This window comes from Meles meles, chromosome 16 (genome assembly GCF_922984935.1).
Source record: "Meles meles chromosome 16, mMelMel3.1 paternal haplotype, whole genome shotgun sequence".
NCBI classification, from domain to species: Eukaryota; Metazoa; Chordata; class Mammalia; order Carnivora; family Mustelidae; genus Meles; species Meles meles.
In genome coordinates this window covers 26235407-26763363 of record NC_060081.1, presented here as the reverse complement: position 1 = coordinate 26763363, position 527957 = coordinate 26235407, and the positions used below count along the sequence as shown (strand labels likewise).

At 48.0% G+C, this 527957-nt stretch overlaps 15 protein-coding genes across 53 annotated transcripts; 7 read left to right on the top strand and 8 right to left on the bottom strand.

Annotated features, from left to right (window-relative positions):
* Positions 1-49729: 49729 nt before the first annotated feature.
* Positions 49730-72197, bottom strand: LOC123927088 (tyrosine-protein kinase ZAP-70). 5 transcript variants are annotated; one of them, XM_045981619.1, is made up of 14 exons: positions 72057-72197; positions 71763-71836; positions 61693-62125; positions 60817-60977; positions 56044-56182; positions 55874-55955; positions 55749-55795; positions 55495-55543; positions 54259-54451; positions 53510-53716; positions 51915-52107; positions 51684-51824; positions 51475-51587; positions 49730-50214 (listed from the first exon to the last, which is right to left on the bottom strand). In XM_045981619.1, the coding sequence occupies exons 3-14, from the start codon at positions 62092-62094 to the stop codon at positions 50091-50093; spliced, it is 1851 nt and encodes a 616-aa protein (XP_045837575.1). In that variant the 5' UTR covers positions 62095-62125; positions 71763-71836; positions 72057-72197; the 3' UTR covers positions 49730-50090. The 5 variants fall into 5 exon arrangements, with proteins under 5 accessions (XP_045837575.1, XP_045837576.1, XP_045837577.1 ...); XM_045981620.1 differs by lacking the exon at positions 72057-72197 and adding an exon at positions 71960-72024; XM_045981621.1 differs by lacking the exon at positions 71763-71836.
* Positions 72198-79142: 6945 nt separating this feature from the next.
* On the bottom strand, positions 79143-124160 carry C16H2orf92 (chromosome 16 C2orf92 homolog). 8 transcript variants are annotated; one of them, XM_045980097.1, is made up of 14 exons: positions 124062-124160; positions 123200-123299; positions 122391-122691; positions 116276-116340; positions 114858-115018; positions 109851-109973; positions 109680-109742; positions 101346-101465; positions 101154-101237; positions 91453-91557; positions 90463-90546; positions 82836-82943; positions 81361-81511; positions 79143-79562 (listed from the first exon to the last, which is right to left on the bottom strand). In XM_045980097.1, the coding sequence occupies exons 5-14, from the start codon at positions 115000-115002 to the stop codon at positions 79427-79429; spliced, it is 1119 nt and encodes a 372-aa protein (XP_045836053.1). In that variant the 5' UTR covers positions 115003-115018; positions 116276-116340; positions 122391-122691; positions 123200-123299; positions 124062-124160; the 3' UTR covers positions 79143-79426. The 8 variants fall into 8 exon arrangements, with proteins under 8 accessions (XP_045836053.1, XP_045836056.1, XP_045836058.1 ...); XM_045980100.1 differs by having other exon boundaries at positions 122391-122530; XM_045980102.1 differs by lacking the exon at positions 123200-123299 and having other exon boundaries at positions 81318-81511; positions 123855-124160.
* Positions 124161-124393: 233 nt separating this feature from the next.
* On the top strand, positions 124394-133195 carry ACTR1B (actin related protein 1B). The gene is made up of 11 exons (XM_045981577.1): positions 124394-124560; positions 126603-126667; positions 127930-128005; positions 129051-129176; positions 129517-129641; positions 129874-130090; positions 130229-130321; positions 130413-130587; positions 131627-131688; positions 131931-131971; positions 132139-133195. Exons 1-11 carry the CDS (start codon positions 124513-124515, stop codon positions 132239-132241), a joined length of 1131 nt encoding a protein of 376 aa, XP_045837533.1. The 5' UTR covers positions 124394-124512; the 3' UTR covers positions 132242-133195.
* A 6312-nt stretch (positions 133196-139507) lies between these two features.
* Positions 139508-141306, bottom strand: LOC123926838 (cytochrome c oxidase subunit 5B, mitochondrial). Its single transcript, XM_045981101.1, has 4 exons — positions 141152-141306; positions 140550-140623; positions 140283-140382; positions 139508-139703 (listed from the first exon to the last, which is right to left on the bottom strand). Exons 1-4 carry the CDS (start codon positions 141252-141254, stop codon positions 139591-139593), a joined length of 390 nt encoding a protein of 129 aa, XP_045837057.1. The 5' UTR covers positions 141255-141306; the 3' UTR covers positions 139508-139590.
* Positions 141307-171244: 29938 nt separating this feature from the next.
* On the top strand, positions 171245-258085 carry FAM178B (family with sequence similarity 178 member B). 4 transcript variants are annotated; one of them, XM_045981328.1, is made up of 16 exons: positions 171245-171310; positions 171511-171944; positions 173212-173273; positions 174973-175080; positions 180285-180437; positions 186930-187035; positions 190790-190874; positions 212824-212929; positions 219099-219192; positions 219482-219658; positions 219953-220050; positions 234281-234368; positions 241633-241758; positions 255762-255839; positions 256165-256317; positions 257745-258085. In XM_045981328.1, the coding sequence occupies exons 1-16, from the start codon at positions 171265-171267 to the stop codon at positions 257772-257774; spliced, it is 1944 nt and encodes a 647-aa protein (XP_045837284.1). In that variant the 5' UTR covers positions 171245-171264; the 3' UTR covers positions 257775-258085. The 4 variants fall into 4 exon arrangements, with proteins under 4 accessions (XP_045837284.1, XP_045837285.1, XP_045837286.1 ...); XM_045981329.1 differs by lacking the exons at positions 171245-171310; positions 171511-171944; positions 173212-173273; ... (6 more) ...; positions 219482-219658; positions 219953-220050 and adding an exon at positions 230181-230260; XM_045981330.1 differs by lacking the exons at positions 171245-171310; positions 171511-171944; positions 173212-173273; ... (7 more) ...; positions 219953-220050; positions 234281-234368 and adding an exon at positions 240283-240396.
* Positions 241635-272858, top strand: SEMA4C (semaphorin 4C). 7 transcript variants are annotated; one of them, XM_045981326.1, is made up of 15 exons: positions 241635-241758; positions 265192-265332; positions 266861-267009; positions 267359-267421; positions 267600-267698; positions 267795-267891; positions 268042-268158; positions 268253-268404; positions 268492-268667; positions 268996-269140; positions 269257-269479; positions 269615-269727; positions 270681-270838; positions 270927-270994; positions 271083-272858. In XM_045981326.1, the coding sequence occupies exons 2-15, from the start codon at positions 265224-265226 to the stop codon at positions 271910-271912; spliced, it is 2499 nt and encodes an 832-aa protein (XP_045837282.1). In that variant the 5' UTR covers positions 241635-241758; positions 265192-265223; the 3' UTR covers positions 271913-272858. The 7 variants fall into 7 exon arrangements, with proteins under 7 accessions (XP_045837282.1, XP_045837279.1, XP_045837280.1 ...); XM_045981323.1 differs by lacking the exon at positions 241635-241758 and adding an exon at positions 260104-262629; XM_045981324.1 differs by lacking the exon at positions 241635-241758 and adding an exon at positions 260104-262629 and having other exon boundaries at positions 265189-265332.
* Positions 272859-274236: 1378 nt separating this feature from the next.
* ANKRD39 (ankyrin repeat domain 39) lies at positions 274237-284186 on the top strand. Its single transcript, XM_045981480.1, has 4 exons — positions 274237-274354; positions 279436-279539; positions 279949-280152; positions 283771-284186. The coding sequence occupies exons 1-4, from the start codon at positions 274255-274257 to the stop codon at positions 283912-283914; spliced, it is 552 nt and encodes a 183-aa protein (XP_045837436.1). The 5' UTR covers positions 274237-274254; the 3' UTR covers positions 283915-284186.
* Positions 284103-292096, top strand: ANKRD23 (ankyrin repeat domain 23). Of its 3 annotated transcripts, none has more exons than XM_045981479.1 (9): positions 284103-284224; positions 287696-287842; positions 288030-288158; positions 288942-289067; positions 289340-289438; positions 289523-289621; positions 289715-289813; positions 289944-290042; positions 290143-292096. In XM_045981479.1, the coding sequence occupies exons 2-9, from the start codon at positions 287798-287800 to the stop codon at positions 290236-290238; spliced, it is 792 nt and encodes a 263-aa protein (XP_045837435.1). In that variant the 5' UTR covers positions 284103-284224; positions 287696-287797; the 3' UTR covers positions 290239-292096. The 3 variants fall into 3 exon arrangements, with proteins under 3 accessions (XP_045837435.1, XP_045837433.1, XP_045837434.1); XM_045981477.1 differs by lacking the exon at positions 284103-284224 and adding an exon at positions 286361-286486; XM_045981478.1 differs by lacking the exons at positions 284103-284224; positions 289715-289813 and adding an exon at positions 286361-286486.
* A 2844-nt stretch (positions 292097-294940) lies between these two features.
* Positions 294941-310394, bottom strand: CNNM3 (cyclin and CBS domain divalent metal cation transport mediator 3). Of its 6 annotated transcripts, XR_006815319.1 has the most exons (9): positions 309009-310394; positions 303505-303648; positions 302396-302545; positions 301856-302025; positions 301556-301652; positions 301159-301292; positions 300582-300720; positions 297912-298011; positions 297229-297365 (listed from the first exon to the last, which is right to left on the bottom strand). XR_006815319.1 is itself a non-coding variant. In XM_045981181.1 (8 exons), the coding sequence occupies exons 1-8, from the start codon at positions 310366-310368 to the stop codon at positions 297189-297191; spliced, it is 2337 nt and encodes a 778-aa protein (XP_045837137.1). In that variant the 5' UTR covers positions 310369-310394; the 3' UTR covers positions 294941-297188. The 6 variants fall into 6 exon arrangements, 5 of the variants coding, with proteins under 5 accessions (XP_045837137.1, XP_045837140.1, XP_045837138.1 ...); XM_045981181.1 differs by lacking the exon at positions 301159-301292 and having other exon boundaries at positions 294941-297365; XM_045981183.1 differs by lacking the exon at positions 297912-298011 and having other exon boundaries at positions 297167-297365.
* A 3276-nt stretch (positions 310395-313670) lies between these two features.
* CNNM4 (cyclin and CBS domain divalent metal cation transport mediator 4) lies at positions 313671-351598 on the bottom strand. Its single transcript, XM_045980965.1, has 7 exons — positions 350130-351598; positions 325493-325636; positions 324997-325131; positions 323421-323590; positions 323025-323121; positions 316528-316709; positions 313671-316235 (listed from the first exon to the last, which is right to left on the bottom strand). Exons 1-7 carry the CDS (start codon positions 351529-351531, stop codon positions 316038-316040), a joined length of 2328 nt encoding a protein of 775 aa, XP_045836921.1. The 5' UTR covers positions 351532-351598; the 3' UTR covers positions 313671-316037.
* A 17566-nt stretch (positions 351599-369164) lies between these two features.
* Positions 369165-396252, top strand: LMAN2L (lectin, mannose binding 2 like). Of its 5 annotated transcripts, XM_045981355.1 has the most exons (10): positions 369341-369357; positions 370561-370679; positions 371351-371431; positions 373910-374027; positions 374831-374913; positions 389574-389606; positions 390689-390850; positions 390940-391054; positions 393404-393523; positions 393841-396252. In XM_045981355.1, exons 4-10 carry the CDS (start codon positions 374018-374020, stop codon positions 393981-393983), a joined length of 666 nt encoding a protein of 221 aa, XP_045837311.1. In that variant the 5' UTR covers positions 369341-369357; positions 370561-370679; positions 371351-371431; positions 373910-374017; the 3' UTR covers positions 393984-396252. The 5 variants fall into 5 exon arrangements, with proteins under 5 accessions (XP_045837308.1, XP_045837309.1, XP_045837310.1 ...); XM_045981352.1 differs by lacking the exon at positions 371351-371431 and having other exon boundaries at positions 369165-369357; positions 393841-396248; XM_045981354.1 differs by lacking the exons at positions 369341-369357; positions 371351-371431 and adding an exon at positions 369176-369289.
* A 162-nt stretch (positions 396253-396414) lies between these two features.
* On the bottom strand, positions 396415-449487 carry FER1L5 (fer-1 like family member 5). The gene is made up of 51 exons (XM_045980514.1): positions 449403-449487; positions 446939-446991; positions 446439-446530; positions 445604-445712; positions 444014-444068; positions 443468-443577; positions 441213-441341; positions 439897-439959; positions 439105-439155; positions 435223-435253; positions 434521-434636; positions 434166-434289; positions 433207-433259; positions 431863-431931; positions 431233-431276; positions 431059-431141; positions 430888-430982; positions 429813-429941; positions 428083-428260; positions 415563-415687; positions 414624-414724; positions 413921-414098; positions 413688-413843; positions 412374-412502; positions 411039-411202; positions 410610-410724; positions 408886-408988; positions 408131-408315; positions 407876-408048; positions 407309-407598; positions 406216-406397; positions 405847-406008; positions 405469-405570; positions 404266-404412; positions 404018-404180; positions 403843-403868; positions 402922-403173; positions 402445-402564; positions 401768-401929; positions 401437-401528; positions 400866-401036; positions 400509-400657; positions 400164-400303; positions 398921-399009; positions 398630-398719; positions 398284-398425; positions 397980-398079; positions 397713-397906; positions 397301-397410; positions 396848-396992; positions 396415-396736 (listed from the first exon to the last, which is right to left on the bottom strand). Exons 1-51 carry the CDS (start codon positions 449485-449487, stop codon positions 396509-396511), a joined length of 6354 nt encoding a protein of 2117 aa, XP_045836470.1. The 3' UTR covers positions 396415-396508.
* Positions 449488-459204: 9717 nt separating this feature from the next.
* On the top strand, positions 459205-501200 carry KANSL3 (KAT8 regulatory NSL complex subunit 3). 7 transcript variants are annotated; one of them, XM_045980768.1, is made up of 22 exons: positions 459205-459267; positions 460299-460563; positions 463680-463850; positions 473792-473882; positions 474025-474210; positions 480849-480980; positions 481225-481341; positions 481588-481689; positions 481792-481863; positions 483114-483188; positions 483366-483523; positions 485568-485631; positions 486040-486240; positions 486462-486618; positions 488144-488221; positions 489635-489817; positions 490395-490479; positions 490887-491014; positions 491885-491994; positions 492399-492621; positions 492953-493086; positions 498738-501200. In XM_045980768.1, the coding sequence occupies exons 2-22, from the start codon at positions 460349-460351 to the stop codon at positions 498756-498758; spliced, it is 2703 nt and encodes a 900-aa protein (XP_045836724.1). In that variant the 5' UTR covers positions 459205-459267; positions 460299-460348; the 3' UTR covers positions 498759-501200. The 7 variants fall into 7 exon arrangements, with proteins under 7 accessions (XP_045836724.1, XP_045836723.1, XP_045836725.1 ...); XM_045980767.1 differs by lacking the exon at positions 459205-459267 and adding an exon at positions 459317-459656; XM_045980774.1 differs by lacking the exons at positions 459205-459267; positions 460299-460563 and adding exons at positions 466597-466658; positions 472621-472665 and having other exon boundaries at positions 463777-463850.
* A 4534-nt stretch (positions 501201-505734) lies between these two features.
* OXER1 (oxoeicosanoid receptor 1) lies at positions 505735-507810 on the bottom strand. The gene is given in 4 exon segments (XM_045980513.1): positions 505735-507248; positions 507251-507289; positions 507292-507365; positions 507794-507810. Coding segments are annotated over 4 exon segments (1320 nt in total). The 3' UTR covers positions 505735-506058.
* Positions 507811-509550: 1740 nt separating this feature from the next.
* Positions 509551-522378, bottom strand: HAAO (3-hydroxyanthranilate 3,4-dioxygenase). 2 transcript variants are annotated; one of them, XM_045980089.1, is made up of 11 exons: positions 522223-522378; positions 518819-518897; positions 517106-517189; positions 516696-516802; positions 513119-513208; positions 512750-512793; positions 512332-512477; positions 511068-511172; positions 510606-510674; positions 510325-510407; positions 509551-510219 (listed from the first exon to the last, which is right to left on the bottom strand). In XM_045980089.1, exons 1-11 carry the CDS (start codon positions 522300-522302, stop codon positions 510141-510143), a joined length of 966 nt encoding a protein of 321 aa, XP_045836045.1. In that variant the 5' UTR covers positions 522303-522378; the 3' UTR covers positions 509551-510140. The 2 variants fall into 2 exon arrangements, with proteins under 2 accessions (XP_045836045.1, XP_045836046.1); XM_045980090.1 differs by lacking the exon at positions 511068-511172 and having other exon boundaries at positions 509552-510219.
* Between the last annotated feature and the right edge of the window lie 5579 nt (positions 522379-527957).

The window sequence follows — 527957 nt, the reverse complement described above, 5'->3', positions numbered from 1 at the left end:
ATGACAATGCAGAACCTTTGGGAGGGAGCAAAGATGGTCCTAACGGAACTATAGAACAATACAGGCCTTTCTTGAGAAACAAGAGAAGTCTCAAATATACAACCTCACCTTAAATCTAAAGGAGCTGAAAAAAGAACAGTAAAGCCTCAATCCAGCAGGAGGAGAGAAATAATAAAGATTCCAGCAGAAATCAATGACACAGAAATCAAAGAAACAGTAGAACAGAAAAATAAAACTAGGAGCTGGTTCTTTAGGTGCTTCAAGTCTTTGTTTTGTTTTTAAAAGATTTTATTTACTTATTTGAGAAAGAGAGTGAGAGAGAGCACAAGCAGGGGAAGTGGCAGGTACAGGCAGAGGGAGAAGCAGGCTCCCTGCCAAGCAGGGAGCCCAAGATGCAGAGCTCAATCCCAAGACTCTAATATTGTGACCAAAGCCAAAGGCAAATGTTTAACAGACTGAGCCACACAGGCACCCCAGGATCTGGTTTTTTGAAAGAATAAGAACAAGCCCCTAGTCAGACTTACCAGAAAGAAAAGAGAAAGGACCCAAATAAATGAAATCATGAATCAAAGATGAGAGATCACAACCAACACTGAAGAAATAGAAAAAATTAAATATTATGAGCAACTACATGCCAACAAATTAGGCAATCTGGAAGAAATGCATGCATTCCTAAACCACCAAAACTGAAACAGGAAGAAATAGACAACCTAAACAAACCCATAACAAAGAAATTGAATCAGTAATCAAAAATCTCCCAACAAACAGGAGTCCAGCATCGGATGGCCTCCCAGCAGGATTCTACCAAACATTTAAAGAAGAATGAATACTAGGCATGCCTGGGTGGCTCAGTGGGTTAAAGCCTCTGCTTTCGGCTCAGGTCATGATCCCAGGGTTCTAGGATACAGTCCCACATCAGGCTCTCTGCTCGGCGGGCAGCCTGCTTCCTATCCCCCTCTGCCTGCCTCTGCCTACTTGTGATCTCTGTCAAATAAATAAAATCTTAAAAAAAAAAAAAATGAATGAATACCTATTTTTCTAAAATCATTTCAAAAAACAGAAATGGAAGGAAACTTCCAAACTCATTCTATGAGACCAGTATTACCTTGATCCCAATACCAAAGACCCCACCAAAAAGGAGAATTACAGACCAATATCCCTGATGATGCAAACATGGATGCAAAAAGTCTCACCAAAATACTAGCCAATAGGATCCAACAATACATAAAAAGGATTATTCATGGGGTGCCTGGGTGGCTCATTCAGTTAATCATCTGTTTTTAGCCCAGGTCATAATTCTGGGGTCCTGAGATCAAGCCGCACATCAGGCTCCCTGCTCCATGGGGAGTCTTCTCCCTTTGCCTCTCCCCCTGGCTTGTGCTTTCTCTCACTTGCTCTCTCTCTCTCAAATATTTCTTGAAAATTTAAAAAATTTAAAGGATTATTCACCGTGACCAAGTGGGATATATTTGTGGGATCAAGAGTTCAACATCCACGAATCGATTAATGTGATACATCACATTAATAAAAGAAAAGACAAGAACCATATGATTCTCTCAATAGATGCAGAAAAAGTATTTGACAAAATACAGCATCCTTTCTTGATAAAACTCTCCATCATGTAGGGATAGAGGGAACATACCTCAATATCATCAAAGCCATATATGAAAAACCCACAGCAAATATCGTCCTCAATGAGGAAGAACTGAGAGCTTTTACCTTAAGGTCAGGAACATGGCAAGGATGTCCATTCTACATTGTTCAACATAGTACTGGAAGTCCTAGCCTCAACAATCAGACAATATAAAGAAATAAATAGGATCTGAATTGGGAAAAAAAGAAGTCAAACTTTCACTCTTCACAGACCACATGGTTCTATGTGTAGAAAACCCAAAAGACTCCACCAAAAAATTGCTAGAACTGATACAGGAATTCAACAACATGGCAGGATATAAGATCAGTGCACAGAAGTCAGTTGCGTTTCTACAATAACAATGAGGCAGAAGAAAAATCAAGGAACTAATCCCATTTACAATTGCACCAAAAGCCATAAGATACCTAGGAATAAACCTAACCAAAGAAGTAAATGATCTGTACTCTGAAAAATACAGAACATTTATGAAAGAAATTGAGGAAGACACAAGGAAATGAAAAAAAAAAATTCCATGCCTCATGGATTGGAAGAAAAAATATTGTTAAATATTGGAAGAAAAAATATTGTTAAAATGTCTATGCTACCTAGAGCAATCTACACATTCAATGCAATCCCTATCAAAATACCATCAGCTTTTTTCACAGAGCTGGGACAGACAATCCTAAAATTTGTATGGAACCAGAAAAGACCCTGAAGAGCCGAAGGAATGTTGAAAAAGAAAACTAAAGCTGGTGACATCACAGTTCCGGACTTCAAGCTCTATTACAAAGCTGTAATCAGCAGGGCATACAGTACTGGCACAAAAACAGACACATAGATCAGTGGAACAGAATAGAGAGCCCAGAAATAGACCCTCAACCCTATGGTCAACTAATCTTTGACAAAGCAGGGAAGAATATCCAATGGAAAAAAAAAACATTTATTCAATAAATGGTGCTGGGAAAATTGGACAGCCACCTGTAGAAGAATGAAACTGGACCATTTTCTTACAACATACACAAGAATAAACTTAAAGTGGATGAAAGACCCAAATATGAGTCAGGAATCCATCAAAATCCTAGAGTCAGCAACCTCTTTGACCATGGCTGCAGCAACTTCTTGCTTTGTCTCCAAAAGCAAGGGAAACAAAAGCAAAAATGAACTATTGGAACTTCATCAAGAAAAAGGTTTTGCACAGCAAAGGACACAAAATTTAAAAGAAACTTACTTATGGAATGGGAGAAGATAATTCACAAATGTCTTATCAGATAAAGGTCCAGTACCCAAAATCTATAAAGAACTTACCAATTCAACATCCTCCCGTATCAAAAAAAAAAAAAAAAAAAAAATCCAGTCAAGATGTGGGCAGAAGACCTGAACAGACAACAGACATTTCTCCACAGAAGACATAAAAATGACCAGCAGACACATGAAAAAATGCTCAACATCACTCAGGATCAGGGAAATACAAATCAAAACCGCAATGAGATACCACTTCACACCAGTGAGAAAGGCTAAAATGAACAACTCAGGAAATTACAGATGTTGGTGATAATGTGGAGAAAGGGGAACCCTCTTACATGGTTGGTGGGTATACAAACTGGGGCAGCTACTCTGGAAAACAGTATGGAAGTTCCTCAAAAAGTTAAAAATAGAGCTACCCTATGACCCAGGAATTGAACTGTTAGGTATTTATCCAAAGATACAAAAATACTGATTTGAAGGTGCACATGCACCCCAGTGTTTATAGCAGCAATGTTCACAAAAGCCAAAATATGGAAAGAGCCCAGATGTCCATCAACAGATGAATGAATAAAGAGGATGTGGTATATACATATACAATAGAATATTACAAGCCATCAAAAAGAATGAAATCTTGTCATTTGCAACAATGTGGATGGAACTGAGCTGAGCAAAATAAGTCAGAGAAAGACAACTACATGGTTTCACTTATATGTGGAATTTAAGAAACAAAACAAAACAAAATAGGGAAAGGGAAGAAAAAAATAAGAGGAAAACAGGGAGGCAAGCCATAAAGGACTCAACTGTAGGAAACAAACAGAAGTGGGGGATGGGGTAACTGGGTGATGGGCATTAAGGAGGGACTTGAACTAATGAGCACTGGGTGTTGTATGCAACTGATGAATCGCTGAATTCTACCTCTGTTATGTTGACAAAAGTGAACTTAAATTAAAAATTTTTAAACAAAAAAAATTTTAAGTTTTTTATGTAAACATGTGTGTATGTACAGTATATATATGTATGTGTACATATATAACATTTAAATATCTTTAAATCGCTTAATTTTTAAAAATTCTTAAAATACTATAATTCATGAAGACTTAATATGCTATTGAAATTTTAATGTCCAGATTGGTAACTAACTTCTAAAAACTTGGACCTTAAATTCATTTGTAAGTAATATTTAGAGGTGTGCACTTTATGGAAAGAAATGGATACAAAAAGAATTTTAATTTACCTTTTCTTAAATTAACAAAATATGCAAGTACTTTTAGATGATTGTATACATTTGACCCTTGGACAACAAGAGTTTGAACTGTGCAGGTCCACTTATACGTGGATTATTTTCAATAAATATGTATCTTATATTGTGATTGGAAAGTAAGAAGTTGCCAAATGTCTAGAAGCAAAGGGATGGTGGAGGAAAGGTACTAGCAAGGCTGCAACTGCAGGATTCCGGCCTGTTCCTGGCACTCCTCACCCCCCTAGCTGTATGCAGTTGGGTCCACTGATGCCTTGAGTGAAAGAGGCAATGGAATCAGCTCTGAAGGTGGATTCTTGCAGAAGTGGTGGGGCCAGTCATTGGCCAGAACTGCCCACAGACCACAGAATAATAACTTGATTCCCCACCTTCCTGCCCCTAGGTAAAGGGCCTGGAAAAACACAGGGCTGAGGGTCAGGAAATAGCAAGAGCTTGGAACTCAGAACAGACTGGGGGTGCTGTCCGCGGTTCTGAAAGTTCTAAGAGGCAGGGATCTAATAGCGCCTGGAAGTTGGTGGCTCACTACTTGTCACCATTTCCCACAAGCAGAAACTGCATTAGAGGGGCACCTGGGTGGCTCAGTCTATTGGGTCTCTGCCTTCGGCTCAGGTGGTGATCCCAGGGTCCTGGGATTGAGTCCCATTTGGGCTCCCTGCAGCCGAGAGCCTGCTTCTCTCTCTCCCTCAGCTGCTCCCCCCTGCTTGTGCTCTCTCTTTCTTTCTCTCTCTCAATATGTAATATGTAAAATCTTAAAAAGAAAAAAAAAAAAGAAAGCAAGCAACTGCATTAGAACCATATAAAGGGGTCAGGTGGAGCAAGTGACCTAGAGAGATAAAGGAATTGTGTCTTCCCCTAGACTCTGCTTGGAAGGAGGCATTGCTAATTTTTGGATAAGAGATAAAGGAGTGCTGTCACTCCAGAATCCAGCTTTGCTAACTTAAGGTGAGGACAATGATATGTATGATGCCTTGTTCTATTACTGTACTGTACATAATTACATTTGGAGGGATTCTGACTGCTTTTGACTCAAAGAGTCTTAAAGATCTTGAAAAAAGCCTGTAAAAATTGAATAATAAAGCCTTTTTTAAGGCTTTATTTGAGAGAGCGAGAGAGTTGGGGGATTGACAGATGGGGAGGGAGAAAAGCAAGACTTCCTGCTGAGCATGGAGCCTGACGGCAAGGCTCAATCTCATGACCCTGAGATCATGATATGAGCCGAAATCGAGAGTCAGTCACCTAACCAACGGAGCCACCCAGGTGCCCCACAAAGACATTTTATATGCTTTGCTAACATGTAAGAAAATAGCTATATAACAATAAATATCAAAACACAAAGAGTCAGGGATGCCTGGTTGGCTCAGTCGGTTAAGCCACTGTCTTCAGCTCAGGTCATGATCCCAGGGTCCTGGGATCGAGCCCTGCTTTGGGCTCCTTACTCAGCGGGGAGCCTGCTTCCTCCTCTCTCTGCCTGTGTTTGCGTGCACACGCTCTCTCTCTCTCTGACAAATAAATAAATAAATAAATAAAATCTTTTTTAAAAATAATAAAATAAAACACAAAGACCCAGCCTCTAATGGTAATTCTTGGGCTAACCATTATTCTAAAGAAACAAGTTTAACCTAGAGAAATACTTATGTAATCTCACTGTTGACAAAAGTTGGAGAAATTCAGAGAAGCTATTATTAACTGTCAGAACAAGGCCCTGATTAGGAAAAAAAGAAAATGATATGCATTACATTTAAGGATTATCAACTTAAATCACCAAAAAAAGTTTTAGAGGAATCTAACAAAATTCCTGATATTACCCATAATTGGAGAGATAAATTGCCCATTATATTAAATGGGATAATGTTAGAGATACTGTCAAGGACATCTCGTCTCCAGAGACCTCAGAAAATGGACACTATATCTTCACACTTTTCCCTGGCTACACTCCAGATTGCCAGTATTCCCAGGAAGGGAGCTTGTACATGTATCTGGTGTCCAGGGGGCCTTGTTTCATGGGTTCCATGAAACAAACAGACTGTTCTGGGTTGGCCACCACCTCAGGGCACAGCAAGGATAGCACATCCCCAGTCTTTCTGTGAAAGAAGCTTATTTGCTTAAAACAAAAAAAAAAAAAAAAGAAGAAGCTTATTTGCTTGTCTTAGAGCTTTATCCTAAAGGGCAGGCCTCTGGTTTGGCACTCATCTAGAGGCCTATGAAGTTGCTCTCAGGGAACATAAGCCAGGGACCACCATCTTTGCATTCTCCTCTACCTTGGTATCTGTGAAAGAAGTCTATTAGCTCATCTTCACAGCTGTGGCCTGAAGAGCAGGCTTCTAATTAAACACACACTGAGGGGGTGACTCTCTGCAGAGAGTGGGAGGCTGACAAGCACATATTCATGCTCTCCTGATGCCCTACTTTTGTGTCTGCCACCCAGAAAATACTTCCCTTGATAGTGTGGCTCCATGGCCAATAGGGCTTGTGTTCACAGGTTCAACAGGATAGCACCAAAGAAACAGTTCTTAATCGGCTATTACCTTAGGGCTCAGTGCAGAGGGAGCCAACAGAAACACCCAGCTTCCAGTCTTCCCTTGAAATAAGTGTATTTGCATACTTCAAGAGCGGCTGCCTGATTAGCTAGCTTCCAATCAGACTAAGGCTAGGTGCTAAGTTCCTCCCCTTTGGAATACTGACAGGTATTCCACCCAGTAGTTAAGTGTATTGGCATACCCTCAGCTACTGGGAACCACTAAAAGTAAAGCTGACTTCTTGGAAATCACAAAGGTTTAAGACAGCCAAGAGCTAAAGAAGGGTTGAATGATAAGGTCCATCTCCTAATGAGGCCATGCTTTAAGACTGGGAATGTGACTGTTTTACCTAACACATGGAAAACAATGCAGAGAGACAAGGAAAATAAAGAAAAATAATAATATGTTCCAACCGAAAGAACAAAGTAAACCCTCAGAAAAACACAGTAATGAAACACATAAATGACTTACATGATGAAGAGGTCAAAATAATGGTCATAAAGATGCTCACTGAACTCAGAAGAAGAATGAATGAACAAAGTAAGAATTTCAACTAAGAAACGGAAAATATAAGAAAGCACCAAATAGAAGTCACAGAGATGAGGACTATAATAAGTGAACTGAGAAATACAATAGAGGTGTTCAACAGGAAACTAGAAGAGCCAGAAGAAGAGGTCACTGAATCTGAACACAGGGCAGTGGAACTTACCAATAAATCAGGGAAACAAAATTTTTTAAAGGATGAAAAAGGGTGAAGATAGCTTAAGGGACACATAGGATAACATCAAGCAGACCAACATTTACATTATAGGAGTCCCCAAAAGAGAAGCGAGAGAAAGGGGACATAAAATTATTTGAGGAAATCATGGTTGAAACTTTCTTAGTTTGGCAATGGACACAGAAATCCAGATCTAGGAAGCCCAAAAAATTCCAAATAAGATTAGCCCAAGAGATCCAAAACAAGGTACATGCAATTGGTCTCAAATGTTAAAGACAAGGAGAGAATCTTAAAAGCAATAAGAGAAAAACAACTTGCTAAATGTAAGGAAACAGCCATTAGACTATCCAATTTCTCAGCACAAATTTTGCAGGCCAGAAGGAAGTAACAAATATATTAAGAATGCTAAAAGGAAAAAACTGCCAAACAAGAACACTCTACCCAGCAAAGTTGTCCATCAGAATCGAAAGAGAAATAAGGAGTTTTCCAAAGAAGCCAAAGTTAAAAGAGTTCATCACACCTAGACAGGCCTTATAAGATGTGTTCAAACTTCTGTAAGAGAAAACAAATGAGCAGTGATTAGTAACAGGAAAACAAAGTATAAGCCTCACTGGTAAAGGTAAATATATAGTGAAATTCAGGATAATCTAATATTATAAATGTGATGGGTTAATTACTTATAAAGCTAGCATAAAGGTTAAAAAACAAAAGGTATAAATAACTAAAAATTGCAATAATTTGTTAATGGATACATAAAATAAAAGGTGTAAATTGTGGAATCAAAAACACAAAATGTGGGAAGGAGGAATAAAAATGTAGAGCTTTTGAATGTGTTCACCCTAAAGTTATTTCAACTTAAAATAGACAGTTATAAGCAGTTTTATGTAAGCTTCAAAACAATGACAAAGCAAAAACCTTATGGAAGATCCACAACAAAGAAAGATCTATTCTGGAAAATATTCCATGTGCACTAGAGAAGAATGTGTATTTGTTGCTTTAGAATGGAATGTTCTGAATATATCTGTGAAGTCCATCTAATCCAGTGTGCCATTCAAAGTCCTTGTTTCACATGGAGGTCCCTCAAAGAGTTGAAAATAGAGTTACCCTACGACCCAGCAATTGCACTACTGGGTATTTACCCTAAAGATACAAATGTAGTGATCCAAAGGGACATGTGCACCTGAATGTTTATAGCAGCAATGTTCACAATAGCCAAACTATGGAAAGAGCCTAGATGTCCATCAACAGATGAATGGATAAAGAAGATGTGAGATAGATAGATAGATAGATAGATAGATAGATAGATACACACATATATACACACATACATACACACACACACACACACACACACACACACACACTGGAATACTATGCAGCCATCAAAAGAAATGAAATCTTGCCATTTGTGATGACATGGATGGAACTAGAGGGTATTATGCTGAGCGAAATAAGTCAATTGCAGAAAGATATGAAGAATTTGAGGGGCAACATGGGGGTTTGGGGGCTAGGGAAGGAAAAAATGAAACAAGATGGGATCGGAAGGGAGACAAACCAAAAGAGACTCTTAATCTCACAAAATAAACTGAGGGTTGCCTGGGGGTGAGGGGTAGGGAGAGGGTGTTTGGGTTATGGGCACTGGGGAAGATATGTGCTATGGTGAGTGCTGTAAAGTATGTAAACCTGGCAATTCACAGACCTGTACCCCTAGGGCTAATAATACATTATATGTTAATAAAAATTTTAAAAAAGATTTAAGTCCTTGTTTCCTTGTTGATCTTCTGTTTAGATGATCTGTCCATTGCTGTGAGTGGGGTGTTAAAGTCCCTTACTATTATTGTATTATTATCAATGTGTTTAATTTTGCCATTAATTGGTTTATATATCTGGCTGCTCCCAAGTTAGGGGCATAAATACTTAAAATTGTTAGATCTTCTTATTGGATACACACTTTAAGTATGATACAGTGTCTCTCTTCCTCTCTTATTACAGGCTTTCGCTTAAAATCTAATTTGTCTGATATAATAATGGGCTACCCCAGCTTTCTTTTCATGCCCATTAGCATGATAAATGATTCTCCACCCCCTCACTTTCAATCTGGAGGTGACTTTGGGTCCAAAAGGAGTCTCTTGTAGAAGGCATATGGATGGATGGGTCGTGTTTTTTATCCAATCTGATACCCTCTGTCTTTTGATTGGGATATTTAGCCCATTTACATTCAGAGTAACTGTTGAAATACATGAATTTTGTGTCATTGTATTACCTGTAAAATCACTGATTCCGTATATTGTCTTTTTTCCTTTCTGGTCTATGTTACTTTTGGGCTGTCCCCTCACTTAAAGGATCCCCTTTAAGATCTCTTACAGGGTTGGTTTAGAGATCACAATTCCTTTAGTTTCTGTTTGTCCTGGAAGTTTTTAATCTCTCCTTCCACTCTAAATGATAGCCAAGACATGAACAGATATTTCTTCAAAGATGAAGTCAAATGGCTACCCAACACATGAAAAAATGCTCAACATCACTTGGCATCAGGGAAATACAAATCAAAACCACAATGAGATACCACCTCACACCAGTCAGAATGGCTAAAATTAACAATTCAGGAAATAACAGATGTTGGAAAGGATGTGGAAAAGGGGGAGCTCTCTTACACTGTTGGTAGGAGTGCAAACTGGTGCAGCCATGCTGAACTTTGAGGTTCCTCAAAAATTTGAAAATAGAGCTCCCCTATGACCCAGCAATTGCACTACTGGGTATTTACCCCAAAGATACAAATGTAGTAAGCTGAAGAGTCACCTGCATCCCATGTTTATAGCAGCAATGTCCACAATCATCAAAATATGGAAAGAGCCCAGATGCCCATCCACACTGGATAAAGAAGATCTGGTATACATACACACACACACACACACACACACACACACACACACACACACAGTGGAATATTACTCAGCCACCGAAGAGGATTAAATCATACCATTTATACCAACAAGGATAGAAGTGGAGGGTATTATGCTAAGTGAAATAAGTCAATCAGAGAAAGGCAACCATATGGTTTCACTCATATGTGGAATTTAAGAAACAAAATAGAGGATCAGGGGGAAAAGAGGGAAAAATAAAGTAAGTCAAAACAGAAAGGGAGACAAGCCATAAGATACAGGAAACAAACAGGGTTGCTGGAGGAGAGGTGGGGAGGATGGGATAATTGGGTGATGGGCATTAAGGAGGGCACATGCTTTAATGAGCACTGGGTGTTATATGCAACTGATGAATTACTGAAATCCACATCTGAAACTAATATACTATATGCTAATTGAATTAAATAAATTAATTTTAAAAAGAGAAATATAAGCATAAAACTACAGAAGATCAGGGCACCTGGGTGGTTCAGTGGGTCAAAGCCTCTGCCTTCAGCCCAGGTCATGATCCCAGGGTCCTGGGATTGAGCCCCATATCGGGCTCTCTGCTCAGCAGGGAGCCCGCTTCCCTTCCTCTCAGTCTGCCTGCCTCTCTACCTACTTGTGATCTCTGTCTGTCAAATAAACAAATAAAATATTTTTTTAAAACTACAGAAGATCATCAAAAAGGAAGTGAACAAGAAGAAAAGAACAAAGTAATCATAAAACAGCTAAAGAAAAACAACAAAATGGAAATAAGTACATCCCTATTAATTATTAGAAAAGAGTTTAACATGGCAATGTAGGAAGACCCTGAATTCACTCCCACCATAGACACCCCAATTCTACACCTATTTATAGAGCAATTTCTCCTGAAGAAAAATTGGGGGCTTCTGGACAAGAAAAGATGGGGACCACATAGAAAATTGCAAGAGAGTCTACAGCCATAACACCATGAACACGCCTGATCTCATCTGATCCCGGAAGCTAAGCATTATTGGGCCTGGTTAGTACTTGGATGGGAGAAAACTGCAAGAGAGATAGAGACATAGTAATGAAGGGAATCCCCACTCCCAATGCTGCGAATTTTACTGGGAAGGGATGGTACCAAGGAACACTGAGCAGATTAGTGGGGCACAGAAAAATGCCACAGTTTAGACTTCTGAGAAGATGGCAGAGTAGGAGGATCCTAGACTCACCTCATCCCATGGGCACACCTAGATAATAGCCGCATCCATGAACTAGCCCAGAAAATGGCCCAAAGATGGACAGAACAAACTTTCTACACTTAATCATAGAAAGGACACATCAAAAAGGATAGAAGGGGTGAAGACAAAGTTGGGAAACAAATTCACAGCAAGACTAACCACAAACAGGAGGGACCACAAGCACAGAGAAAGGAAGAGAGTGGACCCTACATTAGGCACCCCGGAAGCATGAGACCTGCAGAGGGAGGACAAACCTCCATAACATTTGGCTTTGAAAGCCAGTGGTACTTAACTTTGCAAGTATTTGCCATCAGCAGGGTTTACCTCTGGTACTTTAAAAATCCATGGTCTTAGCTCTGGAAGACTCAGAGGACAATAATCACAGAGTGTCCACACTTAAAGAGAGCATGACATGAGCATTAAAGCAACAGCTTGAAAAGCTCCTGCTATACAGGAGGGAGATTTATTTACTAATCTCTAAACATGCACTGAAAGGGCAGGGATCTTCAGGAGGCTTATCCAAGAACAAAAGAGCTGGCAGGCACCATTACACTACACACACACACACACGCCGAGATAGCTAGGCACTTAGAGGAACCCTCAAGAACACTCTGTGCCTACCTTGCTAACAACACCCACCCTGCTCCCAGGTTCTTCTGCAGACCTGCCCCCATCTAACCTGCCCCCTCCGAGTAGTTTCTGTTGCAATACACCCTACAAGAAGCCTGGGAAGGGACTGGCGCTGCTCCAAAGTGACTCCTGCCCTGGGGAGAGGGGAAGATAACCACATACACCCATTCAACTACAGCCCCAGCAGAGGGACTGAGGACAGATATCTGGTCTCCCTGCTGGCCCCAAGGGAGCAGCACATGGAGAGGCACCTGCAGTTCAGGGTCATGCAGGCCCAACAGATGGATTTGGGGAAGGCATCTGGTTTAACTGAAGCTTTGCCCACCAGAAAATCCTCCAGGTGACAATGGAGGGAGAGTACTTTGCAGTCCAGTGTAACTACTGGCACAGGAGACAGGGTGAGGGCAGGCATCTGGTCTGACTGCTGAACCTGCCCAACTATAAGCCCACAGCAGATCCGATTGTCCCCTTAAGAGCACAAGGACCAAACCACACCCACAACAGGCAAAGTGGCCCATTGCAGCCAACTGGTCTAAAAGCAAACACAGCTTAGCTGCAACAGTAGGATGCATACAACCTAAATAGGAGACACTACTGAAGTGCCTGGTTCTAGTGAACAGAGGACATTGCACTACAGGGCACGACAGGACATCTTCTTCTTAGGGCCACTACTGTCGGGAATATAATTGTCGAGATGTAACTGATTTTCCGAATACATAGAAACCTACACATAGAGTTAGACACATGAGGCAACAGAGAAATATGTCCTAAATAAGAGAACAAGACAAGACCAGAGCAAACGAGCTAAATGACATAAAGGTAAGCAATAAACATAATAAAGAATTCAAAATAATGGTCATAAAAGTACTTATTGGACTTGAGAAAAGATTGGAGGATCTTAGTGGGACAGTTAACAAAGAGATGGGAAATATTAAAAAGAACCAATAAGACATGGAGAACTAACTGAAATTTAAAATGCCCTACAATGGAATTGGTAACATTAGAAAAGGTAAAAGGGACCAGTGAGTGGGAAGACAGAGTAATGGAAAACAACCAAACCAAACAGCAAAAAGAAAAAAGAAAAAATGTGATTAGTTTAAGGGAACTCCATGACATCATCAAACATAACAACATTATCATTATAGGAATACCAGATGGAGAAGAGAGGGAAAAGTGGTGGGGGGGGGGGGGGAGACATAAAATCTATTTGAAGTATTAATAGCTGAAAATGTTCCTAATCTTGGGAAGGAAACAGAAATCAAGATCCAGGTTGCACAGAGAGCCCCAAGGAAAATCTACCCAAGGAGATCCACACCAACATACATAATAATTAAAATGGTGAGGGTTGATGGAAGGAGGTAGATGAGGGATGGGCTAGATGGGTGATGGGTATTGTGGAGGGCACTGGTTATGATGAGCACTGGGCATCATAAGCGATGAATCACTGAATTCTACCCTGAAACCAACATTGCATTGTATGATAACTTACAAGAATTTAAATAAAAATGTGAAAATATAAAAAGAAAAGTAGCAATAGAGAATCTTTAAAGCACTAAGAGAAAACAGTTACACACAACCATAAAACAATCAGCTCATTATTCAGCACAAACTACAACCAGAAGGGAGCGACATGGTATATTCAAAATACTGAAAGGAAAAAAACCTGCAACCAAGGAATACAGTATCAGCAAGGCTATCATTCAGAATAGAAGAGAGAACGTTTCCCAGACAAATGTAGGAGTTTACAAAGTTAAAGGAATAAATAAAGTTAAAGGAGTTCATCACCATTAAACCAGCCTTATAATAAATGTTAAAGAGAATACTTTGGGTGGAAAGAAAAAGCTGTAATCAGGAGTAAAAAAAATATGAAAGGAAAAGTTTTCATAGGTAAATGCAAACATAATAAAAGCAGCAGATTAACTGCTTAAAAAACCAATACAGAGGTCAAAGCACAAAAGCAGTAAAATCAGTTATATCTACAAAAATCAGTCAAGGGATTCACAAAATAATGGATGTAAAGTATGAATATACAAAAAATATGGACCAGAGGAATAAAAAGTAGTGCTTTTAGAACAGATTCAAACTTAAGCAACCATCAACTTCATATAGACTGCTATATGGGTAAGATAATATATATGAATCTAAAGGTAATCACAAATCAAAAACCTGTGATACCCAAAAAATAAAGAAAAAGGAATCCAAGCATAACATTAAAGAAGCCATTAAACAACAAGGAAAAAAGTGAAGAAAGGAACAAAGAAGAACTACAAAAATAATTGTAAAAAAAGTAACAAAAAGTCAATACATAACTGTCAATAACTACTTTGAATATAAAGGCCTAAATGCTCCAATCAAAAGACATATGGTGAAGATGGTGGAGGAGTAGGAGACCTAGATACCATCAGGTCCCAGGAGTTCAGCTACATAGTTACCAAACTATCAAACACCTACTCAAGAGGATATCAGAGAGAAGAGCAGCAATTCTAGGAACAAGAAAGTGACCACTTTCTGGAATGTGGGACATGCAGAGAAGTGAATCTGAGGCGATACACAGGAAGAGAGATGGTGGGGGGAGGGTTGTAAGGGCCAGTTCCCAGCAAGTGGTAGAGCAGCAGAGCACAAAATAGGAACTTTTAGAAGTCTGCTCCACTGAGGGATGTCACTCCAGAGGCTAAGCAGGGGGTGGAGCCCTCATGGGGACAGTGTGGTCTCAGGACCCACAGGGACACAGAAAGATCAGTGGTGCCTGATTGTGGCAGAGCCCCCAGGTATCAAAGCAGGAAGCCAGCTGTAGAGATGGAGCCGAGGACTGGGCTCTCAGCTCGGGTTACCTTAAACCATGATCCAAGGCATAATCAGGCCACTGCTCTTCAAGCAGGGACCCCCACAAGAGGCAGATCTGTGGAGACCTTCCCCTTCCTCCTCCAGGAGGAGCAGCATGGGAGCACGCTGCAGGAATCTGCTAGGTTTGGAGACTCCAAGTGGGGCTGTGTGGCAGAGATAGAAACACTCCGTCACAGGCCAGGTGAGCTCAGAGTGTGGCCAGAGACCAGGATGATGGGAGGGAGTAACTGCTTTTCTCTGAGGGCGCACTGAGGAGTGTGGCCCCCAGCTCTTGGCCGCTATGGGGCTGGAGATTGGGAGGATACCATCTTTATTTTTGTCCTCCAAATCTGTATGGAAAACATTCAGGGAACAAAAGCTACCAAAAGCAAACCAGAGTAGATTACTCAGCCTGGCCCTGGCAAGGACAGTGCAATTCTCCCTAGGGCAAAGACATTTGAGAATCACTGTAACAGGCCCCTCCCCCAGAAGATCAACAACAACATCCAGCCAAGAACAAGTTCACTGATCAATGAGAACTGAAAAAATTCAGAAACACAGAAATACAGCACATAGAATTCATGACTTTTCCCTATGATGCTTTAGTCTTTCATAGTTTAATTTTTTAATTTTTTCTTATTCTATTTTTAATTTTTCCTCTTTCTTATTTTAACTTTAACTATTTTATCTTATCCATACTTGTAAAACTCTTTTTCAATTTTCATTGATATTGTCATATTCTATCCCTTCATTGTATTTAACCTTATTTTTTTAATTTACATATAGGTTTTTCTTTATTTAAAATTTTGGGATATGGCTTGTTTCAATAGATCAAAATATACTCTAAATCTACTGCATAGCTTTGTTCTAGTCTCCAGCCTGATCACATTCCTTCCTTTTTACCCCTTTTTTCAACCAACTTATCAATTCCTTCTTTTTTTTTTTATGTTTATTTCCAGCGTAACAGTGTTCATTGTTTTTGCACCACACCCAGTGCTCCATGCAGTACGTGCCCTCCCTATTACCCACCACCTGGTTCCTCAACCTCCCACCCCACCCCCGCCCCTTCAAAACCCTCTGGTTGTTTTACAGAGTCCATAGTCTCTCATGGTTCATCTCCCCTTCCAGTTTCCCTCAACTCCCTCTCCTCTCCATCTCCCCATGTCCACCGTGTTGTTTGTTATGCTCCACAAATAAGTGAGACCATATGATACTTGACTCTCTCTGCTTGACTTATTTCGCTCAGCATAATCTCTTCCAGTCCCGTCCATGTTGCTACAAAAGTTGGGTATTCATCCTTTCTGATAGAGGCATAATACTCCATTGTGTATATGTACCACATCTTCCTTAATTAGAATCTTTTTAAGTTTTCATCTTTACAGTGATGTTCCATCCCTTCATTGTGTTTACCATTATTTTTTTATATATATAAGCTTTCTTTCTTTACAATTTTGAGATACACTTTCTTCTAAGAGAACAAAATACACCCAAAGTGAAGTGTGTGGCCCTGTTCTATTCACTGGTCTGATATATTAGATAATTAGATAATAAATTATTAATCAATTAATTAGATTAAATTTAATTAATTAAATTAAATAGTAAATAGATAATTAGATAATAAATACATATTTTTTTTCTCCTTTCTTCTCCCCCCAATTTCAGGTCTCTTCTGATTTGCTTACTGTGTATTTTTCTGGGGTCATTGTTACCCTTTAAGTATCTTATTAAGTATCATTGTTGATACTTATTAAGTATGATTACTTATTAATGATACTTATTAAGTATCATTGTTACCCTTTAAGTGTCTTATTTTCTCATTCATCTATTCTTCTCTGGATAAAATGACAAGGGGAAAAACTAACCTCAAAAAAAAAAAAAAAGAAAGAAAAGAACAAGAGGTAGTACCAATGGCTAGGGACCTAATCAATACAGACATTAGTAAGATGTCAAAACTAGAGTTCAGAATGATGATTATCAAGGTGCTACCTGGGATCGAAGAAAACATGGAAGATACTAGAGAATCCCTTTCTGGAGAAGTAAAATCCCTTTCTGGAAAAATAAAAGAACTAAAATCTAACTAAGTTGAAATAAAAAAAACCATTAATGAGGTACAATAAAAAATGGAGGCTCTTACTGCTAGGATAAATGAGGCAGAAGAGAGAATTAGTGATATAGAAGACCAAATGACAGAGAATAAAGAAGCTGAGAAAAGGAGAGATAAACAACTACTGGACCACAAGGGGAGAATTTGAGAGAAAAGTGATACCATAAGATGAAACAATATTAGAATAATTGGGATCCCAGAAGAAGAAGAAAGAGAGAGAGGGGAAGAAGGTATATTGGAGTAAATTATAGCAGAGAACTTCCCTAATTTGGCCAAGGATGCAAGCATCAAAATCCAGGAGGCACAGAGAACCTCCCCTCAAAAATCAATAAAAATAGGTCAACACTCCATCATCTAATAGTAAAACTTATTTCGCTATTAGATATCTCACTGACAAAGAGAAAACCCTGAAAGCAGCTCAGGACAAGAGGTCTGTAACATACAATGGTAGAAATATTAGATTGGCCACAGACCTATCCACAGAGACCTAGCAGGCCAAAAAGAACTGGCATCATATATTCAGAACACTAAATGAGAAAAACATGCAGCCAAGAATACTACATCCAGACTGTCAATGAAAATAGTAGGAGAGATAAAAAGGTTCCAGGACAAACAAAAACTAAACGAATTTGCAAACACCCAACCAGCCCTACAGGAAATATTGGAAGGGGTCCTCTAAGCAAAGAAAGAGCCTAAAAGTAACATAGACCAGAAATGAACAGAGACAATATACAGTAACAGTCACCTTACAGGCAATACAATGGCACCAAATTCATATTTTTCAATAGTTACCCTGAATTTAAACAGGCTAAATGCCCCAACCAAAAGACACAGGGTATCAGAATGGATTAAAAAAAAAAGAAAGAAAGAAAAACAAGACTCAGAGAGAGTCAATTATCATATGGTTTCACACTTCTGGAGCATTAGGAATAACACAGAGGACATTAGGAAAAGGAAAGGATAAGTGAATTAGGGGAAATCAGGGGGTGAGGTGAACCATGAGAAACTATGGACTCTGAGAAACAAACTGAGGGTTTTGGAGGGGATGGGGATGGTGTGTTGGTGAGCCTGGTGGTGGGTATTAAAGAAGTCACATATTGCATGGAGCACTGAGTGTGGTGCATAAACAATGAATCTTGGAACACTGAAAAAATAAAATTAAATTTAAAAAAAACAAGACTCATTGATATGCTGTCTGCAAGAAACTCATTTTAGACCCAAAGACACCTTTAGATTTAAAGTGAGGGAGTGGAAAACAATTTACCATGCTAATAGACATCAAAAGAAAACTGAGGTGGCAATCTTTATATTAGATATATTAGGTATATTAGATTTTAAGCCAATAAGAAATGAGGAAGGACACTATATCATACTGGAAGGGTCTGTCCAACAAGAAGATCTAACAATTTTAAGTATCTATGCCCTTAACATGGGAGCAGCCAATTATATAAACCAATTAATAACAAAATCAATAAAACACATCAACAATAATGTAATAATAGTAGGGGACTTTAACAACTCCCTCACTGAAATGGAAAGATCATCTAAGCAAAAGATCAACAAGGAAATAAAGACTTTAAATGACACACTGGACCAGATGGACATCACGGATATATTCAGAACATTCTATCCCAACGCAACGGAGCACACATTCTTCTCTAGTGCACATGGAACATTCTTCAGAATAGATCATATCCTGGGTCACAAATCTGGTCTCTACTGGTACCAAAAGATTGGGATCATTCCCTGCATATTTTCAGACCACAATGCTCCAAAGCTACAACTCAATCACAAGAGGAAAGTTGGAAAGAACTTAAATACATGGAGGCTAAAGAGCATCCTATTAAAGAATGAATGGGTCAACCAGGAAATTTAAAAAGAATTGAAAAAATTGATGGAAACAAATGAAAATGAAAACACAACTGTTCAACATCTGTGGGACACAGCAAAGGCAGTCCTGAGAGGTAAGTATATAGCAATACAAGCCTTTCTCAAGAAACAAGAAAGATCTCAAATAAACACCTAATCCTACACCTAAAGGAGCTGGAAAAAGCACAGAAAGAAAGCCTAAACCCAGCAGGAGAAGAGAAATGATAAAGATTAGAACAGAAATCAATGAAATAGAAACCAAAACAACAGTAGAACAAATCAACAAAACTAGGAGCTGATTCCTTGAAAGAATTAGACTGATAAACCCCTGGCCAGACTTATGAAAAAGAAAAAAGGACCCAAATTAATAAAATCATGAATGAAAGATAAGAGATCACAATCAACATCAAAGAAATATGAACAATTATAAGAACGTATTATGAGCAACCATATACCAGCAAATCTGACAATCTGGAAGAAATGGATGCATTCCTACAGACATATAAACTACCAAAACTGAACCAGGAAGAAATAGAAAACCAGTGAAAAAGTGAAAAGCAGACACATAACCAGTGAGGAGATTGAAGCAGTCATCAAAAATCTCCAAATAAACAAGAGCTCAGGGCCAGATGTCTTCTCAGGGGAATTCTACCAAACATTTAAAGAAAAATTAATACTTATTCTCCTGAAATTGTTCAAAAAAATAGAAATGGAAGGAAAACTTCCAAATTCATTTTATGAGGCCAGCATTACCTTGATCCCGAAATCGCACAAAGACCCCATCAAAAAGGAAAATCACAGACCAATATCCTTGATGAACACAGATACAAAAATTCTCACCAAAATAATAGCCTATAGGATCCAACAGTACATTAAAAGGATCATTCTCCATGACAAAATGGGATTTATTCCTGGGCTGCAAGGTAGGTTCAACATCCACAAATGAATCAATGTAATCCAATACATTAATAAAAGAAAGAACAAGAACTATATGATACTCTCAGTAGATGCTGAAAAAGCATTTGACAAAGTACAGCATCCTTTCTTGATCAAAACTCTTCACAGTGTAGGGATAGAGGGTACACACCTCCAAATCATCAAAGCCATCTATGAAAAATCCATAGTGAATATCATTTTCTTTTTTTTTTTAAGATTTTATTTATTTAGTTGACAGAGATCACAAGCAGACAGAGAGGCAGGCAGAGAGAGAGAGGGAAGCAGGCTCGCTGCTGAGCAGAGAGCCCGATGCGGGACTCGATCCCAGGACCCTGAGATCATGACCTGAGCCGAAGGCAGCGGCTTAACCCACTGAGCCACCCAGGCGCCCCGTGAATATCATTTTCAATGGGGAAAAACTAAAAGCGTTTCCCCTAAGGTCAGGAACACGGCAGGGCTGTCTGCTATCACCACTGCCATTCAACATAGTACTAGAAGTCCTAGCCTCAGCAATCAGAAAACAAAAAGAAATAACAGGCATCTGAATTGGCAAAGAAGTCAAACACTCACTCTTTGCAGATGATATGATATTTTATGTGGAAAACCCAAAAGATTCCACTCCAAAATGGCTAGAACTTATACTGGAATTCAGTAAAGTGTCAGGATATAAAATTAATGCACAGAAATCAGTTGCATCTCTATACACCAACAGAAAGACAGAAGAAAGAGAAATTAAGGAGTATTTACAATTGTACCCAAAACCATAAGATACTTAGGAATAAACCTAACCAAAGAGGCAAAGAATCTGTACTCAGAAAACTATAAAGTACTCATGAAAGTAATTGAGGAAGACACAAAGAAATAGAAAAATGTTCCATGCTCATGGATTGGAAGAACAAATATTGTGAAAATGTCTATTCTACCTAAAGCAATCTACACATTTAATGCAATCCCAAGCAAAATACCATCAATTTTGCTTTTTCAAAGAAATGGAAGAAATAATCCTAAAATTGTATGGAACCAGAAAAGACAGAGGAATGTGGAAAAAGAAAACCAAAGTTGACAGCATCACAATTCCAGACTTCAAGCTCTATTACATAGCTGCAATCACCAAGACAGCACACTACTGGCACAAAAACAGACACAGAAATCAATGGAACAGAATAGTGAGTCCAGAAATAGACCCTCAACTCTATGGTCAACTAATCTTCAACAGAGCAGGAAAGACAGAATATGTATATATGTGTGTGTGTGTGTGTGTGTGTCTGTGTGTGTATATGTATATATACATATATGTGTATGTATATATATGTATATGTATGTATATATATACACACACACACATACATACATACAACAGAATACTATGCAGCCATCAAAAAAACATGAAATCTTGCCATTTGCAATGACATGGTTGGAACTAGAGGGTATTATGCTAAGTGAAATAAGTTAATCAGAGAAAGACAATTATCATATGATCTCTCTGATATGAGGAATTTTAGAGGCAGGGTATGGGAATGTGGGGAGTAGGAAGGGAAAAAAATGAAACAACATGGGACTAGAGAGGGAGACAAACCATAAGAGACCCTTAATCTCAGGAAACAAACTGAGAGTTGCTGGGGGCTGGGGTTGGAGGAGGGATGAGTATCTGGGTTATGGACATTGGGGAGGGTATGCGCTATAGTGAGTGTTGTGAATTGTGTAAGACTGATGATTCACAAACCTGTACCCCTAAAGCAAATGATGCATTATATGTTAATAAATAAATAAAATAAAATAAATAGGATGAAGCATTTAAAAAGAAAGAAAGAAAGAAATGTGGATTTGTTCTTTAAAAAAAGAATGACATAGGGTGACTGAGTGAATAAAAAAGGAAGACACATCTATATGCTGCCTGTAACAGACTCATTTCAAACCAAAAGACACATGCTGATTGAAAGTGAAAAGATAGAAAAGCAATTACATGCAAACAGATGTGAAAAGAAAGCTGGGGTAACAATTATTATATCAGAAAAAATAGACTCTAAAACAAAAACTATAACAAAAGGCAAAGAAGAACACCACAAAACAATAAAGCGAATAATCTAAGAAGAAGATAGAACAATTACAAATATTTATGCATCCAACATGGGAGTACCCAAATTTTAAAGCAACTATTAACAGACATAAAGGAAGATATTGATAATAATACAATAATAGAAGAATTTAACACCCCATATACATCAATAGAGAGATCATCCAGACAGAACGTCAACAAGGAAATAGTGGCTTAGAATGATTCGTTGGACCAGATGGACCTGACACATATATTCAGAACATTCCATACAAAAACAGTGGATTACACATTCTTTTCATATGCACATGGTATCTTTTCAGAATAGACCATATACATTAGGACACAAAACAAGTCTCAATAAATTCATAAAGACTGAAATCATATCATGCAACTTTTCTGACCACAATGGTATGAAATTAGAAATCAATCACAAGAAAATACCTGGAAAGAACACAAATACATGGAAGCTAAGTAACATGCTACTAAAGAGTACATCAGTCAACTAATAAATCAAATAGGAAATAAAAAAAAATACATGGGGACAAATGAAAATGAAAACAATGGCCCAAAATCTTTGGAATGCAGCAAAATCTTTTCTATGATGGAAGATTATAACAATATGGCCCTACCTCAAAAAGCAAGGAAACTCTCAAAAAAACCTAACATTTCACCTAAAAGAGCTAGAAAAGGAGTACAAAGTCCAAAGTCAGTAGAGGAAAGAAAATAATATTAGAGCAGGAATAAATGAATTTTAAAAATATAATAGAACAGATCAATAAAATGAGAAGATGGTTCTTTGAAAAATATCAACAAAACTGATAAACCTATAGCTGCCTTCATGGTGGGGAGGGGAGGTGGGAGGACTCAAAACCAGAAAAGAAAAAAATAACAACTGACACCACAAAAATACATATGATTATAAGACAATATTATGAAAAATTATAAGCCAACAAACTGGACAAGCCAGAAAAAAAGGATAAATCCTCAAATATATAACCTTCCAAAACTGAATCAGGAAGAAATAGAAAATTTGAGCAGACTAAATTCTAGCAATAAATTTGAATCAGTAAAGAAAAAAATTCCCAATGAATTAAAGTCCTGGACAAGATGGCTTCACAGGTGAATTCTACCAAGCATTTAAAAAATAGTTGAGGGGCACGTGGGTGGCTCACTTGGTTAAGTGACTGCCTTTAGGCTCAGGTCACGAATCCAACGTCCTGCAGTCAAGCCCCACATCAGGCTCCCTGCTCATTGGGGAATCTGCTTCTCCCTCTCCCTCTGCCTGCCACTCTGCCTAGTTGTGCTCTCTACCTCTCTGTCAAGTAAATAAATAAAATCTTATTTTAAAATAATAAAAAAGAGTTAATAATGATTCCAAAAAATAAAAAGGAAGCTTCCAAATTCATTCTATAATATCAGTATGACCCTCATACCAAAACCCATTAAAGATACTACACAGAAAGAGAACTATAGGCCAAAACCTGATGAACGTAGATGCAAAGATCCTCAACAAAATATTAGCAAACTATATCCAAGAATACATTTAAAAAATCTCTTACCATAATCAAGTGATATTTATTTCAGGGATGCAAGATTAGTTCAAAATTCACAAATTAACCAACGTGATAAATCACATTTACAAGAGAAAGGATAAAAACCATATGATCATCTTGATAGATGCAGAAAATGCACTTGACAAAGTACAATGTCTATTCACGATTTAAAAAAAAAAAACTCTCAACAAAGTAGGTTTAGAGGAAATATACTTCAACTTAATATTAAGGCCAGATATGAAAAACCCTCAGCTAACATCATCCTCAATGGTAAAAAATTGCAAGCTTTCCCCCAAGATCAGGAGTAAGACAAGAATGTCCACTCTCACCTCTTTTATTCAACACAGTACTGAACATCCTAGCCACAGCAATAAGACCAAAAAAAGGGGGTGGAATTAAGGCATCCAAATTGGTAAGAAAGAAAAATTTTCACTATTTGTAGATGACGTGATACTATATAGAGAAAACCTGAAAGACTACACCAAAAAAACGAGAGCCAATAAATGAATTTAGCAAATTGTCAGGATACAAAATGATGTATAGAAATCTGTTTCATCTCTAAACATTAATAATGAAGCAACAGAAAGAGAAATTAAGAAAGCAATCCCATTTACAGCTACACCCAAAATAATAAAATGCCTAGGAATAAATTTAACCAAGGAGGTGAAAGACCTGTACTCTGAAAACTATAAAATATTGATGAAAGAAATTGAAGACAGCACGAGTGGAAAGATATGCCATTTCATGGATTGGGATAATATTATTAAAATGTCCATACTACCCAAGGTAATCTATAAACTTATGCAATCCATATCAAAATACCAATAGCATTCTTCACAGAACAACAACAAATAATCCTATAATTTGTATGGAATCACAAAATACCCCAAATAGCCAAAACAATCTTGAAAAAGAAAAAACACCTGGGGATATGAGTACCACAATTCCTAGCAACTGAAGATAGACTATCCATTAAGGCTAAGTGTGTCAGAGATCCCCATTTAGAAAGTATTTTTAACAGGACATACTCAAATTAAGGAAAAAATTCAAAAATCCCTAAAGAAACAAATTATTGTGCCCACCATTTCACCATATAATTCATTCAGACCTACTAAAAGGCCAGACACATTTTAAAGGTTTACTGTAGGTAATAGGAACAGTAATATTATTATTTTTTATTATTTTACTTTTTTATTTTTTATTTTTTATTAACATATCATGTATTATTAGCCCCAGGAGTACAGGTCTGTGAATCACCAGGTTTACACACTTCACAGCACTCACCATAGTGCATACCTTCCCCAATGTCTATAACCCAACCACACTCTCCTTATCCCCCTACCCCCGGCAACCCTCAGTTTGTTTTGTGAGATTAAGAGTTTCTTAGGTTTGTCTCCCTCCTGATCCCATCTTATTTCATTTTTTCCTTCCCAATCCCCAAACCCCGCACTTTGCCTCTCAAATTCCTCATGTCAAGGAGATCATATGATAATTGGCTTTCTCTGATTGACTTATTTCGCTCAGCATAATACCCTCTAGTTCCATCCACATCATAGCAAATGGCAAGATTTCATTTCTTTTGATGGCTGCATAGTATTCCCGTGTGTGTGTGTGTGTGTGTGTGTGTGTGTATACATATATATCTCACATCTACTTTAGGAATAATTTTTTTTAAAGCTGAAAGTATCACAGTTCCAGATTTCAAGTTATTTTACAAAGCTGTAGTAATCGAAACAGCATGGCCCTGGCAAAAAAGTAGACACACAAACCAATGGAACAGGACAGAAATCCCAAAACAAACCCCTGATTGTATGGTCAATTAATCTTCAACAAAGGAGACAAGAATATGCAATAAGGAAAAGATATTCTTTTCAACAAATGGTGTTGTGAAAAATGGACAGTTATGTAAAAGAATGAAACTGGACCACTTCCTTACACCATACACAAAAGTGAACTCAAAATGAATTAAAGGCATTTATGTGAGTCCTGAAACAATAAAAATCCTAGAAGAGAGCAAAGGCAGTAATTTATCTGACATCGGCCATGGCAATATTTTTCTAGATACATCTCCTAAGGCAAGGGAAATAAAAGCAAAAAATAAACTATTGGGACTAAATAAAAAAAAAATCTTCTGAACAGTGAAGGAAACAGTCAAGAAAACTAAAAGGCACCTTATGGAATGAGAGAAGATATTTGCAAATGACATATCTGATAAAGGGTTAGTATCCAAAATATATGAAAAACTTCTACAACTCAACACCCAAAAACCAAATAATCCAACTAAAAAACAGGCAGAAGAAGACATACAGTTTGAAAACAGACACATGAAAAGATTCTCAACATCACTAATCATCAGGGAGATGCAAATCAAAAACCCAAAGAGACATCACCTCACAGCTGGCAGATGGTGAAAATCTAAAACACAAGAAACAAGTGCTTACAAGGATGTGGGGAAAGAGAAATCTTCATGTACTATTGGTGGGAATGCAAACTGGTACAACCACTGTGGAAAACAGTATGGAGATTCCTTAATAATTAAAAATAGAATTACCATCTGATCCACTACTGGGTATTTACCCAAAGAACATGAAAGCACTACTTTGAAAAGATAGCTGTACTCCCATGTTTATTGCAACGTTGCTCACAATAGCCAAAATATGGAAGCAACTCAAGTGTCTATTGAGAGATGAATGGATAAAGATGTGGTATATATGTACAACGGAATATGACTTGGCTATAAAAAAAAAGGAAAACTTGCCATTTGCAACAACATGGGTAGAACTAGAGAGTACAACACTAAGCAAAATAAGTCAGAGAGAAACAAATACCATATGATTTCACCCATGTGGAATTTAAGAAACAAAATGAAGGGGAAAAGACACAAATTAAAAAAAAAAACTCTTAAATATAGAGAGCACATAGGTGGTTACCACAGTGGAGTTTTGGATTTTTGTTTTTTTGGGTTTTTGTTTTTTTGGTTTTTTGGGGGGTTTTTTAGTGGGATGATGGGTGAAATAGGTGAAGGGAATTAAGAGTATACTTATTGTGATGAGAACTGAGTAACATGCAGAATTATTAAATCATTATACTGTACCTCTGAAACTAAAAAAAAAAATCACTTTGTTCCTCCCAATAATCTGCTCTAGAGTTGGCAGATATGACACATCCAGAGTCTTAAATGCTCCAGAACAGACATTGTCACAACACATGGTTCAACAAGTCATCCAATGGCCAAAGGGGAAAAAAGTAACCAGGTTGCAAGTGCAGACTATGTTCATTATACCCATTATACCATTATACATCATTTTGTAGGTAAAATTCATTTAAAAGAAAGTTCACCATTTTAACCATCTTAAAGTGTACAATTCGGTAGTTTGTGTTATAATCACAATGTGGTACAACCATCATCACTATCTAATTCCAGAAATTTTCAATAAAATCATAGGGAATATAATCAACAATACAGTAAGTTTATATGGTAACAGATGGTAACCACATGTATCATTGTTAGCATTTCCTAATGTGTATAATTGTCAATCATGTTGTGAACCTGAAACTAACATAATATTAAATGTCAACTATATGCCAATTTTAAAAAGCACTTATAATTAAAAAACATTTCATTATCACTCTCCCCCTGCCAAAAAAAAAAAAAAAAAATTCTTGTTAGCTCTTACTTTCTATCCCCAGCTCTGAGCAACCACTAACCTGCTTTCTGTTTTTATGAATCTGCCTACATTTGATATATCATATAAATAGAATCATACAATATAAAGCCTTTTGTGTTTGGTTTATTTCACATAGAATAATGTTTACAAGGTTAGTAGATGTCGTAGCACATATTAGTGTTACATTCCTTCTTATGGCTGAATAAGAATCCATTCTATGGCTATACCACATTTATTCATTCATTGGTGGTTGGACATTTGGGTTATTTCTACTTTGTTTCCACTTTTTTTGGCTATTATGAATAATGCTGCTGTGGACATAATATATTTAATGTAAATAATTTAATATTTAATTTAATATGTAAACGTTTGGTTAAACATGTTTCTAATTTTCTTGGGTATCCTATAGGAGTAGAATTACTATCATATGGTAAATGTGTTTAAATTTTTAAGGAACTACCAAACTGTCTTTCCAAAGCATTTGTACCACTTGACATTTCCACCAGCAATGTATGAATATTCCAATGTCCCCATATCTTCTCCAATATTTGTTATTGTTTTTCCTTTTTCCTTTCTTTTTGAAGTGTTATCTCATTGCAGTTTTAATTTGCATTTCACTAATGATCAATGATGTTGAAATTCTTTTCAACTTATTGGCCACTGGGTATTATGCCAAGTGAAATAAGTCAGAGAAACACAAATATATTGCTTCATTTCTGTATGGACTCTAAAAAACAAAACAAATGAACAAACAAAAAATAGAAATGGACCATTAATATAGAGAACTGGTGAATGTCATGGGGGAAAGGAGGGAGGGAAACAGGCAAAAGGAATTAAGAGGTACAAACTTGCAATTATAAAATAAAGAAGTCAAGGAGATGGAAAGTACACCTAGGAAATATAAAATGTTGTGTTAAGGGGGATGCCTGGGTGGCTTAGTTGGTTGGATAACTGCCTTTGGCTCAGGTCATGATCCCGGAGTCCCGGGATCGAGTCCCGCATAGGGCTCCCAGCTCCATGGGGAGTCTGCTTCTCCCTCTGACCTTCTCCTCACTCATGCTCTCTCTCACTGTCTCTCTCTCAAATAAATAAATAAAATCTTTTAAAAAAAAATGTTGTGTTAATGTTGTATGGTGATACTTAGTGATTACACTTATCATGGTGTAGTATATCGAACTGTTGAATCACTATGTCATATACTGAAATTAATAGAACATTGTACATCAATTGTATGTCAAATAAACTTTAAAAATAATGAATCAGAAATTCTGGAGCTAAAAACACAAAAATTAAATTGAAAAATTCATTAGAGGAGGTTAAGCAGAGTTGAACAGACTTGAACAGGCAGAAGAATCAGCAAACTTGAAGACAGATTATTTGCAATTATTGAATCTGAAAAGCAAAAAGAAAAAGAATAAAGAAAACAGAGCCTAAGGAACTTAAGAGAAATCATCAAGCAGATCAATATATATACATTAAAAGTCCCAGAAGAAGAGAGAACACAAGGGGCAAAGAGATTATTTGAAGAAATAATGGTTGAACATTTCCCAAATTTGAGGAAAGAAGTGCGTATAAAAACCCAAAAATCTGGGGCACCTGGGTGACTTGGTCAGTTAAGCATCCAGCTCTTGATGTCAGCTCAGGTTATGATCTCAGGGTTGTGAGATCAAGCCCTGTGTCAGGCTCCACGCTCAGTGGAGAGTCTGGTTGGGAGTATCTTCTGTGGGTTAATTCCAAGAAGGATTAACCCATAGAAACCCATACCAAGACACATTATAATCAAACTGTGAAAAGACATAGAAAGACTCCTGAAAGCAATAGGAGAAAAGTGACTCCTTACATACAAGAAGTCCCTAAGAGGACCATGAGCAGATTTCTCAGCAATCCCCTTGGAGACCAGAAAGTAATGGGATGATAAATCTAAAATGTTGAGAGAAAAATAACTGGCAAATGAGAATTCTATATCCAACAAAATGGTCCTTCAAAATATGAGAGGGAATGCAAGATGATAACATAGGAATTCATCTCTTTTCACGGGTGCACTGAATCTATACCTACATGAAGAGCAATTTCTCCTAAATAAGTACAGCTAATACACAACAAGGATCATGAGACTGCATAGAGAATGGCCAGAGAGTTAGAGAAAAAGTACCAATGGGGCCTATCTTCAATGCTATAAACTATAGTAGAAGAGGATAGGAACAAGGGCCCTTGCACAGATTTGCATGACCTGGAGCCCAGCAAAAAAATTAATAAATTAATAATAGTGGTTTAAATAGCAACTAGACTATAAGTGAAAGAAAACCATTTACTAACCCTAGAACAACTGCTAAACAGTAGAGAGCAGCTGGATTGATGATACAGATGAGAGCAGAGTGTGCACAGTTTAATTGGTTTGTCACCTCAGCAAGCCCAAGGCCTTTAGACCACACCAGCTCCAATTGTTCCCCCAAGGCATGCACCCCACCTGTGACTGCACCAACTCCTGCTGTCTCATCAAGGAATTGCAGCACACATCAGGATAACCCTGGCTTACATCAAATTCAGTTCCAATTGTCCCACCTCTGTACCCATGCAGAGGACCCTCTGGCCTGCACCTGCCTGAGGTCCAGCCATCCCACCAGAACAACCCTGGTGTGCTGTGCCCCAGGAACCCATAGCTTGTGCCGGCTTCAGTCTCAGCTGTCCTGCCACAGTGACCATAACACAGGTTTCCAAGAACCACCTGACCCACATCTCCTGCAACTCCAGCCATCCAAACAGGATACTCCAGACCCCGCCTGCTTTAGCTTCAGTCCGTCTACCAGGCAGCCTCAATGTGGAGCACCCTGGAATTACCTGGCCTTTGCCCACTCCAGCTCCAGCTGTACCCCCAGAGAAGCACTGGTGAAGAATGGCCTGAGAACACTGGCCAATGACTGCTCCAGCTCCAGCCAGTCAACCAAAGCTGCCAGAAACAGACAGCCTACAAAAGGGATGTTGCAACAAAAAGTCATTCTTTGGGGGCACCTGGGTGGCTCAGTAGGTTAAAGCCTCTGCCTTTGGCTAAGGTCATGGTCCCAGGGTCCTGGGATAGAGCCCTGCATCGGGCTCTCTGCTCGGCAGGGAGTCTGCTTTCCCCTCTCTCTCTGCCTGTCTCTCTGCCTACTTGTGATCTCTGTCTGTCAAATAAATAAAATAAAAATATTTTTTTAAAAAGTCATTCTTTGAACACTGGAAAAGGTAGCTGTTATGCTTAATTCATAGAAAACAGAGAAAGTCAAATGAAATGAGACAGAAGAATATGCTCTAACAAAAGAATAAGACAAAACTCAGAGAAAGAATTAAATGAAATAGAGATAAGGAATCTACCTGATAAAGAGTTAAAAGTATTGGTTATAAAAATGCTAGCTGGACTTGAGAAAAGGATGGATAAACTCAGTGAGAACAACAAAGGGATATAAAATATTAAGTAGAACCAATCAAAGTTAAGAATACAATAACAAATGAAAAATACACTAGAGAGACTTAATAGTAGATTGACAGATGCAGAAGAACAGATCAATGATCTGGAAGACAGGGAAATGGAAAGCACCAAAGCTGGAGATAGAGGAGGATAAGGAAAGTGTAAGGGAGGGAATAAGAAATAAAGAAAAGAAATGAAATGATATTTTACTCTCTCACATCATCACAGGAAGCAGGGGTACTGGAATCTTTCAGCTGGATTCCTGGACTCCCACAAAGGGTACACCTTGCCTAGATCATGGTTGATATATTCAGCTATACATCCCCTCAACCACCTCTCACCAAAATGACTAGGAGTAGGAACACCCAAGAGAGGAAAATCAGAGACTGTGCCCTCTCCATCAGAACTATTGGATATGGACATAAACAGTACGTTGGAAAGGGAATTCAGGGTAATAATTATCCAGACAATGGCTAGGTTGAAGAAAACCATTAGTGACAACATAGAATCTCTAAGGGCAGAAGTGAAAGCCAACCTGGAAGAAGTTAAAAATGCTATCAGTGAGATCCAATCTAATCTAAATACTCTAACAGCTAAGGTAACTGAGGCAGAAGATAGAATTAGTAATCTAGAAAACGAACTGATAGAGAAAAAGGATCAGGAGGAGGCCTGGAACAGCTTAGAAGCCATGAAAACAGAATTAGGGAAATAAACGATCCCATGAAATGTTGCAACATCAAAATTATTGGGATCCCTGAGGGGGTGGAGAAAGAGAGAAGACTAGAAGATATAGTTGAACAAATTCTGGATGAAAATTTCCCCAATCTGGGGAATGTAACAAGCATTCATATCCTAGAGGCAGAAGGGGCATCCCCCAAGATCAACGAATCTAGAATGACCAGACACTTGACTGTGAAATTCACAAATCATAATTTTAGACAAGAGGTCCTAAGGCCAGCTAGGGGAAAGAGATTCCTTACATACAGAGGAAGGTCCATCAGAATAACATCAGACCTGTCCACAGAAACCTGGCAAACCAGAAAGGGCTGGGAAGACATATTCAGGGCACTAAATGGGAAGAACATGCAGCCAAGAATACATTATACAGCAAGGTTGACATTCAAAATGGATGGAGAGATAAAGATCTTCCAAGACTGGCAAAGTTTAAAAGAGTATGTGACCACCAAGCTGGCACTACAAGAAATATTAAGGGGGGGGCTCTATAAAAGAAGAAAGAACCCAAGAGTGACATAGATCAGAAATTTACAGAGACAATCTATAGAAACAAGGACTTCACAGGCAACATGATGTCAATAAAAACTTATCTTTCAATAATCACTCTCAACATAAACAGCCTAAATGCTCCCATAAAATGGCACAGTGTTGCAGATTGGATAAAACGACAGGACCCTCCCATATGCTGTCTACAAGAGACACATTTAGAACCTAAGGATACATCCCGACTGAAAGTGAAGGGATTGAGAAGCATCATTCATGCCAACGGGACTCAAAAGAAAGCTGGGGTAGTGATTCTCATATCAGAAATCAGATGTTAAGCTAAAGACTATAGTCAGAGATACAGAAGGACACTACATCATTTCTCAAAGGATCTATCCACCAAGAAAATCAAACAATTGTAAATACTTATGCCCCCAATATGGGAGCAGCCAACTACATAAGCCAACTGTTAATCAAAATAAAGAGTCATATTGATATGAATACATTAGTTGTAGAGGATCTTAACATGCCACTCTCAGTAATAGATCATCCAAGCAGAAAATCAATAAAGAAACAAGAGCTTTGAATGACACATTGGACCAGATGGGCCTCATAGATATATACAAAACATTCACCCTAAAACAACAGAATACTCATTCTTCTCAAGCACTCATGGAACTTTCTACAGACTAGACCACACACTGGGTCACAAATCAGGGCTCACCCAATACAAAAAGATTGAGTTTATTCCCTGCATATTCTCAAACCACAATGCTTTGAAACTGGAACTCAACCACAAGAAAAAGTTTGTAAGGAATTCAAACACTTGGAAGCTAAAGCCCAACCTGCTCAAGAATGTTTGGGTCAACCAGGAAATCAAAAACCTCCCAAAAAACAGGTTCCCAGGATCAAATGGATTCCTTGGGGAATTCTACCCAACATTCAAAGAAGAAATAATATCTATTCTCCTAAAGCTGTTTCAAAAAAGAGAAACAGAAGGAAAACTTCCAGACTCTATGAAGCCAGCATTACCTTGGTCCCCAAACCAGGCAAAGACCCCATCAAAAAGGAGAATTTCAGACCAATATCCCTGATGAATATGGATGCCAAGATTCTCAACAAGATAGTAGCTAATAGGATCTAACAGTACATTAAGAAGATTATCCACCCATGAACAGGTGGGGTTTATCCCTGGGATGCAAGGGTGGTTCAACATCTGCAAATCAATCAATGTGATAGAGCAAATCAATAAAAGAGAGAAGAACCACATGATCTTCTCAATTGATGCAGAAAAAGCATTTGACAAAGCATCCATTCCTAATTAAAACTCTTCAAAGTATAGGGATAGAGGGAATATTCCTCAACTTCACAAAACCTATGTATGAAAAACCCACAGTGAGGATCATTCTCAATGGGGAAAAGCTGAAAGTCTTCCCTTTGAGATCAGGAACAAGGATGCTCACTCTTACCACTGTTGTTCAACATAGTACTAGAAGTCCTAGTAACAGCAATCAGACAACAAAAAGAAATAAAAGGTATTCAAATTGGCAAGAAGAAGTCAAACTCTCTCTCTTCGCAGATGACATGATACTTGATATGGAAAACCCAAAAGAAATATCCCCAAACTACTAGAACTCATACAGCAATTCAGTAGTGTGAGAGGATACAAAATCAATGAGCAGAAATCAGTTGATTTCTTGTACACTAACAATGAAAATACAGAAGGGGAAATTAGAGAATTGATTCCATTTACTATAGCACCAAGAACCATAAGAAACCTGGGAATAAACCTACCCAAGAGGTAAAGGATAGAGGAACTACAGAACACTCATGAAAGAAATTGAAGAAGACACAAAAAGATGGAAGACCATTCCATGCTCATGGATCAGAAGAAACATTATTAAAATGTCTATACTTCCTCGAGCAATCTACACTTTCAATGCCATTTTAATCAAAATTCCACCAGCATTTTTCAAAGTACTGGAACAAACAATCCTAAAATTTGTATGGAAACAGAAAAGACTCTGAATTGCTAAGGAAATGTTGAAAAAGAAAAAATTGGGGGCATCATGCTGCCTGATTTCAAGCTTTACTACAAAGCTGTGATCACTAAAACATCATGGTACTGGCACAAAAACAGACACATAGACCAGTGGAACAGAGTAGAGAGCCCAGATACAGACCTGCAACTCTATGGTCAAATAATCCTCGACAAAGCAGGAAAAAAAATATACAGTGGAAAAAAGGCAATCTCTTCAATAAATGGTGCTGGGAAAATTCTATGTATAGAAGAATGAAACCAGACCATTCTCTTACACCGTACACAAAGATAAACTCGAAATGGATAAAAGACCTCAACATGAGGCAGGAATCCATCAGAATCCTAGAGGAGAACATAGGCAGTAACCTCTTCAACATCGGCCACAGCAACTTCTTTCAAGACATGTCTCCAAAGGCAAAGGAAACAAAAGCAAAAATGAACTTTTGGGACTTCATCAAGATCAAAAGCTTCTGCACAGCAAAGGAAATAGTCAACAAAACAAAGAGGCAACCCACAGAATGGGAGAAGATATTCGCAAATGACACTACATACAAAGGGCTGATATCCAAGATCTATAAAGAACTCCTCAAACTCAACACTCAAAGAACAGATAATCACGTCAAAAAATGGGCAGAAGACATGAACAGACACTTCTCCAAAGAAGACATACAAATAGCTAACAGACACATGAAAAAATGTTCATCATCGTTAGCCATCAGGGAAATTCAAATCCAAACCACACTGAGATACCACCTTACACCAGTTAGAATGGCCAAAATCAACAAGACAGTAAACAACAAGTGTTGGAGAGGATGTGGAGAAAGGGGAACACTCTTACGCTGTTGGTGGGAATGCAAAAATTGGTGCCGCCACTTTGGGAAACAGTGTGGAGATTCCTTAAGAAATTATAGAGCTACTCTATGACCCGGCAATTGCACCACTGGGTATTTACCACAAAGATACAGATGTAGTGAAAAGTAGGTCACCTGTACCCAAAGTTCATAGTAGCAATGGCCACAATCACCAAACTGTAGAAAGAGCCAAGATGCCCTTCAACAGACGAGTGGATAAAGAAGATGTGGTCCATATATACAATGGAATATTATGCCTCCATCAGAAAAGATGAATACCCAACTTTTGTATCAGCATGGATGGGACTGGAGGAGATTATGCTGGGTGAAATAAGTCAAGCAGAGAGAGTCAATTATCATATGGTTTCACTTACTTGTAGAGCGTAAGGAATAACAGAATACAGTAGGAGAAGGTAAGGAAAATTGAGTGAATTGGGGGAAATTGGAGGGGGAGATGAACCATGAGAGACTGTGGACTCAGAAACAAACGGAAGGTTTTGGAGGGTAGGAGGGTGGGGAGTTGGGTGAGCCTAGTGGTGGGTATTAAGGAGGGCACAGATTGCATGGAGCACTGGGTGTGGTGCATAAACAATGAATCTTGGAACACTGAAAAAAACAAAATAAAAGTTTAAAAAAAGAAAAGCTTTATCAATTTTATTGACATTTTCACAAGTTTTTGGCTTTGATGGTCTTCTCTATTGTTTTCAATTTTATTGATTTCTACTCTAATTTCTATTATTTCTTTTATTCTGCTTGCTTTGGGTTTCAACTACTCTTCTTTTCCTAGCTTTCTAAAGTGAACACTTAGATCATTGATTTTAGATATTTTTTATTTTCTGAAATATGCATTGAAAGCTATTAAATTCTCTCTAAATACTGCTTTCATCCCCCTCACCCAATTTTTGATGTTTTAAGTTCACTCAACTCCAAGGTTTTGTTTGTTTGTTTTTCATTTCTTGTGATTTCTTAAACCGATGCGTTATTTAGAAATGTGTTGGTTTCCAAATATTGGGGGATTTTCCTCTCTTCCTGTTATTTTTAGAAATTAAACACTGGCCTTAAAGTACTACAAAGCTGTACTTTTTATCAAATAAGAACCAGAAATTACTTTTAGAGTGGTATGGATCTTGGAACATTCATACTGTACAAGTTTTCCATCGAAAACTTTCTAAGAAAATGCCACTTAATTACTTCATACCAGATAACAGAGCAGAAGAAAAATTCCCATAAGATCCTAGAACACCTTCTATGTGCTACATACAGCCCAGAGTGCTGTGGTCAGTCCAACATAATCATTAACCTTGAAAGACTGTTATTTCTACTTCATAGACAATAACATTCCTACAGTTCAGCAGACCAGGCCTTGGCCAGGGTAAGGAAAAATCATATTATTCACGGCTTATTTTCTTGATTGAATTCTACTTTCCTCCTTGCCACAGGAAATTCCAAACAATAAGAAAAGGCAAGGCAAAGAAATTAGGAAAAGGTAGAAGAAATAGTTTTGACATATTAAAAACAACAACAAAACTGAGCCTCATTTTGATTACCTAAAACCTGCCATAAACTTCCCAAGCAGGCTGAGTTTTTAGTCTTTAACTACAAGTACCATACCAACACAAGGAACTGCCTTCCCATGTCATGGCAGCATTGGGTTTAAGTCCCATCATCAACATCACAAATAATTATTTCTTTACTATTGCTTTCTCCCCCTCTCCTTATGAATTAGTAATGGGCATTTCCATGAATTTGAAAATTTCAATCCCAATCTTGGATGCTACCTTATTATAAATATGATTAATTAATAAGGAACTCAGATGCCACCTCCAGCTTTCTCACAACACACACAAACTACATTTCCAAATTCCCTACCTCCACAGGATCTCTGGTACTGTTAACTACTGACATGTCAATTTGATTTCAAAGTATTTATCCTTAGATTCTTGTTTTCCCAGACCATAAAATATGCATCACCTTCTCTGGGATACTGGACATCCATTCCTTCTGGAAATCTTAAACGGAGGAGTTTCTGGAATCTTCTAGCAGCTACTAACTTATGATTCTTCAACACAATTTTTGGTCCCCAACCCCTAAAATAACTAATCTTAAAAAAAAAAAAGTGTGTTTACTGGGTCATGTTGTAAATTGAATTTCATACTGTGAGTCATAGTAAAAATAAATGTGGAAGCCATTGACCAAATCTGACCCTGTACTTTGCCTATCTCCAACTACCAAGACACTTCCATTTTGGTTTAGGAGTAGCAGCAAAATCCATTTAACTTCCTCTGAATGTTCTGTTCACCTCTTGCTCAAAGTGAAACCTAAAAACGCAGGTCTCATAAACATAATTGTGGCAAAGTAGACGTCATTAAATGTCCTCTAAGAAGGAAACATTCTACTTTATCTTGATCCTCATTGGACTTATATAAAGCAACCATGTATTCATTTTTTGAAAATGTAGGAGTTTCTAAAGTTTGTCATATATATGTATAACACAAAATTTGCCATTTTAACCATTTTAGGTAAATAATTCAGTGCCATTAATTATACTCACAATATTGTGCAATCACCACTATTTCTAAAAATTTTCTATTACCCCAAACTGAAACTCTGCACACATTAACCAATAATTCTTCACTCTCCACCTTACTGGGAAATCCCTGGGAAACTTTAAATCTATTTTCTCTATGAATTTATCCATTCTAGATATTTCATGTAAGTGGAACCATGCAATACTTTTGTGTCTTGCTTGTTTCACTTACAATGTTTTCAAGATTTGTCCACACTGTAGTTTGTGTCAGGACTTCATTTCCTTTTGTGGCTGAGAAATATTCTATTGTATGTACACACCACATATGGCTTATCTATTCATCTGTTGATAGATATTTGGGTTATTTCCAACTTTTGGCTATTGAATAATACTGCAGTGAACATTAGGATACAAGCATCTGTAGAGTCCCTGCTTTCTTTTTTTTTTTTTTAAGATTTTATTTATTTATTTATTTGACAGACAGAGACCACAAGTAGGCAGAGAGGCAGGCAGAGAGAGGAGGGGAAGCAGGCTCCCTGCTGAGCAGAGAGCCCGATGGGGGGTGGGGTGGATCCCAGGACGCTGGGATCATGACCTGAGCTGAAGACAGAGGCTTTAACCCACTGAGCCACCCAGGTGCCCCAGGTCCCTGCTTTCAATTATTTGGGGCATACACCCAGAAATGGAATTGCTGGATCATAGGGTAATTCTTTAATTACTCTATGAATTACCCTATAATTCACAAAATTTGTGAGGAACCACGAAATTGTTTTTCACTATACTGTACCATTTTACATTCCCACAAGCAATTTATGAGGGTTCCAATTTTTCTACATCCTCACCAACACTTGTTATTTTCTAGGGATTTTTATCTAAAAAAAATTTTTTTTTATTCTACCTTTTTAGTGGGTATGAAATATCTCAATATGGCCTTGATCTGCATTTTTTTATCTTCTTTGGAGAAACATCTGTTCAAGTCCTCTGCCCAATTTAATTGGGTTGTCTTTTTGTTGTAAACTTGTAGGTGTTCTTTATATATTCTGGATGTTAGATCCTAATCAGATATATGTTTTGCAAAGTGTTCCCAACCTGTGGATTGTTTTTTGACTCTTGTGATAACATCCTTTGATGCACAGTTTACTACTGCTGAAAGCCTATTTATCTCTTTTTGTCATTTATAGTTTTAGTATTATATCTAAGAATCCATTGCCAAATCCAAGATCAGGAAGATTTATCCATATGTTCTAAGAGTTTTGGGGTTTGAGTTTTTTGTTTTGTGGGTTTTTTTGTTTGTTTGCTTTTGGGGGTATTTTGAGGGGGCTTTGGCTTTTATATCTAGGTCTTTGTGCAATTTTCAGTTTATATTCAGCTTTTATATATTATGTGAGATATAAATATGACTTCATTCTTTTGCATCTGGGAATCCAGTTGTCGCAGGACCATTTTTTGAAGAGACTATTCCTTCTCCAATAAACAGACTTAGATTCCTTGTCAAACATCGATTGGCCATAGTTGTATAGATTTATTGCTGAACTCTGTTTGGTTCCTTTAGGAAGCTAGAAACTCATTCTCTCTAAAAGCAACTCCTTCCAGATCAGTTAAGCTCACATAGTATTTTTTTATTTAATATAATTTTTATTATGTTAGTCTCCATACAGTACATTAGTTTTTGATGTAGTGTTCCATGATTCATTGTTTGTGTATAACACCCTGTGCTCCATGCAATACATGTCCTCGTTAATACCCATCACCTGGTTAACCCATCCCCTAACCTCTTCCTTCTAAACCCCTCAGTTTGTTTCCCAGAGTCCACAGTTTCTCATGATACATCTCCCACTGATTCCCCCTTCATTTTTCCCTTCCTTCTCCTAATGTCCTCCATGCTATTCCTTATGTTCCACAAATAAGTGAAACCATGTGATAATTGACTTTCACTGTTTTACTTATTTCACTCAGGATAATCTCCTCCAGTCCCACCCATGTTGATGCAAAAGTTGGGTATTCATCCTTTCTGATGGCTGAGTAATATTCCATTATATATATATGGACCACATCTTCTTTATCTATTCATCTGTTGAAGGACATCCAGGCTCTTTCCACAGTTTGGCTATTGTGGACATTGCTGTTATGAACACTGGGGTGCATATGGCCCTTCTTTTCACTACATCTGTATCTTTCACTACATCTGTATCACTATATCTGTGCAATTGCTGGGTCATAGGGTAGTTCTATTTTTAATTTTTTGAGGAACCTCCACACTGTTTTCCAAAGTGGCTGCACCAACTTGCATTCCCACCAACAGCATAAGAGGATTCCCCTCTCTCCACAACTTCTCCAACATTTATTTCTTGCCTTGTTGATTTTTGCCATTCTAACTGGTGTGAGGTGATATCTCAATGTGGTTTTGATTTGAATTTCCCTGATGGTTAATGTTGATTAACACTTTTTCATGTGTCTTTTAGCCATTTGTATGTCTTCTTTGGAGAAGTGTCTGCTCGTATCTTCTGCCCATTTTTTCACATAGTTTTTCCAAAATAGAGCTAAAATTTGTCTTCCCTGGATCATTTCCTGTTATTATTTGTTTTTGTTGTTGTTGTTGTTGTTGTTGTTGTTGGGTCCATGGAGAATCTCTCCCCACTTTCTTTTCAAAACCCTGAGGGATTTGATGAATCAGCTGTCACTTTCCTCCACTTCCATAGTCCCCCAGTCTACTTTCCTCCCTGGAAGGAAGTAATGTTTATTACTACAATATATCAACCTCATGAATTTTCTCACTTTACACTCATCTACCCAGGAAGATAAGTATAATTATTGACCACATTTTATTGATAAGAAAACTGAAACTCCAAGAGGCTAAGTGACCTGCCTGAGGTCATACACCCAGACTCCAGATCCCACACCTTCTCTAATATACCAGGTTAAACTTGTCATAGTTTTTCACTTCTGCCAAGGACACATTTTTGAGTTTGTCTTGTATATCTGAAGGATAAAGATACTGATTACTGATAACTGGGTTGCTCCCCAGGTAACAGAATTTTTTTTAATTGGCCAAGGAACACACAGCTAGCAATGAGTCAAAGCTGAGATTAGCACCCAGGCTGCTAGATGCAGAGGAATGGAAAGGGTTCAACCAGATTACAATTCTCCTTCCTATGTGTGTGTTCCTGAACAAGTCTGGCCACCTCTCTGAGCTTCCATTTCATCTATAATATGTTTATAGATTATAAAATTGGAGTTCCATTCAAGGTAGCAAATCAAGTACACACTGAAACTACCCAGTCCACTCCAACCTTAGAAATTACAGGAAAACATGAACATGAACAAGAGAAAATAGCATTATATATATATATATAGAAAGCCCAGTGACAAGACTAAAGCGTCCCCACACACCCATAGGAGGCTAGGGCTAGGACCAGTATAGCGGCCGCTAATATACAAGATCAAGAGTACATGCTCTTATAAGGCCCTGACCAGGTGTACTTGGGAGAAATATTCGAAAGTGATGGATTCACAACCACTTCCTGAGGTTCCCACAATCTCCCCAACTGGGAGAATGAAGAATAAGAGCAATCTAAAAAGCAAAAACAGGTGAATAGAAAAGAGCTCAGAGTTAGAGCTCAAATATAAAAAGTTTACTTACTAGAATTAAAACTCGGTAGATGGGGAAATAGAGACTCAGAACTGAGAAGGAATTTAGCAATGTCACAACAGACTGTAGTGGCAGACATGGAACTGGAACCAAGGCCAAACTCAGGAGTTAGGTTCTCTGAGGAGAATAGATGTTCTGCTTTTGTTCTACTTCTTTCTCATTTCTCTCTTCTTTATCTGAAGTATAAGACTGGTGCTGAGCTGAACTCCACAACTCCTTCCTAAGTGAGAGACAAGGCTTCTATTCCTTGACTGGGCAGAGTGAGACAATACGTCTCTCTTCAAGATGGAAAGCTAGCAGCCTCTCTATTCTGGAACTTAAACAGAATCTTGATGTCTGAAGAGGATTTGGTTAAGTGAAGACTAGAAAAGCAGCCAATGGAATTGCTTCTTACATATTTGTCATTAGATGCTGGGTTTGTGTCTTAACATCTCTAAGCCTCAGTTTCTTCATTTGTGAAATGGATTTACGGGTCCCCACCATAGGCAGATGTTTTAAAAATTAAATGGAATTTTTTTAAAAGACTACTTTAGAGAAAGCAAGCAAGCACATGCATAAGTGGGGGGAGGGGGGCAGTAGAGAGGGAAAGAGAATCTCAAGCAGACTCAATGCTAAGCATAGAGCTCAACACAGGGCTCAATCCCACAACCCTAAGATCATGAACTGAAATTGAGTCAGCTGCTTAACTGACTGAGCCACCCAAGCACCCCAAGAATTAAATGGGAATTTTATGTAGCACATCAGAGTTTTCTCACATAGAACACCTTCCTGGGGCTTTACAACCCTGTCCTTTGAGCTCAAAGACAACCCCAGATAAGGACAAAGCAATAAGCACATGGGACCCCAGGCAACAGAGAAGAAAGAAATTTAAAACTGTGAAGAGACTTAGAAGGAGAGGAAAAAAGAGAAATAAAAGGAAAATAGGAATATTGCCACATTACTTCCCCACCCACACAGCCAGAAGGCAGAGCTTTTCTTTTGTTCCTAAGATAATGCTCATTCTCTGGTGGGTGAGAGGCCTCATAACACTCACAGGCATATTTGAAAACATTGTTCAAACATGCCACTTACAAGAGAAATGCTAATTTATCCATTTGCACAATAAAACAGTATTTTTCCCACCTGAAATTTGAAAAGATGGGTATTAAGGAGGGCACAGATTGCATGGAGCACTAGGTGTTACATGCAAGCAATGAATCATGGAACACTACATCAAAAACTAATGATGTACTGTAGGGCGACTAAAGTAACAAAATAAAAAATAATAATAATAAATGATAAAACCCAATGCTAGGGGTTTCTGGTCAAGTTGGCCATAAAGGAAGACCCTGAACTCACCCCCTCCATGGAACACACTTAATTACACCTATTTATAAAACATTCCTCCTGAAGAATTAGGGGTCCACTGAACATCTTCTGCACAACAAAAGACCACATAGAGAACATCAAGAGAGATGAAGACATGGTAATGAAGGGAACCTCATCCCCAACACTTCAGACTACAGTGGGGTGGGGGGATAGTACTGAGGGCTCAGGAACAGATACCTCGGTCCTTGAGCACAGAAAAAAGCTGTGGTTTACAAGAGCAACTAGTATATAAAAAAGCCAGCTTGAGCGCCACCAAATGGTGGGGGTGGGGGAGAAGCTGCTGCAATGTTCTCTAGGTGGGAGGGGCTAACAGATATGATCTACACTACCCCTACTTTTTTTTATTTTTATTTTTTTGCCAAGGACCAAATAAGTTTACTTTTTTAAATTAACATATAATGTATTATTTGTTTCAGGGGTACAGGTCTCTCCCCTTACCTTGAAAGCAGACTAGTGCACAGCCTGGCCAGTCTACCCAGCTGCTGCCTCAGTGAACACTGGGCTTATAGCTCACACCAGTCCCAGCTGCCCCATCAAGGTGGGCACAGGGCAATACACACCAGGACACCCCTGGTTAGCATTCATTGCAACCCCAGCCTTTGTGCCAAGGTGACACAGGTGCTAAGCACCCTAGAACATTCCAAGCTTACAAGATTTTGCCTTTAGATTGCTTGCTAGGGCCCCTCCAGTGCAGAGTGCTCTGGAACCTCTCTTTTGACATACGCTTCATAGTCAGCTACTGTCAGGTGCCCATCATGCTAATCACTCGGGAACACCCCACCCTCGCCAGCCTCAGCTCCAGTCACCACACCAAAACACCCACTGTGCTAAACACCTTGGGGCACCATGGTTTATATCCAATTCAGCTTCAGCTGTCCTTCCAGAGCACATTGTGTACAGAGAGCCCAGGGACCGAACCAGCCCACATCTATTTTAGCTTTAGTTGTCCTACCAGTGTAACCCCTGTGCAGAGAGTACCAAGACCTCCCAACTTGTAACCCGCCTCCTCTCCAGCCACCTCTCCAAAAGAACCCTTTGGGCCAAGACCCTGGAACATCTCAGTTTACATCCCCTCTAGCCTCAACTATCTTGCCAAGGTGCCATCTGTGCATAGAGCCCCAGATCCCCCCAGCATGCACCCACTTTAGTTTTAGCTATCCTGCCAGGATACCCTCTTCACAAACAGCTCAGAGATCTCCTGGTCCACATACCACCTCAGCTCCAACCTCCTTGCCAGAGCATCCTGAGATACACCACCAAGTTGCACCCAATTCAGCTTCAGCTACCTAAGGGCGCCCTCCACACATAGAAACCTGGAACATTCTGGCTTGCATCCACTTCACCTTTAACTGTCTTGACAGGGCATCCGCTTCATGGAAAACCCCAGGATCTCCATCCCACAGTAGTCACAGCTCCAGTCAACCAGCAAAGCCACCAACCACACACAGTATACATAGGGGACAATCATACATAAGACCAACTCTTCAAGTTTAAAAGAAGTAACTAACTGTTCCACCTAATCCCTACAAACAAACACAGAAACTCAAGCAAAATAGGAAGGAAGACAAAGGAATAGTCTCTAAAAGAAATAACAAGAAAAAAAAACTCAGAAAAACTAAGTGAAACAGAGATAAGCAATATGCCTGATAAAGAATTTAAAGTAATAATAATAAAGATACTCACTGGGCTGGAGGAAGAACTCAGTGAGGCTTTCAATAAAGAGATATAAAACATAAAAAAAAAAGAACCAATCAGACTTGAAGAATACAAAACTGAAATAAAAAAAACACATTAGAGGGGGACAGCCGGGTGGCTCAGTTGGTTAAATGTCTGCCTTTGACTCAGGTCATGATCCCAGGATCAAGCCCCACATTGGGCTCCCTGCTCTGTGGGAAGTCTGTTTCTCCTTCTCCCTCTGCCCCTCCCCCCGATTGTTCTCTTAAATTTTTTTAAATCTTTAATTAAAAAACACACTAGAGGGCGCCTGGGTGGCTCAGTGGATTAAGCCGCTGCCTTCGGCTCAGGTCATGATCTCAGGGTCCTGGGATCGAGCCCCACATCAGGCTCTCTGCTCTGCAGGGAGCCTGCTTCCTCCTCTCTCTCTGCCTGCCTCTCTGCCTACTTGTGATCTCTCTCTCTGTCAAATAAATAAATAAAATCTTTAAAAAAAAAAAAAAAACACACACATTGGAGGGAATTAACAGTCCACCAGTGGATGCAGAGGAATGAATGAATCAGCAATCTGGAAGGCAGGGTAATGGAAAGCACCCGTGCTGAAAAGAAAGAAAGAAAGAAAAAACAAAGGGAGAGAGAAAAAAAGGAGGGAAAGGAATGAAGAAAGGTGGAGGGAGAGAGGAAGGAAGGGGAAGGATGGGGGAAGGGGAAGAAAGGAAAAAGAGGAAGTGAGGGAAGAAAGAAAGGAAGAGAAGAAAGTAAGGAAAGGAAGAGAAGGAAGGAAGGAGAAAAGAGAGAAAGAAACAAAAAAGAAAAAAGAAGGGGGTAGAAGGAAAGGGAAAGGCAGGGAGGGAAGGGAAGTTTTTTTTAATGAGGATAGGTTAAGGGATCTCTTGGACAACATCAAGTGAATAAATATTCACATTATAGGGGTCCCAGAAGAAGAGAGAAAGGGGACAGAAAACTTATTTGCAGAAAAAATAGCTGAAAACTTCCCTAAATAGAGAAGGAGATAGACATCTAGGTCCAAGAAGCACAGAGAGTTCCAAACAAGATGAACCCAAGGAGGTCCACACAGGACATATAATAATTAAAACATCTAAGTTTAAAGGTAGAGATTATTTTAAAAGCAGCAACAGAGAAGCATAGAGACAAGGAAAGAAAAACATAATGACCCAAATTCTTCAGCACTCAGCAAAAGTAGTTCTGAAGGAAATATATGATGATATAGACCTCCCTCAAGAAACAAGAAAAGTCTCAAACAACCTAAACTTACACCTAAACAAAGTAGAAAAATAAGAATAATTCCAAGGTGAGTAGAAGAAGAAAATATCAAGGATCAGAGCAGAAATAAATAACATAGAGACTAAAAACAATTTCAAAAGATCAACAAAACCAAGAGCTGGTTCTTTGAAAAGTTAAACAAAATTGATAAATCCTTAACCAGACTCATCAAGAAAAAAAGAGAAAACCCAAATAAATGAAATCAGAAATTAGAAGGGAGAAGTAACAACTGACATGACAGAAACAGAAAGGACTGTAAGAGAATATTACAAAAAAATTATATGCCAATTAATTGGACATCCTAGAAGAAACAGATAAATTCCTAGAAGCATACAATCTTCCAAAACTGAGTTAGGAAGAAATAGAAAATTTGAACAGATTTATTACTAGCAATAAAAATTGAGCCAATAATCAAAAAATAAAATAAAATAAAACGCCAGGATGAGATGTCTTCACAGGTAAATTCTACCAAACTATTTCAAAAAATAGAAGAGGAAGTAAAGCTTCCAAATACATTCTATGAGTCCAGCATCTGATATCAAAACCAGACAAAGACACTACAAACAAGAAAACTATAGGCCAATAGCCCTGGTAAACACAGATGCAAAAATCATTAATAAAATATTAGCAAATCACATTCAACAATAATTTAAAAGGATCATTCACCACAATCAAGTGGGGCTTATTCTGAAGGTGCAAGAATGACCAAATGTTCACAAATCAATCCATGTGATACACCACATTAACAAAATGAAGGATAAAAATCATATGGTCATCTTAATAGATGCAGAAAAAGAAGTTGACAAAATTCAACATTTGTTCATAATGAAACTCAACAAAATGGGTTTAGAAGAAACATATCTCTACAAAATGAAGGCCATATTTGGAAAACCCACAACAAACATCTTACCCGATGGTGAAGAATGAGAGATTTGCCTCTTAGATCAGAAAGACAAGGATGTCTACACTTGTCACTTGTATTCAAGGGCGCCTGGGTGGCTCAGTGGGTTAAGCCACTGCCTTCGGCTCAGGTCATGATCCCGGGGTCCTGGGATGGAGTCCCGCATCGGGCTCTCTGCTCCGCAGGGAGTCTGCTTCTCCCCCTCCCCTCTCTGCCTGCCTCTCTGCCTACTTCTGATCTGTCTGTCAAATAAATAAAATCTTTAAAAAAAAAAAAGAAATAACGAGTGTTGTTGAGGATGTGGTGAAAAGGGAGTCCTCATACACTGTTGGTGGGAATGTAAATTAGTACTATTACTGTGGAAAACAGTATGGAGGTTTTTTCTCAAAACCAGAAATGCCATATGATCCAATAATTCTACTACTGGGTATTTACCTCAAGAACACGAAAAGCCTAATTCAAAAAGATAGATCCATTCCTGTGTTTATTGCAGCATTATTTACCATCGCCGTGATATGGAAGGAGCCAAAGTGTCCATCAACAGAAAAATGGATAAGGAAGATGTCACACACACTCACACACACACACACACACACACCCCAGAATATTGCACAGTCATAAAAAAGGATGAGATCACAGCTTTCCTGACAACATGGATGGGCCTAGAGGGTATAATGCTAAGTGAAATAAGTCAGACTGAGAAAGATAAGCACCATATGATCTCACTTACACGTGGAATCTTTTAAAGAAAGAAAGAACAACAAAAGCAAAATCAGACCTGTAAACTCAGAGAACAAACTAAGGTTGCCCAAGGAGGGGGGATGGGAAACATGGGTGAGGGGGAGTAGGAGATACAGGCTTCCAGTTATGGAATGAATAAGGCACAGGAATAAAAGTCACAGCATAAGGAATATAGGCAGTGATACCGCAATAGTGTTGTATGGTGACAGGTAGTACCTGCACTCATGAGGAGCAGAGCTTTGAAATGTATCAGTTTGTGGGATCACCACGTCTTACACCTGAAACTAATGTAACATGTGTGTCAACTATACTCAAATTAAAAAAACTTAAAAAACAAAACAAAACACTAAAGCCCCATGCTAGGAAGGAGGGGGTCATGTGCCTGGAAGGAGGGGCTGGGGATGGGGGTGGAGGAAATAGTATGAATTGCTTCGCAGCAAGCCACTAGAAAAAGCAAAAACAAAAAAAGGCACCACTTGTCTCCCACAGGGTTATCCCTTTACTGGCCTCAGTAGTCCCTTTCAAACACAAGGTTCTAGTCACTCAAAACCTCTTGGAATGAAGGGAGAGAAATCAGAGGGGGAGATGAACCGTGAGAAACCATGGACTCCAGGGAAACAAATGGAGGGTTTGGGAAGAGAAGGGGGTGAGGGAATGGGTGAGCCTGGTGGTGGGTATTAAGGAGGGCACGGATTGCGTGGAGCACGGGGGTGTTACCCACAAACAATGAATCATGGAACACTACATCAAAAACTAATGATGGACTGTACGGTGATTAACATAACACAATAAAAAATAATAATAACCCAAAAAAACTCTTTTCTCACTTCAACATGCTGTTCCTTCTGCCTGGAACATTTTCTTCATTTTTTTCCCCAGCCAAATCTCACTCTCCCTACAGCAGATTCAGCTTACACATTACTTCCTACAGGAAGCCCACCAGACTGATCCCTTCTCAACTAGGTCAAGAGTCCCCTTTGCCCCCAGAGCCCTGTAGGCTTCCACCATCACAGCTGCCAGTTACCCCAGGTCTGTGCTCTCCATGACACACATTTCCAGAACAGGCAGATTGTGGCATTACATAGGAGGAGTGAAATCTCTTTTTGGACAAAGAGGTGAGTTCTATGTAGTTTGGGGACCTTGGGGAGTGAGGTAGAGATCCAGTTCGGGGTCAGCATTTGAAAGAACATTCTAAGAATTCTACCTCCCTAACCCACCTAAGCTAGGACCAGATTTGAGGAACTGAGTGACCTTGGCTTGGAGAACGGCGGCACCTTGTGGTACTTATGTGGAATAGCACCATCCTTCATTGGTTCATTCAACATTTATTGCCAACACATGTAGAGTTCTGTTGTCTGCGACACTCAGGGGGGATGACTTAATACCTCCTTCCTATAAAATAAAATTCTTTTCAGCAACAATAAAAGAAATGCAGACAGTGAAAATGTACTTCCATTCTGAGAGATAATTCTGTGAAATAATGGAAATGATTGTCCAGTCACTAACAAGCGTATTGCAATAAAACAGAAATATCGACAAACATTAAAATTCAGGAAGCCATAAAATCCTGCCATTCGTGTAATATTTTTTCTTGATTTGTTCGTTAGTTTTAAAACAATTTAAAAACAATGCTTGCATCTTTTTTATCTTTATAATCAGTGTTTGTCTATTTTGAATCTAAATGCAAGAAGATATCATCTCCCAGGACTTGGAGACCCTCAGACAATTCTAAACCATTACAAATTCACTCTCTAAACAAATGCACATAGCCGAGCATCTTGGTGTGCCTGGAGTTGAGGGTACAACTGGGGGTTCTCTGGATTAATTTTCATATAGAGTACAAAGCGCGTTCAAGAATATGCTAATATGAGGTTTACATATAAATTATTAAAACTCAACAGTAAATGGTGAAATCAGAGTAAAGTCTGTACCTAATAATCCCAATGTCAAGTTCCTGGCTCTGGAGTCTTCTCACTGGCTTCACCCACTTGGGCCTCACGCTCCCACTCCCCGCAACAGATAAAGCCCCCGTCTTTCCACCATTGTTCCACAAAACAGCCAGGGAATATCTAAACCTCCACCAACAAAAAGAAAAAACAAAAAACAAAAAACTTGCCCTCCCAGAAGCTGCAGGAAATCTCTTTGCCTTTCCCTGGCTTGGAGTGGGCTTCACAGCTGCCCTTGGACCAATGGCTCTCGGGAGCCACGCCAGGAGAATAAGACTATATGGGTCTTATTGAGGGTGGGGCCAATCACAGCTGAGGAAAGGGGAGCAAGGTCAAAGAGAAACGCAGGAGCCTGGCTCCATTTTACTCGCCTTTGAGTTCTGCGCTCCAACATCCAATTTTCCATGTGGGGGAGTGCTTGGTTTGGAAGCACATATACCAATTTTGCACATGGGGAAACTGAGGCAGCAAGAGCCTGGGGACAAGACTCCTCAGTGGGACTGAGCCAGCATTGGGACACCAGGTAAGGAAGATCCCAGCCGTGACTGCCTGTGTCCAGGGAAGAAGGTGGGGCAGCTGAATAGGGTGTTGGGTGATAGAATCACCTGAAGACACTTTAAAACGCACCAATGCTGGGGCGTGGGGTGGGAGGAGGCATTGACGATGGTTAAACTTGCTTCAGGTGATAAGACGCAACCAGCGTGGAAAGCACCCACCTCATTCAATCTGCAAAGACAGGGAAGCGGAGGCCCAGAGCCGCACCTGCCTCGGTTCCCCACTCTGCCATAGCTCCTCAGTCCTACAAAGATGTCCTGGGGCAGAGAAGTGGGAAGACCAGACCCTGGGGACCACATCCGGGCCCATCCAAGAAAAGCCATTTTCAGGCACTTCTCACTGACCCCATTCCAATGACCCAGCCCCTTTCCTGGTCCCCTCTCCCTCACCCCAGAAAAGATGAGGGACTCCAACAAGAGAGAAGCTGAGTTTATTACAATGATTGAGGGCTTGCCACCTGAGTTTCCGGAGTCTTCCCCTTCAGGGCCCTGATGAAAGAAGGCCCTTATGGTAAGCAGTGCACCCTCAGCTCGGGGTTGCCCAGTAGACAGCTGCCCAGGAGCAAGTTACACAATCCCACCCTGCCAGGGCCTTCCCTCCTCCCTCCAGTCAGAGAGAACAGGCGACCAGGTGGGAACCACTGGATCCGTATGAACCTGAGGCCTCCGCTGCCTGCCTTACCACAGCCCAGCTGGTTTGGAGAAGCGAGCTGAGCTGACCACGGATGGAGCTGAAGCTGGGGCATCGCATCTTGCAGGCCCCGGGCAGGCTGCAGCTCAGACAGAAGCAGCGTCCGGCCCCTTTCCACACCCTGGGGGGCCTTCAGCCTTGCTTGCCAAGCTGTAATAGTAGGTGCGCATGCGCTGCTCCACGGCCTGGAAGTCCGGGCGGTCCTCCCACCTGTGGGGGGTTGGGTAGATCCAGGCCACTGACCACATCCCCACAACCCAACTTCAGCTGGAGGGTAAACACACATGGGACTCAGAAAATCAGTGGGGTTGTCAGGGTGGTAGAGTTTGGGGTAATGGAGAGGTGTCTTGAGTACGAGAGGACTAGAATTCGGGTGTTGCCCTCTCACGTAATGAAAAGCTGCCGACATACAGGATGTTGGGGGAACCATCTGTTGAGTGTTAACTGGTGAAGACTTGCATTCATTGAGTGTCAGGGTAACAACCGTCAACCAAGGGGTGCTGGGATATTGAATGCTGAAGTATTGCTCATGTGCCAAGGGCCAGTGTAATTGGTGTCAGGTGTGGGCTTATATGGGTGCAAGGACGCTGCCCCTAATCTAGCAGAACATTGGAGCACTGAACATTGGGTTCAGCTAGTGGGGAGTCAGGCTACTAAAGACGCTAGCCTCTTAAACAGTATTGGGGTGCTGGTTACTGAGTACTTCCCAGTGGGGGCCAGGTTAACACATGTTGGATGGACTGATCATTTATTATTTATCATAAAAAGGGTGTTTATTTAATTGGGTGACTTTGGGTATCAATGTCATAGGTGTTGGCCAGTGGAATAATGGATGTTGGGGTAGGAAAGGTATCAAATGTTAGAATATCCATGCATTGCATGGCTCAATGTAGGACAATAGGTTTTTGGGGTGCATGTTGCCTATTTTCTGATAGGAAGTTGAAATGCTGATGATTTTACGAGTTAGGGTGCTCAAATGTTGAGTCTGAACACCAGGCAGGGGTGGAGGTTTTGAATGTATTGAGTGTTTGGGTGCTGTAGTGTTGGCCTGCAAGGGTAAAGAGGTGTTGAATGTTGGATGGTGGGGGACTGAGGAATTAGACTGGAGTATTATTATCCCTTGCCCTGACCACTGGTACCATATTTGGGGTAACAGAGTACTGACTTGCTTGAGTATTGTAGGATCAATGTGTTGAGTGTTGGCTGGTGGGGGAATGAGGTTTTAGATGCTGGAGCACTAGGTGTCTACAGGAGGCAGGGTGTTGTGGTGTTTGTCCATCCCAGCACTCTAGAATTAGTGTGTTGAGGCACTGAGTATAGGTGCAGAAAATAAAGGTACCAAGTGTTGGCAAGGCTGTGAACCGGGTGAGTCTTGGTGGGATGAGTTTGGGATTATTGGGCATCACGACCTCTGACTCCAGGCCCAGGTGTCAGTCCAGCCAGGTACCCTTCCCCAACACTGGCACTCACTTGTAGATCCAGCAGTCACTCATGAGCGTGTACATTTCAGGCGGACATTCTGCCGGGCACTCCATCCGCTTGCCCTGCTCGATGAAGCTTATGACCTCAGGGCCTTTCATCTTCTGCTTGAGCCAGAGTCAAGTGTAATGTAAGTAATGGGGGCCACCTCGCCTTCACCCCCCCTTCCCACCCACCCACCTGCCTCTGCCCATGCCTGCCTTGTAGGGCTTCTGGCCATAGGAGAAGGCTTCCCACATGGTGACCCCGTAGCTCCAGACGTCACTGCGGCTGGAGAACTTGCGGAAGTTGAAGCACTCGGGTGCGTACCACTTGAGCGGCCACTTCCCTGCCGAGCGGGCCTGAGAACAGGGAGATGCTGCCAGGGCAGGGCTTGGGGACCCTCCACCCACCAACCTCATCCACTGGGCGCCAAAGGGCTGGAAGCTCACGGTGTAGTAGCTGTCGTCGGCACCCAGCGCCTTGGAGAGACCGAAGTCGCTGATCTTGGCGTAGTGCCTGTTGACCAGCAGGACATTGCGGGCCGCCAGGTCACGGTGCACGAAGTTTTTCTCCTCCAGGTATTTCATCCCCATGGACACCTGGTGCAGAAGCTCGGCCACATTGCTGATGGGGATGTCCTCCCTGAGGTACAGGGGAGTCAGGGTCAGCTGGGAGGGGACAACCCATGTTCCCAAGGGGGTAAAGCCCACTTCCCTGCTGAGCATGCGTTCAGTAGGTGCTTGGTGGACATCTGCTGTATGCCGGGCACAGGGCTGGGGGTACAGTGGGGAGGTGAACAAAAAAGGCAAAACCCTCTGTCCTCCTCTAGTCCCAAGGCTTTACATTTCTCCCACATACTATGATCCCCAAACTTACATTGACCTGCATCCTCTACATCCCCTCAGGGGTCTTGTGGGCATCTCAGAAATCATACAAAGCTAAGCTCCTGACTTACACACAAAGCCAGCTGTCCCCACTGCCCCCTTCTTCTCCAGCAGCTACATCCTTTCATTTACTTGGGCCAGAAGCACTAGCCTTGCCATCAGCTCCTCCGTCTCACACCCAGCTTCCAACCTGAGAGCACTCCCTGGCAGCTCTGTCTTCAGAACCTCTCCAGAATCCTACTTCTTTCCACCTCTGCTTCTGCCACCATGGCCCAGCCATCATCGTCATTAGCCTGGACCAGAAGTTAGCCTGGATGAGAAGAGTCACCTCTGCCCTCACCGCCCATGATTTGTCCCCCCACGGAAGTCAGGTCCGGCCATTCCTCTGCTCATAGCCTCCCAGCTCCCACCTCACCTCAAGTAAAAAGTCCAAGGTCTTCCCATGGCCCACAAGGCCCTGCATGACCTCCCCCATCATCTCCCTACTCACATCAGCTCCCCTTCTCTTCATGCACTCTGCTGCAGGCACAGGGCCTACCTCACCGTTCCTCCATGACCCCTGGCCCAAGCGCACCTCAGGGCCTTTGCACTAGCTGTGCCCTCTACTGGGACCATTCTTCCCCACAGCTGCCCTTGGCTACCTCCTTCAGTTTACACAAACCTCACCTTCTCACCTTTCATCTCCCACCCTGACATTCCCAATCATCTTTTTCATAGTACTTATTTTCCAACGTACTCCCCGGTTGTATTATAATTCTTTTTGAAAACCTCTCTTCCCCAACCGGAACACAGGACAGAGATCTTTGTCTCTTCTGTTCACCAGTAAATCCCAAGGGCTGGGGACAGTCCCGATTACAGAGAAGTTGCCCAGTAGACACCTGTGGAATAACTGAGCATGTGAGCCAGGTCACACCACAAATGCACATGTACCAGCAGGAACAGGAGGGGATGGGCCCATGTCGCAATGAGTGTAAAAGATCGTGTCTATGCGGGTGAGAGCTGGAGGCATGAGAACACGCTGGTGTTAACAGCTCTGCCTTGTGGGTGTGAGTGGGGGGGGGCAGGGGGCAGGAGTCACGTGAGACAAGTGTGTGCTCATGACTGGACAAGCCGGCGAGAGTCCCTCCGGCTCCAGAGGCCCAGCCCACCCCGGGGCTCACTTCTTCCCGAGCAGGAACTTGTGCAGGGGCCCACCACCCGCCATCTCCATGACAAGCATGAGGGCCTCGGCCTGGCAGACGCCGATGAGCCGCACGATGTAGGGGTTGTCCAGCTGGTGCATGATCTGTGCCTCACGCATCATCTCATCCTTGTCTGTCTTCTCTGTGCTGTGCTTCAGCACCTTGATGGCCACGTCAATCTGCTTCCTGCCGTGATGGACACCGGAGTCAGCCCGGGCCCTGCTCAGCCCCTTCTGCCCGCCCGACTGGTCTCTCTCCTCTCCAGACACATGTGGTGGGTACTATGGTTTGCCACCTGGCTCTCACTTCAGGGCCCAGGCACGCACTTCCTCAGCTGCCAGGACGTCAGCTAGTGATGGCTCACTGCCAAGTTCCTCATGGAGAACGACCCCTCACTGAACAAAACACCTCAACATTACATCCTCCCCAGGGGCTGCCTGTATCCAGGGGGCAGTTGATGCAAGGCATGGGCAGGCGTCTCTTGCAACTGCAGCTTGGTGCCCCAACCTCTGCCCCGTCCCCAGCCTGTGTCTCCCACACTCTCAGGTGCTGTCCCCGAGCCCTCCCAGGTACTCCCCTAGCGGTCTCCTGGCCCAGGGCCCAATTCCCAGGCAAACTGATGTTGCCTCCTGGCTCCATCCCCTAAGTTGGGGGTGGTGGGCACTCCCGTCCTCTGCCCTACCCGCCCCCCGACAGTGCTTCCCCAAACCACAGCAGGGTGGCCATACTTGCGCATGCGGTAGACACCCTGGCGTACTGAGCCGAAGTTGCCACAGCCAAGTTCTATGTCAGCCATGAGGAGGTTGTCCCGCTTCAGGAAGAGCTTCTTGTCCTTGAGCTCCTCGGGGTCACTGTATGGGCTCTCATACACACTCGTGTCCATGGGCATTGACTGTGCTTTCTCTGAGGACACTAGGCGTGCTGGGCACACACACAAGCATGCACTCCCAAGTCAGGATGAGGGCGTGGGAATGGGGGGTGGGGCACAGCAGTCTTGGCACCCACAAGGCACAGGCCCCATCCAGAACACACCCAGGCACACCTGGGTACATGCGTGTGTTCATATGGACATGTGCACTCATGTGCGCTCCTGGTCCCGTCCATGGGTGAGCTGGGAAGCCACGTCCAAGTGGACTCTAAAGGCAAAGTCTATGCGTCTATGTCTACATCATAGTCTATGTGTCTATGTCCACGTGTGACCCTGTGTGCTCACACAGACGCTCCCACGGGTACTTTCACCCATGTGTCTGTGTATGATGGGGCCCAAGGGCATGTTTGCACGAGTGAATGTTAGCAAGCCAGCTAGAGTACACACATCTGTGTGTGTGTGTGTCCCTGGCATATCCCTGCCATCCCAGGTCTGGGGATGCACCAACAGCCATGTTTACCAGGGCTCCAAGATAAGCCTCTATGTGCACAGATAACCGTGTATATTCCCTGCACACACACATGGACAGGCTTACTTCTACACATGAAATTAGCATCTGCAGCAAGGCATTTCAGGAACACAGGCTCGAAAGCCCGCCTGCCAAGGCTCAGTCCTGGCCCCACTACTTCCTAACTGCAAGACCTCCTTCAGTTCCCTGCCCTCCCTTCTCATATGTAAAATGAGAATAATTGCCATGACTACATCATCCGGCCTGTCAGAGACATTCCAGAAGCACAGACACACATGAGTGTGAAGCGTGACTGGCACATAGTAGGTGCTGGACAAATGTGTGTCTGTGACTCAGATGTCCTCCCCTACATGTCCATGTGCACCCCACACACACTCATGCAGGCAGGCATGATGGACGCGCAGCCATGTGGACGTCTACATGCACAGTGTACGCATGGGGCAAACCAAGGCCAGCTGCTACAAGTCAGGCTGGCCCATATCCCTCCCCTGCCACAGCCCAGAGCCCAGATCTTGACCGTGGCCTGGCATGAAACCCACATGCACCCCTCCACCTCCGTCAACTCACCTGGTTCCGGGGTGTAACCATCTGAGCTGGTGTCAATCCGTCTGTGAGCCTAAAGGTCATGAGGTCAGCAAGGGTCCTCAGGACCCTGAGCTGGGGGCACCTAGCCCCTGAGACCCATATGCTCTGCAGACTCCCAGGAGCAGTGCTGGGGGTATCCCACTCTCCATCCCAGTCTCACCTTGGAAACAGGACCCATCACCCACCCACCCAGTTCCATCCCTCAGGACCCAACCCTGAGATGCCAGCGAACTCACGTGGGTGAATGTGGATGGGTGGGCTGGGAGCGTGGGAGCAGCAGCCTCTGGGGGAGCAGAAGGGACAGTGAGGGGTGGAGCACAGGGTCTCCCACTCACCCCCTGCCCACCACCGCCCCCCTCACCTGCACTGGCACTTGTGTTGGGGCAGGCGTCCTTCAGACAGTAGATGAGCCCATCTGCCTTCAGCTTCAGGTACTCCACCAGCTGTGGGGGATGGGGTCAGGGCCAGGGCTCCTCTCTTCACCAGCACCCTATGCAACCCCCCCAAACACAAGGCAGATGGGCAGCTTACCTGCCAGAGCGTGTCAAACTTGGTCCCCTCGGGAATACAGTATTTGCCCGCCTTGTCCTGGCTGATGAGGTAGTGGTACACAGTTTTCCCATAGATCAGGGACAGTGCGTAAGTGCCCTGCTCCTTCCGGGGCCTCAACCTGGTAGGGGGAAGGAGGAGATATCACTCCTATAATCACCTGGGCCTCTCCTGTGGTAAACCCCTGCTGGGTCCCAGTTTACACACACACACACACACACACACACACACACGCCCACAGGTTCTGCTCCTGATAGTCTCATGGGGAAGTGGCAGGGACTAGGGGCTCCAAAGTCAGGCTGGTGGAGTGGGGTGGGGGAGGGGAATGAGAGGAGATGGCAGTGTCTACAGGGAGACACAGTTGTCCAAGAGCCAACATGTGACCATCCACAGGGGAATATTGGCCCTCCCACAGTGGACACTCAGCCCCAAATAGCCTGATACTCAGCCACCCACAGCTGAACCCTTGGCCATCTAGGGGAGAATATTTGGCCATCGATGGTGGACACACAGCCACTGAAAATATTCTCTTGGGAAGAGCGCCTGGGTGCCTCAGTGGATTAAGCCTCTGCCTTCAGCTCAGGTCATGATTTCAGAGTCCTGGGATCAAGCCCCACATCGGGCTCTCTGCATGGCGGGAAGCCTGCTTCCTTCTCTCTCTCTGCCTGCCTCTCTGCCTACTTGTGATCTCTCTCTGTCAAATAAATAAATAAAATCTTTTTTAAAATATTTATATATATTCCCTTGGGGAGAGAAAGCCATGTTTACAGGAAGAACAACAGAGGTAAGCACAACTCCATGGCTAGCTCCCAGGGCACCTTTGCACAAATCAGAACAAGTCATCTCGTCATCACAACAGACCCACTAGTTACTAGTTACAGACAGACCTTTGACAGAATGAGACCCCTGATTATCTGACGGAAACTTCATAACATAAATAAACAAAGCTTCCTTGTCTGTAAATGGGAATTGAGCCTCTCAAAGATGCTGTCTTTTTGTGTAAGAACCTGTGCACTCTCACACACATCCACATATGCAGACTGATTAACGATACACACACACACACACACAACACAACACACAGGTCAACTTAGAGCCAGACAGGACCCTCTCATCCCATGTGAAACCAAACGTCCCCCACAGAACAGTTCTGTCTCAAGTTACTGGCACAAAGTTCTATTTCAAAATGTCAGTTTCCAATAGAGAATGGACAGCAACTGGTCCTGGGGGAGCTCGGACCTTGTAGAACTAGTTGTAGGCAGCTGACCAAGCTGACCAAGAATCTTGGGCATCGCGCTGAGGTACAGAAGAGCTGGCTCGTGGCAGGCAACAGGAAACAGGCCTCAGGACCGCCCGTGGCTGATCTAGCTCTCTGACTAGAGCTATCCGCTCATCGGACAAGTGTTTACGGAGTGCCCAGCTGGCTGGTGGCAGGCAACAGGAAACAGGCCTCAGGACCGCCCGCGGCTGATCTAGCTCTCTGACAGAGCTTGGGCCCTGCCCATGGGTATCCGCTCATCGGACAAGTGTTTACGGAGTGCTAACCACGTGTCAGGCACTGTTCGAAGGGCGGGAATACAGTGGTAAACAAGAGAGATGTGAGCCCACCTTGCGATCAAGCCCTTCCCTAGACCAAAGGGATAGGAGAAGATCCCCTAAATTTCCATGGCAAAATCTGAGGGGGTACAGAGGAGCAGCAAGTTCCCCAGAGAACAGGGTAGTTCCCAAGACAGCCCCCAGCAGCCAGGGAGACCTGAAGAGCTAGGAAACCAGGGTACGAGGTGAGAGGGGAGCACCAAAGGGCAAAGAGGAGAGCCCACAACACACTAACATGCAAAAGTCCCACAGAAAGGAAACCCCTTCCATAACTAGGCTGGTGGGCTAGCCTGGGGGTTATGGTCTCTAATTACTCCTTCTCTTCTGGGAAAAGAAAAAACCTCCTCAGGTCAAAACCTGAAGTTTTAACAGACAGCAGAAACTCAACACCCAGCGCTCATCAGCAAACGTGTATGAAATATCGAGAACACCACCATGGTATCACGCATTCCTGCCCATCATGAGACGAAGTGTCATTCTACATCTCCTGAATCGGGACCTGACCATGTGACTTGCTTTGGCCATGAAGACCTTAGCAAAGAAGACACAAGGACAGGCTTGGAAAGTGGTCGGGCACTGGGCTTGCTTGCCCTCTCTGGCATTTCCTGGCAACCCTGCCCCCACCATGGGAATGAGTCCAGGTTAGCCTGTTGGAGAAGCCACATGAAGGAGAACCAAAGCACCCCAGCCTGCCCACTGCCAGACATGTAAGTGGGGCCATCCTAGACCATCCAGCCCCAGTCTACACCCCATCGTGTCTCACTGCGGCCACATGAGCAAGCTCAAAAGCAACCAGTACAAGAACCACCCAGTTGGACTAAGCCCAAACTGCCCACCCACCAAATCCAGGGTGAATAAATGACGTTGCTTTAAACCATGACGTTTTAGGATGGTTTACTATATAGCAAAGGCTGTATAGTAAAAGTATCCAAAGTATCTCTTTGGAAAGAGATATGTGAGTTCATGAAAGAACAGAGACCAATTCCCATGTAAGAACCACATGGGCAAAGGCATATATACGTCCATGCCACAAATTCCACTTTACTGACCAAAAAACCAGTCAGTAGTAGAAGTTTTTTGTCCTTGCAGTTCAAACTTGAACTTCAGCTAGAAGTAACACCAGCTAGGAAATTGGTGTGTATCTCCACTTCCGAACATAGGGAACCTGATAACAGTGGTAAAAGTAAGACCTACCCATTTATTGAGATACTGGTTCTAAATTCTTCACTTAATCTTTACAGCATCCCCCACAAGGTAAGTACTATTATTGTGCCCATTTTGCATATGGAGAAACTGAGGCACAAGATTCTATCTCCGGCACAGTTGGTTAGCAGTAGAGCCAGGATTCAAATCCATTTCTGGCTCAGTTAATTGCTAATAGGACCAACATCCAGCTCTGTCACATGATTATTTGTGCCACCCCAAGCAAGTCACTGAACCTCTGTCTCAGTCTCATCATATGTAAAAAGGAACAACTAAACTACACCAGAGGTTCTTAACCTGAAAAGGGCTCCAAGGATGAGGATCAGGTTCATCTGGGATCTCCTGTAGCAGTATGCAAAATCCCTGGGGTAAACATGTTTTGGGGTTGAGAAAGGAGTTCAGGGATACCTGGGTGGCTCAGTCAGTTAAGCATCTGCCTTCAGCTCAGGTCATGATCCCAGGGTCCTGGGATGGAGTCCTGCATCCTTGCTCCTTGCTCAGTGGGGAGCCTGCTTCTCCCTCTGCCTGATGCTCCCCCTGTTTGTGCTCTCTCACACACAAATAAATAAATAAAATATTTAAAAATAGAGAAAGAGGTTCAGCTTCTTTAAGATTCCCAAAGGGGTCTGTGATCCAGAAGAGGTTAGGAAATACTTAAAAATATCCTCTTACAGACCCTTTGCAGGGGTCAGGTTTCTTTTCAAATCCAACCAGTACCACAAATCCTGCGATAATTCAGAAAGCTTTGGTAGCAAAAAGCATGAGGTACAATTCCAACCACTCTTCAGCAGCTCTAAACTGTGGTCAAGAATAAGTCTGGCCCTGGTCTCAATTCCAGGCCAAGGGGGCACGCATTTTTCTATCACACTCTACACCCTCATCTCAGAACAGGACCTGTTCCGGCTTATGACAAGCATCAGGATCCCACAGGGGTATTTCCCTCCCCACTGTCCCATGCAAGTTTCTATGCCTATAGCTTTGACCTTTAGATCCCAATCTCCATACTGAGAAAGCAGTTCTTGACTACAGGAACCGTAAGAAGATTCTACAACAGCCTCTGTCCAAAGCATGCCTTGCCTAGTTTTCCAGTGGTCTGGCTCAAAGTAGCTGTTTCTGGTCTCTTGACATTGCCCAGTGTGAGTCACTGTCCCTGATAATATTAGTGCTCCAACTGCTTCAGAACCTCAGTGTCAGCTGAGGTTGGAAGGTTCTTTCGTCTTCTGGACCTGCCATGCTGTACCTAATCCTAGCTCCCTCAGCCTCAGCCTCGACCTCCTGGGGCTCATGCTGGCCTTCCCTGCCTCTGTGACTTCAAGCTTGACATCCAAGGTACCCGCAGCTAGTCTTGGCCCTGGCTCTCCTGACATTCCTCTTACCTCAGTGGACCAGTTAACTGTCATACACTCTACAGAAAGTTTGCAAAATTTTCCTTAGGGCATGGAATCTTCCATGGAAGCTTAAGACATGAAAGAGGTCAAAGTTGAGGTAGGAAGAGGACAGCAACTGGTAAGTAGCAGAGTCTGGATTCCCACCCATGCTCTACTTTCATTGATTTATCATTTTTGTCTTCCTGCTCCACAGGACAGAGATTTGTGTCTGTTCCGTTCACTGCCATGTTCTCAGTGCCTGAAACAGTATGTGGCACATAGTAGATGTTCAGTAAATATTGGTTGAATGGAGGAGAGGAAATCGAAGAAGGCAGAAGTTCAGCTTCTCACCCAGCATCCCCAGCTGGGAAGTAGCAAAGCCTGGATTTCCACCCAGGCAGCCCAGCTCTGGAATCCCAGATCTGCAGATCCCTTCCCATGTCCATGCGCACACTCAGAAACACACTACCACCTTGCTCATGTTAGCACAGGCCCATCTGCACGCTGATGTCTGCCCCAGCCTCCAGGATTTCCACCATCAAGCCCCAGCCTCACCACCCCAAACCCCCAAGCCTCAAGCCCCACATACAGAAACTTGCCATCCGTCTGCGAGCCAGAATAGAGTTTGCGCTCTGCCTCCTCGCGGGTCAGGCCGCTGTGGTACCAGGGCATCCGCTCGTGAGCTGTTGTGGCAATGAGCTTCTCCACTTGGGGAGCCTGGCTGATGATGGCCTGTTCCAGGGCCTCGCCCTAAGGAAGGGAGGATGGAGGAAACTTGTAACTGTCACCAAGTGTCACCAAGGGGCCAAGTGTAGGGCCTCAGGAAGGTTCTTTCATCTTCTGGACCTTCCTAATTGCCTCCGTTCCCGTAAGACCCTTCACCCTAGGCGCACCTAAGCTGAGTCCTTCAAGCTGTTGAGGACAGATTCCACCCCCTCACCACCAACCCCCAACTCCAGGGTACCTCTCCAATCCCTACCCATCCAGCACACGTCCCAGGCCCCTCCTTACAGGCAGCGCCAAGCTCATCTCCAGCTTGACGATCTGACACTGGTTGTCGTGTATTGCAGGCTGTCAAAGACCACCACCCACCACCCCCGCTGTCAGCGCCCCCAGCATCCTCTCAGGCCCGGCCCCCAGGCCCGGCCCAGCGCCACCTCCACAAGCTGGTCTGGCAGGGACGTGCACCAGGGCATCGCTCAGGCCCCTCCTTCTGAAGCCTCCTCCTAGGTCCCGTCCCCACCCACCCCTCCAGCTTCCAAGTCTGGCGTGGCACAGCAAAGCACCGGCTAGCGAAGACGATAGCTCTCCACAGTACCCGCCCCCCCGCTCCCCGCCCGCCAACAAGGCTCTCCAGGATGGCCAGGCCAGCTCTGCCCCCGCCAGCTCTCCCCAGGCCCACCTCCTGGTCCCGCCCCCAGGGCCCGCCCACTCCGGCCCCGCCCACGAGGGCCTGCGCTCTCACCTCCAGCTTCCACGTCTGGCGCACATAGTCGCGCACCATGGCGTCGCGCAGGCAGTCGAAGACGCCGGGCTGCGGCTCGAGGCCCGACGGCCGGTTGCACGGCTTCCGCAGGTTGCAGGGCAGCCCGTCGGGGTCGCGCGAGTAGAACTCGCACAGCTCCGCGGGGCCACAGTGCGCCTTACCGCCGGCGATGGCGTAAGTGCCATTGAGCTGGCGCTCGATGGGGAAGTGGTGGAAGCGCACGTCGTGCACGAGCGACAGCACATAGCCTCCCAGCGAGCGCAGGCACTGGCGCAGCAGGAAGAGCCCGTCGGCCATGCCCGCCAGCTTCAGGTGCTCCTCCGCCTCGGCGCGCGAGATGCTGCCATAGAAGAAGGGCAGGTGCGCCGCGGGGTCTGGCATCGCCACCGCTGCCGCTGTGCCTCGCCAGGCCCTGCTCGTACAGAGGGAGATAGAAAGTGTAAGGACCTATTTAGCCAGAGGTTTCCATCCAGGTTAAACGATAACCTTGTTGTTTAACCCTTAAACTGCCCCTGCTCCCCTTCCCCTGAGGGACTTACTCAAAAACCGGGCCCGGAAACCAGCCCCAGGTAACAAATCCCAAATACAAGGGTGGGTCAGGCCAGGTGGAGACATCCAATCATGGGGGGGGGAGGGGCGCATACCCTCTCCCTAGTTACCAAGGAGTATGGGCCTTGCCCTTTGGGCACCTTTTGGGCACCAGTCCTGACCAAGGTGATAGGCTGATTCAAATATCTACTAGGGTAAATTGTAATTCAGTTGGTCACCTAGCATCACTGTGCAGCTTTCTCTGTGTTACAATTTCATTACCACCTGTGCGTGGCCAGGCCCGACCGCATGGCCTTTGCCCTTAAAAGCTAGTCGGTGAAACAGAGAAAGGTCGCCCTCTCTTGTAAGAGGTGTGGCCCCGAACACTGGGTCAGATTCTTGATGCTTGGCACGGAATAAAGCTTTGCTTGACCTTCGCTTTATTTCAGTCTTGCTCCTTTAATCACGGACCCATTATTGGGGGACCTAACAGAGGGCACGTCAGGGTCTTGGCTTGCCTTCTTCAACAGCGCCCGTTGGGCCAAGAGATAGTGGGAGAGAGACCGCATTGAGCGGCATCCGCACCAGTCATGCAGAACCTGCTTTATGCCAGAATCAACTTGGAGAGGAGTCCCAGCCTGCTGGGCTCAGACCAGAGAGTCCCCAACCCTCCTCTGACTTTTCAGACTTTGTGTGGAGTGCCCAGACAGCCCCACCGGCCCCCACACACCAGCACCTGGAACCAATCATTCATTTCCCAAACACATGTTGAATTACTGCGTTTCAGGCCGGTGTTGGAGATAAGAGTGAATAAGATAGGCTCCTGCCCTCCTGAAGACAACAGTCTGGGGCATGTGGGGGATACAGTAAACAAGAGGCAGAAATAATTACAGACTGAGGTCCGTGTCGTAAAGGAAATAAATGAGTGATACTACAAGAAAAGGCCACTGTCGCTGGGATGGTCACCTTCTCTGAGAAGGTAGCATCTGAACTGAGATCTGAAGGATGAGGAGGAGCCAGCTTTTCAAAAGTCACGGAAGAGAGCATATCACGCAGAGGGACAGCAAGTACAAAGGTTCTGAAGCTAGAATCAGCTTTGTTCTTCAAAAGAACCTTACTCTGTTGACCTTCCCAGAAGTCCCCTGGCCTTAGAAACTCCCCTTTGCCTGCCCCCTTCTGCCTTCATGGGCAGATTTCTAGAAAGCATAAACTAATCTGAATATCCATCAATAAGAGATTGGTTAAATACATTAGGGTTTAATTCCAGTGCGAACTACGATACAATCACTAAATGAAATGCACGACCGAAAAGTACGATCCAATGTGGGGAGAAGGAATTAAAGATATTTATCTAAAATTATCTGTTTTTAGCTTTCTGGGGTTATAATATAATGACTGATATCTTGATAAGCACTAGGTTATACAGGTGTCTGAATTTCTCAGAATGTACTAAAATTTGTTCATTGCAGTATATTTGGACCCTTAAGGTAAAAAAAAAAAAAGTACCATAAAATATTGAATGCTGTTAACAATCTATACGCAGAAATATGTAGTCTGGTGGATACTGATGACTGTAATTTACTTCAAAAAGCACCCAAAAAATAACATCAACTGATGGATGGACAGATAGGTAGACAGAAACAGTCAAGTCTTATAATTCAGAGTAATCCTATAAAGTTATTGCAAACACTGAATTAGCAAAACTAAATGATTGCTCCTAGAGGAAATCCAACGTTAGGTGTCTAAAGTCCCACTCACATTTTCATCATCTGATCAGTACATAGCCCTATTTCTCCTTAAAGACACTTTTTGATATGTACTGTTGATTCATTAACATTGATTAACATTGATTAACATTCATTAACATTGATTCATTAACATTGAACACTCAGCCAACAGCAGTACAACTATAAGATTATCTAACACATACTCTTCCTGGAAGGCACAGCACAGCCTTCTTGCACTTAGGAACACAAGACTGCACATCAGCATTAGACTGCCATTTAAACAGTGAAATCGCCAACAAAACGCACAAAAATGTGGCACCAAATAGAGGACAGTTGTTTCCAGTACGGGAATTAAAACAAAAAGCAGAGGAGTATCCCCTTGTTTGACCTCAATGGGAATGTGCACATCAGTTAGCTCAAATTTCTTGCTTCTCTGCATGTGTTCATGAATGACTATGAAATACCTCAAGTGTCTGGGGGTTACAAGTAAATACTCGTGTGTAGGCTAAATTCAGAATGTGCTAATAATATCAACTGTATGTGATAAAGCAAATATAACAATATTAATTGTTGACTATGGGGTGGTTAATGGGTATACAACTACTTTTTCCCGTTTTGCTGTATATTTGTAAGTTTTTATATAATATTGAAAAAACTTATCTCCCCATAACAACTTCTAGACATTTCTCTAAGGTGGGCCCAGCAAGACCACCCAGGCATAGGTTGTGTTGAGGGGAGGATCCTTGAGTGCCTTTCTTAATTAAGCAAATATAAGCAGGGGGTGCAAAGAAGGCTTTTGTGGCTTGAAAAAGTCTGCCTTTCCTCTTGGGTGTCCAGGGACAGGCAATGACAGGCACAGGGACTGAAAGAAAGATACTGGAATGGGAATCAGGTGATGTCTGGGTTGGGGTAGCCAGAGGAGGAGCAAGAATCTGTGTTCTAACCTGATGTCTCCCGACATGGGGGTTGAAAAGGCCACGCTGAAGGGAGTTCCTGGATGTCCCAACAGTTACAGGCAAGTGATTAATCAGGGACACAAATGTCCCCACCTGGAGACGCAGATCGCCAATCCCATCAGAGCACTAAAGAGTCAAAAAGTTTCCTAGGTAGTTACCCTAGAGAAATGGAAACTTGCATTCACAGAAAAACCTACACAGGAAATGTTTATAGCCACTCTGTTCACAACTGTCAGATTTTGGAAACAAATGTTATCTCCGCAGATGAATAGATAAACTGTGGTACATCCCAACCATGACCAAGGGATACCACTCAGCAATAAAATGGGAGGAAATGCTAAGACCCACAACACATGGATGAATCTTAAAGGCATCATGCTGAGTGAAAGACGCCAAACTCAAAAGGCCACAAACTGTATAATTCCATTCAAAACTGTGTCAGTGGAGAAAAATGCATCAGTGGTTGCCAAAGGCTGGGGGCCAGGGGAAAGGATTGACTGGAAGGGGCATGAGGGGATTTGGGAGAATAATCAATATTTTGATGGAGATGGTAGTTGCTCAGCTATAGGCATGTGTCAAATCTCACAGAAGTTTTCACTAAAATGGGTGAATTTTACTGTATGTAAATTATACCATAATTTTTTTTAACTAAAGAAACTGGAAAGTATAGACAAACCAGACACTAAAAATAACTTATAAGGAAAGAAAGTGCTGTTTATGCTCCTGCTCTACTTTCTTGACTCCCACCCCCTCACCAGCCTCACAGTCTGCTCTCCACCCCCACCAGGATGCTCTCCAGCCTAGAGAGGAAGCACTGGTATCTCCACCTGGTGGGCACAAGGCAAGAACCTAATGCCCTTCTCAATGCTGAGTTCCTTGAGTGATGGACATTGGAGACCCCTCCCTCCTGCTTGAGTCTCTTGGCTCTCCCCAGTCCTTCACAGGCTCCCTGATGTGTCTCCTCCCTCTCTGACAGTTCCTGGTCTGTCTCTTTCCCCGGCCCTGGTCCCCTTACTTGGGACATTCTGTCTGTGGCTATAAACATGCCACCATGCCAACCTGCCTGGTCCAGATCTCTCTCCTGAGGTCTGATTATACTGGCATCACCTCCTTTGATCTCCACCTGCTGTGTCTATTAATAAAACCTGAGATCCAGATCTAACTCACATGGTGTTTGTGGTTGGCTAAACCCCACAGTTTGTTTCCCATGAGCTGAGACCCAGGGTCTGCAAGTTGCTTCTCGGCAATTTATCTCTGAGGCCTCCCTTGCTCAAGAACTTACTGTGGCTCCCTCCTGCCCACTTCATGGAATCTAACTACACTCTTCAACCTCCCTTTTGTTCCAGCTGGGCTGTGCTATTCTCCTTCTTTCAAATGCACTTCCATACTTTTATCCATGCAGTGCCCTCTACTGAGTACACCCTCCCTACTCCTCTCCATCCTCCCACATCCAGCCATCCCTGCCTCACAGACTCGTATCACTGCTCCCTATACACAGGACAGAGGACCAGGCAGCAAGATGGGGGCTTGTCCAGGGGCTATGGGTAGGGGTGGGGGTAGTGAAGCTGGTCTCTGGGGCAGGAAGCTGTGGCAGGAAATTGTCGGCAACACAGTTTGAGAAGCTCCACCCCACAGTGGCCACAGGTGCAACCTGGGTAGCCAGAGACGGGTTAGTGCAGAAGGGGGATGGGGAGAGACTGGCCCTTGGGGCCCAGTTCAGGGCCATAAGCCATGACTGGCCATCTCAGACCAAAGACCAAAGCATCCCAGAGGCAGGAGCCTTCCCTGTACATTCTGCGCTTTATCACAGCCTCCCTGTCTCACTGCCAATAGCGACAATGGTAATACTAACACGACACTGCACGGCCTGTGGGTCCAGGGGTTAGCCAGCCCTGTGTATGCTTTTGCCTTCCTGTGCCTTTCTGGGCTGTCCTCACTATTAAGCCAGGGGGATAAGACCCAGAGTGACTAACTTTCCAGTTCCCAGAGATGCTGGGGAGGCCAGAGGGAGTAGACCGGAGGAAGTAGAAGATGAAGAGCCGGGGAGACAAGAGGCTGGACCAGGCATGGACGCTTCGCTTTCAGAGGAGCTGGGCCTGTGTGCAGCCTCCTGAGCCCTAGATGCGGTTGGGAAGATCACGTGTTTCTACCCTGAATCATGACTCCACGGCTTTCCAAGGAGACAGGCCCACCATGACACTTCCCTACCCTATTCCTGCCTGGACTGACCCCATCCAGCCTCTCCATGAACTGTGAGTTCAGGGATCCTAATTTGGCCTTGCCAGAGTTTGTAGCTCCACTGAGAGATAATGGGACAGCAGCCTTGTTTTCACAGCCCAGGCCACGGGAGAAAGAAGAAACCTGTGGTCCTCTGCCAGAAGGATCTCCCTGAAATTCCACCATTCAAGCATCCTCCTCGGGTAAAGGTAGGGTAGAGAGACCTGATAGCCCAAACATACTTCAAAGGAAAAAAGGCTCAGGCGGTCAAACACATTTTCAAAAGCTGTGGAAAGCATATTAGCATACTAAAGGCTCTGAGAAGCGCCTTGGTGGCTCAGTCAGTTAAGTGTCCAACTCTTGGTTCCAGCTCAGGTCCCGAACTCAGGATGATGAGTTGGAGCCCTGACTGGGGGCTCTGTGCACAGCAGGGAGTCTGCTTGAGAGTCTTTCTCTCCCATTCCCTCTGCCCCTCACCCCCTACTCCCCTAAAATAAATAAATATATCTAAAAAAAAAAAAAAGGCTCACGGTGCCTGTGTGGCTCAATCATTTCAGCGTCTGCCTTCAGCTCAGGTCATGATCTCAGGGCCCTAAGATTAGCCCATGTCAGGCTCCCTGCTCAGTGGGGAGTCTGCTTCTCCCTCTCCCTCCACCCATTCTGCCCCTGTTCATGCTCTCTCAAATAAATAAATAAAAATCTTCCCAAAAAATTGAATTAAAGGCTCTGAGAAGACCTGCATGGAAGGACCATTTTAACTTTGTCTTACCCCACTTCTATGTAGCAGAGCCTTAAGGATCTACTATTCCACAGAACGTACTCTGAGCATCAAAAGCCCCAATTAGATGTCCACTGTCAGAGCCCAGAGGGGAGGCTGAGGCAGTCAGGATGCAGAGGGAATGAGCCTATCCAACTGGACTTAGTGGGACGGGGAGGGAGTTGCACCAGCCAGGCCTAGAGGCTTAGTCCTCAGCCACTGACCCCACCAAAGGCAACGCTGGAATGGGGGCCCAGCCCCTCTCTGCCCATCCCTCCTCTCACTGACCCCCAGTCTTCTGCCTGAGACCTGAAATCCCCCCTAAAGCCACACTTCCTGCTCTCTAGTCCAGAATCATCGTGGGGAACCCCTGCCCACCAGGAGAGGCAGCACAGGCAATATCGGCCAATAAAATGCCACCTTGCTTACGTTCTAAGTCACAATGACAGCAGTTGGCATTGGGCCAGGGGTGGCGATCGGCTCCTTCATGTTTTCTTCCTGACACCAAGGGATCAGATTTCAACCATAGAGTCAGGAATCCACTGTGCAGTAGTGCTGTGGTCCTGGGCAGTGAGTTAAGCTCACCAGACCCCACCTAGAAAACGGTGCAAGCAAAGGTGCCTGGCACAGGGAGATGATGAGGACCCCATGAGCTGAGACTCACCAAGCACCAAGCACAGCACCTAGTCTTCCATTGTGTTATCCTGTCCTTCGCTGCTCTCAGCCCTCTAGGAGACTTCCACCTCACTCAGGGATAAAGCCCAAGTCTTCACAGCAGTCCCCACGTCCTTATGCAAGCTGCCGAATCCCTTCTTTGTCCTCATTCACGCCCTACCAGCCACATGGGCTTCCTTATGTCACTTGTTCAGGTCACTTGATCAAATCAGGCATGGTCCAACCACAGGGCGTTTGCACAGTCTGTTCCCCTGCCTGGATGCTCTTCCCTCAAAATCCCTCACTTCATTCAAGTCTCTGCTTAACTATCACCACCTCCTTCAAGAGTTCTTTTCTGAGCTCCGTCTCTAAAATCACCTCCCCTTCTTCAGGATAGAGATCCCTGACCCAGCTTTATGATTCTTCATCACCAAAAATATGATTTATCCACCAACTTTTTGACGTAAGACCTTTGCTCCCTGCGTGAGAGTGGAGATTCTGTCTTGGTCCCCAACCCAGACCACGAGGCACATAGTAGGTGCCCACACCCTTCTCCTGGCTATATGCTTCAGTCCCCTCTGTTGTCCCCTCCTCCTGAAAGTATGCCATGATTTCCACCCCTCATGGCTGAGTTGGGCACCTCCTCGCTCAGGGTCTGTCCTCCCCCATCACAGCCCCCATCACATCCGCATACATCACATCATGTATGACCCCTGTCTGTTGGGTCCTCTGTCCGTTACCAGGCTGAGTCCCCCCACCCCAGGTAGAGCCTATGGCTGTCTTATTTTCTATGGGAGCCCCTGTTTCCTCCCAATAAGTACGTGTTGAACAGGGAACAACAACAGCCTCTGTGCCAGGGACTTTACCAGGAGCATGCCCACTTAATCTAAACCTCACCTCAGCTCCCATTAAATGGGAACAGTTAGCCCCATTCCTCAGCTAAAGCAGCTGAAGCTCAGAGAGGTTAATGTCAAGTTCAGAATCATGTGACCTGCGAGTGGCAGTCCCGATTTGAACGCAGGTCTCTGACCCAGCAGCCTGCACTCACTCACTCTGGAGAATGTCCTTTAGGAGTCGGAATCCCTTGTTCTGAGCTGGATCCCTTGGAGCTGTCACCCCAGGCTGGCAGGTGTCCCTTCGACTGTCAGGGCCCAGGCCCTTGTGGGGTTGGGGACAGGTCCTTGCATCCAGCAGACTTGCTAAGGGTTCACTGATCCACTGGACAATTCTGTGACAGCAGTCCGCCCACCCCCACCTCTGCCGCCTTGGTTTTCAGGGCTGTGTGACCTCAACAGGAGCTTTCCCTTTCTGGGTGTCAGGGTCTATGACTGTAACATGGAGATGAGGACAGGTTTAGGGGGTGGGAAATGTGGGAAAGGTGGGAGGATGAGTCGGGAGGACAGCAGGGTGCGGTCCTGTGCATTGTGCATTGTGTTTAGCATCCTTCCTGGCCTACATCTACTAGATGCCAACAAGACCCCTGAGTCATTATCAAAATGGTCCAGACATGATCAAATGTCCCTGGGGGCAGGGAGGGTAATGGAGGGGCCAAAATACAGTTGAGAACCACAGCCTTAGGGTGCTGTAGATCTACGGGTGACCCCAGAACTACACGGGTTCGAATGGCTCAGGTCCAGTACAGTGAATGTCTTTTCTCTTAGAATTTTCTTTTTTTTTTTTTAAGATTTTATTTATTTGACAGACAGAGATCACAAATAGGCAGAGAGGCAGGCAGAGAGAGAGGAGGAAGCAGGCTCCCTGCCGAGCAGAGCGCCTGATGGCGGGGCTCGATCCCAGGACCCCGGGATCACGACCCGAACTGAAGGCAGAGTCTTTAACCCACTGAGCCACCCAGGCGCCCCTCTCTTAGAATTTTCTTCATGCTATTTTGTGTTGTCTGGATTCCTTCATTGCGAGAATACAGGACATAACACACATGACATAAAAATATGTGTTAGACTCTGTTTTCAGAAGGCTTCTGGTCAACAGGAGGCTCTTGGCACTTACGTGTTTGGGGCAAGTCCAAAGTTATATGCCGGTTTTCAACTGCGTGGGGTTTCAGCATCCCAAACCCCCTGTAGCTCAAGGGTCAACTCTGTCCATTCACCGAATCCTCACAAGAGCCCCAGGACTGAAGGAGTTATGGACCCAGGACCCGACATTCACAGAGGTGCGGGGACCTGCCTGGGGGCCCTGCGTGGGGGCCGCAGAGCACACACAGTACGTAGGTGGCAGAGCCAAGCCTTGAGTCAAGGCCGCCCGGCTCCACAGGACGCACTTGCCACCATCCTGACTGCCTGCCAGCTCCGTGTCCCTGCCAGGGCTGCGTGCGGGAGGCAGGAGGACAGGCACAAAAAGGAAGTACCACACTGAAGGAGAAAAGCCTTCCAAGGTGGCATCCAAAGACTTTTCATGCCAGGAGTCCCCGGTCCTAAGCTCTCAGCAAAACTTACTAAGCACCCACTGTGCCACGCGCATCACCCTGGGTGAGGCAGGAGTCGTGACGCGCGTCTCGAGTTGTTCACCACAGGAACACCTGTTCCCTCCTCCGGAGACTCTCTCCTGCCTGGGACATTTTCCCCAAACTCTTACCCAAGATTCAAGAGTCAGGCACCAGCAAGGGGCCAGTGCTTGCCTCTGCATTTAACAGGCGCACAACAAACTGAGGCTCAGAGACAGAAAGCAACCTACCAAGGACACACAGCAGTTGAGCAGGACTCAGACTGTTTTCTCTTTCACCTCTCCAGGTCCCCCCTTGAACCTGACCTCCCTTACAAGTGGCTCAAGCCTGTCCTGGGCCCCGTGAAAGGAATCATCTCCGTTTATTTATTCGAGTTCACAGCCTGTTGAGCCACCCTCCTATTCACAAAGCTGGTGAGGGTGGGGGCCCGAGCACATGTTTGCTCTCTCTGGAAGATTCTCTGCTTCCTGGAGCTAAGGGTGTCACCCTGATGGGGCCCAGCAGGACTGAGCAGGCATCGCTGTGTCCCCCAGACATGACCACTTAGCTGACCCTCTGGCAGGGAATCTGCTTCCCTCAGGGCGCCCGCAAGTGGTGTCTGTTTCCTTTTCCAGCTGGACACCACCCGTGCCAATCTTACAGCCCTTCACGGTCCTTCCCAGTGGCCTCCTACCTCTTGTCCCCCTCCACCAGACCCAGGCTACCCATGGAAATGGCGGCCAGGTGCTGTTCCATCCAGGATGACTTACCTGGGGTGGTGCAGATGATATCAAGGCAAATGGGCCACAGGTCTCTGGTCCCCAACGTCAGCAAACAGCTGGTTCTAGGTGAAGAATTGAGACCCAAGAAACTAACTTGGGTATCTCTGCAGCCCAAGCCCCCAGCCTGAGGCCCTATGGCTGATCACTCTCTCCCATGCCCAGGCAAAGTGTTAAGTACGTCATACCCCACAGAGTCTTCACCCTCCGCCAGCTGTCCTGAGTCGCCCGGGGTGTGTCTGTAGTGACAGGACAGGGGTAGAAGGTTGGAGAGCGGCCACTCACCTGGGCACACCAGCTGCCACCCAAAGGCCCAAGCTAAGCAGGGACCAGGGCCGGAAGGCCTGGTGTGCTCTCAGCAGCTGGTTTCTCTGAAACTCAACTTATTTCCTTGTTGTGAAGACAGGAAAGGGGGCTGCGTCTGAAGTTTACGCCAAAGTCATGAAGTGCTGCGTTCAAGGAAAATCGAAAGTCACGTGTTCCAGGGAGGGCAGAGGGCATTTCCGGGGCCAAGCAGGGCCTGCTCTGTGCTGGGGGAAACCCAGGCTAGCTGCAGGCAGGGGTGAGGCAAAGTGACAATTCCAACAGCATCCCCAAAGCCAGGGAGAAGGAAAGCAGTGACGTGAATGGGGGTGGGGGTGGAGCAATGGGAGGCTGATCCCCGGGGCTCATTGGAAACAGGAGTCCCCCCAGTCAGACTCCCTCCCACGGGACATGGACCCAAGGCCTGCCCAGCCCAACTAAGAGTGAGTTATTTATTCCACAGGCAGGTTAAAGCTGGAGAGGGGAAATTTGCTCAGGAGGGCCATACCCCAAAGATTCAGAGCACCTACTGTGTGCCAGGCACTGGAACAGCAATGACAACCCTGTCCCTGCGCTAACATGGGTCACAGGCTAGAGGCGGCTGCAGCTGATTCAACGGAAGATCAGGGCTGGGATGGTGGCAGCCTGGGCACTACGTGTATTCAGAGAAGGCCCAGTGCATGTGGCGCAGGGAGGGGGGCTGTCAGAGAAGGATTCTGAGAGGGATCAGTCATTTCATCACCACACGGGGACAGTGTGTCCCCAGTGCCCTCCTGCTCCCAGCCTGCCCCGCCTCGGATCTTCCTCACAGGCTGCACCTAGCTGATCCCCACCTCCTGCTCTAGTCACAACCTCCTCCTCATCCTCTTCCTCTCCTTTCCCTCATACTGGCCCACACCCATGATGACCAAGGGGCCACCCGTCGCACGCATTTCCTGACGCACAGCCGCTGCCCGTGCTTGGTCTTCTCTCCCTCCGGTGCCCCAAAGCCTCAGGGGGCTCTCCCCCACCACTTCCTTGTTCTCCCAAACACATGGGGACATCTTCAGTGGCTCACCCATGCACGTGGCCTCGGGGGTGGTGTGTGGCCATCCTACACCCACTGTTGAGACCCCAAGAACCTTTCTTCTCTGGGTCCTGTCACCCTGGGAGACGTGGGCTCATCTCCACAACCTGCCTGAGGTCTCCTCCATGCTCCACCCCAGGCCTTCTTTCCAGGGGGCCTCTCCAGTCTCTAGTGTCCCCCAGTTCCGAAAGTCCCCCTCTCTCCTCTCAAGAAATCTTTCTCCCCCACCCCCCCCCCCCCGAGTTCCAGGCTGGGATATTTTTCCCCTACATAGGTTTCCCTCAAACTGTTTTTGTTAGAAACTTTCCCTTTCCCCACAGGCATCATGAAACTCAGGATGCAGAAAAAAAAAAAAAAATCTGTTTCCACACTGAATAATTCTTCTGGAAGGAGAGAAGAATGCCCCAGCAGAGTGAAAAGAGCAGGAATCATAGCACCAGAATCACATCACGTAATCAGAGTAGCATTTACTGAGCACTTCACTGCATGCCAGACGACACCGTGAGCAGTTGACAATTTAATCCATATAACTTGAATTCATTTTCCAAATAAGGGAAGAGAAGCCCAGAGAGGTTGAATAACAGATACCAAATGGCCAGGCAGGACGGAAGCCCAGCCGTCTGACCCCACAGGAGAACGGAAAGACCTGGAAGGTGAGCAGGCTGTATGTGGAGGGCCTGAGGGCCGCCTCCAATCTCTGGGGATATCAGGCCTGATAAGGGAACTCCTCTTCCCCTGTGAGGCACTGGTTCAGCGGCTCCTCCAAACCCCTTGTGGTCCCGGAGGTTGCTTTCTGAATCTACAGAGGCCCGGCTAGTGCTCAGAGGCAGACAGTTTGAGATTGGCTTACAGATAAGGCTGTGTGCTTTGCCAAAGTGGAGGGAGGTCTCTGGGGCTTTTGAACGTTCAGAGGAAAGAGCAACGGACGGACGGAAATGTGCGCTGGGAAAATTGCAGTGTATTTCTCCTGGCTGGGTCCACACATGAAAAGCGCCTCGGAAGAAACTGGAGGCTTACTGTCAATGCCTCCAGGCGTTTGCCCACACAGTGTCCCAGCCTGAACTCACTTCCCCCACCTCCTCAACCGCCTGACTCCTCCTCCTCCTCCTCCAGGTCAGTGATTAAATGCGGCTTCCTCCCGGAAGCCTTCCAGTCCTCAAACTGAGCAGCACAGGGCCCTGTATCAGTTTCACCTGACTTTCAAGCAGGCCAGACTCAGCACCACCAGATCACTACTAGGCAAACCTCAGGCATTTGAATGGGGTTGGGGGGCGGGGCAGGCTCCAGCCTGCCAGAGAGGGTTCACACCTCAGGGCAATGATCCCCAAAGGGAGGACACCCCTCCACCCCCCTGACCCCCTGGTCCCTTCTGAATTTCGTCCCACCTGGGGAACCATCTGGGTGACCAGACCACGGTGACTCTAATCTTGTTCTTCCTGGGTCTGCTGCTTAAACCTCAGGGGACTTGAGCAAGCTACCTGGGCTCTCTGTGCCTTTTCTCACGTAGGAAGTGGGGATGATAACAGGACCTATCTCAAAGGGCTACTGTGAAAATTAAAAGAGGTCTCAACGCAAATGCACCATTATCGCCGTCCTCACGGACTACCGAGTTTCCCAGTTTCTAGAGTGTACTAAGGTCCGCGTGCAGGCCCAAATGCAGCAATGAGGTTCCCTTGCGCCCTCCAGAGGCAGCTCTCCGGTACTACATCCTACCAAGCACCACTCGGGATCCTAAAGGTTAAAAGCGACACCCCTTAAAAATAAGCGATCCAGGGGCGCCTGGGTGGCTCAGTGGGTTAAAGCCTCTGCCTTTCGCTCAGGTCATGATCCCAGGGTCCTGGGATCGAGCCCCGCATCGGGCTCTCTGCTTGGCGGGGAGCCTGCTTCCTCCTCTCTCTCTCTCTCTGCCTACCTCTCTCCCTACTTGTGATCTCTGTCAAAAAAAAAAATTAAAAAAAAAAAGAAAGAAAAAAAGAAAAACAAGCGATCCAGCATGGTTTAAGTCAAAAGAGAATTGATCTGCCACCACAGCCGTATGCGGCGCCCTTCCCTGGGAGGTCATCCACTGGCTGGCTCCTTCTTAAACATTCAGACCGCAATGACAGTGTTTCCTCTTCAGATAGTCCTTTTGGGCTCCCTATTTATTTAACACTGAGCACCTGCTCTAGGTTACTACAGATCTCCTGCAAACACCAATGAAAATCCCTTCCCTCATGGAGATGACATTCTACGAGGGAAACAGAGAAGTAACAAATAAACATTCTATCAAGCATAGCAAGTGGTTTCAAGTGCTAAGGAGTAAATTAAATCAGGAGAGGGTAGAAGAAGTATGTGGGGCTGTGATTTTTGACAGACAGGTCTGGAGAGAGGCTTCACTGGGGTGCAAGCCTGTGAATTAAGACCTGAAGGAGGTAAAGGAGGGAGCCATGGGGAAATCAGGGGAAACACACTCTGGGCAGAAGGAACAGCAAGTGAAAAGGCCCTGGGGCAGGACTATGACCTCCATGAGGTGGGAGCTGTCTTGTTCCTGGCTGGATCCCCAGCAATGGGAGTGACACTTAGCACATAATAGTGGTCAGTAAATATGGCATGAAAGGATGAAAATCCCAGGGATAGCTTTTAGGAAAAGCTTGCTCAGGGCTCAAATGATGGTGCCAGATTGTTACCTCCTCCACCCGATGACTTCATTCTCAGCCAACTTTTCTTTCTGTGGTCTGAGATAGTGACTCAGCTTCAGATCTTACCCACAAAGCTAGAATCTTGAATAAAATCTATGAGATCATTAAAACTATGAGAATGGGATATGATACACTGACATTTTATATTTGGAAAATGTTGCAATATATACAGAGAGAAAAAGAGCTATGATTTATTGAAAAAAGGAGGGGGAGGAAAAAAGAACCTACCTCTCACTTTTGCCAGCAACTCTCTAACAGAGCCCATTGGCTGAGTGGATCACATGTCCATCCCCCAACAGTCCCTGAAGCCAGTGGATGGGATGTGAGAGTGGCTTAGGACCAGGCCACATGCCTCGTGCACTGAGACGGAGGAGGAGAACCCAAGGGAAGTCAGAAGCTGAGGCTAGAAGGAGGGAGAAAGGATGCTGGGCAGGCGAAGAGGCAAAGTTTTGCAGAATGATCATACTAGCTAAAATTTATTTATTCCTTTATATTGAGCGCTACTGTATATTGGCCCCAGCAAAGGGGCAATGCTCACAATAACCCCACAATAAAGGTTAGCCCCCATTTTACAGATAGACACATTGAGGCCAAGAAGAAACTGAGGCTTGAGATTTCACAGCTAGTGAGTGGTAGAGGCTGGGAGCCCAGAGCATCCACGGGGCTCAACCCGGAAATCCCCTGTGCTGTCTTGGGCCCATCCCTCACCCAGCCAGGGTCAGGTCAGCTAGACCAACCACCGAGCTGAAGGTGGAAGCCTCTAGCATGAGAGGGGACTAAGAACACAGGGAAACACCTCTTGAATAGAGGAAGAGGTAAAAGCAAGGGGAGGCTCCCAGTGGGCCCATAGGCAATGGGGAGACCACTGGCAGAGGTGGCTGACCCTAACTTGTTCTTAAAATAGAAGACTGAGGGAGGGGTGTGAGGTCAACAGGAGGGTGGGCTGCCTCTCAGTTCTAGGGTCCCAAGAGGTTGGGATGAAGATGGGATGAGGGTGGAGCTGCAACCTACCGGTAAGCTCAAGGAAGAGTGTGGTATTTATGCTGTGCCTACTGTATACCTAAGCCCTGACAGCCACATCTCCTTCCAAGTTTCCAAGTAGATCCAGCAACCCACTGCTAGGAAGGCCATTCTACCTACTCTTCATGGTGTCCCTAGCATCCAGCCCAGCACAGTGCCTGGCATACAGCAGGTGCTCAATAAATGGTTCTTGCTGAATGAACCCTGTGGAGGAGGTAAATTCCTAACCCCATGGAAAAAGTAAGGACACTGAGCTTAAGAAGTGGTCAAGGCAGAACCTGTACTAGGGTCCAGCTGGGCCCAGCCTCCCAGTGGGCCATTCACGGGACATACACCTGGAGGCGTGAAGTCCCTCCTCCTTCCCTTCCTGCTCAGTGGTGACCCTGGTGGGGGCTTGGGAAGATGATGCCTAGGCCAGCGCAAGATGGCCCCAGGGCTCCCAGAGCTCCAGGACTCCTTGTCCACATGAAACTGCCAGCCACCTTTGGGCATCTGAGCTACCTCTGCCCTCAGACAGGCCCATCAGCTGCTCCCACAAAAGCCCATGAAACCTGCCATGAGCAGGTACCTCTCACAGTCTGTCTCTGGAAGGGTCCCATCCTACAACCATTGATTCAACTCCAGGTTCTCAGAGCTTTGGAAGGAATAAGTTCAAAGAGAGAACACATTTTTTGTTGGGGTGTGTTTTTTAAAAAGAGGACAGAGGGATCCCACTTCTCAAGGCAAGTCCCTCGGAACTGGAGTGGGAGGTATGCTAGAGGGTCCATGGAGTTTGCCCAGAGTTGAAACCAGTAGGGTGTGTCAGGGGTATTAAACTAAAGAGTCCCAGTGACTCCTGGTGCTGGTCTGCCCTCCAGGCCAAGGACTGGACCAGCCCTAGTAGGATTCAAACAAGAAGAAAGTGGGCTGATTCTTCACTGGGGAGAGGAATGTCCCACTCAGACCCATCCTGGCCTGGACCTGTCCTCCAGTTCCCCTTGGCTTAAAGCTTTGAAGGCTTCCCCACTTTGGGAGAGCAGACAAGGAAAACCACATGGGGGTGGGGAGGGGACAAGAAAGGGAGCCCTTGATATAAGCCACCCACAAGACCTGGTTTTCCAGAACCACTTCTATTCCTGGGGGAAATCTTTCACTCACTCCACCTTCCAAAAAAAGGAGACTAGAAATCCTTCCCAATCATTCCTCCTCAGCAGGTCCCAAGGGTGAGAGTGGCTGGGCTACACAATGGTTACAGCACAGACCCTGGGTGTGGATTAGAATCCAGGCTGCCTCCTTAGCCTGGGGTCTCTAACGGTGACCTAAAGCATCTGAGCCTCCCTTTTCTTGAAACAAGATGAGGATAATCATGCCTAAAGAAATTTAAACACACAATAGGTTCTCAGCAAATGCAACTTATTAAGGTAGAGGAAAGGTCCCAGGCTGAAGGTGACCCAGGAGTCCTATGAACCAGGAAAAGAGCGCAGAGGCTAGCAGTGAGGAGGCGGCCAGGGAAAGACCAGCCGGGGCCTGCACGTGGCGAGACTCTAAGTGTCTGAGCAAAAGCCCGGGGTGCCCAGTCACCAGCAGCCCAGGATGGGGGCGGAGGGCGTCTTCCACAGGAGCTGGTGAGGCGGGTGTGAGCTCCCAATGTGTCCCTGGCCTTTAGTACACGCTCATGGTCCCGGACATGCCCCAGGTTCTTCGTCTGCCCTGGTTGCCCTCAGTCTATAGGTCCCTCTGGGTGTGATGTGCCCTCCGCCCTCCTGAGGCCACCTGCCTCCCTAGAGCCCCATTCACTCCCTAGCAAACCCACCCACCTCCAGACGCCTTCCAGCCAGGCCCCACGCGTGTCCTTGCTGCCTGGACAGGAACCCTCTGCCAAGGCCACAGCCCGATCTTGGACCTTGCTCACGTCCTCGCCCTGCCACTACGGCCCCAATGGGGTCCACAGAGGGTGTGCAGCCGCTTTGGGTGGGAGCTGGGATGCAGACTCTGGGGTGGCTGCAGCCTCCAGGAGCCCCTGCACCAGCCCCAGGTCCAACTTTTGCGTCACCATCCCAGGAGAGAGTGTGTCCCCAGACCCCACCTTCCAGCACAGGGAGGAAGGAAGGCTTCCAGGTGTCTCCCACCCCATCCCCTCTGGACCCCTTCAGATTGTAGCTCAGAGGCCTAAGTCCACCACCAAAGAGCTTCAGCTAGCTGTCTGCCCTCTCCTCAGAAACCCATGAGGACCAGGCCTGCTTCCAAAACCTTTGGTTGCCTCATGCTTGAGATTGTCTACATATTAGGCATTCAATTAATATCTGCTCCCCGAATGGCTGAACCAGAGAATCGATGCTTTAATAAATAAAGAACTTGGTAATTGGTCAGGTTTGTGTTTGGGCAAATGTGCTGTGTCTCCTGCCCTAGCTATCAGTGCCATACCAAACTCTAAGCACCCGGTGGTAAAACATCCGTGTCTTGGTCCCTTCGAGACTGCCAGGAGAAGGTAAACATTTTGTGGAGCACACCTCACAGCCAGAAATCAAATGCTTCTCCTTGGTGTCTCGGTGGACAATTGCCTGGCATCACAGCTTCCGGTACTGGTTTGGCGGGCCCCACCAGCTGGCTTAGGCACAGGACTTGCCCTTCAACAACTGTTTCTGTTTCTCACTGTGCTTTTGGGGGTTCTTTTCTTGAAACTTCTGCCACCAAGTCTTCCCACGCAGAATAAAAATATTATATGTCATGTTCGCTGGAGGATGTCTGAAATAAAACACATAAAACCACATTGTGCAACAACGTGTATAGGAATTCGTACTGTCTACGCTTTGGGTGGTGACAGAGGCTTAAGTTTCTGAGGGGCGAGCATTCTGCGGCCCCTCAGAAAGGTCTGTCATGTGTGAAATTCATTTTGCCTCTGGGCACCAGAGACCTTCCAAGAAACTCCTTCCCCTCCCCCCAACTTTGTGGTAACACAGGCTCTCCACAGCTTCAATTCACCTCTGTGGGTTGGAGCCACGGTCTTGGCCACTTCTTGTGAAACCTTCTAAAGGCACAGAAGGGAAATGACAAAGCTGATGGATAAGCCCCAGTCAGGACTGTGAAGTGCATCAAGCTTCCAGAAGCTCTTCAAATCTTCCATCTCTAACTTTGGCCACATTCTGGGCTCCTCTTTCACTTTCAGTCCTGTCTCAGAGGAGGAAGCTGGATGTGAGGCAGTGGTGGCTGGCCTGAATGGGTTACCAGTCTCAGGAATCATAGTGTTTCAAAGAACACCTTTAGGGAAAGCAATGTCACTCTTGTGGGCAATTTTAAGTACTGCAGCTTCCGAATTGTGGGGGAGGGACACTTCACCCCCCAGGGAACACCACAGCTTCCTTTCTCAAGCTGAGCACAGAACAAACACAGTGTTGGGCAAGACCCGAGGGGCCTTGAAAAGCTGCTTTTCCCTGTGATAAAGAAGTGTGTCTCAAGGGATGCAGACAGAGGCACATAATTTCAAGATGCAATTACTGCAAACGCATGACCTTGTAAGCCATTTACTTTCTAGTGCCTACTAGGGGTTACAGCCCGTGTCAGAGCCCTCTCATCGGGAGGATAACAGACACATTCAGCAAGTGGTACAGACAGACCCTGGTCAACGTGGCTGCTCTCAGAGCGGAGCCCTGGAGGGCCACTGCTGGGCCAGGTCCTTCATTTGCAGGACCCCAGGGGAAGACTGAAAAGTCTGTGGGAGGTCCTGGGAGGTGCCGTTTACCAACCAGTAGAGGGATCGTTCAATATTCTAACCACCAGGGCTGCCAACCCAGGGTAAACAAGCCAAATGTCAGCCCTGTGGTCATCTCCACAGCCTCAGCCCTCCCTGCCCTCGTATTCCTCTTTTCCAATCTTTCAGCCAGAGGCTCTACCATCTCCTCTTTTTTTTTTTTATTTGTTTATTTACAGCATAACAGTGTTCATTGTTTTTGCACCACACCCAGTGCTCCATGCAGTAGGTGCCCTCCCTATTACCCACCACCTGGTTCCTCAACCCCCCCCCCCCCGCCCCGCCCCTTCAAAACCCTCTGGTTGTTTTTCAGAGTCCATAGTCTCTCATGGTTCATCTCCCCTTCCAGTTTCCCTCAACTCCCTCTCCTCTCCATCTCCCCATGTCCTCCATGTTATTTGTTATGCTCCACAAATAAGTGAGACCATATGATACTTGACTCTCTCTGCTTGACTTATTTCGCTCAGCATAATCTCTTCCAGTCCTGTCCATGTTGATACAAAAGTTGGGTATTCATCCTTTCTGATACTATCTCCTCTTTTAAGTGGCCATCAGTGTGAAAATCGGTGTGACCTAACCTAAGGGATTCTTTATGGAGGCCAGCATGGTCCCAGCCAGGAAATCCATACCGGCTGTGCGTCAACACCAAGGCAGTGCTTAAAAACTCCTAGCCTGGGCCATCTGTCCCCTACAAATATACAATGTAACTCCAGGATCACCAGGAAGCTCGGGGGCAACATTGGCATGGATACCCATGAGTTCTTCGGAGGAAGGCAGGAGCTAAGAGCCACTCACGATTGCTGTTTCCTCCTGCAGCACATGGTCAAGGCCAGCAGCAACAACGCTGTAACCACGAGGACTCCCGCCACCGAGCCAGCACCAATGATGATGTTCCTCTGGAGGAATTGCAGAAGCTGCTCACATGATACGGTCTTATCTGGAATATCTAAATGAAAAGACACATGGCAAAGTAAACAGAAAGAGAGCCCCCATACAGATCTGCAGGGACGAACCTGTTAGCTCTGCTTACAGCAGAACTGAAAACCTTAGAATCTTGGCCTCTGGCTCCAGAAGTCCTCTGGGGGAAGAAACTGGCTTTGTTTAGGAAAATATACTCCTAAGCTGTTTGGCAGTGACATGAGATGTTGTTTGGTGCTGGAGGTGAGATGCTGAGGGTATGAGCCCAGCAAGCAGCAAAGCAACCAAAAAGAAGGGACAACAAGGCACAGTTTGCAGGAGAAGAATAGAGGAAGGTCAGATGGAAGGAGGAGGCAGGGGCCCCCAAGGCGATGGAAAGTTCTGCAATGGCCACTAAAAACAATGGAATCAAATGCTCAGTTTCGAGCTATCCCCCATCACCCCACCCTCCCAGCTTCAAGAAGTCCTGCCATATATAGCATCTGTCTCAAGTGCATAGGTTTGTCGGAATTTCATTCACAAGAGTAAACAAGCTGCCAGATGAACTTCAGCTCTTACAGCCTGTAGGGACTTGCCGAAATCTTGAGGGTAGATTTTGAATGCCACCATGTGTGGGCTTGGGAGCACAAGACAATCTTAGCTGGAGACCCCAGGCGACATCAGGGGCTCCTAGAGCTTCTGTCACTCCACTTGTAATGTGACAAAAGCAGGAAGCAGGGAGATGGGGCACAGACGTTCCATGATAGGAACTGGATGGTTTGGTGTGGGGAACCGCTGAGAGGGTAGGTAGCAATGCAGGCCGGGGGACACTGGCCAAGGGCCATCTTGGGTTATGGGGAGAAAATTGGAAACGTCCAACCTGCCACTTCCACCTAAGCTACAGTGAGAGGCAGCAGCACCAAGCCCCACCAAGGGCTCTGTTGGGAAAAGTCAGCACATTGCTGGTAGTGATGGGCAAGTTGCTACCCGTTCTGAATGGGCCCAGGCTCAGGGCATCCAAGGCTGAAGACCAGGGACTGTTAATATTTGGATTTAATCCCTCCTACTTGTTAGAAAGCCTCAGTGTGCAGTAATGGCAGAGGCTCAGAAGACGATGCCCATGTCAGGAAGGACCCTGGCTGTGGAGAAATGACTGAAAGTAGCGTCTTTTCGAAAGGGTGGTCAAATCCCCAGAGTTAGTTCCATTCGTCGTTTTACTGGCAGAGTGTATGCACTGTGGGTAAATAAAAGGCCTGCTGACATCTCCTCTGTTAAAATACCATGAAAGGTACAGATGCATTCGAAGTTACCTGCTCGTGTCTTGTTAGCTTATAAGCCTATTAGTTTGTTAGTGTCTTGTTATAACTTATTACCTGCCTTAGCTGCTTCTTCAAGTGTTTCTTTATTTACAGCAGTAAATGACTCGTTCACATTCCTATTGGAGAGAGAGGATTCTTTATCCCTCTTCTCTGAATTGTGATCTACGGAAGACAAAAGACAAAATGTGTTCATCTAAAAACAACCATTGGCCTGTGGTTCCAGTTTTTTTAAGATTTTATTTTTAAGTAATCTCTACACCTAACACGGGGCTCCAACTTATAACCCTAAAATCCAGAGTCACATGCTCTACTGACAGAGCCAGCGAGGCCCTCCTAAGTAGTTCTATTTTTTTTTATTTTATTTGTTTATTTATTTGACAGACAGAGATCACAAGTAGGCAGAGAGAGAGTTGAGGGGGGAGGAGCAGGCTCCCCGCTGAGCAGAGAGCCCGATGTGGGACTTGATCCCAGGACCCTGAGAACATGACCTGAGTTTAACCCACTGTGCCACCCAGGCGCCCAGTAGTCCTATTTTTATGATAAAAATAACTTCCTCTCAGGTCACCTGAGTGGCTCAGTCAGTTAAAGGTCCAACGCTTGATTTCCTCTCAGGTCATGATCTCAGGGCCGTGGGATCGAGCCCTGCAGTAGGCTCCACACTCAGCACAAAGTCTGCTTGTCCCTCTCCCTCTGCTCCTCCCCGACTCACACTCTTCTCTCTCTCTCTCAAATAAATAAAATCTTAAAAAAAAAAAAAAAAAAGACTTGAGGTGCCTGGGTGGCTCAGTGGGTTAAAGCCTCTGCCTTTGGCTCAGGTCATGATCCCAGGGTCCTGGGATCGAGCCCTGTGTGGGGCTCTCTGCTCAGCAGGGAGCCTGCTTCCCTTCCTCTCTCTCTCTCTCTGCCTGCCTCTCTGCCTACTTGTGATCTCTGTCAAATAAATTTTAAAAATCTTAAAAAAAAAAAAAAAAAAAACCTTCCCCTAGAATCAAAGGGAGAAGTTAGGGAGGATTTTGGAGAAAAGTCCAAATGTACATCAGTGTTTTGTTACGATTTTTTTTCATCTAACGAATTCCTGGGTGTCCCACCCATAGACTGAGATGGTGGTTTTCACACTTGAGTGTGAATCCACATCACCAGGAGGCCTTAAAAGACAGACCGCTGGGCCCCAACCTAGAGATTCTGATTCAGTAGGTCTGAGGAGGCCTGAGAATGTATATTTCTCACAGACTTCCTACATGCCCCCACCCAAATGACAGTAACACTGCTGGTCAGGAACCACCTTAGAGGACTTTGAGAGACTCTTTCAGTCAGTTGCTGAGCCCCTCTGACCCCAGGCTCCACTAGCATAAGATAGAAATAATAAAAGACCTACTTCACAGATAGCATAATGTTCATGGAAACGATTTATAAACCACAAAGTACTATAAAAGTGTTTCTTTTTTTTTTTTAAGATTTTTTATTTTATTTATTTGACAGAGAGAGATCACAAGTAGGCAGAGAGGCAGGCAGAGAGAGAGGAGGAAGCAGGCTCCCTGTGGAGCAGAGAGCCTGACGTGGGGCTCGATCCCAGGACCCTGAGATCATGACCTGAGCCGAAGGCAGCGGCTTAATCCACTGAGCCACCCAGGCGCCCCTATAAAAGTGTTTCTTAAATTGCAAGGGCAAGACAGGAAAGAGAGGCTGCAGAATGGCCTAATAAGAAACAGGCAGGGTTGAGAATCAGAAATATTAGCACCTTAACTCTCCCACTGGCTATCTTTGACTCGTTTGTATGTGAGACCTTGTCAAAGGGCCTGAGTGAGTTTAGCACGGAGAAGAGTAGTGAGCCAGGAGAGCTGTCTTTGTCCAACACAAGGAATGCCCCGGACAGGGGCTGGGAGATGTTATGAGAAGTTCCAGGAGCAAACCAGAACCAATGGGTACAAGCTCCAGCGAGATGTGTGGACTAACAGGTTAGCAGTTAGAAAGTAAGGCTATTAAAAAGGGAATGAAGAAGAGTGAGAATTGGGGCGCCTGGATGGCTCAGAGGGTTAATCCTCTGCCTTCGGTTCGGATCATGGTCTCAAGGTTCTGGGATTGAGCCCAACATTGGGCTCTCTGCTCAGCGGGGAGCCTGTTTCCCCTCCCCACCGCCTGCCTCTCTGACTACTTATGATCGCTTGCTCTGTCAAATAAGTAAATAAAACCTTTAAAAAAAGAAGACTGAGAAGTAATGACCCATGGGCCCCCAGAACACTTCAAGGCTGGAGCCACCAAGCCCAGATGCCTTTGAGCTGAGTGGCAGCTTTGGCATGAGTTTGGCTTGAATCTGCCTTGGCCTAGTTCTCAAAGAGGTGGGAATGAGACAAAGTGGTTGATACCACTGTGGTATGAGACAACAGCCTCTTGAGGTCTTAATTATTTCTGGGGAAGGAGAGAAATGTGTTCCTTCTTTAGCCTGGCTTAGAAAAGAGAGAAAACTTCCAACTCAACGTGAGTCATAATTACTTGACTACAGAAATGCCAGCTTGTCAAATCAGTCAAGAGATTAACAACCACAGAGACACAGAAAACTCTGGACAATGTAGAGTTAATCTGCTAAGGGGTTACACTGGCCTTGCTCTTTCACAGAGGTGTGGAAAAGATGGACTCATCATCTGAACACAAATTTTCACCCTCTGTGTCTCTGTACCGCAAAACCAAAACGAGAATTAGAAGCCACTGTCTATGCTTACCATCAGTGGGGCTTGTGATTTTGATCATTTGTTGCATTTTTTTTGGCGAGACAACATAAGCACAGTTACCAAGTTTTGCCAAATGTAGGCCATTTCCAGACCTCGTTTCAATGACACAAAATCATTAACTATGAAAGAAACAGTAGGGGCACCTGGGTGGCTCGGTGGGTTAAAGCCTCTGCCTTCAGCTCAGGTCATGATCCCAGGGTCCTGGGATCAAGCCTCGCATTGGGTTCTGCTCGGCGGCGAGCCTGCTTCCTCCTCTGTCTCTGTCTCTCTCTCTGCCTACTTGTGATCTCTGTCAAATAAATAAATAAATAAATCTAAAAAAAAAAAGAAAGAAAGAAACAGTAGCCCATTATAGGAGCAAGGACAACAAGCTAAGCTCCACATCCATGAGGCAGACTCAATTCAAGTGCCGGTCACATCCTGGGCCTGGTCAAACTGCTAAATGAGCCCAGAACCAAGAAATCTGGGTGCTGTTTTCAGGGAAAAGTTGAAATCTTACATAATAATTTCTCTCTTGTTCCTCTTAGGAGACAAGCACTGAAATAAGACTCTGATTGCTTCTCTTAAGAGCACCTTACTGGGGCACCTGGGAGGCTCAGTGGGTTAAGCCTCTGCCTTTGGCTCAGGTCATGATCCCAGGGTCCTGGGATTGAGCCCCGCATTGGGCTCTCTGCTCAGCGGGGAGCCTGCTTCCTCCTCTCTCTCTCTGCCTGCCTCTCTGCCTACTTGTGATCTCTGTCTCTCAAATAAATAAATAAATTACTTTAAAAGAAAAAAAAAAGCATCTTACTGCTGCACTGTTAACTGAGAACTAGGTTCCCTTCAGCAGAGCTCAAGCAGTAATAGCTGGAACTCGCACACACCTACACACACTTTAACACGACACTTCACTTCTCAAAAAAAAAAAAAATCATTTCCTCAGCCCTCTTCCTACCCAGCTCTTTTCATCATTAATTTTGGCGCAGGGTGGTGGGCAGGTATGGTTATGGCCGCTAAGGAAGATTTGTGTGGTCTGGATTTCCTACTCCAACAGAACAGCTTCAGAGCAGCTGGCCTCTGACAAGAGGCCTGGTCAGCCTCTTTTTCTTATGTGGTGTGACCTCTATTACTGTCTGCAGGGGGGTCTCTTTTTTTTTTTTTTAACATTTTATTTATTTATTTGACAGAGAGAGAGATCACAAGTAGGCAGAGAGGCAGGCAAAGAGAGGGGGAAGCAGGCTCCCCACCGAGCAGAGAGCCTGATGTAGGGCTCGATCCCAGGACCCTGAGACCATGACCCGAGCTGAAGGCAGAGGCCTAGAGCCACCCAGGCACACCTGCAGGGGGTCTCTTCTTAATTCACTCTCTCTACTCAAAAAACCTTGGCAAGCAGACCCTCATCTCTTGTGCTCTCAAAGCTCCATTCAAAGACAACCTGAAGCACTTTTTACGTCCCTTCCATTTTAGCATATTTATAGCTAATAATTATGGATGATGCTGACTTTCCTATTGGCAGTGAGCTCTTGGAGGACAAAAGTGCCTTCCTTGTTTAGCTCTCAACTCCTGGCACAGTGCCTCTCACCAAGTAGGAGATCAATAGCTAGGTCTTGAGTGAGAGAAGGAATCCTGAAGACTCTTGACTGAAATCTCATGAGAGACTCTGAGCCAAAACCACCCAGCTAAGCCTGATTTGTTGGCCAAGGTTGCAGGCCTTTGAATGCTTACTGGTACCAGAGGGTCTGTTTCCAAGATGGCTCACTCACACAGATGTTGGCAGAAGGTCTCATCTCTCCACTGGCTGGAGGCATCACAAGGGCCTCTCCTTAAGTCAGCGGACACTACTGGAATGTCCTTACAACATGGACTGACTTTCCCCAGAGTGAGCAATTCAAGAGATAGCTGGGCAGAAAACAAGATGTCTTTGACGACCTGATCTATGAAGCAGAACACCATCACTCCTGTCATGTTCTATTCATTTGAAGCCAGTCACTAAGTCCATCCCACACTCGGGGGGGCGGGGGGGATCAAAGAATTTCTGGACCTATTTTAAAGCCACAGTAGAAATGAAATTCCAAGGAAGACAGCTGAACAAAGGAAATATTTGCTTATATCCATAAACATAAGGATTTTAATCAGCTCCCTCCAGTTTTATGGATGGAGAGAAGTGACACTATGACAAAGGGATCTACACTGTACAGGAAGCCTGGACTTTGGTATATGACCCATCTCGTTAAGCAGAGACCCCCTGAATGATTGAACCACATGTTGAGGTCAAACCATATGAAATATGATGGATTTTTTAAAAAAGACTAATTTGTTTATTTTAGAGAGAGAGCAGGGAGGAGGGGCAGATGGAGGGGAAGAATCTCAAGCAGACTCCCTGCTGAGCGCAGAGTCAGACACAGGGCTCGATCTCATGACCCCGAGGTCATGACCTGAACTGAAATCAAGGGTCGGATGTTTAAATGACTGAGCCACCCAGGAGGCCCTCAACCATTTTCGACCTATAAAAAACAGTAAGTTCAGATGATTCAACCTGACATTATAGTCCTAAGGGAAGTTTTCTAATCTATGTATTTCTTTTCATTGTGAGACTCCTAGAAACTCAACACCATGGATTATCAAGATGAGTGTAATGATCAATTTTTAATATGATCCTTTGTGTATTGAATAAAAAAAGAAAAATAATGGCCTCCAAACCTAGTTTAGATTGGCAACTGTACACCTTGGGGGTCTGGGAAGATAGAGGAAAATAAATCCATTTTATACTCCAGGCACTGAGTCAAGCTCCTATAAGGGAGAAAATCACACAATGAAAGAGCCAAAAGTAAACTTGAAGAAATAGAAAGACATCCGATTCCAGCACAGAATGACTTACGATCAGCCTTCCCAAAGTGAGTACTGTCTTATAAACTTATTGCAAGGCTAATAAAAATATCGACAGGCTTCTTTTTTTTTTTTAAAGATTTTATTTATTTATTTGTCAGAGAGCAAGAGAGCACAGGCAGACAGAGTGGCAGTCAGAGGCAGAGGGAGAAGCAGGCTCCCCGCTGAGCAAGGAGCCCGATGTGGGACTCGATTCCAGGACGCCAGGATCATGACCCGAGTTGAAGGCAGCCGCCCAACCAACTAAGCCACCCAGGCGTCCCTATCGACAGGCTTCTAATGAAGTTATACAAGTTGATACTAAAATTCATGTGCAAAAACAAACATGCAAAAATTGCAAGGAAAATATGGAACAAACAAAAACTGCAAAGAAGGGGCTAGTTGCATAAGGCACTAACACAAAGTAGTTCAGCCTCTGTAATTAAAATAGGGTGGATGGGGGCGCCTGGGTGGCTCAGTGCGTTAAGCCGCTGCCTTCGGCTCAGGTCATGATCTCAGGGTCCTGGGATCGAGTCCCGCATCGGGCTCTCCGCTCAGCAGAGAGCCTGCTTCCCTCTCTCTCTCTCTCTGCCTGCCTCTCTGTCTACTTGTGATCTCTCTCTGTCAAATAAATACATAAAATCTTTAAAATAGGGCGGATGGATGCCTGGGTGGCTCAGCCTGTTAAATGACTGCCTTCATCTCGGGTCATGAACCCAGGGTCCTAGGATCGAGTCCTGCATCCGGCTCCTTGCTCAGCAGGAGCCTGCTTCTCCCTCTGCCTCTGCTGCTCCCCCTGCTTGTGCTCTCTCTCACTCTGACAAATGAATAAATAAAACTTAAAAAAAAAAACAAAAACAGTGTGGTACTGTTATATACAGCAACCAGTAGGCCAGTGGTTAGGATAGAAAGCCCAGGAAGAAACCTAGGACATATGGAAATTTAGTATAAGATAAAGGAGGTATCTCAGATCATCGGAACACAGATGAACTTTTTAATAAATGGTGTAGCCATTTCAGAGAAAAATGGCATGACTTGGACTGTGTTGATGAAATCATTCGAACCCATGTATGGTTCTCAGTATAAAATCATCCTCTCACAGCTGCTGGTGAAAACCTAGGTGCCAAAGAGATGCTCAACTACATTGAATTTATGATTATCATGAAATTCACAGAAGGAAATCTATAGGACAAATTCAGGAATATTAGAGTTATTCATTTTAAAGAGAATTTGGCAGTAAATTAATCTCTAAAAATCATCTAGGTCAATGATTCCAAATGTTACCTGTAGGTAAGTCACTTGGAAAATAGGCATAATTGTGTGGAACCCCAGACTCCACTTTTAGAAACTCTTGTGGGTTCCAGAAATAAGGATGTATAGTCTCTTCCCATTTCTCATCCTCTACCCCATGGTTGCTGCTTGGTCAGGGTTGAGAACCGTTGACCTAGTTCATATTCTTATTCCCAGGAAAGACCATATATTTGCCAGCTTGGACAGTGACATAATTAGCCTATTTTTCCTTTTTAATCTTTCTATCTGCTTCAGGAAGAAACGCTTCATGGGATGCTAGTTTCTTATCCTGTCTTCAGAGCCAATCTTCTCCGCCCACAACTGGGTCTGTGTGGTGAGCCTTTGCTCATCAGCTAGAGGAGAACACTTTCCCACAGTCCTCATGATGGGGAGGGAGAGAAGAACCCCTCTGGGGTATCACTTCAAGAATGTGTTCTGTACCTCACCAGTCCCTGCCCACAGGGGGAGAAAGGGACTTCACGGGAAGTTTGGGGAGAGGATTCAGGTACCTCTGGCCAACTCCTCTCTCTCTCTCTCTCTCCATCCGCTTCCAGAGAGCAAACATTTTCACCTGCTCTTCAGTGCTGTGAATTTTACAGAATCAAACTCCCTTGCGGTGGGGTTTTGGGGAAACCATAGGTACTCTTCCTAATTCACAAAAGAAGGCCCTACATTATCCCCCCAAGTTTTCTAAAGAAGATAGTCTGAGCTTCATCTATAGGATCCTTAGCTCAGTGTCACATTTGCTTCCAAACTCAGGCACAAGAAGATGAGGTATTACTTATTGGCTCCCAACTCCAAGTACGTCCATTTGCATTTACCATTAGTAGAAATTCTGTCCACGCTGTCAACGAGAAACCTTGGGACAGTAGAATACCCGGCAACATTGGGTCCTTTGATGAAAACTATGGGGGGGGGGGTGAAAGAGAAAAATTTGTATCAGTACACACTTCTGAGCGAGCACTTTGGGTCCATATTTTGTTTTAAGTGTTGAAATGCTGACATACAATTCCACTTGTATTTGGAATGTACATTTGAAAGTTTACATGTCAATGTAGAGCAAGGCATCCGCTAGCTGCTGACTGGAGAGGCTGGTGCCCAGGCAGAGGCTGTGGGAAACAAACCTCGGGAATTGAAATTCACATCTATATGCAAAATTCCAACACAATGCCCATTACTCGGCTGCCCAGGGCACTTCCCGGTACTGCTGGGAGTTTCTGATACATAATTCTATCCTTACAACCTATGATCAAACAACTATCTTAATTCTCAAACTGCTACTTTTAAAAAAATAATAATCTGAAGCTGCTTTTGGGAAGAGTGTATTTTTCTTTTTTGTTATTTCTCCTGGTGCGCCCTAGGGCAAGTGATTTTTTTGGCCTGGGTCTTATCCATTGAATGTGGGGACTAATGACTGCACCAGCTCTCCCCAGGGGCTAAGCAAACTATTAAAGCATGCCAGGGGAGGGAGGGTGTATATAAAGTGTGTGCAGGACAAAGTGATGATATTACTCAGGGCTCCTGTTGCAATTCCAGTTCCTATCTTCTGAACAGCCTCCAGAAAGTGAGAACCTGCTTAACACATGAACTCCAAGGATCCCCCGCAAAATCAGAAGGATAGGCACATCTGAGACCATAGATTTGAAGGTTATGGAGAGGTTTTCAGACAATTCTTTCCTTCATTTCTTGATTTGTCTTTGCCACACAGGGAGCTGTTTTAACAAATGCTAAAATGATAGCACTGTATATATCACATAATACAGAGACCTATAGGAATACATGCACCGATAGTTTAAAAGACATATACTTGCTTTCTGAATTCATGTCTCTCTTTGTAATTGATTTGCCTGCTGTTCTGGCTTCATCAAATGGTGTCCCATATGGAGCCTTGTAAAACACTTGCTGTAGAATTTCATCTCAAGTGAAGTAAAAAAAGACGTGTTAATACCAGCCTTGGGGAATTGACATTTTTCTAAGTACCTAAAGGAGTCTATTTACAAATTAAGGATCTATTTACAAATACAGTAAATAGATCATATTAAGCTCAGGGAACATATGAAATTACACTCTGAAATACCTTGTCTTGGGAAGGGAAATCCTAACTCCTACAATCATTTCTGAAAAAGTGTGATTGAGCTAGATGTCTTGAGCAGTAAATATTTCCCATGAAAAGATATGCAGGTAGAAACTTTGCCCTAAACCTCATGACATTTAGGGGCGCCTGGGTGGCTCAGTGGATTAAGCCGCTGCCTTCGGCTCGGGTCATGATCTCGGGGTCATGGGATCAAGCCCCGCATTGAGCTCTCTGCTCCGTGGGGAGCCCCTGCTTCCTCCTCTCTCTCTCTGCCTGCCTCTCTGCCTACTTGTGATCTTCTCTCTGTCACATAAATAAATAAAATCTTTAAAAAAAAAAAAAAAAAACCTCATGACATTTAGTGTCATTATCCTCCTTCTTGCTCCTGTTATCATTCTGACCCACCTCTGAGACTTCCCCAAGATGGCCCATGTATTTTTATAGGATGAAGTCCTCCAGGGCAAACATAAAGCAGAACAGATTTTTAAAAGTCAGAAAGCTCTTTATAAACTGTTCCTAATTTCTCATGGTTATACATTTTAAAAAAAAATTTTTTTTAAGATTTAATTTATTTATTTGACAGACAGAGATCACAGGTAGAGAGGCAGGCAGAGAGAGAGGAGGAAGCAGGCTCCCCGCTGAGCAGAGAGTCCAATGCAGGGCTTGATCCCAGGACCCCGAGACCATGACCTGAGCCAAAGGCAGAGGCTTCAACCCACTGAGCCACCCAGGCACCCTATATAAATGTATTACATTTTTAAATGTACTCATCTTCTTTCCTTTTTAAAGTTTTCAGCCTTCTACTTTTCCCTGGGGACAGCAGTTTCTTGTTCTTTCTAGTTCTATTTTGCACAGCCACGGAAAATAACCCTCACAAATTCCATCCATTCTGTATATATTCAAGGCTGTTTGTACATGGGTGGGTGTTCCCCTCACCTGAAAGAATATGCTTAAGGACCCAAAAAATTAACTTTCAAATTTACTTATTCAAAATAATGAGTTTTTGTCACCAGCCCCATTTTTTTTCATACTATGATCCCATTTTATCAAAAAAAAATTTTTTTTAAACACAATGCAACCTAATTTCTACAGGTACATACACAGGTCTGTAAATGTAGAATAAAACTACTGGAATGGGGTACCTGAATGGCTCAATCAGTTTAAGCGTCTGCCTTCGGCTCGGGTCACAATCTCAGGGTCCTGGGACTGAGCCTGCCTTCTCCCTCCCTCAGCAGACTGAGTCTGCTTCTCCCTCCCCCACCAACTTGTGCACTCTCTCTCTCCCTCAAATAAACAAACAAAATCTTAAATTAAAAAAAAAAAAAACCTGTAACAGTTGTCTTTATGGAGGTAGGGAACAAAGAAAGATCAAATAGAACTTCAGCATTAAATAAATGTAAGGTTTTAGTTTCATGTATAAGGAGACTATCACTTGCGTAAATACGAAGCTTTTTTAATTCACCAGAACCGACACTTTCCAACCAAGGTGAGAAAAGGGCACTATTGAGAATGATCCCAATTTTGTAAAAGCAGTAGAACCAACAAAAAATCTCTGCACGAGCACATATGTTTTTACTGGCAGAGAGACAGATGGAGAGAGAGGAAGAATACACACCTGGCCGATGGAAAGCGTGTAGGGAGGAGACTATTAACTTTTTCTTTACCCATTTCGTACTGATACCTTTGTACCTTTTTAAAAAGGAAGATAATTTTTTAAATGAGATGTTATTAACCTCAAATAGCACCCATTTTTGATAGTATAGAGACGGTGACCATCTCTACTCACCTTGTCACCCATCTGGCAGAGGTACTCAGCCTTTGCCATGCTGTCGCCAGCCCCTTCCTTGATAGATGTGTTGACCTGTAAATTCCTCAATTGTTGCTCAGAGAGAACCTGGAAAATTTATTGGTGGCCCCCCAACGCCAAGGCCAACACTAACATGGTGCTGGGCAGGTCAGTAGGCCTTTAGGGGATGATGGGATCTTCCCAAACCCCAAACCAGACACCCACCTTCACACTTACTCACTCCCCTTCCACACATATGGGGTGGGATTCAGAGACTTGGGGCTTCTGAAAGAAGGACAAAAGTCTCTGATTCCTGGGTGAGAATTCCCAGAAGCACAGTAAGGCGGCTGCAAGAGCTGTCTGCATCCCTTCACTCATTCAGTCATGGTAACTACCCACCCTGCAACCAGCCAGACACTCAGTGCAGGTCCCCTGGAGCCTCTTTAATAGCACACGTGGAGGCAGGACAAACCCAGAATTCCCAACATGGGGCAGTTCCTGGGAAAAAAGGCCCATGCCCCATGTAGAGAGATGGCCCCCTTCCAAGCAGGATTGGCAGGCATAGTTCTGCAATCAGAACATCCAACAGGTCCTAACCCAGAGGGAAGCATCAGTGCTCACACTCCTGAGAGCTCTTTCTCAGACCAGATGTAACTCTCAGCGTCTACCCCTGACCCACACACACCACCAGGCAGGAGAGCTTTCTCTGGATTCTGGATGGCTTCCTTCTGCATCTGTGGTTTCAAACATTTTCCCTCATCTCAGCTCTCTGCAAAGACCTCCCTAGACCTTATTTTGTTGTTGCTGTTTTTAAATTTTAAAAAAAAATTATATATATAATTTATGGTGTTTATATATATATATTTATATTTATATAATCTATGGTGATTATATATAATTTCCATTTTAAGCATTTTTAAGTGTACAATTCAGGAGCATTAAGGATATTCACACTGTTGTGCAAACCTCACCACTATTTATTTCCAGAAATCTTCCATCTTCTCAAACAGAAACTCTGTACCATTAAGCAGTAATTCTCCATTCCTCCCACCCCCTAGCCCCTGGTAACCTCTATTCTACTTTCTATCTCCATTAATTTGCCTATTTTAGATACCTTGCATAGGTGGAAGCATACAATATTTGTGCTTTTGTGTCTCCTTATTTCATTTGGTATAATGTCTTCAAGGTTCACCCATGAATTAGCATGTAACAGAATTTCATTCATTTTTATAATCAAATAATATTCCATTGTATGTCTATACCACATATTGCATATTCATTCACCTGTGATGGACACTTGAATTATCTCCACACTCTTGTCTATTGTGAATAATCCTGCTATGAACATGGGTATACAATTATCCGTCTGAACTTGTTTTCAATTCTAGTAGGTATATACCTAGAATATATTCTAGATCATATGGTATATTCTGGATCCTATGGTAACTTTATGTTAAACGTTTGGAAGAACCACCAAACTGCTTTCCACATACTCCATTCTCACCACCAATGCACCATATTACTTTCTCACTTATTTCCAACATCCTCACCAACACTGATTTCCCTGAAAAAACAAAACAAAAAAAAACCACTCTAATATGTGCAAAGTATTATCTTATTGTGGTTTTGATTTGCAGTTCCCTAACGACTAGTAATATTGAGTAACTTTTCATGTTCTTATTGTCCATTTGTGTATCTTCCTTGGAAAATGTCTATTCAAGTCCTTCACTCATTTTTAAATTGGGTCATTTGGTTGGTTGGTTTTGTTGTTGTTTTTGAGTTGTTGCAGTTCTCTATTTATTCCAGATCTTAATCCCTTATCAGATACATGATTTGCAGGATCTACTTCCATTCTATGGGTTGTCTTTTCACTATCTTGATAGTATTTCTTGATGCACAGTTTTTAATCTTGGTGAAGTTCAATTTATCTATTTTTTCTTTTGTTGCCTATGCTTTTGGTGCCAAAATTAATGCACCCTTGCCTAATCCAAGCTCACGAAGATTTTCTCCTATGTTTTCTTCTAGAACTTAAAGCTTAGCTCAAAAATGTAGGTCTTTCGCTGAGTTGTTTTAATTTTTGTGTATTACTATTTACTATAAAGTAAAGATTCAACTTCATTTTTTTTTGCATGTGAATACTCAGTTTTCCCAGGACAGTTTGTTGAAGAGACTGTTCTTTCCCCTTGAATGGTCTTGACACCCTTGCTTAAAATCAAATGACCATGGATGTATGCATTTATTTCTGGACTCTCTGTTCCATTCCATTCATCTATAAATCTAGATATCCTTATACCAGTGCCATACTCTTTTAATCACTGTAGTTTTGTAGTAAGTTTTGAAAGAGGGATACTTCCACATTTTTTGTTCTTTTATTTTTTAAAGATATATTCATTTATTTATCTTAGAGAGAAAGAGAGAGAATCTCCAGCAGACTCCCCACTGAGCACAGAGCCTGATGCTGGGCTCAATCCCACAACCCATGAAATCATGACCTGAGCTGAAACCAAGAGTGGGAGGCTTAATGGACTAAGCTCCCAGGAACCTTCCAAATTTATTCTTCTGTTTCAAGATATTTTGACTACTTTGGGTCTACTGAGATTCTATAGGAATTTCGGAATGAGTTCTATTTTTGCAAAAAATGCAATTAGAATTTTGATAGGGTATGCACTGAATCTGTAGATCACTCTGGGGACTACTGTCTTCTTTACAACAGTAAGTCTTTCAATCCGTGAACATAGGATATCATTCCATTTATTTAGGCCTTCTTTCATTTCTTTCAGCAATGTTTTGTCCTTTCCTGCATACAGGATGTTTGCCTCCTTTGCTAAATATATTCCTAAGTATTTTAATCTTTTTGATTTGTAAATAGAATTGTTTTCTCGATCTCTTTTCCTTTTTTTTTTTTTTTTTTGGATGGACTATTCATATCAGAATATAGAAATACAAATTATTTTTCTGTGTTGTTTTTATATCCTGCAAACTTTCAGATGGAGCTAGAGAGTATTATACCAAGCAAAATAAGTCATTCAGAGAAAGACAAATATCATATGATTTCACACATATGTGGAATTTAAGTAACAAAACAAAGGAGAGAAGGGAAAAAAGAGAGAGAATCAAACCAAGGAAGAGATATTGGTGCCTGGGTGGCTCAGTCAGTAAGCATCTGTCTTTGGCTCAGGTCATGATCCTAGGATCCTGGGACTGAGTCCCATATTGGGCTCCCTGCTCAGGGGAGAATCTGCTTCTCCCTCTGCCCTCCCCCTTGCTTGTGCTCATGCTCTTTCTCTCTCTCAAAAATAAATAAAATCTTTTATTAAAAAAAGAAAAAAATTTTTAAAGACACAGACTTAACTATAGAGAACAAACTAATGGTTATCTGAATTAATTTTTTAGCTCTAACAATTTTTGTGAACTTTTTATGGATCTATTTTAGATCCTTTCACCTCTTTTTTCTTTTTTTTTCTTTTTTTTTCCTAATTTCTCTGCTAGGACTTACAGTCTATGTTGAAAGAATTGGCAAAAATGTATTATGCCTGCTATTAGGAGAAAAACTTCCATTCTTTCATCATAGAGCATGATGTCAGCTATATATTTTTCATATATGGTCTTTATCACATTGAGGAAGTCCCCTTATGTTCCTAGTTTATTGAGTGTTTTTATCACAAAAGGATGTTAAATTTTTAAATGTTTTATTTTTAATTATATTAAAAAACATATAACACAAAATTATCATCCTAATAATTTTTTTAGAGGTTTTATTATTTTTATGTAATTGCTATACCCAATGTGGCGTTTGAACCCACAATCCTGAGATCAAGAGTTGCATGCTCCACTGATTGAGCCAGCCAGGAGCTCCTACCATCCTGATCATTTTTAAGTATATAGTTCAGTAGTAGTATTTATTCTCCTTGTTGTATAGCAGACATCCAGAACTTTTTCATCATGCAAAACTGCAACTCCATACTCATTAAACAACTCCCTGTTTCCACCTCTCCTACACCAGCCCCTGGCAACTACCATTCTACTTTCTTTCTACGAATTTGACTTAAGATATCTCTTATTAGGGGTGTCTGGGGGGCTCAGTGGGTTAAAGCCTCTGCCTTTGGCTCAGGTCATGATCTCAGTGTCCTGGGATCAAGCTCTGCATCAGGCTCTCTGCTCGGCAGGGAGCCTGCTTCCCCTCTCTGTCTCATCCTGCCTCTCTGACTACTTGTGATCTCTGTCTGTCAAATAAATAATTTTTTTTAAAAAGGTATCTCTTATTAATAGAACCATACAGTATTTGTTTTCCCATGACTGGCTTATTTCATTTGGCATAATGTCCTCAAGGTACATTCATGTTGTAGCATGTGACAGAATTTCCTTCCTTTTTAAAGCTGAATAATATTCCATTGTGTGTATATGACACATTTTGTTAGTCTATTCATCCATGGACACTTGGGTTCCTTCTACCTTTTGACTATCGTGAAGAATGCTGCTGTAAGTATGGCAAATATCTCTTTGAGACTTCCAATTCATTTGGATATATAACCAAATATGGGATTGCTGAGTCATATAATAATTCTATTTTATTTAATTTTTTAAAGATTTTATTTATTTATCTATTTGTCAGAGAGAGAGGGACAACAAGCGAGTACAAGCAAGGAGAACAGCAGGCAGAGGCAGAAGCAGGCACCCTGCTGAGCAAGGAGCCCAATGTGGGACTCAATCCCAGGACCCTGGGACCATGATCTGAGGCAAAAGCAGATGCTTAACCAACTGAGCCACCCAGCCCTCCCAGTAATCCTATTTTTAATTTCTTGAAGAACAGCCATACTCCATAGCAGATATACCATTTTACATTCCCAGCAAGAAAATTGGATTTTTTAGCCAATATGCTAATCTCTGCCTTTTAATAAGAGTTTAATCCATTTACACATAATGTGATTACTGATTAAAAAAGAATTTATGTCTGCTATTTATTTGTTTTCCGTGTCCTATAAATTCTTTGTTCCTCGGTTCCTTTATTACTGCTTTCCTTTGGGAGTCTGTTGATTTTTTTTAAGATTTTATTTATTTATTTATTTATTTGACACAGAGAGAGAGCGCGCGCACAAGAAGGAAAGAGAGAGAGAGAGAGAGAGAACAAGCAGGGGGAGCTGCAGAGGGGAAGGGAGAGGCCAAATCCCTGCTGAGCAGGGAGCCGGATATAGGACTTGATCCCAAGACCCTGGGATCATGTCCCGAGCTGAAGGCAGACGTTTAATAGACTGAGCCAGCTAGGCACCCCAATTTTATAATGTTATATTTCAATTGCCTTCTTTGTTCCTTTTCTGCATATGTTTTAGTTCTTTTCTTCATGGTTACTTTGGGAATTACAACTAACATTTTAAACTTATAACAACCTAGTCTGAATAGTACCAATGTAGTACATGAACACTCTGCTCATATATATCTCTACCTTCCCCTATATTGTCACAAATTAATCTTTACACATTGTATGTCCATGAACATAAATTTACAATCATTGTTTTATTCATTGCCTTTGAAATCACATTGTCAAAAGGAATGAGGCAACAATCCAAAATTACAATAATATTCACTTTTACATTTACCTATGTAGTCACCTTTCCCAGTGCTCATTTTATTCTCAAACTTTTGACTGCCTAGTGTCCTTTCATTCAGCCTGAAGTACTCTCTAGCATTTCTTAGGGTGCAGATCTCTAAGCTTTTGTTTATCTGGAAATGTCTTAATTTATCTTTTATGCTCAAAGAATAGTTTTGTCAAATATAAAACTATGGGCTGACTGTACTTTTTTTTCGGGACTTCAAGTGTGTGATATCATTACTTCTGGCCTCCATGATTTTTGAGGAGGAATCAGCCATTAATCTGATTGAGAATCTCTTGTAAACACTGAGTAGTTTTTCCTTTGCTGCTTTCAAGACTCTGTCTTTGTCTTTGGGTTTCAGCAATTTGACTATAATGTGTTTCAGTGTGAATCTCTTGCATTTATGCCTGGAGTTTCTAGAACTTCTTGGATATGTAAAACAATCTAATTTGAGAAGGTTTTGGCTTTTATTTCCTCATGTATTTTCTCTGCCTCTTTCTCTCTCTTCTCCCACTGGGATTTCTGTAATGTATATGTTGGTACACATGATGCTATCTCACAGGTCCCTCATTCATTTTTATTTTTTTTCTTTCTGCTCCTCAGACTGGACAATTTCAATTGTCCAATTTCAAAATGATTCTTACTTCTGCCTGCTGAAATGTGCTGTCAAATCCCGCCAGTGAGTTTTTCATTTTAGTCCCTGTACTTTCCAACTCTAGAATCTCTCTTTGGTTCCTTTTTATAATTTGTTTCTTTATTGATATTCTCATTTTGTTCATTGTTTTCCTGATTTCCCTAATTCATCAAAGACAGTAAACACACTGAAGATGGGTTCCTATTGCCCATTCTGGCAACAGCAAACTGCACTGAGAATGCAGGCTGCTGACTACTTGGCCACCTGCTGTGGGCCTGGGGGAAGGAGAATGGTAGGATGTACATGAATCACTAAAATTCACTAACATTTACCAGTCTCTTCATTAACCATTCCTCTGGACCATGGAAATTCTCCACTAGAATCCAATCTTCCAAAATAGTTGCTTAAGATACTTTTTGGCAGTTCAGTTGTAACATATTCTTAGAGCTTCCTACCATCTTCTTTCCAGGCCTTAGTTTTCTCAAATGTTACATGTGAGACTTGCAACATTTCAATGAGTCCCAGCCTGGAATCACCTGGAGAGTTTTAAAAACTACTGGTGCAAATATCTCATCCAATGCCAGGGAATCTGATCAGGTGTCTTTTTTTTTTTTTTTAAAGATTTTTATTTTATTTATTTGACAGAGAGAAATCACAAGAGAGGCAGGCAGAGAGAGAGGAAGGGAAGCAGGCTCTCCGCTGAGCAGAGAGCCCGATGCGGGACTCGATCCCAGGACCCTGAGATCATGACCTGAGCTGAAGGCAGCGGCTTAACCCACTGAGCCACCCAGGCGCCCTGATCAGGTGTCTTTTTAACAATCTCTCCAGGGGATCCTCGTGCTCAGCTAGGGCTGACGACCTGGGGAGAAGGTTTATCTCAGCCTCAGGCCTCACCATCCACTGCTACAGGAATCTCCTGGGCCCTTCATTAGGCAGATGTGATGCTGCTGGTCTAAGGCGGAATCCGGCTCAGCACCTGAAATAATTCCCACGTGGTAGCCCTGCTCTGCTGCACGGAGCCCTCTCTGAGGACCAGAATCCTTGCCAAGTGTTTATCTTCCATACTTTCCTAATTTCCTGGGACTCTGACACTTTAAAGAACTTGCTGCAGCCTCAATACCAGCACTTTCCCTCCCATCAAAACATAGGGTTATGGGCGCCTGGGTGGCTCAGTGGGGTAAGCCTCTGCCTTCAGCTCAGGTCATGATCTCAGAATCCTGGGATCGAGCCCCTCATCGGGCTCTCTGCTCAGCAGGGAGCCTGCTTCCCCCTCTCTCTCTGCCTGCCTCTCTGCCTACTTGTGATCTCTCTCTGTGTCAAATAAATAAATAAAATCTTAAAAAAAAAATAAGTTAGCTGAGAGATGACCCTGGAGAAGGGTGAGACTCTTCAAATACAGTCTGATGGCTTCACATGAGGAGATCACTTACCAAATAGTTTAGAAAAATGTTCTTCTTGTTTATTTGAACTTGATACAAATTCAGTATTTTTCAAGCTCTTTTTTTGAGGATAACCTATGGGGAAATAAACCTTAGCTGTGATTAAATCATTCGTTGGACTGACATGAAATCTTTTTAAATCTCTACTTTTTTACATGGTGTTTCCAGAGAAGCACACTTTACCTGCTCTAGGAGGAAGAGCACCGGACTTGGGTTCTAGTCCACCCTCTGGGTACCTTATGATCTCGGGCAGTGAAGTTCTGAAGGACTTGGTTTTCCCATCTGAGACTGGTGGGAAGAGGCCTGTGAGGAGGGGCTGAGATGAAATTTGCTGATGTCATCTGTGGACAGAAACGTGCCCTCCCCTTATCACACACCTGTGTTAGGAACTACGATGACCAGCAAGAAGGGACACTGGATCCAAGCATGGTTGTGCTCGGTGCTCAGTTTTGGAGGGGAGCAAACACAGATGGACACACTCAATAAGCACTTTCCCCTCCATAGGAAACGATGCCAACAAGCCATGACTTTGACCATCTTGGAAATGGGATGCCTTCTTGTTTGGGAGGACAGGGAACAACCATGCTGTGTACACTGCACTGATCCACACAAGGGTCTATGTTTGGAGGGGATTCAGAGGACCTCAGGCCACGCCTATCTGACCTGTTTGATTAGTACAAGGAATTCCTGATGTTGTCACTGCGGAATAAACAAAGGAAGGTATAAACGGAAGAGCACTGGGTCAACAGTCTCCCCTAGGACGCCATGGACTGATTTCAAGACTGCCAACACTCACAAGGCCACATCAAGGATATGGATTAACTGTGCTAAAAAACTGTAGCAACTCATACTTTGAACTATATTTTCAGGATATTCTTTACGGACATTGTGATACCTATGTGTCTGAATATGTGTTCTTGATTCTAGGTGAAGGCCAGGCCTTTTCTCTGGCCCTAGGGGAGTGGGCACAACCAGCAGGGAGGAGAAACTTACGTCCTAATGAAGAAGTTTCAGGGTCAGCAGCAGTCACCTGTCTTAAGTGACAGAGCGTTCATGAAGTGTCTACAGAACCTCAGCTTTTAACACAAAACCAGGGACACCAGTTTTCACATGGTTTCAATATGGTAGATCACAGATCACAAAATCAATATGGTAGATCACAGATGATCTACACAGCCACTGAGTAATCTGTGCACATTAACTTGTACACCTTACAGCTTTCAACTCTACAAAAAAAATTGATAGGGAAGCCTGCATGGTGGATGCCAAAGATTTAAAGTATGATGACTTGGATCCAACTAGTGACAAATACAGTTTTCTAGAGATGAAACGTTGGTGAATCATGAGGAATAGATATACTCAGTCATTCAAGCACTTTGTCAAAAATGTGCTCGTCCTATTGTTTCAGCCAAGGGAACACAAAAACATCGTGCAGGGTACACCATCATTATTACACAGTAAAATATTCACTTTAATCTGTAGTTTATAAAATGCAATGGGAGAACCATTGGCTATAAAAATGGTTTACTAATAGGTTTATAATTTCAACATAGTATACATGCCTGGATTATCCTGATAAACAATTCCTCAATCTAAACATTTTCCTAATGCACACAGTGTCTACCTTAAAGGGGTTCACTGTCACTTGTGGGATTTATGCTAATGTACATATTTTCCGCATATGAGACCAGCTTCTTCCCCTCGGCTTTGGCATTTGAGCATCAGTCCAAAGGCAGAGATAGGCTCTGTCTCTCAGTGCAAATATTTTCCAGAGGCTAGAGTGTAGGGTGGGGAGATCATGGGGAGGAATGTGGGAAGGCTTTACTATCCCAAGCCAGTGACCAGGATGCTCATGCACATTGAACTATAAAGTACTGTTGACTAGAAAGTCCTTACACTACTCAGAGCAAGTGTTACCAAGGACAGTGAACACCACTTGCAAATCCAGTTCGTACCCTCTGAACAGCCTCCAGGGTGAGAGAACCTGCCTGACATGTGAACTCTGAACTTCGAGATTACCCTGCAATACCGTGCTATTTATACTTTAGGCCACAGACTTCCATAGTCAGTAGAAGGTTATAAAGAGTATATCAGGTAATTTTTTCTTCCACATCTCAGTTTGGTTTTGCCCCTGCATACTTGGGTTAAGAATGCTAAAATGACAGGGTAGTACAAACGATACAATACATAGACCTTTATAAACATGCACTTATAATTTTGAAGACGTATACTTGCTTTCTTTCACTTCTCTCTTTGTAATTGACTTTCCTGCTGTTCTTGTTTCATCAAATGGAACTTTGGAAAACACTTGTAGTAGAATTTCATCTCAAGTGAAGCGAGAAAGGCATGTTAATATCAGCAGTCCACAATTGATATATCTACTCTATAAGTACCAGAACTAGTCTATGAATTCAGTGAATAAATGATACAAATGCAATGGATATATAACGTTATACTCTAAAATGCCTTGTCTGGGGAAGGAGATTTTGGCCTATCTAAATCATTTCTGAAAAATTGAGATTGGGGGCACCTGGGTGGTTCAGTCAGTCAAGCACCCAAATCTTAATTCTGGCTCATGTCATGATCTCAACGTTGTGACATCTGCCTGCCATCAGGCTCTGAGCTGGGTGGAGCCTGCTTTAGATTCTATCTCTCCCTCTCCCTCTGCCCCTACACCCTGCACTCATGTTCTCGCTATAAATAAATAAATAATATCCCAATGGCATTTCTCACAGAAATTTAAAAAAAAAAACTAAAATTCATTTGGAACCACAGAAGATCCAGAATAGCTAAAGGAATCCTGAGAAAGGAACAAAGTTGGAGGCACCACACTTCCCGATTTCAAACTATACTACAAAACAATAGCAATCACAGCATAAAACCTGTATGGCACAAAAACAGACACATAGACTAATGGAACAAAACTGAGAGCCCAAGAATAAACCTTGCATATAGAGTCAACTCATATTTGACACGGGAGCCAAGAATACTCAATGCGGAAAAGAGAGTCTCTTTGATAAATGGTGTTGAGAAATCTGAATAACCACAGGCAGAAGAATGAAAGTGGACCACTGTAGTACACCACTCACAAAAAATGACTCAGAATGGATTAATGACTTAATAACGGAAGCCACAAAACTCCTAGAAGAAATTGTAAGAGAAAAGTTCCTTGACATTGGTCTTTTTTTAAAAATTTTTTAATTCAGGGGCGCCTGGGTGGCTCAGTGGTTAAAGCCGCTGCCTTCGGCTCAGGTCATGATCTCAGGGTCCTGGGATCGAGTCCCGCATCAGGCTCTCTGCTCAGCAGCAAGCCTGCTTCCCTCTCTCTCTGCCTGCCTCTCTGCCTACTTGTGATCTCTCTCTGTCAAATAAGTAAATAAAAAATCTTTAAAAAAAAAATATTAAAAAAATTTTTTAATTCAAATTCAATTAAGGGAAGCCTGGGTGGCTCAGCTGGTGAGTATCTGACTCTTGATTCCAACCCAGAGCATGATCTCAGGGTGGTGAGATCAAGCCCCAAGCTCCGCACTCAGTGGGGGGTCTGCTTGAGATTCTCTCTCTTCTCCTTCTGCCCCTCCCCCCACTCATGTGCCCACTCTCTCTCAAATAAGTAAATAAATAAAATCTTTAAAAATAAATGCATAAATTCAATTTAATTAACATACACTGTATCATTAGTTTCAGAGGTGGAATTTAGTGATTCATCAGTTGCATACAACACCTAGTGCTTGTTACTTAAATGCCCTCTTTAATGCCCAACACCCAATTACCTCATCCCCCTCCGGACCTCCCCTCCAGCAACATTCAGTTTGTTTCCTATAGTTCTTGGCAACAATTTTTTGGACATGATATCAAAAGCACAGGAAACAAAAGCAAGAATAAACAAGTGGGACTACATTAGACTACAAAGCTTTTTTTTGTAGTGAAAGAAACAATGAACAAAATGAAAAGTAACCCACAGAATGGAAGAAAATATTTCCAAATCATATATCTGATAAGGGGTTAATATCCAAAATACATAAAGAACTCATACAACTCAATAGCAAAAAAACAAACAATCTGGCTTTTAAATGGGCAGAGGAATTAGATATTATTCTACAGAAGACATGAAAATGGCTGGGTGGGGTGCCTGGGTGGCTCAGTGGGTTAACCCCCTGCCTTCAGCTCAGGTCATGATCTCAGGGTCCTGGGATCGAGCCCCGCATCAGACTCTTTGCTCAGCAGGGAGCCTGCTTCCCCCTCTCTCTCTGCCTGCCTCTCTGCCTACCTGTGACCTCTTTCTGTCATATAAATAAATAAAATATATTTTTTAAATGGCCAACAGATACCTGAAATGGTGTCAACATCACTTATCATCAGGGAAAAGCAAATCAAAACCACATTCTTATACCTGTGAGAATGGCTGTCTTCAAAAAGACAAGAAATAAGTGTTCATGAGGATGTGAAGGAAAGGGGACCGTTATGCACTGTTGGTGGAAATGTAAATTTTATGGGCCACAAGGGAACAATTAAAATTAAAAATAAATTATATATACAATTATTTATTTTATATATATAACAAATTAATTAAAATATAAAATAGAACTACCATATGACCCAGCAGTCCCACCTGTGGGTATATATCCAAAGGAACGACACACAGGATCTTGAGGAAATTATCTCCATTCCTATGTTCACTGCAGCATTATTCACAATAACCAAGATGTAAAAGCAATCTAAGTGTCCATAATGAATGAATGGAAAGAAAAGGTGATGATATATAATACATAATTTTATTTAATACATTACATAATACTGTTCAGCCATGAGAAAGAAGGAAACCCTATCTTTTGCAACAACATAAACAGACCTTGAGGGCATTATGTGGAATGAAATAAGTCAGACAGAGAAACACAAATACTGTATGATCTCACTTCTATATAAAATCTAAAAAAACTAAACTCATAGAAACAGAAAATAGAATAGTGATTGCCAGGGGTCAGGGTTGGGGGAAATGGGGAGATACTGATCACGTTACAAAGTTCCTGTTACAAGATGAGTAAATTCTGGTTATACAATGTACAACATTGTGATTATAGTTCATGATACTGTATTACATACTTGGAAGTTGCTAAGATAGTAGATGTTAAATGTTCTCAGCATAAAGAAGAAATAATTACAGGGTGTGATGGAGGAAATTAGGTTAACACTGTGGTGTTCTTCATTTTGCATTATACAACGTGTATCAAATCATCATCATCATGTTTACACCTTAAACTTACACACAGTGTTTTATGTCAATTGTGTCTCAACAAATGTGGGGAGGGGTACATACGGTGGTATCACTGTGAATCATATCGTACTGTTTGAGGGTAAAATGTTGGTCCAACTTCAATTAACAGGACCAAAATAAACATTTGGAACCCATATTGTACAAAGAAACTCTGTATAACAGTTGACATACATTGTCGGTGCTGAATGGTTAAATATTTTAAAGAAGACAAGAACAAAGCAGATGGAAACACACTGCCTGGTCTGCAACCCTGAGCCATCCAGACATGCGGGAGAGGCAGAAGTACACACAGACACAAGCAAACCCAGTGACACAGTTGCACAGAGCAATTAGACAAGGGACAGAGCAGACAGGAGAGGAAAACCAACTCAGCCCAAGAAAGCTAGAAGGCAGGCACTAAGCTAAGCAGACTGAGAAGAGGGAGTGGGTCCTGCCGGGTAAGGCTGAGTTCTGAATCCAGTTGACCATGATGTTTACACCTCAAAAATCACTCCTGTGTGTAGATGTCAGGTGTCAGTCGACTCCCTTCACCTACACAGTGGTGCTCACCGTGATCTCAGCAGCCCTGATGGGTCAGTATGTGACATGCAGGAAACTTGGGACTAGGGACACTGACTCAATGAGCTGCAAGCATCATGAAAAGTCTTTGAGGTAGTCTTGGGAGGACTGCAGCAGACTGGTGATAGTCCCCCACAAGATCCCAGGAGTGTGGGAGGGGCTGACCCAGAGAATTCCATGTCACATCAGGACTGCCATGACATGACAAAGCCAAAGGGCAATGCTATCCTCAGAGGGTTTCAAAATTCACTTACAAATGCTGTATACGGGGGCACCTGGGTGGCTCAGTGGGTTAAGCTTCTGCCTTCAGCTCAGGTCATCATCGCAGGGTCCTGGGATTGAGCCCGCATCGTGTTCTCTGCTCAGCAGGGAACTTGCTTCCCCCTCTCTACCTACTTGTGATCTCTCTCTATCAAATACATAAATAAAATCTTTGGGGAAAAAATGCTGTATATGAATACTGTACCTACAAAAATTAGGTGGAGCTAGTGGCAGGGGAAGAAAAGACTCAGCACTTACAGATAACAGATTCTATAAGTTCAGAAAACCCTTTCTTTATAAGACTTTTAGTACTTTTTCATAGTCCTATTTTTTGAAATATATTAATTTCTCCTTTTATTTGTATTTTTAGAAGATTTTTTAATTTATTTTTATTTTATTTATTTTTGTTTATTTAGAGAGAGAGAGCATGAGTGGAGGGGGGAAAGGGAGAGAGAGAATCTCAAGCAGACTCCCCACTGAACATGAAGCCTGAGGTGGGGCTTGATCTCACAACCCTGAGATCATGATCTGAGCCAAAACCAAGAATTGGACACTTAACTGATTGAGCCACCTAAGCACCCCTCCTTCTTTTTTTTTTTTTTTTAAGATTTTATTTATTTATTTGACAGCTAGAGATCACAAGTAGGCAGACAGGCAGGCAGAGAGAGAGAGGAGGAAGCAGGCTCCCCGCCAAGCAGAGAGCCCGATGTGGGGCTCGATCCCAGGACCTGGGATCATGACCCGAGCCGAAGGCAGAGGCTTGAACCCACTGAGCCACCCAGGCGCCCCACCCCTCCTTCTTTTTTAAAGGCAGTGTCTATTTCTCCCTGGGGGACAACGGTTTCATTTTTCCCCTTCTAGGTTTACTTTGCTAAGCCACAGAAAATAATCAAAATTCCATTGATATGATATTTATACTAAGTCCTTTTTTAAGGGTTGTTGTTACATTGGTGGGTAGTCTACTTACTTGATAAAATAGGTGCTTACAACAGCAACACCCAAAAATCAGCTAAAGGAATTACTAGTAAAATGATGAGTTCTCATTACCACCCTTTCCATGACAGATTTGCTGACCTACAAGATCCTGAATTGTTGCTCAGAGAAAACCTGGAAAGTTTATTGGTGGCCCCCCAATGCCAAGGCCAACACTGACATGGTGCTGGGCAGGTCAGTAGGCCTTTAGGGGATGATGGGATCTTCCCAAACCCCAAACCAGACACCCACCTTCACACTTACTCACTCCCCTTCCACACATGTGGGGTGGGATTCAGAGACTTGGGGCTTCTGCAAGAAGGACAAAAGTCTCTGATTCCTGGGTGAGAATTCCCAGAAGCACAGTAAGGCGGCTGCAAGAGCTGTCTGCATCCCTTCACTCATTCAGTCATGGTAACTACCCACCCTGCAACCAGCCAGACACTCAGTGCAGGTCCCCTGGAGCCTCTTTAATAGCACACATGGAGGCAGGACAAACCCAGAATTTCCAACAAGGGGCAGTTCCTGGAAAAAAAGGTCCATGCCCTGTGTAGAGAGATGGCCCCCTTCCAAGCAGGATTGGCAGGCATAGTTCTGCAATCAGAACATCCAACAGGTCCTAACCCAGAGGGAAGCATCAGTGCTCACACTCCTGAGAGCTCTTTCTCAGACCAGATGTAACTCTCAGTGTCTACCCTTGACCCACACACACCACCAGAGACGAGAGCTCTCTCAGGGCAAAAAGTCCCAGGGCAGGATTATCCCACACCAAGGAATCTGATCACTGGTGTGGGAGAGAAGGGAGGAGGAGCTGTCTGTCTCTTTTTAACCATCTCTCCAGGGGATCCTCATGCTCAGCTAGGGCTGATGACCTGGGGAGAAGGTTTATCTCAGCCTCAGGCCTCACCATCCACTGCTACAGGAATCTCCCGGGCCCCTCATCAGGCAGATGTGATGCTGCTGGTCTAAGGCGGGATCCGGCTCAGCACCTGAAATAATCCCCACATGGTGGCCCTGCTCTGCTGCACGGAGCCCTCTCTGAGGACCAGAATCCTTGCCAAGTGTTTATCTTCCATACTTTCCTAATTTCCTGGGACTCTGACACTTTAAAGAACTTGCTGTAGCCTCAACGCCAGCACTTTACCTCCCATCAAAACATCGGGTTATGGGCACCTGGGTGGCTCAGTGGGGTAAGCCTCTGCTTTTGGCTCAGGTCATGATCTCAGTGTCCTGGGATCCAACCCCACATCGGGCTCTCCGCTCCGCAGGGAACCTGCTTTCTCCTCTCTCTCTGCAGCCTCTCTGCCTACTTGTGATCTCTCTCTCTGTGTCAAATAAATAAATAAAATCTTTAAAAAAAAAAAAACCAATATTGGGTTAGCAGAGAGATGACCTTCGAGAAGGGTGAGACTCTTTCAAACAGTATGGTAGCTTCACACTAAGGAGGTACTTACCAAATATTTTAGCTAAACCTTCATCCATATTTTTTGAACTTGATGAAAATTCAGTATTTGAACCTGTGGAGAAAATAAACCTTAGCTGTGATTAAATCATTTATTGGACCGACACGAAATCTTTTAAACCACTATTCTTTTACACGGTGTTTCCAGAGAAGCACACTTTACCTGCTCTAGGAGGAAGAGCACCGGACTTGGGTTCTGGGTGCCTTATGGTCTCGGGCAGTGAAGTTCTGAGGAACTTGGTTTTCCCATCTGAGACTGGTAGGAAAGGCGCCAACCACAAGAGGCCTGTGAGGAGGGGCTGAGATGAAATTTGCTGATGTCATCTGTGGACAGAAACGTGCCCTCCCCTTATCACACACCAGTGTTGGGAACTACGATGACCAGCAAGAAGGGACACTGGATCCAAGCATGGTTGTGCTCGGTGCTCAGTTTTGGAGGGGAGCAAACACAGATGGACACACTCAATAAGCACTTTCCCCTCCATAGGAAACGATGCCAACAAGCCATGACTTTGACCATCTTGGAAATGGGATGCCTTCTTGTTTGGGAGGACAGGGAACAACCATGCTGTGTACACTGCACTGATCCACACAAGGGTCTATGTTTGGAGGGGATTCAGAGGACCTCAGGCCACGCCTATCTGACCTGTTTGATTAGTACAAGGAATTCCTGATGTTGTCACTGCGGAATAAACAAAGGAAGGTACAAACGGAAGAGTACTGGGTCAACAGTCTCCCCTAGGACGCCATGGACTGATTTCAAGACTCTGCTGACACTCAGGTGGCCGCATCAAAGATATGGATTAACTGTGCTAAAAAAAAATGTAGCAACTCATATTTTTAACTATATTTTCAGGCTTTCTCTTTATGGATGTTGTGACAGGTCAAGGCCAGTCCTTTCTGCAGCCCCAGGGGATTAAGAAAACCACCAAGGAAGAGACACCTATCCCCTAATGAAGTGTTGCTAGGGCCATAGCACCCACTCACTGAGTGCCCAGCATTCATTAAGTATCTGGAAGAATCTGAACTTCTTACAACCAGTGGCAATGCTGATTCCCACCTGGTTTCCTGGCAGAAAATCTGCATAGCCATTGGTAATGTGTGCTCATGGAGGCTTTCAGCTCTACACAAAAATTGGCAATGAGATAGTTAATAGTACACAGACATTGCTTCCAGGTCTGATGGCTTTTTGGTAAATGAAAGAAATAAAAAGTTCTCTTTTGCTGAGACATTAGTAAATCATTAAGAATCAATACGGGGGGGGGGGGGGTGCCTGCCTGGGCGGCTCATGGGTTAAAGCCTCTGTCTTCGGCTCAGGTCATGGTCCCAGGGTCCTGGGATTGAGCCCCGCATTGGGCTCTCTGCTCAGCGGAGAGCCTGCTTCCCCCTCTCTCTCTCTCTGCCTGCCTCTCTGCCTACTTGTGATCTCTGTCTGTCAAATAAATAAATAAAATATTAAAAAAAAAAAAAAAGAATCAATACACTGGCAGTGAAAGTAAGCCCAGGCAGTGAAACGTTTGTTCCCAAAAACACTTTGGTTTTTAAAGTGTCCTGATAAAGAGTAGTCACATTCCCCCCTTTTCCCAATGTCACCCCTGATGGACAATTTGTATGATGTACCTCCTATCCTTTTTGCTTTGCTCCACAGGCCCAGTATCTTTATACCGAGAGAATTTGCCAGAATGCTATCAGCCAATTAGTTTAGTAAATATTAAAACTAGTTCCAAATGCAGTAAAACCCTAAAATAGAGGATGTAAATCTAGTATTCCCTTCGAAAAATCTATGTTCCTAAAATATTCACAACAGCATTATTCAGATAGCTAAAAAGTGGAAATGACCCAACTGTGGCAGAGGCATGCAAGGGAATATTGTTGGGCCACAGAAAGAATTTAAGTACTGACACAGGCTACAGTGTGAATGAACCATGAAACCTATTACACAAAAGAAGCCAGTCACAGAAGATCACATGCTGTGTGATTCCATATACGAAATATCCAGAGGAGACAAATCTAGAGAGAGCAATCAGTACGTGAGTGGTTGCTAGGGGCTGTGGGAAAGAAGGAATGGAGCATGAAAGCTAGTGAGCGTGATAGTACTTCTGGAATGATGAAAATGTTCTAAAATTAAGCAGTGTTGGGATGCCTCGGTGGTTCAGTCAGCTGAGCGTCTGCCTTCGGCTCAGGTCATGATCCCAGGGTGCTGGGATCAAGCGCCACGTTGGGCTCCTTGCTCAGCGTAGAGTCTGCTTCTCCCTCTGCCTGCTGCTCTCCCTGCTTGTGCTCACTCTTTCTCTCTCTCTCTCTTTCTGGCAAATAAATAAATAAATCCTTTCTTTTTTTAAAGATTTCATTTATTTATTTGACAGAGATCACAAGTAGACAGAGGGGCAGGCAGAGAGAGAGGAAGGGAAGCAGGCTCCCCACCGAGCAGAGAGCCTGATGCGGGGCTCAATTTCAGGACCCGGGATCATGACCTGAGCCGAAGGCAGAGGCTTTAACCCACTGAACCACCCAGGCGCCCCTAAATAAAATCTTTTAAAAAATAAATTAAATTAAATTAAGCAATGGTGATTCACAACTCTGTGAATATACTAAAAAGCACTGAATTATTTATTTAAAAGGGTGAATTTTATGTTATGTGAATTATATCTCAATAAAGCTATTTTTAAAACGTTTGTGTGCATTTGTATGTGTGTGTGTGTTTATATGAGGGGATAGATGAAACAAGATTGGCCTAATTAGTGCATAGAGGTTCATACTAATCTTTCTACTTTTGTATATGTTTGAAAATTTTTATAACAAAAAGCTTGGTGCCTACGGGCTACCCTCCCACAGAGGTCTTTTGAGAAAGCTTCAGTCAGGAAAAATGTTAAAGTTACCTGCTTCTGAGCAAGAAGTCCTATGGTAAATTCAGGAGGTAAGGAAGGTAGAGGTGGAGAGAAATCCTATGTTCACCATTCCACCTGGAGGAGGACACTATCCCTGCCTAATTAGGTTCACAGTGAGTCTCTTACTTGGGTATCTGCCATACTATACTTGTGACAGGACCTTTGAGAGGGCAGAGCTCTGTACCTTGCCAATAGTCCAGGAAGAGAACAAAGAAGAGGGTCTCTGCTCCTCTCTTCTTTGCCATAGTCTGTATATCTCCTGAAATCCTTCAGCCATAATGGCCTCAAGCTCCAGGATACTGCGGAACCAGAAGGTCTGTGAAGTCACACCAAGAAGCAAGGTGGGAGGCAGTTCTACAGGGGATTGGGGGAGGGCCTGGTGTCTGAGGACAGGGACCACTGGCCACCCTAAGGAAATAGGCTTTCCACCCACTCCCTTTGGCTCTGAAGTGCCTTCCTCCATCCTGTGTGCACTGTAGCCTAAAGATGGTAGGATATTAACCAGGACTCTTACGTTGTACATGACAGAAAAATCAACTAAATCAGCTTAAGTGAGGGCCACCTGGCTGGCTCAGTCAGTGGAGCATGTGACTCTTGATCTTGGGTTTGTGAGTTTGAGCCCTATGTCAGATGCGGAGATTACTTTAAAAGCACACACACAGGGGTGCCTGGGTGGCTCAGTGGGTTAAAGACTCTGCCTTTGGCTCAGGTCATGATCCCAGGGTCCTGGGCTTGAGCCCCGCATCGGGCTCTCTGCTCAGCAGGGAGCCTGCTTCCTCCTCTCTCTCTGCCTGCCTCTCTGCCTACTTGTGATCTCTGTCTGTTAAATAAATAATCTTAAAAAAAAAAAAAAGGCACACACACACACACACACACAAACATAAATCAGCTATAGGGTAGCCAGAAAAATCTTATGCTAAATTAAGATATCACATTAGGAAAGTATTGTTATTTATTGTATTATATATGTATTATGTATGATTCTAACTCTAGAGCACCTGGGTGGCTCAGTCGGTTAACTGTTTGTGGCTCAGGTCATGATTCCAGGGTCCTGAGATGGAGTCCCGCATCAGGCTCCCTGCTCAGCAGGGAGTCTGCTTTTCCTTCTCCCCAGCCCCCACTGATGCGCACGCGCGCTCTTGCTCTCGTTCTCTCTCTCACTCCCTCTCTCAAATAAATAAGTAAAATCTAAAAAATATATATATATGATTATAACTCTGAAAATACAAACGTAAGTATGAATGGATGTTGTCACATGTGTATCACTGTTTCCCCTATTATGTTTTATAAATATTAAACTTTTTTTTAAGATTTTGTTTATTCATTTGTCAGAGAGAGAGAGAGAGAGCACAAGCAGGGGGAACAGTTGGCAGAAAGAGGAGTAGGCTCCCTGATGAGCAGGGAGTCCAATGCAAGACTTGATCCAAGACTCGATCCCTGGACCTTGGGATCATAACCTGAGCTGAAGGCAGACACTTAACTGACTGAGCCACCCAGGAGTCCCAATATTAAACTATTTTTAAAGGAAAAGTCTTTATATTTTAGCACCTTTAACTGCACATTTTTTTCTTGCATTTTTATTTTACACTGGATCCCACAAATTATGTAGCCAGCCCTGCCCTTTAGCCTTTAAGCTCATGCACTATATGCAGTCTGGGACTAAAGAGGTCTTTAGGGGACAAAAAGTTACACAAAAAGTTACACAGCAGAATTCTGAGGACTCAGACATTAGGTTGTGGGGACTGCCATTAAAAAAAAGCACCACAAAATGAGGGAAGGAGCCCTTAAATAATAGACATCTATTGTTTTGTACTTCTGGAGGCTAGAAGTCCAAGATCAAGATCAAGGTGTCAGGGGCGCCTGGGTGGCTCAGTGGATTAAGCCGCTGCCTTCGGCTCAGGTCATGATCTCAGGGTCCTGGGATCGAGCCCCGCATCGGGTTCTCTGCTCCGCAGGGACCCTGCTTCCTCCTCTCTCTCTCTGCCTGCCTCTCTGCCTACTTGTGATCTCTCTGTGTCAAATAAATAAATAAAATCAAGATCAAGGTGTCAGCAGGATTGGTTCTTTTTTTTTTTTTTTTACGATTTTATTTATTTATTTGACAGAGAGAGAGATCACAAGTAGGCAGAGAGGCAGGCAGAGAGAGAGGAGGAAGCAGGCTCCCTGCAGAGCAGAGAGCCCGATGCGGGGCTCGATCCCAGGACCCTGAGATCATGACCTGAGCCGAAGGCAGCGGCCCAATCCACTGAGCCACCCAGGCGCCCCGCAGGATTGGTTCTTACTGACGCCTTTCCTCTTGGCTTGGAAGTAGTTGTCTTCACCCTCCATCCTCACATTCTCTTTCCTCCACATGTATATGTGTCCAAATTTCCTCTTCTTATAATGATACAAGTCATTCGGGCTTAGGACCCACCCTGAGAACTTCATTCTAACTTGATTGCCTCTGTAAAGAGAACCCAAATAAAGCCACATTCTTAGGTACCATGGGCGAGGATATCAACATAAATTTATGTACGATTCAATCTATAACATTAGGTAATGGCAGCCCCATAAAAATTACTTCTCTAAAATATCTTCACAAAAACAAAACACAGGGGTGCCTGGGTGGCTCAGTGGGTTGGGCCGCTGCCTTCGGCTCAGGTCATGATCTCAGGGTCCTGGGATCGAGTCCCGCATCGGGCTCTCTGCTCGGCAGGGAGCCTGCTTCCTCCTCTCTCTCTCTCTGCCTGCCTCTTTGCCTACTTGTGGTCTCTCTGTCAGATAAATAAATAAAATCTTAAAAAAAAAACACACACACACAGAACAACAACAAAACCAACATATAAAACAACGCAAGACTCACACCCTCAGCATAACCAAAAGAGAAAATGTCCAACTTCAAATTATCAGTAAATAGAAAAATAAATACTAACTCCAGGTACTGACTCCCTCACTTCTGCCACTTGCCTTTGTAGCGAAAAAACACAGCAGTCCAAAATGGTCTAAAATCTCCAGAAAGAATAAACCTACCCTATGTGTGGACACAAAAATGTGTCTTGATAGTTGGGGAAAAAAATCCCCAGAGGTAGAAAAGACATGAGAAAAGAGATGGGTGAAGCTTCAGTGGAGCAAAACCTTGGAAAGGGCTGAGTGTGGGCTAGGTGTGAGGTGGAAATGGAGTCTTCTAGGGGCCTTTTACCAGGGAGTCTTCATACAATGCTGAGGGTTAGTAGAAACCAAGGCGATGGGAAATAGGCTAACTTCAAACTCAAGATGCATAACCACCTAACTCTTGATCCCCACTGCCCACTCCTTTTATTTTCCCCATCTCAGCAACAAATCTGTTCATCATGCACTCCGGCCAACATCCAGGATTCATCCTAGACTCCTCCTTTTCTCTCTCACCACACATCCAGTCCATGAACAAATCCTCTCTGTTCAGTTTTCCCCCACATCCCCAAGTCTGGCCACCTTGCCCACCTCCATTGTTCCTGTGGGGACTACACCAGCATCACCTTCATTTTACTGCTGATGAAAAAAGAGGCCAGATAAGTCCCCTTAACATTCTTCAGGCCACTGCTGAATCCCAGTGAGTCCTATTCCTGGAATCTTCACTACCTCCTTTCCCGTTTACCCCTTCCCTTCCCTTGCATTGGTTCACATCACCAGAGGAAGAGAATTCAGGCTGCTTTGCAACCTAAGTGCACACTATAGCACTTACCTTTAAGTTATCATTAGGCTTTTTGTGCCTCATTTCTCTTATTTCCAGGTGGATTTGTTGAGTATCTAGGCATGAAGGGAAAACATCTATAATTATGCAGTCATCCAGGTCTAGAAGAGGAGTCAATAAACTTTTTCTATAAAAAGCCAAATAGAAAATATTTTGGGCTTCACAGACCACATATGTCTCTGTCATATATTCTTCTTTGTTTATTGTTGTTATTGTTACCTTTTTTAAAGATTTTTTAAATTCATTTATTTGGGAGAGAGAGAGAGCATGAACAGGGTGGAGGAGCAGAGGGAGAGGGAGATGATAACCGACTCCTTGCTGAGCAGGGAACTCAATGTGGGGCTCAATCCCAGGACCCTGAGATCATGACCTGAGCTGAAGGCAGGAACTTAACTGATTGAGCCACCCAGGTGCCCCTATTGTTCTTTTAATAATGCAAAAACCACTGGGAAAAAACCAATGAAACCAAAAGCTGGTTCTTTGAGATAATCAATAAAATAGATAAACCTCTTGCCAGACAGATGAGGGGGAAAATACAGAAGACAACCATTACCAATATCAGGAACGAGAGAGTAGACATCACTACAGAAACTACAGATGTTAAAGGAAAATGACATTATATTATGAACAACATTTTGCCAATAGATTCTACAAGTTAGATAAAACACAGAGTGCTTGAAAGATACAAACAGAACTTGCTCAAGAAATATAAATAGGGGCACCTGGTTGGCTCAGTCATCTGCCTTTGGCTCAGGTCATCATCCCAGGGTCCTGGGATCAAGACCCTTATAGGGCTGCCTGCTTCTCCCTCTCCCACGCCCTCTCCTTGTGTTCCCTCTCTCGCTGTGTCTCTCTTTGTCAAATAAATAAAATTATTTTTAAAAAGAGAAAAAATAAATAACCTAAATAGCTCTGCAAAAAAGAAATTGCTTTTCTTTCTAAAAAAGAAAAAGCTCTATATTAAAGAAACTGAATTTGTGGGTAGAAACTTTCCCACAAAGAAAACTCGAAGTCCAGATGGCTTCACCGGTTAACTCTACCAATATTTAAGGCATAAATACAATCAACTCTATACAAACTTCTGAAAAGTTGAAACTGAGGAAATACTTCTTAATTCATTCTGTGAGACCAGCATTATCCTGATACCAAACCAGACAAAGATACTATAATAAAAGAAAACTATAGGCCCATATCTTTCATAAAAGATGCAAGAATCTTTTTTCTAAAGATTTATTTACTTATTTGAGAGAGATCCCCACTGAGCAGGAAGCCCAACGTGGGGCTCAATCCCAGTACCCTGGGATCATGACCTGAGCTGAAGGCAGAGGCTTTAACCCACTGAGCCACCCAGGTGCCCAATCTAAGAATTTTTTTTTTTAAAGATTTTATTTATTTATTTGACAGAGAGAGATCACAAGTAGGCAGAGAGGTAGGCAGAGAGAGTGAGAAGGAAGCAGGCTCCCTGCCAAGCAGAGAGCCCGATGCGGGACTCGATCCCAGCATCCCGAGATCATGACCTGAGCCGAAGGCAGCGGCTTAAACCATTGAGTCACCCAGGCGCCCCCAATCTAAGAATTTTTAACAAAATTTTAGCAAATTGAATCCAACAGTGTTTTTTAAAGGGTAACATACTACAACTAAGTGTGTTTTATCCCAGGAATGCAAGTTTGCTTGAACATTCAAAAATAGATAACTTTAATTAATCACATTAATAGAAAAATCATATGATCATCACATTAGATGCAGAAAAAGCACTTGACAAATTCTAACATCCATTTAAGATAAAACTTTCATTGATGTAAAATAAAGGGAACTTTCTCTGGGGTACCTGGGTGGCTCAGTGGGTTGGGCCTTTGCCTCCAGCATAGGTCATAATCTCAGGGTCTTGGGATCAAGCCCTGCATCCGGCTCTCTGCTCAGCAGGGGGCCTGCTTCCCCCTCTCTCTCAGCCTGCCTCTCTGCCTACTTGTGATCAATCTCTCTGTCAAATAAATAAATAAAATCTTTTAAAAAAATAATAAAGGGAACTTTCTCGGTTTGATAAAAGACATCTATAAAAAATCTATAGTAACATATCATAGCAAAATGCTGTCTCCCTAATCTCAGGATCAGTGCAAAAATGTTATTCTCACCACTTTCATTCAACAGTGTTCTAAAGGTCCACTCATGCAATAAAGCAATAAAAAGAAACGAAAGGCATACAAATTAGAAAAGAAGAAGGAGGGGCATCTGGGTGGCTCAGTTGGTTAAGCCTCAGACTTCATTGCAGCTCAGGTCATGATCTCAGGGTGGTGACATAGAGCCCCACATGGGGCTCCAGGCTGGGTGTGGAGCCTGCTCAATATTCTCTCTCCCTCTGCCCCTCCCCTGCCTTGAGCTCAGGTCATACCCTGGGGTCCTGGGATGGAGTCCCACATTGGGCTCCCTGCTCCAAGGGAGCCTGCCTCTGCCCCTCCCCGTCACTTGAGCTCTCTGGTGCTCTCTCAAATAAATAAACTCTTTTTAAAAATAATAATAATAAACAGACAACCAATTTAAAAATGGGATTGAGAGTTGAAGACACTTTACTGAAGAAGACATATGGATGACAAGTGAGTACATGAATAGATGCTCAGGGGACACCTGGGTGGCTAAGGCAGTTAAGCATCTGCCTTCAGCTCAGTTCATGATTCCAGGGTCCTGGGATCAAGCCCCTAATCAGGCTCCCTGCTCTAGGAAGCCTGCTTCTCGCTTCTCCCTCCTCCTCTGCCTGCCGCTCCCCCTCTTTTTGCTCTCTCGCTCTCTCTCCCTCTGTGTCAAAAAAAAAATAAAAATAATAAAATCTTAAAAATATATAATAAAATAGGGGCACTTGGGTGGCTCAGTCAGTTAAGTGTCTGCCTTTGGCTCAGGTCATGATCCCAGGGGATCCAGACCCACATTAGTCTCTTTGCTCAGCAGGAAGCCTGTTTCTCCCTCTCCCTCTGCCTATAGCTCCCCCTGCTTCTGCTCTCTTGCTCTCTGTCAAATAAATAAATTAATTAAAATTAAAATTAAATAAATAATTAAAATTACTAAACACTTAAAAGTAACAAACATGTTGCATGCAGTAACATGAAACAATCTCAAAATACATACGCTGAGTGAAAGAAGTTAGACAACAAAAGAAATACATACAGATGAGTCCACTTACGTAGTCCATTTCCATACAATTTAAAATTTCACTGTATTACAATTCATTCTACACATTTAAATATATAAATACTGTATTATGCCTGTGTAGTCATATACAATAGAAAATTCCAGAAAATGACAATAAATCTATAGTACAGAAAGTTCTGGCTAGTGCTTGTCCAAGGATAAAGGGGTTGAAATGGGAGGAAAGGAAGGGATTACCAAGGTGCATGATGAACTGCAGGGCAATGGATATTTTCATTATCCTGATTGGGAAAATGGTTTCATGGTGTATTCATATTTGTCAAAACTCACAAAACTGCCTTATTTATATACATGCGGTTTGCAGTTTACTGTATGTCATTTGCATTTTCACAGAGCTTAAGAAAATACAATGTATAACAAGGTGACCCTATGTTTTCACCTGTGAGATATACAAAAATGAAACAGAATGATAAGGTTCTGATTTGAAGATGGCAAATTACACCCAGGCATCTGGCTCTTCAGTTCACCCCAATCTTCCACCCTAGGTTCCCAAGGTAATAATAAGATAAGATCTTAAAAGGAAATCCAACACTCAAGGGAAGTACTCAGGCTACAGCAAGAATTCATCCAATTTTCAGAGTTAATTTAGTTGACAGTGTTTCCTTAATAGTTTTGTTTGATCACTAATTTTTCTCTAATCATTGGTGGCCTCAGATGGGTACCTGTAGTAGAAAGGATGAGGAGGTGACATCAGGCATAGGACATTCCGTTCTCTCTGTCTGTCTCTCAAGAAGTCCCCAAAGACCTATCTAATGGTTCCTCCATGTGTGCTGAGAACTGACCTGCACTGGCTACTTTATTACTAATGTGGGTATAAGGAAAATACTGATACTGAGAAGATCAAAGGACTCTAAGTGCTAGAGAGACATTCGGGTAAGAAATGGGGGAGATGCTGAGAGGAGCTAGAAGGAGCAAGGAGGGAGTGGCTGGCCTTGTGGGTTTGGGGGATTCTCTCACCTTATGACTCCCTCCTGCCCCTCCCTGTTTTTCTTTCTTTTTGTTCCTTTCCTTGTCCAAAGTAAGGTTTCTGAGCTTTTCCTCTTTGTGGTTATCTCAGGGAATAACTGATAATCTTACCCCTGTGCTGGGTTCGCTGTGTAGCTAATGTGTATTTTGGGGGCCCCTTTCAGGCACTCCTCCCTCAGCACTGTTGCCCCAGCTGCCCAGGTTCATGGAGTTTCTTTGCAAGCAGAACCCAAGCACTTCTTTCATAAATGCTTGGCTGTTTGTCATGCAGATACTTTTTCACTTCAGTTTTTTCACTTCATTTAAAAAGCAATATATCTTAAAGGCAGACATACAGACCAGAGGACTAGAATAGAGAGCCCAGAAATAAGCCCTCACATATATGGTCAAATGATTTTTGACCACAGTGCCAAAACCATTCAATGCGGAAAGGACAGTCTTTTCAACAAATGGTGCTGGGGAAAGTGGATATCCACATGCAAAAGAATGAAGCTGGACTCTCACCCAACACAACATACAAAAAACTCAAAATGGGTCAAAGACCTAAATATAAGAACTAAAACTATAAAATCCTTAAAATAAAACAGGGCAAGGGGTTCCTGGGTGGCTCAGTCAGTTGAAGTCAGCATCTGACTTCAGCTCAGGTCATGATCTCAGGGTCCTGGGACCCAGCCCTTGGTGGGCTCTCCTCAACAGGGAGTCTGCCTTTCCCTCTGCCCCTCCCCCGGCTCATGTGCAAATGAGCGCTCATGCTCATTCTCTCTCTCTCCCTCTCTAATAAATAAATAAATACTCTTTTTAAAAATTTTTAAAAAATAAAACAGGGCAAAAGCTTCAGGACATTGGATTTGGTGATGATTTCTCAGATATGAAACCAAAGACACAGACAACAACAACAAAGATAGACAAATTAGGCTTCCTGAAAATGCAAAAAAAAATGTGCATCAGACGACACTATTAACAGAGTAAAAAGGCAATCCACGGAATGGGGGGAAATATTTGCAAATATCTGATAAAGGATTAATATCCAGAATGTGTAGAGAGCTCGTAAAACTCAACAACAAATAATTGATTCAGAAGTCGACAAAAGATTTGAATTGACATTGCTCCAAAGAAGATATATAAATGGCCAATAAGCACATGAAAAAATGCTCAACATCACAAATCATTACAGCAATGCAAATCAAAATGATGATGAGATACCATCTTAAACCCATCATGTTGGCTGCTAAAAACAAAAACAAAAGCAGAAAATAACAAGTGCTAATGAGACTGTGGAGAAACTAGAACCCTCTTGGGCTGTTGTTAGGAATATAAAATGGTGCAGCTGCTATGGAAAACAGCATGTTCCTCAACAAAGTAAAAATAGAATTACCATATGATCTAGCCCACATGTGGCTATATGTGCCAAAGAATTGAAAGCAGAGTTTTAAAGAGGCTTTTACACACCCGTGTTCATAGCAGTGTTATTCCCAATAGCTAAGATGTGGAAGCAACCCAAGGTCCATCAAGAGATGAATGAATAAGCAAAATGTGGTATATTCATACAATGTAATGTTATTCAGCCTTAAAAAGAAAGGAAATCCTGTCACATGCCACAACATGGATGAATATTGAGGACATGCCAAATATAATAAGCTAGTCACAAAAGGGTAACTATTATATGATTCCACTTCCATTAGGTATCCAAATGCATAGAAACAAAATAGAACAACGGTTGCCCTGGCCTGAGGGGAGAGGAAATGGGAGTTACTGTTTAATAAGTACAAAGTTGCAGTTTTACAAGATAAAAAGAGTTCTGGAGATGGATGATGGTAATGTGGTTGCACAACATTATGAGTGTTATTTAGTACCACTCAACTTAAAAATGGTTAAGACTGCAAATTTTACGTTGTGTGTATTCTCCCACAATAAAAAAAAAAGAGGGGAAAAAAATATATACCTGAACAAGTTAAAAACAATTTAATACCGCTTTTCCACAAGGCCACCAAAGGATGGGGGTGCATGGGGCACTGTCAGCCAATTGGGCTGGGCAGCAGCATCTGCCGACGGGTCGCTGGGTTCTTCGAGGTGCAACAGAGCCTATGAGGTGAAGATGAATGAAGGTCATCCTGTTGTCCTCCAGAAACTGCTCACAGGACGGCTGTGATAAAACCACTGGGAGCACAACTGCGTATAATGAGCATATAGGTAGCTGCAGATGAATATTCAACTCCCAAACTATCCTGGTTAAAATTCATTCCCTAGAGGCATGCAGTTAGAAGAAAAAATGAAGAATTGGTCAAGAAGCCATGAATTGAAACACATGATGAAAATGAGTATTTAACATTGATCACCTCACGATAAATTATGTAGAAAAATACATGTTTGAGTACTTGCAATTGCTGGGCAATAAAGTCTATTATCTTTAAAATATTTTTTTTTAAAAACCACAATTCGATACCAATATATATATATATATATATATATAGTAAAAAAAAAAATTCTCCCTTCATTCACCCACATTTACCAGTGGTCCCTTTCCCATAGGAGCCCTGAACTTGCCTCATATACTCTTTGGAGACTCTCACACATGTAACATTCTGGACACTGTGTCTGGCTTTCTTTGCTTTGACTTAGCCCTGTGTCCTGATGTGTTTCATATGAAATTACATAAAACTTCATTATTTTTAATGTTTGCACACTGGCCCATTTTATGAATGCATACTTATTTTTCCATTTGCATAAAGTTCCTAAATAGGCAAAACTAACCTTTGGTGGTACAATTCAGGAAAAGGAGTCACCTCGGAAGAGGAGCTGGGCAGCGACTGAGGGAAGCGGGTAGCTTCTGGGGTGCTTGCCATGCTCTGTTCTTAAACTCAGTAACGGTTATACAAGGGTGCCCACATTGTAATAATTCACCGCACTTTTCTGTACAATGTGCTTCACTTTCACCCAATTTAATTTCACAGTTTAGTGGGAAAGTTCCAAGGAGAAGCAAATAACTATGGCTCAGTTTGGCAAATGAATTTGGGACCCGATCCCTTGCACCGCTGAGGCATCAGACCCCAGCGGGGCAGGAGGCTCCCATCAAGCAGACCCCAGCTGTTGCGGGCTGGAGACCCCCCGGGCTAGTTCCAGAGTTGTGAGGTCCCTCAGTCCCCACATCTGCAAAATGGGAATAAGAATACAGCTACCTGGGGCACCTGGGTGGCTCAGTGGGTTAAGCCTCTGCCTTCAGCTCAGGTCAATATCTCGGGATCCTGGGATCGAGCCCCACATCGGACTCTCTGCTTAGCGGGGAGCCTGCTTCCCCCTCTCTCTGCCTGCTTCTCTGCCTACTTGTTAACTTGTTAACTCTCTCTCTGTCCAATAAATGAATAAAATAAATGAATAAAATATTTAAAAAAAAAAAGAATACAGCTACCTGACGGTTAGTGCAAGGATTTCATATAATCTATGTAAAACGGGTAGAAGGGCTCCGCAAACACACAGCAGGTGTTCGACTAACGCCAGCTACCAAGTTACCACAGAACTGAAATTTTTCCACGGAAAAGGATTCTCCCCCGTGCTCAGTAAAGAAACGCTCTGGGTAAAATATCCAGCCCGGCCTCCTCGGGGACTACGAGCTCACGAAGTAGCATAGTCGCAGGTGTTGCCACTCGGGAACGAAGTTTTCCTGGACAGGTGACTCTCATACACCCCATTGACTCTGCCCGGGTCCCCTTTAAGGACCGAGCCATAACGTCATCTCGCCCCGCCAAAACCACTCAACACTGCGCAGCCTATCTTGACAGCGCCCCAGCAGTACTTCCGGGAGGCCGCAATTGGCTGGTCATCACCCAGAGGCCCCGCCCCTTGGCCCGCAGCGGGCTCCGGGGGCCCGCCGTCAATCCGCGCAAGTGGGAACGGTGATTGGCCGGGATGGGGGGAGCGCCCTCCAGCAAGCCCCGCGGGGCTGGCGTAAGCAGCGCTCGCGGGATGGGCGGGGCGCGGCGCGGTATCTAGAGCGGCCGCGGTCCAGGTTCGCACGCCCGCGGGTTCTTCCTGCAGCCGCCCGCTGGGCAGGGCCGGCCGGGCCGGCCATGGAGTCCTACGACATTATCGCCAACCAGCCTGTGGTCATCGACAACGTGAGGCCCGGCAGTCGGGGGGAGGACGGGCGCCCTGCCCCCGGGGGCGCACGCGGTGGCGCCGAGAGGGGACCCTCGCGGGTCTCGACTAGTCCTCCATGCACTGCCCGCCCTCCACGTCCGCCAGGGGCTCTCCTGCTCAGTTGGCCTTGTAGCCCGGGTCCTGGAGCCAGCCCCTCCAGTGCGGCGGAGCTCCCCGGGTCCTGCGGGGAGGTGCTGGAGACCCAGGGGACCCATCAGTCTGGCGGCACTTGATCAGCATCGGGAGTGCTCGAGTGACAGCCCAACGGCCCAGCCATGCACCCGTGTGTCAGGCCTGAGGACTCACTCTGGACCCTTCTTGGTTTGGGGTGGGGGGTCACTGGTTAGGTTTCAGCGCCAGACCCTTTAGCCCCTGCTTGGGTTCCGCCTGCCCTTCCTTGCAGAAGAGGAGAGACAGCATTTGCCCTTTTGCACGGTGCTGGCCTGATCTTTCAGAGAGAGTTCGCTTGGTGACCTCTACAGGAGCACTTACCAAGAGGCTGCAACTCTTAGCAGGACCTCCAGAGTGGACAGTCCCTGCTGTGCTCTTTAACTGGAAAATATGTATATTGTATATATAGGTTAAGTTCTGCCAACCACATATCCATCATCACCTGGTTGGCCCCTTGGCTACTTCGACCCTCTCTTTAATTACTCCTTGCCCATGCCGAGCAGAAATTCCACAGCTAGTAGGACAGTGGGGAGAGTTCAGGACTACTCTTTCCAGGACCCAAAGCAGTTTGGGATAATGGTTTGGAAGTTTCAGAGAAAAGTTGCCGGGGTTCCTTGTGGTGGTGTTCTTAAGCACTGGTGCAGCATGTTTTCAGCTGCCCTCTGAGGATTTCTGGCTTCCGAACTTTCCTGTCCATGAGCGGAAAACGAAGGGCAGGAGATCTATAGATCAGCCCCTCGCGGGGTATCTGCCTGAGCTGTGTGTGCCTTGGAGTTTTTGATTATGACTTACTCCTCTTTCTGGGATGTGTCTCCTCCCACATGACCCCCATGTAATCCTGAATGGGGTTTTTTTTTGTTTGTTTTGTTTGTTTTTTTTGGAGTATGCATGTGGGCTCCTTGAATCACAGCAGGGGATGTTTAATAAGAAGGTTAGAACTGGGCTCGGGGGTCCTCTCCAACAGGCTGTAGCCTGGAAGGACTAGGACACTTCTTGGTCAGCAGATAATTCACTTAGGCTAACCAACAACTTTAGGAGTTCGAAGGACAACTTGCCTGGTTCCTGTGGGCTTCTAGCCCCTCCTCTCTAACGTGAGGATATTTTTCTCTGCTCTGTAGACCCAAAAGGTTTGACAGTGATCTGTGGGAAGTGAGGTTGGAAGGCTGATTCCTTCATTAGTGGGAGGTTTCTAGATGCCAGGTTCCCTTTAAGATCCCAAGTCCAGTTTCCATGCTGGAGCAGTGGCAGGACCAAGTTCTTTACTGGTAGTCTTTGGAGAAGCCACTAGAAGAGAGGTGCCAGCTGGTGCTGTATACACAGTGATCTTCCTGGGTGGGTCCTATCTATGGTCCATGTCTGCTGGGGTGGGGGGTGGGGGTGGCCAGGGGATATTGGGGAAAAACCATGCCTGGAGGTTGCCTCTAGCTGACTTTTGGGAGCAGCTTGTGCTGCTATGGGTTCCTCCTGCCTGGAGCTGACCCTAGAGTGTGCAGAGAAGGATGTACTTCATGGTTTTTCAGTCTGCACCATACTGACATTTTGAGCTAGGTAATTCCTGGTGTGAGGGGCTGGCCTGTGTATTGTAGGATATTTAGTAGCATCCCTGGCGTCTACCCTCTCGATGCCACCAGCCCTCTCCCTCTGCTGTCCCCTCCCCAGTCTCCGGACATTGTCACATTTGGGAGGAGGGGTGCAAAATCACCCCCTCGTTGTGAATTACTGGTGTACTTATAAATGAGCTTACCCTCTTGGCAGGATCTCAGCCTTCCTCCCTGGGCTGCCTCTACTGCTGGGCACTGCCTTCATCTGAAGGTGTATGTCAGGAGCTAAACATTGTTTTTCCTTGCAGGGTTCGGGGGTGATCAAGGCTGGCTTTGCAGGAGATCAGATTCCCAAATACTGTTTCCCAAACTAGTAAGTGTTGCTCAGGCAGCAGCCCTAATCTTTTTGTTGGATTCCTGGAAGAACATTGGCTCTGTGTCACAGCTCTGTCGGAGGCCAACTCTTGCCCCCGACCTATAAGGGGAAACACCAGATTTGTGAGGCCAATGCTGTTACTGGCTCTGGAAGGACAAGACAAGTGCTCTAGGCTTCCTCCTCTTTGAAGTCTGATTCTGGTCCCTCCTTGAGCCAGGCAGGAAGGAGAAGCCACCAGCATTCTCTTGGGAACAGGTATAACAGCAGCAAGAATGGAAGGGAGATATCTCTGGGAGAAAAACCTAAACTCAGAGGAGAAAGAGTGGGGCATTAATGCACAGCCATCCCTTCCTCCCAGGAAATGTTTCTTTCAGGGCATGTTTATTTTCCAACTCTAGAAAATAATGGGTTTTGGTCAAGGTGAGTGTTCCCTGAATGGAGCCAGTGACCGCAGAGCTAATGTGGGGTCGGAAGCACAGAGGAAACCCAGAGTGCTCCTTCAGCTACTGTAGCCCATCAGGAAGTTTTCCCTAGGTGATGCCTCGTCTCAAATCCTGGAGGCTTTAGAAGGATTGGCCTAAGCAGGGGCATTGGGAGGGCCCCAAAGTGGCTGGCTATACCAAGAACCCCATGCCTGGTCTGGGGACAGGGCCAGCTTAAAACACCAGGTGCGCAATAGGGCTTCAGCTTTCTTTTCTGAACTCCACTTAGGTACAATTAAAAGTTTCTACTGATGTGCAGGGAACTCAGGTCAAATTTAAGAATGGTAGCTTGTCCAGTCTTCCAAGAACTGAATCTGTATCCTGAAAGCCCTGGGAGTGGGAAGGGGCAGGATCAATTGAATGAGAGAAGTGTGCCCAAGGGAGCCATGACCTGACTTCCTGGGACCTTGGTCCGCAGACAGTGCCAGCAGCTCCGCCCTCCTGAAATCTTGAGTGTGGGCTGAGTCATTGTGGCTGCAGAAGCTGACCCTCTGCCAGGGCTGGACCATGGAGGGCCAAGATTCCAGAGCTCTCAGCCCTCTCTGGGACAGAGGGTGGGGAACAGAAAAGATACCTTTTCTTCTGACCCTGAGCATGCCATCCTGCCAAGCCCTGCTCTGTGGGCCCATATCCCCTAGGCCTGGGTTCTGGCCTTTGCTGCGTGGCCACATGCTTTGGAGTAGATACCATTTTGACCATAGGAGTTAGGCTGGTTTTCCTGGACGTGGGCTCATCCACGCCTCCTACCCACCTTGCTGACTTGACCGGTCCTTGCAGTGTTGGGCGTCCCAAGCACATGCGAGTGATGGCTGGAGCCCTGGAGGGGGATCTCTTCATTGGACCAAAAGCAGAGGTAATACCTGTGGAGCCTGCTTTGCCTGGGCTTAGGGCTTCATAGTCCCGGGAACCTGGGCTCTTGGTCAGAGCTGTACCTCCCAAGAGGGAATCTCTGTTTTCTAGGGCCATCTGTCATATCTTCCTGGACTCTCAAGGCTCCAGCTCGGAAGTACTCTGAGATGGCATGATGGTTCCTGTTAGAGGAACACACTACTTCACGCCATCTTGTAGATCGAGGCAGCTACAGAGGAAAGAGTTGATTAAAAAGGGACTTAAGAGTCTGGCTCCCTCAGCCTTGATGACTGATAGAAATGAGTGTCGTGGGGCCACCTCTTACACTCCAGGTGGGGTGACTTGTCTATGCTGCAGGGCCAGAGGGGGTTTCGGAAAGAGGAGTGAAGGTGTAGGGGGCAGCAGCAAGCACCACCGGGGGGACACAGTTCAGGGAGGGGGGTGAACCAGGGGTACAGAGATGCAGGCCTCTCTGGAGATGGAGTCAGTATGAGCCATGGCTGTAGGTGAGAGAGGTCAGGTGGTGTTTGGTGAAAGGGGGCATACTCTGGGAGGACACTGAAGGGCAGGTCCATGCAGGACACGTGAGAAATGGTTGAAGAGCTGGAAGGAATAGTGAGTGACAAGTGACCACAGGAGAGGACAGCATGGGATGGGCCACAAGGCAGCTCCTGATGCCATAGCAGTCACCACAGAATGGTGGGGAAGGAAACTAGGCAACGTGAGGACAGAAGAGGGGAGAACGTGTTGGCAGCGAGTAGAGAAGCCCCGGAAGCACAGCCGGGGAGGACTACAATAGGAGGGAGCATGTCACCATCCTCTCTGTCTCCTGCCAGTTGAAGCTGACTGGGCTCTGAGGGCTTGAGAAGCTGCTGCTGGACAAAAGAGGCCTGTGCTGAGTTCAGGACCTGCCACCAGCCATGGGGACACCCAGGAAGCAGTGGTGGTTCTGTTCAGGGCAGATGAAGGGCAGCTTCCAGGATGACAGAAAGCAGTTGCAGGAGAGGGGCCGGGCACTCCTGCCGACCTTCCCCCCCCTTCCCCTGCAGGAGCACCGAGGGCTGCTGGCCATCCGCTACCCCATGGAGCACGGTGTGGTGCGGGACTGGAACGACATGGAGCGCATCTGGCAGTATGTCTACTCCAAAGATCAGCTGCAGACTTTCTCCGAGGAGGTGTGCCAGCCAGCCCCACCTGCCGGCCTCCCAGTTCCCTGTTCTGCCCTCTCCCTGCTCAGCCCTTCCTGCTTATGCTGCCACGCTTCCTCTGCATTTTATTAGGGCCTGCTGCCTCTTCGTGGTGTGTGTGGGGGTCCACACAGTTGGTGGCTGCCAAGTAGAGTTTTCCAGAGAAAGCTGGGTCTTGGGAGGAGGAACTGCTGGCAGACAGTGGATGCTACCCTCGGGAACGAGAGCAGGCCGCAGCTGCCTGTGCTTGCAGCAGGTGTTTTGGCCAACGAGGATTCTTTTAGGGCCTAGGATGTGGTCATGTGCTAAACCTTGCCATCTCTTGTAGCATCCTGTGCTCCTAACAGAGGCTCCACTCAACCCAAGTAAGAACCGGGAGAAGGCAGCAGAGGTGTTCTTCGAAACCTTCAACGTGCCAGCCCTGTTTATCTCCATGCAGGCAGTGCTCAGCCTGTGAGTGCTCCCTAAGCCCTAGAGTCACATGAGTCCCTATCCTCCCTCTGGCCATCCTCCTGCTTGTGTCAGACTAGCCCATAGAGACAGCCCCCTGGTAACTGTTCCTTTCAGGAATTCCTCAGGTTCCTTTTTGAGACCTGATAAAGCAAATGTCCCAAGGTCCCTTCCAGGGGTGAGGAGGTACCCAGGCCTCAGTGGCTGAGGTGAAGGGATGCTGACTTGATGACAGGTATGCAACAGGACGCACGACAGGAGTGGTTTTAGACTCAGGAGATGGGGTCACTCATGCTGTCCCCATCTACGAGGGCTTTGCCATGCCTCACTCCATCATGCGGGTGGACATTGCCGGCCGTGACGTCTCCCGCTATCTCCGGCTCCTGCTGTGCAAGGAAGGAGTTGACTTTCACACCTCAGCCGAGTTTGAGGTTGTCCGGACCATCAAAGAGGTGACAGGGCAGGAGGGTATGGAGGCAGGCTGGGTGGGGCGATGGGCAATGGCGGCCCCAAGGCGCAAGGTTGAGCCCCGGGTGGGCATAGGTTTCCCACTTGTAGCCTTCTGAGTGTTGTGTCCCTGTCCTCCGCAGCGAGCCTGCTACCTATCCATCAACCCACAGAAGGATGAGGCTCTAGAGACAGAGAAGGTGCAGTACACCTTGCCAGACGGCAGCATGCTCGACGTAAGTTGCCGGGCCTGGCGCTGGGTGGCGGAGGTGATGCTGGCATCTAGAGGAAGAAGAGGCCCGTCCCCCTCAATCTTGTGTTCCAAAGGTGGGGCCAGCGCGCTTCCGGGCCCCCGAGCTGCTGTTCCAGCCAGACCTGGTAGGTGATGAGAGTGAGGGGCTCCACGAGGTGCTGGCCTTCGCCATCCACAAGTCCGACATGGACCTTCGCCGGACGCTGTTCGCCAACATCGTGCTGTCAGGTGGCTCCACGCTTTTCAAAGGTACCACCATTTGGGAGGTGGTGCTCAAGACAGCACTTAGATGGCACCCCACTCCCTGGAGCTTGGCACGTGGCCCATTTTCTATTGGCTTTTTAGTACTCTGCATTTGTTGTTCTTTAAGAGAAAGATTTAAAGTTAAGTTTTACTGACTTTTCAAGTAGGTGCTGCATTCACATAAGATCTAAAATGTGTGAGACAACATCTCCCTCTTCCCACTGTCTTGGTCACCCCGCTCCTGCTCCCTCTCCGGCAGTTACACAGCTCTCAGCTGTGTGGGTATAAACAAATGTGCGTTGCCCCTTGCTCCCGCTTTTATGCCCGTCATAACATGCTCCCCAAGCAGCACACCATGTATGTTTCTTGGAGCCTATATCTGGAAGATCTTTCCCCATTCATGTGAGCTCCTTCAGATGGCCATGTGGCATTTCTGAATGGATATGCCATTTCCCCATTGACTTGCCGATGGCCTGTGAGGTCGCTGTAGCCATCTCTCTAATCCCAGAGGTGCTGCGTCCAATAACCTCACCTAATAAGAATATCCCTAAAGGGGAAATCCCAGGGACTTGCTGAGTCAGAGGGTGGACACAGGTTCTTAGTATATGTGCTGCCAAAGCGAGCACATGGACACAGGTTCTTGTTAGCTGGTAGGTCAGTGGGAGTCCATCAGCGCCCTCCCAACACTGCATGTGATCTTAGCCTCTGCAGTGGGCAGAAATGGTAGATGTTTTCCCCTGATTTGTCATTTACCTTTGACTTTGCTTTGGATGGAAGAGTGCAGAGGCCAGACCAAGCTGTGTGACTCGGGGTTCCCTCTCCCGCTGCCTCTCTGAGGAAGCTGGGCCCATCTCAGGCATCATGCTGGCTCTTTCCTGCCCTTGGGATGGCTCCCCCCATCCTTGATCCTGGAAAGAACTACTAAAAGCAGCAGCAGCACTACTAAAAGTGGCAGCAGCTAGGGGCACCAGAGGGTGGAGATGGGGGTGCTAGTATAAGGGGGTTCAGATGTGGGCCCTGGGCTCAGCCAGCCTTGTGTTCACAGGCTTTGGTGACCGATTGCTAAGTGAAGTGAAGAAGCTTGCCCCAAAGGATGTCAAAATCAAGGTGAGTTTACAGGGAGCCCCATAGGGCATGTAGGTGCTGGGTAACTTTGACTGGGGAGGAAAGGGCACATGCCACCTCCAGACAGCTCAGCTCAGCTGCCTCCTCCGTGTTCGGCTGCTCCCACTGCTCCCCACTGATGCACCTGCTACCTGGCCTTGGGCCCTGAGGGGAAGGCTCTAAAGGCTGGGGTAGGGGCTGCCGTGTGAGGATGGGCAGTTATATTGCTGCTTTTTCCCCTCTAGATCTCGGCCCCACAGGAACGGCTGTACTCCACGTGGATTGGGTGAGGCGGGGCTCATGGGGAGGGCTCTGGGAGGAGACCATTGGCGCAGGCCAGGTGGCAGTGGGTGGGTTTCCCTCCCAGGTAAAGGAGATGGAGCTCTGAGTGCCCAGAAAGGGTCGATGGCCCAGCCCTTGGGTCCACAAGAGTCTATCCCTCCCTTCTCACAGTGGCTCCATCCTGGCCTCGCTTGATACTTTTAAGAAGATGTGGGTATCCAAAAAGGAGTATGAAGAGGATGGCTCCCGTGCTATTCATCGTAAAACTTTCTAGTGCCCAAAGAGGTGTAGCGTGTTAGGAGAGTGGGAGGAAAGAGGAGTCAGAGCCCTTAACCCTTGCTGGTTTGGGCTCACATCTCAGGCCTAGGGTCCCCTGCATGCCCTGAACCCTGGGCAGGTGGGGTAGCCATGCTTCCCTGCAGCCCTCCCCTGCAGACGTGCATGCGTGTGCACGCGCGTGTGCGTGCGTACACACATACACACACACACACACAGTAACATTTAGCTGCATGGATGGAGTCATGAGCTGGAATTTAGGAATTGAGGAGCCTAGCTTTAGATTCTTCCATGGATCTTCCATGGAAAGGTCTTGCTCTGAGAGCCTTGGGGCTGCTTCCCCAGACTCCAAAGCCAGATACCCAACATCCCCGTTTCCTTTGACAGGATCCCTCCCAGAGCCAGAGTGCCTGGATGCCTGCGTCACTAGGCTTGAGGCAGGGGGTGGAGGGGTAGGCAGCGGCTCCCCACTGGTGCGTCACTGCTTCCTGTGCCACACCTAGGCATTCTCAGCCTATCACATTCAGTCCTCCTGTCTTCCTGGGGGGATGCCTTGGTGTGGACTGAGGACTGGCAGTCTTCCATCCCCAGCCAAGGGTCTGGCCCAGATGACCCTTTGGAGCCAGGGCAGAGGATCATGGGGTCCGGGTGGCCGCAATTCATTGTGGTCTCCCTTTAAAGCACTTCATTGACACTGCTCCCTCTCCTTTACCTTCGTGCCCTGGATGGGAAGGGGTTAACAGTCTTCATTTGTTGAGAGGAAGCCACTTAATCTGGAGTCAGACCTAGAGGGAGTAAGGGGGGCACATTTCCTTTTCCCACCTCTCCCATAAAGGTTTTCACTGATCTTGTGGCCAGGACCCCCACTTCCCTCTCCCAGATATGTACAATAATTTAACACAGTTGCCTGAAAACTTTTATAAATCATTATAGTAATAATTATGGAAAAGCCGTAGTGCGTGGCTCTGTTTTCTTGTGGTTCTTTGTGTTATCCCCCCCCCCCCAATCTGTTCCTGGGGACTTGGAGAGAAAAGGACCGGCAAGAAGGCAGCATGGCTCTAGCTCAGAAGCCTGAGGGTTTGAGGGGTTGGCAGGGCAACGTGGCACAGGAGGCCCCAGGAGGTGGGGCTCTCAACTTGGTGGTAGAATTCCCCAGCCTCATTATGCACTTGCTGTAATCCACCAGGAGGAGCAGAGAACAAGACTGCCTTAACTCGGCCTTACTCCTGTATAGGACCTCATGGCAGGCAGGGCTGGGGCTCGGGGCATCTGCACCCACCCATTCTGTTTGGGCAGCTCTGCTGGCCTGCTCAGACATGGCCGAGGCTGACAGACCCAGCAGTGACGTGGGCTCAGGGCTGAGCCAGCTGGAAGGGGACTGCTGGGGGAGGTGAGAAGGCTGTGTTGATGAGCTAAGCTCAGAAAGAAGCTAAGTGGTGGGGGATGGGAGGGTACAGAGAAGCATGAGTTTGGTGACTGCCTGCCCTTTCCTTCCTTCATCAGGAATTTGGACACCTGGAGTATGTCCAGGAAGGTATCACAAATTCGGGGCCAGTGGTAAACAAGTCTTTGCCCCCAAAAACATATGAGTCAGGGGAAAATGATGAACTGGCCATTTTGGTAGCATTGTGGGGCCGGGAAGAGGGGCATCTAACCCAGTAGGTGGCAGACTGACTTGCATGGGTTCACATGGGTCAGTGTTCCAGGTTGAGGTGAGAGCTCAAGGGACCAGTGGGGCTTGAGAAAAGGGCATGGACCCAAGTGATGCGAAGTCAGCAGGGAAGGGTAAGTGGCCGTCTCTGTTTATAATGCAAGATAAACCTGAAAGGGAGGTTGGGGCCAGCACATGGAAGGCCTTGAGAGGGTTTTTAGCTGTGTCCTCGGTGACGGGTAGCCAGCCATGGGAGTATGGTTGTCATAGCTGTGTGTTGAAGGCATCCGGAGTTGGGGCTAAAGGAGGGCCAAGAGCTGAGATCAGGTCATAGGTGAGAGCTGACTGAGGCCTGTTGTCACAGGGCATTTTATGAGGCTTTGTGGTCACAGAGTAGTTAAGCCTGTACATGCCCTCAAGGGGAAAACAATTTACAGAGAACCCTTTTTGGGTCAGGTTCATGGTCCACTTTCTCCAAATCTGCACAGGTTTGGAGCATTATTACGTTGACTCCTCCCTTTTTGTTACCTTCTCCACTTTATGCCATTTACTAAGTTCTGTTGGTTCTTCTATAATGCCTTTCCTACCTGCCACTCCTTTACTGTGACAGCCTCTACCATCCAGTCTTAGAACGCAAGCTTCATTCTACCCCCCTACCCAGTCCATTTGCTCTTGGATCTCAAGCCCACATAGCCTTGGTTCCACCACTTCCTAATCCAAAATGCCAGGAAGTTCTCCACTGCCTGGCAGAATAAAACCAAACTGATATGATGCAGGTGAAATCCCCTTCGTGAACTACATGCTGCATTAAGTTTAGGCCCATTGGGATCTGTTCCTTTCCTGTTTTGGGTTCACACATCATCATGCTTCACCCACTAGCTTCTACTCTCTGCCGGGAATGACTTTCCTTCATGTCTGTCAAAATCCCATCATCTAAGGCCAAGCACAATGCAGCATCCTCCCGGTTCCCTCTGCCAGGAGGGACAATACGTTACAGACCTCTGGTCATGCCAGGTTTCCCACTGTTGGAGAAAAACAAAACAAAAAGGTGGTAAGGCTAGAACTAACTTGGTGGTGGTGCTGGATTGGGATTGGATGTATGGACTCGTGATTTTAATAGACATACAGATAGATGCTGAAATAAATGGGCCTCAGTGTGTGAATGCTAGGGTTAGAATGTATGTGTGGATTTCCCAGCCCTCTCCGCTCAGAGGGCCTAGGCACAGTGACACCCTAGGAGCAAAGGCACAAAAGTGTCCAGATCAGGGCTTCTAAACACCACCATTCAATAAAAGGAATCAGAGCTCCGTGGAGGAATTCCAGATCTAGAGCATAGAAAGTAGTGTGGTACCACAGAGTAAGGAAGTGCCCCAGAAAGGAGGGGGCTTGTCTTAAGGACACAGAAACCAACTTGAAGGAGTACCCAGTGATCAAATCTGTGCTGGATTATAAGCCATAGAATAAAATATTTATGAGCCCATTCTGATATAAATTGAATAGATGTATACATAGGGGCCCAGAAACAATTCTTCCTTACATTAGTTCAAGTTCCTGTAGAAGGAATAATGGAAATCACCACAGGCAGGGAAACACTACAGTACTAACTGATATAGACAAAAATGGATGCAAACATTAGTGAGCAAAAGCAAGGACATTTGCATTGCTTCAAAGTACCTCCCCACAAGGTAACTAGTAACTGCAAAAAGAAACCTAGTGGAGGGGCACCTGGGTGGCTCAGTGGGTTAAAGCCTCTGCCTTCAGCTCAGGTCATGGTCTCAGGGTCCTGGGATCGAACCCCACATCGGGCTCTCTGCTCAGCGGGGAGCCTGCTTCCTCCCCCGCCTCTCTCTGCCTACCTCTCTACTTGTGATCTGCCTGTCAAATAAATTTTAAAAAATCTTAAAAAAAAAAGAAACCTAGTGGACAGCACCTTAAACTAATGATCAAAGTGTGCATCCCCAGTCATTAGTCACTGTCTCTTGGGGTGACACAGTAAGGGCACTGTGTCACCTGTACTATACCCATCACTTCAGTCTGGCCAGGAACAAACAGGCAAACCCAAACTCAGGACATCCTACAAATTAATGGACCAGTTCTCTTATTCAAAAGTGACAGGATATGAAGGTAAAGATAGCAAGAGACTGGAGAAGACTGAGGCATGACAGTGAAATGCAATGTGAGGTCTGGGACTGGATGGGGACCTTACTGGGAAAGCCGGCAAAATTAGTGAACGGCACAGTATCAGTATGAATTTCCTGGTTTCAATCATTGTGCTGTTAACATTAGGGGAGACTGGGTGAAGGGTAAATAAGAACTCTGTGCAGTCTCTGCAAATCTAAAACTACCTCAAAGCGGGGTGTGCAGGGGTGGGGAAGAGCTCAGGCCCAAGCTAAGTGTTTTGCATTCACTGTCCTGTCACCACAACTAGCTAGCTGCATAATCCTGAGCTTTCCTAGGACTCCCATCTCTACTCTGGGGGTGCTAATAATAGTACCTACCTCATGGGTTTATAAACAGCCTGGAAGGTTGAGCCTGGAACATTTTGTGCAGCAAATAAAAAAAGTGCTCAAAGAATGAGAGGGACATGTCAAAAGGCCGTAGGCACCAACTTGAAGAAGCTCCTACCAGCCAAATTTGGAACAAACTAAACATCAGAAGCTAAATACCAGTTATGAATTATAATCCACTGACTATAACAAAGCATGAGTCCATACGGGACATAAATTCATCAAAGTTCTGATGAGTGAGTTACATCTCAGTGCTGCCCCCATAGGATACTTACTAAGGAGCAACTGCACAGTGAGGAAGTCTGGCAGACATTAGTTTAATCAGGCGACCAAAGTGAACCCTATCAGCAGTGGGACAAGGCGACATCAGATGCCTAGCAAGAAGAGTGTGGAATCACCTCTGCAGTGCTTGTGCCCAGGACACAATCCTCGGGGAACATCAGACCAAACTGAGTTGTTGGTGTAATTTTCAGAAGTGTCAAGGTCACAGGAGTCAGGGAAAGACAGGAACTGTTCCAGCGTGGAGACAACTAAACGGACAGGACAACTAAAGGCAGCATATGATTCTGAACTGGCTCTATAAAGGGCATTATAGGCACAGTTAGCAACCTTGAATAGAGTCTGAGCATTAAATGGCAGAAATATATAAACTATAACTTCCTGATTTTGATGGTCATATTGTAGGTATATAAAAGAATGTCTTTGTAAAACACATACACTGAAGTGTGATGGGGCATCGGATCAGCAGCTCACACTCAAACTGTTCCAGCAAACAAGTTCTTTATTCTGTACTTGCAGACTGTTTCATACCGTCAGAGTGAGGCTTATCTTCTTCCCTCGCTTCCATAGGCTGCATTCCTTGCCCGGCATTCCTTCGCTTATAACTCCTTCTTCCACCTTCAGAACAGCACTGCCTCTCTCTGACCATTCTCCCATAGTCACATCTCCCTCGGACTCTCCTGCTGCTGCCCTTCATTACTGAGCCCACCTGGATAATCCAGGATAATCGCCCTATCTTTAAGGTCAGTTGATTTGCAACCTTAGTAACTTTTTACTACATGACCTAACATTCATATCCTAGTCTAGGACTAGGATATGGACATCTTTGGGAGGTTGTTATCCTGCCTATCACAGTCTGGACATGTACTGAGGACTTCTCTTTCTTTAAAGGAGAACTGGTTATGATTTTTTCTTTTTAAGACTTTATTTTTTAAGCAATCTCTACATCCAGTGTGAGGCTTGAACTTACAACCCTGAAATCAAATCACATGTTCCACCAACTGAGCCAGCCAGATGCCCTGAGAATTGGGTACAGTTTTAAAAAAGCAGAGAAGAGGGTCTTGACATTGAGGGAAGGAGAAGACAAATCCAATTAATGACATGGAGAGTCAAAAGTTAAGATGGGTGGAAAGGAAGACAGTGGGAAAGGAAGGGGGAATGCAGGAGACAGGCCAGACAGAAGGCCTTAGTGGCAGTACCAAAGCAATCTTCATGATAAAGTTACTGGTAAACTCTTGGTAAGAACAGCATTTGAGGTAGGAGTGTTAAGGGAAGATTTAAGAGATGACTATCTAAGTATTCCCATTCTGGAAGAGGAGGACCCTGAATGGCAGACAAATGCTTCAGTATTTCCTGGCAACAAAAGACAATGACAGCAAAGAATGGAAGCTGTAGCTCTGACTATACCTTTAAGAGGAAGTAAGGCAAGCCTGGGGGAAAGGACTTTTCTCCCTAAAGCTCCCCACTGTTATCAGCTCAGCTCAGAGACCTAGTATGAACCAATTTTGTGGAGAAAGTAACTGAAGCCACCTCTGTGGCTAATCCCAACAATAACGCAAAGGTCCCAGTTCCATTTTACAAACAGCATTTAAGAACTTCATTGTCCATCATGTCACAAATATAAAGTAGCTGAAATGGACTTTTAAAAATTTCTTTCAGCTCTTTTTTCATTATTATGATAAAGTTCAGACATACACAAGAGTAGAACAATGACTCTTCTTGTACCTGGTTACAATAGATCAGTCCTATCCCAAACTCCTCTTCCTTTTCTTCCTCCTGCTTTAAAGCTAATCCCAGACAGATTTCACCCCAAGTACCTCACCAAGAATCTCTAATGCATAAAGTTAATTCTATTAACACATCTAAAAGTTAATAAATCCATACATGTCAAATATCCAGAGCTCAAATTGTTTTTACAGTTGCATTTCTTTAAATAAAGATACAAACAAGTTCCATGCTTTGCCCTTGGTTGTTCTCTCCTCATATTGATTTCACATGATAGGTTCTCCCTACTTCTGTTTCCTCATTGCAATTTTTAAACTTGTAACTATTTTTATTTTTTTTAAATAGGCCCCACGCCCACTGTGCAGCTTTAACTCATGACTCTGAGTTCAAGAGTAGCATAATCCACAGACTGAGCCAGCCAGGCGCCCCTCCTCATTGCAATTTATTTGAAGAAACTAGTCACTGGTTTCTGGAATTGTCTCATATTCTGGATTTTGCTGACGGTATCCCCATGAACTATGCTTCAAACCCGAAGACTTCAGAGCCTCCAAAACTCTGGTCACAAGGTCACTCTATTTTATAACAATACTGCGAGCCATCTGCCGGGCTCTTTATATATGTTATTATTACTTCTAACACCTCACAAGGTTTTTCTGTTTAAGACGTAACCTACTCTCAGAGGGCATGCTCCCAGTGACAAAGCTAAGTGATGGAGCCAGTATTACAAGTCGAGTCAGCCTGATGCCATAGTCCATGCTTTCCCCATAGCAGATGGTCCCAATCATTGTATGGGATTGTCAAACTCGGCATACGCAGCACATGGATGGCAAAATATATTAATAGATAGCTATTCCCAATGTAAGAATCTATACCTCCCAAAAAATAAAGGACAGAGGGGTGCCTGGGTGGCTCAGTGGGTTAAAGCCTCTGCCTTCAGCTCAGGTCATGATCCCAGGGTCCTGGGATAGAGCCCCGCCCTGGGCTCTCTGCTCAGCAGGGAGCCTGCTTCCCTTCCTCTCTCTCTCTGCCTGCTTGTGATCTCTGTCAAATAAATAAATAAAATCTTAAAAAAAAAAAAAGGATAGAAATAAGACCAGCCAACTATGGGAGGAGCCAATGCAATGGCTTGTCTTTATTGGAAAGAGGAAACTTCACAGCACATTCTGAGTAAGTTAGTGCAAAGGCTCAGTGGGCCAGCTGGTGGGGCACCAGCTTGTAATGAGTTCCACAGCTAGGGCATCGCTGGGCCTCGCCTTTGTGGAGCCAGAACCAGATGACGGTACTATTGTCCTCTTCACCTGAAAGGGAAAAGGAGTTGAAGGCCAGCCAACCTAGAAGTGGAGACTTTCAATATTAATCTCATCCTCAGACACCTCTAAGACCCAAAGTTATGGCTCGACTCTTAAGAGATCAATTCAAGCTCTCTCCTTCCCCACTCTTCAGATGAAGAAATGAGGGCCCGAGTTTACTTACAAGTAAACTGAGCTCACATCACAGTCACTATTAGGTTCTAACAGTTCCTCTGCCTACATAGAATCCCAAAGCATAGTCCATTTTGATACATATTCCTAGTGTCTAAAATAGTATGTGGCAAAGAGGAAGTACACTAAATATTCTCTGGATGAATACTCCTTCATGCTGCATCTCCAACGAGCTGGTATTACTGATGTTCTATGCTCTTAAGGACAACCTTCTTAATGAAGGTTAATGAAACTTGAAAGGGCCAGGGGATCCTTAGGATTTATAGACAAATCCCTTTTACACACACACACACACACACACACACAATCGTACACACTAAAAACCTGGATATCTTACTGAAATCCTGCATAGAACATATTAAACAATGGACAAAAAGATAGTGGTGAGGTACTTACAGATGCAGCCCACTATTCGCTTGTTGGTGATAGATGGGACTAAATTAGGGTCTTCCTTGGTGCCTGAAGCTGCCTTTGGGGCTAGCATATTGTATGGGTCCTGAAAAAGAATTAAGCCATTATGCCAAATGATCCCTACCTTCCAAAGGCTAGTGGCACTGCTTCCACAAGTCAGCTTCCCTATCTCAAATGCTACCAGAGAGGAGACGGCTCTGATCCCATCCAAGACCATGAACTCCAGAGAAGACACAAAAAGGAGTTTCTCACCAGTCCTTTCCGTGCAGCCATCATGACCTCCCTCTCCAGCCCAGTCGCCTGGTCATCGTCAGTAGGAACACCACCTAAAGGAAAAACGTGAATAATGATATTGTCTTAATTATCAAGATGGAAAACGCATACACATGAACGTTTACATACAGTTTACATGCTCCTAAAGGCTACTCATACACATTGTCTCCTAAGGACCACTGTCATAATCCCCAGAAGTGGCAACACAGGGTAATCTTTTCTTCCTTCACCCACGGAGGCCAATATTTTACACGTTTTTTTCTAAACGCAAGTCAGAGTCCTAGTGAGGTGAGCGCGGGTCTGAAGGGCGGCTTAGCCTCTCCGCATCCCAGCTGAACCCGTTCCCCAAGGTCACCCGGAACCTCAGTTTAGGATTCTTCCATAGCCGGGGTCAGTTCGGTGGCCGGCAGCACAAGCGGCCAGGAATGACAGGAAGACGCCCGCGGAGCCTGAGGTAGTCAAAGCCCCGGAGCGGTCACTGGGGCCCCGAAGAGCTGAACGGACCGCCCGGCTTCGCTTCCATGGCACCACCCCGGGAGGGCAACGGCGCCGGTCCCTGACGCGCCGGGCGGGCCCAGTACCTCCAGATGCCATGGTGCGCACCGCGGCGACTCCATTGGGACCGCGGGCCCTGAGGGCCTGCGCGGCCAACGCTCCAACTCCGCGAAGTAACCTTGAAGCCATCACGCCCGCTACAAACAACAGCACTTCCGGGAGCAGGCTCCGGAAAGAGACGCGATTTCCGGGGGAGGGCTTTCCACCACTACCACCCTCAACCGGGTGTCAGACTTCCGCTTCCTCCGGGCGGCGAGCCCGCCCCACTCACGTGACTCTGGCTGGACGTCTGGAGAGTTAGCGCATTCCTGGTTCTCCCTGCCAGGCGGGGCTGCTCAGTCCCGCAGGTTCGGGGCTGCTCTAGTTATGAGACGTAGGCTCCTGGGGCTTTGCCCTTTACTCACGCAGGGCCAGCCAGCTTTGCGCCCTTGGGACTCCGTGGCGTCGTCCATAGAATGAGACGACCACAGTGGAGTTCCTGTGCGTCTTTCCTGCTGGTTGTGCTCAGTGAACGAGGAAGCTTCTTGGTGGAACTCATTAAACCCAAGTCTGTCAAGAAACTTACTGGACCCCCAAATGATTTAAATTTACTTTAGGTTTTTTCCCCCAAAATGACCTAAATTTAGGAGCGGGCTCCTGAAGGCCATTGTGCTGTTATGCCTGTTCGCTGGGCAGTGTGAGGCATCGCGAACTTGTTGCATTGGCCCAGCCTGTAGGAACTTGGGCAGGACCCACCCGCAGTCAGTTTCCTGTTCCAGGGGTGTTGAGATGACGGAGTCGTTATGGGTGATGAAGTCCAGGCCCGAGGTGGGACCGGAGAGGAGAAGGAGGATTGAGCCAGATTTAGGGCCCCTCCCAGGACCAAGACGTTTGGTGATGTGGAGTGAGGGGGTAGGCTACTCCCAGAGGTTATTAACCAAGGAAAAGGTTAAGGGACGCTGTTGTATTATGATTGTTATGTTGATTTATGATTTCAGATCCTTGTTTTGGACAGAGTTGTTTGTGGTTTGAACTTGTTTTGAAGTTGGGTATTAACACTTAATGAACTCTCTCGCCCCTGCCCCTGCCTCTGCCCCTGCCCCTGCCGTGGAAAGGACTCTTATGTCGTTGACACCATAGTAACAGCAGTGGGTCCATCATGTAACAAAGACTTTTAAATTTAAAAACCAAGAGATTTGACCAACAACTCCAGAGTGTTCAGACTGGGCATGGCTACTCTTTCTTGATCTCAATAGTTCTCTGAAGATCTTGAGGCACTTTCCCCTGCCCTAGCGAGGCTGCTTTTGGTCAGAAGAGGTGTAAAACCCTGCAGCAGTCTTAGAGAAGGGGCATCTGGTCCAGCCTTGAGACTCCTAGGCAGTGGCACAGTCCGTCTAGTGATCCCCCAAGAGCAGCACACCTTCCTGCCAACACTGGTGCCCCAGCAGTAGAGAAACCTAAGTTGGAAGCTGATATCCAGTTTTTAGTTGGAAGGGCTGACTCTACCCAGTCTGGAAAGGTACACCTCAATTAAATTTGGACCTTATTTCATCTCCCCTTTGCCTGGAACAAAAGTGTAATTAGCCGGGCGCCTGGGTGGCTCAGTAGGTTAAAGCCTCTGCCTTCGGCTCAGGTCATGGTCCCAGGGTCCTGGGATTGAGCCCCGCATCGGGCTCTCTGCTCAGCAGGGAGCCTGCTTCCCCCCATTTCTCTCTGCCGGCCTCTCTGCCTACTTGTGATCTCTCTCTCTGTGTCAAATAAAAAAAAAAAAAAGCGTAATTAACCTATCACTGGTTTGAAGTATGTTATTTCTTTATTGGCTTATAAAGAGATGTCCCGTGTGCTATTGGCTTGTGAAATATTACAAATTTTAATTCCCTCAATGAACCTATGTTAAATTATTGGTAAAGACGGTCTTGGTCTCTGAGCATAATTTGCCCCAAACAAAATAGGGGGAAGTTGATAATGGGAAATGGAGTCACCGAAGGTATCTGGGCCAGAGTTCTCTGGTTAAAACTGGAAACATCTTCATAGTTACCATTGCCCACAAGCTGAGGTGTGCACACTTCTTAGAAGGGTGGGCATTCAAAAGTGTAAACACTGCCCCTCATTAGCAGCTAGGACTTTGTTCACATTGTCACTATAGCCCTTTCTCAGTCTGACTCCATGGAATATGTTTCCCTATTGGATGAAGATTCCCTTCATAGCAAGAATTGTGCATTATTCACCTTTGAATCCTCTAAAATTTTAGTCAATTTACTTCTTGGAGACATTATACAGAATCAATTTTCTAGGGCTTCTCCTGGCCCAGTGAGGTCAGTTTGAGGTACACTGGGGAAAGTTGAAGTCCCAGATATTTCCATCTGTCCCATGCGGGTTATATTTTCAAAAGGACCTAGTGGAGCATTCCTTCACAGGAGCGCATTTGGTCTTCATGGGTGCCGCCTCCACGAAGCAAAGAACGTCTTGATCCTCTTTGAAGGTGGATGGTTTGCTTTGAATGGTTTCCAGTGGGGGCACCTGGGTGGCTCAGTGGGTTAAAGCCTCTGCCTTCAGCTCAGGTCATGATCCCAGAGTCCTGGGATCGATCCCCACATAGGGCTTACTGCTCAGCGGCTTGCTGCTTCTCCCTCTTTCTCTGCCTGCCTCTCTGCCTATTTGTGATCTCTGTCTGTCAAATAAATAAAATCTTTTTAAAAAAGAATGGTTTCCAGTGTTACTCCCTTCTCTCTTACCTCCAGTGTAACCGCTCCAAATTAAATTGGAAAAAAAAAATCTGTAAATCTTAGGAATGTTCCCCAAGAACCTAGAGTTGATTTGTAGCTGTGGTCAGATGTTTAATGCTAGGGGAAAAGCATTGGTCTGAAATACAGGTGTTCTGGGATGGAAGCCCACCAGTTAGCCAAGCCAGTCACTTTTCTTTTGGTCAACCATTTCCGCATCAGTAAAACTGATTAGACTAGATTATTATTTTCCAGAGAGAACTGCACAGAATCCTAGTCTCAGGAGATGCTGTCAGTAAAAAGGACTTGGGAAGTTCTGCATTTACTGAATTCCCTCTTGGAGAGGCACATTTTAGCATATTAAAGGCTCTGATTAGGCCTGCAGCAAAGAATCCTATTTAATTCACCTGCAGTTTAAGCCAGAGTTTTTCTATCTTCATTGGCCACTCTGCCAAGAAGCACCTAACCAAACTCTCAGCAGACCAGTGAGAAATGCAGTTGGGAGGTGTTATGATTCCCTGCTGCCTGACCATAAGATGGTTCGCTCCAGTCTATGAAATCGAAATAAGGTTTATGCCTAATCATAGGACATTTTTGCAGGTCCTTATTCAGCTCACAAAAGACCTGGGATTCTTCAGACTTTGCAGGTGAGCTCCTATGTCGGGACCAGTCTCTAAGCATCCCTACCCAGGCCCTGCTGCCTCCAGCTCCCACCACTGTCCCAGATACTGTCCCAGTATCTCCTTGGGACAGTCTCCCCCACTTCTGCTCCATCATTGTCTTTGCCAAAATAAGAAACTTTCACTGAGTATTATATTTTACTTTTATTTTTTTTTAAAGATTTTATTTATTTATTTGACACAGAGAGAGATCACGAGCAGACAGAGAGGCAGGCAGAGAGAGAGAGGAGGAAGCAGGCTCCCTGCTGAGCAGAGAGCCCGATGCGGGACTCGATCCCAGGACCCTGAGATCATGACCTGAGCCGAAGGCAGCGGCTTAACCCACTGAGCCACCCAGGCGCCCCTATATTTTACTTTTATAGGATAATTTTTAGTGGTCTAAATAACTACATTTTTTAAAAAGATTTTATTTATTTATTTGACAGAGAGAGATCACAAGTAGGCAGAGAGGTAGGCAGAGAGAGAGAGAGAGGGGAAGGAAGCAGGCTCCCTGCTGAGCAGAGAGACCGATATGGGGCTCGATCCCAGGACCCTAGGATCACGACCCGAGCCGAAGGCAGAGGCCTTAGCCCACTGAACCACCCAGGCGCCCCGAAAATTTTCTTAATTTTGTTAATAATGTCCTTGTTTAAGATCCTATATGAGAAGTTACTTTTGTAATTGAAAATAAGGGAAAAATGTATTTCCTTCTACCATAGAGATTCTGTATTATATAGAGAAGCATGTAGCCTCTTGTGTGCATCCCCCCCAACACACATTTTTATCTCTTGCCTCCAAGAAGCTCAGAGACAGGCTTAATATTCATTCACATAATCATATTAGCCCCTCTGGCCAAAATGTGGCTCTTTCTCCTCTTTGTGGTTTTGATTTTTTTTTTTTTAATTATCTCTTCTCCAGTACCTCTTTTGAAATCAGACAGTGGAGGATGGAGGAAAAGGTATGCACTGTGGAATCAGAAACATGGGTTCAGATGGTCTTGCACCTAACAGCTCTATAACTTAGGGAACTTCTCTGACCCTCCAATTTCCCTTTTGTAGGGTCATTAAAAAGGATTGAATTACAATGTAGATAGTGTATGTAGCACCTGCTAGATGATCAATAAAAGACAATTACATGAAGGAGAAGCTATAAATGAATAAAATAATTGAAAGTATCACTCCAGGCTGGCCAATGGAAGAATAAACAGCTACTCACATGGGGACCTGGGAAAGAGCAAGGCCCAACTGGCTTAAAACCCCTCTCCCCTGAGTCAATCCCAGCTCTAGGGTCACTATTCAAAAGACTCCTGGGAACACCGATTTTTTTTTTAAAGATTTTATTTATTTATTTGACAGACAGAGATCACAAGTAGGCAGAGAGGCAGGCAGAGAGAGAGGGGAGGAAGCAGGCTCCCTGCTGAGCAGAGAACCCTATGCAGGGCTCGATCCCAGGACTCTGGGATCATGATCCGAGCTGAAGGCAGAGGCTTTAACCCACTGAGCCACCCAGGTGCCCCAGGAACACAGATTTTTAATCAGACCAAGAGATCAAGTCACTATATAGCATGTGGTCCCTGGAGCAGGAGTTGAAGAACAGAGACCCTAGGAGGAAAAGGAGACTGGGCAAGTCCACAGATGGCATGACCAGGCCCACAGGAGGGCCTCTACTGGAGTCCCTGAGCCACTTGAGGCAGCGTGTTGGCCAAACCTCCTTTTCTCTCCTTCCAAGGTCCTCTGTGCGGAATGTGGAGGGCCTCAAGGACACAGGGCCTCAACACGAAGTGAGAATAGCAGTTACTAAAAACGAGAGCAAAACCCTGGGAGATGTGGGGAAAGACAGGCCAGTAGCAATGAGAGCCCTGGGCTTAAATGTGGGCTCTCATACCCCAGTGCACGGCCCTGGGCCAGGCAGGTGGCCTCCAAACCTCAATTTCTTCCCCTGGAAAATGAGAGTAGTCAAAGTGCCCTCCAGCCCACAGTGAAGATGAAATGAGCTAATGTTGGTGGAAGCATTTGTATCCTGAAAAAGGATTCTTCTTCTGCGGGTACCTGGGTGGCTCACTCAGTTAAGCATCTGCCTTCAGCTCAAAGTCATGATCTCAGGGTCCTGGGATCTCAGAGTCTTGGGAATGAGGCCCACGTCGGGCTCTCTGCTCATTGGGGAGTCTGTTCTCCCTCTCATTCTCCCTCTATGCTCTCCCCTCTCCCTCCATCCCTCTTTCTCTCTCTCAAATAAATAAATAAAATCTTTTTTAAAAAGAGAGAGAGAAAAGACCAAAGAAAAAGGATTATTCTTGTATAGGTTGGTATTTTCAACTTTCCCTGGGGCTGACTCACTCGTTCTTTCATATTAAACTTTCAAATGATGCTCATTCAAATGAATCTACCCATGTATGTTTAAAACATTTAAAAGAGCAGAAGTAAAAAAAAAAAAATTAAAAATTAAAAAATTAATGCTAAGCATTCACCAAAGAACAGGAAGGAGTTCAAACAGGATCATTTTAACCTCTTCACTATCCCTTTTAACAAATGGAAATCAGAATAAATGGGCCCAAACTCCTAGAGGAGCTGATGCAAGGAAGTAAAGGTCAAGTAGCAGTGTTGCTAGGAAGGTCTTCCAACATACCAAGGCCTCTGCCTTCTCTCGCTCATGTCCTGGCCCCAGCAGAGGGGCTCCCTCTGGATATGGGTTGAGGCAGAGTGCCTGCGGTAGCCCTAGCCAGCTCAGCGCAGCTCTGCCCACCTCCTGCCTGGAAAACCACACAGGAGGACGATTAATTAGCTATTCATGATGCCTAATTAAAAATCAGTGCCCCAGAAGAATATGATAAGGGTCTTAACTGATGACAGGACGGGCCGAGAATGATGAGAAAGAATGTGTGTAAATGGCCTAGCTCGGGGGCCAGGCCCGGCCTCGGGGCTCAACCAGGGATCCCCGAGTGTGATTCTGCCGGGGCCGACATCCTCCAAAGCGCGTGCACGCTCACACACACTCAGATACACATGCCCAGGACACACATATCTGTTCTCAAAGCAAAACATGGTGAATTATAATCACGGATGGAGGCTATGAGCCGAGCGCTCTCAATACACAACACGGTGGGTGTCTTTACTTGGGGAAGATCCCAAGTGGTCTGATGGCGGAGAGGCCGCAGTGGGCCGGGGTTCAAATGCTGGCGTATCCCCCTTCTGATGGTGTCCTTGCCAAGTAGCCCTTTCCCTCTGGGCCTCACTGTCCTCTTCTGCCAGGAAGCCCCAGATCAAAAGCTCAGAGAGGTGCACTGATGCCCGCGCCGTCAGGAGGTCTCTGCGCAGGGAGGGCCGCCCTCCCGGAGGCTTCCGGCCTGTCGCGTGGTGCGCACGTGGGTGCGCACGTGGCCGGAGCTGGGGGCTGGGTCCGCTGGGGGGCGCCGTCGGCGCGCGCTCCCGGATGCTGGACGGCTGTTGCCTGCCCAGGTGCAACCCGCGGGTGCAACGTTGCGGGCGCGGGGAGGCCCCGGCGGCCCTGGAGGTAGGAACCCGCTCCTCTCCCCAGCGCGGTCCTCTGCCCTTCCAGCCTCACCGTCCGGGAAGCCTACCCCGGCTTCCTTTCCCCGCCGAACCGGCCCCCTCCTCTAGGCCTGGGCCCGGGTTTCCACACCCTTCCGGGTCCCCCCCTTTCCCAGCCCTGCCCGCCCAGCCCAGCTCGGACCGCCGGCTGTCTCAAGTCCGCCGTGGTCAGAACCCGCCCAGCCGCCCGCCTGCTTGTTTGAGCTTTCATGGGTTTCTCGGTTCAACACGTGTTCTTGTGTGTTACTCTGGCCCGGGCGCCTTGCATGGACCCAGGGTTGGCCCTCCTCTTTGGAGTGGCACAGTCTCCAAAGCATCGTTTGCTTTGTTGGGACGGAACTTTCTTCAGACTAACTTGAGAATTGGTTTATGTTTTGGTTGATTGGGTGTGTGTGGGGGGTGGGGGGTGGGTGGGTGGGTGTGGGTGTGTGTGTGGGTGGGTGGGTGTGTTTCCACTGTTTCCCTAGGGCGCAAAGGGTAGCTGCTATTTTCTTTCCAGAAAGGCGCTCTGTTCCCAGTCCATGCCCAGTTTGATGGATGTGCAGTTTATAATACTGGAGACTGTTTGACTTTATTTGTGGATAAAAGTTACCTCATTTCATCTTTCAGATTGCGAGCTGAGGCCTTGCTAACCAGAGCCATTGCTCTCACTAACATTCCTAAGCTATTAAATATTTGTTTAAAAGGACAGATATAAAGCAATGTCTTAGGATTCAGGCATCTTGAAAAAGGCAATACTCATAAAAACAGGACTGTTGTCATAGTCTCAGTGAATCTTGGACCTTTTTTTTACATCAAAACTCAAAACATTTTGGATTCCCTAATTATCTGACCTCATGGCTACACTTTAAGACAGATTATTTTATTTTTCTTGTAGGGAGGAAAGCAAAAGAACAAAAAGTGGGGCAACATGTTGAAATCACACTGTGGACCAGTGATAGAGAGTGGGAGGGATGTGGAGGGAGACTAAATGGTCCAGGCTTTGGGCCTGGGTTTGCAGGATTTCAGGAGGTACTCACCCTGCAGTGGGGTGAGGTGGGCAGATGGACCTACAGTCCCTGGGCTGGATGGGAGAGGAGGGAGCATGGTGAAACCAGATGGCTTCACTCCTTAGCCTGGAAAGGATATGGGTGCGATGGAGGAGTAATAGGCCCTGGCTGGTTGGGAGGGAAAAGACAGAAGGAGAAGTCAAGTTCAGATATTGAGTGTGTTTCCCCATTTGAACGGGATATCTTTTTATCTCCTCCTGTGTTTCTGTCTTGACACCTCATACACAGCATTTGGAACATGTCAGATTATCCAGAATGATCATGTCTAACTGATTCCTGTGTGTGTCGTTGTTCACAAGTCAATAGTTCTGAAGTTGGGCTGTGTCGTCCTTTGCGTTGTTGTTCACTTGGCAGCTTTTTGTCTTTCTTGGTGGCATAAAAAGTCATGGTGCTTGGGGTGCCTAGCTGGCTCAGTCGTTAAAGGATGCAACTCTTGATCTCAGGGTTGTAAGTTCAAGCCCCACGTTGGGTATAGAGATGACTTAAAAATAAAATCTTTGTGAAAAAAAAAGAAGAAGAAGAAAGGCATGATGCTCTTAAAATTGTGGTATCCCAGCTCTGGTGAAGTATTATAGCCTGCTGTGGCCTTGGCCCAGCAAATGTAGGATTCGGAGTTGGAGACTCAGGCAGAAAAGATAACCTTTTATCAGACTGTACCTTTCTACTGTCATTCATTTCTTCTTTGAAAATGCTAATGTGTTCAAGGGACCCGAAGGAGGGGTTGATAAAAGCAGGAACAACAGGAACAGGTCTGAAAGCTGTACTACTCTATGGGTCGGAGAGAAAAGAAACAGCTGGTGGATGTGTCTCCTTTCCTGGTAATATTGGACCACCATATAACCACTGGTAGATGGATACCTTTGAGAGAAATGTGCTTTGTAGCAGCCAAGCTTAACTGCCCACTGGGCAGGCGGCCCTCACCTTTCAGACTGCTCGTGACCAACCAGTCTGAATACACCTCTTGGGACTGTGGTGTCCATGCTCCACCATCCATTGGAGTCTTGGTGACCTTGGGTCTACCGCTGGCAGAAACCTCCCATTGCTGTAAGCCCCTCAAGGACAGAGGCCATATCTTGCCCATCCTTGGTTTCCTGGGCTCAGCACAATGCCTGATGCATCAGACATACTAAGCTGCGTCTTACTGAGTAAAACTGCACTGGACAAGTTGAAGCAGGTTGTCTTCCTGATGCTTGAGTCAAAGTCTGCATCTTGCAGGGATCATGTTCTAAATGAAGGTTCTCTTCTCAGCCCTCAGTCCTCTGTGCAACTGTTCTCTGAGTTATTGGTTTGGGGAGCTAACCTACTGAGACCATATTTCTCACCCTTGGCTCACAGAATGAGCTTTTGGGACTTCGTCCACTTATAAATCGGAATCTGCTTATATGTCAATGCACTTGGTGACTTGGCTCCCAGAGAGCCTCACTAGTTAACCCACAGGACATTAGGATCTCTATGGACTGATTGTGCTGGGTCTGCTGCTTAAGCAGGTGAGCAGGTCCCAGCCTCAGGAAAGTTAGAAAGGTAAATGAGACTCTCCTGGAAACAAAAGGGTGAAGTTCACCTCCTGCTTCATCTCCAGGGAAGACACAGGCTGAACTCCAGGGGCCCTCAAGTTCTGCAGGACTTGACCCTGGTTCCCCATTCCCACCCTGGCAGACCTAGGTGCTCCTTCTAGAATGAGATGCTTTGAGCATGCAAAACAGCTTTTCTCAGCCTGCACCAAGATGGTCTGGGGGTGGTTTGTACAAAAGTGAGGACTTTTGGGAGAGTTCCTTTTCTGTCTTCTTTGTCTGACTCTTAGGCTCCCAGGGGGTGGCTGCACTTTGCTAGAAAATGCTGCCACCGCTGTCACCAGTTTGCCGTTTTTTTTTTTTTTTTTTTTAATCTCTTAAGGTGACTTTGGGGGTATTTTTATGGATAAATGTCTGGTGAGCTTCTGGATTTCAGTTGGATTTGTGAGAAACCCTGATTATCGCTGTAAGATTTTTTGAAAAATTTGAAGGTATTAAAAGCCAAAACTAGTTTTCACCTACTTCCATAAAAATTATTTCAGGCCAGAATCATGACTAGAATAACACCGTATGTTAACTATCCTGGAATTAAAATTTTTAAAAAGAATCCTCAATGGATGGTAAAGCTAGGAAATAAAAGTAGGACGAGAAACAGGATATTTACATAATCTCAAAGCATCTTCCCTTAAGACGCTGATTAATAACGAAGGGAAAAATAGTGGTATTACAGTGGAGACACCTGGCAGAGCCTGCCTTAACCAAGTGATTAAAATTAACAGCAGCAGTAATGGACAAATCACCAGCGTGTGCCTTCTGATATGATGTGCTGAGGAAAAAACATCTCACATCTGTGTATTCCTGCTCCAAACATATAACCTGAACCTAATCATGAGGAAATGTCACGCAAACCCAAATTTATAGAGTCTACAAAGTAACTGGCCAATGCTCTTCAAAAGTGTCAAGACCAGGGGCCCCTGGATGGCTCAGTGGGTTAAGCCTCTGCCTTTCGTTCAGGTCATGATCTCAGAGTCCTGGGATCGAGCCCCGCATCAGGCTCTCTGCTCAGTGGGGAGCCTGCTTCCCCCTCTCTCTCTGCCTGCCTCTCTGCCTACTTGTGATCTCTGTCTGTCAAACAAATAAAATCTTAAAAAAAAATCTTTAAAAAAAATTGTCAAGACCATACACACACACACACACGCGCGCGCGCACGATAATTAATGATAAACCAAATATAGTGAAATGTTGACATAGGGGGATTTTGATGCAGAGTATATGGGCATTTTTTGTGTGGTTTTTGCAATTTGCAATTTGGGGTATGACAAATTATTTCAAAGAAGTAGAAAAGGTCTTCACTTTTTTCTTATAAGAATTATGGATGGGGAAACAATTAAAATATGCTATACATACTTGGCAGGGAGAACTTGACAGATCTAAATGGCTTTTGTAGTATGGTAACATCAAAATTTTGTGTATCTTGGTAGACAGTCAACAGAAATGAGTATTTATATCCTTCAAAAGACATGCACAAGAATATTCATAGCAACTTTATTCATAATGACGAAATAAGAAACAATCCACATGTCCATCAGGAGAGTGGGTAAATAAGTTGTGAGGCATTCATATGATGTGATTCTCTACAGTAATGGAAATGAGCAAAGAGTTACAACATGCAGCAATGTGGATGAATCTCACTTGTGTGATGTTGAGCAAATTATAATTAGATACAAAAGAGCACCAGATATATGCTTTCATGCATATAAGGTTCAAAAACAGGCAGAACAGTTGATGGTGTTACAGGTAGAGTCTTGTTACCTTTGGGGGTTATTGACTGAAAAAGGTATGAGAGATCCCTCCAGGGTGTGAGAGATGTTCAGTATCTGCGTAGTTACACACAGACACATAGACACACACAGACACATAGACACACACACACAAGTTGACCCTTAAGCAACATGAGGGTTCAGTCATCAACTCCTTGCACAGTTGAAAATCTGCATATATAAATTTTGACCCCCTAAAAATTTAACTACTCACAGCCTTTTGTTTACTGGAAGCCTTACCATGAACGTAGACCATTGATTAATATATATTTTGTATGTTATGTGTATCATCTACTGTTTTCTTAGAATGAAGTAAGCTGGATAAAAGAAAATGTTTAGAAAATCACAAGAGAAAATCTATAGTGCTGCACTGTATTTATAGAAAAATTCACGTCTAAGTGGACCCATGTAGTTCAAGCCCATGTTGTTTAAAAGTCAACTATTTATATATTTGTATATATGTGTATAAATTCATCAAGATAAATAGTTAAGGTTTGTGCACCTTCTGAAAGTTACACATCAATAAAAATTAAAGGTGTCTTGTGAGGATTATAGATCCAAATGTGAATATAAAATAATAAAAATTCTAAAACGTGACATGAGAATATGTCATGACTTTGGGATGGAGACGATTTCTTAAACAGGACACAGAACACATTTATCATAGAAGAAAATGTTGATAAATTAGATTACATTGAACTTAAGATTTTTTCTTTAAAGACCTACTATTAAGAGAGTGAAAAGATAAGCCATACAGTAGGAGAAAATATTTATAACACATAAAACTGACAGGGTTCATCCTGAGAATATACAAGAATGCCCACAGGTCAAGAAATGTTAAGGACCACTCAGTAGAAATTGGGCAACAGATACTTTATAAAATAAGATATCCAGGTGGACAACACAATATGAAAAAAAATTTCCAATCCTTTTAGAATCAGGAAAATGAAAATTTATAATAAAAAATGCAATGAGAAACCAGTTCATACCTACTAGAACGGTAAACATTTGAAAGACTGGCAGTCTCAGGTGTTGGTAAAGGTAGGATGAGGAGAACTGGCCAATGGCATACAGAGGGTAAATTCATGCTACTACCTTGAAACTGTTTGAACTTATCTACCAAAAATGAGCAAAGCTATTCCTGTGACTCATCAGGTTGACACCTCAGTGCACTCCCATTAGAAATGTGTGTGATTGGGTGTGTGGGTGTGTATACAAAAGGCAAGTATAACAACATTTATAGTGCATTATGCATAATTGTGAAAAACTGGAAACAATGAAGGTGTCTTCCAACAAATGAGTTAAGCCTGTATTCATGGACCAGAATACCACACAGCAATGAAGATGAACACACACAAACATAACACTGGACAAAAGAAGCCAGACCAAAAAAAAAAAAAAAAAAGAATCCATAGTGTGTGATTCCACTTATGCATTATTCAAAAACCAGACAAAACAAATCTGTGGTATTTAGTCTTGTGTAGGGGGCAGAGGGTGGGCATGCTGACTGGAAGGGAGCATGCAGAGGACTGTGGGGTGCTAGTATATGCTATCTTTTTTTTTCTTTAGTCATGGTTACCTGGGGTGTTCACTTGGTGAAAATTCATCTAGCTGTATTCTTACCCTGGTAGTCTTTTCTGTATGCACGTTTTCTTTAAAGTGATTAATTTGATTTACATGTAGTGCAGTGATGCATGGTATATTGCATGTCAGTATGGATTGAATTGTATCTTTCCCCAAATTCATGCACTGAAGCCGTAACCTACAATATGATTGTATTTAGAGATGGTGCCTATGGGAGGTAATGAAGGTTAGAGGAGGTCTTGACAGTGGGACCGCGTGATAGGATTAATATCCTTATAAGAGGAAGAAGCCAGCACACACAATCTGTCTCTCTTTCCCACAAGAACACCAAAGAGAGGTCATGTGAACACAGCAGGTGAGTAGTCTCCCACAAACCATGAGAAATGGCTCAGAAAGAGGCCTATCTTGCCAGCACCTTCATTTTGAACTTTCAGCCTCCAGAACTATGAGAAATAAATCTGTCGTTTAAGCCACTGAGCCCATGGTACAGGCATACTTTATTTTTTTTTTAATGTGTAAAGCATATTTATTCTTTTTTTTTCCATTTTATTTATTTTTTCAGCGTAACAGTATTCATTGTTTTTGCACAACACCCAGTGCTCCATGCAAAACGTGCCCTCCCCATTACCCACCACCTGTTCCCCCAACCTCCCACCCCTGACCCTTCAAAACCCTCAGGTTGTTTTTCAGAGTCCATAGTCTCTTATGGTTCGCCTCCCCTTCCAAATTTTTTTTTAATAAACATATAATGTATTTTTATCCCCAGGGGTACAGGTCTGTGAATCGCCAGGTTTACACACTTCACAGCACTCACCATAGCACATACCCTCCCCAATGTCCATAGCCCCCTCCCCCTCTCCCAATCCCACTTCCCCCCAGCAACCCCCAGTTTGTTTTGTGAGATTAAGAGTCATTTATGGTTTGTCTCCCTCCCAATCCCATCTTGTTTCATTTATTCTTCTCCTATCCCCCTACCCCCCCATGTTGCTTCTCCATGTCCTCATATCATGGAGATCATATGATAGTTGTCTTTCTCCGATTGACTTATTTCACTAAGCATGATACGCTCTAGTTCCATCCACATCGTCGCAAATGGCATGATTTCATTTCTTTTGATGGCTGCATAGTATTCCATTGTGTATATATACACCACATCTTCTTTATCCATTCATCTGTTGATGGACATCTAGGTTCTTTCCATAGTTTGGCTATTGTAGAAGGCATACTTTATTTTATAGCACATTATTGTGCTTCACAGATAATGCTTTTTTTTTTTTTTTAACAAATTAAAGGTTTGTGGCAACCCTGCATTTAATAATTCTACTTGGGCCATTTTCCCAAGAGCATTTGCTCATTTTGTGCCTCTGTGTCATAGTCTGATAATTCTCATAATATTTCATACTTTTTCATTATTATTACTATATTTGTTATGGTGATCAGTGATCTTCAGTGTAACTCTTGTAATTGTTTGGACTCCTTGAACCTCACCCACATAAGATAGCACACAAACAACAAATGTTACATGTGCTCTAACTGTTCCATGAACCAGTCATTCCCCCATCTCTCTCCCTCTCTCTCCTTAAGGCCTCCCTCTTCCCTGAGACACAGAAATATTTTTTTAAGATTTTATTTATTTGACAGACAGAGATCACAAGCAGGCAGAGAGGCAGGCAGAGAGAGAGGGAAAAGCAGGCTTCCTGCTGAGCAGAGAGCCCGATACAGGGCTTGATCCCAGGACCCTGGGATCATGACCTGAGCTGAAAGCAGAGGCTTTAACCCACTGAGCCACCCATGCGCCCCGAGACACAGAAATATTGAAATTAGGCCAATTAATAACCTTCTACTGGCCTCTGAGTGTTCAATTAAAAAGAATAGTTGCACGTCCCTCACTTTAAATCAAAGCTAGGAATGTTTAAGTCTAGTGAGGAAGGCATGTCCAAAGCCAAGACAGGCCCAAAGCTCCAAACAGCCAAGTGGTGACTGTGAAGGAAGAGTTCTGGAAGGAAATTTAAACTGCCGCTCCAGGAAGAAAGTGAAAGAGCCTATCAGTGATCTGGAGAAAGTCTGAGTGGTCTGGATACAAGATCAAACCATCCACAGCATTCCCTTAAACTAAAGCCTAATCCAGAACGAGGTCCTAACTCTCTTCCATTCTGTGAAGGCTGAGAGAGGTGAGGAAGCTGCTGAAGAAAAGTCTGAAGCTGGCAGAGACTGGATCATGAGGTTTAAGGAAAGAAGCCATCACCATGACATCCAAGTGCAAGGTGAAGCAGCACATACTGATGGAGAAGCCGCAGCAAGTCACCCAGAAGATCGAGGATCGAGAAGAGAAGAGATTTTCAATGTAGACAAACAGCCTTCTATTGGAAGAAGATTCTATCTAGGACTTTCATAGTTAGAGAGGAGAAGTCAATGCCTGGCTTCAAAGCTTCAAAGGACAGGCTGGCACTCTTGTAAGAGGCTAATGCAGCTGGTGGTTTTAAGTTGCAGCCAGTGCTCATATACCATCCCCCCAAATCCTAGGACCCTTAAGAATTTTGCCAAATCGGGGTGCCTGGGTGGCTTAGTGGGTTAAGCCTCTGACTTCGGCTCAGGTCGTGGCCTCAGGGTCTTGGGATCGAGCCCCATGTCAGGCTCTCTGCTCAGAGGGGTGCCTGCTTCCCCCCTCTCTCTCTGCCTGACTCTCTGCCTACTTGTGATCTCTCTTTGTCAAATAAGTAAATAAAATCTTTTTTAAAAAAAGTATATATATATATAAAACTGCTCATTGACTATGCACCTGGTCACCCAAGAGTTCTGATGGAGATGTTCAGTGAGATTAAAGTTTTCATACTTAACGTCCATTTGGCAGCCCATGGATCAAGGAGTAATTTTAAATTTAAGTCCTATTACATATGAAATACATTTTTTTAAGGTTGTCATTGCCATGCATAGACAATGATTCCTCTGATGGATCTGGGCAAAGTAAATTGCAGACCTTCTGGAAAGGATTCATCATTCTATAATCCATAAGAACATTCATGATATCAACTCTACCAAGAGTTTGGAAGAAGTTGATTCCAACCCCCACAGATGACTTTGAAGGGTTCAGGACTTCTGTGGAGGAAGTAACTGCAGATGAGGTGGAAACGGCAAGAAAACCAGAATTAGAAGTGGAGTCTGAAGATGGGATAGATTGCTTCGCGTCTTAAAAACTTGAAAGGATGGGGCGTCTGGTTGGCTCAGTGGATTAAGGCCTCTGGCTTCGGCTCAGGTCATGGTCTCAGGGTCCTGGATTGAGCCCCACACTGGGCTCTCTGCTCAGTGGGGAGCCTGCTTCCTCCTCTCTCTCTGCCTTCCTCTCTGACTACTTGTGATCTGTCTGTCAAATAAATAAATAAAAATCTTAAAAAAAAAAAAAACTTGAAAGGATGAGAAGTTCCTTCTTAATGATGAGCAAAGGAAGTAGTTTCTTTCTTTCTTTATTTATTTATTTATTTGACAGACAAAGATCACAAGTAGACAGAGAGGCAGGCAGAGAGAGAGAGGGGGAAGCAGGCTCCCCGCTGAGCAGAGAGCCCAATGCGGGGCTCGATTCCAGGACCCTGGGATCACGCACGACCTGAGCGGAAGGCAGAGGCTTTAACCCACTGCGGCACCCAGGCGTCCCGGAATTAGTTTCTTGAGGTGGAATCTAGTCTTGGCGATAGCGATGTGAAGATTTTTGAGACATCCACAAAGGATTTGGAATATTACATAAACTTACCATCAACGAAGCAGAAGAGAGGAATTCTTCCTTTGAGACGAAGTATGCGAGGACTGACTCCAATTTTGAAAGAAGTTCTACTGTGGGTAAAATGCTATCAAACAGCATTGCATGCTGCAGAAAAATAGTCCGTGACAGGAAGAGTCAACTGATGAGGCTGACTTCACTGTTATCTTATGTTAAGAAATTGCCACAGCCTCCCACGCCTTTGGCAACCACCACTCTGATCAGTCAGCAGCCATCAACATTGACGCAAGACCCTCCACCAGCAAAACAACGGACTTTCTGAAAGCTCAGATGATGGTTACCAGTTTTTAGCAGGAAATATCTTGTAACCAAAGTCTGTACATTGTTTTTTTCAGACACTGTGCTATTGCACTTTTAATAGATAGCAGTATAGTGTAAACATGACTTTTTGATCCCCTGGGAAACCAGAAAAACCCATTGGATTCACTGTAATGCAATAGTCACTGTATCGCAGTGGTCCAGAACGGAACCCACAGTATCTCTGAGGACTGCCTGCGTTTCGTTATGGCAGCCCAGGCAGACTGAAGCACAGATAAATGCTGAGTAGTGTCAACCACCATTTTCTGAGAATCCGTTCTGCACTGGCCCCTGGTCTGGGCACTGGGATACAGAGACAAGGCTTCATCTGTGCACTTAAGTGACTCAAGAGGAACCAAGTCATCAGCGTGGTAAAAATACACGAAGTATTGTGCGGGTGAAGAGGAGGGGCTGAGAAATTGTACGTTTCCTCAGGCAGCAATGACACATTTACTCCTCTTTTGTAACTTTAAAGCGCTCCTCTGTCTTGTGCTCCATCTGGAGCGGTGACCTGCTGAACTTTCCGAAACCAGAGTGGGCTGCTTTTCATGATCTGGAGGACCAGCCAAAACTGGGATAGCAAAACCCGTCCGCTCCAGAGTGGAACAAAGACCGGGGTTGTGTTTCCACTCTCAGCGAGTTCTGCATCGTCAGGAGGACATAGAATGCACTTGTGCTCAGAAAAGAAACTGCTGGAAAAGGAGAAAATATCCTTTCCTCCCACCCTCCCCAGTTCTGCAGGGATTTGGTCTCAATGCCTCAGCGGTTTCTGAGTCTTTTTATATTTTACCATCTCTGGGGATTTCTGAACACTGCAGCATTTGCTTGGGTTAGGGTGGTTTTCTTGTCTTTGGCAAATGTTCCAGACTCATCTTGGGATGCTTTAAGTTGCCCCCAAAGAAAAGGGTTTTTAAAGAGTAGACTTAATCCTCCTAACCCTGTATTCTCAAAAGGCATTATCACGTAAAGAGAGTATCACTGGGAGATTTTAGTGATACTTTTTATACTTTGTTTTTTCTTTTCCTTCTTGCTTCTTGGTTAGCATCAACAATGGGAGCCGCTTTTAGCAGGTTTTCCAGCTTCCTGATGCCGTAGTCCTTTGTCCTCTTGGAAGGTTGGCATCAGCAGCAGCATGGATCTTCAGTTTTACTTCCCTTGTACTTTCTTTTTTAAGAAAACAGTTTTACCGAGATACAACTCACATACCATACAATTCACCCACCTACCTGTGTACAATTGATAGAGCTGTGCCACCATCCCCACAGTCAATTTTATTTTATTTTATTTATTTTTTCAGCATAACAGTATTCATTCTTTTTGCACAACACCCAGTGCTCCATGCAAAACGTGCCCTCCCCATTACCCACCACCTGTTCCCCCAACCTCCCACCCCTGACCCTTCAAAACCCTCAGGTTGCCCCAACCTCCCACCCCTGACCCTTCAAAACCCTCAGGTTGTTTTTCAGAGTCCATAGTCTCTTATGGTTCACCTCCCCTCCCCAATGTCCATAGCCCGCTCCCCCTCTCCCAATCCCACCTCCCCCCAGCAACCCCCAGTTTGTTTTGTGAGATTAAGAGTCATTTATGGTTTGTCTCCCTCCCACCCACAGTCAATTTTAGAACACTTTCATCACCCCAGAAATAAACCCTGCGTCCCTTAGCTGTCACACACACACACACACACACACACACACACCAACTTTCGTCTTCTCTCCCAGCCCTAATGTGCTGGATTTGTCCGTTCTGGACATTTTCTGTAAATGGAACCACACAGGATATGGTTTTATGAATCGGGCTTCTTTCACTTAGTGTGATGTTTCCAAGGTCCACCCATGTTGTGATGTGAGTTGGCACTGCATTTTTTTTTATAGCTGAGTAATACTCTATTATATGGATATGTCACATTTTGCTCATCTTCTGAATAACCGATAGACATTTGGGTTGTTCTCTCTTTTGGGCTATTATGAATAATGCTGCTGGATTATTCATGGATAAGATTTTATGTGGACATATATTTTCTTTTTTTTAAGATTTTATTTATTTATTTGACAGGCAGAGATCACAGGCAGGCAGAGAGGCAGGCAGAGAGTGTGTGGGGGTGGGGGAAGCAGGCTCCCGGCTGAGTAGAGAGCCCGATGTGGGGCTTGGTGTGGTGCTTGATCCCAGGACCCTGAGATCATGACCAGAGCCAAAGGCAGAGGCTTAACCCACCAAGACACCCAGGCGCCCCTGGACATATGTTTTAATTTCTTGTGTATACCTAGGAATGGAATTGATGGGTCAATGGAATTATGTGTCATATAGTATCTATATGTTTAACCATTGGAGGGACTGCCAGGCTGTTTCCCAAAGCCCTCTTTATGATCAATAAACCAAGGAAGTATCTATTCTCTTTAACATTCGTAGGATTTTGCCAGCTTTGCTACTGACAATCTTAGCTGTGTGTCTGTTAAAATGCTTCCATAAGAGGGATGCCTGGGTGGCTCAGTTGGTTAAGTGGCTGCCTTCAGCTCAGGTCATGATCCCAGCACCCTGGGATCGAGTCCCACATCGGGCTCCTTGATCGACTGGGAGCCTGCTTCTCCCTCTGCCTCTCTGCCTGTGCTCTCTCTCTCTCTGACAAATAAATAAATAAAATCTTAAAAAAACATGCTTCCATAAGAAAGCTGAAGGTGGGATCACCATGCTTACACTCCTTCTCTACATATTTCTCATCCTCCACAGGACTGATGGATACAAGCCTTAGTCTTCTAACACCTTTAGGAACAGAGGCATGTCCCATCACAGTCATTATTTATGGATCAAACACCTTTCAGATACTTCTGGTTACAAGGGCAATTTATTTTGCCAATATTTACCTGAAATCCCACTTACACGTTGAGAGTTTGGGTAGAATGTCACACACAAGCTTTGGTTGCTTGAGCTGATGACTCTGTGATCACACTCATGTCATGACTGTGTTGGCCACAAATTGGCGTCCAAATCAGAAACAAGGAAAAAGCCCTTGGACTTCCAGCATCACCCTTTTTGATGCACACAAAGGCTTTTTAATGTTTTCAGAGGCCTTCACCACTAGCCTCCACCTTCTATGGAATGCTAGGCTGTTGCCAGCAAATACACTATTATGGGATAAATTGACCCTCTAAAATTCATATGCTGAAGTCCTAACCACCTCAGAATGTGACTATATTTGGAAATAAGGCCTTTGTAGAGGTAATGAAGGCTAAATGAGTTCATTGAGAGTGGGCCCTAATCCAATAAGAAAAATGTTTGTAGTTTAAGTAACAACTGTCATGACAATAGAGAATATTTCCATCACCTTCCGAAGAACCTGCTCCACCTTTGCCTGGCCATGCCATGGCTCAGAGGACGTTACACAGTTGCGTTGATGTCCTCGATCTGGGAAGGTTGAATCAGAAACAATGTTCGGGAAGGACTGGAAGGAAAAGAGGGTGTAGATGGAAAAGAAACTGGTAATTTTTTAAGGTTAAAAAAAAAAAAACCAGAAACAAATGCCACTGGTGAATGGAAAGATGGGCAGTCATGGGCAACACCTTCCTGAAGGCCCAAAAGAGGACAAGTTGTCAGAACTGGGACAGAGGATCATTTTTAGCAAATCCTTATCTCACCAGAAGTTTCTGATGCTGCCCTTCAGTACTTAGATAAGCACAGAATTAGAATATTATTTTGGCCATGGTACAAAAATTACAAACCATATATCCTTTACTTAATGTGTTTTTTTCGTGTACCTCTAAGTCCTTTTCTCTTTCTAATCCATGATTTCTCCCAAGATGTGTTGTCCTCTGCTTACTTGACGTTAGTGTACATGTACTTTTCCCTGCATGGATAATTTATATATCTATTTATCCTTTCTTGTGGTAAAATACACATAGCATAAAATTTACCATTTGATCACTTTAAAATTGAGGGGTATTTAGTAAATTCAGTGTTCTGCAACCATCAGCCCTGTCGAGTTCCAGAATGTCTTCATAAGGGGTATAGCTCAGTGGTAGAGCATTTGACTACAGAATGTCTTCATCATCCGAAAAGGAGACCTTGTACCCATCAAGCAGCTACTCCCCCTTACTCCCCCAACTTCCGCTCACACCCCAGTATCCAGCTCCTGGCAACCAGTAATCTACTTTCCCTCTCTGTGGATTTGCCTATTCTGGGCATTTCGTATCAGAGAATCATATGCAATATGAGACCTTTTGTGTCTGCCTTCTTTCACTAAGCACAATGATTTTAGGGTTTATCTGTTATTACAGCATGTATCAGTGTTTCATTCCTTTTTGTGATTTGATAATACTCCATTTTATGGCTATGGTACATCTTATGTATCTATTCGGTAGTTGATGGACATTTGCACGGTTTCCACCTTTGGCTGTGTGAGTAGTGCCACTATGACCAATCATGTGCAAGGATTTGTCTGAATACCTGTTTTCATTTCTTTTGGGCATATACCTAAGAGTGGAATTGCTGGTCATATGGTAACTCTGTGTTTAACTTACTGGGGAATTGCCAGACTCTTCTGCACAGTGGCTGTACCATTTTACATTCTTACCAGTAGTGTGTGAGGTCTCCACTTTCTCCAGTCCTCACCAACACTAGTTATTGATTGATTGATTGATTGATTGATCAATTGCCATTCTAGTGGGTGTGAAGTGGCATCTCATTATAGTTTTGATTTGCACTTCCCTAGTAAAGCGCCCAATGACATCGAGCATCTATCCATGTGCTTTTTGGCCATTTGTATAGATTTTTTTGAAAATGTCCATTTAAATCTCTTGGTTATGTTTTAACAGGGTTTGGGGGGGATTATTTTTGCCTTTTTGTTGTTGAGTTGTACGTTTTTCATGTATTCTGTATACTAGGCCCTTCTCAGATTTGTATAATTTGCAAGTATTTTGTTCCACCCTGTAGATTGTCGTTTCATTTTCTTCACCTAGCCTTTGAAGCACAAAAGTTTTAAATTCTGATGAAATCCAGAATAACTATTTTGTTGCTGTTATTGCCTGTGCTCTTGGTATCGTATCTAGGAAACCATTGCCCAACTTGGAGTTGTGAAGATTTACTCCTGTGTTTTCTTCTCATAGTTGTATAGTTTTAATGCTAAATTTAGGTTTTTCACTTTTAAAAAAGAATTTATTTATTTATTTATTTGAGAGAGAGCGGGGGGAGGAGTTATTTGAGCAGGAGGAGGAGTAGAGGGGAAGGGAGGGGAGAGGAAAGGTTCAGATACCATGCTGAGCACAGAGAACAACGTAGGGCTCGATCCCACAACCCTGAGATCATGACCTGAGCTGAAACCAAGAGTTGGACACTCAACCAACTGAGCCACCCTAGTGCCCCTCAGTTTTCCATTTATTTTGAGTTAATTATTGTGTGTGGTGTCACGTGAGAAAGGATCTAGTGTCTTTCTTTTGCATGTGGATGTCCAGTTCTCCTAGTACCTTTTGTTGGACTCTTCTTTCTCCATCAGATGATCTTGGCGTCTTTGTTGTAAATCAGTTGACCATAGATGTATGTGTTTATTTCTGGAATCTCAGTTCTAGTTCACTGACATGAACTAGTTCTAGGTCATTGATATGTGACCTACGTATGATATGTCTACCCTTATGCTAATACCACACTGTTTTGATTACTATGCCTTTGTAGTAGGTTTAGAAATCAGGAAGTTTGAGTCTTCCGACTTTATTTTTCCTTTTCAAAATTGTTTCAAGGTCGTCTGTGATTTTATATGCATTTTGGGATCGTTTTTTCCATTTCTTTCAAAAGAAGACCTTTGGGATTTTGACAGGGATGCATTGATTTTGTGGACCACTTCAGGGAGTTTTACCATCTTAGTGATATTGAGCCTTCTAATCCACAAATGCAAGATGTTTTTCCATTAATTTGTGTCTTCTTTAATTTCTTTCCACAATGTTGTCATTTTTTTTAAAGATTTTATTTATTTATTTGACAGAGAGAGATCACAAGTAGGCAGAGAGGCAGGCAGAGAGAGAGAGAGGAGGAAGCAGGCTCTCTGCCGAGCGCAGAGCCCGATGCGGGACTCGATCTCAGGACCCTGAGATCATGACCTGAGCCGAAGGCAGAGGCTTAACCCACTGAGCCACCCAGGCGCCCCCAATGTTGTCATTTTTAAAGTTTAAACTTTGCAAAATTTATTCCCCAGTGTATTAGTTGTCCATTTCATCTAGGGTGCCTAATTTGTGCAGAGCTATTCATCATATTCTCCCCTTTCTTTTAATCATTTTTATTGCTAAGGTTGATAGTAATGTCTGCACTTTCATCTCTGATTTTAGTAATATGAGTTCCTCTCTTTTTTGGTCAGTCTAGTTTGGTTTGTCAACTTTGTTGGTCTTTTCAAAGAACCAGTTTTGGCTTTGATGGCTATCTCTATTGTTTTTTCTATTCTCTAATAGATAATAAAGATAATAGATAATAGATATAAAATAATAGATATAAAAGATAAAGATAAAGATAATAGATAATAGAGGGATAAAAGATAATAGAGGGATAAAAATCCCTCTGATTTTTTTTTTAAAGATTTTATTTATTTATTTGACAGAGAGAGAGAGAGATCACAAGTAGGCAGAGAGTCAGGCAGAGAGAAAGGGGGAAGCAGGGTCCCTGCTGAGCAGAGAGCCGGATGTGGGGCTCCATCCCAGGACCCTGAGACCATGACCTGAGCCAAAGGCAGAGGATTTAACGCACTGAGCCACCCAGGCGCCCCCCCGCCCCCGATCTTTATTATTTCCCTCCTTCTGCAGACCTTGAATTTGCTTTGCTTTTTCTGTTCCTTACAGTGTAAATTTAGGTTACTGGTTTAATGTCTTTTTTAACATAGGCTCAGTAATACTCCATTTCATGGCTACATCACATTTTTTTAAAGATTTTATTTATTTATTTGATGGAGAGAGACACAGTGATAGAGGGAACACAAGCAGGGGGAGTGGGAGCTATGCGGTGGTCGATCCCAGGACCCTGGGATCATGACCTGAGCCTAAGGCAGACACTTAACTGAGCCACCCAGGTGTCCCCACCACATTTTATTTATCCACTCAGTGGTTGATGGACATTTGCGAGCTATGAGTTTTCCTGGGAGAACTGCTTTCATTGTATCCTGTACATTTTGGCATGTTTGTTTGCACTTACCTCTAAGTATTTTTTAATTTCTCTTATGATTTCTTCCTTGATCTATTGGTTGTTTAAGATTTTGTTGTCTTATTTCTACATATTCGTGAAATTCCCAGTTTTCCTTTTGTTTTTTTTTAAATGAATAGTTTCTATTGTAACCAGGAAATATACCCTTATAAAGGATTTCCATCTTCTTAAACTTATTGAGACTTGTTTTGCAGCCTAACATCTGATCTATCCTGAAGAAAATTCCATGTTACTCACAAAGAATGTATACGCTGCTGTTACAGAGTGAAGAGTTCTGTAGATGCCTGTTATGTCTAGTTGGTTCATGGTGTTGTAGAAGTCCTCTCTTTTCTTTTGATCATCTGTCCGTTTACATTATTGAAAGTAGGATAATGAATTCTTCAACTATCAGTATAACTGTTTTCCCCTTCAACCCTGCCGAAGCTCTCTTTTTATGTGCATGTATGTTTATAATTATTATGTCTTCTTGGTGAATGAGTCTTACATCAATATATCATGGTTTTCTTTATCTCATTGGAATTTCTTTTTATTTATTTATTTATTTATTTATTTGACAGAGATCACAAGTAGGCATGAGAGGCAGGCAGAGCAAAAGAGGGAAGCGGGCTCCCTGCTGAGCTGGGAGCCATATTCGGGGCTCAATCCCAGGACCCTGAGATCATGACCTGAGCCGAAGGCAGAGGATTAACCCACTGAGCCACCCAGGCGCCCCTGTCCCATTGTAATTTCTTTTTTTTTTTTAATAAGTTTTTTTTTATTTATTTGACAGAGAGAGATCACAAGTAGGCAGAGAGGCAGGCAGAGAGAGAGAGAGGAGGAAGCAGGCTCCCTGCCGAGCAGAGGGTCGGAAGCGGGACTCAGTTCCAGGATCCTGAGATCATGACGTGAGCTGAAGGCAGAGGCTTAACCCACTGAGACACCCAAGTGCCCTCCATTGTAATTTCTGACCTAAAATTTGTTTATCTGTTGGTTGTATAGCCACTTTGGCTCTCTTTGGATTTCTGTGCATGGAGTATCTTTTCCATCCTTTCACTTTCAACCTCTCTGGTTATAAAGTGAGCCTCTTGTAGATAGCATATAGTCAGATTTTTTTAAATCTTTTTTGCCAAGAATCTGAGAGTTCAATCCACTTACATTTACACTGATTACTGATAAGAAAAGTTTTCTACCATTTTGCTATTTTGTTTCCTATATACCTTGTATCTTTTTTGTTCCTCAGTTTCTCAACTGCTGCCTTCTTTTGTGTTTAATTGGGGTTGTTTTTTGTTTTTTTTTTTAAGATTTTTTTATTTGTTTATTTGACAGAGAGGGAGAGAGATCACAAGTAGGCAGAGAAGCAGGCAGAGGGGGAGGGGGAAGCAGTCCCCCTGCTGAGCAGAGGGCCAGATTTGGGGCTCAATCCCAGGACCCTGGGATCAATCAATCCCAGAACCCTGGGATCACGACCCTAGCCAAAAGCAGAGGTTTAACCCACTGAGCCACCCAGGCACCCCTGTTTGGTTTTTTGGGCTACTGTACCATTTTGATTCCTTCTTCATTTCCTTTTCTCTATATTTGCCAGTTATTTTATTAGTGGTTATCCTGCAGATTATAACTTATAATTTAAATTTAACAAACTAGTTTGAATTAGCTTCAATAGTATACAAAAACTCTGCTCATATACAATTCCATGCCCCTTTATGTTTTTATTGTCACAAATTACATCTTTGAACATTGTGTGTTCTCATTAACATAGATATATAATTTTTGTTGTATGCATTTGTCTTTTAAATCACATAGGGAAAAAAGAGTTAGAAACCAAAAGTATGGTCGTGCTTGCCTGTTTTATTTACCTATAAATACTACATAGTTCACAGTCTAGTTCTGATTAATACCAATTTAATTTCAGTAAAATACAAAACTTTATACCTATATAGTTCTATTCCCACCCTGTCCTTAGTGCCGTTGCTGTCATATGAATTATATCTTTAGACGTTGTGCATCCATCAAGGCAGACTTGTAGGGTGCCTGGGTGGCTCAGTGGGTTAAAGCCTCTGCCTTCCCCTCAGGTCATAATCCCAGGACCTGGGATCAAGCCCCACATCGGGCTCTCTGCTCAGCAGGGAGCCTGCTTCCTCCTCTCTCTGCCTGCCTCTCTGCCTACTTATGATCTCTGTCTGTCGAATAAATAAATAAAATCTTTAAAAAAAAAGACAAACTTGTAATTATTGCTTTATCCAGTTGTCTTTTAAATCAGGAGAAAAAGTTACAAGTAAAAACAATATTTAGGGGCACCTGAGTGGCTCAGTGGGTTAAGCCTCTGCCTTCAGCTCAGGTCATGATCTCAGGATCCTGGGATTGAGCCCTGCATTGGGCTCCCAGCTCAGCAGGGAGCCTGCTCCCCCTGCCCCGGCCTGCCTCTCTGCCTGCTTGTGATCTCTCTGTCAAATAAACAAATAAAATATTTTTTTTTAAAAATAGCTATCCTAAAAAAAAAAAACCACAACATTTATACTCTCTTTTATGTATACCCAGGTAGTTACCTTTATCACTGTCCTTTTTGCTTTGTATGGATTCAAGTTACTCTCTAATATCCTTTCACTTCGGCCTAAAGAATTTAGTTTCGTATTTCTGGCAGAACAGATTTGTTAGAAACAAATTTTCCCAGTCTTTGTTTATCTGGGAATACCTTATCTTCTCCTTTTTGGGAGGTTAGTTTTATTGGTTACAGACCTCTTGGTCCGTAGCCTTTGTGCATTTTCAATATTTCACCTCCGTACCTGCTGATCTCCATGGTTGGTGAGAAATCACCTGTTAATCTTATTGAGAACTCCCTTGTAGGTGATGAATCACTTCTCTCTCCCTGCTCTTAAGACTCTCTCACTGGTTTTTAACAGTTGGATTGTAATGTATTTAGGTGTGGATCCCTTTCGGTTTGACCTACTTGGAGTTGTCTGAGCTTCTTGGAAGTGCAGTGTTCTTTCTGTCCCCCTCCACCCCATCTCTATCTCCATCTCTCAACTCCTGGCACTCCTACTATGCTTAATGTTGATGTGCTTAATGGTGTCCCACTGGTTTCTGAGGCTCTGTTCATCTTATTCTTTTTTCATTCTGTGCCTCAGAATTGACTGGCTCAGTTAGCCTCTGTGAAAGTTCACGGATTCTTCTGCTAACCTGCATCTCATTTTGAAGCCTTCTACTTAGTTTTTCATTTCAGTTTTTGTACTTTTCAAGTCCAGAAGTCCTGTCTGGCTCCTTTTTATAACTTCTAAAATCTTCGTTGGTAGTCTCTGTTTGGTGAGATTTCATTCTCTTCTGGTTTCTTTTAGTTCTTTGTTCACCATTTGCTTGGGTTCTTAGGCGTATCTGAGGCAGTTGGTTTAAAGTTTTTGTCTAGTATAATAAGTCCAATGCCTGGGTTTACTCAGGGACAGTTTCTTTCCTTCTTTTTTTTTGTCTGTGAATGGACCGTACTTTGTTGTTTCTTTGCATGCCTTGTAACTTTTGTTGAAAATTGTTCATTTTGGATATTATAATGCAGTAACTCTGGAAATACGATTACCACCCTCCCCCCATCTGACTTTGCTGTTTCTGGTTGTTGTGAGTTGTAGTTGATTGTTTAATGACACATCTAAACTATTTTTATGAAGACATTATCATTTTGGTGGATGACATCACTGAAATCACTGTTCCTTTAGCTTAGTGGTTAACTGGTAAGTTGTTAGAAGATTCCTTAAATGTCACCACCATCAGCACAATAAAACTCTTCTGATCTTTGCAGATTGGTTCTGTGGTGTGCTCCATCAAAGTTTAGGCAGACCTTAATGCAACTCAGCCTTGGCCTTCCTTCACTTCTGGTTTATGTGGAGTCTAATGATCAGCCAGAGGTTAAAACTTACTGTCTTCTCAGGTCTTTCCTAAGGTCATGCCTTAGCCCTGGGTGTGCATGGGACCTTCTGGACTCTAGTTTATGTGGGAGCTTTTTAAAATCTTTATTCCTCTGTGTATCTCCTTCCTCAGCCTCTTCTTTACAGGCCCTTCAGACTCCCTGCTGCTTGCCCCACCTGTTATCCCTTGTCCCAGGTGGTTGTGGCTGGTAGACTTGCCTTTCAATGCTTTCAACAAAGGCTGCCCAGGAGGCCACTTCAGCCCTGGGAAAGTTCCAGGTGAGAGAAAAGATCCTGAGTTGACCCCTCAGGGAGCCAGGATACAAGTCAAAACATACAACTACAGTTCTTTGAGAACAAAGTTTGTGTTGCCTCCTCTGGCCCCAGGAAGCCAAACCAGGAACACAGCCTCCACAGCTGCCTCTTAACTGGGGGGTGGGGGCCGTACGCCGTCTAAGTTCAAAATCCAGAATACCGTTGTCCTGAAATTTAGTGACTTCTTTCTTCATTAAGCCTTTCCCTACTTGTTGTTACTTTCTTGCTAAATTCCAGAGTTCTCGAGGTGTTAGTTCTGACAGGTTTTGTCAGCTTAATTATTGCTTTTTGTGGAGGGACAGGTTTCTGGGATTCCCTATGCCCGGATATGAACATTTTTGCAATTATTTTTATACTGATAGAGTGCTCTCTAAAAAGAATAAGACCATTTTAGAGTACCAGCAGCAATGTATTTCCTCATAGCCTTGTCCGCGTTTATTATAAATTTTTAAATTTTGAATGATTTCATTGTGATCGAAGAACATTTCATAGGCATATTGATTTGAATGTCTTCCACTTTTGTTGGGTCCAAACCCTTGTTGGGTTAGTGTTTGTGTTTTTGGTAATTGGTTGTTTCCTTTGGTCATTAGCTCATTCAGATATTAGCCTTCCGTGTACATTTCAGTTCATCTGATCCTGAGCCTGAAATGATGAGCGATGTCTGTGTGTGTGAGGCATAATCCATCTTAGCTGTAGACGGACAGTTCCTAAGGAGAAAAAGCTTGTTGGGCCAGCGCTGAGTATCTTTAAATCATTCACTCATTCCACAGAAATGCATCAAGTTCTACTCTGTGCCGTGTCTGTGCTGATTCTGGGAAAACGACAAGGACTAGAGAGCCCTGCCCTACCCCTCGTGAGCAGTCTTTCTTGGGGTGACACCGAGTAAGCAAGACATGCAGAATGTCATCTCAACACAACTTTTCTGTTGAGCTGTGGTAGTTTGCTTTTCTAAAAGTATTTTTTTTCCCAAAGATTTTATTTATTTATTCGACAGAGAGAAAGAGATCACAAGTAGGCAGAGAGAGGGGAGAAGCAGGCTCCCCGCTGAGCAGAGAGCCTGACGCGGGGCTCGATTCCAGGACCCTGAGATCATGACCTGAGCCAAAGGCAGAGGCTTAACCCACTGAGCCACCCAGGTGCCCCTCTTAAAGTTTTTTTAAAAGTTGATGTCTGGGGTGCCTGGGTGGCTCAGTGGGTTAAAGCCTCTGCCTTCGGCTCAGGTCATGATCCCAGGGTCTTGGGATCAAGCCCTGCGTTGGGCTCTCTGCTCAGCGAGAGCCTGCTTCCTCCTCTCTCTCTCTCTGCCTGCCCTCTCTGCCTACTTGTGACCTCTGTCTGTCAAATAAATAAATAAAATCTTTAAAAATAATAACAAAATAAAATAAATAAAAGTTGATGTCCAAGTCGCCTAGGTGGCTCAGTGGGTTAGGCCACTGCCTTCGGCTCGGGTCCTGGAATTGAGTCCCGCAATGGGCTCTCTGCTTGGCGGGGAGCCTGCTTCCCCTTCTCTCTCTCTGCCTGCCTCTCTGCCTGCTTGTGATCTCTGTCTCCGTCAAATAAATAAATAAAATCTTTAAAAAAAAAAAAAAGCTGATGTCCTTACACTTGCCTATCACGTCCTTGAAATGAAAGGTCACTTGGAGCCCCTTTCACCCCAGCAACTTGATCTTCATGATGCACTTGCTTGGTCCTTAAGGAAGAGCTGGAGGGGGATTTCCGTCCTGGGCACCAGTGGCACAGGCCCTCTTCTGTAGGGAACCGAGAGCTTCCGAGCTTTTAGCTTCCTTCTGGAGGCTCACCTCACCTGACAGACAGTTCCTTCCAGGACAGAAAGTCCAGTGGTTTGCAGATGGCCGGGCCTGAGGAGACTCCGCCAGCCTTTCCTCAGAACAAAGGTAGGTGTCTCTCACCTGTACAGGTAGAGCCGTTCTGAAGCTTGTGGCCATGAGGGAGCGGACAACCCACAGTTGAGGGATTCCACTCTCATTCTGCCCACATCAGTCCTGAGTTGCCTTGTCTCCTCCCCCAGCATGGCACAGTGACCAGGATGGTGGTGGGTAAGTGGGGATACCACAGTGCTCCATCTTATTCATAGGGGTCCAGGAAGCTGAAGGGACGCCCATCCTGTTGCCCAGCCTGAAGGGCAGCTGCTTTGACCATCCCCTGCACCAGGGGCTCCTCCATGCCACCCGGCGCTGCAGCAGTCCTACCTCAGCTCTAACACCTAAGTTGTCAAAGAAGCGCAAGGTGCAAGCGGCCAGGGACACGTTCCCCATTGACTGGAGCCCGCCACCTGTAGAGTTCCTGAACCTGAGGGTACCACCAGCAGGCAGGGGAACCCCAGGCCCGAGGTGGGTTGATGCAGCGGGGCCTCACGGCCTGAGGACATGGGCCCACCAGTTGCCTGACAAGTTAGAGCAGGAGCCCCAGGACTCGGACCCCCAGGGGAATCTGGCCTCACTGGAGGAGCCGTTCTGGAGCATGGCAGGCCTGAGCCAAAAGGCTGAAATGATGGACACCCACACCTTGGTAAGCTGATGGACTCCCCTTGGTCTCCTCTCCTTGCACTCTTCCTCAGTCACCCCCGCCACTCCCTTTTTGGCCATTCTTCCTTGGCCATACCCCAGCTGCCTTTGATTGGCCAGCTCCCCCTAACTATCCCTCCTCAAATGCATACCCTCTCGACCTCTCCCCAGCCCTTGGACCCTTGTGGCTGGGATGCATCTCTCCCCGTATTTCTGCTGCTAACCTCTGCTAACAGTTGACTTGGGGTGGTGCCAAATTTGATGCCACTTTTGTATGGAAACCTTCAAGGCTTCTGTGCCTAATGTTGAGGATGTCCCCCTGGGGAAAGGGGTACCTTGGTGCCCTGGTCTAAACTAGACCAGACACAAAGACTTAGGCTGACTGTGGTACAGTGGATTGGAATGTCTAAATGGAAACTTTAGTGATGAACCTTAACTTGGGTGGGAATAAACAGCTCTTGCTGGGTAGACTGGGAATAATTAGGGGCCCACGGATCCAGGAAATTTATTTTAAGAATAGGGCTTAATTATTTGTTTTGCTTATTTTTTCTTTTTAAATAGAGGTTTTTCCTTCTTGTGGGAAGCCTTTTTTTTTTAAAGACCTTATTTATTTGTCAGAGAGAGAGAGAGAGCACAAGCAGGGGGAGCAGCAGGTGGAGGGAGAAGTAGGCTCCCCACTAAGCAAGGAGCCCAACTGAATCCCAGGACTCTGGGATCATGACCTGAGCCAAAGGCAGACATTTAACCGACTGAGCCACCCAGGTGTCCCTGGTCTTAATTATTTCAAATAGCCCAAGATTGGCGATAATCCAAAATGCCCACCACTAGAGAATTAATACATTATGTTCTAGTCCTACATTAGAGTACCCCGAAAGGTTTTTTTTTACTTATTTCTTTAGTATTGATATGGAATGACCCTGAAGACATTCTATTAATTGAGCAGAGCAAAGGGTAGAACAGGGTTCATAGTTTGCTACCATATGCTTTATGGGTAGGGGGGAATCTGTGTTGTATTACTGTTTGCTTGTCTGTGGATAACATGTCTCCAAAAGCACACAGAGGAGAGAACACCTGTGGTCACCTGTGAGAAGGGACCTGGGTGGCTGGGGATGCTGGTGATAGGAGACATCTTCTCGAATTTTTAATCATGTGAAAGTATTGCTTATTCAGACACACAAACAAGATAAATAAAGGGCTTAACTGAGATTAATTTTATTCTTCTCCCCCCTGTCTGTCTTTCTGTCCGCCATTCTCACGTTCCACTGCTCCAGTTCACCTCTGGGGCCTCAGAGAGCTACGTCAATAGCTTAGACTACTTACTGCAAGAGAAGCGGTGAGTGTGGGAGGAGGTCCATCGTGGGGTCTGCATTCTGTGGGGTGGGCATTGATTTCGGGGGATTGTCCTCTAAGACTCCTAGCACCTTCCCCTCAGGATTGAGCAGCCTACCACCCTCCTGCACAGCGTGTCTCCGGGAGCGCAGAGGGCCCTGTGTTCTCTGATCAATAGTAAGCACATGGAATGGTAGTCAGGTTGAAGGGGGTCATCCCAAAGGCAGAGAACCCAGACCAGGAGGTCGTGAACCTTGGGTTGGTGTGGAGGGGAGACAGGGAGAGTCCATTCCTCTCTTCTGCCCAATTCATGCCCGTGTGGGGCCTCTCAGCTCCCATTCAAGTGTTCTATGAGAGAGAAGGGGAAAAGGCATGTGGCTTTGACCAAGGAGTACAGCCTGAGTATCACCACGCCGGTGATGCGGGCAGGTAAACTCATCAGGGCACCCCGCACTGGGAGATTCTTGTTCTGCTGGGTCCCACACCAGGCACTGGGTATTTGGAGGAAATGGTACGGCCCCACTCACCTGGACACTTATCCTAATGTTTCTAGTATTTCCCGTGCTGTGAGGTTGCTGTGGAGGGGCCTGGAATACTGGCACCTAGTTTAACCTGGGGGTCAGAAAGGGCTCCCCACAGGTATCCTTATCTTTGAACCTGGGAGAATTAGAAGATTTGCAGTGTGCGGGGACAGCATGGGTGACGACACATGTGAAAGTGGGTAGGACAGATGTCCCGGTGGCTGACTAGAGCTGGAATTCCCAGTGCTGGGGGCTGGGGGTTGGGGGCCGACAGAGCAGGCGGTGCAGCCAAGATGCGAGCTGAGGCTGGGTCATGAGAGGCCTCATGAACACAGGGTTGAGTTGGCAAAATTTTAAGTGGGTAGTGTTGTGTCTCCCACTGCATTGCAGAGATTGCTTGGGCCACATTATGGAGAGTGGATGGGAGGGAGGAGAGAGGAAGTATGGTGAACGGTGATGGGGTGGGGCCCTGGGACGAGGGCAGTGGGGCTATGATGAGTCTGCTGACCTGGGTGGCTGGGACTCTGGAGCCTGTGTGGAAGAGAATTCAGACCTATACGTGTGGCTTCGGAGACGCCCAGGCACATTCAGCTGAAAATCATTCAGTTGTCACTGGCTAGGAAGATTCCAACTGCAGACAGTGACCTGGGCTGGAGGTGAAGTCTTTAAGAACTGAGGACTTTTTGGCAACGCCAAGGCAGGCCCCTGGAGGAGGGTCCCAGGCTGTTGAGGGGCCAAGGATCCAGAAGGCAGAAGGTTGGACTCTGCCTGCTCAGGGGTTTGATGTGGTTAGGGCAAGAGGGAGGTGAGGGAGTCAGGATTCCAGCAAGATAATGGTTGGCATGCAGGGCTGCGGTGGGGACTGACCTCTGAGGCTGGAGACCAAAGGGTATGGCCAGAAAGGCAGGCCATGTGTGAGGGGCTCCGGAAGCCATGAGCCTGGGGGCCTCCCCAGGTCAGTGTGGCCAGACCCTGGGAGGAGGAGAAAGGGTGTGGCACAGGCCTTGATGTGTTAAAAAGTGGGCAAATACGAAACAAGGTACACAAAGGGAGGTTTGAAGTTGTGTGGTGAAAATCCCTATTCCTAGGCCTTGCCATGTTCATGGGGTCTGCAGCTCAGTGTCCAGGTCACTTGACTAGGGACAGCACTGACCTCTGTTGTTGGCTCTCCGCTCCCTGCAGGGACCAGGCCCTGGAGCAGAAGCAAGAGCAGCTGCTTCTGCACGACGGTCCCCAACTCAGCTCCCTGGATCTGGATGAAGATGAAGTGCCTCTCACACCTGAGCACAGGTGGGGGATGGGCACGGGAGCGGCTAGGGCCTGGCCATTTTCGGGGGCGGAGGGGAGTCCCTGCACCTGCCTCTCAAGGCAAAGGATTGAAGTGTTGACTGGCTCTCATTTTCAGACAGAGTTTCAGCCAGCAATTTGTATGTATTTGTAAGTTCTCAAGCTGCCTCCTTTTCTTAAACTGACACTCAAGAAAAGCCCTACATTCATTCTTCGATTACAGAAATATTGGATCACCTACTGTGTGTCAGGGTCCAGTCTAGGCCTTTGAGGGAGCAGAGATAGGAAAACACAGCTTACTCGGCCCCAATTTTCCCAAATTTATAGAACCGGGCCTCTTGGGGGAATAAATCTACAAAACCACAGTCTAAGATAAATCTGCCCTTAAAGGGGAGAATACGGCTTGTAACATTTTTCACTTTCCCCCATGTGGGGAAAAGAAGACGATGGCTTTTATCAGTGCTGTCATTGGTGGGTGCGGAGGTATATGCCAGCCATGATCTAACTTGGCCACTGGCTGGAGGCAGGCGGTCTCATCTGCCCTGTAGTGTCTCAGAGATGCTGAGGGACCACAGCTGAATCCATCATCAGGGTACCCTGTTAGCCATCCGTCTATTCACCTGGCCAGCCAGCAGACATCTACGGAGTCCAACTTTGTACCAGGCTCTGTTACAGACTCTGGGGATACGGCAAAAACAAAACCAGACAGAAAGCTCTGTCCTCCTGCATGAAGAGAGGTGATGAGTGTTCAGGAGAAAGGATAAAGTAGAGGGGGGACGGGAGGAGCAGGGAAGGCCTATGAGACTATGCATGAGGGTCAGGGAAGACCTTGATGAGCAGGTGGCTGGCTTCTAGTAGGACACTGTAAAGGAGGTGAGAGGCAGCTCTGGGACCCTGTGGGGGAGCAAGGCGGCAGCTGCAGAAGGGAGGGCTGGGGAGAGAAGGTCAGGGAAGCCAAGAGTGGGCTCGATGCAGGAGCTCTTCCTCTGTGTGAGCCGACCACCACTGCTGCACAGGATCCTCTGCCGCCATGTTGAGGATAAACTGGGGAGCCTGGGGGGCGGGGCAGAAGAAAGGAGACAGGGGCAAATGAGCCATGGTAGTCATCCTGAGAAGTAAGAGGCTGGGAGTGAGGGTGGGTGGTGAGGAGTAGGCACAGTCTGGATATATTTTTAGGTAGAACTGACAGGATTTGTTGATGAACTGGATGGAAGGTATGGGAGAAAGGGGAATCAAAGAGACCCCCCAGGATTTGGGCCTGAGCAACTGGAAGGTTGGAGTTGTCTGATTAAACTAGAGAAGACTAAGGGACAAAGACTGCACTGGGGGCACTTGTGAGGTCAAGAGTTCGTTTGGGTGATCCCAGGGGCAAGACCAAAGAGACAGTCTGGATCACCTCTTCTGGAGAGAGAGGCTCAGGAGTCACCACGTATCGATGGCGTTTAAAGCCACGAACTGGATTAGATCACCTGGGAAACAAGTATATAGAGAGAACTGGGGCCCAAGGAGGCAGAGTAGAGGTCATGGTGACCTTGACAAGAGCAGCTGAGGTGGATCACTGAGGGTGGCCCTGACTGGAACAGGCCCATAGGAGAACAGGAGGAGAGGTCGAAAGAGGGAAATGTGCAGTAGCTGAAGGGGGAATTGGAGTCAGGATAGATCTTTCTGTATATCCCTTTTCTCTCTTTTAATTGGGTCCTCCCTTGCTTCCTTCCCTCCCTCCCTCAGGAACCACGTGCGCTGGTGGGGGGGGGCTGCGGGGGATGAGGTCACCTCAGCCATGCGGTTTAGGGTAGGTTGGTCAGCTTGCCCTGAATCGTCGGCCTGTCCAAGCTCGATTTTTTTTTCCTGTCAGCTTGAGTTAGGTTATTAAACATTGGTCTAAGCAGTGACAGGTCACATTTTCGTGCACACTCTTAAGTTAGCATTCTTCTAATGAAGGAAATGCAGAGTCACAACCTACGGACTTCTTTGGAGCCTCCATCTTAGGACCCCCAGAGGGTTTATGTTGTTTTTGTTGCCCAGAGATGGTTGTGAACATCACCGTGGCTGGCTGTTTGCTTTTTTCCCCCAAGTTTTCTGATAATCATCTCTGGACTCGATCAGGGATCAGCAAACTCTCTGTATTTGTAAACAGTAAATATTTTAGGCTTTGAGGGCCGTCTGGTCCCTGTGGCAACAACCTCTCAGCTCTGCTGTTGTGACAGGGAACCTCCCGTAGACAATATACAAGTGAATAAATACACTTATGTTGCAATAAAACCTTGTTCACAGCAATGGCCAGGACTTGGCCGCAGATTGTAGTTTGGTGACCCCCCGCCTTGGTTAGGAGGACCCGGCCTCCTCACTGATACTTTCCACTATGAACCTCTGTGGGTGTTCAGATTGGAACAGCCATCCCACAGAGGTGGAAAGCTACTCACATGCTGCCTAGAGGCCCAGAGAAGGGGTGCCATGCAAGGAGCATGGCGAACCCAGAAGAGCGGATGTGGAGACTAAATGGAACCACTGGGTTGGGCTAAAGGCCTCTTTGGACAAGAGAGCCTTGGTGGTGTCATAAGTGATAAAAACAGTTCCTCAAAGTCGGGACTCATGGATTTGTTTCCAGGTTTCCTACTCAATGGGTACATAGCCTTGGAATGAAATCTCTTAAACCCTCTTTAAAATCTCAGTAGCAGGTCCCCTGGGTGGCTCAGATGGTTAAGTGGCTGCCTTCAGCTCAGGTCATGATCCTGGGGTCCTGGGATCAAGCCCCACATTGAGCTCCCAGCTCAGTGGGGAGCCCGCTTCTCCCTCTCCCTCTGCCTCTCCCCCTGCTTGTGCTCTTTCTTTCTCTGTCCCTCTCTCATGAATAAATAAAAACTCTTTAAAAGGATAAAAAATAAAATCTTGGGAGCAAGAATAACTGTTTTAGCTCTTAACCTTTCTACTGAGTACACCAGGATTCTGGAAGTCAGGTCTTGGATGTTTAGAAATTCCGCCACAGAAAGGGAGTTATCTGGGGAACTGGCCTAAGCCAGGTGTTTGATGCTTTGAAATCACCAATGATTTTCTGGGCATGTGACATTTTCAAGTAGTACTTTGAGAAAGCCTTTTTGACAACAGCCACTTTGAGGTGGTGGTTTTGATGTGGGATCATGTTGATGGGACAGTTCAATTCTCTGCTTCAAAGAAAATTACTCACTGATACACAAAGCCAGCAGCTTCTTCCATCCCTGAATGGGCCCAAGGAGGGATGTGGGTCTGGAAAGGGTGAGGCTGCGGCTGGGGGCCAGCCACCATCTGCCAGAGCAGTTGTTTTTGACCAGGAGTCACACGCCCGCTGTGGATGCCCACCGTAGAAGAGACCCCCAAGCACCCAGAGCCCAGCGTCCCCTCATGCTCTAAGGATTGGCTTGCATCTTGAGTGGATGCCATCCTACGTTCTCTATTTCTTAAAGTTAAAAGACCTTATGTGTGCACTGGGGCAGGGGAGGGGGGAATATTTCAGCCCTCACATCATCCTTTATCCTCACTTCAGGGCTGCACAGGAAATCCCCGATTAGACATGGAAGAGTCATCTCAGAACTCTTAATAATGCATATACATTATATTTAGTATCACAAAAGTCCCTTTGTATGATGGTTTGGGGGACCAGACTAAGACCCTTTTACAGATGAGCCCAATTCCTGTAGACTTTTAATAATTTGCAATTCTTCCTTAGTGTAAGAGCAACAGAAGCCATAGAGCCCCAAAAGCTGAAATGGCAAAGAGAGGAACAAAACAGAAAACTGTTCTCCTGTTTGTGTGGTGGTTCACACAAGTTGCTTGCAAAAGCCTACAGGAGCAGAAGTCCCCTGTGTTTTCATGGCGTTTCCATACCCTGTGCTATTTCACCCTCCAAATAAGCTGGTGATGTGAGCCAGTGATGAACGTCGGCCTCTTTCCTCAGGTCGGGGGCCGGAGAGGGAGGCAGATTTCATCTAGCCAGTGGTGGGCCGCCAGCTACACAGCTCAGCCTGCAGAGCCTGCTGCTTGTGTCCCAGACCCTGACAGAAGCTCTGAGCATGGTTCCGCATCCGAGTCCACCATCCCAGGGCCCAGGCTGGGGACAGGAAGGGATGCCATACTTGTGGCTTGTTTCATTTGGCTGTTTTTATTGTTGTCAAAGGTGTGTTCTGTTTCTATTGAATCAAGCAGAACACAGTTGTATGAAGTAAGCAGGAAAAGTCTCCTCCCTGCTCCCCCCAAATCCTATTCCCTAGGGATGACTCCAGCTCATAGCTGGGCATGTCAGTTATATGGGGGCTGTTGCCCATGTCTAAGAATGTGTATGTGCCTATGTCTGTGTGTATACCTACACCACACACACGCGCACACACATACACACTTCCTATTCTGAAACTTGCTGTTTTCACCCACCAGGGCACTGTGGCCAGTCCTTCATGAAGCAGAGATTTGCTGTGTTCATAGGAACTATCTTAAATGCCTCCCTTTTCCCCACTCCCTCCTGACAATTTTTACCCCTCCCAATAGAGTTGGAATGTATCCCTTCTCCTCTCTGTTCCTTCCCTGTCCGTGGGACCCAGCTCTGATCTACTGATCAGACACACAAGGCAGGGCAAGGCCTGGGCATCCAGAGATCCCTGGGGAGGCCTCGTGATCACAAGAGCTCGCAGACTGGTGCCCCAGAAGAAGCATCCACGCTCCTTCCTTGTGCAGATGCCCTCCCTGACCCGGGCCACACCCGAAGCTTCTCTCCTCCGCCCCTGGCTGCGCCTGTGTGGGCAGTTTTGTGGTCAGCCCACTTGCTGAAGGCTATTGTGGTGATTTGTTTACCCTTCCCCTAGGCATGATGGCTGCCCCACGCCTGACTCATCCTTCAGCACCTGGCACCCACGTATCATGGGTGCCCGGTGAAAGTTTGAGCTGAACAAAGGGAATGGGCGGCACTGGGTCTGGGAGAAGAACTTCTGGCTCCTGGGTTAAAAAAGCCCAGAGGAAGGGGCTGGGATGCAGGACTGAGAGTGGGATGGGGAAGAGCTCCTGAGTCAGCATCTTGCAGGCTCCTCCTTTACCAGCAGGTGGCGCTGTCCTCCCCAGTCTTCTCCCCACCAGGCGACGGTCGCTAAGGCAGGGGGCACCATCTGGCTTTCCCCCGCCTCCTTCTGGTCTTCAGACCAGGTGCAGCTGCTGACTCTCGCCTCTCTGGCTCCTTGCTTTGCCAGGATGCTGGTGGAGAAGTTCTCCGTGTCACTGCAGGTCATCCCGCTGGTGCACCCCGGGGAGACAGTGTTTCTACCCAGGCATCAGCCCCTGCCCTGCATCCTGGACCATTCACAGCTCAAGCCACGGAGCCAGCTGGAAGAATGGTTCCTCAGGTAAATGTTGGCATGGGATGGCCAGGCCCTGTCCCTTCTGGAGCCCAAGGATAAGGGCTGACCCCAGTGAGAAACTCAAGGCTGTGCTTGAGTCAGGTGGGACATGTCAGTTTTCAGGTTATAGATGAGATAGTCTCACATGTCGACTTACCATATTTAATTTACTGATTTAGATGCACATACTTTAAAAAGCCCTACATTGCAGCAAATATTAGGTCGCTTGTGTATTTATGTATTCATAGCGCCTTTTCCTCCCCTGCACCCTGGGGGCATAGAACGACTCTAGTCAGACTCACCATGCATGCCTCTGGGGTGATGTCTCTGCCGACACTGGAGCCACTTTCTGGGCCATCCAGCAGTTTTCCAGCACACATCATCGTCATTTCCATCTGCTCGTCGGAGACAACGCCCTTCTTCCGTCCATGTGTGACATTAGCAGTGAAATGTTCATCCCCAGCCCCAAGTGCGCACTGTAACATTAGGACAGCTGCCCCATCACACTCCTCCATGGAAGGAAATTTACATTCGTTATCACACAGCCACAGGTTCTGTTGCTTTTTAAGGGGATTTTAAAAGCTTGACCACAACTTGCAGTTCGGAGTTCATCTAAGAACAAGACAGAAAGCCCGCAGGACTCAGGGCAGCTATCCACTCGTGCTCCTGAGGCCGATCCTTGCTGGGCCTTGGTGGCCAAGGAGGATGGGGAGGAGGCGGCCGGGCCCACATCAGCCGGTAGGGAGCCCAGAGGCTGAGCTATCCGTGGTCTCTTGAAAGCAGGAGTCTTGTCTTTTCCAGCTCTTCAGGGTATTCTTATGTCTGTTTCACTAATTCTAAAGCCATCTGATTGTCACGGGAAGTTTCAAGTATACATAGAACAGTGTAATGATTCCCCATACAATCAACACTCAGCTTTGGCAATCAACTCTAAGACGATCCTGTTCCGTCTCTACCCTGCCCACTAACATTATCCCCTCAGGATTATTTTTAAGCAAATCCCAGACACATATAATTGAATCTATAAGTACTTCACCGTGTGTCTCTAAAAGATAGGGCTCTATCTTTAGATAGAAGTTAAATGCCATTATTACACCTAAAAAATCCAAATCCTTCAGACCACTAATATCGTCGGTGTTCAGCTTTCCTCAGCCATCTTCTAAAGGTGTCTTATATGTTGTGCAATGAAGAGCTCAACAAGGCCCTAACGTTGCCATTGGTCATGACGTGAATGCTGAGAGAATATTGCCTAGCACGAGGCCTCAACACCTTTAGCCATTCTCCTCAGTACATATGTTACTTCCGACCTTTCTCCTTTATAAATGTTGTGGTAGAGAACATCTTCATACCCAGAGCTTTGTCTGGAGCATAGCCCCGGAAGCAACACGAGGTGACTGGACCTGAGCGTCTGCGTATTGGTAAAGGCCGACATCACCACGCTGAGAAGGTGTCTCATAAAGGGACAATAAAAGGGGGGGAAAGAAGCAAGAAGGGTTGAAGGGAAAAGAAGGATAGCAGCACTGGAGAAAGAGGAGGGGCAGGGAAGGAACAGGAGAGAGGAGAGGAGAGAGGGAGGCATCTCGCAGTGCTGCCTCGCTGCCTCGGCTGGCCACGGTCTGTGTGACAGCAGGTTTCCTGTCCCAGACTGGACGGCCGGCAGGAAGTGTTTGACAGACGAGAGGGCCCATGCGGCGGTGACCCGGGGACTGAGCAGCCCTGCCAAATGGGGCCAGGTGGCTGGCCAGCTTCCCCAGAGTGAGGAATTCAGACCCTCCTCCCTCAAGTATGCTAATGAGGCACCGGAGAGGCGGCCTGGCCAGCCCTGGGAGCCCAGGGCCTTTCTGGAGGAATGCCCACAGCCTTCCACATGGTCCGGTCAGAGGGCCCCTGCTACACAGTGGGTAAGGACCACTTCCTGAAGGTCACCACTTAGCCTTGGGGTCACTCTTATTTCCTGTTTATGCCAGGGACCACAAACCCAGACACAAGAGAGGAAAATTGTGGTTCAATAATTACCCCGTTGTGTTCAGCCGGAAGCATGAAAATGAAGGGAAAATAAAAAGTTACTTGATCTCTCAAGAGGCAGTATGGTTCAGTGTTTTGCTGTGCAAAAAGTTAACACTTGGAGGTTACAGGTAACTTTTGTTTTCCTTATTACATTCTGTATTTTATGAACACATCTCATTTTTACCATTCGAGGTTTTAGGGGGGAAAAGTGAATGCGAGTTTTAAAAACCACCTCTTGAAAGAGATCCTCGCCTCCTTACCCATCTGTAAAGAGGGATATCATCTTCCCAGTGTACAAAGTGGGCACTCGGCACGGGGCACAGGGCAGCTGCGGGAGGCCTCGTCCTCACCGGGCAGCACCTACATAGATTTCCACATCTGGAGCCCAGAGCCGCAGGATCAGAGATGGCCTGGCCGGTCTGCTCACATTTTTCACCCGCTGGATATGTGACCTCAGGTCAGTTCCCTGGAACCAAAGTCTCGTGCCTTTACGACAGAAGTTGGTACCAGGGGCTGAACTTTTTCCTCCCTGGACAGCCGTTCAAAAGGAAATCCGATTCCCCTGAGTGGAGAAGCGTTGGGACCTATGCCCACATGCAACTCTGAGGCCAGAGCCGTCTCCCCAGGAAGGGTGGACATTGCCCTCTGAATGATTCATGGTCTTCCCTGGGCCCCCACAGAGCACACTGGAGGGGGGTGGGGGTTGTCCGCCTCACTGTTCCAGTGAAGTGCTCACTGTGTATGCTCAGGGAGCCCTTCCTCCAGGAAACGTCTTGGCAGGAGGAGGCGGGTGGCACTGAGCCGTGTGTGTATCCGTGTGCTTGTACACTGGGTCTCCCTGAGGCCAGCTCCCGGCTTCGGACCTCTTCCTCTTCCTGGTGTTGCTGGCAGGCAAGTCTGAGGACCTGGGGAGTGGGGGGTTCCCGTGGGGCCTATCAAACTGTCCCTGCCTTCATGCAGGACGGAAATCAAACATGAGCTGGCAGAAGGCAAAAGCAGAATTTGGTGAAGATGTGTAGAGAGAGACACAGACAGAGCTTCCAGACAAGTGGGAAAGGAAAAGAGCAGGAGACTTGTCTTTGTTTGGGGGTCTGAGGTTTTTACTGAGGATGGTGGTCTGATGTGTGTGTCCCCTCAGATATCCAAAGATGAGAGCCTGGAGGTTACTCCTTAGAATCAGGGGGTCTTGGCGTCCAGATGTCTCATCAGTGGTCTGATATATGCATGTGATGGCTTCCTCTCATTCCTCTCACCTGGCCCTTCCTTAAGTGTTATTCTAGAGATTCACTGATTCCTTGTCCCTTACAAGGAAGACATAGCCTCTTGATGTTACCAGGCATGTGTAAAGTGAGGTGAGGGGTGCAGGTTCTAGCAAGAACAGAAACAGGATAAGAAGCAAAAGAAAAAACAGCTTTTTTTTTTCTCATGGGGTCCCTTCTGTTTCTCTGTCTTACTGGCACAACGGGGTTGAAGCCCCAGTGGAATAAATCCATCAGTTACAGACTGTGGATGGACCAGAGCGCCCAGCTGGCTCCAACTGCTCCCCAAAAATAAAGAGCCTGCAGAAGCACCCCGCTGGGGTGTTGCTGGGATCCCTGAACTTCTGACCCGAAGGGTGCTCACTCATCTTTAAACAAAAGAAAGAGAGAAAAAGAGGAGGATGGAAACGCTGACCATTATTCCGTTCCGTTCTCCTCAGGCATTTTACTTAAACTTGCTCTTGAGGAACTTGGCAAAGACACAGAAACTGATACTGTATAAATAACTACACTTGGTACTTATCCCTCTGCCATCGCTTGGGATTCCCAAGGCATTTGGATCCTTTGCCCTCCAGGACCGCTGCCCAAAAAACAGATGAAGATACAGAGCCTAGAGGAATGTTGACTTGGGCATTATCCGGAACACGCGGTCCAGGTAGAAGGTCCCAGCTCTGCCCAGGAGCCCATCCTGCTGACCCAAGCTGACCTGAGTTTTGTTCGATTCCCCTTTGGGGCTAATCCCCCTCTCAATTTCCACCATCCCCCTCTTATTTCCTTCAGCTTCTGCAGCCCTCTGTCTTTGCCACGGGGTCTGGGGGTTAGCAGTATTCTTGACTGTGGCTGTCTCTCATCCCAGATGGGAACCTCTCTTACTGGGATCCTCAGGGCTGACAGCTGGGACTTCTCACCCAGCCAGGCCTGCCTGGCATCTGCTGCCCAGGAGGCCCCATCCCTCCCCTTCTCACTCCGGGGTCCTCTGACATTCTCAGGATGACTTCAGACTTAGCATTGGCTTTGCAAAGGCAGAGTCACCCAGTTGGACCCCGTGTCCGCATTCTTGGCTTGTGGACATGCAGTGGGTTTTTGCAAATTTAACAAGTGATTCTGTAACCCAAGGGTTTTGAGTTTTCAGTACACACTCCTACTTTGCCAACCCTTTTCCTCCAGGCTTCCCCTCCCGCCGCAGATCAGGACAGTGGCTGCAGTCAGCCTTGTCCCTTGCACCGAAGGGGAGAAGGTTCATGGTTCCACTGAGGCAAAGCAGCATTCCCCTCCTGGAGCGTATACACTAGGCTTGGGGTCCAGCAGCCTGCAGAGATTCCTTGCATCTCATGGAGCTCTAAGCTTAGAATTCCTTGAAAGCCACTCGCTTCAAGGCACAGCTGGGCTGCCCTTCCTGCCTATCTCTTGCTCCTTGCCTTACCGGCTAACCCTCACTGGGCAGCAGTGAACTTGAAGGCAGACTGATCTTTTCTCTGGTAGAAACTGCTGCGAGGCTGGCATAGCCCAAAGGAGACATTGCAACCGAAGGGTATCTCTCCCTCGGAGCAGCAGTTGGAAATGTTTTGATCCAAGCCAACAGGGGCTTGTACAATCAGTTCTCCTACTGAGAAACTAGAGGGGTGTCCCCCAGCAGAATGCCAGAGCCAGAGTCTCCTTAGAGTCCCTGGGGCACAGCCTCCTTGCCACGTGGCCTCCGGCCAAGACTTGCCAATCTATGAGGTCTTCTAGGTATTGTCTGCTGGGGTATTGTCTGCACTCGGGGTGCAGGGCTTGAACCAGGCATGCATTGCAGGGTCGGCCCCTGAAAGTGTCCGTGTGACAGAGCACGTGAATTAGAGCAGAGCGTGCCAGCAGTCCTGGGGTGCACACGTGTTCATATGTACAAATAAAGGTCTGTTTGAGAGTGGTCAGCTTCACAGACCTAGGAACAAAGCCGCTTTCTCCTCTGAACTTAAATAATTTGGAAAAAATATATACAATTTGTAAATTGCCTGGACATACTCAAGGAGACAGCAACTTGGCTCCGAGGAGAATCTTTGTTTTGGAGCATTCTGTTCCTGGCAGATTAAAATGTGTCCTTTTTAAAAAGGAGAAGAGGAGGCTGGGCCAACCGAAGAAATTTCTGTCTAGAGTCATGACTTCAAATGCTGTCTGAAACGTTCTTTGCGTGGATTTGGCCATGAAAAAAAGGAGGACAGACCTGAAATTCCTTTTCTCATTTCCTGGAATCCCTATTCATTGCTTTAAGGACATAATGTAGAACAAGAGAGCAGAGGAGAAGAAGCCTGCCCCAAACCCAGCATCCCTGGGGGCCACCAGGAAGGGTGACGCAGTCCAGCCAGCCCTTCTGAAGTGACTTCTGAAACACGTTCCACCAAAGGCCCTATGACCACATGAAATACTTCAACTCCTTTTACAGGGCTGTGGGATCCTGTCTGCCCAGACAGTCTGTGGGGTGGCAAGAGTACTCAAAGCTAGGCTCCTCTCCACGCCGGTGCAGGGAGAGGCCCAGCAGGGTCCTACGGTGAGGGAAAGCTCAGGGTAGGAGCACAGGTGGGAGGCGAGTCTCAGTACCACCATCTCCTCTTGACCCTGCCCCTCCCATGGTTTCTGAAGAACCCTCCATGGCACCTGTGTTGGTTCTTTCCTTCCCCGAATGGCTCTGTCTTGGGCCCCTTTCTGTTATTTTCCCATCTTCTCAGGTGTCCTTTGTTTCGGAAAAACACAAGATGGGGCAGAAACGCTCTGTGTAACCAGAGCCCAGACGCTGGCCCCACGTGGGCCCGGCTGGTAATTCTGCCTGCACGGGAGCCGCCCAGGGCTGTGGGCTAAGGGCCGTGACTCCTGGGTTCCCTCCTCACCTCCACAGGGGTCCTTTCTGCAACCTCGGGAAATACCTTCCTTTCCCCCTCCCCCACAGGGAAAAGGATGAAACGTCCCTTCCTGTAGTGTGCTTCACTGAGCCGTGTTCAGGGAGGTCAAATGACTCCGGTGATGGCATGGGTGTGGGTGGTTTTTCCTTCTGACAGCTCCTGGCATCGGAGCTCGAAGCCTGTTTGTCCCTAGCACTTGCTGCCGTGATTCTGGGGTCCGGTGAGGATGCAATATGGGACCCCCACACTCCCCACTCCCCGTGGCTTCCTGAGACAGGCATGTTGAGGAAAGGCTGCCAGGCCGCCTGCATGGAGGGCCTCCCACCTACCCTGACCTCACTCCTCTGCCTCCGCAGCTGCCCGCCCGCCCAGCAGCTCTCCTTCCTGCGCATGGGCCTCCTGAGCAACCTCTACCTGCACACCCCCGACTGCCCAGCGGCCCTGCTCCGATGGCTCTTCCAGGTGAGGAGCATGGACCTGCCACTAGGTGGCGGGAGCACGCTGGCCGAAGAGCCTGGGCACGAGTGGGTGGGGTGGGGGGGATGGGCCGTCCCTCTTCTGGCCTTGGGTGCTACCGGGTGTGTCCCAGCCGGGGTTAGGGAGGCATCCTTGGATGCCCCTGTCATTACGGAGTCCAGGGACCAACCTGTGGTCTTGCTCCACTCACCACCAGAGCCTGGGCCTCACCAGGTATTGCCTGTAACCCCCAGAGCCCTCTGAGACTCCCAGTTACTCAACAGGGCTTCCTTTGTGTCCAGGCTTCTCCTCGCCCCTCCCAAGTCCCAGGTCTGGGCCCTGCAGCACCCTTGGAAGGGTGAGGGCCCTTGTGCATTCACAGCTGGGTGTGTGCTCAGGTGTTTGAGCATTTACCCCTCTCGCTGGAGTTGTAGGGTACCTGGAAAAGTCTAGAACAGCTACTCTGTCTCCCCCTTTCTCTTCCTCTGGCTGCTGAAACGTTTTGCCTTGGGGTAACATGCCCAGAGCTTAAAACCTCCACCCTGAGAAAGACAGAAGATGGCAGGGATAGTCCGGGGACAGGACCACCTGCTGTCATCTAAATGCAATGTGTGAGGATGCTGGCCTTGGCCCCTACCCAGAGCCATCCCTGCCTGGGGACGGGCAGGTCACAAGTTCCAGCTGGTCTCTCCTGCCAGTTGGGGCCTGGACCCCAGCTGTAAATTAGAGCCACCTTGCAGGGTGGGTTGTTCTAGGAACTCCCCAGCCTGGGTGGACTGGCTGGCTGCCTTCCAGAAAAGGCCCTCCTACTCTCTCCTCTCCCTTCTGGGATCCTTCCCATCATGCCCCTCCCTGCCCCAGAGGAAAAAGACACCCTCAGCTCCTGGGGCCCAAGAGTGTGGCTGCTGCCCTCCCCCAGGCCCAATGGGACAGGCAGACTGGAACAGGGAACAGTGCTGCCATTCTTCTCTGCCCCTAGTCAGTGCAGTTTCTCTCTGTTCCTTGCACAGTATATGGCCAAATGCACAATCAGGCATTGGGAGGCACAAAGAGCCCATCTGAGATGTGGCCTACAGAGGGTCCTTGTGTGACCCTGACACTGCATGAAGTGCCTTCCCTGTCAGTCCGCCCGGGAGGAGCGGGTGAGCCCTGCCCAGCTCTTCTCCCAACTCTGTCACCTCAGCAGGAGGCCGTACGTAGAACAGAGGACCCAGGCCCAAGGCCAGACGGACACTAGGTGTGAGTTCCAGCTCTGCCCTGTTCTACCCTGTGACCCTGGATGAGTTATTTAATGTCCCCTCTTTGACTCAGTTTCTTACTCTATAAACTGGGACTGACAGTCCCAGGTGACAACTAAGTGAGGAATTCCTGTGACCTGCCTTGTCCTTATGGGTCCCACCACAGCTCTGCCCAGGGCCTGGACGTCATCAGGAAGGGATGATGTTAGTGCAATGGCTCGGTTCTCCGTCTTCAGGAAGGAGAAACAAAAGCTCCCCCTAACCCAGTGGCTGAAGCCAGATACGTGAAAAGGGTGCTCTTGGCCTTGGGAGCCTTCTGGGCAAGACTCTGCCCAACAGCTTTGTCTCCGGAAGGGGAAGGAGGAGCAGGGCAGCTGAGGTCTTATAGGCATAGCAGAATGGACTCCGCTGTTTCACTTTGGAGGTTTTGCCTGTTGGAACATTATCTTCCTATAGAAATAGTAGCATTCATTCGTTCATTCTCAGGCACGGCTTGAGTTCCTGCTACTTAGTAAGCTCTATGGATAGAAAGATCTTAGAAATGGTGTCCTAGGTAAATGCACAGAATATGGCCATGGTGCTCAGCCTACTTCAGAACCTTACAATGTTACTGAGGAGTATGGCTGGGAGAAGGCAGAAATCCTCAGGGGCTCCCTGAAGCTGTTGGTGGGATTCTCCTAAAGGTGCAGGGGTGGTTCCTGGAATCCAGGGTTAGGGATATGGCTGGGCTTCAGGAAAAGCTGGAAGGTTTTCATGGGGAAGGTTTAGGGTCCCAAGACGGGCTTCAGTTTCTCTCTATTCACCAGGCTCTGTGGCCAAGTTAATTCCCAGGAAGGAGTCTTGTTGACCCAATAGAGGTTTAGTGACAACTCCCTTCCCCAGTTCAAGCAAAAGCAGCCAGGTGTGTAGGGTCATGGGGCTGCTGGAGGCTCATATATGTGCCTGGGGTTGATCTGAGAGCTAGGGGATGGGTGAGCTAAGCAGATTTCTCCAACCCCACTCATTCAACTGTTTTTTTGGAGAAGGACATCCTGTGTTCCCATGGAGACTAAATCCTGCTCCCCACCACCCTCCCTCCTCCTAGTGGAGTGTGTGGTGGCGACTGGGTGAATAGGCTTTGGCCTTAGTGCTCACGAATTCCTAAGCCGGTCACTGGAGCCCTAGTGTATACCTGGAGCAAGGTGAGCCTTGCTGGGGAAGGTGGACTGAAGCAGGCAGCATATGCCGTCAGTGAATGTATATTCTTATTGGGATGTGGTAGGTATGTAGAAGTTACAAGAAACTATGAGAAGAAGAGGAAAGCAGAGTTCTGGTTATCATAGGCCCAGATCCTTGGGACAATGACTCTGAGATGTGGTTTTGCTGAGGTTCCCTGGGGAGGGTTCCTATAAGCCACACCTCCTGCAGAGCTGCTGTGAGAAGGGGAAGCCAAGTGGCAGGGCAAATTCAACAGGCTACAGCCAGTTCTGCAGATGCTCTGGAAATGGGGCGACACTTTAGAGTTGCTCCATTTGAGGTAAGGGGTCCAGGCCTTTGGATTCCAGTACCAATGGGGCCAGATAGCAGACTAAGGCTGCACTTGGAAAGGGAGCATGACCTCGAGTGAGGCTCCCTTACTGCAAGGCCATTGCCCAGAGAGGGACTTGGCTCAGGGCTTTCAGCAAGCAACAGCCCTAGCCCCTGGAGATGAGACCTTCAGGCCTGAAGAGGGGATGTGCCTGGAGTGTCCCCCACAGCAGGCTTTGCTCTGCACTCTCAGAAGGATGGTATAATATGCAGCATGGCTGACCATGGCAGGAACAGGGCCTGGCCTCGTTGGTGTGTCCCCAGACTGGATGGCCTTTTGGGGGTGGGGTGCTGTCCCATTGTTCATCTCCACATCATGATCTCTCCACATTCCAAATCCTCAGTTGATGACCTCAGACTCAAGGAACATTCAGGTAAAGATCCCCGTGAGTCAGATTGGGGACCTGACCCTCAACACCAGATTATTTGAGGGTTGGTACTCAGTACCAACTCCTTCCCAGAGTGTGGTCTAAGATGATTGTAAGTTAAGGCACTGACCTGGAAATGATGTAAGGATCATGGACAGTAGCTGGCTTGTCATTGTCCAGCTGAGTATACTTCCTGCTTTCGAGCTATGTCTCTTCCTCACACTGGTAACTGCCCTGGAGGGGCATGGCTGTGGCCACAGGGCATAAGGGGCAGAAAAATGAAAACTCTCACACAGGGAGGTGGACAGAGTAGGAGATTTCAAGTCACAAAGGCCTGGGATTGAATCCTGGCTTTGCTCCTTACTGGCTATGTGTCCCTAGGAAGCTGCTTGAGCCCTCGATGAGTGTGATTTCCTCACCTGTAAAATGTCAGTAATGGCAAGATCCTTCTACCATGTGGACTTGTGAGGGTTAAATGGGATTTATTTAATATGGAGTAGTAAAGGTTTACTACCATTATACCATACTGCTATTATACCAGCTAACCTAAATGGCATTTTTTTGGTTTTGATTTTGTTTTTCTCCTAGCTGTTGACATGGCCTCCAGAAACTTCTTCGGGAGCCTTTGGTCTCCTGTGGGATCTCAGCGTGGATGGGCTCTTCCACCAGTCTGGTCAGTACCAGGGAGCAGGGTGGAGACTTGAGCCCTGAGCAACCCAAGCCCAAGAGCCTGCATAGTACACCGCTCTCGGCAGCCGGGTAGCCCAGCATGCAGGAGAGGTGCTGGTGGGGACTTTGCGTCACCACAACACGGAGACATCAGGCCATCTTTGGCTCTGGCTCCGGCATTAGTAAAAAGCTGAGCCAACAGGCTCCTTGGCACCCTGATCTGGCTTCAGATCCATGTCACTGTGGCCAAGTCCAGGCTGCCCTCACAGACTCTTGGGATCCCAGAACTCTGGAAGTTGTGTTTTCTGGATTTAAGGGGACAGCTTGCCTCTGAGTTCTTCCTGAGAGCCCCAGTTTGTTTGCAGCTGGGGGGTGTGGGGAGGAGTATTTCAGGAACATCTGTGTCAACTCAGGGAAGCTCCTTGAGCTGGATTCACAAAGGGGGAGGGCCTTGAAACTGTGCCCCCACCAGCAGTCCCCTTGGCTCCTAGGACATCAGAGGAGCCCCTTAAGTTTGGTCTGGGCAAAAATGAGAGCCTTGAGTCTATACCTTGGTCCTGGCATCGAAGGGGTGATTTAAGTCATCTTTATACTTGAGGATGTTCAGAGCTCCACAGAGCAATCAATTTTCCATTTAGTGGCGGCACCTTCCCAGGCTGTCCTCATTTGGTGCCTGGGCCTAGACACTTTGGCACCAAAAAATATCACGTAGCCAGCAGAAAGGTGCTTACAGCAGACTGGGAGAGGGATTCACAGGCATCTAGACCTCACCTTTGCCCACAGCTTTAGTTGCCCACACTCCCACGAAAACGCAAAAGCACATACGTAGCTCAGAAGGCCAGAGTTAGAGACCTGCAATGCACCCTCAAGCTCCCCCGCCAACCCTGCCCCACCCAGCCCTTCAGATTTCTGCTTTTGTGCCTCTTGTACTTCAGGAGTTGGCTGAGCGGAGGCCCATCTGTCAAATGAGAGCATTCCAGACTCCTCCTGCTCCCCCCTCCCACACCCTTTACCCCCGATCTGTTCGCTGGGACCCTTGCAACTGAGGTCTTCTGAAGAGCACCAGTCCCGGCATCCCCATCCTTTTCATAACCTCTGCCCCTGCGGCCTGGACTGCCCTTTCTTGAGCGTCTAGGGCCTCCTCTGCGGCATGCCTGCCCTTTTGGGGAACAGAGGCCTTCCTTGTCTAGCTCTTCTCCTCTGTGCAGTGGTATGTGTCTCCTCCCGCAGGGGCAGAGGGGACATCCCACTCTTCTTTACTTCTTGCCACATTGTCCCTTATTTGCCTTCTGTCGGGAGGGGCCAGGAACCTGCTCTGGAGTTCCCAACCGGTTCAGCTCTGACTCGCATCACCTGCAAGCCCAGCCTAGGCTTCTCTTTCTCTCCCGCTGGAATAGAGACTGACCTAGAGAATTCCATCCCAAAGGTCGGGATCTTGACTGATTTGGGGAAAGCCAAAGGCCAGGTCTGCAAACGAACCGAAAGAAAGGACTTAAACATATTTGTACACCCACATTCGGAGTAGCATTAGTCACGATAGCCAAAAGGTGGAAGTAACCCAAATGTCACTGAAAGATGAGTGGATAAACAAAACATGATATACACATGCAGTGGGATACTATTTAGTGTTAAAAGAAGGGAAATTCTAAAAAAAAAGAAGGGAAATTCTGACACGTTACAATGTGGATGAACTTTGAGGACCTTATGGGAAATGAACAAACCAGGCACAAAAGGAAAAACACTTTCCACTTTTCGCAAATACCTTTGGGTGTCAAATTCATAGAGGCAGAAGGGTGAATGGATGGAGAGTTCGTGTTTAATGGGTACAGAGGATGAGATAGTTCTGGAGATGGACGGCAGAGATGGCCATCCAACAATGGGAGTGTACTTAACACCACTGAGCTGCACACTTCCAAACAGTTAAGACGGAAAACTTTATGTTACGTGCTGTTTTTTTGTTTTAACCAAAATTAAAAACAAGTTTAGAGACAAGAACTAGGTACCAGCAGAGAGTCTAGCAAAAGCTGGAACTAAAAATCAGCCACCAGTTCAAGAAGCATGTGCAAGGTGAAGTTAGAGCCAGGATTGAAATAAAAGGAAGTCCTGCTACTCAGGATTTGTTAGCAACTTGAGGTGCTCCGCAGGACCCCGTCCTCTGTGGGACACAGCCCCCCAGGGCAGATCCTAGAGCTGCCTTCCCTCCCATTGGGACTACGATCGCTGTATGTGTTTTCAGGTTGCCTGGCCTTTCGGAGATTTCATGTGTATACATTTCCATCCTTTCCTGGATGGGGAAGGTTTTAGAATATTACCTGTATCCCAACATGCCTCCCAAGTAAAGGGATTGCTGAGGCAGGCCCAGGCTTCAGAGTGGACCGTTACAGGTGTACCCCGGGTCACCAGGGCTGAGGGCTGAACAGAATTCAGGTCCAGAGGTCACTGGAGTTTTGGGGTAAGGTGGATACTATTGTCCTAGTTTGAGAAGAAGCACAAGTCACTGGTTAAAAGCTCCTTGGTGAGCTTGGAGAATGGAATATTTCAGAACACTGACATTTTTCACCACAGGGACTTTTCTTATTTAGAAAATATGCATTGAGTGTGTCCTGTATTTGGTACTTTGCTAGATGGCAGAGGGAGATACAGGGATGAATAGGGTGTGGTTCCCGCCCTCAGAAGGATGACCGCCAAGTGAGAGGGGACGGAATGCACAATTATGACAGGAGACAGACACAGCCACAAAACTATGGGAATTCCAAGAGAAGAAGATTACTTCTAGCCAGGTGGGGTTGAGGGTGCAGGGAGGCTGGAGACAGGGAGGGCTTTGTAGGAGAGAAGACAATTGATTCATCTCTCCAGAGATGTATAAGGCAGGGATTGTAAACTCATTGGCCTGTGGGGACCAAGCAAATCTATGACTAGAAAGGTCTTGCCCTGTCTAAGAGGCTAGTAAGTCTGGTCTTGCCAGATATCTGTTTTCAAGAGAAGCCGTGTTTTAGTTAAGATGTACTTTTACTATAAACAACAATTAAGAGAATTAAATACCCAATTAAGAGAAGTTTATTATCTCACGTGACAAGAAATCCAGAGGTGGGGGGTTTTATGGTATATTAGCAGATCTGCAGTATCAGGGCTCTGGCTTAGCTTCTGTGTCTCCCTTCTCACTACTACTCCTCAAAGTTGCAAAATGGCTGCCATAGCTCCAAGTATCATCATGTTCTCCTGACACAGCAGTTCAAGGCATAAAGAAGGGTAGAGGAGACGAGGTCACTCGTTCTCGTACTTTTCTCTCTTTTTACCAGGACACTCCATTTTGTTTCATTAGACACAACTGGGTCACAGACTTTAGAGGACACTTGCCATGTTTTCTGACTATGTGGTGCCCTTGAACACCCTGGCTATGTTTGAAGAATTTTTAGCCTCATGATCCTACCCCTCCAGGGTAGGATCCTGGAGACTGACTCTTCCAGCCTCCTTTCAAATATTTGAATTTTTAGTTTTGGAATTTCCAGTTAGTTCTGTATAATTTTTTTTTTACAGTTTCTATTTCTCTACTGGGATTTCTTATTTGTTCATTCAATATGAGCATCTTTTCATTTATCACTTTGAGCATAGCTATAATGGCTGCTCTAAAATCCTGGTCTGTAATGATAACATCTGGATCATCCAGTTCATTAACATGGAAAATTAAGTATGAAAATGAGCATTTGTTTAGAATGAGTAGAGAAATCATACTAAATACTGTACCTTGGGAAGTTCGGGTCCCATTCTCCTGGATATCTTTAAGGTATTTTCCAGAAACGTTCACGTAGAAATGCCCGATGATTGTAGCTTGGCTTCCCTTTATAACCTAGAACATTCACAGGGGGCCATGCAAGGGAGGGCTCCAGCACTTAAGCTACATTATTAACTTGATGGTCAGTTGGCTTCCGACACATAATAAACCGTTTTCTGTTCAAACAGCTAGAGCTTTCCTCTATTGCCTGTGGCTCAGAGCTCTGACTGCTCAAATAGCCACCCCAGATCAGTTCCCACAGAGGTAAGTGGGATAACATGGTTCATCCACTGAGGTGGACTGGGTTCCCTTAACAGGGAGGAAGAGGAGGGCGGCTGTTGGATCAGCAGCCAGCAGAGTCTGCCTTAGCCAGAATACGGACATTCATGTGAAATCTCCTCTTGGTAACTAATTCAGTTAAAAGATCAAACACCCAAACCCCCACTGTGAACCCATCTGCAGGCTAGATTCAACTGCAGAGGGAATACAGCTCCACTGGTTTGCAGCCCTGGCGGTAGGATTAGGTGTGGAGAGAAGCAGGGGAAGCAGGAATCAGTGGGAACAAAGACAAGGAGGAGGGGAGAGTAGAACTTCTTAAAGGGAGCAGAGTTGGGGATAAAACTGGACGTTTGGGGCCAGATCTTGGAGGACAGTGGGGGCCATTGTAGGCACAGTGAAGCTTTATTAATATTTATTAAGACTGGTACAGAATTGGAGTTGTTTAGATGTAATTCACACGCCATGTAATTCACCCTTCTAAAGCAGATGATTCAATATGATTCATAGAGTTGCTTAACCATCACCACTATCTAATAATTCCCGAACATTTTCATCACCCTAGGAAAAAACCTCATACCCATCAGTGCCCGCTCTCCACCCCCAATCCTCCTAGCCCTTGGCAACTTCTTTTTTTTTTTTTTTAAGATTTTTTATTTACTTATTTGACAGAGAGAGATCACAAGTAGGCAGAGAGGCAGGCAGAGAGAGAGGGAAGCAGGCCTGCCGCTGAGCAGAGAGCCCGATGCGGGACTCAATCCCAGGACCCTGAGATCATGACCCGAGCCGAAGGCAGCGGCTTTAACCACTGAGCCACCCAGGCGCCCCACCCTTGGCAACTTCTAATCTACGTTCTCTATGAACTTGCTTATTCTGGACATTTCACATAAATGGAATTATATAATACGTGACCTTTTGGGGGTTTTTTTCTTAAGATTTTATTTATTTGAGAGAGAGAGAACAAGCAGGGAGTGGTAGTGCAGAGGGGCAGGGAGAAAGGGAGAAGTAGACTCCTCTCTGAGCAGGGAGCCTGATGTGGGACTCAGTCCCAGCACCCTGGGATCATGACCTGAGCCAAAGGCAGGTCTGAGCCACCCAGGTGCCCCAGTATGCAAACTTCTGTATCTGGCTTCTTTCACTTAGCATAATGTTTGCAAGGTTCATGAACCCTGTAGCATGTATTAGTACTCCATTTGTTTTCATGGCTGAGTAGTATTCCATTGTATGGATATACCATCTTTATCCATTCATCCATTGACTGACACTTGGGTGTGTCCACTTTTTGGTCATTGCAGATAATGCTACTATAAACATTTGCACCCAAGGGTTCATGGGGACGTATGTTTTCAGTTCTCTTGGGTGTACACTTAAGAGTGAAATTGCTGGATTGTATGGTGACTGTATGGTTAATTTTTTGAAGGACTGCCAAACTATTTTCTGAAGTGGCTGCATCCCTTTACATTCCCACCAGCAATGTATAAGGCTTCCAGATTCTTCCCACCCTTGTCAACATTTTTATTGTCCATCTTTTACTAGCCAAGCTAGTAGGTGTTAAATGGTTTCCTGTGGTTTGGGTTTACATTTCTTGAATGACTAAGGATGTTCAGCATTTCTTCATGTACTTAGTGGTCATTTGTATATCTTCTCTGGCGAAACATCCATTCAAGTGCTTTGCCCATTTTTTGATTAGGTTGTTGGGTTCTTTCTTTGCTGAGTTGCAAGAATTCTTCATAGACTCTGGATACTAGACCCTTACCAGATAGTGATTTGCAAATATTTTCTCCCATTCTCTGGATTCTCTTTTTACTGTCTTAATGGTGAACTTGGATGCACAAGGGTTTTTTTTTTGTTTGTTTTGTTCTGTTTCACTTTTAAGTAGGCTCCACACTAGGTGCCCCTAATGCACAAGTTTTAATTTTGAGTCTAATTTATCTATTTTTTTCCTATTGTTGCTTGTGCTTTTGGTGTCAAAAAAAGCACCATTTCCTAGTCCAAGGTCATGAATATTTTCCCCTTATGTTTCCTTCTGAAAGTTTTGAAGTTTTAGCTCTTGCATTTAGTTCTTTGGCCTATTTTGAGGTTTGTTGTTGTTTTGTTGTTGTTTTTTTTTTCTTTTTTAATGGTGTGAGATAGGAGTCCAGCTTCATTCTTTTGCACGTGGCTATCCACTTGCTGAAAAGCACTATTTGTTGAGAAGACTGTTCTTTCTCCATTGAGTGGACATTTATGTTGAAAATCAATTGACCATAGATGTATGAGTTTATTTCTGGATTCTCCATTCCATTCCACTGATTTTTTTTTTAAATATATTTTATTTATTTATTTGAGAAAGAGAGAGAGAGTGTACGAGCTGGGGTGAGAGGGGCAGAGGGAGCAGGAAATAGAATTTTTTTTTTTTCTGTTTAGAATGCAACTTTCTTTTTTGTTGTTGTTCAAATTCAGTTAGCCAATGTAAAGTACATCATTAGTTTTTGATGTAGTGTTGAATGATTCATTAGTTGTGTATAACACCCAGTGCTCATCACATCACATGTGCTCCTTAATGCTCACCACCCAATTACTCCATCCCCCTATCCAGGATCCAGGGAGAGAGAATCTTAAGCAGGCTCCACATTCAGTATGGGGCCCAGTGTGGAGCTCTATCTCACTACCCTAAGATCATGACCTGAGCCAAATTCAGATCAGGCACTTAACAGACAGCCACCCAGGTGCCCAGTACCCCAAATTCTTGTTCACTGCAGCTTGCAGTATTGAAATTGGAAGTGTGAGTCTTCCAGCTTTCCTCTTTTCAAAATTATTTTGGCTATTCTGGGTCTCTTGTGTTTCCATATTGATTTTAGAATGGTTTATCAACCTCCGCAAAAATGACAGCTGGAGTTTTGATAGTGATGATGTTGAATCTGTAGATAACTTTGAGTATTACTGCCATCTTAATAATATTGAGTCTACTAATCCATGAATATGGTATATCTTTCCATTTACTTAGCTCTTCTTTCATTTCTTCCAAAACTGTTTTGTGGTTTTCAAAATAAGTCTTATACTTATTTTGTTACATTTATTTCTAAGTATTTTATTATTTTTAAAGATTATTTATTTATTGATTTATTTAAGAAATAGAGAGCACAAGCAAGGGGGAGGAGCAGAGGGAGAGGGAGAAGCAGACTCCCCACTGAGCAAGGAGCCTAATACAGGGCTCATTCCTAGGACCTCAAGATCATGACCTCAGCCAAAGGCAGATGCTTAACCAACTGAGCCACCCAGGCACCCCTCCTTATTTTTGATGCTATTGTAAATTGAATTATTTTCTTAATTTTTGTTTCAGATTGTTCCTTGCTGGTGTGTAGAAAGAGAACAGATTTTTGTATACAGCCCTTGTATTCTGCAACCTTGCTAAACTCGTTTATTAGCTCTAATCATTTTTTTAATGACAGAATTTGATTTTGAAAGCAAACATGTTCTTGTGCAACTAATTGCTTGAAAGAAATGACCTCATGTTTCTTTAACAAACATGCTTTGGCCATGCCAATGTAGGACTGGCCAGTCAGTCTGCCAAGCACAGTGAATAGGCAGCAGTGCCTGGAGAAAGGGAGCTCCATCAATGAGATCAAAACACTTTAGAGAGGGAGTAAAACATGCGTAGGTTCTGTCCTGTCGGCTTCCAAGACAGTGTTGTTCATTTTACCTACCCATTCCATTCCCTACCAGCTTCTATAATATTTGTGTGGGAGGGGAAGAATATAACAAAATAAAATGACCCTGGCCAGTACATTCTTTGGATATTTTTTAAGTGGGTGAGCAATTTAGTTCTCAGAAAAAATCAGTTTCATTTTCATGAGCAGTATCTTTGGACACTTTGTTCTTCCTCACGTGATCACCATGCTTTTTCCCCTTTGTTCCTGGGGTTTCAGTATTATGGACATTGGGGCTTCAGGGCTCCCTGGGACAGGCCCCTGTTCTGTGGTCACTTTCTTTTCTTGCTTGTATTCTGTCTCCCTCCGTCTCTACCCTCCTTCCTTATTCCCTTTCAGATAATAATTATAAGATTGCTGCTTGTAAAAAGAGTTAAAACAAAACCAAGACCAATAACCTCACTAGCTAGGTAACCCCTGTGGTTATCTTAAAGTAGTCTATGTATCAGGTACAGAAAATTCAAATGTTAGAGACAGGTACAAAATGAAAAGTGAAAACTTTCCTGTACACCCACTCCCTGTGGCCACTTCCTCTCCCCAGAGAGTTATTATTAAGAATAATTTCTTGTGATGATTTTCAGAAGCAAAAGCCACATAATACACATACACTCCATAATCCACATAATCCATGTTTTTGTATTTATGGATTTACTTACACCGTATTTCTTCCGACACTTTGGTATTCATCTGAAGTTACCTCCAGCCAAGGGTTAATCTAGGAATTTCCCAGCTCTCTCCCCTGGATGTCAGGAGAGGTCACAGCCTACATACAGGATTTTCTAGACCAGAGTCTCCAGCATGGAGGACCTTTGAGGTGGGATGAACCATCAGATGCAGAAAGAAGCATTAACACCTGTATTTACATTTTAGCCCATCTTTTTTTTTTTTAAGTTTTATTGAGGTGTGTAATTGACATACATTAACCTGTACACATTTAAAGCATGCAATTTATACACTTAACATATGTATATATCCATAAAACTGTCATCATCATCCAGATAATGATGTCCGTTGCCCTCGTTGTTTTCTTGTACCTCTTTGTAATTAATTTCTCTCTCATTCCCCCGTTGTCTGTAGGAAACCACTAATCTACTTTCTGTCTCTGCAGATCAGTTTGCATTCTCTAGAATTTTATATAAATGGAATCACACAGCAGGTACTCTTTTGGGGGGGAGAGGGTCTGGCTTCTTTAACTCAGGATAAAAATTATTTTGAAATCCATCAATGTTGTTGTGTGTATCAGTACTTTATTCCTTTTCATAGCTGAGTCCTATTTCACTGTATGGATATCCTATCCCTAATGACAGTTTGGGTTTGTTTTGTTTTCAGTTTGGGGACTATTAAAATCTGCTATAAACATTCTTGTGCAGGTCTTTGTGTATACATCTGCTTTCTTTCCCCCTGGGGTAAATAACTATGAGTGGATAGGCTGGGTCATAGGGTAAATGTTTAAATTTTTTTTAAAGCTTACTTATTTTTGTTTTAGGAATCTCTGCACCCAAGTGGGGCTTGAACATGTGACCCCCAAGATCAAAATTTGCCTGCTCTTCTGACTGAGCCAGTCAGGTGCCCCATTGATATTTTATAGTGGGTGCTTTTAGTGCCATATTTAAGAAATATTTGTGAAGTGTCGCCTTGGTGGCTCAGTTGGGTAAGTGTCTGCCTTTGGCTCAGGTCATGATCCCAGGGTCCTGGGATAGAGTCCTGTGTCACAGGGAGCCTGCTTCTCCCTCTGCCTGTGTTTCCACTTGCTTATGTGTACTCTCTCTCTCTCTCTGACAAATGAATAAACTCTTTTTAAAAAATGAATCATTTTCTTAATTTCATTTTCAAATTGTTCATTGATAGTGTACTGAGGTATAATTGATATTTGCATATTGATCTTGTATGCTATAACCTTGATAAACCCCTACTTCATTGAGAACTTTTATCAGGGATGGATGTTAGATTTTGAGATGCTTATGTGATTTTTCTTCTTCAGTCCCTTAATTGGTGAATTATATTGACTGATTTTTGAATGTTTGTTTAATCATCCTTGCATTCTGGACTAAATCCTACTTGGTATTAATTTTGTATGTATTGTTGGATTCAATATGGTAACTTTTTATTGAGAAGTCTTAATGTTTATGTTCATGAAGGATATTAGTCTGTAGTTTTTCTTTCTGTTTTGGTGTCAGAGGAATACTGGCTTCATAGAATGGTTTAGGAAGTATTTCCTCTTCTTCAATATTCTGGAAGAGTTTGTTTAGAACTAGTATTATTTCTTCCTTAAGTGTGTGGTAAAAATTAGCAAGTAAAACCATCTGGGCCTTGAGTTTTCTTTGTGGAAAGATTTTAATTTACAAATCTAGTTGTTAAAAATAGATATATGGCTATTTATATTATCTGTTTCTTCTTGAGTGAACTTTTAGTTTGTGTCCATTTCACCTAAGTTGTCAAATTTATCAGCATAGATTTGTTCATAATATGCCCTTACTATCTTTTTTTTTTAAAGATTTTATTTATTTATTTGACAGAGATCACAAGTAGGCAGAGAGGCAGGCAGAGAGAGAGGAAAGGAAGCAGGCTCCCCGCCGAGCAGAGAGCCTGATGCGGGACTCGATCCCAGGACCCTGGGATCATGACCTGAGCCGAAGGCAGAGGCTTCAACCCACTGAGCCACCCAGGCACCCCCCCTTACTATCTTTTTAATGTCTGTTGGATCAGTGATGATGATCTCTTTCTCATTCTGATACTAGTAATAATGTGTGTTTCTTTCTTCTTCAGTCAGATCAGTTGGGTTTCAGGTTTATCAACTTTATTGATCCCAGAGAACCAGCTTTTGGTTTCATCAAGTTTTTCTGTTTTCTCTTTTACTGATTTGTGCTCTTATCTTTATTTCCTTTCAAATTCTGCTTATTTAGGGTTTGGTGTGCTCAATTTTCCCCCAGTATTTTAAGGTGGAAATCATAGTAGCTCATCCTTTTTTAATTTTTTACTTTTCATTTTTTTTAAATTTTATTTATTACTTGACAGAGAGAGACCCAGGGAGAGTGGGAACACAAGCAGGGGCAGAGGGAGAGGGAAAAGCAGGTTTCCTGCTGAGCAGGGAGCCCGGTGCAGGGCTCAATCCCAGGACCCTGGGATTATGACCTAAGCAGAAGGCAGATGCCCAACAACTGAGCCACCCAGGTGCCCCTCATCCTTTTTTTATTTGTGTGTCAAAAGTAGCTCATCCTCTCCTTTTTTTTTTTTTTTTTTTTTTTTTTTTTTTTAGATTTTATTTTAAAGTAATCTCCGCACCCAGCATCGGGCTCGAACTCACAGCCATGAGATCAAGAGTTACGTGCTCCACCGATTGAGCCAGCCAGGTGCCCCATAGCTCATCTTTTTTAAATTCGCTTTTTAACATGTTATATCACAGACATGGCATATTAGCATCAAGGTACATTTGTAGAGCTTATAAATGTGTATTTGTTAGAGGTATACATTTAAAAAAATTTAATGATGGATATGCACCATCAAAAAAGTTTTGGAGGGGTGCCTGGGTAGCTCAGTAGTTTGAGCCTCTGCCTTCGGCTCAGGTCATGATCTCAGGGTCCTGTGATCGAGTCCCATTTCGGGCTCTCTGCTCAGCAGGAAACCTGCTTCCCCCACCCCTCTCCCTGCTTCTCGGCCTCCTTATGATCTCTCTCCCACTCTGTCAAATAAATAAATAAAATCTTTTTAAAAAAAAGAAAAAAGATTTGGAGAGCAACAGAAGCATTCATTGATTGGAGCTGCAGGCTGATGCCTTCCTGGGAATTTTGACATATTGTGGGAACCTGGGGCTGCACGACGGGTGACAGAGCATAGGATGGGATGGATGGAGTGGAGACAGGATGTCTGACAGGCGCTCCCTTGGGAAGATCCCTACAGCAGCGTGCAGCAGCGTCAGGACACAGAAGGAACTTGGCTGTCCGACTGACCGAGTCCTCCTCCGGGTGGCCAGCACTGAGCACTCAGGATTTCAGAGTTTTCAGGGTCGGCAGCAAGAACAGAGGTGGAGCACTGGGTGTAGAATGGATACTCGAAATATGATAGCTGTTAACAGGGCAAAAACGTATTTCTGCATGACTCAAAGATGGCTAGATAAACCAAAGGAGCCAAGTAGCACAAATACTCTGCTCCCTCTTTTTTTTTTTTTTTATAAAGACTTTATTTATTTATCTGACAGAGAGACACAGCAAGAGAGGGAACACAAGCAGGGGGAGTGGGAGAGGGCTAAGCAGGCTTCCCGTTGAGCAGGGAGCCTGATGTAAGGCTCAGTCCCAGGACCCTGGGATCATTACCAGAGCCAAAAGCAGACACTTAATGACTGAGCCACCCAGGCACTGGCTCTTCCCTCTTCTTAGTTCCTCTAGTTCTATTTTGGCCATTCCTATCTCACTCTATTCTCAGATGATTGGTTTTTGTTTTTCTTTTCTCAGATGGTTTCTAAGCAGTCAAAAATCCCTTAGTCTATCTATTCGGTTGACACTTTGCACCCTTCACTGTCTCATTAGGGGTTGTCCTCACTTCCCCTGACCTGCCTCTCATGGTGCAGGGGAGAGTTTCCCTCTGGGGTGGTCGGAGCAACCCATCCAGAGCGTCCGGCAGCCTCCCAGGATAGAGGCCCTGCCGAGAACAGCTGCCCCTTGGGCTCCACACAGCCTGGGATCCCATGTCCCGTGGTAGCAGTGGTGGCCATCCACATGCAAGGAGCACTCCTATACGGGGCCCAGAGCCCAAGCCCTCTGTTCACGTGGGGGTGACCTTTACTCCTGACTTCACAGAGCAGGTGCCTCTCTCTCTGGGCCAAGGAGGCAAGCTGGGATCCAGCTGTTTTCTTAATCCCCACACTGGTACTGCGAGAACACGGTGCAGACCCAAAGGAACGGGCAAACCCTGTGAGGACCACCTTGGAGAGCCCGGCCCCCTCAGAGCTGTCATTTGCTGGGTCCAGCCCCTTCAAAGTCTCCAGTTGGAACGCGACAATAACAGTAATTCAACCTCAGAATTGATCCTCATTTTAAAAACATATTATTGTCTGTAGTGATCATAAAAGTTGTTTCCTTGAAAATAATAGCTCACGTTTCTAGAGAGCTTGTGCCAGGCCCTGAGTGCTGGGCCCAGCCTATCTCATTTAATCACCACAGCAAAAGCCTCCGAGTAGATATGTGATTTTCCCTTTTCACAGATAATCAGGGGCCTGGAAAGCCCAAGCTTCACACAATTTTCATGACCCACAGCCTCCTGGGGGACGTGGACCCCCGGTTCTAGCTCATTTATCACTTTATCGTCTTCTCCGTCTTGCTGTCTGTGCTCTAGAGTGCAGGGCCTGTGGCTTTGCTTGCCTTCGCTTCACCTTCTCTTGAGCTCCTGGTGGCTCCAGCAGCTAGGACGCAGTCGACTCGGGCTGTATTCTTTGGATGTGCAGTTGAGTGTCGGGAGTGTGTGCCTTGTCCGCGGCAAGACATCAGCATCTTTTCCCACCAGCCCCTCTGATCCTGTGCTGTCCAGCTGTCCAAGGTCAGAAAGTGGGTCCGCCGGCCCTGTGGGGAACAGGTGTGTGTGTGATACTGCAGCCCAGCCAGCATCTCCCTCGTGTCCCTGCCAGGGTCGTGCGCTGCCCCCCAGGTGGGTCAGCACCTCCAACACGGTGACGACAGTGCCTGGCATGAACTTTTAAAGCTCCCAGGTGCTTCTCATGTGCAGTCAGGCAGAGAGAGGGCCAGGTTATGAGGACTTTGGCCAAGTGCATAAACCTCACGCAGTAATATGGTGAGCACTTCTTCATGTTAGTCTCTCAGACCCTGATCAAAAATCTCCATGGCTCCCCTAGGACACAGCCTCTTGCCCCAGTTTTCAGCTGTGTCTAAGCTTTAAAAAGGACCAAGACTGGGGTCCTGCCCTCAGAGACTGGCCTGGAGTATAGCCCAGGCAGGGGCATTTTAAAACCTCCCCCAGATGATTCCAGTAAATAGTGGGGCTGAGGACCTCTCAGCTCCTGCACCTTGAGAGCAAGGCTGAGAGCTGTAGGTGTGCGGGGAGCTAGGGCTGCCTTCCGTGGGCTCCTCCCCACACCCATCCCACCCCAATCATCCCCCAGAGCATGTGTGGCTGGGTCCCTGTGTGCTCTTCTGGAGTGAGGGCCACGGCTTTTGTTAGCTCGGTGGTTTCCCAATGTGGCTGCATTTCAGAATCCCTTGAGATTTCTTTTTTAATTCTAGAGCCCAAGCCAGGCTAATTAAACCACAGTAGTGGGGCACTGCGGGGGACAGCTGACAATGGCTTGTGAAGCTGCTCCCTAAGAGGTTCCAGAATGTGTGCACAAGTCTGAGAACCACTGCATTCGGTTCTCAGCTGGGTCCTTGATCCAGAATGCAGCGAACCCCAGATTCCTTAGATGGCAGGGAGGGGCCGCCCACGCTGCTGTAGGGGGAGCGAGACCTTTTCCACTGTTGCCTTTTCTCAAGAGTTCCTTATTTTTGTTGTTGTTGTTTAAAGATTTATTTATTTATTTAGGAGAAAGTGAGCATGAGCAGGAGGTGCAGAAGGAGAGGGAGAATCCCAAGCGAACTCCAGGCTGAGCACAGAGCCCAACACGGGGTTTGAGCCCACAACCCAGAGATCAGACCTGAGCTGAAACCATGAGTCAGATGCTCAACACACTGTGCCACCTAGGTGCCCCAGTTGCTGTTATTTTAGAACAGTTTTAGGCTTACAGAATATTTGATCAGAAAACAGTTCCCTTCTGACTCCCTTGGCCTGCCAGCACCACCCCCAGCACATACTAGTTTCTTCTATTGACATCTTACATTTGTACGGTGTATGTGTTAGGATTGATGAGGCACTATTGATACATTATCATTAACTGAAGGCTATTGTTGAAAATAGGGTTCACTCTGGAGCACTTGGGTGGCTCCGGCAGTCAAGTGTTCAACTTTTGATTTCGGCTCAGGTCACGATCTCAAGGTCCTGAGATCAAGCCCCACATGCGTTGGGCTCCATGCTCAGCAGAGAGCCTGCTTGTCCCTCTGCCCCTTCCCCTGCTCTCTCTCTCCCTCTCTGTCTCAAGTAAGTATATCTAAAAAATATTAGTGTTCACTCTGTGTGTGTGCATTCTGTGGGTTTTGGTAAATGTATGATGTGTGTCCATCATTCCTGTATCATACAGAGTAGTCTCGCTGCTCTGAACACCCTCTGTGCTCCCCCTGTTCATTCCTTCCCTTCCCGGTCCAAACCCTGGTAGCCCCGGATCTCTTGGTGGTCTCTAGAGTTTTCCTTTTCCAGAACGTCATCTAGCTGGAATCATGCAGTATGTGGACTTTTGGGACAGGCTCCTTTCCCTTAGCAATACGTATTGGAGGTTTCTCCGTGCCTCTTCGTGGCTTCTAAGCTTATTTCTTCTTGCCACTTGGTAATAATCCGCGGCCTGAATGTACCATGGTTTGCTTAGCCATTCACCTCCTGAAGGATATTTTGTAGTTTCCAGTTTTTGACAACCACGAGTAAAGCTGCCGTAAACATTCCTGTGCGGCTTTCTGTGTGGGCATACATTTTCAGTTCATTTGGGTAAATACCAAGGAGCACAACTGCAGGATTGTGTGGCAAGAGTGTTTTTAGTTTTGTAAGAAACCATCAGACGGTCTTCCAAAGGGGCTCTTTCGCATTCCCACCAGCAAAAAATGAGAGTTCCCATTGCTCCACAGCCTTGTCAGTGTTTGGTGTCTTTTGCTTCATTTTACATAGACATCAGGAATATTCCAGAAATCTCAGGTTCAGAAATCCAAAGTGAGAGAAATCCTGAAGGGCCATGAATTCAGGGACATTACTGGGAAGCTCTTGATTGACTCTAAATCCGTCTCAGATTCTTGCTTTTTAAATGTGAGAGGGTGGTTTGCTCCTGCCTTCCTGAGTCATACTGAGGGGGCCTCGCATCATTAAAAATAACCCAATAGTGCATCCTGAGGTAAGAAAGTGAGGAAGTGGTTGCCTAGAGTAGAGACACGACAGCTGGGCCTCTGGCAGCCATCCTGGACCATGAGGCGATCTTAAAGAGAGGCACATGCTGAGAAGGGCAGAGCAGAAGGGCACCCAAGATCCTACAGATCAGTCAGGTCCCTGCACCAGTGTGGGCCACCTGCTTCTAGACTTTTTCATCAGAGAGAAATAAAATTCTAGCTTATCTAAGCCCAGGTAGGTTTTTTGTTTTGTTTTTGGTCTTTTTGTTATTTTTCAGCAGAACCCAGTTCTAGCAGCTCTGGGGTTCGGTGGTTTGGCACAATGCAAGTCTGTCCTACACAGGGGGCCAGCAATGCTCCATGGTGTTAGGTGACACCAGGCAGTGGTGTCAGTTACAAAGGGCGGGAGAGAGGAGAGGTGGCCTGGGGACGGCCTCACCTACCCTATACACACCCTCACGCCCATGAACAAAAGGACCAGGAGCTGACAAGGACTCTGTGTGGGGCAGGGTGGGGGTGTGGTTGAGATGGATGGGTATTGTGTGTGTGTGTGTGTGTGTGTGTGTGTGTGTGTGTATGGATGGGTACTGTATGTGGTAAGTATGGGTGGGATGTGTGTGTGTGGTGTGTGAGTGTGTCTGGGTGAGTGTTGTGTGTGTCATGATAGGTGCAGTGTGTGTACAGATGGGGGTGTGTGCATAGTATGGGTGTGGTATAGATGTGCACAAGTGTGTGTGTAGATGGGTGGTATGTGTATCTGTAGTATATGGTGTGCATGTTTAGGGGGTTGTGTGTGTGTGGTGGGGGGTGTGTGGGTTTATATGTGTGTGTGTGTCTGTGAGTGTGTAATGGGTGTCTATGGGGAGGTGTGCATGGTGGGTGGATTTGGGGGTGCGTGTGTGTGTGAGGGTGTGTGTGTGGTGGGTGGATTTGGGGGTACAAATGTGCGTGAGGGTGTGGGGGTAGGGGACGTCAGCTGGATTACAACAAGGCAGGCATGGGGTTGTAGGGACACCAGCAGGAGGGCCTTAGCTCAGGGTGAGCAGGTAGGAAAGGGAAAGCGAAGGGGTCATTGGGATGGGTGCATGGCAAGGAAAGAACAAAAGGAAGCCTGGAAAGAATGTGGGTACAGCCGTCTGGAGAAGGAGCCAGTGGGGCGGGAGGCTAGAAGAGTGGCTGGGTCCGAAGCTTATCCGGGCCCGGGCATGCTGCTGTCCCTGGTGAGAGGCAGCGCCAGGCCCGGGACAATGCCAGGCTCCTTCCCCCTGCTCACATTGTAGTTGGACCAATGAGATGTGCACATTTTTAAAATATGGACTTGATGGAATTTTGTGTGTATTTACCACATACAGGGATTCCTTTGATCACATCACTCCATCCTCCTGAGACCACTTGCTTCCTAGCCCCAGTAGGCAGTGTGGGTGTGGCGCGGGCAGGCGGGGCCCAAGGACCCAGAGGGGGTCCCACAGGGCCAGTCGAGAAGGTTGTTGGCTTCACACAGGATAGAAATCAAAGTGAGCCAGGAGGAAGTGAGAGCAGAGTTGATCGAATAGCATCAGTGATAGAGTATAGCAGATGGGGTGTTTGGAGGGGCTCAGAAGGGAGAGGAGATTGAGTCCTTTGCTTGGGCTCTGGGCTTTCATTGAGGATGGTGCCCATGTACTCTCAGGAACCCAGGAACTGGTGAGAACAAGGACAAGGGTCCAGGTGTCCTCCACAAGTCACTTATGCCCAGGAGCCACGGGATCTTAGTGTCAAGATGTCTAAGGTCGTGGGTCTGGAATAGGTACCTGAGGACCCCACCCAGTCCCTCCTTGGATGTTATCGACTATGCCGGAAAACTCCAAAGAAATCATGCACGCCTTGACCTTTACAGTTAGAACCTATGTTATTTGTACTCTAAGGTGTGTGCAAGGTGGGGCTGCAGGTCCTAGCAGGAACAGAAACAGGGAGAGGAGCAAAAAGTTCTTTCCCTGTCTCACGTGGGTCCGCCTCCCGCTTTCTGTCCTTAGCCTCTCACCCCTGGGCATCGCACCCCTCCGGCACCCTGGGTTCCTGGCTGGGCCCAAAAAACAAGGAATGGCGGCCTGGCCTCAGGGTGCACCCAGGGCTCCTCCTTCCGTCTCTAGCTCCCCCTGCCTCCACCCCCACAGCACCCTAACTGCCTTTCATTCCCAGCCATTTATAACACCTGGCTTCATTTGGTGTGTTTATTTTTCATGTGTTTTGTCTGTTTCCCTGCTCAACCATCAGCTCCATGAGACCAGGACTTTGTCTCTTTTGTTCACTGCTGGGCCCCCAGCGTTTAGAAGAATGCCTGGTGTCCAGTTACTGTTTACTGAGCAGTGAAAAGTTTAAATGACAGGCTGAAGCTGATTGCCTAAAGCCAGTGATATTGAGACACGTGTAAATTTAAATACAGAAGGTCAGAGGGAAGTTGAGTAATCACAATTAGGAGGACAAGAAATGGTGAGAGGGGCACCTGGGTGGCTCAGTCGGTTAAGCGTCTGACTCAACCTGTTTCTGCTCAGGTCCTGATCTCATGGCTCACAGGATGGAACCCTGGCTCCGTGCTCAGAGGGGAGTCTGCTTGGATATTCTTTCCCTCCGCCCTCCCCCACTCCAGCATGTGCACTCACTCCCATTCTCTCTCAAATAAATCCTTTTTTAAAAAATGTAAGATTTGTTAAAAAGAAAAACCACAGACCCAGGTTGGCGTCACTTAGGCCAAGTCACCAAACCGGGGATTAAAACCTAACCTAACTACAGTTTCTGCCTCCCTCCTCACCCCTGTAAGTCTGCCGGGCATTTTCTGATGTACATCAATGAGGTAATCTATCTGTATAGTAAGACCCCCTGCCCTTCCCCCTAAGGGAAGTTTACCTTGCAGGGAACAATCCTTTCTTTTCTTTCACTAATAACATTCTTGTCCCACCTATAAAAACCCTTCCGTTTTGTTCCACTCTTTGGAGTTCCCTACTCCCTGCTAGGTGGGGTCCCGCCTGATGGCGGAATGGCTTAATAAAGCCAATTGGGTCTTCTTACTTAAACTGGGTTCAATTATGTTCAACAAATCATAAGCTTCCCCTCAAAGTCGTGAGGCCCACGCTCCAGTTGGGATCTGGGCTCAAGTCTGATGAGGTAGTTGCTTGCTTTTCCTGAGGAACAAGCACCTCCCCATTACGGCTGATGGGGAGCCCCCCTCCTGGAGAATTGTGGGGTCTCTTAGATGGCGTCAAGAATCAGCACCCAGGCAGATGGTTGGCCCTCCCAAGGCAGCCACCCTGAACATTCATTAGCCTCTCGATTTGGGGTTCCGGAGAGAGGGAGAAAGAGACCAGAGTCGTGCAGACCTTGTGCCCTGTCATCAACCCGCTAAGGCCCAGAATGGGATCTGCTGTGTGGGAAGGGGTGATGGAGGCCTGTGGAGGGGAGCCGCTGGGCCAGCACGTCAAGCCGAGGGAGGTTCTTGGGATGTGTGTGTGGTTTTCCCATTCCCTGACAGTGGTGCCAGGAGAGCGGAGGTGGTGGTGTTACGTGAAGTAACGCTTCTTCTGAGGCACAGATGGAAAAGTCACTTTTATTTTAGGCCCCGTGCTTTTCCTCCCCTGCCTTCCCCCAGAGCATGGGTTCCATCCCAGGAGAACCACCCAGAGGGCCGCTTCCAGACTCAGCCTCAAAGCAGAGCCCAGGAGCTCAGGACTGCCAGCACTGGCATTTAAAAAGGCACAGGGCCCCCGCTGCTCCCCTGGGGAATGGCCTCCAGGGACTGTGGTGTGGGTGTGGAGGAGCGGAGGGAGGGAGCTGGAGCTGGCAGCCTGGCTGAGTTCTGCTCTGTGTCAGCTCTCCGGAAAACCCCCCTTCCGGACACTCGGTGGCCTAGTTAGAGGCAGTGTTAATTATGGGCTCGCGGGCGTCCGTCGTCATCCTCGTTGTCCTCATCACTTAACCAATTTCCAGTGCTGTTGAGGGGGCCTGATACATCCCGAGGCAGCCCAGACCCCTTGCTCTGAAACCTCTCCTGACCTGTCAGTCGGGGTCAAGCAGTGGTGCAGAGCCATTCCCAGGTGGGGGCAGGGAAGGGGACAGTGCGTGGCTCCAGGTTTGGAGCTAGTGGCACCCGGCACCCGCAGCCGCTGCTCCCAAGGGGCCTTAAAGAAGCAGCGGATGCACCTGCACAGGCTGAGGAGGGGGTTTGAGGGCAGCCGTGCACAGCACCCTTTGGGGTCCTACACTGCTGGCAGGCTGTTTCTCCCCCCCCCCCCCACCACCAGCTGGGCCTCCAGAGCCTCACCCTAGGCCAATTCTCTTTGCACATACATCCTCCCTCCCTGGAAAGTTCGTCAGCCCGCCCACACGTGCGTGTGCGAACGTGCACAATCCCCCAAGGGGCCTGGTAAACAGCGCGCTCGCTCTCTCTCCCTCTCTCTCTCTCTCTCTAGTGGAATCTTCATTGTGTTTTGCAGACTTCATTCTTCTCAGCTCGTTTGTGAAGCGGGCAAGGGGTATCATTACTCTTACTTGTTAAGTTGCCTAAGAGGAAAAAAAACAAACAAAGTTTTTCCTCCCCCCAGAGTCTAATTACTTGTTGGGTGAGCCCCGACCCATATACATTTCTAAAGAGAGAGACACCAGATGCCAGCGGAAGAGAGGGCCTTGGACGGGGTTCAGAGACCCTCGGACAGCCATACCAGACTGTTGCCACAACTTCTCAAGGTGCTGAGGATGCTTTGTTTCTCACCTTGAGCTGCCATGCTCTTCCATGCTCCCCTGCTGCGGTCCTTTCTGTCCCTTTGTGGGCTACCTGCTTCCTTTCCTGTGACCTGTGCCATGTTCCCTCCCACCCGCACCCTCGTCCCTGCCCCACCCCCCACCCCGGGACCTCCAGTGAACTGGAGTAAGCTCCTCTGAGTAGGCTCTGCACCTTTCACCTGCTTTGCTTTTGAATACACTCTCCTGTATTTATTTCTCTGCCTGGCTCCCCTCTCTCCTAGACTGTGAGCTCCCTGAGGTCGAGGTCGTCCCCGCCTAAACCCTGCCACCTTTTTATCCTGGCGCCTGGAATGGTTCCAGCACATGGGAGGACCCACTGAAGTGGGTCCTTCAGAGGGAACTCTTACCCCCAGAATGGTTAGGGCCAACCACGTGCTGCTAACAGCCTATTAGCCCCATTTCCAAGCTCTTGATTCCGCCTCATCTGTCAAGGTCGACATCCGTCAACATCCCTGAAGTCGCCAGCTTATCTTACCGCGGGTCTTCAGTTTCCCTCTGACTCGGGTACTACTCAGGTTTGTTTAGGATTCTCTCCAGTCGTCCATTCAATCAGCTTCCCCACCCTCCAGGCGCTAGGTGTACAGAGCGGGCCCTGCCCTCATGGAATTTACATTCTAATGGGGAGACAGAGAGGAGAGGCACGTATATCAATCAATAAGATGCCGTGGAGGAAGGACCGGTATGGAGATGTGGACTCGGCCTTTCAGTGGGGTGTGGAGAGGTCATGAGCCTGTGGGAGGCAGATGGGATTGCAGCCATCTTTGGGAAATAGGATCCTCCGCACTGGTTTTTGTTTTTCTAGTTTCCTGGTTCTGAAAAATGTCCTTAAGTAGTCTGGCAGAAGAAAGCCCCAAGTCCGGAAGGTTTTCCCTCACTGTTGGTGAGGTCAGATTACCGGTCATGTTTTGTCAGACTAGTCAAGAAACAGTGCTACCTTGAGCTCAAGCTGGCTGCGGAGACTCGTCCTAGGCTGCGGGGAGGGCCCTGGGCTGGAATCCTGGACCTGGCAACACCCCGCTGTTGCTGCAAGGACAGCGCCGAGTCAGCGCAAGGCCCAGAGCTGGCCTCAGCCCTTAGCGGCGAAGGGCCCGGGGCTGCTGAGACTTGTGTCTTCTGCGTCTCGCAGTTCTGAGGTCTGTGGTTTAGGTTTCTTCATTGGGCTCCGCTCTGGGCAGCTCAGCACCCCGACGGCTGCCTGATGGCGCCGGTCAGGGCACTGTCATCCCTGGGCCCTTGCACTTTAAGGTGGCCAGAGCTTAAAGACAGAAGAATGAATGACCAGGTTTCCAAAGCTCCAGTGCATGTCTCAAAACCGCTGGTTGCTGGATTCTTCCAGAAAACACCTGCGGTGCTTGACAAGGCAGGAACAGGTCTCCTTGGGCTAAGCTGTCCAGGGGCTGTCACACCCTGCCCTCCCATGGGAGTAGTATGCTGTATCCATCCGCTGTCCCTGACCCTCTGCCTTCCTTGGCCTGACAGATGGAGACAAGCAATGGTGGTGCCCCTCGCTGCAAGAGGTCATGGAAACATTCCACAGCTTGGGAGCCCGCAACCCTGCGCTGGACCCCAGTCAGCCCAGTGAGAGGTGAGTACCTCCCCTTCCTCGCTGTCCTTTCCCATTCCTTCGACACTGTGTATCTCCCCTCCAGCCCCTCGACTTGTACACCTTAGATACATACAGGTTTTTCCCTATCAGTTACAACTTCGTCAAAATGGTAAAACAAAACAAAACAAAACATTACCCGAGAAGGAAAGATGCATTCTTCTCAACGTGTATTCATGCTAAAAAATATTCAAGTATTTCCTATTTTAGAAAGGTAATACAGCATAACGGGCCATTCGTTGTACAAAACTATCCATCTCATTATTGTTTGTGGTCTGTATCCTCAACTCCATAAGCATTGTGAGTTAGAAAAATGGAAGATTCTCTCTGATTAGTATTTGAAATTGTGTGCATTTGGGGGCAGTAAAAAAAAATTTCCCAAACTCGGGCTCTTAGCCCCCATGCTGAAGCCGTCTGAGGGATTCTAGAACAACCACACACGAGTACCCATGGATATGGGCATCACACCACGAATGGCAAACGTTCTGGTAATTGACCCTGCTCCCAGCTTCGGGAGAAGGAAGAACGAGGCATGGGTGGGTCCTGCTGCTTGGGCTGACATCTGTTCCTGCCCCTCAGTGACTCAGAGCCCTCCCCGCGCCTCCTCTTCCAGGACTGTCCCAATCTCTCTGGTCTACCTCCAAGCCTCATTTGGCCCATTACCTAATAACAACTCAGGGCCAGCAAGGCACAATCTTGCATGTAATTTCCACAATGGCCTATTTTGTTTTGTGGGTGCCCCCTTTGTGCACTGGGCTGGGTTGGGGGGTGTACTAATTTGCATGCCCATTGTCCCTGCCCTCTAGGAACAGAGCCATACAATATGTAAATAACTGTTGTTGGGTGGACAGTGATTAGGTCTAGGTTGTTAAAGTGTTACATATTGTAAACTTGTTCCACAAATTATATTACATTCAAACTCTCTTGATGATTCTTTTTTTTAATGTTTTTTTATTTTTTTTTAAGATTTTATTTATTTATTTGACAGAGAGAGATCACAAGTAGACAGAGAGGCAGGTAGAGAGAGAGAGGAGGAAGCAGGCTCCCCGCTAAGCAGAGAGCCCGATGCGGGGCTCGATCCCAGGACCCTGGGATCATGACCTGAGCCGAAGGCAGAGGCTTCAACCCACCGAGCCACCCAGGCACCCCCCTTACTATCTTTTTAACGTTTGTTGGATCAGTGATGATGATCTCTTTCTCATTCTGATACTAGTAATAAGGTGTGTTTTATTTCTTGATGATTCTTTGAGAAGATTTAACAGGGTATTTAGAGCCCTGGGCAGGCTGTTATACGGGAGCCCAGCACCCCCGTCCTGGTGACAAATCTTTGGGCCCCAGGAGGTGCAGGGACCCTTTCCCTTGCTGTGGTGGGCAGGCGGGTGTTCCTGCACAGGGAAGGCCAACGCTTTCATAAGAACCTGTTCCACGACTGTGTTTAGTAATTGTCTGCCAAACCAAACCAGACCAAACCACACTCGCTCAGCTATAAATATGCCACGCATGTGCCAGCCTGCCTCGCTCCTGCCTTGCTCCTGCCCCGCTCTCTTCCCGCGGAGCTCCACATCTGGTGTAATAAGCCACTTGCCTCTTCCCCAACAGAGCTTCAATCACACCGCCTTCTAGAAGGAGTCAGGGGAAGAATTACACTTAGAAAAACAAATGCAATTGGGAGGGCGGCTGAGGATCCTGTGGGGTTTGGAGGAGCTATTTCTAACTGTCCTGATGAGCACTTGGTGTCCACCTGGAAAGTAGGAGGTGCCACCGCAGACAGAGGCTTATAACCACCCAATTTACTCCACGCCCTGCAAAGCGCCACTTTCTCCCCACCCCCCCTTCTCCCTTCCCCCAGGATTCCATGGCTTCCTGCTCCTTGTGCGTTGTCCGGGACAAATCCACCCTCTCCGGAGGCCATGGTGGGGGTTGGGGGGGGGGGGCACAGGTGGGCATCAGAACAATGGCTGTGTAAATCTGCCACCTCAAATTCTTGGGAACACAAAGCCCGGCACGTAGACTTCCAGCTCGACCAGGCAGTTTGCCCTGTGTGAGAGGAAGGCAAACCCACGTGGTCCCAGAGTGTTGTCAGAGCTGCGTGGTCAGTCACATCACCAGACGTGCTGTTTGGACACCCTTCCTCTTCCCTTGGGCCTCATGTTGTTGGCCCCGTTTCCCCAGAGAAGCCTCAGAACTGGCCCAGAGGAGCTGGCCGATGGCTTCAGGGCTGACTTGCTTATTGTGGCCCTGTGGAGGTCTTTCTGCCTGAACACAGTCTCTATTTGAAAGGTCCTGAGACCCTTCCAGTCCCCTCTCTGAGATGTGAGGTAGCAGAGATGACTGGGTGGGTTGCCCGGGCTGCTCGCTGGCCTGCAGTTGGGGAGGCTCTGGAAGTCATTGGGTTGGAAGAGAGCTCTTCTAACTGCTCAGGAAGAACTGGGAAGGTTCTGGCATCTCCTCCACCAGGAGAATGGCATCCTTCATAGACACATGGACCACTAGAGGAACATCAGGGCAGGCTGCCTTCTCCCCACTGTCTTCCTCGTCCTGTTCCTGACCAAGCTCAAGTTCATCCCATGCCAGCTGGCTCCATGTCACCCACTGCTCTGCAGACTTCCGGGGATGTCCTGATCTAGGGCTCCTTGATAGAACAGGTGCTCTGGGGCCCCACAGAGCCCTCACATTGGCCAAGGTTGGAAATGAGGGGTGGAGATATCGCTGCACGTGGCCCCACACCTGGGCTCTCTTTTTAGTGTCTGTGGGAAAGACTGTCTTTCTTTCACCGTTTGTTCTTAATCTCAGATTTCCATGAAACCCATCACCATCTCATCGAATGCTTCAAGGTCTCCCTTCAAACGATGCAGTCTTTCTCCCGGTGGACTGTGCGATGTCCACCTCATTGCAAACATAGTAGCCCTCTGCCCAGTGATGAGACTGGGGAGGGAGGAATCAGGAGGATCTCTGGGGGCAAAAGGGCAAAAGAGGGACCAGAGCCGAACACTCGACCAGGAAGCAGAGGCGAGAGCTTGAGGGGGTTGTGCCGCACGGCTACGCAGACACTCTCCATCACAGGCCCCCGTCTCACCTTGGAAGGCGGGGAAGGCCCTCAGTCACCAACAGCTGGTCTTCCAAGGCTGCTCCCAGCTTACAAAAGCCCAGCTGAGAGTCCAAGTCAGATACATGGGACTGGCCCACCAAACTGCCATAGGCAGGTGCTGGGAACCTCCATCCACTCCGTTCTCTGAAAGGGCAGCCTGGTGCAGAGGCCAAAGGGGTAACTCCATGACAGTTAATCCATTGAAAGGGTATCCTATCCAGTGTGGGGGAGGCTGGTCAGTGGCCATCTCAGGACACTGTAATCTGACCCAGGTAAAACGTACTTCTCTCCCTTCCCATTAGCTCAGCATCGATTCCCCTTCGCTGCATTGACCTCGGCTTGTAGGGCCTGGACGGGTCCAGTCTGGTTCAGCAGTACAAGCCCAGGGAGAGCATTGCCTGCAGGGTGGGGCCCCCAACCCCTGGGTGTCTTGAGGATGGCTCACTGTTACAGAGGTGCCGTGATCATCCGCCTGTCTTACCATCCCCCTGCTGAGAATGTCGGTGTACACTACAGACTGTAACTTAGTACGGGTTTCAACCCTTGGGGAAAACAAATCTAGAAACGGGGGTAGAGGTCAGTGACATGCCCCTCTTAAGATTACTTGTGAGTGTAGGACGGTGTCATCATAACCCAACCTCCAGCTCCCGGGTGTTGGCCACAGGCTGCGCCGGAACCCAGCCAGCTGGAGGTGGGGGCTGAGGGGCAGGGCTGGGACAGAAAAAGTGCTTTGTCGATGGAGTCCAGTGGTGGGACCGTCACCTCGCTCTTAACCTGCGAAGTCCAGGAAGGGCGCGGGGTGGCTAGGCTGTGAAGGCCTGTGCTCGGGGGCCTCCTGCTCGGAGTGTGGAGATGGAGGCCTGGGCATCAGCAGGTGCCACATCCCAGAATAGCAGTCACAGATGCAGCTGGTCCACTGAAGTGGTTCCTCAGAGCCTCGGAAAGGGAGGGGACAGAGGACCCCATTATATTGCCTGCTGTGCCCAAGGAGAGGCGGCGCTGGAAATGCTGGAGCACGCACTGGGAGTCTGTCGGGCCTCTCCACTTGCCACAGACACACTTCCCTCCCCAGCTCACGTTTTCCACACTCCTGCTGCCTCTGGCGGCGCCAGCCTGTCGGAAAGCCCGTTCCTCTTCAGCGGAGTCACAGTCAGTTCTGTGCCCGCCCCCACCCTTGGGGAAGTCTGAACACGTTCCCACTCGAGCTTCTGGCCCCCACGCCTGCTCACAGGCTGGGGCGGACCAGAACACCCCTCCTGCACAGACACGGACCCAGCAGGTGCCCAGATGTGCACACGCAGGCTCACCCATTCCCTGGCCCTAATAAAGGCTGAACTCTGGAAGAATGGCCGAGCCCAGTCCTAACCGCTGCCCCCGCCCCGACTTCCGTGCGTGGTCACCAATTCCCCCAGTGCCCGGAGATGGATTTCTCCTTCTTCCCCTCGGAGAAGCAGCACCAGCGTCAAGTAAAGAAGACCAGAGACTCTTCCTGGAGCCTGCTGGAACGGAGGGCTGCCCCTTTGTCAGCAGTCAGGCGGCTACCCTCAAGGCTGCCCTGGTCAGCAGGGTTGCTGTCCTCCATACATTCGTTTGCAGAGAGCCCGCTGTTCTCAGGAGCTCCAAGCCAGTTGGTGAGAGTGGAGAAGTGGATGAGACGGCACACAGCGCCTTGTCGTAAGCTCACCGCAACAGTGTCCAGCGATCAGCAGTGTACACTGGCCCAGAGAGAGAATCATTTAGTGAGACGGATGCTACTGCTTTCTGTCCAGCGAGTGGACATCTGGGAAGTTTGCGCAAGCGTGGTGCAGCTCTGCTATCCCCTGATGGCCCTCCCACCGGAAGGCCCTTGCCACTCTGAGTGTGACTCTAGTCTTTAAAGAGGCGGCGGTGGTGGTGTTTTCCTATGACCCTAGGCTCTAACATCCTCTGAGCTCAACCAGATTTGTCTTGCACTGGGCAAAACTAGCCGTGTCTCTAGACAGCATGTTAGTGTGAGACCTGTGGAGGTCATTTCTACTCCGAATTTCCCCCATATTCCTGGCTGACATTGGAAACTGGCCCCCACATAAGCTACCGTGTGGCGTAATTTCCCGCACATGCAAAGAGTCACTATACCGTATGGATGAAGGCTATTCTTTTTTCTTTTTTCTTTTCTTTTAAGATTTTATTTATATGACACAGAGAGAGCGAGGGAGAGAGACAGAGAGCCAGAGAGCAAGCACAAGTAGGGAGAACAGCGGGCAGAGGCAGAAGCAGGCTCCCTGCCAAGCAGGGAGCCGGATGTGGGGCTCAATCCCAGGACCCTGGGATCATGACCTGAGCTAAAGGCAGCTTCACTTCACTCACTGAGCCACCCAGGCGCCCAACAAAAAAATTTCTTGAGGAAGACTCTTTCGGGGCAATGGAGTAGGATTTTCTGGTCTCTGGAATGGCAGCAGTTGGGAGCCAGCCCCCAGGGATCCCCACCTTTTGGCATTCCTCCCCCGTGTGGCTCCCACTCCCACACGGAGTCTGGGTGGCCTGTGCAGACCATAGAGATCAGCAGAAGTGATGGGGATGTCACCTCCAAGACCAGCTTATAAAGGCTGTGGCTTCTGTCTCTCATTCACCTCTCTCTCCGATCACTCACGTTGGCGGAAGCTGGCCGAGGGGTTGAGGAAGACTGTGGAGAGCCCCCATGTAAGGACCTGGAAGCCTGCTGGCGGGCACATGAGTGAGCCTGGAAGCAGTTGCTCCAGCCCATTCCATCCTGACGTGACAGCAGACCCACCCCCAACATTTTGGAGGCAGTATCCCAAGAAACCCTGAGCCCTGGCCTCCCAGATTCCTGACTCTCAGAAGCCGCGTGACGTAATAAATACTTGTTGTTTTTAAGCCTCTGTGTGACGGGGTGATTTGTTATGCTGCAGTAGAGGACCAGCGCACACAGGGCTCGAGTGTCCCAGGCTGCGTGGGCCATCCACAGGCTCCCTGCTCTTGAGCAGGCCCCCCGCTCCCTGCCTCAGTTCTCCCCTTGCGTCCACCTCCTCTCATGTCCTTCCTTCTGTTTTTGTCTTACCTCAGAGTGCTTAAAAACGACATCAATCTGAGCCGGAGTCAGCAGCAGGACAGCCCCCCAGAGACTGCCTTGGACCTTAGCCTGAGCTACATCTGTAAGGTTAGTCAGACATGCACTTCTGTTCACTTTCCAGACCTGCTGGGCAGGTGCACGCGGTCAGTACCACTGAGCACATGGCGGGTGCCAGGACTGATGCTATCGAAAGCCCACAGTCCCCACAACCGGGCCTGCCACCCGAGTACCCCATGGGGGGCTTGACTCTGGGCCTCACTGCTTGTTTTTCTCAGCCACTGCACAGCCCAGCCACGGGGCTCACAGAGCCATCCCCTCCTGCCCTGCCGGGCCCCCCAGGGAGGCCCTCCCTGCCCTAGCTCTCTCTCCGCTCCAGTTCCTGGCGCTGTGTGCCCTAGCCCATCCAACGGCCTACACCGATGGGGAGCTCTTGGGCCTGATTGAGCTCTTGTGCCGAGCTGGCCTAGATGTGGGGCTCCGCCTGCTACCCAAGACCGATCTTCAGCAGCTTCTGCTTCTGCTCCTGGAGAACATCCATGAGTGGCCCGGGCAGGTACCATGAACCCCCAAGCCAAAGTCCAAGCCCTAGCCTCCTCTTTAATGTCCTGAGCCTCCTCCCACGGCCTCGTCACTAGGGACTGAAGTCGCACCTCGAGTGCACTCCCTGGGAATAGCAGGCTTGGAGGTCACCAGGAGACCAGGGAACATTCTCACCAGTCCCCGGCCTCTGTGACCGCCACCTCCCTCGCCCCTTAGTCTCTGGCTTCCACCCTAAGAGGGCTGGTGGGGAAATCAGGGTGAAGGCGGGCCCTCCTGCAGCCCCCCTTGCTTCCTGCCGTCCCCACAGCTCCAGCCTCTGTGCCGTACCCTGAGCAAGGTGTCAGATCACCACCACAACCTGCTGGCCCTCGTGCAATTCTTCATGGACGTGACCTCTCGGAGCAGGTGGGTGCCGCTCCACCCCTGCCTCCTCCCTCTGAAGGTCATCCCTTCCCCTGGGACATGGTGGGGTGTGGGGGTCCAGAATCCTCCCCATCAGTCCCAACAAACCTCCCCCTTCTGCCTGATCTCTAACACCCAGGAGAAGGAACTAAAAATACAACTCACTAATGAGTTCATTACGAAAGGAAAAAAGCCTAATTTTCTTAACATGGTCTTATTAGCAAAACAATTGCCTTATACAATTAGCTTCTGACTGCAGCAACGCCCCCCCTTCCTTCCCACTGCCTGCTGCTTCCCAGCCCTTGGTAGAGGGCTCCTTCTTGTCCCTCAGACCTCAGCTGCGTTGTGTCCCCTAATCCCTCCTCCCCCACCCCTCTCCCAAATTCTCAACTCATCATTCTGCTTTGTTTTCTGCACAGCCTGGCTTGGTGCCAGAAATTTATCTTACTGTTTGTTCCTTGTTTATGGTGCCTTTTCTCCATGTTACCTCCAGGAGAGCAGGTCCCTTAGTGGAGTCACTGCCATATCCCCCAGCATCTAGAACAGTGCCTGACGTGCTCTTGGCACTCTGTTCATCCTTTTCAAATGAATGAACGAGGTGAATGAACTCAGCGCTCTGCTCCCCCAAGGATGAGACCCATTCACTGGACCTGGCTCCACCCAGTCTCTCCTCGCCTCCTTCCTTCCCCCACTTTATAGGCCACAGCCATAGGGAATTCCTTGCCCTTCCCAGAGCAGACCATTCTTCATCTCTCCTCTCTTCTCACTTAGAATGATGGCCCTCCTCACCCTTGCAACCAGGCCTGTCCTAGGGCCTTTCAGGAAGACCCCCAGCCTCCCAGGCTTCACAGCCACCTCCTCGGTAACCCTGTCCACTGGGGCCATTCCCCTGCAACTCCTCCCCAGAGGCAGCTTCTGGAAGCAGGCTGGGCACTCCATTCAGACCCATATCCCAGGACCCAGTGGGTGCAGTCATCCTGAGCTTCAGTCCTGAGATGGAGAATTCAGTGTCTTGTCTGTGAATAAAGAGAGGAGGCCTCTCCACAGTCCTGAAAGGGAGTTGTTGCTCTTTATTTGAAAGAACTGGGCTTCTAGAAGCCCTGTTTGAGGCCTTTAGGTGTGAACACTAAAGCAGTGCCTCAGTGGGCACCATCTGCATTAAGCCCAGACATGTGGGAAGTCTTGCCATAGGATCTGAAGAGGCTGATCTCTGCCTCCAGGCTCCCTGTTCAGCCCCAAACAGCTAGTCCGCTGTGTGGCAGAGTCAGAAATTGTAGTCTTAGAGGTCTCTCCCATCCCCAGCCCATTATGCCTGTTCATCCTAAATCCTGTCCATTCTGACTTCCAAATCCCAAATCCTGTTTGTGGTTGCCTGTCCATGTTAGCTCCATGAAAACAGATCCCTGTCTGGGTCTCAGCCACCTCTGTCCCACCTGCTCCTGCTGTCCTGTCCCATCTCTCACCTGGATGGATGTTGGCAGTGGCATTCTGTCTCCTCCCTTGAAGTCTGTCTGCTCTGTGGATATATGGGATTATCGTGTCTCTGCCTTACCTTCAGGCCAAGTCCAAACCTCCAGGGCCCATGTTGTCCCCCCCCAGTTTCCCATTTGCTCCCAACAGGCCACATTATTGGTACTTGCTTATCTTCCTTTCTTTCCTTTCTTCCTTTCTTTTTCTTTTAAAGTAGTCTCCATGCCTAACGTGGTGCTTGAACTCACGACCCTGAGATTAAGAGTTGCATGCTCTACCGAATGAGCCAGCCAGGCGCCCCTGTCAGTCTCATTTTCATGTATGTATATATACATGTATGCGTATGTATACATACTTATATGTATGTGTATGATGAACCTCATTAATTTTTATAGCTGTGTAGTGTTCCCAGGTATACATACAACCAGGGTACAAGCTTTGTACATCTACGTAAACATTTCTGTAGGATAAACTCTTTGAAGTGGAATTGCAGTCCTAAGGTATATACATTTAAAATTTGGCCTCTAACAAAAGCTGTATTAATTAATAATACCACCAACAGACATGAAAATGTCTGTTTCTCCACTGTGCATTCTCAGTTTTGTTTTTAAGTTTTAGTCTAGTGAGTGAAAAATGTGATCCTGTGGTTCTGATTTTTATTTCTCGGACTCCCAGTGAAGTTGAGAATCTTTTTATATGTTCATTAGCCTTTTGTGTTTCTCTTATTGTTAATTATATCTTGATACTTCTTGCCCATTTTTCTGTGGGGCAGTTAATCTTATTAACGTATTGGTAGTTGCTTATTCTATGTTTCAGCACTGTATTTTCTTCTAAGTCTATATATCTCTTTTTTTTTTTTTGCACATCGTCCTTTTTAAACCTTTGTGTGTGATATCTTTCGTTGAACTGAGGTTTTGGCTTTTTCTAAGTTTTATTTTAGAATAGATGTAGCTTTATAGAAAAGTTATATGGATGGTATAGAGAATTGATTCTCATTGAAGCTGTGTTGAAAAGAAAAGCCGTCCCCATCCCAAGATCGCAAAAATATTATGTTCACTTTCTCTCACTGCTTACGTTAACTTTGTTACTATTGGTTCTTAATCCCATCTGGAATCTATTCTTCGAAGATAAGAGACAAGGATGTCACTTTATTTTTTCCACCTCTGAAGAGCCAGCGGGGTCAGCACCAACCTTTTTTTTTCTCTCTCTCTCTTCATAATCCACCTTTCCTAGCAGACTTGAGACTCCCTTCATCATGTCCTAAATTTATGATGTCGTTCATCTGTTAATTGAGTCCAGTTGATTTCAAGGATCCGTGTCTTTTTCAGGGTGTCTCTGTAACTCTAGCACCCCTGCTAAGTGTTCCTTAAATGCCAGGAGTGAACATAGTGGAACAGTCTGGTCTCACTTTTTTTTTTTCTTTATGATTTTATTTATCTGAAAGAGAGTGAGAGAGATCACAGAGGGAGAAGGAGAGGGAGATGCAGACTCGCCGCTGAGCAGAGAGGCTGACGCAGGGCCCAATCTCAGGACCCCGAGATCATGACCAGAGCCCAAAGCAGATGCTTAACTGACTGAGGCCCCCAGTCAGTTTCAAACAGTCACTTCAACCAGGGTGATAATTCCTGCCACACACCCGCCTCACTTTCAAACAGACACATCAACTAGGGTGATAATTCCTGCCACACGCCATGCTAAGAAAGAGGGATGGATATTATTTATTTATTTCTCTATCTAGAAATTTTATCTTACTTTTCTAAATAGATAAAACATTCAAATAGAACAAAATTCAAAACACACGAGGAATGCTTATTGGAAATGTGCCCCTCCCCCTACCAGCCACCTAGCTTGCCTCCATTTCCCCTCCGGGCTTCTTGTGCCCGTTCTCCTTGCCCTTCTTTTCACTTCAAGGTATGTTTTGGCAGTCGTTCCAAATGGGATCAGAAAGTGCTTCTAATTCTTTTTTTCAGCCTCGCTGTATTCTCTGTGGTCTCTCGCCAGCCAACCCCCACTCCCCTGGCCCATGCTCCCTGTGGTGGCCATGTTGGAGGAGCTTGCTGGCGGCCTGTTCTGCCCTCGCTGGTGGCTGCCCCACTGGGCTCAATGCCCAGACTGACCCCAGGAAGGAGGGCGTACTGTTGTACATTCTGTCACATTCTTCATCTACTGACTGGTTAAGCACAAAGCGAGAACTTCCACCAGCATTTGTGTGAGGCACCCCCCCCACCCCCCCCCCCCGGACCTTGGTGACCAAGATTTCAGAGAGGCACAGTAAATTGAAGGCACACTTGAGCTCGACCAAGAGAAATGAAAGTAAATACAAGAGCAGACCATTTGAAATGGGGCCAATGGGAAGACTTTCCCTTGGAAGAGAGTCTCTCTGGGGACTCGTGCCCCTCTGGGGTAGCTCCAGGGAGCTAGGGGAGGGGGGACAGGGAGGGGACGGTTAGGGGGGCCGCTTGCCCTTCCAGCGTCTGTGCAGAGTCTCCAGTGTGTGTTCTGAGTGAAGCCCTGCAGCCACTCCCAGGAGCCCCTTTAGGGGGAGGACAGAGGCTGAGGGCTCTCACTCCACCAAAAGCTGATGTGCGCAGGCTCTAGGACCCGCCTCTTTCACCACCCGTGAATGTTTATTAAATATCCTGGGGATGCTGTTTAAATTGCGGTGTCCAAAGTAGAGGGGAAGATGAAACCAGCTTGAGCAGGCTGCCGGATCAGCCAGATTCTGGCCAGCAAGGAGTAGCTGACTCCCCAAGTCCAAGTGCGAGAGCCCAGGGGAGAAAGAAGGTGGACTTCAGAGGCTTCGGGTCTTTGCACCCTGGGAATAAGGGCCAAGGCACTTGCAGGCACCCCATAGTGTTCCCCAAGTCCTCCTTGTTTTCCTTCGTGTTCTGAGCTGCTGGGGTGGGGCTGCTCGCTCCCCTCCGGGCGGGTCCAAGGGCTACACCTTAGCGGAGAGTCGTGCCCCCAACACCCAGCTCGGTACAGGCCCTAAACCAGTTCATTGTCTCACAGTCCATCTGCCCCTGCTGCCTTCATATCCTGGCTCCTTGCTCCACCACAGTTCCCTTGCTATGTGCCACCACACGTGGCCTGTCCCTACGTGGGCCCCTGATCCCTTCTGGTTGACCAGGACCCACTCTGAATCGCTAGCCAGCCTCCTTGTGGCCCTCAGCGAATTCCAGATATCACCCTATTTCCCGCTGCTGAAATCTCTACCCCAGCAAACCGCTCTGCCCCGTCTTTCTCTACTGAGTGCCAGCTACCCACACACCGAGTGGACCCACAACTCACCTTCTTGCTTTTCTCCTGGCCACACCTCCCATACTCAGGACCCCAGCAGTCCTGCCCCTTCCAAACCTTCTGCAGACTCCTGTTATTCCTATCCCTTTCACTTTTTAGTCACTGCTGGCTCTTCCTCAGCAAATACGTCCATTCATGTGTCTCCTACCTTAGGATAGCAGTTCTGCCGCTGACCCCCCCCTCCAGCCCCTCCTGCCCCTCTAACCTTCTCTTCCCCTGGTCTCCCTTTACTCCATTCACCCGAAACAGGCACCCTGAACCCTGCCCACCCTGGACACATGGTGGATTCTTCAGAGCTCAGAGTGTTTGAAAGAGTTCTCACCTGAGAAAACAGACATCTCGGGCTCTGGGGGTGGGCAAGGCCAGAACATTCTAGAAGGAGGCAGCCATGGTCCAAAAACCATCAATATTTTAGAAGGTCTCAAAATCCAGAGGAACTAAAGGCAAGACGAAGATCAGGTCTAGGGGTCAAGGGGCCATGCTGGAGCTGAGAGGGCAGCAGAGAAAAAGTGGGTCCTGATGAAGCCAGGAGAGTGAGGGGTTGTGGCTGAAGAGGATCTGTCTTACCTTTATGAGTGGGTGCACATGTAAGGGGTGGTAGGAGTGACCTAAAGAGCTAGGAGTAGAGGAGACGCACCTCATCTGGCACTCTAGCCAAACTGCCTTATCACCCCTGACCTAACGGACTTTCCCCAGGAATAATCTTATCATTTTCTTCCTTGGCTACACAATATCATTCTCCCGCCCGACTCCCCTCCCCTTCTTTGGCCCATCCTTCTCAGTCGCCGTCACCCAGTTTCTTTCTCCACAGCTCCTCAAGCCTCAGTTTGCCCAGGAATTCTGCCCCAGTCCCTCTCCTGTGGTCCCTCTGCATAGTCTGGGGAGCTTTCCAGGCTGGGCACTGCGGTGCTCTGTCCATATGGTCCCGCTTCAGGATCTGGTGCCCCATCCCTAGCTGTGGAATGTCACCCTGCCAGCCTACCCCAGGAATTCCCTTTGCTGAACACCATCCCCTTGTCTGACGTCAGGTGCCTTCCTTGGGAACAGCCCAGTGCTGGGGGCAGAAAGTCCTGCCCCTCTGCCTGGGATATCTCTGAAGGACTTTGCCAGCCCCAGAGGTCCTTGCGGGGTCAGCCAAGCACTTTGCTGTGACTACGTTTCAGCTGGGCTTTTCCCTTTGGCACATACCTGCTTCTTTCTTCCCTATAGGAGGTCATCCCAAGAACACCTGTCTCCCCTTCTCCCAGCATGCTCCCCTCTGCTTCAGAGTCCACCTCCTGGGGAACTCGACCTGGGAGACACTATCTCTTCCTCATCCATGGCTGCAGCTCCAAGCACATGCCAGGGGCTCCCAAGTCACTACCTTTGGCCAGATTTTTCTGCTAAGCGCCAGATCTGCATAGACAAGTATTTCTCGTTTAGCATGTGCGGAATAGAAGTCACGACCTTCCAAGGAGGACCACCTTCTCCTGTCTCCCATGGCCCTGTGATGGTATCAGCACCTGCCCACTGCCTGAAGCCTGGGAGTCCGGGGTCACCTCCTGTCCCCCACCAGCTCCTCCTCCCCAACAATAGCCACCTCTCCCATCACCCTCCCAGAGTTCCAGCTCTTAACACAGTGCCCCCTGGACTGCTACCTCCTCCAGGCTGTCCTCCATCTGACCCATGCCTGCACTGTCCAGCACTGTGACCTCCCTTCAGATGCACAGCTGGCCAAGTCATTCTTTTGCTCTATTAAAATCCCTCAGGCTTTGGTCCTCAGGGTGAAATTCAAACAGTGGCATACTAGGCCTCTGTGCCTTCTTTTCCAACCCTACCTTATCCCCCTGCCCAGCGTCATTGGCAGGCTCCCCTGCTCCAGCCACCCTAACTCAGGATTTGTTTCAGAGCCTCTCAGCATCGGTTCCATCTTCCCTTATCCCTCTCCTCCTCTTTGCCTGGATTTCCTCACCCTCAAGATGAGGCTCAGACCAAGGCAACTCTCCTGAGAAACCTCTTGATACAGGCCCTGATTGTCGGCGCCCTTGGCTCACCCCTTGGGCTGTGAGCTTCTTGAGGGAGGATCTGTGACTTTGCTCCCGGGGGGCCTTGGAGCCCGGCACTGAGGAGGGACTCGTGCACGTGCTCGTGAAGCGATTGCTTCTGGATGGCAGATCGCAAAGAGCACAGAGTTGGGTTTTTAGCAGCCAATTCCAACAGAGAGATGGCGCAGGCAGGCTCAGAGATGGGGTGCGGTCGCACTTTGAATGCAGATTGCAGATGAACCCAGTAAGGCAAAAGGGGGAAGTATCTGAAGGTCACGGGGACTGCAGCCAGAGTTCAAGCATGATCTCGGATTTTGAAAGATGCAGAAGATGGAAAGTAGGACGCAGAAACAAGGCAGATGGACAAACGGCACAGACCAGCGTTAGAGGCAGTGGGAAACACGGAGGTCCAGAGGAGGGACTTCCATGTAGTTGTTTTTGAAGCAAGGAATGCTGTTTTCGGCTGGCAGTGAAATATTGACCCTGATGAAGAGAGAACAACACTACATAATTTCTATTTTGCTTCTCTTCTCTTTGTCGAGGGGCATAATCTTTCATCAGGACTCTACTATTGATCAAAGGGAATTGAAGCCTAAGACAGCAGAGGAGGAGACAGCAGGGGCAGCCTCCCGCTGCGCTGAATGGGGTTAAGTCCCCTGTGGTACAAGGGTGTGCCCCTGTCAGTCCTGGGAGAGGAGCAGACAAGGTCCCTCGAGTCCACGGAGACCTCCGGAGGTGGGGAAGGAGCGTGCAGAAGGAGCACGGTGGGCTTGAGGTGCCCCCCAACTCATTCCCCAGGGACAGTTTGCCAGCACATACACAGCAAAGGAAGCTCTGCTTTCTAGTATTCCTAAGAATAAATCATACCAGACTAGCCTCATTTATGTTTTGACAGGCCAGCCAGAATAGTACTCTGGAGAGGGCTGTCTGGGTTTTTATAAGGCGCTTGTTACAGACTACCATCCAATCCGGAGCACAAGGTGAGAAGTGTGAGTGATTGATGCTGAAGTAGCTGGGCTCCTCATGGGCAGGTGCGGCTGGCCGGCAGAGTCCAGGCACCCAGAGTCTTGTCTTAACTGACAGGTTGGTCAGGGAAGACCCAGTGTCTCCGACGAGGCCATTAATAGAACAATAGTCAGACTCACACATGACCTGAATACAGCTGACAGAGAACGGAAGATCCCAGAAGATCTCAACAAACCATAATGACAGTCTGAGAGGAAACGAGAGACCCAGCTGCACAACTAACAAGAGGATCTGGGAAATGGGATTTGATAGCAAGACGTGTGAGAGAGACTTCGGGCTCAGTCTGCGATCTGCGTCACATGGCAGGGGCAGCCAGGAAAAGGAGCCTCAGGGCCAGCTTGGAGCACCTCAGTGATGAGAATGTTGACAGCCCTCAGGGCCGTCAGAGGACCCAACCCACAGTGGCAAAAAGATTCTGAGAGAGAGAAAAGTAATGGGTGTCGCATACATAGAGAAGAGATAGTGGTGGGAAATGGTGGCCACCTTCCTCAGGCATGTGACGGGACGAATTAGACCGACAAATCTGCGGTCTGAGATGGCGCGACTTTTTTTTTTTTAAGTAAGCTCTACCCCCACCATGGGGCTTGAACTCATGACTTAAAACCCTGAAATCAAGAGTCACATGCTCTACCAACTGATCCAGTCAGGCGCCGCCTAGATGGGGTGACTTTGAAGATGTGTTCTAAGCCTGAGGTACTATGGATTTCCTCCTCATACCGAAAAGAAAGAGGGAAGTAGGATGGTAAAGAGGATAGGCATTGGGTTGTGATCACCCGTCCGCACTTTATTTACTGAACAGCAGTAACCTCTTTATTTGTATAATATACTTGCGGGAAAGGACACATCAGAGGGGGCTACTCAGTGCTCTCTGCGAAGGGGACATCTGTGTCCGCTCTATCTTAGGGCAGACCATCACCTGCTCCACAGAAACTCCCTCGAGCCCCTTGCAGGCATTCTCTCTACAACGAAAACCACGTCCCTGACTCCCATCCCATAGCTTCGTTTTGCCTGGTTTTTTTTTTTTTTTTTTTTAAGATTTTATTTATTTATTTGACAGCGAGATCACAAGTAGGCAGAGAGGCAGGCAGAGAGAGAGAGGAGAAAGCAGGCTGTCCGCAGAGCAGAGAGCCCGATGCGGGGCTCGATCCCAGAACCCTGGGATCATGACCCGAGCTGAAGGCAGAGGCTTTAACCCACTGAGCCACCCAGGCGCCCCCGTTTTGCCTGGTTTTAAACCCGGCCGTAAACGGGGCCGTGCACAGTGTTCTCTCTCGTGTCTGGCTTCCTCGGCATAGCGGCGATACTTTGTGGCTCCATCCACGGAGAAGTGAGCTGCTGTGGACGGATCCTTCACGTTGCCGTGTGGTGGTCCCCCGTAAGGATCTGTGGCTGTGTCTTCCTGTCTGTACTGTGCATGCCCACACTTAAAAGGGTCCCAACATGTGCGTGGATGACAGGGCGGACTCCCAAGGGGATTGCCCTGAGCTCCGAGCCCGGGGCCCTGGTTCTCCCTGCCTGGGCACTATATGCTCACATGTGGGTAGGCTCCAAGTGAAGGACTGAGGGCGGGGGAGGTGTGGAAGGCAGTGTCATGATGGGGGGCCGTGACACCTGAGAGGCAGCGTGGACAGTCCCCAGGAGGGAAGCCGGGCAGATGTCCTGAGGCAGGGTGTTGGGCAGCCTTTCCACAGCGGAACAGGCCACTGTTGTTGCTTCCTGAACTGCCCTAGAGACACGGAAAAGGCAGCTCACGCCTTTGGCCAGATGCCTGATGGCCTTTTAGGGTAGTTCAGCTCTGGCAGGGCCCAGTTCCCCTCTGAACAAGTGAAGGTAAGGGGCACCAGAGGGGGCTGCGCTGACCAGTAGATGTCCCAAGGCCCTAGCGGCCCACACTGGTTAGTGCCTTTGCCCTCCTCTGAGTTCGCGTGCGATGCCCGGCGCCTGGCTGGGCTGCCCCTTGCAGGAGCTAGAAGGAAGGCTGGAGGCTGGGAAGCAGAGGGCCGGTGTTCCAATTCCCAGCTTTGCTGTGGATTTGGAAAAGTCATTTCCAGATTTCACAGTGCCTTAGGCTCCTCTGAGCGCTAATCCAGTGTCCTGATCTTACAGAGGCCCATGGTGGGAGGGGGGCGGAGAAGTGGGGAGGGTGGCAGGGCTAAAGAGGAGGCCTGGCCTGGTGTGAGCACACAGAGCTGGAGCTTGTTTCCTTATATGACATTGGCTGGGATGGCTCCAGTCCCTTCTGCATCCTCCTTTGTCCGTCTGGTTTGAGTTCCGGGGAGGCCTTGCTGGGTGGGGTCAGGCAGCTTCTAGGAGAGGAAGAGCCCCTGGCCGACCTCGGCTGGGTCCTCAGGACCCCTTTGCTTGCCCCCTGCACAGTTTGGGTGTTATTTGGGGTGAGTCTTTGCGTTTTTCTCCTCCGGAGAGTAAGGTCCCCTTCAAAATTAAAAAGCAGTCCTGTCCCCAGTTCCTGTGTCCCAGTGCGAACTGAGAGCGCAAGAGACTGTGTTTTAAAGACAGAGGGGCTGTCATAATGAAAGGCAGTGGGCAGGCGGGGACAGCAAGGGGGAGCATGCCACCCTCAGATGTGGGTTCCTTTTCATCCATTCACCCGGTGCTTTTTCTGGTGTTTTCTTTCTTTTCTGGACTGCAGCCCTGTCCCGACCCACCCAGCCTGCCTCTTCCCTTCTGGAACCACCCTAGCTCAGCTCCACTGGCCTGCCAGCACCTCCACCCTCAGGTTGGCCCCTCCTCACCCTGTGCAGGGTAAAGGAGCTCCCACACAGGCCTGGGTTTTGGATTAATGAAGCCCAGATGCAGGACTTCTGACTCTGGCTACAAGTTAGCTTTGGAGCAACAGCACAGAGGGGCCGTTTACCTCCCACTGTGCTCTGGGGCCAGCTGCTGCTGGGGCTCCCGGGGAACAGCTGGAGAGCAGGTCCTGGCTGCCAATGAGATGGAAGCCATGCTGGGTGTGCGGTGTGGCCAAGGCTCAGGGACAAAAGGGAAGGTGGGGCTCCGGGTGAGGGGCGAGGGTCTGGCTGCGCTCCCAGGGGTCTGGTGTGGGAGATGATGAGGGACTCCTGTTTTCTACGTCATGCCATCATGCCACTAAAGGAGGCTGTCTCTCCACAGCTCTCAGAAGGTCAGGTGGGGATGCTGAGGTGCTCCACAGAAAGGGGTCAAGGCTAAAGGGAGACAGGGTCCTGGAGGGCCCCGTGCTGGTTAATGTCAGGTCTTCCTGATCAAGAATGGATCAGGGGGCGCCTGGGTGGCTCAGTGGTTTAGGCCACTGCCTTCGGCTCGGGTCATGATCTCAGGGTCCTGGGATCGAGTCCCGCATCGGGCTCTCTGCTCGGCGGGGAGCCTGCTTCCCTCTCACTCTCTCTGCTTGCCTCTCTGCCTACTTGTGATCTCTCTCTGTCAAATAAATAAATAAAAAAATCTAAAGAATGGATCAGGGAGGTTGGCCCCTCCCTGGGTTGCCAGATAAAATACAAACATTGCATGGGGTGTGGTTGCAAGGGTCAGGGGGGGGCGGGTTGGGTCAGACATATGGTAAGAAAATGACTCTTTGTTTATCCATAAGAAATTTACATTTAACTGGGCATCCTATATTTTTCCTGGCTAAATCTGGCAATCCTGTCTCCCCCTCCACCTGAATTTCTTCTCTGAGTAATAGTTTTATTGAACTACAGCCTACAAGCAGAACAGAACCCAGATCATAGGCATGTGGCTCACGGATGGCCACAAGGGGAACACGTGTGAAACCAGCACTTAGAGCAAGAAAGGCAACAGGAGCAGAACCTGCTGGTCCCCCCAGCCATCACCACTACCCAGGCTGCCAACAGCTGCTCTTTGGCCGTTTTTGTACTTTATAGGAATTGAATCGGGCACATGTATTCTTTTGAATCAGGCTTCTTTGGCGTGACACTGTGAAGATCATCTGGGACTTTGGGTGTCATTTTAGCTCCCTGTCATTACGAGGAGGATTGAATTGTATCGATAGCGCCCAACCAGGATATGCCTTCTAACGGTGTATTTAAAGCGCACTTCCATCTTGTGTGTGTGTGTGTGTGTGTGTGTGTGTGTGTGCGCACACGCGTGCGTAGGTACCAAGGAGGAGGATTGCTAGGTCATAGGGTGAGCACAAGTTCATCTTTTGTTGATCTTGCCCAGCAGTTTCTCGAAGTGGATATACAGTTCGAATTCCCACCGGCTGGATGTGAGCCTCTCTGCGGCCCACACCCTCCCCAGCACTGTGCATTGCCCCCTTTCTCATGTTCTCCTTTCTGATGTATGGTGGTACTGCCTGTTGGTGCTTTTTTTTCTTTTTCATCTGTTGCTTTGTTGATCCCTCTGAATTTCTTGACAAAGTGCTGAGAATATCAGTAAGGCCTCTGGTTGCGGTACTAGCCTGTCCAGCACCACAGTGACATCAAGGAGCCCTTCCTACCCCAGTTCCCCATTCCTACCCCAGTTCCCTCCGTCATGTGAGGCCTGGGCAGCAGCAGGCCCTGCTCTGGGGAAGTTGCCATGGAGACTGGACCACCAAGCCTGGAAGTGGCCAGACTGGATCCTGCCTCCCCAAAGTACTTGCTTAGCATTTCTCAGTGCTGCCTGTAGCAGGCTGTTCCCGATGTCCAGTCCTTCAGTTCCTTGTGCCGTCATTCCAGGAACACGGGGGAGAGCGGCTGTGGGCATCGTCCCAGCAGTGCTGTGACCTGAGGGCATTTCCCCTCTGAGGAGCTGGTTCCAGACCAAGTGTCTTTCTTCAGGTTCCTTCTGTTTCCTCTGGCTTCGGGATCTCTCCTTTGCTTCTTCTGATGGTGGCTCTGATTTCTGATATAGAAACCAGGGACTGTGACCACATCAAGGTCCATGCCAGGGGCTGATATCTGCTGCCCATGGGGAACCACAGTGTATGGAGGTGCAAGAGAGACATGACCTTGGTGGAGACGAGCTATGGCACGGAGCGTGGGCAGAGGAGGGGCCCTCAACCTCTCTTCCCATCACCCAGCTTCCTCAGTCACTGCCACCCGGTGTCATCCTCTGGTCTCTCCACTCCCCTCCTCTTTTTTCTCTTTCTGCTCACTCTAGTCCTCAAGGACCTGTGGAAATCAGAGCCCTGAACATGAGCATCTGAAATCCCCATCAGAAGTCTTGAGCCCCAAAGAGAAGAGATACTAGCCCCATGAGTGAATCAGTTAAGACCAGTGCTAGGGGGCACCTGCCTTTGGCTCAAGTCGTGATCCCAGGGTCTTGGGATTGAGCCCCGCATTGGGCTCTCTGCTCAGCAGGGAGCCTGCTCCCCCCTGACCCTGCTCTCTCTCTGCCTGCCTTTCTGCCTGCTTGTGATCTCTGTCTGTCAAATAAATAAATAAAATCTTTAAAAAAAAAAAAAAAAAGAGGGGCGCCTGGGTGGCTCAGTGGGTTAAGCCTCTGCCTTCGGCCCAGGTCATGATCTCAGGATACTGGGATCGAGCCCCGCATCGGGCTCTCTGCTCAGTGGGGAGCCTGCTTCCCTCTCTCTCTGCCTGCCTCTCTGCCTACTTGTGATCTCTGTCTGTCAAATAAATAAAATCTTAAAAAAAAAAAAAAAAAAAGCTAGTGCTAGACTCAGAAGCCCAGCCCAAACTGACTGAAGCCAAAGGCACTTTATTGGCCCACATGGCCAAATGACCTACTGAATGGTCCAGGGGCTGGGGGCTTCAGGAACGGCAGGCTCTAGGCTCTAGGTAGTGTCAGAGCTCTGTCCCTGTCCTCAGTCTCTATTTGCTTCATCCTCCAGGCTCTCCCACAGGGAGGCAGGATGGTCACCAGCAGGTATAGGATTGCCTCCTGTCAGATCAGTGGCCCTGCTGGAAAGGCACACGTTCTGCTATTAATTCCAACCAGGGCACCTCTAAGTGGCTCAGTCACTCCGACTCTGATGGGCCATGCCTGGCTCCTGGGCCGACCCTGGCTGAGCAGCTTCTCTAAAGGAAAGTTGATGCCGGGTGGGGAAAAAAAAAAAAAAGTTTAGCCCCACTTTCCACTACCCTATGTGGGCTGAAAGATTCTAATGCTGCAAAGGACAGAAAAGGCCAAGATCTTGCAAAAGCAGTTGAACGTTCCTTATCTCTGTGTACCCTCAGATAAGCATAGATACTCAGAAAGACCAACTCAGAAGAAAAATACTGCTGAGCCAGCCTCTGGAATTACCAGTGACTTTAATTTTTTTTCCTTTTGCTTATTTTTCAACTCTACTGTCATGTTTTATTGCTTCTAAAATACATGATAACTACTATAAACCAGAAGAACAGGGCAAAGTCCTCCAGACAGCACGCGTCTCCCATGAGGCCCCCGTGTGCACTTCCAGCCCACTCACCCGCAGAGGGTCCCACCCTTCGTCCTTCTCGCTCCTTCCCTCACAGGCAGCTTCGAAGCCAGCTCAGCCTCCTGGTCATTGCCCAGATGCTGGACCAGCAAGAGACGCTCCCTCTCTGGCAAGAGAAGGCCCAGGTGAGTCTTGGCCTCCGCTGAGCGGCATCTCCTCAGCCCAGGAAGCCTGTGGATGAGCAGAGGGCTCCTGCCAAGGCCTGCCTGCTCTTGCGGTTTTCCCAGAGGTTGGGAGCCTCAGGCCAGGAGAGCCAAGTTGAGGGTGATTTTTTTTTTACTTATTCAGCAATTACTGATTTGTATGCCTACTCTGTGCTAGGCGCTGAGGCTAGAGCAGTGAGGGGGTAGCATGTGTTGCTTGTTTTTGCTTTTTTTTTTTTTAAGTTGTGGTAAAATATGCATGACAACATTCACCGTTTTAAGATTTTTTGCTGTTTTTTTTTAACCATCATGACAATTTTAAGTGCAAAGTTCAACCATTCGAAGTGTCCAATTCAGCGGCTCTGAGTCCATTCACAATGCTGTGTAGCCATCAACACCACCGTATTTTTTTTCACCTTCCCAAGTAAAAACTCCATACCCATTCAGTGCTAATTTCCATTCTCTCCTTCCCAGTCCCTGCTTATATTACTTCTTATAGGTGGGGAAAAAAACAGGACAAGTGAAAACAAACCCTATGCCCTTAAAATTACTCGCTCCTAGTGCCTTCCAGTGTTGGGCATTCTTGGGGCAGCAAGGAAAGTAGAGCTTTGTCTTCTTTCCCCACCCCCCTTCTCTCCAGAAAGCTCTGAACACAGCCTCTGCTGCTTGGGGCCCTGGGTGCAGGGTGGGTCCCAGCCAGCCCAAGGATGGATGACGGGGAGGCTGAGCATGCTGTCACCCTCTCCCCCTAGAAGCTCCCTGGGATCCCAGAATAGTTGCTGGGTACCACCAAGCCCTCCACCTCAACAGCACAAGGGGGACAAGGCAGCCCTATGAAGGGCTGTGTGTCTCTGCTCGTAGAGGTGTACTCGGGAAGCCTGCGTCACCCCTTGCCCAGAGCGCTGAGAGATCGTTCTGGCACATCCTGGGGCAGGCTGGACAGTATTGCTGAGTCTGCAGTGCTGGGATTGCAGAGCGGGAGCTCAGAAAGCTGACTGGTTGTGTTGGCTTTTCCGAGTGGGCTTGGCCTGGCTTTTGCCCTGGCTGCCCTCTTTGCCGTAAATACTTTCTCCAAGGATTTACCCCAGCTGGAGCTTCTTGTCATTCCCTTTCCTGCTGAAATGTCACCTCCACTCAGAGGCTTTTCCTGACCACCCAAGCCAAAGTCCCCGGCACATCACCCTGTATTAAATTGTTTACCTCCTGACAATGTCAGGGTCTGTGTATATATATATACACACACACACACACACACACACACACACACACACACACACACACACTCTCTCTCTCTCTCTCTCTCTCTCTCTCTGCAGCTCCTTGAGTGCAGGGACCAAATCCTTCCTATTCACCACTGCCTGTCTGCACCTAGCACAGTGCCTGACACACAGGGACTCTGGGTGTGCTTGTGGAGTGAACGAGCCTGAGGTTGAGCCCCTGGAGTGTGCGAGAGGAAGTTCCCTCTCCCTTGGGGAGAGGTGGGGGAGGGAGACATAGGCAGACAAGACCGCCTGGTCCCAGAGGGCTCTGGAGGGCAGCTGGGGGTTGGTGAGCCCCAAGGAGAACAGAGCAAGGGGTCAGAGCAAGGGGAAAGGCCAGAGCGTCGGTATCAAGAAAGGCAGGGCCAGCTGCGGGTGGAGGGTGGGGGCGGCTGCCCCCCTGCAGTGTTTGGCAGCCACCAGAGAGGGGCTCAAGCATCAGGACCTGGGAGCCCCCAGCTTCTGGGGCCCAGCCTTGCCCAGCTCCAGGGCTCTCCAGCCATACCAGTCACCCACATGGCCACCGCGCCCATCTATTCAGGAGAGCCCGGCTAAGCATCGCCTGTGTGCCCGGCTCCGTGCCAGGCTCTGCATCCAGGACCCGGCCTCCAAAGACAGGGTGTGAGCAAGGTGGGCTGAGGGTGCAGTGACTAACGCTGCCCGAGGGCAGTGAAGTGGCTTCCAGAGAAGGTGTCCTGAGCCAGGTCTAGGAGGCTGAGTCAGTACCTGTGTTGCCCAGAGGAGAGTCTGCTGGGGGCCGGTGCGCACCGTGCATGGCTGCGCCAGCCTCCTGGGGCCCAGGGGAGAGGAAGGACCAGCCGGGGCCTGCCTGCGGCCCTCCCTGTGTGCTTCCCCCATCTCCACTGTGGGCTTGGGGCTGCTGCCAGCGCCTCCCAGGTCTCCAGGCTGTAGGCAGTCTCCTTTCCAGTCTGGCCTGTCCGACGGATATTCATCTTCTGAGGGCCACCGCTGTGGCCCCAACAGCCACCCACGTCAAAGCCCACAACGCCCCCTCTCCCAGCTTCTCTATGCGGCCTGCCCTGCCCACGCCGCCTGTTCTTCCCAGTCCTCGTTGTGGGCCAGCCCTGTTCTCCCTGCACACAGCTCTGTGCCCTGACCTCCCTGTCTGTACCACATCCCAACCAAAATGGTGGGAGCTAACACTCTGCCTAGCATGGGCCGGGGCTGTTCTCAGAGCTTACCTCTCGTAGCAGTCCCTAGCAATGAGGACTGTTACCATCAGACATTTTTCACAGATGGGAAAACTGAGGCAGGCGCTGTTAGGAAACTTCTCAGGGTCATACAGCAGGAAAGCCGTGGAGCTAGGATTCAACTGCAGGGTCCTTGCCCTTGACCCCTGCAACATGGCGTCTCTGCTCCTTCAGCCCCTTCCTCCGCTCTCACTGTGGTGAGCCCAGACCATGCCGGCCACTTCCTGCTGAAGGTGTCCTGCTAGTCCCTTGAGCTCTATTCCAAAGTGGCAGCTAGAAGGACAAGGGCTGCGGTTGCTACTTCCTTCATTGATGTGTAAATACTTGATAAACCTTATCAATTGATTGACTATGAAGGGTAGCCCAGGGATTGAGAACTGACTCATCTAGGAGAGGTTCTGGGGTGAGTGCCTGGGCAGAGGCCTCTCAGGACACCGCTGGGCAGGAGGAGTCCCTGACCCTTGGATGGCTCGGCTCTCTGTCTCAGGCTGCAGTCAGAGGCCCTAGCAGCAAGAGCTAAAGAACTAGAGTCTAAGAAATGAGACTTCTGTAGGTGGTCAGGATGCAAGCCCCTCCCCACAAGGCCTGCATTTTCCAGGAGAGCCTTGGGTCAGGCTGCTTGCTGTTGTCCTTGGAAATCCTGGCAATATCCCAGAAACAGCAGGGTTTTAGCTTCATGCACCAGTGTGCTCTAGACCCTCCTCAGAGCCCTGAAGATACAGTCCTGAACAGAAATTAGTCCCTCCCTTGTGAAATTCAGTCTAGGGGCAGACGGACAGACATAGGCGCCAAGAAATAAGTAAATGTTTGCCATACCAGATGATGATAAGGGTTCTGGAGCAAAATAAAGCCAGATAAAGAGGAGAGGGGATGTTGGGAGATGGGGACATTTGTGCACAGAACTGAAAAAGTCAGGCAGGTTTCTCAGGAGAATAGCAAGTACAAAGGCCCTGGGGCAGATAGAGTTCTCTTAGGTTGGAGGAAAAGCAGAAGCTACTGTGGCTGGAGCAGAAGACTGAGGATGGAGTAGTAGAAGTTGAGGTCAGACAGGTAAGTGGGGACTCAATCCACCAGCGTCTCCGGGCCGTGATAGTGGCTTTGTGTTCATGCCAAAGTGGAAAGCCACTAGAAGGTTTGGATAAGAGAAACAGAATCTAATTTATAGAATTTTTTAAAAAGATTTTATTTATTTGGGGTGCCTGGGTGGCTCAGTCATTAAGCGTCTGCCTTTGGCTCAGGTCATGATCCCAGGGTCCTGGGATCGAGCCCCATATTGGGTTCCCTGCTTCTCCCTTTCCCACTCCCCCTGCTTGTGTCACCTCTCTCGCTGTCTCTCTCTGTCAAATAATCTTAAAAAAAAATTTAGGGGCGCCTGGGTGGCTCAGTGGGTTAAAGCCTCTGACTTCGGCTCAGGTCACGATCTTAGGGTCCTGGGATCAAGCCCCGCGTCAGGCTCTCTGCCCAGCAGGGAGCCTGCTTCCTTCTCTCTCTCTGCCTACTTGTGATCTCTGTCAAGTTAATTTAAAAAAAAATTATTTGTTTATTTGACAGAGAGAGAGAAAGGGAGTACAAGCAGGCAGAGCGGCAGGCAGAGGGGGACGGAGAACCAGGCTCCCAACCGAGCAGGGCGCCGATGCAGGACTCCATCCCAGGACCCTGTGATCATGACCTGGGCGGAAGGCAGACGCTTAATCAACTGAGCCACCAAGATGCCCCTAATTTATAGAGTATTTTTAAATTACTCTGGTGACTATGTTGGGCTTAGGTGATTGCAATAATTCTGGTAAGAGATGACAATTGTTTGGCGGAGATAGCGGAGAAGATGCTGAGAAGTGGTCGGACTCTAGGTGTGTTTCCCAAGCAGCCAGTGGGACAGGAGATGTGAGAGGAGGGAGACCAGGAGGGCTCCAGGACCTATGCAGCTTGGCAGGATGGAGAAGCCCTTTACCAAGGTCAGCAGGACACAGGTGGATCAGGTTTAGAGACCAGCTGGGAGTTTGCTGCTTATCCCAGGCCACCTCTTGCAACATAGCAAACCTCCTTTGTCAAGCCATGGCTTCCAGTTTGGAGTCGGGAAGACATGGGCTTTAAACGGCCAAAATGCAGGAGGATGAGGGTGTGCATCTCCTAGGGAGAGGCTGGTGGCAGTCTTGCCCTGCCCTGCATTCATTCATGGAACGAAGGCTTATGAAACATACACCATGTGCCGGGGGCTGGGTTTGACCCCCCAGGACTGCAGGGGAACAAAACTGCCCTCTTGGGCCTTACGTTCTAGTGAGGGAATGGGGACAGTAAGAAACATAGTAAACAAGTAAATTCAGAACGCCTCAGGAAGTGGTAAATGTGGTGGACACAAAAGTCACTGGGTGCGAGGGGATTAGCAGGTGTGGGTGGCGTGGGCAGCAGTGTAGACCTGGGGGCCTGGGGCTGGAGGGTGGACAGGGGCAGCTACGTGCATCTGGTCAGAAGGCCTGGTCGGGGTGCGGGCTCCAGAGGACAGTGGGGCTGCCTGAGCCTCACAGATACTTAAGATCCTGGCCTTCTGGGACACCTGGGTAGCTCAGTTGGTTAGGTGTCTGCCTTCAGCTCAGGTTGTGATCCCAGGTTCCTGGGTGCGAGTCCCAAATTGGGGTCCTTGCTTAGCAAGGAGCCTCCTTCTCCCTGCTTGCACATTTGTGCTCTGACAGAAAAAAATCTTAAAAAAAAAAAGATCCTGCCCTTCTCCACTAGGCAGATAGAAGCACTACTGGGGCCTGAGCACAGGAGTGACCAGCCATGTGGCCAGGTGCCCGGCTGGAAGTCGCTGGCCTTCTCCTGCCCGCCGGGCAGACAGGACCAGTGGAGGCCTGCCTTCTTGGGTGATCCTTTGCCTCTTGCCTGGAAGTGTCTGTCCTAATGGGCTGAGTGTTTGCAGAGACAGCTTCCAGCGGTGGGGGTGAGGTGGGGAGGTGCGGTGTCAGGCCCTGGCCCTCCCTGCTGGGATGCACACAGTCCAAATAAGCCCTGGGGGGAGTGGGGGCGTGGCTGCCAGAACTGGAAACAAAGGAGAGTGAGCAATCAAGGCGGCCGCTTGCTGCGCCTGGCCGGCTGAAGCTGTTTTCATGGAGAGGAAAAACAGGGGAGCTAGCGGAGCCCGCCGAGCTGCTGTTGTGGCCCCGCCCAGGGCTCCCGTAGTAGGGAGGGTCTAACTGGGGCGAGGCTGCCTGCCTGAGGACAGCTTCTGGGGGCGTGGGCTGCACAGCTGTGATCCCCAAGCAGGCAGGGCCCTTTTGGAAACCATCCCAAGCGTTGCAAGGCCTGAGTGAGACAGCACAGCTCTGGTCTGGGGGAAGCTCCAGATGGTGCCTCTCTTCGCCTGGAAACTTCTCTCTTTCCCTGCCTCCTCCTCTCCCTTCCTAAAGGGATCCGACACGAGGCCAAGAAGCCCTGGCCCCCTTCCAGGAGCCGAGGCCCTAGGCCTGTCTCCTAGCCCTCAGCCCAGCTGCTCTTGTGGGCTGTCTAAGCCTGTGGCCGGCTGAGATGCTGAGCAGGTGTCTTCGGGTGAGTCAGGGAGAGGAAGCCAGGTGTGCCGGGCAAGGCTGGGCTCAAGCAGGGAGCTGGGCTCAGGGGTTGGGCCTAAGCCCTTTGGGCCAGCCTACACCTGTTACATCTAAAAAGATGGTGCATCTGTGAACTTCGATGTCTCTGCTCCTTCCATCTGCATCCCCCACTCTCCCAGGGTGGCAGGTGGGCCCAGAGGTGCCAAGGGCCCACATACTGCCTGTCTCTGTCCTGACCACAAGTTAGCTCCAGGGCAGCTGAAGGGTCCTTGTTGGGGCTGAACCCAGGCTGCCCAAACCAGGTGCAGGGGCTGGGCCAGAAGGAATGGCTTCCTGCAGACAGCAGGACTCCCTTGGGCCCTGTTCCTGGGAGGGGTGGGGGCACTCGCATTTGTTCAGAGAAGGTCAGCAGTTTACATGGGGGATGGGGGCGGGACAGCTAGCAGATCAAGGAACAACCATATGCAGTGTGCAGCCCTGGTGGGCAATCCCCATTCTAACAACACAACAGGTAAGGACACTTTTGAGACAATCAGAGAAACCCGAAAGTGGTGTTAGAGCATAGAAGGAATTCTTGGTAATTTTGCTGGGCAGGAGAATGATACTGTGACCATGCTGGGGAAAGAAATCCTTATCCCTTTCGGTGAAAAGCTCTTTATGGGTAAAATGATACAGTGTTTGGATTTGCTTTAAAATCCCCTGGAAGGAAAAGGGCGGGGGCGGAGAAATGGGGGCAGGCAGAGTGATGGGGAGCAAGCGCAGCCGGCAGGAGAGGGGGCTGGTGGTTCAGAGCCTCTGCCCCTCTGTATGCCTCTCCAAGCCCACAGCAAGTTCAGGGGAGTGAGGGACTCGAGCAGTAGCTCAGGGTAGGAAGGGTCTGGCCCTCTCTGGGGGGCCTTGATTCTTCCAGGCCTGTGGGCTCCCTCCAGGGAAGTGGGTCAAATCCCCAGCTTACAGAGATCTTCTTGGTTCACTCCTTTAAAGGAAGGCTCAGCCTGTGCCAGGCCCCATGTGCACGCGTGACTCTCCTGTCCTGGGAAGAGGGCGTGCTGTTGTCTCCATTTTGCAGATAAGACCCTAAGGCTCCAAGAGGCCACACGACATACCAGTGAGGGGTTATCCAGGCCATGGAAGCTGGTGGTCTGGCTCGAGAGCCCATGCTCTGACCTACCGGTGCCGGCCAAGTCCCCCAGTGTCCCAACCACCCCTGTATGACAGCATCTCTTCTCCTTCCCAGCTGTTTTTGCTAAGCCAGCTCCTGAGTCTCATGAGGCCATCGTCCCTCAGGCAGCATCTGGGCTCTGTGACCTTGCCACCCAGCCAGGAGCAACAGCCAAAGGCCAGTGCTGAGCTAGACCACAAGGTGAGTACCCAGCGCCTGCCCGCGTCGGCCGGGCTCGGGGGAAGACAGGGCCGGCCACGCTGCCCTGCCTGCAGGACCTTCATGCTGCCAGTCCTCTTAAAACCCCAGGGCCTTAAAATTCCAGCAAGCTGCCTCCCTCTGGTGAGAGGAGGTGCTCACCGTCCCCGCAGAGCCTGTAATTAGTGCCCTTCACGGAGGCATAGTGGGGCGCTGTGTGCTTGGGCGTGCACAGGCCCCTGGCCCTGCTCCGGGGTTGTGCTGCATCCTTTAGGTCTGTTAGGGATGTGTTAGCGTGGGGTGCTCTGTGAGCCGCACAGCACAATTTAGAGAGATGCAGGAGGTAAATGCTGCTGAGGGAAGTGGAGCTGGGCGTCTTCTCCCTGTTCCTCGTGGTTGCCACTGAGGCCGAGCCCTTGGCCTTTTCCCTCAAGTTGTTCCTTTTTTTTTTTTTTTTTTTTGAGGTTTATTTATTTACTTGAGAGAGAGAGCACAAGCGGGGGCAGAGGGGAGGAGCAGAGGGAGAGGGAGAAGCAGGTTCCCTCTGAGCAGGGATCTCAACATGGGGCTGGGGTTTGATCCTAGAACCCTGGGATCTTGACCTGAGCTGAAGTCAGCCACTTAACTGACAGAGCCACCCAGGCGCCCGTCCTCCAGCCCTCTTAACTGACTTTCCAGACATTGCCCATCTCTCCTGTAAACCCAGCTCTGGCGGGAGTCAGGGACAAAGAGGTACCCCCCAGCCTGCAGGTCATGCGGTTTGGAATGGGGAAGACTGTAGACCCTGGGGGTGAAGGTCAAGCAGGGGCAATGGTGTGGGATGTAGGGGCTTCAAAGTGGGAGCCCCAAGCTTGGCTCTGGGAGGTGAGGAGGGCAGGGGGCGAGAGTGTGGATCTCAGTGGGCTCCCCTCTCCCTGGGGCCTCGAGGATGAGGAATGGAGATAGAGATCTTTCTAATTTAGGAAAGTAGTGATTCCAAAAGCTCACTTGGAGGTTGGATGTTGACGATCTAGAAGTCCACCCTTTGGGCATTGCTCTGCAAATCAGATAAATGAATTAATTTACTTAATGAACACAAATGAACCATTAGAAGATATGATAATCCCAGGTGTATGTGCCTCTTTTGGAACGCGTAGGTAAGGTTATCTTTGAGTTGTGCCTAATATTAGTGCATTTACGAGAGAGCTGCCTACCTCCCAGGAAAGCCGGAGCCATGTGCATGAACCCATTCTTGTCTCCCAATGATTTCCTGAGAAATGAGCTGGTGCAGAGGCTGCGTTTGAATGTTCCAGGGCCTCTAGAAAGGAGGTGGGGTCGTTCCATGGGCGGGAAGGGTCTCTCTGAGTAGGACACAGTGGGCAGGCCCCAGGCTGGACTGAGGGAAGGAAAAAGGAAAGAAAGAAGGGAACAAGGCTTGTAGCTGATCTGTCTAGTGAATATTGTGCACTTTAAACACTTTGGAGGCTACTCCTGTGACCACACCCAGCAGAGCTATGACCACCAGGCGGGAGGCCTCCACTTGGCTCCTTGCTTTTCGGAGCCCATCTGGTAGCAAATGTCTGTTCCACACCCAGGGAAGAAGAGGAGTAAGTGGTCTGAGGGTGTCCTTTATTCTGAGCACTGTTCTCATGCATGTAAAGGATGCTGTGTTCCCCTGGTCAGCTACCATATTGGAAATGACCTCTGTGGCCTGGAAACATGGAGGGTTCAGGGTGGCTTGACAGGGTGTCCCAGAAGCCTAGGATGGGGGCCCCCGCCCAGGGCAGTGAAGGAGGCACATGAGGCCAAGGCAGTTCTCCAAGGCCTTTGCTGCCTCTCCCGCCCATCTAGGATTGGTTCTGGCCTGACAGGGAGGTAGCCAGGAGCAGAGGAGGGCAAGGGCACTGTCCGGGAGAATGGGAGAAGGAGGGACTGGTGCAGGCATGGGGGTCTGCACAGCAATGGGAAGCGTTCTGTCCCCCTGGGCGGGTGTGACCAGGCGGGGCCAGGTAGGGAAGGTGCCAGGCTCCCACAGCCCAACCCTGCTCCCACCTTGGCCAACTGACTCCTCATTAGGCCAGAGCACGTTTCATCTTCAAAGGTGATCAGGCTACTCACCAGCCAAAAAGAGCAGCGGCGTCACCCGCCCTGTTTTACAGGGAGTGGTGGTCTGCGCCAGGGCTGAGCCTTTCATCCCTAGGGCTCAAAGTCTTTGCCTTCCTTCTCTCCAGGGGCAGTGGGGAAACTAAGGCCAGAGTGAACTTGGCCCGAGGCAACCCGGCCTGGAGTAAATTAGGGCTTTCCCAGCCCTTGGGGCGGCTGTGCTGAGCCCCATCCGCCAGGCCCTGCTTACCCCTGTCTGGGAGATTTCCTGTGAGAGGCTGGGTGACAGCCCTCCTCCAGCCCTGCAGATAAACACTTCTGCCAGGCTCTCCTCCCCCAGCTCTCCCTACCTCCTCCTTTGCCCCAGGGTGTGGGGGGGGGGGTGGAGGGGGGCTTGGCTCAGTCTCCTCCCTTTCCTAGGAAGCTCCCAGCCTTCCTCCCCTCCCTGGCTTGCCCTCCCTGGGGGCTGGGCGAGCTACCCTCCCTTGCCCAGAGGTTGACTCTCTCCCCACTGATCCTGTGGCTTTGCAGTTGACCCATTACTGGTGGGTCTTCCCAGCTAGACCGTGGGCACAACAGGGGGGCCTCACACAGCCCCAGTATATTGGGCACCGGATAAGTGAATGAATGAACAAACGGATGAGCACAGTTTGAGTTCCTCTCTCCCTCTCAGAAGTCTCTTCTTCCACTCCATTAGGGCCATCCACTCTCCTTACCCTGTTTCCAGAACCCTCTCCCTCTGCATGCCCTCCAACCAGTCTCTCCGTGTCAGCCCCCTTGTCTCTGGAAGTCCTTGTTTCGTGAGGGCCGTGAGGGTGTATAGTGGAAGCATCTTGTGTTGGAGCATCCTGTGTTGACTTCAGAAGCCTTACCTGCTCACCAGAGAACCAGTCACAGCTCATTGTTTGCGATTACAGCTGGTGAGATTCCTGCCTGGGAACGGTCACCACCAAGAACAACAAAAGCAGTGAGCTGGTCTGGCTGTGGGATCGCAGTGGGGGCCGGGGGTGGGGGGGGAGGCTGTGGCGGGGTTCGGGAGCGCGGACTAGCTGGCTGTCCCAGCCTGGTCAGAGCACGAAGTGTCCTAGCGAATCACGGCCGAGCTTTAGAGTCTAAGACTCTGCTTCCTGGTGAGATGAGAAAAACACTTGGGGCGTTTTCAAGTGCTTTTGGTAAAGAAATGGTTGTTCAGCCCTTTGGTGGTTGCTGGGGGCCTTGTGCTCACCTGGTTTGAGCAGGGCTGTCCTGGGGGAGAATAAACGTCTAAGTCAGAGTGAGACGGACCCTCGAGAGCCAGGTGCCCGTTCAGCTGAGAGAGGTGGAGAGGATGTTTTAATTCGGTAGGCGACTGTAGAGTGGGCGGCCCAGGGCTTCCCTTGGGTCCTTGGATCCTGTTCTGTAAGAGACCATTGCGGCCCCGGGGCACCCGGTGGGAGCCTGTCCTTTTGACGGCCCTGGGCACCCGGTGGGAGCCTGTCCTTTTGATGGCCCTGCAGACAAATGTGTTACTGGACATAGTTTGTAACCGTCTCCTCAAAGTGCCCCTCTCAGCCTCCCAACCCGAAAACCAGGAGTTGTGACCTGCATGCACTGTCTTGGGCCAGATTTTGTCTAGTTGCATTCTGCCCAATCTCAGAGTCTCAGCCTATTCACTTTTATTGCAATTCTTGATGTTTTGGTCTTATTGGACCCGCCATTGTATATTCTATTCACCACACTTTCCTGTTGTTTCTTGCTTTTCCTCAGGCCGTTTGCTATAATGAAGGAACTTTTTTTGTCCCATGTTTCCCCCCTTGGGGATTCGGAAGGTCTACAGAACCAGAATCTTTACGGTGGGATGGAAGGTTTCCCCCAGTTTGGTGAAATCTGGGACGTTTGAGGAAGTTAAGTGTCATGTGGGAAGAAGACGGAGGTCCAAAAAGGGCATACCCAGAGTTGGGGCTGCACTGAGGCACCCGGAGCTGGGTTCCTGTCTCCCTGTCTTCCAGGGCAAGGCCTCCACACAACCTGCTGAGTGTCCTCATGGGACCCACAGCATGGGGCCCGCTGAGGACTCTGTATCTGTGATGGTCCGCCCCGCCCCCAGGGGGGGCCAGTGGTGGGACTGAGCCTGGCGACCTCAGGTGGCTCCCATCAGCTTCCTCACCATGCACACCACGTGCTGTCTGGCTCTGTGCTTCCAAGGCTTGGGATGGCTGTGTTGGAGAAGTGCGTGTGTAAGGAGCTGGTTTTTATGCGGGGATGGGTGAGTACGCCACGCTTGAGTGATGCTCGGGGTAAACAGACTCTGTCCTGCTGCACAAACTCCTTTGCGCCTCACCCCTGGGTCTCTGCACATCTTCTACAGAGGCTGTGGGCCTGCCACGTGTGCGCGCGCACACACACACGTGTGTGTGCACATGCGCGAGCACACGTGGTGTGTCTGGATGTGAGCATGTATGTCTGTATGCATATGTATTGTGTGTATCTCCGTGTATCTTTGTGGTCTGCCCTCGTGTTAATAGAGCTGAAAAACACGTCTGACTGCTTTTGCTCCTGCTGGCCTGCCCCTGCGTCTGGTGACCCGGCCAAGAGCCGCTGGAGCGACTGGGGTGTGGTTTGGGAGGTTGTGGGGAGTGGGCAGGGAGGGTGCCTGGCTCTGCCTCTCCTGCAGACACTCAGCACCAGCAAGAGGACATAGTCCCTCAGGCTTGGCTGGAGCTCAGGCCCCTTGCCCCATGTTAGCCAGAAGCCCAGGGGGAGCAGGGGCACCTCCCTCTCCCCATACCCTCTGCTGTCTCACCTACAAGTGTCTGTCCTCATTTCTCGCCCCTTTCCCTGCAGTGTCGGGAGAAACCTGCCCACAGGGCTGGAGACCTTGGTCAGGACAAGACTAGGTGGGTTGGGAAGAAAGGAACTGGTTTGAAGAAACAGAAAATAGACATTCAGGAATATTGAGTTCCTCCTCGCCTGTGTTGGGTTCCTCTTTTGAAATAAACCTCAAAGAGATGGCCTCTGGGAAGCTGACCCCGAGGGGAGATCCATGCACCAGCCCTGGGTCACAGCCTCCTCGGAGGTCCCCAAGCCTCTTCAGAATGGGTACGTGTGAGCAGCTGAAGGCCACTTATGGCCCAGGCCCAGACCATCTTTGTTTGGGTCCCAGGGACTCTGGCTTCTTTGCAAATGTGCAAGGAGGGCTTGAAGTGACAGAGTGAAGCTGGGGAGGGCAGGCTTGGGTTCGTTAGGCAACTTCTGAGCCTGGTCTCAGCCCCAGGCCCAGTGGTCCTGGGACTTTTGGGGTACCTCCCCCAGGCACAGCCCTTGTTCCATGCAGGGTGACTCACCTGACACGGACACTGGCTGGCCTGACAGTCCATCTCTTCCATCTTTCGAGTCCTTCTAGACTACCCTGTGATTGTCTTCTTCCCAGTCTGACTTAGGGAAAGGCAATCCTAAGTGCCCATCTCATCACAACCATCACAACAATCACATTCAGCCTCTCTGCCAGTGGGTCCTACTTCATCCCCACAGCTTTTCTCCCACACGTCAAACCACACTACTTGATTCCAGGCAGCAGCCATCTTTCCCAGACATCTTTGCTCCTGCTGTTCCTTCTTCCTGGCAATGCCTGGCCTCTCTCCCCTGTCCTTGGATTCCCGTGGTCGTTACAGTCTGTTCACCTGACCCATGGCCTGTCCATATGCTGCTTTCCACATCTAAACAGTAGCCTTTGAGGATCGGGTCCAGAGTCTAGCTCAGCAGCATCCCACTGCTTCCACTAAATGGGTGCCCTGGCAGGTGCAGCCTTTGGGAGGGACACTTGCCATCTCCCCTGCACCCAGCCCTGCCCACCTTGTCTCTTTTCCCAGGCTATACCTTCTCAGAGACTGCGCCTTCTAAGTGCTGCGTCTAAGCAGCCTGGGCTCAGCTCCCACCACGCACCTAAGGAGGACAAGGAAGGGTATGTGAGATCCCTTACTTACTTCCCCAGTTGGAAGAGCAGTTGCCAGGCAAGCTATGGCCTTCTCACCTACTCTTCTGTTCACTGCCTTTTTGAAGAAAAACACAGACACACATCCTGGAAGGTTCTGGAATAGCCCATCAGCCTCAGCTGGACCAGGAGCTGAGCATCTCCCAGCTCTCTGCATCTCTTGGCTCTGCCCTTTGGTATATTCCCAGGCAGGCTTTCCCTGCTGGTCCTGAGAAACTCCAGGCTTATGTCCTTCCCTTAGCAGCCCTAGCCAGGGGGAAAGAAAGAACTTCTATCCTAGAGTTCTAACCAGAATCGCAGAGTTGAGTCTCATTGGCTTGCTTGGCTCATCTGTAAGCCAGTCAAATCGGCAGGCATACAGTGGCTGGCCCAGGTCACTTGTCCTTCCCCAGGGTCAGGATTGAAGTCATCACCGTGGATGGAGTATAGGCAATTGGAGGCTGCGACACTCTGACAAAGGAGGGGCCAGGATCCTGGGCACCCAAAAACCATGGATGCCCATAGGCTGGTCTGCAGTCATGGGCAATGGTCCTACTTTCCCATATCCATGGAAGTGTAAGGACTGAGTGCTTTCCAGGTCTTCCCGTGCCAGCTCACCAGGAGACAGTTCAGGGAGTGAAAAAGATAGAAAAGAGAAGAAGCCATTGCTTTTGAGGAAATGGCTTTTGAGGAAGCCATGACTCTCCATGGGCTCTCCAGCCTCTGGCAGATGCCCGTGTCCCACACCCTGGCTGGTTTCAGTAGTTCCGTCCAGCACCGGCTCCCACATACTGATGTGCTCGTGCGTAGCCCGTCCTAAATTCTCAAACATTTGCATTGAGAATCTGGTTCTTCTCTGGGTGATCAGCAAAGCTGCGCTTCCGGTCCAGATCCCCCTGGGGTCAGGGTCTCTAGTGCCAGCTGAAGGAGCAGGAAGAGCCAGCCAGTCCCTGCTTGTCATCTCCCCTACCCCCCGAGGCCAGCAGGAAGCCAGAAAGAAGGGTGGGCTGGGTGGGAGCCCTCTAGCCAAGGTTTGCCTACAGCCCCTCGTTCCTCCCCCCAGAAGACAGGAATGGGTCAGAAGCCCTGAGATAACCTCCCTGCAGCAGGTCCACAGAACTAAAACCCCTCAGCCTTCCTGCCTTTGTCCCAGATTCCTCTCTTTCCCACCCCTGCCCCACGGTGCCAGGACCTCCTTGTTCCCTCCTCATCCTCAGTACGAAGGGCAGGGACCAGTCCCAAATTTGAGATAAAGCTTAAAAGAGAATGTCTTTGTCTGTCTGGAGTTCAGGGCCTGGAGTGTCTGCACTCACCGTCTGGGCATCTGGAAGCATCGGAGCAGGCGGGCCCCGGGCTGGGCCTCCGAGGTCCTGCAACCGGCCCCATAGACACTACCCACCTGGCTGCCCAGTGGCGATCCCAGAGCCAGTTTTCCAGGCAGCAGCTGAGCCAGAAGTCCCGTTTCTTGGCAGACTCTGCCAGCCTGTCTCCCATCACCCTCAGCTGGCCTCATCCCTGCTCCCACCCCCATGGCCAAATAGGCACTTTCACTTACAGCATTAAGTGTCTGCCCTTGTAAGCCCGAGGGTAAGTGTGACAGGCCCTCCGTGCCTGTGACATCTGCTCTCCGGCCTCTGTGCTCTGTGCCTTCAGGGACCCTAGGCTAAGGAGAGGTGTCGTGTCACCCTCTCATTTCCTAATTATCGGTCATGCATCCTTGTCATCTCCTTCTTGTGAGCTCTCACTACCGATGACCCGTCCTGGTCCGAGTCTCTTCCAAACTCCACCTTCCTTGGGCCACAGCCCTCTGCTTGCGACTTCTGTGCTGACCCAAGCCAAGGTCAGGGAGTAACCTTGGAGCAGGAGCAGCTTGAGCAAGGGGAGTAGGTCAGGCAGTTTGCCTGTGGGCACAGGGAAGAAATAGCATCCTAGAGATAATGGCAGGTGCCACACTCCAGGACCCGTCTAGATGGGGTTCACCTAGAAAAATGCATCCCCTCTCATCTTGTGTTCTATGAGCATACCGGCTGGACAAGGTTTGGCTCTCTCCACCAGACCGAGGCTCTTGGCCTGGGGCCTCTAAGTAGCCCTTCCTCAGGATTACTCATTACTCATTATTGTTGTTGTTGTTTGCCCATCCTGTGGTAGAGTACTGAGACCATGCCCTTGGGGCTCAGGCTTGGGGCCCCACTCCTCGTCCTAGGGGCGCAGCCTCATCCTCTCTCTGTCCTGTGGCTAACAGGCCCTTGAGCCTCTGCTGTGCAGTGCAGAGGGACTTGTTCCTTCTGAAAGAGGGTGTCTCCCGTTAAATCCCCTTTATGGGAAATACACACACACGCACACGCACATGCACACACATGCACACACACACACACGGAACTCGTCAGCCTTAGGGAGAGAGTAGAGACATCTGCTTCAGACCTAACCCTTATTGGAGATGGTCATGCAGTCAGGGGATCTCTCCAAGCTCAGCTTCCACATCTGCTCAAAATGAGAATCATTAGGCCTCTCTCGGAGCCCTGCTGGGTCTGGGCCCTGTGAAGTGGTGTAGGCTTAAATTAAAAAAAAATAGAAAAAGAATTTGTGGAGGCCTAGCTCTACCCTTGGGTCTGAAATGTGCCTGGGTAGACAGACTGGGGCTGCTCCAGGCTCCCCCAGACCAGATTGGTTCTAGAGTTGACCCTCAGCACGTGTGGGTACATCTGTGTCCGACAGAAACAAAAACCCACATGAGGCAGGGATGGGACCTATGCAGAATTCTCCCCCTGGAGTCCAGCATCGGGTGCTCTGGACAGGGCTGAGAGCAGCCCAGCCAGACTGTGATTGAATGTAGGTCCCCCCGCCCCGCCCCCAGCAGCCACGCAGTCACACACCCTCCACCCAGGGCTTGTGAACATGGACAGATGAAAGCAAAGGAGGCTGCTCTGGGGTCCCTGCATCCCAAGCAGGGAGCTGGCACCTGTAGGCCCTTCAGGGCCAGCATTCTGAGCAGAAGCCCCTTGGCCCCAGCAGCCAGGCTGGGAAGGCCATGTCTTTCTGGGTGAGTTTCAGTTTTCCCCAGCAGGTGTTCCTGAGTCAGCCTTTGTGTCCCCCTTCCAATCCCCCTCCCAGCAGCTGTCCCAGAGCCTGGCCAAACCTGCTCCCACAGGATGCCCACCCAGCTTGGCAGCTTCCAGGGAAAGGGCTTGGTTTGGACACTTGCCTGGGGCAAGCCTAGATTCTTGGTCATGACCTGAGGTGGGAGAAACCATCGTGTTCCAGCCAGAGGGCCAGAGCGAGTGACTTCCTGGGAGAGCCTCTGCCTCCTCCTTTCTGCCCTATTTTTGTGTAAATAACCCAGGCCACAGCCTGCTCCCTTGGCATTAGCTAGAGGGAAATTTTCTAAAGGGTGAAGTGTCTGGGAAATGTTCACCCTTTTTTCCTTCTGTCTTATGACGAAAGTGCTGCAAATGGAGCCTTGACTGGTGGTTCCTGGGGTGAGAACTAGCGGGGCCGGGAAAAGGAGACTCTGACCTTCCCCTCCTCCTCCCTGCCTCAGAGGGTGACAAGGCCTATCTCTCATCCTTGTCATCCTTCCTCGGGGGAGGGCAGGGCTTTTTAAGGCTCTAGAGCCAGGAAGAAGGCATCATGCATAGAACTTCCCAGAAAAGTTGGCCTGTTGCACTGTGGGGAGAGACCCAGAAAATGAAAGCTACAGGCCTCGCTGGCGGGGGATCGTCTCATCTTGTCAGCATTGGGTCTAGGCACGTCCCACTTCTCACCCTTACCCTTGGACTCTGCCTTTCCCCGAGTTGCTGACTGAGGTTTCCCTGGCTCTCTTTTCCATGGGGGCTTCCCAAGCCTCCGCTGACCCCCAGTGAGGGAAGAGCTGGGCAGCCTGCACTGCTGGGGGCCCATTTCTCAGACAAGATTCTGAAGGCCTAAGAAGCATAGCACTCCCCTCCCCAGCCCCAAGGAGTGTCTCTGCTCTACCCTTTAACCCTGAACCCACACTGACTGCTACATCCCCTCCAACACATGACCCTAGGGACTTGGAAGTTGCCTCAGGTGAGGAAAGGGCCACCTTGTCCTTCCAACTGTGGAAGCAATGGAAGCAGGCAGAGGGAGAGGGCTTGGGCCTCTTGGTCTACCAGCCCAGCTGCTGCATGGCCTCCACCCAGCTTCCCTTCCCATCTTGAAAGGGAAGACAGAGCCCTGTGTCTCTGTGGTGCCAGCCAGGGCAGGAACGGGCTTGCTAAGTTCAGGAGCTGGCCACAGCGTAACTGGAACAGGAAACACAGCTCCTACAACCTGGCTGTTTACTTTGTGTCCCCAGGAATGGCCGCTCTCCCCACTGCTGCTGGTGCTCCGGGCCTTCCTCTCTGAGGAAGGAGGCTTAGGCACAGCCCCCTCCTTGCCAGAGCCCCAGGTTCTGCTGATGTCTGCTTCTCGGACCTTCACAAAACAGGGCCGGGGGTGGGGTTCAGAAGAAGCGTTGCGTGCACCCAGTACCACCATCTGTCCAGCTGTCTGGATGAGATCAGATGCTCTCTGACTTCAACGCTGGGGCTGTGGGTCTAGGGGAAGGAGGAGGACCATATGGTCTGGGCACTACCCATGCCATGTGAAATCTTCTTTTCCCCCAAAACACTACCGTAAAGACTGCTGTCTTTTTAGGGATTTCTGGGCATGGTGGAACTCTATCCCCCAAGTTGGATCAAAGTCTTCCTTAAAGGGCCTCCCCTCACTTAGGCCCAACTCCAGGGGTCACCCTTGAGGGCAAGGCAATAAAATGCCCTCAGCCTTCCTTGCTGGTAGTGGGCAAGGTTTTCTTCCCCCTTGGGGAAATACAGCTGATAACATACCGTCCACAGGGATTAGCTTCAGAGCCACCATTTCCTTCTGGCTATTCCCGCCCCCGCTCCCCAAAAACACACATTCAGAATAGTTTCCCTGGGATTTTCCCCCTGGATTCAATGATGGGAATCAGCATTAAGAATGAAGTTGTGAAACCCGTCCTTGTGCGCTCAAGTAGTCCCTAGTTCTGCTGCTTTTTCTCTCAGTAAATTCCCATTGCACGAATTTTCCTCCAGGGCGTTCCTCAGATCCTGGACCCATCTTCACCACAGCTCCCACTTAGGAAGATAGATTCTGCCCTGGGCTGGGGTGGGGTGGGAGGGAGGCAGGGTAGGGGTGCCTGAGACACCCCCACCCCCCACCCCCCACCCCCACCCCGGGCGCAGAGACTGGCCTCTGTACCAATCCCAGGGTGGCCCCGAGGTCCCTTTTAGCCCCAGCACTGGGGCTTCTGAAATGCAAAGATCTCTCAGGCCCTCTCTGCCTCTCCGGGCCTTCCTCTGACAGGATGGCTCTGTGGCCCCTGGATATTTTCCTTGGTGTCTCCCGCCACCGCACCTCTCGCTAGCAACTTGCTCAGTGCCTTCTCAAGCAGGGGCCTGGGTCCTGAGAGTGCGGCTCCTTTTCAGGGTCACACGTCTGTCTCCTTTGCCCCACACCCACCCCAAACCCAAGAGACTCCGGCAATTGTAACTGGTATTGTCTCATTTTAAATTAACTTTAATTGTATTCAGATTATAGGAGGAAAGCACACACACTGTAGGAAAATAAGCTTAGGAAAGAAATGATGAAGGCTGTCCTACAGTCCTTTCTGTCAGAGACAGCCACATTTTCTTGCTGGTGGTCTTCCATCTCAACTGATTCTGATGCCTCCTGTCTGAGGGCGGTGGGGGGCAGGCAGTCTGTCCCCCACAGAGCAGCCTCCCTGCTCAAGACCCTTGAACCACCTCCACTGCCCACTGCCCCCGCCCTCAAGGGCCAGCCTGGTCCTCAGGGGGCCCCCTCCTTCTGCCCTGCTCCAGTCCAGCTACCTGGTGGCGGGTCCCCCAACGAGCCCTGCCTCTGTTTCTTGCATCAGCTCTAGGATCTGTCTGGTGTTGCAATCTCAGCCCTGCCCCCACCTGCACGGGGCCATCTTCACCTCCGATCCTACTGTTCCTTTGAGGCCTGGGCTAGGCTTAGTCATTTCCTCCTTGAAGCCTTCTGAACTGCATTCCACCCCCTCCCCGACCAGAAAAATAGAAAAAAAAAATTCTAGAAGGACCCTTTCTCTTTTTGGTCCACGGGAAAACAGAGTCAGTATTTGTTGACCAAACAACTGCCTTCCTGAAGTTTCTTTTTCTAATGTCTAAGTGTTTGTGGCTCTGTCTTAGTCAAGGAACAGTGTCTGGCACACAAGCCAGTGCCTGCTTTATGGGGGCGATGGGGGCAGCGGGAGCCTTTTGCCAGGGCTGCAGACTGAGAAGGAGTTCTGAATGCTGTGGACCTCTTCAAGGCGAGGCCAGGCTGGGGAAGGGGAGCCTGGGGGGAAGTAGCAGCTTGCCAGCCCAGATGGGGGATGCAGACCTAGGCAGCTGCAGGACCCCACAGGGGCAACTGGCTCGGAAACTGGGTCCCGCCCCACCTGGGGCAGCCCTGCTTGGAGGCTCGCTGGTGGTCCCCAGGGCTTTGCACACTGTGTCTTCTCCCAGACTGCGGTGTGCGGTGTTGCCCAACCTGGCCAGGCTCTGGGGTCAGGCCCCCCGTGAGCCTCAGCTGTGGTGCTGAAGAACAGTTTGGGTCCTGGGCAAGACAGGTGCTGCGGGCGTGGAGGTGGGGTAGGGTCCCTTCTCAGGATTTTTGCACTGTGGTATTTTGAGTTCAAGAAGATAGTACTCCAGGGGCAGCTGGGTGGCTTGGTGGGTTAAGGGTCTGCCTTCCGCTCAGGTCCTGGGATCCAGGTGGTTGGGCTCCCTGCTCAGTGGGGAGTCTGCTTCTCCCTCTCCCTCTGCCACTCCCCCTGCTTGTGCTCTCTCTCTGTCAAATAAATAGATGGAATCTTTAAAACCAACAAACAAGACAGTCCTCCATGTCTGATGCCCTCAAAAATGGTTCTAGCTTCTGCCCTCACGATGTCTGTGCAGAGTGGTGCTGCTGTTTCTGGATGAGACGGGCAGGGGAGGTTGGGGCACAGGGAAGTCTTGGACTGGTCCTGAACTCCAGCCCTGTTGTTACCAGGCCCTACCGGTCTTCTCCGGAGCTCGCCTTTCCCATCCCAGCTCAGCCTCAGAGCTAGTAATCTGCAATGGGCGCAACAGTGGGGGTGTTTCATGGCCCCCTCCCTACCTTAGACGTAGGAGTCTAAAGGGGACAGGGCGACAGGCACTTTTGAGTGGAGGAGTTCAGACTGCCAGGAGCAGGCTGTCTTTCACAGCAGAAGCCACGCCTGTCTTTGAGGGTGCTCCCCTCCCTGTGCCTCTCTTTGTCTGGATAACCCCAGAAAAGAGTGGGTGCCGACAGAGTCCAGGGGCACCCTGGGATCCAATCATTCCCTGAGCCAATGGAATTGGCCTTTGTTCTATCTGTACCCCTCAGAATGTCGAGGGGGCAAGAGCAAGGGTATGAGCCAGAGGGTAAGTGTACAGATGCTGAACCGAAGCCATCTTCCGTCTGCCTCTCCCCTCTTCGCTGGCCTCCTTGGGTCAACATGGTCTGACTGTCCACACAAGGGGTGTCCTGCCGACTCAGGAGGCCATGTCCCCTCCTTAGAGAATAGTGGCATCTGCCATGGGTGCCTCAGGGAACAGAGCAGGACCACAGACCCTGTGCAGAGGGGAGAGGGGCCTGTCCCCTCTCCCCAGCAGGCTTTCTCTGTGCCTCTGGGACAGGCCTGAGGGACAGGATGGGTTTCTGGATGGCAGAGGTTTCTTCTTCTTCTGAATGAAGGAAGGACAATCACCCATCGGAGGGAGGGTTCTGAGCCAGGGGGTCCACAGCCCTCCATTAGGATACCTCCCTAGAGACTGTGCCTGGAAGCCCCAGCAGTGGGCTGAGTCCCCACCCAGGCCTGCAAGCATGGAGTCTGGAGGCGCCGGACTGAGGCGCGCCTGTCCCTCTGTGCTCTGTCTCTCTGTGCTCTGTCCCTCTGTGCTCTTTCCAGGCCTGCTACCTATGCCACAGCCTGCTGACGCTGGCCGGGGTGGTGGTCAGCTGCCAGGACATTACTCCAGACCAGTGGGTGAGTCTCCCAAGAGGCTGAGATGGAGGCCAGCCCACTGTTGGGAGCTGCAAAGAGTGGGAGACTCTGAAAGAGTGGGAGGCTCTGAAAGAAGTGGGCCTAGGGGAGCCAGGCTCCCTCCTTCTCCCAGTGTCCCACGGGGCATTCCCAGGGGATCCTGACCCGACCTTCCAGTGGCTGCCCTGTTCCTCTCCTCCCTTTCCTGCCCTACTTCAGAGCAGTCATTCAAATGCATCCCTCTTTCTCTGATTTCTTGCCCCCTCCTCCCGTTCTGTGGAGGGGCCTGGCCTATGTAACACCCTCCTCCATGCACTCCACCCTGCAGGGGGAGCTGCAGCTGCTGTGCATGCAACTGGACCGTCACATCAGCACCCATATCCGGGAGAGCCCCCAGGCCATGCACCGGACCAGACTCAAGGACCTGGCGGCCCAGACCTATATTCGCTGGCAGGAGCTGCTGGCCCACTGCCAGCCCCAGGTGGCACCCCCTCTGGGCCCTAGACTTGGGAGGGGAGGGAAGTGGTCAGGCGGGCTGACCAGAGCTGGCAGCCTATCCACCCCCATGGCAGCTCCTGACTGGCAGGTGGGTAGAGATGCCTCAGAGGACCTTCACCGTGGTCACCGAGAAGCCAAGCCCCATGCAGGGATGTAGTAAGGGGAAGACAGAGAGGCCAACTCCTGGCCAAATGCAAAGAAGAACTTCGCCCCGGAGGAGCAGTAAGCAGCGCCAGGAAGGGGCACCTTAGGCACCAGCTGTCCCCGCTCTGAGCGCTTGCCTTGCAGACCTGAGGCTGGCCTCCTACTCTCAGTCTGCCCTGGCCCTTCCAATTTCAGGAGCACCAAGCTCCATGCCCCTGATTTTTGTCAGGCTCTCTTAGGGAATAATATTCATAGCTTATACATATTGGACAAAGATCTACTTTCTCCACAAAGCAAGATAACCTCCATGAGACAGGTACTGTTACCATCCCATTTTACAGATGAGCAAGCTAACCAGAGTCACTGAGAGGTTAAATAGCTTGCCCCATCCCGAAGGCAGTGTGTAAATGTCAGAACCAGGGCAGAAATCAAGTCCGACTCCCAAGCCTGCAGACTTTTTTTTTTTTTTTTAAGATTTTATTTATTTGAGAGAGAGAGCATGAGCAGGTAGGGGGAGAGGGAGAAGCAGGCTCCTCACCAAGCAGAGAGCCCAACGTGGGGCTAGATCTCAGGACCCTGGGATCATGACCTGAGCCGAAGGCAGCCGCCCTAAGTGCCCCTCAAGCCTGCAGACTTAAGCACAGTCCAAGCCCTGCTCAGATAGGATCTCTTCTGGCCCCTGTCCCTCTGACAAGCAGTTATCAGCTGCCTTGGGGGCTCTTCTCTCCCCTAGCCCCCAACCCTGATGGAGATAGGCTGGGTCTGGTGAGCATCTCTCCTCCCATCCTCCCTCAGCTCCCAACGTTTCTATCCTCTGACTTTTCTGCTCATCCTTCCTCCTGTAACCTTTGACTTGGGGCTGACACATTGGCCACAGGCTGCGGCTTGGGTCTCAGATTTCGCAAGTCTCTGAGAAAGCTGGAGAGCAGACCTCACCCTCAATCCCGGAGGAACTAGATCACACTAGTCTCTGGTGGGAAACAGCGTGTTTCATGAAAAAAAAAAAAAAGGGAAAAGTGCTTTGTGGCCTGGCCCCACCTTCCTGTCACACTGCTCTGGGCCTTCAGGCCATGAGTAGAGGGCATCCAGACAGAGCACCCATGTGCTGTGCTCAAGTGGCCTGTTGACCTGCCATGTCCTCTCCTGGATGGGGAGCCGCAAGACTTTTGCAGCTCAGCACCTGGCACGAGGAGGCCTGTAGTGGGTGTTGATGCTGGACGGTCACCTGGCCCCACGGCCATCGCATTGTTTTCCTCCTTGCCACAGGCCCAGTACTTCAGCCCCTGGAAAGACTAAAGGAGGAGGGCACAGCTGGTCCCCAGCTCTTGGCTCTGGCTTGAAGTGAATGGGGCTCAAGCAACAGGAGGAAGCGAAGAACAGAGGCCAGAGGAGGGCCAATGTGATGAAGTGAGAGCCTGCTTCCACACTGCCCCTGACCCCCACCGGACGGATGTGTCTCCCTGCCCGGCCCACCCCTTAGCCCTCCTTCCCTCCCAGCTGTCTCCTCTGCCCCAAGGCCTTTGTCTCCACTCTCTGGTTTCCCAGGGCCTCCTGGGCCCTCCCCACCCTCCTTCCTCTGTCACTAATGTGAGCTTTCTTTGTGCACACTAAAGTCTTATTTCAGCACCGGTGATTTAGAAGATTTCCTTCAATCCCTGTCCTGAGGGCTCTTGCCCAGGGTCCAGTTTCCTGACATCTCTCTACTGGGACTTCGCCGACTTCGCCGAGTTCCCACCTCTGACAGTCATGTGACGTGGTCCTCTTAGGCTCCACCCCCTGTCCCAGAAGGCTGTTTGTAAGTCCTGAGGGAAATTATTCCTGTCAGAAACCCAGGCAGGAGGGCTAGGGAGCATGAGTTTGGACCTGGTCTGGGACTACACCCCCTACCCCCTTATCACTGCCCTCTCCAGGGACAGTCCACACACAGCTGGTGGGTCAGGAGTGTAATTACACTTAATCCAGTTTATCGCTGAGTTCTGTAATCAACTCCACAGACTTAGAAGTGGGGAATGGGGGATGGATGATGGGGGCCAAAAGACAGTTCTGGATACTTCTGTTGCTTTCCCTCAGCCTTACCCTTGCTCTGATTCTTAAGGAAGTGCTGAATGTCTTTGACCCACCCCCCCCTTGAGAAGCAAATGGGCCCTGAGCAAGCCGGCGAGATCCTTGGGTATGCCCATTCTCTGTCTACTCCTCCAACCCCAAGAATCCATTTTAGCATCAGGCTTCTCCCAGCTCTGGGTTGGGAGAGGATTTTGCAGGGTCCATAAGACATGGAAGTAGCAGAGGATCACCCCTACACCCCTAGCCCATGCCCATTCATCAGCTCAAGCCGAGTGTGTGCCGACAGCTTCACCATGGCGGGTGCTTACGACTTTCTCTGTTTATGTGCCCCTTTCCCTTGTTCTTTTATGCCACAGGGGCAGGGCAGGCTAACTAGGAGAAAGACTCCCCCCACATAAAGGATCTCAGGGCAAGTGACTCAATTTGCAGACCTGAAGGGTAGCGCATCACTTCCTGGGCCTGTCTTATTTATTTGTTTGCTTGTTTTGTTTTACTTAAGTAGGCTCCACACCCAGCGTGGAGCCCAACGCAGGGCTTGAACTCATGACCCTGAGATCAAGACCTGAGCCAAGATCAAGTGTTGGATGCTTAACCTACTGAGCCACCCAGGTGCCCCCCTGGGGCTGTTTTAGACACAGCTGCCTCCCTCACCCAGAGGCTGGGAGCTGGGGCATCTATAATTCAGAGGGCCTGAGCACACAGCCAAGCGCTGGGTGCCATAGCGGTCGTTGCCCTGCCGTGCTCCCTTTGCCAAGTGACAGGTGGAAGAAGTCCTTGGCCAGGGTGACTTGGATGCCCAGGTTACTTGACCGAGAGTTCTGGTTTCTGTTCCTGGCCACATCACAGGGCCCCCTGGCCGGGGCACCACGGAGGCCCCAGCGGCATCAGGTAGGCCTGAGATGGTCTGATAAAAGCGAAGGCTCTGGTGAGGCAGCCTCCCTCATGTCCCTCCAGGCTGCCCCTGCTTCTGACACTGTACATCCTGACAGCTAATCCTCAGCTCTTCAGTTTGCTCTGGAAACCTGGAAATCACCTTTGAAATTTCCCCTCTTTGTTCTCACTGCCAAGGGCAGAGAGGGAAAGGCCTAAGAGGCTGAACTGGGGAGTTTCCAATTCTCGAAGCTGCCTCTACCTGGCTCTGAGAAAGAGATCATGCTGTCCATCAGCACAGACACCCGGGGCCTTTCTCCCCAGTCCTGGTCCTTGTGCACGGAGCCCTCCTCCCCTGTTCCCCAAACACACTTGTCCCCAAGAGGGAAACAGATACCAAGGAGAAAGGAGGTGTTGGTGACTACTCAGTCCCTCCAGAGATCTAGCGGTAACCTGAGCAGAGGGGTGTGCGTCAAGGTCACCCAAGGGCGTCCCATATCCCCTGGGACATGTAATGGGCCCTCACTGGAACTGGCTGGAGGCTGACCAGATCTTCTAAAACCGGTCTGGGACCAGTTAGAGACTCAGTCTCCTCCAGGCCAAGAATTCCACAGTGCTGCTGGCGACTTCACGACTTGCCCTTTCCAGATCCTTAAGCCCCTGGGAAAAGGCTGAGGGATATCCTGATTGAAGGCCCTGGAAACGCAGCATCCGGGGCTGTGATGACGGATGTTTTCCGGCTTCCTTTTGGTGATGGTGGCAGGGAGGGGCTGGGAAGGGAAAGGCTTCCCAGGTGGACAGCTTTGATAACTCTCTTCTAGGAGGAAGTAGAGGAAGTCCTTTTCCTATGTCCCCACTCACCTCAGTCCCCAGCCCTCCAAAAGATCCCTGAAGGGTGGCTGACCCAGGCTTTCTCATTTCCCCCTCTGTGAGCTGACAGCAGCTCCCGGATCCTTTGGAAGTTGTCCAGGAAGTGCTCACTGGAGAACCCCAGTGTGAACCCTGGGCTCCACTCTGGTCTGAAAGCTGCCTTGCAAGAGCTAGGGGTAAGGAGCTCAAATGAGGGACACCATGGCACATGACCAATGTGTGGGGGAGGGACTGGGAGGTTGACTTTCAGGCAAGACTGCTGGACCCATCTGTAGGGACTGGTCTGAGCTGAGCTGCCAGTGGATCCTTGGAGAAACTCAGAAGGCATTTAGCATATGTGGGCTTTCCTTGACTTGGCCACAAGCAGATGAGCAAGAGGGCCTGTCAGGGCCTAAGGCTTGAAGTATGGGTACTTTAAATAGAATATGCCAGACAGGCCCTAGGGAGACATGACAGGTACAAGGGACTTTCCTCCTTCTTCTTCTTCTTTTTTTTTTTTTTTCTTAATTTAAAACCCAGGAATCCTCATTTTTGACCAGTTGCACTTTTATTAAAAAGTATGAATCATGAGCAAGTAGTCATGCAGGAAACTTTATCCTCTGCCCACCCACCCATGGAAAAGGCCAGTGCTGGAAATTAACACAGCAGGAAATGAGTGAAGGTAGAAAAGGGGAGTGGGGTGGGGAGCTGCAGCCTTATCTTTGAGGAGCATTTGGGAGGGAAGGGCTCCCCCAGTCTGTTAGCAGGAACAGAGAAGCCTGCCATAACGTACATAACTGTCCCAGCCAGTGAAACCAAACCTACCTTTTGAAACTTTCCACTGGGGCCGTCTTGCAGGTGGAGCTCTGCCTGGTGGGGGTGGGAGCAGAGGTGAGGAAAAACAGCAGGAAACGAGCTGTTTCGGGCTTAAAAGTTGTCCAGATGTACTCTGACTTGGTGGAAAGACAGGATTGGGAGTCCCAAGACCTGATTTAACATCCTGACCTTGCTAATTATCTACGTGACTTTGAGCAGGTTGCTTCATCCTTTTGAGACTCATTTTTATCTCTAAAATCAGAGACAAGGATACCTGCCGTTTGAACGGTGGTCAGGGAGGATGATGTGAGGAAATGTATGTGAAGGCAGGTGGCAAAGTGTAAAGCGCAGAACAAATATGAGTGCTATCTGCGTATCAGTTCACCTCCACTCAAAAAGACTCAGGGTCTAACCTGGAGGAGGGGTCACCCGCATCTCCCTCCCAGCCAGCAGAAGCAGAGACTTCCCTACCCACCCCATGCTAACTGTTAAGGCTTGCCCTCTATCTCCAGCATCTCCAAGACCACGGCTCTTTTTTTTTTTTTTTTTTTTTTTTTTTTTTCCTGCCTGGTCGAACGAGCTGGGAAATATGGCTTTGGCCAGTGCAGGAGAAGGGCCCTTTATGTGTACCAGCAAAGACCTAATTGTTACTGAATCCAAACTGGGCTGCTTTTCCCAATTATCTCCACTACTCTTCTGGTCTCCATTTTTAGATGCCAAGTTTTAACTCAGAACAAAAGCTCCTGTCGGGACTGATTTATAATGCAGATCTGCTGACGGGGCCCTCCAGTGTTCCTCTCCTCCAGGACTGTGCCCGCTTAAAGTCCCCACCAAAGCCTTGGGGCTCCAGTCTCTTTAACTCTGTCCTTTGCCCCTAGCCAAGAGGAGGCATCTGTGTCTGGGTGCGGATGGGGCGGCTTCCCTGGGGTTTGTCCACTTGCCCAGCTCTGAGGACTAGCTGGCAAGGTCCACCCCAGCACCACTCCAGCGGAGCAGGCCAGAGCTACAAGTGACTTCTAGGAGCTGCTGTGGGCGGAGGCAGGCGGTTCTAAAAGGTGGTAGCTCTCCAGCGCGCCTTCCCCTCAGCTGCTTTCATCTGAACATTAGGGCTCATGTCACTTGTTACTCAGCCTTCTGGCATCAGAAGGACTCATTTCTTGGGGGCAGGCTCTGTGCAACAGGAGTCTCCCGGAGGGCTGTCTTCCCCGGGAGCTAGCTGGGCAAGGGCGCTGCTGTCCCTCTGTGTGGAGCATGAAAAACAAGAAGCAGACTCTCCGGAGATTAGTGGGTCTTCCTGGTTGGTTAAGACCCGTTCCAGTCTGACTGCAGGGGCCAGCTGGTGTTGGGGCCAAGAAACGAAACAGAATTTCGGGTCAAAAGACCCATTCTGGTCTGCCCCAAAAAGGAGCTTCAGTTCCCCGGCACCCCTCCCTCGGATACTCGCCCCGAAGTGGCTTGCCCGCGTTGGTCCAGTAACTGCAGCGTGGGGAGCTCCTCGGCCCCATTCCCGAGCCCAGCAGCCCAGCCTTGGGGAACACTTCGGGAAGACCGGGTGAGTCCGATCCCCCCAAGGCAATGCCCGGAGTCCCTCCCTCGCCCCACCTCCCGGCGCTGTGGCGTAGACCGCGACTCCGAGGCGCGGGGCTGCAGGGCGCGGGGAGGGGCAGGGGTCCGAGTCAGCCGGCGGGGAGCCCGGGTGGGGGGGCCGGTGGGTCGCGGGGGGTCGCAGCCCCTTCCTGGGCCGGACCTCGTGTCCCGCCCCCGGCCTCCGCTCGACACCCCCCACCCCGCCTGACGTCAGGGGGGAGGAGGCGGAGAGCGGCTGCAGCGCTGGTGAAAGACCCGGCGCCCGGCGCGGTGGCGCGGGGAGCCCGAGTCCAGGGGCGCCGAGGAGAGCCGGGACCGAGGGGCGGTGGCAGAGGGGACAGCAGAGGAGGGCGGCGGGCGCGCGCAGGCGGGCGGCGGCGCGCGGGTAGGGGCGGACCGTGATCCGAGCCGAACGCGAGGGCGGCGCCCAGGGATTCAAGCCGCGAAGAAGAGGTGAGTGAGGCCAGGGTTGCGCGGGGCGGGAGCACCAGGGCTCCGGGGCCGCCGCTTTGTCCCCCGACTCGGGCAGGAGCCGCCGCATGCGCGAGGGACAGGGTCTGGGGGCGCACGGAGGGTTAGCGGCGGGGACACACCAGTCGGTCCGAGATCCTTCCTGCGCCCCCGCGCTGGCTGCCCGGCGGGGGCTCGGGAGCCGGACAAGCAGTGCCTGCAGCCATAGCGTCCCGAGGCGCGCACTGGTCTAGGAGAGCGGGGCTACGCGGAGCGGGGGTCCCCTGTGCTGTCGGGTCGGCGGCCAGGATCCTCTCCCAGGCCCCCGAACTGCCCCCGGCTCCCCCACCCCGGACGGAAAGTTTGGGGCGGGCTTGGACTGAGGCCGATGTTATGGAATCGGATTTCCCTGCCGCGGCCCCCGCCCGCCCGACCGCTCCGCTGGGGAGGCGGGTTGTCCTGGAAAGCTAAGCTCCCGACCCGAGCCTGGCAGCCTAGTCCCCGGCGGGAGCGCCCGCCCTGCAGCCGCGGAAGCGCCGTTCGCGCCGGGCCGCTCGCGGTAGGCTAGGGTAGGGGGGCGCACCGCCTGGGCCCCGCGCTCCTCCAGCCCCCACCCCACCGGCTGCCCCGACTTCCCCGCCCTGAGAGGAGCTGGGGGTGGGGGCATCGCCGAGCTGGACGATTCTCGGAGCGCGCCGCGGGGTCCGGCCCGAGCCTTGGGTAAGGGGCAGAGGGAGGGCTGGGGGTGTGTTGGGGGGACGGAGGAGGGAGGGGTGAACGTGTGCCTAGCCCCCCCGCCCCCCGCCCTTCCAGTGCTGGGATACTGGGCCGACAGGGGGCGTCCGCCGGCCAGGCTCGCCACGCTCCCTGCGCCGCCGCTTTGTTTGCATTCAAATCCCGGGAGCTGGGGGAGGGGAGAATCTGGGGTAGGGGGGTGACCAAGGACGAAGTCTTGCCGGGGACCCTTTGTTTTGGGGTGAGCAGGTCCCCAGCTTCTGTGTCTCTGTGCCTGGCACTGGAGGGCTGGGGCACTGGCCACTAATCTAGATGGCTTGCCCAGGCCGGGGTCCCAGGGCGCAATCCCCGAGTTGGGAAGGTTCGTCAGACCCGGGGCGGGGTGGGGGACGGCGCAGCAGTCGCCGGCCCTGCACCGGGCGTCCCCGGCGGTCGGAGAGGAACCCGTCGCGCTCCCCACCCGCCCCTCTACTCCCGCCGCCTGAGAGCTTCGCCAGGAGATCCTTGATTAGACCGGAGCCGGCTCTGTTGTCCCGCCGCCCCAAAGCGTGAGGGCTGGTGTCTCTTAGAAGGCTGTGCAAAGAACAGGATGAGGCCCCGATCATTTCCACGCCCATCCCACCCACTTCCTGCCTCCCGTCTTGGGCAACAAAGGGGCCTCGGGAAGCTGGGCCCCTTCGGCTCCCGGCCCCACTTCGGCCCTGGTGATTTGGAATCAGGGTTTGGGGCTCTGCCTGGCTATTGTCTGGGGGGAGGGGAGAGGCTGGGGCCGGGACCCCCGCAGGGCTGGCTCCATCAGGTCCCCTCCCGGAGCAGGGGAGGGGCAGGGGGAGGGGGGCTTCTGCAACCGCCCACCCACTGTATGCCCCTTTACCCAGCCTAGGGGGTTGCGTGCCAAAAGATCTTGGGGCTGGCTGGAGCCCCAGTGGGGCAGGTCCTGCTCCCAGAGGTTATTTTAAGAAATCCTCAAATCTGTCAGGCCTGAATGTGGGGGAAGGGGTCCCCTTTTAATTTCTTAAACAACTTCCTGTTGGGAGGGAGTGGGTGAGGGCCTGGAGGCCAGAGAAGGTTTCTTGGAGTGTCCAACCCTCCAGCTGACTCAGCTCCTCCCCTCCCCTCTGGGGTTCCCACCTCCTTTGGAATCTGTGGGGGCTGAGGCCAAGGTGTTGGGGGGAACCAAGTCTCTGCTTCAAGGATTGGGTAAGGAGGGAACCCAGGAGGCTCCTGGGGAGTCTGATCAGGTCATATGTCCTGTCAGTGCCTCCTGGCATGGGCTTGTGTGGGCCCCCTTCCGGTCTGTTTTCTCTGGCTGTGCTTCTGACCCTTTCTTTTCCCCCAGCAGGGCAGCTGGCCTGGAGCTTAGAGGCGTTTGCCATGGCCCCACACTGGGCTGTCTGGCTGCTGGCAGTGGGGCTGTATGGCCTGGGCATTCGGGCTGAGATGTGGTGGAACCTGGTGCCCCGGAAGACCGTATCTTCTGGGGGTGAGTGACTAAAGTCCTGAGGAGGAAGACCAGTGTGGGGAGGGGAGGCCAGGCGGGACTGCAGCGGGGGAGAGGAGCAATTGCCCCTAGATATGCCAGCTTTATTCTGCTCTCGGGCTCAAAGCCTACAGGTGACACAGCTGTCCAAGAAATGAGAGTGAGTGGCGCCAGGGACCCAGAGCTGGTAGCCCTGGGATCCCTTCTTCAGATGATTAGGACTTGGCTGCCCCTGTTACGCAAGGAAGAGACCCTTCTCTTCTGTATCATTCTCGCCATGCCTTACTTTTGGAACTAGCATTTGCACTGAGAGCCCCACTGAGAGAAAGCGGAGCCCGGACAGGCATAAGGCAGAGTGTCATCATCCGCTTCCCCAAAGTCCTCCTAGCTTTTTGCCCCCAGGAGCCCCTTTATCAACCATAATACACCCCCTCTGCTACCTTGACACTTGTGCCCTCTGGTGGCTCTGGATGTGTTTACGCACGTGCTCATGGTGGGGGGACAGCAGACCTGACAGCCCTTTGATAGCTCTTCGTACACACACACACCTGTGTTAAGAGGTGATGTCAGGTGTTTGTATCATCAGTGCACTCTGGGGACCTCGGATGAGCTCACCTCCCACAGGCTCCACTCTGTGCTAATGAAGCCCTCCCTTGCCAGCCTGTGTCTGGCTCCAAAGACTCAGGCTGGTTTAGGGGGACCCTGAGGACGGGTCGGCAGCTATTTGGGGGCTGATGTAGGAATTCTCTGTCGTAGTGTCATAGTGCCTTGCGTGGTGAATAGTAACAAGGCTTCCCAGCCCCAGGGCTTCAGTGCCTTCTCTGGTCCCAGGCCTCTGGTTCCCCCAGCCACCCTGGCCTGGCCTCCCAGCCCCAGTTCAGCCTCCCTCGTTCCCACCTGTCCCAGTGGCCAGCTGTGTTTGGATCTCTGGCAGCCCGGACTTGGGTCCCGCTGGACTGAGGAGTGTCCTCAGGCACGCTCTGCTTACAACTTCAACTTCAGTACCCTCTGCTGTGCCAGATCCCGGGCTGGGGCCTGGCTGGAGCCTGGTGTGAGCAGCCGGTAGCAGGCAGCAAAGAAGAAAGCAGTAGCAGAGGAAGCGGGGAGGGGGAAGAGCCCAGTTCTGCAGCCAGAGGTGCTATTGACCCTGAGAGTGAGGGCCATCAGTCTGATGGCTTCCTCTGGCCGGAAGCTGTGGCTGAGATATCCTTCCTTCCTCCTCACCAGCCTAGATTTGCCGCCTCCCAGGCTGGGAAAGGCCAGGGAGACTTGGAGGGAGCTGTCAGAGCCAAAAGGCTTTTAGAGAAGGCTCTTTATTGCTGGTCAGGGTGCTTAGCTGGCATCCGCTTGTGGGGTGCTGGCTGTAATGTGGGGCAGCAGGGGTGATTAGGCCCAGGAGACCACTGTGCAGAGGAAGGTTGATTCTGTGGGAAAGAGGATGCCTGGAGCCCCAGGAAGGCCTCTGCCCATTCACCACCCTGCTCACTCCCTCTCTTGTCTCCCCGCCCACCCCCGCTTCTTGGCCCTGCAGAGTTGGCTGCAGTAGTCCGGCGGTTCTCCCAAACGGGCATCCAGGACTTTCTGACGTTGACCCTGACTGAGCAGACAGGGCTTCTGTACGTGGGGGCCCGGGAGGCCCTGTTTGCCTTCAGCGTGGAGGCTCTGGAGCTTCAAGGAGCGGTGAGAGGTCGGGGAGCGGGAGGCACAGGTATGGGGAGGGTGGCAGGACCCAAAGGGGCTTAGCCTGATGAAGCTGTCCCCTCAGCCCTATTCTTCCCTGTGGAAATCTTGCCCAGTCTCCATTCCCACCCTTCTAGCAGAGCAGACATGCTGCTTTCCCTCCTCTGCAGCTTTGCACCAGTCTGGGGCTTCTGTTCTCTGTTAAAATAAACTCCGGGACAATGGGGACTGTGTATGCTCCCTTGTGCGGTCCCCATGTGGCTGCCACGAGCCACGCCTGTGGCAGATACTCAGGGCACATGCTCAGTGGCTACTTGGATGTTGATGTCTCCCCCCACCCCCTTCCCAGATCTCATGGGAGGCACCTGCTGAGAAGAAGGCCGAGTGCATCCAGAAAGGGAAGAGTAACCAGGTGGGTGCTCAGGATACGGCCAGGAGAGCCAGAACCACCCCCCCCCCCATACTTCTCTTGGCTGGGCCTGCAGTTGTCCCCCACCTCCACCCTCTCCCTTTGTTCCAAAGGGAGAGGTCCTTGTGTCAACCACGTCCCATGTTCTTATAACTCTAAGTGAACCCCTTTCTCTCCCCAGACGGAGTGTTTCAACTTTATCCGCTTCCTGCAGCCATACAACACATCCCACCTGTATGTCTGCGGGACCTACGCCTTCCAGCCCAAGTGCACCTACATCGTGAGTGCTGCTTACTCCCCTCAGCCCCCCTCCTCGCCCTACTCTGGACACCCCCCACCCACGGGCGCTTCCACATTGTCTCTTCCCTGCCCCTAGGACATGCTCACCTTCACTTTGGAGCGTGGAGAATTTGAGGATGGGAAGGGGAAGTGTCCCTATGACCCAGCTAAGGGCCACACCGGTCTCCTTGTGGGTGAGTGGCTATCCCCACGGCAGGCTGGGGGAATATCCTCCCCCCACCCCCACCCCCACCCCGCCTGCCAGAACTCCTTCTCGTGGATTTGCGTGGCCTGAACATAGCTTCATGTCACTTCTGGCCTGCCTGATCCACTGTCTCCCATAGATGGCGAGCTGTACTCGGCCACGCTCAACAACTTCTTGGGTACAGAGCCAGTTATCCTGCGCAACATGGGGCCTCACCACTCCATGAAGACAGAGTACCTGGCCTTCTGGCTCAACGGTGAGCCCCGAGGAGCTTGTGTGGGGCCCGGGGGAAGCCATGGGTGAGAGGCCCTGCAGCACCCGCCCTGCTAACCCTCCTCCCCTTCCCGTAGAACCTCATTTTGTAGGCTCTGCCTACATCCCAGAGAGCGTGGGCAGCTTCACAGGGGACGATGACAAGGTCTACTTCTTCTTCAGCGAGCGGGCAGTGGAGTATGACTGCTATGCGGAGCAGGTGGTGGCTCGGGTGGCCCGTGTCTGCAAGGTACGGAATCCTGTGGTGAGTGGGGAATCCCGGGAGGCCCGGTGGCTCAGCAGGCCTGCCCAGCAGTGTCCCCTTGCTATCTGCCAGGGGGACATGGGGGGCGCGCGGACCTTGCAGAGGAAGTGGACCACGTTCCTGAAGGCAAGGCTGGTGTGCTCGGCCCCGGACTGGCAGGTCCACTTCAATCAGCTGCAGGCCCTGCACACCCTGCGGGATGCCTCTTGGCACAACACCACCTTCTTTGGGGTTTTTCGGGCGCGATGGTGAGTTGGCTGGGAACCCTGGGGGGTGGGGGGAGGGGCGTTGCTGGGGAGGGATGGTTGGGGATGCAGGCCGCTGGGTAAAGGCTTAAGTGGTCCGCTGACTGGAAGGCAAGGAGGATGTTGGGCATCTGCCCCTCTCCGAGTACCCCCTCCCCCGGGGGAGGTGTGCAGGGCCCTTGCCCCTGCGGTAGGTTAGCGCCAGCTTGACATCGCACATGGCCACAACTGCTTTGTGTGGGCGGGGGGCCTACCTTCCCGGTCCATGCCGTGAGCTGGGGTAAAGTGGACACCACACCTCACCCTTGGGGTCCCTCCTTTGCTATGACAGGGGCGATGTGGACTTGTCAGCGGTCTGCGAGTACCATCTGGAAGAGATCCAGAGGGTATTCGAGGGTCCCTACAAGGAGTACCGTGAGCAAGCCCAGAAGTGGGGCCGCTATACCGACCCCGTCCCCAGCCCACGGCCCGGCTCAGTGAGTCTTCTGGGATTGGGGTGGGCTCCTGCCCTCAGCCGCAGTAGCTCTCCACCATGCTGACAGCTCTCCCTTCCTCCCCCCTGCCCTGCCCCGCCCCGCGCCCCACTCCCCAGTGCATCAACAACTGGCACCGACGCCATGGCTACACCAGTTCTCTGGAGCTGCCGGACAACACCCTCAACTTCATCAAGAAGCACCCACTGATGGAGGAGCAGGTAGGGCCCCGGTGGGGCCGGCCCCTGCTCGTGAAGAAGGACACCAACTTCACCCACCTGGTGGCTGACCGGGTCACAGGGCTTGACGCAGCCACCTATACGGTGCTGTTCATCGGCACAGGTAGGCACCGGGGGAGGCGGGTGTGGCTGCTGGAAACTGGGTAAAGGCCTGTGTGTGTCAGGGCGGGGAGATCTAGAGATGCCCCAGGGGCCCCATGCCCTCTCGTTCATGCCTGTCCTCCCCAACCACCCACAGGAGATGGCTGGATACTCAAGGCTGTGAGCCTGGGCCCCTGGGTCCACCTGATCGAGGAGCTGCAGGTGTTTGACCAGGAGCCTGTGGAAAGCTTGGTCCTATCCGGGAGCAAGGTAGTAATCAGGCCCTGTCCACCACCGCCCCTACACCTTCCCCCATCTTTGGCTTGGCCAGGACAGGGCTGGGGAGGCACTAGAACACACCTCGCTTAGCTTGGGGCGAGTTCCAGGAAACGAGCGCGCTAACGGAATCTGTGCTCGGCGGCTGGCGGGCATTATATATAGCCAGGTCCCCGTGGGGCAGTGTTCCCGGAATTGGGCCTTGGCAGCGGCTCCCCCACGCTTCCGTCAGACCCCTCGAGGTTGCGCTGTGCCTCTGTGACCTACAGCCTCTTCTCTATGGTGCTGCGGTGGTCGGGGCCCCTGGGGCTCACACTGCCCTCATGCTGTTGGCTGTCCTTGTGCCCCCATCCCCCCAAGTCCAGCCCAGCCCCGTCCTGGCCCTCCACTCCCTTTGCTGTTTGCCTGAAGTGCTGCCTGCACCTACCCTTCCTTCTGGCCAGTTTGTGACTCCCAAGAACGTTCACGTGCTCGCCCTTGACCAACCGTTGTGGCTCAGATTGTTCCCCAGAACGTGGAATAATGGCAGAAAGAAAACACACGGATTGGCAGTGAGCGTTCAAACAGAGGAAAACACCTTATGCTATGCCCATGCTATTGTGAGGACTGATGGGCCTAGCGGAAAACAGGCTTCCTGCACTATTTATACGGCACTGAAGCGTGTGTGTGTGTGTGTGTGTGTGTGAGAGAGAGAGAGAGATTATATTCCTCAGCCTTGCACTTCCACTGTTCCGGTCTAAGAAGGTCATGTCTCTAAGGTGCTTAGGATTGTGTCTGGCTTGTAGTAAGCCCTGGATGCCTTCTTCAGTCCTTCGATTTCCCTCCTCAGAGTTCAGCACTGCCCCCTTCCTCCTCGGGCCCCTTTGCCCTCGTGCTCCCACGTCGGAGCTGCCTCCCAGGCCATATCCCGCCCTGGCTAAGCGTCCCGCACCCCACTTCTCTTGCAGAAACTGCTCTTTGCGGGCTCCCGCTCTCAGCTGGTCCAGCTGCCCCTGGCCGACTGCGGAAAGTATCGCTCCTGTGCCGACTGTGTCCTCGCTCGGGACCCCTACTGTGCCTGGAGCGTCAACACCAGCCGCTGCGTGGCTGTGGGTGGTCCCTCGGGGTGAGTGGGGCTCGGCACCTTCTGGGACCGGGGTGGGGGCTGGGGTGGTTGGAGCCCCAGTGCCCATGGACCCTGTTTCCCCAACCAGGTCGTTGCTGATCCAGCACGTGACGGTCTTGGACACCTCAAGCATTTGTAACCGTGGCAATAAAAAAGGTGAGCTACTTTTTTTCTCCCTCTCCCCAGTAGGATGGGCCCCGGGTTTCCTGTGCTAACTCTGCTCACTCTCTCTCTACTACTGCAGTCAGGCTCACACCCAAAAACATCACCGTGGTGGCGGGCACAGACCTGGTGCTGCCCTGCCGCCTCTCTTCCAACTTGGCCCACGCCCGCTGGACCTTCGGGGGCCGGGACCTCCCCGCGGAGCAGCCTGGCTCCTTCCTCTATGACGCCCGCCTGCAGGCCCTGGTCGTGATGGCTGCCCAGCCCCGCCACGCCGGCGCCTACCACTGCTTTTCGGAGGAGCAGGGTGCGCGGCTGGCTGCCGAAGGCTACCTGGTGGCCGTGGTGGCTGGCCCATCGGTGACCCTGGAGGCTCGGGCACCCTTGGAAAACCTGGGGCTGGTGTGGCTGGCTGTGGTGGCCCTGGGGGCCGTGTGCCTGGTCCTGCTGCTGCTTGTTCTGTCACTGCGCCGGCGGCTGAGGGAGGAGCTGGAGAAGGGTGCGAAGGCGGCAGAGAGGACCCTGGTGTACCCCCTGGAGCTGCCCAAGGAGCCCACCAGTCCCCCCTTCAGGCCTGGCCCGGAGACTGACGAGAAGCTCTGGGATCCCGTCGGCTACTACTACTCGGACGGCTCGCTCAAGATTGTGCCTGGACACGCGCGGTGCCAGCCCGGGGGCGGGCCCCCCTCTCCACCTCCTGGCATCCCCGGCCAGCCCCTGCCTTCTCCGACCCGGCTTCACCTGGGGGGTGGGCGGAACTCAAATGCCAATGGCTACGTGCGCTTACAGCTGGGAGGGGAGGACCGCGGTGGGCTGGGGCATCCACTGCCTGAGCTGGCCGATGAACTGAGGCGCAAGCTGCAGCAGCGTCAGCCACTGCCAGACTCCAATCCCGAGGAGTCCTCTGTATGAGGGGCCCCACCGCCTCGCAGGGGCAGCGTGGGACGCGCGGCTCCTCCGTTTTTGCACAGGCACCAGCTACCTCAGGGACATGGCGCGGGCACCGGCTCGGCCTGGGGCGGACCCTGCCCCGCACCCGCCCGGCCATGAGGACCTGCGCCGCTCAGCACGGGCACTGCCACTTGGTGTGGCTCACCAGGGCACCCGCCTCCCAGAAGGCATCTTCCTCCTCTCTGTGAGGGGCTGTGAATCACGGACACATGGGACCCCAGCCGCCAAAACGTTTCAAGGCAGAAGTTGGAGATGTGGGTGTGTTTGTATCTAGGTGTATGTGTATGTGGGTGTGTGCATGTGTGTGTGACCTAGTCTTCTTGTTTCTCCGTGTGTATGTGTGTATGTGTGTGCGTGTGAGGTAGTCTTCCTTTTTCTGTCCAGTCTTCCCTTGGCCTGGGGTCCTCCTGGTGAGTCATTGGAGCTATGAAGGGGAAGGGGTCGTATCACTTTGCCTCTCCTACCCCCATCTGTCCCCCGTGGGGGTCAGTGATGTACATAATGGGGGTGGGCTGGGCAGGGTGCTGTGTCCCTTTTGGGGAGTCCAGGGCTCTGGGGTGGGCCTGGTCCTGCTCCTAGGGCTGTGAATGTTTTCAGGGTGGGGGGAGGGAGATGGATTCTCCTGTGTGTTTGGGGCAAGGGTGGGAGGGGCCTCCCACTTGGCCCTGGGGTTCAGTGGTATTTTATACTTGTCCTCCCTTATTGGGCTGGGAAAGGTTGTGTGGGGGGTGGGGGAGGGAGGAGGAGGGAAGAGGAGAGAGGGCGGGCATGCTGTGGATATTGCATATCCTCTCCCAGCCCTAGGAGGAGGGCTCCTAACAGTGTAACTTATTGTGTCCCCGCGTATTTATTTGTTGTAAATATTTGAGTATTTTTATATTGACAAATAAAATCAAGAAAACAGTAAGTGTTAACTGTGACGGGGTAAGGCATTTGGGCCAAAACCTTCTGGGCAGGACTGGCCATAGTTCTAGTGCAGCTGTCCCCAATGTTGTCCCTGCCTGCTTGTGCCACAGGGGGGATAGTCCAGGCTCCAGTGTTTTCCCATAGTGGTAGCTGTGGGGCTGGGAACCAGACCAGGGCCACGGCCTCCTGGGAGCCAGCTTTGGCTTCTGGTCAGAGGGAGAAGTTAGGGCACTGGGACAAGGCAGGAGAGGAGGGGCCTGGCTTCCCAGAACTATGGGGAGAGGGAAGTAGGAGTGAGGGGCTAAAGGAGGGGGACTTCTTAGAAAGAACTTAAGGTTGCATGGACTAGCTTGTGTGAGGATGGGGCTCCCAGTTAGCCTAGGGGAGGAAAGGTAGTTACTTACACAAGACTTCCAGCCTTCTTCCTACCCTCCAGGAATTTAGTCTTGAATGCTCCCGCTATGTGGAACATGGAACTTTCCCCTCCACCCCGCAGTGTGCAGCAAGGAATAGGTATAGGGAGGGCCCAGATATTTGTAAGGAAGGGAAGACCTACCCTGGATTCTGTAATTCGTGCCCACAGACGGAGGCAGTCGTCAAATGGACTCCCTTCATTTGACTGGTCTGGAGGGCCTGTGGTGGCTGAAAGGGGCTGCTGCCCTGTGTCCTTAGCTTTAGGAAAGGGCTGTGATTGCCGACTTCTGGGTATGCTAAGCTTTCAGCTTGGTCATTAACCTCAGCCCCCAGGATGTTTTGATATATGAAGATTGATACAGTAAACTCCGCTCCCACTGGGGCTGGGTGGTTTGGCACCACCCAAGGCTCTGTTCTTGCCCTTGGGGCGTATGTGCTCCTCGTGGCAAAGGTGGTGGCCACCTGCCTCCCACGGGTTTTCAGGAAATGGGCGGGAGGCGCGGGAGCAGGGAAGGGGAAGCGGGGTCACTGGGCCTGGGTGGTGCCGAGAAATGGGGCGGAGCTTGGGGCGCGCCCAGCGACTCCCTGCCCTAGGAAAACCGCAGGGACGCAGGGAACCGTGGGGCTGGGCTCTGGCGGGCGGCCGATCCGCCCACTGCGTCCCCACACCCTACAGGGCTGGTGGCCCCGGGGCCGTCCGCCTGCAGCCCAGATCTGGCGATCAAGCGCAGCACCCTCGGCGCTCTGCTTAGCCTGGGGCGCCCTCCCGCGGCGGTCTCGGAGCACAGTGCAGCGCCATAAGCCCCGCCCCGCCGCCTCGATTGGTTCCCGAACCAAAGCCCCCGGGGTTGGCCTCCGAGGACTGGCGCCGCCGCCGTGCGGACCGATCCCAGGCGCAAGCTCTGGGGCTGCTGCGTCGGCCCCGCCCCCCCGCGGCCGCGCGGGCACACAACAGCCGGGGCGGAGCTAGCTCGGGGGTTGACATGGCGGCGCCGGGACCTTGTGCGGACGGCCCTTGCTGCTCCTGGCCGGGTGCGGCGTCCGGCGTGCAGCAGACGCTGGACGAGATGGACTTCGACAGGGGTGAGAATCCCGGCTCTCTCCAGGTCGCTGGACAAGGATATGGCCGAGAAGCGGGGCCCGGAGGGCCGCAGTGGGCGTGATGGGAGCGCGGGCAGGCAGTGGGCTCACAGCCCCCGCATCACTGAGACCCCGCCAGGGACCTGGAACGAGCCCGGCCACTAGAAACTTGGTCTCGGGTGTAGGTTGGGAAGGCGAGAGCCTGGTTTCAGTAACTTTCCCAAGTGGTGGGGCGGGGCCGGCCCCTTAGCTGGTGCGCCCCCGGGAGGCTCGGGCCCGCGCGGGTGGCTGGGCGTGGGTGTGGGGGTGTGTATGGGGGCGGTATCAGAAAGCAGAAACTGCAGCCGGGGTACTGCAGCCACCCCGAGGGCATGGAGCTTCAGAGTCGGGGGGCTGCGCTGCCAAGGGAACTATCGTGCTGACCGATGTGAGCCCTGATGTGGCAGGCCATGTATGCTTTAGATATGGCACACCTGGCCCTCCACGCCGGTGGTGTTCTCTCTTAGCCTTGGGGCCCGGAGAGGTAACTCCTTGACCCCACACTCTAAGGAGATTATATCGCCTGTAAGGAAAAGAGTAGAGCTGAAAAACAAGTCCGCCCTTCCTCGGAGGCTGTGTACCGTGTGTCAGTGCAGAGGCAGCTTATACAGTAATGACATTTTCATCAGCCCTGGGTGGATGCTACGGCTTTCTGTGCGTTCTGATCTAACTTACTCTGAAGTGGCTCGTGCACCCGCTGATCTCCCTCCACGTCGCCACCCTCTGGGCTCCTGAAGCAATTCCCTCCTGGGCCTTCCTCCTCCAAAGTTTTCTACTCCACACAGAAGCCAGAGTAACCTTTTGAAGATACTAAATCAGATAATTTCATTGTTTTCAGAATAAGTTCAGATTCCCTTCATGGCCCACACAACTGTGTGATGTTCTTGCTGCCTATTCTACTTCTCCGCCCCCACTTTATTTCTCAGTCTTTTCTTTCCCCACTCACTGTGCTTCGGCCACACGGGGCTTATTTTGGTTTCTGAGACATGCAAGATCTCTTTCTTGCTTAAAGCCATGGTACTTGCTGTCCCAGCTCCTTGGAATGAACTTCCTGCAGCATTAGGCCAGCTAATGCTTTTCCTTCTGGTCTTGGTTCAAATGTCACCTCCTCAGAGAGAGGGTCCCTGGACACCGAATTATGGTAGTTCTCAACTTAGGGGATGGGCAATACCCTATTCTAGTAGTTCTCAGTTGGGTGGGGAGGGTGCAGTTCTTTCTGACCCTTAAGGGTCTAAGGCAAGGACTAGAAACAATTTCAGGTGTTAAAACTGGGAGGGTGCTACGGTCATATAGTAGGTAGAGGCCAGGGATGCTGATGTGCAGCCTACAATGCACCGGACAGTTCCTTGTAACAAAGAATTAACTGGCCTGCGCTGCCAGTTGTGCAGCTGTTGAGAAAGAAACTTGCCCTGTTCAAAGTAGGGCCCCTTCCCCTCCAGGTTTCTCTGATCTATCACCTCGCTTTCGTCAAAGCAGTTTTTACAACCTGATGCTACTTTGTTTGCTTACTCACTATTTATTTCCCACAGGAGGGAAAGATCCTTATCACGTGGGCTTTTTTTTTTTCCTTCTTCATATCTTGTCTCTGGGTTCATTTTCCCTTTCCCTAAAATATATCCTTTGAAAGTTTTTTCGGTGACTATGATTTTCCATCTCTCTCTTTCTCTATTAACTGGTAGCGTACTTAAGTATAAAATTCTAGACTGACAATGTATTCCCCCCCCAGACCTTTGGAAATATTACTTATCTTCTTTTTGTTCTACTGCTGTTAAGAATTTCACTGGGAGCGCCTGGGTGGCTCAGTCAGAAGAGCAAGTGATTCTTGATCTCAGAGTCATTGTGGAGATTACTAAAAAAATAAACTTAAAAAATCCTGATAATCTGATTATAATTCTTCAGTGACTAATGAGCTTTTCTTTTTGGTAACTCAGATGTTCTCTTGATGCTTGATGTTTGGTCATTTTACCATAGTAGATAGTTTGTTCAATTCTCCTTGGGATTTAATGTGGTTTTCATCTGAGAACTCTTGGTTGTCTTTACTTGAGAATAATTCTCAGACGTTATCTCTTAAGACATTTCCTCTCTCCCATTCTGTCCAATTTCTCTCTTTTCTGTTGTTTGAAACTCCTGTTAGACATATGTTGGTACATTCTGCCTTTCATGTTTCCTTACCTCTCTTTAATATTTTTCCCTTTACCATTCTGCATTCTAGGTGATTTCCAAGTCACTCATTCCCTCCCCGGTAGTCTGCAGTACTGCCCAACCATCTGTTATTGTTTTATTTCAATGATTCTATTCTTTTAATTTACTGACTTTAAAAGTAATCTCTACACCCAGCCTGGGGCTCGAACTCATGACCCCGAGATCAAGGGTCACATGCTTTACTGGCTGATCCAGCCAGGCGCCCCTGACTTTTGTTTCAGATCTCCCTGTCCTTTTTTTCCTCCCTAATGTTCTGTTGATCTGTGGATTGTATTCCTTTTTCTTTGTGAACATATTAAATATTGTTTTGAAGTCTTTTAGATTGTGCTCTATGGCTCATTTTGAAGTATGCATTTTTCCATTTGTTGTATTTGCGGACTATCTCATGTGGCGGTGGATTACTTTGTTAATTTCTGAGCTGGTGGGGTTGGGGGGAGTGTCTTCTCTTGTTAGAGATAATCTGCAACAGAGCCACACCTGTGTTGGCTTGTGGCGGTATCCCCATAGGACATTTTTAAAATTTTTTTAATTTATTTTTTAAAAGATTTTATTTATTTATTTGACAGAAAGAGACAGATTACAAGTAGGCAGAGAGGCAGGCAGAGAGAGAGAGAGGGGGAAGCAGGCTCCCTGCTGAGCAGAGAGCCCGCTGCGTGGCTCTCTCCGAGGGCCCCGGGATCACCACCTGAGCCTAAGGCAGAGGCTTTAACCCACTGAGCCACCCAGGTGCCCCCATAGGACATTTTTAAAAAGTTGCTTCTGTTCAGTCCATATAGCGTCCACTTGACCTATTTTTATGACAGATCCTTAGCTTGTGGGTGTTGCTCCCTCAGGCTGTGAATAGATAAAAGTCCCCTTGTACAGTGATGCATGTCAACTCTTTCTCCATAAACGTGGAAAAAATATGCAGTTAATAGAATTTACATGATGGGAAAAATGCAAAAAGAAATAAATGCAAATATATATCCCACATCTCCAAGTTGAGTGGGTCATGGTATCTGATTTTTTAGGCTTCTTCTGCCTTTGCTGTCTTCTCACACCTATTGAAATGGTGCCTCTCTCATTTCCTTTAAGTTTCTCTTCAGATGTCATCTTACCAGAGATGCCATCCCTGACCACTGCTTGTATCCCTTCTCTGTTTTATTTTTCTTCATAGCACTTAGCACCACCACCTGACTGACTTCATTTTTTTTCCCTTATCTGTTTCCTTAATTAGAAAGTAACCACCAGGGGCGCCTGGGTGGCTCAGTGGGTTAAAGCCTCTGCCTTCGGCTCAGGTCATGATCTCAGGGTCCTGGAGCCCCGCATGGGGCTCTCTGCTCAGCAGGGAGCCTGCTTCCTCCTTTCTCTCTCTCTCTCTCTCTCTCTCTGCCTGCCTCTCTGCCCACTTGTGATCTCTGTCTGTCAAATAAATAAATAAAACCTTTTAAAAAAAAAGAAAAAGTAACCGCCAGGGTGCCGGGGTGGCTCAGTGGGTTAAAGCCTCTGCCTTCAGCTCAGGTCATGATCTCAGGGTCCTGGGATCGAGCCCCGCATTGGGCTCTCTGCTCAGCGGGGAGCCTGCTTCCTCCTCTCTGTCTCTGCCTGCCTCTCTGCCTACTTGTGATCTCTGTTTGTCAAATAAATAAATAAAATCTTTAAAACAAAAAAAGAGAGAAAAAGAAAGTAACCTCCAGGGTGCCTGGGTGGCCACTTGATTAAGCCACTGCCTTTGGCTCAGGTCATGATCCCGGAGTCCAGGGATCGAGTCCCGCATCAGGCTCCCTGCTCCATGGGGAGTCTGCTTCTCCCTCTGACCTTCCCACCTCTCATGCTCTCTCTCTTGCTCTCTCTCTCAAATAAATAAGTTCATTTAAAAAAAAAAGAAGAAAGTAACCAAAGTAACCTCCATGAGACCAAAATTTTGGGGGCAGCCCTGGGGATTGGGGACCTTTAATTCTTGGCTGACCCCTCGTTCCCAGAACAGTGCCAAATGCATGATAAGTATGCAGTAAATACTTGCTGAATGAGTGAAGTGCCTGGGCCTGGCAGCTTGCTGTTCTGCTATTCAGAACAGGAAAGTAGAAATTTTTCCAGGCCTGTTTCATGCATGAGGTGGTACTTCTGCCTCCCAGCTTTGTGTACAGAACTTTGTTGTGTCTCTTCCTGGCCATGCCCGTGACCTGCAGCCTTCGCTCCAGAGCCTGCCTAGTTGTTCAAGCTAAAGCCTCCAAGGTGTGTGTCCATTTACATAGACTTCCAGGATTCTTCAGGTGGGTGCTCTGCTCACCACTTTGGCTATGCTTTTCACCTTCTTCTGGCAACTGGCAGTGTCCTTTTCTTGCTTTTGAGTTTGCTTCTATATTCAGACATTTTAAACATTATTTAATATTTACGTGTTTAAAACGGAAGAAGGGATTTATGTCTGCCCAACCGTACTGGCCTGATTCGACAAAGCTCCTGTCTGTCTTGTTCACAACTGTAGCACCAGCTGCTAGGACAGTCCTTAGCACAGAGATCTCAGTTAAATTTTTTTAAGATTGTATTTATTTATTGATGGATGGATGGATGGATGGATGGATGGATGGATAGATGGGAGGGGCAGAGAGAGAGAGAGAGAGAGCTCAAGCTGAGTGCCGAGCCTGACTCTAGGCTCCATCCCAGGACCCTAAGATCGTGACTTCAACCCAAACCAGGAGTCAGGAGCTCAACTAATTGAGCCACCCAGGTGCCCCTCAGTTAATATCTGTTGAATGAATAAATCCCCATTGTGTAGATGAGAAAATAGAGGTGAAGAGGTAAAGGAGGCACTGAAAGTCTCTAGTCGCTCGGCATTATTCAGCACTTCAGTTGTCTTTCCACAGGAATCTGGTCAGCAGCCCTGAATGGAGACCTCGGCCGAGTCAAATATTTCATCCAGAAGGCAACAGACCCTAGCCAGCCCGATTCGGCTGGCTACACTGCTCTGGTGAGTTAGGGAGGGAAACCGGCACTCGGGATACTTGCTCTCCATGCGGAAGGGGTCATGTTGCCCTAGTTCGCCCTTTCTTCTCTCCCAGCAGGTTTTCAGTTTTAAGCACTGCGCGAACCTTGTGCTTGGTTCGTTTGTTTCTTCCTTAAGTATTAAGTGCTTTATATCATTTATTTAATTTCATTTACCTAACAGTCCTGTGAGGTAGGAATGATTATTATCCCCATTTTCCTGTTGAAGAAACTGATGCTAGAAATGAAAAAGCTTGGCTAGGTCCCACGGCTAACGGAGGTAGCCCCGGAGGTCATTGACATCCTCTGGCTCCAGAGCCCATGCTCTCACCCGCCCACCGCCCTTGTTATCTGCCTGGGCTCTGCCATCTGACCTCGGTCTCTCTTCCCTGCAGCACTATGCCAGCCGCAACGGGCACTATGCCGTATGCCAGTTCCTTCTGGAAAGCGGGGCTAAGTGTAATGCCCAAACCCATGGGGGCGCCACAGCTCTGCACCGGGCCAGCTACTGTGGGCACACCGAAATTGCACGGCTCCTGCTGTCTCACGGGTCCAACCCTAGGTTGGTGGATGACGATGGCATGACCAGTCTGCATAAGGTATGCCGCCCTCCCCCACTTCACGAACTTGGTTGTTGTCATTATAAACGTGATAGCATGTTCACTGTAGAAAACATGGGGAGAGCAGAAAAGCGCTTGTGATGTCAGTGCTTACCAATCATCACCTGAGGGTTAATGTGTAACAGGCCAGCATTTTCCCTGTGCATGTAAATTAGAATTACATGTATATTAGAATTACATGTATAGCGTCATTTTTTTTCTTTGCTTTCATAATCTGTCATGAATGCTTTTCCATGAAGTTAGTTTTCTGGAGCTCACACCTACTCACGCCTACCCCTGTAGCCAACTTTCTGTATGGTAGCCAGGGTGATCACTTTAACTTTCTTCTGACCGGAAATTCCTACACATTGTGAGGAGTTTGAGGATACAAAACAGTGCAGCATGAAAACATTTCCCTTCTACCCTGACCCCTGGTCCCTCAGTCTTCCAGGACACCCTGCTCAAGGCATCACTTTTATTGATTGCTTATGTATTTTAGAGAAGTGATTTATGCATATTTTTGGCATATATCTGTAAATGCGTTCTTTTATGAATTTTAAGAGAAAAATTTAAGTAGTTGACTGCATGATGTACCGGGAGAACCTGTGGCAGACGCTTTTTGCGGTCCATCGAAAATTTGTGCCCACTCTGTCCTATTAGAGACCTGGCTCTCAGACAGGGCTCTCTGATCACACACTACATTCTGCTCCCTCTGGCATCTCGCATGGCCAGTTCTCAGCCACTGGAAGACAAGACACAGTGATGAGGATTTTTCCAAGAGGAGAGCGATTAGGAGTCAGTGTTCCTACTCCACACATTCTTCTCGGTCACCTCAGGCAGGACAGACACCTAAAAGGTTGGCAGATCCCTGGCAATCAACTTGGACTCCAGAAACATGTTAGGACAGAGAGGTGCTTGCTCAGTGACAGCAGCCTTGAAATGTTACCCCCACAAAGATAGAGTTCTTATTTTTATTTATTTTATACTTCTGATTATTGAATAATACATATTATTTTCTTTTAAAGTATGATGGGAGTGGGAGTACACTTTGGTAGAAACACTAGTAGAGATATTTAAGAAATACAGGAAGACTGGGTGGCTCAGTCGGTTAAGCATCTGCCTCACGCGGAGTCCGGGATCTCAGGCTCCTGGAATCGAGCCCCACGTCAGACTCCCTGCTCAGCAGGAAGCCTGCTTCTCCTCCTGCTTGTGCTCTCTCTCTCTCCCATTCCCTCTGACCAAAAAAAAAAAAAAATTTTTTTTTTTTCAACAGATTTTGTTTTGCTTTTTATGTCATGATACCTCTTATAGGAGGCACAGGCACACCTCAGAGATAGGCTGACCACCACAATAAAGCAAGTTGGAGGAGTTTTTTGTTTCCCAGTGCACATTAAAGTTCTATTTATCCTATATTGTAGTCTGTTTAGTGTACAATAGCATTATGTAAAAAAAAAAAAATTGTTGTATGTACCTTTTTGAAAATACTTTCTTGCTAAAAAATGCTAACCATCATCAGACCTTTCAGCAAGTTGTAATCTTTTAACTGGTAGAGGGCCTTACCTCGATGGGGATACCCGCATAGGGTATCAGGGAGGTCAGGGTAGTAGTTGCTGAAGGTTTAAGAAATTGCTGGGGGGGCGCCTGGGTGGCTCAGTGGGTTAAAGCCTCTGCCTTCGGCTCAGGTCATGATCCTAGAGTCCTGGGATCGAGCCCTGCATCGGGCTCTCTGCTCAGCGGGGAGTCTGCTTCTCCCTCTCTCTCTGCCTGCTGCTCTGCCTACTTGTGATCTCTCTGTCAAATAAATAAATAAAATCTTTAAAAAAAAAAAAAAAAAAAAGATCCTTGCTAGCTGAAGAGGCATATTGCTGCTTTCTCGATGGTCCGCACTGTGTTGCTGGGATGGTATAAGTCCCCTGCAGGGTGTGTACCAGCAGCACACTGTGGCCTGGTGCTGGCAGGTCTTACAGCCTAAGGCCTTCTTGCAATCTCCAGCCCTTTCATTCAGGGGATGCAGATGTGGGAGGAGTTACGAATCCTTTCTTTTTTTAAAAAATAAGCTACTTTGAAACATTGGTACCTTTTATTGTACAAAATTAAGCTACTTCGAAATGTTGGTACCTTTTATTGTACAAAATTCTTTGGACTGCATCTCGCATCTCCCCAGAATGCACCCCAGAACTGCTCACAACATACCACTGCCTGAATTGAGGCAACAAAACTGGGACCCTTACGTCTGTACTCATGAGGAGGACTGGCTAAATAAAGATCTGGATTCAAATTTGAGGTGATATTTGCTAGTTTTATTAATTTTGACACCTCTCAGAAACCCCCATTGTGCATCAGTCTGACTGTTGAGAGGGAATAGAGTGGCGTAACACAGTTGTTAAGAGTCGAGGGGCGCCTGGGTGGCTCAGTGGATTAAGCCGCTGCCTTCGGCTCAGGTCATGATCTCAGGGTCCTGGGATCGAGCCCCGCATCGGGCTCTCTGCTCCGCAGGGACCCTGCTTCCTCCTCTCTCTCTGCCTGCCTCTCTGCCTACTTGTGATCTCTCTCTCTGTCAAATAAATAAATAAAAAAAATCTTTAAAAAAAAAAAAAAAAAAAAAAAGAGTCGAGACGTGGCAGTCAGATAGACCTGGTTTAGGATCCCCAGGCTGCCATTCAAGCTCTGATGTTGGCCAAGTCACTTACCATGTATGAACCTCAGTTTCTTCATCTGTAAAATGGGAATGATGATAGTTCCTACCTCTGATGGTTATTATGGAAGTTATATAAGCTAATCTTTGTAAATCACCTTAATCTTTTCTGGAGAAGGTAGGTTAAAAATTGACATCCAAGTTGGGATAGTGTATTTCAAAGGAAGAGGAGAGAGCCAAGTACCAGAATCCATTTTTCTGTGCTCATCTGAACACTCCTGGAGGGCAGAGGCTGTGTCTGGTATATCTTGTGCTTACGGTGCCCAGCTGATAGAGGAGTGAACATTTATAAAAGATACTTAGAGATCCAAGATTCTATATTTGTTTTTGTTTGTTTAAAGATTTTATTTTTAAGTAATCTCTGCAACCAGCATGGGGCTCAAACTCACAACCCCCAGACCAAGAGTCACATGCTCCATCAACTGAGCTGGCCAGGTGCCTGTTGATATTTATTTTTAATGTGTAAACCTGGACAGAGAAGAATGGTTGCTGAGCAGAGAACACAAGAAAGAAAAACTCAAGCTAACTGCCAGGAAAAGCACTAGATAATTCCACCACTCTTTATGCAAGTTGTTGGACTTTGGTAGGAATTAGGGGAAATCTATTGATTTTTTATTTTTTAAATATTTTATTTATTTAAGATTTTATTATTTTGAGAGGGAGAACACAAGCAGGGGGAGAGGTGGAGGGAGAAGGAGACTCCCCGTCAAGCCAGGACCCAGAGATCATGACCTGAGCCGAAGGCAGACACTCAGCCATCTGAGCCACCCAGGCGCCCCAGAATTAGGGGAAATCTACTCAAATAGCCAGTGTCTTCATTTCCATAAGACCTGTTTTAGGACCAAGAGATTCCCCGAAGTGGAGCAAGAAAGGGCAGGGCCCAGTGGGATTATGGCTTTTGAATCCGGTATCTTTCTCTACAGGCTGCTGAGAAGGGTCATGTGGATATTTGCTCCCTGCTCTTGGAACACAGCCCAACCCTGAAGGCTGTCCGGGATCGGAAGGCGCGCCTAGCATGTGACCTGCTGCCCTGTGACAGTGACCTGTGGGACCTGCTGGCCACCTGAGCTGCCACCTTTCTGTCTTGGGCTGCCATGCAAGAGGACCCAGACTAGCACTCCTGCCCCCTGTCTCGGTGTGCATCCGTGCTGCAGGATGGGATGTTGAGGCCCGAAGAGCCCCTTTCTGGCTGCTGTGGGAGCAAGGGAGTAGATGTGGGGCTGCAGGTGCTTCAGCCTGGACAGATGATCATACTCTAAATTAGCTCATGTGGAAACATCTATCTGTTTGGAAAAATAAAACTGTATCCTTACCTCATCCCATGCACTAAAATAAACTTCAAGTAGATTAAAGACCTCAGTATAAAAACAGAACTATGTAAGTATTAGAAGAAACTGGGGGACATCCGACAAAAGCTGCTTTCTAGCTGAGTGCCCTTGGGAAAGGTCACTCTGCCCATCTGCCCCTGGTTCCTCATCTGTGGTGAGGATGATTGTAACGGGGCCTGCCTCAGAGGCCTCGGGGAGGTTAGATGAGCGAGTAGATAAGGGCCCCGGGGGGTGTCAGAGCGCCCACTTCTACTTTCTTCGGTTTTAGCAACCTGGTAGAGTGAGTGCTCTTGCTTTGTTGTGTGTTGCTGGTGGCCACCTACCTTCTCTGAACTTTCTGTCCATACGTGTGGCCCGTTTACAGATTTTCTTCCTTTTATTGGTCCATAGGGGTTATGTATTCTGGATATTCATCTTGTTTATTTATATGTGTATATGAATATTTGTGTGTGTGTGTATATATATATATATATATATATATGTTTTTCTTTCTTACGATCACTTTGTTGGCATCTCTTCATGGAAATTGGTACACCCACCATAGACAGGAGTTCGGCAATTTCTATTAAAATTGAGGGGAGTAGGGCCAATCATTTGATTTCTCTGTAGCTACCTGGAGAAATGTCCACGTGTACAAAGGTAGTTATTTACAGAGACATCTACGGAGTTGTGCCTTAGCGCATGTGCTGTAATGTAAGGAAGAAAGGAGGTAAGCTAAGTGCTTCCAGCTGGGGAAATGATTAAATTCTGGTATAGGGGTCATTGGAGTGCAGTGTAGACTAACGTGGAAAGGGTGCTGAGTTGCAGTCACAGTATGATGCCTCTTAAAACAGGTCTGTGGAAACCTGCATGTATATGCACACGATTACAGGGAACCAGTCAGGAGGGTGTATTATACCGATACCCGTGGTGGCCCTGGGTCTGCTGTGGTGAGAGGGGTTTGTCAGGAGCATCTTGAGCTTTATTTGTTACATTGGGGTTTTTTACAAGGAGTGATTTTTTTGGTAAGAATTAATGCCAGTCAATTTCCTACGGAAGAAACTAGTTTTCTGGTGAGAATTTCAGATAAACCCTGTTGGTGCAAAATGCCCTTGTCCTTGAATGTTGAAGAAGAGCAGTTGTAGTTGGAGGACTGGGAGTCCAGAGCTGTCTTGCTTTTCTTATTTACCCTCACTGTAGTCTAGGCAACTTTCCCTCTTCATAACCAGCGGTAAGAAAGCATCTTTGACCAAAAAACCTTAACGCATAAGGACTGAGTTTCTTTTAAAAGCTCTGGATTCCCTAAGTCTCAAAACTTGGATGTATTTACTGAGAAGCCAGCTGTGGGTGGAACCATTCCCAGCCCTTCAGGGCCTGGGCTGTCCTTGACCTGTAGTTCTCCCTCCCTCTCTTTCTGGTCATCCCTGCTCATGTAGCTCCCAGTTCTGGAGTCTTACTTACTATCAGGTTTCCTTTCAAAAGTCAGGACAGAATTCAAGGAATAGCTGGGTGAAGGGCATGCTGGGCATCTTAAATGAGGAAGTTTGGTGGCTTGCGACAGCTTGCTTTGTGACTAGATTAACATTCCGTACTTGGACCCAGAGCCGAGCTCAGTCCAGCTTCTCTGGGGGATGGCATGTTCCCTGCCCAGGAGAGCGTCAGGGAGGGGACCTTCATGTATGGGGCATGGAAGGCTTTTCAGGGGACAGGAGTGCTGATGACAGGCTGGACTTGGCTCCTGGCCAGGGTGTAGTTTAATACGCTGGCTCTCGGAGCGGTGAGGGAGAAGCGGGGGGTGCCAGGGGAAGGAACGCGCAGGAGTATGGAGGGCAGCCTTGAAGCTGTCTGGGAGCGGGGAAGCTGCTTGAAGCCTGATTTCCTCCTGTAGGAGCCATGCGGATTCCTCACGCAGAGGTCAGCCTCTTGGACCTTTCCTTCCCAAGGTCTTTCAGGGTCTCAGGCGCTGAGACCTGTGGCAACATGGAGGCTCACACTCGACATTTTTCTAATGGCCCAGGCACCCCCCGGCCACATGTTTGTTGGTCGAACTGATGAGCAGGTGTAGAGGATAGCACAGGTGCAGGAGAGTGGGTGTCCGAGGGTGCACCTGACTCAGCCCAGAAGCAGCTCCTGCCTTCAGCGGGCTGCACGCCCACACTGGTATTTTGGTCCGTGTTACAGAACCACTGAGCTATCTGGCCCAGACACGAGCCCCTGGCCGGCCCTGCCCCCAGGAGACTGCTCCCTATAAAAAGGCTGGGCAGCTCAGCACCTCTCACTGGGGGCGTGAAGAGCAGGGGGGACCATGGATATCATCAGCATCCAGCAGTTGGTAAGGACAAGCAGCAGGCGGTGGGAGGCAGGTGGCTGTGTCCTGGGGTCCGAGCATAGGTGCAAGAGCGGAAACATGCAGTTGTTCTCCGCTGTGTCTGTCCGGTTCTGCGAGGCAGTGCGAGATGGAAGCAACAGGAAGATACCAGGTGATGGGGTGGACATGACAACCCTCGAGTTTAGGACTCTTGCCCTGGACTGGCGGGGCAGAGCAGGAAATAGCAGGCTACTTCAGGAGACAGGAGCGTGGCCGCGGGGTGGCTTTAGCTCTGCTGCTATGATAGCTGTTGCTCTGGAAATGGTCCAGAGGGTCTGGCTGCTTTGGTTGGGGAGGAAGAAGGGTGCTCTTGAGTTCCCTGGGAGTGAGAGTAACGGTCACACCGGTGACACTTTGGGGTGTCTGTTTTGGTGACGTGGGGCCCGGGAGTCACGCTGGCCTGCAAGCCCCACCATGGTGGGCCAGGGCCTCAGCCGACCCCGCCTGGTACAGCTGCTCCGGGGAGGCAGGTTGCCAGCATGTACTACAGAACGTAGTTTGTTTTCCGTGGCTGGAAGCCCTAGGCTCTGCCATCCTATCATCTCTAGCCTTTTCCCTCTCCTCTAGCGTGCTTGTTCCTCAGTGCTCCCCAGCTCCTGAACCCCTGGTAGGGGCAGGAAGGACGAACAGATCACTGTATGGCGGGTTCTGCCCCGGTTTCCTCCTCTCAGCTCCTTGAGCGAGGTGTTAGTTTTACCCCATCGAAGTGACGAAGAGACAGAGCTTCATGAGCTGAGATTTGAACCCAGGAATTCAGCATTTTACCCAGGAGGCATCTCTGTCCCTCTGAGCTCAGGGTCAGGTGGCAGTATGGCGTGATCTGGTAGGAATGTAAGGACAACAGCCCAGGAGGGAGGCTGCGGTGTCACCTATACTGAGCGTACTTGGACACAAGCCCAGCAGCGTAAATAGATGTGGTGTCATGGCCCTGACCCTGTGTTCTGCTGACAGGACACGGTAGGCGGCAGTTACCCTCCTGGGCCCCGGGCGGCACTACAGTGGGTGAGAGCCAAGAGCCACAGGCATCAGGGGGCGCCAGCAGAGCGCTCAGGCCGCTCTGACATCCGCAACACTAATCCCCAGGTCGGCTCTTGTCAGGACCCCTGTACTGCACAACCGTGTTTTCTAAGGCTTCCTCATTTTTGAGTCTTTATCCTTATCCTGCCCCTACAGGTATGTGGAGACAGGGTTGGAAGTAAAGTGTTGGGATGTGGACATGGAGTTCCTGATCCTGGAGGTGGGCCCGGGGCCTGGAGGCCGGGAGCCCAAGAGGCCATGGCCCGGGAGCAGTGGAAACTGGAAGAAGAGAAGAAGAAGAAAGTGAGCAGTGGTGGGGATGGGGGGCGATGGATGCCGACCCTGGGGCGGGCAGGCGCTGAGCAGTGAGGACCTCAGGTGGCTGGGGTCCCTCTTGTAGGTGGGAGAGACAAGGGCGGGACCGACCAGGAGCCTGCCCCCGAGGCTTTAGCACCCCGTGGCTGACCGCTGGCCTGCTCTTGTGCCCCAGCTTGAGAGATTTAACAGCTCCAGACTCAATCTGGAGACACTGACTGACTTGGAAAACTTGGTTCAAAGACGGAGAGAAAAGCGACTGAAACGCAGAGTCCCCCCCAGGGCACCTGAGTCCATGGTTAAGGTGAGTGAGAAGTCAGGGCCACATGGAGGGGTCTTTGCTGCTTTGTGTCCCTGCGGGACGGCCTGGGGAAGAGCGGACGCTGTTGGGGCCTGCTCAGCTGGAGGCTCCGTTCTGGAGGCCCCACAGCCCTTGTGGCTGTTTGCTAGGGACCACACACACAGTGGCTTAGACAACAGAAATTTATTCTCCCAGTTCTGGAGCCTGGAACTCCAAGATCAAAGTGATGGCAAGGTTGGTTCCTTCTGAGGGGGGCGAATCTGTCCCCACCAGTCTTCTAGCTTTAGGTGCTTGGTGGCTGGCTTCGGTGTTCTTCAGCTTGTGGGTGCATCGCCCCGATCTCCTACCTGAGCTCACATGGCTCTGTTACTGTGCACGCTGTGTCCACCTGTCTGCTTTCATTAAGGACACCAGTCATACTGGATTAGGGCCCTCTTTACTCCAGTGTGACTTCATTTTAATTACAGCCGTGATGACCCTATTTCCAAAGAAGCCCACATTCTGAGGTCCTGGGGTTGGGACTTCAACAAACTGGGGGGGGGAGCCCTCCATGATGGGGATAATCGATGCCTCGCCAGTCCGAATCGGCCAGAGAGTGGGGGGTGGTTAAGAATTATGGTTTGTGGGGGAAGGGGGGGGAAAGAATTATGGTTTGTACCAGCCGCAGACCAAATGTAGTCCTCCGCTGGCTCTCGGGAGCTGCTTGGCTTGAGTGGTGACGTGGCGGTGCCCCAGAGCCCTGCGGTTTGAGAAAGTGATTTGGTCTTGTCCTCTAACATAACCCAGCCGCAGCCCCAGGCCCAGCCGGAGTCTGTGGACCTGGAGATGTTCCTGAAGGCAGCTGCAGAGAACCAGGAGGCCTTGATTGACAAGTACCTGACAGATGGAGGGGACCCCAATGCCCATGACAAGGTAGTAAGTGGAGGGGGACTCGGACTGCAGTGTCCGAGCTGCAGGGGTACTACCCTCTGCGTGTTCGTGTCTCAGCCTGGGAAACAGCCGGGCTTTCCTGTTCTGCAGCCCAAGCCTGCGGTGCTTCCTGAGCTGGGAATGGTGGGGCCCTGGGTGTGAGCAGGGAGGAGGGAGCAGGTGCGTGTTTGGGGAACCTAGTGCTGGAAATAGGACCCAGGAAGGGCCTGCAGGGGGCAGCCGTGCTCTTGCTGATCTCCCATCTCCACCCCCAGCTGCACCGCACAGCCTTGCACTGGGCCTGTCTGAAGGGTCACGGCCAGCTGGTGAACAAGCTGCTGGAGGCAGGTGCCGCTGTGGACGCTCGAGACTTGGTGAGAAGCAGGGAGCGCCCATCCTCACGGCAGGGGCCGTCCCTCACCCTAGCACGCCGGTGCATCGATACTTTCATCTTGTAGCTGGACAGGACACCCATGTTCTGGGCCTGCCGTGGAGGACACCTGGACGTCCTCAAACAGCTGCTTAACCAGGGAGCCCAGGTCAACGCCCGGGACAAGGTGAGGGGTATGCGGCTGGGTGTTGGCCTCGTCCGGGGAAAGACAAAGAGAGGTCCCTCCACCCTGGGGGTGACACTGATTCTCACCCCCCAGATTTGGAGCACCCCCCTGCACGTGGCCGTGCGCACGCGACACTGTGACTGCCTGGAGCATCTCATTGCGTGTGGCGCCCACATCGATGCCCAGGACAAGGCAGGCGCTTGCTGTTTGGTTTCGGTCTGCTCCACCAGGGGGCCTGAGCTCGGGGGTGCTCCCGTGGACTGTATCCTGCGGGGAGTGGGAATGGGGGAGTCAGGAGGATGACCCCACCCTTTCCTGGCAGGAAGGGGACACAGGTCTGCACGAGGCGGTGCGGCTCGGCCACTACAAGGCCATGAAGGTGCTGCTACTCTATGGAGCCCAGCTGGGTGTGCGGAACGCGGTAGGAGCCTGCAACCGCCCCCCCCCCCCCGCCCCGCCTTGGTCTGCAGAGGGTGGGGAGTCTAAAGAAGGAAGGACTGACCCAGGGTCCTTGTTCCCAGGCTTCAGTGACCCCAGTGGAGCTGGCACGAGACTGGCAGCGGGGCATCCGGGAAGCACTGCAGGCCCATGTGGGCCACCCTCGCACTCGGTCTTAGCGAGGGCAATCTGCAGGGTCACTTCTCAGCCACCATTCACCTCACCTTCTCCTCCCCTGCTCATGCCCTCCCAGTGATCCCCACCCCTCTGGGATCGTCCCCTCAGTCCTCAGACCAGCACTGCCCAGCAGGGGACAAAGCCGGCCCCCCTGGTTCCCCACCAGGCTGTGCACGAGGAACAGCTGAGGCAGGGGACCCCAGAGAAGTGGGACACAGCGCGGGTCCAGTTGAGGAACAGTGCAGGAGAATGGCAGTCCAGGTTGGAGCAAAACTGGAGTCCTGAGCCTCGAACTGCCCAGGGCTGGGCGCTCAGCGTCCCCCGATCCTCCCTCCGCAAGGGCTGGTTTCCCGACCAGTGGGGCTTCAGGCCGCAGCTGCCATCCAGGCCACACCGCTATGGCACACTTCTGCGGCTGACCAAGGCCCTCCTGTTAGGGGTTTCTCAAGGACTCTGTTCCTGTCAGCAGCAACCCTGACAGCAGGTGGAGCGGCTCTAGCCTGCTCTGGCTGTAGGGCTTCTGGAGTTGGGTCTGGCCGTCAGGAGCAGGTGCCCAACAGGGTTAGGCCCCCCTGCAGGCCCCGCCTGGTACCAGCCCGGTTGCCTCAGAAGCCCTACAGCTGAGCAGCTAGAGCTCATGTTGGTTTTAGGGAAAACCTCATGCCTATGGTCTGAAGGCCTTGGTCAGCCTGCCTGCTGCTCTCTAGTTGGCCAGCTGACCGCGCTCCTTGTAGGGGTGAAATGCCTGGGAGCTGGGGATTGCTTGTGGCCCACCCAACTCTTGGGGTGGCGGCCCGTAACCCTACTTTGCCTCGGGCATCACCTAGCACTAGAACTTGAGCTCTGGCCTGGACAGCGCAGCTGCACCTGCGCAGCTTCCCCCCACCGTTGGGACAGGACACCGAGGCGCTAGCGGCTCAGCCCCAGAGGGGAAGCAGAGGAGAGCAAGGGGCGCACCTGCTTCCCCCACTCTGCTGAGTGATGGCAGATTAGGACCCAGTTTCACCCTAGTTCTCCTCAAGGTTCCTTCCTTCACCGCCTTTTCTGTTTCACGTCGCACTGGTGTAGACCCATACTGCTGGCGGGGCTGGGTCCTGAAGTGGCAGAAAGTGAATCTTAAGGAACCCTGCCCTAAATGGAGAAGCGCAGGCTGAGGGACCGGCTTTAGATGCAAGGTCAGCCTCCTTCCCATATGTAGAGTACCCATATGGACATCCATTTTGCAGCAGTCCCTTCCAGTCTAACACTGGCGGCCTTCTTGGGCCAAGCACAAGGCTATTCTGACTATGTGAAAAAGCGACTACAGCTCCCACCAGGAGCCACACACCTCTTCCGCGGGCAGCTCCGACCCTGCACGGAACTGTGCTGACAGTTCCCCCCGGTGCTGGAGCCGTAAGAGAAACAGGTTCAAGTTCCTGGAGAAGACAACTCCCCGTCTAGAAGATGGGGACCCTTATGTGACAGACAAAAACACCTTTTTATACACTTCAGTATTTTTTGTTCATTAAAACTGTTGACTGTCCATCACAGCCTAGTTGTCTGTTTGGGGCAGGGGATAGGGAGCAGCAGGTCATTAGGCCCAGGGCCTGGTCTTCCTCAGGAGCAAAGCTCAACCTGTGAACCATATTGGCCTAACAGCAAGATAGGCCCGCAAATGCCTAGTGGGGAGTGCAGGCACTTGGCTCTGTGCTCAAGGCATCTCTCCACTCATTGATGGACTAGTTCAAAGAGCAGTGGTTCTCAGCCTTGGCTGCTTGTTACAATCACAAAGGAAGGGTTTTAAAGTCCTAATGTGCAAGTTAATTCAGTCTCTAGGGGTGGGACCCAGGTATCATTATCATGCAGAGGACATACCTGTCTACTTGGTTTAAGCCGCTGCCTTCGGCTCAGGTCATGATCTCGGGGTCCTGGGATCGAGTCCCGCATCGGGCTCTCTGCTCAGCGGGGAGCCTGCTTCCCTCTCACTCTCTCTGCCTGCCTCTCTGCCTACTTGTGAGCTCTCTGTCAAATAAATAAATAAAATCTTAAAAAAAAAAAAAAAAAAAAAAAAAAAAAAAAACAAAAAAAAAAAACACACCGAGCCGCTGCCTTCGGCTCGGGTCATGATCTCAGGGTCCTGGGATCGAGCCCCACATCGGGCTCTCTGCTCCATCCACAGGGGGCCTGCTTCCTCCTCTCTCTCTGCCTGCCTCTCTACCTACTTGTGATCTCTCTGTCAAATAAATAAATAAATAAAATCTTTAAAAAAAAAACACAACACACACCTAGAGTAAGGGAATTTGGCAAGATCTCAGGATAGAAGATAAACCTACAAAGACCTATTTCTACGTATTAGCAATGGCTACATGAACACAAAAGAGCACAATACCCTTAAAGTTGCCTTTAAAAACACTCAGTTGTAACTAACACTTAAGGACTTGTATGTTGAAAACTACAGCACACTGATAAACGCAGTCAATGAAGACTTAAATAAATGAGACCTACCTTGTTTGTGGACTGGAAGATGAGATCTAGTAAAGATGTCTATTCTTTGTCAAACTGATACACAGGTTTAATGCAGCTCCAACCAAATAACCCAGCAAGATTATTTTGTAAATTTAGTTAGTAAGATGGTTTAAAAACTAATAGCTAAGGGGTGCCTGGGTAGCTCAGCTGGTTAAGCATCCAACTCTTGAATTTGGCTCAGGTCATGATCTCAGGGTCCTGGGATCAAGCCCCACATCGTGCTCCCTGCTCAGTGGGGAGCCTGCTTCTCCCTCTCCCCCGCCCTGTGCTAACTCAAATAAAATTTAAAAACTCATAGCTATAACAATTTTGAAAAAGTGGGAGGAGGCAGTCTACCCAATTTCAAGACTCACTATAAAAGCTCCAGTAATTGGGGCACCTGGGGGCTCAGTGGGTTAAATATCTACCTTTGGATCAGGTCCTGATCCTGAGTCTGGGGACTGAGCCCCACATTGGGCTCCCTGCTCAGTGGGCAGTCTGCTTCTCCCTCTCCCTCTCTGCTCCTTCCCCTGCTCGGTCACTCTCTCAAAAATTTTTAGAAGATTATTTATTTGAGAGGATATGTGCACAAGCAGGGTAGGGTCAGGAGAGGGAGAAGCAGGCTCCTTGCTGAGCAGGGAGCCCGATGCAGGGCTCCACCCCAGGACTCTGAGATCAAGACCCAAGCTGAAGGCAAATGCCCAACAGACTGAGCCATCTAGGTGCCCTCAAATAAGTAAAATCTTAAAAAAAAAAAAAAAAAAAACTACAGTAATCAAGACATGGTATTGATGGACAGACACAGATCAATGGAACAAAAAAGACAACTCAGAAATAGACACAAATATGCCCAACTGATTTTTGACAAAGGTGTCAAATTCAATAGTGGAAAGCCTTTGCAACAAATGGTGCTGGAGCAACCAGACATCCATAGGCTTAGAAAAAAACAAGACAAAAAACCTTGACCTGAATCTTATACAAAAATTTAAAAACCCTCAAAAATTAGCACAGGGGCAACCTGGGTGGCTCAGTGGGTTAAGCCTCTGCCTTCAGCTCGGGTCATGATCTCGGGGTCCTGGGATCGAGCCCCACATCAGGCTCTCTGCTCAGCGGGGAGCCTGCTTCCTCCTCTCTCTCTGCCTGCCTCTCTGCTTACTCGTGATCTCTCTCTGTCAAATAAATAAATCTTTGAAAAAAAAAAAATTAGCACAAAGAGAAAGCATAAAACTATACAAATTTCAGGAGAAAAAACCCTAGGAGACAATCTTTGGGATCTAGGAGTAGGTAAAGAATTCTTAGACACGATACCAAAAGCATAATCGGTAAAAGAAAACTGGTAAACTGGACTTCATCAAAATTAACAACTTTTGGGAAACCTGAGTGGCTCAGCTGGTTAAACAACTGCCTTTGGCTCAGGTCATGATCCCGGAGTCCTGGGATCGAGTCCCATATCGAGCTCCCTACTCAGCGGGGAGTCTGCTTCTCCCTCTAACCCTCCCCACTCCCATGGTCTCTCACTCTCAAATAAAATCTTTTTAAAAAATTAACAACTTTTGGGGCGCCTGGGTGGCTCAGTGGTTTAAGCCTCTGCCTTCGGCTCAGGTCATGATCTCAGGGTCCTGGGATCGAGCCCCGCATCGGGCTCTCGGTTCAGTGAGGAGCCTGTTTCTCCCTCTCTCTCTGCCTGCCTCTCTGACTACTTGTGACTTCTCTCTCTCTGTCAAATAAATAAAATATTAAAAAAAAAAAAAAAAAATTAACAACTTTTGCTGTATAAAAGATCCTGTTATAGGATGGGAAAAAAGTAAGCTACAGACTGAGAGAAAATATTTTGCAAACCAAACAAAAACCCAACAAAGAACTAGTAGACTATATACAGAACTCTCAAAACAACAGTGAAAGACCATACAATCCAACCAGAAATGGGTGAAAAATAGTTATTTCACACAAGCAGCACATGAAAAGATCTCTGTCGGCTATTATGTTAATACAACTGGAAACCACAATGAGATCTCACTATACACCTACCTGAATGGCTAAAAATAAACGGTGAGAGGAACTGGCTCATTCACACGTCACTGGTGGGAACATAAAATCGTACAGCTACACTAAAGGCAATGTGGCAGTCTCTAAAAAAAAGTCAACCATGCAATGACCACACAACCCTGTATTACTGGACATTTTCCTCAGAAAGCCAACGTTAACACAAAAACCTGTAAGGAATGTTCATAGCAGCTTTATTTGGAATAGCCACCCAGACGTCCTTCAACGGGACAGTGAGCATACCAAGGAATACTACGCAGCAATCAAAAGGAATGAACTACCAACACACACAACAACCTGGATCCACCTCTCGATTATTCTGTGGAGTGAAAAAAGCCAATCCCAAACTGGTGACTGGTGGGTCACACACTGTATACGATGTTGAAATGACAAAATCTTAGATTAGTGGTTGCCAGGGATTGGGGATGGAGGCCGAGCAGGTGGCTGGGGCTCTAACGAGGAGTTCCGAGGGAGACCCTTGTGGTGGTGGGACAGCTCTGTTGAGACTGCAGTGGCAGCTACACAAAATCTACCCGGGAGGACAGAGAACGATCCCTCACACTGGACCAGCGTCAGCTTCATGGTGTTGATACTGTGTTCTAACTGTGCAAGAATAACCATGGAGGAAAACTGGGTGAAGGGTCCCTCCAGCCTGCAACTTCCTACAAATCTGTAATTGTTTCAAAACAAGTCAGAAAAGAGTAAGCAGTAACTCTAAATGCAACTTGGTATCCTGGATTGGATCCTGCAACGGAAAAAGGACATTATTGGAGAAACTGATTAGATCCAATGAACTCTGTAATTCAGTTCACGGGTTTGTACCGATGTTAATTTTTTTAGTTCTGATAGATGTACCAGGTTATGTAAGATGTTAACATTAAGGGAAGCTGGGTGAAGGGTATACGGAACTCTTCACTCTTATGTACAATAAAATTGTTTCAGGAGTGCCTGGCCAGCTCAGTCAGCAGAGCACATGACTCTTGATCTCAAGGTTGGGAGTTCAAGCCCCACACTGGGTGTGGAGGTGACTTAAAAAAGTTTTTTTTTTGCTTTAATTAAAATTGTTTGAAAAAATAAAATCCTGATCCTTAGATTAACTAAATCAGGCTCCCACAAAGAAGGAGCCCCAGATATCAGGTATCAGTATTTTTCAATTTGACAGGTGATTCTAACAATGCAGCTAAAGTTAAGAACCACTGTTCTGGAGAGAGATGATCGTAAAATGTTTCCCACCTGGGTTTGCTCTTAGAATTCCTTGAGAAGTTTCTAAGCGAGCATGCCATTGTTCTTTGGCCTTCATTCCCACTGGTCCCAGAGAAGGAACCCGAATTCCTTTGAGAAGCCTCTAGAAGTCCTCCTCCCTCCCTATCCAATCTGCAATGCTATGTCTCTGTGACGCCCCAGTTTCTACACAGTTGAAGAACTGCAGGAGGTAAAAATGGGTAAACCAGAAAGAAAACATAAATGCCTTCTTGTTCCCAATCCTCTAAAACCCTGCAGCTAAGAGCAGCAAAAAAAAAAAGCAAAGAGCTGAAATGTTATAGATACAAGAAAAACAGACAGGTTTTGTTTTGTTTTGTTTTAAAGAAAGGGGATGAGGCTCTACCTGCTCCATAACCAAGCCTTCCCCTCCTTGCTGCTCTCCATGCCGGTGGCAGCCACCCAGCTCTCCATGGAGGCCTGGGAAGGAGGTACAAAGTAGGCCTAACGGTTGGCTACACCCCCTGGGATCCAGCAACTGAGAGAGGGTTAGGGGCAGCATACCCTGTCCTCCCACGTGTGACCTCTCTTCTTCAAATACAGAAAGTGACAATACTGTTAGTGGCAACTAAGTAAATAGGCAGAGAGGCAGAAGGAGCAGGCCTCCTCAGTGCCACTGGGGGAGAGCTCGCTCGCTCGGGGCTCTGAGCGCAGAGCTCAGAGAAGCAACCTCCACGGGAGGGAGCAGGACAGTGGGACACATTGGTGGGTCACTGAGCTTCGAGGTTTGGCACATGGGACAGGCTGGGGTGCGTGCTTGGAAACATGGCATTGTAAGGGAAGCCAAATAGTTAACTGTGGCCAAGGATGTGAACCCCCAGCCCAAACTAGTGCCCCTGGTTTGCTCAGAAAGTGCTGCCGGCAGCAGAAGGCTGGCAAATTAAAAGCGAAGTGAGTACAAGTCACAGCCACATAAAGGCAGTAATCGTGCACTCACACCATGGCTTGGCCCAAAGAGGTATAAATACACTGCATTGTCACGGGGAGAAGGCTGGGTCCTGGGGACCAGAGAGGACGGTGTCCTTTTCATTCCCTTCAGAAGCAGGCCTGGAGGGCTGTGCCCCAACTGACCCCCATTTCCTAAAGGAGGGCAGGACTGCTGAAGGCTCCTGGCACTGAAGTCTGGTTCTGAGGATAGCCCAGGATCCACATGTATAAGGGCCATCTAAAACGTGGCCTGGAGGGGTTGGGGACAGGCTGATAGGAAGCTACTCCTCGGCTCTCCAGTTCCCCACGTGCTTGTCCGTTCCCCAGACCTGGGGCTGCCTGGCAAGCAGTTAAACCCCTGGGTTCCGCCCAGGGCTCTCCTCCGCTGGGAGGCCAGGTCTGCTGTGGTGCGGCCCTAGAGGAGAGAGGAAAAGGAGAATTAATATCAAAGCCAGTGAAGGAAGCAGGTCCCATCCAAACCAAGTACCAAAATTCTCTTCAGGACAGGAAAAGGCTGGCAAGGCGGAGGAGCCGCAGGACACCTCAGTGCCAAGGCAGAGCTGGGAGTGAGCAGGCAGGAAAGTGGGCAGGCTAACTCTGCCTCCCAAGAGAAAACCACTGGGAGGAGGAGGGCTGCATCAGCGAGAGGGGAAAGCAGGCCAGGGGGTTTCTGCTCACAGGAGCTGGAGGCCCTAAGGCTGTACGAGAGAAGCCTGCTCAGGACACGAAAGGCCCTGCCCCGAAGGAAGCTGTAGTTTCCACCACTGAGCGGGTTCTTTCATGACCCCGCCTGTCTTTTAGCAAATGAGATGGAAAGTAGCAATGAAGGGCAGGAAGGGCCCCCTCACCACCCACCCCGAGAAACACCTCCTTGTGTGGGGGCAGCAGTGTCCAGGGCCCCTCCCGGCAGCTAGAGGGATGGGGAAGGAAAGCAAAGGAAAGGGAAAGGGAAGATATTTACCTTGGGTGTTTTCTGAAAACAAAAAATGCTCACTAGTCCACAGTCAATTATCAACTGCAGTTTCCAAATGTGCCAAAGAGGGAAAGGTCTACGGGGAAGGCTAGAGAGAGCAGAGGGGAGAGAGACAAGAGGAGACCAGCTGTGCAGCTGCGCCAACAGGGCAGCTCGGCTTGGGCAACCCCGCAGGCTGCTGAGGGGGGCGGGCGGGGGCCGGGCAGGTGTGCCCCCCGCGGCCCGAGGCTCGGAACCAGAGGGAGCAGGTAGAACGGCATCTGGAGTGGACTCGCCCTTGGAAATCAGCTCTGAGAATGGTCATTGTGCAGGAGCTATGCTGAGTCTGATGTGACGGGCCAGGGGTCAAGGAACCTTCTGCAAAGGGCCTACATTTTTAGGTTTTGCAGGTCTCCATCCCTGTGGCAACAAGTCTGCTCCACAGCCGCAGCCAAAAGCAGCTATATACAATCCATAAACAACCGGCCAGTCTGCCCATCCCCACTGCAGGAGTTAAAAATTTCCCAATCATCTCAATAAAGGCATTTCTCTGCCAGCAAATCCCGGGCCCAAGTCAATCAGGGGTGGTTCTGACGTCACAAGCGCAGAGGCACAAAGCCCTCCTGGGGGCAGCAGGGGCCGCCAAGCACAGATGAGCCACTGACACAAAGCCCTCCTGGGGGCAGAGGCTGAGCTGCAGCAGGGACTCAGAGGGCTGAGGCAGGGAGCGGGGGACAAATATCCGGTCTCGGTCTCGAATGGTGGAAAACCAACATCCTGACAAAAGAATGAGATGGCAGTGCTCTATGCTCAACGTAACAGTCTCGGATAAACGTCACTGGCAAGGACACTGCTCCCGTGCAAAGCAGGTAAGCCGTCGCAGAGAGGCAAAGGACCCGCAGGGCCACTGCAGGTCATGCGTCTCCCCTGCCTCCTGACAGCAGAGCGCTCCCATGAAATCTTGTGTAAGCCAGCACGGCATGAAGCAAAGAAACAATTACCATTTCATAAAGCAAAACTCCTCTTCGGAGTTCTTTCAGTTAGTGAAAATGGGCACGAACCGAAGTCTTTTGTAAAAGCAAAGTGGTGCAAAGAGAGCTTTCAGGGGACACCTGTGTTTCCTCAGAAAACTGCCCAATGAATGGTTGAAGCCTAAAAAGGACCTTAAAAAACTACGTGTATAATAAAGGATGAAATGAAGGAAAAAACCATCATTCTTAGATTTTATGTGTACACCTTGAATAGAACACATACAGTCTGAATAAGCAGATGAAGGCAGAAAAGACTCACATTGAAAAAAAACAAAACCAAACACTCACATTTTGAAAAAACAAAAACATACTGACTTTTGAGACCCAAGTCTAAAGTGATGGTGTAAGTGGCATCTCACAACAGAACATCACAGCAGGTAAATACAGAACCGTGATCAGCCCTAAACACAGAACACCACTTCTCAGTACACATTCACTGAGAAGGCCAAGATCCAGAGCTGGAGCAGCACGCCTCAAGCTGGGACCCCCTTCCACCAGCGCACAGAGAGCGCTCAGCTGCTGAGCCACTCACAGGCCTGGGGCGGGGTTCCTGTCCCTTGCACCTGCACATCTCCTCTCAGAAAGCAGGCATCATAAGAACACGTTCGTGTTCTCAAGGGTGGGTCTAAGTAACCAGACCCTATGTCTGTGTCCCTGTGACACACCAATGCCCTGAGCCCAAGGGCATGCAGAGGCTCCAAGCCAGGGTGCCTAGGTCTTTCTCTGCTTCTGATTCTTCATCTATAAAATGGGTCTAACAATTACCACCTCTGAAAATGGAGAAGTTGTCTTAGACGAGTGAGGACGAGCAAAGCTCCTAGCGTTGTCAGGGAAAGCTAGTGTTCAAGAGAGCTCAGTGTCCCCACTTCAGAGTGCCCAGGGCAGCCGGCAGCCTGCAGCTCCTTCCACAGCCTCTCTGGAAGCCCCCCCCCCCACTCCCCCAGGACCACCCAGCCTTCGAGTGAATCTCTGACCCCAACTTAGGAGCTCAACTAGAATAAAAGTACCTCCCTGAGTAACAAGGCAACCTGAACTTTTTAGCACTCCTACCCAAAGCCCACTCTCCACAGGCTCCTTTTTATTTTCCCTCATTATAATCTACAAGGCAGGGTTTGCTAGCCCATGCCCCACCCCACATTACAGAGTCTATTTCTTCCAAGGTGGTATCTGGCTCACAGTGGAACCTGAGATGTGAGGGACGGGCCTTATATATTAGCTTGACCTGACCAAACACCTCAGCGGCTGCCCTTCCCAGCTCCTGGGATAGTGTCTGCCAGCCAGCCACCTTCGGAGCCGGGCCCACTGGTGACCTACCCCTAATCCTAACTGACCAAGAGTGTCTGAACTTGATCTTATTCCCATTTAGTACCTGTTCTCTAATTAAGGCAACCCATCCTAAGAGTCTTCCAGAGAAATGCTGACTGAACATACTGTCAATGCCAGCTGGTCTGCGGTGCAGGGTCACCGGAGCTACTAAGAAGAATGAAAAGACAAAAAGGAAAGAATGGGCAGAAAAGGGGACAAGAAAAGAGGAACACAGGGCAGAGTGGGGGCAGAGAGTGAGTGTGTGTGGGAGCGGCAAGGAGCGGCAAAGGACATGCCTGCCCTCTGGCCTGCCATACCGAGAATGTGGCCCTGCGGGGCTCACCTGCTGCTGTGGCTGTCTTGTCCCCAAGGAGCCTGGTCTGGCTGCCTGGGATGACCTGGAGATCTGCGTTCTCTGGGGACTGTGGCAGGCTCTGGGCTCGAGTAGCCAGGAGTGCATTGAGGTACTGCAGCCGCGTGACCTAGAGAATAGAAAGCATTCCCAGGCAGGTGCAACTCGCAAAGCCAGGTGGAGAAAGTGAGGTCCAGGAAGGTCACATGTCTCCCTCCTGCCCACAAGCACCAGAACTAGGTGGGAGCATCACATTCGGCAGGATCCAGAAAAAGGAAGAGCTTCAAGCCAGCTAAGGGCAGAGAAGAGCAATCAAGCAGTGTCTTCAAGATCTCAAAAGGTGCACAGTCCTGGCGATGAGACTAGACTGCCAGAAGTCAGAGGGACTTCCTGGAGCCAAGGACGCCCGTCCTTCAGGGCAAGTAACAAGGTCTTGCTCTGGCAAGTCTCAGAAAGACTCAAGCAGAATTTACTCTTAATCCATACAAACTTGCAGCTGGCTGGTTTAGCCCCTTAGGGACACAAAGCTGGCTAACAGCCAGCACCAATGAGCAGCCCAGACAGTCACCTTAATGAGCTGCAGGTCAGAGAGGGCCCTCACGGTGTAGTCAGGACAGTACGCAGACAAGCGGGCACCATCGGCTGGCTCGGGCTGCAGGTCGTGGCGGAGGGACTGGAGCGAGGACACCGGGGACTGGTGAACTAGCAGAAGGAACAATCAGTGACATCTCTGGTGGGGACAACTGCACCGTCTTGAAGATCCACCCCACAGATCCCTCTGGGAGGGAACATGGCTACAAGCACAGAAAAGGAGGGCAAGCAACAGAGACAGACCCAAACAAACACTGCCCTCTCCCTCGACACAGCCCAGACAGGAGAAAGGCCAGCCCAGAGTCCTGGGCCCCGGGGAGCCCCAGGCCAGCAGCCAAGCCCAGCCTCCGGCTCCAGGAAGGGCTGCAGCTTACCTGAGGATGGTGCTGTCAGGGCAGACACTCCATAGTAGGTGAAGGCCCCATTCTCAAACTTCAGGCCCTCTTTCCCGATCTCCACCTCAACCCTGCCCTGGGAGGTGTAGGGACAGGGAGGAAGGAGGGGCAGGGAGAGAAACAGATGTGGACAGATTACCTTTCCTGCCAGAAGAGAGCACAAGGAGAGAGCACCAACCCCAGTTATCCAGGGGGTATGGATAGAGACGATCCTCCCTCTCAGACCCTCCCCTACTTTCTGAGCAAGTGGGGGGGGCTCCAGCATGGGCTGGCAATTACCTGCAGGATGAGAATGAAGTAGTCCACCGGCTGGCTGCGCTGGTAGAGGTAATGGTGAGCAGCTAGACGGTTGCTCTCATCAAACCTCACTTCCTGGTTGACACTGGGATGCTTCAGCAGGTGCAGCAGGACCTTCTCAGAGATCCGCAAGGGGCTGAACACATCCACCTCTGCCCCACAGAATAAAGGGACAGTGTCCACTGGGCCCAGAGTGGCCTGCATGACTACACCCGACTCCTGCTTCCCTGAGCCAAGTCACCTCCCCAACACAAGAGCACTGGGAAGGCCACACCCCCTCAGGCCAAGGCTCCCTGTCCTGGCCCGCCAGAGGAGACACCAGCCTAGCTCCTGCTCTCAGCCCTGTCATGAGGAGCTGCCCCCTCAAATGCCTGGAGACGCTGGCGGGGCTAGAGAGAAGCAAAGAAGTTCTCCAGGATACTCTCCTCCTTACTGGGAATGAGGGCCCTCGGTGTCTGCCCTGGGGGCCTCCTGACCCACTGGACGTGAGCCAGAAAGCAAAGGCTAACCCTTCACCCTCACCTTGGGACAGAAACTGCTGGGTGGCCAAGAGCAGCTGAGGCGAGATCTTCACTTTATATTCATCATCAGACACCTTGAACAGTGAGAAGTCCTCTTTCCGCCTGAGAGGGGCACTCAGAGGAGCGGGCTTCTTCCTCACAGCAGCGTCTCCTAAGGATGGTGCGAAGGCCCACTGAGGCACAGCATCCCTCCAATCAGCATGCCCAAACGAAGGCATGGTGCCAAGGCCTGGGGCTTCTCAGCAGGGGAGGCAGCATCAGAGCCCAAGGATACAGCCTCGGCATGCTGCCTTGCTAGGGCCCGGCAGCCACTCCCAGCACGGAGCAAACCTGGCACTCACAACAGAGGGCACAGGCCTGTTCTCAAGCTATAGCCTGAGGAAGGACGGGAAGGGATTGCTCCTCTCTTCGGAGCTGGAAAGGTAGAATACTGACAGGACAGCAAGACTTCCTTAGAAAGAGCCACAGTTGGTCACCAGAAACCATGTCTTTGCAGATTACAGGGGCTTAAAAGCAGCAGCTAACCTGATGTCCCCATGCCTATGGCAGTCTGAGGAGCCAAACTCAAGAGGGTACATTTTGGGGACAGACTCTGGGCAAAGCAATTCACTTGACAGTAAACAGAGGTGGGGGGGTTCTGTCCCAAGAGTGCATGTAAGGCCTGTGCCATCAAGCACGGGCTCTGTGTTTGCCCTGCAGACCTCAGCCATCTTCCTAAGAGGCAGACACCTCTAAGGCACAATCACAGGCCCCAGGATCTTCGGTTTTGTTAAGACCGTCTCGGCAGTAAAGAATGGGATTCTTTGAGGAGAGGCTTCTGCAATGTAGGAAAGAACATGAGAAAGCCAAAGGCCAAGGAAGATGAGAGCCTGGGAAAGGCCCATAAAGGGCAGAGGCCCCACCCACCAGGCCACTACGGCTCCACCTCCAGGCACAAATTGGGCCCCCTCCCTCGCACGCACGCCCGGCTAGGTAACAGCTCAGACTGGAGATCTAGCCTTGTTTCAACAACACGGAGACCTACTGTTCTCTGAGGTTGATGAACACCACACATCTCAGCAGGCTTGACAAACCAGTTGAAATAGAACAACGCCAGGAGTCAAGACTCACGGTAGTCCTCAGACTCGTCCAGGATCTCAGACTTGATGATCTCCTCAATGACGTCCTCTAGGGTGACCAGGCCCAGCACCTCGTAGAAGGGGTCACCTTCACCCTCGTTGTTCACCTTCTGCACGATGGCCAGGTGGGACTTCCCTGGGGGAGGGGATGCTCAGATTACAGCTGGCCGGGGGGGGGCTCCCATTTTGCTTAGTCCTGCCTGGTACGAGCTCATCAGAGTGACGGAAGCTGATGTCTGTGTTCCCAAAAGGTCCCACAAGGTACCAGGCACCAATGACATTCTCCCTAAGTTCTTACCTAAGACTCTCAACACACTCATGAGGATGAGCTTCCCTTTACACATGAGGACCCTCCATCTCAGGCACTGTGGTCGGCTGCACAAGGCCACCCAGGCAAGGGTAGCGCCGTGTCAGCCTGGATCCACAGGAACGCGATTTAGATAAGGATGGTCAGACCAACCAGACGAGGAAAGGCTGCATGCACAAGGGCACTGACTCCAGAAGCAGGGGCTCCCCTGGGACGGCCTAAATTGGGGGGGGGGTGCGCAGAGGGGCCACCCAGTGACTCTCCTGGGAAAGTTTCCCTAATTCTGAAAGCTGTCCTTTATTTCCAGAAGCCAAGGTCTATGCAAGCCATCCAGGGGAAGACGACAAATGGTGAGTGGCCAGTAAGAGCCCAGACGGTGTGGGAGGAGGAGCTGCAGCCTGGAGCTGTTCACCTTCCCCTCCTTCAGGTGAGCTTCCTATTTGTTTCCTTGTCTGATAAAGAAATAGAAGTTTGAACAAAAGCCCAAGCTTCAGAATGCTGGGGAGTGTTGAGAAAAATTCAAGAACTGACTCTGCTTTTCATCTATGAAACTTTATACCTGCCCAAAAGAAAAAGAATGGAAACCACATATGCAATTTTAAATTTCTGAGTAGCCACATTAAAAAAAAAAAAAAAAGACACAAGTGAAATTAACAACATATTATAATTAACTCAGTATAGCCCTCAATATCACTATAACATGCAATCAATATAAAAATATTAGAACAGAGGCTCCTGGGTGGCTCAGTCAGTTAAGCATCCAATTCTTGATTTCAGCTCTGTTCATTATCTTAGAATTGCAAGATCAAGCCCCACATCAGGTTCCACACTCAGTATGGGGTCTCCTTGAGATTCTCTCACCTCTTCCCCTCCCCCTCCAGCTCGCACTCTCTGTCTCAAATAAATAAAATCTAAAAAAAATTTAAAATACTAAAACAGGGGCAGCTGGCTGGCTCAGTTGGTGGAGCATGCAACTCTTGATCTCAGGGTCGTGAGTTCAAGCCCCATGCTGGGGGTAGGGATGACTTAAAAATAAAATCTTAGGGGCGCCTGGGTGGCTCAGTAGATTGGGCCTCTGCCTTCGGTTCAGGTCATGATCTCAGGGTCCTGGGATCGAGCCCTGCATGGGGCTCTCTGCTCAGCGGGGAGCCTGCTTCTCCCTCTCTGCCTGCCTCTCTGCCTACTTGTGATTTTTCTGTCAAATAAATAAATCTTAAATATTTAAAAAATAAATAAATAAAATCTTAAAAAAAAGGAATGAGGCTCTAGAAAAGAAAATGAAAACATTTAATGTATTTCATCAAATTGAAGATGCTGTCAATTGTGAGGCACATCCTGATTACAGAGATATTGAAATGCAAAAGGCAACACACCTCTGAACTGAAGAAATGTGACACAAATGTGCCTACTGTGTGTTGGCCACTAAGTGCTGTATTCATTTAACAACTTACTGGGAAGAGAGTATTATTCCCATTTACAGTCTGCCGAGAAAACTGAGGCTAAGAGAGCTTCAGTGACTCACTGAAGTGCAAAACCGAGATTTGAACCCAGGCAACAGGCTCCTGAATGTGTTTCTTCTTTTCTAAGATTTTATTTATATTTTATTTATTTATTTGGCAGAGAGAGAGAAAGAGACCATGAGCAGGAGGGAGCAAGGGGAGGAGGAGCAGCAGTCCACACTAAGCAGGGACCTCCCCCAATGCAAGACTGAATCCCAAGACCCTGGGATCATGACGTGAGCCGAAGGCAGACGCTTAACTGACTAAGCCACCCAGGCGCCCTGAATCCATTCTCTTAACCATCATATTTAAATCACGTTCACTGGAGAACAACAGACCAAATCTCAGGAGACCTTCCCCTCTGAGTGAGTTACATTGGGCTAGGGTACTGTCACCAGCCCAGAGGCCCTTCTAAAGAAAGTACTGTTCTTCAGGATGCTCTAACACGTTCAGACAAAAATTAAAGGCAGAAATAACCACACTGTCTTCCCCCTTTCCAGGGGAAAAAGGTCAGGGGTCCCCGAGAACTACCTGCTCATTCCTGCTGACACAGAAGTACTGAATGAAGAACAGCAGCATTTCCAGATGCTTCCCACCCCTGAGTATCTGTGCTGGGAATGGCTCGCACCGGCAGACAGGGCATCACTTCTGTGAGGGCCAAGCCGACCCCCCATGTGGTACTAATCTGTCAGACTGGATGAGGAAGGCTGAAGCTTGACATACAATTTTGGTCAGAATCTGGGAACCAAAGCCCAGGTTCTAGATGACTGTCTAAGGGCAGAGAGAATCCATTTCAGCTGCATTCTTCCAGAATGCCAGCACCTCAAACAGGTTACCCTTAGAATGGACTAACTTCTCCCCTGCTTTCAAACTTCTGTAAAACAGGCACAAGGGGCACCTGGGTGGCTCAGTGTTAAAGCCTCTGCCTTCGGCTCAGGTCATGATCCCAGTGTCCTGGGATCGAGTCCCGCATCGGGCTCTCTGCTCAGTGGAGAGCCTGCTTCCTCCTCTCTCTCTCTGTCTGCCTCTCTGCCTACTTGTGATCTCTGTCAAATAAATAAATAAAATCTTTAAAAAAAAAATAAAAATAAAACAGGCACAAGTCTCAGTGACCTGCCGCATGGGGTGACTGGATAACAGACGAAAGCGGAGCCCCTGAAAGATCCCCTGACACAGTGGTCATGTGATTTCATCTCAATACAGAATATCTGAGGGGTTGAGATGGCAACCATGAAAAAGCAGTAGGGCTACACAAAAAACAGGCAGCTGGAGGACTTAAAGTTTATTTCTCATCTGATGGGATACAATGCTCTGAAAACACACATGCCCCTGGCTGGCTGACTGGAAACACCACGGGCCCCAGGACAGGTGCCTACAGCTCTCCCGGAGCACAGAGCCTCCGGTTAAGGGGCAGATGGCGCATCTTAACATCATCAACCAGAAAGCCCTGAAAAAGCTCTACAGAGCTTTAATTCTAGTTAGCAGGCTCAAATGTACTCCTAAATTACATGGATGCTATAGAATTCTTCCACAATGCCTAATTTCTAGAATATTTGCAAAAATGCAGATGGAGTTTAAATTCCTCTGCCTTTCTTTCATTAGTTTATTTATTTGAGAGACAGAGAGTGAGAGAGAGAGAGCACAAGCAGGGGGAAGGAGGGAGGGAGCAACAGACTCCCCACTGAGCAGGGAGCCTGATACCGGACTCGATCCCAGGACCCCAAGATCATGTCCTGAGCCAAAGGCAGATGCTTCACCTACTGAGCCACCCAAGCGCCCCCATGTCCTTTAATTTTTTTTTTTAAAGACTTGACAGAGACACAGCAAGAGAGGGAACACAATAAAGGAACTGTCAGAACACATCCCAAGAAAAAAGTGCTAGGTTGACATTCCTCACAGCAGGTCTCTTTTCAGAATCACGGGGATCCTTTGGTTTCTGACAATTAATCTGAACTCAGTTGGTTTAAAGCAGAGATTCTGAAAGCATGCATCCTAATTCCTCCTTTGGTTGACTGTCCTTAAATTCTCATAGAGGGGCTGACAAAGACAGCAGGATTAACAGCTTTAAAGAAAACACACTTTATTTACTGCAGCTCCAGAGTACGCGCTCTTCCTGGTAATGTTTGCCCAAAATATTTGGTATCATCTCAAGCCTGCACACTAACTAAGAGGCACCTCACCAGAGAAGGGGCCTTTCCCAGACTACAGAGTTCCAAAACAGACAGTGCTCTGAAGGGATGAAAGGCACAGGCCCTGGAATGATAGCTGCCAAGATGCCAAGACTCCAGCTTCAGGAAATTCAGAGGGCACCACCAGCTCACACACTTGGCAGAGAGACGGGAAGGGAACAGATTTCTCAAACCTCAGGCGCCATAAAAGCTGCAATATCCCCTTTGTTCATAAACAAAATGAAGAAAGGGGTTAGGCCAAAAAGGACTTTAATTCGGAAAAACTGGTACCTGCCAAAGGAGTGCACTGCAAAGAGAAGCGGAGAAAGGCTCCAGGATATCAGAGGAAAGACGAAGCCAATCTGCCCCTGAGAATAACCCTCACTTGTCAGAGGGGGAGAAAGGTGAAGACAACTGACAAGCTCCTCATTCAACCTCCGGGTTCCCCAGAGCTGCTCCAAGGTCACCCACCATCCCAGAACAGGAGGAGCCTTGAGGGTGGGCCTTCTCTCCCAACTGGCTCATTCCTGACAACATTTTAACCCAAAGCCACTCAACTCGCCCATCTTAAACCGAAGAGCAAAGTGCCCCCTCTCCAGCTGACCTCTCTCTCCTCCCATGTTCTCTTTCTCTAATAAAAAAACTTAAAAAAAAAAAAAAAAAGACCCTGACAGACCTTCCTCATAGTCAGAAAAGGGAAGTTAAAAAAAAAAGACAAGACCAAGCAGAGACTAAATCAGCATCCATAAAGTTGTTTCTGATTAAATCAAAGTGAAAGTGTCTTCCACATTTGCAGAAAATCAGGTGTCATTCCTTCTTCTGTTATCAGCAAGGCGGCAGCCCACAAAAGACCTTAACAATGATCCTTGAAACGTCACAGGCCCAGCTGTTTGATGTTTGTGTGCACGTGATGTTAATTAATTTGATGTTATGTGTGCATGTGAAAGCGACCAGGTGTCTAGAGACTATCCTCTTTTCTATTCTTATAGTTTCTACTTAAGAATTTAGACCTGTTGGGCGCCTGGGTGGCTCAGTGGGTTGAGCCGCTGCCTTCGGCTCAGGTCATGATCTCAGGGTCCTGGGATCGAGTCCCGCATCGGGCTCTCTGCTCGGCAGGGAGCCTGCTTCCCTCTCTCTCTCTCTGCCTGCCTCTCTATCTACCTGTGATCTCTCTCTGTCAAATAAATAAATAAAATCTTTAAAAAAAAAAAGAATTTAGACCTGTTACAAAGCCAAAGCCCACAAAAATGACCTTGAAGGAAAAAACTGGTGGGTTAGAGTCAAGTGGACTTAGCTCCCCAAGTTAGGCCTACCAGGGAAAGTGGAATTTTGTTTTCCACGGCGCTCTGAACGACAGCTTTTGAGTATTTCAAAAGGTCACGGAGAGCTGTGAGGCCAGCATCTAAGTACTCGGAGGGACCTCCGAAAGGATGAGACCCTTTCCTCAAAGTTTCCACATGCCCCTGCCTTTTTTCCAGCGGAGAACGCTGGCATTCGTGTCCCCTCCCCAATGTCCCGTTACCTCGTTTGAACTCCTCCAGGACAGCGTCCAGCTTGGTGTCGTTGAAGACGAAGTGGAGCGGATGGTTGTAGAAGCGGGTGATGGTGCTGAGCGGCGTGCAGTCTTCGGGATCCACGAAGGCCAAGTCCTTGAGGTAGAGCATGTCCACGATGTTGGAGCGCTCCTCCTCGTACACTGGGATGCGCGTGTGGCCGCTCTGCATGATGCTGGCCAGAACGCTGAAGTCCAGCACGGCGCTGGCGTCCAGCATGAAGCAGTCCTCGAGCGGCGTGAGCACGTCCTCCACGGTGCGGCAGCGCAGCACGCCCTTGCTGAGATCGCTGTAAGGGTCGCCGCCACCGCGGGCCAGCTCCAGCACGCGCTCCCGCAGCCGCCCGGGCCGCGCCGCCAGCTCCAGCAACTGACCCACGGGCAGCGCCACAGGCAGTGTCAGCAGCACCGCGAGGCGGCTGAGGAGCAGCGCGCGCGGCGCCAGCGCCAACGTCCAGCGACCGCTCACAGCAGCCGGCACCACCTCGCCCACCAGGAACACGAGCCCTGCGCTGCCCAGCACGGCGGGCACGGCGCGCTGGCCGGCCGCGCGGTACAGCAGCACCGCCAGCGCCGCCTGCGCCAGACTGGCCAGTAGCAACAGCGCGCCCAGGGCGCAGCCGGCCCAGCGCCGCGAGGGCTCCAGGCGCCGCGCCGCCGCACGCTCGGCCTCCGAGCCGCTCTCGCGCAGCACCTGCACCTCGGCCGGCGCCAGCGCCAGCGCGCTCAGCTGCAGGCCCCGCGCCAGCGCCGCCAGCGCCAGCAGCCCCGCCGCCCCCAGGCCCAGAGCCCAGGGCGGCGCCGCCTCCTCGGCTGCCGGGCCGCCTGGCTCCACGCGCACCGCCAGCAGCGCTGAATGCGGGCGCACTGCCTCGGCGCGCAGGCGCAGCAGCGCGCTCCACTCGCCCGCGGGGGCCGCCGCCTCCTCCGCCGCCGACGCGTCCGGCTCCCCGCGCACCGCCAGCAGCGCCGAGTGCGGGCGCGCGGCCTCGGCGCGCAGGCGCAGCAGTGCGCGCCACTCGCCCGTGGGGGCCGCCGCCTCCTCGGGCGCCGCGGCCGGCCCGCCCTCGGGGCAGCCCGCCCCCTCGGGGGCCACCCAGGACCAAGAGCTGTTGGCCAAGCCGGAGCCGAAGAGGCGTAGGCGGAAGGTGGCCTCCCGTGCAGTCCGCACCTCTTCTCCGCGCTCCCACCCCACGTCCGCGGCTCCGTCCTCCTCCAGACAGACGCCCAACACTGGCGGGCCTGACGCCGCCTCTACGGCGGCGTTGCCCAGGCACAGCGCGGCGAACAACCAGCCTAGAGGACCCGCCGCCGCCGCCGCCGCCGCCATCGCCTGCTGCCCCCTCTCGGCCTCCCGCGCAGCCTACCCCTCCGCCTCCCCAGGACCAATCGTCGCTAGCCTCGGCGCCTCCTCCGCCAATAGGCGGCGGACGGGGGCGGGTCCCAGGGTCGGACTAGGCTGCGCCGGGGAGTAAACAAGCCGCGGCGCGATCCCGGGGCGGGCCGGGGGCGTGGGGCTCTCGGCCCCGCGGGGCTCGGCTGTGAGTCCCAGGGCGAGAGGGGGCCAGCGCCCGGACGCGCGGAGCGTAGAGTTGGGCGTCCAGTTCCCACAGGCTGTGCTGGCGAGCCTGGAGGCCGCGATTGTCCCTGAACCGGGGCGCGGAGCGGCTTCCAGGCAGTGTTCAAGTGTGTGTCAGATGGACCGTTTCCTAGGAAAGGGCCCCCTTGAGCCACTGGCATAGGCGCAAGGAGAGCTGAAACAACCGATGACCGGACGTTGGGAAGGTCAAGTTTCCTGAAGATTGTGCCCGACTGTGCTGTAGGTCTGGGGACGTGAGACACAGCCCTTTGCCTTCATGGAACTTGCATTCCTGCCAGGGAGAACGATGGTAATGATGTAAACACGGGAAATCACTACCTCATTGGACCCTCATAGCTCCTTTTAGAGGAAAAAAGTGAAGCATGACTTAGCACGGATGCAGGATTCCAACACGACCTTCCTGGTCACTATCCCAGCCACGTTAGCAGAGGGCAGCTCTGTCAGAAATTACTGTTACCACTCCATTTCCAGCAGATAATCCTTGGGAAAATATTTCCTCGGGAACAACAAGAACTATTCAAGAGGATCCTTACTGGAGAGTTATTTTAGAAGACAATGTGGTTCACTGACAGGCTGAAATGTTTTTCATCCATCGTATATGATCTCTGTAAGATTGGAAGTAAATAGAAAAACTGAACAAGGCTTTTCTACAGGGATCCAGATTGTTTTTGTATTTTCTTTACATTTTTATGTATTTTCAAATCTCCTAACAAAAGTAGACTTTTGATAAGGGTGCTCATATACATGTCATTTAAGCTTTTCCTAAGGAGTCTACGGAAATACATTTGCTAGGTCATGAAAAGAATAAGAAAAAATAAAGACACTGTGGCCACAGTTAAGTAAAATCTGTAGAAGGCAATGTGCCAAAATGAGCAAATCCATGGCAAACGACCAAAAACAAACAAACAAACAAACAAAAAATACCTCTGTGGAAAAACTCTTCAAAGGATGCTAAGAATGTCTCTTCAACATCATAAATTCTGCACTGTGACTAAGCCACATCTCCATGTTTTCAGCTTTTATTATCTAGAGGGTGCTACACCTCACTGGCAGATTACAGAATAAGCCACCAGCAGAAGCAATAATGACACTACTGTGTATTTACACTGGATCAGCACACCTCCTTTGAAGGAAAAAAAAAAAAAACTATCAATTCAGCCCCTTCGGTTCACACGTGTCTCCAAGTCCAGATAAAATGCTGACACTGAAATAGAATGGATGACATACTTGAAAGTGCCTGAAAAGTTATTAATTAGCAAAGAACAGTTCCAGAGCAAAGACAGGAAAAATTCCCTATAGATCTGGTCTCAGGCCCCCTTGGAGAACAACCGGTCCTTCATTTTTTGGAGAAAATCTTTGGCTAGGACAACTGGATGGCACTTGGAAACACAAATGGTCATTTAAACTGTAATACCCAAAGACAAAGAATCCAATAGGGCAAAGCTGCTCCAGGAGCGATTTTCTGTTAACAATAGAGGCCTCAACAGTACTTCTCCAGCTTCTTTCTTCATTTGCTCTGCACCATTCTTTACCCTCCATCATGGGTGGTAATTGGATCAATGGGTGGTCACTGCATCAATGGAGACACATACCACTTGACCTTCAGTCCCTCACTGACCCACCCTGGGCCATTTTCCTTACTGTTCATTTGGTTCAAGACATTTCCATGTTTCATCTCAATACAATTCTTGAGTTTTACTCATTTTAACTACTGTAACTTCACTGGCTAATTCCTGCTTATTTCTCAAGTCTGCAAGTGTCACTGACTCCAGCTGGTCTTCCTCAACCATCTTGACTAGGTTGGGTCATAGTTATGGGAGCTATGTGCTCTTCCTCAATAGCATCCAGTACTTACCTTTTTGTAAGACCCATTCACTCATTCATTCAACAAGTGTTTCCTGCAATGTACCGTGTAATATTCTCATGCTGGGACTATGCGGGAATGAGAAAGCCCCCCGCCCTGCCAGAGCTTTGGTTCTAGCCTGGGAATGACAATATACAAATCGTCATTTTAATATCCAATACTAAGTGCTACAGAGAAAAACAAAGCAAGATAAGGAAATGGACAGAGGGAATGGGGCCATGCTGTTTTAAATGTGCTGATCAGGAAAGTCTACAAGGAGGTGACATGTGAACAGAAGCTTAGATGAAGTGAGGGAGTGAGCCTCACAAAGACTTGGGAAAAGAGTGTTCCATGTAGAAGAGACAGGAAATCAAAAGGTCCTAGTGTGACTGTCTCCCTCGGGGACTCTTCCTCACTATACTCACTGTGGGGGTTGGTGGCACCTGGCATGTAGCAGAGGCTTACCCAAGTGTGGAACATATGGTCAGATGAAATTTATTCTCGTGTCCACCTGCTTTTGCATCTGTTGTTTTATCTGCAGTGTTCTTTTTTCTCCCTAAGTGGATCCCTTTCGTTAAACATTAGCCCCAATTGTCCGCTCTGGTAAGCCTGGCTTACTTGGCCCCTGCCCTCAGCACACTCCATCACACATCGTAGCCACAGTACCTATGGGCACCGCACGAGTGCACACAGCAGAAACCTCAAGAGTCGACACCGTGCGATGACTCTCAGGTGTACTCTTTAGGGGCTGAACTATCCAACTTTGAGACCACCATGGGCTCATGAGCAAGAATGAAAAGGCAGCTGGATATTATGAAACAATATGAAACAATGGGATCAAGCTCCTTTCTCCTTCAGCCCCCGGTGGGGGGGGTGGCTGTCTTCCCCCTCCAACTGCCCCCTCCAGTACCTGCAGGCAGAAGACTAGGGTTATCCATTTTTACAAATTCCTAATTGTGGCAGTTGAGCACACTTACCCATCTTACAGCAGCTGCTACTCTCTAACTCCTGGGACAACAGCCTTGATTGTATGTATTTTGTAAATTTCATTTCTGCTTCCTGTTAAACAGTCCCAGAATACTTGCCCCTTGCCCTGTCATAGGTTGACTGCCAACCACAGCCACCATCTCTACGATAGATACAGAATACCAACCGAACTCAAACAGGCAAACTGTGGACTCACCAAGACTTCATATTTCATTTTTTATTACCAATCAAAAATAAATTCCATATATTGTTTAGCAAATATCATTGTCTTGTGACAAAAGACACAAGAGTCATAACAACAAAACTCCCCAAGAGTCAAACTCATAACAATGCCAAAATAAATCACAAAAATATACAAATTAAAATCTTATGCAAAATAAATATGAGTTATTCGCTATGGTGGCTGTGACTTGCCTACCCACTTGGAGGCCGTCTGCGAAGGTCTCCCTGACGTGGGAAGACACGCAGGGGTAGGCCAGCTCCAGGGTATGGCTCGGCCCAGGAACCAGAGGTTGGAATAGGAAGTGAAAAATTGCACTGGGAGGAGGAAGTCATGGGACCAGTAATATTTGGAAATAATTATGACCCTCTGCAAGAAGTGATTGTAAGGGGGGAATGGGAGGGGTTGAGGGCCCATGTGTTGGTAGTAACTGTGTGTGCAAAGAGGTAGCTGTGGAAGTGTGTGCACCTGCTCCTTTCACTTCACACGCTCACTTGGTTCAGGCCAATGCGCTCTGCTCCACCTGGCACTCAGGTCTCTCAGGAACACAGCTTTGCAAGCTCCCATGTGGACTCAGAAAGCAAGCTGCTCCTGTAGAAAACTGAAGGGTTTCCCCCCACAGGGAATAAAGGTCTGTGTTGTTGTTTTTTTTTTTTTTTCTCATGACTGAGAACCCATGTCACTACCTTCTGTCCAGACTTTGAGGAATGAATTCTGTGACTGGGGGAGACTTCACAACTGGCCAGGGGCAAGCATACTTGGTGCAGACACTTCCTGGTCCCAAGAGTTAACATTTTCCAGGCACCCGAAGAACAGAGTACTTGGGGTGACAGAAGTCACTGGCTGTGAGAAAAGGGTCAATAAATACTACTTAGATGGAAGGTGTGCAGAGTCTCCCTCGCCTGATCTTGGGCCCCCAGCAACTGTTCCACCCGACAAAAGGGCCAACATGGACAAGGGCCTCATTTGCCCTAGGGAAAAGGAACTGGGGCAGAATTTCACGTGGGGGCGGAGCTTCATCAAAGGCCAGGATGACAACTCAGGCTAGGATTACAAAGATGGGGGAAACAGGACTGCCAGCTATGTGCCTTTTAGGTGGAAACCTCCTTTCCTGGGTTTTTTAAGTGTGTGAACAAGGTTGGGTAAGCCTCAGCCACAGAGGAAAGGGCATGAAGAATTTGCTTAGGTTGTCTTCCTATGTGTCCTGTTGTCCTCAATCCAAGAGGCAATGGGGTTTCAAGATGAGAAGTAGGGAGTCTGGAAAGAAGGACTTCATAGCTCAGTGACTGACACCTGACTTTCACTGTGGGGTGGGAAGGAGGATGGTCTTAACTGCTAGCAACACAGATGCCCATGACCAGATTCCCTCCTGGAACTGAAAGGAATATCTCAGACAAGTCACCCGTAACGTAGATGTTCTCTCACCTAGGGGGAAACCTTTGGTAAAAGTAAGGCCAGGGCCTGGGGAGCAGTGGTAAGCAATCTTAAGGGTGTAAGACCCTGCTTAACACTCTGAGTCAAACCAGTAGAGACAGGGGTGAGAGTCCTCAGCCTAGCCCAACTCACCAGGAGAGCCCATCAGCAGAGTTCTAGGAAATTCCAGGATCCAGCAGTTGACAGGAGTAGGTGTGCTCCTCTCTGTAGCTGGGAGTACCATGTCCCTCATCACAGTTACCCAGAATCCCTCGGCCTCAGTGACGTCAGACAAGCTTCAGCGCACGCCTCCAGGCCGTTGTTCTCAGTGCTATTTGGTTCTTTGCTTCCTGGAAGGAACTGTCTTCCTCCCAAGAGAAAAACCTTCCTCCAGCAGGCCTCTGGGATACCATCTTTGGAGGAGGAGGAGGAGGAGGAGGAGGGAAAGAGGAGGAGGAGGGGGAAGAGAAGGGGGAAGAGGAGGAAGAGTAGGCTCCCTGAGACAGGGACTAAACCAGAAGGTCATGGCTGGGAGCAGATTATGGCTATTGCTTCCCGGGGTGAGAAACCCTACCCCTTTTCATTAAAGTTTTTGTGGAAAAAAAATTTGTGTTTTAAATAAAGTTCCTTAACCCTGTCTTCCCCTTCCCCATTCCTTTCCCCAAGCAATATTTAAAAAGAGGAGCAGTGAGCCTAGTTCAGAAATTCTCTTGGTAGCTGGGCCACTGCCCTGACAGTCCTGGGCTGGACGGTCGCTACTTCGGAGCTATTCAGAGGTCCCTGTCAGAGGCCAGAATTCCCCACGTTCTGGGGGCCATGTGGCTGCTCCATTAGACAGGCTATCTGCACCCCTTCTGGCCTACAAGGCTCCCTATCTTCATGTGGGCCCACTGGGGAGACCCCCGCGGGGATGGCGGGAGGCCCCGGGCCCTCCTGTCAGATGGCGCTCTCATGGGAGGCTTTGTGCAGTAAAGAGTTGCGCTCATTGAGAAGAGTTGTGGTCTCATCTACCACGGGCAGCTCGGGCTTCCCAGCTAAGTTCTCCGTGCAAATGGTGCAGCCATCCAGGGGAAACTGAGGGCAGTTCTCCATGCGTGAGGCCAGCAGCCCATTCTGGTACTGTTGCCGGGTGATCTGCAGGAAGAAGGGGTGAGGTTCACAGAGAGCGGGGACGGAGGCAAGCCTTACGAGACCAGGGAAATGAGGCTGGCCAGGGCTGGGGCTGGGGGTCTGGAAGAGAGGACGTGCTCAGCTGGAGAAGAGTGAGGAGCAAGGATAAGGAAGACACATGTCTCAGGTCTGGGCCTTCTGTGCCCTGTGTGGGAGGTGAAAGAAAGGAGCTGCTGATGCCTGAGGCATAGTGATCCAAATGGCCGGGACGGGGAAGACCGCACTGCCCAGAGGGAGAGACACAGGAAGCACTCACCTTAATGTACTGGAGGTCCATGAGCGCCCGGACACTGAAGTCGGAGATGTACTGGCCCAGGACAGAGCTGCCAAACTGGTTGGTGCTGGCCGCCAGGGTGGCCGCGCTTGAAAGATCTGTGCGCTCTGGGTAACTGAGGGAGGCTGAGCGGCTGAGGGTGCTGGGGTGGGCCGGGGAGTGGTCTGTGGGGAGAGACACACAGTCAAGCCGGGGGGTCCCGGGGCCCCTCACAGGGGCCCCTTTTGTGCCCCAGACACGCAGGTCTGGGGCCCCCACCAGAACGGAGCAGTTCTGAAGGACAGACAAGCTCCAACTGCCTCCTTAAGGAGGTCTGGCCTCCTTAAAGCAAGTGAGTTAGTTTGTTTAGAGAGGTTGTGCAGTAAGTATTAAAAAGCCTATCAAAGCAGAAAACCAAAACCAAAGACACAAAATTTATGTCTCCAGATCCCCTCCCTCATTTTCCCCGACAACTCATCAGTCAAGGGTGACACCATGATTACCCCTCACAGTGGACCAGACACTGTCCTTGTTCCCAAAGCAGCTTGTATTGAGGGACATATACTGCACACTTTTACATTAAAAAGAACATAGAGTCTGTACCCTATGACACATCCACACACACCTCTTAACATGACGCCCTAGTCACATCTTAACATGCTTGTCACAGGTCAGAAGTGTGTTCTGCACGTGACCCGCTCTGTATGGACCAGTCCTGCCCACTTGTGTCTGCCGGGCCCCCCGTCAGTCTGACAAGGGGGACAGGGGCAGCAGGTCCCTCTCACAGGAGCCTAGAGGCCCAGAGCACCGGGCCTCCCACACCAGCCAACAGTTCCCTCCAGTCCGATCCACATCCCCCTGCCCTGAGGCAAAGCCTGGGGGAGTGGGGAAGGTGCCTCTTCCCCCAGGGACAACAGGGCCTCTGTGCAGCCCACTGTAAGGAACGGGGATGACGCAACCACAAATGAGGAAGGAGCAGCCTCCTTATTTTCAGAAAGGAACTGTATACAGACTGCGTATTATTAGCTCTTATTTTTGAGAACACTTAGAAAACAAATGCACAAAGAAGTTAATCGTGAAGGCATGCTGGCTTCTTTTAAACAAATCGGAAGTGGACCAAGCTTATTTACTTAGTTGAGCACTCTGTTACTAACTAAGTACTAAGTTAGCTACTCCCACAAACAGTGAAGAGAGATGAACAAATGGTGAAGAGAGCAAACATCACGAAGCCAGGTGACTGAATGACCAATACAGCTTTAACTGAGTGAGACTGAACTGAGTAATACTCTGTCTTTGAGCTTCATTCCTAGAACTAGGAAAACATAGTCTGGACATCCTATAACTGGGCAGTATACGATCACTAGAAGATCACAAGTGTGTCACTTATCCCAACTTAAGTAATACTCTGATTAAGTTCTAGAAAGGGAACACAAATACTATGAATATTACCTAATACTTCACATTAATCATTTGGGTGATGGACTGCTTTTAATTAATACTTATTAACACTCCAGAATCTGAATTTAAAAACAACACAAATTAGTGACATAGCCTTTTAAAAACAGACGCCCTAAAAAGACATACACCCAAATACGAAACCTTTGCTTCTAAACAATAGTATTATGATACTCCTTCCTTTTCTTTCCTAAGATTTTATTTTAGATGGAGAGAGACAGTGCTAGCAGGAGGGGCAGAGAGAGAGAGAATCTCAAGCAGACTCCACGCTGAGCATAGAGCCCAGCAAGGACCTTGATCCCAGGACTCTGAGACCATGACCTGACCTGAAACCAGGTGCCAATCACTTAACCAACTCTGCCACCCAGGCACCCTACTACTGCTTAATTTTCTTTTTTTTTTTTTTTAAAGATTTTATTTATTTATTTGACAGAGAGAGATCACAAGTAGGCAGAGAGGCAAGCAGAGAGAGTGAGAGGGAAGCAGGCTCCCTGCCGAGCAGAGAGCCCGATGCGGGACTCGATCCCAGGACCCTGAGATCATGACCTGAGCCGAAGGCAGTGGCCTAAACCACTGAGCCACCCAGGCGCCCCTGCTTAATTTTCTTAAGACTTTTTTTCCTTTCCTCAATTTTCTAAATAAGCTATATTGCTTTTATGACTGAAACTGAACTGTAAGGTGTGCCTGGCTGGCTTAGGCTGTGGAGCGTGTGACCCCTGATCTCCAGGTTGTGAGTTCAAGCCCATTAGGTGTAGATATTACTTGAAAATGAAATCCAAAGCACCCTGGTGGCTTAGTTGGTTAAGATTCTGACTCTTGATTTTGGCTAAGATCATGATCTCAGGGTCATGAGATCAAGCCCCATGTCAGGCTCCACGCTGGGTATGGAGCCTGCTCAAGATTCTCTCTCTCCCTCTCCTGATGCTCCTCCCCTGCACTTGCTCACTTGCTCTCTCAAAAAAATAAAAATTAACTGGGGCGCCTAGGTGGCTCAGTCGTTAGGTATCTGCCTTTGGCTCAGCTCATGATACCACAGTCCTGAGATCAAGCCCCACATCAGTCTCCCTGCTCGGCAGGAAGCCTGTTTCTCCCTCTCCCATTCCACCTGCTTTTGTTCCCTCTTTCGCTGTGTCTCTCTCTGTCAAATAAATAAATAAAACCTTTAAAAAAAAAAATAGGGGTGCCTGGGTGGCTCAGTGGGTTAGAGTCTCTGCATTCGGCTCAGGTCATGATCCCAGGGTCCTGGGATGGAGCCCCACATCAGGCTCTCTGCTCGGTGGGGAGACTGCTTCCCTTCCTCTCCCTCTGCCTACCTCTCTGCCTACTTGTGATCTCTGTCTTTCAAATGAATAAATAAAATTTAAAAAATAAAAAAATAAAAATGTTAATTAATTTAAACCTTAAAAAATAAAATTAAACAGAGTAATAAATGTGTAAAAAAAGATAGGGGTTTTTTAACTTGGTAATTCCATTTCTGAAAGCATATCCTAAGGATATAATCTTAAACAAAGAGAAAGTTTTTTCATAAAGAGGTTTACATCATGATGTTATATAGAACACACACCACAAGGACTGTCCATAAGGGGGGATAACCAATGAAGGCACGTGTGCTTGGGGGAACACTATGGCTCCAACAAGAAAGAAAGCTGGATCTCTGTTCTTGCATTAGGTAAAAACAGCAGGACCCAAGCCATGGATACATGAACCCCTGGTCAGTATGAAACAAGAGCAAGTGCGGGAGAGAGAAGGAAGCTGAGGTGTTGGCCAAGGAAGACCAACACGGTCCACAGACATCACCACTTAAATGCCATTAGCAGCTTCCCACTTCCTACCACAACCAGAAGCTGGCTGTCTGAAAGGGACAAGTGACTTCTAAGTCACCTTTTTACTTTTTTTTTTAAGAGAATCAATGGGGAGACCAGCACTTTCTGCCACCCTCTGCTGCCTCCATACAAGTGGGACCGAGTCAACCAACACAGCTGCCAGCAATCCTGGGATAAGGCTCAGGAGTGTGATGTACCAAAGGCCAGAAACAGCATGTGGCATTGGGCCTTTTCCTCGAGAAAAGTGTGCTTTGGTACAGTTGAGAGGGACAAAAAAGCCAGCTGTACGAATATAAAATGGGAAATGACAGACTCTGGGGATAGGTTTTTAGGGCTGTCAAAGGCCTCAGGAACTTCTTTAAGTTACACACTGAGGGGGCACCTGGGTGGCTCAGTGGGTTAAGGCTCTGCCTTCGGCTCAGGTCATGATCCCAGGGTCCTCGGATCGAGCCCCACATCGGGCTCTCTGCTCTGCAGGGAGCCTGCTTCCCTCTCTCTCTGCCTGTCTGTCTACTTGTGATCTCTCTCTGTCAAATAAATAAATAAAATCTTAAAAAAAAAAAGAAGTTACACACTGAGACTGGAACCCAAAGGCACTTGGCAATGCTCTTAACCTCCTCAGGGCTCAGCAGGCCAGTGTTCCAATGGGGAGACCAGCACTTTCTGCCACCCTCTGCTGCCTCCATACAAGTGGGACCGAGTCAACCAACACAGCTGCCAGCAATCCTGGGATAAGGCTCAGGAGTGTGATGTATCAAAGGCCAGAAACAGCATGTGGCATTGGGCCTTTTCCTCGATACTTTCCAATTGGAATGTCACATTTTAGTTGTAACCAAGAAAAAACAGAGATAAAAACTGAGCTCTAACCGAACATTCCCTACCTATTCTCTCATTGCCCTGACAATTCTAAGAAGGGGCCGCATGTACTGTTCCCATTACACAAGGGGGAACAAAAGACTGAGAGGAAGTCAGCTCCTGGAATCCTGTTAACTAGCAAGTGCAGAGACAGCACTCAGGCGGTCTGCCCAGGGCCGCACTTCTGATGCCTGGCGGCTGCCTCCCCTGGCAGGCAGACACCCCAGCAACAGAATAAAGAGCAAAGCCTGGGAAGAAAGGAGGCAAGTTTTTTAGAGAAAGCTGATGAGATGACAAGGCATCCTGATGTCTGTGAGTGGCCTTGATCACAGGGGTGTGCAACGGCTGGGCTCACTTGGCCCAGCCAGAAGTAATAATGCTCCCTTCCCACTCTAGCTGTATGTCTGTGTGCGTGCGCGCGTTGCATGTGCACGTGTGTTCTCAAGGACTGAGGACTTCTGGGGAAGCCCTTCCAGGACCAGGGCAAAGCCACCCAGTACCTGGGCCTGCTGCCAAGAAGAGCCAGTGCAAATCAGGCTAGCCCACAAGCGTGAACAGGTGGGATGGCCCAAAATGCAGGTGGGGAGCCCCAGCAGCTGCTGGGAAAGGTTAATAGAGCTGTGGTATGTGGGCTCAGGCAACAGGTGGCAGCACAAACTTCTCCAGCCATGCTGTGTTACCTGAGAGCCAGGACAGCAGGGAGTTCCGCTGGCCAGGCGGACACCCGACCTGGGTTGAAGGCACTGGAGCAAAAGAGGAGAAGGTCAGCGATGGGGAGGGTGAGGAAGCAGAACACGGACCCACAGGAACAAGATGGAGAAGAGATCTGTTGGGGGCCAGTGTCCCTAGGAGGGAGGGGCACAGTGGACTCTGATAGCGAGGGAGCTTAGGGCAGACCAATGAGCGCTGCTCAAAGAGAGGTAGAGGCTCCCACAGTGAAGCCAGAGCGCGCCCCGCCCCCCCACTGGCTGAAGTCATCTCCTCTCCCTTCTGGCCACTCCAAGTGGGACCTGAGTGCCTCTAGCTCAAAGGATGGAGCTAAGGACCCAGACCCAACCTCTGAGGCATCACTGCAGAGAGAAAGGGCCTGGAAGAAAGGTCCCACAACCACGTGCCCTCCTAGACAAGACTTTCCCCAGATGGCTGGCAAGAGGTGCTCTTGGGAGGGGCTGAAAACTTCTCCCTAGACCAGAGGCATCCAGGCAAGGACCCCTGCTCCAAAACCCAGCTCTGGAGTCTTGTTTTCCCACTGCTTCCTCCTGGAGCCTGCTCACGCTGGGAGAGGGGCAGAGCTGCATCACACCAGCCAATAAGCTGAGCTGTATCAATATACAGGGGGCCCTGGCCTCCTGCGCTCAGGGTCCTCTTTGTTAAAGGACAGCAACAGGCATAACACAGGGGATCTCCACGAGCCACACACACCTCAGTGTGTGGCCTGTCCCCCAGCCACAAAGTGGATTTTCACTTTCTGCCCTGCAGCAACCTGGGGCCCCACTCAAGGCTCAGAAGGGCCAGGCAACTAGCAAGGAGCTGATCTCCCAAGACGTGGGTCCTGCCTACAGAGTGCCCACTCCAGCCACAAGGCCCCTCTGGCAAAGAGAGCCTGAGCCACCCAGAACTAGAGAAGCAGGAAGCACTAGGGTGGCCAGAGTGGCCCTTCCCTGGACTTCCCACAACTCTCTTGCAGGGTGTGTCCAGTCCCCTCTTTGCCCCAAGTCCCTTTATGCCATCAGAGCCAGCCCTTAAACAAAAGGCAGTGGCTAAGCCCCCTGAAAAGCCAAGCCCATCCACACCCTACCTGACAAACAGGCCCTTCCCTGACTCCCTGGATCCCGGCACCCTGGATGCCCTCACTCCCCAGCTCTATTCCGCTGCCCCAGTCTCTGTGAGCAAGACCCTGTAGCCTCCATTACCTGCCATTTCTCACTCTGCCCGCTGCTACGCTACTTGCCCAAATGGCCCAGTTGCTATGGTACGTCCCCCTGCTCCAAGGCCATTCATGGCTTCTTGCTTCCTATTGCAACCAAATGCCAGCCCAACATGTCCTTACTCCACATGGCCCACCCCCTCCTACCCCTGGAGGCTCTGGTAGGCTGGTCTCACATCTCAGGACATACTCTCAGCTCCCTACAGGCTTTGGCTCAGATTCCCCTTCCCATCCCTTCTTCCCCACTCTTGGAATCCTGTTGGAAGGGGCCAGGCCCTGCTCTTCTGGACCGCCTCTACTAGGCCATCTCAGCTCTGGCCCTCACTGGCCTCCCTCTCCTCTGAGCCACCTGGATGGCCCTAGACTCTGGGGTACCAGTCCAAGTCTCCCCCAAATCCAGGTATGCTGGAGAGCAGCATGGAGGCAGCCCAGCTACTCACCAGAGGTGGGCGAGGACAGGGCCATGGTCCCGTAGTAGGAGAAGGCACCTGTCTCAAACTTCATGTTCTCCTTCCCGGCCTCCACCTCCACCTTCCCCTGGAAGAACACAGGGTCAGGATGACAAACAGACTGAGAAGGAAAGCCCAACTGAGGGGAAAAAAGGACAAGGCAAGAGGGAGAAGTGAGGGCGAAGAAGAGTCGGTTCCAGAGCCCTGAAGCGCTCAGGTGCCCTGACCCAGAGTCTCAAGGGTGGCCTCTCAGGAAGAGGACAGGCAAAGGGGGAGCAGAGGCTCGGGGGCAGGGAGCACGGGGGAAATCCCCGCCGCCCCCAGCCAACTCAGCAGGTGAGGAGGCAGAGCGGGCACAGGAGGGCGGGCAGGGAGCAGGCCGCCCACCTGCAGGATGAGGATGAAGTAGTCGGCCGGCTTATTCCGGGTGTACAGGTAGTGGCGGATGTAGTATTTGTTGTGCTCATCAAACTTGAGTTCCTGAATGACATCTGGGTACTTGAGCAGCCGCAGCAGGATCTTCTCTGATATCAGAGAGGGGCTGAACTGGGGAACCTCTGTTGGAAGAAAGAAGACGATGACTTCACAGGGGGACTGGCTGGACAGCACCAGGAATACGGTCACTGTGCTCGCTCGCTGCCCAGGCCCTCCTTCCCCTCGGTTCTGCACCTCTGTGGGAAAGCAACACCCCTTGAATCCAGACTGGTCAGACCCGAATCTGCCTGCCTAGGCTGGAACAGTGGCTCCCACACTGGGCGCGCATGACCTTGGGCAAATTACCTAACCTGTGTCTCAGTTTCCTCATCTGTAAAATGGGGATTAAAAACTTCTTAGGGTTGGGGGACCTGGGTGGCTCAATCAGTTGAGTGTCTGACTCTTGGTTTTGGCTCAGGTCACGATCTCAGGGTGGTAAGATCAAGCCTGCATCAGGCTCCACAGCCCACTTGAGAGTCTCTTCCTCCCTCTCTTCGCCCTCTGCCCCTCCCCCGCTCACTCTCTCTCCCTTTCTCAAATAAATAAATCTAAAAAAAAAAAAAAAAATGCATAGGGTTGGGGCACCCGGCTGAGAGCATACAACTGGCAAGAGCATAGGACCCTTGATCTCATGGTCGCAAGTTAGAGCCCACACTGGGTATAGAGACCCCTTAGAACAAAACAAAACCAAACAACAACAACAACAACAAAAAACCACAAAACACCTGGTAGGGTCACGGTGAGATTAAATGGTAATATATGTAAAGCACTTAGACACATGCTTGGCATATGGAAAGCGCTTCATAAATGTTACCATCATTATTATCATTAACACCATCATCAATGCCCTGGCAGGAAAAACAAAGAATTAACACTCTTTAGCAAGTGAGGGTTGTGAAGAGAGTCAGAATTTGGGGGAGGGAGGAACAGGCAGGAGCTTTTCAAATCAATCACCCAGGTCCCCAAAGGAGCTTTGAATCAGGGGTGAGAAGAGAGGAATATCACTGATCTAGAGGTCAAGTCCTGCTGGCCTCAGCACATGCAGGCAGAGGGGAGGGGGGAGCAATGAGAACAGAGCTGGATTCAGGCTCTGAGTACATGAGCCAGACAAGTGCTGTGGGCCCACAACATGTGCAAGGGCTTCCTTTGCCCTCTTTCTCCCCAGCATCCAGGGGTATGGAGAACCGCAGTGCCCACCTCAGGTACTCCTAATGGTTCTTTTTTTATTTCGCCCTCCGCACTCTCGCAGTGGTTATTTTCAGAACCCGAATGCTTCCTAGAATTTTGCAGTAACAACCCATCAACAGAGAAAACAAACCACTACAGGGAGCGCCCCAGCAATGGAGGGAAGCCACCTCGCTCCCTTTCAGAGGCAGCCACATTTCCCCGGCACATTTCCCCTGGACCTTTCAAACAGCCAGAGAGGCCAAGAACTCCCCCTCCATGACTGTATCCCACCAACGCCTGAGGGCCCTCCTCTTGCTCTTACCCGTGGCCAGGAAGCGATGAGCAGCCAGAAGTAGCTGAGGTGAAATTTTCACCTTGAGTTCATTGTCAGCATCTTTGAAGGCTGAGAAGTCGCGTTTATTTTTCTCAGATACTCGTTTCCGGCTTCGGTTGTCAGCTGTAAGAGAAAGAATCTAGAACTGAGAATTCGGTTCCTAGTGACTCAGGAACACACTAGAACCTGTGCGCCAGCTCCCGGCTCTGCAGTCTCCTCTTCCACACACAAGCAGCACTGTCTGATTCAAGGTAGGCTCCCTGGCTCAATGCTGAGGCACGAAGGCCAGGGGGAGCAAAGATGGCCGCCTCTCACTGATCTGAACAGCATGCCCAATGCTCACCCTGGCCAGTGTGAGGCACCCAGTTCCTGGGCCTCAGGGCACCAGGCCTCCCACATCCTGCATGTGTGGTCTTCCCACCTAGGGACACCTAGGGTGTGAGCAGGAAAAGGGTTCCGGGCCAATGGAAAGAATGGAACTCACTGTACATATCCGACTCGTCCAGGATCTCAGACTTGATGATCTCCTCAATGACGTCCTCCAGGGTGACCAAGCCCAGCACCTCGTAGAACGGGTCACCTTCACCCTCGTTGTTCACCTTCTGCACAATGGCCAGGTGGGACTTCCCTTGGGGGATGATGCAATGAGTCAGACAAAAGCAAAGGGCCCAGTCATGAGACGCCTCCACCAAAATATTAACACGTTTGGGGTCATGAGTCACTGAGGTGGGGTCATGGGTGGTTTTTTCCCTTTTCTGTATTTCCTAAAGTTTCTGCTACAAACAGATGTTGCTTTTATGAAAAGGAAAACCAAAAGTATATTTTTAAATTTTAAGGCATTTCGTCAAAGAGCTTTTGTTTCATTAGAAAGAAAATGGCAAGATCCTGCCTGGGTCTCCTGAAAGTCCTGGAGGAGGGAAAGACACACACTGACAAGCTGTGGACTGTGGAACGATTGGTTGGAGACATGTGGGTGCCAACTGGACATGGGGTTCCTCAGATGGCCCACGCTGCCCAGGGGGCCTCCAGGGCCACACACATTCCTTCACCCTGCTCTACTTGGCAAATGCCCCAGCATGTATCCAAGGCCATGATACTGCCCAAGGCAAAGGCTCTCAGTTCCCAAAACCATTAACAAATTAGCCCAGGCTGTAATTAGGCCAGGCAAGTACTATAATTAGAGAAGGGCCACCTCTTCAACCTAAAGAAGAGAAAGTCAGAAGGCAGAGGGAGGGGAGGAGGGACCCTCCATAGAAGTTGGGGGGGGGGGGGCAAGGCTTTCCAGGCCCTTGTTTTGGGTTTCTACCCTGTTCCTGTGCCCCTCGTCCCAGTGGGTGACAGGAGGGAGACAGCCAAGGCTTGGCCCGCACTGCAGTTTGGATGGGCTGTGTAGCCCACACAGGGACCGAGATTTGGAGCAGCCAAAGGGAGAAAGTCCTGGGAGAGCTGAGAAGGTCAAGCCAGGGTCTCCTGGGCAGCTTCCCTTTCACAACCCAGTCTGAGGGCCCCACTCAAAGGATTTCTCTGGAGAGGGTGTTTTCCAAGTCTCCAAGGCCACTCCAGATCCCCCAACCCCAGGATGTGCCCCCTCAGAACTCCAGAGAGCTGCTAGTTCTCAGGACCAGCACTTAAAAAAATAAAATAACAAAGATATTGGAGTACGCCACATGTGATCAGGGGTGGGGGGACTGTTTTGTGCAACTTTCACCATCATATGCCAGTCACTGTGGTACACTCATCTCCAGCTCTGAGTTACGGTCAAAAAACTTTCGGCACCTTGCTCGAACTATGCACCCAGACCAGACCTAGACAGAACCGTGTCTGGACTCAAAGACTTCCCAGTGTCTTCTAGACGGGGGCCGATGAGAGCAAGCAATCCATCAAGGTCCTCCAGCAGGCCGCAGCCCCTCAGAGCCAGGACCCTGGAGTCTGGCCCCCCAGGCCTCTCTGCCTGCTGGAGGCTGCCCACCCAGGAGTGCCTTCTAGAGAGAGAAATGATGCTCAGTCAGGAGGGAACCAGAGTTAAAACAAAGTCGCATTTACCACCTTCCAGACTGGCACACTCTAAGACCAATAATACCCGATGCTGGGGGAAGCAAGTGAAACAAGCATGCCCTCAGGTCCTCGGGTTGGTGGGCAGGTAAATGGGCGCACTTCAGGAGGCCAATCTCGCAGCATGACTCAAAACGAAAGGTCCCTAACCTTGGACTCAGATATTCAGCGGGTAAGAAGCTGGATACAATCGTCTCCAAAGCAGAAAAGGCACAGAAGTAAAGAGGTTCAACAGAACCTTTTTAACCACCTCAAACCAGAAACCACCTACATCAATAGCAATGGAGCAGGAGTCCTGCCACTGCTCCGGGGAGAAAGCAGCAGGGAAGGGACAGACAGAATGTGGAATGAAGCCCAACACGGGCTGCGGGTGGAAGAGCGAGCAGAGGGACAGACTGCACGGTGCCTGCTGAACTGAGGGCTGGCAGGGCTTGTGAACTGCCCTGAAGTGCATGGAAGAGTAACAGTGGGTCACCTCCCAGGTTAAGCAGAGTTTGGGGGAGGGGTCCTTGTACCCCTTACGCTGTCCTCTTCTAATTCTGTTCTATTTGATGGGCCTAGAATTTGAATTGAGAAAAAATCAGGGGAAAAACATAATTAAGGGGAACAAAGAAAGAGAGACTAGTGAGCATCCAGGGTGAACAAGGACCCTCTGTGCCTAAACTGGCAGACTAAGGCCTGGGGAACGGGGTGCGTCTGAATGTGGCTCAGTTAGCCAGTGCGTAGCTCAGAGCCTGGAAGTCAGAGTCCCCACACAGAAGGGACCTGAGAAAAATGTCCTCCTCCCCACTGAACCTCCAATGAACCATAGGCTCACAAACAAATCCTGACACACAGTCCCGGGTCGCACTGGATCACACAGGAAAGGCTGGTGGCTTCTCTAAAGGACAGAAACATCCGTCCTATAGAGGAAACACGCGGACTCCTTGAGCCCAATCTTGGGGCCGCTCTCAGCCCTGGGGCCTTCTTTCTGGGGCTCCTTTGTGTGTGGTGTGAGGGGGGCAGGCGGGCACCCTCCAGAGACAGGTAACTTGCAGGTATACAAACCTGGGGCACCGCCCACAGTCACCCCAGCTCTGTGCGCTGAGAGCTGCATGTGTGTGTGCACGCGTGCACGCGCTGGCACTGAGTGTGGCGGAGTCTCCCACCGGCCAGAGAACCTCTCTTGCCAAGGTCACCGCTGACCTCCAGTGGTGGGGTCTCAAGCTCGGGCTGCAGATTCTGACCAGGGGTCACTCCCTTCCTCTCCCTGGCTTCCAGCACACACTCTGCCCTCTAGGGCTGCTGCTCCTTCCTGACCTCTATGTCCCAGGGTCCCAGGGCTCAGTTCTTTTTTTTTTTTTTTTAAATATTTTATTTATTTATTTGACAGACAGATATCACAAGTAGGCAGAGAGGCAGGCAGAGAGAGAGAGGAGGAAGCAGGCTCCCTGCTGAGCAGAGAGCCCGATGCGGGGCTCGATCCCAGGACCCCAGGATCACGAACTGAGCCGAAGGCAGAGGCTTTAACCCACTGAGCCACCCAGGCGCCCCTCAGTTCTTGGACCTGTCCCTTGCCTCATGATTTTAAACACAACCTGTATGTCAAGGTGTCTCAAACACATGTGGCCCAGCGCTCTCCTGCACCCTCCAAACTCTGTACCCAACTGCCGGCTGACAGCTAGCTAGCTCCTCCCAGAAGCCCAACACCTTGAACTCGACATGGCCGAAATCAAGTTCCTGCCCTTCTTCCCCCCAGCCTTCCCCATCTCTGTCTGTCTGGTAGATCAAGCCATGGGGGAGTAAACTGTCCCTCCTCTCTTTCTCTACCCTTCTCCATCCAACCTTTCCATCAGATCCCCTCAGCTCTGCCTGCACCTGACACCCAGACTCCAGCCTCTTCCAGGGGCCTCCACTGCTACGGTCACATTCTGGGCCACATGTACCTCCTTCTCACCCAGACAGCTAGACTAGTCAGCTCCCTGCTTTATCTTGGGCCCGGGTCAGCTCTCAACACAGCAGTAAGAGGGGAGACGTCAGGTCACCTCATGTCTCACGAAGTCCCTCCAGTGGTTCCTATCTCACCCCACATAAAAGCCTCCTGCCCCAGAGTGGCCCGGGTGTCCAGAGCCCTTGGTGCTGACCATCTCCTGTCTGTACTCCTCTCTCCAGTGCTCAAGTCAGCCACAAGGCCTCCTTGTTGTTCCTCATACCTGAGGCTGCTCCCTTTGCAGGGCTCCCCTTGAGGGGGCCCTCTCGGTGAGGTCTACCCTGAGGCCTCCGTGAAAACTGCGACCCTTCCTCCAGCGCCCTAACCCTGGTCATGAAATCACCTAAAATAAATGACATAATATGCTTATTCATTGTATTTATTGTTTATGGCCCATCTTCTGCTAGACTTTGAGCTGCATTACAGCAGGGGCTTTAGTCTGTGTTCCCAAAACTCAGAATGGTGAGCGGCACACACCAAGTGTTTAATGGGTATCTGTGGAATAAAGGACTCAGTTCACACAGATATCTCCTTAGGAGAAATGTAATCAATGCGAAGGGGGAAAGGGATGAAGACAAGAGAAGAATTCCTTCAAATTTTAGTAATTAAGAAGTTTCTGTAATTCAAAAATGATTTTGGGGGTACCTGAGTGGCTCAATGGGTTAAGCCTCCGCCTTCGGCTTGGTCGTGATCTTGGGGTCCTCGAATGGAGCCCCACATCGGGCTCTTTGCTCAGTGGGGAGCCTGCTTCCCCCTCTCTCTCTGCCTGCCTCTCTCCCTACTTGTGATCTCTGTCAAATAAATAAATAAAATCTTTAAAAAAAATAAATAAATAAAATAAAATAAAAGGACCAACTGGGGACCTCTATTTATGATCCTCATTGTATGAAATTTAAATCTACTACAGAATGTTTATTTTAATGAGTTCCCTCATTTTATTACCAACGTCCATTCAACTGGATAACTGGATTTTGGGGGTGGCTGGGGTGAGAAATGGAACATGAAAATGTAAATAATACATCTACCCCAAAAGCTAAGAAGCCCCCATTTTTCAAAGTAGTTCTTATTCAAAGAAAAAAGACTGAGGAAATACAGCAAAATGCTTGTATTTGGGGGCACATGGGTGGCTCATTTGGTTGGGCCTCTGCCTTTGATCCCGGAGTCCTGGGATCAAGCCCCACATCGGGCTCTCTGCTCAGTAGGGAGCCTGCTTCCTCCTCTCTCTCTGCCTGCCTCTCTGCCTATTTGTGATTTCTCTATCAAATAAATAAATAAAATCTTTAAAAAAAATGCTTGTATTTGGCTCCTCCATGTGAAATTGTTCATGCTTGACTATTTTTGACCAGCCAAAATGATACTTTCATATGATTAAACCTGAAAGTATGGAGGGGTTCAGGATATGGTTTGTTTCTTTTTTATACTTTTCTGAAGAGAGATCCCAACCTTTCCAGAGTCAACAGTATTAATTTTATAATCAGAAAGAAACACATCTATTGGGGCGTCTGGGTGACTCAGTTGTTGGGAATCTGCCTTTGGCTCAGGTCATGATCCCAGCGTCCTGGGATCAAGCCCCACAATGGGTTCCCTGCTCTGTGGAAAGCCTGCTTCTCCCTCTCCCGCTCCCCCTGCTTGTGTTCCCTCTCTCCCTGTGTCTCTCTCTGTCAAATAAATAAATAAAATCTTAAAAAAAAAAAAGAAAAGAAAAGAAACATATCCATTAGAAGTAGCTTTGAAAAAGACTCTCCTACTGCTTTTCCCAGGGACTCGGGGCTTCTGGAGCCTTTTACACTCATGTGGGACTCATACAGGGCAACCGGGCTGTGGGAAAGGAGGTACCATGAGGTCACCGTCGGTTTGCTCTGGGCCACACCTGGCTGGCAAGCTTGTCCACTTTGCCTTTGTCGACCTTTGTCCCGCCAGGTCGCCTCTCAGTCAGGGAACCACAGGGAGGCCTCTTTCACTACCCTCTCCCACCTGGAATGGGGCAGAGTAAGAGGCCCCAGAACCCGACAGAGTCCCTGTTCACCCTTGGCTCCGCCCTGGGGGGCTCAACCCTGGGGGCAGTTAGCACTCCCTGCCCAGCCTGGCCTCAGCTCTGCCTCCGCCCTCCACCAGCACTGGTATGGCTGCCTTTGCTGTCAGCAGGTGTCCAGCTCCGCCAGGCCCACACTGTGACTTCACTGCTCTTCATGCTATACCCCAGCCCCACCTAATCCGTGCCTGGAACACAGCAGACCCCCAGACTCTGCTGGATACGTACAAGCTGGTCTCCTGGGGCCCCAGGGAGCCCAGTCCTCCGCCTTCCACAGTGCGCATCTTAGCAAACTGCTGTGTCCTCTTCCCCCATAAAAAAAACTTTATAATCTCTTAAAGACCATAAGAAAGACACCTTAGGAGGTACTGGGTTTCAAAGTCCACAAGGTCCCTGAGTCAAGGCCCTACTTACCAGCTTCAGCTGCCTTTTCTCATGTGGAACATCGAGAGGCCCCAGATCAGACACGGGATTGGCCACTACCCAAGGTAGTGTCCTGGGCATCGGGGTTCCCCGCTGGTCCCCCAGCAAATTCCAGCCCTTGACCTCCCAGGCTCCTAGCACAGGCCCTGAGCTCTCACACACCTCCCTTGCGGAGAGGTGCTGGCCTCTGGGTGCCAGAAGATGGGACCTCAGGCCATGGGTCTGCACTTGCTGGCAACAGGGAACCTAATTTCCTGGGAATCGGCCCCCCCTCCCAAGCAAAGGGGAAAGATTAAGCTGACTATTAATAGCGCTGATCTCCACCAGTAGGAGGGGCAGCCCAGCCCAGCAGGAAGACACAGGTGGGGCACACGCAGGCGTAGGCGTGGGCAGGCACAGGCAGGGAAGCACAGCCGCAGGAGATGATAACCCTGCACAGCCCTCCACCCCGGGACCCTCCAGAGGCAGGTGGGAGAGTTACACACAAGACCAAATTTCCCTAAGTATCCCTAAGCAGAGAAGCCCAGGCTGGGGAGGGGCGGGGAGTGAGCCATTTAATCAATAAGCAACTTAAGAGAACACTGGGGAGATCCTTAATTTTATTTTTTTTAAGATTTTATTTATTTATTTGACAGACAGAGATCACAAGCAGGCAGAGAGAGAGAGGAGGAAGCAGGCCCCCCACTGAGAAGAGAGCCCGAGCGATCCCAGCATCCCTGGACCGTGACCCAAGCAGAAGGCAGAGGCCCCAACCCACTGAGCCACCCAGGCGCCCCCCCCTTAATTTTAATATAAATTAAAATATACTATTAGACCACAGAGACTAAAACAGTGCAGTACTGGAGAGAACAATGACACTTTTTTTCTTCAGGATTTGGCAGCACGTGTCAAAACAAAAAATGTGCAAGACCTTACCCTCAGCCATTTCTTCCACACCAGGAAAGACCTTGATACAAAGGGAAAACCCAGACTGGTGTGTAAGCTGTGGCCAGGAGGGTCCAGCTAGTGTGGTTTATGACACAGTATTGCAGCCACTAAAAACTAGGCTGATGCAGACAGAAATTTATTTAAAGAGACAGTGGTTCACCACCTGCGTAAAGCAAAAAGTTACAAAATAAGAAAGTAAGAATGCTTGTTTCTTCTGCTTTTGCTTAATGCATTTTATTTTATTTTTAAAGATTTTATTTATTTCTTTGATAGACCAAGATCACAAGTAGGCAGAGAGGCAGGCAGAAAGGGGCAGGCTCCCTGCTGAGCAGAGAGCCTTCAGCTCAGGTCAGGATCCCAGGACTCTGGGATCTGAAGGCAGAGGCTTCAGCCCACTGAGCCACCCACGCGCCCCACTTAATGCATTTTAAAATGAGCATGTAGTGCTCGCTTCGGCAGCACATATACTAAAATGAGCATGTATTACCTTCTTATTTTTACATTTATAATCAGAAAGGGTAAGAATGATGTCTCATACTGAGAGATAAGAGAAAGCAATATAGTTGGTCCACTGCTTACCAGAAGCTGGTTCATTGTTACTTACTCGAAGAAAACACACCAAAATATTCACATTCTGAGTGGTGGGATAGGGGGCCTTTCATTTCATAATCATTTTCCTCCTTTCTGAAAGTTTCTACAATAAATACACTACTTTATTTTTACATTTTATTAAGGAAGCCATCAATAAATACAGCCTCTATAGCTGGTCAGATTTTTGAAAGGAAAAGGAAGGGGGCACCTGGGTGGCTCAGTGTTTGGTTAAGCCTCTGCCTTCAGCTCAGGTCATGATCTCAGGATCCTGGGATCCAGCCCCGCATCAGGCTCTCTGCTCAGTGGGGAGCCTGCTTCCCCCCAACTGCCAACTCCCCACCCCCACCCCCACCCCCACCCCCGCCTGCCTCTCTGCCTACTTGTGATCTCTGTCAAATAAATAAATGAAATCTTAAAAAATAAATAAATAAGATAAAATAAAAGGAAAAGGAAAATGGAAAGCAAGACAAAAAGTAAAAAAAAACTGAGTGAAGGAAGGAAGAATAGAAAGAGGAAGTGACAAGAGGACAGCCCCAGGGAAAAGAGAAATGGAAAGGCAGACACTGCAGCCCACTTGCCAAAACTGAAAGCATTTCTAGAGACTTACCAGGAGACTTGCCCAGCCATTCTGAGCAAGACAACAACACAGCCTGACACTGCACATACACACAGCCCATCTGGAACCTTCTAGAACACGGTCTCCAAAAGGGGTATTCATTCCAGGCTCCATTCACGTTTATTTGTATTTCAAAACAAGTATTGTTTATACACAGACTGACAGTGGGCTCTGAGCAGCCAGTCCCTAGGGGAAGGGGCTCCTGCCCTCACTCAGTTGTTATCCAGCCAAGTGAGAGGAGCTACAGACCCATCATCCTTATGTCTTTAAAAAAAGTTTTTGTGGGGGCACCTGGGTGGCTCAGTGGGTTGAGCCTCTGCCTTTGGCTCGTGTTATGGTCTCGGGGCCCTAGGATCAAGCCCTGCGTTGGGCTCTCTGCTCAGCAGGGAACCTTCTCCCTCTCTCTCTGCCTGCCTCTCTGCCTACTTGTGATCTCTCTGTGTCAAATAAATAAAATCTTTTTAAAAAGTTTTTGTGTATGTTTTATAACGTATGTGTTAGTAAAACAATACATGTATACAATTTTTGAATGGCCAGACCTTCTTTGTCCCCTCTCAAAGGAGCTACACCCGTGTGCCCCCTCAGGGCCCACCTCCTCCCCTCAGCTATGAAACAGTGGGGGTAAGCATGTTCTGGGGCAGGGAGCCCCAGCACTATCCCTCGCACATCTACTACCCACAGGAGGAAACTGAGGCTCAGGGAAGTCCTGTCCAGAATCATCACACTGTGACGGGGAGAAGAAGCTGGGATTCAGAAATGGGGTTTCTCTAAGTAATACTCACCTTTCTTTTCTTTCTTTCTTTCTTTTTTTTTACATAAAGATTTTATTTATTTATTTAGAGATCACAAGTAAGCAGAGAAGCAGGCAGAGATAGAGGGGGAAGCAGGCTCTCCGCCAAGCAGAGAACCTGATGGCAAATTCGATCCCAGGACCTGTGACCCGAGCTGAAGGCAGAGGCTTAACCGACTGAGCCACCTAGGCACCCCAATACTCTCCTTTTAAACCAAGTACCCCACGGGTACAGCTATTGACAAGCAGAAATCAGGAGACCCTAAGACTGGCCTCTCACCCAGGCACAGGGCTTCATGGCTTTGATTTTTCATTTAGCCAGCAGTCTCTAATTTTTTAACCTTTTATGATGGAAAATATCAAGCATCTACAAAAGTACAGGAAATAATATAATTACACCCTCAGGGCCCTTCACTGAACTTAAACAATTACAACTCCAACTCCTGCGGCCAATATTGTTTCCTCTTCCCTCCTACCCACTTCACTGGCTTATTTGAAGCAAATCTCAGATTTTATCTGTAAACATCTATAAATGTTACAGGCTCTTGGGTCAGCATTTCTAAAAGATAAGGACTCATACCTAGCAGACCACAACAGAACACAATACCACATCTAATACGTAATTCCTTAAGATCATTAACATCAAGCGTCTTATTTCCCTGATTTTTCTTATAATGAGTTTTACATCTAATTTGTATATATATGTATATATCTTTTTCTGATATTGGTAACAAAAGTACCAAGGACATTAAGATCACTTATAATCCTGCCTTCTAAAGATGACAACTATTTTTTTGTTTTTTTATTAAATACTTTTTAAATTAAATAATTTGCAAATACTTCACATTCTGTTTTTCCATGTCATAAAAATATTTTTAAAAAATGAAAGGCCTCATAATACTTCATTGGATAGATGTGTAAATAATTCTTAACCTCACTGGGCTCTTAAATTACAGCCCCCCTTTTTGTGCCATTATGGAAATCTTTGTAATAAATGTATTTGGGTATATCTCTGTGTCCTTCAGATATATTTCTAAAAGGAAAATCACTGGGTCAAAAGACAGGTTTGGGGTTTTAAGTTTCTTAGGTTATCTAAGGAGTGAGGTCAGATGGAATGCTGTCTTTGTCCTCAGGGATGTGGAAATCTCTCCTGGAAGATACAGCCAGGGACACAGTTCAGAAGGCAGGGAGGAACACATCAGAGCTATTCTGCACAGCAGAAGAAAATGAAGTGGAGAGAAGATGCTGGTCTGGCTGACAATGCCTCCCTGAGTATGAGAAGGGCAGGGACAAGCAACCCATCAGGAGGTGCCAAGGGGGTCCCCAGCCTTAGCCTCCTTTCGACTCTGGACCCTTACAGCAAACTGCTTCCCCCTTTCCAGCAGTCCTCTCTGCTCAGGAGCACCTCTGAGCATCTATCATCCCGGCTCCTGACCATCTAGCCTCCCACCCCAGCCCTCCAGCCCCCCAGTCAGGAGGAGCCCCGTTCTTAACATACACTCAAAGCTCCCTTACTGCCCTGTGAGGCACCCATTCTTCGACTGTACAACCAGCTGGTAACCAACAGAAGACTCAATATAAAAGATGGACCATTATTAATGAGGCCACATGTCCCATGTTCGTTCGTCAGGAAGATATAACAGGAAATTCTGCTAAATGCTTAGCTGACTGACATCAGGATACATTAAGTCTGGGGGCAGGGGCTAGCTTTCTCCTTAACTAACCCTAGTAATCCTATCCCTGTCATAAAAAAAAAAAAGAAGGAGAGGAGGAAAAGAAAGAATATTTTTTTTCTTTTTACCTTGGTGAACACCCATTGGTAACTGTTAATCACATACTGTACCCAAATGTTTACAAACTATAAAAATCATCCTAGACCTCACATCCAAATCTGAGAGAGAAAAACTGCAGCAACATTTGGTGTGGGGCTGAGGCTGTTGTAAGTAGAAGCAGGGGAGGAGGTGGAAAAGGGTAAGAATATTACTTGGTATGTTCAAACTTGCTCACCCAAACTGGGCTATTACTAGAAGAGGGAAAAGGGACTTAATTACCAAACAATTATTTTTCCTGACATAAAACAAAACCCAAAACCCTAACAGAGGGGCGCCTGGGTGGCTCAGTGGGTTAAAGCCTCTGCCTTCGGCTTGGGTCACGATCTCAGGGTCCTGGGCTCTCTGCTCAGCAGGGAACCTGCTTCCTCCTCTCTCTCTGCCTGCCTCTCTGCCTGCTTGTGATCTCTCTCTGTGTGTCAAATAAATTAAAAAACAAAAACAAAAACAAAACCCTAACAGATACCTTGTACTGTCTTCCTCCGTGGTTGGTTGGTTAATGGCTGGAAAAAAACAGTTGTAGACCTCTCTCTCATGAACACAGATGACAAAATTCTAAATAAAGAAACTGGCAAATCAAATCCAATGATGCGTGGCAAGAATCATACATGATGACTAAGTCAGGTTTATTCCAGTTATGCAATAAATGTTTATGGGTGAACATTTAAAAATCAATCGGTATAATTCAGAATGAAGGAGATAAATCATTCAAACATCTCAACAGTTACTTAAAAACCATTTGGTAAAATTCAAAATCAATCCTACTAACAAATTTGGAAGGCCTACCCTGAAACTAGACTGAGGCACCAGTTCAACACCATCCTAGAGGTCCTAGCCAAAGAAATTTTTTTTTTTTTTTAAAGATTTTATTTATTTATTTGACAGAGAGAGAGATTACAAGTAGGCAGAGAGGCAGACAGAGAGAGAGGAGGAAGCAGGCTCCCTGCGGAGCAGAGAGCCCGATGCGGGGCTCGATCCCAGGACCCTGAGATCATGACCTGAGCCGAAGGCAGCGGCTTAATCCACTGAGCCACCCAGGCGCCCCCTAGCCAAAGAAATTAAGCAAGAACAAGATATAAAATGTGTAAGGTGCAGCAATAAGTAAATAAAACTGCCATGTTTCACAGGCAACATAACTACGTATGTAAACAATCCAAAAGAATCTAAAATAAACTATTAGAATCAATGAGTGAATTTAACAAGGCCAATGGATTAAAGGTCACTATACAAAAATTATCCATACTTGTGCTGTATTATAAAGAATACATCTGGGGCACCTGGGTGGCTGAGTTGGTTAAGCGTCTGCCTTCGGCTCACGTCATAATCCTAGGGTCCTGGAGTGGAGTCCAACATCAGGCTCCCTGTTCACTCGGGAGCCTGCTTCTCCCTCCCTCTTTGCTACACCCCTTGCTAGTGCGTGCTCTCTCTCTCTCTCTCTCAAATAAATAAATAAAATCTTTAAAAAAAAATACATTTGGTCCTGGACCCCGGCTCCCCAAATCCCTTGGAATTTCCTGAGTAAACAGAAGCAGTTTGTGCTTGCTTCGGCAGCACATATACTAAAAAAAAAAAACAGAAGCAGCTTTTGTTATCCTAATGAACAACTCCAGGTGGGCCCCTTAGATAGCTTCAGGGCAGGGCTGGTCACCAGCAAAGCCAAGCATTAGAGGGTCAGACCTTTCAGGTGTTGTACATCCAGGGCACGCAGCAAGCCAGACACTGAGTCCAATCACGTAGTCAATAACTTAATCATTAGTGCCCAGACACTGAAATCCTGATAAAAACTCTGGACTGCACCTGAGGAGGTTGGGGAAGAAAAAAAAAATGACCCTCTGCACCTCCAGAGCTCAGTGGAGCTTCTCACTTTAAACACCTGACTGCCCAGAGACGGACACACCCCAACCCCAGGGGTAGAGGGCAGAAGCGCTGCTTCGCTGACGGTTCCAGACCTCATCCTCTGTGTATCCTTTAAGATAAAACTGGAACCCTCAGTGGAGCACTTCTCTGAATTCTAGGGGTCATCCTACTGAATCATTAAATGGGAGGGGTGTCGTGGGAACCCTAAATCTACTGCCAGCTGTGGGCGGTGACTTGTGACTGACATGTGAAGCGAGGGGAGCATGTGGAAGAACCCCATGCCCCTCCCTAACTCCGGGTGGTGAGCGTCAGAAGGGCACTGCAGCACACCTGGGTCAGAACAATCTGCAACCAACGTTCTCGAAAACGAAATTTTGAAGACACCTCTCCACAATCATCAAATACCTTGAATACATCCAAGAAAAGATGTGTAAGACTTCTCTGTAAAGAAACTGACAAAACACTGTTGAAAGAAATTAAGAGGATATCAACAAATGGGGGGTAACCATGTCTACGGAAGGGAAGACTGATCACTATAAAAATGTCAGGTCTTGGGGCGCCTGGATGGCTCAGTGGGTTAAAGCCTCTGCCTTCAGCTCAGGTCATGATTCCAGGGTCCTGGGATCCAGTCCCTCATCCGGCTCTCTGCTCAGGGGAGAGCCCGCTTCCTCCTCTCTCTGGCTGCCTCTGCCTGTGATCTCTGTCTGTCAAATAAATAAAATCTTAAAAAAAAGGGGCGCCTGGATGGCTCAGTTGGTTAAAGCCTCTGCCTTCGGCTCAGGTCATGATCCCAGGGTCCTGGGATCGAGCCCCACATCAGGCTCTCTGCTCTGCAGGGAGCCTGCTTCTTCCTCTCTCTCTTCCTCTCTCTCTGCCTGCCTCTCTGCCTAGTTGTGATTTCTCTCTGTCAAATAAATAAAATATTAAAAAAAAAAAAAAAGCCACGTCTTCAAATGGAACTCTAGGTTCAATGCAATTCCATTAAACTCTCAGGAAAAAAAGATAAAGGGTAGTCAAGATAATCTTGAACAAAGATAATCAAGATAATCAAGAACAAAGAACAGAATCATTATTACCAAAGAGCAAAACCTATTAGAAAACTACAGCAAGTATGTCAATGTAGTACTGGCACAAGGACAGACAAACAGACCAACGGAATATGAGAATCCAGAGAGACCCACACATACGCCGCAGCTCAGCCCGGAAAGACAATCTGCAATAAGCAGCACTGGACCAGAGGGATAACGTGTATGGATTTAAAAGAAGAATCAGACTGTAACACCTCAGAAACAAAGATAAATTCCAGAAGGACTACAGATCTGAATGTGAAAGGCAAACAATATAGCTTCTAGAAAATAACACAGGATATCAGCTTCCTAATTTGTGTATAGGCAAAGAATCTTAAACAGGATATAAAAAGCACCAACCCATAATGGACAGACACTAAGCATATGAAAGTGTGCTCAACATCATTAGCCACTAGGGAGGGCGCCTGGGTGGCTCAGTTGGTTGACCGACTGCCTTGAGCTCAGGTCATGGTCCTGGAGTCCCAGGATGGAGTCCCTCAGCGAGCTAGGAAGTCTGGGGCTCCCTCTGACATTCCCCCTTTCAGGCTCACTCTCATTCTCTCCCTCAAATAAATCTTTCAAAAAAAAAAAAAAATTAGTCATTACGGAAATGTATAATCAAATCACAATGAGATACTACCACACACCTACCTGATTGGTTAAAATGAAATAAATAAAGAGCTGACAATACCAGAGTTGTAGGGACAGTAGTATAACTGGGTACGAGCAAAGAGCATTCTGGAAAACTGCCTCATCTGAGCCTATACTATATCCTAACAAGCCCACACTTAGGCATATTCCCAAAGGAAAAGCCTACATAACATCACCAAAAGTCATGGAGGAGAGCACTTGTAGTGGCCTTATTTAAATAGCTACAAACTGGAAACAACTGAAATGTCATCAACTTCCCAGTTTATTCCTTTCATGGAATACTATCTAGCAACAAAAAGGAATGAACTCCAGCTACATACAACAATGGATGAAACTCATAACCTTTATGTCAAGCAGAAGGCATCAGACACAAAAGACACATACTGATGATTCACTTGTAAAAGTTCAGAAACAGAAAAAATTGACCCATGATGATTGGGGGAACAGGGGTAGTGACAGGGAGGGTTCCCTAGACGGTACACACCCTTCTACAATGTTGGTAATGTTCTATTTCCTGAGCTCAGTGACAGTTACACAGGGGTGTTCCTTTGCAAAAAACTATCAAATCGTACACTTATGATATATGTATTTGCTTCAATGGAAAGTTTCCTCTAAAACAGATCCAGGTGGTTGCCAGAGGCAGGAGGTAGGGGGTGGGTAAAACGGGGGAAGGTGGTCAGCAGGTACAAACTTCCAGTTATAAATAAGATAAAGTAGTTCTGGATATGTAATGCCCAACATGGTGACTGCAGTTAATAATATTATGTCATATATATGAAAACTGCGGGGGGGAAAAAAAAATAGATCTTAGGAGCGCCTGGGTGGGGCTCAGTTGGGGTTAAAGCAGCAGCCTTTGGTTCAGGTCATGATCCGAGAGTCCTGGGATCTACCTAGGGCTCCTTGCTCAACAGGGAGTCTGCTTCTCCCTCTCCCCCTGCTGCTCCCCCTGCTTGTGCTTTCCCTCTCTGTCAAATTAAATAAATAAATAAATAAAAACTTGTCATCATAAGAAAAAGAAACCTTGTATCTCTGTGTGGTGAGTGACGGATATAGTTAACTAGACTTACTGTGGCAAACATCTATGAAAATACAGAATCATTATGCTGTACACCTAAAACAAATATCATGTTCTATGTCAACTGTACCTTAACTGGGGTCCTGGAATCGAGCCCAGTGTCAGGCTCTCTGCTTGGCGGGGAGCCTGCTTCCCCTCCTTCTCTCTTTGCCTGCCTCTCTGCCTACTTGTGATCTCTGTCTGTCAAATAAATAAATAAAAATATTGAAAAAAAATCTAGAACTGACAATAAATCTTCCAGCCCGGAATTACTGGAATTTCCCAATCTTCTCATCTCATTTCTTAATATCCATGTTCTTACTGAAAAGCAACACAGAGCAGGGTTAAGAGCTTGGCCTCTGGAGGAGAACAGCTGTGGCGGCCACTTAAATCGTCACACCTCTGGAAAAGATTCTTAGCCTCTTGGAGCGTGGGTTCCTATCTATAGCATTTGGCGGATTAATTAAGTATTCAATAAAGGTTAACCATTAATGAAGGCACTTCTTCCTTCTTTCTGTTCTCTGCTCTTACTCAGTCTTTTCCAGAGCTCTGGGTCTGGGGCATTTCCGGGGACACTGGGCCTCCTGGGGAATCTCTGCTCCCTTGGATTCCCCCTCTACCCTCTGCTGCTCTTCCATCTTCTCTTCTCTCCCTAACAGGGACACTGGGCAGGGAGCAGACAAAGGGGGAGCCCTGACATGAAACCACCCAAGGAGAAGTGCAAATGTGGCTCTACCCCTTGCCCTGCGCTGCCTGGCTTCCCTGATCCTCCTATTCTGCTCCCCAAGGTGAGAATGCAGATGTGCGGCCACTGGGGATGGCAGGCTTGTTTTCTCGGATTTGTAGGAAACAAACAATTCAGGAAATGAGGGGGATCTCCTCAGTTTTAAGTTTCTCTGCCATACATTTTTTTTTTTTTTTTGCTTCAGCTCTGGCTTCTGTTACCCTTAATATACACATTGGGACCCAGATAAGATGGTATCTGAATTGGCAGGTAATTATCTAGTGGGTTCTTTTGACCTCAATGTCTTCATAATTCCCAGAAAGGCACCACGCCCGGACAACGGGGCAGCCTGCTCCCAGAGCTGGTACATGAGAACCACCGCAGCCCACAGTGGTATCAGCGCCAACTGGGACACCTTTGGATAGTAATAACAATAATTTTTTAAATGGCTAACATTTATTGCATGAGGACAATGGTGCCAGGCACTGAGCTAAGCACTTTTCATTGGCTTACCTCATGTACTCCTCACCACAGCCCCCTGAGCTGGACAGCGTCATTAATGTGGCTAGCCAAATCACCAACCAAAGAGAAATTTTTCAGAGACTTCGAGTCAGCCATTATTTTGAACCTTTCATGAAATAAACCCACTTGCATAAGCTTTACTCCAGTTTTTAAACTTATTCTTAGGGAAGCATGATGAGAGCTGGACTAATTTTTAGGATTTTATATATCTGTTTTAAAGAGAGAGAACACAAGCAGGACAGACAGAGGGAGAGAGTGAGAGAGAGAATCCCAAGCTGATTCCCCGCTGAGCAGAGCCCAACCTGGGGCTTGATCCCACGGACCCTGAGATCATAACGTGAGACAAAACCAAGAGTCCGACCCTAAGCCAAAGGCACCACCCAAGCAGCCCCAGACTCATTTTAAAGCAGGAGTTCAGGGAACTGTGCTGGTGTGCGTACGTGCATATGGGTATGTATTCGAGAGCCTGCTTGCAGGGGTAACTGTGTGTTGAGTCTGCCCACCTGTGTGTGGGGGTGAAGTGTGTGTTTAAGCATGCCTGTGCGGGGGCAGGTGTGTATGTGTGAGCCTGTCCTTGTGTGTATTTGGTGGGGGAAGGCATGAATGCGTGTGGGAGTAAGCCTGCCTGGGCTGGGGGGACAGGAGCTCCTTCCAACCAAGGATCCTGGCTGCCTGCTGGCCAGAGACCAGGCGTTCCAGAGAGCCTGGGGAAACCAGTCTTTCAAGAACCCTGCCCAGGTCACAGTAAATCAGCCCTGCAGCATGGAAGCAACTCCGACTATAACCTCTGGGGAATGCTCTAGCAACACCAAGTTTAACCCCCAGCAAAACAGGCTGGTGGCTAAAAACAAAACAAAACAAAATGAAACAAACAAGCAAAAAAAACACCCAATAACAAAAAACCAGGCTGGCGGCTGCACACCCCAACCCTCTGGGCTCGCCTTTTTATCAGCCACATGGTGCTGCCCAGCCCTCTGTCTGGGGACACCCTCCCAAGAAGCCCAGGGATAGAAAGGGATTTCTCATCTTATTCTGAAAGAACCAATCTAAACTGGGTTCCAAAAAGCAGGGCAGTGTAGACAATGGTTTCAATGTGAAAATACGTATGAATGGCTACTAGGAAACTACACAGCTGTGAAATGAAAATGGTTTTGATCCTGCTGTTTGTGACATGACTTTAAGAATCAATTTCTAAAAAAGTTACTGTAATAAATCAAAATATTAAAAATAGTTCTCTCCAGATGACAGATACATGGGTTGTTTTGTTTAGACTTGTGTGTTTTCTAAAGGCCTGACAATGAGATGTATCTCTTTCAAAATAAGCACCAGTAAAAAGAAAATCATGTAACAAATGGAAAAAGAATTGACTCAGGAGTCCAAACTCCAGTCTGTGGAATGAACCAGGAGTCCTTCATGCAGCCACAAAGCCTTTTATGACAGGATGTCTTGGGACACACAGGCGTGACAAGGGGGCGACCTGAGGGACAGGATGGGCCAGCAACTTGTCGCAGAGCTGTGCCTGACGCAGACAGAGGGGCTCAGAGAAGGAGAGGAGGGGGCTGGATCAAATGCCAACTAGCTGTGCCCCATCGTCTTAGCCCAGGGCCATCTCAGGCACCCCTGGCGAATTCCATGACTCTCACACCCACAGAAAGGGCTGCGAAGCAGTCACAACATGAGGAAGCAATTTCACCCGAAGCTGGTACCAACAACGTGAAGCTCACTTCTTATCCTGTGGTCTTGTCCAAGTTCTCCCAGAACAAGAGGCACAGAAGTGGAAAACTTCATGTCTATTCACCCTTGAAGATCCAGCTGGAATGCCACCTCCTTTGGAGTGTCTTGTCCGCTTCCTGGAAGGCCCTGCCCCTTACCCACTTCTCCTGTGGGAAACAATCCTGTGTTTTTGTGTTTCTGTGCACGCAAGTATTTTCAAGGTTAACCATCTGTTCAATACCTCCTATCTTGACTGGAGGTGTTTGGGAAAACTCTGGAGCTGGGCTTTCTAATTTCTAAAATACAAGACTTTTGAAAACTAGACACTAGTGTGATCTCGGTATGATCTAAGGTCTTATTTGGCCTTAGACACAAGGCAGCAACTTCCGGGGTCACAAGGAAGAGCTTTCCGACGAGCTCTGTCAATAGAAGGCAGAGGAAACTGCTCTCGGTCCTGGCTCCTCTACGGAAGCTGGTCCACCACCCGCTGAGCGAGGGGGCAAGAGGTGCATCATCCTATCCACGGTGGCCATGCTCCACGGCCATGAGCCCCTCACAAAGAGAAGGTGCCGAGGAGCCCGGCCAGCCTTCCGTCACCTGCCCGGCTGGCACCACTGCCTGAGCAGACAGCTCCTGTCACTCGCTCAGATACACTTGCCCCAGGGCCAGCTTCTCCAGCTCAGATCCCCAGCTTAGCTGGAGCCTGTTTCCAGGTGGAGCTGTGGGGGGTCAGGTGTGCGGCTGCCTTCACTCTCCACTCGAGGCTGTACTCTCCCAGCATTTTGGGACTTAACTGTCCCATCCCCACAGTCTGTGCTTGGCCCTCACCCTATCTGGCTTCCCCAGGAGGCTCCCCAAACCACGCCTGCTTGGGTCTTTTTCACCTCTCCAAGGAGCTCCTTTAACAGGGCTTCTACAGTCTTTGCCGGTGCTGCCAGCTTTCAAACTTTTAACCCTGGTCCTGGACTTACTCCCAAGCCCCTCACAGAGCTTTCGCCTACCTGTACGCTTGCCTGGATGGACCACACCCTGGTGCTGTTCTGTGTGGTCCAGAAGGGACACCCTAGACACATTGAGTTCACCTCTGCATTTGTTTGGTTTTTTTTTAGTATTTGTGCTGCCGAAGCAAGCACTCACCTCTGCGTTTTAAGAAAACATCTAGACAGTTCGGTTATACGTTTAAGAGGGAGACACTCTGATGAGCACAGAGGAGTCCAATCAAGGGTCACATTGCTATAATTTACCACCAGGACCCACGCCCCAACCCTCCAAACTGTCTCTGCTTCCTCCCCTCCCTGCTTCTGTTAAATGACATCATCAACCTGAATCCCTAGCTAGAAGGCTCAGATGTTCACAACTGCTTCTTGGCCCCAACTCCAGCATCTCCAAAATGAACACCGAGTCCTGTTATTCTGACTTCAGAAGCATCTCTTGGGCCTAGGCCTTCCTTGGCCCCACTGCACCTACCTGAACCGGGAACAATAAGCTTTGTTTACAAGGTCTGTCTCTCTGCGAGACTGCCAGTTCCGTCAACAGGGCTGTTCTAGTCCTCTCTGATTCCCAACAGCCAACACGGTGTCTGACACACAGGCCTCAAAAAATTAGATGCTTGTTGCAACAAATGAATAAGTAAACAGAGAAAAATAAGATACTTTAAGTGTGTCAGACGGTAGGAACCAAAAGTGAATGCAAAAATTATGCACTGTTTTTTCTTGACTTGATAAAGTTGTTTCAGGAAGAAAGAAGAACGTGGGAGAAGTGTGATGTGGCACAGATGGAAATATGGGAGGAGTTTTCAACGAAAATATTTCTAGCTTTTTCCCCTTCGATACATAAACACACTAAGTTTCTACCAGGGCAGTAATAGGTCCAAAGTCACCTCATGGATCGGGAGACCAAGCTGGGTGGAGTTTAAACCCAAGTCTTCACAGGGGGCTAGATGGTTATAAAGTAGGTGGGGAAAGATAAGATGACTAGATGAGCCGAGCCCCTAAGAGGGGCAGGAATTCATGGAGGGAGGAACAGCAGAAATCTGGAAGGTGAGCTTCATTGTGGGGCTGGAGCTTCTGACTTCTACTTGGTAGAGTTTATTCTTTACTCTGCCTCCAGGGTCTGGGAGGGCATCTTTGGTAAAGGAAAAATGCAACTGGGCCCCAAGTAGCCCAGGGAGCCTCTGTTCTAAAATCTCAAGCTATAGACAAGCCAACTACAACACCCAGTGCTACAAACAATTCTAGGAGAAGTGTAAGTCAAGGACCAAGGTCAAATGGTCCTCTCGGTGCCTCTCAGTGAGTGACTTTACAACTCTAGCCAACCAGATGGTCTAACTCCTAGGTCCTGTGGGGCCTAGCTCCGTGTCTTGCACAGAGAGTATGTGTCCATAAATTCATGATAAATACCTTGAGCCGGGAGGCAAAGCAGCTGGGAAGCTGTAACCCTGCCTCAGTCTCCCAGGAACGGCTCAGGCCCATGCGGGCATGGACTCCCAGAGCCTGTCTCTAAGTGTGTATGCTCCTGCATATGACTCACTCAGGAGGGAAGCTCTGTATATGCCTGATGGCCAAAAACCACTTATTCACAGAAAATGAGGCACAAGAAAGGGGAACCATGCATCACACTCAAGACTCCAAACTCGGCTTCTTACATGTCGTTGTAAGAGCCCCTCTTGTCTTCCTGGGTGCAACTGGAAAGATCAAGTCCCCTGGGTATCGGCTCCTCAAAATTCTAACACTATGGAATGGTGATAATTCTGTCCCAAATCTAACAGATCACATGTTCATTCAGTGACCTTTTATTTGAGATCTCATCTTCCTATGGGCCAAGAACCATTCTAGGGCCAGGGATACACCAGTGAACAATACAAGGAGCTCTTCTCTTTGGAACTTAATATTCCAACAGGAGGAGACAGACAATAAACAGCAGAGCAAATCTGTAAATTACGGAGTTGTCAGAAAGTGAATTGTGGGGCGCCTGGGTGGCTTGGTGGGTTAGGCCTCTGCCTTCCACTCGGGTAATGATCCTGGGGTTCTGGGATTGAGCCCCACAATCTGCTCAGCAGGGAGCCTGCTTCCTGCCCCACCCCGCCTGCCTCTCTGCCTACTTGTGATCTCTGTCTGTCAAATAAATAAATAAATAAAATCTTAAAAAAAAAAAAAAAAAAGTGATCTGTGCTATGAGAAAAAGAAAAATTAGCACAGGGTGGAGGAGGTGAGGAAGGTCGGGGAGGATGAGAGGTTATAGTTTTAAATAGGGCACTGAGAAGGTGAGGCTGAGGCAGACAAGAGGGCGGGGAGAGGGTGAGGCTGACAACATCTGGGGAAAAACATTCCAGCCTTAAGGAACAGCCCGGGCAAAGGCCCTCAGGTGGGAGCGTCCCGGTTGTGTTCAAGAAACAGCAAGAAGGCCAGCAGAGCTTGCCAGGCGTTCATTAGTTGTTCAACTTTCATTCATTCATTTAACAAATACTCACTAAAGATCCACCTCTTTACCAGGCCCTGAGTGGTGAAAACACTAATAAGGTATGATCCCTACCCATGGGGGGAGCTCATTAAAGCGGAGGCGCAAGGAGTTAAAATGACCTTAAAAGTGGCGCCTGGGTGGCTCAGTGGGTTAAGCCGCTGCCTTCGGCTCGGGTCATGATCTCGGGGTCCTGGGATCGAGTCCCACATCGGGCTCTCTGCTCAGTGGAGAGCCTGCTTCCCTTCCTCTCTCTGCCTGCCTCTCTTGTGATCTCTGTCAAATAAATAAATAAAATCTTAAAAAAAAATGACCTTAAAAGAAGATTACACCCAGGCCTGAAAGACTGGCAGAAGTCAGGGACCTTCCCCAACTTGCAGAGTCCACTGAAGCATAGGAATGACCCTCAGGGAGATGCTCGGCGACACCTGGCAAGCCTCCAGCTCTTGTTTCAACGCTACTGGCAATGCTAGCCATGTTAACCTTGCTCACTTCTTTTTCTTAGCTATGAAAGAAGCCTTCCAAGCACCAGATCTGTAAACAGACTCTTAAGATGCAGACATGAAGTGTCTGCCATTTCCAAGAGGGCCTCAGACTAAAATGGTAAATGCCAGATGGAAAGATCTGGGCGAGGCCATACTGGGGGCAGCCCAGGGTGGCAATGAGTTAGAATGGAACCATAATGCCCCAGGGTGTGTCCACTAGGGGTGACCATCATATCACACACACATCTCAGCAGCTTCATGCTACGCTGGGTAGGATGTGCCTGCGTTTCCATGGAATTAGCAGCACCCCTCCAGGGCCAGGGTTCAGGCTCAAACCACCAGCCTCTGTTAAAGGAGACTCCAGTGAACTAAAATTTACATCTGGAGAATTCCATTCATCAGAGCTCTGGCCTGAAACATGCTAGCTCTGTTTTCCCAGCTTCCTGACGTGGAACTTCTCTTTACAAGATGAGTCCAAAGATGGCCCTGCCAAGATCCAGGAAACTCCACCTGAAAAGGGCTCAGCCCTCCTGATCAGGGGCTGGGAAGCCTAGCCAAGCTAATCCATACTGGTTGGCTCCAGATCCAAGCTGAAGGACGCAAACGTGCTTGTTGGGTGTGTCACCACCAACAGTCCCAAAGACCACAGAGGTGGTGAGCAGGAAGTTCCCCTGGTGAGTCCTAACCAGGTTCCTGACCCAGCAACACGGGAGAAGTCCTCAGGGCCAAGAGGCTGCAGGGTGGGGGTGGGGCACAGATCCTCACTGCTCTGCTCCAGCATCGACTCCCTAAGCTAAGAAACACGTTCCTGGGCCTGCACCTGCAACACTACCACCACCATGGTGCCATCACCACCAAATGTCCATGTCCCTTCAGTCCGTCTGCAATGAGACCACCTTACCAGGCTGTCTCCCATTTGGACTTCTGTTACTGAGTCCTTCTCAGTTCTGATGCTCAGATTCACTCTGTCTGACACTCTGAAAAAGGGAGGGTCCAAGTATCCCACTCCGGCCCTGACCAGAGCATCTTTTCAGAGTAAACCTGGCAAGGCCTGCTCCTATCCCAGCCCAGCCCAGCCCATCACCCGACCCATCCGGTTCCAGGCTTTCCCCTCCTGTCCTGAAATAATTGATTAACAAGCACCTGAAATTGCTCCCTGCTGGAGTGCAGAAGTCGCTCCCAGCACTGGGCTGGCAGGCTGCCTTAGCAGGCAGGAGCTCTACCCATGAAGAAGGGAAGCAAAGGCCTGGATTTAAGATGTGCTCCCCTCCCCCAACCCCCATTCCTTTATAAAGAGCTTCCCTTTCTGCCTCCTCACTCCTTTTGGCCTAGGAGGGTTTTACTCCATAATTGGCTTGTTTACCGCCACTGAGGACTTCTGAGTAGCAGAGGTGGGAGGAAAGTTTTGCTGGAAGGAAAGGAAAGGGGTGTGTGCCCTGAGCTTTGGGGCTGATGAGTAAAACCTCCGAGTGCCTCTCTAACTGAGAACTGGCCAAGAACCCATGTGAGAGAAAAACACAAGGCACTGCAAGGCCAGCTGAGGATTTCCAGCCAACCACAGGAGGGAAGCTGGTATTTGGCGCCTGGGAAAAAACGGAACAATAACCAAAGCTTGATCTGCTTGCTTCTGCTGAATAGTCGAAAGCATTACTTGGCACTGTTCTGAGTCGGGAGCCAAACAGAGACCTCTCAATTCAGCTTCTGTGGGTTAGGAGCTCCAGAAACATCACTCTTGCTCAAAACTTCCAACAGCTCCAAGCTAATGCGCCACCCTGACTTCAGGCTCTTCCCCAAGGCCCCAAATGACTCAGCCTCTCCCCACTGACCACAGAGCAGCACAACCAAGCTCCAATCCAGCTCAACAGGACCACCTGCTGGGCTCAAAGCACATCCTTTGCTCCTTGTGGGGAAGCCCCTGCCTCGGGTACCAGGTGTCCCCACATCTTCAGGCTCTCCTTCAATGCTCCCTCCCCTGTGACGGTTTTCCCAGGGCCACAGCCCCTTCCCCATGGTACCCCAATCAGATGTGCGGCCCCATGCTCTAATCTCTGTGGCCTCTTTGAAAGCGTCAACCCTACTCCGAGCTGCTTCAGTAGCTCCCTGAGGCCTTGCTCTATCCCTCCAAGTGCACAAGCCTGTCTCAGCTCTGATTCACCTGGCGCACAAAGCACAGTACCTGGCAAGGCGGCAGATGCTTACGAACTGGTCCCGCTGCCCCAAATACCATCCACCTCAGAGGCACAGGAAGTGATGGGCAAAGGGACAGTCACACCAGAAACACTAAGGCCAGCCGACACAAAACAGGAAAGCAAACGACAGGCGTCCCAAAGCCAGCTAACAGGGCGAGCTCCATCCCGCCTTACCCTTCTTGAACTCCTCCAGCATAGCATCCAACTTGGTGTCGTGGAAAACGAAATGCACTGGGTGGTTATAGAAGCGGGTGATGGTCTTGAGGGGGGTGCAGTCATCGGGGTCCACGAAGGCCAAGTCTTTGACATAGAGGATATCGACGATATTGGACTGCTCGTCTTCAAACACAGGGATGCGGGTGTAGCCACTCTCCATGATCTCCGACATGGTATTGAAGTCCAGGATGGCATCACTGCGGATCATGAAGCAGTCTTGGAGCTGGGTCATGATATCCTCCACGGTTTTGGTCCGTAGCTCCAGGGCACCCTGGATCATGTTTAGCTCCTCTTTCACCAGGTCGTTATAGGGCTCCGTTACCTTCAACATCTCCATCAGCTTCTCCCGGTTGTAAACGGTGCGAATTTCCTGGCCCAAAACAAAATCCAGGAGCTTGCTGATGGGGAAACTGAGGGGGAAGGTGAGTAGCATAAAGAATTTGGTGAGGATGATAGTGTTGGCACCCACAGCCAGGCCATGGCGGGAGCACAAGGCCTGAGGAACTATCTCCCCAAAGATAACAATGCCAATGGTGGAGGAGGCCACCGCCATGAGCCCAGACCCGATGAGGTTGTCTAGAAGGATGGTGAGGGAGGTATTGACCAGCACGTTTCCCAGAAGCAGAGAGCAGAGTAAGTAGTTACCCTTGCGCCGGATGGGCTCGATCTTGCGGGCATAGCGCCTCTCCTTCTCCGTGCCACAGTTCTGCACGATACGCAGCTCCATGGGGTCCAGGGCCATAAGCCCCAGGTTGAGGCCAGAAAACATGCCCGACAGCACCAGCAGCACTGTAATGAGGAGGATGTGCAGCCAGAGGGGCAGGAACCTCCCAGCCTCCTCCACCATGAAGAGCAGCGAATCCTTATCGGTCCACCTCTGCCAGGGCCCGTTGACCCCGGCCCGGGTACACAATGCATACAACTTCATGTTCTCTCTCCTCCGGAGGAACTTAGTGAGCACCACCAGCATCCCGGACGTGTTCCCGCGGCTCACGTTGACCAGCTGCTGGACGACCAGGTCCTTGGTGAGCTCGGGACAGTTGGTGGAGTTCTGGATCGCCTCGAAGTTGTCCACCTCGGTGAAGGAGATCAGGTTGCTGGAGAGGGAGCCCAGCCTCTGGCCGTACAGCCTCAGGTTCACTGTGCTGCCCTCGGACACGAAGATGATGCCCTCAGGGTTCATCCCACACGATTTGTTGCAGCTCGCCAGTCTCATGCCCAGGATGGCGCCCCACTGGGGGTCGCCCTGGCCCCGGGCCCCCCGCGCCCACATCAGCACCAGCAGCAGCAGCGCGGCCAGGAGGAGGCGCCCTCGGGCCGGCCCGCAGCCCGGGCGCCCGCCCCCGCCCACCGGCGCCATGTTGCTCTGGCTCTGCCGCCGCCGCTCCCCCGCGCCCCGCCGCGCGGCCCGGCTCCCGCCGCCGCTGCTGCCGCCTCGCCGCCGCCGAGCCAACTGCCCCGGCCGCCGGCCTGACGTCAGGTCAGCGCCCCGCCCGCCCCGCCCCGCCGACCCACGCCCCTCATTTGCATGAGAGACCCCGCCTCCGGGCGCGCGCCTCCAGTGCCCGCCCTTAAGGGGGTCCCGAGCTTAAGGTGGAGCGACGCGGGAGCGCGGGAGCCGAGGGCGGACGTTCGCTCCGCCCTTCTCCTCGCACGCCCTTTCCCTCCGGCCTTTCCGCCCGCTGTCCTCTGCTAGGCCTGCTCGCCCGGCCTCGCCGCTCCTCTGCTGCGGTCCAGACGGGCGTTGTGTGCTGGGCTCCTTCCCCAGAAGATTGCTGCTCGGGGCAGGGTGGCCCTTCTCTGTAGGCACCTCGGAAGCAGCACCGCGTTGTGCCTGGGGGTGGGGGAGGAGGACAAAATGCTTTTCCTGATATAAAAAAGAAAAGGGGAACCTGAGGGCGGAGGCCTTCTTCAGGTTCACCGGCATTGCAGACTGTCCCGTGGAGATTTTTCTGGCCTGGGAGTTTTGCTGATCTGGGGTCCCAGGGCCAGAAGTAGGTTCCCCCAGGCCCCTTTGGCCACTGGCTGCCTGGCTGGAGGAATCTTGGGAACTAAGGATATAGAATGTCCTCGCAGAGGGAAGCGCCAGGGTCTGGTCTAGGCTCTTCTCACGTTATTTCTGTTTAGGGAACAAATATTGAGCACCTACTATGTGCCGGGTCGGCACTTGTTCCAGGCTCTGACGATATAGCAGTAATAAGCCAAAGTCCCTGCCGCCTTTTCACAGTCCAGAGCAGAAAACAAACCATCAGCAAGCATCCTTTGAACAACCCTAAGAGGTAGTGTTATTTGTCCTTATAACAGATAAAGAAATTGAACCTAGGTACAAATTGCGTCCCTCCACATTGCTATTTTAAGAAGAGAAATGTGTGACTGGTAAGACACATGGGAGTGTCGGGCCCCATTTCTGTCTATAAAAAGGGGGTAAGAACACCAAAAAGGCTCCACCTTTCCAAGCTTATGGGAACAACTGGCATAGGCACTGAACAGGACAGGACAGCCCTGAATGTTCTAGATAGCTGGTGGTGTTAGCTCCCCCACCGGACCAAACCCCTAACCCCAAATTGTGGTGGTGACTGGCCAGCCAGGGCAGATGCCTGTGAAAATGAGCTGAGAGGTGTGGCGCCAGGCCTAGCCCTGAAATGACTGCTTCCTGGAAGGCCCCAGGTTGGTGTCAGTTAGCAACTATGAATTGAGCCCCAAGCACTCAGGTGTGGGGAAGAGCGCAGCCACCTTGCCCCCATCAGGAGGAAGGAGACAGACAGACAAGATAAATGTCCTTAAAAGAATTGCAGGAGTGCCCTGAGGGGAGAATCTGGTACCCGGTTGACCACTGGGTCTCAGAGCAAGTTTTCTGCCAGCCCTGGAGACGCAGAGTCCGTTCTACTCTCCCTGCACAAGCATTTGTGCTTTGTTTTTATCGCCGTGTGTTGTTTGCCGATAAAAGCAACGATCAATACCATCCAGAAAGAGCCTAAGCAGAGAGGAACAATTACGTACAGTGTCATGGGGGGAGACATGATGGTAGAGAGGCCTGGTTTACCTGAGCACTGTTCGCAGGGGTGGGAGGTTCAGGCCAGACTGAAGCAATCCCTTGCAGGCAGGTGCCTCGCTTCCTCTTCCACAGTAGTATCTAGCCGGCCAGTTTGGTAAGGAACCAGAGCCTGGGGATGGGCGCTGGCTAAGACAGAACAAAAGCAGAAAGCAGAACCTTTGACTGGCTGTTCCCTCCCATCCCCCACCAGGAGCAGCCTCCTGGAGCAGCCTCCTGCATCACCTCGAAGAAAGCCAAGCTCTTGGAGAGGCTTCTGCCCACCCCATGTCATGTTTTTCCAGCCAGCTTTAAAACTAATGCCCTCCCCCGTGGTACTTAGAGACTTTACCGTTCTATTATCGACCAATCAGCTATTTTTATTTTGCCCTTTTCAAACTGTCTGTGCTCAGAAGCTCTCGCTCTATGCACTGAGTCCAGTGACAGAAGCCAACAAAGGGAAGGAAGAAACTTTTAAGATACTTGAATAAAAGTGGGAGGGGTGGTGAGGGTCTCGTAGGAAGAATTAGTCTCTGCTAAAGTTCATTTAATTCCACCCATCCACCATTGCATTCACATCTACACTTGGGGAATAGAACAGATTCAAGGGGAGTGCCTGGCTGGCTCAGTAGGTTAAGCGTCTGCATTCAGCTCAGGTCATGATCCCAGGGTCCTGGGGTTCAGCCTCATATTGGGCTCCCTGCTCAGGGGGGAACCTGCTTTTCCCTCTCCCTCTGCTCCTCCACCCTGCTTGTGCTGTCTCTCTCTGTCAAATAATAAAATCTTATTTTAAAAAAGAAAGAAAGGGGCACCTGGGTGGCTCAGTGAGTTAAAGCCTCTACCTTCAACTCAGGTCATGATCCCAGGGTCCTGGGATCGAGCCCAGCATCTGGCTCTCTGCTCAGCAGGGAGCCTGTTTCCTCCTCTCTCTGCCTGCCTCTCTGCCTACTTGTGATGTCTGTCAAATAAATAAATAAAATCTTAAAAAGAAAGAAAGAAAGAAGGAGAACAGACTCAATGAAGTAAAGAAATGAAATCTTTTGTTGCCCACCCAGAGCCTTTAATCCAGCAGAGGGGACAAGAATCTTTCCACCAGAGTTAAAAGCACTGTAACTTGGAAAATGTCTGAGGAGGTATTTGAGGTCCAGACTAGTGTCCAGGTTCTTTCCCTGCTGGGCTTTTATCCCTGAGGAGGACATTTAACCTTTCCTCATCTGCAGAGTTGAAAAACCCTTTTCCAAACATGGAGATGGAAGTCTATGTGTGTGAAGAGCCAGGAAGCCTGAACAAGTATGTGGCTTCCATGAACCAGGCGATGAGAACAGTAGAAAGTGATGTGCAAATGAGAAGTCTGTCTCCTTTGGGGGTCAGACCTGTTTCTCTGCCCCTGGGTGGAAGCTATTTACTAACATGAGTTGGCTCCATTTGCAAGGAAGGACTTTGGTGAAGGTCTTTCTCAGAGGCTTCTGATACCTGACTCCTGAGAAGCTCAAAGCACTCCTTTCATGACTTTTGGACCTGACAAGTTCTTCCTGGGGTTTATGGCAGCCTGTACACACCCCCCAGGGTTGAGCCCACTCTTTTCGGGTCCTGTGCAGGGAGACAGCCTTAAAAGCCTTTTACCCCTTCTTTTGCACCTGGCGTGGTGTGATACGGAGATTCCCATGGTGCATGAGGTCCTGAATTAGTAACCTGGGATTTCCAGCGCCCTCCCCAGGCTGTGATCCTCCCAGGCTGCTTTCTTAGTCCTCTTCAGTCTCTGGGTGTCCAAGATGGGGAGCTGCTGCTGGAGAGGTTGCCCTTCTGTTCGTGGAGCTCAGAGCTTGTGGCCACCATAGCCCCACAAGTCTCTCAGAGGCTGCCCAGGTCCTGGGGTTCAAGAGCCTGGTTGGGAGCAATGCAGTGGCCTATTCCCCAGCTGTAAGTCTGCAGTAACACTGAGCATTTGCAGGTTATATCTGAGCTATTACGTTGTCTCGGGAGAGGAGGGGCCATCATCCCGGCACAGAGGGACAGCACTTTTAAGCATGGGATTAGCTGAGATGGTACCTTGGCTCAAATCCCAACTCAGGTCACCCCAACAGGTGGGGCATGAAGACCTGGTGTCATTTTCTACATGAGACAGGGGAGACACTTCTTTAGAGAGTGTCATCAGATCAGGGGATCCAAGCCCATTCAAGGATGTGCCCATGACAGAAAGTGGAATGCCAGAGTAGGAAAGAGGAGGAAGCATTTGTATTAATTGGGTAGGCTCTATCCATTGGGAAGGCTCCATGGCCAGAGGACAAATTGTTCCCCTTTGGAACAGGACCGTAGGAGGCAGGATGCCCCACTGTGGGGGTTCAGGCACAGCCAGGGAGGCTCCCTGTGCTGCCAGCTTGGCCAAGGATTGCCTGTATGACCTGTGACCTGGGATGCTGGGACATTCTGGAATGCTAAATGAGATGATGCCTGGCCCATGGTGAGAGCTCAGTCAACATGATCAGTAACCATGATGGTGATGGACACGACAGGGCTCAGATTTTTAAAGGACACTCAGATTTCTTTAGTTCTACTGTGTCTCCCTCCAGCTTGAGCCACTGTCTTCTTGTTTTTTTCCCTTTCCTTGGCTGCAGAGAGAGAAGATCTGTAGAGGATGGTGGGGAAGGAGAGACCAAACAAGACCACATCCTGGGCCCTTTGGGCTTCTGTGCTGAGGGAAGCAAGAAGGTACAGGTAGAACCACTGGAGGTAAGACAGAGGTTGTCACAGTGCCCGCGGGCTCTGGGGGCTCAGGCTGCAAAGGCTGGAGTTGGAGAGAGGGAAGCCGGCTCGGATCTAAGAGACCTGATGACCCACGAGGCAAGGGCTGCTGAGAAATCCCCACTTGCAGCAGGGCCCTGTTGAGGATGGCCAGGCACAACAGGCACTGTGCTGGGAGAGGCCCAGGGGACCCAGGACTCTGACTGCAGGCTCCCCTTTCTGCTTCCCTCCTCTTCTCTTGCACCGGAGCCCCTCTCCCCTTTGGCCACTCTCCCCCTTTCCCTGGACTGGCTACCCCAGCAAGCTTTTCCTTCACCTCCCAAAACACAAAGACCCTTTTTTATGTTAAGAGATTAACTATTAACCACTGAAGAAAAAGTAAGGAAAAACAAGAGAACAGACACCGAGTATTTACAAAGCTTAAGAATAAAGTTCTTGGGAGTCATTGTCCCTCGTTTCTGACCCTTTTTCTTAGTTCTGACCCGTTTTCTTAGTCCCATCTGTTGACATATGGAAACAGACTGTAGCAGAAATGCCCTGGGCTCTGTCCCTTACCAGCTGGTGAACTGGGGCAAAGTGCTTCACCTCTTAGGGTCTCGATATCTCCCATTTTTAAGACGGGGATCAAGGAAACTCGCTGTTGTACTAAAAGGACAAAATGAGCCCAAATTTGGTCGCGCTGCTCCTAAATTCCTTCCCCCAGGCAAGGACTTTCACATTACATTTCATTCATTTATTTATTACTGCATCTTTATCTTTTAACTGGGCTTTTTTTTTTTTTTAAAGATTTTATTTATTTATTTGACGGAGAGAGAGATCACAAGCAGGCAGAGAGGCAGGCAGAGAGAGAGGAGGAAGCAGGCTCCCTGTGGAGCAGAGAGCCTGATGCGGGGCTCGATCCCAGGACCCTGAGATCATGACCTGAGCCGAAGGCAGCGGCTTAATCCACTGAGCCACCCAGGCGCCCCTTAACTGGGCTTTTTAAATGGCCAAACGATACATGTTCATTGCAACAAATTCAAAATATAGAATAGAAAACTCAAGTTCCCTCTCCTCCCCTATGCCACTGCCCAGAGATTGTTTTTCTGTAATCTGTCACCCTCTGCCTCTTCATTTTCTCCTTGTCTCCACTCTGCCCTGGAGGCCATTTCCCACTGGGTTGAGAGTCCCTCAAGGACAAAAACTGTGTCATAGTCTTCTCTGTATCCGGCATGCTTGGCATTCCATATGCGTTTGTGGAATGAATTGGATTTCCCTTAAAAAGGGGTAGGAATAATACTGTTGGGGGCCAGGAATGGGAAGCGGGGAGGAAACATTGAGCCAGTAGCTTTATATATAAAATTGCAACTGAGTAAACTGTCTCATGAAATTACATTTACCCCATTCTAGCCTATGTCTTAAAAAAAAAAAAAAAAAAGTCTGCTTTTCACCCAACTGAACTGATTTCTTGACTGATCTTCAATTTGAAAAAATACTCTCAGGCACAGCTCACGGGTATCCACTGGAATTCTCTTTGGAGGAACCTTAGGAGGGCTGTGGGGAGTTAGAATGTTCTCTGGGTAAATGACCCCCACGCCCATAGTGCCTGGCATAACCCACATGAGGCAATAAATCTCCCCCAGGCAGATCAGTGAGGCAGATCACTGATTACTGAATCTTATTGTCTTCCAGCCCTACCCAGAAAGGGAGAGAGCCTCTGAGATTTTCATTCCTGGGTGTCCAAATTTCTGCGGGTTTGTCCAAAACAATTGCCGAAACACCAAATACCCGTAGAGCCTTTAGCAACTGGCTCATGCCACTGAGCATTTATCTCCAACAGGACGGGACTAGGTCAGATATTGAGGTTCTATTCTCATTTATGTTATCTGATGTATTAATTTCCCTAGGCAACCAAGAGAGGAAGGTAAAGATGAAATCAACCAGATCAGTTGTAGGGGGCATCTGTTGCTCTGAGCTGTCCAGCTTCCTGTCCCCTTTCAGGGAACAGTACTTCCCTATTCTCTAGACACCAGTCCCACCTCCATTAGTATGGGTTTTAGTGGAGACGGACAATGGACCAGACCTGGACAAAAGTACCTCAGGCCATAACAGGACACCAAGAAGGGCCAATCAGGAGTCTGGTGTGGGCTTTTATATGGGGAGAGGGTTCCTAACGAGATCACAGAGACTTGAGCAGTCTGTTGCTATGTCTCCTCTCCCTGTAAACTGCAGTTTTTCTTAGCTTCACCATAGGCCTGTGAGAGGGGGTACCATTACTCTTCTTTAGAGATCAGGAAAGAGAGATTTGGAAGCTTAAGAAACCTGTTCAGGATCACACAAAAATGGATTTCGATACTGTTCAAACCTGTCTTGACTCCAAACCTTCTTAACCCATGCATTGTGCTGCCCCTCTAAGAACTTGGGTTAGAGGAATAGAATTGTAGTCGGTTGGGGCGCCTGGGTGGCTCAGTAGATTAAAGCCTCTGCCTTCGGCTCAGGTCATGGTCCCAGGGTCCTGGGATCGAGCCCCGCATCGAGCCCCGCATCGGGCTCCCCGCATCGGGCTCTCTGCTTGGCAGGGAGCCTGCTTCCTCCTCTCTCTGCCTGCCTCTCTGCCTACTTATGATCTCTATCTGTCAAATAAATAAATAAAATCTTAAAAAAAAAGAAAAAGAACTGTAGTCGGTTGATTGAGGAATCTCCACTCAGTGGGGCCTTAACATAACCAACTTCTATCAGATTTCCCTTTTCCCTTCCATCTTAAGATCCTAGATGGATCCCACAGCTTTAGTGTGACTTTTCGTATTAGAAGTCCACTCAGGGGGCACCTGGGTGTCTCAGTGGATTGAGCCTCTGCCTTTAGCTCAGGTTATGATCCCAGGGTCCTGGGATCAAGCCCCACATGGGGCTCTCTGCTCAGCGAAGAACCTGCTTCCCCGCCCCCCTCCCCGCCTCTGCCTGCCTACTTGTGATCTCTGTCTCTCTCTCTGTGTCAAATGAATAAATAAAATCTTTAAAAAAATAAAAGAAGAAGAAGAAGTCCACTCAGGCCCATTAAGATCTCCCATTCCATTTCTGGTTTACATCACTTACACCCCCTTCCTATCATCCAGGCTTGAGATCCAGTTTCTGCTCTGGGGATTTGGAGGGAGGAAGTGTCTCGATCAGCCTTCAATCCTCCAATTACTGCAGCCAGTTTCAGGGTGGGGAGGTGTTTGTATGTGTGTGTGGATGTGTCTTGTGTCCAGGGAAGGGAGTCATGTGTTGGTTCTAGAAGACTTCCCTCTAGAGAAGGTCAAACTTCTCTAGTATTGGGGCCTGGTAGGGCAAGAGGGGAAGAAGGGTAATTGGTCTTTACTGAATATCCTATGGTTTGAACCCCTCTTTGTGGTTGTTGACACGTGACTGAGTGTGGTTTGTGTCCAGTTACTGGTTTCTGATAGTAGGAAGTTCAGCTCAGCCCTTGTTGGAACTCCTTGCCTCCAGCTGCTGGGATACACTTTGCCTGTCAGGCAGCCCCTCCTGAAAAAGTCTTCCCAATGGTTTCAGTATAGACTGCCCATGGCAGAACAGTGAGACTACTTACTGCCTGAGCAGAGGTCAATTGTGGAATAAGACTCTTGTCTCTCTTCTCTCAGAGCCCTCCAAATTTTCCTAGAGCATCTGCTTCACTTGACTTTGAGAAGTATGTTAGTTACTTACTGCTGCATAACAAATTACCCCTAGAACTTAATGGCTTAAAATAATAAACCTTTATTATCTCATAGTTTCTGTGGGTCAGGAATTAGGAAGCAGTTTAGCTGGGTGGTTCTGGTTCAGAGTTTCTTACAAACAGAAGTCAAGATGTTGGCTGGGGCTGAAGTCATCTGAAGGTCTGGTTGGGTCTAGAAGACCCACTTCCAAGCTCACTCACATGGATATTCGCAGAAGGACTCAGTTCTTTGTCCCATGGACCTTTAATGGGGCTACTTACAACATGGTAGCTTGCTTTCCCTGTAATAAGTGATCCAAGATGGAAACCATGATGTCTTTTACGACCTAGCCTTAGAGATGATATACCACCACATCTTCCATATTCTATTGATCATCAAAACTGATGCACTGTGGGAGGGGACTATTCAGGAGCCCATGATAGAGGTCAATGCGAGCCATTTGGAGTCTGGCCATCATAGTAGCTAAGGGAAAATCCTCTCTACTGAATGCTACTCAATTGGTAAACTTCCTCCAACCCTAACCCCCAACTGCTTTTCTTAAATATTGGGAATTTGGTCTTACTGGGATGCTGGTAGGGGTAATCTATTCTCTGCTTAGATGTCCAATAGACACATAAACCTGGTATCACTAAAACTAAAATAGTGATCTTTCCTCCAAAACATATATCTACCACAGTTTCACTTCTTTCAGTATATGGCAACTCCATCTTTCCAGTTGCTGTGGCCAGAAAATCTTGGAGTCCTCCTTTATTCCTCTGTTTCTCTTATACCTCTGTCAGATCCATCAGCAAATCCTGTTAATTGCACCTTGAAAATATACATAAATTCCAGCTGTCTCTCCCTACTTCTACTACCACCACCCAGGCCCCAGGCCCCTTCCTTTCTTACTTGGGTTACCAATATGCTTGGTCTCCTTGCTTCTACACTTTCCTCCCTACAGTTTTTTTCTTTTCTTTTTTTAAAAGATTTTATTTATTTATTTGAGAGAGAATGAGAGAGAGCGCGCGTGAGAGGGGGTAGGGTCAGAGCGAAAAGCAGATTCCCTGCTGAGCAGGGAGCCCTATTATGGGACTCATTCCCGGGACTCCAGAATCATGACCTGAGTTGAACGCAGCCACTTAACTGACTGAGCCACCCATGTGCCCCAGTCTAGTTGTTTAAAGAAATACCAAGTGGAATATGATTTAAAGAAAAACAATCAGGGGCGCTTGGGTGGCTCATTGGGTTAAAGCCTCTGCCTTTGTGCTTAGGTCATGATCTCAGGGTCCTGGAATCGAGCCCCCCATCCAGCTTCCCTACCCCCCTCCCCACCCACTCCCGCCTGCCTCTCTGCCTACTTGTGATCTCTGTCTGTCAAATAAAAAAATAAAATCTTTAAAAAAAAAGAAAGAAAGAAAAACAATCATAATTTTACAATTGAGTTATGCATTAATCTTCTTATGCATTATGCATTAATCTTCAGTTTTTATTCATCAGCATTTAGTCTAATCTCGACTTCTTGGCTTCCCCACCAGAGCCAATAACCTTCAGTCAGACTTTTGGAAGTGGCCATGATCAGGTTGGCTCAGGACTTCAGGCCAGGTTAACTGCCAAAGCTACGGGATGACTTCCCTCATCCCCATGGTCTCTGCTCGAACAGAAGAGCCTGACATTTCTTAGACCCTGCTGCACAGCATGGGAATTTCCAACCTCATTCACCCCCTCCCTTGGCTTCTATCATAGCTATAGCTCAGCTGTCCCCATGCACTTCTTCCCTCATCCAGCATCTGGAGAGCTCAGGGCTCCTCCATCTATTCATCCTCCATAAGCAGGAGGTGAATAAGGAATATTATACCCACGAAGCCTTTTTTTAAGTTGTTTGACCTTCCAAGATAGGGCTTATCCTATTTCTAATTAGAAACCCCAGTGATAGGATTTGCACGTTCTACACTTCTACTCTGCACCCCAGGTCCCTGAGCAGTATTCTCAAATCAATCAGTAGTTTCTATTCCATTTCTAAACCAACTTCCAACACATGTACTTTCTCCTAAAGGGACCAAATCCACTTTCCCAGAATACATTTCAGAACACAAGAAGACAAACCATAACAAAGCTTTACAAACAATGGTAATTTGGGTACTTATAAGAACTCTTGAGTCTACAGTGTGCCTAAGCATCCTTTATACATTCTTTTGTTTAATGCTGTCAATAATTCAGTGTGGTAGGTTTCATTAACCTACAGATGGAGAATTTGAGGCTCAGAGAGGTTACTTAATTTGCCCCAGGTCATAAGGCAGAGGTGAATCTCAAAAGAGCCCATGTTCTCATTCCAACTCCAAATGCCAGAGTGCTCCTCCCTCCTGCCCAACTTCATCCTGCAATTCTCAGTGAACTTTATGTCTGTCCCAATTTCCCTGCGATAAGCAGGCCTCTGGAGGCTTAGAGGCAGGCCCTAATTTATTGGTCCCTTCACAGAGCCACCACAGATCTGAGAGCTGGTCCTCAGGGTACTGATTTTTATCAATTCACTGATGGATAAACACATTGGGAAGGATAAGTCACACAGTAATGAAATGATAAAGCCAAATACTAATTTCTTTTTTTTTTTTAAGATTTTATTTATTTATTTGACAGAGAGAGATCACAAGTAGACAGAGAGGCAGGCAGAGAGAGAGAGGGAAGCAGGCTCGCTGCTGAGCAGAGAGCCCGATGCGGGACTCGATCCCAGGACCCTGAGATCATGACCTGAGCCGAAGGCAGCGGCTTAACCCACTGAGCCATCCAGGCGCCCCCCAAATACTAATTTCTTAATTAACACACAAATACACTCATACTAGCAATATGATAGTATACTAATACCTCAATATACTCAGAAACTAAATATTAATACACTGAGAAATTTTTTAAAGATTTCATTTATTTTATTTTTTTAAAAGATTTTATTTATTTATTTGACAGACAGAGATCACAAGTAGGCAGAGAGGCAGGCAGAGAGAGAGGGGGAAGCAGGCTCCCCGCTGAGCAGAAAGCCTGATGCAGGGCTCAATCCCAGGACTCTGAGATCATGATCTGAGCTGAAGGCAGAGGCTTTAACCCACCTAGCCACTCAGTCGCCTCTCAGTTGCCTTTATTTTTTTGACAAGAGATCACAAGTAGGCAGAGAGAGAAGGGGAAGCAGGCTCCCTGCTGAGGAGAGAGGCCCATGTGGGCCTGGATCCTAGGACCCTAAGATCATGACCTGAGTCAAAGGCAGAGGCTTAACCCACTGAGCCACCCAGGTGGCCCTGCACTGAGAAATTCTGAGAGCTAGAATGTTAAGTGGGAAGTCATAATGAATATGTTAGAAGAGTAGACTTGACTTGAATAACCAACACAGGATACTTAGAAATAGTGTCTTGGGTGCCTGGGTTGGCTCAGTCCTTAAGTGTCTGCCTTTGGCTCAAGTCATGATCCCAGAGTCCAGGGATTGATTCCCAGATCAGGCTCCCTGCTCAGCGGGAAGCCTGCTTCTCCCTCTCCTAATCCCCCTGCTTGTGTTCCCTCTCTCGCTTTGTCTCCCTCTGTCAAATAAATAAAATCTTAAAAAAAAAAAAAAAGAAAGAAAGAAATATTGTCTCTCTGGACAGAATTGATAAACTCAGACATATTTTCTTTCTTTCTTTTTTTTTTTAAATTCTATTTATTTATTTAAGAGAGAGAGCATGGGAGGAGGGGCAGAGGGAGAAGGAGAAGCAGACTCCCCCTGAGCGCGGAACTAGATGTGGGGCTCAATCCCAAGACCCTGAGATCATGACCTGAGCCAGAGGCAGACGCTTAACCAACTGAGCCACCCAGGCGCCCCAACTCGGACGTATTTTCATCCGTTGACTGTTCTTGTTCTAGACTGCAGACTCCTCTCTTTTTAGTTATGACTTTATATTGGATGGGTCACAATGAACTTTACAGATTACAGTTAATTACAGTTTTCGTTCCCTGGAGGAAATTTAGAAAACACCACAAATGCATACCCGGCACATTTCGTAACCATCTCCAAGGGAGATTTTAAAAAAGTTTTTTATTATGGCAACTCTCAAACACATAAACCTAGAGGGAATTCCCAGATCCCCATAATCCAGCTTCATCATTTTATCAAGGTCTTGCTGCCTTTTTTTTTTTTTTCATTTATCCTACTCTCTCCCTAACACACATGGTTTTCCTCCTTAGCATTCCACCCCCCTTTCTTAAAGGAATATCTAAGGCCAACATGGGGCTCATACACATCACAGAAGTCAAGAGTCACAGGTTCTACCAGCTGAGCCAGACAGACAGTCCTCGTCCAGAGTATTTTAAAACAAATCTCACAATCTTACCTCTAAATTCAGGTGCCATACCCTGTTTGAAATTTACTCTGTGGACTGAATACAGATGTCCTAATGTTCAACTGTGGTAATGCCTCCCCTGCCCACCACACTGGGTCAGTGTGAGGTCAAAATAAGATGCTGGATGTGAAAGCATGTGGTTCTGGAAGTTGGCTGCATATCCCATTCTCTGGGGAGAGATTTTCAAAACCAAATCCCTGGGCCCTACCCCAGGCTTATGAATCAGGTGTTTGCGCATGGGAGCCAGGCGTCTGTGGGCCCCAAGCCCTCCAGACTATTCAACTGTGGCTCGGTGGGAGGCCAGAATCTGTAAGTTGCCACTTACAACTAGTTAGTGTTAGAGCTCCCGTCCCCTTCTGTGCTCTAGGGTCTGTTTGGAGAACTGGGGGCACAGGGGAGTTGCGGGGTGGGGAGTGTGCTGGGAAGGAATGGGGCAGGGGCTGGGGTGGGGCTGGTTTAGCTGCCACTCTGAGGCTGGTGATGGACTAATCCCAAGTCCTAACCCAGACCTCTGAGGAGGGACAAATGGTCTACCTGGCTTTAGCAGGGCTGATGTTAGGCCCTGCTTTGGGGTGGTTTTAAATGGAATGGCAAGGTTTAGTAGAGAAGAGCAGAAGAGAGAGGAAAGGATGGGGCCAAGAGGCTGACCTGGAGCCTCTGGCATGGGGTGGGGTACAGGCATCAGGCTTCAAGGTGCTCCTAGGTGGAGGCACCTGCTTGGCTTTGAAGATAAGAACCAGAGGAATCATTCGGAACTGCTGGAATGCACAACTCACATTGTCTATCCATCCTCCCACCCTGGGGGTGTATAGCCATAGATCATGGAAGATGATTCTCTGGAGAAAAGAGAATATTGCAGCTGAAAGAGGGTGGGTCAAGACCTGACCCAACCATTCACAAGATGCTTCTACGTGTGTAGGGTGGTGTGGGAGGAGGACATGGCTCCTTTTTCTCTTTCCTTGAACACCCTCAAGACCTAACTCTGTCGAACTTTATATGAACCCTGTACTTCTAGAAAGCAGCTACAGTCAAGAAATCCCCTCACCATTTTGTGTCCCCTCTCATCCCATTTTGAGTTCAGAGAAATGGCTAACTTCAAAGGACTATCCTGCTGTAGAATATTCTGAGATAAGACCCACTTTTGCCCTTCCTCAGTGACTCAGATAAAACCATCTCCATCCTTCTTCATGATGACTCCCTTGTTTACCTGTCTATGTAACTAACACCTGGCCCCCTTCCTTTTCTTTTTTCTTCTCTTTTTTAAATTTAAGATTTTATTTATTTATTTGAGAAAGAGAGAGACAACATGGGAGAGGGGCAGAGGGAGAGAGAGTAGCAGGCTCCCTGCTAAGCAGGAAGGCCCACGTGAGGCTGGATCCTAGGACTCTGAGATCATGACTTGAGCTGAAGGCAGATGCTTAACCAACTGAGCCACCGTGGTGCCCCCCTACTTCCTTCTCTTTGATGCGTTCCTCACTAATGAGCATTCTCCCTGTTGCAATAATCTAAACAAAATCATCTGCTTTATTGTCCTGTGTATTTTGTCTGTCACACCTTCTCCTTTATTCCCCTTTTCTTCATCCCAGTGAATTTTACAATGAGGTCTGCTAAGATACTCTATCCAAAATCCAGTAACACAGGTCACACAGCAAACTGAATGTATTTAATGTCTCTGAACTGTGTACTTAAAAATTGTTAAAAAGGGGGCACCTGGGTGGCTCAGTGGGTTAAGGCCTCTGCCTTCGGCTCAGGTCATGGTCTCAGGGTCCTGGGATGGAGCCCCGCATTGGGCTCTCTGCTCGGCAGGGAACCTGCTTCCTCCTCTCTCTCTCTGCCTGCCTCTCTGACTACTTGTGGTCTCTATCAAATAAATAAGCAAAATCCTTTAAAAAAATGATTAAAAAGGTAAGTTTGGGGCGCCTGGATGACTCAGTGTGTTAAGCCTCTGCCTTCGGCTTGGGTCGTGATCTCAGGGTCCTGGGATCGAGTCCCACGGCAGGCTCTCTGCTCAGCGGGGAGCCTGCTTCCTCCTCTCTCTCTCTGCCTGCCTCTCTGCCTACTCGTGATCTCTCTGTCAAATAAATAAATAAAATCTTTAAAAAAAAAAAGGTAAGTTTGATTTTATGTATATCATACCACAATGAAAAAATTCCAGCTGACAGAGAAACATAATGGAGATAATTTTATTCAAAACAATTGGAACTCCTACTATGTGCTGGGTGATGGGTTAGGGAATGGGGAAGTGGGTGAGGCCTGGGATAGGGAATGAGTAAGATCTGCTTCCTGTGGTCCAGGAGCTTCCAACCTTGCCAGGGAGACAAACACATAATCAGTTAATTGAGCTACATAATTCAGGTTGACACACATTGTAATAGACATGCATACAGCTGATTTGAGTCAGGTTGAAGGGCATTGAATGCTTAACTAAGACGTTTGGATTTTACCCTATGGTAATTGGGATCCACGAATGGTTTTAAAGCTAGGGTATGATGTGAATAGATTCATTGCAATTTCTTTTTTTTTTTTTTTTTCATTTATTTGACAGAGAGAAATCACAACTAGGCAGAGAGGCAGGCAGAGAGAGAGGAGGAAGCAGGCTCCCCGCGGCGCAGAGAGCCCGATGTGGGGCTCGATCCCAGGACCCTGGGATCATGACCCGAGCCGAAGGCAGAGGCTTTAACCCACTGAGCCACCCAGGTGCCCCTCATTGCAATTTCTTATGTCATATCACTAAACATCAACTTTGTGCGGAGTGTGTAAGTTGATAGGTGGTTGTGACGATTAATTAGTAAATAAATTAATTAATTTAAACTGTATATTTTTTGGATTTTATTTATTTGTTTGACAGAGACACAGCTTGAGAGGGAGAACAAGCAGGGGGAGCGGGAGAGGGAGAGGGAGAAGCAGGCTTCCCGCTGAGCAGGGAGCCCGATGTGAGGCTTGATCCCAGGATAGAGCCCAATGTGGGGCTTGATCCCAGGATCCTGGGATCATGACCCGAGCTGAAGGCAGACACTTAAGGACTGAGCCACCCAGGCACCCCAAACTGTATTTTTAAGTAACAATCTCTACATCCAGTGTGAGGGGTGGAACTCAGAACCCTGAGGATCAAGAGCCAGGCAGATGCTTAACCTCTGTCTGAGCCAGGTGCCCGGATGGTTGTGACAGTTTTCGTTTCCTAGTTATTTATTTATTTATTATTAAGATTTTAATTTATTTATTTGACAGCAAGAGTGGGAGCACCACCAGGGGGAGTGTGAGAGGGAGAAGCAGGCTTCACGCAGAGCAGGGAGTCAGATTCGGGACCTGATCCCAGGATTCTGGGATCATGACTTGAGCCTAAGGCAGACGCTTAGTGACTGAGCCACCCAGGCCCTCCTATTTATTTATTTTAAAAATTTTATTTATTTACTTGAGAGAGAGAGAGAGGAAGCAAGAGAGTGCATGAGGTGGGCAGGAAGAAACAGACTCCCCACTGAGCAGGCAGCCCAAAGGGACTCCATCCCAGGACTCCAGCATCATGACCCCAGCCAAAGGCAGAGACACTCAATTGACTGAGCCAGTCAGGTGTCCCGACAGTTTTCATTTTAAAATGTTGATGACTCATAAAACAGACTTACATTCATGTTTTTCTTATTAAATATATTTATGTTCAGAAAAGAGAGAATTAAGCTTGGTTAAGTCTGTTGGGAAGACAGACACAGATCTGGCAAGTGCTCTATAAGAAATATGCTTGGGCAACATTGAGAGCTCAGAGTGGGGCAACTGCTGCTGCCTGAGGAGGTCAGAGAAGGCTTCCAGGAGGAGGTGGCCTGGGGAAGAGGAAAAGTTGGAGCGGATAGATGAAAAAAGGAAGCAGTGGGCAATAAAGGCAGAGAATGACAGAGCCAAGTGGCAGGAGGCTTTGTTTGCCAAGTTGAGGGGCTTGAATATCTTCCCCGCAGGTGATGGCAACCATCAAGGACCCGGTGAACACTAATAATGGTGACGGTACAGGGCTTGCTCCGTGCCAGCGGCCGTTTAAGAGCTTTACCAGTGTCAACTCGTTTACCCCTGACATTCAGGAAATGGCATGGTTAGACCGTTGGGTGGCCGTGGGGATGATGGTGAGCAGAGTAACATCTGGGTGGCCGTGGGGATGATGGTGAGCAGAGTAACATCTGGGTGGCCGTGGGGATGATGGTGAGCAGAGTAACATCTGGGACACGTGTTGTGGTTTGGGAGAAAGACAAAGCAAGGGATGGAAAGGATGTGATGGCGTTGAGAAGTGATTAGGAATAACATCATCTGGACTTATTTATTGATTGGGTGATGGAACTGGTGAGGAAAAAGTGGGAAGCTGGGATGACTCTTAACTCTTCCGGTTTCATACTCTTTTGTGTATATTACTGTACCACCCAGGTAAAGGATTGATAACCCTGTTCCATTTTTTAGAAAAGTCACTGCAATCGTTCAGCAGTTCTACTCCCTTACGGGTTATTTAGAAGTGAGTCGTTTAATTTCCAAATATTTGGGGATTTCTCAGAAATTTTTCAGTTGCCAATTTCTAGTCTAATTCCGTCATGATAGGAGAACGTCTTTTGTGTGCTTTCACTTCCTTTGAATTTGTGGAGGTGGTTTTTTGGTTTGTCTTACCCGGGCTATCTTGGCAAATCTTTCTTTTGCACTTGAAGAGAATGTGTCTTCTGCTGTTGGCGTGTGGAGTTTCTATAAATGTCATCAGGTCAAATTCTTTGTTCTGTTCAAGTCTTTTAGAAATTTGGTAATTTTCCTGAAAATTGTCCAGCTACAGTAATTGTGGACTATTTCTCCGTTCAGTTCTACATCCGATGGATAGCTCTCCACAGACAGGAGGGTACTATAGGAGAGAGGATAGAACATTTGCGTGAAACTGGGAGAAATATTTTTTATCTCTTTAAATTTACTCTAGAACGCAGAGACAAAATGGAAATCACTACGTCTCCCAGCAGGCCTAGTGGAGCTCAGGACAAATGCAAATAAGGGAGGCCGGGCATTAGGCCACGCCCTTTTCCCGGGTTGGCAAGGCAACTGATACCCAAGCCAGCCAATCGGTGAGATGCTCACCTGCGGGGGCGGGGGCTCGAGGAGAACCAATGGGACCCGGGGCAGATGGTTCCCTGGGCTAATGGCTTGGGCTACGGGGCGGGCTTTTAATGAAGGGACGGCGGTGGGAAAGATGGCGGCGACTCTAGGACCCTCTGGGTGGTGGCAGCGGTGGCGGCAGCGTTTGTCGGCTCGGAATGGGTCCAGGATGTTGCTCCTTCTTCTTTTGATGGGGTCTGGGCAGGGACCACGGCAAGTCGGGGCGGGTCAAACGTTCGAGTACTTGAAACGGGAGCACTCGCTGTCGAAGCCTTACCAGGGTGAGGCGCCCGGGGCGAGGTGGTCGTGCACGGGGAGGGCTTCGGGATCTGAGCTCAGCGGTAGTGACCGGGGGTGGCTAAAGGCTCGTGGCCCCAAGGAAACCGCCGGCGGGGGGTGGGGGGCACGGGGACTCCCGCAGCGTTTGGGAGCCTCGGGTCCAAAGGGCAGGGGTGAGCTCTCCCCGCCCCCCGTTTTGGAAGTTTCTAGCAGGTCGAAGCCGGGCTCGGATGCCGCTAGCGCTAGGCCTGGACAAAGGGGAGCTCGGAGTTGGACAGCAGGAATGTAAGAAGGGATAGAACTGCAAATGGTGGGTAGTGACTGAAGGCCACTAGTAAAGAGCCGGTCTCCCGATGGAGCTGTGGATGTGCTAGAAATGAAGCGGGAGGCAGAACCGGGATAGAACTTAGCCGGACTGAGAAAGAGAAAATTCTGTTGCCGGTTAAAACACCTGCTCTCCAGTCCAGGAGCCCTGTTGATGAAAGAGGCTAGTTAGCTTTGCTCTGTTTAGGGTTCTTAGGCTCTTAGACACAGCTTTATCGACCAGAAAATTTATGTGGTTAGCTACAGAGAGGACCAAATCAATGCAGATGGCTTAACTCACACAAGTCTGTTTCCCCACTGGAGTGTGGGACAGCAGACAAATCACTCAAAGTGCAAGAGTGTATATACACAGCTGCTAAGGGTGATCATTTATTCACTCAGCAGATGCCCTGAGAGCCTCATCTGTGCTGTCTCTGGTAGCACAATGGACTATTACAGACACAGAGTTCTCACTTGGCAAGAGGCATGAAGCCTGAGGTACTGGGAGAAGTACCTTCACCCTTGCATTGTTAACAGAAAGAATGTGATTAAACCCTAGAGGCCTGAGAGTCAAGCTCTTTTTGGTAGAACTGGGTATTTTTTTTTTTCTTTTATGGTGCTAAAATTTACATATAAAATAGGAATGGATCTGAGCTGTGGTTATTGAGGCAGGAATAAAGTGCTAACTCTGATGTGCTCTGGAGTGTTCACCTGAGAAGGACTTTGTGAAAGGAAGCTGCGGAGATGGTAAGGATTTGAGATTTATGAAAGACAGAAGGTAGGAGATCAAGTGTCATGGAAGGGAGAAGATGATGACGACTCCAGTTTTAGGAGGGATCCGTGGTGGTTTCAGAGTGGGTTGGTGTTGAAGGAGTGTGAACTGATCTACTTCCTCCCTGTAGGTGTGGGCACAGGCAGTTCCTCACTGTGGAATCTGATGGGCAACGCCATGGTGATGACCCAGTATATCCGCCTTACCCCAGATATGCAAAGTAAACAGGGTGCCCTGTGGAACCGGGTGGTAAGAATTTTTCTCCCTCCTGTGTTGGTGGTCCAGAAAACCTGAAAAAGTTAAGCAGTGGCATATTGACTTAATTTTATTGTTTATCCCCAGTGCTCTGTCTTCTGTGGATGTCACGGATTTTCATTTCAGAGAATATGATGACCTTCACAGTGCAATCAGATATGTAGAGACATACTCTCAGTTGTTCCAGTTATAGCAAATAAATACATTTTGTATTTTCTGAGTCTTTTTTTTTTTTTTAAAGATTTTACTTATTTATTTGGTAGAGAACAAGAGAGCATAAGCAGGGGATCGACAGTGGGAGAGGGAGAAGCAGGCCCTCTGCTGAGCAGGGAGCCCAATGAGGGACTTGATCTGAAAACCCTGGGATCACGACCCGAGCTGAAGGCAGTTGCTTAACCAACTGAGCCACCCAGGCTCCGTGTTTTCTGAAATGTCTTAATTCCTGATTGACCTGATACTATTACTTCTTGGAGGTTAACAACTTAACTCACATTTAATTACTTCGTAAAGTAGAATACTGCTCTTTTAAATTTAACCTAAACTTCATCCCAGTATCTCGCCTTGTTATTTCACTCTGAAGTATCTAATTTTAAATTTTATTTTCATGTGAAAGCCACTTTGAGCCCCTTGGTCATTTTATTTGTCCTTCTCTGGACCTTTTCTAGCTACATTGTCTTCCTTGAGGTATGGCGGCAAGAAGTGAATGCAGTATTCCTGGTGTGGCTGCACTGTGATTTTGTACAAGTGTAAGACGATGCTTTCTTTTTGGTTTCCAGGGCTCTTTCTAAATCTTTTACAACCACTTTACTTTTGGGATTGACCTTGGCATTCTTTAATACTTTTTCTTGGGTTCTCATAAGCTAAGAATTTACTTTTTCATGGTTTTTGATTTATAACTTTTCATGGTCATAGATAGTGAACCTTAGCAAAGAGAACAATTTCTTTTCCCTGTTCATTTTATGTGACAGAATTCTAACAAACAGAGGGATAAGAGAAGTTTCTGCATGAGCTATTTGCACAAGCTGGCCTCTTAACCCAGATTGTAGTGTTGAACTCATTCTTGGAGAGAGTACAGGGCGGTGTGTTCTGGTAGAAGAGACTAAGGGCTAGCAATTGACAGACTTGGGTTCCAGATCTCGCTGTATCACACACCCACTGTGAGCCCTCCTCTATTACTTCTCTCATTGCTCCCTTTCTCCGTCTGCTAGATGCGCTTTGTAATACCTTCTCCGTGCCCACTAGGGTTATTGTGAAAACAAGACAATAGACACGAAAAACTTTGGAAAGTTAAAATGGTTACAGAAATGTGTGTTGTTACATTATGCATCTGTTATAAGTTTCACTGATGGAGGTCTCTGGTTACTAAATGATTATGTCCAGGGCTAGATGCTTTGCTGCTGTCTTGCTAGCTGCCCCTACATAACTCTTTAAGCATCAGTTCTAGTTTAGGATCTAGTTATCCTGCCCTTCTTCAGATTCTCTGATGCTGTATTTTTGTTATTGTTGTTCTCTATCAGAATAAGCTTTGGAGTTGTTTCTGAGTTATTTGAATAGGATGTATTTGTTTGAACGGTGGTTCTCAATTTGGCTGTCCAGGTGAGTTGATGCCTGTGGTTACATGGATTTTTTAAAAGCTCCCTAGGTGAATCTAATGTACAGCCAACTCTCAGAAGCTCTATGAGGTATGGCCCTGAGCAAAGGCATATGGCACTATGCTAGAGGAGGTCAAGGATAAGTGGCAGGCACCTCTTGGCTCAGTGTGAACCTCTCCAGCCCTGGTCTCATCCCAGGGGCAATAATACCTACCCACTGACTGTGGGGCAGCTTCTTGCCACTGAATTTCACTCTTGTCCTGAAATCTAAGTGAAACAGTAGATAGAGAACCCAGAACAACAACGCAGGGACTGGGCTCCTCAAGGTAGAGTAAGCTATCAGATATTGTGGGGTTTTTTTTTTAAGATTTATTTATTTATTTGACAGACAGAGAACACAAGCAGGCAGAGAGGCAGGCAGAGAGAGAGGAGGAAGCAGGCCTTGAGGAGCCCGACGTGTGGGGCTCGATCCTAGGACTCTCTGGGATCATGACCTGAGCCTAAGGCAGAGGCTTAACCCACTTAACCCACTGAGCCACCCAGGCGCCCCTGTTGTGGGGTTTTTTGATGAATTCAGAAGTAACTTCACCCCTTTGATTTGACTATGTGCTCCTGATACTAACACTTCTGGAAGATTTCCCAGAAATTAAAAATGAAAACTAAAAATGATCCAGCAATATCTTGCTCAAGAGCCAGAACAATCTGTATAAAGATTCCGGGTGAATCCTGTTGGTCTATCTGCTCCTCATTCCCTTCTTTGTTCATAGTGACTGTTAATCAGAAGCCTGTCTAAGCCAGATAGCTACTCCGCTTTCTCCTTGAAGAAGTGTTCAGCTCTTTAGAGCACTTAACTATCCACTTATCTCCTTCTCCATTTTTCCAAGCTTTTGATACACAGTTAAAGAAAAAAACCCCAAAGAACAAACACAGGAGTCTGTTTAGTACCCACCTCCTTAACGTTTTTCCACCAGAAGCTGTCCCTGTGATGGGGATGGTGGTGTTCTCCTTTGGTACATTTATGCCCGGAATTGGGCATGAGGTTTTGGAGAACTGTAACTTATCCTCTCTTGGGGAATTCTGGCTTGCCCCTCAGCTTGACAAAGGGCCAAGTCTAGCTAATTAGAGTTGTTTACATGTCTGCTAATTATTCCTGGAAACCTTTGCATAATGACTTAGCCTTTTTTTTTTTTAAATTAAAAAAAATTCTTTTGTAATGAATGAGAGTTTGACCTTTCTTGAAATCCATAGTTTTTAGACTGTCAGAGGAGTGATCTGAAGTTGCAGATGGCCACCTGTGCTCTAAAGGCTGAGATGTTTTGCTCTGCTGCCTCAGCGGTCTCTTGTCTTTTCCGACTTTGAAAAACTTCCAACTTTACTGTCCTGTTCCTATGGGAGATACTGAAGATAACTGGGAGGCTTATTCACTTTTCATAATAAATCTCATACACAGTTGGACGGCCTAACCTGTTTGATTTTATGATGCAAACACTTAGCAAGTCATAGATTTCAGTTTCAACCCTTTGCCTCATGTTGCCTGAACTTAGGTTTTTCCAAGTCTCTAGACCGCTCTGAGGGCTTGAGGGCTTTCACATTTCGTGCCCTTCATTGATTCCGGTGTCTTTTTCACTCTAGCCATGCTTCCTGAGAGACTGGGAGTTGCAAGTGCACTTCAGAATCCACGGACAAGGGAAGAAGAATCTGCATGGGGATGGCTTGGCAATCTGGTACACGAAGGATCGGATGCAGCCAGGTATCGGGACCCTGGGTGCTCTTGTGTGGGGTGCGGCAGGTCTGCTTTCTCACGTGCTCTCTCTTTGAGAAGCATATGTCCTCCCCTCACGGCCCCCCCAGTGCAGCAGTTTTCCCACTCCCTTGGATGTCTGCGGATGAAGACCAGCCTGTCCAGTCTCTAGAATGGGGTCTGAGTCCTAATAGAACAGCAGAACTTGACTCATCCTGGGGCGAGATTGTGCTAATTAGTTCCTTCTGGTTTCCCTTTGAGGCCACATGGCCGGTTGGGTGGGTGAAAGCTCCAGCTTTCCCAAACACAGGTGACTGGGTGAGCTGACTTCTTCGTAGCATGCTCAGTGAATGGTCTCAGAACTCCTTGAGTTAGGAGTTGCATGGGAACCGTTGTTCCGAGGATGTGGCAAACTCAACCTGATTTGACCTGATCTCTTTTTTGCAACAAGAAGCGGAACTTGGGAATTCAGCTCTCTCTCAGGGGCATAGTTGTCACCAAGCGTTCGTGAAGCAGAATTCTTTAGGGACGCCTTAGCAACCGGTGTGGACCAGGGAGCAGCTGTAGTGCTAAACAGTGTTGCAGTGGCCTTCTCTCTTCCCCCTGCCTTCAGTAACAAACAGCTACCGACTTTACTGGGTGCTTGGTACAGGCCCTGTACTTTGCGGGGTGCTTTTACATACGTTTTTTCATCTTAAAGAGAGGCCTGGGAGTCACTTGAATTTTACTTTTTTGTCCATCATAGTGATATGTTATTCCTTTATCAACTCTTGGCTTTATTTCATTGTTCATCATCTGTTCTCTCTCTCTAGGGCCTGTGTTTGGAAACATGGACAAATTTGTGGGGCTGGGAGTATTTGTAGACACGTACCCCAATGAGGAGAAGCAGCAAGAGGTAATGGCAAGTGTCAGAGCTTAGGTCAGCTGCACTGACATCACAGTCCTTTGCCTCAGGAACATTCATGAGGGAACAGGGGCTAGAAAGTGAGGGTTTTCGTTCTATTTTTTTCATCTGTTGAACTTGAAAAGTTAATATCCTTGTCAGAGTGTTCTAGAGAGAACGGTTTATGGTGCACAGTCCTTTGGGAATGGCTGTTGTGAATGGGGACTTTTTCTTTAGTGTTCACAGTGTTCTTTTGTGCACATTAGGTAGCTGCCGGAATTGAGCATGCTTGGCCGGTTGGTGATTTGGCTCCTAGGCCCTGCACCAGAGCAAGCTGAATTTATATAACTCAGCTCCCCTGACTTAATAGATCACCGCTGTGCTCTCTTCTGTAGCTTGCTCACTCTGTCGAGTCTCATTTTCTTCTTCCTGTTTTTAGACCCGAACAGCAATTCTGTTGTCCTGGCGGAAACGTTGTAAAAGGAAATTGGGGTCCCAGCATTTTGTTCCAGTCCCGTTTCTGGCTGTTGGCAGAAGCTTCTTGCTTTTTGTTGGCTGACCCTAGGGTTCTTTAGTACTTTCTTATACTGCCAACAGGTTTGTTTTCTTTGCCTGATGGCCATGACATCAGATGGTGGGAAAGCGATTATGACAGGTTGTTGATGGGTATCCTGTAGCTAAATAATAGCAAGAAGGGCAGGATTGAGGATAGAGACAGAACTCACTTTATTTTTTTTCCTTTCAAGTTTTTTATGAAAAACTGAAGGCTTATTAAAAGAAATGGGAAGAATACATGATTATCTGTGCAACACCCAGATTCAGCAGTTTCAGCATTGCACACAGAGTTCACCGTAGGAGGTGGAAATAGAGACCCAAGTTAGGAGAATGACGTTTTTTGTTGTGAGGCAGTTCACAGTAGCTTCTCCGTGTTGCCTGTGGTCCTTGTCACTCCACCATACAGCAGGTGCTTAAATGGTTGCGAGACTTAGTGAGAAGACCAGCATGATCCTTGCACTCAGGCGCACTGAGATGTGAGCATGTTCCTGGGGGGAATGTGGGGTGCTGTAGAAGACACACAGGCATGTCGAGCCTGGAGCGGGACAGTGTGGTAGTGGTGGTGGGGAAGGCTTCCTCCAGGAAGTGACATTTACACTGATGTCTGCAGAATTAGGAACCAGTGTGCCGTGCAGAGGGAAAAACACGTGTTAAGGTGATAAAGTGAGAGAAGGGATCAGAGAGAGATGATGCTAGAAAGAAAAACAGAGCCCCAGTCTTGCCATGTTGTGCAATTTCAGGGGCCACCATTCCTGTGGCATTCTTTAGTATTAACACTGTTGCCTGTTGGACAAGTTGACTGGCCCCTGAGATTGAGCGGTGTCTGCTTGGGTGGGCGGTGGTTTGGCTCTTTGGACCAGTGCCAGAGCTATCTGAATGTAGGCGACTCGTCCTCACCGTGCACACTGGGGCCAGATTCTAGAGTGAGGTGTTCCTGGTAGGGAGTCTGGGCTTTACCCTAAGGGGGTAAGGTTATAAAGGACTTTAATGAGGAGACTGTCATGACTAGGTTTACGGTCATGCTGAGGAAATAGTGGTAGTTAGAGATGCATCTGTAGGGTTATGGGCTTTAGGGCTTGACTAGACTTCCAAATGTGGCTCTCTGCTTCTTCCAGAGAGTGTTGAGAGTCTCTTAGCTTCCATTTCACCATCGGATAATAGTAGTTCTCATTTGGCAGATGTGATGGGCTTATTTTGTAAGAAGAGTCATGTTAATCAATAAAATTAGTTTCGGTTAGTAAAAATCGGCACTTTTTCTGGCTATTCAGGTTCTCACTCCCAGCTATATATATTGAGATTGCCTGGAGTGCTTTTAAAAATACTGACGTCCAGGGGCACCTGGGTGGCTCAGTTAATTAAGCATCCCACTCTTGATTTTGGCTCAGGTCATGATATCAGGGTCGTGGGATCGAGCTCTGCATTGGGCTCAGTGTGGGGTCTGCTGGAGATTCTCTCCCTTCCCCGTGTCTCTCCCCCACTGCTTATGTGTGCATGTGTAGCGTCTTTGTCTCTCTAAAATAAAATACTTTATTATTTTTTAAAAAAGATTTTATTTATTTATTTGACAGACAGAGATCACAATCAGGCAGAGAGGCAGTCAGAGAGAGAGGAGGAAGCAGGCTCCTTGCTGAGCTGAGAGCCCAATGTGGGGCTCGATCCCAGGACCCCGGGACAGTGACCCAAGCCGAAGGCAGAGACTTTAACCCACTGAGCCACCCAGGTGCTCCATAAAAGAAATAAAATATTTTAAAACGTGAAATAAAATAAAAAAATAAAAATATGGATGTCCAGGCCCCAGGCTCAGAGTATAATTCTGTTTGTCTTAGGTGCGGCATAGGCAACCTTTCTTTTTCAAAGCGCTCCGGGTGAGTCACATATATAGTCAGGATTGGGAACCCCTGGACCAACATGAGGTCCTTGTTTCCATATTCGTTGTTTACCTGTTAAATACATTTGTTTATTAAAACAACATTTAAGAAAACTAATCAAAGTGGTTTCTGTTTATTTGGTGGCTCTTATGTGCCAGGTACTTTACAAATACTGTCTTAATCCTCATCAAAGCTCCTTAGAGTTAGTATTATTTTTCCCCATTTACGAATGAGTACAGAAGCTTAGAGAAATGTCTTGTTCAAGGTCACAGCCAATATAAATGGAGTCAGATTTTGAACATAGGTCTACCAGATTCCAGAGGCTGTGCTTTTTTTTTTTTCTCTCTTTAAAGGTTTTATTTATTTATTTGACAGAGAGAGAGATAGTGAGAGAGGGAACACCAGCAGGTGGAGTGGAAGAGGGAGAAGTAGGCTTCTGGCTGAGCAGGGAGCCCAGTGTGGGACTCGATCCTGGACTCTGGGATCATGACCTGAACCAAAGGCAGACACTTAATGCCTGAGCCACCCAGGTGCCCCAGAGGCTGTGGTTTTAATTATGATGCTCTACCCCCTCCCATTCATTGTTTCTTCTGCCAGGTTGATTTCCTTGAGAATGGAGACATTTATTATTCTCATATCATCTCCTATGTAATTTCAGTTCTTAGAGCTTATATTCAGTGCAACAAGCTGGAGCTATTTTAGAGGGTAAAATCAAGTGTGTTTTGTTGGCGGCATGGTTTACTTAGATACCCTACATAAAGGTGCCAGGCCTTGTTTCCAACACGCGTACATGTTATTTACTTGTAACTACTCTTTGGGGGTAGATATTACTGTTATCTCTACATTATGGGTAAGAAACTGAAGTACGGAAAGGTTAAAAAAATTTGTCAGTGGGAACCTAGGTGGCTTGGTCAGTTAAGTGGCTGCCTTCGGCTCAGGTCATGATCGCAGGGCTGTGGGATGGAGTCCCCTGCTCAGCGGGGAGTCTGCATCTCCCCCTCCCTCTGCCTGCTGCTCCCTCTGTGTCAAATAAATAAATCTTTAAAAATAAAATTTTGTCGGAGAGGGTTTGCTTCCAGCCTACAATCTCATTATTTTGCTTTATTATTTTTAAGTACATCAGAAGAGGGTGACAAATATGGTACCTTTTGAAAACTTGCAAATGTCACATAGAAGATGTGTGGGACGAGAACAGGAGCTGGCGGGAGGGAGTGTGGAACAGTTCACCAAATCCCTCAAGGTGGTGGTAAAAATGTTTTTCTGGTTTCTTGTTTCCTCGTCACCAGAGTACACGACCTTGTTGCTCACCTTACTTGCAGCCACATTTGTTCATGAGGAAATATAGGGAAAATACTAGCAACCAGTAACGCATCTGAGAACGGGGTGAGGGAGTTCAGTTTAGGCTTGGCTCTCTGAAATCAGGACAGATTGGTAAACCTAACATGTTTATGTTCATGATATCAGGGTCGTGGGATCGAGCCCTGTGTTGGGCTCAGCATGGAGTCTGCTGGAGTTTATGTTTGTAAACATAAACATGTTTATGTTATGTTTAATAGATATGTTAAACATGGTAACCTCAATTTCCCCGTCAGCAATAAAGTAATTGTAGTTTAGGTGAGTCAAGAGTTGAACTATTTTGGTAGTGCAAGGTACTGCCTCTGCCATAGTGAGATTGCCAGATCATAAGTGGTTGTTAAAAATGATAGTGGGGGGGGGGGGCGCCTGGGTGGCTCAGTGGGTTAAAGCCTTTGCCTTCAGCTTAGGTCATGATCCCAGGGTCCTGGGATCGAGCCCCACATTGGGCTCTCTGCTCAGCAGGGAGCCTGCTTCCTCCTCTCTCTCTGCCTGCCTCTCTGCCTACTTGTGATCTCTGTCTGTCAAATAAATAAACAAAATCTTAAAAAAAAAATGATAGTGGGGGGAAAAAATGATAGTGGAAGAAATAGGAAATCTGGATAGATCTGTAATAGGAAGAGATTGAATTAGTAATAAAAAATGACTCACAATGAAAAGCCTGGGTCCAGACGGCTTCACTATGTTTCTATCAAACAAAGAAAGTAGAGTTAATACCAGTTCTTCTAAAAAATTCTTACAAAAGGGTGCCTGGGTGGCTCAGTTGGTTAAGCAACTGCCTTTGGCTCAGGTCAGGATCCTGGAGTCGTGGGATGGAGTCCCGCATCAGGCTCCCTGCTCAGTGGGGAGCCTGCTTCTCTCTCTGACCTCTCCCCTCTCATTTTCTCTCTCTCAAATAAATAAATAAAATCTTTTAAAAAAAAAATTCTTACAAAAAATAAGAGAGGACACTAACCAGCTTATTCTTTGAGGCCAGTATTATTCTGATGCCAACACCGCACGAAGACATCAGAAGAAAAGAAAACTACAGACCAATATCTCTTATAAATATAGATGTAAAAGTCATCAACAAAATACTAACAAACCAAATCCAGCAATATAAAAAGGGTTATAGGGCGCCTGGGTGGCTCAGTGGGTTAAGCCGCTGCCTTCGGCTCAGGTCATGATCTCAGGGTCCTGGGATCGAGTCCCGCATCGGGCGCTCCGCTCAGCGGGGAGCCTGCATCCCTCTCTCTCTGCCTGCCTCTCTGTCTACTTGTGATCTCTCTCTGTCAAATAAATAAATAAAATCTTTAAAAAGGGTTATATACCACAACCATGTGTATTTATCCTAGGAGTTCAATTTGCTTTTTTTTTTTAAGGTTTTATTCATTTATTTGACAGAAAGAGAGAGCACATGCAGGCAGAATGGCAGGCAGAGGGAGAGGGAGAAGCAGGCTTCCCACCGAGCAGGGAGCCTGACACAAGGCTTGATCCCAGGACTCTGGAACCATGACCTGAGCAGAAGGCAGACACTTAACCAACTGAGCCACCCAGTCACCGCTCAGGTTGCTGTAAAAATCTGAAAATTAAAGAGTGCCTGGCTGGCACAGTTGGAAGAGCATGGAACTCTTAATCCCAGTGTCCTGAATTTGAGCCCCACGTTGGTGTAGAGATTACTTAAATAAAGACTTTTAAAATCTGAAAATTAACGTGATAGACCATATTAATAGAATAAAGGACAGCATCTGACTCCCTCGGTCAGTAGAGGGTGTAACTCTTGATCTCAGGGTCATGAGTTCAAGTGCCATGTTAGCTGTGGAGCCTACTTAAGAAAAAAATAGAATAAAGGACAAAAACCATATGATCATATCAATAGATGTAAAAAAAAAAATACTTGAGAGGGACGCCTGGGTGGCTCAGTGGGTTAAATCCTCTGCCTTCAGCTCAGGTCATGATCCCAGGGTTCTGGGATTGAGCCCCGTGTTGGGCTCTCTGCTCAGCGGGGAGCCTGCTTCCTCCTCTCTCTCTGCCTGCCGCTCTGCCTACTTGTGATTTTTGTCAAATAAATAAATAAAATCTTAAAAAAAAAAAACAAAACCTTGAGAAAATGTAGTATCTTTATGTTAATAAAAACACTCAACAAATTAGGAATAGAAGGGAACTTTTTCAACGTAATAAAGGGCATCTATGAAAACCCTCAGGTAACATCATATTTAATTGAAATACTGAATGTTTTTGCTCTAAGATCAGGAATAAGATGGGGACATCCATTCTTGTTACTTATTTTTTTTTAAAAAAGACTTACTTATTAAGAGGAAAAAAGACTTGTTTATTTTAGAGAGAGAAAGAGAGCAAGAGCATGAGTGGGAGGAGCAGAGGGAGAGGGCGAGAGAATTCCAAGCACACTCTGAACTGAGTGTGGAGCCTGACTTAGAGCCTGATCCCAGGACCCTGAGAGAATGACCTGAGCTGAAACCAAGAGTCAGATGTTCAACCAACTGAGCCACCCAGGCGCCCCATTCTTGTTACTTCTTTTTTCTTCTTTAAAGATTTTATTTATTTATTTATTTGACAGAGAGATCACAATCAGGCAGAGAGGCAGGCAGAGAGAGAGGGAAGCAGGCTCCCCACCGAGCAGAGAGCCCAATGCGGGGCTCGGTCCCAGGATGCTGAGATCAGGACCTGAGCTGAAGGCAGAGGCTCAACCCACTGAGCCACCCAGGCGCCCCCCCCCATTCTTGTTACTTCTATTTAGCATTGTACTGAAGGTTCTAGTCAGGGCAATTGTGTAAGAAAAGAAAAGAAACATCCGGATTGCAAAGGAAGAAGTAGAACTGTAGATGACATGATGTTGTATGTAGAAAATCTTAAAGAATCCACAAGAAAACTGCTAGAACTAATGAATGAATTCAGCAAAGTTGCAGGATACCAGATCAACATACAAAAATCAATTATACGTCTGTATGCTGGCGCTGGACAGTCAGAAAAAGAAAGTAAGAAGACAGTTCCAGCGGCGCCTGGGTGGCTCAGTCGTTTGAGTGCCTTCAGCTCAGGTCATGCCTTCAGCCTAGGGTCCTGGGATCGAGCTCCGCGTTGGGCTCCCTGCTCAGCGGGGAGTCTGCTTCTCCTCCCTCTCCCTCTCTCCCTGGCTTGTGTGTGCACACATGCTCTCTCTCTCTCTCAAATAAATAAATAATTTTTTAAAAAATTCCATTTATACTATCATGAAGAATAAAATACTTAACAATAAAATACAAATAATTAAAAATAAAAGTAAACTCTGAAAACTATAAGATACTGTTGAAAGAAAGTTAAGTCCTAAGTAAATGGAAAGATATCCCATGTCATGAATCAGAAAACTTAGTATAGTTGATCCTTGAACAGTGGGGGGTGGTTAGGGGCACCGACAACCCCACTCCTAACACACTGTTGACAAGCCACACATAACTTTTGACTCCCCTGGAACTTAACTACTAATAGCCTACTGTTGACCAGATGCCTTAGAGATAATATAAACAGTTGTTTAACACATTTTGTATGTTATATGTATTGTATACTGTATTTTTTACAATAAAATGGGCTAAAGAAAAGGAAATGCTATTAATATCACAAGAGAAAATACATTTATAGTACTGACTTTGTATAAAAAAACGTTGACATGGAAGTGGATCTGTGCAGTTCAAGCCCGTGTTTTCGAAGAACAACTCTATTGTTAAGATGATGATGCTCCCCACGTCGGTCTCCAGATTTGACCCATTCCGGGTCTGTCAGAAACCTAGCTGGCTTCTTTGTAGAAATTGACAAGGTGATCTGAAAATCAGTATGGAAATGCAAGAGAACTAAAATAGCCAAAATAATACTGATAAAGAAGAGCAAACGTCCTCATTTCAAAACTTAATACAAAGCTACAGTAATAAAGACAGCATGGTACTGGCATAAGGATAGACCTGTAGATCAATGGAATAGAATTGAAAGTCCTAGAAGTAAGTCTTCGTGTTTATGATCAGTTGATTTTTGATAAAGCTGTCAAGATAATTCAATGGGGAGAGAACCATTCTCTTTCTTTTTTTTTTTAAGATTTTACTTATTTATTTTTTGTTTTTTTTTAAGATTATTTCTTTATTTGACAGAGAGAGATCACAAGTAGACAGAGAGGCAGGCAGAGAGAGAGAGAGAGGGAAGCAGGCTCCCCGCCGAGCAGAGAGCCCAATGCGGGACTCGATCCCAGGACCCCGAGACCTATTTATTTGACGAGAGAGAGAGATCACAAGTAGGCAGAGAGGCAGGCAGAGAGGGGGAAGCAGGCTCCCTGCTGAGCAGAGAGCCTGACTCAGGGCTCAATCCCAGGACCCTGAGATCATGACCCGAGCCAAAGGCAGAGGCTTTAACCCACTGAGCCACCTGGGCTCCTGAAAGAACCATTTTCAACAAAAGGTGCTGACTCAACTGGATGTCCACATGTAGAGTCATGAAATTGTCCCCACCTCATACCATACACAAAATTTAACTCGAAATGAACTGGAAAACTAAGTGTAAAAGCTAAAACTATAACTCTCAGAAGAAAACATAGGGTTAATTCTTCATTACCTTGGATCAAGCAAAGGTTTTTAAGATACGACACCAAAAACAAAAGCCACACACACAAAAACATGATTTGGGAAAAAAAAATAGATTATACTTTTTAAATTTTTTTTTTAAGATTTTATTTATTTGAGAGAATGACTGACAACATGAGCAGGGTGGAAGGGGAGAGGGAGAAGCAGGCTTCTTGCTGAGCAGGGAGGGGCTTGATCCCAGGACCATGTGGATTATGATGCAAGCTGAAGGCAGATACTTTTTTTTTTTTAAGATTTTTTTAATTTATTTGACACAGAGAGATCACGAGTAGGCAGAGAGGCAGGCAGAGCAGGCTCCCTACTGAGCAGAGAGCCTGGCTCGGGGCTCGATCCCAGGACCCTGAGATCATGACCCAAGCTGAAGGCAGAGGCTTAACCCACTGAGCCACCCAGGTGCCCCATGAAGACAGATGCTTAACTGACGGAGCCACCCAGGCACCCTTTTCTCCGTTTTTACTTTTTTTTTTTTTTTTCCCAGGGGCAGGCACCTGGGTAGCTCAGTCAGTTAAGCATCTGATTCTTGATCTCAGGGTCATGAGTTCAAGCCCCACATTTGCTCCACACTGGGCATGGAGTCTACTTTAAAACAACAACAACAAAAAAAAAACCACCCCACAAAGCAACAACTTATGCTTTGGAGGATAGCATCAAGAAAGTAAAAATAAAACCCACAGAATGGGAGAAAATCAATGAAAATTGTATATGTGATAAGGGACTTGTTTTTATATATTCTAGATATAGTTCAATAGTAAAAAAGACAACTCATCTAAAAATGGCTGGGTCAGTTGAGCATGTGACGCTTGATCTTGGGGTTGTGGGTTTGAGCCCCATGTTGGGTGTAAAGGTTACTTGGAAAATAGTTTTTTGGGGTTTTTTTTAGAAATTTTATTTATTTATTTGACAGAGATCACAAGTAGGTATAGAGGCAGGCAGAGAGAGAGAGGAGGAAGCAGGCTCCCCGCTGAGCAAAGAGCCCGATGTGGGGCTCGATCCCAGGACTCTGGGATCATGACCTGAGCCGAAGGCAGAGGCTTTAACCCACCAATCCACCCAGGCACCCCGAAAATAGCTTTTATCTTACAAAAAAAAAATAACCAAAGGATCTGAATAAGTATTTCCCCAAAGAAGATACACAAAGACGGAGAAACATGAAAAGATGTTCAGCATCATTAGCCAACAGGGCCATACAAATCAAAACCACAATGAGATGCTACTTAATACCCACTTGTGGCTATTTAGTCATAGCTAAAATAAAAAAGACAAATCCTAACAAGTGTTGGTAAGGGTGTGGAGTAATTGGAACTCTCATACACTGCTGGTTGGGAATGTGAAATGGGACAGTCGTTTTGGAGAACAGTTGGTCAGTGCTTCAAATGTCTAAATACAGAGTTGATATCATCCATCAATTCCACTCCTAGGTGTATATACCCAAGAGAAATTGAAATCACGTCTACACGAAAAGTTGCATAAATGTTCATAGCATTGTTCATAATAGTCACAAAATGGATATAACTCAATGTCCTATCAACTGATGAGTAAACAAAAAATATACATATTAAAGATTTTATTTATTTATTTGAGAGAGAAATTGTGTGTGCACACACGAGAGGGGCAGAGGGAGAGGGAGAGAGAATTTCAAGCAGACTGCCTGCTGAGTGGGGAGCCCTATGCATGGCTTGATCTCATCACCCTGCGATCATGACCTGAGCTAAAATCAAGAGTCGGATGCGTCACCAACTGAGCCACTCAGGTGCCCCCCTTTCCTTTCCTTTTTTTTTTTTTTTTTAAATTTAAGATGTCATTTTTTTGTTAGAGAGAGACACACACACAAGCTAGAGGAGGAGCAGAGGGAGAGGGACAAGCAGACTGCACTGAGCACAGATCCCAGCATGGGCTCAGTCCCACTACCCTGAGATCACAACCTGAGCCGAAACGAAGAGTCAGTTGTTCAAGAGACCGAGCCACCCAGGCACTTCCCCTTTCCTTTTTTTAGAATCTGGAGCCATTCTCCAATATTTCTGTGTTTCAGGTTATATTAGAGACCTAGGGCTTTTGTTTTGTTTGTTTCTAACAGTATATACTAATCACTTTTCCATAATGATTTGAGAACAGTGAAGCATGGAGATTGAGCCAGGGCTGTGGGGCCAGACCACTTGGCTTCCAGTCCTGGTTTTACTGCTTAAACAAGCTTTCTTACCAGTGCAGTGGGGATATTGATATCACCGCTTATGGTTGTGAGAAGTAAATGAATGAGTATGTGCACATTACTCACTACAGTGCCTGGCACAGCGTAAGTGCTCTGAAAATGCCCGTTATTCTCATTCACACCACTAAATGCCATTCCCAGGGTACACTTTGCAGAGATCTTGGCAGTAGCTTTTGTGGCTCTGTTCTTTCCCTCTCCTCTCCCACTCTCCTTTTCTTCATATCTAGGTTCCAGAGAGCAAACTTGGCTAGCTTACTCCACAGAACTATGCCTTAGGTTGGAAAAAACGACTCTAAGAAGAGTGGCTCCTAAATGCCAGTTCATGAACTCATATTGGTTGGTAACAAGTTTCACTGATTTTTTTTTTTTTTTTTTTTGAGATCTTATTTATTTATTTGACAAAGAGCACGAGTAGGGAGTGGCAGGGAGAGGGAGAAGCAAGCTCTCTGGTGAGCAGAGAGCCAGCGGTGGGACTTGATCCCAGGACCTCCCAGGACCCCAGGATCATGATATGAGCCGAAGGTGGATGTTTAACTGACTGAGCCACCCAGGTGCCTCAGTTTCACTGGTCTTAACAATGGGAATAGTAGGGGCACCTGGGTGGCTCAGTTGTTAAGTGTCTGCCTTCGGCTCAGGTCATGATTCCAGGGATTGAGGATTGAGGATTGAGCCCCACATTGGTCTCCTGGCTCGGCGGGAAGCCTGCTTCTCCCTCTCCTACTCCCCCTGCTTGTATTCCCTCTCTCAACGTCTCTCTCTGTCAAATAAATAAGTGGGTGGCTCAGTGGGTTAAGCCGCTGCCTTCGGCTCAGGTCATGATCTCAGGGTCCTGGGATCAAGTCCCGCATCGGGCTCTCTGCTCAGCGGAGAGCCTGCTTCCCTTCCCCTCTCTCTGCCTGCCTCTCTTGTGATTTGTCAAATAAATAAAATCTTTAAAAAAAAAAAAAAAAAAAAAAAAATAAGTAAAATCTTAAAAAAAAAAAAAAAGAAATAGTAAAGTGAATTCATGAATGCTAAATTGTTTATCATGAAATTCTGTTATTTTTTTGTATTAAAATTTTCTTTTAAAAATGTTTATTATAGATGGTTGTTCTGTCATTATTGTATTTTAATGTTTATAGGTTAAGAATGGCAAACCCATTAATCTCCAACATATTTTTGGAGATTTTACCAGTCTGTGACAGCCAATGGTCCAGGAATTACTGCTCTAAAAGATGCGTGTTTGCCTTGATGCTCATATATGCGCAGCTGGGAGTAGTATTTGTATCTAGAATGAATGAACGTTTATTGACTCCCAGACACCGTACTAAAGGCCTTATATCTCATTTCATCTTCATGATCAGCCCTGTGAGCTAGCTCTGTATTATCCTCTCTGCTTACAGGGAGGAAGTGGAATGTCTCAAGGTAATCTACCCAAGGTTATACAGCTCTGAGCCTATACCTGCTGTTAGAACCCAGTCTCCCTGATTATAGAGGCCAGTGGGCTCCTTTTCCTGTCTAGTAGTTTACAGTTACTTGTGTGCTTGGAATCTGTGGGATTTTAGCATAGGATCCATAAGTCCGCAAGTTCACAGGTCTCCCTTCAGTCAAGATAGGCTAAGGGTACAATTGCCACATAAAAGGCTTTTTTTTTTTTTTTTTTTAAGTGGCTTTGTAGTAGAAAAATTTGGAAACATTTCTTCTTCCTACAGGCAATAATCATTTGGACGATAGGTAGGAGTGACTCTAATTTTTAGTGACTCTTAAATTAGGAATGAAACTACCACCTTGCTTGAGTCTGAGGGATTCTTCAGCCTTTGGTTCTGGCTATATATAGGCTGCTTTCCAAGGAAAGAAAATGAGCTGCTGTGTGAAATTAGTGGCTTCCCAAGGAACACTTAACTCCTGCCTGGGCATGGAAAATAAGAGGGCATTTAAAGACTTACTACTAGTGTGAGGTGAAAAGTTGAAGGCCAAGTCACAAGTTGCTGAAGTAGACAGATTCTGTCTCCAAAGTTGTGGGGTGCTGTGTCTGGTGCAGTGGTTCTTAAATTTGGCCACACATTACAACTGTCTGTGGTGCTTTTTGAAAAATATATGGGAGCGCCTAGGTGGCTCAGTGGGTTAAGCCCCTACCTTTGGCTTGGGTCATGATCTCAGGGTCCTAGGGTCAAGCCCCGCATCGGGCTCTCTGCTCAGCGGGGAGCCTGCTTCTCCCTCTCTCTCTCTCTGCCTGCCTCTCTGCCTACTTGTGATCTCTCTCTGTCAAATAAATAAATAAAATATTTTTAAAAAAAGAAAAATAGATGATCCTGTGCCCCGCCCCTCCCAGACCTATTGAATGAGACTGAGTGAGGGACCCACGTGGGATTGCAGCTGGAAGGCTCTCCCAGAAGATGCTGGGGGCCAGCTTACCTCTGGCTGTTACCGGATAATCAGATGCCTCACCAGCCTTGGGAAGAGGAAGGCTCTGATGGCTTAAGGAGAGTTGTCCCAGGCACTTTCTTGAAAGGTGCAATGTAAACTTCTGATCATGTGTGCTGGGGTTGATAAATGAGCTACCCAGGGCATTTTTAATCCCTTCTTTTCCCTGATCGTTCACTGAAGTTAGGAGCATTCTTTTTAGAAGCCCATTCCTGTACGTTGTTTGACGTACGTTGTTCATACTATGAATTCCCTTGTTCTACACGATCGCCATAGGAGAGGAGTATTGGGAATTGGACCATCTACTGACGAACTCCGTACCCTTCTGTAGACCTGCGCATAGTCCACCAGCAGCAGGGAAGCAGAGCAGTGGGGGCCTGTTCTGAGACTTGCCCTGCGCTCCTTCCTCCCTGTGGCTTCTGAGGCCCAGTGTGATCTGGCTTGTGTCTCAGCTCACACCTGCCTCTCCCTCACTGGCTGTGTGTCAGACACTGGTGTCTCCTCCTGGTCCTCAAAGAGGTCAATCTCATGCTTCTTATGCCCGCAGATCTTTTGGTGGCTCTCTCCGACGACGAGGCCTCAGCTCCTCAGAGAGCTTGTTCCCTTAGCAGTTTATCATGTTGCCTGTTTTATTCTCATCATAGCATTAGTACTCTCTGAAATGCTTTTTTGTGAGTTGTATTTCTTTAAGTAGTCCCTGTACCTAAAGTAGGGCTCGAACTCATGACCGTGAGATCAGAAGTTGCTTGCTTTTCTGTACTGATCTGTTGTTTGTCTCTTCCATTCTAATGTCAGCTCTATGAGCCCCCGGCATCTGGAACAGTGCCCAGTTCCTAATAGGTTGCTCACTGATAGAAGGAGGAATGCTTCGGGCTCTACACCCTCACACATCCTTCCCATAGGGCAGGGCTGGGCGGAGCTTGTGTAGGTATCTCCTGTTGCTAGTAGCTTAGAACTGGAGCAGTTTTCTGGACCAACGCTAAATATCCTCGAGCCTCTTGATTTTTCTAAATCGGTCATGCTGCAATGCTCCCACGGAACTTTTTCCCTGTCCACATATTGTAGGTTAGAATGACAACGGCTGTTTGAAAATATATGTCCATAAGGTTCAATTAGAGGGTAAATGAGCCCTCTGGATTAGAGTTAACTCCGTAGTCTCTCAAGTGGTGGGATTTTTATCCTTTGGGCAAGATCTTAGGCTGAGATCCTGGGCAGTAAACGCCATCTTGAATTTGGAAGTAACTGGCCCTCTTTGTCACTCCTGTGTCTCCCCTTGCTATAGAAATGCTGTTGCCTGGGTACAGACAAAACACGTGGCCTGGCCTTCTGACTCAGAGACATAAGCGAAGTGGGGCCTTCTTGGACAGTGTAATGCTGTGTGTTTTATGAAGTCTCTGAAAGCCTCAGAGAGGTTTTCCTAGTGGGCCCCTTTAAGAATCGGATAGTAACAGACCCTCTCCTTAGAAAACATACAAGCATCTGTGCACATAGTTTTGCCTGTAATTTTGAGGGGTGTGAGGACTTGCTAAACGTCCTCCACAGATCCGGCAGTTTTGTTTGGGGATTTAGCTCGGTTTGCTCATCCACCATGGCTGGGTCAAAGCTCTTCCATGGCTGTTTCTTTCTGACCTGGTCTCCTGTCTTCTGTGTCCTCTCTCATTTTTATAAAAACCTGCTGGACCCTCTCAGGCCCAGAAGAGGCGATATTCTCCAGGAGTCCAGGTACTCAGTCTTGACACGCCATGGCCATGCCTTACTCCCTCTGTGTCCATCCAGCATTTGCTCCTGTTCTCACCCATGTGGCTGTTGTCTTGAGAGTCACCAGTCTCTGATTTTGACTGCATCTCCACCTTGCATGTTGACTGTTGAGGACAATGAGGAAGTCACCGGAGAAGGGGCATGTGTCATGTTTCCTCTCCTCTCATCACTCTGCCTCCGCACTGCCTCAGCACTGGGCTGGTTCTGAAATGGTTAGCCCATCGTTTCTGAGGGCGAATTCTCTCCTCCAACTCTGTTGGAGGGATGGGGCCTCTGAAGTAGGTGGGAAGATGGGTAGCTTATGGGGAAACTCGCAGTAGGAGAACTTGCCCAGGGTATTATGGGGAGAAGTTATGTGTAGATGAAGCTTAAGTGGGCCAGAAGGTCTTTTGACTAAGAACAGTCCTTGTGGCTGGAGAACACCAGCTAGCAGCCTGGTTCTGGCAGTGCTGGTTCTGAGTCCTGATCCATTTAGCATCCATCATACGCTTACAGGATTTGAGGATTTGAAAGGAGCTATCTGGAATGGAAAGATTTCCCTGATGAAACAGGTATTTTCAGAGTACCTGCTATGTGCAAAACGCTCACCTGGGAGGGTGGCGGGTGGGAGGTTGTGGGGGATGGAAGGTGGGGACATACAAGTATAGTGATTTTTTTTCCTTTGAGAGGTTTACATGGCAAACTGGGGAGAAGGTGTATATACATCAAAAAGAAACCACCAGTCCTGGGCCATGTATGTATGTGAGTGCCAAATAGTGATCTCTGGAAGGATTCGAGTCAGACTCCAGAGGGGCCATTTCAGGCCCACCTGGATTGGTAGCAAGGAGGATTCCTGAAGGCAGGTGGAGAGTTCGTTTGCTTCCTGGGCCATAGCCTTTGATCATCTGAGTGTGCATTCCCAGGGGCTGCTATCGATGAGGTGGAGTGGTTGTCTGGTCTGCCGGAGGGGCTCGGCTTATATGTGCGAAATTCCCATTGCTGTTTGTATAGGCATTCCTAAGCATGCTTCCTTACCATCCTCTGTTCTTCCTTCCCTGCCTTCCCAGCGGGTCTTCCCCTATATCTCAGCCATGGTGAACAATGGCTCACTCAGCTACGATCATGAGCGGGATGGGCGGCCTACAGAGCTGGGGGGCTGTACGGCCATTGTCCGCAATCTGCACTATGACACCTTCCTTGTGATTCGCTATGTCAAGAGACATTTGACGGTGAGTCCTTGCTTTCTTGACCCGTTGGTGATATGGGCTGCCTTGCACCTGCTGTCGTAGCCCTGATGTATCTTTTCTTTTTATTCTAGATAATGATGGACATCGATGGCAAGCATGAGTGGAGGGACTGCATCGAGGTGCCCGGGGTCCGTCTGCCCCGGGGCTACTACTTTGGCACCTCCTCCATCACTGGGGATCTCTCGGGTACTGCCATGAGGGCTCTTTATTTGTCCTGAATGAGGTCATGTCTTGGGAGCCGGGCCTTAGTGAGGCTTCTGAGGGTAGAGTCAAACAAACAGAGCTGTGGGAAGTACCTGGACAGTGCTTCTCTTCTGGCGTTCTGGTACCCTTAAACACTCCTGCCCCAGTCCTAGGCTGTCCTAGTGCAGTTGGCTCTAGGAGAGTCGATGCTAATGGAACGCAGGGTCTGCCTCTTCAGGCCAGCTCTTCCAGCCCGTGTTTAAAGTTCTGTGCTTCGTGGTATCTGGTGCCCTTTCTGCAGTCTGGTTCCTTCCCATCCACTTCCTGGTGTGCCGAGCTCCCCTTCTCTAAAGCTTTTCCTTGAACTCCTGGACTCTGTTGTCCCTCTTCTGACTGCCCCCCAGCTTGGTGTTCGAATGGGTTGTGTGTTCAGGGGCTTCTGTGTCCAGGCCATCTCCCACTCTAGCCCGCTGCACTTGGGCCCTCCGGGCATCTCAGCCAGACCGTTAGCACTGTTTTCATCCAAGCTACTTCTCTTTCCTTGGCACACATGGTACTCTCTTCTCAGCCCTTGCTCTCTGTCCTCTCTTTAGCTGGTTTGACCAGTTATTCTGCAACTCCTGCTTGATCTATGTGGCAGTAACAGTACCTAGTTCTTTTACTTTTCTCTCTCTGGATTTTCTTCCTACTTATTTCCAACTCGTAGCTTCCCCTTCCGCGTTTATTCTGTCCCTTGGCTTGAGCTTTAATCATAACCTCTTTGGAGAAGAGGTAAGGCACTGAACTTTTGGGCTTTTTGACTAGTATAATTCATTATGAATAAAGCTAGTATGAAATAGAATAATTTTTGTCTATCTGAAAACATCTGTTTCTCTAGATGTTTAATGATACTGTCTACATTAGTAAGTCTCTGTTCTCTGGCTGTAGGATAGCCCTAAATACAAATTAGATCTTTCTCTTAAGAAATCCAGTCTCTAGTGACCACCCTGGTAGCCATGAGCACCCCTAGCATTCAACTTTGTGGTCTCTTAATACCAGTTCCCGCTAAAGGAAACAAGAGCTTCTTGGAGAAACAACTGATGCCAGGTCTGAGGCAGGAAACAGGGAAGCTGGGAACTTCCCAGGAAAGCAAGGAAGATAATAAACTTCTGGGTTCATGTAAAAGAGCTCAAGAGCCAGCTTGAATGGGCTCCCACTGGAGGAAGATGGGTCGTGTTGAGCATCTATAAGATGTATAAGTTCAATGTCTTGAAACACATTAAATATGTTTGAATCAATTAGATTATAACAACGCTTTAAAAAGAGAAAAAGGGGGGCGCCTGGGTGGCTCAGTGGGTTAAGCCTCTGCCTTCGGCTCAGGTCATGATTCCAGGGTTCTGGGATCGAGCCCCACATCGGGCTCTCTGCTAGGCAGGGAGCCTGCTTCCTCCTCTCTCTCTCTGCCTGCCTCTCTGCCTACTTGTGATCTCTCTCTCTGTCAAATAAATAAATAAAATGCTTTAAAAAAAAAAAAGAGAGGAAAAGGGCACCTGGTGGGTCAGTCAGTCAAGCGTCTGTCTTCCATTCAAGTCATGATCCCAGAGGTTCTGGGATGGAGCCCTGTGTTGGGCTCCCCGCTCAGTGGGGAGTCTGCTTGTCCCTCTGCCCCTCCCAAACTCATGCACGTGCCTGTGTGCATGCTCTCAAATAAGTAAAATCTTAAAAAATAGAGCTAAAAAAATGGGAGTCCCTAATTCCTTGATCCTTTCTCTAGTAATTATTAGTGAGATACTCAGGGTGATCGTTATAAGCTGCAGAGAATGTCATTGTCCAGATGGGAAGTGTGTGCCATGCCCCGAGCTATGCCCTGCTCAAGGCCTATTAATCAGCTGGCATGAGGCCCTTTCCTATCTTGCTTGGGCGTATTGTCTGCACGGACGGGAAGCTGTGGTGCTGTGTCTTTCCTCACTGTGTTCCAAGGTTTTACATCCGAGGTGGGCTTTAATGCTTGCATTATGTCTAAGTTTTTTTAAACTATATAGGTAATGCATGCCTGTTGATAAAAACTGTAAATCCTCAGTAATATAATTATTCTCTATTCCCCATCCTTATTTTTACATGAAAGAAAACAGGTTTCAGTTATTTTTTTTCAGTCACTGCTAGCGGGGCACTTGGCTGGTGGCTCAGTCGGCACAGCATCTGACTCTAGATTTTGGGGTCGCGAGTTTGAGCCTCATGCAGGATGGAGAAGTTACTTAAAAATAAATGTTTCTAAAAAAAATTCAGGGTCACTGCTAATGAGCTGTAGCGTGAAACTCCCAAGATACCTCTTTTTGAGGTGGTTTGGGTCCTCCCTGTGCTTTTTTCCTTTAGATAATCACGACGTCATCTCCCTGAAGTTGTTTGAACTGACGGTGGAGAGAACCCCAGAAGAGGAGAAGCTGCATCGAGATGTGTTCCTGCCCTCGGTGGACAACATGAAGCTGCCTGAGGGTGAGCGCAGGGGATCCAGGAAATGGCCCAGTGCTTAGAGAGGAGATAGATCCCTGTGCCTGGGAGGTCTGGGGTGACTTGCACCCACAGCTCGCTGGGCCATTTCCTGTGTTCATGGAGCACGCGTTCCTGCCATTCTGCTGGTCTCCATGTTACAGATGAGCAGGGCTTCTCAGGTGTTTGATTGAGGCCCCTGGAAAGGGAGGGTCTTTCTGCCCTCTGGCTCCCAGAAATGAGTGTCAGAAACTGGAGACTTGACATTTCGCCAACTGGGTGGGCTCCCTGATTCTGACTTGCTTTCCCTCTTGTTTCCTCAGTGACTGCCCCATTGCCCCCGCTGAGTGGCCTGGCCCTCTTCCTCATCGTCTTTTTCTCGCTGGTGTTTTCCGTATTTGCCATTGTCATTGGTATCATACTGTACAACAAATGGCAGGAACAGAGCCGGAAGCGTTTCTACTGAGCTATCCCACTACTGCCGTGCCTGCGGCTGTCACCGTGAGCCAGCGCTGGCCTGAGTGTCGAGCCAGCTGGGTCTTCTCCGGTCTCCAGCAGCTGGTCAGGGACTCTGTTCTCTCACTGAAGCTTTGAATGCAGGGATACTGCATTGCCATGGTGGTCCATGGGGACATTTAGCTGGTTCAGGAAGCCCACCTACCCCAGGGCAGCGCTGCTGTGATGTGCCTTTCCCTGCAGTCCTTCCACTTGGGAGCGAAGAGGGACAGAGAGAATATATACGGTTCTGATGCCAAAAATCACAGAAAAGAATTTCATAGCTCAGGCTGCCTTGTTGTTGGACTCAGAGGATGGTTGTGTTTCATTTTTAAATCTGCAGAGAACACAACACGGATAACTCCTCACACCTTCCAGGCATATATTTGTTGGGTTTTTTCTTTTCGTCCAAGCCTCTGTCTATCTGAGGAATTGTCCCTGGAAATCCGGATGGAAACTTCTTCCCTGTGTTGCCTTCTCCCTCCACTCATTGCTCTCTCCACATGCAGCCTGAGCTAGAAGAGACATCTGGATGCCTCTCTTTTGGAGCCTGGGGTTGCAGAACAGACCGATGTTTCACTGACCCTCAGTAGGTGGCCACAAGTGGAGGGCTCTTTGGCTCACTGCTCAAGCCGTTGTTCTTTAGCGTGCATCTTGGTTCTGTTAGTTTGTGACCTTCCCAGTTGGTTCCTTTAGGCCCTCAGTCAGGTTTGGCCAGAAGTTGGGTATGCAAGTCAAGAGAAGCTTGTACGACTTCATGGTTGTCAGGGGAGTAACTAGGAAACTGACCAGCTCCATGTTTCGATACCAGAAGCAACATTTGCCATGTGATCTGGCCATGTGGAGATGTTTCTGGACTCTGGAGCCTGATGAACTGCATGTTTGGTGTTTATCATGACTTTTGAAATCCTACTCAGAGTGGTCAAAATGTAAAGAAGCTTCCTTTTTATAGCCTCGGCTTGGATACTCTCCAAAGAGGAAACTTGACTTCTCTTCCTTAATGGTTAAGAAACAGTTGCTATTCTCCTATTGCAAATCTGGGAGCAATGGACCCTCGTCCTGTGTGCCTGGAAGAGTTCATTGTCATTGAACAACAGAGCCTGAGTGTCCTCCTCTGTGGGTCAATCCTTATTCCACTGCCTTATCTGACAAGGGGTCATGTGCTGCTCACCTGTCTGCCCTGTGATTAAAACGGCCAATAGGCCAGTCTCCCTGGAGGGCCTGGAGCTCTGAGCTCTCCTAGCCATGTACTTCTGTAGCCTAAGGGAAATTCTTAAAATGGCTGATGAAAACCAGACATGAGTTTCCAATTCAGTGTCCTTCCTTCTAGGGGTGGTTTGTGTGGGGGGAAGGTCTGGGCTTTCTTACTGAACCCTAAGCCCGAGAACCCTCACCTTGCCTTCTCAGTTGGGAAAGAAGCCCTCAGGTCAGCCAGAAGGAAAGGAGGTCACGTTGGCTGGGTATAGGTTTCTATCATGTTGGGCTTTCTTCTGTCCCTCCCATGTGCTTAAGTGAGCATCACAGGCTGTAGTGCTCTCCTGAAGTGCCAGTAAAGTGGGATCCTCCCAAACCTTCCCCACAAAAGCAGAGCAGCTCCGGGGTACCAGAGCAAAGCTGGGACCTGGAGCTTGGCCTCAGCACCACTTAGAACTGACAACGCAGAGGACTGTTCTGTCTTTTTTTGAGGGCAGGGCGAGATTGGCTAGACCCCTGTGGTGGGGGGACCCCTGTGGTGGGGGGACCTCGGTGGGCTCTTGAGATGACGCAGGCAATGGTGCAGGAGGAAGGGGTCTCATCATGGGGGAGGGTATGTGTGTGCATGGTGATTGAGTTGATGAGTTCTGTGCGATTCCAGCTCGTGGGCTCCTTGTGGCTTTTGAAAGAGGACGGGGAAGACATGATGTATAGTCCCCACCCAGCGGGGGGCCAGCCTTTGAGAAATGTGTGATGCAGAGAAACTGAGCATGGTAGGTCCTGCCATAGCACTTCCTTTTTGTTCTTAGAAACAAGTATTTCCCATTGTGAATGGGACCAAATACCGTTCTGGGTCCTCGAATCCCAGGTGTGCCCTAGAGGAGGGAGAGGCTTTGTACATGCACAGTAGGGGTCCGAGCAGAGACCTCAGAAAACTGCTTACCCCCACGTGAGCCATTTCTCTCCTCACAGTCCCCCATTCCTTTGGTTTCCCTCTGACTTCAGAGCCTCTTAGAGAAGACCCTGAGGACTAGAGGTGTTATATAAAGTTGTTGTTGTTCCCTGTCCTCGTGAGTCTTGCTTTCATGGTTTCTTCAACTCCCTTAAATTACAGGGTAGCTCTCTGTGACAAAATGTGTTTACTTCAGTGGGAAAATGACAACAACTCTGTTCTTGCCCCTCATTGCATATGTCCCAGAAGCCCCCCCGCCTATGTCCTAGAAGATAGAAATGACAATTAGTAGGAAGCGCAAGGGTAGGGCCAATGATGGGCCGGAGAAAAGCCAGGCAGACATGGACTAATTAGTCTTGTGGGGCTGGAAGTTCTGGAAAAATGTCTTGCAGGCGATTCATAGGTCCCTGGAGGAGCTTCAGCTCCTGGTCTGTGGTAGGATTTAGGTTCTGATGCTGGCTGGCGAGGATGGAAGAGTGGGCGTTGCTGCTGCTGGGCGGATTCATGATATGGGTGGGTGTTTTAATGGGAGCATTCAGCCGAAGTTCCGGTTTGATCCAGCTCATGGCCAAGTAGTTCTAGAGAGAACAGGCAACAGTTAGCCTGAGGGAGCGGCTTGAGGCTGTCTCTGCAGAGTCCTACCAAGAGCAACTAGTGCCTTCGTCCGTCTCCCCAAGGTGGTCACTCACCGGCGCAGAGTAGATAAAGTTGAACAGCATAAGTGCTATAATAAATATGATTGCCCCGAGGATGATTTTGAAGTGGTAGCGTTTCCAGAAAATGCGGCAGAAGATTGTCACAGGTGACCGCAATATGAGCAAGGTGTTGGGGCGTCTGTGCATGAGCAGAGGAGATGTCAGAGGATGGAGGCGCAGAGGGAACCTTCAGGGCAAGTAATCCGCAGCAAAGAGCTTTCTTTCTTAAAAAGCAACTTTTGCTTGCTCGTGTGTCCCCTCCCCGCCCCACCCGTTTCCCCCAGGCTGTTCTCTCCTCCTCGTAACTGAGGTGGGGTGTTGGGGAGTAATGACCCCTCTCCACTTGCAGGCCCACTGCTCACCACCCCATACAAATTGCCCGGCCCCGCAGCTCAGCTCCGGGAACGAGGAGGAGAGATTCGGTGCCTTTGTCCTGCAGGCTCTTACAGGGGAGGATGAAGTGTAGGGTATTGATTGGGTTCGGATTGGCCTCGCCCTGCTGGCTTGATTAAGGCTTCCTTCTCTGACAGAATCTCCAGTGTCATCTTCACTTTACCCTACAAACACCGTAGGCGGCGGGAGATGAGTTCATTATAGCAGAGAGAGAGAGAGAGAGAGAGAGAGAGAGAGAGTCTGTGTGTGTGTGTGTGTGTGTGTGTGTGTGTGTGTGTGAGAGAGAGAGAGAGAGAGAGAGTGTGTGTGTGTGTGTGTGTGTGTGTGTGTGTGTGTGTGTAGTTTTAAGGCCTCTTCCCAGGGCCCAGAAAGGAAAAGGAATTTAGCTAAGGTCCCCAGCAGTCTGTTAGAGTCAAGTTATGTGGCATAGCAGTCCTATGCAACAGACACCTTCCCCAGCTCCTACCGACATGTGCCATTTGCCACCATCGAGGACCTGGGCAGGCCACCAGCCCGTTATGGTCTTCTTCTTAAAGAGGGAGAAGTGCTTATACTGGAGGAAGTAGGGCCACTTGGAGTCAGTGTCCATCATCCTGATGGAGCATAGGTTGGCGTGCCGGGTGGGGAGGGGCATGTCAAACAGATCCAGCTCCAGGACCCCTGAGCCAAAGAAATGGTGTCAGCAAGGAGGAGCTCCCTGCCCTGTGGTCGCAGGCCCTGGGCCGGATCTCACCTAGGAAGTCATCTGTGGAGAAGGTGTTATTGTCCCAGATCTGGATGATAAGCCGGGCTGGGAACTTCATCATGGTGGGGTCCAGGCTCCATATGTAGTCCTGGGGGATGACAGAAACCATATGACTACCTGTCTCCTTTGAGATTTCCCTCGCCACCTCAGTAGCCCACCACCTAGTGGTGAGGGACTGTCAAGGAAGAAGCTTTCTCCCTGAGGCCACATTCCAAGGGTTCTGGGGTGGATTGCGGGTTCGAGGGAGCGGAAGGGGGAGCGCGCCCCGCCCTCCCACCGCATGGCCTGTTACCTTCTGACTCTGGACACACATACGCTCAGCTGCCAGGTAGTCCATGGTGAAGATGAACCGCCAGTTGAAGTTGCTCTCCCCAGTCAGAGAGTGGTAGTGGATATCCGTCTTCTGCATGTCCTTCTCGAGCCCAGCTAACCACCTGGGGCCAAAGTCCTTTCACCTGGGCTTCACATGTATTGTCCCTGTCCCTGAGTTGGAGCCCTGTGGGAGGGGCCCCCTGGCAGACCACCAGGCGCAGGTGGGGGTGGAGAGATGACACGCCAGGATCGTGGGCAGAGGCACAGGGATGAGACAACTGGGGACCTCAGAGGGAATGCTGCTGGAGCCCAGCTCTCTTCCTCACCCTTTGACATAGATGTCGCTCATCCCGGAGGTTAAACTTCTCCTCAGGTCCACTTGGGCAGTTTTCCAGATAATGCAGCGCAGCTCATACCTGCAGCCAGTGGGCTCTGAGGCTTTGCTGAGGAGTAGCCCCCCAGCTGTGGCCGTGGTGCCCTCCATGCCCAAACGAGGCATGCCAGTTTCGGGGAATGCAGGGGAAGGAAGCTCCCGGGATTCCCGGGAGAGGAAAAGAACTGCACACCTGTGGCCCTTGCCTGGGGAAGTGCAGTGATGGATGTGGTGGGTCACTTACCTTTTAGGCTTTCTGGGCCTGATGTTGACTGGGGGCCCAGGAGGCCCAAGCTTCTTGGGGAAGATGTCCACCCACATTTGCACCTTTCCCTAGGGTGGAAATGGATTGGCTAGCTGGGAGTTGCTAACCTCTGTTCTCAGCATGCTGGCCTCGGAGCCCCATCCCAGGTTCTGAGATCTCTTGAGGCTGGGTCCCCCCGAACGGAGGGTGGAGTGAGGAGTTATCGGTGAGGTGGAGTGGATTTCGGTCTGTTAACCACCCACCAGCTTCCCGTTTTTCTCATGTTGGCTGGAAGAAGGATGCAGGGTGAGGTGGGCAGTGTATGATGGATTCAAAACAGATGGCATGGCGATGCGATGTCACTCGTGACTGGGGTCTGGAGGGTGAATACCCTTTAGCAGGCCATGCTAGACAGCCTCTCTGGACAGGGCTCCACGGGGGGCTTGGGGATTTACTTCTTAACTAGCTTAGTGGCCCCGAGTAAGAGCAAACTAGATGACCAAATGTCCAGGTCGCCATATGTTGTGGAAGCCCAGCCTGAGGATCTTAAGCTGTCCATCAAGCACAGTGGTCTAAGAAAGGAGGGATGAAAAATGGTGAGAAACAAAAGAAAACAGTAGACTACCAAAATTGGAAGGTAGATAAATCTGTTCCTTCAAACTGTCTGACCTCATTTTATCCTTTTGAAGTTGACCCCACATAGGAAAACAGGTTTAATGAGAATGGTTTAAAAAGGGCTCAGCAGAGAACTCAAGTGTCTGGAATGTGGTATCAGCTTGAGAAATTTGGAGAATGAGATGAGCCCTTCTGGTGACTGGAGGGTAGATAATTAGGGTGCCTGTGGGGATTTTTATTCCTTCTGTTTGGGGTTCCTTGCCATGGAGAAAACACAGCCTGCAATTAACAGGCCAACCAGAGCTGTAATGTCTGCACGTCTGACCCAGGTGCTACTTCCCCTGCCCTCCCTCAGGAGAGAGTAAGGCAGTGTTGGCGCTGGCTGGTAGGGCACCTTGGCCTTTCCACTAACAGATGTGGGGGGCCCAGGTTTCTTGTAGACGACTTTTACAGTTCTGAATTTCTCCATTCTAAGGGACATCATTAGACTGTCTCACTTTGAACATGTGTAGAACATGCTGGGGTTCTGTGCATGAACGGCTGTGAATGCGTGGTCTTCTCGTCCTGGGCTGCGTCCTGGATGGCTGGGCTCCCTTGTCTCCTAATCCAGCCCCCTCTGGTCTCCTACCTGGTCGATGCCTGGCTGGCTATTGCTGTACAGTGTGCGGGTCTCCACATGCTCAGGCACCAGCCCCTGGGTGTGCAGGAGGTACAGGGCAAGGCGTTCTTTCTTAGGTCCCAAGTAATGAACAGGAGGGGGTGTGGGCTCTAGATGGAAGGAAGTGGAAGGAGGCGGTCACAACGTCATAAGCCTTCCCATCTTCCAGCTGTCCTCCTCTCCCCTACCCCCAGCCTGGACAGTGGACCTGGTTGCCCTCTATAGGAAGAAAGAAGAAAGGGCAAAATGGGGCAGGTGCCCTCTGGTTTCAGAGGCCTGGATCTGTGCCTTCTGACCGTGTGCTGTACTTCTCACCGAAGCTTTGCAGTTTGAATTTTTTCCCATTGTAAAATACAGTGTCCTCTTCAGGACTGAACAAAGGCGGAGGCAACCCTTTCTGTTTGGCATGGCGTTCCAGGAGGAAGCTTGGGGTCATCTGATCCCGCCACCTAAAGGGCCCTGCGCTGTGGAATTAAGGGAGAGGAAAAGGTGGGAAGGTTTGCATCCTAGAGAACATTCTGCCTTGAGCTGCAGATGAGCAGTGGGGGCAGGGGCATGAGTGGAGCCAGGTTCAGGCCCTGGTTTCTCAGATGCAAGTCTCCTCCTAAGGGAGGTGGGGCCTCCCTCCTCCACCCCTCCCCTACTCTCTTGCCCGGCTTCAGGTCCACTCACTAGCAGTAGGATTTGGAGAGCCCACAACGGGCACCAAAGCCGGAGAGGAGTCGGTTTTCAAGGTCAATGACTGTGGTTCCAATCTTTTCATCAGGTGAGAACAGGTCAAAGTCATATAGCTGGATCTCTAGGTCCTTCTCCAGGGGGATGGTGCAGCTCAGTTCAAACATACTGGGGGTGAGGGTGTTGGAGACTGCGGACTATGCTGTCCGCAGGCCTCCCTGTCCAGCTTCATGGTCCCTTCTTTGGTCATGGCGAATATGGAAAACAGAGCCTGGGGTGGCTGTTGCCTGCCAAGAACTATCCCCCAGGGTTGGCTAGAAATAACTTTTGACAGGCCTGGCTTATGGGACCCTGAACTCCTTTCCCAGGCGAAGCATTTGAGAGGGAGAGTAGAACTGACCACCCTTCCATCTGTCCAGCCCCGAGAGTGTGCAAGACCCCATGTTAGGAACTCAGAGCTTAGAGAGAAATGGAAGAAGTCTTCGCCTTCTGGAACTTACTCCTAGCCCAGCGTGGGAGGGTGTGAGGGTGTGGTGAAGTGGGATCGGGTAAATTTGGGACAGCTCACATGCCAAAGATGGGATTCAGAGTGTTGGGGTAGTACTTGTCCCGGTTGCCCATCGTTGTCTGTCCCAGTTTCAGAATCACATAAGGGTCACACTGGGGTTCAGTCATAGTGAGGGAAAGGCAACAGGAAATGGAGAGTCAGTTCAGGTTGGTTGGGGAGGGTGGGGAGTGGACTGGAAATGAGTCCCTGGCAGCAGAGGGAGCCTGTGGGGAAATGACCATCTGGGTATCGGCCTGAGGGAGCCCCAGGACCTTGACGCAAGGTTTGGGAGGCACCCGGGTTGGGCGGTCCCGGAGATGAGGGACACCACGGGGCTGGGGCTGCTGATTACCAGGCCATTGGAATCTTGGGGCTGCAGGTTGATGGCTCGAACCATGTACACGCGCACCAAGCACTCCTGAGGGAAGTCCTCTTTGTTGCGCCAAACCAGGAACTGGCGGGGGGGCTTCGGAGCTTTTGGATCCTCAGGAAAGGGGTAGACGCGGAAAAGGCCCTGTGTGTGTGTTGGGGAGGGAAGATGTTGAGTGCAAGCCTGGCTCCGCAGTGCCCCTGGCCCAAGCTCCCAAGAGAGTGTGCTGCACCGAGGATGGGAGAGAGGGGTGCAGCAGAGACGCTCTGTGGGAACAGCAGGTTTGGGGGGTTATGTTGGGCTGACAACTATGGTGGTTAGGTGGGTTTCCAGTTTCTGCTGACGCAGACTCTCATTCCACACCCCCGTCCATCCCTTCAGGCTGGAACTTGTTCTCTAAGGCTCTTGGGCCTTGGGAGGAAAGGGTAAGCGTAGGCCCAAGCTGGATTGAGAAGGGCCCTGCCTATCCTGTGTAAAGGGGGAGGTCACTCTGAACCCCTGCATTGGTCAGCCTTTTATCCCCTGCTCCTCAAACTGTTTTTCAAGCCTTCCCTACCCCATCCCTACTATGAACATAGAGAGCCAAGGCTTTGATTAGAGTCTTCTGGAGGATGGAAGGGGCATGGGAGATGGGTAGCTCCAGGGGGGTGAACACGCACCTTGAACTCCCCTACCACAGGGCTGTCCAACTTGGGCTCTTCCTGGTAGAGTCTGAAGGTCTGGCAGAAGTCCTGCAGGCCTTCAAAGGCGGGCACGGCTTCCAGCTCACAGTCATACACCTGCAGGGGGTGTGTGGGGTCCAGGCCGGTGGGGAGAGCAGGCCTGGGCTCAGCTGAGGGAGGATCATTCCTGCCATCAGGGGGTTGAGGGATCACCAGTTTCTGGGTCTCGCTTTGAAGCGTCTACCCAGTCAGTGGCCCCAGAGTCCGCACTGACTGCTGTAGATGGGGCAGCTCTGGTTCCCCAAAGGGCATGTCTGATGGAGGTGTGGCCTGTAGTGTTGGGGACACAAGGAGGAAACTATCCCCCACCCCCGACCCTGTCATTCCTAGAGGCATCAGGGTGAGGTCTGCTGGTCTCCCCCAGCAGATTTCATTCTGTGTCTCAGCAGTCTCCCCTCCCAGAGATCTCCAAACCTTCAGGGTATGGTAGTCTTTGTACTTGTACTGCAGAGCCTTAGCATCTCCCGTGGCCCAGAACAGCTTGCTCCACCAGTCCACTTCATGCTCATACTGATCCTGGCAGGCAAGGTCATTCTGGCCCTTGGGGAGAAGGCACCGGAGCCCTCCCCTGCCCAGGGTCATGCTGCACCCACCGCCTCCCTGAGCTGCCCAGAGTGGTTCCTTGTTCCCTGGGGCTAAGCCTGCATCACCTGGGCTTTTCTGGGACTGATCCAGAACTTTTCATAGAAGTAATCTAGGAGCTGAAAAATGAGAGCAGGAGAGCAAGGTGAGGCACCACATGTCAACCTAGTCTGCTCACTGTCTCTGATCCCCCAGGAAAAAGGGATGGAAGGCAGGGCTTCCTTTCCTGGCTCCCTGGCTCTTCACAGAGCCCTTTCAATTCAGGGATTGGTACACACAAGCTTAGGAACCAGAAGGAGGGTAGACTTAGTTCTTACCCTCATGGGCCTCAGCTACAGAGAGAACTCTGGAAGGGTCCAGAAATGCAGAACCCCAGTCTTACTAAATCAGAACCTGCTTTTGCTCAAGATGTCCCCAGGATTCCTGTGCATTCACTTTGACAAGTGCTGCTCTCGAGGGGTAGTTCTGAACCTTGGAAGCACTGGAATCACCGGGGAGGGGGTGGGGGGCTTGGAGACACTGCTGATGCCTGGGGCTTTCCCCAGCAATCCTGATGGGACAGTCAGTGGCCTGGCCATCAGGATTTCTTTAAACTCTGTGCAGCCCAGGTGGAGAATCACAGCTTTAGGGTTCTCAGATACACCAGGAGCACACGTATCAGAGCTCTGTTCTATCTCCACCCCTCCTCGGGGACAAGGGTTGTCCCCTGTAGATGGCATGGGAGAAGGTGGAGACCCTGAGCCCTTAACTCACCTTCTGGTACTTGTTCACAGACAGCACTGTGTGGAGAGAGAGCAATCATGAATCTCAGGAGAGGGAGAAGAGTGAGGGGGAGGGACACCAGCCCAGAGGGCAGCCAGGTCTGCCCCCACTCCCAGTGCCAGCTTGAAGGTGAGGGCTGGGGAAGGGCAGGGTGAAAGGACGGTACCTGGGAGCTGTGGAGGCACGTAGTCCTCAGCCCAGGGGTCGCAGAGGTAGGGTTGTAGGGAGTGGATGTTGGCCTGACCCACCATGGTCTGCTGGCCGAAGTCCTGATTGTCCACCACCTTCAGTGTGAGGGGTGGCGCATAGGCCTCCTCTGTGGGGATGAACTACAGCCCCAAGGAGAGGCGGAGCGTGAGGCCTCCTGGGAGGAAAGGGCTGCCCCAGCCCCTGCTCTGCCCGAGACCACCTTACCAGCGTGAGGAAGAGGACTGACTGCATGAAGTTAGGGTTGGTCTGGAAGTCCTTGATGGGCTCTGTCTGCAGGGACTCTTCCCAGCATTCTACCAGGAGCTGGGGGGAACGCACCTGCTTCATGTTTCGAAGGCCCCAGACCAGAATCTGCCGGAACAGAGGAGGGGCAGGGCAAGCAGCAGCTGGGGCCTCTAATGGGGTCCTGGCCAGAGAGGGGGCTGTCCTGGGAGTGATAGTGCATCAGGCAGCATCTGGGGCCAGCGAATGAGCCGGATGAAGTCAGAGTCTGAAGGCTAGCACAGGTGTCCTGTCTGATGAGGGATCAGTGCTTGTCCTCAAGGCCTCCGTGAGGGAGTACCCTCTGGCTACTGTGACTATCCTTCACTGGCCTCCAGGGCCCTTGAGGGATTGTCCTTCCTCCCCTGCTGCTTTGTTTGGCTTGCAGTCTTCAGGAGGGAGTTCCTGAGGCTGGCTGCCTTGAAGGCCCACAGAAGTAGGGGGTGCCCCAGATTCCTTGGGTATCCTTGTTGCCATTTAGCTCATTGCCGACTTGGATCCCATAGAACTCCATGGTTGTTCAGCGCTCGACAGACAGACACTGGGCACCCCAGCAAATGTCCATGCTCTTAGTCATGGAGGCCTGTTCAGGGGACCACAGTGGGGTTGCCTGATCTTAGGGGGCATCTCCAGGGCCAGGAGGACCTGACCATCTTTTGCTCTTTGCCACATTCATGGCAGAGCACAAAGGTTCCATATGGGGACCTCCAAGACTACTGTCCAAAGATAGGTGAGAAACATCCTGGCGTTTGGAGGCAGGCAGGGCCAGGCCCAGATTCTGGCTCAGCCACTTACCCCTGTATCACTGTGCCTGGGCTAGCTTGTTTCTCAGAGCCTCAGTTTTCTTGTCTGAAAGTGGCCCCTACTGCAGAGGAGCAGGAAGGGCTCAAGTGAGACGGTGAACACAAAAGCCTTTTGTCTATGACCCACCATAGAGCTCTGCATGGAGACGGTTTAAGGTACTCCAGCAGAGCTTCTCCTCTTCATGTCTCCCCTGTCTCCCTCCATCTCTTAGACAGTGTCTTTTTGGGGTCCGAGCTTTGCCTCAGATAGTCAGGAGGGCCCAAGGAGAGTCTGCAAGGAGAGCCCCACGGCACCCGACTGCTCTAGGGGGTGCCCGCCCTCTCCTCCCCATACCCTCATCACCTCCACAGCCATTTTCTTTAGCGTCGGCTGGATGCTCTTGGGGAGTGTGTAGACTCCGTTCTTCCAGGGAACACTTAAGATTGGTGGCCTCTCTTTGACACTCTGAAGGGGTGAGGTGGGAAAGCAAGGTGTGTGAGGCCGTGGTTGGCCCATCCTCCTACACCCCACCCCCAATTCAAGTCCCTAGCAGGGCTCCAGAGAGGCGGCTCTGGAGCCCGGTGGCAGCAGCAGGCAGGCATCGCCAAGCCCAGTGTGCTGGCTCCAGGCCCCAGGCCTTCCCTCAGTGGGTTGAGCTGGGGACTTGGTGGTTGTGGGAACTTGAGGCAGGGGAGTGGGGCAGGGTGGGGGCCCCCAAGCACCTCACCCCCCAGCCCATACCTCAGTCTCAAGGATCAGCTCACAGGACACCAGGATCTCGCCCTCTTTCTCCCCTAGCAATTTCACAAGGGGGCGCCACCTCAGAGGGGGCAGGGTCCGTTTTTGGACATCCAGCCAGACCACCGGGGACCACATGCTCCGGGCCCACAGGCTCTCCTTCCCCTGCAGGGAAGGGGAAGTTCGCCAAACACGGAGGCCAAGTTGGCAGGGTTCTGGCCCCTCCCCCAGGGTGCCAACAACTCTTGGTTAAGGGCTGGCATTTCTGTTGACATGATGCTCTCCACGAATCAGGCTCCCCCTGGAACACATTTGGTATATTCTCCTCAAAAATAAAGACTCAGCCACTCTGCCCAGTCTAGCCCACCTTACCTGGGCGTTCTGCTGCCACAGTTCCAAGACCACGAGTGGAGGGCTTGCTTTGGTGTCTTCGGGGTTCTCGTACAGAAGAAGGTGTTGGAAAATGAGTGTCTGGGCCCACGTTGGGGCTGCAGAGCTCTTCAGGGTTTGGGTGCACTGGCTATGGTTCAAGAAGACCAACCGAATGAAGGGCACTGGGGGGTGGGTAGAAGGAGAGGAGAGGGTCCTGCCACTGAGCGCTCGAGCAAGGCGTTCCTCTCTGGCAGCTGTCACCACTGGACTAGAGATCCAGGGAAGCCCAGGCTGGGCAGCCACAGCCCCGGACAGCTGCCCAGGCCACCACAGTGCAAGCGGCGGAGTGAACAGCCGGGGACCATTTGGTTCCAGCCACATCTCTCTACACCGCCTGGTCGAGGTCTGGGTGTCACAGGGGTGGAAGCCTCACGGCTCCTCTGGAGGAGTTCTGAGGAGCAGCTACATGTGGCTGTCCTTCCACAGCAACAGCGTGTCCTTTCACAGCATTGGCTGTGGCATCAGGGGATGTCCTGTGGCATTCTCTATGTGGATGCTGATGCCCAGCGGACACGGCTCCCGGCAGACACCCACAGCCCCGGCCTAGAACCTCACCTGGCAACCTGCTTCTCACAAACAGTGCTACGGATAGGAGCACATGACTCTCCTGAAAGCTTCACTGGGTCCTCGTGGCCAGGGCTGCAAATCGCCACACCCCCTCCCCAACCCCTTCTGCCATCTTCTGACACAAGGAACCTGTGGTCCCACCGTGGGTCACCCTTTCTTTTGTCTTCCCGTCTCATTAGTCCTCTGCCAAAAAACTCCTCTTCCCTCTTCAAGGCCTAGCTAAGTGGTCCCCACCAGGGTGAAGCCTCCCCGGCACCTCCTTCTTGATTCCACAGTTTGGGGCACACCTCTCAAGAACAGCCCCACTTTATGCTCCTTGTTTTTATCTTTGCCCCAAGCCGGGCCCTCAGTTGCTGGGGAGAGGGGTCTGCATGAGTGTCATCTCCTTGTCATATTTTTTATGCTGCTGGGTGGCTACCTCGGGGGTCCCCAGGAGCTTGGGGAGGAAAGGGTGCCCGTAGCCTACCCTGGAATGTCTGGATCTGGTTGGACGTTAGGTTCCGGGCCTGGTAGATGTAGCAGAAAAGCTGGTAGTAGTGGGGCTCTGGGTAAGAGAGGAGCCTTGTCCACCACCTGCCCCCAGGATCCCCACCCCGGCCCCTCCCCACTGCCTGTCCTCGGATGCAGGGTCCCTGGGGCCACTTGAGCAGACTCTCAAAGCTCACTGTTGAAGATGCAGTAGATGAAAGGTAGGGCATGTAGCTGGATGTCCTCTGGGGCAGGCCTCCAGGAGCTCCTGATCGTTTTGTCTGGAGCCTGTGTCAGCCTCTTGTTCTCTTCCTTCCTGCCCTTCTCTTTCAGATCCATACCCTGTGCCCAGGACATTCTCCCTGAGGTTCTTGGGTGCTTTTCTTGTCTCCCCTCCCCTGCAGGCCCAGGTCACCCTTCCCTTCTAGCCCAAGGGTGTGGGCCTGGGGTACCCTCTCTCCCACCCCTCAGCTGTCAGCGCCCCAGCCATGGTTTGTCCTCTGCTATCTGCCACACCCAAGGCTGGGCCCCAGCTCTGGGAGGTGGGGTTGCAAGAAGAAGTCACCTAGACCACAGAGGCTTTACCAAGGATCCCTCCAGAAGGAATATGGGTGCAATGCCCTTGTCCTTGTTCGGGACCATCCTGCGGTGCCAGCAGCGGCGGCGGAACCAGCTCTGGGGCTGAGGATTCAGGTGGAACTTGGAGCCGAGGGTGCCATACTCCCAGCCCTCCTCATCCTTGGCTGGGCTGGGGTGGTGCTGCGGGGAGGGGAGCAGAATGTCACCTTCCCGCCATGGCATGGGGTGTGGGCGACGGCACCCACCCAGGCAGCCCTCTCACCAGCTGCAGGAAGGAGAGGGTCTCCTCCTCTAGGCTCAGCTTCCCGTGGTTCCGGCAGCGCACACGTACCCAGCGCCGCCGGCGGCACGAGTAGTAGGTCTTTTCCACTGAGTTCCAGACCCGAGGTTGGCCTGATGGCTCAATCCCCACTCCGTATTCCCAGCCTGCAGGGGCAGGGCCACAGCCTGTGGGTGCCCACGTGCCCATGGGCTAGGAGGTATGGACATGCCTGAAAAATGGGCCCCAGAAGGCAGGCTAATGGGGAAAGGTTTTCCCTTCTGTTTAGGTGTCTCGGGCCCTGAGGTGTGAGAAAGGATGGTATACTTGGGCCCAACCGCCCATCTTATGAATGAGGAAGGCAGGGCTCAGAGACGTCCTGTGATCCACACAAGGTCATCCAGCCCATCTATAGCAGAGTCGACGTCTTGAGCCCAGGACTTTGGACTTCCAGCCCATCACTCCTTACCTGGAGCTACCACTGCAGGTGAACCCAGGCTCCCTCACCATTTTCCCCTTTCTAGAAAGTGCTCAGGAGGCACTTACAACCTGCCCTGTTTGAAAGCTGGGGCCCATGTCTATAGAAAGGGTGGAGACCCCACTGTCCAGAGGTTGGGTGACCCCTGGAAATTCAGGCCCATCCCACCTGAGAGCTCGGTTGCTTTGAGGCTGTGGGAAGTGCCAGTCCCTGGCAGCTCCAGGGCCTCCTTCCCTCCGCCTGTGCCCAGAGGACTGACCCTCACTGTCCACCGCGTGGTTCAGCTCCACCATCCAGCTCTCCTTAACATGCCAGCCTCGGGGACACTGCACATTCTCCCGGGCCTCCACAGGCTCTCCGTTCTGAAGGTGGATAGACAGGACAGGCTGGGACATCTGAGCTGGGAGGCCATCTTCACTCTCTCAACCACCGTGGCCGTGATGCCTCCTGCCCCCTGGAGCAGACAGTGCTTGCTATCTCTGATGCCACCCACCTATCCACTCAGCATGCTGTACTGACTTGCCTTTTCAAATGGTAAATATATATATTTTTAAAGATTTTATTTTATTTGACAGAGAGGGAGGGCACGCACACAAGCAGGGGGAGTCGGAGAGGGAAAAGCAGGCTCCCTACTGAGCAGGGAGACCGACTAAGCCACCCAGGCATCCTTAGTAAACTTTTTTTTTTTTTTTAAATTTTATTTATTTGTCAGAGGGAGAGAGAAAGAGCGCGCACAAGCAGGGGCGCTGGAAGAGGGAGAAGCAGGCCTCTCGCTGAGCAGGGAGCCCGATGTGAGGCTCAATTCCAGGACCCCAGGATCATGACCTGAGCTGAAGGCAGATGCCTAATGACTGAGCTGCCCAGGCGTCCCAGTAAACTTATTTTTATTTTTATTTTTTATTTTTTTTTAAGATTTTATTTATTTATTTGACAGAGAGAAATCACAAGAGAGGCAGGCAGAGAGAGGAAGGGAAGCAGGCTCTCCACTGAGCAGAGAGCCCGATGTGGGACTCGATCCCAGGACCCTGAGATCATGACCTGAGCCGAAGGCAGTGGCTTAACCCACTGAGCCACCCAGGCGCCCCAGTAAACTTATTTTTAAAAGGAAACTTAATTATAGCCACTATCAGTGGCAAATCAGTACCATAAATAGGAAATACCCATACTAATGATTGTGAAAGGGGAATAGTGTGACTGATCTCAGCTAGATGCCGCCACCTGCCCAAATCCACTCCGTCCTTGTTGAGGAGGGGAGGGTAGTATGTCTGAGAGATGGGCTTGACCCGCACTGTCTGACACACGGTAGCCACCAACCTCCTGGGGCCACTTCAGTGTAAGCTAATTAAAATGAAACAGAATTGGGCGCCTGGGGGGCTCAGTGGGTTAAGCATCTGCCTTCAGCTCAGGCCATGATCCCAGGGTCCTGGGATCAAGCCCCGCGTTGGGCTCCCTGCTTGGTGGGGAGTCTGCCTCCGTCCCTCCCTTCTGGTCATGCTCGCTCTCTTTCTCAAATAAACAAATAAAATCTTTAAAAAAAATAAAAAATAAAATGAAACGAAAGCCAAAGTTTAGTTCCTCACTCTCACAAGAACCACATTTCAGGTACTTGCTAGCCACTGGATAGATGGACAGTGCAGACATAGAATATTTCCATCATCACAGGAAGTTCTTTCAGATGGTGTGGGCTTAGACTAGCCCCAGACAGATTCTCTCCTGAGTAAGCGCTACCTTTGGAAGAAGCCTAGGAAGGAAACACTGCTCCCTACCTTGTCCCTTATAGTCTTCTTGAAGGTACCTCTCCCTGCCCCCTTGAGATACTAATGCCATCAGCGTGCACCCAGGCTCCTGCACAGCATGTGGGGAGCAGGGCTCAGATGGTAACCCTTGGTCCAGTGCTCTTCCCACTCAGATAACCCAGTTTCCAAGGTGCCCACCTGCATGCACTACTACTTGTCCCCCAAGATAGCCTTGGCCCCTGCTTACCACGTCCGTGTTTGGGATGGCTGCCTGCACCCAGGCCCCTGTGGTGTCACGACGCTGGTTCTCATATACCTCCTCTAGCACCTGGCTCTTGTTGATGTCTACATCCAGGAGGAGTCTGGGGGCAGCGAGACCCCAAGTTTCCAGCACATCTCGAACTTTCAGGCTCCCAGGTTGTCCTCTGCTGGCCCGGTGTTCCCCTACCTGGCAGCTTGTTCTGGGCAAGGCTGGGCCACGGGGCTTGGCCTCCAGGGTAGGGTGGTGGGCTGGGCCCTTCCTCTTGGGTATCCCAGCCTCTGGGAGCAGGCTACAATGGCCACGTGCCCACCTCCCCGAGATGTGGCTAACTGGCTCTCCCAGGTAAAAAGAACAGTCCACCCCAGGCTGCATGTCCAGGGGCACACAGGCTCTAGGCTTGCCCCCTTGCCTTACCTCCTCTGAGGCTCCACTGTCCACCGCCCCTGCCAGTGCCATCCTTGGGGTGCCTGGAAATCCTCCTTGGGGAGGGCCTTGTGGCCCATGACATCTGAGAAGTTGGGGCAGTGGTATAGCCCCTGCTGTCCCCACTGGTCTTTATACTTGGCCTGGTTCTCGTACTGGGGGAGGGGTAGCTGTCAGCAGCTTGCGGCCTCTCCAGCTCACACTGGGACATTGGGTCCCTCCTTGGGCCCCCTGCTCTGGGCTGCAGGGGCCTCTTAGAAGTGTGTTAGGCAAGAAGGGGCCAGGGACTTATCATCAAACCCTCCCCTCCAGCCAGGCCCATGCCTGGGGTTTTACATGAACTGTCCCCTGTAATCCTCACGATCCCATTTCACAAGGGGGGAGACTGAGGCTCAGAGGTCAGCTCTACCCCAGGGGCTTAACCACTGAAGGGTAGAGCTGGCAGATGCCTGTGTTAGAGTCTGGGGCAGGGGGTGCTACAGTGTGGTCCATTAGCCTTGTCCCTGCTGACCCGGGGAACCTAGTGCTGCTTCACCACTCACATCTTTTCTGCCTCTGAGCCCTTTTCCCCACATTCCCCTGCTGGACACGCAGCCCCTGTTACCTGCACCTCATTCTAGATACCCTCTCATCTCACATCTCCAAGCCTATGTCGGGGCTGGTTACTCATGTTAAGATATCCATTCACAGTGTGCAACTTAGGAACCACAAAAATAAGTTTTTGACTCAGTAAATTAAAAAGCTGAAAATTCTTGAACTCCATTCCCTCTGCTCTCAGAGCTTTCTCCTGTGCCATGTCCTCCCCCAGGGCAGCAAAGGTCATCTTTCCCTCCTCTGGTTCTAGAGCAGTCTCTGACTGGCTGCCCACCCACCCCATGCATCTGTGGTTCTCCGGGAAGATGCCTCACTTCCTGCTCTGAATGTTCCAGGCCCCTCCCTCCCCAGAACCACCAGACTGACCTGAAAAACTGCCCCCCCCAACCCCGCTGGAGACTTCAGGGGTCCTAGGCTGCCAGGTTGGTGACAGATGAGACCTCACTTCACATGTATTGAAGTAACTGGGAGAAACTCCCAATAAAGCTCCATCAAGGAGAGAGTGACTGGCCCTAGGGGACGACCCAGCTGCCCCTTTTATCACCACATGCCCATGGCTTGTCAACATCGGAGGCTGCTCTAGGCTGCCACCTGTCTTTATCAAAGCCCATCTCATAATGCTCAGATTCTGCTGGTGATGGTTTTCTCCACCTTTGGTGTTGGGCTCTGGCAGCCTGGTCTCCCCGCCCACTGCCACCCCCCCCACCCCTACTGCACCAGGGCGCTGCTCACCGTCTCCGCATACACGACCACCTCGCCTTCGCGCAGCAGCTGCAGATCCTTGCTGTCCGTGACGTTGCCAAACCACATGCAGACCCGGAGGTGGGCCGGCAGCATGTCCTGTCCTTCACCCTCTGGGTACTAAACCAGAAGCAGGTCGACCCCATAGGGGTGCATGTCCCCCGGGGGCAGGGGCGTGAGCGAGGGAGGGGCACACACACCTGCTCCATCACACTGAGCCCTGGGTGCTGGGGCTTAAAGTGAATGTTGCAGAGTTCCTGCTTTCCAGAGGGAGTTAATATGCACATGGTTATACCTGCAACCCCATGCATCACAGAGAGGCTGGTGGGGTTTGTGGGAAGAGGGGCGGTGCCACCCAGGGAGCCTGGGGAAGCTCCAAAGGGAAGTGGTGATGGTGGTGACATTGACAAGTAAGTGCCGAATGTGCAGGATACGCTCGGATCCTCTCACACCTCCATGGTGGGGCACGGGGAGTGGGGCTGCACATCATTTTCACCAGGCCCATTTTACAGAGGAGAAGACTGAGGCCTGGACATGGTCAAGGTTTGGTCTGGGGTCACTCAGACCAGTAAGTGGTAGAGCCAGGAGTCAAGTCTCAGTGGTTCTTGCAGGATGAGAAAGACTTCTTGTAAGACGAGAAAGTGGGCATATGAGGGGCCTTCCACAATAGAAAGGACCCAGGGCAGGCAGGCTTGGGTGTGGGGAAGCCCAGGGCAGCCTGGCTGTTGAGAATATGGGGCCCTGAGAAGGTGCCTGCAGTGGGAAGGGGCTGGGGCCAGGCCAGGGTGGTTTGGCATTCTCCAGGAAGCAGTGGGGAACAAAGGACATCTCTGGGAGCAAGGGAGTGTCCCCCACCTGAGTGGGGGGAAGGGTGAGAGGAGGGGCTGTGATAGTGCTGGTCAACCAGCCTTATTTATGGCCTGCCTCTGATATGACCGGCCAGTGCCCAGGCCTTGTAGGCATTAAATGTTTGGAAAGCACTCAATCCTGGTCCAGGGGAGAGACGACAAGGGACTGGACCAAGTGTGGTGTGAGGATGATGGAAGAGATGAATCTGAGGAACAGTTATGAGCAATGTGGACTTGGCATCAACCACATGATGATGGCCACTGTCCCCTGCCTTCCTCTGGAGACTGTTTCAACCCCATTTCACCTGCTAAAGGGCCCAGGAGAGACAAAGTGGGTGTGCCCTTGGGGATACCCCTGGAGTTTGCCCTAAGAGTTCAGGGTTTCTCCCTTGGGGTGTTTCTGGGCCCTTTCCTCCCCCAAGGAGTGGGGTGGCCCAAGGACGCTCGGCTTCCCCACCTGCAGCACGAGGGTCTGTGTCTTCCCACAGAACCTGCCGGAGTACAGAGCCCCTGTTGGGGAGAACAGGATGCTGTGGGTCGGCACCTGTGCATAGGCCACCCGCTGCTCCTTGGACGTCAGCCAGATCATCACGTCCGGGAGGCTCATCTGGGGCTGCCGAGGTGGGAGGGCGTCAGGCCTGTGTGGTGGGCTTCAGGTCCTCCTCCCCTGCCAGTGTGTCCGGTGCCCACCTCAGGGAGAACGGCGTTGAGGCGGTACAGCCAGTCCTCCACGGTGGCCACCATGTTCCTGGGCTTAACTTCCTTGGCCTTTTGGGACAGTTCCTGCAGGAGGTGGCTGCGAAGCTGCCACCTCTTCTTGTCCAGCTCAGTGGCTCTGGGCTGATGGGTCATGCAGGGCAGAGGGTGTCTATGACCAGGATCAGAAAGGAGGGTGCTGGGCCTCTCCGCCTCACCTTACAGGACCTCCCACCCTGCCTTAGGCCAATGTGCACTTTCTAGACCCGAGATCCTGCCCCGCCCCTGCTGGCCTGGACCCTGGTTCTCATGCAGCCCCTCTCCCACCCTTTCAACCTCATGCAGTGTACCAGGCCAGTGCTGAGGAGCTCCTTGTGGAGTTGGGTGAGAGCCGGGAGATAGGGGCTAACCCGACCATGGGGGATGTGAGAAGTTTGGTTTGGTGAGAGCATCAGGTATGGGTACAGGGACAACTGGGATGAGGCTGGGGAGGTCAGGGCCAGTTTCTAGAAGGCCTGAACAGGGGAGGAGAAGCAGCTCTGTGGTTTGGGCTTTGAGCTGGGGAGAGATTTGAGCAGAGCTCTTTTCTTGAGGAGGTGGGGGTTGGGGCTGCTCTGTAGGATGCTGGTCTGCACCCCCACTCCATGGGAGCCTGACCAGCTCAGCCCCAGCCCTGGTGCGCACGCTCCTCCCCTACTTGCAGTCCTCCACCAGCTCCCTCAGCAGCTTCTCCCACTGGGGGAGCAGAGCGGGGTCTTTTGGATTCCTTATGGATTTCAGGGTGTCCAGATTGGCTTTCTGCCCGGCAAGAGAGAAACAGAAAGTGAGCATATGGGGGCTCACCCAGGAGAGGTTCCAGGGCTGACTGGCCCGAGATGTTATCAGTCAGGACTTGGGGGCCTTTGGGGAAACCTCAGGATGACTGTCCAAAGCTATCTCATGTGCTTGCAAGGCTAGGATTCCCACAACCCTCTCCACTACCCAACAGGATAAGCAGCAGGAAGGAGCCAGGCAGGGCAGGACTGTAAGGGTCACAGTCTTGACCCAGGGCTTTGCTTCTGTAGGTGCACAAAGTCTCATCTAAGGTGCAGGCAGCAGGGGGCTCTCCTGCCTAAAAATGTTCAGTGACTTCCTTTCTTAGCAGATGCATAAGATCTTTTGTGATTTGACCTCTTCCAGTTTCTCTGGCTTTATTTCCAAATCACCTCCATGCCCTTCCTGTCCTGGAACTTCACGTCACCATGGATTTGCCAGCTCTTCCTTTCTCTGCACCCCCACCGTGGCCCCAGCAAATCATTCTTCAAGACTCTGCTCAAATGTTACCTCCTTTTCAAACACCTCCTCTGATTATCCTCTCTTCAGCTCCCTCCTCCATCCCCAATCTCGCTGCCCCCATAGCTCTGGGTACTCCCTACAGTAGCTGTTTGCATATCCAAGTTCCCAGATGGGGAGGCTAGGTGCTGTTTATGCAGCTTTCTATCTTCATTGTCTAGCACAGTGCCTGATGCTTCTGTCTTCCTTGGTGTGGAATGCATGAGTGACTTGAATGACTGGCTTCCTAGGACTGTGATTTAGTTCCCTAAGCCTCCCATCTGCGGCGCAGATCCCCCCGCCTGCACCCTTCTGTACCACTCACCAGGCGGTCCCGAGTAAAGTGGAGGAGGTTGAGGCAGTTCATGCGGAAGCTGACGTCTTCCCATTGGGAGGTCACAGCCACGACTGGCTTGGTGTTGTACCAGGGCACATAATGGTAGATGTTCCCTGAGACATAGACATGTGTGGGGGGTGTTTGAGGGACTCTGGGAGGTCTCCTCTTATTATGCCCTCTCAGAGGACCCTCCCTGAGCTACTCTATTCTTCAAGGACACCATCTGCTAAAAAATCCTAATTGGACCCCTCCCACCAAGGGGGTAGGTTGCCAGCCAGTTGAGAACATATGTACTTTGATGAACACAGCTGGCCTTCTTGAGCATTCATTGTGCCCAGGGTTTCACATAGCTTTTCAAAGTCCCCATTTTACACATGGGGAAAATCCAGGCTGGGGCAGGGGACAGTAGTCTGCCTGAGGCATCTAGCTCCAAGGCCCCACGCCCTTAAGGTATGACCAGGCGAGATGACCCTACCCTTGAGGTAGGGTCTCCCTTTGGGGTGGTCTGTGAGGCAGAGGTGGTCTGTGAGGAGACCCAGGGTTTGGTCGGGGTGGGCAGACATCTCACATGAAGGGCCTGCCAGGACAGAGGCACAGGGTCAGGAGAACAAGGACGGATACCAACCAGAGATGGGGTTGGCAAACTGGGTTCCCAGGCCATGTTCCTTATTGAAATGAGGGGGGAAGGGAGATGAAACATAAGTTCATTTAAAAATTTTTCTGAGTTGTAGTGCTGACTTGATGTAAGGAAAGAAATCCACAGAAGTGAAAATAAAGTAAAAGCAGAAACTCTGTGAGGCAAGCGAAAACAAAGCTGACTTTTGCCTGCTAAGCTTCTGGCAAATCCTGGAGAACTTCTGCTTCTCTTTGGCAAGGGCCAGGGCAGGGTGCTCAGCGGGGAAAGCCTAGCACTGCCCACCGTGAGCAGTCTCACAGGAGATCCCATGTGTTATGGGTTGAACTTTGCTCCCTATAAAGGTATTTTGAAGTCCTAATCCCACCACCTCAGAATGTGACCTTATTTAGAAATAGGGTCATTGCAACTAGAATTAGTCAAGATGAGGTCATACTGGAGTAAGTTAGAGCCTTAACACAATACAGGTGTTCCTAGAAGACGATGAGAGGGACACAGAGAGAGGAGGATCACAGAGAGAGGAGGGACACAGAGAGGTCCCTGTGAAGATACAGGGACACAGGGGAGCACACCACATAAAGACAGAGGCAGAGGTGGAGAGCTGTGTCTTCATGCAAAGGAGCACCAGAGATTACAGGCAATCTCCAGAAGCTGGGAGAGAGGCACAGATCTATCAGAAGGAAACAACCCTGGGGCCCCTGGCTGGTTCAGTAGGTAGAGCGTGCAACCCTTAATATTGGGGTTGTAGGTCTGAGCCCCACAGTGGATGTAAAGGTTACTTAAAAATAAAATCTTTTTAAAAAAATGAAGTAAGGGGCGCCTGGGTGGCTCAGTGGGTTAAAGCCTCTGCCTTCAGCTCGGGTCATGATCTCGGGGTCCTGGGATTGAGCCCCGCATCGGGCTCTCTGCTCAGCGGGGAGCCTGCTTCCTCCTCTCTCTCTGCCTGCCTCCTGCCTACTTGTGATCTCTGTCTGTCAAATAAATAACAATCTTTAAAAAAATAAAATAAAATAAAATAAATAAATAAATAATGAAGTAAGAAAGAAGGAACCAACCCAGCCAACACCTTGACTTTCAACTTCTAGCTCCCAAAGCTGTGAGAGAATAAATCTCTGTTGTTCTAAGCCACCAAGTTTGTGGTGCTTTGTTAGGGTAGCCCTAGGATATGAATATGCCTTGCAAAGCTGGCACTCTGAAACCTAAACCCTCAGTCAATGAGACATAATCCACTGCACAGAAGACAACAGCGAAGAAACCAGCCCATCTCCAGCATGGCTCTGGGTAGAGAGAGCAGGAAATGTCCCCCAGCATTTGTTACTGCGAGTGAGACCTCATGCAGGTTGTATTCTGCATTCATATCACCTGTGTAGTCTGGAGAAACTTTAAAATGGTCTTTGGTTGGTAGTGCCCCAGGGAACTGGAGGAAGCAAAGAAGGATTTCTTTAACTTTAAAGTCCCATGGGGTACCTGGGTGGCTCAGTGGGTTAAAGCTTCTGCCTTCGGCTCAGGTCATAATCCCAGAGTCCTGGGATCAAGCCCCGCATGGGGCTCTCTGCGCAGCGGGGAGCCTGCTTCCCTCTCTCTCTCTGCCTGCCTCTCTGCCTACTTGTGATCTCTGTCTGTCAAAGAGATAAATAAAAATCTTAAAAAAAAATAAAGTCCCAAAGGTTTCCTATATAAAGGAAGTTCCAAGAACATGAGCAGCTCAGAACCAAGTCACACATTCTAGTCCTGCAGCTCTGTTTCCAGGTACACACCCAACCGAAAAGGAAAAGCTGATGGATACAGAAGAAAACCAAGGAAACCATGGCATTATCAAGACATATTGTAAAAGGTTCATGGCAGCACAATTTGCAATAGTCCAAAACAGGAAATCACTAAAATCTTCAGTAGTAGAAGGAAAAAATAAATTATGGTATATTTGCCCAGTGGAATACTACACAGCAATGAGAACGAGCTAGAACCATGCCTAACAACATCTAGATTTTGTTTCCGTTTCACAAGATGATGGGCAAAAGAAGCCAGACACAAAAGACTGCATACTATATGATTTGTTTTATAAAAAGCTAACAACCAGAGAGGTAAGGAGGGTGGTTGTCCTTGCTGAGAGTGGGGGTAGAGGGGCTCAAGGGGCCTCTGGGATGTCAGGGCTCCATTTCATGGTCTGAATGTTGTCACGTAGTTATTTTTGCTTCACGATAATTCATTGAGTTGGACACTTGGGATTGTGTATTTTCCCATGCCTATGTTATATTTGAGTCAAAAGCTTACTTAAGAATTTGGGGCACCTGGATGGCTTAGCAGTTAAGTGTCTGACTTCAACTCAGGTCATGATCTTGGTGTCCTGGGATTGAGGGCACAGGGCTCTGCACTCAACAGGGAATCTGCTTGTCCCTCTTCCTTTGCCCCTCCCCCTGCTCATGTTCTCTCTCTCTCAAATAAAATCGTTAAAAAAAAAAAAGTTTACTTACGAATTAAAAAAAAAAAAAGAAGAAGAAGAAGGAGCGCCTGGGTGGTTCAATCTGTTAAGCATCTATTTTCAGCTCAGGTCATGATCCCAGGGTCCTGAGTATTGCATTGGGCTCCCTGCTCAGTGGGGAGCCTTTTTCTCTGTCTCAGGCTCCCCTTGCCTGTGCTCAATCTCTCTCTCTCTCATTGTCAAATAAATAAAATCTTAAAAAAGAATTTAAAAAGTAGTGGAGATAAGATACATAAAATACATTGTGTCAAATAGTGGAAAATACTATGGAGAAGAATAAAGTGGGGAAAGGGATAAGGAGCTGTCAAAAATTTTTAAATAGAGTGGTTACCTAAGGTCCTTCCAAGAAGATTAGAAGAAATTATGCAGAATACAGCTCAGAGAGATGACAAATAGGGAAGAGAGATTTAAAAATATGAGGAATAGGATGAGGAGTCCCATAGAGGATAGAGTGAGTTTGAGGAGGAGCCGTGTAAGAGACGAGGGGAAGAAGTAACTGTCGAAGCAAAAATAACTTAAAATTTTCTAGAATTATAGGAAGACACTAGTTTCAGGCTCTGGTACTGGGTGAATCATTAGAATGATAAATAAGCAGAGATCCAGGACTGGGGTTCTCAGATATGAACGTGCAGATACAAGATAGCCATTTTCTTCTTCTACTCTTGGATAGCATACAAAGGCAACAAGGAGGAGGAAAACAACTCAATTTTCAGCAAAAGAAAGACCGATATAATCGGTAGACTCAAAATACACATAATGACTGCCAAAATCAACTACGATTGCTGTCCAAAGCTGAAGCAGGAAGGGGTGAAGTGTAACAGAAGTCACCTGCGGGGAAGCGCAGAGCAAGACAGACAGCTGGGAGCTCAGCTTGATGGGAGCAGAGTTCTGAAAGTGCCAGCAAAAATACGCTCCCAGAACAAAACTCTGGGCGCAGATGAGGAAATGGGAGCTGGCAAAACAAAGAAAAAAAGCAGAAGCAAAAACAAAAACACCCTAGAAAGGAAGACAACATAAAAAGAAGCCCAAGGGAGATTAGACCGTGCAGACAACTCAGGGAGAGGCATAAAATTAAGATGGAAGTAAGAAAAGTGACCCAAAATAAAAAGGAAATAGAGAGTCATGAAGGATCAGGGAAAAGCTGATGGATACAGAAGAAAAACCAAGGAAAATTGTTAAGCCCATAAATGGGGCCCCTAAAGTAGAAAACCTAAACTATGGCACAGAATATTTAAAAATATAATCTAAGAAAACTCACATGGGAAAGTGATAGTCTTTTAAACAAATGGTGCTTGAAAATTTGGATTATTCATATATAAATTAATTCAAAATGGATCACACAGCTAAATATAAGAAGCAAAACTGTAAAACTTTTAGAAGATAGGAGAAAAGTCTTCATGACCTTGGGTTAGGCAAAGGGATCTTAGATATGACACCTTAAAATTAAAAGAAAATAAAGTTGGACTTCACCCAAATTGAAAATGTTCTCACTTCAAAAACACTGTTAAAAAAATGAAAAGACGGACATTTGCAAAGACGTGGATGGAACTAGAGGGTATTACACTGAGTAAAATAAGTCAATCAGAGAAAGACAATTATCATATGATCTCCCTGATATGAGGAAGTTGAGAGGCAAACTGGGGGGCGGGGGGGTTGGGGGGTAGGGAAGGAAAAAATGAAATAAGATGGGATCAGGAGGGAGACAAACCATATGAGACTCTTAATCTCACAAAACAAACTGAGGGTTGGGGTGGTGGCAGGGGAGTGGGGAGAGGGTGGTGGGGTTATGGACACTGGGGATGGTATTTGCTATGGTGAGTGCTGTGAAGTGTGTAAGTCTGATGATACATAGACCTGTACCCCTGGGGCTAATAATACATTATATGTTAATAAAAAATAAGTAAATAAAAGCTTATCAGAAAACAATTTGTATCTTTTTTTTAAAGATTTTATTTATTTGACAGAGAGAGATCACAAGTAGGCAGAGAGGCAGGCAGAGAGAGAGAAAGAGGAGGAAGCAGGTTCCCCACTGAGCAGGGAACCCGATGCGGGGCTCGATCCCAGGACCCTGAGATCATGACCTGAATCGAAAGCAGAGGCTTTAACCCACTGAGCCACTCAGGCGCCCCCAAAATTTGTATCATTTGATAGTTACTTATATTTTATATCAAGAAAATGACATTTATTATATTTAAAATGGCATGTTACAATGAGTGCTGGGTGTTACACGCAACTAATGAATCACTGAATACTACCTCAAAAAACTAATGATGTACTATATGATGGCTAAGTGAACAAAATAAAAAAAAGAAAATGGCTTTTGAAAATGAAAAATACAATAAACAGAAATTGTGCTAAAAAAAAAAAAAAAAGAAGTGGCGCCTGGGTGGCTCAGTGGGTTAAAGCCTCTGCTTTCAGCTCAGGTCATAATCCTGGGGTCCTGGGATCGAGCCCCACATCTGGCTCTCTGCTCAGCGGGGAGCCTGCTTCCTCCTCTCTCTCTGCCTGCCTCTGTGCCTACTTGTGATCTCTGTCTGTCAAATAAATAAATAAAATCTTTAAAAATAAAAAGAAAGAAAGAAAGAAAAGACGAGCCACAGACTATTTGCAAATCATGTATCTGATAAAAGACTTGGATCCAGCGTATATAAAGAACTATTACTGCCCCATAAGAAGAAAAACAACCCAATTTAAAAACTGTTAAAAAAATTATACCACTAAATAAATTATTAACAAAATAAAAGGAGATTTGAACTACTCATGAAAGAGTATACCACGTGCCAGGGAAGCTGACCCCAAATGATCAACACTTCAAAATAATCTGGTGAAGTTAGTAGACTTGCAAGATTCAGGATATTTGGGCAGCTGGACAGAAAGGTGAAGAGATTTATAGGGAAAAAATATCAGAAAGACAAAAGGTATTGGTTATGAAACTTTAAGAAGCCACAAACTTCTACAGCAGGACATGAGAGAATTCCTTAAAATATCTGGAGTAGAAAGGACCTTTCTCATTATGACTCAAAAGCCCAGAAGCCATAAAAGTAGTTTGAGTACATTAAAAAAAAAAAAAAAAAAAAGTCTTCATGGGAAAAAAATATCCCAAACACCACAGACAAAGATAGGAGACAAATAAGGGAAATATACTTACAGCTCATATCATAAGGGCCTAATCTCCCTCATATATGAAGGGTCCTAGAAATCAGTAAGAAAATGACTAATATAATAGAATAAAAGAGAAAATTACATAAACAGGCAATTAAAGAAAGGGAAATACAAACAACTTTGAAACATACGAAAAGATACCCAACCTCATTTATAATGAGAGAAATACAAACAAAAACTACACCGAAATTCCATTTTTCACTTACCAGACTGATAAAAATCCAGAAGTTTATACCCAATTTTGGTGAGGCTCTCAGACGTAGCTGGTGGGAGTGTTGAGTGGTACAAACCTTTGGAGGATTATGTCAGGATACAGCCAGAGAAAGAAAAAGACCAAGGCAGATACTTGACATAGAGGAGATTTAATAGAGAAAATATGTTGAAAGGGCCAAGAGATCAAAAAGGGGAAAGTGAGGGGCACCTGGGCCGCTCAGTCTGTTAAGTGCCTGACTCTTGATCTCAGCCCAGGTCTTGATCTCAGGGTTGTTGAGTTCAAGCCCTGTTCTGGGTTCCATGCTAAGCCTACTTAAAAAAAGAAAAAAAAAATGGTGGGTCGGGAAGTGAGCTTCTCCAGAGATTAGTAACAGGAGGAAGAAACTACCCCTCCTAGGGCTGGGTAACAAAAGGCATGCAGTAGTGTGACCACAGACAGGCGTACCACCAGAGCTGTGTCATTGAGGTAGCTGCACAAGGTGCTGGAGCCACCAAGAAGGGGACTGCAGAGAAGGGGCTGCTTGGCCGAGGCGGGAACTGTGGAGGAGCAGCTAGCCAAAGCTGGGATCTCTGAAGTCAGGTAGCTACTTCCAGAGATGCCTCCTGAATCAGTGGCAGGAGGGAAGGAGAAGCAGAGAGACCAAGTGAAGAGGTGGGGAGATAGAACAGAATGACAGGATCTCCCCTTTTATCAACTGGCATGGGAAGCGGGGAAATGTAGTTTGCAGATATATGGCCCCGAGATACAGAATAGCGCAAGGAAGGGCAAGAAAGAAGTCTGATCTAGAGCAGAGCATGCAGTCTCTCCTTGCTGGAGATGCTGAGAGCAAACAGGAAAATGATTAGCACAGAGGACAGTTTTGCAGTATCTGCCAAGATGCAAATATGCTTTGACCAATTCCAATTTGAAATCACTTATGCAAGATTATATCTTTTTTAAAAAATATTTTACTTATTTATTTGACAGAGAGAGGAAGAGAGATCACAAGTAGGCAGAGAGGCAGGCAGAGAGAGAGGGGGAAGCAGGCTCCCTGCCGAGCAGAGAGCCCAATATGGGACTCGATCCCAGGACCCTGAGATCATGACCTGAGCTGAAGGCAGAGGCTTAACCCGCTGAGCCAGCCAGGCGCCCTGCAAGACTATATCTTGACAACATTATTTGTAATAGTAAAAGATTGGAAAAGTTCGTCAAGATTTATCAAAAGAAAAGGTACTCATGCACACCCCAACCCCACAAAGAATAATATAAGCTAATTTTTATATAAGCTTATATAATAATTTTTATATAAGCTTATATAATATAAGCTATTTTTAGATATTGCTGAGATAAATAGATGACATAAGAAAGGATGGTGGAGGGGCACCTGGGTGGCTCAGTGGGTTAAGCCTCGGCCTTCAGCTCAGGTCATGATCCCAGAATCCTGGGATCGAGCCCTGCATCTGGCTCTCTGCTCAGCAGGGAGTCTGCTTCTCCCTCTCCCTCTGCCTTTTCCCCTGCAACTCATGTTCTCTTTCTCTCTCTAAAAATAAATAAAATCTTTAAAAAAAAAAGAAACTGTGGTGCAAAATAGTTTGATGGTTCCTCAAAAAGTTAAACAGAATTCTTATGTGACATAATGATTCCCTCCTAGGCATATACCCCAAATAACTAAAAACAGGGACTCAAACAGGGATGTGTACACTGATGTCCATAAGCAGCATTATTCACAATAGCCAAAAGGTGGAAACAACCCAAGTGTCCATCAACAGATGAATGGATATACAGAATATGATATGTACATACAATAGGGATATTACTCAGACGTAAAAAGTAATGCAGTTCTGACACATGCTGTAAGGTAGATGAATCTTGGAAACATTATGCTAAGTAAAATTAGCCAGACACAAAGGACACATATTACATGATTCCACATATATGAGATATAGGCAAATTCAGAGAGACAAAAAGTAGAATAGAAGATTCCAGGGGACAAGGGAATTTATTGTCTAATGGGTAGAGTCTCTGTTTGGGATGATGAAATCACTCTAGAAAGAGAGGTAATAGTTACACAACATTGTGAATGTACTTAATTCCACCGAACTGCACATTTTATTTTTTTTTTATTTATTATTATTTTTAAGTTTTTTTTTTAATTTATTTGACAGAGAGAGAGATCACAAGTAGGCAGAGAGAGAGGGGGAAGCAGGATCCCTGCTGAGCAGAGAACCCAATGAGGGGCTCAATCCCAGGACCCTGGGATCACGACCTAAGCCAAAGGCAGAGGCTTAACCCACTGAGCCACCCAGGCGCCCCTGAACTGTACATTTTAAAATAGCTAAAATGTGGAATGCCTGGGTCCTGGGATTGAGCCCCGCATTGGCCTCTCTGCTCAGCAGGAAGCCTGCTTCTCCCTCTCTCTCTGTCTGCCTCTCTGCCTACTTGTGATCTCTCTCTCTGTCAATTAAATAAAATCTCTTAAAAAATGGCTAAAATGTTGTTTTATATTACATCTATTTTGCCACAATAAAAAATTTAAAGATACTATGAATAATTTTATGCTGAAAAATGTAAAAACTTCAATGAAATTTATAAATTCCTAGATAAGTTAAACCTACCAAAATTGACTTAAAAATAAATAGAAAAGACAGGCGCCTGGGTGGCTCAGTGGTTTAAGCCGCTGCCTTCGGCTCAGGTCATGATCTCAGGGTCCTGGGATCGAGTCCCGCATCGGGCTCTCTGTTCTGCAGGGAGCCTGCTTCCCTCTCACTCTCTCTGCCTGCCTCTCTGCCTACTTGTGATCTCTCTCTGTCAAATAAATAAATAAAATCTTTAAAAAAAAAAATAGAAAAGCTGACTAATTAAAATAAATCCATATTTAAATTGCTGCATTTAAAAAACCCACCAGGCTTATATTTAGAGGTGAGGCCTATCAAACTGTCAAGGAACAGGTGATTACAGTCTTACTCAAATGCTCATAGTGAGTAAAAAGAGGAAATGCTCCTCAACTTCAACTATGAGGCCAGCATAACTTTGATATCAAAAACAAATGAGGAAATTACAAGAAAGAAAATATTACAGATTCATCTTATTCATATACATGCAAAAATCCTAAGCAAAATATTGACAAGCCAACTCTAGAATGTATAAAAAAGGTGAAATGCAATTATACTATTATATTGAACTTTATATTGTATATAACAATTATATGTGAATATATGTAATATATTATCATATATGAAGTAAGTATAATATTAACTCAAGGTAGACTACGATAGGTTAAAGATCAATATTGCAATCCCTTGAGCAACCACTACAATTAATCCATAGATATAGAACCAGTAGAGGAGACAGAATGCAATACTAAAAACAAAATAAATAAAAAATACTTGATTAGAACAAAAGTTCCACCAGGCTTTTTGTAGAATCAATCTAAGTTTCCATGAACAGGGGGATAGGTAAATAAAATGTCATATCCACATATTGAAGTACTATCAGAAATCAAGAGGAACAAAACACTTATCCATGAAACATGGGTGAGTTCCTAAAATGCGACGCTGAGCCAAAGAAGTGGTAGAAAAAGAAAGAACCATATGTCTGATTTCATCCACATGAAGTTGTAGGAAAAGCAAAACAAATCTATAGTGATAGATAACACAACGACTGACCCCAGAGCTTGGGGAGATCGACTAAAAGGGGACATATGGCAGCTTTTTGGGATTATGGAACTTTCTTCCCATGGTGGCTATATGGGTATATTTGCCAAAATTTATTAGACTGTACACTTAAAATATGTGCATCTTATTGTTTGCAAACAATACCTCAATAAAAAAATAAAAAGTTGTCATTAAGATGTAGATGGAAAACCCCAAACTTAGGGAAGGTATGTACAATACGCCCATCTGACAAAAGATTGTTCCCAGAAAAAGTAAGATACAAGCCAGTAAGCACAAGACAGCCAAATAGAATGATGGATAAAATACATCGATAGGCTTTTTACAGATGAGAAAAAACAAACGTTTGTAAATATATGAAAAGATGCCCAACCTCCAAGTGTAATCAGGAAAATGCAAATCAAGATCTTAAAAGTTACCATCTTACACCCACCATTGGCAAAAATGAAAAGGCTGGTGGACAACATAAAGTACGGGTGAGAATGAAAAGCAAAAGAAATTCTCATATTGAGTTGATGAGAGTGTAATTTGGTATAATTTCTTTTGGTTTGAATTCCTCTTTCATTCCAGGGTATATAATTTAGAGGAAGTCTTGTGCTTGAGACCAGGAGACATGTACAAGAATGTTTATAACACAATTATTATAGTAGGAGAAAAAGATAAGTCTCAAACGTCTGCATATACCACATAATTGGTGCTATAATCATACAGGAGAATATACACAGAAGTGAAAATGAACTTCGACTACACGTACCAACATAAAAAAACCCCTAATATTGAGCAGAAGATGGAAAACAGATGAATAAAGACTGAAAAGTTCCATTTGTTTAAAAATGTAAAAAAGAGTATGCTGTTTAGGGTTGCATACATAGATGGTAAAAACTGAAAAGTAAAACAAGGGAGTGATTACCCATGAGGGTCAGGAGTGTGGTTATTTCTTGGGTAAATTGGTCTGGGAAGAACATACAGGGAACTTCTAAGATGCTGACACTTTTCTATCTTTTAAGTTGAGTGCTGAGTTTTGGGGTACTCATTTCATTCATCTTTAAATGGTATATATACATTGAATACGTTTTTTGTGTATATTTCATAATTTAAAAATGAGTAGAACGTTATGCGAAGTGAAAGAAGCTAGACACCAAGGACCACATATTGTGAATCTACGTGTATGATAAAATATCCAAAAGAGGAAACTCCACAGAGACAGAAAGTAGATTAATGGGTGTCTGAGGTTGGGAAGGCAGGGGAGAAGTAGAGAGTGACTGCACGTAGGTACAGGGTTTCTTTTGGAGTGGTAAAAATGTTCTAGAATTGACCATGGTGATGGTTGCCCAATTCTGTAAACACATGAAAAATTAATGAATTGCATACTTTACATAGTTGAATTATATGGTATATGAATTCTATTTCACTAAGGAGCGGTTCTTAAAAATCCAGGGAAGTGGGATGCACAGAAAGGCTCTCAAGGGGCAAGGAAATTGCGAAGCTGTTGAAGACGAAGTTGAGAGTAGTGGTTCTCAAACTCTAGCATGCATCTAAATCACACGATAGGCTTGTTAAAACACAGATTGTGGGGCACCATCTCCAGCTTTCCTGATTCTGTAAGGACTGAGGTGGGGCCAAGAATCAGCATTTTTTTAAGAAAGAGAGCACACATGAGTGGGGTGGGGGGAGAAGGGGGGAGGGAGAGAGAGAATTTTAAGCAGACTTCATCTCAGCACACAACCCAATGTGGGGCTCCATCTCACAACCCTGAGATCAGGGTCAGGTGCTTAACCAACTGAGTCAGCCAGGCGCCCCTAGAATCTGCATTTCTAAAAGCTCCCAGGTGATCCTGATGCCCTGCCCAGGGATTGCACTTTGAGAAATGCTACACCATAGAGCCTGGTATAGTTGTTTAATAAGTATATATTGGATTAATGGGTGAATGGATGGATAGGAGTTTGGCTGAGTGTTTGGGTCAGTGGATGGGTAGGAGTTGAATGGATGAATAGATTAATGGACGTTGGTGGGTGAGTAGATTAATGGATGGATAGCAGGATGAGTAGCAGAAAATGGTTGCATGGATGGGTCAGGGCTGGTTCAGAGTAGAAGGGAAGAAGTTGGGGTTGGGGAGGCTGTAGTGTGAAATGTAGTGTAGAGAAGAACTTGGAGTGAATGCCTACTTTCAACTCTTGTTGTGGGCTCACCACCCACTAGCTGCAATGTTTGGCAGGTGACTTCACCTCTCTGAAGCTCATTTTCCTTATGTGAGACATGTGGGTTAACAATGCCTATGAATTTCTATGAGCTAATACCCTTAAAAAGCCAAGCACAGAGCCTGGGAGTCAGGGGATGATCTCTATTCTTGGGTTGGATCTGACTATTACCATCATATATCACTGGGCTGTACTGTGTGGTTGAGACACAAGGCTTGTAATTCAGGTCCATCTTGTTTCCATAGTGGCCAATGCTGACCTCAAACTGGATCAGGTCCTTAAAGTCAGGCATCATGGTACAGGAAAGGAAGATGACACACAGCCCATACTTCTGGCGGTGATGGTGTCTCTAAAACAATAACCCCCCACATCCCAGTACATAAGCCAAGGGATGAACAAGGCTATAGAGACAGGCAAGGAGGCAAAGATGAGGTGCTTTTTTTTTTTTTTTTAAGCCACTTTGCTTCTCTTCAGGGTGAGCTGGGCCATCTCTGAACCCAAGCCCCCTCAAAATCCTGCCTAGACTCCTGCTCAAGTGCAGTTCCACCGAGGTCCTCGATCACCTGGTCCCCTCCTCCCAGCCAGCTCCGGTTCCTTTCTTTCCTTGGAGGGAGTCTTCTCCCTCCAAGGCCCTGAGGGTCAGGCTGGGCTCTGACTTGGGCTACCCCATCCTTCTTCTTTTTGCCTCAATGCCCTCCCCTAATGGAATGAGCATGGGCAGGGGTGTCGTGAGGGTGGCAGATGCACGCACATCTACTCTGAGCCCTTCTCCAGTGGCTTCCTCCCACCATGCCGCCTCTGTGCTGGAAGTCCTCCATCTACCAACCACCGACCGTGTCAGCTGCTTTCATTTCAGTGGCCATCTCCTGCCTTCCTCTTGCACTCTCCCAGTCTGTTCTCTAGCTCAGGTCTGCCCTGTCATAAAAAATAACCCTCCTTCTCCCCTCTGAGCCTCTGTTGAGCTCCCATCTGATTTTGTCTTCTTCCACGTTTCCAGCCAAGTTTCTGTGCACTTGCCTCTATGCAGAGTCCAACTTCTCCCTTGCCTGGCCTGGCAACTCTTCCCTGGGTTGGAGGGGTTGCCTCCATGCTCTTTGCAGACTCCTCCCCAGTTTCTTCTGCAAGCTCCCCCTCCTCCTCTATTTGCCTTAGGCTGTGGCACCCTTTCACCCACCTACTCCTCCTAGGCATTTCCTTCACAACTCTGTGTTCAGATCCTAGTGTGCTGATGACACACCATCTGTCCACAGCTTCAAGGACTGGTTTCCATGGGTGTCTCACTAGCATAGGTCAAAGGTGGGATTTGTTGTCTCTCTCCCGCACCCCCCAGACCTTCTCCTCCTTCAGGGAGCATGAATGTCACCCTGACCACTTTGCCACCTGAGGCAGAAAAGGGCCATCAGCTTAGGGGAGTTATTCTCATTTCTTATGCATTGTTGATCTGTGGCTCTGATAATTTTGTTTCCAAAAGGTCTCTGGAACCTGCTCCCTCCTCTCTGGTTCTCCTGCCCCATGACTGTATTCCCATTTTTAAAAATCAGTGGGTGGCTATTCTTAACGCTGTTTCTCCTGTCCCTTCCTTCATCAGTGGTCTTCCCCGGGTTACAGGAAGAAGTAAAAACTTCTTGGAAGATCATTTCTCCTTAACTAGATTGCACGTTTCTTAAACTGAAAGCTTATCTTGTTATTTACTGGGTCCCTGACCACCCAGGATTTGGCACAGCACAAAGCCCGCATAGGGGCTTAGTAAAGACTCGGGCAGTTGACCAAACCCCTTCAGGCAGCCAACAGCTCATTCAGCTTGCGGCCGGGCCCTCTACAGTGTCAGAAACAGGACCCGCAGTAGATCTGGGGTGGGCAGGGGACTCTTTCTTCCAGGGTTCCCTGTTTCCTGTAGTTACCTCTATACTGGTCACTTCGGAGGAGAGGTCTTTCTTCTTAAGGGCTTGATGGGAAGTGACGTGGGTGGATAACTCCAGGAAGACTCGGCCTCGATAAGTTAGACCATCCTTAAGAGAGTCGGGAATATTCTAGGGCAACGGGAAGGAAAATGGTGAGAAAAGGAACGAAAGAAGAGCAGATAAATGTCCCCTGACACCTATGCCGCAAAGACAGAGTTGTCCAGTGACTTCCTGCCTAGGGCTGACCACAGTCCTGGGCGGAATTCCATACACCCCCAGGCATGACTGCACCCAGAAACCTGTGGGCCTTGACCCCTCTTCCATACCCCGAAGCCCATTCCTCCTCTTCATGCATTGGACCCACCTATTAACCTGAGGCACGTGTTCCCTGAAAATGCTTCCCGCTTGGAGGAGGCTGTGATAAGCTCCCAGCCTGGCCAATCAGAGCATGCCCCTCCTCCTTGGCAACAGTGATTGGTCCAAGGGGAGTACACATGACATAAGGCACCCAATTAGAATCCTCCCCTGGCCTTCCCTGTTGGAGGCTCCGATGGCCACTGCCTGCTGGGAGCTTCACTGCGGTGGGAAAGAAAGCAGCCCAGGCGGAAGAGTGGCAGTGGCAGAGCTGAAAGATGGCATGAATGAGAGAGTCTCTTGATGGCATGGAGGTCCCGGTGCCTGCAACTCGTCCTCAGAGTTCTTCTCAGCCCAGTTCCCGTCTTTTAAGCGAACTGGAGTTGGCTTCCTGGCTCTTATCACCAGTCTTTAACAGCCCAGTACTTTCTACACTTGTCTTTTTGTCTCCTATGTCCTTTCCACATGCTGGAAATCTTACCCGACGTTTCATCTCAATGCTCCTTCCTCAGGGAACACCCTGAGCTCTCCATCTATTTCTTTCTCGTGCCACACTCGGCCCATATAGACAGAGCCATTAACACATAGCTTACATGTCCTCTACTAGCTTGGTGGACAGAAACCAGGATCAGGCCCTCCCCCAGCACTTCCCAGACCCCAGAGCCTTTCATTCGGTTGGTATTACCTCCACTATTCCCTAGAGCTGTCATGAGAAGCTTACAGTGTTTTCTTCCTGGATCCTGAAAGGGGGCTTTTTACCCCCTCGGAGAGTCAGGAAGCTGGGGCCAAAACAGGGTAGGAAGCCAGAGTACATTCCTGCAAGGAGAGAGAGTGAGGGGGGCAGGGGCGGGTGGGAGTGGGACAGGAGGCAGGGGCCAGGGGGATTGCTTGCCTTCTATTTCTGCTCCAGTAGATGAGATCTGGTTGAGGAACAGGCTGACGGTCCCAATCTCATCCTGGCAACTGTTCTTGGGACTGGAGAGAAACACATCCCGCAGGCTGAACTGCTCGCCTAGCTCTGATTGTCTCCTCCCTGGCATGTTTTTCAACCTCCACCCTGGCTCACCAGTCCAGGACTCTGAACTTGATGTAGCTGGAGAGGCAGGGCAGCTGCAAGGGAAAGCGAGAGCCATTGTGGGTGCATGCTCCGAGGTTCTGGTCCTCACCGAGACTGAGTGTAGCTGGGAAGTGCTGGGTCTGGGTCCAAGGCCTGGCTCAGTCACCAGTAAGCCATGTCAACACAGCCAAGATGGATTTACCATGGGAGTGTATAGGCCTGTGGCTGTGGGCCTCCCCACTTACATGGACCCCTTGCAAAGCCCTGGGAGAGGCCTATGACTGTGTCCCCTGGTCATTTTGTATTCTTATTCTTGAAATGGTCCCCTAATCGCATGAGCTTCAAGACTGAGTCCACCCTGACCATGGGCTCGATGACTACAGTCCTCACACAGCTCTTCACTGTGAATGCATGCTCGTCAACTGTCTTGCACAGAGGCTGTGGCTTAGAATGTCTTCTTCACGGTTAGCAGTTAAGTTTTAAACAGCAGGACATCTATCCCTTCCTGCATTAGGCTCCAGGCTCCACACTGAGAGTGGAGCCCGCGTGGGATTGATTCTCTCTCTCTCCCTCTACCCCTCTCTCAGCTATCTCTCTCTCAGAAAAGAAAAGAAAAAAGAAAAGATAGAATAGCAGTACCTGAATCTGGAAGGTCAGGATCTGGTTCCATATCGGGTTCTCGGTTTCAGTCAGCACATTTGTCTTGAGCTAGAAACATCCCAGAACAGTGTGTCAGCCTGTCCCCTCCTCCCTCCACAGACCTCACCTTCCACCCCTTCCAGCCCTGCCCAGGGATGGACGCTGTCTAGGCACAGGGCTGATCATTGGAATGGTCTAAAGAAAGTTTGACAACCTTTCCTCAGGTACAATGTCAGTCCTTTGTATATCTGCCCAGATCCAGATTCCCTATTACTTGTCTTCCAATCATCTTTCACTTGACTTTGTTCTTAAATAGTCATAAGATTACTAACTTTATATATGAGTACATACACGTAGATTTTGTTAGATAAACTCTATGATCCCAACAGAAAAGTGAGCAAAAACCATGCTGACTATGATAGTACAGAATGGAATACCCCTTTCCAAAGCATCACTTGACTTCATTTTTAAACCTGGTGCTATTCTAAGCAATCATGTCAGTGAAATCAAGGGTTGGTTGGACTGGTTAATACACGCTGGTTAATACATTTTTGTATTTGTATTACAAAATACAAATTTGTATTTGTAAACATACCGGTTAATACATTTTTAATACATACTAGAAAATCAGAGATATTAACATTTTTTGAAAATTGTGAAATTGTGTGTGAGCTACTGCCCAAGACCTAGACCTGAGCACGCAAACCACATTCAGTGTGGTGGTTTTAAAATATGTCCACAAATCCTTTGGAAAACCTTCCTTCAAAAGGTCGACATTAATTTCCCTCCCTTTATATATGAGCCGGATTTAATGATGCTTCTAATAGGTAGAATATGGCAGAGACAATGGTTTATGAATTCTGAGACAAACCTACTTAACTTAACCCAGCATTCTCCAAATTTGAACATAGGATCCTTGTTTTGCACAGGCCATCCATCAGCACACTTTGGAAAATACCACTCTCTATTCACAGAGGATCATGGGATGTCAACAACTCTCTTGCCCAGAACCTTCAATTTCTGGATGAAGAAACCCAGCCCCAAAGAAGACAGTGACTATTTCAGTGTTGTTTGTGGACATGTTTCATTCACTCATTCGTGCCCTTCATGCACATTATGCTTTCAGTGGGCATCTGCTCCTGCAGGGTTCTGTGCCCAGCTCGCATACACAGGGTGACTCAGCCTTGGCCTCCAATTTCAAAGACTTCCTGGTCCAGTGGGGTCTCAGCCCACTGATGGAGGAACTGAGATCAGAATCGGGGGGTCGTGCCCAACAACTCCATCTTTCCTCACACACTATCCAGATGACAATTTCCCAAAATCTCAGACCCTTTCTACACTTACCTTTTCCCCAATTAGTTCCACCTCCAACACAGGACTCACTAAGTGCTGTTTCTCTGTGAACAAGAAGTTATAAGATTTCTAAGACAGCAGCATTTTTTTTTAAGGGGAAGACACGTAGGGGTGATAGAACAACTTACATTCCTTCACCATCTGCACTATACCCCTACCCAGGCAGACCTCTCCCATGTCCACTCTATCTCTATGTGTCATGGCACATAATGGCAGCGAGGGTGGGCACTGCCATAGGGAACTGGGAGTCTGCATCCAGGCATCAAAGACAGGTCAGGGACATTTGATCCATTTTAAAGAGTATCTATGGGGTCTTCATGAAACAAATCTTAGTGGATTTCAGTCTCATCCTCTCCCCCACTCCCTGAATCTTAGGTTCGCATCAAGATGGAACAGGGAGGGGCGCCTGGGTGGCTCAGTAGGTTAAAGCCTCTGCCTTCGGCTCGGGTCATGATCCCAGGGTCCTGGGATTGAGTCCCGCATCGGGCTCTCTGCTCAGAGGAGAGCCTGCTTCCTCCTCTCTCTCTCTCTGCCTGCCTCTCTGCCTACTTGTGATCTCTGTCTGTCAAGTAAATAAATAAGTTATTTATATATATATAATATATAATTTTATTATATATAAATAATATATTATATATATAATATATATAATTTTATTTGTTTACTTGACAGACAGAGATCACAAGTAGGCAGAGAGGCAGGCAGAGAGAGAAGGAAGCAGGCTCCCTGCGGAGCAGAGAGCCCGATGTGGGGCTCAATCCCAGGACCCTGGGATCATGACCCGAGCCGAAGGCAGAGGCTTAACCCACTGAGCCACCCAGGCGCCCCCCCAATTACTTTTTTAAATAAATAATAAAAAAAAAATGGAACAGAGAAGCCCCGTGAGAATCCAGGGTGCCACTGTGTAGGGAACCTCAGGGTCAGTCCCACCCTGCCACCCTGATTCTAACTGAGATGAAGGTCCTCCGCGCAGTAGATGAAGAACTGTAAGTAGGCCACGTTGGTCGGGACCACCGTTGACTTGAAGATCTCAGTAGTGGTGTCATCAGCCCCATAGGGCATCTCTTGATCTACCTGCAGAGACCAGAGAGCTGACAGGGTAGAGTCATAGGGTGGTCATGGCCATAGCCACCAGATTTGACTTCCCCGGCTTTCTACTTGGTACAGGGGAGGGATGGACAACCCTCAAGTGACACGCAGGCAAATAAAAGCATGTGAAGATCAGTGGCCACTCTGGGGGCCCAGGGGCACCCTATGGAAGCAGCCACAGTAGGAAATGTCACTGGGGTCTCAGGGCAGCCTCACCAGAGCCTGGTCTCCCACACCGAGGACACAGATGGTGACTTTCAAGTAGCCTCTCACACCACTGTTGGGTTCATTCGGCTGACAGAGGCCTAACCATTTCCTCATGAGTGTGTGACCTGAAGGGGCAGAGGGCCCATGGGAGACCGGCCTCCAGTCTCCATCCTTCTTCCCTGAAACCAGTCTTTGTTTCTGTGGGAGAGGGGTGTAGAAATGGGTCTCATATATTCTGGGTCCCATACAGTAGCAGAGGAAATTGGGAGTCACTCCTACCCGTAGGCAAATCTAATGCACTCACCACGCTGCCAGCCATTGCCATCTTCTCCATCCTGGGAACCTACAGTTGTTGTCACTATCCTGGTCTGAGAGAGGCAAGCAGTTTCCCCAACCCTAAGCTCCAACCTTTACCTACTATGTATGTTATGGCCAGATTGTATGCTGTGGTTACAGCAGAAACCTCTACTCAAATGCCAGCCTCTGAATACTGCCCTCAAAAATTAGAAATGCAAACCAAGGCAGCAATAAGAGTTGAGCATTTGACTCAAAGGGATGCCTTGAGTTTTAAAGATATTATCATACAGAAAATAATTCATACCCTCTAATAGTCTCCTCTCATGTGCTGAACGTATAGGGATTTTGAAATATTTGGACAACTGGCCTGCTTTTTCTTAGAAGGCACACATACTTGCAACAGCTGATACCTACCTGGAGAATAGTAGATAAGCCCAATATCTGTCTGAAAAGACAAGAGTAGAGTAAGGATTATTTAGGACCTCTGGCCAAGATTTGCAGTATCAACAAACAGCAGTACTGTACTGACAGTATTAGCCACCAATGATTGAGAACTCGCCCTGCAGGAACTCCTTTACTCTTTACAACAGCCTACACTCTGGTCTTGGTCACCTCCACTCTGCAGAGGAGGATACTCAGTGTGAGAGAAGGGCCTGAAGTCTTACAACTATTACTTGAGGAGGTCTGGATTGAAAGGGTTCTCAATCACCACACAGCACTACCTGGCCAACGCAGCGTTGACTCTTCCCTGTGTTGGGAAGTGTGTATCCCATCCTGGGAAAGAGGCTGGTCAAAGGAGGAGCTGGCAAAGGGACCATGGGCTTTCCCTTTTCCTCTGAGAAGGTTGCTGCCCGAGGCCTGAGGGATGTGGTACAGGATTGAAATACTTGTATTTTGAATATATAAGAAAATCTCAAAACTGAGTAGTAAGAAAATGAACCAATGAAAATGAGCAAAAGATTTGAAGATTTGTTTATTTAATTTTGAGAGAGAGAGAGAGTAGGGGGAGGGCAGAGGGAGGCAATCTTTCAAGCAGACTCCCAGCTGAGCAAGGCGCTCAATGCAGGGCTAGATCCCACGACCCATGAGATCATGACCTGAGTCGAAAGAGTCAGATGCTTAACGGACTGAGCCACCCAGGCGCCCCAAATGAACAAAAGATCTGAACATACACTTCAACCAAGAAAATATGTAGATGACGAATAAGCACACGGAAAATGCTCATTAGGGAAAATAGTCATTAGGGAAGTGTAAATTATAATCACAGTGAGATAGCTCTACATATAATTAGAATGGCTAAAGTAAAAAAGATGGACTACATGAAGTGTTGATGAGAATGGGGGGCAACGGGAACTCTAGCACACACTGGTGGTGGGAATATAAAATGATAAAGGCTGGAATTGTTGGGATAAAAACGGTTAGAAAGTTTCTCTAAAAGTTAAACACGCACCTAATGTATGAGCTACTGAATCCACTTCTACATATTTATCAGAGAGAAATTAAATTAAGATTCGTACATCCCTGTTATAGCAGTTTTACTGTAACAGTCAAAAACTGAAAATGAGCTAATGTCCATCAACAGACAAGTGGTTAAACAAACTGGGATAAATCTGTAAATGGACTCCTCAGCGATGCGAAGGAATGAATTATTGACACGTGCAGTGAAATGGATGAATCTCAGAATAATTATGCGGAATGAAAGAGGCCAAACAAAAAAGGGTATGTGCTGTATTATCCCATTTATATGAAATTCTGGAAAATGCAAATGAAGCTATAGATATAGAAAGCAGACCAGTGGCTGGGGGTGGGAGGGAATAGGATGGGGGTGAGAGATGAGGGTGAGAATAACAAAGGGGCACGAGGAAACTTTTGGGGATGATAGATGTGGCAGATACATTTGTTATCTTGATTGTGATGATGGTTTCCAGGAATACACACGTTTTAAAATGTATCAAATTATACATCTTAAATCATGTGTAATTCATTCTATGTCAATTGTACCAAACCAAACCAAACCAAACCCAGGCACCCCCCTAATGAAGCAACAGATCCAGGCAGTGATCATCAGTAGCTGTTAACAACATAAAAAGAGAGACCAACAGACATTCTGTGCCTCCCACTGAAGTCATTTTGCCAAATAATGGACCCAAATCTGGCAATCCTCTAGACAGAAAACAGCTGGGCAGAGTGACGTGTGAAATGATCCTTTGGAGATGCAGTCTGCAAAAATCCAGACTGGAGGAAAACTCTACAGGACAAACTATCCAGTTTCTCTAACAAATTACGAGGGAGAAAAAATGGGCAGGGCCCACAGAATCAGAGAGACCTAAAAATACATTTTAACCAGCTGCAATGTATGTGCCTGGTCTGTATCTTAACTTGAACAAACCGTGGAGGGAATTCATAAGATAATTAGGGGAATTTGAACACTGGCTGGTATTTAATGTTATCCAGGAATTGGAAAGGTTTTAAAATGTGATAATTACATTTGGTTATGCTTAATAAAAATATTTACATTCTAGAAATATATACTGAAGTATTTCAAAATAAAATGATATGATATCTGAGATTGGATTCAAAATAACCCAGTGGGCAGGTGTAGACAAAACAACACTGGCAATGAATTAGTGAAGTTGAGTGACTGGAATGTGGGAACTCAGGATACTATTCTCTCTGCTTTTGCGTATTTTTGAAATTTTCCAAATGAGTGATTGTTTAAAAAGGCTCACTTTCTCTCATGTCTATGACTTATTTTTAAAAACATTTTATTTATTTATTTATTTATTTATTTATTTATTTATTTATTTATTTGCGAGACAGAGGTGGGGGCCGGAGAGGGAGAGAGAGAATCTCAAGCAAGAATCTCCCTGCTGAGCACAGAGCCCAATATGGGCCTCCATCTCACAACACTGAGATCACGACCTGAGCTGAGATCAAGAGTCTGATGCTCAACAGACTGAGCCACCCAGATGCCCCTCATGTCTGTAACTTATTTAACAGTTCGTACCACTGGTCACTTCTGGAAATTGTGCAATGTCTCTGTTGAAAGCACAACATTTTTAACCTCCTGCTACCTAACCTTTCTGGAATCTCACAATCTCTAAGCCCCCCCCCCCCCCTTTTAAAAAAGATTTTATTTATTTAATTGAGAGAGAGAGACAGAGAGTATAGAGGGAGAGGGAGAGGGAGAAGCAGGCTCTCCACTGAGCAGAGAGACCCATGTGGGGCTCAATCCCAAGACTCTGAGATCCTGACCTGAGCTGAAGGCAGATGCTTAACCCACTGAGCCACCAAGGTGCCCTGCCTATGCTGCTTCTTTAAGGGACAGGTCATGACTCTTCATGTGCTTATTACAAGTTATGAGAAAGAAACCTTACTTTAATTTGTCCTAAATGTGCCTTTCCCAACCAAGGTGAAAGCCGCCTTTTTCAGGGGTTGCCAGATTTGGCAAATAAAAATATAGAAGCCCACTTAAGAACTGCAGATAAATGATGACCTAATTTTTAGTATATGTAGGTTCCCTGCAATATTTTGTGAGAAGCCAAGCAATATTTCGGGCATCCTTATATTTAAAAAGTATCTATTGGAGCGTCCTGTGTTTAATCTGACAACCCTACCTTTTCCCAATCTTCCTGGATCTGGAGAATCTTTTTTAGCCCTTCATGACTGTGTCAACTTTCCTCCTCTCTCAGCCTGTGTCTTTCCAAAGCAAACATTTTTTTAAAGATTTTATTTATTTATTTGACAGACAGAGATCACAAGTAGGCAGAGAGGCAGGCAGAGAGAGAGGAGGAAGCAGGCTCCCCGCTAAGCAGAGAGCTCAATGCAGGGCTTGATCCCAAGACCCTGGGATCACGACCTGAGCTGAAGGCAGAGGTTTTAACACACTGAGCCACCCAGCGCCCCCAAAGCAAACATTTTTATTCTATTTTTCATAGGCGGCAATTTTCTCTGTCTTTTTGGATTTTCTGCTTCCATCTCCTGGAAGCAGAGATTTGAAGTGTCCCATAGTATTTAAGTGTGGGGAATTCGACATGGCACCCAGCTCTTTCATAAATGGTACACACTTTCATCCTTACAAGGACTCTGTACTTTGAGAATATCATCAATTTCATTGTACAGATGAGGAAGTAGAGGTTCTGAATAACTTGCTTAAATCAACCCATTTCGTAGGTGGATCCAAATCTGGATATTTCTGCATGAAAATTCAAGTTTCTGCCCCTAAAATTGGGCATGGAACCCATGGTGGGTCTCTATAACTGTTTCACCAAACCTCCTCCTTCATCCAGGGCTCACTTGGAATCTCCCGATCTCTGAGTTGAATCTCATCAGTGTGGAGTTCATCACCTGCAGAAAGATCTCAGTTATTCACCTCTCCCATTTCTCCCACCCCCATGAGAGGACTTGTAGGGATTCTCTAGGATTTGCTCAATACTTCCTAGTGACCCATGCTTCCACAAAGGTTTTCTTATCTAATTCTCATTAATTTCTTAATATCCTGTGAGGTTCAGAATTTTAGTTCCATTCTACTGATGAGGAGATTGATCAGAGGGTCCAATTCATTTGATGAACCCGAAGGTCAGCCCAAAGCAAAGTGTTGCACTCAACTTTCCCCACTATCTGCTGTCCTGATCGTTTACCATGTCCCTGTGTTCCCAAGACCATGCATACTCTTCAAGGGGGAGGCCTCCTTGTTCTCCTTAGCCCTGCGCTGGGCACACAGAAGGCACCTGATAAACACGTTCATCACTGTTACCGGGGGTCCCACTGGTTGGGGAATGGAATGTCCCATGTTGAGGGGACATTTGAGGGTCCTTCGGTGGCATGGGAATCCTGGCACATAGGAAGAGCTATTTTCTTCCCTTCGGGCCCAGCTTAGGGTCTAACAGTTGGCATTCCATAAGATTTGTTAAATGCATGAATGGGGAGTCTGGGCTGCCGGGGAGTGATGAAGGAGGTAGAGGCTGTGCCTTGGGGTCAGAAGGACCATCTGAAGTGACTGGCTGTAAGAGTGGGGTGGGGAGGCTGAAGTCCTTCCCAGAATTGAGATGGGATAAGAAGGTGGGCCTACCCTGTTTGGTTCCTCACCTGGATTAAGATGGTCTCATCAAATAACTTAGCAGGTACCTCATAAAAATTCTGGAAGAAGATCTGAAGCAGAGGGAAAGGAGGTAGGGGTTGGATGATATTCCTTCCACCACTTCACCCAAGGACTCAGTAAGCCTGAAGGCTCAGACTAGCATGCTTCTTCCCCAGCTCTTGCCCATTTCATGCTCATGCTCCTCCTCCAGAAGCAAGGGCCTGCCAGGCTCCTGGAGGGGGTTCTGCTAGGGTAAAGTGCAGGGGCGGGGGATTCCAGGAGCATCTGTCAAGAGCAGCTCAAGGTCCAGCTAGCTGCCTGGGATACCGACCCGAGCCTCTGCCTCCTTCTAGATTGCCCTGTCAGTCCACTGCACCTCCAGTCTCTGCTGAGCCAGAACCATCTTTCCTAAATGCAAACCTGGCCCCATCACTCTCCTCCTAAACTCCCTCCATGGCTCCTAAGCACCATCTGTGACAGGGTCCCAGTGCATTTTGCAGCCTTCCCTCTGATCGCAGCCATATCTACCATTCTGCCAAGTTCTGCTGCTTCTTGTTTCTAGGCTTCTGAAGACACTATTGCTTTTTCCTGAATTTTCTTTCTCCATGATGTCCCTCTTTCCCTGGCAGACTCTTCCTTCGAGGTTTTGGAAGCTCTTCAGGAGTCTCCCCATTCCTCCCTACTCTCATCATGCTTTTATCTTTTATTTATTGGCCTATTTAATTAATTCAGTGAGTATTTATGGACTTCCAACTGTGATCAGCCCAATGCTATAGCTTAGGGCTTCAGCAGTGGCAAGATGTAATGGTCTGGGCCTGCATTAAGAGTGCCCCCAGGGGCGCCTGGGTGGCTCAGTGGGTTAAAGCCTCTGCCTTCGGCTCAGGTCATGATCCCAGGGTCCTGGGATCGAGCCCCGCATCGGGCTCTCTGCTCGGCAGGGAGCCTGCTTCCTCCTCCCTCTCTCTCTCTCTGCCTACTTGCGATCTCTCTCTCTGTCAAATAAAAATAAATTAAAAAAAAAAAAAAAAAAGAGTGCCCCCAGATCTGTTAACCCCAGTTTTGCACCATTATCACAGTCTATGTGTTCACAGGCCAATCCCCCCACCCCAAAAACTACTGTCTCCTCCAATGGGAGGTTTCAAATGATTTTGTCTGTATTCTCAGTGCCAGGCAGTTCTTAGTCCTCTGTAAATGTTCAGCCAATGTTTGTGGAAGAAGCAAGCTTGCCTGATGCCTGCAGGAAATGCCCAGCCCCTAGCAAGCCCCTGGCTGCCCCCCTTGGCCCAACTGCCCCATTCAGTTCTGAAGGGCACGTGCAGCCGACCTCGTTGAAGAAAGGGTTGTTTCCCATCTTGATCCGCGTGTTGTACTGGTAGCCTCCGATGACCACATTCACCATCGGCTTGATGTTGTTGCCCATGAGCTGTCGGGCTTCAAACACCTTCACTCGGATCTACAGGGGGAATATGGGGGCACCTGAGGTTGGGGTCTAGGCCCCCTTCTTCAACAGGGACTCTTCTCTAAAAGAACAAAGCGTTCTGATAAGAGGCATCTACTGGGGTGGAAGGATACCCACAGCAAACTGGACTCCTCCTGCCTGAAGGTAAGTTCTAGGAAGACCATGGCTCCTCCTCTTTTCCTCTTCTGGGAACTGTCCCCTCCACTGCTTTGTTCTTTTCATCTTGTGTTACTTAGTGGTTTTCAATTGCAATGGGCTTGTTACAGAATACAGAAATGAAGTCTAATCTTTCCCAGTTTTTTTGCTTGTTTGTTTGTTTTTAAGATTTTATTTATTTATTTGACAGACAGAGATCATAAGTAGGCAGAGAGGCAGGCAGAGAGGGAGGGGAAAGCAGGCTCCCTGCTGAGCAGAGAGCCCAATGCGGGGCTCGATCCCAGGACTCTAGGATCATGACCTGAGCCGAAGGCAGAGGCTTTAACCCATTGAGCCATCCAGGAGCCCTTGTTTTGTTTTTTACTTTTATCTATGATCTTTTCAGAGAATTGAGAGTTTTAAAGTTCCATGCCATTGAATCTCTGATCTGTGATTTGCTCTCTGATTTGCGGTTTCTTCTTCCCCTTTATATAATTTACTGGGCCTCAGTAAAGGGGCTATGACATCTGAGCCTTGAACTAGAAGGCAGGAGGGAAGAGCAATGCAGAGCCCAGGAGAGACCCTGGCTGGATGAGGCCCAGGGGGAGAAAGAACAGGAGATGGCCATGGCTAGCAGGGCACAGGCGTGGGAGTTTGTCATCTGACCGTGGGTAGTAAACAACATCCAGCTCTCTCAGCCCAAGCTGTGGCTCGGCCTTTCTCCATGAGGTGTCCTGTGTCTCCAGAAAGTCCAGCAACCCTTCAGGGATAGATATGCATGCAGCTGGACCCTCAGAGACAAGAGTGGGCCAAACCACGCAAACAGGTCACACGCCAGGATTTTGCCCTAACCTCTAGGACAGAGGAAAAGCAGTGATTTGGGCATGATGACCCTCTATCCTGGGCAAACTAGCCTGATGAAAAGGGATGGGGTCCAGAGGAGAGGAAAGGAAGGTACTCCAAAGGAGGAACAGCATGCGCAAAGACCTGGCAGCTAGAGAGAAAGGCTTGAGAATGGAGGCTGCAAGGTGTCCAGGATGCTAGAGCAGGGTGAGGAAGGGCAGAGGCAGGAGACAGAGTGGCTTGCAGAGGTAGGCTTGTGTTATCAAGGGCCTGGGAAGCCATTGTAACGAGTTTGGGTTTTGTCCGGAGGACATTAAGAGCAACTCTTCATTTAAAAAATTTTTCATTGTATTTTATATTTTTAAAATTAAAGTATAGTTGACATACGATATTACATTTGTTTCAGGTCTACAACATAGTGATTTGACAACTAGATGTTATACTATGCTTACCACATGTGTAGCTATCATCTGTCATGGATATCCTCATTTTTAAGGACATTTGTAAGCAGGTGCATGGCATGGTAAGAATGACATCTTTGAAAGACCCCATTGGCTGAAGGATGGATAGGAGAGAGCTGGAGGCTGGGAGTTCAGGAAGAACTTATGAGTGGTCCGGAGGGAAAGGATGGTGGCGGCTCAGGTCAAGGAAGTGAAGTGGTGTTGGAGAGGTGGGGACAGTTGGGTGATATTAAGAGCTAGGACTTGGCCATTAACTAGATGCAGGGAATAGGGTGAGGAAGAGGGCAGTCAAGAATGACACTCAGTCTCCTAGGCAGGTGGCAGGCTGGAGAGCAGGCAAAGGTATAGCAGAAATATTGGGTTATAAGTTACAGATCAGAGGGAAGTTGCTGAGCCATGGGATGAGGGTTCCAGAAGTCATAGCGGGAACTCTCCTTAGTCCCTCCCATACAACTCATTTTGCCCTGCACATGGCTAGCCTTGTGTTGCCAACAATCCTGAGGACTCTTCCAGGTCTTTCATTCTGCCTCCCCAGCACTTGTCAGGGCCTATTGGTGTACATACAGCCAACAGTGCCTCCTGTGGCCCGCCCCAGAGCTGTCTCTAGCTTCCCTTGCAGAGAGACGGGGACAGCTTGGGATCACAATGAGTGTGTCAGGTAAATAAGCCCAGAATCCTCACCTGAAAGTGCTGAGGCTTCGAGGACAGAGCCATGGGCATGCCGGAGCCAGGGACCATCAGTTTCTGCCTGGCCACCTCTTGGGCACTTAGGCCCAGGAGGTCGTCATCACCTGGGGAAACACAATCTGGGTGGGCCCTCAGAGGCTGCGTTAGGGAGGCTTTGAAGCATTATGCCCATTTCATTGTTCTATCCGCATTGACTAGCTTCTGACTAAAACCATGGCCTAGAAGTCCTGAAAGGGGCACATATCCTCCCCAGAACATTTCCATGGGCCCCTTTTTACCCTCAGTAACCCTGGGCCCCACACTCTACACATGAAGGCTCTTGGAATTGGCCATCTTTGCTTCCCTCTGCAGCCCACTGGAGGCTGGGCCTTATGTCTAGAAACAACAAGTGGAAAACTGAGCCAGGTATCTGGAGATGGGCCTCTAGACCATAACCTGGTCACAGTCCTTCTGTAGACCTCAAGGGATAGGTCCCAAAGGTCCCAAAGAGCCTATCCAGCTATGTTTGGTGACGAACAGGGGTAAGTCCCAAGGACATACCTAATTTCCATGTATCCTGTTTTCTCGCAAGGGTCACACGTAGGGTGATAGTGCACTGCAAGGCAAAGGCAGGGGGGCTGTAAGCCAGATCTTGCAATCCTTGGTCAAGTCCTAGCACTGGAAACTTGCCCAGCCTGGCTACAGGTACAGCCAGGTACAGCAGAGTGGGGAGGAGAGGGAGAGGTGCCTTGGGACCAGCCCAGAACCACTGATGCCAACGGCTCTTCTCCTAGCTCAACATCTCCTGACCTCAGGAGATGACTCCTACAAATACCTCTTAATTGACCTCCTGCCTCCAAGTGCTCTGACTACACACTCATTACCTCTAGACCATTGCCAGAATTGCCCCCTAAAAAGTGCCCTAACCGATCAGAGTAAAATCACAACTCACCAGCATAGACCATAAAGCCCTTCACCTCTGGCCCCTGGTCTCAGCTAGCCTCAGCTCTCCCACCACCACCTTCACATCCTCCCAACCTCTGTGTCCCAGCAGTGTAGCAACCTACCCTCCCCGAACCAACAGCCTGCCTCTCTCTCCCTCCAGCCTTCACCCATGTACCTCACCCCCTTGTCTGGGATTCTCTTCCTTTCCCGTCTGTGTTGCAAACTCATGCCCCTTGAGAAACTGAATAAACAAATGGACAATGACCAGACCTTATATAAAAATGGAACTCTGACCCACAGTCTGCAGCCATCAGTTCAGGAAACCAGGCCAAAATATCTGCAATAACCCACCCAGGAAGCCAGCCTGTTCTCTCTAAGTCAGCTTGTAGAAGTCAGAGTACGCCTCAAACAATAGCCTCTGTCACAATTGGCCCCAATTGTGTGGCCCCAACTGATAGAGGACTTGATTCACGACTGACAGCTTCCCTAATTTTTGTCCCTTCCTCCCACTCAGGACCAGCCAGAGAAAGCCAAATACACACCCCTAAGCAATCACATGGGATGCCTGGCTTCTAGTTGGCTCACTTACAGCTTCCCCCGACCAACGACTTCCCATCAGGGCACACTGGGAGCCTCCCCTGCTTCCACTGTACAGCTTCTCCCCTCCTCTGTCTGCCTTTGAGTCTCTGCCAAAATGCGAGTGATGGTGGCTGATACTGCTGCTCTAGCCAGTTCTGCATAAATAGCTTTTGCTTCTCCTCCTCTGGTTGGTTTTTGCTTCTTTCCATTTACCTTAATCATGCCCTCTATGAAGCCTTCTGTGACCTCCCACACGGAACCATTCACTTCCTCCTGTCCCCAGTGACCTAGCCTTCCTGACTCTTGTGCTGGAGCACTGTCATTGTGAGTGGTGCTTACTCTAATGGACCATCGTCTTCATTCAGATTTGTATCCCAGGCCTAACACAGGTGCTGTCATCCAATGGACAATTGACTAATCAATCTAAAAGGATGGATATGGGGTGGGAAGGAGGGTGGGTGGGTGGATGGTAGGATGGGGGGTGAGGGAGATGTTGGCAGTGTGATGAGGCCTCCTAGGAAAGGAAGTGCTCTCTGGTGGGGTCACTGGGCCTCTGCTAACGTGAAGTCACCTAGCTTCACTGGCTGCCCCCGCTTTGCCAGCCGCTGTTCCTGGGGCCCAACTCACATCTGTGGACAGCATGAGATGGTTAAGCAGGTTCAAGTCCTTCAAAGAAAGGACCTCACTCGGTTTTTTCACCAAGGGCTGGAGCAGTATTGTGGCCAGCCCAATGAATCTGGGGAGAAGAGGAACATGTATGAGATCCAAAGTCAGGGGACAGGGTGTCTTCTGTCCCAGCATGACTTTATCTAGAGAGAGTTTTCTCTGTACAGGCTGTGCTGTCCACAGAGAGAGGCTGCAGGAAGGACACAACGATGTAGAGAACCCACCAGAAGATGTAGGGCTCTCATGTCTCTGAGAATGGCTTTGGGGCTCTGAGAGGTGGGTGCCCTAGTTACTGGCTCTGCCCTGCTCAGCCCCTTCCCAGGAGTTCTTCTCCCACACTACTCTTGAATGGGAACAGTCCCAAGTAACCACCAATTGGACCAGGGATGGGACATCTGATAGAAGCTGGGCCAATCAGATTCTCCGTCCTATGAATTTTGACTTGGAATGCTATAGATTCAGTCCCAGTTGGGTGTTGGTCTTCGCTGGGCACTAGAATGGGGGTATGATAGGAAGCCAGGATTGGGCAGACAGAAGGAGAGATTTAAGAGCCTGTGGCTTCAGAAGAGGCAGAACTGGCCCTGGCTTCCTAGGTTCCTGATTCTGGTTGTTCTGCCCTCCCAGCCCCATCACCCTCCCATAGCCGCCCCCCCCAACTTTTTTTTTTGGTCCCATTAGCTGGCTGGGGTGGATTCTTGTCCATGCCGCTCGAGTGAGTTATGGATTTAAGCCAGGAGTTGCAGCAAGTGCTGTAGCTTTGGTCAGAGAGACAACCTCCTGCCTTTCTCTGCCTCACCTGTCTTTCTTTGCTGCGCCCACATCCCGAAGGATGATTTGCAGAAAAGAGTCCTTTTGTAGGGGACAGTCCCAGAGGTACCAGATCAGGGTCTGTGGGAGGCACAGAAAGGTCAGCATCCTTCCTCCACCTTCCCCTTCCCAACCTTCCAGAAAATAAGGAAAGATGCGGGGAACGGGCTCTGTTTCTCTTGAACTGGAGAACCTCCCTCAAGGGAGCCCTGTCCCTGCTTCAGGTTTCTGGGAACATCAGGACCACCAGGTTGGACAAGATGGGCCCTATCATGGTCCATCCCCAGAGTGGAGGAGAAGGGCCAAGAATAGCTATCGGACTTCAGGCCCGCACAGCCATATCAGCTCGGGGGCTACTCCCAGGCCCAGACACCTTTGGGGAAAGCTTGTGCTGCTCCCTGGCTTCTCCCTAGAATTCTGAGCATGGCCAGGACCCAACCTCACTCTTGGGGTAGTCATTGCTTCTTTTGTGTTTGTCCTGGGTTTTACCTCATTCCATATGGGGTTATTCCCTTCCGCTTCATGAGTTCTCCTCTTGATATCTGCAAAGATACCAAGGTACTGTCACTGGTGGTAGGAAATATTTCAAAGTCTAGGTTTAAGTGCGGTAAAGAGAGGGAGGACTCCAGGAACACTTCAAGTCCATGTTGGCAGATGTGTTATGGCATGGATTCTTACTCTGGGGATCTCAGAATTTCTCACTTTTTGTAAGGGTAACATCACCTGACATGACAGATAATGCGTTCACTTCATTTTCTTCCCTGGAATGTAGTTCCTAGCCATCTTGCAGCCAGGTGGTACCTGGAGACTCGCTCTGGCCAATGCAGCATGGGAGTGCTTTTCACCACTGCCACAACTAGCTCCTAAAAATCTCCCATGGCGCTTTTCCTCTCCCTGCTCCGCACAAACATCCTCACCATCTGTGGGCAGGGTGGTGCCAGGATGACTTTGCAGCCACGAGCAGTGAGCAGTTGGCCCCTAAACCACTGCTTGGGGGAGCCACCCAAGATGACTGCCCCCTGGATGCAGGATTTGGTGTAAGAGGTAAACTTTCACAGTGTTAAGGCATTGAGATCTCAAGGTTTATTTGTTACCAGAACACAAAGCCTAGTGGACCCTAAGACATGCCAAAACATCTCTAATGGGTTGAAAGTTCCTCATCCACAAATATCTTTAGCAAAGAACAGCCCATAGCCCTGCAAAGAACCTTTAAATTGCTCAACTACTTAGAGATTCTTCCCAAGGAAAGAATGTGGAAGAGGGAGACACAGAGTGTGTGTGCAAGCATGCACCTGCGAGGAAGTCAGGAGGGGTGCAGGGTAGTGGATGGTATACAAGGGAAAAGGGGTTCAGAAAGGTGAAAAGGTAATAAAAAATATCATTCAATTATAAGGATTTATAGGTAAATCTCTGGGCAAACCTGAGAGTCAGGGACTTAGGCATCTTTGTAAGAGGTATTTCTAGGAGGAGAAAGATCACATCCGTGGGATGGTAGGAAAGAAGGCTCAGATTCAGCCTGTTCCCTGGCACAGCAGACACATGGAACGTCCACTATGCCTCTCTAAATCTGGGGACATAAACACATATGGATTGCCCGGTGAGCCTAGAGTCCCCAGTGTCCATTCTCCAAGGGGTGTTGTCACTCAGTGAGCACAGAAAAAAAAATTAAGGAACTTCATTCTTTACTCCATATCTGTTACAGAAACAACTGTGCCTTCTTTCTCTCGGCCCCAATTTTCTCAGTCCCCGCACATGCTGGGAAACCTCATTCGCCCTTATCCACCTCCCTCTGCTTGCCACCAGCAGACTGTCAATTTTCTTGCCCTTCCTCCATTCCCACTCCCAGCTCTGTGTTCTGGAGACACCCTTGATTTCTTTCGTGTTGTCTCCTAAAGCCTTTCACCGCCCCCGGCCCCCGCCAACCTTCTTGGACATTTTTTCCCTTACCTATAAAAAATGGAGAAAGTAAATCTTGCCTCATTTGCCTCATGGGATTGTTGTGAGGAGCAAAAATCGCGATGTTCATGAAAAGACTTTGATGGCTGTAAGGGTCACTTACAGGAACCAACAGTTACTATAGGAGGTTATATAAGAGCTGTACATACATTATCTTTTAAAATCCTCACATCAAGTCTGTGAAGCAGGTACTTTTTCTTTCTTTCTTTCTTTTTTTTTTTTTCCTGTTCAGTATTTTATTTGTGTGGGCCTGATTGACCCAATGTTCTCAAACCTGCAAATGCACGAGAATCTCATGGAGGACATATATTGCTGGCACACACACCTCAGAATTTCTGATTCAGCAGTTCTGAGCTAGGCTTTACTATTGGTATTTCTTTCTTTCTTTTTTTTTTCTTTTTCAGGGTTTCTTTTATAGGACATGACTTCTGAAGCCTTCAGTGTTTTATAAGACCTTTTTGTTCAAATAATACTTGCAAGGGTATATTTGTTTAAGCTAAGAATAGAAAAGTTTGTGATAGTAATGAATATTCATACAGGTCTTCATAATACACAGAACAAGAGTGATAGTCTTATGGCTGTTCTTTTTTTTTTTCCCAGCCTAACAGAATTCATTGTTTTTGCACCACACCCAGTGCTCCATGCAATTCGTGCCCTCCATAATACCCACCACCTGGCTCCCCCAACCTCCCACCCCCCGCTTTCTTCCTTTTTTTTTAAACCTCAATGTGTGGCACAGCCTTAGTTCACAGAAGCAGCTCGAAAAGTATTTATCTTCTCTTTTTCCCGTAGCCATTCCCCTGGAAAAAATGAGAAGCAGAAATGTCCTCACAGGAGAAATAATGGCAATAAAGCTAAGTTTCAAAAGGACTGGATGATATCTACCCTGCCTTTCTGTCATACAGGGCATCTTTTAGGCCCCAGGAAGTCTATTTTTTCACCGAATGCATGTTGCTTCTTGGGGCTCATCTCTCGCATCCCGGAGTTTGGCTCTCACCTCGGAAGTAGGCGGTCACGCAGGGTCTGGGTGGGGGGCTGAGGGGCGGGTTAATCGTAGCTGAATCCACGACCAGCCGCAGCATGCCTGTCCTCCCACTCTTTCCCTCTGCAGCAGAGCCTCCTTCTTGGAGCACCTTGGGCCAACGTTCTCCTAGGGCTCACAGGGTGAGGAGAACCCTAGACCTGTTGCTTAGCAGTAGAAGTGATGTCACAAAGGTGGCTGGTTCTTGGTTCTGGAAAGGAAAGGAGGGGAACGACAGGAGAAAGTCAGGAGTACGAAGCAAGTGGCTTGAGGTGACCAGGCCTATACAAACAAAATAGTTTGGCTGCTCTGCGTTTCCTCTTTCTTTCTCTTTCTTATTCTCACTGTCCCTCTGATCTCATGATCAGGTATAAGGGTAGTCTTTCCTTTTTATATAAATAAGCAAGTTATCTGGAGTGAATCATTGCCAAACTCCCACAATTTAGATAAAAAAATAAGAGAGGTGAGGTGATATGAGGAAAGGAATAAGGAGATCAAAGACCATTTCAAGGACAATTCAGGAAAAGCCCTTCCTAATGCATAAGCAAACATGTAGGCCTCCTTTTTTTTTTTTTTTTAAGATTTATTTATTTACGTGAGAGAGAGAGAGAGAGAGAGCAGGGGTTTGGGGTAGAAGGGGAGAGAGAGAGTCTTAAGCAGACTTCATGCTGAACCTGGAGCCTGACACAGGGCTTGATCTCATGACCCTGAGATCACGAACTGAGCTGAAACCCAGAGTTGGACACTAATACCACTGAGCTCCCCAGGTCCCCCAGGCCTCCTTTTTCCTAAAGGAAGCCTAAGTCCAAATATGAGTCTGTCTTTAACAAAGGGAAATGAATTTTTTAATTAATGAGCTTTTATGCCAGCTAATTTTAAGGTTTAAAAAAAATCTCAAGGTCAATACAATTTTGCTGTGGCATCTTGATAGCTCTCAAGGCCCCTCATCATGGGGATGGAGCTGGGTCACTTGTTTTTGTCTCATCTACACTAAGGGGGTTTTTTTGCTTCAGTTTTGAATATTGTATAAATTACATCTTATCCGATAGCAGGAAGATTAGTGAATGTTTTAAAAATGTATATTAGTTGATGAAACAACTGAACAGTAAGCTTACTATGCCTTCTTTTTTTTTTTTTAAGATTTTATTTATTTGAGAGGGAGAGAGGCAGAGTGAGAGCACAAGCAGAGTGAGGGGCAGAGAGAGAAGCAGACTCCCGACTAAGCAGGGATCCTGATCCAAGGTCTGATGCAGGGCCCGAACCGAGGATCCCAGGATTATGACCTTAGCTGAAGGTAGATGCTTAACTGACTGAGCCACTTAGGTGCTCTGCTTATTATGCCTTCTAAAAGAAACATGGCCTTTAAAGAGCAAAAAGCTGTCTTGGGATCTTAGTGCTACAGTTGCTACAGTTGCTTGGTGCTACAGTTGCTTGGTGCTACAGTTGGGATCTTGGTGCTACAGATATAACAAGAAAATGCTCTTTCTGACAGTTTTTCTCAAAATCTAAACACAACACAAAGTTTTTGCTTTTGTTCATGATTTTCCAAACTAAGCATTATGACATAAAAGGCAAACTCTGGAAAGGGAACAGCTGGTAGATTTGACTGCAGAATATTTAAAATTTCTGTGCAGAAAAATATACCTTTGAAGATAATACCAAAGTAGGGAACATACACCACATACCTAATGTCCAGAATATTAGCATTTTTAAAGTGAGAATTTTTTAAATGGAAATTTTAAAAGCTTTTATCTATCATCTATCTATCTATGTATCTATCTTTTTTGGGAAGGAGGGGCAGAGGGAGAGGGAGAGAGAGTCTCAAGCTGTCTGTAAGCTTAGCACAGAGCCTGACACCAGTTTCAGTCCCACGACCCTGAGATCATGACCTGAGCTGAAATCAAGAGTTGGACACTCAACCAACTGTGCCACACAGTCTCCCATAAGATTTTATTTTATTTTTAAGATTTTTATTTATTTATTTGACAGAGAGAGATCACAAGTAGGCAGAGGGGCAGGCAGAGAGAGTGAGAGGGAAGCAGGCTCCCTGCCGAGCAGAGAGCCCGATGCGGGACTCGATCCCAGGACCCTGAGATCGTGACCCGAGCCGAAGGCAGCGGCTTAAACCACTGAGCCACCCAGGCGCCCCAAGATTTTATTTTTTTAAAATAATCTCTATATCTAACACAGGGCTTGAATTCACAACCCCGAGATCAAGAGTTGCGTGTTCCACCAACTGAGCCAGCAAGGTGCCCCAACCACGAGCTTTTATAATTTAGAAAGGAAAAGAGTAATACTCCCAAGGAAGATAAGGGAAAGTTTATAATAGGTGATTGCTCAAATGGACAAACAAAATGAAAAAAAAATCAGTTTCTTTAATAATCAAAGAAATTCAGTGAGATACCATTTATCACTTTGCCAAAATGGATTCAAAACCAAAAAAAGAAAAAAAAAAGAGAAAGGGGGGCGCTTGGGTGGCTCAGTGGGTTAAAGCCTCTGCCTTCGGCTCAGGTCATGATCTCAGGGTCCTTGGATCAAGCCCCCACGTCGGGCTCTCTGCTCAGCAGGGAGCCTGCTTCCCCCCCACACACTCTCTCCCTGCCTTTCTGCCTACTTGTGATCTCTGTCTGTCAAATAAATAAATAAAATCTTTTTAAAAAGAGAGAGAGAGAAATTAAAAAAAATTCAAGCCCATTAATAAAGAAATGGGGGCACCTGGGTAGCTCAGTTGTTAAGCATCTGCCTTCGGCTCAGGTCATAGTTCCAGGGTCCTGGGATTGAGCCCCACATTGGGGGGCTCTGCTCAGCGGAGAGCCTGCTTCTCGCTCTCCCACTCCCCCTCCTTGTGTTCCCTCTTTGGCTGTCTCTCTCTGTCAAATAAATAAATAAAATCTTAAAAAACATAAAGAAATGCAAGAAGATAGCATTTATCCCCTCCCAAATAGAGAAGAATGAAAAACGGTAAGAGTGATGTGCTAAGGAAGGAACAGGGGCAAAGGGAAATTATGAATTCTTACAAAGCACTGATGGGAGAATAAATAGAAAAAGAGCAGAAGCGTGGCCCGGGATATGTGCCAGAGAGAGAGAATAAATGTTGGGATACATGTGGCAGGCACTCCTCATTCTGGGTCATTTCTTCTGTATTAACCTCTGTGTTTCTAAACAGCATCCCTTGAATTTTTCAACTTGAGACACTGGCTCTTAAATCAGCTCTTACCCCATCCCTCACTCCTTCCTGCCCCCCAGCTTCTCTCTCTCCAAATTCCCAATTCATCACTTTCAGACATTGCTACTGCTGTTTATTATGCACGTGGGGAGTTTAGCTTTCTCATACTCTGCCTTTGCCGCATCCTCTTCTCCCAATACAAGTACCCCTCATCTGGGGACTAAAACTACACTCAGTCCTTTCATTATGATGATGATGTATATTGTTTCACTGCAGATCAAGGAATATACAGTTGACCTCTGAACAACAGGGGTTTCTTTTTTTTTCCCCATGAAAAGAGTATTGTTCTTGTTCATACATGTCAAGTTTCAACTTTCAATAATAAAATTCAATAAATCTGATTCCTCAATCATACAAACTTGCTTTACACATTTTTTACATGTTGCCAAAGTCTGTAGCCATACAAAACATCACAAGAATTTGACTCTCTGCATGGTACCATCACACAGAAGGGAGCTGATCAAACAACATACATTCCAAGATTAAACTGTAGGTACGCACAGTGTATTTGGCACTTTTCTTTAACATTTTAACACTTTCCTCTGAGAGACAGGTATTCTTTTTTTCTTTATATTTTAAGAGAGAGAGAGTGGAGGTAAAGGGGCAGAGAGAGAGAGAGAGAATCATAGCAGGCTCCATGCTAAAGAGCCTGTTGTAGGGCTTGATCTCACAGCCTTGAATCAGGACCTGAGCTGAAATTAAGAACTAAGCCACCCAGGCACACTGAGATACGTACTCTTAAGCCACAGTATACCAGAATTTTGCTATTCACATCATAAGCAGCTTTCAAACTTTGTGGTAACAGTGATCAGTTTAAAGAAACAAGACACAACCAGAGTTGGGAATGGAATTAAAACACTCCAGCTTTTTGCCGTGCTCCAGGCTGCCACTCCTTTTTTTTTTTTTTTAAAGATTTTATTTATTTGACACAGAGAGAGATCACAAGTAGGCAGAGAGGCAGGCAGAAGAGAGGGGGAAGCGGGCTCCTCTCCGAGCAGAGAGCCCGATGTGGGGCTCGATCCCAGGACCCTAATATCATGACCTGAGCCGAAGGCAGAGGCTTAACCCACTAAGCCACCCAGCTGCCCCCAGGCTGCCATTCTTAAAGTCCGTTTAATTTTTCCATTGTGAACAACATGGGTTTGAACTGCATGGGTCCACTTGTATACAGAATTTTTCAATAAATACAGTGCAGTACTGTAAACGTATTTTCTCTTTATGATTTTCTTTTCTTTTTTAAAGATTTATTTATTTGGGAGAGAGAAAACGTGCACAAGAGAGCATGAGCGGGGCAGGAGGAGCAGAGGGAAAGGGAGAAGCAGACTCCCCACTGAGCAGGGAGCCTGAAGTGGGACTCTATCCCAGGACCCTGAGATCATGACCTGAGCTGAAGGCAGATGCTTAACTAACTGAGCCACCCAGGTGTCCCAATCCTATGATTTTTTTTTAACATCTTCTTTTCTCTAGTTTACTTTATTGTTAAACTATAGTTATATAACACATATACAAAGTAAGGGCTAATTGACCATTTATGTTATTGGTAAGGCTTCTGGTCAACAGTAGATCTTAGTAGGTAAGCTTTGGGGAAGTCAAAAGTTATACATGGATTTTCTTACTGTACAATGTGAGGTGATTGACGTCCCTAACCCCTGTGTTTTTCAAGGGTCAACTGTACTCTAATTCCATGTCCTTTCTCTCCCTCTCTCTCTCTTATTTATTTTAGAGAGAGAGAGAGAGAGAGCAAGCATGTGTGAGTGGGGGGAGGGGCAGAGGGAGAGAATCTTCAAGTGGATTCCTCACTGAGCATGGAGCCCAACCTGGGGCTCCATCTCACTACCCATGAGCTCACAATGTGAGCTGAAACCAAGAGTCGGATGTTTAACCAATTGAGACACCTGGGCGCCCCCATATCCTTTTTTCTATAACTTTGTGTTTTCCTCTAAGTTAAGATTTGCTTTGTTTTTTCATTTGCTTGCATATCTTGGAAGTCTGACCAAGTCTTCCATCATCCTTCAGTAGCTCTGTGATATACCTGTTGTTTTTTTTAAGGTTTATTTCTTTATTTTTTTAGTAATCTCTATACCCAACATGGGGCTCAACTTACAACCCCAAGATCAAGAGTCGCATGCTCTTCTGACTGAGCCAGCCAGGGTCTCTTACCATGTTTTTGGTGTCACCACTGAGTTTTTAGCCATCCTAGTGGATGTGAAGTGGTAAAGATTTATTTTTCATCTTGAACCATGTCTCTTGCCTTGGTGTCCTGCTATCAGTCAACCAATCCATCAGTCATCAATCAGTCAATACAGAAACTACCCCCTATATCCTGGGCTATGTTCTCTGAAGGATACAAAGAAGGTTAATGCCCCTGACTTTGAGGATCCACTCTTTACCAAATACAGGAAAGTTAAAATAAGTAATCTATGGTCAGTACCAAAATTCTTACTGGGACATCTAGGGCCCTACAGGCTCTGGCTTATATCTCTTTCTCAACTTCATTTCTTTCAAATTGCTGACCCACTGTTTCCTAATTACACTATTTTCACTTTTTTTTAATGTTATCAAGTTCCCTTCTGCCTCTCAGAACATCCCCCCCCCCCCCAATTCCTTCTCCTAGAGATCTTCTCTCCCAGGATCTACCATGTTACTTCTTTCTCCTCTTGGTTTCAGTTTCAATGTCACCTTCATCTACTCCATCACCTAAGCCAAGGCTGACTCACTGTTCTGTATGCTCATCAACTCGCCCTTTAACTAATCACAGTAGATATGGTGGGGAGTAGAGTTGTGAGCGGTCACATGCCTAGGTTCTGGAGCCAGACTGGTTTCCAGTTCTGCCTTTAATACTTACTAGCCATGTAACCTTGGGCAAAATACTTTACCTCTCTGGATATAATAAAACCTACCATGTAAAGCCATTCAGTGTTAAATGAAGTAGGTCATTTATGTCACTTAGAACTTGTTTGGCATTCTCTAAATGCTAGCCCCTATTTTCACAATTATAAATTAAACAATTATTTACATAGATCAAAAAGAAGTGAGCCTCATCAGTGCTGTATCCTTAGGACCTAGGACAGTATTTATTGCATAGTAGGAATTGAAGAAATATTTGGGAATGAATGAATCCTAGGTGTATCCTCCAGGATATCAGAGGAAGGAAAGGGATTTTAGAGAGGAGATGGCCAAATCTAATCAATTGGTGGTGACAGCCTGGAGTCCTGTGTGAAGAAAATGATTTTGAAGTTGCATCTGGGGTCACAGTGGACTGTGATTGATTAATCACGTCTGCCAAGGCACTGGAAAAACCCCTGCAAAGCAAGCATTAAGGGCTTGACATCTCTGCTATACAAAAGGCTCACTGTCCTGTTGGAAGCAGTCCAGAATTGTGAGATGAGTTTACCTCCTTTCTCTCTCTTGCCTCCCCACTCCCCAAACTCCCATCTTTCTTCTGGGCACCGGGGGCTCTGTGTTGCATTGCACAGGCCGTTCTGAAGTATTGTGTTTGTTTCTTTGGGCTAGTCTCTGCACCTACTTCTATCAGTATTATTTCAGTTGTCTCACTCCTGCCCCGAGAGGCAACCAAAATGAGTTGAACCAATTGACTAATCACCATGGAATGACTGGACTTGACTCTCGATTTTGTTTTCCACCCCAGGAACACCTACAGTTACATCTAGCCTGGGGGTGGGGTGTGTGTGCATGTTTGTGGTATAGGGCTGGGTAATGAATCAAATGCCGGGGGGGCCAAGGATGCCTAGTGAAGGTGGCAAGAGTAAGGGGATAGGCAGCCCCCATGCCTACCACGCTGGAAGTCATATGCTGCCACAGCCTCCAACTTCTTAAGAGTGTCCAGAAATCTGGGTTTTTACATGAAATCACCCTAGCTTAAAAATGTTTGCAGGGACGCCTGGGTGGCTCAGTCGGTTAGGCTGCTGCCTTGGGCTCAGGTCATGATCCCAGGGTCCTGGGATCCAGTCCTGGATTGGGGTCCTTGATCAACCGGGAGCCTGCCTCTCTCTCTGCCTCTTCCTGCCACTCTGCCTGCCTGTGCGTGTGCTCTCTATCTCTCTCTGAGAAATAAATAAATAAATAAAATCTTAAAAAAAAATGTTTGCAATTAGGGGAACCTTGATGGCTTGGTCTGTTAAGTACCCAACTCTTGATTTTGGCTCAGGTCGTGCCCTCAGGGTCTTGAGATCAAGCCCTGCCTGGGCTCTGTGCCCAGCTGTGAGTCTGCTTAAGATTCTCTCTCCCTACAAATGATCCTAAAATCTATATGGAACCAGAAAAGACCCTGAATAGCCAGAGGAATGTTGAAAAAGAAAATGAAAGTTGGTGGTATCACAATTACAATTAGACTTCAGGCTCTATTACAAAGCTGTCATCATCAAGACAGTATGGTACTGGCACAAAAACAGACACATAGATCAATGGAACAGAATAGAGAGCCCAGAAATGGAGCCTCAACTCTATAGTCAACTAATCTTTGACAAAGTAGGAAAGAATGTCCAAAGGAAAAAAGATAGTCTCTTAACTGGACAGCCACATGCAGAAGAATGAAACTGGACAATTTCCTTACATTACACACAAAAATAGACTCAGAATGGATGAAAGACCTCAATGTGAGATAGGAATCCATCAAAATCCTTGAGGAGAATGCAGGCAGCAAACTTTTTGACCTGTGTTGCTGCAGCAACTTCTTCCTAGAAACACCACCAAAGGCAAGAGAAGCAAGGGCAAAATGAACTATCGGGACTTCATCAAGATCAAAAACTTTTGCGCAGCAAAGGAAACTGTCAACAAATCCAAAAGACAACTGATGGAATGGGAGAAGATAATTGCAAATGACATATCAGATAAAGGGCTAGCATCCAAAATCTATAAAGAATTTATCAAACTCAACACTCAAAGAACAAAGAATCCAATCAAGAAATGGGCAGAGGACATGAACAGACATTTCTGCAAAGAAGACATCCAGATGGCCAACAAACACATGAAAAGTGCTCCACATCAATTGGGATCAGGGAAATACAAATCAAAACCACAATGAGATACCATCGCACAACAGTCAAAATGGCTAAAATTAACAAAGTCAGGAAACGACAGGTGCTGGTGAGGATGCAGAGAAAGGGGAACCTTCCTACACTGTTGGTGGGAATGCAAGCTGGTGCAGCCACTCTGGAAAACACTATGGCGATTCCTCAAAAAGTTGAAAATAGAGCTACCCTACAACCCAGCAATCGCACTACTGGGTACTTACCCTAAAGATACAAATGTAGTGATCCGAAGGGGCACGTGCACCCGAATGTTTTTAGCAGCAATGTCCACAATAGCTAAACTATGGAAAGAACCTAGATGTCCATGAACAGATGAATGGATAAAGAAGTGGTATATATATGTGTGTGTATGCATACACACACACACACACACACACACATATACATATACATATACACATATACATACCATGGAATACTATGCAGCCATCAAAAGAAATGAAATCTTGCCATTTGCAACCACGTGGGTGGAACTAGAGGGTATTATGCTGAGTGAAATAAGTCAATCAGAGAAAGACATATGATCTCTCTGACATGAGGAATTTGAGAGGAAGGACGGTGGCTTTGTGGGGTACGGAGGGAAAAAATGAAACAAGATGGGATTGGGAGGGAGACAAACCATGAGAGACTCTTAATCTCAGGAAACAGAGTTGCTGGGGGCTGGGGGAGTAGGGATAGGGTGGTTGGGTTATGGACATTGGGGAGGATATGTGATATGGTGAGTGCTTTGAAATGTGTAAGACTGAGGATTCACACACCTGTACCCCTGGGGCTAATAATACACTATATGTTAGTTAAAAAAAAAAAATTCTCTGTCCCTCTCCTTCTGCCCCTCCCCCCCCACCGCGCTCGCACTCTCTCTCTCAAAAAAAAAAAAAAAAAAAAGTTTGTGATTAAAATTTTAAGCAGTGGGTAGGCCAAAGAAAATAGTGTTGGGCTGTACTTATCCCTATCTGGGTCCTTACTAACCTTTCCAATCCCTCTGTAATGACCTGGTCCTTCAGAGACCAACCTTAGGTGACTTCCCTTTCATGACAGAAACTCAGTCCCTTTGTGGTACATCTTTCTTCTTGTAGGACACTCTGGGGGTCCCTCATGGTAATGACCATCCTGAGATCTATTCGTGCTCCTATCAGGTCCCAGAATTATCCATTTCATTCTCTCAGCCGCCTGGTGAAGTACTGGCACATTTAGAGATGAGGGGGGACGCTGAGATCTCGCTGGGATCGTAAAACCGTGGAGTTATGGGTTGGAGCTGAGACTCCAACCCGCCAAGTCTGATCTCTACCTTGAGCTGCGCTGCCTTCTTAAACTCCTCAGCAGCAGAACGGTGGTCTCAACTCTGGACTTAAGGCTGACTTTCTACTCAGGAGACCCACGCGCCTCCTGTCGCTCCTCCTCCTGCCTTTGTGGTCGCAGCCACACCCTTTCCGGGTTTTGCCGCTCACCGCTCTCCACAGGAGAGAATCCGCTTCCGCGTTTTGTGGGCACCGGGCGTGGAGGCGGTAATGCGCACGCGCGCAGGGATCTGGCCCGGGCCGAGCGCGCGGCCGAGCGATTGCGGGTGAGGGAAGGCCGGCCTTGGCGGGGTGGCGGGTCCGACGGGTCGTGGCCGGAGTTGGGGCGAGCGGGGGTCTCGGCGAGGGATTCAGGACTCCCGGGGCATGCGGGGATCGGGGGCTGGAGTCCGGGACCAGGGCGACTGGGGTCGGACGGGCGCGTTGGGCCGGGGACGGACCTGGGCCGCCGTGACGCGGGAGCCGGGTCGGGCCCGGGCCCGTGACGCGGGCGGGAGCCGGGTGCGAGGCGGCTCCTCCCCGTCACGAACTCTCGGTGACCTTGGCCAAGTCACTTCATCTTCCCCTGAGCTGGTGCCTCAGTCGCTACAGTGCGAATTATAAGCCCTGCTACTAGATGGGCGTTTCGAGGCTCAGTGGCGAGACCCCCGGAGGGGTACGTGGGGACGGGGCGGTTTGCGGGGGACTGCCCACCCTGGAGCGGGGAGAGGGGGCTTCTTGGAACAGCATTTTGCTGCAGCCTTTGGGCTGGAGCTCTCATTTGGATATTTTAAGGACTCCAGAGTATTAGGAAGTAGTTACAAAACTTTTAACATAAGAGTCTTGAAGGGCATACTAGAGGGCCACGTTGCCCTGTTGCTGGGGTGCTCCCGCTCTTAGGGAATGATGTGAAGCAATGGAGCGAAGGAGCCCCTTAGCTTTGGAAGAGTGAAAGTTTGTCATTCCTGTTTGCCAAAACCCTTCCTTGCATGTATAGGAATTTGTGGTGCTGGGCAGGCAAGTTTTGTATGTGTGTCCATGTGAGGCCTTTGTGAAGAACAGTGGAATCAGTCAGCTGTCCAGGAAACAAATTTTGTAGGGATTGAGTATGGAGAATCCTTTGGTGTTATTAGCCTTTTTTGGGGTTGGTGTGGAATCTCAGGAGCCCTTCCTATGGTGAGCAAGGGTCTGCGGTGTAATGGATATTCAGTTATGAATGCTAGAACGTCACAAAAGTAAGAAGCGTATTAGATATTATTCTAGGTTGGAAGAAATTAAGAATCTCTGGATTGACTTAAACTGAAACTTTTCACTGCAGGTGACTAGCATGCAGATACCCATTCTCTGACTTGCTGGCCCTCTACTGACATGGCCCACCGGGGTGGGGAGAGGGACTTCCAGACTTCAGCGCGGCGCATGGGCACCTCGCTGCTCTTTCAGCTTTCAGTGCACGAGCGGGAGCTGGACCTGGTTTTTCTGGATCATAGCTATGCCAAGCCATGGAGTGCCCACCCAGATGCCAGTAGTGCTCGCCCCACACGCATGCTCTTTGTTACTCCCCGGAGGCAACACGAAAGTACCATGTGAGTTTGGGCTTCTCTCCTAAGGGTTGCCCTTGCCCTCTAACTGGACAGTAATCAAGTGTGGGGATTAGAAAGGATTTTATTGTGGGAGATTGTATGGGGGCCTGGGATATTTACTTTCGGCATCTCTGTTAAGCAGTGTGAGGATATCCCGCCTATATGTTGACATCTGCATTCAAGACATCTAACAAGTTAGGAAAGCAGACAACATATTCCACATAGTTAATAAGACTTGTGTGGAAAGTGGATTCTTTAGCTGGTGATAAAAAAAGACAAAAGAGTTGATTTTTAAAAATTGCCTCTCAGGATTAGACTCATTTCCTTTACTCTAGTGCTCTGGCTTGCTCCAACACTGGCGATGATTTGAGGTAATGTGATTTCCATTTCCTGGCATCACGCAGCAACGTTTAGAAGCATACTCCAAGATATATTCTATCTTGCTTTCTCTCTTAGTTTGTCACCCACAGGTTGATGTAAACCATTCCTAGGCCTAATTGTATTGTATTTCAGCTGGCCTACATTATAAGGGAAGGATTTTTTTCATAAACTTAATATGTGATACAGTTACATTTGGCCTAAATAAACTTGTTTAATAGTTTTTTTGAGCTTTAAGGTATGCTAATTTTGTATCAGGATTGGTTGATATATTCTATTTTGATGATCAAATCATACCCTTAATTTTGTAAACTTTTTTTAGGGAGGGAAGAGATTTTTTTGTTTGTTTTAATCTAATCGAATGTCTGATCTTTCCTCTAGGACAGGTTTTAGGTTTGTTGAATAGAGATCTTGTATTTTGCTTCTTTACATCTCCCATTGAGCCTTAATGAGCTAGAGGTACCATGATGTATGTTTAAACATGAATATAATAGGGGGTTTTATTTCCTTTCCCAGTGAGGGCAGCATTTTGTTGGATGTTTTGGTTGTAACAGGGTGGAGATCTGTGACCTCCAATTAGGGATAATCTTGATGCCTCTGGCCGGGGGCATAACTCCTAAGGGCTCCTTTAAAGCTTCTTGCTAACTTTTTTTTTTTTTTTTTTTAAAGATTTTATTTATTTATTTGACTGAGATCACAAGTAGGCAGAGAGGCTGGCAGGGAGAGAGGAAGGGAAGCAGGCTCCCTGCTGAGTAGAGAGCCTGAGGCTGGCGGATCCCAGGACTCCGGATCATGACCCGAGCGAGGATCATGACCCGAGCGAGCGGAAGGCAGAGGCCCCATCCCACTGAGCCACCCAGGCACCCCAGCTTCTTGCTAACTTTGAAACTTCTGTGTTCAGGGGCGCCTGGGTGGCTCAGTGGATTAAGCCGCTGCCTTTGGCTCAGGTCATGATCTCAGGGTCCTGGGATCCAGCCCCACATCAGGCTCTCTGCTCCGCGGGGAGCCTGTTTCCTCCTCTCTCTCTGCCTGCCTCTCTGCCTACTTGTGATCTCTCTCTCTCTCTCTGTCAAATAAATAAATAAATAAATCTTTAAAAAAAAAAAAAAAAGAAACTCCTGTGTTCAGATCTTATGGTATTTTCTTAAAGTGAGATTCTGTGGATTTGCTCATTTCAGCACTTAGAAAATCATTTCCTTTTATACATTGTCATATATAGGTCCTAAAAGTGGGGATTAGCATGTTCTAGGGACTCTTTTTAGGTCATTGTGTCAGGAATATTGTGGTAGTGAGGGTGTTAGTGGGAGCTAGGGAAGAAGTTGGTGGAGGCCGCCTTATGTAGGAATTTGATGCTAACTAAGAGTGGTTAGAAGTCATTGAAGGATTTTAAACTAGAGATTGAGTTTATATTTCTAAAAGATCACTTTGAATTTCTGTTGAATAGATAGAGTTCAGTAGTGGAAATAGAAGACCTGCTAAGAGACCACTATAGTAGTGGGGGCCAGAGATCATGATAGGTTGAGTAGAGGCGGGAATAGTACAGATGAAGAAAAAGGATGACCTTGAGATATATTTCGTAGGTAGAGTCAATGGCACCTTCTGTGATGAATTGGAAACACAGGCCCGGGTTAAAGGAAAAGGTGAAATTAGGATAAGTCAGATTATTGGCTTGAGTAGCTTAGTGGTACCATGGGTTGAGGAAGACTGGGGATACTGGGGATGGGGCGGTAGGGGATAGATTAGGAATGGTGAAATCTGGAGTTCTCTTTTAGGCATAGAAGTCCAAATGCTGAGCCCAGTGTCTGGTCCGGAGAAGATAATTAGCTCTTTCACCCACCACCAAATCTAGCCGCACATATTTCAGTTCATTTCATAATGATATAATTATTCCAGCCGTTGGAAACAGATGCAATAAGATCATCATCGGGGTCAAGAAGTTAAAGCAATGTTTGATAGACAGCCAGTAGACCATTTTGATTGGCATAGTATTTTGAGTGACTAATTTGGTGCAGTGAAGAACCCTTATGGCAGTAGGATTTCATTAATAACATTTTAAAATATGAAAGATCTATCACATATCCATTTCTGTTTTTTTCTTTTCTAGGCTTCTTATACAGTGAGTTAAATAACTAAGGTGTCTACATTCCAGGTGATCTGTCTTAGACAATCATAGGCTTTTATAGCATATAATTAGCTACCAGTTGACTTGGTAATGAAAGGGAAAGTTTGTGTGAATGATTTAAAACTAGCACTGTCCCAACAGAACTCTTTGCAATAAGAAAAACATACTGTATCTGTGCCGTCTAATACGGTAGCGGCTAGCCACATGTCTGTTGAGCACTTGAAATGTGGCTGAATTTTTAATTCTGCTTAATTTTTATGAATTTTAGCAGTTGCATGTGGCTTATAGTTACTCTATTGGAAAGTACATGTAGGCAGTCAGCTGCTTTCTTATGGAATATTTTTATTTTTGAAGAAAAATAGCTGTCATTTTTTATATGGACACATTTTAAAATGACTTTGTGTTCCCCCAGCACATAACAGCATATCAGCAGGCAGAGATCTAGAGAAGTGTGGGAAAGATGACTTTGGATCATAATTTTCTTGTGGGTATAATGTGCTTATGCATACTTTCAAGCTGATTATATTAAAGAGTCATTTTTTGGCAACCAGATGATCGTTAAACACCTGTGTTGTGTGAAGTACGTGTGGCCTGGTCCTATTTCCTCACCTGTTTACAGTGAATCAGACGTCCCAATAGATGTGGAGACAGTCACATCAACTCCTGTGCCGCTCTATGACAATCAGAAGGCACGCAGCGTGATGAATGAGTGTGAACGGCATGTCATCTTCGCCAGGACCGATGCAGATGCCCCTCCTCCACCAGAGGACTGGGAGGAGCATGTCAACAGGTAGGCTGCTGCTCAGGAGGACTGGTCACTATAGGGTTAATGGTCATTGCATTGTAAATATTTTGTATCATCATCTTCATTGAAACACGTCTGTTAGGAGTTTATTTCATTTGCAGCCACAGGAGTCAGAATGTTTTCTTAATTCTGTTATAACTCTTAGCCCAGGATGCAGTGAGGTGTTTGAGAGGAGGGCTTGTGTCTCAGCCATCTTTGCATCCCTGACACCTAGGACACTGCCTGGCACATAGTAGGCATATAATAAATGTTTATTAAATAAGTAAATGAATTAAATTTGATAGGTATGACTAGTTCTGTATCTTATATACTGCAGGCTGTGCTATCAGAGTTACTCAGACTACAAACAAACCATTAAATAAGAGTACATTTGTAAGATACTGTATTTATATAGTCTCTAACTAGAATAATGAAAATGTTTTGGAGTCACTTGGAAAGCTAACAGGTGTTTGATTTGAGTGGCTTTTAAAAATAGATTTGCAGTCTGTGGTTTTGAGGAAGTTTTCATGACTTTGTTGGCTGATTTTATTCCCATGTTTCCTATTGACCCAGGGGACTCCACTCCTCTCCTCTCTGGCGCATTTGTCATTGTTGCTTTAGCATACATTTATTTATCTTTTACTTATTGCATAACAACTCCATGAAGATAAACTTTACATACCATGCAATTCACCTGTTTAATGTGTACAGTCAGTGGTTTTTAGTATATGCACCACCACAATCAATTTAATGAGCATTTTTGTCCTCCACAAAAGAAACTCCATACCCATTAGCAGTCACTTCTCATTTCCTGCCAACCCCTTCATCCCCTGGCAACTCACCAGTCTACTTTCTATCTCTCTAAATTAGCTTATTCTGGACATTTCATTTAAATGGAATCATAAAAATATGTGGCCTTTTGTTTCTGGCTTTTTTTCACCTAGCATAATGTTTTCAAAGTTCATTTATGCTGTAGCATGAGTCAGTACTTCATTCCCTTTTATTACTGAAATTCCATTTGTGGATATACCACATTTTGTTTATCCATTAATCCATTAATGGATATTTGGGTTGCTAACACTCTTTGGCTATTTTGGATAATGTTGCTATGAACATTCATGTACTAATTTTTTTGTGGACATGTGTTTTCAGTTCTCTTGCCTATATACCTAGGAATAGAATTGCTGGGTCATATGGTAACTGTTTAACTTTTGAGGAAGTTCCAGTTGGTTTCTACAAGGGCTTCACCATTCTACATTCCCAGTAGCAGTGTATGAGAGTTCTGGTTTTTCCACATCTTTGCCAACACTTGTTATTGTCTGCCTCTTTTTAAATTATTACCATTCTAGTGGATGCAGAGTGACTTCTGATTGTGGCTTTAATTTGCATTTCCCTGATGGCTCTGTCTCTCTCTATCTGCTGTGCGTAGGGGAATGTTAAAATCTTCACATTAGGAGTGTGTAGGTGATAAACTTGCCATACTTTTGGAGAGCTCTTGTTTTATAATAATGGAAGAGGAAGAGGTAATTAGATATAAAGAAGTGTAGGAAGGTTTGAGGCATTTGGCCTGGTTTCTGAGTCTGATCAGAAGCAGGGAATGAGATTGAGCAGGTCTGCTTGTGTGAATAAGGTAGTAGTTATGGAAGGAGGAGCAGTTCTGCAGCTGCGTCAAGAGCTTGTGAAGAAGTTGTTTGAGGGTCTTGAGTTGCAATTGCTGTTGTGCCCTAAGAACGGGAAATGCTTTCCAGAGTTTTAACTAAAGAGGGAAACTTCTGCTGTGAGTGAGGATCAACTACCAGAGTAGTCCCGGTGTCAGTGAATGCAGCAAAAATGGTTTCCTGCCATTGTAGCAGTTAATAATAATAAAAAATTGTGACAGTGCTAGTACCAAAAAAGAACTACCATTTGTTGAGTGCTTTCTAGGTGCCAGGCACTGTGCCACACGCTTCATATGCATTATTTCTTTTAATCCTCACAATAACTCTCTGAGTTACATCCCTTCTTCGTCTCTGTTGTGTAAGATGAAGAAGCTGAGTTCGGGGAGATTAAGAAACCTTAGTTTAGCAAGTGATGGAGCAGGAATTTGTTCAAAGCAAGCTGTCTGACTCCCAGAGCTCAGTGTTCTTGGTTATGTACCCTCTTTCTTGAAGGGCACATCTCTCAAAGAGGGACCAGCTAGTGGTGGCAGAACAAGGCAGCCTCACACCGTTATGTGTCCCTTTGTGGTGTTACCAGTTGCCTTGCCGTCATTTTGCAACTTCCGAAACTGCATGGGAGAACTGCATGAAGTTCTTTTTATCAGTTCACCCATGGTCATGATCGGGAGGTTCTTAGCGGCTCTTCATACTTACCAAAGTCATCGGAGACTTAATGCATATGAATATCTGATTCTTAATTTATAAGAATAAAAATAACCTGTAAGGCAGATGAGACACTGGGGTGGCCTGGCCAGAGCATCAGTTCTCAGTAGGAGAGTCTGGGAAGCTGTTCTGTTCCAAAAGTGGGTGGTGAGTGGACAGTCTGCCCTGGAGGCACCCTCCTTCAACAAGGCAGCTGCTTCCTCAAAGCAAGATGGGCCCACAGAGTAGGCCAGGGCACACCATCACCTGCCCAGTCCTACAAAGAAACACTGACAGAGTCTTATCTTTGGCTTGTCTTTCTCCATGTGGACCTCCATCCTTCTGTTATGACATTGCCACAGATTGATATGAATAATTAGCGCTCAGTTTATCTCAGATTATTTGTTTTTTAGTGTCTGATGAGATTTTGGAGGAGTCCTCTCATTAGCAACAGGCTTACAAACCATCTCTTCAGGTAGGTCACGTTTGCACACAGCTAATTTCATTATTTGATAATACTTACTGGCTTCAATTTCAGAGGTCACCATTTTATGACCTTGTCCCTGAATTCTGGATGTGTAGCCTGTGTAGAGTTTACAGTTAGTTCCCTATGCTCTGATTATAATCATCTTGTTGTCATTCTTTCCCTTGACTTGATTGTTAAATTGCTGCTTCTTTTCTTCCTGTATAAAATCCTGTAAAATTACAGTTTCCCACATCAAGAGCTCATGGGCTATAGGACAGTGCCCTAGAAATCTGCTTTTCCTCAGAGCTTACTGATCCGTCAGTAGAGTCAGAAACTTAATTTTCTTTGTTGGACCCCTTTCCCCCCTTCTTGAATTATTTCAGTAGAAACTGCCTTTAGATAGCTTTCTGTGTATAGATAATGAAGGCCCCTTCCTAACCCCAACTGACTCTGACTTTCTCTAGTAATGCCTGATATTTTGTGAAACAGTTTAAATATCCCTCTCTGCCTGATTTAATTGCCTAGATCAGGGGTTGGCAAACTATGGCCAATGTGCCAGCTTTGACCCATTGCTTGTTTTTGTATGGCCCATGAGCTAAGAAGTGTTTTTACGTTTTACTAGATTGAAAAAAAGTCAAAAGACATGAAATCAGATTTCACTGTCCATAAATGTAGTTTCTTTGGAACACAGCCATGCACGTTACTTAAGTATTGTCCATGTCTGCTTTTGCACTGTACGCATAGAGTTGAATAGTTGTGACCCAGACCATGAAGCCCACAAACTGAAATATTTGCTATCCAGACTGTTAAAGAAAAAGTTTGCTGACCTCTGGTCTAGATCATGCTCTTGTGTCTGTATGTCAAAGTCATGTGGCTTGTAGAGCCTTTGAAAATAATTTACATTTGCTGGTATGCACTGTTGTCCTGAGGAAGCTGGACCGGCTCCCCTGCCCCCAATGGATGTTTTATCAAATGCCAAGTTTAATTAGGTACACAGCTTTTGAAAGAGATTTAACAAAATACTCCTGGCACATGGTATTTCTCAGCATGGTCAAATGGATTTTAGGGTATTTCCAACGTTTCAATGAAAGAATCTAGTGTCTTTAAGCAGGTTGTCTTATCTTGAAATTCAGAACTTCTGAATTCAGCCAAAAGAAAATTGTTCTCCATTTAAAAATTTGCTCTAATTATACATCTCAATATTATATGTACCTATTTGTGTATTAATCTTAGGTTGGATGTTTGAAATTTTGACCCCAAGATCTTTGAATTATTTTTCCCTCCTCCCCCCCTTCTCTTTCCTCTTCTTTCTTCCTTTCTCTTAGTGTCTAAGCAAAGAATTTTTATAATCTGGAAAAAAATAAGTGTGGCCTATTCAGTCTCTGTGATGTTCTTTATCTCTCCCTGTCAGACTTCTGGTTAAAAAAATCCTTTAGACATTTTAATATTGAATTAGTCTCCCTTAAAACAGTATCAGAGAAAGAATAATTACCTTTGAAAATATGAGGCTTTTCTGGGACCAGTGTGACTTTGGCTGCTTTGGATAAGATGAGCCAGAGGTCAGACATGAGTTAGGTTCTGTCAAAGCATGGGGAATATGAGATTGTCTGATCTCATCAAAGAAATGAAGAAAAGGCACTGTTGCACTCATGAAAATTGAATTGGTTTAGGTAGGAAGAGCACATTGACTCACCACAGTTCCCATCAGCTATTTGACTGTTTAGACTTGTATTTAAAATTCTGTCTCCTGTTTTTAAAATTTTCCTTAATTATATCTTTTGCGTGCTCTTTATCTTAATCTCGGGTTAGATCATTTTTTTTCTGCCCACTTAATTTTCCAGCCTCCCACGAAGCTGACAAAATATAGGGAACATGTTTCAGTTCTTGGAATCGCTTTGTTACCTATCCAGCAACAATCCTAAGAACGTTTTCTGGGATTTTAGACTCTCAACATTGTGGTTCAGTTTAATTTCAGCTATCGTTGGTGTATGGTAGTAATTTCTAAGTAGCTTTCTAGTCCCCTCCTCCCCTCCCATTTTGTTCACATCATTTTTTTCTTGCTTCCATCATTTTGGGTTTCAGAATAAATATAGAGTAAGAAAAACAAATAGAGAAAACATCCTGTTACATAATAAAGAACAGGATAATTTTGGAAATGCTGTTGGTGCCTCATAAATAAATTATACCTCATTCTCTGTCTTTGGAATTAAAGTTTGCAACATGACTGATAGACTTTGAGAAAGCACAAGGATTGTTGAACATGAAGAAATTGTATTCATTGCTTACCCTGTTTGATTAAAAGTGAGCAATATTGCCTGGGATGAGGCTACAGTGTAATTCCACTTTTGATGTTTTGCAGCTTTTTTTTTTTTACGATTTTATTTATTTATTTGACAGACAGAGATCACAAGTAGGCAGAGAGGCAGGCAGAGAGAGAGAGAGAGAGAGAGAGGAGGAAGCAGGCTCCCTGCCGAGCAGACAGCCCGATGCAGGGCTCAATCCCAGGACCCTGGGATCATGACCTGAGCCGAAGGCAGAGGCTTTAACCCCTGAGCCACCCAGGCGCCCCTGCAGCATTTTTTATAGATAATATTTTCACAGAACTGGAAATTAGAAATTTTTGACAGAGATAGCTTTTGAGCTTTCATTTCCACTTGAAGAAATTTATCTTACAGAGATGTTTGCATGCCTGTATAAAGATGTAGACAGATGTGTGTATTGGTAGGGAAAGGAAGGGTGATCACTGCAACTGTTCGTAATAGCAATAAGAGAGACACAACCTGAAGGTCCACCAGTAGGGTTGAACCAGCCACTGGTTGGTGTGGGGGGCACCTGGGTGGCTCAGTGGGTTAAAGCCTCTGCTTTTGGCTCGGGTCATGATCCCAGGGTCCTGGGATCGAGCCCCGCATCTGGCTCTCTGCTCAGTGGGGAGCCTGCTTCCCTTCCTCTCTCTCTGGCTGCCTCTCTGCCTACCTGTGATCTCTGTCTGTCAAATAAATAAATAAAATCTTTAAAACAAAACAAAACAAAAAACAAAGAGATGTGGGGCACCTGGGTGGCTCAGGTCATGGTCCAAGGATCAGCCCTGCATCGAGCTCCTTGCTAGATGGGAAGCCTGCTTCCCCTCTCCCACTCCCCCTGCTTGTGTTCCCTCTCTCACTGTGTCTCTTTCTGTCAAATAAATGAATAAAATCTTTAAAAAATAAAATAAAAACAAAGAGATGTGTTGATCCAAGTCCACCCAAGAATTGCTATACATGAAAAAGCAGCTTCTCATGTGAATGTACTTCGCATTTAAATAATGTGGAGGAAAATGAGATTGTGAACCAATGGGCTGGAGCTGCTTTCCCACAAGCCTTCCTGGTCCTAAGGTATCCTGAGTTCCAAGGTTGAGTTGAAGTATCTCCCCACCTCCCAAGTCAAAAATTTCTGAAATACCGAACCACAACAAAGACTGACTGGGTCCTGATGAAGTAGCAGGAATTAAGCCTAAAGAACTAGGGGGAAATAGGAAAGGACAACTCCACAAAACCCAAGACGTCTTTTAGTACCGCACAAGGCAATTATGGAGGGGTGGGAGGCTTGGGAAGTTAAGGGATTCAGCTGTAGCAAGGATAGGTACTGAAGACAGAGGGCGCTTCTGAATTCCCCATCATGGACATCAGCTGTTATCTTACAACTTGTGTTTCCATCAGTAATCATAGCTGAGTTTTGGTTACTAGAAGCAACCTTGAAGGCCGAGTAGTCCCCATCTATTTTATTGTCAGGGAGACTGAGGACACACAGCCAGCTCTGTATTGCAGAGCTGGTTAGAGTACTCACTCTTAGCTAGTGTTCTTTTGGACTGTGTGTTCCTGTAGTCAGTTGTGAAACTGGAGATGTGGTAGGTGGAGATTTTTATTTCACAGAAGAAATGAAGGCCCATAATTTTCTCCCTTTCTAGAAGGTATTTAAGGATAGTAGGATCATTGTAGAAAGCCAGTAACAAAGGGCAATTTGTCCTCCATCTACATATTTACTGGGCCTTGTTACAGTATTCTTAGATGACCTGTAGAAAATAGGGTGTCTTGCTGGTGGTGTATGACGGAAAAGGTACTAGTTTGTTATAAAGTGAAAGAAATTGAGATTGTTGGAGTCATTTCAAGCAGCTTCTCTCTGTTTGCCCACCCACGTATGACCACCCACTCAGTTTACAGTTGAGCCTGAATTATGTCTCAGCGTTCCTCTCCTGCTCAGTGTGGTGGGTGGGGAGTGTAGGGGTTGGTATCTGTACTCAGCTGTTTACAGGACTTGGAATGTAGTATGCCTATAGTTCATCCATTTATTTATTCAGCAGATGTTCCAGTAGCTCTTGTGTGTCAGACCTTGTTTTACATGCTGGGATATAACACTTAAACAAAACCGACCAAAATCCCTGCCATGTTGCCCTTTACAGTCTAGCTGAGGGAGACACATTAAACAAAGAAGTAAAATGGGTAGAGCACAAGGTGGAGATATGGCTGGGAAGGAAACTAGGGAATCTGGGTATTGGTAGTTTTAAATAAGGGTGAGTCAGGGGAAGCCTCAGTAGAACATAACGTTTGAGCAATGACCTGAATGAGATTGGAGAGGGAGCTGTTGTGTCCGGTAGATGGAATGGATGACCAGGGCCCAGTCTGTAATGTGGGAGCATGGAGGGTGTGTGTGTCAGGTGGGCTGGGGCAATGTGGTGAAGCCCAGTAAGTCAGCAGCAGTCATGGATGATGAGGTGGGACAGGCAATGGGGTCCAGATAGTCCACTAAGGAGGTGGTTGCTTTTGACTGATTGAAATGGGACCACTCAGGGCCTTCGAGCAGAGTGACATGATTTGACTTAGGGTTTTTTTTTTTTTTTTTTTTAAGATTTTATTTATTTATTTGACAGACAGAGATTACAAGTAGGCACAGAGGCAGGCAGAGAGAGAGGGGAAGCAGGCTTCCTGCTGAGCAGAGAGCCTGATGTGGAGCTTGATCCCAGGACCCTGAGATCATGACCTGAGCCGAAGGCAGAGGCTTTAGCCCACTGAGCCACCCAGGCGCCCCCGACTTAGGGTTTTTGATTGATTTTTTTCGTCTGTAATTAATTTTCCAAATGACTTTCCAAAAGTTTGTACTAAATTTATATTTCCATCAACAAAGTATGGAGGGACCTATTTTCTTACATTCTCATAACACAGAGTATTAAGTTTCTTAATTTTCACCCATTTGATAGGTGAAAATAATTTATGATTTTCATTTGAATGTGTGATTTTGGAGGGAGTTGACTCCATTTTTTGCATGAACTGCCTTTTCATGTTCTTTGCCCATTGTTTTTGTTTTGAGTATTTTACCATTTTCTCACTAATTTTCTGGAGGTTTTTCTATTTAATGAAATGACAGTTATTTTTCCATTGTGTTTTGACTTTAGGATAGTTTAGTTTTTTCCTTTATAGAAGTTTGAAATTTTTATCTTTATATCTTTAATATTTATTTCTTTTGTGGCTTCTAGGTCTTAGATCTTATTTATTTATTTATTTTTAAGATTTTATTTATTTTTTTGACAGAGAGAGATACAGCGAGAGAGGGAATACAAGCAGGGGGATTGGGAGAAGGAGAAGCAGGCTTCCTGCGGAGCAAGGAGCCCGATGCGGGGCTCGATCCCAGAACTCTGGGATCATGACCCGAGCCGAAGGCAGATGCTCAACAACTGAGCCACCCAGGTGCCCCTTAGGCCATATTTAGAAAGATCCTATATATAAATACATATTTATACACACACACACACACACACCGCTTTTTCTATTACTTTAGTAAGTTTATTTTTTAATATTTAACTTTTCTACTTATAATTTATTTTGGTGTTAAGGAATGATGTATAGGGATCCAGATTTTCTTTTTCCAATTGGCTAGTGGTTGTCTCAGCCCTATTTACTTTAACCCTACTGATTGAAATGCTACTATGATCTCATTCCAGGTTCTCATTTGGGTCTGGCATCCACTAAAATTGTTTTTTTAAAAGGTAACTTAATTACCAGTTTTGTGTGTGTGTGTGTGTGTGCCAGGGAGAGTTGATAAAGAAATACTAATTGGGCATCGTCTGTTACCTTTCTCTTAGTCTCTTTAGGAAGATTACAGGCCAGAGTTGGAGTATCAGAATCATTAAGATTACCAGGAATGGACTGAGGGGGGACTTAAATAAGCCCCTCGCCACTGTGCTGGGTATGATGAGGGGGGAACAGGAGCAGTAGGACTAGTTTCTAATTGCAGGAGTTTACTGCCGAGTTGGAGGAGGACACACTAGCCTTCCTTAATCAAAGTAAAAGTGTGTATACCAGTGTCATATGGGGATGGTACAGCGTTAACTCGTATGGAACAGACCATTCAAAAGTAAACTTGCTAATTGTGTAATATACAGAAAAACATAAAAAATATACATGGAAAAGGGAGAGAGAGAGTGTGGGATGCAATATTGGGGAAAATTCATTTGTTATATTCCTGTTATAATCCTAAAGGTAATTTAAATAGGTCTCTAAGGTAAGAGACCTTAGTCTGAGGTTTTAGTATACTGAAACATTGTGTGAAATATTAAACTTGTGAAATTCAAATATATCTGTGCAGTGGTGCCATCATTTTATTTATTAATGGATTATTTTAGCCTCTGGATAAATAGCTTTGCTAGCACTGGAAAAAAACTTCATAACTGGTTTTGACTTGTAGTATATATATATATTTTTTTTAATAAAATTTTTTTAGAAGATTTTATTTATTTATTTAACAGAGATCACAAGTAGGCAGAGAGAGAGAGAGAGGAGGAAGCAGGTTCTCTGTTGAGCAGAGTCTGATGCGGGACTCGATCCCAGGACCCTGAGATCATGACCTGAGCTGAAGGCAAAGGCTTAACCACTGAGCCACCCCGGCACCCAACTTGTAGTATATATATTAATACAAATGTATGCTGAGGTGACTTATGGGCAGGATTGGAACCAGAATCTAGGTCTTGTACTTTAGCTCAGTGGCCTTTAAACTGCTTTGAGTTATATTGTTTTATAGGGTAGACAAAAAACATGGCATAATCTTTGTACAGTGTACGTGCATGAGAAGTGTCCCCAGCGTTTGACTTTAATTCCTCGGAGTTTCTCTTATAGGACTGGCTGGACAATGGCCCAGAACAAGCTATTTAACAAGATCCTCAAAGCCCTGCAGTCTGACCGGCTTGCCCGTTTGGCCAATGAAGGGGTAAGACTCTAGAAATTGGCCCATTGATATTCTCTTCCTAGTTCAGCCTTACTAGCTGACTAACTTGTTGGTCCCCGTCCTACCTGCCCCAGTTGCTAACAAGGTGGCCCTCATGTGTTATCACTTCACTTATATCTTCCAGGCTTGCAATGAGCCAGTGCTGCGTCGTGTTGCTGTGGACAAGTGTGCGAGGAGAGTGCGCCAAGCTCTGGCAAGTGTGAGCTGGGACACCAAGCTGATCCAGTGGCTGCATACCACCCTGGTGGAGACCTTGAGTCTGCCCATGCTGGCTGCCTACCTGGATGCTTTGCAGACACTGAAAGGAAAGGTGAGGCTATGCCTGGCGTCTACCCAGTCCTGGGTTGGCCAGCCTCTGCTGTGGGTTTAGGAAGTGGGGTTGGGCAAGGTCACTGCCTGGTCAGCCTGAAGGACATGACTGAAGAAAACAGGTTTGCTATTAAAAATGGGAGACATGGTATCATTTCACGTTTTGTCTGGTATCAACATCTTTATTCCTGCTATCTCCGGGATGAACTGTGAGGCCTGAAAACCAGAATGTACTTTTAGCCTCTCCAGCCCTGCAGGTTGTGGTTTGAGTCACCTCTGAGGTAAGGTGAGAAAAGGATTACCATGGGGAAGACGAAGGGTTTACCAGGGAGGTGTGCTGAGGAGGCAAGAACCAGATTCGGGTGTTTGGAGTGTGGGGCGTGGAGCGGGGAGAGTGCTGTCCATTCTAGGCTGTGCTCTTAGCAGTGGTTCTTCTACTGACAGACCCTTATTTTCTTAGACTATCAGGATCACAGTGTATACTTTGGTTGTTTCTCTCTAAAACTTTTTTGAGTTTATTTTAAATTTTTATTATTTAAGAATAGTCGAGATACAGTGTTAATATTACTTTCCGTATGTGACGTAGTGATTTAACAAGTCTGTACATTACTCAGTGCTCACCACAGTAAGTGTAGTCACCATCTGTCACCAGAGAATTTTATTGCAATAATACTGACTGCTCCCTATTCTGTACTTTTCGTCTCTGTGACTTACTTATTTTATAATTAGAAGTTTGTATCTTGGGGCACCTGCGTGGCTCAGTGGGTTAAGCCTTTGCCTTCAGCTCAGGTCATGTTCCTAGGGTCCTGGGATTGAGCCCCACATCGGCCTCTCTGCTCAGCAGGGAGCCTGCTTCCTCCTCTCTCTCTTTGCCTGCCTCTCCATCTACTTGTGATCTCTGTCTGTCAAATAAATAAATAAAATCTTAAAAAAAAAAAATAAGTTTGTATCTCTTTACTCCCCTTTACTTATTTCACCCATCCCCTAACCCTCTTTCTTCTGGTAACCACCAGTTTTTTCTCTGAATTTATGGGTCTCTTTCTGTTTTTTAGTTTGTTCATTGATTTTATTTTTTAGATTCCTCATATAAGTGGAATCATGGTTGTTTTTCTCTGACTTCATTGACTTAGCATAATATCCTCTAGGTTCATCTGTTTTGTTGCAAATGGTAGGGTCTCATTCTTTTTTGTGGCTGAGTAATATTCCTTTTTTTTTTTTTTTTAAGATTTTATTTATTTATTTGACAGAGAGAGACAGTGAAAGAGGGAACATAAGCAGGGGGAATGGGAGAGGGAGAAGAAGGCTTCCCGCTGAACAGGAAACACAATGCAAGGCTCAGTCTCAGGACTCCAGGATCATGACCTGAGTGGAAGGCAGATGCTTAACGACTAAGCCATCCATGTGCCCCGCTGAGTAATACTCTGTTGTGTATATATACCACATCATCTTTATCCATTCATCTATGGATGGACATTTAGTTACTTCCATATTTTAGCTATTATAAATAATGCTGCAATGAACATAGGCTGCATATATCTTTTCAGATTTCTTTGGGTAAATGTTCTGTAGTGAATTACTGGATCATATGGTAATTCTATTTTTAATTTTTTGAGGAACCTCCATACTTTTTCCCCAGTGGCTGCATTACATTCCCACCAAGAGCGCACAAGGGTTCCCTTATCTCTGTGTCCTCTCTGGCACTTGATATTTCTTGTCTTTTTTATTTTAGCCATTCTGATTGGTATAAAGTGGTAACTCCTTGTGGTTTTGATTTGCATTTCCCTGATGGTTAGTGATGTTGAGCGTCTTTTCGTGTGTCTATTGACCATCTGTATACCCTCTTGGGAAAAGTGTCTTTTCAGGTCCTCTGCCCATTTTTTAAATTGGATTATTATTTTTTTGGTGTTGAGTGGCATAAGTTCTTTATATATTTTAGATATTAACTCCTTATCAGATATATCATTTGCACATATCTTCTCCTATTCAGGAGGTTGCCTTTTCATTTTGCTGATGGTTTCCTTTGCTGTGCAAAAGCTTTTTATTTTGGTGTAGTCCCAGTAGTTCATTTTTGCTTTTGTTTCCCTTGCCCGAGGGCACAGATCCATAAACATGTTGCCTAAGGCCAATGTCCAGGAGGTTACTGCATGCGTTTTCTTTTAGGAGTTTTATGGTTTCAGATACCACATTTAGGTCTTTAATCCATTTTAAATTTATTTTTGTGTATGGTGTAAGAAAGTGGTCCAGTTTTATTCTGTTGCATGTGACTGTCCAGTTTTCCCAACACCCATTTTTTAAAGAGACTGTCTTTTCCCTGTTGTATATTCTTGCCTCCTTTGTCATGGATTAATTGACCATGTAAATGTGGGTTTATTTCTGGGTTCTCTCTTCTGTTCCATTGATTTATGTGTCTGTTTTTATGTTATACCATACTATTTGGATTACTGTAGCTTTGTAGTATATCTTGAAGTCTGGGATTGTGATACCTCCAGCTTTTTCTTTCTCAAGATTGCTTTGGCTATTTGGGATCTTTTGTGGTTCCACACAAATTTTAGGATTACTTGTTCTAGTTCTCTGAAAAATGGTATTGTAATTTTGATAGAGATTACATCGAATCTGTAGATTGCTTTTGGTAGTATGGACATATTAACAATATTAATTTTTCCAGTCCATAAGCATGGAATATCTATTTCTTTGTGTCATCTTCAATTCCTTTCATTAATGCCTTACAGTTTTTAAAGTAAAGGTCTTTTACCTCCTTTTAGTGTACCTGTTGGATGGAAATACAGGTGAATGGGATCATGCTCTTGGCCCACCTACTTTCAGCATTAGAGCCATTGTGAAGAGAGCAGAGAAGGTATACACCCTAGTCTCTGAATTTGCTGTTGAGAGTGATACACTGATGGAAAGACCGGCTAGGCTTGGTCGGCAGAGAAGTTGGTTATTGATTAATTATTTCTAAGTCTATATTGACAGAAAGTAATTTTCAAGGTTTTGTTGTTTCAGAGTTGTACTCTACTGCCAGATAAAAGCTTTTAATGTTTTAAATTAAATTAAAAAAATTTTTTAAAGATTTTATTTATTTATTTAACAGAGAGAGAGAGAGAGTACAAGCAGGGGGAGAGGCAGAGGGAGAGGAAGAAGCAGGCTCCCCACAAAATAAGGGGAAGCCAGATGTGGGACTCTATCCCAGGACTCAGGGATCATGACCTGAGGTGAAGGCAGTGGCTTACCCAACTGAGCCACCCAGGCATCCCCAGATAAAAGCTTTTACAATTTTTTCGGATCAGATCCTCTGCCTCAAGGTGTTGAGTGGCTTGTAGTTACAAAGTAAGTTAAAAGAAATGGCCGGTTTGTAGTGAAGATCTTTTGCCTTTGTTACCGTCCTTATGTCCTCCCTGCTTCCATACTCAAATCCCTGAGTCAGGTCATCTGTCTCTAGAATAGGCCCTACAGAGTCTTGCTTCTGTTTGGTGTCACTGATTGGAAAGCATTTTTCCCACGTTGGAATTCTGCAGAACACATCTCACTTCACCTGCTGCATCTTCAGATGAAAATTGCCTTGACTTCCTTCTCTGTTGGATGATTTGAATCAGTAGTGTTGGGTTTCTTTATTTTTCTAACAGTTATAAATAGCCTCTTTTGTTATTTGTGTGTTTGTCTTCTGTACCCCTTGTAGGTGTCTTGTAACCAACTGCAGTGTGGCATAAACATTTGTTTCCTGAGTTCAACTGATACAGTCTCATGGTATATTCCCCCTAATTTCTCAGGCAGAAATCTTTTTAGTCTTGCTTTTTTAAAATTAGTGATACTGTCCGCGCTTGTCATTGCCTGATGCAGCTTATTTTCTTGTGTTGTCTTTGAACTTTGTGACTTATTTTATTAGTTTCAGCTGTACAACATGATTTGATATTTGTATATAATCCAAAATGATCACAGTAAGTTAACATGTGTTATCATGCATAGTTACAAAATTCTTTTTCTTGTGATGAGAACTTTTAAGATCTACTCCCAACAACTTTCAGATAGGCAGTGCAGTATTAACTATAGTCACCATGCTGAACATCATATCCCCATGACTTACTTACTTTATTTTTTTGACTAAATTATTTTAGAACTATAAGATTGTATTTTTTGATCCCCTTCACCGATTTTTGTCCACACCCAGTCCCCTGCCTCTGGCAGCCACCAATCTATTATCTGTATCTGTGAACTTATTTTTTTGTTGTTAATGTTTTGGTTTTTGCTTTAGATTCTACACATAAGTGAGATCATACAGTGTTTGTCTTTCTCTTATTCATTTCACTTAGCATAATGCTCTCAGGGTCCATCCATGTTATGCCAAATGGCAAGATTTCCTTCCTTCTTTATGACTGATTTTGAGTTAGTGTTTTTATTTTCTTTGGGTAAATACCCATAAGTAGAATTGCTGGATCATATAGTAGTTCTATTTTTAATTTTTTGAGGAACCTCCATACTGTTTTCCGTAGTGGCTGCACCAGCTTACATTCCCACCAGCGGTGCACAAGTGTTCCCTTATCTCACATCCTTGCCAACACTTGGTATTTGTCTTTTTCCTAATAGCCATTCTAACAGAGGTAAGATGATTTCTTACTGTAGTTTTGGTTTGCATTTACCTAATGATGAGTGATGTTGAGCATCTTTTCAGGTGTCTGTTGGCTGTCAGTATATTTTCCTTGGAAAAATGTCTATTCAGATCTACAGTTTAATTGGATTATTTTTTGCTATTGAGTTGTAAGAGGTCTTTATATATTTTAGATATTAACCCCTTATTGGATATATCATTTGTAGATATCTTCTGTTCAGTAGGTTACCTTTTCATTTTGTTATGGTTTCCTTTGAAAAGACCCTGGGATTATGACCTGAGCCAAAGGCAGACGCTTAACCCACTAAGCCACCCACGCGTTCCTCCCCAAGGGATTCTCCTTCTGAGAGCTGGAATATGTCATCTGTAAATAGTGTCAGTTTTACTTGTTTTTAATTTGGATTCCTTTTATTTTCTTATCTAATTGCTCTAGCTAGGTCTAATAGTAATACAGTGTTGAATAGAAGTGGTAAGAGGAGCCATCCTTATCTTGTTCCTGAACTCAGAGGAAAAGCTCGTAGCTTTTCACTGTTGGGTATGGTGTTAGTTGTAGGCTGACTTCACAACCTGCATCGCCATCGTACTTCTTATTCTCTGGTTTTTCAGAATGTTTTTGTTCTTGTTTTAAAGATTTTCTTTATCCGAGAGAGAGAAATCATGAGCAAAGGGGCAGGGTAGAGGGAGAAGCAGACTCTCTGCTGAACAGGGAGCCTGATGTGGGGCTCGATCCTATGACCCTGCTATCACAACCTGAGCTGAAGGCAGATGCTTAACCAGTTAAGCCACGCATGGGCTCTGTGTTTGTTTTTTCTGAAGAGTACCTTTAACATTCAAAAATCTTTCCTTTCCCTAGGTCATTTTGACCTTTTGTGGGTAAGGTGGAATTCACAGAGATACTTCTCAGTGTAAGCAATAGCATGTCCCAAACCTATACTTACATATCTGAGACGTCACATTTTCTGGTGAATAGTGAGAAATAGGATATGGTATAAATCACAATATACACAACACATGGGTTATAGTATTTTGGGCACAATAATGATTTCTTTAACATGCCAAAGCTTAAAGGCAGTACTCTAGAAAAAAATGCAGATCTTTTTTTTTCTTTTAATTTATAAAGTCAGCTGATGTTCACTGAGGAAGTTAGAATAAACAGAAATTTAAGGGAAAAATCTAAGGAAAAAGGAAAAAAATCTAAGAAAAAAGCTGTCCATAACTCCATAAAGATAACTGTTAATATTTTGGCATATTTTCTAATAGCATTTTTCTGAGTAGAGGTAATTTTTTATGTTTTCTATTTTTTCTTTAACATTTTAGTATAGTTACTTCCTTATTACAAATTCTTTTAAATATTTTAAATTAACCCTTAATATCTAGTTATGTGGATAATTTGCTTAATCATTCTCTTATAGACGTATTTAGGTTATTTCTTCTTTTTTAATCATTATTGAGAATGAATTTGTCTTTTATCCATAACCCCCACCCCCACAAACACCATGTGTATATTTGTGTTTTTGATACATTTTGTTAGGAGAAGTTCTCAGAAGTAGAATCCTTTGGGAAGGGTCGAATGCCTGGGTGGCTTGGTGGGTTAAGTGTCTGCCTTCGGCTCAGGTCATGATCCCAGGATCCTGGGATCAAGTTCCACACTGGGCTCCTGGCTCAGCAGGGAGCCTACCTCTGCCTCTCCCTCTGCCTGCTGCTTCCTGTGCTTGTGCTCGTTCCCTGTCTCTGTCAATAAATTAAAAAAAAAACTTAAAAAAAAAAATCCTTTGGGAAGGGGATAAGAATAAATTTAAGTCTCTTAATGCATTTCACCAAGTTTTTTCCAAAGGATCGTACTTATTTACCTTGAATGATGGGAGACATACTTTTCAGCCATCCATTTATTTGTACTTTTGCCCAAGTAAAGTTTGAGAGGCTTAATCCAAGTCTGCCTATGGCTCACAGTCGGGGGGGTCTTTCTTCCCACCTGAATCCTGCTAGTGTGCAGGTCTCCTGCTTCACACTGGAGGGATCTTTGCTTTTGCTTCTAGATCCCTACTTTGATCGACCGGATGCTTGTGTCCTCTAACACGAAGACTGGGGCTGCAGGAGCCGAGGCCTTGTCCCTCCTGCTGAAGAGGCCCTGGGATCCTGCTGTGGGCGTACTTTCTCATAACAAACCAGTAAGTCAGAGCAGCTCAAGACTTAACTATGACCCACAAAATTTTTAGAATCTGCTCTCAGAACCTTAGTAAGAGGGTAATAATTGACTTAACTTTCCCATTAATAACTGGTTGTGTATAGTGCTTAGCAGAGTTTCGTAAGGAAATTGGCAGTGGTGGGGATAAAAAAGGTATTGGGATACTTGAAATTCTGTGGAGTAACATCTCACCCTCACTGGTTCTCTCTGGGGTTCTTCCTCCTTAGAGCAAGCTCCCCGGCTCTCCTCTCATTCTCATTGCCTCCTCTGGGCCTTCTAGCTCTGTGTTCCCCACATCACGCCGCCACCGCTTCTGGCAGTCTCAGCTCTCCTGCTTAGGCAAGGTATGTGTGGGGATAAGAGGAACTGTCTCCTGGGTTGGAATAGAGTCTTGGAAGACTGAGCAGACAGAATGTGGGAGGGAGTCAAAATCGAGGACTTAAATGTTCATCATTCCCCCACTGTCTTTTTGTTTTTAATTCTAATGGTGCTTATCCAAGGTTGAAGGGATTTAGGGTAGGTTAAGCAGAATTGAGAGAGGATTTGAAACTTAATCTCTGCTGGCATGACTGCCACTTTCTTTCCTTCAGGTCATCCCTGTAGCAACCCATCTGCTGAACAACGGTAGTGGGGTAGGAGTTCTGCAGTGTCTGGAGCATATGATTGGGGCAGTGAGAAGCAAAGTACTGGAGGTGAGAGTGCCCTTGTTTCAGGTCGCATTGGCACCCCCAGCATGCTGGGCTTGCTTTTGGCCCAGCCTCCTGTCTTACTGTCTTCTTTCTCCTCCCAAAAAGATTCACAGCCATTTCCCCCACAAACCCATTATCTTGATTGGCTGGAATACAGGAGCGCTGGTGGCCTGTCACGTAAGTAATTGCCATCTCATTTGGAGGCTGTCTTGGGATAGAATACTGATGCTGTTATTGCTGATTGCTACCATTGAGTCCTTTTTTATGTTCTAGACACTGTGCTAGGTGATCTGCCTACATATATGCATTTTAAGGTATAGAAGACTAACTTTATTGTTGAAATTTTAAACAGAAAATTAAAGGGAGAACAGACCGATAATAAATCCTGTGGGCTCCTCACTATGATTTACCAGTGATTTACTCATGGTCAGACTTTTTTCATATTACCCCTGTCCACTTTCTGTCTCCTCCAATTATCTTGAAGAAAATCCCAAATGTCATTTATCATTTGTGATATATATATATATATATCTATATATCTCTATATATATAGTGTATGTGTGTATATACATATTTATCATTTGTGATATATATGTAATATGTGTGTGTATATATGCATGTGTGTATATATATGCATATGTATCTCTGAAAAGCAAAATTCCTCCCCCACTCCCAAATGTAAGTGCTGTTCTCCCACCTTAAAAAAAATACTAGCAGGCATAAATTTTAGTAGCTTTGGAATTTGATGTTGTGTTGTATTGATGTTGTGTTCATATTCTGTCCCTTTGTAAGACATTAAGGAATCTTCTATTTATTACTTTACATACATTTGTGTGTATATTAGTTTGTGTAAGTGTCCCTGACCTGCTCAAAGTCCCAGTTCTCAAGTGAATCAAATAAGTCGAGTCTCTGCTGCTTCGTGTGGCCTGGTCAGGTATGACATCTAGGGCTGATAGAGGAAGGAGCCTGTCTCCTGACACTCCCTGGTCCTGGGAATGACAGAATTCAGTCAGCAACTGCTCAAACAAGTTTGAAGTGCCTGGGAGCTAACCATAGATTCAAAAGGGAGAGATTTTCTTTGCTTAAGGATGAAGAGCAACATTTGTGTCTTTCTGATTGTATTTGCTATTAGTGGAGGAAAAAGTGAATAGGAAAACTCAAGTCTAGGGAATTAATAGGATGAAAGCACTGAGCCTCCCATTCCATGGTTCAGCCCTGCTGAGGTTCTCTCAGGGCTCCATTTTGTGTCCTGGGATCTTGTGTCTTATGATCTTACTGCCGCCACTATGGCTGGTACTCCTATGGATTAGGACTGGGGAGATAGAGATGGGACGAGCTAGTAGATCTGGACCACCTCTGGACTCTGGGTAGGGTGTAGCTGCAGTAAAGTCAGTTGACCTTGAGACAAACTATTGTATTATTTCCAGGTGTCAGTGTTGGAGTATGTCACTGCAGTTGTCTGCCTTGGGTTTCCTTTACTTACTGTGGATGGTCCCAGAGGGGTAAGCATGGGGTGCAGCTGATTGGTGGGTCACAGGCTGGTGAGAATAAGGGGGTGCATGCATTACCCAAACTGGCACTCAGCGACTAGTTGCCCAGTTGACTCTGCTCAGCGGACTTGACAGGTCAGCCCTCAGTTAGTAGTAACTGGCTGATTATAAAACCTGTTCATGTTTTAGGATGTGGATGATCCCCTCTTGGATATGAAGACTCCAGTCCTCTTTGTCATTGGGCAGAATTCCTTGCAGTGTCATCCTGAAGCCATGGAAGATTTCCGGGAGAAGATTCGGGCTGAGAACAGCTTGGTGGTGGTTGGGGGAGCTGACGATAATCTCAGGTGTGTGTGGCTTCCCCCAGAGTTGTGAGAGAGTCATGTTGTAGTGTTGGAGAGAGAGACCTGTGAGGTGGTGATGTAACTACAGACTAAATCTGCTTCTGTGAAAGGGGGAGCCATTTTACATTTTAAACTAGTTCAGATTTATAAAAAGGCAAAAATAGTACAAAAATTTCTTACAGACTCTAAACTCAGATTTCCCAAATGTGAACATCTTAAATAACCAGAGTATGATTATCAAAATGAGGACGTTAACATTGTATGATACGATTTTCTAATGTACAGTTGCAGATATTGTCAGTTGGCTCACTAATGTCCTTTTCCTATCCAGTGTCCAGTCCTGAATCACGTGTTATTAGTTGCCTATCTCCTCAGTCTCCTTGAGTTTGATAGTATTCTTTAGTCTTTCATGACCTTGACATTTTGAACTTATTTTGTAGGCTGTCCCTCAATTTAGGTTTTTAACATTTTTTGTGATTAGGTTGAGCATGTGCATTTTTGGCAGGACTGCCAGTTGATAAGCCCTCAGTGCATCCTCCCTGGGCCTACATGATGATTTTGATATGTCTTATCACTGGGGACATTAACCTTGACCACGTGGTGAAGGTGGCATCTTCTAGGTTTCTCTACTGAGAAGTTACTCTGTTTCCCTTTGCGATTAGTAGTTACCCAGTGCGAGGGAGATAATTTGAGACACAGTGAATGCAGTCTTGGTCATTGTGCTTTCACTGGGGTAGACACTTCTTTATATTTTGTTTCTTACTGAGGATGTACGTGAATGTAGCTTTTATTTGTATTAAACATCCTTTAATATATTTTGGAGTAAAAACAGCTGGAGTTTGGAAGGGGCACCTTAGGTGGTTGAGATGGCCACTTCTCCCTTAAAAGACTGGCTGCCTGTAGGGCCTTTAATTAGGCTTCCATGAAATGTCCTGAAAAAGAGGTGTGTCATTTGTTGGGCTTCCTTTTTTTAAATATTCAGTTTGAGAGAGTAATTTCATTTGTGTGCCTTAGCTAGTGAGTTTAAAACAAGTACCTGCTCCCACCGGTCTTGTCAGTTTCTTACCCAGTGATGTTTTAGAGAGGTCCTTCTGATCTTTGTCATTTGGCTGTTCCTTGTGGGTCTAGAGTCTAATCCTTTCGTGCTCAAAGCAGTATTTTCTTGTAAATACATTTTGTTTGTTGGTTATTCAGACATTCTTATCTATAGGAGGGTAGATTGTATGTGGGGCTATGTGTGTGTGTTGAGTAGCAGTGAGGGAACACTTCAGTGGAGTTAAGTTGTGAGGCTGCTTATGAGATGTGTTTGCAAGATCCTCGAGTGTTGGCCTGAGAATCAGGAGACTCAGTTCAATCTTGGCTGCTTTGCTAAGAACCTTGGTTTAGCTGCTTAACTTCTGGGACCCGCTGTCCTCATATGTAAGATGAGGGTGCTACATAGGGTCAGAGGTCAACAGCCAGTAAATTGGGGTTCTCAGAATTTGAAGGCCCAGAATATTGTTCTCTACCCTGTCATTCGGAGTCCTGTTTTTCTCTCTGCTGAGACCCTCAGTCAGAAGTCAGGGGTTTTAAAACTAGCTTCCAAAGAGGGGAATGTAGCCAGGTGATTATTTTCTCTTACCTTTTTAGAAGTAACCTATGACCACGTTTTGTCTACTGCTAATCTCATGCAGCAGCATCCAGTAATCTCAGGGTTTGGGCCTTTGTTGGGGGACTTCTAGATGAGGTCATAAAAGTCAGAGTTTATCTGGGAAGCCATAAGTATGGGACTTTAGGAATGTACAGTCCTAGGCAATTTTCACATGTTCTCTGGTTCTCTGCATATATTATTTTTGTAATTCTCACAAGTCCATGAGTGAGGTGTTATGATTCCATTTTGCAGATGTGGAACATGAGGTTTAGAGAAGTGGTGATACCTGCCTGAGGGCTAACGTGGTCCTCCTTCCTGGGCTCAGAGAATAGCCAACACAGAAGAGAAATCCATTCTCACTTCCATATGATGTCATGGAATGTTTAAAATAAACATTTCCTCCTCTCTGTCTCTTAGAATAAGCAAAGCAAAGAAGAAATCAGAGGGGCTGACTCAGAGCATGGTGGACAGATGCATTCAGGTATGCAGTTGTTTCATGTGTTTTTCTCAGCGAGGCTTGTCTTTCTATAAGCTTTTAGGCTTGATCTTATTGGCAGCAGTGTCTTTGGCTTTGAAGGGTGAAGGAGTATCCAGTGGGACCTCTGACAGAACTAAATCATAAGGAAAGGGGAAAGAGAGAGGGGAGGAAGCGGACATATATATGGAGGAGTGGGGGAGCACGACCACCCCAGAGTACCACCCTACAGAGGCGTCAGGGCACAGGCTTCTGCTGGTCTTTGGCTGAGGCTGGGGTTTGTGCTTGGCTCGTTGTGCATGGAGAAGGACACATCTGATGCCAAAGCCGAGTTAGTTGAATTGAGTTGAACCTGCCAGGGAGGCTCCTGTTCCTAGACTGAGGAGTGAGTGGCCTGGGCCCTCTTCACACTAGGATGAGATTGTGGACTTTCTGACTGGAGTGCTCACTCGTGCTGATGGGCACATGGGCTCTGAGCCTCGGGATCAGGATGCTGAGAAGAAGAAGAAGCCTCGGGACGCAGCCCGAAGAGACCTGGCCTTTGAGGTCCCCGAGCGGGGCAGTCGGCCTGCCTCACCAGCTGCCAAGCTGCCTGCCTCACCCTCAGGCTCAGAGGTAATGCAGGAAGGTGGGGAGCAGAGGGAGCACTTCGGTTGGGGACGTAGAACTGTGGAGTTGGTTCCTTCATTTCTGGGGGTGCTTGTCTGCCTTGCCAGTGTTGTAGACCGTTGAGTTCCTGTGAGAGAATTCCAGGGCAGGGAATTCCAGGGGGGCATGATAATTCGTGATCAGATCCAAGCAGCTGGCTCAGCTCTTACCCTTCTTGCCCTGCTCAGGATCTTTCCAGTGTGTCTAGCAGCCCCACTTCCAGTCCCAAGACCAAAGTGACTACAGTGACCTCTGCCCAGAAGTCCAGTCAGATCGGGAGCGCTCAGCTTCTGAAGAGACACGTGCAGCGGACAGAAGCTGTGCTGACCCACAAACAAGCCCAAGGTATCGGCTTCTTGGCCCAGTGGCCTCTTGGTTTATCTTTTGGAATGAGGTCATGTGGCATTTGAGAAGTATTGGTATCTGTAGCTTCCTCTGGACATGCGAGAGGCACCCTTTCCCACATTTCTATCCAGACAGAATTAGGTTGAAAGGAATACCAGAGATTGTTTTCAAGGGTGAGACATCACAAAAGGTCGTGCATTAATGGAGCTGTATAGTTCCAGTAATTACAGCTTTGCTTTGGTGTTCTGGGGAGGTTAGGTTTTATGAGCTATGTGTATATTTGCCTCAAAATTTTTTCTGATTCCCAATTGGGGAAGCTACTTGTTCTGTTCTTCTCCCTGCCCAGCCACTCCTGCAGTCAGGGCACTCTTCAGATCATGTGGACGAGGTGATGAGCTTTTTTCCTCAGATTCCGGGGCAGTGCAGCTGGCATCATGCCCTTTCTTTGCTTTGCCCTTGAAGAGTTAAGGTTCCCATACTGGGATCTTTCCGTGAAGTTTATTGGGGTTTCTGCAGATAGGCTTTAGATTAGGCTGGGAAATGTTTGTATGTACAGTCTGGAGACCAGTGAATGCTACCGTAAAGTGATAGTGTTTTGAGTAGGGAGAAAAGAAACAGTGGCTTGCCCCCTGTCCCCACTTCGATCTGGTTGGGCAGCCCCAAGGTAAGGCCTTTTGGGCATTGTGTTTGATGATGTATCCAGGAACATGTATTATCTGAAGTCTTGGGTACCTGGGAGGAGGCAGCACCAGAGCTGACTGTCATGTGGAGAGATGCAGAGGTGACATTAGGCTGATCTGCTCAATTCCCCTGTGTTTCTTTTAGTGGAGCCAAAGGGTCAGGACTTAAACTCGGGCCTCTTATGAGGGTGCCCTTAAGAGGGGGGCTAACAAGGAGCATGTGTGAGTGATTGGTGAAGGCAAAAAGACAAAAAAGAAGAAAATAAGCCAGGCCCCTTGGGGCCACATGGATGACATGGATGGTCTGTAACCTTATCTTAAATGGTGGCCAGAGCCAAATTCTGGGTTGGTGGTGTTTGTTTAGGCTTTTGATGAAGAGAGAGCCAGTGGTCGGCTGTGCTTCTGGAGGGGATAATTAGTTGAGAGTCTAAGGAGTTCTGGAAGACTGATTGGTGATCTGGATTTGAAATGGGCCCCAGAATATCATGGTGCTGAGCAGCAGCCATAGCGCCCTGGCTTTGGCAGGGCCTCATAGGCAAGAGGGAATGATTATAGATAAATTTTATGGAACCCTGACTATGTGTCATGCCATTTTCCCGGCATTTGACTTGCTGTTGCTCACTGAATCTTGGCAATGGTCCATGAGGCAGGTACATTTATTATTTTCAGTTTATAGATGATTCCAGGGAGCTGCTAGGAGTCAGGTGTCAAACCCATGCAGTAATTCTGGAAAAAGCCCTTACTGACCATTTTCTAGAACATTTTCATATCTTTTTCTTACTCCCTCTCCTTTTCTCCTTTCTCTGGCTGGCTGTGATTCTGTATTTCTTTCTGATTGATTCCAGCACAGTTTGCTGCTTTTCTGAAACAAAATATGCTGGTGAGGAAAGCTCTTCCTCCCGGCACCTCCTCCTGTCTCTTTGGTGAGTATTGCTCTTCCTCTCACCTTTTCACACTCTGCTCTCTGCTTCTCTCCATGTCTCCCTTGTTTTATTTCCGATCCTGCCTCTCTCTTTGTCTCTGGTTTCCTGCTGTTCTTTTTTCTGTCTTCTGATTCTTTCTTGGTTGACTCCTTTCGCTTACTCCTCCATAATATAGTGTTGGCTTTTTCTCCATACTTTCTGTTTGCCTCTCATGGTTTTTCCTTTTTTGTCTCTTGTGGTTCTTGGCTCTGCTTCTCCTATGTGTGCCTGTGGCCCATTGCCTGTGAACCTGAGTTTCCTTGTGTGTTTTTCTCCCTGCTTCTGGATTCCTGCTTCCATCCTGCCCACTACAAGCACACCAGCCACTATCAGCATAAAACCTGTGTCTCCTTTCCCTTTTACCATCCTTCCTATTCTGATTTTAGTCAATGCATTTATCCCCTCAGCGATCCTTCTAGCTGGTTATGCCCTGTGGCCAAGGCCAGCACCCCCATTCCTGCCTGCCTTCCTCATATGACTACTGTTTTCCTCCCCATCCTACCCCTGATTACCTATGCTAAGAAGAGGACCTGGGGTGGGCTTCTGGTTTTAAAGAGAAGGGAATCTGAGGAAGTGTGAAGGATAACTTCAGAGTCCAAGAGGTTTGGCCATGTGTAGGATGACTGTTTGATTCAGCAGAGGGGGGATCCCATGTGTGAACAGTTGGCCTTTCTCTGTACCTAGTACAAAGGATGTGGGGACTAGTTGTGACATGGGCTACTATTGCCCTTCTGCTTTCGGGCAGGAGCAGTTAAGTTGTCTTGGCTGAAATGCTTCCTTGCCTAGTAGCTACTCAAAGCCAGCCTTGATTCCTGGCAGTAATCCTTCTTATTGCCTTCATTTGGCATGCAAACCTTCACCCTGGGCTCTTAGGACAGAGTAGGATGCCGAGAGCCTTGTGAAATTCTCTGTTTTAGAGAGAACTGGGTAGTGTGGTCCTTTACTGCTTCTTTGTGGAATGTTTACTGTCCCCCAGCTGTGTGATGTGGGGGTGGGCTTGAGACAGGAAAATTATGACATTGAGTGCAGGAAGCATTGCTTAGATCCATTGTAGTGAGTCCTCTGTTTTTTTTTTTTTTGGTTGGCCTTTGCTAGGCAGGGTCAGGGTGTCGTCTTTGTTTTTATTCCCACCAACTCAGAGCCCCCTTCCTTCTAACTCCAGAACAGGGTAACGGCTGGGGATGGACCCATCCTCTGAGAGGGCAGGGTGGCTTTCTACCACAGGTGGGACCTGAGTGAGATGGGACTGAAGCACTAGCAGTTGCCTTTGAGGTGTGACTTTGTGTGTGACACAGTCATGCCCGTGCTGGTGCTGTCAGTGTCTCTCGGGCCATTTTGGATTATGGAAGACCTTACTTCCGCTCCATCTCTTAGTTCCCATTTCATCGGAACAAACGGAAGAGGCAGAGAAAGAGGATCTTAGGGTCCAGCTGAAGCGCCACCATCCTTCCAGCCCTCTTACTGGCAGTAAGACCTCCAAGCGACCAAAAATTAAGGTGTCCCTTATTTCCCAAGGGGACCCAGCTGGAGGGCCTTCCCAAGGAGGAGCTCCAGAAGGTGAGTTTTTCTTAGCCTGTTTAAATAAAAACTGAGCTCTCTCAGACCACATAACATTGCTCTCTTGGTGACTTCTTGCTATACAGCTCAGTCTCTAATGCAAGGTGTGCCTGGCGCAAAGAGGGCACACGGTAGCACGTGGGGCAAAAGTGGGCCATGACCTGATCTGAACCAGGAGCAGGGAGGCAGGACGAGGATCTGAGAGAGCTGTGGGGTCACTCAAAGCATCATCACATTTTGTTCTTTATCAATTTCAATTAAAGATAAGAAATATTCCAGGGATGCTTGGCTGGTTCAGTCAGTAGAGCATGACTCTTAGTCTCAGTATTATGAGTGTGAACCCCATGTTGGATATACAGACTACTTAAAAATAAAACCTTAAAAAAAAAAAGTAAAATATTCCGGAAAGTTTAAAAAATAGAAGAAAATAATTCCCTGTTCTGCTATACTTACTCTTTGTTTTTCTTCTTCGTCCAGTCTTTGTCCATAATATTTTGCACTTAGTCTGGGCTGTAAAACCCTGAAAAGTATGGCCAGGCAGGACTGACCATTGGCCTTGGGGTTTTCTGTTTTGCAGCTGCAGGAGGGAAGCCCATCACCATGACACTGGGGCAGGCTTCAGCAGGGGCCAAGGAGCTCACAGGGCTTCTCACCACTACCAAGTGAGTCTTTTTCTTGGCCTTTCTGGCTCTGTTCCTTTCCTTCTCTTTACCTTTTCTCTGGTCCATTTAGTGCTTTGGAAAGATGGTCTAGATTCTGTCAGTTTTGTGAATATGACTTCTTTCTGAGTGGGATCTTTGTCTTTTTTGGGGTGGGGGTGGGTCAGTTCAGAGTTCTTTTTTAAAGTTTGCAAAGCATCCCGTAGCTCTTGCTTCAGAGTTTGAAGTCTATTTTAGGACTAACTTTCAGAAGGACTAGAGGCCAGATTCAGAAGATGAGACAAAGAAACTCTAGATTCTAGTATCCATTGCTGAAAGCATTGCTGGGCCCCACCATGGACCCTCCCTGTGTTGCCAGGGCCTGCTGCCCTCTGACCTTTGGATAATAGAGCTCCTATCTTTGTCTCCAGGTCAAATGCTTCTGAAGGGGGTGTCTCGTCCAGCCCAGTGTCCTCAGTGTCCAGCAGCACCACGCCCAGTGCCTTGCACACACTCCAGAGCCGTCTGGTGGCCACCTCTCCTGGCAGCTCCCTCCCAGGTATCTGTAGCCCAGCATTCCCCACCTCCCAGCAAAGTCTCTTTTGGGCTGCTGCTGGAGGGTGGTCCCAGGAAAGCAGCCGAATCTGGGGGATGCTCCTCTGAGTTGCAGGCTTTCATTGAGGCTTGATGGGAAGCTGGAATTAGCTTTGAAGTGGGGGAGTTTCTGGTCTCAGTATCTACAGTGAGTAAATATCCCAGTCTGCAGGTAGTGTCTCTTGTACTAAAAAGAGGAGAAATAGCTGGTGGAAGATGTGGCAGTGCTTGTATTGTATACATTGTGTTTTTGAACACATCTGATTGCAGAAAACTGGAGATTGTGCTGTGCATACTAGCATTAGCAAAACAAGGCACCTTTCTGCCTCTGCTTATCTCTCCACTTTGGCCACCCCACCCTGTGTGGGAGGGCTGATTGCCTGATCCCAGCAGGCAAGGCTCTGCAGGTGTCCTCCTTCAGGAGGACCTCCCTCTTTGTTTTGTGGCCAAATATCAATCAGGTATTTGGAATTCTTTTTGCTTAATAAGCTGTCCTTTTCCCTGGAAAGGATGGAATTTAGATTTCTGAAAAGTGGGTGGGAGTGAAGCTCTCTTTGGTTTTCCTAAAACTGTTCAAAATGTAAGGTAGGTGGTTTGGGGCAGGTTGGGATATGTGGAACAAATCCAAGACAGTGTGTCTAGCAGAGTACCTTTCCTCGTGTGAGCATGCAGTGTGCATGCTCAGGGAGCCCTTCCTGGTGTCTTTCCAAGAGCACTGGGAATGTTCCAGGGAAAGAGCATTGGCATTTTAGCTGGTTGTTGAGGGTGGATGGATTTGGCTGCTCTTGGGATAAGGGATTGGGCCTATGCTGACATCTCTTCTACCCTCTCCTAGGGGCCACATCAGCCAGCAGCCTCCTTCAAGGCCTCAGCTTCAGCTTGCAGGATATCAGCAGCAAGACCTCTGGCCTCCCAGCAAATCCTTCCCCAGGGCCAGCCCCACAGGTGCACATCCACTGGGCTGGGCAGCTGTGGGGAGGAGGCCCTCTCAGTTTAGTCGGTTTTGTCGGGGAAATTGGGTCTGGAGTCTGGGTCATGACAGACTGCTTTCTGACTTCATGCCTAGGAGCTACCAGAGGTTAAGGCTCCATCACTTAGTGTGTGGCCTTGGGCAAGTTTTTTGACCTCTCTATCTTTGTTTCCTTGTCTGTAAAATTAGGATGATAGTATTCTTAAAGGGTTGTTTTGAGTATTAAATAAGATAGTATATAGAAAATGCGTGGAAGAGTACCTTGCATGTAGTGGCTGTGCAGTACATGGTAGCCTTTAATGCTCTGGGTCCTCTATACTTGAACATTGCTTGCTGTTAGGCAGTAGCTTCTGATCACCTGGTCTTGTGTGTCCCACAGGCCACCAGTGTGAAGTTACCCACCCCCATGCAGAGCCTGGGTGCCATCACCACGGGCACTAGCACCATTGTCCGTACCATTCCTGTGGCCACCACTCTCTCCTCCTTGGGTGCCACTCCTGGTGGGAAACCCACAGCCATCCACCAGCTGCTGACCAATGGGGGCCTCGCTAAGTTGGCAAGCAGCCTCCCTGGCCTGGCTCAGATCTCTAACCAAGCATCAGGTGAGTCTCTCATGACAGCTGTGGGGACTCTTAGGGGATCTTTCCCTAGGACCTTCCCCTCTCACATGGACAAGGCATGTGGTTGAACCCAACTGAACAGGGTCCTGGTATTGACCCTCAAGGATTCAGCTGTGGGTCCATCCACTGGAGAGGTCAGAAGAGCACAGCTGTTTTTTGTTTCTTTTAGAATGACTGATAGGGTGGAGCTGACCCAGTTGGGAAGGGTACTGAGGTGGGAGGCTGAGGGGCTGGTGTGTGATGTGAAGAAACTCTCCAGGAGGAGAAAGTGGAGGCTGTGACAAACAACCCTCCTTCCTCCTCTCACTGTCAGGCTTGAAGGTCCCTACCACCATTACTCTGACACTGCGTGGCCAACCAAGCCGAATCACGACACTGAGCCCCATGGGCTCGGGAGCAGCCCCATCAGAGGAGCCCAGCTCCCAGCCTTTGCCGTCCAGCTCACAGGTGAGTACTGCCCGGGAGGACCGAGGACACAGGCTCTGATACTGGGAAGTTTGGGGCTGGCCCACTGGCTGATTGGAGGAGCTGCCAGTACGCTGGACTTTAGGCAGACTAGATTCAAATCCAGACCTGAGGCTTTGTCACTTTGTAACTTTGAGCAAGTCATGGACCTCTGAGTCTCCTCTTCGTAGCACTCCCTGGGTTGTCATGGGAATTAAATACATAACTGTGTTTGGGTGTGTAGTGTCCTCAGTGTTCCAAGTTTTATTTATGTTCCCTTTCCATTCGTTTTCTCTTCCCATTGTTGGCTTCAGCATCGGAGGTTGTGGTAGAGGCTAGTTAGTTGATTAACACCCTTTCTTTGGTCAGCTTTCCAGAATTTTGGCATTCATTGCCATCTTTTTAGGACACACTAGGTTTCTGTAGCTCTTACCGCGAAGTCATCAACCGTTCCTTGTAGCCAGTCTGATTTCCATTGTGCGCTTTTCATGTAAAACGTTGCTAATCTTAAATGGTGATCTGAGAGCCACTCAGAGATCAGAGGTGAAAAAAAAAAAGTTGGGGATCCAGTGTTGTGTGTGCTTTCCTTCACTCTGCACTGTTTCAGCCACAGCCTTCCTTGTGGGGGCAAAGGTGCTGTGCAGACTGCCATGCCTAAAGGACTGGCCCTGTTCCCATCACTCCCACCACACCAATCCTGCCTGGGACCTGGGGGGCGGGCTCCTTATTAACACTTGACGGCTCCCAACTGGTCCAGACCATGTTCTGCCTCCCCCTCTTGAGGGAAATACTGCAGAGATTGTTACCTGGTATTCATTGGGATCATGGTTGGCCTTCCCTGCCTTTTTTTTTTTTTTTTCCAGAAAAGTGGAGGTGTTACTTCTTTCTTTTATTCCTTTTTTTTTTCAATTAGAAAAGTGATTGTGCTTAAATAATTCAAACATTACAGAAATACTGTAATTTATTTATTTATTTTTAAAGATTTTATTTATTTATTTGACAGAGAGAGATCACAAGTAGGTAGAGAGACAGGCAGAGTGAGGAGGAAGCAGGCTCCTTGCCAAGCGGAGAGCCCAATGCAGGACTCAATCCCAGGATCCTGAGATCATGACCTGAGCCGAAGGCAGAGGCTTAATCCACTGAGCCACCTAGGCACCCCAGAAATACTGTAATTTAGAAAGTGAAAATTTCCCATAATACCACTCCCAGAGATGGTATTCCCTATTAATAGTGCAATATGCATTCTTTTAGATCTTTCTGGCTATACAAACATTATTTTATTTTACTTTGGTTTTTTTTTTTTTTTTACAAAAATGGAATCACAGAATGTGGACCATTTTGTAACTAGTCTTTGTTTACAACAGATATTGTGACATGTTTCCGCATGGGTTACGTAGAGACTTACCTTCTTGTCAGTTGCTGCCTCATGTTTTGCTGGGGGGATGTACGAAAGCATATTTCACCATCTTCTGTCAGCGAGTTGGGCTATTTTGTTTTTGATACAGAAAATAGTGGTTCAGTGACAGCCTTATTCCTGAGTTTTGTGTGCCTCGGGGGGATTTCTACAGTCCAGAGACCAGTAAGTGGAGGATACGTGTGTCTGACATCTGGCTAAGTGCTAGCTAATTGCCCTGCGAGGCTCAGCCAGTTTACACTTCAAGCCATAGCAATGGTAATAGCTGTTTTCCCATGTCTTTGTCAGGTATGGAAGTCAGTGTTCTAAAATGTTATTAATTTGATGAGTGAAAAATGAAATTGTTTATTTTTTTTTAAGATTTTATTTATTTGTCAGAGAGAGCAAACACAAGCAGGGCCAGTGGTAGGCAGAGGGAGTTAAGTGGGGAGCCCAATACAGGACTCTATCCCAGGACCCCCGGGATCATGACCTGAGCCAAAGGCAGATGCTTAACCAACTGAGCCACCCAGGCGCCCCCATACATTAAAAATTTTTATACAACAAAATCTTAGGGGTGCCTGGGTGGCTTAGTCATTAAGCGTCTGCCTTCAGCTCAGGTCATGATCCCAGGGTCGGGAACAAAAAAGGCTCAAGTGTGTGCAGTCATCAAGAATATGAACCTTCCGGGCGCCTGGGTGGCTCAGTGGGTTAAAGCCTCTGCCTTCGGCTCAGGTCATGATCCCAGGGTCCTGGGATCAAGCCCCACATCGGCCTCCCTGCTGAGCAGGAAGCCTGCTTCTCCCTCTCCCACTCCCTCTGCTTGTATTCCCTCTCTCGCTGTCTCTGTTTCTGCCAAATAAATGAGTAAAATCTTTAAAAAAATAAATCTTCAAATCTTTACCTTTATAGCTCCAAGGTTCATAATCTTTTTTTTTTTAAGATTTATTTATTTATTTGACAGACAGAGATCACAAGTAGGCAGAGAGGTAGGCAGAGAGAGAGAGGAGGAAGCAGGCTCCCCACTGAGCAGAGAGCCCGATGCGGGGCGCCGGGCTTGATCCCAGAACCCTGGGATCATGACCTGAGCCGAAGGCAGAGGCTTTAACCCACTGAGCCACCCAGGCGTGCCCCGAAGGTTCATATTCTTGATGACTGCACACACTTGAGCCTTTTTTCTTCCCGTGACCATCTGTTCTCACATTAGTTTTATATAATTGTTTGATAATGTAGATCATCCAGTTAACCGAATGTCAAGTATGTTTCTAGTTTGTTAGAACCATTGTTATTCTTTTCATTTTTCTTGCTAAATAATGGGTTTTGAATTTCGTTCATAGCTTTTCTGGAATCAAATGAGATGAGTGAACATAAGCATTTCTTCTGAATCAGTTAAATGATGAATTATTTTAATAATTTCTAATTATTTATTATATCCTAATTTATTATTTCTGAATGTCAGATCATCTAAATTCCAGATTCAGTAGCTTGTTCAGTATGTCCTATTCTTTTTTTTTTCATATGCTCCAGTTTATTTGAATTGTGTACCCATAGAAAAGACCCAATCAAAAGAGAACAAAACAAAGAAGAAAGAAGCCAAGTTTTTCAGAGGGAAAGCACATTTACTCTTTCGATTTGCCTTTATTTTTACTTAGGATCTTGGCCTCTGTCTATTAGTGAAATTGGTATGTAGTTTTCTTCCCATCCACCCCTGCTTTTGTGTGTGGCTTTCCTTGTCCATTTGTCTTGTCTATAAGGATAGACCTTTCCTTATAGACAATTGTATTGATATAGATGATACTGTATTATTCTATAGACCATATATTCAATGTCTATATCCTATAGACAATACAATTAATGCTATTGTAATTGAATTGTATTGTATTGTATCCTTATAGAATGAGATGGAGGCATTTTTTTCTCATATTCTGAAACATACAGCACAGAAATTATGAGTTCCTTGATAGTTTGGTGGAAATTTTCTATAAAGCCATTTGGGTCTATTTTCAGGGAGTCTTAACCTTTGCTGATACCATATTGATGCCCAAACAGAATGCATATCCCTTCCATGTGATGAAACCTACCTCCTCTATTAATCACCCTTTTCAGCTTGCTGCAGCCTGGGGGAACTATTTCATGCTGAGGAGAGGCTAGATAGAGCTCACCAAGAATTGTTTTACAGGGCTAAATTGAAGCACAAAAATAAAGATCAGGATCTAACTTCTGATCTGATGGTATTAACTTGAGAGGTTAGTTTTTATCTTAGTAAAATGAGTATATAATTACTAGGAGGGTTCTAGTGGTGATTCTTTTATTACAGAGAAAGGATGCATTATTAGATTAAGACTTGCTGACTCGAAAGCTTTTAATGGTTACCTCAGTGTTCACACTGCCAGACAGTGTGATATCAGGGAAGGGAGTGGGCTATGGGGTGGGGCCCTTTGTCTTCAGCCGGCTACGTGATCCTGGGCAAAATCACCTAACCTTTCTCAATTTTGGTTTTCTTATCTGGTCTAGTGAGGAGGTTGGCCTAAGTTAGTGATTATTGTGGTAGGATTGATTAGTAGGGGCTGTCTCAGAATCTCCTCAGACTTTGGGAAGTTGAACTTTTTTTTTTTTTTTTTTTTAAGATTTTATTTATTTGTTTGACAGATAGAGATCACAAGTAGGGAGAGAGGCAGGCAGAGAGAGAGAGAGAGGAGAAAGCAGGCTCCCTGCCAAGCAAAGAGCCCAATGCGGGGCTCGATCCCAGGACCCTGGGATCATGACCTGAGCGAAAGGCAGAGGCTTTAACCCACTGAGCCACCCAGGCGCCCCTAGGGAAGTTGAACTTTTATTTTTATTTTTAAGTAATCTCTACACTCAACGTGGGGCTGGAATTCACAATCCCGAGATTAAGAGTTGCATCCTCTTCCAACTGAGCCAGGCAGTCACTCTGGGAAGTTGAATTTTTGAATGTTCAGAAACAAACCAACCACCCATTTATGATGTTTTTGAGACAGTTGGAAATACAAACAGTGGGTAATTGCCAATATTAAGGAATTGTTAACTTTTTAATGTGTGATAATGGTGTTTACATTGGAAAAAATAATACTTTTTTAGTTTTGGGTTACATACTACAATACTTATAGATAGAATGAAAAAGAAAAAGATCATAAACACTGGCTAGGCTTCTCTAAGGTCTGTGCAAGTACTTGATTATCTGTTTTGTTTCTGGCACTGATAAATATTAACTGTGCGTTTCTTTTATGGAACTGGACTCTTACGTACTCTTTACAGCTGAAAAGCTGTCAGAGGAGGAGGAAGGATAGAGACTGTATTGTGCCCTGCATCAGAGTTCTGAGAATGGATTCCTTGCCTGTGGTCACAAGGTCTTTCTCCTTTCTGAGCCACACTGTGGTCTGCCCAGTGATCTGCCTAGCCAGGGGGCATCCTTGCAACCCTCTCAGGGGCCCCTGGGAGAACAGACTCACTCTCTCAGTTGTATTCCTAATCAGGACAGAGTAATCCTCTGTACACAGCCCTGCCTTTGGGCAGGGTGAGCAAATGTAGGCAGATCCTTTTGATTGTCAAACCCTTAGTCATATCCCCTCTCCTGTGCCTTCCACCTTCCCACATTTTCTGCATCTCAGGGAACTCTTAGGAGTTTTCCAGAGGTGAAATCTAGAAAAACAGGGAAAAGCCTGGTGAAAAAAGGCCAACTCTTCTGCCTTGCTTTTTTCTTCCTAAGCTGCAAGGCTCAACAGTTTGAGGCATCCATCTCCATAACTAAAAAATGGGTAAGACCTGAAAACCTGTATTGTCAGAACAATCATGGAAAAATTCCTTCAACTCTGTCACCCTTAACATTCAGGCTTTCCTTTTCCCTGCTTTCTTTTCCTGCCCTTATGCATAATAATAATAACTAACCTTCATAGTTGAACTCCTTATACTGGAAGTACTTTACACACATTGTCTCATTTAATCTCACAACATCCCTGGAGAGTAGGGGCTGTCAGTGTGTTTTACAGAGGGGGAGAAGAAGACTCAGAGAGCATTCCTCACGAGCCCTAAAAAGTGGTAGAGGTGGGTCTCTGACTGCACAGTCCACATTCTGGTAACCACTTGGCTGCTAGAACACATGCTCTTGTCTGTCCAGCATTTTCCCCTATCGAGAATTCCTTTTTTGGAATAAATTCTCAGGAGTTGGGGCAATTGGGTCAGAGGGTTGGGTATGTTAACCTGGCAAAGTTGTAACTCTTGCTCACTTGCTCTTCTGCCATAGCGCCTGCCTCCAGCACCCTGAAGATGCTGAGTGATATGTCCTCCTTCACTGGGTTGGTGATGGCTGCCGTGCAGTGAGTCCTGGGCACACACGATCTGCTGAGCTGTCCACTTATCTGAAGACCTCTTAAGATCTCCATTATTGCCTCCCTGCCAACTGTCTTCAGAATGGGCCTCTGGGTCTCTTGAAACCATTAGGCTAGGTGATACGGCACCAGCAAGGGGAACGTTGTCCTCTGGCATCTATAGGTCTGGTTCCTGGACTCCCCAGGTTCCTCAGCAGATCTGGCTCTACCTGAATCAGAGGCATTTCTTCTCCAGCATTAACTATGACTTGACCCAAGTAGCTGTGTTGGACTACTCACTGCATTTAGTAAAGGAGTTCCTTTTGGAAGTCTCTGCTGCCCCTGCCAGGTTGGGAGGAGACATCCATATGTCTTGGGCTTGTTAGGGAGTTAGGATTGAGAGCCCTTTGCTGAGGACTGGGATCGTCCTGTCCTATCAACAGTTGTGCAGTGCCAGAGGGCTGGTTTTGGACATTGCTGTTGCTTTCACAGAGCAGTTATGGGAGAGCGTGTCCCATGCAACTCCTCCCTCCTAAGAACCACATCAGATAATGAGTAGCCTGCTGAGACCTGGGAACTCCTAAGTTTAAACCCATGATAGGGTAAAGAGGACTGGGCTGTCATCTTTCAGTCCCTTTGGCCATTATAGATGGCAGGGAGCAACTGTTACCAGGAGGTGAAAGCTGGCCCCTTTCTTTTTTTCATCCTGCTTCGGGCAGTTCCTATATCCAGAAAATCCAAAAAGGCCAGAAAGGCCAAAGAAGAAGAATGGAACAAATGAAGTGGTTTGAAGGATGTGCCAGTAAGTCCTGTGGAGAAAATAATTTGCACCTATTACCTAAGGAACTGTTGATTTGACATGGAGATTTGAAGAATTTGCCAAATCACAGGGAAGAAACCCCAGTGCCCGAAATGTCCATTTCTAGTGCTTGGAAGTGAAACAGGGATAACCAGCTAAGTTAACATCTTGGCCGTTCCAGGAAGCTTAGGCATCAAGATGATGAAGACCATGCCTCAGTGTTTCTATTTCCATTCCACACAACTTCTTGTCTTCTTGCTTAGAATGGAAGGTTATTAGCATTGACTCTACTGTGGGGGTCTCTTGGTACCAGCCCAAGCTCTGGAGCAGTGATCACTGAAGACGGAACTCTGAGCCCTTCCTTATGTCCTCACAATACTTGTGTGCAATGGTAGTTTTAGATTTGATGTCCTACCTGCCCTCCAGATCAGGTCCCTGTCTTTCCATGCACTAGAATGTTTCTAGCCAAGGTAACTCTGGCTCTATTCAGTATCTGTAGGCAGGAGGGTACACAGCATTCCGTGGCCAAGGTCCAGGGTCCTGACCCATGGTACAGCATAGATCCAAGTCAGGCTACCTGTCTGTAGTCCAGGAGCCTCACCTGCCAGTCTAACTGGCAGCTGGGAGGGGGGTACCTAGTGTATAGGAGTCTGAGACAAGGCAGAAAGGGGTGCTGTGGGCAGAGAGGGGGGCATGTGTGATAGGTGTAGAGAGAGTATCTTGAACACTAGGCCCTCCCTCCCTGACTTCCTGCAGAGCTGGTCTCAGCAGTGATTTGCACAGAATGAGGCTTCGTTCTTGAATTAGCTTGTAGGTAACTGCTTTTGGAAATTGATTTAGTAAGTTTGAGGAAGATATGAAATCTGAGAGAGGCATCCATAGGTCAGGGGTTTGGTAACTTTATAGGTAGGATTATACACCAGTAGGCCCGAGGACAGTAAGACTGAGACAATATATGAAGCTTTTAGGAATCGTTTAGGACAGGCAGATGGTCCCGAACAACCCACTCATGGCTTATGAGTATGGCTTAGGCAGGGCTGGAGTGTTGCTCCTAAAAGATGCTGGCCCAGTGTATGCTGGGGCCAAAGGAAAAACTGATGCATTGTCCTGTGTTTGTGCAAACCCTAGTATGCTTCCCATGGTTGTACACTTGAAGAAAGCCAAACCTGGAGAGGGGAGTTTCAAGAACACTGACTCTTTTTCACCTTGGAGGTGGCTGGAGTCCATAGAGTCATGTCCTTCAGCTCCAGACTTCTACAACCACTCTTCTCAAAATTTGGAAGGAAGCTTTCCTCTACCTATCACGTATCAGACCTGGAGTCCATAACCTTAGAAGGCAGTACTACCGACTGAGAATGTAGAAGGATCAAGAAGGCTTTGGTTAAATTCTTGACATTCAACATGACAGGTGCATGTTGATGCCCTATAGAAGATATCCTTGTGCTTGAAGAAGAGGTCACTGATGGAGGAAGATCTTCTACCTGTTCTTGGCCCCACCACCAGAACAGTCTTGGGCTGGGTGGGTTATAGAGCTGAGCCGCTGTCATGGTTCTGTTCTTACATTAGCAAAAACAATTAAATAAAAGCAACTTTGGATTTATTTAGCTTGTTTTAAATCGACTTTTCCTGTTTATTCTGATAACCACTCAGTGAAGTGGCACAGAAAATAAAAGCTCAGATACTGTGGTAATGCCGGTGATTATCTCACTGATACCCGGTGCCGTGAGGTGGGTACTGTAATTCCGTCTTTACAGGTGAGGAAACAGAGGCACCGAGAAGTCAAACAGCAGGAAGTGGAAGAAGTAGGGCTAGAACCAGGCAGTCTGCTGCCACTGTTCTCTGGACTGTGCTGGGGTTCTGAGATGGGACATGGGAGTAGACATTAGCCCAGGAGGTGAGATGATGGCTTTGCCTTCATGTGATCTTACTCTGTTCACTTCCCAACAAGCCTGAAGTGATCACTGCAGCCCTGGTGGGGCTCTTGACTGGGCCTGAGTCAGTAGGTGGGGTTTCTTGCCCTTGGTCCTGAGAGGTTGAAATCCCTTGCACATTCTGTACCTCTATCTGCTCTGATAAATAAAGACTTAGAGGTGAATGAATTCCAGAATCCAGATTATTTGTGAACTTGTATCCATGAGGACTTTCCTTCCCGTCCTTGAATTCCAGGTCCCTCCATTTAGCACTGGGACCCTCTATAGGTGGAAGCCGTAGTTCTGGTAGACTACTTGGAGTATCCTAGTACACGTGAGCTCATCTTGCTACCAACCTTTGTAGAGATCAGGTGCATTCTTCCCCTTCCAACTCTGGTTTCACTGACTTGGGGGAGTCAGAGAAAGTAAGAGACAAAGAGATTGTTCAAATGATAACTGTCTTAAATTTCAGGAGTATAGGAACGGGGTCATAGCCAAATATACTGCAGAAGTATTTTCATTACGTTTTTATCTCCATAAAGCATATGTTTTTGTCAGGATCAATGGATGCAAGAAGCAGAAACCAGTCACCACCATCATTAGTTCTAAAGGCCTCATTATTTTCTTTTTGGTTTGAGAGAGAGAGAATGAGCAGAGGGGAAGGGCAGAGGGAAAAGGAGAAGACTCCCGCCTGAGCAGGAATCCCGATGTGGGACTCAGTCCCAGGACCCTGGGATCATGACCTGAGCCAAAGGCAAGTGCTTAACGACTGAGCCACCCAGATGTTCAGCATCGTACTCTTTCAATAGGCATTCTTAACAGGGAGCCTGACAGATCCTGCTACTTGCCTTGTGACCTCAACTGCTGTGCACCTGCCAAGGGCTGGTTTTGATCCTGCCACCACAGGACTTTGCAGCTGTGGAGCCCTCTATGGATGGCCAGTCCCTATCTTTTGGGTCACATTCTGAATGTGGTGAGCCTAGTTGGCTCAGCCTGCCTTCCTGCCTGTCCCTAACTCTGTGCCTAGGCCACCTCCTCTCACCTGAGCGACCTTATCCTTCCCTCCATGGCAGCTCTTCTCACAGTGCTGTGCCCTGTGCCAGAAATGCCGTTCCCTTTGCTACTTTTCTCATCCTCTTGGCTTGAGCTTACATGCATCACTTCGCTGACACCAGGCAGTTAGCTTTTCTGTGCCCCCAGCCCTGCACTGCTACTTCCCAAACCTTGAATTATACTGGCTTGGGTTGCATTTGGTCCAGTTGGAGATCAAGCCTCTCCCAGACTTGGCCTGGAGGTCAGAGCCCGATCATCTGCCTGTGTAGCTTAGTGTGTGGCCCCCAATGGGAGCCCAGTAAATGCTGGATGATGAGTGGCTATGGCCTGTCAGCCCAGCTGTTTCTGCTCTCCCCCGGCACAGAAGTCCGCAGAGTGAAGTCATGGATCCCATCTGCTGTCTCTCGGGATGTTAGGAGAAAGAAGACAAAGCTCTGCTCCAGATTCACACTAAATAGTGTAACTCACCCAATGGACCAAAATGCTGTTTGGAACCCAAATGTAGGAAACAGTGTCTTTACTCAGCCGCCTCCAGCCTACCACATATTGCCATGGGTGCCGCGCCCCTACCCTCCTGGGTTTCCTACAGTTCAACCAGTTTGCCTTCCTCCTCCCCCTGCATCCCTTTTCATTCCTTCTCCCTCTCCCTCACCATGTAAATAACTACCTTACTCAGCATTCTGGCATCTTCAGTTGTTTCCATCTACAACCCCTGGAGTTGGGTGAGAGCCCAATCACTGTTCCTATTTCACAGATGGAGAACTAAGGACCAAGGTTAGGACCAGGGAGGCCTTCCATGCAGGGAGAATGTGGAGGCAGCTTAAGTCCCCACTTCTCTCCCCTGAGGGACATCCAGACTCCCTGTAGAGAGGGCTTTGTGGTGGGTGGGGTGGCCCAGCTTGTTGGGGAGGGGGCAGTCCTCAACATCAAGACAAGGGGCAAAGAGGATCTTGGGCAGGTTAGGAGTGGGCCCAAACTGTGGCTGGTCTCTAGGACTCCTCAAGGGGAGAGGCGGGACTGCACAGAAGCCATGGGAACCATTTGGGGGAATGGGGGCAAGGCAAGTGAGCCCAGTTGCTGAGAGAGTGGGTGGACATGATGGTGTGGTAGATGAGAAGGTGCCAGTGTAGAGAAGATGGAGGAAATGGTATATGGAACCCTATTTGCCCACAGAGCCACCCTGAGCCCACAAACGTGGGAAGAGATGGTACCAGATGGAAGGTGCCTGGCGTTTGGCCCACAGTGCATGGTAGAGCCCTGGGGGGGAGGGGGCTCCATGAGAAAGTGCTCAGTCCCCAGCCTCCAGTCTGACTTGGCATTACAGATCTCAGGCTGAGGGTGGGCTGGCCTAGACTTGGTCCACTCCTCCTCATGGCAGAGGGTGGAGAAGTGGGGAGTCCCTGGGAATGGCCCTACCAGGGTCAAAGAATTAGCAACAAGAAGGGAGGCATGGAGCAGGGGGCCGTGGAGGGCAGAGGCATGAGGAAGCTCCTTGCAGGGGCCCCGGCAGCACACCCTTGCTTTGAGAGCAGCTGGGGAGTTTTCAGAAAAGGAAAGCAGGCTGGAGACACACCAAGGAGATGGTTTCCAGTATCTGTTCAACCTATTGTCTCCCAGGCCATCTCCCTCCACCTGACGTGTTTTCCATCTCCCACCCCAAGATCTGCACTGCTGAGTGCTTCCCTCCCAGGGCACCGGTGATTCCTAGGCCTTGGCCTCCATTCCTAAGAATTTTTTTTTTTTTATGGATTTTATTTATTTATTTGACAGAGAGAAATTACAAGTAGGCAGAGAGGCAGGCAGAGAGAGAGAGGAGGAAGCAGGCTCCCTGCCGAGCAGAGAGCCTGATGCGGGACTCGATCCCAGGACCCTGAGATCATGACCTGAGCTGAAGGCAGAGGCTTAACCCACTGAGCCACCCAGGCGCCCCCATTCCTAAGAATTTTTAACAGAGGGAGAGTGTCCCTGTCTATGATATGAGAGGGTTGGACTTGGATTCAAACTCTGAAGGGAATTGGGGAAAGGGAATTTGGTCCTCTCATCAGACCCTATACCTGAGGTCTAGAGGCCTGTGACTGAGAGGATGAGTGGAGAACTAGTTCCAGCCTTTTCTGTCCTGCCAGTGGGGAAGGTATGTGTGTTCATTCTCCCGAGTTGGCACATGGGGTTCAAGTGGTGCTTGTTCGGGGTCTTACTGACCTCTTAGTAGCTCTTTGAAAAGCCTTGAAGGCTATGCCTCACCCTCTCCCTACCCAGTTTAGAAAACTTCTTGTTTTCCCAGGATACAGTTAGGAGATTGGAGTAGAAAATACAGATTAGGTCTGCACAAATATTTAAAGAATCTGTCCTAAAAGCAGTTACCAGTCAGTGACTTCCCCTGTGGACAGAAGGGCTAACCACTATCCCTTTGCCTCCAGTGCCCCCCTCCCAGTAAAAAAAACCCAAATTCATGTCAGGAATACACCTTGTGCCTGGGGGACCCAAGCCAACAGATGGGTTAGCCTAGATGGTTGGACACTGACCACAGGCATACCGAGCAGAACAAAGGAATAGAGGTGGGCAAGATGGCTTTGGTCCTGGGAGAGGGCTATGAGCCAGCCCTGTGACTCTGAGGCTCCTGTCCTTAGCTGGGGTCCTGTCCTGGTTAGGTTAACAGTCACCACAGGTTCCAAAGCCAGGGAAGGGTAGTTGGGGCTGAGGTAAGCCGTTGGTAGGAGCTGAGCTGAGCCAGGAGCCTGAGCTAGATGGAGCAGTTAACTTCCAAGGTGCAAGATCTCCTCATTATCCTGGGGAGGGTGGGCCTGAGCCCTTGATGCGCTGGGCAGGACCTCAAGGACTGCAGAAGGGGAGCTGAAGACCAGAAAGGAACGGGGTCACCCAGGGATCCAGATGAGCTGCCCTCCTATGACCCGGAGAAACATTCTTTCTGCCTAGAAGGATACTGCAGGGCTCCAGGAGCAATGTGGAAGGATGGAGTCCTGGGGGGGCTTCCTCGCTCTGTCCCCAGCGTCTCCCTTCATCTTGGGGGCACTCACTTAGAACCCTATTGACCCCAGGGCCCGATGGGCCAAAGACATTTGTTTAGTTTTCCTTAGAACAGCTGAGACAAACTTTGCATTTTCAAAAGGCAGTTTATTAGCATCGAAAGGGACAAGCTGGAGATGACGAAAATGTGCGCTGTCCAACCTCCAAAGCAAGACTTGTGCTCTCCCCCTGGACTGGGCAGCCATGTGGCCCTTTGTCTGGAGGGAAGCTGCTACAGCCCCTGTCTTGTCTCCACCTGCCATCGGGCTCTTTCCTGCACTCTGGGGATGTCATCTGGGACACACTGCTCTGGAAGGTCAAGACCCTTTCTTTCCCCTGCCACCCACCTGGCTCCTGCCGATATCCAGTTGGTCGAGGTGCCCTATGCTGGCAACCATTTCCCTCCAGGTCAGAGCCCAGTCGTCCTTCCTCCTGTGGCCCTGCGAACCCCGAGTCCTGAGTGGGACCTTCTTACTTGAGCGGGCCCTCCAATGAGACCTCCGTCTGCAGTTTCTCCACAGCCTGCATCTTCCGAGTGGCCTCCCGGCACCGGGCAGATGGCTGGTAGGAGTTCTCGTCACTGGCTGAGCCCTGCCAGCCCTCGGTGAGGCCCAGCAGGGCCCGGACCTTGCGGAGGAAGCTAGGGCTCGAGAAGCAGTAGAGCACAGGGTCTAGGACACTGTTGAGGTAGGTGAAGGCCAGGGAGCCATGGAAGAGCTGCGTGCAGAGGTCAAGGGCAGGGCAGGCACCCAGGCGGAAGGCCACTATGGAAGCCACGCCGAAGACAACGCTGGGCAAGAAGCAGACCGTGTAGACAGTCACCACCGCGGCCAGCACGCGCACAGCTCTCCGTGGGCCCGCCTGCCCCGCAAGGCCACGACGTTGGATCTTGAGCCCAATGCTCACGATGGCAAATGTGATGAGTGCCAGCGGCAGGAAGAACTCCAGCACGAACAGGGCCTGGTGCCAGCGGAGCAAGGCCGAGGGCTTGACGCCCAGCTGATAGCTGAGGCAGGAGCCGTTGGGATAGGCGGCCAGGAGCAGGTGTCCGTTGAGTAGCAGGATGCTGGCCCAGAGCCCCCCGGCCACCCAGGTGACCGCCCTCACGGAGGCCCGGCTCAGCGCGTGGTGGGGCCGCACCACCTTCAGGTAGCGGTGGAGGGCGATGGCTGTGAGGAAGACCACGCTGGCTGAGCGGTTGGTGGACAGCATGAAGAGGTTGAGCTTGCAGACGGTGGCCCCGAAACGCCAGCGCTCATGCAGGAAGTAGTAATCCACACGAAGGGGCAGGTTGACGATCAGGAGAAAGTCGGCCACCACCAGGCTGACCAGGAGCACCGTGTTCGACATCCAGGGCCGCATTTGGAAGCAGAAGATGAAGAGTGCCAAGCTGTTCCCCGCCAGCCCCAGGACAAACTCCATACCCAGGATCGGTGCCAGGAAGGCGGACACGGTAGGGGAGGAGGCTGGGAAGCAGGAACCTGAGGCCTCTCCTTCAGCCCCTGAATCTGTGGTGAGGGCCCAAGGAGAGGAAGAGAGGGTGGGAGGGAGGGAGGTGGGGAGAGAGCCAGGGAGAGCGGAGGGAGGGAGAGAAATGAGGGGAGAGGAAGAGCTCAGGTTATGAGATTCCATGGGCTGCTTGAGCCATGGACGTGAGAGAAGTTTCTAGGCTTTCTACCCCTGAGAGAGTGTTTGGGGCAGGAGGAATGATGTTCACTGCCCACTGGCCACCACGATGACTCAATATCCTGGTGTTCTCATCAGCATCCTTGCGGCCACTGAGAGACACCCAGCCAAAGGGGAACCCTGTAGCCTTCCCTCCTCCCCCCCCTCCCCCCACACCAAGTGACCTGGCTGCAAGGTCTCTGAAGCAGGGTGGGGGAGTCTGGGCCACCCCTGGCACGGGGAAGAGAGCAGGTCTCAGTGGGGTGAGACGGAGGCCCAGGGAGACCCTGAGGTGGGAGGAAGGCCCAGCTGGGGTGAGGAGGAGAAGAGTGTCTGCAGTTTGAGTGCTCAGATGTTTGCTTGCCTGAAGGCCAGAGCTGGTCCTGGCAACCCACGGCTCTCAGATTCACTCAGGCCACCCTGCAGCTTATCTGTACAGACAGGGTAGCAGCCTCCCTGCCCCCATCAGCTCCAGCAGCAGGGAATATGGTGCCAACATGATGTTTTCCCTGGAGAGGGAGGTGGGGAGTCCAGCCGATACCTTGACCACCTGTTCATGGCCTTGTGGAATAAGCCTGTTTGTACCCTGCGATCCCTGATTCCAGAGTGTCCAAAGTCCTTGTACCCTATGAGCCACCTCCCACACGCAGAGGGCTCCCCTGCCAGTTTCTCCTGCCCTTGGACCTGGGGCTCCTCCCCCAGATAGAACAATACAGTAAGCCTTCGAGATGCCCTGTCCACTGTGCGCCCCACTCCACCCTGACTCTGCATTCACCACAGATGGGGCAGTAGAGGCCAGGGCTGTCCTCAGGCAAGGCGCAAGTCCTGTTCCACCTCTGCATGATGTTCTCAGGGGTGCCTGGGGCCTCAGGCTCCTCATGACCTGGGACAGGGCCGAGGGAGGCTGCGGTTCCAGGCTGTGGGACCTGATGCCTGCCCTGGCCATCTGGCTGCGGTCTGCAGTGGGCCAGGCATGCCCACTTAGCCAAGGCCTGGGGGCTTCAGACACAGTGGCTGTTGGCCTCTCTTTCTCAGAGCCCCCAGGTCCCTCTCTCCTCTGTCCCAGGCTCCCATCTGGCCAAGGCTGAGGTAGACTGGCTCAAACAGGCTGTGACCATGGGGAGCCAGGTGGTGAGACCACCAGCCTGAGCCTTGAATGCAGACAGGCCTTGTTTAGAACCAGAGCTGCTTGTTTGCTAAACCTCTTAGGGAGTTCCCTAGCACGGAGCCAATGTTCAGAAAAACAGAAGATCTAATTTGCATTATTTTCTCAGAGTAGGTCTGCCCTGGGCACTAGGGAAAAGCTTGTCTTCTCCTAGCCACATGGCTCTGTGCAGGGGATCTCCTTGGGACATTCCCCATGTCCTCTCCTCAGTTCCTGCAGAGTGCAAGGCCGTGCTGTGGCCCACGTTCGCGCCTTTACCTCCTGGACTGTGTGAGTTTGTAGGGGAAGGCAGCAGTGTTTCTTAGTGGCCTGTGGGAGAGGAAAGCCTTAGAGGTAGAGAGATGGACACAGTCTCTGACTTTCCTCGGGGGTGGAAACCCTTTTCAGCAAAGCCATGTTCCCATCTGCCCTGCAGCATAGCGAATCCAAACAGTGGGCTGCCTGGCCGCGGTGGGGGGGAGGCAGGGTTGAGACCCCATGTTTTCCAGAGGAAGCTTTGACTCTCTCACCAGGAACCTGTTCCATCCAGATCCCACTTCACTTACCCCACCTGCAACCCCTTCTGGATTTCTCACTGAAGTCCCGGGAAACTGAGCTCTGGTCTCCGCTGTAGGTTCTGGGTTTTGTCTCTACCCACAACTGCTTCTAGGGTTCCCAGCACTCCAGAACACTGCAAAGCACCCAGGAGCCTTCTGGGTCTTTGGACATGGAGCCTGTACATAGCCGGGGAGCAGACACCGGCCCACTGCCAAGTTCCTGATACCACTTTGGTTACCATGACCTTCATGTGTTAACTGTGGTTTACTCCAGGTGGTGGATCCTGTGTTTTTAATTGTTTCAAATAGTTTCTACAATTAGTACACATCACTTGTTACTGGGGAGGAAAAAACCCAACAGATGTTATTTTAATTAATTAATTAATTTTATTTTTAAAGATTTTATTTATTTGACAGACAGAGATCACAACTAGGCAGAGAGGCAGGCAGAGAGAGAGGAGGAAGGGAAGCAGGCTCCCCTGCTGAGCAGAGAGCCCGATGCGGGGCTCCATCCCAGGACCTCGAGATCACGACTCGAGCCGAAGCAGAGGCTTAATCCACTGAGCCACCCAGCCGCCCCCATATGCTATTTTTAAAAGTCATCTGAAAAGAGTAAGTGGGAAAGACCAAGAGGCAGAGGGACAATAAGAGCTATGTCGCCGGGACGAGCACCAGAGCTGAATGGATGGGACACACACACAGTGAAGTGAGCCCCTTTACAAGTCAGGACACATGCTAACAGACCGTCCATACACCTACTTCACCGGGTGCCCTCGACACATCAGACAGACACACACACACAGTCTCAGGAGCACCGGGCGGCCATTAATGACAGCCCGTGTGTGTGCAGACATACAGGCATTTGTCCACCAGGAAGCCTTTATTGAGGGCCCTCTGGGTGGCAGGCGAGTGCTGTCCTGAGCCTGGAAGGACAGAGGGATGGAGAGGCAGCCCTGCCTCAATCATGGAGCAGACCGTGCCTGGCAGCGGGCAGAGGAATGATAGAAGAGAAGGGGCATGACTGTCCCCCCAAGAGCCTGGCCGAGAGGAGGGAGGCTGGATGGCGATGTCTAGGGCCCTGCTCCAGGGACGTGCAGTATCTCAGCAGCAGTACACACAGAAGCAGAGAGGGGAGTTGGATGGGGGAGGGAGGCACTGTGGCTCCTTGGGGGGCAGCACCCAGAGGATCAGCCCAGGGGCTTCTTGCGGGCGGGGTCCTGGGTCACAGCCAGGGCCACAGAGCCCTGTCCTCGGTCCCAGGTGTACCTGCGGAGACACAGGTGGGCGGGGGTCAGACAGGTGGGCCCTGAACATCCCAGGGGAAGGAGGATGGTCCTGCAGCTTGAGCGGAAAGTCCTCCCATGTACTCACGCATTCCCAGCTGGCACCAGAAGGCTGTCATCCGGGGCCAGGCTCACGTGCTGGTCCCCCATCGTCACCACAGAGGAACCTTCCTGGGAACGAGAAGCAGGAGAATAGGAATGGAGGTCGTTGGGCCTCAACACCTATCTAGGTGTCCCTGAGTCTGCCTTGGCAGGGAAGCCCTGGGAACCATCCCAGGTTCTGAGCATCCAAGGCCCCGAAGCAGCCTGGTCCCCAGGGGCGAGAGGATGTCGTCCCCCCCGCCCCCCACCATCAGGGGCCCCACTTGCCAACTGCCACAGCCACACATCCACGTCCTGTCTCGGGCCCTTGCTGCTGCCTTGTCCGTGGACAATCACCTGGCAGGAAGCAACACACATCTTTCTGGTGCTTCTGCCCCACGCAGGAGATGGCCTTGAACCTGCCCCCCAGACACTGGGCCCGCAGCACCAGGCACGGCCTTATCTTCACGTGTAGAGTCTAGACCAGGACTTGGAGAGGCAGACTGCCAGGCCGCGGGTCTCCCCACTGCCTCCATGAGGAGAAGTGCTGCCTACCTGCTGCCCAGGACCACGCCAGCTTGCCCTTCCCACACACACGTGCCCATCAGATTCCTCGGCTGCCCATCCCCACAACTGCTGACCCGTATGAAGGCCTGACTGCCAGGGCACACTCGGGACCCCGGCACTCATGCACACATGGCTTAATGTGGACTCACATATCACACACATAGTTCCATAAAGAGGGCCCACCTGCCTTCTTCCATGAGATTCTGGCCTGAGGAGGAGGAGGGAGATGGGAGGGGACGAGCCTCTTCGACCTGCATCAGCCTGGCGGCTACTGGGCAGCCCTTGCTCCTGCTGGCCCAGAGTGGGACTCAGTAGATACTCTTTTGGCATAAACTGAAGCAGGGGGGAAGCAGGCATGTGCACGAGGCAGAAGGCAGGACTGTGAGGCCAGCTTGGTACCAAATGCCATTGCCGCGATGGGCTGGGAGGGGCTTCGTGGTGTGTGCCTGCTTTCAGGGCCCCGTCTAAGCTCAGGTGTCTGCAGGCCAGAACTTTCGGGGCAGGTGTGCACCCAGGGATCTTCCCTCCACGAGGGTGTCTGATTCAAACTGCAAGGGATGTACCAGAGGCAAATTATAAAGCCCAAGCAAGCCCAAGCCTGGCACCTTGCCAGCCCAGGACACCTGATAGGACCTGGGCACTGCCTGCTACTCCTGGCATCCAGCCCCAGTGCCTGCGGCCCTCATTGCCCTAGCAGTGCCAGGCTATTTCAAGCCTCCACACCTTTACCTATGCTTCTCCCATACTGGGAATGCTCTCTTAGCCTCCCTTTCTTCCTTTGACAAGCTCCTATTATTTGCTTTAAAAAAATGTAGCTTACACGTCACCTCCTCCAAGAAGTCTTTCCTGACTTCCCTCCAGCCTGGGCTTGTCCTTCATTGTCCTATGGCTTCCTGAAGCTTCTCTATCAAATAACATACCACCTGATTGTGGTAACTGTTGATTAACTAGTCTGTTTATCAGACCATACACTCTTTGAGGCAGTGACTCTTATCTTTTTTTCTACCAAAGCCTGAAACATAATAGCCATTCAATAAATGTTGAATGAAAGAAGGGCAGCTTTATTTGGGTGGGTCTGTCTCTGTGCCCCTCTCCATCCCCAGGCACCTCTCTTCCATCTGGCCCCCCAGGCTGAGACTGTCCAAAAGTTCAGGAATTCCTAGTAGAAGGATAACACTAGGCCCCTTGGAATCAGCCAGTGGATGGGGCAACCCCCTACTCTGAAGGCAAAGAAAGACTGCTTGAGCCCATGTAGCCTCCACTCCTCGCAAAGCCGTCACTCTCTGAGTCAGGGAGGAAACAGGAAGGCCTTTGTTTATGTCACAACCTCTGAAACTGTGTGTAGTTGTATGCGCGCGCGCGCGTATGCGTGTGCATGTGTGGGTGATTAGTTTCCATTTTCCAGGGCTGCTGGGTAGATGCCCTGGGTGGCCCAGGGCCTCATTACCTGTGTCTCATAGGTGTCCCCAAACAGGCTGAGGGGTCTGCCTGCCTGCAGCTGCCTGCGGTGCCCATCCAGCCAGGCCTCCAGGGACATGGGCTCCATGACAGATCGCGTGCTCAGGAGGAATGGCGGTTTCTGGCACAGCTGGTCTGCACCCATAGCAGAGTTGTGTCAGTGGCCTCCGGCCCGTCCCGCCCAGAACCCCAGCAGGCCCAGGGGTCTCAGCTCTGAATCACCAGAATGGGCTCTGGATTCAGCTTGAGGACCAAGCAGCCACATGGGGGACACTATTTGGGGCCATCATCTCATGCCTTGAGTACTGGAAAGAGTACTCAAAAGGTGACTGGTATTCTGGGGCAAGACCCATTCTACTCTGGGAAAGCAGAGAAGAAGGGAGAAAGGCAGTTCCCAGGGGGCTCACCAGGGATGGGCTTTCCTGTTTTGTATTGCTCAGAGCTGAAGAACCTGTAGGGAGAAAGGGGGAGGAGGACAAGTGGCCAGCATTCCCGAATGAGCGGCCCAGGGAGACACACAGATACACACACACTCATATGCTCTGGCGCAGGAGCCCACACACTCATGCGGTCCCTACACAATTCCATGTAGGTCCACCCTTCCCTCCCTTTCCAGCCCAGGCCCTCCCACTCTGGAAGGGGCAGACGCCTCCCCTCCCCCGACACCCCAGGCATGCTGGCTCCAGTGCGGTGGGGACTGCTGGGTGGGTCTGCCCTCCCTGGCCCGAGCAAGGGGCCTCAGAGAACAAGGGGCAGGGACTGGGCTGAGGGCTCACTCCTGGATGATGGGAGCCAACTGTGTGCCAAGGTTCCCGCAGTAGAACCACTTCTCGAACAGGATGTCCGTAGTGTCCTCCACGTAGTACCTGCCAGAGCAAAGGACAGGTAACCCAGCTTCCCACCTGGGCAGCCTCGGGGGGCTCTACCTGTGGAGGTCTGGACAATGGCTAACCCTGGCCCCCAGAGCTGGATGCTGCTTCACCCCGTTAGCACAACCTAGTGGCCGACGCTCACTAGCCCACCCCTGGCTCTCCCAGAAGCATTATATGCCCCAAAGTCTGGTGGCGGGGTGGGGGGTGGGGGGACCGGTGGCTATTATCGAACCTATTTGCATTCCTGATTGTCCAATTTTGACCATTTAAGATGCTAGAACTCTGGGGCTCGGAGAAGGTGGGTAGCTTGGCAGGGATTCCACAGCCTCTAAGTGGCAGGAACCGGACAGACTCGAGGCAGTCTTAGAAACACAGACAACATCAATAACAAGGGTCTTCATTTTCCCAGAGAGGAAGCTGAAGCTGAGCCTGAATACAGGGCCTGTGGCTGGGTAGTCTAGATCAGCTGCAGCTCTAGATCAGAGTGCAAGGAATCTTATGGAACTGACATGCAGAAGATACCCCTAGATGAGGTGTCCTTGGGGTCATGGATGCCTTTGAGAATTGGAGCAAAGGGCTGGGCCTCTTCTCGAGAGGCAAGACCACGTACGTGTATACCTAGCCTCTCCAAGACCAATCCACCCAAGCCCAGGCCGGCTCAGTGAGCTCCTCCGCTGGCTGATGGGGGTCGTGCCTTATGCCCCTGGTGTGTGCTGTGCTTTTGTTGACCTAATGTCTACTTCTCAGGCTCTACTCCCAGGGCCAGGCCTGGTTCGTCCTTTCAACTCCTCCCGAGAAAGAGAAGTGGTCCTGCTTATGGGACATGGTTTATAGACACACAGCTCATCTTATCTTCAATCCTGGGCTGGAGCTGGCCACCAGAAATCTTGCCTTCAGAGTAGTATTTGAATGCTGAGCCCCTAGCTTTTTTTTTTTTTTTTTTTTAAAGATTTTATTTTTCCATTTGAAAGAGAGAGTGAGGGAGCACAGCAGAAGCAGGGGAGGAGCAGGAGGAGGAACAGAGAGAGGAACAGGGGGAGGAGCAGACCTGCCACTGAGCTGGGAGTCCCGCGCGGGAATTGATCCTAGGACTTCAGGATCATGTCCTGAGCCGAAGGCAGACGCTTAACCCACTGAGCCACCCAAGCGTCCCTTAAAAATAAAGTCTTAAAAAAAAAAAAAAAAGCCAAAAAAGGAAGATGAAATCTCTTACTGAATTTGCTGTAAAAATGTTATTGAAGATGGGGTGCCTGTGTGGTTCGGTCACCCGACTGAATCAACCGGCTCTTGATTTTAGCTCAGGTTATGATCTCAGGGTTGGGGAGACAGAGCCCTGCATTTGGCTCTGTGCTCAGCGTGGAGTCTGTCTTTCTCTCTTTGCCTCTTCCCCAACTCGCATGAGTGCAAGCCCTCTCTTCCTCTCAAATAAATAAACAAATAATTTTAAAAATGTTATTGAGGACACTATCCACTCTGTCACTGCAGACTTCTCTCATAAAGCCCAGTGAAAGATGTCTTGGAATCGAAGGACAGACCTCTGTTGCTAAAATAGTAGGTTAGTATATCATTGTGTTTTTGAAAAGCATTGAATAGTATAAGGAATCCTCATGAGTTTTTTTTTTTTTTTTTTTTTTTTTTTTTTAAGATTTATTTATTTGACAGATAGAGATTACAAGTAGGCAGAGAGGCAGGCAGAGAGAGAGAGAGGAGGAAGCAGGCTCCCAGCCAAGCAGAGAGCCCGATGCGGGGCTCGATCCCAGGACCCCGGGATCATGACCTGAGCCGAAGGCAGAGGCTTTAACCCGTTGAGCCACCCAGGCACCCCTCCTCATGAGTTTCTTAAGTAACAAAATCAAAACTCAACCCCATGGTTGCTAAGACTGCAACGCTGTAAGGTGTAGACAGGAAAGAGAGGCAAGACAGAAGGTGAACAGCTTTGTGAGGTTTGACTGATGATAGGTTTTTTTGTTTGTTTGTTTGTTTTCTCTTTACTATTGTCCATTTGGTGTTATGGAGATATCATTCACATTCCATAACACTTTCCCTCTTCCTGACAAACAGTTTTAACTTTGTTTTCTTGCCTCCTTTTACTTTTCCTGACTTCAAGCTTGAACGTGTATGACTTTGCTGATTAGAAAAAGGGGAAGTGGGGCGCCTGGGTGGCTCAGTGGGTTAAAGCCTCTGCCTTCAGCTCAGGTCATGATCCCAGGGTGCTGGGATCGAGCCCCGCATCACACTGGGCTCTCTGCTCAGCAGGGAGCCTACTTCCCTTCCTCTCTCTCTGCCTGCCTCTCTGCCTACTTGTGATCTCTGTCAAATAAATAAATAAAATCTTTTTTTAAAAAAGGGGAAGTATTAAAAAAATACCATTGTAATAGGAGATGGGGGCAATGGATCCCGATCTCAGGAACTTGGGGAGAAAGTGTAATTTTCTTATTTAAAAAAATACAAAAAAAATAGTTAGCTTTTGGAAAATTCTGTGTCCCTCGGAACCACAGGCTGCATCAGGTAATAGATGGGTGGGTGACTGGCGCCCACCGGGAGCTCAGCTCTGGAAAGAGTGGCAGCCCCCGACCCCGCACCAGTGTTTGTCCCCTCCTCTGTGCTGACTCACAGTCCTATCTAGATTGTCCTGACCCTAATTTCCTATTTCTCTGTAATGCCAGCTCTGCTGCCTTCTAGCAAACTCAACTTCCCTGTGCCCAGTATTCTTCTTCTTTTTTTAAAAAATCATTATTTTTTTTTAAAGACTTTATTTATTTATTTGACAGACAGAGAGAGATCACAAGTAGGCAGAGAGGTAGACAGAGATAGAGATGGAAGCAGGCTCACCGCCGAGCAGAGAGCCAGATGCGGGGCTCGATCCCAGGACCCTGAGATCATGACCTGAGCTGAAGACGGAGGCTTAACCCACTGAGACACCCAGGCACCCCTGTGCCCAGTCTTCTTATCTGTAAAGTTGAGATGACAGCAGCCCCTGCCTCTCAGGATCCCCAGGCCGGTGAGATGGATAGATACACGTCAAGCATCTATCGGAGGCCCTAGCCAGTGTCATAGGCATGTTAGCCCCGGCTGTGGAATGAGCTGAGGGGACAGAAACAAGCCATGGGCATCCTGGGGGAGGCTGAAGGAGGGCATCGCTGGGAGGAGTGGCAGTGTTCCTGGCCGCCCACGCCAGGCAGGGCTGACTTTGGCATACCCCCTACCCCTAACCCCCTGCAGACCCCAGTGCGGGAAGCGCAGGTTCTGGTCTTCAGGCTGAGTGGGCTCCCAGGGAGTCACAGAGGACATCTCTCCTAACCCGCATCATCAGACCCACACCCCGCCGCCCCTAACTTGTCCCGTCAGCCAGCACACACAGGATCTGCACTGCTTCTAACCCTCTCCGTGGTCAGCAAGTGCTTCCCCGAGTCTATCTAGGGTCTTTCCTCTGCTGCTTGTCCCCATCTCTGCCCTGGATGCCTGGACGAGGCCCATTTACCTGAGCCCATCCAGCTCCGTTTGCAGCCGCCTCCGTTCAATGACCAGTCCCACAGTGTCGGCAAACCTCTGCGGAGAGTGAGGTACCCCAGCGGGCAGCAGGAATATCTGCAGTGGGGGAGACAAGGTGTCGGCAAGGCAGCAACCCCCTCTGGAGACCTGGGCACCCCCCATGTCCTGGCCTCCCCGCTGGTGCACGGGGTCCAGCAGCGCCCCCCCCCCCCTTTGAGCCTGCAGCCCAGAGTGGAGGAAATGTCCGGCCTTGGTGAAGATGGGCAGCTCACAGGAGGAAGAGCCCAGGGTCTGGGAAGGGAGGCAGGGCAAGGCAGGGAGGACACACTCCCAAAGCCAGAGCTCCCAAAGCCAGCACGAGAGGACCATGGGTTCCTGCTCCTTGGGGCCCAGGCTCACCTCTCCCTGCCGAATGGTCACCGCCCGGTGTTTCCCTCGCTCCAGGACCTGGAGAACCATGTCGCCCTCTAGCTGGTAGAATACCTATGGGACAGGACAGCGGTCAGACTCAGCCCCTGCCTCCTTCCTCTTCCAGGTGCTTGGCCTGAGTTCTGATCTGAACAGCTAAGAAACTTCCTGAAGGCCTGTATGAGCAGTTCTGTCACTCCAGCTTTGAGGCCTCAGTCTCCCCTGACACGTGCTACAGACTGGAGCGCTGGGGCCACCAGACGAACTGTACCCCAGCTCAGGCAGATGTTAAATCGAATCTGGCCTCCAAGGCCTTATAGGGGCACAAACCCACTTCTAGCCGAATTCCTCCCAGCCACCCGAGTGTCTGTCCCTCCTGAGAGGAACCACCTGCTCAGGCCAGCCCTCCTCATCCGTCAGCCACAAGCCGAGTCACTCAGCTGACTCAGCCTGGCCTCTCAGCGGACACCCATCCACACTACCAGAGCAGCTTGGGGAGGCCCAAAAGTGGGGTGTGGAGCCAAGACGCTCAGGGCCAAGGGAAGGAAAGAGGGAGTGAGACGGAAAGGCGGGCACTGACACCAGGGCTAACAGTGAAAGCCTCTGGAAGGCAAGCAGAGGGGCCCAAGGTTGACTGAGGCAAGCAGAGAAAGCTGAAACCAGTCTAGTGTACCACACGGCTCAGTGGCCATCCCTGTCCAACCTGGTCTTCTCTCTGTGGCTTTGGATATTCCTGCTGATTTTTGCCACAGAGGAAAAGGTCTCCCGTGAGGTGCAGTGAGAAGCTGGTGGCTGGGAGAGAGATATGAAGGGTTATCTGGCCTGCTCTGGGAGGCTGCTCCCTGCTGGCTTGGGGTCCTCACTCCCCTGCCTCCGCCCCTCCCCCCCCCAACTAGGTGCTCTGTAAATATTTGTTGAGTGAGTGATTCTCCTGTGCTCCCTCCAGGCCCTGGCTGTGGCTGGGAGGCCTGGGGTGGGGGTGGAGGCTGGACTCTGGACCTTGAACCCTTGCATCAGGCCCCCCATGATGATCTTGTGTCACCAGAGATCCTGAAAGCTGGAAATCCACCTGTGTTCCTCCTTCAGGGGGCCCATCTTTTTCTTTTTAATTCTACTTTTGTTTATTTACCTTGGGCTAGGGGAAGTACAGAGAGATGGTTCAAAATTTGAGGTACAAGAGGGTATTCAGTGCAAATTCCCCCATCCACCCTCCCCCTCCATCAAACAGCCCCCAGGAACTCCTGTGTCTGGGGCTGTCTAGATAAGGAGGGAGCCTCTCCATCCCAAACATTTCCAGAGAACTCAACTCCTGAGACCGGAGTGGAGCACCCAGGTCCCTGTCAGCATTTGGGTCTCATTTGGAAGGCCAGTCTTCCATATTCAGCTTTGAGGGGGAGGGGACCAGGCCATCGCACCTGGCACAAGGATGCCCAAGGAATGATGTTCAGCAGCTGGAGCCTCCCTCTCATACCCACAGAGCCTGGACTCTTTCCTAGGGCTCCCCCCACAGAGCTGGAGGACGGAGCCATCCCTGTGCACCCACAATGTGCAGACAGCCGTTCTGCCCTGGAATTTCAGTAGCAAACCCCTCATCCATCAGCCACCTGGCCACCCCCCACCCCTCCTGTCCACCGGCTCTGGCTCTTGCTGGGGCAGTTCCCCCTCCTCCAAGGCTATTAAAGAAGCGGGCATTAGCAGGCGTACCTCCTCACCCTCCTCGATGTGGTAGTCCTTCCTGATATTGGGGCCCCCGACGAACATGACTTTGAGCTGCTCCTGGTGCCTGCAATGGACAAGGGGGAAGAGGTCCTGAACCAGCTCACAGGGCAAGACAGGATTGGTGCAGGGGCCCATGGGGGGCCTGGAAGGAGCCTGGCTACACTTGGGAGAGGTGACAGGGTTGTTTCTGTATCATTGTCCCTACAGTCTTTACATTTCCTCCCTTCCCTTTCCCTCTCATCTCAGTATGGTTGCGCCCATCCAAGTGTGTGTGTGTTTGTGTGTGTCTGTCTGAGACTATTTGTATACCTGTAGACTCTTTTTGTACCTGTGTCTCAGTGGATTTGTGTGTGTGTGTTCCCAACATCCTCTGACCTAGTAGTGGGGGACTTACCGCTTCATCAACCAGGATCCCTGGTCTTGTTCAAGATCTCCAGTTACAGGAGAGCAAACCGCAGGCACCACTCCCTTGGGCTGGAGGCAGTGGAGGGGTAAAATGACCTTGATCTAATTCCCTCTCTTTAAGGTCTGATTATGAGACTCTGCTCCCCGAAAGCTTCTGGCTTGAAGCTGTGAGACACGTGGTGAAGGAAGGGGAGGGGGAAGTTGGAGGCAGAGTCCCTGAGACTGGGAGCACTGGGAGTCCTGTGGGAGAGTTCTTGGGGAGCAATGGTGAGAAGGTGGAACTAGGTCACCCCAGGCTTCAAGAGCTCAGCCAAGGAGTTTGGTCTTGGCCTGAAGGGGGCCAGGGAGCTTGGGAAATTTTTTTTTTAAAGTTTTTTTTTTTTTAATTTTTAAAAAGATTTTATTTATTTATTTGACAGAGACAGAGGTCACAAGTAGGCAGAGAGGCAGGCAGAGAGAGAGAGAGAGAGGAGGAAGCAGGCGTCCTGTCAAGCAGAGAGCCCGAAGCGGGGCTCGATCCCAGGACTTTGGGATCATGACCCAGGCCGAAGGCAGAGACTCAACCTCAACCACCCAGGCGCCCCTTTTTGGTTAAGTCTTATTTAAGCGATCTCTACTCCCAATATGGGGCTGGAACTCATGACCCTGGGATCATAAGTCACATGCTCTTCCAACTGAACCAGCCAGGCGCCTCAGAAAGTTTTTTTTGTTTTCTTTTTTTAAATCAATTTTCCTGGGATATAATTTAGGTACGTATGGAAAGTTCTTTTTTTTGAACTTTTTTTTTTAGATTTAATTTATTTATTTGACAGAGATCACAAGTAGGCAGAGAGGCAGGCAGAGAGAGGAAGAAGCAGGCTCCCTGCTGAACAGAAAGCCCAATGTGGGGCTCGATCCCAGGACCCTGAGATCATGACCTGAGCCGAAGGCAGAGGCTTACCCCACTGAGCCACCCAGGTGCCCCCATATGTAAAGTTCTTGAATGAGCCCACTCCAGAACTATTTCCAGCCATCAGCTGGAGTACTTCAGCCAGATCATGTCCCTCTTCTGCTCACCCCTCCCACCGAGTTTCATCTAACCTCCTCACCCCCAAATTCATATGCTGAAGTCCTACACCCAGGACCTCAGAATGTGATCCAATTTGGAAATAGGGTCCTTGAAGATGTATGTAACTTGTTAAGCCACAGTGAAGTCACACTGGAGTAGGCTGTGCCCCTAATCCTAATTAAAAGGGGAAATGTAGGGGAACCTGGGTAGTCCAGTCATAAGCATCTGCCTTTGGCTCGGGTCATGATCCTAGGGTCCTGGGATGGAGCCCTGCATCAGGCTCCCTGTTCTACAGAGTCTGCTACTCCCTCTCCCTCTGTACCACCCCCGCTGTGCGTGTTCTCCCTCTCACTCTCTCTCTCAAATAGATATAAAGAATTTTTTTTAAAGGGGGGGGGGTGGAATTTAGACCCAAACACACTGACAGGAAGAGTGCCCTGTGAAATGAGGACAGAGATCAGGGTGACACAGCAGAAGCCAAGGAAGGCCAAGATTGCCACCAAGCCCGGGGCAGACTGTCCTTGACAGCCCTAGCCAACATCGGGTGGGGGGCCACAGCTCTGTTCTGTCCCATGGCCCATTATGCCAGTCTGCCTCCATTCCTTGTGTGTTTTTCTATGTATTGGCCTCCTCCTCGCACCCAAATGTTAGCACCCCAAGAAAGTGACTGTCAGTTTGTTTTCTGCTGCATCTCCAGTGTCCAGAACAGTGTCTGGCATGTACTGAGAGCTCAGCAAATACCTGCTGAACGAACAAAGGGCAGGGCCTGCATTTTGTGACCGTTATTATTGGGGCTGAGCCAGAGGCGTGGGTGGGGGGGCCTGGAGGCAGGGCCAGCCCGCACCACCCAGGCTGGCGGTGACAAGAGTGGCTGCAGAGCAGTGGCCAGAGGGCTGGAGAGGAGCAGAGTGATGCGGGACGCGGTTGGGGCCCCTTGGGGGACCGAGAACCAGTTGCACAGGGATGAAGAGGAGGCAAGGGGTAAAGGCCACAATAGTGGCAGAAGACAGGAAGCTCTGGGATGGGGTAGGGATGTGGCTGTGAGCTGGTGGTGGCGGTGCCACACGGTGACCAAGGATGTGGACTTGGGAGTCACACTCTTCCATGGGCTGCAGTCTGGACCAGGACGCATGCTAGCTTGTGGGACACTGGGAGAGTCCCTATTAGAATCCCACCTTAAGCAGCTAGTGTGAGGACTAAGCCTCTGGCTTGTCAGCGTGTGCCAGTACTGCTGTGTGGTTTGGGGTGCCGGGCCACCGGGGATGTTCTGTAGACATAACAATGTGAACCAGAAACTGGGGAGCCCACTGGCCATGGGGTAGAGGGCAGGGGAGGGAGGTAAAGGGGCCACAGGGGAGGCCCCAGGTCTGCTGGAGAAAGACTGGTGCAGTACACCGCCGGCCCTGCTGGGTGCTGTGGCCGAGGTGGCTAGGTGCGGCCTGGTGGGAGTGTGTATGCACGCTCGTAAGGAGGGGCCTGGGGAGGGCACAAAATCGAGATCCTCCCGCAGGGGCTGATCTTCCGACTGGATGCTCTAGCGGCAGGTTCTACTGCAGTTCTGGGGCATCGTTAAAACCACCCTCCCTAGACTTCTGAGAGTCACTGGAGTGTGGGAGAGCTATTTCTAAGCCCTGGGCACAGGGCGGTGACCTGCCATCTGCATCTCCGCTAGTCTCAGTCAACCCAACCATCTTCAGAAATCAAAGTCACAATCTCCAGGGCAGAGTCTCCGAAAGAGGAACAGATGAGGTTGGGGGAATCCGGAACGGCCTCCCCCCCTCCCCCCCGGCCCCCAAGGCACAAGAAGATGGCAGGCCCTTTCTGCAAACTTCTGGGTGAAGGAGCTGGGGGCCGGAGCGTGAGGGGTGAGGGGTGAGGACGGAGGAAGGGAGGTGGGGGCCGAAGACAGGAGGAGGGCAGCGTGCGTGGGACTCACAGGAGCTTGTTGCAAACCGGGGGCAGGAAGGAGGCCCGGTTCTCCTCCACCCAAGTCTTCACCCTCACAGGACGCTCCATGGTAGCCCGGGAGCCGGCTCTGGAGCCTGTCGCCCTGGCGGATGTAGGAGAGGTGCGGCTCCGCCCAGCCGCCCATTGGCGGCCTAGCGAATCGGCAACCCTGGGTGGGGGCAAAGGGCGAGGCAACCCCCCGCCCCGCCCCGCCCCTCGCGGCCCCCAGCCGGCCCCACGACGGGGCAGTTGGCTGGGCTGCGGACCTCTAGGTAGCCCTTCCCGGACTTTGGTCCCGGGCTGCCCCTGACCAGCCGGATGGGGGCGCCCCTCCTCTCCGCCGGGTTCGGGCTCAGCGCCCCTGCACGTGCTGGGGATCCCCGCAAACGTGCGTGGTCCCCTCTCCCCAGACTCTGCGCCCTGCACCCCAGGTGAGGCTCCCGAAGACGGACTGCGATGAGAGGAAGGCGAGTTTGGAAATAAGAGCACGTGAGTATGAAGTGCTGGCCCTGGATGGAAGCCTCAGTGTCCTCATCCGAGAAATGGGAATGTCTACACAGCGATTCCAGGGTTGCACAGCGGCCACCATAGGCCCCCAGATGGCTGTCAGTTCCTATCCGCGATAGAGGACGGCGGTCAGGCAGGAGTCCCCAGGTTTAGCGAGGGCCGCTCGCCTGGCTCCGCCTCGGAGGGGACAGAGCACGACATGGGGACCCCCGGCCCTCGCCTCTATTCGCAGGTGGCAGACAGAGCACCGACGAAGCGCCCAGCACTGTCTGTGCTCCTGACGTGTCTTAGGGACATACTCAAGTCACAAGACACTTGGGTGAGAGTTTTACCGACGAAGAACCAGGCACTCGGTATCCCAGCCCTCGGGGTTCCCGGGGTGAGGTGGGCTGACTCGCCTGTGCCCGCGCTTCCAGCCGCGTTACCTTGGGGTGAGTGGGGGCGACTGTGAAATCGGAGAACCCGGTGGGGGCGCGGAGGAGGGCAAGACTACCGGACACCTGTTTTCTTCTCATCCTTCCGGACTCAGAATTCTTAGGAAAAATGTGGGTGTGTGTTGGAGGAGGGTCGGGTGAGGAGAAGGTAAACAACAGCTCGGGCTGGGACGCTGGAATCCAGACCACAGAGTTTAAGACATTCAGCTCCTCCAACTCCTGCCTTCCCAGTCCCTCCTTCCCCTTCCCCGCGGTGGGCTGGTTTTCTCAACACCTTCCCACACACAGACCCGCTCCCCCCGCCGCTCCCCCCACAACCCTGGGCAAATCAGAATCCAGCCAGAGAGGCGAGAAGCTTGCCACCCACCTCTGCTAGGAGGACCCTCCTGTTTCCTCTCCACCCGCACATCTATGCCCCCTTTCGCCAGGCCTTCGTTTTCCTTTTCCTTATATATTTCCAACTTTTTTGCAGAGCATTTCTTTCTGGAATATTGTTTGGCACCAAAACAACTCAAGCCATATTCTTTGTAAGTAATCTAGAGGAGAGGTAAACAGCGACTGTGAAGGAACAAGGATCCATGGTAGCCTAGTTTGGGTGTTTGTTACCTGGATGGATGGATAGGTGGGTGGATGAAGGCATGAATGATGTTCCCTTACACAGTACAAAGGAAAGGATAGTTACCTGTATTTTAATGTATGCAGTCAAATAGCATGAGGAATTGAGGCCACAAGTAGGATGTTTGAATTATCCAGGCAAACCCTAAACACAGGCTAAATAATCGGCTATCTGGTCGCTGTCTAATATGCCCTCTGGTTTTTGTTTAGATAAAAAAATCACATCTGTCCAATTGGCACCTTTCCTGGTTTGAGTGTCGGGCACCCTTTGACATCAGTGTTCAGAAAAATGACAGTTCCCCTTTTATCCCGGTGTTTGGCCTCATTTAGTCACAGCCAGCTGGAATCCTACACGTGGAGCTATGGGCTTTTTCCAGTTTCTGTAGACTCCTTGCAGTAGCCTCCTCTGCCCTGGTGCCTTGCACTGGCCTCCCCTGGATGGCAGTGACTCCCCTAAGTCACTCAGTTCAGTAGATGCTCGGAGGTTTTGGTGAACCTGAATGGTGAGAACTGTCAGATCCCTACGATCTCTCCATACCCAGAACCCATTGGTTCAGCCAGTCCCTTCCCCTGAGCTTCTGGGTCTGTCTTTGCCTCCCTGACTCTCCCCTTTTCCTCACACTTTCATGTAATTGAGCAAGTATTTAAGAGCAGATAGCTTTAGATGAGTAAGAGGGTTATGAACTGGATTGGTTACTTGGAAATCTCTGCTTTGGTCCTGCTATCTTGAATTATTTAGAAGTCTGTTTTGAAATTTCTAGACAGACGGTTGGTTTATTTTTGCTGTTGGTTTTGTTGTTGTTGTTTGGCTATCATTGTGTTTTTCATTTCTAATTTTATTGCACTACGGTGAGTGAAGATGGTCTGAGTATTAGTTTTGGGTGGAAGGATATGTTAATATTTCCTTTGCTGCTGAGCCTCTGGTCAACTTTGTGAATGTGTATTCTTTCAGAATGTAGTTCTAAATGTTTCTGTTAGATCAACCTGCACTGTCACCCAAATTACTGTTCTTGTTCTCGTTATTATTATTATTATTATTATCTGAGAGATAGAGCAACTGAGCAGGGTGGTGGGTACAGAGGGAGAGGGAGAGAGAATCTTAGAAGGCTCCCTGCCCAGCATGAAGCCAAGTGCAAGGCTCAATCTTATGACCCTGAGATCATGACCTGAGCTAAAATCAAGAGATGGTTGCTTAACCACCTGAGCCGCCCAGGTGCCCCTTCATTATTCTTATCTTAAAAAACTGCTTAATATTTTGGTTTCTGAGAGTAATATGTTTGAGTCTCCACTGTAATTTTTGGTCAGTTTCTCCCTATTCTTTGAGCAGATTTCATTTTACATATTTTGAATCTACATTGTTAGATGTAAAAAGCCTCATGACTATTTTACCTTCTTGTTGTAGTGTCTCTTGATCAATATGAGCTATTTCTTCTTCGGTTCTTTTCATCTTGACTTTGACTTTGACACCAATATTGCTATACCTTTGTGTGTTTGTGTATTTTCCAGGTGTTGTAAGTTGATCAAAAAGATGCCACGGTGTTCCTGGCTGGCTCAGTCAGTAGAGCATGCGGCTCTTGAGTTCAGGGTTGTGAGTTTGAGCCCCATGTTGGGTGTAGAGATGACTTGAAAATAAAATCTTTAAAAAAAAAAAAAAAGAGGTCACAATAACTCCTTCTCTTCTCGAATCCATACACCTTGCAGTGTGACTTTGCCACTCCTCCCATCAAAGGTGAGTGTGTTTCCACAACCATGGCACATAGCTGGAGTTTGAAAATCTCCACTCTGAAGCCCTTGTTTTTGAAAAGGAGATCAAGTCTTTCATGTTTCTGTAATTATTGCTATGTCTATACATACTCCTGACATCTTATTTTCTAATTGCCATGCAGTGTTAGTTTCCTATTGCTGTTAAAACAAATTACTACAAACTTAGCAGGGCTTACAGTGACGTTTGTTATACTTTTGTCTGTCAGAAGTCTGAATGGGTCTTGTTGGCTAAAATTATTGTCAGAGCTGTATTTTCTTCTGGGGGCTTGAGGAAAGAACCTGTTTTTCTTGTCTTTCCCAGCTTCTGGAAGCCACCTGCGTTCTTTAGCTCAAGTCCCTTCCTCCATTGCTAAAGGGCACCACTCCATCCATCCTGTGTTCTCTTTACCACATCTCCTGTCTCCTATCTCCTGCCTCCCTATTTCCCTTATAAGGACATTTGTGATTACATTGGGCCCATCTCTAATCAGGATAGTCCTTTCCTCTCTAACCCCTTAGTATAATCACACCTGCACAAGTCCCTTTTATCATGTTAGGGTGACATAGTCACAGATTCTGGGGATTAGGACATGGAGGTCTTTGGAAGGGGGAGTGGATGAGCGGGTGTGGCATTATTCTGTCTACACAGATCCCCCCTCCTTGTTTTCTTCTTTTTTTCCCCTCCCTCTTTCTTTCCGAGTTTATCAGGATGTTCATGGCTGTGAGTAACAGAAACCCCAGTTAAACAGTGGCTTAACCAATAGAAAGTTACAGGCTCGTATACCTGGATATCTGATGGGAGAATGAGCCTGGGACCAACGGTGTCATCATGGACTCTGATTCTTTCCATCCTCCAGATCTGCTATCCGCAGCTTCAGCTTTATCCCAGGGCTGCTTCTTTGAGGGGTCAAGGGATGTAAAGTATCCATAGCTTTTCCTGTAGATCAGGAGTTCCTGACTTTGGCACCACTGATTTTGGGGGCTGAATGGTTTTTGTGGGGGGCTCTCCTTTGCATTCTAGGATATTTAGCACATCCATGGTTCCTCTCCCTTGGATGCCAGAGTTCTCCTGTTGGGACAATCGAAAATGTCTCCAGACATTGCCCAGTGTCTGTGGGGGTCAAAATTGCTCCCCAGGGACTCCTGGGTGGCTCAGCAGTTAAGCACCTGCTTTTGGCTCAGGTCATGATTTCAGCATCCTGGGATCGAGTCCCACATCAGGCTCCTTACTTGGCTGGGAGCCTGCTTCTCCCTCTGCCTCTGCCTGCCACTCTGTCTGCCTGTGCTCTCTCTCTCTCTCTCTGACAAATACATACATAAAATCTTAAAAAAAAATTGCTCCTAAGGTGAGAACTGGGTGTGTTTACTGGCAATCTAAGGCTCACATGACCACACCTGAACCAGTTATTGGGGCAAAGGGAGTGGGCTACTCTGATTTAGTCAAATTAAGATTTGTACTTGAAGCTGGAAGTGAGTCGGTTTTCCCCAGAGTCTGTGGCCATGGAGAAGGAGTGGGATCCTTACACAAAACCCTGGCTCATGACTGGGAGGTAGGAAATGTAGTCTGGGATATAGCTAGTCATGTCCAGTATACCTGGCTTTTGATTACATTTTCTTTGATCCATTTTTCCTGCTATATTCTATTCCCATGTATCTTGGGGTTATTCTCTAAATACATGGATTTATTTAAATTTGTACATTTCTAATAATGTGTATTGTTAAATAACATCTATATCCAGCCCTAGAACTTAAAGCAAAAACAAAGGAATCTGGACAAGCTTTGACTTTCTTCTGGAATCCCCTACTGACAGCTTCCATATTGATTTTGTTTAGATTATTACTTTTTTTTTTTTTAAGATTTTATTTATTTACTTGACAGACAGAGAGATCACAAGTAGGCAGAGAGGCAGGCAGAGTGAGTGAGTGGAAGCAGGCTCCCTGCTGAGTAGAGAGCCAGATGCGGGACTTGATCCGAGGACCCTGAGATCAGGACCTGAGCCGAAGGCAGAGGCTTTAACCCACTGAGCCACCCAGGCGCCCCTAACTTGTAATTACTTCTTATATTCCGTACATTTTTGGGGAATTATTCTGTGTGTCTGTGTGTGTCTTTCTTCAGATCTGGGAAATTCTTGGCTTTTATAAAAAAAAATTGTTTCTCATCTGTTCTATTATCCACTTCTAAAAAAAAATTTTTTTTTTTTGATGGTTGCTAGAATTTTTAGATCTTATCTGCATGTCATTGAGCTTTCCTTTCTTTTCCCCATTTCCCCTTGCCCTGCATTCTGGGAATATTCTTCCGCCTCATCTTCCAGCTTATTGTTTTTCCATTGAGTTAAAGTATTCTACGGTTCAGCCCATCTACTGGGTTTTAAATGTCAGTGGTATCATATTTTTATTTACAAAGACTTTAATTGGTATCCTCCTA

Bases quoted from the DNA above. Each gene is read 5' to 3' on its own strand.
- ANKRD23 (XM_045981477.1), top strand. From the start codon at position 286,460: ATGGATATCATCAGCATCCAGCAGTTG. The intron at 287,843-288,029 runs GTGAGCAGTGGT...CTTGTGCCCCAG, and splicing joins AAGAAGAGAAGAAGAAGAAA to CTTGAGAGATTTAACAGCTC. The intron at 289,439-289,522 runs GTGAGAAGCAGG...TTCATCTTGTAG, and splicing joins CTGTGGACGCTCGAGACTTG to CTGGACAGGACACCCATGTT.
- CNNM4 (XM_045980965.1), bottom strand. From the start codon at position 351,531: ATGGCGCCGGTGGGCGGGGGCGGGCGCCCGGGCTGCGGGCCGGCCCGA. The intron at 323,122-323,420 runs GTGGGCGGCCTG...GTGTTCTTCCAG, and splicing joins ACTTCATCCTCATCCTGCAG to GGGAAGGTGGAGGTGGAGGC. The intron at 316,710-323,024 runs GTGAGTAGCTGG...CTCTCCCCACAG, and splicing joins CCTGTCCTCGCCCACCTCTG to ACCACTCCCCGGCCCACCCC.
- FER1L5 (XM_045980514.1), bottom strand. From the start codon at position 449,487: ATGCTGCGGCTGGTCGTGGATTCAGCTACGATTAACCCGCCCCTCAGC. The intron at 401,037-401,436 runs GTGAGCTGTCCC...CCTCACCCCCAG, and splicing joins CTGAATCCCATCTTTGGCAT to TATGTTTGAACTGAGCTGCA. The intron at 398,426-398,629 runs GTGAGGAAGAGA...CTTTGGCCCCAG, and splicing joins AGCGACATCTATGTCAAAGG to GTGGTTAGCTGGGCTCGAGA.
- ACTR1B (XM_045981577.1), top strand. From the start codon at position 124,513: ATGGAGTCCTACGACATTATCGCCAACCAGCCTGTGGTCATCGACAAC. The intron at 124,561-126,602 runs GTGAGGCCCGGC...TTTTCCTTGCAG, and splicing joins AGCCTGTGGTCATCGACAAC to GGTTCGGGGGTGATCAAGGC. The intron at 130,091-130,228 runs GTGACAGGGCAG...TGTCCTCCGCAG, and splicing joins TTGTCCGGACCATCAAAGAG to CGAGCCTGCTACCTATCCAT.
- LOC123926838 (XM_045981101.1), bottom strand. From the start codon at position 141,254: ATGGCTTCAAGGTTACTTCGCGGAGTTGGAGCGTTGGCCGCGCAGGCC. The intron at 140,624-141,151 runs GTACTGGGCCCG...TTTTTCCTTTAG, and splicing joins GCGCACCATGGCATCTGGAG to GTGGTGTTCCTACTGACGAT. The intron at 140,383-140,549 runs GTGAGAAACTCC...ATTCTTTTTCAG, and splicing joins TGGCTGCACGGAAAGGACTG to GACCCATACAATATGCTAGC.
- ANKRD39 (XM_045981480.1), top strand. From the start codon at position 274,255: ATGGCGGCGCCGGGACCTTGTGCGGACGGCCCTTGCTGCTCCTGGCCG. The intron at 279,540-279,948 runs GTGAGTTAGGGA...TCTTCCCTGCAG, and splicing joins CGGCTGGCTACACTGCTCTG to CACTATGCCAGCCGCAACGG. The intron at 280,153-283,770 runs GTATGCCGCCCT...CTTTCTCTACAG, and splicing joins GCATGACCAGTCTGCATAAG to GCTGCTGAGAAGGGTCATGT.
- HAAO (XM_045980089.1), bottom strand. From the start codon at position 522,302: ATGGAGCGTCCTGTGAGGGTGAAGACTTGGGTGGAGGAGAACCGGGCC. The intron at 511,173-512,331 runs GTAATGAGGCCC...CTGGGCCAGCAG, and splicing joins GGGACACCTATGAGACACAG to GAGCAAGGGCTGCCCAGTAG. The intron at 510,675-511,067 runs GTGGGCCCTCTT...GCTTCCTGCCAG, and splicing joins AATCTCATGGAAGAAGGCAG to GTGATTGTCCACGGACAAGG.
- C16H2orf92 (XM_045980095.1), bottom strand. From the start codon at position 115,002: ATGAAGTTCTCAGGGTGGGTCCTAAGCCCGAATGACTTGTATCATTAT. The intron at 91,558-101,153 runs GTAAGTGATCTC...ACTTCACTTGAG, and splicing joins ACATTTTTCTAAACTATTTG to ATGAAATTCTACAGCAAGTG. The intron at 79,563-81,360 runs GTGAGTGGCTCT...GTTTTATTTCAG, and splicing joins TGCAGGAGGAAACAGCAATC to ACATCCTCCAGCGAACATGA.
- FAM178B (XM_045981328.1), top strand. From the start codon at position 171,265: ATGGCCGGGCCTGAGGAGACTCCGCCAGCCTTTCCTCAGAACAAAG. The intron at 180,438-186,929 runs GTAAATGTTGGC...CTGCCTCCGCAG, and splicing joins CTGGAAGAATGGTTCCTCAG to CTGCCCGCCCGCCCAGCAGC. The intron at 241,759-255,761 runs GTGAGTACCCAG...TGCTCTTTCCAG, and splicing joins GTGCTGAGCTAGACCACAAG to GCCTGCTACCTATGCCACAG.
- SEMA4C (XM_045981326.1), top strand. From the start codon at position 265,224: ATGGCCCCACACTGGGCTGTCTGGCTGCTGGCAGTGGGGCTGTATGGC. The intron at 265,333-266,860 runs GTGAGTGACTAA...TTGGCCCTGCAG, and splicing joins GAAGACCGTATCTTCTGGGG to AGTTGGCTGCAGTAGTCCGG. The intron at 267,422-267,599 runs GTGGGTGCTCAG...TTCTCTCCCCAG, and splicing joins AGAAAGGGAAGAGTAACCAG to ACGGAGTGTTTCAACTTTAT.
- KANSL3 (XM_045980768.1), top strand. From the start codon at position 460,349: ATGGCCCACCGGGGTGGGGAGAGGGACTTCCAGACTTCAGCGCGGCGC. The intron at 473,883-474,024 runs GTAAGACTCTAG...TATATCTTCCAG, and splicing joins CCCGTTTGGCCAATGAAGGG to GCTTGCAATGAGCCAGTGCT. The intron at 490,480-490,886 runs GTGAGTCTTTTT...CTTTGTCTCCAG, and splicing joins GGGCTTCTCACCACTACCAA to GTCAAATGCTTCTGAAGGGG.
- LMAN2L (XM_045981352.1), top strand. From the start codon at position 369,171: ATGGCGGCGACTCTAGGACCCTCTGGGTGGTGGCAGCGGTGGCGGCAG. The intron at 369,358-370,560 runs GTGAGGCGCCCG...TCCTCCCTGTAG, and splicing joins GCTGTCGAAGCCTTACCAGG to GTGTGGGCACAGGCAGTTCC. The intron at 390,851-390,939 runs GTGAGTCCTTGC...TTTTTATTCTAG, and splicing joins ATGTCAAGAGACATTTGACG to ATAATGATGGACATCGATGG.
- LOC123927088 (XM_045981619.1), bottom strand. From the start codon at position 62,094: ATGCCAGACCCCGCGGCGCACCTGCCCTTCTTCTATGGCAGCATCTCG. The intron at 53,717-54,258 runs GTATGGCCACCC...CCATCACGGCAG, and splicing joins GGTGTCTACCGCATGCGCAA to GAAGCAGATTGACGTGGCCA. The intron at 50,215-51,474 runs GTGAGTGCCAGT...AACCCCCCACAG, and splicing joins AGTGACTGCTGGATCTACAA to GTGGGAGGACCGCCCGGACT.
- CNNM3 (XM_045981181.1), bottom strand. From the start codon at position 310,368: ATGGCGGCGGCGGCGGCGGCGGCGGGTCCTCTAGGCTGGTTGTTCGCC. The intron at 301,653-301,855 runs GTAATTGCCAGC...TACACCTCCCAG, and splicing joins ACTTCATTCTCATCCTGCAG to GGCAGGGTTGAGGTGGAGAT. The intron at 298,012-300,581 runs GTGAGCCCCGCA...TGCTCTCTCTAG, and splicing joins CAAGACAGCCACAGCAGCAG to CCTTCCCCGTAGACCTTTCC.